The sequence below is a fragment of the Microtus pennsylvanicus genome, chromosome 1 (assembly GCF_037038515.1).
Source record: "Microtus pennsylvanicus isolate mMicPen1 chromosome 1, mMicPen1.hap1, whole genome shotgun sequence".
Lineage (NCBI taxonomy): Eukaryota > Metazoa > Chordata > Mammalia > Rodentia > Cricetidae > Microtus > Microtus pennsylvanicus.
The window spans coordinates 191,759,683-192,336,398 of record NC_134579.1 but is presented as its reverse complement, the minus strand read 5'-3'; the positions used below and the strand labels follow the sequence as shown (position 1 = coordinate 192,336,398).

The 576,716-nt window shown below is 40.9% G+C and overlaps 3 protein-coding genes and 1 pseudogene across 14 annotated transcripts; 2 read left to right on the top strand and 2 right to left on the bottom strand.

The window, feature by feature from the left end:
- Nucleotides 1–22,932: 22,932 nt before the first annotated feature.
- Bclaf1 (BCL2 associated transcription factor 1) lies at nucleotides 22,933–54,828 on the top strand. 9 transcript variants are annotated; one of them, XR_012907702.1, is made up of 14 exons: nucleotides 22,972–23,061; nucleotides 29,394–29,454; nucleotides 32,795–32,908; nucleotides 33,497–34,399; nucleotides 35,562–36,227; nucleotides 36,367–36,536; nucleotides 38,750–38,855; nucleotides 39,953–40,037; nucleotides 42,691–42,866; nucleotides 43,001–43,163; nucleotides 44,030–44,210; nucleotides 45,103–45,249; nucleotides 51,941–52,153; nucleotides 52,300–54,828. XR_012907702.1 is itself a non-coding variant. In XM_075947982.1 (13 exons), the coding sequence occupies exons 3-13, from the start codon at nucleotides 32,805–32,807 to the stop codon at nucleotides 52,303–52,305; spliced, it is 2,757 nt and encodes a 918-aa protein (XP_075804097.1). In that variant the 5' UTR covers nucleotides 22,972–23,061; nucleotides 29,394–29,454; nucleotides 32,795–32,804; the 3' UTR covers nucleotides 52,306–54,828. The 9 variants fall into 9 exon arrangements, 7 of the variants coding, with proteins under 7 accessions (XP_075804088.1, XP_075804097.1, XP_075804077.1 ...); XR_012907701.1 differs by having other exon boundaries at nucleotides 33,491–34,399; XM_075947982.1 differs by lacking the exon at nucleotides 43,001–43,163.
- A 6,503-nt stretch (nucleotides 54,829–61,331) lies between these two features.
- Nucleotides 61,332–77,400, top strand: Mtfr2 (mitochondrial fission regulator 2). 2 transcript variants are annotated; one of them, XM_075959280.1, is made up of 8 exons: nucleotides 61,332–61,501; nucleotides 61,846–61,947; nucleotides 66,602–66,706; nucleotides 67,111–67,232; nucleotides 70,852–71,087; nucleotides 73,062–73,401; nucleotides 74,419–74,587; nucleotides 76,138–77,400. In XM_075959280.1, the coding sequence occupies exons 2-8, from the start codon at nucleotides 61,885–61,887 to the stop codon at nucleotides 76,141–76,143; spliced, it is 1,041 nt and encodes a 346-aa protein (XP_075815395.1). In that variant the 5' UTR covers nucleotides 61,332–61,501; nucleotides 61,846–61,884; the 3' UTR covers nucleotides 76,144–77,400. The 2 variants fall into 2 exon arrangements, with proteins under 2 accessions (XP_075815395.1, XP_075815394.1); XM_075959279.1 differs by having other exon boundaries at nucleotides 61,415–61,640.
- A 36,674-nt stretch (nucleotides 77,401–114,074) lies between these two features.
- On the bottom strand, nucleotides 114,075–114,809 carry LOC142842562 (small ribosomal subunit protein uS4 pseudogene; annotated as a pseudogene).
- A 2,854-nt stretch (nucleotides 114,810–117,663) lies between these two features.
- On the bottom strand, nucleotides 117,664–432,339 carry Pde7b (phosphodiesterase 7B). 3 transcript variants are annotated; one of them, XM_075947938.1, is made up of 14 exons: nucleotides 431,932–432,339; nucleotides 338,582–338,642; nucleotides 328,882–328,929; nucleotides 199,449–199,532; nucleotides 158,964–159,115; nucleotides 156,445–156,508; nucleotides 154,587–154,682; nucleotides 152,182–152,282; nucleotides 150,359–150,490; nucleotides 138,302–138,393; nucleotides 133,242–133,386; nucleotides 130,612–130,708; nucleotides 127,488–127,568; nucleotides 117,664–121,276 (listed from the first exon to the last, which is right to left on the bottom strand). In XM_075947938.1, exons 1-14 carry the CDS (start codon nucleotides 431,950–431,952, stop codon nucleotides 121,062–121,064), a joined length of 1,389 nt encoding a protein of 462 aa, XP_075804053.1. In that variant the 5' UTR covers nucleotides 431,953–432,339; the 3' UTR covers nucleotides 117,664–121,061. The 3 variants fall into 3 exon arrangements, with proteins under 3 accessions (XP_075804053.1, XP_075804061.1, XP_075804044.1); XM_075947946.1 differs by lacking the exon at nucleotides 328,882–328,929 and having other exon boundaries at nucleotides 431,932–432,336; XM_075947929.1 differs by lacking the exons at nucleotides 328,882–328,929; nucleotides 338,582–338,642; nucleotides 431,932–432,339 and adding an exon at nucleotides 264,460–265,452.
- Between the last annotated feature and the right edge of the window lie 144,377 nt (nucleotides 432,340–576,716).

Here is a 576,716-nt window from a genome sequence, read left to right as displayed (position 1 = left end):
TGCCTCCTTCTCACCCTCCTCTTGTCTGCTTATACCCAGGAGTGTCTACTCACCTGGCCCTCTGCCGTCAGTCCTGTGCCTCCCTAATGGGCAGGACATGATATCCCTCTCCACATTAGACCACCTTTCACCATGAAAGGGTCTTGCTTATTGTCCAGGCCAGGTTTAAACTCCCAGTCTTCCTACCTTTGCCTTTGTGTCCCAGGTACATATGTCCCCATGCCTGGCTGCACCATAGATCTCGTAGGAAACACAAAGGTATCTGCTATATCATGACTCACGTTCAGTAAGAATTTGACTAGAGGCAAAGTCTGTTACATGAAGGGACATTTATTTATGAAGGGTTATTTCTAAGTATTTGGTGGAAAGGAGGAAGATGAGGAGAAGCGGGCAGCGGTGGTGCACTCCTTTTAATCCCAGCTTCTGGGAGGCAGAGGCAGGCAGATGTCTGTGCATTTGAGGCCAGCCTTGTCTAGAAGAGCTAGTTCCAGGACAGGTAGGGCTGTTACACAGAGAAACCTGTCTCAAAAAATGAAAAGTAAAAAAAAAAAAAAAGAAAGAAAAAAGAAAGAAAGAAAGAAAAAGAAAGAAAGAAGAGGAGGGGGAGGTCAAAGAAGAGAAAAGAGAAAAAGTAAAAGACGTAACATTTCACCCAGATATGACTTCCTGCAACAAGGCGATGTACTGGCATCTTCTCCGTGTTGCCTATAAAAATAGCCATCCTGTGGGACAGGACTGGTAGAGTATATACCTAAAAGTACGTGGGAGTCCGTGAGTTCAAACCTGAGTGCCTCACCAAAACAGAACAAAACCTGAAACCCTCCCTAAAAGTTATACAATACTTTGAATATCTGATACATAATTTGTATAATTGTACTGGGAAGTATGACTACATACTTCCCAGTGGTCTTATATGTTTACAGCAGAAGAAAAAATTGGTTTTCTGTAGAATTTTCCAACCAGGAGAAGGGTGTAGGACTTCCAATAAGTTCCACCTACAAAGAATTGAGTGTCTGGGGGCCGACCAGTTAAGAGCACTGTCTGCTCTTCCAGAGGTCCTGAGTTCAATTCCCAGCAGCCACACGATGGTTGACAACCATCTCTAGCCGGATCTGATGCTGTCTTCTGGCATAAAGGTGTACATAGACAGCTGCAGATAGAGTACTCACATACATAAGATAAATTAATTAAACAACAGCAACAGCAAAACAAAAACAACAAAAAAAGAATTGGGTGTCTACAAATGTGGAGTAATGAAGCAGATTTCACACTGAATGAAAACATTTCCCTCACAGAAACGAACAGAATGCAGAATATGCACGCACGCATTTATATGGCTCATGACTACAACAGGATACCTGCGGAAGGCTACTTGTGAGGGGGAAAAAAGGTTCATGTAGCTTAGCTCAATTTTGGAGGCCTAAGGGCATGCTGCTCACACTGACTTAGTTCTTATGATAGCCTTTTGCTGGCCGAGTCTAAAACAGAGTGTGTGTCACATGGCCTAGAGACAGAGAGTGTGCCTGTCCAGACTGAGCGCCTGGTTTCTGTCTCTTTATGTAAAAATGACCAGGATTCAGTAAAGGGGGCTTCATCCTTACGACCTTACTTATCTTGAACCACTTTCCAAATGTCCCACCGCTAAACACCACTGACTTTGTAACCTATGGGCTAATATCACATACCCATGACAGGTTGAAAATACATTTCATTTGTATAACTTACTGAACCTCATCGTTTTTAGCCTACCTCATTTATTTTAAACATACCTAGAATATATACAGTAGCTTACAGTTGGGCAAAGTCACCTGATACAAAGCCTTCATGAAATATTATTTATTGAATAATTGTATCTGACAGAAGACTGGCCACATTACACACTGCAGAGTGTCGCTTCTTTTAGTGACCACCAGTTGGAATGGGACTGTGGTTTGCTGCTGTGAGTCAGCACCGAAAGAAAGGATCGGATTGTACATTACTCACCCGACTGACTCCACAGAGCAGCGCAGTCTCTACTCAACGCTATTGCTCTTGCATCGTCATAAAGTTAAAAAGAAGTAAGTCGAAATATCTCAAAACAGTGCGACTTTTGCCTCGCTGTGACCAATCACCTGAACGAATTGAAAGCAGCAGTGGTTCACTTGGCATATTATTTCACACTTTAGTTCCTAGTTGCCTGTCTCTGCACGCAGGGCCATGTGACAGATGAGCACCTTATGCCTCATTCTGGCAGTGAGGAAACGAGTCAGAGGAGGTTTAGGGACCTGTGTGACCTACTTCCTCCACGTAAAAGCCACTTCTCCCCCAGCTGCCGCAGCTGCAGATCAAGCATTCAAAACAGGAGCCTACGGGAGATATTTAACATTCAAATCATGACAGGGCCGCCTGTGTTTTTATTGCCTGTGGCCAGGGATGTGGAACATGGATAAGTTGCTTGGAGGTGAACACCAGTAAGAATAGGAATAATAATTCATTGGCGGTGTCAAGAAGACAGAGCCACTGTTGGGAGAAGCAAAGAAGTAAAAAGGAGCCCCTTCCCCCCTTTTAACAGAAGTGAACATCGAGTAGAATTTAAAACAGTTTTTTAAAGATTTCTTTTACGAGTGTTTTGCCTGAATGAACGTACGTGCACTACGTGTAGGCGTGATGCCTGTAGAGGTCAGATCCCCTCGGACTGGAGTTAAGGACATTATAGGATTGCTAGGACTAGAACCTAGGTCCTCTGTAAGAACACCAAGCGCTCCTAACTTCTGAGCCATCTCTCCAGCAGCTCATGTGGAGTTTTAACGCCATAATGTAACTGAGATTCTTGGGCTGAGAGAGCAGCTCTGGGAATGGTGGAACTATGGTGATGTCCAAGATGCGGAGAGTTGACTGCAATTTGTGATTTTTAATGACATAGATAGAAAAAACGCCCTCAAGGGTCTGGGGTCTCCTATTTTGCTCCAATCTCCCTATCCCAAGCCTCAGTCTCCCTAAGTCCCTTCAGGCCCTTCTCAAGTTGGGTGCCCCACCCTCTCTCTCTGATTCTCCCTGCTGGAGAACTTCCTGATATGGACTTTTTCTACTACCATTGCTTTGAAATCTGGATGGATTTTTTAAAATTTTTCTTTTTTTATTACTTTATAAATAATACCATTCAAAATTTCCACTTCCTTCCCTCCTCCTCCTCTCCCTCCCCCTCCAGTCCTAAGAGAGGGCAGGGTACCCTGTCCTGTGGGAAGTCCAAGACCCCCCCCCCCTCCATTCAGGCTTAGGAAGGTGTGTATCCAAATAGACTAGGACCCCAAAAAGCCAGTACATGCAGTAGAAACAAATTCCAGTGTCATTATCATTGGCTTCTCAGTCTGCCCCAACTGTCAGCCACATTCAGAGGGTCCAGTTTGATCCCATGCTCATTCAGCCACAGTCTAGCTGGATCCCAGGTGTCCACGGGGATGTCCCCAGCTAGGACCCTGGGCAGTGGACGAGAGGGTGCCTGAACTGGCTTTGTCCCATAGTCAGACTGATGACTATCTTGAATATCACCTTAGAACCTTCACCCGGCGACAGATGGAGATAGAGACAGAGACCCACATCAGAGCACTGGACTGAGTTCCCAAGGTCCAGTTGAAGAGCAGAAGGAGGGAGAAGATGAACAAGGAAGTCAGGACCACGAGGGATTGGTCCACCCACTGAGACAGTGTGCCTAATCTAATGGGAGCTCACCAAATCCAGCTGGATGGATGTTTAAAGCAGCATTCCTCTCCATGTTTTGAAGCCCAGAGGGGAAGGTTGTGCTCTCATGGTGAGTGAGGAGAGGAAGAGGGTGACCAGGGCTCAGGGCTCAGGTTTCAGTTCTTCCTGGGGAGTTGGGGGGTGGCCACTTGGAAGGCTTTCATGTTTTAAGTGGCCTAGGGACACACAATTGCCACGGGAAGCATGTTTTTCTCCCCAGTGTGAAGTAATAGACCTAACCTACTGTGGTGAAAGTTCTTTTGATTCTTTATTGAGTTTATTTACAGTGTCGAGTAATCAGCAAGGAACAGGTCCATGTCAGAGGTCCGCAGACTTGAGGGGACTTTACCCTCAATGATTTCTTAAGTCAAGGAGGCCCAGGCCTCTTCCTAGAGTTCCTTCTGTTTTCTTGCTGCAGTGGGGATGTGTGATTTTTGAAGATTTTGTGGACTAGGCAACCATTCTATTCTAGAGCTATGTCCACAGCCTCCTAAGGTTTCTGATTCAACAATTCAACGGCAGAACTGAGAGGCTTTGTTTCTAAGGTCCAGGATGACGCTGCTTGTACTCTGCTTATCTGCTCACTGAACTACATGCCTGATGATGGAGCTTCCAAAGACCAAATTAAGAATATATCTGCTTAATCTTCAAAGCCCTCTGAGCTACTGACAAATTACCCTGGTCTTGATTGTTTGCTTGTAAACATGAGATGGGAGTGTATGATACTTCATTGCATATAGTAAACTCTACGACAGACTTTCAAGAGTCCTCTCAACTCAGCAGAGGAAGCTGCCGTCACTCCTCCCCGTCCCCCTCTCCCCTTCCCTCTGCCACTCCATCTTCTTTCCTGAAAACTTACTGTGGACATTAAGGGGCATCTTTACTTTGTGGACTTAAGGATGGTTGGGAAGAAGCATGATAAATGACCTCCACAGGACTCCTACCCTACTTAGCAACTAGAACTTGACATTCCAATTCAAGTTCATATTTTCAGTCCACAGTGTTGTGGAATATTTGTTTATACAGTGAAGATGTGTCTCTGCCTACGGTGTCTTCTTATTGGTTTAATAACAGGCTAAATGGCCAATAGCTTGGCAGAGGAGAATAGGCAGGACTTTGAGGAAGAGAAAACTTGAGGTGAATCTACATGCCAAGGAGACGCTAGGGAGATGACAATGAGACATGAAGGGAGTTGGGCGCACAGAATGAAAGAAAGGTAAAAAGTCACATGGTAAGACATAGATGAATAGAAACAGGCTAATTTAATTTAAAAGAGCTACTGTGACAAGGCGAAGCTAAGGCCGAGCTTTCATAATTAATAATAAATCTCTGTGTTGTTATTTGTGAGCTGGCGCCCCCCCCAATCCGCCTACAAAGGCATGTTGAAATAAAGAAGTCATCGTGAGTTAGCTTGCTGCTAGCATATTGCTGTTATTTATGTCACCCTGGAATTATGTATGTCACAATATTCTGTGGGTGTGCAGAACACTATGGATTTACTTAACTAACCTAGTCCTCTCATCCTGAGTCTCTGAGAACGCAAGTTGACTTTGTTTGTTTGGGCTCCTAGAAAGGAGCCTGCATGGCTTATGACTAGAAGATACACATTGCTCCAGCTCTGGAGCCTGGATGTCTGAGATGAGGGTTCTAGTGTGGTTCCCTTCTGATGTGTAGACTGCCACTCTCTTGTGACCCTGGATGGAAGGAACTCACTAGCTCTCTGGATTTTTCTTCTAAAGGCTCGAGTTCCACTCATGAGTATGCCATTCTCAAGACCTAACCACTGTCCTGAAGCACTACCCCAACATGGATCATGACATTCCTTGGGGGTTTCCTCGTAGACTCTCAGGAGTGATACAAATCTTCAGCCCATCGCAGTAATCTTGCCTTGATTTTGGCAGTCTCACTCCCCAACAGCTGCAGCATGGTGTCTGTCACACAGAAAAACTTCAGCAAGTGCTTGTTGAACACACAGATCCTGAGTGTGTTCATGCCACGACTCTAGGCCACCCTGAGTCACTTCAAGAATGTTAAGATTCTCTGCTCCTCATCTCACAAGGTGTATTCATCAGGAAGACACATCATTATTAGATATCTGATTTTATTTTCTGGGTTCTAAATCTACTTTCAAACTAAAACAGCAAATATTAGTTTTAAATAATTTACGTTGGTATGGATTCTTGTAGATTGATACAAATTTAAGGTTATTTTTGTTAAATTCACTTGGTAGAGCATGGGACTCTTAATCCCAGGGTAATTACTTTACCATATTTTAATAAACGAGATCCGTACACAGTTATCACAGTACAGAACAAAAATTCCAAACTGGGTTACCAGCGGCTTCGTTGCCACCACTTCTCTTCCACAAGGCCCACACATCTCTTGGCTCTGCCTTTTTCATTCAGCTGCACCCATCCCCATAACAACTCTGCCCCTTGGATGGAAACACTGCTCTCTATTGGCTAACAGACCAGTGACACATTTCTGTAACATGTCCTTTACTTTTGGATACAAGACCTCAGTATGTAGCCTAGGCTGGTATTGAACTCATGTTCTTCCTGCTTCAGCCTTAAGCACTGGAATTATATGTGTGCATTACCAGACTTGGCATTATAAGAAATCCTTTGATAGAACTGTAAATATAGTAATTATGTATTTCTTTAAACATCTGTGCTTTGAGGGCTGGGGTTGGGGCTCAGTTGGTAGAATGCTTCCCTATCATGCATGAAACTTTGGTTCTGAGCCCAACACCACATAAAACGTAGCTCTAGCACTCTGGAGGTAGAGACAGGTGGACCAGAGTTCAAGGTCATCCTCAACTACTTACCAAGTGTGAGACAGCCTAGACTACATCTAAAAGAGTGTGACTTCTACTTCTAACAATGCTGATATTTCTGTGTATCTCTGCCTAGAATCATAATTAGATCATATCACAAATTTCAGTTCAACATTATCAATGATGTAACTTCGCCAATACAAATACACTGGCAACATCACATGGACAGCATCATATATCCATGAACACTTTGGGAGTTGAAACTTTGAATTCTATTCATGGGCTCTGTAAGGAGACACAAGATCACTACATGATGATCACTCATTAGGAAAATACTTATCAAACTAATACAAGTACCTTAGACTGAGAGAGAGAATGGTTCTATTGCATATGGGTAATAATACCTGTTAGTCTATTTGTTACCTTAGACTTCACCAATATTGTATATATTTTCCAATTGATTATTATCTTATTACTATTATCTTGACTTTATTAGCAGTTTTTTTTTGTCCTTTGTGTGCATGTGTGTTGATACTAACCCAGTTTGGCCTTAAACTTGTAAGGCCTCCTGTCTCAGCTTCCTTAGTGCTGGAATCAAAGACATGAGTCACCATGCCTGGCTTTAAATTTTAAAGTAAAATTTTAACTTAAATGTCAAAATGCCATCTATATAGCTGGCACTGTGAAACATGTCATGAGTTGGACTTAATATATACCAAAGACATTTTGAAACTGAATTAAGTTCTTCCAGTGATTTTGACTTCTTTTTTTCAGTGTATGTACCATATGGTTGCCAGCTGGATGCCTATAACTAACTCAGAAATGACCAAAATTAAGTATTTTTGTAGCTCCTATTCCAGGACAAATTTTAGGCATGTGAATGGACTTGTTTTCCAACAATGAGCATCTCATCTTGGGGACAACACAGCAATTCACGTGCCACTGCTAGGCTCTCTTCCCGGATAAGAACGGATACAAACACTGTGTTGTTTGCACACACCTGGAAATAGTGATAGTGCGCAGGTACACTTTCTTTTGTGTATGAAGGAAGCAATGAATTCAGTTGGTTGGCTGGGTGGGTGCCCAGCATCTACCAAACTCTGGGTACCAGAGGTGGTACCGGTAGGTGTGCCAGGAATGTCTATAATCCCATGGAGTACGAATTCTAATTGGTCTTAATAATAAAAACTTGGAATCAGCTATTAGGGGTGAAAGATCAGAGAAGCAGAGCAACCAGACATGAGTTCTTACCTCTACCTCAGACCGAAAGGGTGATCCTGTCTCTAAGAATCCTCAGACTGAATGCCCCAGGTCCTGTCTCTTCCTGCCTCCACCCAGCCATACCCCTTCTTGTCTCTACCTCCCTAGTGCTGGATGAAAGGTGTGTGACTCTCAAGTGCTTGGATTAGAGGTGTGAACCATCACTGCCTGGCTCTGTTTCTCTTTTAGACTGGATCAATCTTGTGTAGCCAAGAGTGCCTTGAACTCACAGAGATCCGTCTGTCTCTGTCTTCCGAGTGCTGGGATTAAAGGTATATGCCACCACTGCCTGGCCTCTATGGCTAACTAATGGCTTAGCTCTGCACTCTGATCTTCAGCTAAGCTTTATTTATTAGATCACAAACAAAATACCACTACAATCCCAACACTCAGAAGTCGAAGTCAGAAGAAGCCAAAGTGCAGTGCTATCCTTGGCTACACAGTGAGTCCCAGGCCAGACTGCAGAACATGAAACTGTCTTAAAAATGAATGACTCGGCCGGGCGGCGGTGGCGCACGCCTTTAATCCCAGCACTCGGGAGGCACAGGCAGGGTGGATCACTGTGAGTTCGAGGCCAGCCTGGTCTAGAAGAGCTAGTTCCAGGACAGGAACCAAAAGCTACAGAGAAACCCTGTCTCGAAAAATCAAAAAAAAAAAAAAAAAAAAAAAAAAAAAGAATGACTCGGCCGGGCGGCGGTGGCGCATGCCTTTAATCCCAGCACTCGGGAGGCACAGAATTCGAGGCCAGCCTGGTCTAGAAGAGCTAGTTCCAGGACAGGAACCAAAAAAGCTATGGAGAAACCCTGTCTCGAAAAAAAAAAATGAATGACTCATTGCACTCATTTTACAAAAAAAGGGCAGGTTTGTAACTCTTCTAACATGGAATTAAAAGATTGAGTAGCCAGATGTTAATATAACAGACCAAATTTTATTATGTTTGCCTTTTTCTTTTTTGAGGCAAAGTCTCACTATGCAGTTCTGGCTGTCCCTTAACTCACTATGAAGCTCAGACTGGCCTCTAATTCACAGAGATCCTCCTGCCTCTGTCTTCTGAGTGCTAGGATTAAGAACTCGTGGATTTATAATTAGCTCTTTAATCCCCGCTTCAGTCCTGAGAGATGTTTCTCATCAACAGAAGAGCTAACAATTCTAATTCACTGGTAAATGGGTATACTTACCAGTCAAAACAGTGTTGTGACATGGCTAGTACACCATTCGCGTTTATGTAGGTATCATTAGTATTTTGTTTCCATTTCTGGACACGCAGAGAGGCTGACCTTGAACCTAATTCTCTTGCCTCAACTTCCCAAGTACCAGGGTCACGGGCACATGTCCCGTATGCCCTAATTCTTTTAAATAAAAATACTTTAGCTTAAAAATTTTTAAATATTTTGTGCATGTACGAGGTACGATGAATATGTGTTTGCACTTGCACAGAGGGAGGGCAAAAGAGGATGCTGGGTATTCTGCTCTGTCAGTCTCTGCCTTGGTCTCACTGAATCTGGAAGTAGGCCAGTAGCCAGCAAGTCCAGCAAACCCTGTTTGTGACGCCTAGAGTGCTGGGGTTACGGGCGTGCACAACCATGTCCCACTCTTTATGTGGGTCTTGGAGATTTGAACTGAGGTCCTCACGCTTCGGCAGCAAGTGCTCTCATCCAGTGAGCCATCTCCTCAGCTCTGCCTTTTAAGAAATATGTATATTAAGTTGAGCCATGGTGGCACATGCCTTTAATCCCGGTACTCAGGAGGCAGAAGCAGGAGGATCTCTGTATCTCTGTGAGTTTTGTCACCAGCCTAGTTTACAGAACAAAACAGCCAAGGCTACACAAAGAAACCCTGTCTCAAACTGCCCTCCCCTCAAATTGAAAAGTACGCATTAGTTGTAAAAATAGTGTGTTTCATTGTGACATACATTTTCTTTCATGTATGTAGCATACTTTGACTATACTACTTCTCATGAGATTTTTTTTGTTTTCTTTTGTTTTGAACCAAGACAGGGTTTCTTTGTGTAGCCTTGGCTATCCTAGAACCCGCTCTGTAGAATAGGCTGGCCGAATTCACAGAACTCTGCATGCTTCTGCCTCATAAGTGCTGGGATTAAAGACATGTGCCACCACTGCCTGGCTCATGATCTTTTCTTTTTTTAAAGACTTATTTATTATGTATACAATGTTCCTCCTGCCTGTACACCTCCATGCCAGAAGAGGGCACCATATCTCATTACAGATGGCTGTGAGTCACTGTGTGGTTGCTGGGAATTGAACTCAGAACCTCTGGAAGAGCAGCCTGTGCTCTTAACCTCTGAGCCATCTCTCCAGCCCTCATGATCTTTTCTTATCCCTTTTCACCACTCTGGTTTGTTTCCTCTCCCCAAATGGTCTCCCTTCTAATTTATAGAAAACCATTATTTTTTTAGTGCATACGCTTTGGAAAGAAGGGTTTCACTATCCCATCTCACACCTGTATATCGTGTGCTTTGGTCTTAATTACCCGTCCACTACCCACTCTTGTTCCAATCTCCCCAAACTGTTAAATTCTTGAATAGTAACATGTTCAGACATTTTATTTATAAAAGAAAATTTTTTTACCTGCAATGATCAGTTCCTGCCAGTGGTGGTCTCTGTGTTTTGGAGCCTGTCCTAGAACTAGCTCTTGTAGATCAGGCTGGCCTTGAACTCACAGAGATCCACCTGTCTCTGCCTCCCGAGTGCTGAAATTAAAGGTGTGCACCACCATCGCCTGGCTGGCCTCGAACTCACAGAGATCCGCCTGCCTCTGCTTCCCAAGTGCTGGGATTAAAGGCGTGCGCCTCCACAGCCCGGCCAAGTCACTCGGCCAAGTCACTTTGTATCAGACCAAATCTGCCGCTGTGGCGGCTTTTGTTGCAAAACCACAAGTACTTGAGCAAATTTATAGGTAAACATTAGCCCGAGGCGAACACGCCCCCTAAGGGGCGGGACTTATCCCTACACCTTGCCTCTTCCCAAACCATTCACCTTCTCATTTTCATGTCTTGTGTATTTACAAATAAATCTAGATTCTGCATATGATAGAAAACATTCACTATTTGTCTGGGTTAGGTTTACTTCAATTAAAATGGGGGTCTTCAATTCCACCCATTTTTCTGTAAATAATAGCCTTTTCTATGTCTTTCAAATATTTTAAAGTAACCTCTTCAATTATTTCTTCGGCTAAGAGTCCCTTTTAAGAATTCATTTAAGTAAAATAATTTTTCTAAATGTATGCCTTTTTTGTTCATCAGTTTTTTATTTTTTTCAAGGTATAGGAGGAGTTACTAATTTTCTGATTTTTAAGATGAATTTTTTCATTTTTATTTTTATTCCCATGGTTCATATAGTTTTTCTTTGCTTGTTTTTAGTCATTGATTTTTTTCCTTAAATAACATTTACTAAGGAATTACGAATTGTGAAGATCTCTACATTTTAACTTACATTGAATCAAGAAAAACAGAGCTGGAGAGATGGCTCAGTAGTTAAGAGCACTGCCTGCTCTTGAAAAGGTCCTGATTTCAATTCCCAGCAACCACATAGTGGCTCACAACCATCTGTGGTGAGATCTGGTGCCCTCTTTTTGCCTGCAGGCATACATGCAGACAGAATACTGAGAATACTGTATACATAATAAATAAATGAATCTTTAAAAAAAAACAAATACAAATTGAAGCAAACTCGTGATTTGTTCGTTGTATCATTGGTTAACCTGGTACTTGTTATTTAGGGCAGGCCAGTCTCGAGTTCATGGCAATACTCCTGCCTCCTCTCTCTCTCTATTTTATTTTATTTAGATTTTTCTGTCAGAGCCCGTAGGCCCCTACATAGAAACTATTTTTTCCTTAGCTGGACCGGTACAGAGGTGCAAGAAATAACGAGACACAGTTCACACCATCATCACGGAAGGGCATTTCAGGCTTCCTCCATCCTGAAGATCTACCTGCGTTTATTCTCCAAAACACCTTTTATCCCCCAAATAAACCAAGGTGGATCCTCATTAATATTCTCTTTCTGGGGGATGCAGGGCTAGGGAAACACCTGCAATTTTGTCACCAGCTTTGGAAAACACCACTCCCCAGGTGATCTACATTTTTAACAAAGGAGAAGGAGCCATACATCCTGGCCTTTGTCAGGTGGCCATTTGCTTGTTTGGCAGAATTGCAGCTGCCTGGTGGCCAGTGAGCCTGCCTGTAAATTATTTTATATGAAATATGGGCCCACATTTTTTGAGACAGGGTTTCTTTGCAGCCTTGAGGCCTGTCCTGGAAACTAGCTCTTGTAGACCAGGCTGGCCTTGAACTCACAGAGATCAGCCTGCCTCTGCCTCCTGAGTGCTGGGATTAAAGGCGTGCACCACCACCGCCAGGCTTGCCTCCTTCTCTCAAGTACTGAGATTATAAAAATGTACGCCCCATGCTCAGGGATGTTTGCTATAAAAATAGGGCATGCTGGCCTGAGATCTTACCATACCTTTTCATTTCACAAACACTCTTCTGCAAATTCGTGTGCTCCCCACCATGGTGACCCGAATCAGGGGCTGGCTTTCCTGTCCTAGCACAGGTACTTGTGCAGCCATACGTGATGAGCGGCTCAGGTAATCCTTATAGACACACCATGCCCAATGCTTCCATTGCTGAGAAGTCACAACACTACAAAGACAAGATGTAATTCTATATTATGCCTTCATTCCATAGACGGAAAAGGAAGTAGGAGATTATTAATAATTAAAAACTGGTAATAAAATGACATCAGAAGTCACTTAATAAGACTAAGCATTAATTGATGTGTGTCAGGCCGAGTTCCATGGCGGACAATAGCCTGAGATAATCACCTTAGAAACAGGAGAGGTTTTTTGCTCAGGCTTTCTAAAGTTTCACTTCCTGCTGACTTGGTGGTGGTGTGGGCTTGTAGCACCACATCATGAGAGATGCACACAGTGCCAGGATACACTTACCTCACGGCAGCCAGGAAGAGGGGAGTCCAGTGACCCCATCAATGCAGCAGACTTCCTCCTACTAGGCATTTCCTTCTGAGAGTCCTATCTCTGCCTACCAATTAGTGCCAAGCAGATAAGCAAGCCCTGAACACATGGCACATTCCAGAAAAAACTGGAGCACATAGACAACATTAAATTCACAAATTTATTGGTCATTAAGATTATTCCACTGAGCAGTGGTAGCACACACCTTTAATCCCAGCACTTGGGAGGTAGAGGCAGGAGGAACTCTGTGAGTCTGAGGCTAGCCTTGTGTACAGAGTCCCATTAGAGGCCCCAAAGCTACACAAATCCTGTCTCAAAAACAGTAACAACAACGAAAAGAATTGTTTCAATAAATAGAAAATTGATTGACTAAATAAATATACAAGTTAGGATATATAAATACACATGTTATTAGAATATATAAATACACATGTTAGAATCTATGTTACCTAGTATTTGACATATAGGATCTAAGTTGTCTAATATAAAAGCAAATCTTGGGATCAAGTTTATTTAATATTTCCTCTGTTATAAGTGTGTGTAAAAAATGCTGTGGCTAGAGAAAGATATATGTGAAGTGCACATGCAAGTGTATATTTGATATCACAGATATTGATATTAGAATATGTAAATATTGGAGCTAGCAACTTCTATGGGAGCAGGCCCAAACCAGCAACCTCCATGGGACCAGGCTAGAGCCAGCAACCTCCTTTGGAGCAGGCCCAAGCCAATCACATCCACAGAACCCGGCCTGAGCCAGAGACCACTGTGGGAGCAGGCCCAAATGATCTCTGGGATTGCAGAGCGACCTCCAGCAGCCCTGCGAGTGACCTCCTGGAACGATGAGTGACCTCTGGGGTGACTAGAAGACGAGTGACCTCTGGGGTGACTAGAATCGTGGCCCAGACTCCATCAAGAGAAGCAACCATCTGAGCCTTGAATCCATTGACACCTGGAAGAGGGATCACCAGAGACACGGCCCTAACTACACCAATCAGAGGAAAAGATGCGTAGACAAGGTAAAAACACACTCAACATCACAAAGAGCAACACAGTGCCAATGAAAACTAGTGGCTCTAAAACAGCAAGTCTTGAACATCTCAATACAGATAAAGCAGAAGAAAATGACCTAAAAAATAACTTTAGAAGAATGTTTGAGGCCCTTAAAGAGGAAATGAAAATTTTTCTCAAATAAATGGAGAAAAAGACAAACAAAAACTTGGAAGAAATCAATAAATCCCTTAAATAAAACCAGGAAAAAAGCGATCAATCAGGTGAAAAAAAATGATTCAAGACTTGAAAACTGAAATAGAGACAATAAAGAAAACACAAACAGAGGGAATTATGTGAAGAAGGACACTTAAAAGAAATCCCTGCCCATCAAAATACCCACAAAATTCTTCAAAGACCTCGAAAGAACGATATTCAACTTCATTTGGAAAAGCAAAAAATCCCAGGATAGCTAAAACAATCCTGTGCAATAAAAGAACTTCTGGAAGCATCACAATCTCTGACTTTAAACTCTACTACAGAGCTACAGTACTGAAAACAGCCTGGCACTGGCATAAGAACAGACAGTAGGACCAATGGAACTGAATAGAAGACCTGTATATCAATCCACACATCTTCAAACACTTGATCTTTGCTAAAGAAGCAAAAAATATCAAATGGAACAAAGAAAGCATATTTAACAAGTGGTGCTGTCATAACTGGATATCAACATGTAGAAAAATGAAAATAGACCCATATCTATCATCATGCACAAAACTCAAGTCCAAATAAACCAAAGACCTCAACATAAAACCAGCCACAGTGAACCTTATAAAAGAGAAAGTGGGAAGTACACTTGAATACATTGGCACAGGAGACCACTTCCTAAATATAATCCCAGCAGCACAGACACTGAGAGAAACAATTAATAAATGGGACCTCCTGAAACTGAAAAGCTTCTGTAAAGCAAAGGACACAGTCAACAAGACAAAATGACAGCCTACAGAATGGGAAAAGAGGGGCTGGAGAGATGGCTCAGTGATTAAGAGCACTGACTGTTCTTCCAGAGGTCCTGAGTTCAATTCCCAGCAACCACATGATGGTTCACTATCATCAATAATGAAATCTGGTGTCCTCTTCTGGGGTGTAGGTACGCATACAGGCAGAACACTGTACATAATATATCATTAAAAAAAGAGAACAGAATGGGAAAAGATCTTCACTAACTCCACATCAGACAGAGGTCTGATCTCCAAATTACACAAAGAACTCAAGAAATTGGACACCAGAAGATCACATAATCCAATAAAAAAAATGGAGTACAGAGAACTCTCAACGGAGGAATCTAAAATGGCCAAAAGACACTTAAGGAAATATTCAACATCCTTAGTCATCAGAGAAATGCAAATTAAAACAACTCTGAGATTCCATCTTATACCTGTAAGAATGGCCAAGATCAAAAACACTGATGACAACTTATGCTGGAGAGAGGTTGTAGGGTAAAGGGAACACTCCTGCATTGCTGGTGGGAATGCAAGCTGGTACCGCCCCTTTGGATGTCAGTGTGGCAATTTCTCAGAAAATTAGGACACAACCTTCCTCAAGACTCAATAATACCACTTTTGGGTAAAAATCAAAAGGATGCTCAATTGTACCACAAGGACATGTGCTCAACTGTGTTCATAGCAGCTTTGTTTGTCATAGCCAGAACATGGAAACAACCTAAATGCCCTTCGATTGAAGAATGGATCAGAAAAATGTGGTACATTTACACAATGGAGTACTATGCAGCAGAAAAAAAATAACGACATCTTGCAGGAAAATGGATGGAACTAGAAAACATTATTTTGAGTGAGGTAACCCACACACAGGAAGACAATTATCACATGTACTCACTCATAGGTGGTTTTTGAACATAAAGCAAAGAAAGCCAGCCTACAAATCACAATCCCAGAGAACTTAGACAACAATATGGACACTAAGAGAGATTTACATAGATCTAATCTACATGGGAAATAGAAAGTAGAAAAATACTAGATCTCCTGAGTAAATTGGGAGCATGGGAACCTTGGGGGAGGATTGAAGTGGGGAGGGGAAAGGCAAGGAGGGGAGCAGAGAAAAATGTAGAGCTCAATAAATATCAATAAAATTAAAAAAAAGAAATCCCATACTAGCTCAGAATTGAGAATAATAGACGGTTATTTATTTAGGGGTAGACTCAAAATCAGAATCCTCTGCTGGAACTAAGAACAGAAACCAAATGCTGCAGCCAGAAAAAGAGGCCAAACATATGCTTTACATCAGCATAAATAGTATAAGAGGCCACGCCTCAGTGGGCAGGTAACTTAAAGGCTATTGGCTATATGATTTCCTACAGCACCTCCCCCTTTTGTTTAAATAGGAGAGTTCTCAGCCTAATAAAAAATTATATACAATAATAACTGTTGGAGGAGGGTCATCTGTCTATGTGTTACTCTCATTGGTTAATAAAGAAACTGCCTTGAGGGGCTGGAGAGATGGCTCAGAGGTTAAGAGCATTGCCTGCTCTTCCAAAGGTCCTGAGTTCAATTCCCAGCAACCACATGGTGGCTCACAACCATCTGTAATGGGGTCTGGTGCCCTCTTCTGGCCTTCAGGCATACACACAAGACAGAATATTGTATACATAATACATAAATAAATATTTAAGAAAAAGAAAGAAACTGCCTTGGCTTTTTGATAGGACAGGATTTAGATAGGTGGAGTAGACATAACAGAATGCTGAGAAAAGAAAGCATGGTTGGTCAGACGCCATGGAGTTAGCCACCAGGTCAGACATGCTGAATCTTTCCTGGTCAGCCACCACTTCGTGGTGCTACACAGATTACAAAATATGGGTTAAAGCAAGATGTAATAATTAGCCAATAAGAGGCTAAAACTAATGGGCCACGCAGTGTTTAAAAGAATACAGTTTCCAGCCGGGCAGTGGTGGCGCACACCTTTAATCCCAGCACTCAGGAGGTAGAGGCAGGCGGATCTCTGTGAGTTCAAGGCCAGCCTGGTCTACAAGAGCTAGTTCTGGGATGGGCACCAAAGCTACAGAGAAACCCTGTCTCAAAAAACAAAAAAAGAATACAGTTTCCATGTAATTATTTTGGGTAAAGCTAGCCAGTGGCCGGGACCTGGGCGGCAGGAAGCGGACCTCAGCTCATCACTACAAATGGCGCCCAGACGTGGATAACTGAATCCACAGAAAGCCTGAGAAAGCTTGGGAAAGAAGAGTAAAGCAGGTTTTCTTGGTAGCAGCAATTTCTTGGGTCTTGCTCTGGTTGCTAGAGGCAAGCAAGTGCTCTCATCTAAGAGAGGCTTCCTGACTCAGCTTTAGCTGCAAAACCTTGCAGCTCTTTCAATAGGTCCTTCCACTTAAATAGTGTTGATGAAAAGCTGAACACATGCTTTTCGGTTTTCAGACGTAGCAGGAAAAAAGCTGTGCCATTTTTAAAATGTCAGCTTTTTGGGCCTTCCTGCCAGGACAAACTCTGACTCTTTCAGGCAGGCAGTCCGACTGAGTGCGGTCTGTGAGCAGAATGTTGCAGTTTGCTTGCTGGCAGGGACCTTAAAACGCCATAGAGTTGTGGCAATAAAAATGGCTACAGGTGGTACCTCTGCCATGAGGCTGGAAAGCTAAGGAATGGGCTGGATCCAGCCATCAAAGCCAAATCTTTAATCCTCTCCATAAAGACTCATGTGGTCAGAAAAAGAGAGATATACAGTAAAAAGAGACTCAAAAACAGAGAAAGCCTCTAAATAATTTATAGGTGGATCTCTGTGAGTTCAAGGACAGCCTGGTCTACAGAGTTATTCCAGGACAAAAATATTCAGAGAACTTGTCTCAAAAAGTAGAAGTAAAATAAAATAAATAGAGGTTAAGTAAAACCTGGTAAAGATGGAAAATACACAGAGAATCTTGATACTGTATGCTATTATGCTCTTTTTGAATTGTTTGAATGGTGAGGAAGGAGAAACAGCTGCTAAAAGATATTTGTTTATAAATGCTGCTGAACTAATCCAAGATAGATATTTTGAAAATACCTTGACCTCAAAATTTGGATCTAAGGTTATGATGCTTTGGAAAAGGTCTTGTTTTCACAGAGGATGAGACCCTGTGGATTGCTTCTATCCCAATATGGTATGATGGACCATGGCCTCCTGCAAGGTTGCTATGAACACCTTCAGAAAATTATTTCACTCAACTGCTGACTGAGATGAATCTAGCACACAGGTTATACCACGAAAGACCTGAATAACAGCGCCCCCATTCAGCATGAAACAGTTTGGAAAGAAATAACAGTGCCCATATTTCCAAATATTGTTTATAACTGTTCTTTTATATTTAAAGGAGGATATGATATAGATATGAATAATTTACATTGGTATAAATTTTGCTTTATTGCTATAAAGTTAAGGTTGATTTTGTTATATGTATATATGTTTCTGCTCTTGATTGAGGTATTGTGATTGTGTAGTTCATTTAAAAATGTAATGTATATTTAGGAAATATAGGTGGTTAATGGATAATCATCAATAATAGTAAAGCTTGTAGTCATATTAGTTAGTTTTTCTAGATATATAGAGATATATTTCAGTTAGATAGGCATTCTTTATATCTTTCAAAGACTACAGAATATGGCTCTTGTTTAAGGTATTATGTTTGTGTGGCTCATTAAAAATGTAATGTATAATTAAAAATTACAGATTAATAATTATTTATAATAGTCAAACTTATAGTCATGTTAGATTTTTCTACATGTTAGAGGCATATTTTAGATAGATAGGTTTTCTTCAAACCTTCCAAAAACCTATGGAATATGGCATTTAAAATATTTTAAGAACTTAGGTCCTTCTTGACAGTGAGACTTGACTGCTTCTGGAAGTACCAATTACTTCAGAGAGGAACATTGTTATGGGATTTGCCTTCAATGTGACAAGACTGGCTATTTGGGCAAGATACTGTTCTTTCCTGGACTTCTCTATGGTATACTGTATGAACTGGACATGCAGGACCTACAGGAAAATGACTGCTGAACTTTCCAAAAGATGGGATGGTCCTTCAGGTTTCCGGCTTCACAGAAGAAACTGACAGCCATTGAAGGCGTAAGTCACAAACAATCCCACACCAGTTTGGAATTATGATTAATAGAATGGTTATTTATTCAAAGGGGAAAACTTACAGATCACCGTCCCAGACAACAGCCCTTTGCACAATCAGGAAAGGAGCCTAGTAGCCGGAAGTAGAGCCGGAAACCAGAGAGAGAGGAGAGGGAAGTGGCTGCTTTTTTTAAAGGGAGACAGAACACACCCCAATGGGCTGGTATCTCAGCAGCTATTGGCTGAAGTAGTGGAAGGAGCTCCCGCAACAAGACATTCTGAAGGATATAGAAGAAAGCAACTGCTGATCTTTGCCAGTACAAGGGAGAACAAATCTTTAAATTTCCTGCTTCATGAAAAAGTCTTCTCGATACTATGGGCCTGTGGGCTGAAGATGGATGCCCCAACATTACAGAAGAACTTTGGATGATTGTCCAGGCAGCAAGATGTCTTTGTCAATTCTACAACTTTGGAAGTTGCTTACAATGCTCTTCCTATTTACTTAGGTAATATTATATCCTTCTGGGGTCTTTGAAGAGTTGAAGACAAATATTTATAGTTATAATTTTCCTTAGTTATGATAAAAGATAAATCAGATATAAAACTTAAAACTCACAAAGATAGGATAGATGATATTTTCCTTATTTTTTCAAATGTAAACGGACTAAACATTGTAACTATAATTCTTCCTTGATAACTGTTTTATATTTTTAATTTTATTATGTTAAAGTTAAAACCTTCCTTTTTGATTAGACAGAAAAGGAGAGATGATGTGGATGTCCTTCTATATATATTTTGCTCTTATTGGTTAATGAATTTGGTCTATGGAAGGGCAGAATATAGCTAGGCTAGAAGAGATATAGAGAGTAGGTGGTATCAGGGAGATGCCATGTAGCTGTCGAAGGAAAGACACCATGTAGCTGCTGGAAGAGGAGGACACCTACCAGTAGGTCATAGCCTTGTGATGATACATAGACTGATAGAAATGGGTTAATTTAAGATATAGGGGCTAGCTATAAATATACCTGAGACATTTGCCAAACAATATTGTAACTAATATAGTTTCGGGGTCTGGGTGATCAGGAATGAACACACTGCCTCTGATTACAACTGATAGCAACAATTAATAAATGGGACCTCTTGAAACTGAGAAGCTTCTATAAAGCAAAAGACACGGTCTCAACAAGACAAAATGTCAACCTGCAGAATGGGAAAAGATCTTCACCAACACTATTGGACAGAAGGCTGATCTTCAAAATATACAAAAGAAAATAATCCAATAAAAAATGAGGTACAGACCTAAACAGAGACCTCTTTTATTTATTTATTTGTTTATTTATTTATTTCGAGACAGTGTTTCTCTGTAGTTTTAGAGGCTGTCCTGGAACTAGCTCTTGTAGTCCAGGCTGGACTTGAACTCACAGAGACCTGCCTACCTCTGCCTCCCTAGTGCTGGGATTAAAGGCGTGCGCCACGACTACCCAGCTCAGAGACCTCTTAACAGAGGAATCTATAATGGTTGAAAGACACTTAAGGTCCAAATCAGGAGCAGAAGGAGACGAAGCACGAGCAAGGAACTCAGGACTTCGAGGGGTGCACCCACACACTGAGACAATGGGGATGTTCTATCGGGAACTCACCAAGGCCAGCTGGCCTGGGTCTGAAAAAGCATGGGATAAATTTGGACTAGCTGAACATAGCAGACAATGAGGAAGAATGGGAACTCAAGAACAATCGCAGTGGGTTTTTGATCCTACTGCACGTACTGGCTTTGGGGGAGCCTAGGCAGTTTGGATGCTCACCTTAGGAGAACTGGATAGAGGTGGGCGGTCCTTGGGCTTCCCACAGGTCAGGAAACCCTGATTGCTCTTCGAGCAGATGAGGGAGGGTGACTTGATCGGGGGAGGGGGAGGGAAATGGGAGGCGGTGGCGGGGAGGAGGCAGAAATCCTTAATAAATAAATACATTAAAAAAATTAAAAAAAAGACACTTAAGGAAATGCTCACCATCCTTAGCCATCAGAAAAATGCAAATCAAAACAACTCTGAGATTCTATCTTACACCTCTAAGAATGGCCAAGATCAACAACACTGATGGTGTGGTATGTGCTACAGCACCCTGTGTAGTTCAAAGGACATTAAGGAATCTGTTCTCGCCTTCGATAGTGAGTTATCCAGCAGAGAAGACTGCTCAGACATGGGTTTAAGGCAACATAGAGTCATTCATTAGCTGTACTGGGTGTTCAGGATCCCAGTGTAGCCACAAGCATTTCTCGGGGTGAGCTTTTAAGCCCCCAAATCATGTCTTGGGTTAACAAGAACAGTTAGCTGGAAGTGGAACCACAGAGGCCAAAAAACAAGGTCAGTACATTTAGAGACTTTCCCAGAATTATGTATAGACTTTGACGGATGAGGCCTTCCTTTTAGTTTTGGCAGGTGATGCTATCTACATGCTGAGTTTTACAGTCTAAATGGAACTTCCACGACAGCAATCAGTGGTGCTAAGGGCTGGGGTCCTACTAAGGGCTGGGGTCCCTGTTACATTTCTACCATGTGGGTCCCAGGGATTGAACTCAAGTTATGTCAAGATTGGCAGCAAGTTCCTTTACATGCCGAGCCCTGTACAGGGCCTCAGTCCATTTATTTGTTCCAATGTCTTCATTCTTTGGTAGTAAACTGCCTTTTTATTTAAACTCAAACTTAGGGTTGGAAAGTGTCTGTGGTAAGGCGATTGTGTTGCTTGTACTAGGCAGTCTGTGTTCACCCACTCCACTCCAAATAAAAACAAAAACAAAACATTATAGTGCCTGAGACGAAAAGATGACTTTATGACATATTTATAATGGAATTGCATTATATAGCTGCAACGCGATCAGATTTTGGAGTTTTGAATACATCAAGAGCTATTAACATCCACTGTCTCATTAATATAAAATAGGAAAGTTGTGCTGTCAACGGTTAGGGCTTTTGTTTCATTTAAATACCGTTAACCTACTTGACAAATGTTTTCTGAGCTCCTGCTTACTAAATGCTTTGTTCCTATCAGAGTCGAGCATCCACCAGGATGGCAGCTCTCACCGCCTGAGTGAGAGAGAGCTAGACGGAAAAGCAGATTGCCCAATTAAAACCCCATCAAAACCAGGATTCGTTCCAGGAAAGGCAGGCACTTCCACTTTTAGCTGGCAATTCGGATTGTGAGCAGAGACTACCCAGAGCAGAGTTAAATATCAGAACCAAACTCTAATGATGAGTTTAAATGACAGGCTGCTAATTACAACTTGGAAATCCTTCAAGGAATCTAACGTCGTCCTAAAACATCAAAGTAATAACGGTGTTAGTCCCCTCACCGAGTTCAGCTTTGTAAAGAAAAGCAAGTACACGCGTTAAAAGTCCTTTTTTTTTTTTTGCAACTTGTTTCCAATTATCCCCCTTTTGTTTATTTATAATCTGATTCACGATTCTGGTCGAGTTATGGTGTGTGGTTTCCGGGTCGGCCCGGACTGAAAGCTTCGCGTCCTTAGCTGCTAGGCTCACGTCAACCATGAGAAAGACCCTGGGTCAGGTTGTCGTGTCTGCCAAGTTAGGATCCATCCCGTGACGCAATCGCCCAGCCGGCATTAGCAGGTCTCCCGACCCAGCCGGACGCCGAGCTAACACGAAGCAATTCCGGAGATAGCCGAAGCCGTCCGGGTTTAACTAAGTGCGTTTAGCCCTTTAACAGGCTGAGAAACGCGGCGCTTCCGGAAGGGTGCAGACTGTGTCTGCGGACATGGCTGCGTCGGCTTTCCGGTCTTTTCGTCGGAATGACCCGGGCCAGCTCACTGCTCTAGGGGTCCCTCACCACCAGGCCCAGTGACCGGCGCGCCCCGCTTCCGTCGGCCGCAGCCCAGGCGCAGACGGGCGCTACCCGCCGCCGGGCGAACCCGACGAGTCTTCGCGCGAGATCGGCCACGCGACTTCCCAGAAAGCCTAGGGCGACGTCTCCGCGGCGGGTCTCGAGCCCCGCCTGGGCGGCCGGGTGGGAGGGGCCGGCCCGCGTATTTAGCGGCTCTGAAGGCCACGCCCCGGATCGGAAGTGACGGAGCCGAGCTCGCGCGTCGAGGCTACCTCTATGGTTTTCCTCTCCTTCTGGAGTCGGGAGATGGCTGCTGTGTAGTTCCAGCGGAGACAAGTCCTGAAAACCCTGCTCCGGCGTGTCAGGTAGGCCCTGCGCCTCACTCCAGTGACTCGGAAGGGCCGTGGAGACGGGACAGTGGGGTTTGGTGACTTTCGTGCGTGGTGACGGATCGGCGGCGAGAAGAACCCGGGAGTGACCCTGTGCCGTTATTCGTGTGGCTCATCCTCAGTTCCTGAGCCTCTTACGGCGCCACGGGCCATAGGGGAGGGGATGGGGAGCCGGGCGGACAGCGGGCAGGGCTGCTGCGAACCTGGCTCGGGGCCGGGGGACCGTGCGGCCTTCCCGTGCGCGTGCGCAAACGCCACTCCAGCCCCCCCCCCCCCCCCCCCCGGCGGCTGGGCCTCCTGCGCGCGCCCGACCTGGGGTTCTGCGCAGGCGCGCTTTTTTCCTTTCTTTCCCTGCCTATGGCAAAGCGGCCGCGAGTGCTGGCTCCGCGGCTGGCTTGTCGTTGGCCGGGGCGGGGGCGTGGGGGAGTTGTCTTTCCTTCCGGGCCTGACTTGTGGGTCTTGGATAAAATAACGGTGACCTGCGACAAAGTTAGGCGAGCGGATCAACCACTTTCTGCGTTGCGGTTAAAGCCGCCTCCCTCGCCTCGAGGGTACGTGTCAGTTTAGGCCCAGATTAAGTGATCTGATCGAGGCTTGGGATGTGGTGTTTGTAACCGACCGCTCAGCACCTGGGTGTTGGCGGGAAGGTTTTTTTTACCCAGTCTGAATCGTTTTGGTTTCCTAGCAACTTACTCTGTTTTGGACAACCGTTGGCTTTTGACTATAGCTGTCGGTACCTAGTTGCTGTTTGCTTGCGTTAGATTCGTGTCCTAACGGGTTCGTCTAAGAAGAGCCTTTTCTCTAGTAATACAAGCACTGACGTGCCTTTTCGGTAAGAGTTGCCACTCCCTAGAAATTTACTCAGGACATTGGCAGTGGTGATTGGGTAAATGGGTGAGGAGGATACATTAAGATTATAACTCCATCGCCCAATGCTGACCTCGAACTCGCGGCTAATCTCCTGCCATATCTTCGGGAGTGGCGCTTAACAGTTTTGTGTCACTACTTCGGGTCCCTGCTGAGTTTTAAGATTTTCTTTTCTTGGCTTGGAGAATGTTCAGAGTATTGGATGTATGTGTCCCAAACTGGTCTCATGAGTCCAAGTGCCTTCGAGCTACAGGTTCTCCTTGTATTTATGTTTGGGTTATGGACGTGCAACACCATGCCCAACATATTTTAGGTTTATCTGGTCAAAGTCAGGGATCAGGGCCCCGCGGTGGTGGCACACGCCTTTAGTCCTGCACTTGGGACTAAAGCAGGTGGGATCTTTGTGAGTTGGAGGCCAGCCTGGTTTACAAAGCGAGTTCCAGGACAGCCAGGACTGTTACAGAGAAACACTTCCTTGAGAAAAAAAATCAGCGATCAGTACTTTCAACGTAATTTTTATTTTCTATTAGAATTGGAGAAGAATAGAAATTGAAAGCAAATGCAGCTAAAACTGATGAAAACCATTAGTCACTTCAGACTTACAGCCTGTTGCTTCAGGTATTTGTTTTATATTAAAGAAAAACGCAGAACAAAGTTTTTTGTCATCGCTGAATTTGCATTCTAGGTAGCTCAAATGGAAATAGTTGGGGTACTGTTAGGCAATTAAGAACCTTTATATAGAAAAGACTTACCAGTTACTTTGCTTTTTTGTGTGATCCTAACCAGATTCATGTATCATGATAGGAAGTATGTCCCTAAGCAGTTCATAGTAGTCAGCTGAAATATCCTGTGTTGGTAAAACAGTCTCGAACCATACTCATTTATGGTGCTGGGACTCAAACAAAACTCCTGACTTTGTACATGCTGGGAAACACTGTCGATCAGCACACCCCCATCCCTAGAGCTGACTTTGACTTAGTAAACAGTAGTTTTAGGACTTGACAGCCGATTTGGTAGAAGTACTGCTTAGTGATAGGCTTGCATCTAGTTGAATTTATTGAGCAACTTAGGTTGGGAGCAACCTAAGATGGGCTAGATTATATGTGATGTAAAAGCAGTGAAGAAAGTCTTAATTCAGTTTTGAATAGATGGTTGAATTGGGAATTCCCAGGACCTGCACTTGATATCATTAGTTGAATACTCCGCTAGCTGAAATCTGCCCTATAATTTTCTTGACTTGTTAAGAGAATCAAGACCAGTGTATCTCTGGGTAGTAATTGTAAGTGGTTGTAGTTGGAGGATATGAGTTTATGCATTATTGGTATCTTGCTTCTTAAACATTCTTAAATACTAATGAGTATTACCCCTGGGTCATAAGCATTTAATATTTGTGAGTCCTCAAGATTGAAAATCAATCTGACCATGAACTTCATAAATAATAGTACTAACTTACATATGTTTAATGTTTTAGGACTTTCTAAAAGCCCTAAAAGAGTTAGGAGTGCTCTTAAATAGATGAGTTGTTTGAAGTAAGTTTATGGATAGCCTGCGGGAAACGTGTATGTAACAAACAAGGCTAACCAGTAGTTATAGTTAATACCTGAGCACACACCATATGCCAGTCAGCTTAGCTTTTACTATTCATTATTTAGCTGTAAACTTGTAAATACCTTATTTTATTTATTTGCGTTGTCATTTAATGAAGAGCCTAGATTTGAGCCTAATATACATATATATTAAAGTGTATTTTTCAGATTTTAAAAGATGGGTCCCAGTATACTAAATAAAGACTTTTAGCTTAAATGTGTTTGAAATCAGCTGGGCAGTGGTGGTCTACACCTTTAGTCCCAGCACTCGGCAGAGGTAGGGGACTTCTGTGAATTGAGACCAGCTTGGTATACAGAAAGTTCCAGGACAGCCAAGGCTACATAAACCATGTCTCAAAAAATAAAAACAAAAGATTGAAATCATAAGACAATCTACTTTTGAATAGTTTTATCTTAGATTTTTTTTTTTAAATTTAGTTTTGAGACAGATCAAATTGAATAGCCCTGATTAACTTAGAATTTGCCTTATAGGCTAAGCTGACTTTGGACTTGCTGAGATGCTCTTGTCCATGCCTCCTGAGTGCTAGGACAAAAGACTGGGTTTACAGATTGTGGTAACTGTGCCTAGGTTGATTGTCTGTCTGTCTCATTTATTTTGAGATAGTCCTGGCTGGCTCTCACGTTTGTCCTTCGTGTCTCCCAAGTGCTGTGATTCCAAGCTTGTGTCACCAACTTGATGAACATTTTCTCTAATCACCTGTTTTCAGGTTAATCTTATACATTAAAAAAAAAAGGGTTCTAAGATATTTATGGATTTAAGTTAGTTAAGCTATTTTTTTTTTTTCCGGAGACAGGGTTCTCTCTGTAGCCCTGACTGTCCTAATTCATTCAGTAGACCAATCTTTCTTCAAATTCTGCCTGTCTCTGCCTCCCAAGTGCTGGGATGAAGTGTGTGCTGCTGCCATCACCAACAGGCATGATTTTAAATTTAAAGACAAAACATAGCTGGCTTTTTTTCTGTGGTGAATTAGATAAAGATACATGAGGCAACTTAGTCTCTGTTTACAATTGGAGTCTTTTAATAGGCAACTTTGGTTGAGTAAAGGGAAGGTTGGCATTTTAAAATTTGATACTTGAGTAGTTTTAGCCCTGTAAAGGCACTTGTTAGCGCAGTGAACAAAATACAGGCTTTGAGGTCTGGAATTCAGTCAAATTCTAGGATATAACTTTTTATATCCTAAGAACCACAAACATATCTTTTGATTTTGCTTCCAACATGTCTGCCTTCCAGATGTTAAGTATCAATCAAGCAAGCTGTTAGAATTTGGGGGTCTCCATCAGTTTTTCTTACTTCTATATTCTGTGTACTCTACACTCAAACAAATACGCGAATGTTAAGTATAATTTGACACTAAATTCTAGATTTGTATCTTTTCCCCCCTTGCTACCACCTTGCCTAGATAACTATTTTATTTAATTTTAAACTGTCCAATTTGTCTACGTGTTCTCCTTCACACAACAGCCATCTTAAAATGTAGATCAGATAATTATGACTCTCTTCATAACCTCTAGGAATTTCCCAGCAGAGTTAGAGTGAGGTTGGTGGAATGGCTCAGTTTGATATAGTGCTTGTTGCAGAAAACCAGGAACCTGAGTTTCTATCCCTAGCACATACCTGAGTATCCAGGCCTGTAATCTAGGATGAGGGAGTGGAGATAGGATGGGGACAGAGACTTGTGGTATATGCGAGTGTGAGTATGGCTGTGCATGCTTGTATGCATGGGTGTGAATTTGAGGTTGATATTGGATGTCCTTCTGTTCTTAATCTTGTATTATTTTCTAAATAGGATCTCTCACTGACTTAGAGTTCACTAGTTCTCTAGGCTGACTTGATAGTGATCTCCTGGGATTCCCGTCTGCCTCCCAGCTCTCAGATGACAGGTGTGCAGCTACATGGGTGTTGGGATCTCAATTCTCTAGCCCAGCAAGGACTTTAAACTCTGCCATCACCCTAGCACCAGGATGAAGTTTTCATAGAAACCAATATAGAGAGTTAACTTTTTCTTAAATCTACTTGGGGCTTTTAGTACTTAAAAAATAAATTTGTAGAAACTTTAGAAATATATTTAGTTTTGTGTCAAAACTCACTTGGATTTTTAGTTTCCCTAAATCTTCCCAAAGAGCATTGGCTATTAATGGGATGCTTCTATTGATTGACACATTTAATTGTATTATTTCTTCATATTTCCAAAGTAGCGTTTTAAAATTCGATCATTGCATAGTAAGATTCGTGGATTTTTATTTTAGTATATATGTCTCAAATCTATATGCTGGCCTCTTAATGACAGTTATATATTCTTTAGTTTAATTTCTGTTCTGGTGAGGGTAGCGGTGGTACGTACCTTTAATCCCAGTACTTGGCAGACAGAGGCAGGCAGATCTCTGAGTTTAAGACCAGCCTGGTCTACAGAGTGTTCCAGGATGACCAGGGTTATAAAGAGAAATCCACCTTCAAAAACCAAAATCAAACACCCCCTCCTTCCCCCAACACAAACAAAAAGAAACTGAGCAGTTTTTGTTCTGGTAGTTTTGAACCTTTGCATAAAACTAGTCTCTGAATATTATTCACAAAGTTGCAACCTTTTCAGTATTGATAACTGATTAACATTAAATTTACTTACATAGCCAATTAGCTTAGGTGTATTAATTCCCTATAGACTTGCGTCATTTGCTGCCTGTTTCTTAGACAGTTAATCTGATACTTTTAAAAGACTGTTTTTGCCATAAGTTACTGTGGTTGTGCTAGAAGGAATTTTTAAAAACAGTTTTAGATAATAGGATGTTTTAGGAAAATGAGCAGAGCTGGTCTGAGGTGGTGTATGCCATTAATCCCAGCATTCGGGATGCAGAGGCAGGTGGACCTTTGTGAGTTCAATGTCATTCTGGCCTAGGAAGTGAGTTCCAGGACAGCCAGTGCTACACAGAGAAACTGTCTTGAAAAGCAAAAAAAGAAAAAAGAAAATGAGCAGAGCCTTAAGTTGTTGTAGGTGTTAGAAAACACAGCATTATGAGTATCCACTACAGGCTACTTAAATGTTATGTTGTTTTTGTATGCAAAGATGATTTTGAGATTTTCTGATGGAGTGACATTTGTTCCCTAGAGGTCAGGTGGTTACAATTAGAAATCAAGTATCAGTTACATGATACTTTGTTGCATTGTGTCTAGAAAGTTTTGTTTTGTTTTTGACAGATGTGTGGGATCTCATGTAGCCTAAGAGCTTGGAACTCAGCTGAATAACTGAGGATGAAATGAAACTGATTCGATTGCCATTTTGCCCTAATTTGTGGATTATAGGTGCTATTGTTGTTGGTTTAATTATTTTATGTTTTGTCCATATGTAGGTCTGCACCAGGTTTGTGTTTGGTGCTTTTGGAGACCAGAAGGAGGGTGGTTGCAGATGGTTGTGAACCGCCACGTAGGTTCTGGGAATTGGATAGTCGTCTGGAACAGCAGCCAGTGCTCTTAACTAATGAGCCATATTCTCTGGCCTCTTTGTCACTTATATAATGTAGGCTGTTGCTCCATAGCTCAGGCTAACCTCAGAATCATCATCCTCCTGCTCAGCCTTGCAAGTGCTAGGATTATTTCCCATCATGGTCATCTTAATTAAATTGTTATGATGAAAGTTTACTATTTCCTAAGTCAGGCAAGGTGCACGTCTGTAATCTTAGTACTTGAGAGGCTAAAGTGGAGGTTTGGGCTACATAATTTGTTGCTATTCCTAATATATGTATTATAAGCAGTGCATTTCTAGTTTACCATAGACTCCTTAAAAAAAAATCTTTGCTTGGAATTTGAATTGTGAGTTTAATTTCCCATAACATTCTCTGCAGGAAGAATCTTGGCAGTATCTTAAAGACATCACTGACTTCTGGATCCTGCATAGAGCCCAAGGTAAATGACATTCATGTTCTGAAGGTTTTACTTTTGACTTAGTTGAGAAAATTAGCTGCCAGCCTGCATCAGAAGTGATTAATAAGAGTGTTGTAAACTGGCCTTGGAGAGATAGCTAAAGAAGTAGGTGCTTGCCTAATATGACAAGACCCTAGATCTGGCCCCTAGTACTACCAAATAGAGTTGCCTGGAACAATCTTTTTTCTTTTTTTTGGGGGGGGGTGTAAAAATTGAAATGCTAATGATAGCTTTTCCACATCTATAAACGTGTTTTCTAAAACTCAGGGCACAAAATGCCACGCAAAAACAAAAAGCACAACCCCCCTGGGTATGGTGCTTACACACACTCTTGTTCTGTAGCCCTGATGGATGCCCAGTACATGTCAGCTCAAAACCTTTCTAGGTTTTTTATTTTTTTGGTTTTTGAGACAGGGTCTCTCCTATAAACCTAGGTGGCCTACAACTCACTATGTAGACCAGGCTAGCCTTGAACTCACAGGCATCCACCTCCCTCTGCCTCCCAAGTTTTGGGTTAAAGGTCTGTGCCATCATATTTGGCTTAACTTGGTATCTTCTGTAATGTGCTCTAGTAGTACTATATTATTATAATAACAGCAAACTCTAAATAAGTAAGTGCCCTAAAAATTATTTAATGAGAGTTAAGATTTAAATATATGAGAATTAAATACTTACAAAATTAGTAAATTGAGTTTTATGGACATGATTATTTTTGCTAATAACTTAGAAATTTGGAAAGTTTATACAGTTGGCCCTTGACTCACATTGAATTGAGATCGGTGAGATGGCTTAGCAGTAAAAGCACTTGCTATGCAAGCTTGACAACCTCGATTTAACGGACTGAATGGAGGAAGAAGCGAACCAACTCTGCATAAACTTCATAAAGTTATTTAATTTTCCCATGTAGATGGTGGCATTTTTGCATCTACGCACATATACCCCTACTAAAAATAAATTGGGGCTGGAGAGATGGCTCAACGTTTAAAAGTAATTCTAGAGAATATGGGTTCAATTTGCAGTACCCCACATGGTACCTCACAACTACCTGTAACTCTAGTTTTGGAAGACCTGGCACCTTCCGGTCTCAGTGGGTACCAGGTATGAATATGTCTGCATATGAAGGCAAATCATACACATAAAACAAAAGTTTAAGTAAATGAACTTCATTTTCAGTTTGCTCCGCCCCCTCTTTTGCCGGGGAAACAACCCCTGTATGCTAAACAGTTACATGCTCCTGTCGTTCCAGCCCCCCTCTCCCAAAGACAGGGTTTCTCTGTGTAGCTTTGGAGCCTGTCCTGGAACTAGCTCTGTAGACCAGGCTGACTTTGAACTCACTGAGATCCTCCTATCTCTGCCTCCCAAGTGCTGGGATTAAGGGTGTGCACTGCCATGCCTGGCACAGTTTATTTTTATTTTACTCGAAGGCTTGAATCTAGGACCTAATGCTTGCTGAGCAAGTATTCCACTACAGAGCTCGTGCTCTCTCTGTCTCTGTCTGTCTCTTTCTCTGTCTCTCTCTCTCTATTTATGAACTCATTGCATGGGTTCATTTGCTTGTAAAAAAGTGAAAAATATAAACTAATACAGCCAGGTGGTGGTGGTACACGTCTGTAAAGCCCAGCACTTGGTAGGCAGAAACAGGCTGATCACTGAATTCGAGGCTAGCCTGGTCTACGAGTGAGTTCCAGGACAGCCTGGGCTACACAGAAACCCTGACTCAAAAACATACACAAATACAAAGGTGCAGCATTAAATAGTGACTTCATTAACTTTAGTACATACTATGATTTTTTTTAACTACTTCCTGTTGCTGTCATGTGCTACTCAAATGTAGTGAGTAGCCACATGTCTTTCCTCATGTGAGCATTTTCTTCAATAAATTTTCTCTTGTATTTTTTTTTGCAGCATATAACATGACTATATAGTGTGTCAATTCTGTTAAAATATTAAGGCTTTTAGTCAACAGTAAGCTATTAGTATTTAAGTTTTGAAATAGTCAGAGGTTGGTTGTATGTGGAAGTTTAACTGTCTGGGGCTTAGTGACCATAATGTCTGTTGTTTAGGGTTTAACTTATATGGCAAAAAATAAGTTTAAAAGGCTAAGGCTAATATATATATATATTTGTGTGTGTGTGTTCTGAATCACTGAAAATAAAAATGTGACTTTGGTATGTACATGTAAAGATTTACCACACTCACATATATATACATAAACATACACACCGTATACATCTGTATGGTATGTGTATGTGTATGTGTATATATATATGTGGTAAATCATTGCATGTACATACCAAAGTATGTACACACTATATATATATGGTGTGTGTGTGTGTGTGTGTGGTATTTTAAGGAAAAGCACGTCTTATAAATCAGTACCATCGCTGATTTCTGTATCTAGTGAAGTTTGATTATATCAGTGCTTAGGAAAATTTAGATTCTGGTACCCAACTTTCCTTTTCTTTTTTTTCCAAGACAAGGTTTCTTTGTAACTCCTAGTTGTCCTGGAACTCACAAGATGACTATCTCCCTGCCTCTTCTTCTCAAGTGTTGGGATTACTGGCATGGGCCACCACCATTAGGCCTTTTTCTCAAAAAACAAGAAAAAAGAAACAGAAAACACTCCCACAAAAACACAAATCAAAAATGAATACAAAAATCTATTAAGGCAAGAAAAAAAGCCAAACAAAGCAAAATGAGACAAAAAGTCTACACTGCAGACTATAGAAAATACCTTTGAACTTATTTTGTGTTGGTCAATTATTCTCTGGGCATAGGGCATGCCCTGAAGTGGGGTTAATATACACACTGTAATAATTGAAATTCTTTGGTGGTCTCAGTTGCAGATGACTTCTTGGTTAGGGGTGGGACCCCGTGTCCACCCCCACTTAGTGCTGGGCCCCTATCTCTGACAGTGTTCTTAACTACCAAGCCATCTCTCTAGTGAATATTGTAACATTTGTATGGTCTGTTTTTAGGTTTCTTTTCTGCAATACTCATGTAATTTTATATTTTTCACAGGTAAGGTATTGGGTATGGAAAAACACATAACACAATTGTTGACTGCTCTTTCTGATTTCTATAGTTGGTGCCTTTGGATTGAGGCACATAAGTATTTAGTTCATAGAAATACTTTGTTTTATCTCGAGTATATAGTATTTGTTATGCAAGTGAAAACTTATTTAGGGGATAATAGGCCTGTTTTATAAGTTAAGTATTCATTTGAAAAGAGTAATGATTGTAAAAAATCCAGCTGGCATCAGGAAATATCCAAGTACTTTTATTTGTATTGATTCAACCTATTTCCACTTCATTTGATTAGGAGAAAAGAAATGGGCCGCTCCAATTCTAGATCACATTCTTCAAGATCAAAGTCTAGATCACAATCGAGTTCTAGATCAAGATCAAGATCACATTCTAGAAAGAAGAGATACAGGTGAATTAATGTGTTTCTGGTGTTTTTACTAGCAAAATAGATGCAAATAATCTGGTGCATACTTATGTAGTGCTAACTCCATTAATATATTTCATTCTCAGTAAAACTCCAAGGATTGGATTAGTTATCTGCATTTAGAGTTGAAATTGAGAATTGTAGTAATATTCATATCATAGAAAGGAGGAACCTATTGAGACTTAATACTAGTTTGTAATTTTTCTGTGTTTTATATGATCAGCTTTGCTGAATATCAGTGGCATTTCACTGTATATAATTCCATTTTCACTATTAGCAATTCATTGTGCCATTTAAATTTCTCTTACACTGTGACTTTAAGTGTCAGCCTAGATATGTTAATAATCTGCTGAATATATTTGTACCCTTCTATTTCCTGTGCCTACCTTCCCGAGGCCTGTTATAGACACAAGCTTTAAACCAGAAACAGTAAACAAACTTTCATACAAATGAAGTTTTTAAGTATATATTTTTACCTTGTATATATGTTTTATTCAGCCCAATGTATCTAAAATGTTAGAATGAAGTACTTTATTTTTCTTAAATTGATACTTATTTCATTTTTAGTTCTAGGTCCCGTTCCAGGACATATTCAAGGTCTCGTAGTAGAGATCGTATTTATTCTAGAGATTATCGTCGAGATTACAGGAATAATAGAGGAATGAGACGGCCTTATGGGTACAGAGGAAGGGGTAGAGGGTATTACCAAGGAGGAGGAGGTAGATACCATCGAGGTGGCTATAGACCTGTTTGGAATAGAAGGCATTCTAGGAGTCCTAGACGAGGTCGGTCACGTTCCAGGAGTCCAAAACGAAGATCCGTTTCTTCTCAAAGATCCCGAAGCAGATCTCGCCGGTCATACAGATCCTCTAGGTCTCCAAGATCCTCATCGTCTCGTTCTTCATCCCCATATAGCAAATCTCCTGTCTCTAAAAGACGAGGGTCTCAGGAAAAACAAACCAAAAAAGCTGAAGGGGAACCGCAAGAAGAGAGTCCTTTGAAAAGCAAATCACAGGAGGAACCAAAGGATACATTTGAACATGATCCATCTGAGTCTATTGATGAATTTAATAAATCTGCCACATCTGGTGATATTTGGCCTGGCCTTTCAGCTTATGATAATAGTCCAAGATCACCTCATAGTCCATCACCTATTGCCACACCACCTAGTCAGAGTTCATCTTGCTCAGATGCCCCCATGCTTAGTACAGTCCACTCTGCCAAAAATACCCCTTCTCAGCATTCACATTCCATGCAGCACAGTCCTGAAAGGTCTGGATCTGGTTCTGTTGGAAATGGGTCTAGTCGATATAGTCCTTCCCAGAATAGTCCGATTCATCATATCCCTTCACGAAGAAGCCCTGCAAAGACAATCACACCACAGAGTGCTCCAAGAGAGGAATCTAGGGGGCGGTCCTCTTTTTATCCTGATGGAGGAGATCAGGAAACGGCAAAAACAGGAAAGTTTTTAAAAAGGTAAGAACCCAAAGTAGGACATTTATCATAATAATGATTTAAAAAAATTTTGAAAGCAATAAAGTAGCATTGTGTTATGTGCTCAATTTTTTGTAATTTTTTTTGGTAATTCTTTCAGTGATGTTTTTCTAGTTTTTGTTTTAATGTTAGCAATTTTGGTCAGTTCAGTTAGTTTTATAAACAAGGAAAAACTAAGTAGCCTAAGATAACCAATGATATATATTAAAAAAAGTAAACAGTTTGTGCTAGGGACTTTTTTCCTTTTTGCTTTTGAATGTGACTGTGTGGTCATATTACCTGCTTTTATGTGATAGTACAATCCAGCTGTCAATACTTAGTAAATTCTGCCTGACTTGGAAAAACATCTTGCTATTTCTCAGTCTAATGACATTTGAAATACCTTGTTTAAATTCTAATTTCAAGTATTACAGAAAGATACTAGGAAATTTCACAAAAGTTAGGCTGCTAATATAGTGTGATTTACCTAGAAAGTGAGGAAGTAGAACAAATTATACTGTTTTATAATTTTTTTACTGTGCTATCTAGAATTTTTTTCACTGAGTTGATGATTTACTTATTTCCAGAAGTCATTATTTTTTAGGACAAATTTTATATGAACTGTTTTGTGATTTAAGTTAAAGTATTGAATACCAAATTCTATTAAAGTCTCCGAGCTCTTACTTATATTGATAGAAAAAGGTAAATGTTGTGGTACATGCATACCTGTAATCCCAGTATTAGAAAAGTAGAGACAGGAGGATCAAGAGTGTTCAGTTCATAGAGAGTTGGAGGCTAGCTGGCAAACATGAAACTCAGTTGAAAAACATAAAAAGTGAAATCTGAAAATTTGAGTGTAAATATAAACTGAATTTTAGTAGGTATTTGTATAGTGGTTTCTAACCTTAAAATGTTAAATTTAGGATCCCTTAAAATTTAGATTTGTTCGTATAAAATTGTGGTGGGTGACTGCATAGAATAGGATTTTGAGGATGACTTTAAACTTTAGATCATTTGTAAATATAAATTCTGTGTGAGTGCTTTTAATGGTTTTAAGAATAAGGTTAATTTTCTGTAGGTTTTTTTTCATTGAATAACACATTTAAATATGCAAATTATCTACAGTGAATGCAACCCAGAGTTACTGTACTTTTCCCGTTGACAGGTTCACAGATGAAGAGTCTAGAGTGTTCCTGCTTGACAGGGGTAACCCCAGGGAGAAAGAGGCTCCCAAGGAGAAAGGACCAGAGAAAGGCAGGGCTGAGGGAGATTGGGAAGACCAGGAAGTTTTAGATTATTTCAGTGATAAAGAGTCTGGAAAACAAAAATTTAATGATTCAGAAGGGGATGACACAGAGGAGACAGAGGATTATAGACAGTTTAGGAAATCGGTCCTGGCTGATCAGGGGAAAAGTTTTGGTACTTCATCTCATCGGAATACTGAGGAGGAAGGACCCAAGTACAAGTCCAAAGTCTCACTAAAAGGCAATAGAGAAAGTGATGGATTTAGAGAAGAAAAGAATTATAAACTGAAAGAGACTGGATACATAGTGGAAAGGCCTAGCACTGCAAAAGATAAGCACAAGGAAGAGGACAAAGGTTCTGAAAGAATAACAGTAAAGAAAGAAACACAGTCACCTGAGCAGGTAAAGTCTGAAAAGCTCAAAGACCTCTTTGATTACAGTCCCCCTCTACACAAGAATCTAGATACACGAGAAAAGTCTGTCTTCAGAGAAGAGAGCCCACTTAGGATCAAAATGATAGCCAGTGATTCTCATCGTCCTGAAGTCAAACTCAAAATGGCACCTGTTCCTCTTGATGATTCTAACAGGTAATTCCACATTGATGCCTCGTAAGTAATCTAGAGGTGGTTAATGGTAAAATTATTTTTTTGAACATGGAATTTACACATTCAAATCAATGCTGTATTTTGTGTATGTGTGTGTGTGTTTGTTTTTGATATATTCTAGGCCAGCCTCCTTGACGAAAGACAGGCTACTTGCTAGTACGCTTGTCCATTCTGTCAAGAAGGAGCAAGAATTCCGATCCATCTTTGACCACATTAAGCTACCTCAGGCCAGCAAAAGCACTTCAGAGTCATTTATACAACACATTGTATCCTTGGTTCATCATGTTAAAGGTATGCTTAATATATTTAGTATCATGAAGTGAACTTTTCTTGCATGCAAAATAAAAGGAGTAGTTAAGGTGAATAATAACTGTTAATTGAGCTAGCAGGTAGATATAGCAGTACTGGTAAATATTAAACATTTGGAAAATAATTTTGTAGAGAGGATATCAGTGTTGTTATTATTGAGATTAATGAATATAAGATGATCAAATGACTGAAGTTAAAACATAAAATATCTGTCTCATGTCAAAGTATACAGATTTGTTTAATGCTGAAAATTTTAATATGTCATATTGCATGTTAAAGTGAAGCTATTTAAGATTATTTAAGGATTTACTGTCATTGTATGCCTATGACTTTGTGACATATAATGTCAAATTTATAACAGCTTTAGACAGTGTAGTTACTGTTTTACTGAGAGTTTATAAGTAGTTTAAAGATACCTGAAGGCATTGGAAAAATAGTTGCTAAATTTGTGCTACTTAACTTGTTTATAATATTTGAGTTCTCTTTGTTTACTATTTAAAAAGTTTTTAAAGCTATCAAAGTTTAAGAAATTTACAACTTTATTAATGACTATATGAGTAATGACTAACTAGAATAATAAGATATTTCTTTAGGTTCTAAAAAAGGGGGTTTATTTTAGCTAAAGTGATGAGTTCATATTTTCACCAGTATATAGTTGTAGTTTAAAAGCTGCTAATTTTCAAAAGTTTTAGGGTACAATTTTGTTTGGGGTCAATTAGGTAAGTTTTGCTTTGGTTATTTTTGTGTTTAGCAGGTTCTTTCCCAGGAAACTCGATGGCTGTTGGTCTTTTTTTTTCCTTTTTCTTTTTTTTAAAGTTGGTCACGTGAACAACTCATGATAGCTGAAATTTGTCACTTTCTCCCTTAGCCCGAGTAACAGGTAATGCATTTCTTGTGGCTGTAGTCAGCATGGTAACAAGAGAGTCTTGTATTTGGCTGTAGATAAACTTGTGAACCATGTTATGACCTTTATGACTAGTATTGTGGCACATAAAATTAGGAAGCATTAACATTTTTCTTTTTTTAAAACTTTTTTTTGACGTGTCTCCAAACTTTATTGTTGAATTTTGAGATCAGATTTTGATACATTTTTTCCTTTTTCCTTTTTCTTTTTTAGAGGATCTGTAGTTATGTTTCATAATTGGTGTTGTGCAACCGATCTGAACAGCTCTTACTTTATATAGAGCTGAAAATGCCCAGTGATGTTTTCTTTTTCATTGTAACTAGGTCCTGGAATATGTTTTGAAATGGCAAAATCCATGTTTCAAAGTAAAATAGCTGTTGAAAGATACAGGCAAAGTTGAATCTTCTGTCTTCCTGGCAAAAATGGCATAAAAACTGAGTTGCTAGCTCAAATTCCTGGGTTTCATGGAATTATGATTGAGGCACTACCCTTGTAGTGGCCGTTTCAAGTTTTAATGATTGGTTATGAGACATGTGCTGGATATTGGGCGGTAAGTTGACACAGATGTATGTTGACCTGTTAAGCAGATAGCTTGCTTCATAATGTAACATTTCATAGTTCATGACTTTATACGTCTCTATTTTACATTTAAAGCTTATCTTAAACTGGTTTAGAAACTAATCAGTATCGTTATTACTAATTTAAAAATTGCTTAAAGAAAGATACAGTATTATAATGCGTTGTCAGGTTTGCCAAGATGCCAGATTTTTTGGAGGAATTAGTAAATGTAAATCAATTTCAAAATGTTTTTTTCCCAATTGAATGGCAGTATTCACCTTTTTGTAAAGCCATTTCTGTTGATATGTCATCATAGTTAAAATAATTTTACTAGCTTACTCTATACTTTATTTTTGCTTTCTGCAAATGATTAGTTGAAGTGAGAGCTTTGTTTAATTGGCAGGGTTTAAGGACATACCAACTATTATTGTTCCTTTTTGTTCTGTTTGAGGAAGTAGTTTATTAGCATGGAGTTAGAGTTTTGATTAATCTATTCATTGTTTTGGGCTTATATTTAGTATTGACAGGGCCCTGTGAGGACTTTTGCAATCGTGTATTGAGGTACAAGGAAGTAAAAAGAGCAGGAGTTTTTACTTTAATACTTGGTTCTCTTCTGCTAGGTTTCTTGAGTGTTTTTGTTCTCTTTCACCTGCTCCATGCCCTCTATCACACATGAAAATCCTCTCTTAAAATTAAGATTCCTAATTCGGCAGTGTTTCTCCTAAATCAACAGAGCAATACTTCAAGTCACCTGCAGTGACCCTAAACGAGCGGTTCACTTCATACCAGAAAGCTACTGAAGAACATAGTACCCGGCAAAAGAGTCCCGAGATACACAGGTATGTATAGTAGTACTGAGTTTGTGTATAAAATGTTACTATTGAGAGATGACTAATATCACGGTTGTGTGTGAAGTGTGCTGTTATGATAGAAGTAAGCTCTGGTTTCTTCCTCTTAGACTAAAACACTGTATTTTCAGGTTTAAAAAATAATTTTTTCCTGATTTTTAGTTTAATTTTTAAAACTTGTTAGACTTTTAAAATGCTAACCTACTCACTACGGAATTTCAATAGCTGTAGTTTTGGGGGCCTGGGTTTGCGGAGTTACTGCCTAAAGAAACCTTTGAATTTGCTGAGGCTGTCTGGGGCAAAAATGCGTAGGGAGAAGCTGAAGAATTGTCAGCCAGCTGTGTTGGCAGGCTGGCTTCTGGCACTTAGTTGCATTGGGAAAAAGTTATTTAATGTCTAGGCAGACTACTTTACAGGATAGTGGAAAAACTTAAAGTATCTAACTTGGGGCTTAGTTGGTGAGGTATTTAGGTGATTGATGACTGCTAATGAAGCACTGAGAACTAATAAAAACTTAAGACAGTAAGGTACAGAATTACACAAAAATTGAACCAGATGCATGAAATTATGAGAACTCTTGGAAGACAGTAATTTGAGTGTTAATAGCAATACCACTAATAGCTATATTAATGTGTTATAATTGTATGATGGTTAGTATTTAAAATAATATTTTTTTTTGTTGTGGTTGTAATATAACCGTGCTTAAAAGGTCTGCTACCATTTATATATAGAAGTCTATCCTAAACATTTTAATTTGTTTGTTTTTTGTTTGAGGCAGGATTTTGTTATGTAACTTAGGCTGACCACTTACATGGTGTATGTGGGAATCAAATTCAGAGGAATCTTTTTGTCTCAATCTGTGGAGTACTGGGATTAGAGGCATTTGCTACCATATTCAGTTTTTCATTCATTTTAATGTATATAATTTTTTATTTCTTGTTTTAGAAATTAATAGACTTAAAATGCCAAATTGGGTTTTCTAGGAGAGAGGTAACTATCTAGTACCTACCAACAATGGATAGAACTGTTTTCTTTTGAATTAGGAAGTAAATTATATAATTTTAAAATACACTTTATTTTATATGAAGGAGGATTGACATCTCTCCAAGTGCTTTGAGGAAGCATACCCGTTTAGCAGGCGAGGAGAGAGTTTTTAAAGAAGAAAATCAGAAGGTATGGTTTTTTAAATATTTACTTTTCTTCTGAAGCTGTTCTTAATGATACTATATTAAACGTTTTCTGAGGCAAAATAACTTCATCTTTTTCAATTTGTGAATGCATTATGTTTATGGTAATTAAATGTAAACCAAGGATACTTTTTGAAAATGCCTATCAAAAGTAAATGTTGGTCCTAAGAATTAGGAACTCAGTGAGTAAAAAGAAAAGTTTATAAACATTACGATAAAAATTATTATGGTTTTTATGAGGTTTTAAGGTGAGATCAACAAGTCAGAATTTGAGTATGCCTTAAAGTTAATTGTATTTCCGCTTCTTTAAAGAAGTTACCCTAGTGCCCTTAGGCTTTTTGAGGATAGTAACTTTTAACAACCCAGGCTGTCCATGAACTCATTGCAGTGCTGCTGCCTTAGCTTCCCCTGAATATTTATTTTCCCTATGTGTACCATCACACTTGTCTAGTGCATATTTTTTATGTGATTTAAGAATTAGTACCCCCGCGGGGGCTCTTTATTTTCTGTTTGTTTGGTCCTCATTCATTTTGTTTTGTTTTATATCTTAACTATTATTTCTTAGATGCCTACATGTTTTCTAACAAGAGACAGAAAGGGGCTGGTTCCAGATGGGAAGACAGTGGGAAAGAACTGGGGGGAATAGAGGGCGGGGAAGCCATAATCAGAATATGTTGTATGAAAAAGTTAATTCTATTTTCAATTAAAAAAAAAAAACAAGAGAAATAGGCACTATCTCCTATACCCAAGAGACAGAAGCAGGTGGCTTTGAATTCCAACCTGTCTGAGATATATATAAGTTCCAGGCCAGCTGTGGATGCAGCATGAGAAAGCAAAGAAGTAGGCATTCTACAGACTGATTGCTAAGTGAACTTTTGTTTCTATTGGACTACTTAGGAATTTGACATTGAAACTTGAAATAACGTGTAGATCCTACAGGTAAGGTGAGGAAGGCAGGAACTCGGGGAGACTGCAGTGCAGTCACTAAGGACTCTGGTTCAGAGTGGACTTTTATTAGTACACAAGTTCATATGACTGTCTAGAAAGTGTTTAGTGGTAAAGTATGCAGCTGAAGGAGCAAAGGATCAGTTCTATTTTGAAAATGCTAAGAGTTATAGAAAATAACTTATTAAACTTTGATTTTCCTAATTAAAGTAATATGAGTAATATGTTTGCTGTATGGAGTTGTGGAGTGATTTGTATTTTTATTGATAGGAAACCTAGAGTTCTGGTGCACAACTTTTTCAGTAGGGTGTGCTACTAACTGAATTGGTTTTGAAATCTAGATTTAGGGATGATGTCTGTGCACAGGAGATAACCATTTTGGGAAAATGGACTGAGGATTGAACTGGTTTAATACCTTTTAAAAATCTTTTGACCATAATACTTTAGGTTCAGTAAGTGTAAATTGTGTTAACTTACCAACAGTTTATTCTGTCTTTGTGCTTTGACAGTATTTTTCTCCTCTTAGTATTCAAAGTTTTGGTCTGAAAGAGAAGTGATGGGTAATTAGGAAGACATGATAATAGGGCCTTGTCATTAATGAATAACATGCTAATATGAAATTATATGCTTAGCAAACTTTACAAAGTAGTTTTCCTTAAGTTTATCATGTTTATTGTGGAGTTAGTAATGATAAGGTGAATAGGAAAGCTTTGCTTATGATTAGACTTTGTTACTCTAGGAGCAAATTGGTGAGTAGTACTTATCACATTGAGAGATGCATATATATATATATATATGTATATATATATCCACATATATATATTTCAGTTTTGTTCATGCTTATGATTATTAGTTAGACTTCCCAGAGTTAAACTTCTCATTGTTGAATAATGTCAAAGGATGTCCACATTGCTTAGCATCTTACTGATGTATAATTTCTCTTCATTCCTAGATGCCTCTTTTCAACTCCTAAATTAAATAGTATTTGAAAAAGCAATGGAACAAGGAGGAGGTGAACTGTGACCCAGTTAAACTAATGTCTGTTGCAATACCTGAATTGAGAAAGGGCAATATATGGCCCAAGATACTGAGTACAGGATTGCGAATAATATCTTTTTGACTATGTTTGACCTTTGTTCAACCTCAGTTTTATTAATTGAATTCCAATTGCATGTCATGAAAATTACAGAATCCCTAATTTTGAAGTGTCTTTTCTTGGGTTTATCAATTTATCTGGGAAGAGCTTGATGAGCCTCATTATCATGAGGCTTAATTGAGACCCATAACATCAGAATCTCAAGATTTTAGGCGCAAAGCCACATTGCAACTCTAGATGCTAACTTTGAACACTGTTCAGCTATTTCATGAACGCTATTTGGAAGAATGAGAATTAATCATGACTCACTGAGTAGAAGAATGTATTAATTTGTTGTCAGAAGGTTACTATAGATTGCTTTGAATAAATATCACAAATCTAAAGGTTTTAGTAACTTTTAGTTCTAGTGTATATACACAAATGCTCAGTAAAAATAAGTATTAAAAATTTACAAGGATAATGGTTGTATATGTATGATGTACTTATTTTTGATATTTAAAATGCAAGTTTAGAATCTGGTGTGATGAAACTCTGCATGTATATATGCATTTCTGTTTTTTTTTCCCTGAAATCTGTATTTTACATATATTTTCTCCAGGGAGATAAAAAATTAAGATGCGATTCAGCTGATCTCCGGCATGACATTGATCGTCGCCGTAAAGAAAGAAGTAAAGAACGGGGGGATTCCAAGGGCTCCAGGGAATCTAGTGGATCAAGAAAGCAAGAAAAAACTCCAAAAGATTACAAGGAATACAAATCTTACAAAGATGACAGGTAATTGTTAAAGTTGTCTTGACTTAGGTTTTAGCTTCTAATTAGCCTTTAATAATTGTCAGCTTAATTGCTTTCAATTTTGACTATGTAATCGAATGTTTAAATTTAAACAATTAAAATTATTTGTTTTACAGCAAAAATGTATTTGTCTTTTACACGGCTTATGGTGGATGAGGACAAAAACTTTGGAATAGCAAGCTAACACTGAAAAAAAAAATGACAAATTAATGTGTCCTATTATCCAGGCTACATCAGGAGGTTGGACTTCAATGCAATGCATTTCTAGAAACAGTTTGTGTAAGGACTTTGGTTCGTTATGCTTGATTCCGCACTTTTTCAACTCATAACACCCAGAGTACAAGACTGTTAAAGTGATGCCTAGTGGTTTAACATGGGACAGATGGGGGGAGGAAAAACTAGGAATAGGATTGTGCATTAGTCTTTGAAAATTATATTTCCGTGGATACTATTAGCAGTGGTAAGAGTTATTGCAGGTATGACCTTTTTTGGGTGTTGCATTATTAGAATCATGTAAATTTTTATCACCATAGAGTCAAATGTAGAAATACAGTGTATTATAGATAATTGTTTTTCTTGATGTTCATTAGGTAAATGGTGGATTTTACTTGTGTTTTTAAGTTTATGACTGTTACTTGTAATGTCACATGCCTTTTATTTCTATCATGACGTTAAGGCCCAAACTGTACGAACTGTTCTTACTAGGGGTGTGTATAAACTGCAGTCATTTAAAACTTGGATTCAAGAACATTTTCGGGCTGGGCTGTAGCTTGATTGAGTGCCTCCTAGCATGTTTCAGGCCCTGGGTTCAATCCCCAGCACTGCAACAAACAACAGAAACCCACTTTTTCCTTTCTTCTTATTAAGATAACGAAAGATTACAAGTTAATGTATTGAAGAACTGAACATCATTAAAATTTGCAAACAACCAGTTTCTATCTAACTGGTAGGCTCTAGTGTGTTAATTATATAAAACAGTTATTGAAGAAGATTGGAACAGACTGTCAGAGTTTACACCCAATTTTACTTATGTAATAATTTTATAGGGGATAGTTTTTTTTAAACTTAAAAACATTCCTCATAAGATTCTAAAGAATTCTTTATCTTTTAAAAAAAAAAGCACATTTTTTTTCTTTATTTTTCAGCAAACATAAAGGTAGAGAGCAAGATCATTCTCGATCATCATCCTCTTCAGCATCACCTTCCTCACCTAGTTCTCGAGAAGAAAAAGAGAGTAAGAAAGAAAGAGAAGAAGACTTTAAAACTCACCATGAGATGAAAGACTACTCGGGATTTGCAGGAGTTAGCAGACCTCGAGGAACCTTTGTAAGTAATGTCTTTGATCATTCAGGCGCCTTTACCTTGGAGAACTATAAAAAGGGGAAATTAAATATACCTTGTAGATTATTAGCTGTCTTTCCCGAAGTAAGAATCAGTCTTGAGAAATGAAATGGTATTTGAAATGCTATCTTCATTCAGAAATGCCATTTTGAGATCTTGAAGCATCTAAATAAACAGATACTTTTCCCCACCAGATCAATATCAGTTTCGAAAGTTCACTTACTAAATCACTAGTTTTGGGAAAACATTTTAAAAGCATTAAAATCTACTCATCTCTGTGTGATTACTGTTTTCATTTTTGCCTATTCGGGTCCTTGCTTATTCGTGTACAGCCACACTTTCCTAACTCTACATAGCATGCATTGTCTCCATGGTTTATAAAGTTACTGTAACTGTTAGAAGCTTAAAGGTAGTGCATTTTCTTACATTCATACTTTTACCTTTAGCTTTATCTAGTTGGATACAGTCACTAGATGCTACAGTCACTAGGTCATTTAGGCAAAGAAAGAGTTTTTCTTGTAGGGTAAACAGATGTGTTTAGACACTTGGGGTTCTAGTGATATAATTCAAAGGAACTAGATAACTTTTAGTTAGTGAAAAGGGGGGGACACCTAACTATATCATAGTTTAAAAGTGCTAGTTTCAGGTCATGAAAGTACATATTCTAATACTTCAATATATTATTTTTTGTAATCTACCTAACTTCCAGTAGGTCTATGGTATAAAATTGCTACCCATCCCATCCTCAGTGGCTGTGAAGATAGATGGACAGACATACATGCATACATTTTGTTTTTGTTACTGCAGTAAAATATAGTTTGCATGTAACTAAATACCTTTGATTGCATTACTAAACAACTTTGTTAATGTTAATCAGTTTCGAATTAGAGGCAGAGGAAGAGCCAGAGGAGTTTTTGCGGGGACAAATACTGGTCCAAACAACTCAAATACTACTTTTCAAAAGAGACCGAAGGAAGAGGAATGGGATCCAGAATATACCCCAAAGAGCAAGAAGTACTTCTTGGTGGGTGTTAGAAATCTGTTTTATTTGGTTTGCGTTGATTTTTCAAAACATCCTAGGTGAATACATTTCAGTTCAGATGGTTCACCATTATGGGATTTCACTGTAACGTGGGCGAAAAATTTTTTTCTCTTAATACCATTATTTAAATTGTTTGAAGCTTTGAGTTTAGATGTGGGTCCCTTTAGTTCTGATTATATGCTTCATTTAACAGTACATACGGCAGGCTGATCAAGGTAAATTAAAAAATGCCTGATTTGATTGCCACTTTCAGAGAAAGTAGTCAACTCATATCTGTCTAAGACAGTTCTAAATGTAGAAACCTTAATTAAATTGTACTTTCTATCATAACTATTTAAAGACAAGAAAAGTAATGTTTTTCATGATTCTTACAATGAAGAATCTCAGGGGTTTCAAAATTCATTGAATAATAGGAAAAACAGGTTTTGAAAAATTTAATTCCTAGACATGCTGGCTTTGATCCTTGCTTGTGACGGACATGCTTTTCCTGTTCAAATAGTTTTCCAAGTGTAAAATGGGAGGTCGTGGGTCTTGAAGGCTCGATAGATAGGATGGCAATTTTGTTTTGTTTGGCTTGGGAAAAGAAAGGGTTGTATGTAACGTATTATAGAGACAGATGTTGAGTTGCCAAGACTTTAACAAAAGTATTAGTTTTTGTTATAACTTTTCTGGGAAGTCGTGTTTCAGATGCTAGTTTTGGAAACTGAAAGCAAGTAAATAAATAGTAATGGTCTTAGAAGGTGACCAAATCTGTAAATAAATAGTAATGGTCTTAGAAGGTGACCAAATCTGATCGTTCATAGCAGATTTGCTTAATTAGAGGCCAAATTTATATTCTGAAGTGAATCTGGAAAATAACTGGTATACTTCTTGAAAAATGGATTTCTACTTTCCTATTTACATTAAGGCCCAAAATTTGAATAAGTTATGTAAGCTTTTAGAATGCATGATGTGTAACAGTCATTCAGTTTGTGTTCTCTGCTGAGGAACTCTTTTAACAATCTGGCAATAGTAAGGTGTATGATTCAGTTATTATTGATGAATTGAATTTGTTTTAGAAGACTCATTTCCACTTGATTTTTTTTTTTTAAATAAATGGGCCGAATAGATGACTCAGTGACTAAGAGCACTTGCTGCTCCTGTAGATGACCAGAGTTCAATTCCCAGTAAACATATGTTAGGATCTGACACCCTTTTCTAGCCTTTTGTGGTATCTCTGGGGATGTGGTGCACATATAGAAAAAGCACATGTGCACATACCCATAAATACATTTATTTTTTGAGAGAGGGTTTCTCTTATATAGCCCTTGCTGTCTTGGAACTCACTATGTAGATTAGGCTGGCTTCAAAATCAGAGATCCACCTGTGTTTGCCTCCTGAGTGCTAGAGTTAAAGCTGTGTACTGTCTCACTTGGAAAAAAATATAATTGACAAATTACTTATTTTAATTTTTAAAAGGCAACTAGGGTAATCCCATTTTTGGGTTTAAGAACAAGTGAGTGACAGAAACTGAGTTCTTGTGATGACTTTAGAAGGAACTGATGAGGAGAGCACTTACAGAGAAGCTGTCTTGAGCATACCAGGAAAGGGCAAAGTGGTTAGCTTGTTGGTATAAATATGTTTGGGAAAATTGAGAACACCCCGGAATCAAGATTGTGATAGACTGGAGGGTGGTGGCGAATGTCTTTGATCTCAGTACTTGGTCGCAGAGGCAGGCAGATTTCTTGAGTTCAAGGCCAGCCTGGTCTACAGAGGAGTTTAAGGACAGCCAAGGCTATACAGAGAAATCATGTCTCTACAAACAAAACAAATCCAAACAAAAAAGATTGTGGTAATCTATAATATTTCAGTAGTAAAAGCAGTTGAAGAAGTAGATACCAGATGCCTGAACCAAGGGGTTACATGTGAAAGAGGATTTTAAAGCATTTTATGCAAGGCTTTTCTTGCTTTGGAGCTTTGGCTGGCCTCACACTTGATTTAGCTGCCTTAGATTCCTAAAGACTGGCTAGGTTTATAGTTGTGGCCCACTGCCCCTGACTTAATGGGAACTTGGAAACAGTTTGATCAGTTGTGTAACTGAAAACTTAGAAGACAGACACAGTTTTAAAGAAAATTAAATTCTTAACCTATGTAGGATGAATTTGAAGTGATTAGGAGAAAACAAAAGTAGATCCAATGGGTAGTTGTTAACACCAAGATCTAAGAATCACCATGTGACAGTCATAAAGATGTGATAAGATTACACAGAGTAGATGTTATTAAGAGGCCCACATTTCTAAGCTTGGATGAGGAGTAATAAAATTGCCCGATAAATAGTTCAAGTGTGAGAAAATAAGAGGTAGCTAGTAAATATGGAATCATTAATTTTTTTCCCTTCAAGATAGGGTTATTCTATATAGACTAGACTGGCTTCAGACTCACAGAGATCTCTGCCTCTGCTACCTGATTGCTGAGAATAAAGGATATGTGGCATATTGTTCATGCTTTTTAATAGTTTCAAAAACTAATGTATATTTGAGACATGGTCTCAAACCTGCTTAATATGTATATATGCTGGAGGATGACCTTGAACCCCTTAGGTTAATATGTCTGCTTATTGCTAAATTTTGGTATTACAGGCATGGGACACTGCACTCAAGCAAAAGATATAATTTAGACCAGACTTCCTGTTGCTTGTAGAATCTGTTATCATGGATCTTTATGTATTCATTTGGGACATAGCCATTTTAGATTGTCTTAATATTACACAGTAATTTTATTAGTGTGTTATTTTAAGAATCGAGTTACTTTCCAGGTGTGGTGATGGGTGCTTTTAATCCCAGCACTCTGGGAGGCAGAAGCAAAGTAGATCTCTTGAGTTTGAGCACAGCCTTGTCTCTTGAGCAAGTTCCAGGATAGCTAGGACTACACAGAGAAATCCTGTATCAAAAAAACAAGCAACAACAAAAAATTTAGATACTTAACAAATGGTGATTAATAATTTGTTGCTTTTGAGGGCTATCATTTTATTTGTTTGTTTGTTTTTGTTTGGAGGCAGGGTTCCTCTGTATATCCCTTACTTTACAGGAGCTTGCTTTGTACACCAGGCTGACCTCAGATTCACCTGCTTCTGGAGTTCTAGCATACATGTGTGTACCACCACCGCCTTGCTGTAGGTTTTAATTTAAAAAATTTTGATCTGTACAATATATTTATCATACACATATCATAGACTGATGGTTAAGTTATTTTGGTGCTTGAGAGCAATTTAAGTGGCAACTTTGATTTACCAGAATTTTGTTTGCTTTTGAGCTAGGGTTTCTCTGTGTTTCCCTGGCTACCTTGGAACTCTCTCTGTAGATCAGGTTGGCCTTGAACTCACAGAGATCCACCTGCCTCTGCTGCCCGAGTGCTGGAATTAAAGGCATATGGCACCACTTGGCTCATCAGAATATTTTAATTTAAAATATTTTGCATTTTATGTACAAAGACTGACTTTAGATCATATTTAGAATAGCGATCTGAGCAAAAATTAACAATGCAAAAAGATGAGGTTTAAAATTAGACAGTTCTTTGGGTTCTTTAACAATAATACCTGTGTAGAAAGTTTAACCTATTAGAATATTAATGCTTAGTAACCTTTAAGCCTGGCATGGTAGTGCATACATGAAATCACAGCATTCAAGCAGAAGGACAGATACAAGTTTGGTGCCAACATGGGTTATAGTGACCTCAGGAATGAAAAAATTTTAAATTAAAAAAAAATCTTTCTGAGTTGAAGCTAGTTTGTATTTCAGATGAAGAGTGATTAGTTACTGAGAAGTTTGACTTTTGGGCTGGTAAGAATGGGTTAGTATTTGAGTCTATGCATTATGTTTCCAGCTGAATTTCTGATCTGTGGTCCTCATAACTGCCTTGATGAATCATAGTAGTGCTTGTTACATCATAGGTTTCTTATCTCCAGCCTTGGCTTTATGCAAGAGCGTGATAGTAATAATTGTAGGAAACATACATATTAGTGTCGGATAGCTCCTGAGAGGTGAGCATGAGCTGCAGCAAGTGGGAGGGTACAGCAATGGCAAGTTCTCAGAAGGGAAGGAAATGATTAATCCCTGGTGGAGTGAAGGGCTTAGTGATGGAGAAGAGGGGTCAAAGTTTGGAGTAACTTTTGAAATTTTAAAAACTCAATACTTTTTAAATATATTAACCAATGAAGGGGGTGTCAAAACAGGATTTTGTTCTGCAGAACAGGCTGACTTTAAAATCTGAGTGGGATTATAGGGCCACATACCTAGGGTAACTTGATTGAATTGTGTTAGTGGAGAGGTGAGGATACAGGAGCTCTTCAGTTTTATTATAGATTCCTTGAAAAACAAAAGCCATTTAACTTTTAACAGTCATCTGAAAAATTTAACTACTAAAATTAGATTCAAATTTTGAATGTAAGAAATTGAAACGGGGGGGCTGGAGAGATGGCTCAGTGGTTAAGAGCATTGCCTGCTCTTCCAGAGGTCCTGAGTTCAATTCCCGGCAACCACATGGTGTCTCACAGCCATCTGTAATGAGGTCTGGTGCCCTCTTCTGGCCAGCAAACATACACAGAGACAGAATATTGTATGCATAATAAATAAATAAATATTTAAAAAAAAGAAATTGAAACGGAAGACTATTAAGAGTGGCTGGGGAGGTGGTTCAGTGGTTATATCTGAAATTCCCAAGGTCCACATACAAACTCTGGGTTTGCAGAGTGTAGCCCTATCTGTAATTCCTGCCTTCATGGTGGAGATGAAGGATTCCCCTAGGCATAGCTATCACACTGATGGGTTTAGTTGCAAGACCTTTCTTTAGTGAAAAAGGTGGAAGAACATTCACGAATGTTTCCAGGTTCCGTCATGCCCTTTGTAGGCATGCTCACACACTTGGCCCATATATAACACGTGCCACATACATGAAAATGGCAAAAGAAAAACAATGTGTATCCACAGTTTCAACATAATTGCTGTTAGGATGTTCTCTGAAGAAAACATCTTAGTCTCTTGAGGTTCTACTTTCCTTTTACTTAAAATATCAGATGAGCTAATGGTAATGAGTAATTTGGCTGGCACCTAGCTTTGCTACTCGCTTTTTCCATTTCTATTCTGAGTTGCCTGATACTCATTTACTGTCTCTAGGATTTATCGGAATTTTATCCTGTGGATAATGGTCAGTAAGATTTTTCATTTTTCTTTTTCTTGGTGTTTTATAGGATAGGGAATAGATAGTCAACAATATTTCTACTTCTAAAGATTGGATTGTAGGGCTGGAGAGATGGCTCAGCGGTTAAGAGCATTGCCTACTCTTCCAAAGGCCCTGAATCAATTCCCGGCAACCACATGGTGGCTCACAACCATCTGCAATGAGGTCAGGTGCCCTCTCTGGCCTGCAGGCATACACGCAGACAGAATATTGTATTAAAAAAAAAGATTGGATTGTATTCAGAGCAGTGTTTTACCATATCATACCTAGTAAGCATCATAGAAACATTGAGTTCTGGCTTGTTAGACAGTGGACCAAGTATTTCTTACTGACTCTCTAGTGTTCCTTTAGGCTGTCTCCCTATATTAGAATGAAGTAAATTCTCAGAGAAGTTGATTTCTGTTGAGATGTAAATGGCAGGTCTTTTCTCCACTACTTGCCTCTTCCTACAAATTCAAGGACTAATAATGTCATATCAAACAAAAAAGGCTCTAAAATTGGGTATTAATGGCATGAGGGAACGTGAAACAGTGTAAAACAACGTAGTTGTAGACATTGTTTTGAGTGGCTCTTTTCTGAAATCTATAATTTTGATAATCTCAGAAGACATTCTTTATGGAATCATGCAGACTCCACCTAGCAATCTTAATTGGTTTGGTAATGGTATCAAAATATACTAGTTATTAACACTTGAGAACTGTTCTTTAGAATAGTTTAATAATTGCCTGTACAAGTTCAATTTTTTAGTTGCATAAGAAGTTAATCTTTACAAAATGGTTATGCAATAAAAACTTAACTCTGTTTTGTATGAACAGTCTTTGTGAGACTTGAAAGGATTTTAGTTAGGTGGGTAGTTGTGGAAAGGCTGAGCAACATGACATTTGCATTATGCTTTTCTTGTAAAGGGCCATTGTTGTGCCTCACTTTCCATCTTAGAGTTGGCAGATTTATTTAATGAGTTAATGTGAGGGAAACCTTTAGCTTTTTGTATTGCATTTTGGAATGGAAATACTTTTGAAACTTTTAAGTACTTTTCAGACTTGGAGATTGTTCTGCTTAGCAGAATAGTTTGTAAGTTGGGGAGTAACTAAACATAGTTACTGAAAACTTAAGGTTGGAATGTAATAGCCTCGAAACTTCCTGTAAAAAAGCTGAGATAAATTGCAATGGGATTTTGCTGTCATGATTTACCGTTGAAACCCCTGGGCTGAAGATTGATGTATAATCACATCTATATTTAAATCTCAGTGTAGGATTTTAAAATCTTAATGCTAGGCATAACTTATATAGCATGTAATAAATGTTATTTATATTATTACAATGACATTTTCTGGCTTCTGCATTTATGATATTTTTGTGGGGAAATTTTTGAACTTCAATACTTTCAATGTGACTAGAGAATTAGTTTCTTATTTGAAAACCATATCATTGATGTGTTTTTTTTTAAACCTTTCTATAGCATGATGACAGAGATGATGGTGTGGATTATTGGGCCAAAAGAGGAAGAGGTCGTGGTACTTTTCAGCGTGGCAGAGGGCGCTTTAATTTCAAAAAATCAGGTAGCAGTCCAAAATGGACTCATGACAAATACCAAGGGGATGGGATTGTTGAAGATGAAGAAGAGACCATGGAAAATAATGAAGAAAAGAAGGACAGACGCAAAGAAGAAAAGGTAGAAATTTTCTGATTTTTTTTTTTGACAGATTTAATTTAGTATGGGCTTGGCAGATAAATCAGTTAATCAACTTTTAGAAATAATTTTCATAAATATTCACTATCCACAGCTTTATTGACCTCTAATTTCTTTTTCCCTTTTAGGACTAGTCTCAAGATTGCGACAGAGAGCAGAACTTGTTGACACTCAACATTTTTTAAGTCTGATTTTTGTTTTCAAATAAGAATGTAAACATTTTATTTACAATTTACTGTTTGCAAGTAGTCTATAGAAATTTTCTTTTAAGTCTTCAAATACCTTGAAAAAATAGTAGACTGTATGTTGAAAATTGTATTGAAATAAAGTAGAAAATGTTCCCTACCATATTTGTAACTATCAACTTTTAAAAACCTTTGACTGTTTTTGTTACATGCATTGTATTTCTGCTTTGTCTATAAGAAATGGTCAAGTCCAGCTCTGTGACAGCTCGGATTCTCTTGACTCCCTGTTTGTTAATGTTTGATTCTGAAGTAAACGTTAGCTCTACACAAATCCACACAAACCCTCAAACAGGAGTTGTTTATAGTGACCACACTAATTATTTAACTGTACACATCTGTTTAACATCTTTTTTAAATTTGAACACTACATTGTAGGGTGACTAATATTTGAAAGTACCATGAAAGTTGCTATTCTGGAAAACTTAGTTTCACACTTCAGCAAATATATAAGGACGATAACTTTGTTAGTAGCCAAAAAGTACAAATTACTAAAAGTTAGAAAGGTTTGTGAAAGTGGTATTTTTACTGAAAGCAAGCAGTGGCTTGTAAAATCATTTTAAGAGCCTGTATGAATTCAAAACTGAATATTCTCTTCCATTCTCATTTAATAGTTTGAGTCATGGTCTTAGATATCAGCTACCTAAGAGAGAGAGAAACTGGTTTGTAATATGAGTGTAAGAAAAATCCTAATTCCACAGACCTGATTTTTTTTTTTAACAAAAACAAATCAAAACTTGGGAGTCCTATTTATTTGGAAGATTATCCTAAAGCATAATCTGATGCACTCAGTCATTAAGTACCTGACTGGGTAGCTTGCATATTTCTTGGATACTCTGACCAGCTGTAAATTAGTTGATAATTTAAGCATATAATTACAAATCAAAACTTGGGAATCCTATTTATTTGGAAGATTATCCTAAAGCATAATTTGATGCACTCAGTCATTAAGTATGGATAGCTTGCATATTTCTTGGATACTCTGACCAGCTGTAAATTAGTTGATAATTTAAGCATAAAATTAGATAGTTCCAACATAATGTCTAATAGTTAAATAACTTGTTTTTTCTTAATGTTACCAGTAAAAGATTTTGGCAGAAGATTTGTACCATTAATCTAACTGCCCATTTATAAAATGACCTTTTTCTTTTCAAGTGGTCTGACTTACCTAAGGAGATATATACTCTTCTTTGTTACTTAATAGCAAAGGAATAAAGTTCATGCTAAGACTTTTTTTTAAAAAATAAACCTATAAAACTAGCCACATTGCATCAGATTAGTTGTATATTTTTGCAATTAAAGGAGATAATGCTTATTCTATTAATGTAAACTTTTAAAGCTTGTAAGTGTGTGGCTCATTCATTCTCTTTTGATGATTTGCAATATGTCTTAGATGTTGAATTGCTAAGAGCTGTTGGCAACACACTTAAGCTAAAGCCATGTCAACATTTGTTGTGTTTATCTCACTCAGTATTGCATGATTTCTCCCGTTAATTGTCTATCTGGAATTATTTAGTAAATCAGAAATATCTGCAAATCAACTTTATTGTGTCAACCTGGACATAATTAGTACCATCCTCTTCAGATTAAGACTTAAATATAAAAGTAATATGTATTTAATTCCCTAATGTTTTTCATACCATTCTATTTTATATGAATACATTTAACTTTTATTTTAACAGTTATTTGGTTACACACTGAATCTCGGCATGTTTACCTTTACCTTTTCTACAACAGAGAAAAGTAAATTTACTGAAAAATAATTTAATAGAGAGTAAGGTCATATTTTAAGTACGATTGCAGTACTATACCCTTTGGTTACTTTGATTTTAAAGTTATAGATAGAAAAGCCCACTACATTAAAGTGTGGTGATAAGAATTCTGCAGTAGAACACTGCTGTGAATCTTCTCTTTTTCAGGGTCACACGACAGCCTGTATGCATTTTTTGAGATCACTATTTAGTTTCACATGTCATAACATGTTACAAAGGCTGAATGGTTCCTCTTGGTAAAGCTGCTTGATTATAAGCGCTAGGAAAATAACTGTTAAGAGCTGCATTGATGTACTTCTTTGCCCAGAGAAAGAAATAAAAATGAACCAAAGGATTTTACAGGAAAAAAAAAAGCCGTTTCAGAAGACCATGACTCAATTCTTAGGTGTGTATGCTCTTCAACATCTTAGGAGTTTTAAAAAACAGCAAAGTCTCTTCCAGTTGCACTCCATTTCAAGGCATTGTTATTGTTCCCTTTTGTTACAGTTAAAATCAGTGTTGGGATATAAATTATAATTTGAGGGAAAATTTTACCCCATGAGAATGAATGTAGATGGCTAAACGATTCTTACTCAGTGTGGTGTACATTGCAGCAGGGACCCTTGTAAATTGTCATATGCCAATAAAATGTCCTAAGTGGTGACAGCTGTTGTCTCTGTACCTGATTTTGAGGCTGTTCCTGGGCATACTTTCTACCCAGCTGATTTCTATGGCCTGTTTCTAGAAATTGGGATATCAACTCCAGTGTAGTAAACTTGTTATGTGGTTTGCTAAATATTTTTTACTGATTCCTCAAAACTCTTAATCACTTTCTCTTGTCTTCCTTGGAAGAGAATGTAGTTATTAGTGAGTTGTTGTGACAAATGCAGAAATTCCAGGTTAGTAGTCATCAGAGAAGAAAAGTCCTTGAGAAGAAAAACACACAGAACCTTTTCATTTGTTTGATTTTTCAAGACAGAGTTTCTCTAACAGCCCTGGCTTCCCTGGAACTCTTTTAGGTAGACCAGGCTGGTCTCTGCCTCCTGAGTTCTGGGATTAAAGGTTTACATCACTGCAACTCAGCTGAAATGAACTGATTTTTAATCCTAGCACTCAGGGCTCTCAGTTTGAGGTTAGCTAGAGCTGTATCTGTCGTTTTCTTTTTTTTTTTAGAGAGAAAAAAGACATTAATGAAATTTTATTTTGAAGCAGGGTCTCATGTGGCCAAGGCTGACCTTAAACTCAGAATATATTTAAAGATGACTTTGAACTTCTGAGCTTTCACCTGAGTGGGAAATTGCTGGGATTGCAGTGGTGGGCCACATTTCATATTGTGCTTGGAATTGAATCTGGCACTTGAGTCTCATCCCCAGCCAACTCCTCTAGAAAGTACAAAATAACCAAGTTGTTTCTTTAGGTTAGTTGTAACAGTTAAAAATCTGTTACAAATATAACATTCTTCTTAAAAGTTACTTGGAATACAAAATATTCTTTTGCCTTTAAAACATTTTTACGGAAGTGGAAATTGTCTTTCTGCAAAAGATTTGTTACTTGGATGGATGTGCAGTTGTGGGTATGGGTATGTATTGGTGCCCACAAAGGTCAGAATAGTGTTTTGGATCTGCTAGAGTCAGACAGTTACGCTCAACCTGATGTGTATGCTGGGAACTGAACTTGGTCTTCTAAAAGAGCTACAAGCACTTTAACCTATGAGCCATTTTTTCATTCTGAAAAATTGATCACCTCCCACCACTTTATTTATGTGTGTAGATGTGTGTGATATGCTAGTGTAGGGAGAGGCCAGAGCACTACTTAGAAGAGGGCACAGTTTTGTCCTACCCTGATAGATATCAACATTAAGCTTGGCAGCATTGCTTTTTCCCACTTGTCTCCTTGCTTGCCCTGGAATTGACAACTTTTAAAAACTTTCTAAAGTTTGAAGCAGGTCTTGCTATGTAGCACAAGCTGTCTTGGAATTTCTAGATTTTTTTTAAAGAGTACTGAAATTAAGAGAGGTGTACCACTATGCCTGGTTTAAATTGGCACATTCTGATGAATTGCAAATTTAAAATAAAAAAATCTTCCATAGAGAAACGTATTTGTGAAAAAAAAGGGGGGCGATGTGTCATTAGTAACTTAAAACAGTAATTTTTATGGATTTTTCTGTGCAAAATTTGCTCCATTTGTCAAGTTGTTTTTGGAGATGTTCTTATACTTTGGCACCTAAGGTGGCCTGTGCTTCACTGTACCTCAGGCTAGCCTTGAACTTGAGGTGCCTTAAGGTACTTTCAAGGTGCTTGAGGAACTTTCAGGTGCTGAGATTTCTGGCCTAGCAAGTTTTTGATTCCAGTCCCTTTTCTATGTTTGGTTTAAAATCTCTTTGGTGGTATATCCTAAGTTTACATAAAGAACAAAATTGTTTCTTTATTCAAGAAACAGTATTGCCTTGTTTAAATGAAATTGCTAAATAGGGAAGGGAAATAGAGACAAGACACTTCATTGTTAGGGGAATGTATGTGGTTACGTATAGTTTTTTATTTTTGAATTACAAATTCTGATACATGCTTTTCAAAGTTAGGAGTAATACCTGTTTTGTATTGGATTGGCTACCATGACCAAGGCATCTTCTATAAGGAAGGAAAGGGCTCTTTGGGGCTTTTGGTTTCAGAGGAGAGTACCACCATCGAAGGCAGAGAAGTTTGGCAGCAGCCAGAGAGCTGAGGGCTTACATTTTGAGCTACAGACAGAATATATTGAGTGAATTGGGGATAGCCAGAGATTGAGGCTTTTAAATCTCAATGCTGGCAGTTAAGTGACATACCTTTTCCATCAAAGCCACACCTCCTGAGCCTCTCCAGACAGTCAATAATTGAAATCAAACATTTAAATGCCTGAGACATGGGGCAAACATCTCATTCAGTCTACCTCAGAGTACCCATGCATTTCTGTAACATTGTGTTTCAGAGGTTGTGTAATACTTTTACTTGACATGGGTTAAGGTGCTTTTGAAACAGTTGAGTCCCTCCATTGGCTGGCTGGATTCATGATCTCTGCATTCCTCTGAGTAACTGCAGGAACGGGTTTCTGTTGCTACTGTTGTTCGCTTGTAGCACAGCATTACTGTATTGGTCAGAAGTCAGGCGCATGCTTCTGGTAACTGCCATTGTTTCCTGAGTGTTTCAAATGGAGTTAACTGCATTTCCAGTGGAAGGAAACATGGAGTTGAAAATAGAATTGTGTCAGTTCCTAGTGCAGATTTGCTCTATGAATCTTTGCAAAAGTCTTGAAAAAGTTAAGTCTTGAGGATCTTTGAGAAAAATCTCCAAACAGGATGAATTAAAGAGTTTTTTTGGTGTCTGGGCTTTGAAGGCACTTTTTTGCATTCTACCCCTCTCATGTTTGCCAAGCTGCTGTCTTCTGCTGTGACTGTGGTGGTTGACTTTTCAAGGCTGTAATGGAACTTTGGTGAACCAGTGGGCTTAAAGTGTTACTGGAGCAGGGGCTGCAGAGGGCGTTGGTTAGAAGAGCTTACTGCTCTTGGCGGAGGACTGGGGCTTGGTCTCTACTGCCCCACATGGTGGCACACAGTGTAAGGGTCTGATGCCATCACCTGAACTGTGAGTGCTCCTCTAAGTTTGTGGTGCACATAAACACTAAAGATGTTAGGGGAACCTGGGCAGTTTACCAGTGGCTATTCCTCTGAAGAAAATCTTTCCTTCCCTCAGTAACTCTTTAGTTGCCTGCTTACAAATCCTTAAGGAGGGACAGAGCATCATAAACTTCTTCCCCACTCTGACAAAGTATTGTGGGGTCGAATTTTGTGTTGGTCTTTTGGTAGTATTACTACTCTAGAGGTGGTGGAACTTGTGAGAAGGGAGCCTATAAATGAGATGTAGTCTTATGCAATAGCTAACTTTATTCAGAACCCCAGGCAATTTATGCCAAAGGCTTAGAAATCACGAGTAAAAAACTTAGGAGTTTATGCTGTATACAATAAAAAGGACGAGTCCCATGTGACAAAAACGGTTTTCTATAGATGCATAAACATTTCATTGAAGAAGAGCAGCAAGCGATAATGAGGAATCTGAAGTAAACTCAGTCCTATCCAATATACCTGGGAGGCACATGGAAGTACTCCCAAGAATGGTTCTGGGTTCGAAGAAACTAAAGTGTTCTTGGAGTGTTCTCACAAGCACTTAGAATTCTAACACAACTCCGTACCTGGACCGTTCCAACAGGTACATAATAACAACTACTAAGAGTTGAGTAAAAGTTTATGTTACGTTGGAGGGTCATGAGTTTGAGGCCAGCCTGGACTATATATATAGTGAGACACTCAACAAAAAACAAAAACCGTGGAAACAAGACTGAAAGTAGCTCAGACTGGCCCCGAGATCACTGTCCCAAAAGATGGCTAATCTTCACCTCCATTCTGCTTCCACCTCCTGTATGCTGGGATTACAGACTTGTGCCAAGTGCCTAACTACTAAAAAAAATGATACACTTTTGCTTGTAGTTAGGAAAAAAAATATATAGTTGATAAGATTTATAGTAAAAACATGAGGGCTGGAGAGAGTGCAATGTAGAAGGAGCGGCAGGCTGCTTCCTGCCTCCCAGCTCCCGGCTAGCTTTACTCAAAATAATTACACGGAAACTGTATTCTTTTAAACACTGCTTGGCTCATTAGCTCTAGCCTCTTACTGGCTAATTCTCACATCTTGATTAACCCATTTCTAATAATCTGTGTAGCACCATGAGGTGATGGCTTACCGGGAAAGATCTTAACCTGCGTCCATCTTGGAGAGGAGAGCTATAATGTCTACCTGAATCTGCTTCTTTCTTGTAGCATTCTGTTCTGTCTACTCCGTCTACCTAATTTTCTGTCCTATCAAAGGGCCAAGGCAGTTTCTTTATTAACCAATGAAAGTAACACATAGACAGATGACCCTCCTTCATCAGTGCATCAGTAAAGAGTTCTCCCAGAGGACCTGAATTCAGTTCCCAGCACAAATATGGTGGCTCATAACCATACATAAACAATACCAAGGTACATGTGTACATGGTACATATACATACATGTGTCTAAAACATCGGTAAAAAGTTAAATCTAGAAAAATTTTTTAAAAGTTCATGTGCATTGGTAACGGTTTGCCTGCATGAATGAGGGTGTTAGGTCCCTAGATATGGAGGTATGAGTGTCTATGTGGGTGCTGGCAATTGAATCTGGGTCCTCTGGAAGAGCAATCAGTACTCTTAACTGCTGAGCCATCTCTCCAGCCACCAAAAGTGATTATATGTGTAAGTTTTGTATGCATGGCCGTGTTCACTCGTGTACCATGTGAATGCAATCTCAAATCATCGGTCCCCTGGAACTGGAGACAGCTGGCTATGAGTCATGTGTGAGCTTGAAGTTCAATCCAGGTCCACTGGAAGAACAGCCAGTGCTCTCTTTACCCTGATAGTTACTTTAAAAGTTAATAGGGGGCTTGCCAGTCTCCAGAGCCCCCATTTCCAAGGACTGACTAGCCAGCCCTAATGGCTCAGATACCAATAACTTGCTTGCTCTCCTTGGCACAGCTTCTTGCACCTAAGGCCACCCGTGGCTGTTTGCCAGGGAGCATGGCCTCCCTGCTTCGTTTGGTACTAGAGGTGATCTGAAGGAAGAAGTGAGAAAAGTGGCAGGGGTGGAGTGGGGTGGGGTGGTATGCTTTATATTGGGAAGGGGTAGGGAGTTAATACAGGAGTACGTGGGGGACCGAACAATACTAAACATTTGAAAAAGTCATAAGGAATTTTACATTTACTAAATTTAGATAGTGTACATTGGTATGTGCATACATTACTTATATAGTTTATATGAAATTATGGAGTGATAATGCTTTCTATGAGAGCCATGTAAAAATTCTAATAGTACAAACCCCAGTACCAGGTATGAGAAACACCCTTTCCAGTTGGTCAGGTGAATCGAAGAGACTCTAGAAGCTAGGTTATTGCTGTTGCTCTTAATTGACTCTCAGAAATTGAAGGTAAGTCCCTATTAAGAGCTGAAGACATCACATACTTAAGACTTAAGGACTTGTGTTGATTTGACCCATAAGTAATTCCAGCACTCAGGTAACAGTTTCATTTCAGCCTTTGCTAATATGAGATTATGTCTCAAAAACCAAAACATCATCACCAAAACCTTCTGCCAAACAAGAACACAAAACAGCACCTCCCTCCAGAGTATGTATGCACTCTGGGTTTTCTTTTCAGAAATGCCGCGTTACTTATGCTCAACCCTTTCTAGTTTGGATATCTTAGTCTAGATTCCTTGACGTTTCACTTACACGTTGATGCTTTATTGTTAGCAACTAAAATGGTTAGGATTAAGAATTACCTAACAAAACAATGTATTATCTTTAAGATGTTCAAAACTATGCCATGTCCTCATGGCTTGTCAAATCTTTAGAACTGAGGCTTTGTAATTAAATATATAGCAATTAAACATCAATTTATCGGTTGGATTGTAGATACACAGGCAGTGTGTTTCACTCTGCTTTCCATTATGTCAATGAAAAAAAAAAACAGTTCTGTTCCTTTTTGGGGGGCAGGATAATTTAATTAGAACTGTTTTTGCTTTTCACCAGCTTTCAAAGGTGTTTCCGTCTTGTCTTAGGGTTAGTGAAATGACTCTGGGAAAAGCAGCTTGCTACCAAACTTAAGGTTCTGTCCTTGGATCCTACATAGATGAGGACCCACAAATTTTCCTTTTGACTTTCACAAGGGTCCTGAGGCACACGCACTTGTGGGTGTGCATATACATTAAATACAGGTGAACTACACAGGATAATGCGGCTCAACATGAGTAATCCTAGCATTTAGCTTACGGCTAGATATTTCCACAGAATGACCAAATTACTGCAAGTCCGTTGGCAGAATCATTGTCGAGTTCTGGGAAAGGGGTGGGGGTGGGGGGCAATAACTTCCTGTCAAAAGTCTAAGAGCTGGTACCCAGACGGTTAATAAACGCTGAGCCGCATGCGCATGCGCATCGCTGAGACGGCTATTGGTTCTTGATAGTCCAATCTCAAGCGGCGTTCTCCAGCCTTGCCCAATGGGGACAGGCGCGGAGCGGGGCCCGCGGAGTTTGATAGTTGTTCCTGGAGGCGGAAGTGGCGAGCCGGGCCAGTGAGACCCGTTCTGTCCCTCACAGCCTGCTGGGCGCCTCTGCTCGTGCGCCTCGGCGGCCTCGCACCGGGCGTCGCGGCGCTTTTGGAAGGTCCCGGACGTCCTGTCAGCGTGCAGCGCAGCGGGAAGGCGAGCGGCGCTGGCTCCGCAGTGCCCTGTGGCTTCCGGTCAGCGGTCGGTGACGGAGGGGCGGGTGTAAAAAGAGCGGCGGTGCGGTGCCGAAAACTTCCCGGGGCGACTGAGCTCCCGGGACCGTGAGCTTGGCTGTCTCACGTTGACTTGGCAGGGTCTCTTTACAAACACTCGGTGAGGTTTTAACGTAACAGTGAAATTTCATTGTTAGTGTTCTCCGACCTCCCATCCCCGTGCACTTTCTTTTTCTCTTCCTCTTCCTTCAAAATAAACGCTCTCCAGGAGCAATCACTTGATGGTTAGTGGCTTCCTTAGGCTCTTTACTGCGATCTACGCGGCTGTTACTTATAAGCGTAATTATTAATAACTTCTCTTCTAGGATACTAACGAACAATGTTGCCTTGAACTTGCTTCACCAATGTCTCTCTTACTGAGCATATTAAGAAACATGCTGGCATATTTTGGTGTTCCTGTAGACCAGGTAAATGTCCTAATGAATTTTGTTTATTTTTGGATCTCGTCGTCTTAAGGCAAGGTATCATGTATGTAATAAATGAAGAAAGGTGAAGTGGGTTACCTTTCGGCCCTACTAATGTATGCCACTAAGCAAACACGCTACGTGCAACAGAGTTAGTGCAAGAGGTTTATTTGGGGAGTATGGAGGGGTAGCGTGAAAGGCCATGTCAGAGTTGGGACATGAGGCAGGCAGGCAGACAGATAGGGTAGAAACAAGAGGAAGAAGAGAGCTAACAGGAAAAGAGGCAAGAGAGCAAGCTGTGCCTAATAGGAACTTTTACGGGATGCACATGTCTCACAACTGACGATGGAAAGGCACTTGGCGACAGGTGATAACATACCTGCTATGGCGGTAGAGGCAAGCTGCTGCCTTGGCAGAAATCAACAGTGTAGCGCAGGCTAAATGTCTGGATTTTGCTGACTTTATTCTTGGGTCTCGTTGTTTTGAGCCAGGGAATCTTGTAGCCCATGCTGCCCCTCTCCTCCTATCCCCACCTCCCAAGGGCTGGGATTATAGATGTCCACCATCAAGTTGGGTTGTCGTGTGTCATTTTGAACACGTTTTCTGCCCTGGTTAGTTTTTGTCGACTGGACATTAAAGTCTCGTGGGAAGAGGGAACCGCAAGGAACTGCCTAGGTCAGATTGGCCTCTGGTCTTGTCTCTAAGAGATTGTCTTTACTGTTAAAAGCTGCCTGTGAAGGACACCATTCTTCAGCAAATGAGTCCTGAGGTATACAAGAAAGCTAGCTGAGCATGACCCAGTGGTTTCTGCTTGACTTCCTGCCCGACTTCCCTCACCGATGAGTTGGGACTGAGAAGTTGTGCTGGCTAGTTTTACGTCAATTTGACACAAGCTATTGTCATCTACGAAGAGGGAACCCTGGTTGAGAAATTGCCTTCATAAGATGAGGCTGTAGGCAGGTCTGTCGAGATTTTCTTAATTAGTGATTGGTGGGGGAGGGCCCAGGTCCTGGGTTCTGTGAGAGCAGGAAAAGCAAGCCATTAAGCAGCACTCCTCCATGGCCTCTGCTTCAGCCCCTGCCTCCAGGTTCTTGTCTTGACAGCTTTCCTCCCCCAGTTGCTTTTGGTCACGGTGTTTCATCACAACAATAGTAATTCACAGTAGGACAGAAGTGTGAGCCAACTAAACCTGTTCCTCCCCTAAGTTACTCTTGGTCATTGTGTTGATCACAGCAGCAGATTGGGAACAACAACCTAACACCCGGGTGTGGTACAGTCCTGTAATCTCAGTTGTGAGAGACACTGAGACCTGGGGGTATCACATTCAAGGCCTCCTTAGGCTGCAGCGTGAGTGAAGACCAGCTTGGGCTACTCAGCTTAGTGAGACTGCATCTCAGAACAAAAAGCCATCAAATTGGGCTGGTGCTGCGCAGATCAGTGGCTCAGAATGAGCAAGGCTCCTAAATGCAGTTTATTAGGGAAAGAAAACCTCTGTGTAGACATTTAATTGTTACTTCTCTTTAAGTGGGAGAAAGGTGAATTTGCAATAGTGTAACTTTGATAGTTTTGATAGTTTAAAAACGCTGGCAAGGTGGTTAGTAATCTGTTTACTCTTTTGGGTCAAAACCCAATAAGGGAAACAACAGAGGGAGTGCCTTAGTCAGGGTTTGTATTGGTGTGAAGTGTAGTGGCATTTCATTTGTATTTTAATAAATAATGCTTGCCTGAAGATCAGAGTAAAACAGCTACACTGGTCAGCCTTACAGCCAGGCAGTGTTAATACATACCTTTAATCCCAGTGGCTTTACTAGTTGCCATAGAAACTGGGCAGTGTATGCCTTTAATCCCAGTGGTGCACACTTTTAATCCAAGTAATAAAGAGGAATATAAGATGGGAGGAGACAACTCTCAGACACAGTCTCATTTTGAGATTCCTGGAGGCAGGTTTGCCATTTAGGACTGAGGTCAGGGTAAGAGCCAGGGGCTGGCTGTTTTGCTTTTCAGATTTTTTAGGTTGAACCCCAGTTTCTTTCTCTCTCTGAGTTTTTATTAATCATGCTTCACTGGGCCATGCCTCTTTTTTTTTTTTTTTTTTTTTTTGGATGTGGGTGGATTGAACTTAGGTCCTTAGGAATTATAAGTATACTTTGTACAGCTGAGTGTAGAGTACTTTCAATAGACGTGTTTTGGTCTCCCTAAATTCTAATATTTATAGGTCTAGGATCTGTTTCTTCTAAATTGTACTCTCTGATATGAGAGCTACTGCCACATGTCCCTGCCTTACCTTTTCCTTTTAAATTTTGATACAGGGTTTTGGTATATGCTAAAATACAAGCCAGGATGGCTTTTAATTTTCTTTCCTGCCCCAACAACCCAAGTATTGGGATTACAGGCATATTCCAGGATACCCAGCCTCATGCCACATTTAAGTACTTTAAATATTTGAATTAAGTTCTGCTATAGGCATAAAATAACACATTTTGAAGACCTAATGAAAAAAGGTAAAATTTTATTAGTAATTTTAAAATATTCATTATATGTTAATATATGTGTGGAGGCCCAAAAATGTGAGCCTATTCCATCTTGTCTGAAGGTCAGAGAGTTTGAGGTTGCTCAAAGTTGGGAACAGCAGCTGTGGCTACACACCCAGTCTGTTGTTTTAGACATAGAGAAGGCTAATCGAGGTGTGTCCTCTCCACCCTGACCACAGGTCAGGGAATTCAAGCATGCTTCTTTTGAAAAAGGAGCTTTGACCTCTGGAGTGGCTGCCTTTAGGATACTTGGTCTAGGGGGGTTCACTACCTAAACAACGGAATGCTTTTCTCACCAGTTAATGGCTTGATGTCTCAAAGTATTGAAATAGGTAACTGTTCTAGTTGTCCTTTGTATCATGTTAAAGCAGTCTTTTGCCCTCCCCCCATTTTTGTATTGGGGTATAAAGGTGTATGGAAAATTAAACCTGGGGCAGACTCAGAACTCGCTATGCGGCAGGCACTGAGTTGCCCTCCTGGCGCTACCCTATGTTTCTGTGATACTTTCTTATCTCTGTCCCTCCTACTTAACATTTTCTAATCCTCACAGTCCTATGCTGGGATGCAGGACTCCACCACAGCTAGGATCACAGCAGAAACTCTTGACATGGCACCCAACGTCGGGTGGCTTACGTCATATATGTACTTGTATTATATTTCTTCTGGAGAGCACCTGGGGTGGTACTCCTATCCATGGTGACAGTTACTGCCCTGTAGGGTGCAAATAAAATTAAAAGTTGTCTGGGCTTGCCCTCATATTAACGGAGGAGAGAAATCTGCAAACGAAACAAAGGCTCCTGTCACTGATGTGTCCCATTGTATAATACTCAGACTAGCTGACAAGAGCTTACAAGTGTATCAGAACAGACACAATCAAACTTGTAGGGGGCATGACTTGTGTAACCAGGAACAGGTAAAACTAAACCAGTCTTGAGGCTAAAGTTGGGTCAGGGCCTCCTTAGCATGTGAGTGAATGTAAGTCAGTTAGATAGCAGCTTGTTTGGGGCATGAGAAAATTTGCCTGACCCCAAAGAATGTATATTTTGTTGGTGAGTAGTGGGGGACTAAATTGGAGATATAGAGCAGGCCCCAGTAGCAGGGGCCTTACAGGATGATTAAACAAGGTATATTGACTGGAGTGCGCTGTGGAGACCGGGCTGGGAGAGCTGATGAGAGGCTGAGGCTAGTGACAGATTCCATGTCAGAGTCAGGTGTCTGGGTTTGAGCAGATTGACACAAAGAGGGGGACCCAAGTCTGTACTACCAGCTCCTCCTGAGGGTGAGGCCAGAAGATCTCAAGTTGGGGTACAGATTGAATTTAAGCCTAGTCTGGGCAATTTGTGAGAGTTCTGTCTGAAATATCAGTTTCAAAAAAATTCTATCTCAGTTTTTTCACCTGGACCATATCCTGATTGCCAGTGATTCTGAAATCCAGGTTTTCTTTTGAGTTCTAAAATTGTGACTATTTTTATCTGATTACTGATTGTACTACTTATAAAATATTCTCATGAGGGTCCTAATGGGAGAGTGCTATAATTTATACTAATAAGGACAGAATATTTACGTTATAGTAGCACATTCAGTTTAAATGCTTTGTAAAGAGCCAGTTTCCAGTATATTCAAGCTGCCATATATAAATAACTCTTAGTTGGTTGTGAGCCATCAAGTAAGTTCTAGGGATCAAACCTTGGTCCTCTGAAAAGCAGCCAGTGCTTTTAACTTCTGAACCATCTCCAGCCTTCCTCACCCTTTTTTTGATACAGGGTTCTCACTGGCCTAAGATTCCCCATTCAGCTAGGCTGTCCAGCCAGGAGACCTCAGGCACCCACCCATCTCTGCCTTCCCAGCTCTGGGGTTCCCAGAGTGCATCCCCATGCCCAGCTTTTTTACATGGACACTAGATATCAAATTTGGGATCTCAGCATCCATGGTGAACTTTATTGACTAAATTGTTTTCCAAGATAAATGTTAATAAAGTTTAATTTTTCAAGGAAGACACTTTAAAAGTATGCTATTATGTTTTCTTTGAATACATAAATGTTACTACACCTGTTGAATCTCTTTTTTTCTTAGATAAATATAAACATATTTAGCTGAAGTGTATTTAAACAAAGCTTTATTTATAGGATTTGTTGATATGGCAAAATAAAGATTATGGGTCAGCTCGGAGTATCATTCGTATGATTGGGAGAGTGCTTCCTTTAGAACCTTGTCGAAGACCTAATTTTGAGGTAAGTTGGTCACCATATGTTGTTTAAGTCCTGTGTGTAAAGTAATCCTGAACACTCCCAGGAATATAGGGTAGAAGGAAAGGAAATGTGCCTGCAAGCCAAGAACCTTTACTGCTGGAAATAAGTCATCTCACACATGTTTGCTTCTTGAATTCAGTCCAAAGACAGGTACAAAGAATACCTGGGAGCTTGTTCTTACTTTACTTTATTTGTATTTCTGCTGTGTATAGATGAGATTAGCCATGGGAGAAGATGTTGTTATTTGCTTAGGTAGTAAACTAACATGACTCCAGTGTTTTCCCTTTTCTGTTTCAGACTGTTATCATTTGATACGATGAAGCACGAGGCATGTGCTTTCCCTGATTCCCGATGGAGCTCTGACTTTGTTCTCATTGTTGTTTTAGCTGATTCCGCACTTGAACTCTGAGGAGTCTGGTGATTATGAACCTGTTGTTCCATCTTTTGCTGATGTTTTGTGTGTGGCAAATGATGAAGAAGCCGGAGAAGCCAGTTATCTCAGATTTCGGTAATTTTATATGCATGTCTTGGGATGTGGGTGTAGCCTAAAACGTGAATGTTTGCATGCCCTGAAGTTTGTTCCTACTGACTGGACAATTTTGTTCTGTTTTTGTGACATGCTATGTCCTGATATTTTCCTAATGTAGGAATGGCATCTCATTTTTTAGTGTGTATGTTTAAAATTACATTTTGCATTTAAATTTTTGAAAATTATATTTTCCCTTCATACACAAATGAATTTTATTTTTATCAAATCACCCCTCACCCTTCTACTCCAATTCTTCATATATCCTCTCCACTCTCTTCCCAATCTCATATTGTCCTGTGTGTGCACATGTGTGTGTGCTTATGTGTGTGTGTGTGTTTGTGGATGTAAAACCTATTTAGCCCAGTTAATGGTATCTGCGTGTGCATGGGTGGAGGGCTGCCTTTTAGGACTTGAAGTGCATTGCTCCAAGATCTTTTGGCTTTTAAAATTTCCATTGAAAAGTCAACTGGTATTCTAATGGGTTTGCCTTTATATGAATTGTAACTTCTTTTCTTTTCTTTCTTTTTTCCTTTTTTTTTTTTTTTCAAAACAGGGTTTCTCTTTAGCTTTGGAGCCTGTCCTAGAACTAGCTCTTATAGGCCAGACTGGCCTCGAACTCACAGAGATCTGCCTGCCTCTGCCTCTGCCTCTGCCTCCTGAGTGCTGGGATTAAAAGTGTTCACCACCACCGCCTGGCTGTAACTTCTTTCTTGAAAATTGCATATCTTTTCTTTTTTCTGTATATTCAGTGTTTTAATTATAAAGTGGCCTGGGGAATTTCTTTTTGTCCCTATTTCCATAAGTTAAGAAATTTTCTTCTATGATTTTATTGAATGATGTATGCCTTTGGCTTGGCATTCTTCTATTCTCATGAGTCACAGATTTTCTCTTTTCAGTTTCTCCCAAAGTTCCCTTATGTTCTTTTCTTTAACTACCATTTACTTGACTTTGTGGTCCATTTCCTCTCTCTTTCTTTCTGCCCCATTTATTGTTTGGTAAGGCTGTCCACTGAGTATTTGCAATGGGTGACTGAAGTTTTCATTTCCATCTTCATTTGCATTTGTATTTGCTTTAATATTTCAGTCTTTCTCTTGAATTCATTTTTCATGTCCTAAATTGTTTGATGATTTCATTTGTCTCTGTTTTCTTGGACTTCAATCAGGAGTTTATTCTAGTCCTCTTTAACTTCATTTAGGTGTTTGTTTCCTCTTCAAAGTCTTTGAACTCTTTATAATCTTAAAATTCTTTGTCTTGAGATTCATTTGAATTCTTTTTGATGAGGAATATTACTGTAGGATTGGTGATATTTGGAGGGCATATTGTCTTGATGTTTCATGTCACTTATACTTTTGCAGTGGGACCTTGGGCATCTGGAGTTAGGTTGTGGAATTGATGGGAGTGTTGTATTCTACCTATGTTGAGTTGTTGAGTAGGTTTTTTTTTTTCCTGTTACCATATTTGAACTGGTTTCAGAGCAGCTAGGAAGTCCTGGGATTGCTGATCAAGGCTGGCTATGTGAGTGATTGGGTGAGCTCCAGGACAGGTGGAATGAGACCAAGTTGTCGGCAGAGCCCTGAAGGCTTGTTCATATTTATACCTAATGCCAGGTCTAGGGGTCAGTGGGTTATCAGGTGGGTTTCAGGGTCATGTTAATATTGTTTTCTGTATTATAAATAAAGCATTTAAAAATAAATGTTATATTTATGTATTCAGCCCTCTCTCATGGTTTCCATGTGGACTCTATCCATGGATTCTCATATGGGTTCTACACAATGAAATCAAATATTATAGATGAAAATTCCAGAAATTTCCCCAAAGCAAAAACTTGACTTTGTCGCATTTCAGATACTTTGCTATAGTTACAAAAATGACGTAACATAAAGGTCTTGTATTGGGTATCTTAGGTATTTTAGAGATAACTTGAGCAAAGGATATGCATAGGTGCCATTTTATATAAAGAACTTGAGCCTTGGCTTTTGGTGTCTGTAGGGTTCCTGAAACAGTACTTCACGAATACTGACTGAAGTGGACTATATTTCAAATTTTGGATGTATTTATATTTTTAGGAAATGCTAACTTAATATGTTAGAATATTCATATAGAGGCTTTTGGCATCCTGAATGTCAATTAGTCAAAGATTCTAGCTAAATTTATTATATATCCAGCTGGTTTATTAATTTTCAAAATTTTAGAAGATATAAACTGACCCTGATATAATCCTAAATGCAAGACCCTTCAGAATTTATGTAGAATTATGTAGAATTTCTGAATAAACTTGTACTATTTAAAGTTAATCAGTAAAGCAATTACAGGTTAACTATTTTTGTTTTACAATTTGAGGAAAGATTTATTTTCTCATTTCCTTGCTGCTTATTGGCCATGCATTCTATATATGAATACAAAAGTAAAGAATAATATGAGTTGCTTTATCTTGGTGAATCTAGGGATCATCTCAGGTCAGAGAGGTACTTTGATTTATTTAACTTATTTATATTTGTGTGCTAGAGATTAAATCCAGGGCCTTGCACATGCTAAGCAATACTCTGTACTGAGCTACATCTCAGCCCATTTTTTTCTTTTTTTTTAATTTTTTTTTTTAGATTTATTTATTATGTATACAACATTCCTTCCATGTATGCCAACAGGCCAGAAGAGGTCACCAGATCTCATTATAGATGGCTGTGAGCCACAATGTGGTTGCTGGGAATTGAACTCAGGACCTCTGGAGGAGCAGTCAGTGCTCTTAACCTCTGAGCCATTTCTCCAGCCCCCGTTTTTTTTTTTTTCCTTAAGAAATTTATTTGTCATGTGTATGTCATGGGGGAGGGAGAATGACTGTGAATGCTGTGGGTTCCTGGGGCTGGAGTACAGGATTGAAACGCCTGACTTGGTATAGTGGTGGGAGCGGCGGGCTGTGTCCCGCTACCCGGCTACCTTTACACCCAAAATAATTACACGGAAATTGTATTCTTTTAAACACTGCCTGGCCCATTCGTTCCAGCCTCTTATTAGCTAATTCTCACATCTTGATTAACCCATTTCTAATAATATGTGTAGCACCACAAGGTGGTGGCTTACCAGGAGAGATCTTAACCTGCATCCATCTCGGAGAGGAGAGCTATGGCGTGTGTCTCACTGCCTTCTTCCTCCCAGCATTCTGTCTGTTTACTCCGCCTACTTAATTTTCTGTCCTATCAAAGGGCCAAGGCAGATTCTTTATTAACCAATGAAAGTAACACATAGACAGATGAGCCACCTCCATTAACTTGTATTCTGGGAGCTGGGTCAGCCTGGACTTCATGAGAACCTGTCTCAAAAGGAAAAACTAAACAAAAAACTAATTTTGCAAGAACAGTGGGCTCTCTCCCTGTTTCTTTTTATCTCTCTCTGTCTCTCTCTTTTCGAGACAGGGTTTCTCTGTGTAGCCTTGACTGTTCTGGAATTCGTTGTGCAGACCAGGCTGGCCTTGAACTCGGAGGTCTGCACGCTTTGTCTCCCAAGTACTGGGATTAAAGGCATGGGCCACCATGCCTACCTGAGTTTTTTTTTTCAGTTGAACGTTTTCCTCCCTTTGTTTCTTCTTTCCTTTCACCCACAGACATGGTCTACCGAAAAAGGAGGAGGAAGGGAAAATTGCTCTTTTTCATTCTTCAAAACTAATTTGGGATCCATTGTCACCTGCTCTAAGACAGAACAAACCAGTGAAAAATGATCTGCCAACAAGTGAGGCTGCCATTAAAAAAATAGCTGCCCTTGAGGATGAGCTCAGTTTTCTTCGGGCTCAGATTGCTGCAATTGTGGCAATGCAGGAGCGGAGAGAGAGCGAAGAGACTGGTAAGTAGTGGAGAGTGACGCTGAGCTGACCCTAAGTCAGCACCCTTCTCAACACAGACAGCAGTAGATACATCCTAACGGGCTGACTGTCATAGTGACGCTGAGCTGACCCTAAGTCAGCACCCTTCTCAACACAGACAGCAGTAGATACATCCTAGAGGCTGACTGTCATAGTGACGCTGAGCTGACCCTAAGTCAGCACCCTTCTCAACACAGACAGCAGTAGATACATCCTAACGGGCTGACTGTCATAGGAAAGGAAGGGCTGCAAACAAGAGTTAGCTGTGCCACTGAAGGTCTTTGTTTAAGAAGTCATGACTTCGAAGTAAGCCTTTTTAATTCTTTAGCAAAGAACTGGAAGCCAGGCGTGGTGGCCCATGCCTGTGATTTGAGAATTCAAGAAGCTGAGGCAGAGGGATTGACTTGAGTTCTAAGCCAGTCTTGGCTATAGTGTGAGACCATGTCTCAAAAACCAAAACTAAACCTGGGGATAGTTGATAGAATGCTTGCCTCATGTTCACAAGGCTTTGGGTTAAATCCACAGTATCACATAAAATGGCATGATTGTGTTTAATTCTAGAATTTGGGATGTAGAGACAGGAGGATTAAAAGTTCAAGGTCATCTGTAGCAACAGAGTTTGAGGTTAGCCTAGGCTTCATGAAAATCCTTTTCAGAAACGCCAAACAAGACAAAATAAAAAACTAGTACCATTCCCCAAACTAATAAATAATTTTTATTTTTCTAATTTTTTAAATGATTTATTTATTTTTATTTTAAGTGAATTGGTTTTTGCCTCTATGTATCTGTGTACTAGTGTTTCAGAGCCCCTGGAACTGTATTTGCCATGTGGGTTCTGGGAATTGAATCGGGGTCCTCTGAAAGAGTAGTCAGTGCTCTTTATTTATCTGTCTGTATTTCATGTATATGTACCACATGTACGCCTGATGCCTACAGAGACTAGTGTCAGAAACAGTGATGAGCTGCCCTGTGGGTCCTGGGAATTGAACCCAGGTCCTCTGTAAGAACATCGAGTGTTCGTAACTGCTGAACTGTCTTTTTGGCTTATCTTCAGTGTTTTTTTAATGTTATGTTCTCACCAACAGGTGAATATTTCCAGATGTCTTTTTTTTAAAAACTTTTGGAGATGTATCTTGTTTTAAATGTAAAATTTAGGGTCTGGAGAGAAGGCTCAGTAGTTAAGAGCACATACCTGGTGTTCCAGAGGACCTGAATTTGGTCCTTAGTACCCATATTGGGTGACTCATAACCCTTTGTAACCCCAGCTGAAGGGGAATCTGACATCCTTTTCTGCCCTTCAAGGTCACCTGTGCTCATATGCACATTCTCCCTCATACATAATTAACAATAAAAACAAAATCTTTTTTAAAAACTGCGAGACTTCAGCTATATAGGTAGTGAGTTCTTCTCACAGCTGATTTGGTTGTGAGGTGCTCTGTGTAAGTATGATTACTAAAACTTTATGTATGTATGTGTGTGCAATATACAAATAACAGGATCATGTGAGTATACCCTTTGTTTTTAAGCAAGGATGTTTATTCTCAGCTCTTCAGGAGCAGATTTATGAGAAAGTTAAATGCTCATCTCAGGACAGCACCTGTTTCTCAGATGTCATTTTAGAGCGGGTACATCAATTTGAGTACTTCTAACTAGAAGTTGTTAGCGTTTGCTTTGAAACCGGAGAGTGAAGTTGAGATTTTCTGTGGATTCGTAGGAATCAGTTTGTTTTCTCTTTAAACTGAATCCTTTAGGGTGTGCCTTGAGACGTCCTGACTGGATTAGGAGTGAACTGACCCTTCGGACGGCCACTCCTCGAGCTTACTCGGCAGACGGGGTTGGCTTGCTTTCTCGGCTGCCTTGCCGTGGTTGAGCAGCGTCCCAGAGGCACTGGTTCTCTGTTATGCTGCAGAGAACTGTGTGTGGTTTTGGTTTCTCAACAGACTACTTTGCTTTAGGCTTCTGTGACCTGAGTGACGAACCCAGCATGGAACAAACGCTGTCGCCATCACTGACTGCTGGCCTGAGTGAGGAGCCAGATCACTCTCCAAGTTCAGTATTTTCTTCTCCTCCTCCTCCACCACCTCTGCCTCAGTTTTCTCTCCCGCCATGTTTTCCCCCTGTGCAACCTGGATCTGCTAGCAGAGATGACCCAACACCTGCTGTGGGAAAGCAGCACTCAGGTGTTCACAAGATGGGCGGTAGCCATTGCTCAGAAAGCCGTGGAGTTAGTGACGTTCCAAACATGCTGGATGTTCTTAAGGACATGAATAAGGTCAAACTCCGTCCCATTGAAAGGTACGTCACCAACATTTGGGGAAGGAACTGAAATTCTATCAGTTGTTTTAAGAGAAATTGTTTGAGAGTTGGTGTGTGTCTCTTACTCCTTACCTCCTGTGGCCACCCTCTGGGAGACAATCGCTTTTAGTTCTTTTTTGACTATTTCTTTTATTGTCTTACCATACTTCACATTTTTCTGGTATGTTAATTATATTTACTCCATATTGTAAAGAATTAGGAATACAGTAGTGCCTTTTACCCAATATTTTGCTTTCTCTGATATTGGTCACCCTTCAGTGGAAAGTTCCAGAAGTAGCCTGATTAAATAGTTATAATTCAATGAAGACTGATTGAATGATCAAACTAATGAACAACTGCCAAATGATGTTCTTTTCGTAGATAGAACCTGGTCCTTTAAACAGTCTTAAAAGTTTCTTTCCTTCCTTCCTTCCTTCCTTCCTTCCTTCCTTCCTTCCTTCCTTCCTTCCTTCCTTCCTTCCTTTCTTTGTTTTTTTTTTTGTTTTGTTTTGTTTTGTTTTGTTTTTGGAGAGAGGGTTTCTCTGTGTAACAGCCCTGGCTGTCATGAAACTCTTTTTAGACCAGGTTGGCCTAGAGATCTGCTTGTATCTGCCTCTTGAGTGCTGGAATTAAAGGTGTGTGTTACCATGCCTGGCTCTTGAAGAGTACTTTACATTTTCTTCAGTGGTGCTGGACATCACGGCACATGCCTATACTTTCTGTGCTTGGACAGCAGAAGCAGGATCATAAGTTCAAGTCCAACCAGCCTGGTTTGTAGTAGTGAAAATGAGGAGCCTTGGGTCATGACAGGCTGCGGGAGATCCCAACCCATGTGGTTTCTTGGTTTTCTAATTTTGAATTCTTAGTACTCTTTAGATTCCTTAATTCATGGCAGAAATCTCTTAAAGATTAATTAGATTATAATATATTATGCTCATATTCCTGCTGTGTTTGTGAACAAAGAGCTAAAATTGCATTAAAGTTTTAATATATTTGATTGTGTTTTTTAAAAACTAGGTCACCAGGTGGTAGACCCATTCAGAAGAAAAGACAGAGTTTACAATGGGATCCAGTGTCTTTAATATCCAATGCACTTAAGAAGAAGTTTGCATTTCAGGATGACTCCTTTGACAGCGAAAACAGATCTTGGGAGTGTTCTCCATTTTCTAGTCCAGAAACGTCAAGGGTAAGTTGTGGACTAAAGCGTTACTTGCTTTCTCAAGCATGCATTTATGATGGGCTCTGCATCCATACAGATTCTCTTAGATAAGTTATGCACTATTTTTTTTCTATTATTTATTTGCAGTGAGATTTTACATGATGGCCCAGGCTGGCCTAGACTTAGGGAAATCTTCCTCCTTTAGCCTCTCAAGTGCTCGAACAGAGCTGTGAGTTGCTATGGCAGGCTTATCCATTAGTTTTGTTTTTTTAATGCTAACCTTTTTTTCTTGCCAACTTTGCATTATTATTATTTTTATGCTTTTAGCTTATCATGAAATAAAAGATGATTTGAAACATACATATGCACGTGCTCATAATGATTTGTCCTAGGTAGGTGCTAAGTTGCTGTTGCTATCTGTAGTGTGAATGAGATATTAGAAATGCTAAGGACTAGGGAAGAGCTGTGCATGGAGTCAGCCTAACCATACTGCATGTGAATATTCCATTATGTTGGCCATCAAACAGGAAGGGTTTGGATTATTTAGTTGAATGGAATGTTAACCCTGCATTTTTTTTTAAAAAAAGCAAACAGGGTAATAGTCATCTCCACCCCCTATTTTTCCCTCTGAGATAGGCTCATCATGTAGCTGTGACTGGCCCAGACCTCACTATGCTGAGTTCTGCCTCTGTCCTGAATGCTGAGATTAAAGGCTTGTGCCACTTGGCCAGAATCAGCGCTGTCTTTAAAGTAGTGTTTATTGGATGCATAAGAAGGTGTGCTTTAAGGGGTGGATGATTTTCATAAGTGTCTAGTTGACATCAGACAGAATAAACCCTTTGCAATCAAGAGGACTGGAGGAGGGACAGCTTCTGAAATCAGTAGATAGCACTCAAGTGCCCTGCAGCAGAGAGAGACTGGAAAACTGAAATCCTACAGCTGCTCAAATAGCACAACAGTGTGGGAGGTGTGCGTCTTCCAGGAAGGCACATTGTCAGTTAGGTGCGGTCCACGAGGTTGTCACTGTGTGTGTACTCAGAAGATGGGGTATGTATGAACTTCAGGGCTAGGGATCTAGTTAAGGGGTAGTATGCCAGGCTAACATGCACGATATAGTAGGTTCAATGCCCAGTAACCTAAAACAAACCAACAAAATGCCTGCCCTCCTTCAAACAAAACAAGGAAGGCAAAAAGTAGTTCTTTTTGTAATTACAAGTTGCGTCTTAAGAATGAGACTGAAGTAGGAGTTTAATTCTAACATTTGTGTAGCACGTGGCTGTTTACAGCGGAAGGTGCCTCTGTAGCCATGTGCTCTGCTCATGTGAGTCAACCATATCTTAGATGGAGATACTTGGGAAATGAGCAAACAAAACAAAAATCCTTCCTGCTTCTGAAATGAGTCCTCAGCTCGGAGCACAGCTCCTGACATAGATTACTCTCATTATGTGCTATGGAAGGGACTAAACCTGACCTCTAAGGTCATCTAGTATTTTATTCTTACCTGGCTTTTTGCTTTCTCTCCTTTTTTCTTTTTAACGTTTTAGTAATTTCCATTTTAAACATTTGCTTTTTTTCAGTTTTGATGTCACATTTCTCCAACAGAAAATCAGCGATCTAAGGGAAGAACTGGTAATATAAAAGAAGTTATTCAAGGTATCAGAAGTGAAAGCTGGGCCTACACTCGAGATAGATAGATGCAGAAATGCTCCGTGGTGTCTTCCGCTGCCTTTCAGAGAACCACAACCTCTGATAGGGTGACTAGGCCGTGTCCTGAGACCCATCTGTGCTCAGCCTGAGGAAGACGTTTACAGATGCTTGTCCCTGGTTCTGGAAGTTCTGGCAATTAGCTGGCTGTGAAGAGAGTCAGGTCTGTGTGCGTGCTACTGAAAATGGAATGCATTCTACAGTGATTTCCCTAAACAATTATGGCTTCCTACTTAAGTGCCTTTGTAAGTCGCTATTGAGGGGACAAGACTAAAGCCTTTTTAAACCCAGGCCCAGTCTTTGTGAGAGTCTAACCTAGCAGGCACCCCACCCCATGTACCTGTAAATTTAGAAAAATCCACAACAGGCCCAAAAACTGCCTGGCTGCCCAGAGACTTGAGGACGGCCAATCAAGAAGCTAGACAGACAAGTTGTTTTCATTTTTTATTTTATTTTTTTACAGTTACTGGGTGGTTTTGTAAAAAGTTACAAAAGTCCCCTCTTGACTTAGAGCCAACTATCCCCCTACCCAATCCAGTAATGCCAAGGCTTGCAGTTTTTCCCTTAAAAGAACCTTTGCACTGTGAGCTCGGGACCTTTCTTCCTCATCCGCTGTGTGGGTGTGTGGGACAAAGCAGCCCCTCCTTGTAAGCCTGTCAAACAATAAAAAAAACAAACTTGTGTAATTGCATCGGAAAGTGGGCACCGTGGTGGTCTCCATTCAGGAACAACGGTATGATGTGGTGTATCTGACTTCAGCAACTCGGAGATTTTCTGTGAGCCAAAGATAATTCTTTTCATTAAGAAAGTCATAGTTTTAGTCATGTAAGACTGAACTTTCTAAAATTGAGGTAATAAATTCTTTTGACTGTCAGGTGCTGCAAGTAGAAATAGACTCTTGAAAAGTTTCATCCACACTGGCTCTGTACGTACATAAGCCTGGCATGTTCATCCACACTGGCTCTGTACGTACATAAGCCTGGCATGTTCATCCACACTGGCTCTGTACGTACATAAGCCTGGCATGTTCATCCACACTGGCTCTGTACGTACATAAGCCTGGCATGTTCATCCACACTGGCTCTGTATGTATATATGCCTGGCATGTTTCCTTTGTTCTCTATCACATTTGTGCCCTCCCCTTTTTGTAAATAGATTGTACAATAAATGTATCTTTTGAATTTGGTTGAGTTTTATAACAATTCGTTATATTCTTACTATTTTATGAAGTCTTGATTTCTTTGTGAGAGGTAGTTGTGTAATTACATTCTCTCCTCATGTGTATGCCAGTGTGATGAACAAATTTGCATGTTTCTCTACATGCTTTAGCCCGGGCTACAGTCAGGGAGCAGGGAGGTAGAGTGTGTGTTAGTGGACTCAGCACCCACCTACTTTGCCAGGTTCTCTGATTTCAGAAGAGACTTAACTTGCCCATCACTTTTATTTATTTATTTATTTTTGGTTTTTCAAGACAGGGTTTCTCTGTGGTTTTGGAGCCTGTCCTGGAACTAGCTCTGTAGACCAGGCTGGTCTCGAACTCACAGAGATCCGCCTGCCTCTGCCTCCCGAGTGCTGGGATTAAAGGCGTGCGCCACCACCGCCTGGCCTATTTATTTATTTATTAAAATTTTATCATTCAGCAGGGTCTCTGAATTTTGAATGGCACTTATGACTAGCCTTAATGCTTTCCCTGTGTTGACTCTCTCAGTCCCCACATCAACATGGTGGGGTAGGCTTTTGTTAACCTCACTCAGTAGATGAGAAACTGGGCATAGGCGTTACTATCCCAGTTAATCTCCCAAAACCTCACAATTTACTAGGTGAGTTAGGATTTGAATCTAGGCAGATGGGTTTCCCAACTCACATTTTGATCTTGAAACACTGTAAACACTTATAAAATTTTAATCTATTTATTTAAACTTTGTGTTATCACAGAAAGCATTTCAGACAGTTTACAGATAAAGTGTGTAAAAGCAGTGTAGCAACAAATTTCGTCTTTAAAAACCCTTAAGGATGTAATTTTCTCTATTCACCACTAGAGGGAAGCACAGCACCAAACACGCCTAGGTTGACAACAGCTGTTAACCATATCCAATTGACAACTGTTGAGAAATCATAGACAAAACAAGGTTAGATTAAGTATTAATTGTACAAGCAGTTTATATAAAGGGAAGTCATAAATTATAAATACCCATATCCTTGACACACCTAAGATTACTCATATCATTAAGTGAATTCAACTTTCCCCCACCAAGTAGATACTTCTCTTTAGCTAAAATTGTACTTATTATTTGTCTTATATGTGTATGAGTAGGTTAGGGGACAGTTTTCAGGAATTGTCCGTATGGACTCTGGAGGACTAGTTGTCAGACCCAATGGCAAGTGCTTTTACTCACTGAGCCATCTTGCTAGCCCACAAATAGATGTTTGTTAAAAGTCAGTAATTAGGCAAGGCATGGTATTGTTTAACTGTTAGCGTTCAAGATTGCTGTAGGATTCTTCCAAGTTCCTAAGCTTGATATGGCTATTTTACTGCTGGGAAAAGCACAGGAATCACTGTGAATAATGGCTACAAGTTTGCTTTTTATCTCAGCTTTATCTTGGTAAGGTGATAGTTTTACTGAGTAACTGGAGTTTATGCATGTATTATAATACATGCATGTATTGTCATTGTGTAAAAGATCACCTCTCCGTGCTCCCTGATGTTAGTCCAGCATCTGGGTTAAGACCTAACTTTGACTGGGGCATGGAGACATGTATGATGATGTGATGTGTGCCGAAGGTCACCCTCTGGGTGGGCTGCAGCCTGCAGCTTCTATATGTGGCATTTGCATGGCTGTGCTCCCCAAGGACCCTTCAGTTGAGCTCTGGTTTAAACAACCGGTAGCTAGGACCGTTTTTGCTAGCCTTCTCCGGAAACCATACCATTCTTTCTGCTTCCATAATCCTGTTTGTGGTAAGATGATGACTGATCTTAGCAGCCAAATTCAATGGACACTTAATTTGTATTAGTGTATTAGCCACGATACTGAGCACTCTAATAAACTTTCATTTGTTAATTCCTTTCCATAACTTCCTCATAGGCATCATCACACCCTCTTTTCAGAGGAATAGAGAGGTTACTACTAGGCCTGTAACAGGAAGGCTGCTTGTTTGACCCAGCCACCCACAACCAAAATAATCACACAGAAACCATATTCATTAAAACACTGCTTGGCCCGTTTGCTCTAACTTCTTATTGGCTAACTCTTACATCTTAATCCATTTCTATTAATCTGTATATAACCACGTGGTCGTGGCCTACCAGCAAAGTTTCAGGGCATCCATCTCTGGCGGCAGGTCCATGGCATCTCTCTGACTCTGCTTTTTTCCTCCCAGCATCCAGTTCTGTCTTCCCCACCTACCTAAGTTCTGACCTAACAACAGGCCAAGGCAGTTTCTTTATTCATTAACCAAGAAAAGCAACACACAGACAGAAGAACCTCCCACACCATTTCCCCTTTTCTGTTTAAACAAAAAGGAAGGCTTTAACTTTAACATAGTAAAATTACAACAAAACAGGTATCAAGTGATAATTACAGTTAGAGCATTTATATCTACTTTTATCATAACTAAGAGAAACTATATTATTACTATCTATTCTTTAACTTCATCAAAGACTCAAGAAGGATATAATATTACCTAAGTAAACAGGAAGAACATTGTAAGCAACTTACAAAGTTGTAGAATTGCTAGAGACATCTTGCTGCCTGGACAATCACCTGAAGGTCTTCTGTAACACTGGGGCATACATCTTCAGCCTACAGGCCCATAGTATCCAGCAGACTTTTCATGAAGCAGGAAATCTCAAAGACAGTTCTGCCTATATTGTCAGTTTGTCAATCACTTTCTTCTGTGTCCTGCAGAATGTCTGGCAGACTCATGAATCAGGAACCCCAAAGGATCATCTCATATTTAGGCAAGTTCAGCAGCATTTTTCTGTGGGTCTTGCATGTCCAGTCTAGCAGTCTAGACAAGAGCAGTTTTTTTTTTTTCTCAAATGGCTAGCAAACTTCATAAGGAGCCTCTTCAATGCCCATCTTCCTCTTGAAGTAACTGGTGCTGCCAGGAGCAGACGTGTGTCACTGTCATGAAAAGTCTTTAAGTTCTTAAACATTTTAAATGCCATATTCTGAAGGTCTCTGAAAGATTTGAAGAATACCTAACTGAATTATATCTCTATACATCTAGAAAACCTAACATGACTACAAGCTTGACTATTATAGATGATTATTTATTAACCTATATTTCTTAATTATACATTACATTTTTAAATGAGCTACACAATTAAATTTGTATTAAATTTATATCAATTAAATGAGCTACACAAACACGTTAATCAAGATCAGAAATACATATACATATAACAAAATTAACCTTAATTTTGTATCAATAAACCAAGATCCATACCGATGCAAATTATTCATATCTATATCATAGACCCAAGATTATACCACTGTAAGCCCCTGAGCCACTGTTGTAGGAGGCCACCTGTTTGTTCCCTGCTGCTCGGCTCAGGAAGAACCACACAGAAACTGTATTATTTAAATCACTGTTTGGTCTATTGGCTCTAGCTTCTTATTAGCTAACTCTTACATATTAATTTAACAATTTTCTGTTAATTGCCATGTGGCTGTGGCTTACCGGCAAGATTCTGTCTGATGTCTTGTCTCTGGCAGGGCTACATGGCTTCTCCTTGACTCTGCCTCCTCTCTATATTTTTCTTCTAGCCTGGCTATGTTCTGTTAAGCCATTGGCTGAAAGCAGCTTCTTTATTCCTTAACCAATAAAAGTAACACATAGAAGAAGGACTTCCCACAACAAACCACAACTCATGCCCCAGGCAACCTGGCTCCAGAGTCTGAGCCCCTCACAAGCTCCCCCACCCTATGGCATCCTCTGTTCCCTATGACTTCAGTCATACTTGAGAGAAGCACGCAGCTTCTAGTCCACAGAAAGACACCTGGGTACAGCCTTGTGTCTTTTTGTTTGTCCATTCCACTACATAGGATTCCTATTCCTGTTCAGGATGTTTTCTTGAAAGTCTCTCAGTGGATGTGACCATTGCCTACTCTTTGACCCAAAACCTCGAGCTTCTCTCTGTTGGATTTACTGCAATAGTTGCTTCCTAGACTGACTCTCTCCAGTTCCACTAGGGTCTTTTGAGCAACTGGAGGATAGGAACTGAGTCCCGTTCGTCTTACTTCCTTCTACACCCAACAGTCACTAGATAGTTTATTTCATTTAGCACAGCTTTTAAAGAGAGCTAGTGATCCCTATTCTATAGATGAAGAGTGTAGAGTGTCTAGGATTCAGACAGCTCACTGAAGGTTGGTTTGCTTACTGAAGCCGGGATTGAACCCAGAGTGTCTGATTACAAATCTGCGTATGTCACTATTAGACTTCTTTTGACACACCATATCCCAGTTGTCAAAATAGTCTTGATATGTAAAACTATCAAGGCTGGGCCTAAATTGGGTGTGGTTGTGCATTTGAGAGGCAGAGACAGGAGGATCAATTCAGCCTACAGGAGATTGTCTCAAAAACAAATCCCCAAACTAGCTTGGCCTAGTGCCACAGAACTGTAGTTCTAGCTACCTAAGGTAGGAAGATTGCAAGTCTAAGGTATGTGTGGGCCACAGAGTGAGGCCAAGGTCAGTCTGGGGACTTAAAGACACTGTCACAAAAAGTAAAAGAAGGCTGGGGATGTAGCTCAGCACTTGCCCAGCATTGCACAAGGCTCTAGGTCCAACTCAGTATTGGAGAAAAAAGCAACAGTCTTGTATACAACCAGCCCAACCCTCTGCTGCTGCTCCTGGTGTTAGCTGTGTCTTCCTTCAGTGTGAACGTGGTCCTTTTTTAAAGCAGCCTCCAGGGAGACTCCAGTGCTGGCCATGGCCAGCGGGAAACCCAGGGAAAGACTGGAAACTGAGAACAATGGTCTTGCCAATAGGAAGATGCAGGGCAGGTTGTTCTATGGTGCCGTTTAAGGTTAAGAGGCAGGTACCACTTCGTGAGCTAATGAAAGCCTGCTGTGAAGAAGTCTTTGCCTATGAGGCAGATCCATTCCATGACCTTAAGTGTCTTTTAGCCATTTGAACTTCTTCTGTTGAGAATTCTCTGTTCAGTTCAGTGCCCCATTTTTTAATTGGGTTAATTAGCATTTTAAATGTAGTTTCTTGAGTTCTCTATATATTTTGGAGATCAGACCTTTGTCTGTTGCAGGGTTGGTAAAGATCTTCTCCCAGTCAGTAGGTTGCCTTTTTGTCTTAGTGACAGTGTCCTTTGCTTTACAGAAGCTTCTCAGTTTTAGTAGGTCCCATTTATTCAATGTTGCCCTTAATGTCTGTGCTGCTGGGGTTATACCTAGGAAGCGATCTCCTGTGCCCATCTGTTGTAGGGTACTTCCTACTTTCTCTTCTATCAGGTTCAGTGTGTTCGGACTGATATTGAGGTCTTTAATCCATTTGGACTTGAGTTTTGTGCATGGTGATAGATATGGGTCTATATGGGTCTATTTTCATTCTTCTACAGGTTGACATCCAGTTGTGCCAGCACCATTTGTTAAAGATGCTTTCTTTCTTCCATTGTATACTTTTAGCTCCTTTATTGAAAATGAGGTGTTCATAGATTTGTGGGTTAAAATCCGGGACTTCTCTGTTTTTATGCCAGTACCACACTGTTTTCATTACTGTAGCTCTGTAATAGAGTTTGAAGTCAGGGATGGTAATGCCTCCAGAAGATCCTTTATTGTATAAGATTGTTTTGGCTATCCTGGGTTTTTTGTTTTTCCATATAAAATTGATTATTGTCCTCTCAAGATCTGTGAAGAATTTTGATGGGACCTTGATGGAGATTGCATTGAATCTATAAATTGCCTTTGGTAGAATTGCCATTTTTACTATGTTGATCCTCCCAATCCAAGAGCAGGGGAGGTCCTTCCATTTTCTGGTATCCTCTTCAATTTCTTTCTTCAATGCCTTAAAGTTCTTGTCAAATAGATCTTTCACTTCCTTGGTTAGAGTTACCCCAAGATATTTTATGCTGTTTGTGGCTATCGTGAATGGAGAAGCTTCTCTGATTTCCCTCTCTGCTTCCATATCTTTTGTGTATAAGAGGGCGACTGATATTTTGGAGTTGATCTTGTATCCTGCCACATTACTAAAGCTGTTTATCAGCTGTAAAAGTTCTTTGGTGGGGTTTTGGGGGTCGCTTATGTAGACTATCATACCATCTGCAAATAACGAAAGTTTAACTTCTTCCTTTCCAATTCGAATCCCCTTGATCCCATTATGTTGTCTTATTGCTATTGCTAGAACTTCAAGCACTATATTGAAGAGGTATGGCGAGAGTGGACAGCCTTGTCGTGTTCCTGAGTTCAGTGGGATGGCTTTGAGTTTCTCACACATCTGTGTATACTTGGAAGGGGAGGAGGAATATGGACACATTCCATCAGCAGACAGGGGTCTACTGAAGAAATGTCCACGCCAGGGTTTTGTGATACCAGAAACACACACTCCATCAGGAAGACACAGTTTGGTTCTAGCATGTCCCCACTACCACAGTCCACTGTCTTTGTCCCTTCATATGATGTCCCTGCCATGGGTATAGTATCCTTCCCTAATTTTACTCTGTTGTGCATAAAGCTGGCATATGTGCACGAACCTTTTGCACTTAAAAACAAACAAACAAACAAAAAAACTAAAGACTGACTGGCCAGTTTTCTGTTTCGGTTGACATCAGATAGAAGCAGTGTGGAGCAAAGTACTGGTTCTGTGAAAATAGCCCTTTCTAAGCTAGGGGCAGGGTCACACAGCTCTCCTTAGTCCAGGAAGGGTTTGTTTGTTTGTTTGTTCTCAGTGTTTTAACAACAGCAAAAACACCCAAACAACAAAAAGTCCTTGCTTACCTCGTTTGAGAATTGTAAAACTAAAGAGAGTTTTCTGACATTTTTTACACATAGCTGTTACATGTAGGACAATCTGCCTTCATGGTGTAGGAGGTCCTTTGTCTGTGTGTTGCTTTTATTGGTTAATGAATAAAAAAACTGTCTTGGAGTTTGATAGGGTAAAAGAACAGAGCTAGGCAGGGAAAACTAAAGTGAATGCTGGGAGAAAGAAGCCAGAGTCAGAGAGAAGCCATGGAGCCATTGCTGGAGACAGATGTGCTGAAACTTTGCTGGTAGGCTATGGTCTCGTAGTGATGCACAGATTAATAGAAATGGGTTAAACTAAGATATAAGAGTTACCAATAAGAAGCTAGAGCTAATGGGCCAAGCAGTGATTTAAATAATACAGTCTCTGTGTGGTTATTTTGGGTCTGAGCTGCCAAGTAGCCAAAAAAACAAGCAAGCAGCCTCCTTACTACAGCTTCAAGTATAGGTATAAAATGAATCCTAGCTTTCTCTGAAAGTCAAGCATCTTGTTGCTTAAGTAAACTGAAAAATACTATATTGATGATTTCTAGCAGACTTTACCTAAGAAAATAAAAAATAAAATGCAAGTTAATTGCTCAAATCTGTGCAGCTAGGTTCCACAACTAGGATTTAAACCATGATTGCCTAAGGCTCGAAGGAGACTGTGTCACTGTGCTAGGAACCATTTATTCCTGGGCCATGAGTTGGACTTTGGTCCTGACCAAGACTACAGGCTGGCCCGGGGATTGGGGGAAGCATGGTTAACATCCTTGACCACACTGTGGATCTAGTGGCCAGAGTCCTGAGCCCAGGGTGGTTTTTTTATTTTTTATTTTTTTTATTCTGCTCATGGATTATGGAAGTGTCTATCCAAGAACTGCCTTGGATTCTGGAAAACAACTTCAAAAGAGTAATTATTTGTCCTATGAGGATGAATTTGAGTTTGGAAAGTAGCCAAGCAAGAAACAAGCCTGAGGAATGAGAGGATGATAGAGCTGGATAATACGTTTGGTTATCATGAGGTGTGATTTTTCAAGTGACTGGGGTGATCTATCTATCTATCTATCTATCTATCTATCTATCTATCTATCTATCTATCTATCTATCTATCTATCCATCCATCCATCCATCCATCCATCCATCCATCCATCCATCCATCTATCCATCCATCCATCCATCCATCCATCCAATCCAATCTATCTATCTATCTATCTATCTATCTATCTATCTATCTATCTATCTATCTATCTATCTATCTATCTAAAGCAAGCATTGTACTCTGCGGCATTTACAGCTCCCCTTTTGTTCTGGGGAACAAATTCCAGGCCTTATGATTGCAGACCAATCCCTCCTGCGCTAACTTGCCATTTTCTACTCCTTGCCTCTGAAGACCTTTATAAAGACTAATATTTTGAACACTATATTTTATTAATTCTAAGAATATTTTATTTATTCCTCTCATATATGACATTCCAAGCACAGATCCTCCTCCCTTCACTCCTTCTAACTCCCCCAGATCCGCTCTTCCTTCCCCTTCAGAAAAGAACAGGTCTCCCACGGATATAATACCAACCTAACATGGCATAGCAAGTTACAGTAAGACTAGGCACAAAACCCTCATATTGAGGCTAGATAACACGGCCCAGTAGGAGAGAAAGGGTCCCCAAAGCAGGCAAAAGCATCAGAGAGTCCCTACTCCCACTGTTAGGGGTCTCACAAGAACACTGATATCAGTACTTTTTCTTAGGTATGGTAATTTTTGTGTTGTCAGGGGTCAAACTGAGCCTTGCTAAGCATGAACTCGACCACAGAGTTACATTCCCAGCCCCAAATACTCATATTACTTAGTACATTCCTGCTACATCTCAGTAAGTCACTTGTAGTACCTTTAAAGTCATTCAGTGTGTTGTTCCACTAATGTTGCTCGGCTCCAAGGTTAGCAGATGATAGGGTAAATTTTTAAATGCAGATGAGCATGTTCTTGCCTAGTTATATCAAAACCAGTTTAGTTAGCCACAAAAGCTACTGTAGTCTTACGTCATGAATAGCTTTGTTTTCCTAGTACTTTTTTTTTTTTTTTGGTTTTTTTTGAGACAGGGTTTCTCTGTGTAACACCTTTAGCTGCCTAGAACTAGCTCTGTAGACCAGACTGGCCTCTAACTCACAGAGATCCACCTGCCTCTGCTTCCTGAGGGTGTGCACTACCACTGCCCGGCTTCCTAGTACTTTTTAAGATGACATTTTGTGTGTCTATGTGTGTGCATAAGCATACCGACTTTTCATGGGGTACCTGTGAAAGTCAGAGGACAATTGCGGGGGTTGGTTCTCTCCCTCCACTATGTGAGTTCCGGGAGTTGTATTCAGTTCATTGGGCCTGGTGGGAAGGGCTTTTATGCACCAAGCCATCTTACACCCTCCCCCCACCCGGTATTCTTTAAGATGTATTTGACTTTTATACTCCTCCGTTATTCTCTATTTAAATTGGTTATTCCAGCCAAAATTGGTCACTAAAGAAGCAGCTGGAAGGTACAGTATCATAGATGTTAATTTCTCTGCCATTGATGGACTGCGGCTGCCTCCAGAAATCCCTGATCTCATAAATTATTCATCCTGCTGCTGCTGAGTGGGGAGTGAATGAACGGTTTGTGGAATTTTACCAGCATTTCACCCACTAGATGCTGTGTTGCACAATTCAACCACAGTTTTTTTAGTGCACGCTTTGTTTTGACCTGGCAGGGTAGTTCATACCTGTCCTCCCAGCGCTCCAGAGACCGGAGCAGGAGAGTTGAAAGTTGGAGGCTAACCTGCAATGTATAGCAAGACCCTATATGAAAACAAAATAATAATAATAAAATAATAATAATAATAACCTGCAATGTATAGCAAGACCCTATATGAAAACAAAATAATAATAATAAAAAACAATAATAATAATAACCTGCAATGTATAGCAAGACCCTATATGAAAACAAAATAATAATAATAAAATAATAATAATAATAATAATAACCTGCAATGTATAGCAAGACCCTATATGAAAACAAAATAATAATAATAAAAAAATTGCTGCGCCTTTCCGCTCGATTTCCAATTCAGATGGCAAACAGGAAAATGAGCTCTTCTGCTTTTTAAAATCATTATTATGGCTGTTTCTTTGCTTCTGGTTAGAAGTCACAGAGGGAGGTTAGGTGAGAGGAGCATGGGCGACCATGAGGCCTGGGAGCTAGTCTCAGCGCTGACTCTCATGTACTATGTCAGATTACCGTGGCTTTCACTGCTCCCCGTCTTCATTTCCTTCCGTATGAAGTGATGACTTTGTAGACATTGTATGACTGAGCCGTAATACTGTGTGTGTGTTCGCATGTGTACATATATGTATACACACATATATGTAATATGGACTGAGCAGGTTGTTTTATGTATTTGGTAGTATGTATGTGTGTAACAACAATTAAAGAGGCTTCAAGATGTCAGCATCAACCTCCCACTGTTAGCATTATAGATCTGTTCTGCCATGTCATACAATTATATATTTTTTAAAAAAAACCAAACCCCAAACTCAAAACTAGTGGCATTTCAATTGTATTTTAATAATAAAGCCTGCTTGAAGATAATGAAAGGAAAGCAGCCCCACTGATCAGCCTTACAGACCAGGTAATGGTAACACACACCTTTAATCCCCGTAGCCACAATGACCCTCATCTTCAATCCCAGTAGCCACACTAGTTGCCGTAGAAACCAGGCAGTGCATAACTTTAATCACGGTGGTGCATGCCTTTAATCCCAGCCTTAGAGAGGATTATAAAATGGGAGGAGACAGCTCTCAACACACAGTCTCATTCTGAGATTCCTGGGGGCAGGATCACCATTTCGAACTGAGACTGAGGTAAAACCTCAGGTAAGAGCCAATGGCTGGCTGTTTTACTCTCCCGATCCCCAGGCAAGCTTGATTTATTAAAATACAATTGAAATGCCACTACATAAAACAACAAGATCCCTTATGGTTAAATACTCAGAAGATATAAAGCAAATATTTTAAAAAGCATTGCTACTTCGTTATTCTTTCCGTGTGAGTGTGCGCGTGTGCGTGTCCATGTGTGTGTATGAGTGTGTGTCGGTGTGTACACGCGTGTGTGCGTGCATGCGTAGTGTGCATGCCGCAGCTCACATGTGCAGATCAGAGGACAGCTTGAGGGAATTGGCTCAATCCGTCTACCATGTGAGTCTCAGGAATTAAACTTAGGTTTTTCAGGTTTGAAACACTTTCACCCTCTGAAGTGTCCTGTCAGTCCCTATTCTCTTTTCGTAGCCACATAAGTCAGCATGCTGGTGAGTAGACAAATCCTTCCTTCCTTTCCTTCTCCCCCTCCCCTCTCCCTTTTTCTTCCTTTCTTTCTCTCACTACGTTGTTCTGCTGTTATGTAGACCAGGCTGGCCTTGAACTCACAGAGATCTTCTGCCTCCCAAGTGCTGGGATTAAAGGCGTGCATCACTCTGCTCAGCTTCTTTATCCCTTTCTTTACCCAGAGAATAACTATCCCGACCTGGCCTTGAGTTTATAATTCTCCTGTCCCTGCCTACTGATCACTAGGATTGTAAGAATGTGTATATATATATATATATATATATATATATACATATATATATATATATATAGTATGTATATGTGTTTACGTCTGGACCTGGAAACATTGAGTTTTTAAAAGTATATTGTTAATAAAATGACATTATTCAAGTTAAAAGAAAAGCTTTGTAGAACTTCTAGCTGTGTGACTTAGTTCATTTCTACACTTCTTTCCTGTTATGTGTTCTGCGATAGCCCAGGGCCAGCAGCCCGAGCAAAAGGAATCCAGTGACTCTAAAGCAGTTGTGCTTGACCCTTTAATGTAGTTCCTTGGGACTGGAGAGATGGCTCAGCAGTTAAGAGCACCAGCTGCTCTTCTAGAGGACCTGGGTTCAATACCCAGCACCCATATGACAGCTCACATCTGTCTGTAACTCCAGTTCCAGGGGACCCAACATCCATGGCAAAATATCAATGCATGTAAAATAAAGTTAAATAAAAAAAATATAGTTCCTCGTGTTGTGGTAAGCCCCAATTATAAAGCTATTTTGTTGCTACTTCATAAAGTAATATTGCTGCTGTCGTGAATCATACTGCAAATATCTGATATGAACTTTCCAAAGGGGTCACGACCCACGGGTTGAGAACTACTGCTCTAGAGCCTCACTAGAGGACAAGGAAGTTTTGGATGCTGTCCCTGGTGGTTGGGAGAAGTTCTAAGTGGCCACCTTCTGCCACACAGGGCTCGGTAGACTTCTTTCCAAGAGAAGGAGGCGCCATCTCTGCTTCGGGAGCAACACTCATCCTAGCTGCCTAGAGAACACCATTTGATTCATACTGTTGTGAGGGCAACTGTCTTGAACACAATTTCCTATGTTCCTTTCATTGCTTTTTATAGACGCTAAGCATTTCGCATTTCACTTGCTGACTACATATCTTCTCCTCCCTGGATTTTAATGCCTGTCTTCACTTAAGGCCTGTCCTCACGTGTTTATCCAGCTCCCAAGGCTGTGGGAGTGTTTTGTTTGTGGCAGGTCACGAATGAATATTTTATTTTTCTTGGTTTATTTATGAAAGTCATTTAAAGGTGTGGGAAGGTGGTTCACTGTAAAAAATACCTGCTTGTATAAGCTCCAGTTTGGCCTGCCTCATTCACTGAGAGAGGGAAGGCCCAGATACACAACTGTGGAGAATAGGGGGGCTAGATCCTGATGGGGTGAAGGTGGCAGGACCTTGTCTCAGGCTGGGGAGTGGACAGAGAAAGAGCCCTGCCCGCTACGGCCTGGAGAGGATTCCCCTTTCCTGAGGATTCCCTGCCCGCTACGGCCTGGAGAGGATTCCCCTTTCCTGAGGATTATTCTGGGTTGTGATAGTTCCAAGCCAGAGACAGAAGGTAAAGAACGGACTCAGAAGCCAGCTGCCTGTCATTCATTAAACTCCGGAGTTCGGGGAGGGGGGGTAGTTAGAAGCCACAGCTGCATCCCTCCAGCAGGGTGATAAATACTCAGGATGCCTTGAAAGGCCAAAGCTGCTAGCATCTCCATGTGGTAACTGATTCCCATGCTAGGGTTCATGGTCTGGGGTCCTGGGAGGGTGAGAGAACCTGCCCAGCCCACAGACTGCGAATCTAAGTGTGGCAGGAAAGACCCCTGCCATGGTGAAGTCAACTGTAGGGAACCCCGACCTTTCTCCAATAGAGACTTAGCAACAGCATTAGCAACAGACAAGAGAAGAGCACACAGCTCCCCCCGACCCTTGCCTTTATGTCAGACCTGGCAGAACCAGAAAGAAGCTGCCTCAACGCTTCACCCTCCCCCACTCCCTTGTGATTCACCCCACTTTTAAAAAAACTAAAGATTTAGCAGTTTTTTTTTTTTTTTTTTGAGACAAGCTCTCTCTATCATCCTGGCTGTCCTGGAACTTGCTTTGTGAACCAGGCTAGCACTGACTTCACAAAGATCCACCTGCTTCTGCCTCCCAAGTGCTGAGACTAAAGACATGGGGTTAAAGGTATGTACCATCATGTCTGGCATGCATTTACAAAAAATTAAAAGGATTTAACATTTTATTTTATGTATACGAATGTTTTGTTTTGTGGGGATACATGACCCAATTGGGGGAGTCCTCTCTCTTGGACTGAGAAGGGCTTGCTGAGGTCACAGCTTGGTGACCTTCCCCACACCCTCCCTATCACCCTTGGTAGTGAGAGGATCAGCAGCTGAAACAGCCGCAGAGTGCAGCCTTCTTCTGGATTGTGAATGGACTTTATAGCTTGCACCTGTTTAATAAGCCTGACTTAATCACAGAGTTCCCCCCCACATTACCTGGCGTTCAGTGTCTGCGTACCACAATTGTGCTTGGTGCCTAAAGAGGTCAGAAGAAGAATCTGGAGCTGGAGCTCTGGATAGCTGTGAGCTGCCATCTGGGAACTGAACCTAGTTTCTGTGCAAGAACAAGTGCTCTTAATAGCCAAGCCATCTCTTCCAGATCCTTATTTTTTCCCCTTGAAAATGAACAAACCCCAAACATTTTTATTTTGTATTTCCCCTCATCTGATTTTGTTTATATATGTGTGGCAGTCTCATGGGGAGTGGTACTGTTAGGAGGTGTGACTTTGTTGGAGGAGGTATGGCCTTGTTGGAGGAAGTATGTCACTGTGGGGTGGGGCTTGAGATCTCAAATATACTCAAGTCATGCCCAGTGTCTTAGTTCACTTCCTGTTGCCTGCACAAGATGTAAGGCTCAGCTATCTCTCCAGCACCATGGCCGGCTGCATGCCTCTATGAAGATAACAGACTGAACCTCGGAACTATAAGCCACCCAATTAAATGTCTTCCTCTGTAAAAGTTGTTTGATCATGGTGTCTCGAGACAGCAATTGAATCCCTAAGACAATATGTGTTTAGGTTTGTTGTGTGTATGTCATGTGTGTATGTGTGTGTGTGTGTGCATGCGTAACTTAGTTTAAAAGGATGGAAAAAGATATTCCAAGTAAATGGACCTAAGAAGCAATCTGGTGTAGCCATTTTAATATCTGACAAGACAGACCAGGCCCAAACTATAAGAAGAGAGAGGGATTGTTGTGGGAGGCCCTTCCACTCCTCTAGCCAATAGCCGCTGAGATACCAGCCCATTGGGGCGTGGTCTCTCTCCCTTTAAAAAAGCGGCTACTTCCCTTCTCGCTCTTTTTGCTTCCTGCTCCGTTCCGGTGACTAGACTTCTTCCTGATTGTGCAGAGGGCTGTTGTCTGTATCCTATTGGACCTCCACGAATTAAAGCGGGACACCAACACAGAAACTACAGGAGGTTTACAAACATGGAAACAGAACAACTCACTACTGAATGAACACTGGCTCAAGACATTTATTAAGAAAGAAACGGACTTTCTAGAACTGAATGAAAATGAATACACAACATACCCAAACTCATGGGACACAATGAAGGCAGTTCTAAGAGGCAAGTTCATAGCACTAAGTACCTACGTTAAAAAATTGAAGAGATCTCATACTATTAACAGTACATCTTAAAGCTCTAGAACATAAAAGAAATCATACCCCAAAGGAGTATGTGGCAAGAAATATTTAATTTCAGGATTGAAATCAATAAAATAAAAGCCAACAAGCAAAAACAATACAAAGGATGAAACACAGAATTGGTTGTTTGAGAAAAATCAGTAAGATTGACAAACCCTTAGTTCAATTAACTAAAAAAAGCAAGAAGATCCAAGTTAGAAAAATTAGAGATTAAAAGGGGGAACATAGTCATAGACTTTGAGGAAATCCAGAGACGCATGAGGACATACTTAAAAACCTGTACTCCACCAAGCTGGAAAAATCTAAAAGAAATGGATAATTTTCTCGACAATGTATCACCTACCAAAGTTAGATCAAGATCAGATAAGCAATTCGAACAGACCTGTAACTCCTAGTGAAACAGAAGCATCATTAAAGTCTCCCAACCAGGGCCAGATAGCTTTAGTGCAGGTTCCTACCATTTTTTCCAAGAAGAGTTAACCCTACTGCTCCGCAAATTATTCCACGAAATGGAAGGCAGAGAGGCACTGCCTAATTCTTTTCACAAGCCATGTTTACCCTGACGCCTAAACCACATACAGAGACTACGGAATGATTTCCTTATGAACATAGGTACAGCAATTCTCAATAAAATACTTGCAAATAGAACCCCAAAACACAACAACCTCGTCCACTGTGATCAAGGGGGCTTCAACCCAGAGACACAGGGATGGTTCAACATATGTAAATTAGTAAATGTAATCTACCAGATAAGCAAATGGACAGACAAAAGCTGCATGATCGTCTCTTTAGATGCAGAAGGCCTTTAACAAAATCCGACATCCTATTATAATACAAGTCCTGGAGAGAATGGCAGCTTAGAGGAAGCTCATCGCCAACATGGACTTACACAGAGGGGGAGGCACGCAAAGAGTTTCCATTAAAATGAGGAACAAGACAAAGTTGTGTCCTCTTTCTCCATACCTATTCAATGGAGCAATAAAGCAACTGAAGACAAAATAGGAAGCAAACAGGAAAGGAAAAATGCAAAGTAGCTTTATTTGCAGATGACATGTGCGCATCAGTGACTCCTATAGCTGATAAACACCTTCATAAAAGTAGCAGCACACAAAAATATTAACATATAAAGACCAATCACCCTCCTGCATACAAATGACAAGTGAACTGAGAAAGGGATCAGGGAAACATCTTTCACAATAATCCAAATAATATAAAATACTTTGGGGTAATTCTAACCAATCAAGTGAAAGATTCGTATAAAAAAAAAAACTTTAAGACATCGAAGATACCAGAAGATGGAAAGATCTCCCAAGATCATGGATTGGTAGGATTATTATAGTAAAAATGTGCACCCTACCCAAAGTAATCTACAGATTCAATGCAATCCCTGTCAAGATTCCAACACAATTCTTCACAGAACTTGAAAAGACCATTTTCAGCTTCATATGAGAATAAAAATGAAAGAAAACAACAGCAGAGCTAAAACAACCCTGAACAATAAAAGAACTGCTGCAAGTATCACCATCGCTGATCTCAAATCATACTTCAGAGCCACTGGGAAACAGCATGCATGTATTAACACAAAACAGACATCTATCGGTGGAATTGCAGACCCAGAAATAAGTCCATATACCTATGGATACCTGATTTTTTGATAAATAAGCTATAAATATTGGAAAAAAGTATCTTCAATAAATGATGTTGTTTAAACTGGAAGGCGGCATGTAGAAGAATCTAAATAGACCTGTCTGTATATATCACACGTCAATACACAGCTCCAAATGCATCAAAGCCCTCAACATAAGGTCCAACTCACTGAATATGACAGAGGAGAACTCATTAGCAGAGGAAAAGACGTGGGTCCACTCTGCTGTCTGCTCTGCCTTCAGCTGAAGGCTGATTTCAAGAGCCCTGTTGGAGAGCATCTCTGGTACAGAAGATGGATTTGCATCTTTCCGCAAATCTCCCTCCGTCCTTCCTTTACCCTTTCTCTTCAGGAATGGCAGGCTCGGGTCTCCAGCTTCTGTGCCTCTGATCTCTGCGATGCAGGTGAACTAGCGTCATCATTGTGCTCTCACCCAGTGAGTCCCGTAAGGATTCCCGGCGACTCAATGGTCCTTTCACAGCCTCGGGAATCTCACTTCTTCATCTCTTCCACCCCACCTCTCGGCTGGGGTTTTCCTCTTCGTTCACTAGTCTATTCAATGCTGCATTTATCTGTTGGAGCAGATTTCTATAGTACAGTTTAGAAATGTGTCCATTTGTGTGTGTGTGTGTTTACATGTGTGTCCACATGAGTGGTTTGCATTCTTGCATGTGAACAGAGGCCAAAGGAAGACATTAGGTATCCTGCTCCATCCCTTTCCACATTATCCCCTTGGGACAGAGTCTCTCACTGATCTCGAAGCTCACTGATTTAGCGAGAGAGTCTGGTCAGCGTGCTCCTGCGACCTGCCTCTCTCTGCAGCCCCTGCACTGGGGTTATAGTCACACACAGCCATGCTCTACTCTCTCACACTGGTGATATAGATTTGAATTTGGACCCCCATGTTTATGCAACAAGTGCCCGTACCTGCTGAGCCATCTCTCCATGCCGAGGAATGAGCACCATTTTAAAGAGCGAACCTAACGTTAGAGTGGAGTTCCAGCCTTGTCCACCAGCTGCTGAATTGTTGGGTGGAGACCAGAATGGACATTGATCTCAGGCAGGCTAAAATGACATGTGGAAAATGTTAAAGCACAATGGTTTTCCCTAGAAGTCTTAACAAAACAAGGAATTCTTGCCAAGTAGGCTGTCCATAACTCAGCCCCGTGTCCACATTAGATGAACATTAGAGGGTAATTTATAACAATAAAAACAACAGTGAAGGGCTAGCTTGCAGCCATGTGCTTTTATAAATCTCCTTGCAGACATTTTCATTTGTCCTTTCATTGTGCTGTAAAGAACACTGCTTACGATCACAATAACGACATGGGCCATTTTGACACTCACCTAAGCAATTTCAAATGGGTCAGCTAAACAGAATAGGTTGGCACTCATCTATTCTGGCTCCGTACTGCAGCTCAGAAGGTGACGATGCACCAAAGGCCGCACCGTCTGTCATGTGCTCACAGCCATGTAGAAATCCAGAACATCTTCTGTTGCCACAGCTTCTGTTTCCAAGGGGCAGCCGTCTGCCACCACAGTCTGTCTCAAACCCAGGGGTGCTGTAGGAGGGTCCTCTATCTATCTGTTGCTTTCATTGGTTAATTAATAAAGAAAACTGCTTGGCTGATAGGTCAGAACATAGGTAGGCGGGGAAGACAGAACAAAATTGTGGGAGGAAGAAAGCAGAGACAGGCAGATGCCATGAATCTCCGGCCTGAGACGAACATAGGTTAGGATCTTTCCCTGTAAGCCACAGCCTCGTGGTGCTACACAGATTTTAATGGAAATGGGTTAATCAAGATGTGAGAGTTAGCCAGTATGAAGCTAGAAATAATGGGCCAGGCAGTGTTTAAATGAATACAATTTGTGTGTTGTTATTTCGGGTGTAAAGCTAGCCATGCGGGATCCGGGCAAGATGAAAAGCAGGCCTGCTCACTTCATCACTACACGGGGGATTCCCAGGATTCAGGGGCTTCCAACTTAATGTGGGAATGAGTCTTGACAAACTAGATAGAGTAAGTTGGTTGTCATCCCTTTCTTCCCCCCAACATCACCTCAAGGGCCATCTGGTTACTGAGGTTACTGTCCTCTTCCAGGGCTCCTGTTGACATATCTCTTCCCTGTAGGATGAGTCTCCCTCTCCCTCTCCTGCTTCTCTTTCCTGTTTTTACAGGGTTAAGTTTCAACATCACATGCAAAGTTGTACATCTTTAGTTCCAGCATTTGAGAATCAGAGAATCCCTGTGAATTTGAGGCCAGCCCAGTCAATATAGTGAATTCCAGAGTACCTAGGGCTACACAGTGAGACTCTGATTCAAACACAACCAAACCCAAAACAGGATCAAATCAAACAAAAGCAAAGGAAGAAAAACAACTTTAAAAGCTTCAATCTAAGGGCTCTTCTGTTCTAGGGGAAAGAATTGAACCAGGAAGGAATTGAAACTCTAGGTCCTGCTCTGGTTTACACTGCAGGACCCGGGCTGTGTAACTTCCTAATGTCCCACCTTCCTCTGTCCTTACCCATCAAATGGAATGGCGGTTACTACCCCATCTCTTTGAGGTGACAATGAACTAAGGCTTCATACTTTGGACATTGCTTGTTCCCAACTGGGGTTCATGTACTGGAAGTTAGCGGTGTGGCTGGGTTGAGGTGCGGAGACTTTAAGTGTGGCAGTGTTGAGGTGTGGGGACTTTAAGTGTGGCAGTGTTGAGGTGTGGGGACTTTAAGTGTGGCAGTGTTGAGGTGTGGGGACTTTAAGTGTGGCAGTGTTGAGGTGTGGAGACTTTAAGTGTGGCAGTGTTGAGGTGTGGGGACTTTAAGTGTGGCAGTGTTGAGGTGTGGGGACTTTAAGTGTGGCAGTGTTGAGGTGTGGGGACTTTAAGTGTGGCAGTGTTGAGGTGTGGGGACTTTAAGTGTGGCAGTGTTGAGGTGTGGGGACTTTAAGTGTGGCAGTGTTGAGGTGTGGGGACTTTAAGTGTGGCAGTGTTGAGGTGTGGGGACTTTAAGTGTGGCAGTGTTGAGGTGTGGGGACTTTAAGTGTGGCAGTGTTGAGGTGTGGGGACTTTAAGTGTGGCAGTGTTGAGGTGTGGGGACTTTGAGAAAAAGCCTACTGAGATGCTGCACTCAGAGGGGATTAACTTAGTTTTCCTGGGTCCCCAGTTAGTTCCCAAGAGAGAGGGTTATTACAGAGAGCCCTGACCTGTAGTGAAGAGCGGAGGGCTGTGTCCTGCCACCCGGCTAGCTTTATACCCGAAATAATTACATGGAAACTGTGTTCTTTTAAACACTGCTTGGCCCATTAGTTCTAGCTCCTTATGGGCTAATTCTCACATCTTGATTAACCCATTTCTATTAATGAGTGTAACACCACCATGAGGTGGTGGCTTACCGGGAAGGATCTTAACCTGTGTCCATCTTGGAGAGGAGAGCTATAATGTCTACCTGAATCTGCTTCTTTCTCCCAGCACTCTGTTCTGTCTACTCCGCCTATCTAAGCTGTTGTCCTATCAAAGGGCCAAGGCAGTTTCTTTATCAACCAATGAAAATAACACATAGAAAGAAGACCCACCTCCATCACCTGACCTCTGAGTCACTCACCTTCTTGCCTCCTTTGCCATTTACTCTTTGGCTTCTCTACCATGTTGAGCTGTACCCAGCATGGGGCCCTCATCAGAAACCAGACAGGTGGGGCTGCCTGATCTTGAGCATTTAGACCCACAAAATAAACCTCTCTTCTTTATAAAGGACCTAACTTCTGGTATTTTGCTACAGCAACAGAAAACAGACAGTATACAAAGTATAGAGGAAACACATTGAACAGACATAAAGAATTAGGAGATAACCAGTTAGTGGTATGAAGTGAACCTTCTCTAGTATTAGACTGCTTTTTTATGCTTTCTAGCCTCATTTCTGCCTCTGGATTTGTCTGCTCTCATCTTAGGACTGTCCTCTTTTCCAGATGTCCTGGTAGCTCATAGTGGCCTAGCACTTAGCTGTTTGCTGCTTCCTGACACAGCATGCAGAGTCATTAGCTTTACACCAGAAAGTGTCTTTTTACTATTCCCCAGAAGCATCCCATTATTACTAACTAGCTCTGCTTTTCTTGACTGATAACCATTATTTATTAGAGACTGAGCTCTTGCTACTTAGCCTTGAAACTTACCGTAGACCAGGCTGAGCGGGAACTTCTCGTGCCCTTCCTGCCTTTCCCTCCCAGATACTGGGATTACAGGCATGTGCCACGATGAGACCTTTGCTGTTTTGAGACGTGGTCTCATTCAGAAGCCTAGGTTGGCCTGAAATTCACGTTGTAGTCATAAGCTCAGGATAACCCTCCTGTCTTGGTTTCCCTAGTGTTGGGATTACAGATGGGAGACATCATGTCTGGCTTGCATTCTGTCTTTTATGCAAATACATTCCATGAATATAGACCAGCCTCGCAGAGAGTCTGTCTTCCTTCTGCTTGGGCATTTCCTCTGTGATATAGTCTACCTCTGCTATGCCAGGCTCTGTTCTGGCCTGTAAGATTCAGATCCCACCTCTACCCTCTCCCTGTTTATTGCTGAGAGCTCGAGGCCAATCGGGGCTTCCATAGGAAGCAGCATTCATCTCCCCCTTTCAGTATTCATATCACTATGGCAACAAGCAAGCTTTGAATGCCCTCTCTTCCCTTTAATAGTTTAGTGTGCTTAGGACCAGGGTCTTCGTCAACATTACTTCCCTCACACCCCAGCCACTCCAGTGGCTCTCAGCTTTTAGTTTGGTATCCAAGGTCCTGTACAGTGGGACCATCGGGGCCTTTCTTGCTGGCCCTGGGGTTCTGATTGTTCTCAATTTTATTCTCTTTTAGTGGATGTGCTACCACCGGGAAGACATGACAGAAAGCTTTGTCCCTTCCCGGGGGTAGGGGTGTTTCTGACTCATGTGTGTCTGTTTGCTCACTGCCAGTATAGTTTAGTCTATGTCCATCCTTTCTGAAGTCCGTTCTGATTTAGCATGAGGAGAACCTCAGCTCGGTGGAGACTTACCAGATGTCATCTTGCATGCTTTGCTTCCAGACCACAGAGACAGCTTCACGAAGGCAGTGAGGAAGCGTCCTTCTTTTCACTCTACACAACATTTCTTAGTATAGATTTACTTCGCCACTGGCATAGGGCCAAAGATAGCTAAGGACAGAGTACTTTATTTATTCAACAAACAGATAAGCAGAATTTTGAAAAATTCCTTTCATATCAAATATATGAAGCCATTTACTCTTTTCAAAATTGTCCTTCCAGTGCCTGGGATCAAACCCATGCATGCTAGGCAAGTGCACTACTATTGCGCTATATCCCCAACTCTGAAGTTCTAGATACTTCTAAATTAAGTTTCTTCATGTCACTTTTCTCATATGAAACATCCGGATTTCATAACTCTGGAAATCGCCCTAGTTTCTAAGATGTCTGGAGAATGTGACCATTTCAGCTTTGAGGAATAAAGCTCATGAAACCAGTCAGACTGTATGATTTTGGCGGATTAAATCATTTGCCATTGGTCATTCATTCATTCACTCAGAAAAGCGTTCATCAAGCAGTGTTGTTTTAAGTGTTATATTTAGAGCAGTGGATAACTCATGGGTAGATTCTCAAACTGTTCAGTGTTTAGCCGCCCCCGTGCTGCTGGATGCTGGGTACCAAGTAAGTCCTATTCTATGTGATGGAGTGCTGTGGTTATCCCGAGGGAGATGGCCAAACAGATATCATTACTTGAACTGGACAGACTAACCATTAAGATTCTAAAAACCCCCAAACAAGGAAGTTCAATTACCTTAATTTCTCACTTTCCCTTAATTTCTCACCTAATCTTACATCTTTAGAAGTTGCTCCTACTTAGCCTTCTTCCTCGGGTGTCCATTTCCTTAATCATGGACATGAGACAATGAACTTGGGAGTCGCTGGTTCAGGCCAGTCTCTGATGACCATGAGTATCTGGCATCCCTACACACTTAGGTCAGACCCAATTGGGCTGGCAAAGATTCCTGGGCACTTGACACCTGCATCGGAGAGAGCAAGTAAATGATTATAAAAAGGTCAGCTAGATTAGCATTTTAGGAGCCTGCCGGGCAGGTGGAGTAGATGGTCAGAGCTCAGGTGGAAATGAGGACTAGAGCGAAGCTGGATGTGCTAAGTGTTGCTGAGAGAAATGACTCCCTCCGTGGTAGAACCAGCCTGGAGAATGTCACGCAAGTTTGGAGGACAAGGCATTTTAGGGGCATTTTGTGATGGAAATAAGATTGTGGTGAGGTCAAGATTTCATGAGAAGTGCAGACATACAGGATTATAAGAAATATGATTTATGAAATATGATTGTGGTTGTTTTGCAATCTTGATTATTTTATTATTCTAAAATACCTGCAAGAAGAGCACATGGTCTCAGTTTCCTGAGCATAATTTTTTTCCTGCTGTTTCTATGTTCAAATTATTTCTGGTCAGGCTTTATTTAGATAATATGAGCCCCCAAGAGAACGCACTTCTGCTATTTGACACAATGCTGTAGGTTCCTTGGCCCTTTAAGCCACTGAATCTGGTTTAGGAAGCAACTTTTAAGAAGCTATTCTTATTTCCCTTTTCATAAATCAATACTCTGACAGTTTTGTTTTCTATATGTCATTTGGAGGATTTCAAAGTGAAAACCTGCAGTACTGAGATATCGGAGTTTGTGAGATTGAAAAAAGGCATTTATATTAATGTTAAAGTTAAGGTAGCATGTGTACTTCAACGCTAAGCATGTAGATCCTATGTAAAGCATTGTCAGCCACTCCTTCCCCTACAGTTTGAATGTTTTGAGTAACAGAGGAAAGGTTAGAGCTGAGCATTAATGGGGTCAGAGAGAAGAAGAGGGCCCCACATTGCTTAGTTTTCAGCGAGTGAGCAGCTGGAGCCTGAGGTCTTCATGGCCACGGGGAGAGTTCTGTCTTTCTTTTTCTTTTTTATATTTATTTATTTATTTATTTTGTGCTTCTGCCTGCAGGCCAGAAGAGGGCACCAGACCTCATTACAGATGGTTGTGAGCCACCATGTGGTTGCCGGGAATTGAACTCAGGACCTTTGGAAGAACAGGCAACGCTCTTAACCGCTGAGCCATCTCTCCAGCCCGAGTTGTCTTTCTTGCATTTACTGTCTGTCTCATTCAGAGTCTCCCAAGACTCTGTTTTTCCTGTCTTCTCAGGCATTAGACATCAGCTTTATTTACTCCTGACCGGTGTGGCTCTTTTCTAAGGCTGCTCAGTTGTTGAGGGGCTATATGAGGGTGGGTAGACTGTGGAGAATTATCAAAAATAGAAGCTTAAAATGCTAGCCCTACTTCAGTTTGGCATTTGTGAGTTTTTCTGCTCTTAGCACTGTCTCTTTCTGCTATCTCTCTATATATACATATATTTATAAACACACACATATATTATAATATATGTATATTAAACAAGGTCTCACTTATATAGACCAAGCTGGCCAGGAGCCTGTAGAATTCAGCCTGCCTTTGTCTCCTGGCATGAAAAGCATACACCACCAAGCCTTGCTACTTTTTGAAATCTTATACTTAAAGCTTCTAAGAATATTTTGTCTAAAGTTCAGTTTAGTTAGTCTCTCTTTTTATGGACTTAGGGTATCTCTCTATAACAGGTTGGCCTGGAACTTCTAGAAATCCCCCTGCCTCAGCCTCTGTAATCTGGTAGACCTTGTGATATATCCTGAGCTTGAAGAGAGGAATAGGGCATTTCCAGAGAAGGCTAGTCTTAGAAATATCAACCTCAACATTATAAAAGTAATGTCAGATGCTACACCGGGCAATGGTGGGGCACCCCTTTAATCCCAGCACTCGGGAGGCAGAGGCTGGCGGATATCTGAGTGAGAGGCCAGTCTGATCTACAGAGCAAGTTCTAGGACAGTCAGTGCGACATTGAAAAACTCTGTCTCGAAAAGCAAACACAAGTGATGTTGGGCAACGCGACATGAGGTTCATGTGGGTACATTTGGAACATACACTAACTTTCTTTAATGCGCACAGTGACTTTCTTTTCTCATGCTTTCTCTGAGCAAGTTATAAAGCGGGGGTGGGGTGGGGGTGGGGCTTGTTGTTTGTTTTTTTTTCCTAGCCTTGTCCTAAGTGATTTGCTTTTCAGAAAACTCTTGGGGGACACTAATTACCACACTGATATAGCAGAGGTGAAACAGATAAGAAGCCAGTGAAGGACAAACAGTTCGTAAATGGCTGAGTCAGAGTTCAAGTTCAGGCCACCTGCCTATCACTCTTCTTCTATGCTGGGTCTCCTCTGATTGCTGCCAGAAACTAGGGGTTAATTGGAACTCCTAATCTGTTCAGAGGTGGGGGAATGAGCAACACTCAAAATTGTTTAATTCTTTTGGTGAAAAGTCTTTGAGAAGTTTTAGTGCCTGTCATTAACCCACCAGCTCCACTTTCCTTGCAAACATTTCTTGGACACTCATGGCCATATTTCACACTGATTAATATTTGTGTCTCAATCCGGAAATTAAACTCTAGGAGAAATAGGTGGTGCTGTTGGCAGTAGAGTTACCTGATCCTTTTATTTGGAAGGCAAGGTTATATCCATCATGACGCTAGGAGAAGAAAGGCTCCTGCTTATGATGCTGGCAGAGGTGTGCTTGGATTTGACGCATCAAGAAAACGGTCCAGAGTTCTAAAGAGATTCCAGGAAGGCTTGAAGGCTTTCGGACAGCAAGGTCAGTTTCAGGGAAAAAGAAATATATGATTTCTAGAGAGTCCTCAAATTCTAAGAATGTTTTCCTTCTTTAATTGAGTGCTAAAAATCACAGAGCCGTAGCGATGTCTCGAAGTGGTGTCTGTTTCTTCATTGCTGTTGGGAAGCCAATTCTCATCAAATCTGATGAGAGGACTTCAGTGGGCCGTTTCTAGAAGTTTCTGGGGCTAATTTTTAAATTCTGAACAGATCGTAGCTGGGAGTAGACATAGGACCCCGAGCTTAGATAAAAATCTTAGTGTTGCTTGATTTCTAGCTTATATATGAATTGTTAGAACCCCCAAGACAAGGTGTCTTTGTTCCCAAACCCAAATCTAGGAGCAATCACTGTCTTGTCTTCTCTGTCTCTTTAGCCAGATGCCAAGGCTGCTGGAAACATGATGGAAGGCTGGAACTGATACTGCTAAATTCATGACTTCTAACTCTGGTGCCACGTCCCGGTCACGTGGTTTGCTGTCAACTCTTTGCCAGGCCACACAGACACTTTGCTGATTTACGCTCTTCCCCACGCCTTAGCCTTCCCATCACCCTATGTGCCGGTTTGATTGAGAGGGGTCTCCAAAAGCTCATATATTTGCATGCTTAGCCTCTGATTAGTGAACTGTTCAGGAGGTGTGGCCTTGTGGAAAGGTGTGATCTTGTTGGAAGAAGTGTGTAACTGGGGGTGGTGGCCTTTGAGGTTTCAAAAACCTACCCCAGGACCAGTATCTCTGGCTTCGACCTGCAGATGAGGATGGGCCATGTTGCTGACCAGTGCCACACCTGTCTGCTTGCTACCATGACGATCGTGGACTACCTCCCCGAGACTATAATTGATCCCCCAGTTGTCTTGGTCATGGGGTTTTGTCACAGCAATATAACACTATGAGACACCACCTTTCTTTGGTAGGTTCCTGTACCTTGCTTGGGCTGCACCCAGAAAAGGGGGTCACCTTCCTATGTTAAAAGCAGAAGCATGCCTGTGACCAGCATGAAGGTGGTAAGTCCACCTCATGTTCAAGGCCTCCTGACCACTGGATGCTGCCACTCCATGGGAAGTAGCTAACCTGTCAGTTGTGGGTTTGCTTTTTTTTTTTTTTTGTTTCTCACTACCTGTACAAATATTTAAATATTTTTTTTGTGCTACAATTTTAGTTTCTTGATGTACTTTGATTTTTTTCATTCCCAGAAACACTTTAATCATAATTCTATCTATCTGGAAGAAGGTTCTTTGTCCTGTATGCTCTTTGTTTTCTACATTATGACTTACGTTTCAGCTTTGACATGCTGTCCTCAGGGGGACCCTCCCTAACATCTGTCTGTACTCTGAAATGGTTAGGGTTCCCTTTTAAATGCAAAACTTGTGATAGCTGGATATAATAACTAGATTTTTTTATTAATGTTGAATTTATTCATGTTGCAATTTTGTAATACAATTAGGCAAGACTTAACATCTAAGAAAACTGGGCAAAGCATTTATGGGATCCTTTTATTAATTTGTAAAACTGCACATAAATGTGCATCTATGTCCAAATAGAAAAAAGAACTGACAATGTAGATGGGTGTGTGTGTGTGTTGCGTGCGTGTCTGCATGTGTTGCAGGCAGATGGAAGGTAAAGCCCGAAGCCTGGGAAACAGTGGGGATATCAAGGCATATTTAGCCAAAGGATCTTCCTAAAGTGATGTCAGAATCTCAGACTATATTCTTATCTGGCTATAGAGTTTACAGATATAATTGTTTAAATCAGGTCACGCAGGATGGGGGTGTACCCTGCTTGCATGCTGTCCTTGGAAGGAGAGATGGCCATAGATAGGCAGAGATGGAAGTTTTATCATCATTATCCAAAGGCCACCACGTGGTGCTACAGAAACCACCTGAAGTCAGGAGAGGGGAAGGAGGGTTCTGCTTGGCTGCCTCTGGAGGGAGAAGGAGCCAGTGCACTGGCTTCATGCATTTTTCCCTCCAAGACTAAGGGGTTTGCTTTGTTTGTTTTAATTAACTCATTTCGTGGCAGTTTGTTAGATCATCTTGTTATGTAATTTCTCCTGGAGAGATGTAAGCAAACACCTGTTTACTCTAGATAGGGCACTGACGACAGACTAAAGAAACAAGTCCACCGAAGGCTCGTGAACCAGTGACTTTGTTAAGATTATATAAGAAGCATGCGTGAGGCGTTGCTTCCAGGAACCTGGATGCCTCAATGTCAGTTGCATCACTGAGAGCTAATCCCAGGACACATCAGGAAATCGGGGCTTGAAATGCTGAGGGGCTTCTCTGAAGGGCAGGAAAACTCAGTCCCAAGGGCAAGCAGGCTGCATAGAGGAAACAAAGAGCAAATACATACAGGCTGCACATGGGCCCAGCATCTGACCCATAGAGCTCTGAGTCCACCAGGCCTGAAAAGTTGCAAACTGGAAGCCAGCAGGGGCCTCCAAGGCAACAGCAGGAGCTGATGGTAACTTTTGGACAGCTCCTCCCTGTTTTGCCAGATGTGGTTAGTCATCCAGAAAATTAGGGCTCAAACTGGTCCTCAATTAATTTGGCCAACCGGACCTGGGATTACACACGTACACTTGTGTCAAGAAACTCATTGGAGCAGCAAGACACACAGACATCAGAGCCAGGTTCCCCACCCAGCTCCTGCTGCCAAGATTCATCTAGGGGCAGAGATGGACTTGCGGGTCTCCTAGACCTAAGAGCTCTGGGGCGGCATGGAACTCTCTTGAGCTCGTCTCCAGGACTGACCAGCTGCTGCCGCGGGCGGATTCATTCCCGCCTCTGTCTCCAAGGCTTCACAGTGCAGAGGGGAATTCATCCTGGCAGCTGCTTCCAGCCTTCAAGACCTGTGGCTCCTGGCTTTGAGACCTGCCAGTTCTGATCCTTAGACTTGTTCTGCAAAGGTACTCTCTGCTGGCACCCCGAAGTTCCTGTGAACTTTGATCAGTATCACTTTTCAGATCTTGAACGGCTCTCAGAGCTAGCAGGCCACTGCTACCAAGCATTCTAACCGTGTGACACTCTGTGGCTTTACACATATAAAGGTAGTGAATTCTGAGTTGGCAGCCAAGTTAGTCCTCTTCGTGCTCTTTGCAGTCTGTGCACTCTATTGTAGACAGGGTGAAAAAGAACTTTGTAGCAGATAGATGGTCTCCACCTGGAGAAAAACCATGCACGACGGAAAAACTAGCGTGAGTGACAATTCACGAAAGTGGCATCCTTGGTGCTTCCTGCCTAACTAGTCAGAGTCACAGGACAGACTACCTTCCCCAGAAATTGCTTACCATTCCCACAACCTTGAGGAGGGGCCTTGTGAATCTTCTAAGTTTCAGGAGCTTCCTATGTTTCAGTTGACTTTCTGAGTTTTCTGTGGTTTCCACTTCCCTCCAGGAAAGAATGTTTCTGCTCAAAAGAATTAGCTACACAGTGGTCTGCTTTTCCCTCCTCTATAACGTGCTTTCCACACCTCTCTCTGGAATGGATCCATAGTCTTTGAAGGGGGAATATGGCTGCTTGATGAATTTCTTCTATCTATGGAGAGTAGGTCCACTATGCCATAATCAGTCATTTATTCTCAGACCCTGATCAGTTGTGAATCTCTGCAGGAACTGCTGCTCACCACAAAAATGGATGGGTTGCATATACAAAACAACAACAAAACAAAAAAGATCACACCTCAAACAGACAACACACACACAAAGACACACAGACACAGAAACACAGACAGACAGACACACACAAACCCCAAACCAAACCGAAAAAGCCTGCAAAGAAACTTCATAATCAATTTGCATTACTGTGCAAATAGATTTCACAGACATCTACAGAATTTTCCATCTAATGTCTCTGGAGTACATATTATTCTCAGCCGCTTTTGGAACTTTTTTCTAACTAGATCACATTTTAAGCCATAAATAAAGTCTTAAAAATACAAAAGAAATATAAATATTTTTTGTTAGATCATAATGGAATCAAAATTGGAAGTAAGAGAAACTATACAAACTATGTAACATATGGAAAAGTAATAACACACTCTAGGATGATCAGTGGGCCATTGAGGAAGTCAAGGAAGAAAGCGAAAGGCTCCTAGAATCAAAAGAAAGTGAACAGACAACTTACCTGCTCTCTGGGACTACAGCAAAGGCCATTATAAGAGGGAAGCCCATTTCTACACATGCTTACATTAAAAAACACCAGAAAGATCTCAAATAACCTAACAATGGACCTCAAGGCCTTATGGAAAAGAAGAGCAGACCAAATCCCAAATTATTTAATGGAAATAAATAGTAAAGATCAGTACGGAAATGACCAAAAGGAAGCTGAAAGAACACCAGAAAGAACTGGGGAAATGAAGAGTTGGTTCTTGGAATGATAAATACGGTTGAGTAACTTTTAGCCAAACTAGGCAGAAGAGAAAGGGAAGACTCAAGCTAATCACATTGGAAATGAAAATGAGGACATTACGTCAGAAGCTAGTGAAATTTAGAAGACCCTTAGGGAATAGTTTGAAATATATTACAGTAAATTAGAAACTCTGGAAGAAGTAGAATAATTCCATGTGCAACCAGCTAAAATGAAATCAAGAGAATATAAAATAACTTAGACATATCTGTAAAAAGCAATGAGACCGAAACAGTCATAAAGAAAAGTCCAGGGCCAGACCAATGTTATTGAATTCTGATAGACCTTTAACAAAGAGCTTATACCTCAGATCATCCCATATAAAGGAATTATAACTTAGCCTTGGACTCAACTATTACCTTGGCATCAAAACCAGATTAGGACATAACAAAAAAAAAGAAAAGTATAGACCAATTCCCCTGATGGACTTAGATGAAAAGATTCCAAAACAACAATAACAAATCCTCAAAATAAAACCAATTCAAATCAATGCATTGAGAACACCATATACCATGATCAAATTGGTTTAACTCCAAAGACTCAAGGTTGGTTCAGTGTATGCAAATCAATAAAGGTAATTCACTATATAAGTAGAACCAAAGATAGAAATCACAGGATTGACTCAGTAAATGCAGAAGAGATCTTTGATAAAGTTCAACATCCCTTCATGAATGAAGCTCTAAAGAAACCTGAAAGAGAAGGCATATTATTTTAACATCGTAAAGGCTACACAACAAATCTATAAACAACCTTGTACTAAATGGTAAAATCTAAGGCGGGGCGGTGGTGGCGCCCGCCTTTAATCCCAGATTTTGGGAGGCAGAGGCAGACAGATCTCTGAGTTCGAGGCCAGCCTAGCCCTACAGAGCAAGATCCAGGACAGGCTCCAAAGCTACACAGAGAAACCCTGTCTTGCAAAAACAAAAACCAAAACCAAACCAAACTGAACCAAAATAACAACCAACCCCCCCCAAAAAAGAACAAAAAAGAAAAAGAAAGAGGAAGAAAGAAAGAAAGAAAGAAAGAAAGAAAGGAAGGAAGAAAGAAAGAAAGAACGAACGAAAGAAAGGAATGGTTAAAAACTAAACATGTGCGCTCTAGTTTTTTCGCTCTTCTGAGGTAGAAGTTGAACCCAGGCCCTTGCTTGCATTTTTCAAGTACCCCACCAATGAGCTACCTCCTCAACATTCCCTCTTAAACCAGCAACCAGGCAAATGTGTCTACTCCAGTACAGTGTTTGAACTCCTAGTCAGACTGACAAGACAAAAGAAAGAAAGAAAAGGGGCACAAGTTGGGAAGGGGGAAATCAAATTATCTGTATTTGAAATGACATGAGCTTATAAAAGATTCCAATGCCTCCCTTGCTCATATACCCCCTCCTCCCTCTTTTTGACTCTATTCCCGGAGCTCAGCCTAGGGCTTGGTTGTGGATCTCTGTGTCTTGTTCCACCAGTTACTGGATGAAGGTTCTATGATGGCAGTTAGGGTAGTCACCAATCTGGTTCAGGCACCCTCTCTGCTATTGCCTGTCTTAGCTGGGGTATTCGTTGTGGGTTCTTGGGACTTTCCCTAGTACCAGTTTATTTTTCTCCCTAACCCCATAATGACTCCCTTGTATCAAGATGTATCTTTCATTGCTCTCCCACTCCGCCCCTCCCCCAACTCAACCCTCCCATTCCATCATGTTCTAATCCCCCATTCTCTCCCCTCTACTCCCCCCCCCCCGCCAGTTACCCATGAGATCTCATCTGTTTCTTCTTCCCTGAGATGCATACATTTCTCTTAGTGTTCTCCTTGCTACCTACCTTCTCTAGAGTTGTGGATTGTAGCCTGGTTATCCTTTGCTTTACATCTAATATCCACTTATGAGTGAGTTTTTCTGAGTCTTGGTTACCTTACTCAGGATGATTTTTTTAAGTTCCATCCATTTGTCTGCAAATTACAAAATGTCATTGTTTTTTTTATAGCTGAGCAATACTCCATTGTGTAAATGTACTATATTTTCCTTATCTATTTTTCAGTTGAAGGGCATCTATGTTGTTTCCAGGTTCTGGCTATTACAAACAATGCTGCTTTGAACATTGTTGAGCAAGTGTCCTTGTGGTATGATTGAGCATCCTTTGGGAATATGCCTGAGTGGTATCACTGGATCTTGAGGTAGATTTAGTCCCAATTTTCTGAGAAACCACCAAACTGATTTCCAAAGTGACTGTTCAAGTTTGCATTTCCATCAGCAGTGGAGGAGTGTTCTACATCCTCTCCAGCATAAGCTGTCCTTAGTATTTTTGATCTTAACCATTCTGACAGGTGTAAGATGGTTTCTCAGAGTCGTTTTGACTGGGAAGTCTACAAAGAGAGCTGAACTAAGCTCGTGGGAACTCATGAACTCTAGACCAACAGCTGTGGAGCCTCTATGGAACAGAGCTAGACCCTCTGGATGTGGGAGACGGTTGTGTAGCTTGGATTATCCATGAGGCACCTGGCAGTGGTACCAGAGTCTATCCCTAGCACATGAACTAGCTTGTTGGAGCCCATTCCCTATGGTGGGATGCCATGCTCAGTCTTAATACGTGGAGGAGGGGCACGGTCCTGCCTCAACTTAATGTGCCAGGCTTTGTTGACTCCTCATGGGAGGCCTTACCCTTTGGGAGGAGTGGATGAAGGATGGATTGGGGGGTGGGGAGGTAAAGGAGAAAGTGAGGAGGGTGAGAGGGAGAACTGTGGTTGGGATGCAAAATAAAATTTAAAAAAAAAGTTAAGAAAAGAAGAATTTCATGTTTTTGTACTCAAATAAGGTGAATTAAAATTAAAAAGGACTCCAATTCCATCAGGGAATTGTTAAACAGAATCCCCTTGAACAAAGTAGCAGGATGCAAAATCAGCATATAGAAATCGCTAGACTTTTTTATATACAAAGCAAAAGACTGCAAAACAAATCTGGAAAACAATCCCATTAATTATGACCTCAAAGTGTACTCAGGAGTCAGCCTTAGTAAGGAGATGAAAGACCTGTGCAAAGAAAACTTTAGAACGTGAAAGCAAGAAGTTGCAGTAGACATTAGAAGACGGAAAGATCTTCCAAGTTCACGAGTCAGCAGAATTAGCACTGTGGCAGCATTTCCAGAAGCAATTCCAGATTTAATACAATCCCTGAAAGAACCAGAAAACAGACAGTCCTGGAATTCATAAGGAAGAACTAAAGAGCCGGTAAGCCTGAGTAATTCTGAGCAAAAGAAGCAATGCTGGAAGCATCACAAAACCAGATTTCCAGTTGTACTTCAGAGCCATGACAGAAACATCACACTACCGACACAAAACCAGACACATACAGAAATCTGTGGCTTAACAAACATTCCTCAAGACCACAGCACCCCCACCTCCTCTCCCCAACCCAGAAAACCCCCAAACCAGACTCCCCAACTAACCAACTAATCCAACCAAACTCCTGCCTCAGAACAGTGAAAATGAACTCCATGAGAGAAGGTGAGGTAAAGCAAATACGATTCAAGTGTCTTGCATGTGTCTATAAAAATGTCAAATGGAAATACAAATTATTACAAATAACAAATGCTCATGAAAGATTAAAAAGGAAAATTCAAACTAATCTACAGCCTTGAGAAGTTAGAGGAGATGACTTTGTCAGTGGATCCTACTTGTCCTCTTGGCTTAGTTTCAGGATCATAATGCTTTTATGCCTGCTATTTGGGAAATAGAATAGGGTGGGTTGTGAATTCGAATTTTTAGAGATTTATTTGTTGTTGGGGTTTCTGTTCTGCCCTGTTCCCGCAATCATTATGTCCCAAAGAAATCACACAGAGGTCTATGTTAGTTATAAACTGATTGGTCTTATAAGCACAGGCTTCTTATTAACTCTTGTAACTTATATTAGCCCATTGTTCTTGTCTATGCTAGCCACGTGACTTGGTACCTTATTCAGCGAGGCAGTCACATCTTGCTTCTGCTGTGGCTGGGCCAGGACTGCAGAGGAATGGACTTCCTTCTTCCCAGAATTCTCCTGTTTTCATTGACCCGCCTATACTTCCTATCTGCTTGTCCCACCTATACTTCCTGCCTGGCTACTGGCCAATCAGCCTTTATTTAAAATATAATTGACGGAATACAGACCATTGTTCCACACCATTTATTTATTTTTATTTTATGTGTATTGGTGTTTTGCCTGCCTGTATGTTTGTGGGCTATGTGCATTCGGTGCCCATGGAGGCCAGAGGCAGGCATCAGATCCTCTGGAACTGGAGTTATAGATGGTTGTTAGCCACCATGTGGGTGCTGGGAACTGAACCCTAGCCTTCTAAAGTGCAGTCGGGTCTCTTAGCTGCTTAGCCATCTCTTTAGTCCCTCCAAAGTGTTTTAATGAGGATTACAGTCTCACAGCTGCTCTCATGTCCTTTGACAAAAGTGAGCAATGGAATCTGTCTCTGTCATTTCCTGGTTAGAACATGACCATGCAGAGCTGTGCAAGTGTAGAGGAGGGGAGAATTCAGTGGTATTTCTGCAGGCCTCTTTTCTGAATGAGTAGAAAATACTTAAAGAACTTTGGATATCAAGGCTCAGGGGGTTTATTCTAGCTCTCTCCTCTGAAGAGTATTCTCAAAAACTCAGGAGCCAGGGTAGAGGTGCATACTTTTAATCCCAGCACATTAAAGGCAGAGACAGGAGGATCATAGCGAGTTCCAGAATTACTCAGGGATAACGAAAGAATAAACCATGGTCTTGCTAAACCATATTCCTTGAAACACTCAATACCTTCTAGACCATAATCATGGACTTGAATTCAATTATTGGGGAATTTATTACTGCAATCTAAAAAGTGTGTGTGTGTGTGTGGTGTGTGTGTGTGTATGTGTGTCCCATATGTGTGCAGGAGCCCATAAAGGCCAGAAGAGGCCTGTGGGTGCTGGAAACCTAACCCAGGTCCTTTGCAAGAGTAGCGAGAGCTCTTCATCACTGAGCCATTTCTCCAGATCCTGAAAGTGGGCTTTATTAGTTTGGATTTGATGCTAACATTGTTCTGCTATGATCTTCAATTTATCAACCATCTGTTCCATAAGTATTTATTTGGACGAGGTGTGGTGGCACATGATTTTAATCCTAGCACTAGGGAGGCAGAAGCAGGCTGATCTCTGTGAGTTGAAGCTCAGTGGAGTCAGTATAGTGCCGGGCTAACCAGGACTCCATCGTGAGAACATGTGTCTCAAAGGAAAAAAAAATCATGACTTTCTATGCAAAAGTGGAGAGCACACAATAAAAAAAATCTCTATTATTGAAAAGCTTACTAGAGTGCATTTGTGAAGGTGATAGGAATGGAGAAGTTTGTTTTGCTAGCATTTGATGAACCGAGTATTTTTCTACATGCGAGGCGTTGTTCAAAATGATTTAAATGAGGGAACTTTTTGAATCCTCCAAGTCCTTTGACAGATTACACTTTCCCCATTATTTTACAGCTGGGGTCCATGTATTTGGAAATATCCTTTATCTTGGTAGGCGGTAAAGTCAGACCACGGGCTTGGTGACATTAAGAACAATTATTACACCTCAACCTCAGAAGAGTGCACGCCAGTGTATCTGTGCTAGGTAGCTTCGTCTGTCAGTTTGATACAACTAGAGTCACCTCAGAAGAGGGAACCTCAACTGAAGAATTCCCTAGCTCCTAATGCCCTATGGGTACGTTTGTGGGGGCATTGTCTTATTATCAGTTGAGACAGGTGGGCTCAGTACATGTGGGTGGCACCATCTCTTGACAGGTGCTATCTCAGACAGGTGTTGGGGCTGTGTGAGGAAGCTAGCGAGGCATAAGCCTGTGAGGGAGTGAACCCAGCGAGCACCATTCTTCTGAGGTTTCTATTCCAAGTTCCTGTTTGGGTTCCTGCCTTGACTTCCCTTAATAATGGACCAACTATATGTGACCTGGAAGTATAAGCCAAATAAACCCTTTCTTCCCGAAGTTTCTGTTGATCAGGGTGTTCTAGCACACAATAGAAAGCAAATAAGAGCAATACTAATAGCAATGGAACACACACACACACACACACACACACACACGAAAACTCAAACCAGCTACTAAGCTGACTGCACACAGTGATGCCAGAGGACTTGTTAGGTTGAAGTTGAAGGATCACAAATTTAAGGTTATTTAGTGAGTACCTTGCTGAAGAGAAAGTAAAATGACAAATAGGGTGGTCGTGGTGGGTGGGGACAGTAAGAGAGGCTTTGTGATTTCAGTCCCATGCTAGAGCCGCAGGCATGGATCACTATCTCTGGATGTCCACAGCTTGGGAGAGTCTGGAAACGCAGCCAGAGAGAAGTGTGTTCACTCATGAGATTTCTTTAAACTTCCTTGACGGCGAAGTCATTATTTTCTCGGGGGACACTCTCATAAGCCTTTTAGCAGATGCATTGCTCTGTGATTCGGGAAACGTTAGTTTAGAAACACAGTCTTTCTTCCAGCTACCTTTAGGTTCCCTGGAGCCCTTTGTGGCTTTAACAGCCGCAGAGGATCTGATGAAGTTACAAGAGGCAAGCCTACTGGAAACAGCCATAGGTAGGATTTGAATGGAATTCCTGAACACTTAAAAGGCTTTTGAATTTTGTTTAACCAAATTTTCTTTGTTGAGTTCTTGTCAGTTCTAGGGAAGTGCTAGACAGGTTATCTGTGGTCGGTCTGAGGAGTATTTACACTAAAACCAAAGAGAAAGTCTTGTCTTGTCCTTGGTTTTATCAATGCACTCTTGGTACCCAAGGAGCATGATCTTCTTCCTTTAAGCATTTTTGATAGTGCTTTGTCATTAATATAAAGATTAGATTTATGATCAGCCTGGCTACTTATAGCTATAATCATGATAAATGCCTATTAATGGGCTTAGTGTTTTCAGTTGCACCAAAATCGATGCAGCATACAGAAAGATACCCCTTAGCCTTTACTTTACAGCTTCTCTCTCTCTCTTTTTTTTTCCAAGTGTTAATTCTGTTTTATTAGCCAACTGGAAACTAGACAATTCTCCAGTCCAGGGAGACATTAACTTAATCTTCTTCTTCATCACCACCAGCTCCGGCACCACCCTGGCCCTTCTTGGCATTCTTCCTCTTCACTCGGCCTGGTTGGCCACCACCATAAGGAGACCATAAGGAGGGAGAAATCAATGTGCTTCTGGGAGTCCAGACGAACAATGAAGAACTGGATGTTCACCACCTGCTTGCGGACCCTGATGTGAAGCTGGCGGATGAGCATAGGACATGGTGAATAGATTTAGCCAAACCCAGCTTGAAGACCTGGGTCTGCAGCTGCCTCTCCAAGAAATCTTCAATCTTCAGGCCCAGGATGTAATCCAGCTTCATCTTGCCCTCATCCAGCACCCCAATGCGAACAAGTCGCTTCAGCAGAGCATTGCCTTAAAAAAGACGCCGTGGGTCCTTTTCGTCCAGCGTTAGCAGCTCTCGGGCGGCCTTGCGGATCTTGGCCAGGGTAAATTTGACTCTCCACACCTCACGCTTGTTCCGGAGCCCATATTCTCCGATGAGTTTCAGTTCCTGGTTGAGACGCGACTTCTCGAAGGGTCTCCGTGGGGGTCACATAGGTCTTTCGACAAACCCAACTTCTGGCAACCGGCATGTTGGCATCTCTGGGCCTGCTGCGCCTAGGAGCTCACAACTGCGACAAAGAGACACACACCTACAGCTTCTCTCTTGAATAATATACAGACTGTTATGTTTGTCAGCTTTCTGTCATTATGACAAAAATATCAGAAAATTAATTTATGAAGAAGATCCACTTTGCTCATGGTTTTAGAGGGCCCACTTTTTGGTCAGCCTGTTGGTTTGGGAGCATGGCAAGACACTGAGAGCATCATGGAAGGGTGTGAGAGAGGAAGGTGCCAATTTCATTACACCCAGGAAATAGCAGCGAGCACATGGGCTGCGATTCCCTACCTCCTTCAGTGGCAAACCTAACATTCTTCTCCGAGGTCCTACCTCTTTTTTTTTTCCTCCACCTCAAGAGAGGGTTTCCCTGTGTAACAGCCCTGGCTGTCCTGGAACTCGCTTTGTAGGAATTCCTATCCTTCAAAGGCTCCACTGAACTCCAGTACCTCCTCCGGACCCAGACTTTATCTAGCCCCCTTTTCATTTGGAAACCAGGCTTCATCTCCATGGACAATATTTAATTTGGAACTTACAACTGCCTCAGAAAGCAGGTGTTATCATCATTTTATACATGAGGAGACAGAGCTTAGAGAGATTGTTATCTGCATAGATGTAAACAGCGAGGATAACGAAACATCTGAATTCTAGTCTGATTTTAGATCCCACACTTTTAACACTCTACAGCATACTTCCCTAGAAGGGAGAAACACTGAAGATCAAACCAGCACCCACAATACCAGAATTCGAAGCACTTTGGGTAATTGAATCAATGACACATCATTTGCTTTGATAATGAAGGTGATAATCTTCCATCCATGTCAGCTTAAACTTAATTCCACCCCCTATCTCTCTGGCTTAATTGAAAACAAAAAGCCCTATTATAGCCTGCTTTGTGGCCAAGAAGTTCCTTATTTAGTCATTACTCAAACAGTTGATTGTGCATGGCATTTCCCTGGAAGCAGGAATCTTCTCTTTGCTGAGATGTTAAGAGGTGGTTCTGCTTTGTGTATTGCTATAGGAAAGATGAGAGGTGATATCTAGGAATATGTTTCAATACATGTGAGTGGTATGAAATTCTTGCTTCTTAAGAGGTGCAAGCCATGGATGTTTCTGTGGCTCTCATAAAAAAGCTTTCTGAAATTTCACGGCCTGACATAGGAGTCCAGAGCCATCACCAGCAAGTATTGGGATGTTGGGAGCATAGTCATACACAGTGGGGGTCAATGATTATGCTTTTGTTCTGAGGTGAAAAACTACAAATATATACTTGCCTTTTTTTTTCTAGAATCTGTGGAAGTACCTACCCATAAAAGCAGGCTGTAGTTGGTACAGAATTTGCAATAAGTTCCCGTATGCAATCTCTCCAATCTCTCTCTCTCTCTCTCTCTCTCCCTGTCTCTTTCTCTCTTTCGAAAAAGGGTTTCTCTGTAGCTTTGGAGACTGTCCTAGAACTTGCTCTGTACACCAGGCTGGCCTTGAACTCACAGAAATCTGCCTGCCTCTGCCTCCTGAGTGCTGGGATTAAAGGCGTGCACCACCACCATCCGGCTGCACTCTCTTTTAATTGCCACGGCAGAATTAGGAAAAGTCTTATGGTCTGGACACAATTTTGGAGTGACTATTTTTTTTTTGGTTTTTTTAAAATTTATTTATTTATTAAGGATTTCTGCCTCCTCCCCGCCACCGCCTCCCATTTCCCTCCCCCTCCCCCAATCAAGTCACCCTCCCTCATCTGCTCGAAGAGCAATCAGGGTTCCCTGACCTGTGGGAAGCCCAAGGACCGCCCACCTCTATCCAGGTCTCGTAAGGTGAGCATCCAAACTGCCTAGGCTCCCCCCAAAGCCAGTACGTGCAGTAGGATCAAAAACCCACTGTGATTGTTCTTGAGTTCCCATTCTTCCTCATTGTCCGCTATGTTCAGCTAGTCCAAATTTATCCCATGCTTTACACGTTGGAATGACTATTATTCATCACACTGAGACTGGAACTTGTTTCTGTCCCCAAAGCCTATTTTTCTCCAGTGTTTGCACTCTAGGAGGTCTCTTTGGTTGATCTGCCCTGTCATAGGCCTGACACTGATTCTTTAAGAAGCATCCCCTGGCTGGACATCCACGCACATGCCTTTAATCCAGCTTTCACTCAGGAGAGAGAACAGGTGGATTTCTGCGTTTGAGACTAGACAGGTCTACAGAGTGAGACCCCCATCTCCAAAGCAACCAAAAAGAGAGTGACCAAAATAAACAAAAAAGAAGCAGTCACTGGTAACACGACTCTTTGACATCAGTCAGATCCTACTGGAAGGACGCAGTCTTTTCAGACCACGATATGCCACACAGCTTCAGGTGTGTGGCGGCTCCTCAGCCAGGACTGAATCACACGTTAGTTGCTTACAGGTTTCAACCACTTGACAACTTCAGCCGGAGTTCTGGGCTTGCCCAGGTCATGTCTGACCTTCACTTGGGATGTCACTGTGCTCTCTCTTTTGGTCTTGACTATGCTGTAGGCATCCACGATTGAAAAGTAGCCTAGCTTTCATATGGGGAGACATTCAGCAATCAGTGGGATTCTGAAGAGCAATCTTAATAAGATGGGAATGGAGACTATTTAATGGTAGTTTTTAATCCTCATTCATATGTGTGCCTGAGAAATGTGAGTCAGAAAAATGGAGGATTCTGGCAAAACGTAGAACCTAACTGTGGCCTGTTTCCCTCACTTGGTGCTAGATGAATGTAAGTGATGTCTCTTTCCAGACGTTTCTGCAGCCCTGGAGGAAGGAGTTGCACAGACCATGTTTACCACCGTGCACTTTGAACATTGCCTAACAAGACCATTCCCATTTAGTAGACTGGTGATGTGCCAATCAGGGGAGAAGCAGGATATTTTTATACTGTGATAGTTTAAAGAAACGATCTTTATTTTTAAGTGTTCATCTGGATAGACATGCCAATAAATATTTCGGTCACATTTTGAGCAAAACTCACAAGTTGTTTTTTTTTTAAACTTTACATGTGTACACAAGATGACACAATTTTATGGGCTCTTAAAAGAACAAGGCATGAGGAATACAGTGAGATACAAGCTCATAACCACATCGAAGTCAGTGAGGATATCTGATTCAACACAAAAGGTCACCAAGCTGTGTTTTAGAGGGAGGGCTATCTGAAGACGGGGTTGCGGATGTGCTCCAAGGCCCTTTGTGGGACGTTGTAAGCGGTGGGGGGAGACAGAAAAATGCTAGGTTTTACTCAACCTAACAGGGAACTATGGGTTGGCAGGGTTTCACGTATCAGGTCTGACTGTTTATTCAATGAACGCAAAGAAAAGTAGGCTCTGATTATCATGCCCGACAGTGATGTATTCTCTCTCTCTCTCTCTCTCTCTCTCTCTCTCTCTCTCTCTCTCTCCCTCTCTCTCTCTCTCTCTCTTTATCTCTCTGAGATCTTGACTTTGGCTTGCTAAAACAGTTCTTTGAGGCCTTCATTTCCAAGCAACGAAGGAATTAAACATGAGCTAGGTGGACTCACAGGTTGAGACTTCAAAGCTGTAGTGATACACGAATCAACAAATCAAGAGCCGTGTCTCCACTAATACTTGGACAGCTAGTATTAAATTCTTCTGAGAGCCATTAGCAGGCAGGAAAAGCAAGAGTTTTCACCGTCAATTTTTGCCCACAAACGTGGAGCTCAAGTTTGTAGACAGCAGAAAAAGGAAGGTGCATCCATGTATGCGGCACGCCCCCCTTTACTGCTGATTTTCATTAGATTTGTGTCTTAGAACCATTGACTATTTGGTAGTTTTATTTGTTAACTCCTATTTAGGACTCAGCTGTAATGTGAAAACCCTTCCCCTATAACTACTAAGAATGCCCCGTCCTAATTAACTCACAATATAATCATAATGTAAGCAAACTCTACTTCCTTAACTCCAGGGAGAGATTTCACTGGCTAAAAACAATGCTTTCTTTACTGATTTTATTTTGTCATCCTGAGCAATTGATTTTTTTATATGATCTCACATATATAAAACCAGACTACTACAGCCCCACTTTCCCAAGGGAGGGTTTGAAGCAGGAATCCATCCATCCATCCATCCATCCATCCATCCATCCATCCATCCATCCATCTTGTCCGAGGCCTTGCTTAAGCTCAGACCCTCAGAATACCATAGCAATAAAGAAACGTAAGTCAGTTCACAGCTGCTACAGAAAACAAAAGTTAGTGTTAAGTTTCCTCGATCTCCCTTCTCACCCATCTCAGGAATTTCAAAGCATCCTCCACCCATTTCCTAAGTCCTTCATACCTTTCTTAGTGCTCCTTCTGACAACCTTGCCTACTTCAATGAAAAATATATCCAAAGTTCCAATTCCCTCCAAAACCTTAAATCTGCAAGTTCCAATCTTTCTGTAAGAACATATTCCAGGCCAGTCAAGCTCTTCACATTTCTCTTGTATTGTCAGGAGAAACAGACCCACATCAGTTGCACATTGGAAATGAGAGCTAGCTAGCTGTCTCTATCAGCTTGAGAAGTGGCTTCATCACGGCCGACATGTTCCCGCTCCATGTTCAGTAAAGAGAAAGGGGGCACTGGTAGCTCCCATCAAACATTATCTATGCTAGAACTCATAGAGAAAAGGCTCAACGTGCAGAGTTTGCCTGAGTAAGGATGCCGAAGCACTCGATTTTACAGCCAAGGGCTTCAGAAGAGTGGCAACCGCATCCCCAGCTGACTCTGCTGGTTACAGCCTAGTGAACCACAAAGACCTGTGAGGGGGTAAAGTCTCTAATAAAACTGAAATAGCTTCTTTCCTTAAATAATGTTCAATTCAGCTAAAGAGTTGGGCAGTTGTTCACATGAAGCTATAGAAAAAAAAAAAGGTAATCTCCAGTTACTATCAACACCAAAGAAGTGCACACCAACCAACCACGGACCAAAGAGACTTTGGTATTGTAGCCGTAATAGACAATGTGCGGCACGGGAGCCGGGAGTTCCCTGATGGTTAGATGGCAGGGTCATAGGAGGCTGCTGAGACCTGCTGTGTCTCCTGGGAGGTTGATGCACCCCGCGTTCTCTAGCAGGAGTCACATACACACAAGCTTATCGGCGGGCTTGTTAAAACAGCGTGCAGGACTGCTGCACTGGAAAGCCACCTCCATCTTGCATAAAGGCTGTGATTATTCTGAGGAAACCATACTTGGTGCCATAGATTCAAAACTACGGCCTCAAGAGGAATGCATGAGAAGTTTCCCCCCTAAAAAGTCCCCTCCAAGACGATACTCAGTTTCGGCTTGTGACCTTAGCAGGAGAGCAGAGAGATGGTGACTGGGGGCAGGCAGTTCAGAAAGACGTCCCTAAAGATTGAGTTGGGCAGCTTTGGGAAGAGGGAAGATGTTTAAAGTTAAGGCCTTTATCTGCGAACAACAGTATATTAATAAACTCTATACCATATTTACAAATGCATTCTCTTGTATTAAAACTAACAGTATTCTGTTCACAGTGCCATTGTTTATACAGGTAGCAATCCCATAATACTCGTGTATTTTGGCATGGGAATCAGTAGCGTTTGGTATTTACAGAAAGTGTACACGTGTGAATATAAACAGGTCACTGAATCCGTAAAAGATAGATGGGCCGGAGGTGCAAAGGAATGAACTGTACAGCACCTGCTACCAGCCGGGAAGGGAAACACGGGGTTTCGTAAATCGCAAAGATGCCAAATCTCTGACTAAAAGTGGCAAAGAGTCAATAGCAAAACAATGAACCCCCTCTTCAGGTTTGGGTACACTGAGTAATCTTAGTCCAAAGATTTAGACCCATTGCCTGGTGCATGAAATAGAAAAGTTAAAAAGATTCATTATTATTTTATAATAATAATTATTATTAAAATAGAAGATACTTTCTCTCACACTCTCGTTTGTGCTCTGGCACGAAGACCAGTCTTGCAGTTCCAAGTTTGCTGGTGTTGTCATGCAGGTCAGCGGTCTGATGGCGAACCCTAAAATGCTCTGGACGTAGGAGCTGCTGCCAGTGTGACCAAGGGCCAGAGCGGGACATGGCAGAAGCACCTCTTCCTTACTCCTGGTCTTTTCGGTTGGGGCAGCAGCCCCAGGATCAGCTCCAGGGACAGGACGAAGCCGCTTATTTCGGCAGCTAATGCTGAGGTGACAATGGCTTCTGTACACTTGGATCAACGAAGGGAGGCGGTAAGTGGCAGGCGGGTGGCATTCGAAGCCCAGAGTGGTGGGTTTGTGGCGAAGGCCGTCAGATGGCCTTGCTCCTGCAGACTGGGCTGTCTTAGGGCGTGGCACCTTCCGTCTGCTCCAGGGTCTCAGATGTGGGGGCTGCGGAGTCCTGGCCGCTGCCCCTGCGTCTGTGCTGCTTGGACAGCAGGCTCTTCCACTGGGCTTTGTTGTGAGCCAGATGGCTTAGCATGTTCTCCGACAGGGTGCTGTTCCCGGTGAACCGGGCCCACTCCCGGAAGAGCGGCTCCACGATGTAAGTCATAAAACCTGCAACATGCAAGGTCACACGCGAGGTCACCACACGGGGGATCAGACCCACCTCCTTCACAAACACAACAGATGCGCACAGGGCACTCTGCAAGGGACAGGTGGGCGAACAAGATACGGTCTAACTGTTTTTATTTGGGGAGAGAGAGAGAGAGAGAGAGAGAGAGAGAGAGACAGAGAGAGAGACAGAGAGAGAGACAGAGAGAGAGACAGAGAGAGAGAGACAGAGAGAGACAGAGAGAGAGACAGACAGAGAGACAGAGAGAGAGACAGAGAGAGAGACAGAGAGACAGAGACAGAGAGAGAGACAGAGAGACAGAGAGAGGGACAGAGAGAGAGACAGACAGAGAGAAAGACAGACAGAGACAGAGAGAGACAGAGACAGAGAGAGACAGAGAGACAGAGAAAAGTGTGTGGAACCAGGGAAGACAGGCAGAGAGGGGAGAAAATAAATGGCTGAGGACCCTAGGGATTTGGTCATAATTCACTCTGATTACCTAGTGGGATACTTCTTTTGAGATTATTATTTTTATCGCATTGTCTTGCCTTCAATGACACCAGTCTGTGTGGTGTTTTGTTTTTATTTTATTTTAATTTTTTTTTTTTTGAGACAAGGTGTCTCTATATAGCCTAGGCTCTGGGATGTTGAGATTATAGGTATGTGCTGGCACGCCCAGCTATAAACATTCATTGTCAATGCAGACTTTTTTTAAAAAAAGCAGTGCTAGCTAGGATTAAACCCACAACTTGGCACATGCGAGGTAAATGCTCTACAACGGGCATATGCCCAGCCCCTTTGATAGAGAGTTCTAGCTGCAAAAAACCACCCTGCTTTAGTGAATGCGGACGACTGTTTGATGTTAGACTTCCTAGCTCCGTCAAAGCCCCTGCCCGACAGGGTCTCATATGCGGCCTTGGCTGGTCTTAACTCATCTCGACCCTGCCGTCTCTATCTCCAGAGTGCTGAGGATACCGGATTCTACACTCATGTCCAGATAAAGTTTCTGTTCTTTTCATCATCAAACACTCATCGTGGTCTAATCCTGTCTTATTCTTAATGTGTTTTCCACATTAAGCATGATCTCTTAAACAAAGATAACTTTCTGTATAGTGTGGAATATTTGGAATTACCATAAACTTGGATTTATTTAGGTTTGATTGTACTTCACTGAGATGGAAACATGAAGAAAATGGCAAATGTTTTTGTGTGTAATAATTTTTCCAGCAACTAACACTTTATATTTAATAAGTACGTGAACTACAAGTACTTGTTACTCTTGAATTTAGATATCTGACTTTTTTTTGAAAAAAACTGGAAAATGATAGCCTTCTCAAAGTCAAAGTATGAATTTTAGAAAGTGATGCCTCCTAAGTAGAACAGTTATAGTTCTAACATTAAAAAAAACATTCAACTCATTTCCCCCCTGCCGCTACCGTGGAATTACCTCTGATCTGTGACGTTACCGTGGAATTACCGCTGATTTGTGCTGGTGTTCTGTGAAGGCTTTTTACTCTAGCTAGGAAAGTGATTTTAAAGTTGGAGTAAGCATCAGAAGGGCTCGAGGGGCTGCCCCCTCAGTTGCTGCTTACTGTATCTTCTGGTGTGGTGGGCAGGGTAGGGAGGGATGGTGGCTTTATATGGCAGGTTGAAGGAAACCTTTTTTTTCTTTTTGTCTTCCTATAGATTCTACAAATCAGAGATGAGTTTGATTTCCTATCTTTTAAAAATGATGGAGGGAGGAGAGGAGTGAAGAAGTGTGGGAGAAGGGGAGGAAAGTGCTCCTTCCTTTTGGGCAGATGTGAACTACTTCCGTAGAAAGTCAACCCTAAGACTCACACTCGGGAATGTATCATTTTAGGTCGGGATGGGAGAGAGAGAGAGGTAGAGATTGCTCTTTACACACTTTCACCACTGAGCTCTCTCCTGGGGAGATGGGGTAACAAAAGGGGATAGTGGATGGCTTAACCAGAACCAAATGGTGTATGAAAAAGCCTCATGGAAACCCGTTTATGAACAGTCTAATTTCAAAATACAACTTTCAGAAAGGGAGAGAGAGTTTGAATGGAATGGCCCTGCATGGGTGGGCACTGCCTCTCTCCGAAGACATGGGTTATTAAATGAAAATTACACTACAAGGCATGGACTACTGACCTATGACCCGGGGGGGTCTCTGAAACCCTGTAGGTTATTGCCATTGCCCAGGTTACCCACCACAAGTATATGGTTAGACTCTATTGCTGAAGATACCACACAGTTTGGATGGAGGATATAGAGAAATCTTAAACTAACTCGGAAACTTCCTCCTTGATGGCCAGCTTTCAGTGTACCAGAAGGTATTAAGCATGCAGCTTTGGAGAGAGGAGACCGATGTCTTTTAACACAGTGCTTGTCCCCGTGTGCTGCGATGTTGACCTGCCCGACAAGCTGTGCCTTCCAGCACACCCGTGGCATGAATGTTACGAGTTAACTAACTGCTTTCTGATTGGATTTGAGACCTGTTCCACAGGAAAGAATTTCTTGTCTGGCATTGCAATCCTAATCAAAAGCTCATGGCTACAGAGGCCACAGGCCCTAGGGTAGAACATATTGCGTTGTTAAATGTCCATGCATCAAATTGTCTTCTAAATATTTGTGTTTATCCCCTTAGGTCTGGGCTGCTCACGACCTTGGTGAGAGAAGCTTCCTTCTGCAGTGGATAGCAGTTGGCGGAGGAAGATGCAATTAGTCAGAGTGCCAAGAGTGAGAGACTGAGTATTCAATATTAAATGAGAGAGATATCTCATTATCCCACCCTCTCATCCCCAAAGGCCCAGAGAGCATTGTGGGATAGGAGACAAAATGAATGTAAGACTCAGGGAATGGGAGGTTGCTGGGAGATGCTGGGAGATACCATCCTTTGGCCATGACTTGGCTGCCACAAATTATAAACTCAGCAGCCGTGAATACCCACACAAGACCTATACAAAGTCAAGTCAGGTAAAAATCTGTGCAGAGATGGGGTAGAGGATCTTTAGGCCCTACTCATACTGAGTTGCTTTTGGCAGTGGATAGTTACTGGGACAGGGAGAATCATTTTTTATTAAGGATATAACCACTGGGTTTCCCAGGCTCTAGTGAGTGGTTCCACATCCATGCACATATGGGCAGCTCTATTTGAACTTGGGTCATAAAAATATATATGAAGTTGGTATGTGTATGATGGGGGGCTATTGAGGGAAAGATAAGGGGTAGATATGATCATATTTCATTGCATACATGTATGGAATTAACAAAACTAAAGATAACTATAAGTTTCTTTTCTATTAGTCAACACAATAGCCATAAACAACAACAACAACAACAAGAATATGAGAACAGACATTTAAGTGGGGGGGGCAAGACAGAAAAATAGCTACATTGTATAGGATTTCGTGGAGAAAGGAGTATGTGGGTATGGACCAGAGCTTGCAACATCCATTTGCCCCTTTATCTCTTCATCATTTTCCCAATTGAGCCTGACTTACCTTGTCACACTTTCCGACCTGAACCTGCCAGAGCTGGCAGATGTGTAGCAGGGAGAGATTTAGGAATGGAGTGTTGTTTTATACTCATCTTCCCTTTCTCTTTCTTGCTATTCTGACGCAGTAGCCCTAGGAGTTCCCCTTTCATTCAATACCCATTCCATTTTAGAGGCGGTATCTATGGCAACCACATATTACTAGGCTGAAAACCAGGGCATACGATGAGACAAAATACATGTACGTGTGTTCTCATGACAATAGCAGGACAGACCTCTGAAATCAGACCTGTCCTCCAGATCTAGGCTGTATGCTTAATAGTGTAAAGGTTTTTACTTGGGAAATGCATGACTCTATGTGTTATAAACAGTAACCTGGCAAGAGTCTTTCTATCCAGAGTTTAATAAAGGGAGTTTCAGAATTAGGAATCATACCTCTAAAACCTCCTAACTAAAGCACAAAGCAGGGCTGGACTCAAGAAAGTTGAGGCTGTGTCTCTGTTGTTTGTTTCTGAGTTGCCCTTTGCTCTTGGTGTTCTCTCTCTCTCTCTCTCCCTCTCCCTCTCCCTCTCCCTCTCTCTCTCTCTCTCTCTCTCTCTCTCTCTCTCTCTCTCCCTCCCTCCCTCCCTCCCTCCCTCTCTCTCTGCCTTCCTCCATGCTCTCACTTTCTTCTTCTTCAGGTGATCTTCGCAGATGCCCCATTCCCAATGCCAAGGCACTGAGCTTGGAGACTTGCAACCCTATGGATGCGAAGGCCTCTGTGGAGTCTGTGGGAAAAGGTGCAAAGCTGCAAACTGCTAGATGCCAAGGATGCAGTTTGTTAAGGAAAAGAGTTAATGTTTTGTTTGGCTTTGACGGAAGTACTCCCAGAAGAAAGGCTAGCTTTACACAGAGATGGAATTAGGGATTTAAGATGTAGAGCAAAAATATTTCCTTCAGTAAAAGTGAGGAAAGTAAAATTTTGCCCACTTGATCTGCGTGAGGATCTTATGTGCAATGAGATTAGATAAAGCAATAATCATTCTGCATGCAATGTGAACATACTTGAACAGATTACCACAATTGACACTTGAAAGGGAGTACAGTTCTGTGAGAACATGACTGAAATAAGTTTTAGAGAGAGAGGAAATGCTGACATCTGGCCACAAGGGGACAGCAGGGCTCTAGGATCTCAGGCCTTACATGGGAAGGGGACCCTGAAGAGACTTTGAATGGCTAGAGTCTATTCTTTGTATGTGTGGTGTGTTCTCATGTGCATGTGGTTGCATATGTGCATGTGGGTACAGAGGTATCTGTGCATGCAGTTGGAAGCCAGAAGTCAAAGATGGGTGTCTTTATCAGCTGCTCTCTCTTTTATTACTATTGTTTTTGTGTATACATGTGTGTGTTTGCAAGTGCACATGTGTTCTCATGCATATGAATGCCTGTACGTGTGTTTTGCATTTATGTGCACGTGTGTGCTTGTGTTTGCATTTGTGTGGATGCATGTGCGTATTTGTGTGCATATGTGTGCATGTATATATGCATGTATACATGTGCTTACAAGTGTATATTTTGTGCATGTGCAAATATGTGTGCATATATGTGTATACATATATGCGCATGTACATTTACACATGCATGTGCATATTTGTGCATATGTGTGTGTGTGTGTATGTGTGTGGAAGCCAGAGGTAAATTGGGTGTTTCTCCAAGATTGCCCTTCGCCTTTATTTTTTAAATTATTCTTAAAAAATTAAAAATATGTTTTATTTTAATTTACCTGTATGTGTGTGTGTGTCTGTATCTGGGCTTTAACACATGAGTGCATGTGCCCACAGAGGTGGTTGGGAGACACTGGACATGGATGCTAACAACCAAACTCGGGTCCTCTGCAAGGGCAGTCACATGCTCTTCACTCCTGAACAATTTATCCATTTTTTTTTTAAGACAGGGTCTCTTACCCAACCTGAAGCTCATTAATTCATCTAGGATGGCTGACCAATGAGCTTCGGGGATCATTTGCTGGCGTCTGTGCCTAGCTTCTTATGTAGGTTCTGAGGATCTGAACTTAGGTCTTCATGCTTGTGTACCTGTGAGGCAGGCATACTGACAGAGCCATTTCCCCCACCCACTCCTCCGTATCTTTTGACACAGGATCTCTTGGTGAGTCTGGAGTTTGCCTAGCAAACACTTTACCTACCAAGCCATTGCTCCAGCCAATAGATTCTGTTCTTTTTGTAGTGCTAGGGAGGGGTTCAGGGCCTTGCACATTGCATGCAATTGCTATTATACTTCTGGGTCACCTTCTGAGCTCTTGGCTTTTTAGACTGGGTTTTACTATGCAGCTCAGTCTGGCTTTGAATTTGCTACTAGTCTATACTGGATTTGAATTTATGATCTTAATAGTTCATCATCCCAAGTGCTTGGATTATAGGTATGTACTATAGGGCTTCTCTTGATTTCTATCCTAAATCACAAAGTAATACTATAACTTAGTATTAAGTTAGTTAAGGGTCTGTAACAAATCCATACCTTAATTGTTCTAATTTCTCAACTGAGGATTATCTAAAAGATCAGTCATGATAAAAGTCTTTGCTTGGTCCAGCTATTTAGATCTCCGGAAGGCTGTGCTGTCGTGGTTGTTGTCGTTATGATTATTTTTTATCATTTTGTGACTCCTGGTAGAGGTGCAAAGCTATTCATTAAAAAAAAACAAACAGATTCTAACTCACCGATTTGTATGCTAGGGATTGAGTCTTTCTGTTGATTACAAAGAGGACTGATTTCCAGTTCAAATTTCTGCTCAAGGTCACCTAAGAAGAAAGAAGAAACACATGGCAATTCAGATTCATAGGATGTTGGAGGAACTTATTCTGGGGGCTACTGTTTCTTCCCTTGGAATCACCATGAACCCTTTAGGATCACTGGCTCTTGGAGCTTGTCTAAAAAAGGTAAAAACCAAGGGCATCAATGATCGCTAACAATGGCTCATTTGAGTAGTATCTTCTCTCTCTCTCTCTCTCTCTCTCTCTCTCTCTCTCTCTCTCTCTCTCTCTCTCTCTGTGTGTGTGTGTGTGTGTGTGTGTGCGTGCATGATGCATGAGTGGAGAAGGTGGGCACAACCATTAGGCAGAGACTCTCTTCTTCACCATGTCAAGGGTGGGGCTCGAACTTGCATTGTCAGGCTTGGTGGCAGGAGCCCTCACCATTTTCATAGATGGAAACGCTTTCTGCCTAGTCCATTCTGGGAACTCCTTGAAGTGTGTCCACCACACTAGGAACTAAAATTTTAATTTCTTTTTACATGATAACTAATTAAAATTTAGCTTACCACATAAGCCTCAGAGATAGCTTATTAGAAAGTGGAGCGCAGCGCCTGGCCTTCAAAACCTAGCTGAGTCCCACCCTTGTCAGCAGTGGGCCTTCCATGATAGGTCTCTACCGTTGTATTGCATGTCTTTCCGTGAGGTTGGTTTAGTCCTTCTCTTACTCAACAGACAAGTATGAAACACTTGTATTCTTCGGGAATTCTACTAACCAATGCACAAGGTAGAAAAAGAAAAAGCAAACAGTCTCTCTTCTCCAGAAATGTTGCTGATTAGCATTTGGGAGGTAATGCTACACTGTAAACCAGCTATATTCCTTTTTGGCTACTGTAACATCCCCTATGTGGAATTATTTATATAAAAGTAAATTTTACTGACAATTAGACAAAGCTAGAGGTGGATGCTCAATAAAACCTTTTTGAAAGACTAGGTTAATTGTGGAGATCTCAATCCATTTTCACAACTTATGTAAAGAAATTCTACCTTCTTAATGTTTGTCCTTCTGAGGATCTGACATTTTCCTAATTCATAGGCTACCATTTTCCTCTCCCCTGTGTCTGAAACCTGAATTTAAAGGAATTTTCTTTGTTTAACGATATGTTATAGCCATGATGTTTGTCCTACCTGGGCACAGTGGCCCATGCTCACAACACCCACATTCTAGAACCCGAGGCAAATGGGTTGTGATTTGGAAATCAACCTCTATTATATATCAAGACTCCATCTCAAAACAACAACAACAACAACACGGTGACAGCAACAGCAAAAGAGACAACCATCTAGAACTGTCGATAGAAGGCTGACTGCCAGGGGCAGGGTGAGATGAGTTGGCATGAGTTCAAACCCCTCATTGAAATCCAGAATGGGATCAGTTAAGATGATGGAAACTATAAAGTTAAAAGAATATTCGATATGGATTGAAGATTATTTGGGTGAGCAGAATGCAGCATTCTCAAAACAAACAGAAATTCTACTGGACGACAAGGCTGGTAGCTGGATCTGGCTATGTGCTGGTCTGTACTCAGTTCCTTTGTCTGCCATGGGATATCCAGCATGTGTGAAAGGTCCTCTGTAGTGATGGCAGAGACAAGAATTCCAGGCCGTTCCATATTATTCCATATTATTGCGCTGCATACACAGATCTAACTAGGGCTAGTTTTTGCCTAGAAATACTATAGGTCACCTTATTGCTTGGTGCCGTGAGTTCCCCTTAGTCAACAGCTTTGATTTGGAACTCCATGTCTGCCCAAGTGGTATGACCCTTGCCCCAAGTTGCTTAGCATCTGAGTAAAGTGTCAGATGAGCAAGTTAAAGGGTTGAATCCCAACTGACACCAACCGCAGCACGTGGGGCAGAGGGGAACCTCGATGTTCAACACTGTAGCCCCCGCCTCCTCCCCCGCTGCTGTTTCAATAGTTTATGCATCACACCGTGAGTCACAGCCTGCTTACTCTGAAAGCTCTCTGCTCCAGCTTCACTGTGCTCCTTTATGTTCTGACCTCAGCAGAGACTCTACGTCTCGGTCAACTAGAACTGAGTTTTGAACTTCCAATGACTCATGCTGGACGCTTGTCATAAGAGTTCCACGAGCACTTTTGCTCCCAGAGTGTCAGTGAGCAAACCCTTCTGGCCCCGTGTGAACTCATCCCTCCTTTGTCTTCCGTCTTCAGAACCATCACGATGCCGTTGACACATCTCTCAGTGGACATTTTTCCAAAAGGCTCACGGTTGCTGTTCGACCTCCCCGAGGAGCTGGTATGTGGGACACTTTAAGCTTTATTTGTTCCCAGCCTCTTAAACCTGATCCTGTCACTAGCATGAGGGCACTGCTGATGCCCGAACAAACATCCTGAATGTTGAAACCCAGCCTGAAGAAACAAGGCTGTGTTTAAACGTCTACATCCCACCCAACGTCGGGATTCTGCCTGCTAATTTACTGCCTGCCTTCTGAAGGCAGGCGATCTTTGAAAAATTATGCCCTACCTTAGGGCCATTTGTCTTTTCACAGAAATATTCGCATTTGTTATTGTTGAAACTATATTCAAATGATTTAGTTCAATTCTTGGCTAACTTTGAGCTATTTCATTGGAAACTTTAAGAACCTGAAAAAAAGGCGTACAAAATGCTCCAAATCCTTCTCTCAGGATGGAAGACCTTGACCTCCAAACAGTGCTTAGCCTTTAGACTGTACTCAGCTCATTAAAACGAAGGTCAGGGCAAAAACTGAACTGGCTATCATACATACATACATGTATATATGTATGTGTATAACTGTGTGTGCGGATCTTGCTTTCATTCATTGCATTGTATCTTGTTATTACCTGCTTTCATTGTAGTCAGTGATATTTATTTAAACTTCTGTTCCCCATGAAAGGGTTGGATGGTTCACAAGAGAGTTACAGAAAAAGGTTAGGATAATCAGAGTTAATGAAAGAGAAAATGTCATGACAGACTAGCCGTTCCTGTTTTACTCGGATCATTGTTCAAAGTGAGAAGGGGAAAGAACTCCTCAGCTGTGGGATCTACTAACCTTGCCTGTAGAATTCTTCACAGACCCTTTCACTCCACTGTTTGCTCATCTCCCAGATTCGACACGGATTGCAAATGTCAGCACACTTCAAGGCGATCTAAGAAAGGACAGGGCAGGGAGAGAAAGTCAGAGGGCTTCTTCAAATGTACCCCAGTCCTAAGGGCCTGTGAGGCCTGCCTGTCTGTCTCGCGGTACCAAGCTCGTGTTTATAGAGCGCCTTCCCAGCATGCCTTCTCAGGTGCAAATGTACCCCTAAGCCAAAGGGCCCAGGAGGTCTGCCTGTCTGTCTTGGGTTCCAAGACCCTGTTTACAGAAGGCCTTCCCAGAATTTTGTAAAGTTCCTTCTCAGGAAACAACTGTTATCCACAACTGCATAAAATCCTTCATCAGAGCTCCCATTTTATAGCAGCAAGGGAGGTGAGTCTCTGTCTAAGGGTACAGAGCTTCCTGGAGAAGACTTGGGGGGCAGGTGGGCAGGCCAATGAAAGCCCTGGTCTGGTTCCATCTGTTGTCCCAGTCCTCTGTGGCAGGTTGTTGCAGGGATCTGGCCAGACTCAAGTACAATCATCTGGAAGTCACTCTTATGTGGACATCTCCATACATCTCTTAAATTGTGTTTGCGCTTACATGTCTGTTAGTGTAAGTAAGCTCAGCCTGCCAGCCAAAGTACTACATCATGCTAAACCCAGGAGTCTTGTGTTTGCCTGGCTAAGTCAGGGCTTCTTGGGCTGCCGTACATGGCTCTGGATCTGAGGTGCCTCTCAGGTTTGTCTGTAGTGATGATCCTAGAGGAGTCACCTTGAAGTCCCAGGCATGTGGGTTCTCCTGACTAGCGACTAAGTGACGGCTGCCAGGAGACCTGCTCACTAGCAATGCTCATTGCTGTGACCCAGTTCCTTATATCAGAATGGACCGGAGTGTTGGGTCTGGGAGAGCCTTGGATGACACTAAGCCATAAACCCAGTTGTTTTCTTTGGTCAGCAGGGGCCTCAGTGCATGTGTTGGCATAGGTAAGGGGCAGAGGTCCTTTTAAGGATTTTAAAGATTCTGTTGAGTTAGCATGACTTTCTTTTGCAATGCGGAGCCAAATATTTCAGTTACAAGTTGGTCTGAGTCAACCCCTGGCTCATCTTTGGCAGTAGGGTACTAATCTTTGAGCATTTAGGTAAGCAAATACTAGTTTAGAAAGAAGTGGGGTGGGGAGGGGGGAGGAAAATATATAGTTCAATAAAAACAAGGAAAAAATAAAGGCAAATCTATTAGAATAAAAAAGAGAAGTACGTGTGAGGGTCTATTCCTACAGCTGGAAGCAGGGCATTTCCTGGTATGGATGGAGTACTCTGGGTAGCGACACGTGAAAGGCCTGGGATAAATGAATATGGTCCAGTCTCTGGTTGTAGTTGGTCTGTCTAGGTAAGCCAGGGTCCACATCCAGGCTTGCATTCATCTATGTCAAAAGAACAGGAAGACGAGAGAAAGCAGAAGGAGGCTCTGATATGGATATTGGGTCAAACTTCTAGTTCTGAGGTCCAATATGTCTCCCTTCTTGCATCATAAATGGCTTCTTGCCATGGAGTAAAGCAGAAAGGATTGGGCTTGATCCAATTCAACTATTTGATTCAATTCGATGTATATGTTTATATCTGAAAAGCCATAAACGTCTCCTGAGCAAGAGCTTAGGTATAGAAAAAAGAAGGCAAGGCCAATCTGGCCAGGCCTCGGGTGAAGGAAAGCTAAGGGCTTGATTTCAGGGTTTGGTGGCACTGTGATTTGCATAATATCCTCTCAGATGACAGAAGCAGTCCTTCCATGGCATAGGTGTCACACTGATTAACTTTCTGTCAAGACACAGAACATGGGTAGCTCAGGGTAGAGCTCTTGCTGTGGCATTCTTGGTCAAGGCTGCCCATTTGGGATGTGACTCCCAGCACTGTTTTTTCCTTTTTGTATAGCAGGAACTATCTATACAAGGCTGTGGTGGTTTAAATGAGAATGGCCCCCATAGGCTCATATATCTGAGTGCTGGGTTTCCAATGGTGGAATTGCTTGGGAAGGATTAGGAGGTGTGGCTTTGGTGGAGGAAGTGTGTCACTGGGGATGGGCTTTTGGCCATTCCCAATTGGCTCTCTTCTCTCTCTCTCTGCCTCGCTGTTGTCGTCCCAACATGTAAGCCCTCAGCGACTGTTCCAGCACCATGCTTATGCACATTGCCAGGCTCCCTGCCACAATTGTCACAGACTCACCCTTTGAAATAGTAATCAAACCTCTCATGACATGTTTTCTTCCCGAAGTTTCCTTGGCCATTGGCATCTCTTTACGGTAGTCAAAAGCAACCAAGCCCGAGGGTTATACACTTACTGATACGTGCAGTCTTCCATCAAGGTTACTTTGTGATGAGACAGTTACCAAGCAAGGAAAAATGAGATTTTTTTCCATCTACTTTCTGAAACCTTGCTTTTGCTTGTGCTTGGAAAACACTTAGCAGCTGCATCTCTTTCCAAGCTTTTAATAAAGTAGGTCACGACTCCAACTTCCCCACGCATTAGAGCGCCTCCTCAAAACGTGCTAAAACCATCGATTGCAACCCCAAGTGTTTTCACTTGGCCAGGCTGACGGCTTCTGTTGCTTACCTGAAGCATAAAGTGTCTGTCTTGTACATTCTCCAGTCTCAAGTCTTTATTGTGGAGGTGGGCTTTCAAGCGGGTGAGAAACTCATTCTGTCTGTTGATGTCGGTGGCCAAGATCAGGGAGCCCAGCTGCTGTTCAATATCCTGTCTGCAGCCACAAGAACAAAAGAGAAACACACACTCACAAGGCCAGTCCCACTCGGATGACTGAGTGTCTCATCATCACGCGGCTTGCCATTTTATTTATTTATTTATCACACAGCACCCCGGTCCCTCACAGCCTGAGAGTGAGCCTTCTGTCCTTGCACAGGGGGTGTGTCAGAGCTGCACAGAGAAACTCAAACGTGTTCATTCCACATTCCCACGGATGCCATGGGGGAAGAAGAGTGGAAAGAGTAAAAGAAAGGCATGCGTTAAGGGGGACATAAAAGACTTAGAAAAATCACAAATGTTTGGCTCGTGCCTTTTGAAAGTTCAAAGTAGCTAAAACATTAAGATGTTCATAGAGAAAGGAAAGGTGGCAGCAATAGTTTTAATGTTTAAAAATATTTATGTCTATCTGTTATTATGTGTAGGGGTGTGCTTCTATGTCTATTATCTTGCATGACAATACCCATAGTGACCAGAAGAGGGCATTAGATTCCCTGGTTACTAAAGGTTGTGAGTTGCTTGATGTGGGTGCCAGGCACTGAACTCCTGTCCTCTGGAAGAGCGGTAAGTGCTACTAACCAATGAGCCATCTTTCCCAGCCTAACGATCATAATTAGGAAGATGTAATGATGATGGTACTGTGGGATGGAATGAGTCAGTAATAACACAAAACAGACAGGCCAGAAAGAGACAGCAGAACTTAAAGGCAAATCTGGGTCATTAAGACACCATTGCAAACCAACAGACAAGAGACACCTGAGCATACAAACAGCACAGGAGAAATGGGACATTTTACAAAAAACAGTGCAGGTTAAATCTTTGTTTCTCGTGTTGAAGCCGATCAGGAGAAGGAAGGACGGGGTGGTAACTATTTAAAGTTCACCTTTAGAAATGGGCAGTGTTGAAGCAGGGTGCAGAGAGAATGGCTGTGCCGATTAATGGGTCAAGGTGACTTAGTCATCACCACCCAGTCAAAGACCATTGCCAGTGTCCTAGGCCATTCCACTGCCTCTTCCACTCCCTCCTTCTCCAGCAAGCCTGCTGTAACCACCTCCTTGCTCTTTGCTTTCTTCTTCTTCTTCTACTGGTTCCATCATTCATGTTTAATAAAATGATTTAATTTTAGCCACTTTCAGACTTTGTTATATGGTATATACTATATATGTAGTATATAGTAATATAGCTTGCCTTCACCGCCTTTGGTGGGTAGTCTTTGTACCATTTATTTCTTTAACCATATTTTTTATTCTTTGAGAATTTCATACATGTGTACAATGTGTTTTCACCAAATCCTCCCTAGTCCTTCCTCTTCATCTCTTCTCAGGTCCTTCACCCTGATCTACCTCTTTTTCAGGTTCATGCCCTTTTTTTTGGTTAACTTGAATCCAGTTGGTGCTTCCAGTATGTACATTGGTGTAGGGTCATTGATTAGAGCATGTTACCTCTGTTGCTGTTTTGAGACAGGGTTTCATATAGTCCAGGTAAGGCCTTAACTTATTATGTAGGGAGGCTGACCTTGAACTTATGGTATTTCTGCCTCCATGCCCCAAATGCTGGTATGCCACTATTATGCATTATGCCACTATGTTTGGCTCATGTCTTTTTGACTTGAAATTATGTTTTGAAATTCATCCTTTTTGACAGGTAAGCTCTAGTACATAATTTTCACTATTATATTGAATTCCATTATAACAATATACTTTAATGTGTCTACCCATTTTTGATGGTCACTTCAGTTGCTTCTAGTTTTTGACTATTATCCAAAATGCCCAATAACCATGCTTCCGTACTTCCAGTAAACAATCACCATTAGGGTGGAAACTAGAAGCCTGATGTGGTGTCCAATGCCTGTGATCTCATCACTTGAGAGACGGAGGCAAGAGAACCAATATGAGTTTGAGTCAGCCTGGGCTAGAAAGTGAGCTCCTGTCTTAAAGCAATCTAAGAAAAAGGGATGGAGAAAGCTCACAGGTAAAACACCCTTACTGCTCTAGCAGAGGATCTGAGTTTGGCTCCTAGCGCCCACGCTGGATGGTTCACAAGTGCCTGTAACTCCAGCTCCAGTTAGTACATCATCTTCTGGCCCCCAAGGGGACCTGAATGTATATGGGTACATACAGACAAGCAGACACATACATAAAAACCAAACCAAACCAAACCCCAAAACAAAAGAACAAAACCTGCGCAAATGTCTTGCATCTTGTTAAAATATGATCATACTGAAAAATACTGAAAGGAAACAGCTGCTAGGTTACCGGTGACTATTTCTCACAAATGGGGTCACCAGTACACTTGTTTTTCTTCTTTGAACTACATGAACCTGTTCGTATTCTGTCTGCTGCTTTGTTCTTCAGACATGACAACTTCATTATGGTTCTAATGAGTACTTTTCTCAGCTTTCCTTTGTTTCTGCATTTAACATATCTGGCTTTCAAAGGTCAGGAAGATAACTCTAAAGTCCTTCCTTGAGGGTAGAAAAACTAATAAAGATGAATATAACTTTCTTGGTGAAGCTTGTTCACAATTATTATTATGTAATAATTAGTCTTCCAGAGGCAACATTTGATAACACAGTGTCTCACAAAGACACCGTGGTGCTGAAATAAGTGACATTTTCATAGCAATGATAAGTGTGAGGAGGGGTCTGAGGACCCTAACTGCAGAGCAAGGACTGGTGGGGCTGTTTTGTCAAAAGGCTGGCCATATGGGTCCTTTGTGCCTTCCTTCCCACTTTCCCCCCATTATATTCTTTTTGTTGTTCGTTTGTTTGTTTTGTTTTGATTTTCAAAACAGCATTTCTCTGTAGCTTTGGAATCCATCCTGGAACTAGCTTTGTAGACCCCAGGCTGGCTCAAACTCACAGAGATCCACCTGCTTCTGCCTCCTGAGTGCTGAGATTAAAGACATGCGCCACCACTGCCTGACCCCTCATTATATTCTTTATTCTTTTCCTGCCCTCCATACTTCTTCTCTTTTCTCTTTCCTTTTGGCCTGGTTTTATTTCCAGAGGGTTAAAAAGTTATCAAGAGTTCAGTTCCTTCTGTAAGCGGAACATTCCAGAGCTGTGTGAAATAGTGTCAGAGGTCCAGGAAAAAAGCTTACAAGCCCAGATATGCTGCCTGCCCTATGGCCCACATCACTCAGCCCAGGGCATAGGACCTGTCTGCTGTGGAATATTACTTTAACTTTGTAATGGTGTGTCACATTTGTTAATGCTGCATTTGCTTAACTACGTAAAGATGTGTTGTATTTGTTTTACCTTGCTTGCCGAAGGCATCTGATTGGTCTAATAAAAAGCTGAACAGCCAAGACAGTATAGGGATAGGAGGAGCTGGTGGGCAGAAAGAATAAGCAGGAGAAGAAGTCTAGACTCTGGGGAACAGAGAATAAGGAGAAAGAGAAAGACACCCGCAGCCAGCCAGCCAGGTACTGCAGGCCAGCCAGACATGGAAGAAGCATGCAGAATGAAAGAAAGGTCAAAAATCCCTGAGGCAAAAAGTAAATGAAGAGAAACAGGTTAAATTAAGTTATAAGAGCTGGTGGGACAAGCCTAAGATAGGGTTGAGCATACATAGCTGATTACGTCTCCAGGTCATGATTTGGTGGCTCGTGGCCGAGAAAGCCTGTTACACCAGTCCTGTGGCATCCACACCACCCTGACCTGGACCGCTAGCTCCCACAGGCTCTTCCGACACTCACAACTCACCTAATTCCTTTGGGTCCTGCACATTTTCATGAAAGAGATCAGAATTAGTGGTGGTTTGTAAAACAGTGTATTGACTAAGTTGGGGCCATGAGGAAAATGAGGAAGATGATTCTCTCAGGTCTGACAAACAGCGGACTATGAAAATGAATATTTTTCTGCTTAAAATTCAAAAGACAGCTGGGCGTGGTAGCGCACACCTTTAATTCCAGTGCTTGGGAAGCAGAGGCAGGAGGATCTCTGAGTTCAAGGCCAGCCAGGTCTACAGAGAGAGTTCTGACAGCAAGGCTACAAAGAGAAACCCTATCTTGGGAAGAAAAAAAAAGACAAGAAGAAAGAAAAAGACATTAAACAAATCAATGACCAAAATAAGTAAATAAGTAATAAATAAATTAAATAAAATGGCTAAGGTCAATTCGGTCAACAAATTCATTTAAATAGAACAATATATATATATATATATATATATATATATATATATATGTATTTGGAGTGGAGTTTTTTTTTAATTCATTTATTATGTATGCAGTGTTCTGCTTGCATGTGCAAGAGGAAGCTTGCAGGCCAGAGGAAGGCACCAAATCTCATTACAGATGGCTGTGAGCCACCATGTGGGTACTGGGAATTGAACTCAGGACCTCTGGAAGAGCAGCCAGTGCTCTTACCCTCTGAGCTTTGTAGCCTTAGACTCACAGTGGTTTTCCTGCCTCAGCTTCCACAGTGCTACAAATATAGGCATGAGTTACACGGAACCAAGCGTTTCTAACTCCCACTTTCCCTGGAGATTGGCAATGACAAAGCACACAGTAATGGATGGGTCCTTAATCTAGCTTGCAAATTCCTATGTTCTTTCTTGACAAATATTTATTCTTTGTATCTAAACGGGAGGACGGTTTTGCTAACATAAGGGACAGGAATTTGGCAGAGCCGAGCCTTGTGGCTGAAGAGTGTGAAAGCTGAGCGCTCTCTGTTCCCCTTTCCCCGGACTTTAGGTTTTAGACCCTCTGAACTCCTTTCCCAGTGCCCGGGGAGATTCCCGTTTCTGGCTTGCAGCACCTGATGCTGAATCTCCTGCTGGATTCTCAAGGGAGGACAGACATCCCAGCAGCTGGTTCCCTGCTACTGACACAGGGGCCCCCAGCTTGCCCTGGAGAACGTGACTTATCTTTATTGCGTGCACATCAGTCTGTTTCATCTCTGCAGCACTTACGTCATTTCCTTTGGCAAGTGAGCAAGAAGCCTTGATTCCCGAAGCATGCCAATTGTAGATCGCCAGTGGTGATTCTCCAGGACGGACATATTCTAGAAAAAAAGAAAAGGAAAGCTATAAAGGAGGCAGGAGCTAGATAATGATCTCTCACAGCCGAACACACCTTGGGGATAGCCAGTCTTTTCTCTCCAGCCAGAGTCCGACCAGAAGAGAGGACCCAAGTAGAACGGCAGCGGCTCTGCCCTCAGGCTGCTGTGATGGTTGGGAGTTGCAGGTTGACTAATTTTGTTCCAAATAACATGAACCCCTGTCCCTGCTTTCCACAGCTCACTTAGGGGACCCTACATGTAGGAGAACCAAGTGAAGCAAGGGTGTCAGGGCTCTACGGTCTCCACATCATTCAAGATTGTCCGAGCAGAGATAGGGGCCACAACTTCTGGTCTAATCTGCCGTGCTGACATTAGCTGATAAGAACTTTCTATACCAACTCCCATGCCCATTGTCAACACATTCAGACTTCTAAGTCCCCACTCAGTACTGTTTTGATTATTAGCCACGTGGTATTTCTTTTTAAAAATGATTTTCTTATAAATTATATCCATGCCCACATGAGTTCAGGTGACCTTGGAGGTCAGAAGAGGACACTGGATCCCCTGGAGTTAGAGGTGGTTGTTAGCCATTGAACTTGAGTGCTAGGACCCAACTTGTGTCCTCCACATGAGCTACGGGTATGAGCTCTTTTCCGCTGAGCCATCTCTGCAGCCTCTAGTGACATGCTTTTTTTTTTCAATGAGCACTAAAGTTTAAGTACCGCTCTTAAGGAGATATCTTGGCCCGTGCATGACCAGAATACTGACATGTAGTCTGTGAAGTCTGTGCAATGAAATCTAAAATTGCTATCTTGTTATCTCGACAATTTCACTTCTGGGGAATATCTATTATGTTTAGCTTCTCCCCTGAGGAAGAGTTATTGTTAGTGTAAGTTTTTCTTTTTCTTTCTGTTTTTGTTTTTTTTTTTTTTTTCTGAAACAGAGTCGCAGAATTTACAGAGTGTCTTTGAACTTAACATCTAGCCCAGGATGGCCTCTTAACTATCCATCTTCCTGCTTCAGCCTCCTGAGTGCTGGGGTTATAGGTATAGAGAGTATAGAGCACCAAGCCTGGCCTCTGTAGTGTTTGAAGAGTGATTTGGAAAGAAAACTGTCCAATTCTGTTCACAGGAGGTTCCTCATGTAGTGACAGTTGTGAGACGGAAAGCGCAGTGGTGGTTGACAGAAGTAGGGGCAGGAGGATGGGGAAGTTTTGCTTGATGGATACAGAATTTTGCAAGCTGTTCCCGGGATGCAGGTGACGATGGCTGCATGCCGCTATGACTGTACTTACTATACCACTGAATCACATAGTCCAAAATGGTTGAGACGGTAAATTTTACAGTGTGAATTTTACGATAGTTCAAAAGAAAGCGACCAAGCAAGGAGACTGGCTGTCGTGGTTTGTTCCCTGACTGCCATAAAGATCATGACCCAAAGTGACTGGGAGGAAAAGGTTTATTTTATCTGACGGCTTACTGTCCACCACTGAGGAAGTCAGAACAAGAACCTGGAGGCAGGTACTGAAGAGGGGCCATGGCGGAACCCTGCTAATTAGCTTGCTCCCAAAGGCTTGCTCAGCCTGCTTTCTCAGCCCACCTAGGAGCACTTGTCTAGGGTGGCACTGCCCCCAGTGAGCTGGGTCCTTCCACATCAATCATTAATCAAGAAAATGCCCTATAGACTTGCCTACAGGTCAGTCTGATGGAGGCATTTCCTCAGTTGGGATTCCTCTTCCTAGATAATTAGCTAAAAAACCAAACCAAACCAAACCAAACCAAAATCACAATCAACAAAAAAACCAAACCAAAACCCAAAAACAAATAAAAAATAAAAAGCAAAACCTCCCAAAAGACAAACAACAACAAATAATCCCCCCCCCCCCATACTAACTATGTGAGAACAACCCTCCCTCTAAAAACAAAGCAAACACAAAAAAGCAAACCAGACCAACAACAAAACTGACCAGGACTCTAACACAGATGCTAAAGGGAAGTCAGGGAGGGAATATTCTCTATCTGCTTGTAATGAGCCTCTCTGTCTAGGAGCCACTCCTACAATCCTCTACTTTTTTTGGTGGTTTTTGTTTGTTTGTTTGGTTTGTTTTTGTTTTTCCAGACAGGGTTTCTCTGTGTAACAATCCTGACTGCCTTTGAACTCACTGTAGACCAAGCTGGCCTTGAACTCACAGAGATCCATTTGTCTCTGTCTCCTGGGTGCTGGGATTAAAGGTGTGCTCCACCACCACCTGGCAATTCTCAACTTTTTTTTTTTTTCAAATGAAAAGAGAACTCTTGTTACTGACACAATCCATGAGTTCAGGAACTAGCTCTTACAGACCAGGCTGGCCTCTAACTCACAGAGATCTATCCTTTTGCTTCTTAAATCTCTTTAGGACTCTGCTGTGATGGGCTTCTTGAGGTCATGCTTTAAACCCGTCTTTGGACACACCGCTAAACTGCATTTTTTTTCCATTATTATTTACCACTTGACCATGTTTGAACCAGCGATGAAATTTCATTGCTTTCACCCGCTGGTCCATTATTTCCTTTGGGCATGAGCCACACTCAACAAAAGAGACTGTTAGAAGTCATGTGCTAGACTAATTTGTCCTGATTGTGCAGATTTGTGAGCACAGAGAGCGACAGGTTAGTGTGATGTCACAGATGCTCAATCCTACAGTGACATTTAATTCAGTCGCCCATGAGTTCACTTGACAGACTCATTCGAGCTGACACAGACACGAGCTGCCTCACGTGAGTTTTTCAAGGGGCCAGAAGCTGTAACAAGACCTGATGGCAAATGATACCGAATCTCTGCTGAGTGGAATCAAAGTGTCAGGAGGATGGCCTTAGGCATGGTTTTCTATGACAGGCTGACATTACGTCTTCATGAATGATCTTCCTGTAGTCGGAACATGTGGATACTTGGGAAGTTTGATGGTGAAAGTATATTTGGGTAGGGGTACAAAGGAAATGAGAGGAGACCGAGCAGTCTGGGAACACACCCGTGAAAGACCCTGGCGTCTGGGAGTGCCAACAGACTTCATGATGGGAGAGAGTTTTACACATGCAAGAGTTGGTCAGGGTGGTGTTGGAACCAGGGCCACGCCACTGGCTTCAAGTCAGTAAGAAATCAAGGGCAGCGAAGGGAGGGCACTCACTAAACCCTGACTTTGGGCCAAGCACTTTATTTAATCCTTACTTAGTGCTTGGATGTTCTGACCTCAGGTATAATAAACACGCAGCTTCCCCCTGGGTGGGGGGGCAGCGTGTGAAGCTGTCACCCAGTTGGTGAGTGGCTAAGGAGCATCTTCAAGTCACGCCTACCAGTTCTGAAACCTGGACCACGCTCATGCTTCTCGCTGCTTCCCGAGAACTTCCTCTATGTTGCCATATCTAAGCACCCAGAAGCCAGAACTTTATGAGCTCACAAATACCTACAATTAGATTTAAGTTTGGCCTTGCTTTCAGAATTGATGGCTAAAAATGTAAAAGTCATCCAGTTATGTCTGGCTTATTTGTAAATATTAGCTTTTAATATCATATCTTTGCATATTAAATGTATTTAGGGAATCTAAATACCATTTGCTTTCAATGCCCATTCATTACTCATTGAAAACAAAAAAGCACATGGCCAATGTATTATTTAAGTCAGAGATTTTAAATCCAAGATTTACCCCTGCAACTGCGATTTTCTTTCCTTCTTTGATTATGGGACTAGAACTCGGGACCTCCCACAGGGTGATGTAGGCATATGCTGTACTTCTGAGCTACACTACCAGCCCTGGAGCTTTTCTTTTCATTCCAGTCTTCAAAGAATTGCCTGTGTATGTATGTGTGTGCCCATGCAGAGGCCAGAGAAGAACAGGGATGTCCACCTTTATTGCTCTCTGTCTTCAAGGCAAAGATATTTTTAAACCATGGTAGTAATTCTTTCTTCTTTGTTACATAGTCACAGATTAGCTCCAGAAATAAAGTATCAGCATTTGTTAGTTGCAGAGCACAAGTAAAATCACTACAAGAAATTTTAAAAATCATTTCAACCCATCCTGCAGATTACCTGGTTTACGTGACAATCAGCAGGAGAAACAGAGGGACATTCAGTAACGGGCCATGTGCTAATACCGGAAGCAGAAAGGATACATGCCAGAGACTGGCTGTCTGTCTGAGACATGAGCATCTACCCAGGCAGTGGCAATTTTGATCAGTACACCCGAGGTTGTGGAGGAGACACAGGGAAGCTGGATCTTTCAAGGCAAAGTTTCAGAGAGGAAAGGTGTCCATGATGAGACCAGAGGATGAGCGGGTCAGAGTGGACTCGGAGAGTATGTTATATTTGAGGAAAATGTACTACCTGAGAGTGCATTTGACTAAAAGTGGGCAGAAGTAGTATGTGGAGAGCTGAAGTGAGAGATAGTTTGTATCTCTCTTCTGGCTGTATATTTTGTTTTAGAAATGGTCACATTGTACGAGATTACACATTTCACTTAGTTATTTCCTACTTTGCCTTTGGGGAACATATGGATTTTTACTTGTTTTGGTCATCCTTGGCATTTATGACACCTGTTGGCCTGCGTTAAACACTCCACAAATATTTGTTGAATGAACAGGGAAATGAAATACATTGGAGAAACTGAAAGTATTTCTAATTTGTGATTCATTGAGGCTGTGGGGGCAGGGAGGCGAGCCGATATGGTGGAAAGAGAGGCTCGATGGGCCAGCTAGGCTATGATGAGAATTCCAGGGTTGGGGCTGGTATATCGTGTGTTTGGTTATTTACATAATCCCAAGAAACAGTGGGTTTCTTAGGAGGAATCCATGTGGCCAGAACTGGGTTTAAAGAAACTCCTCCTGGTTGCACAATGGGGAAAGGATTGTAACCAGGCAACAGCGAGTGATGTGGATACGAGGAGACAGGAGGATGCCTATGTCCTGAACGAGGGACAAGCAGGGACAAGAAGCAGGTCAGTTACTGGCATGCCTAGACAACGGTCCGAAATGACGATGGCGTGTCTCTAGCACTCAGGCAGCACTGCTGTGACAGGCTTATCTGACGTTCACAGTGGCCCATCCCGTAGTCCACACAAGGCAGACTGGAAGAAAGGGGAGAGCATTCAGAAAAGACTAGAGAGATGCAAACATACGATGAGATGATCCTGCCATGATGTCCCCTGATATCCTAGCAGTTTAGGGAGATAGATCAGGTGGCAAATCCGTCTGCTTCGAAGAAGTATCGGTTCAGCAATTTCACATTGTCCAGTGGCAGTGTTTTCACATCTCAGGCTCCTCCACACACTTGCGGTTTTAAAGTCTGTCTGTCTGTCTATCATCTATCTATCTATCTATCTATCTATCTATCTATCTATCTATCTATCTATCTATCTATCTATCTATCTTTCTATCTATCCATCCATCCACTCACCAATCTATTTACTATCTATCTATTTGTCTGTCTGTTGTGTACGTGTATATATCAGTTAGAGTTCAGCTTCAAGTGTCTTCCTCTATTGCTCTACAGCTTATTTTTGAGACAGGCTCTCTCACTGAATCCAGAGCTGGGCAGTTTCAACTAGACAGACAGACCAGCAAGTCTTGGGACTCCTGCTCCCAGCGCTGAGGCTAGAGTGTATACCACCATGCCCGACTCTGATATGGGTGTTGGGGATTCAAATTCAGGTCCTCATGCTTGCATGACAACTACCTGAACCATACCCTGAGCCCAAGAATAATCTTGATTTTAATGTTGAAAGAATTAACTTCCATCTTTGTGCCTTACATGAACTATTAGGCAAAACCCTACCACACCCTCTTTTTCTTTTCTGAATTATCAAGTGTGATTTGCCCTAGAGAAAACACAATCCCTTTGATTGCTGGCATTTAATAAACCATGACACAGGTTTTCAAATTAAATCAAGAGGCTGTCTGTCAGAGGGAATCTGGCCCAGCTGAGTTGCTACCATGCAGGAAACCTTTCCTTCTATTATTATTATTTTAATACTGGCTACCTTCTTCCTCTATCCTTTTCTGTGGTCATGGGACTTGAACCTAGGGTCTTGTGCTGGCAGACAATCTCTCTGCAACTGAACTATCAGCCCAGTTTTCCTTTTCCTTAATATTTTGAGACAGGGTCTCTCAAAATTGCACAGACTGTCCTTGAATCTGCACTCCCGCGGTCTCCATCTCCTTGAGTAAGGGGATTACAGGCTCATGCCACCGTGTCTGGCTGTTCCTACACTATTTATTGGACACTTCCTTTGATGAAAATACTTAGAGTGATGTTGATAAACTGAGACTCTGGTATCCAAAGAAATCAGATGTTTTCCCATTTTTAAATCTAGAGGATGCAGGAAGAAAAACAACAGCATGAATTTGGCTTGTGTTTTCATTCTTAATTGCTCACAAAATGACTCTGGAAATAAGTTTCTGCCCAGCTCTCGCCTAACAAACCAAGCGGTCTCCTTGGAGATACCCCAAGGGCCTCATCTGGGAGGTCTCAGAGGAAGAGAAGCATCTTGAGTTCAAAATAAGTTATTGGTCTTTGACAAACCCTGCTATAAGGGCTGTTTGACCAGTCTTTTCTTACCCATCTTATCTACCCCAGACTTATCTTAGAACAAGGAATATGGATTCCCTTGGTGTCCATGGAACACATGTTCAGTCAGGGCCTGGGAAGCTTATTGAAGCAGAAGACCAATTTGGACCCTCCCTCACAGAATTGAATGCTCTAGTAGAAATGAAAGGGCGTGACTAATCTTTGCAATTACATATCTGAGGGGCAATCTTAGACACATTCATCCCGAACTGCCAGCCCGGTGTGTGTGGCTCAGTCATTCAAAATAAAAAGGAATCGAAAATGGTAATCCCCACCCCTGATTGCCTATAGCAAATGATTAAGAAAAATCACATACACTTTCGCTAAACATCACAGAATGGGCTAATTATAAGGTTTCATGGAAGAATTAACCACTACCTTATCCATGGAGTGGCCGGTTCATTGTTAATATGTAGATGGAATCTCTCGAGAAGAATTGCCCATCTGCAACTCTCTCTCTCTCTCTGGCCTGTCTATAGTTAATATGTAGATGCAATCTATCAAGAAGAATTGCCGATCTGTGACCCCTCCCCTCTCTCTCTCTCTCTCTCTCTCTCTCTCTCTCTCTCTCTCTCTCTCTCTCTCTCTCTCTCTCTCTCTCCCGTGTGTGTGTGTATGATGGTGTGTAACGGAGAGTGGAGGCAAAGAAAGTAAATTCTGGGGTCTTCTTCTCACAAGCTCCTGTCCCTCTTGGTCTGCCTTCCTTGACACGTGAACTGCTTTTATTCTGAGTTAGGCACCAGGTGGAAATGCCTGTAGTGTCTTCATATTTACCCTGGTTGGCAAGTCAGCTTAAGAATCAGGTCCCGTCTGCAGACAAAGGGAGGGTGCCCTCTGGCCCTGCCTTCGCTCCCTCCGGCTGCTCTGGCTCTTATCTTAGCCAAAAGGCAAGTGCTGGGCGTTAGGCAGGGATCTTCTTTATCAGAACTGGAAGAGCCCAGCTAGCTGATGGAGAGGAAAAGCCTCCCACAGCTTATCTATTCACAGTCCGTCTGGATTGCAGGGAAGTCACGCACAGGGTGTTCTCCCAGCCGCCCAAGTCTCCAGAATTAGCTCTCCTGTGCCACTTTGTAGGACCTGGGGCTTGAACTCAGGGTGAACCATGAAGTAAGCCACTCTACCCACTGAGCCATCTCACTGGCCCATAATGTGTATGTCTTTTCATATACTACATGCAAAAGTCTACTTTTACAATCTTAATTTTAAGTGCAAATCTGTCCATATTGGTAGATACTTCACTGTTAGGATTAGGATAATGAGAAATTGGAGCGGTACAAGTTTTCATGTTAGTTGGGGGTGAATCAAGTAGCCAAAGTTGACAGATTCTCTTTGTCTGGTGCATGCATTCGAGAAAGTGAGTGTTGCCAGCACTAGAAAGGCTACTTGGGCGGGGGGGGGGCTCAAGACAGTCATTCCCCTGCTCCCATTCAAATGTCTATGATTTTATCAATCAACAAGATTAGCTCCTCAGATGGTTTTGAAAATTTAGCTTTCATTTTGTGCTTTTGTTTGTTTGTTTTGAGACAGGGTCCCTCTGACTCTCTCTAGTCTTGGAACTTGTTTGAGACCAGGCTGGGCTCAAAGGCACAGGGATCCTCCTGCCTCTGCCTCCTGAGTGCTGGCTTTAAAGGCGGGCACCACCACACCCAGTTTCTTGGTTTATTTTTGAGCTCCCCATAAATAGCCAATTCTAACTGTAGGTGCTCGCTGGTTGCCAAGGGGTCCAGCAATGAGTGAGATGCCAGGTGGACCCTAGACCTCAGGATGCTGGTTCCTTTCTGATCACAAAGGCGCCTGGATCTGCATGTTCCCATTGTATTTTATTGGAAATAAATACACCCCTGAGCTGAAGACTCTTGCTTGATGGAGCTGTTTTTTTTTGATGGTTTATAAGACTTCTTTTATCACTCAATTAAACAAGATCTTGATGGAGGAAGGTCATTGGTTAAATAAAAAGAAGCTGCTTGGCTCTCATTGGTTAGGAGATAGGTGGGAGGAGTAAACAGAACAGAACGCTGGGAGGAAGAGGAAGTGAGGTCAGACTCGATAGCTCTCCTCTCGAAAGCAGACACCTCAGAGAGAGATGCCATGCTACCTGCTCCAGGGAAGATGCACGCTATGAAGCTCCGACCCAGGATGGACTTAGGCTAGAATCTTCCCGGTAAGACCGGTGCTATACAGATGATAAGAAATGGGCTAGTCCAGGTGGGAGAGTTAGCCTAGAAGATGCTAGGTAGAAATGAGCCAAAGCAGTGTTTAAAAGAATACAGTGTCCATGTAATTATTTTGGGGCATAAGATAGCCGGGCAGGCGGCTGGGGTGTTGGGGACGCAGCCCCGCCGCCGTTCATATTACTACGAATGATGCCCAGACGTGTGGCTAACTGAGTCCACAGAAAGCCTGAGAAAGCTTGGAAAAGAATAGAGTAAAGCATGTTTCTTGTGGCAATCTCTTGGGTCTACTCTGCTTGCTAGAGGCAAGCAAGCACCTCATCTAAGAGAGGCTTCCTGACTCAGCTTTAGCTGCAAAGCCTGCAGCTCATTAAGAGGTCCTGCCACGAAACACTTAAACGGTGTTGACTAAAAGCTGAACGCATGCTTTTCGGTTTTCAGCCGTAGCACCGTTTAAAAATGCCGGCTTTCTGGGCCATCCTGCCAGGGCAAACTCTGACTGTTTGAGGCAGGAGGGCCGGCTACCGAGAGAGGATTTGAGTGTTGTCTGTTGTAGCTTGCTGGCTGGCAGGGACCTTGAAACGCCATAGAGGTGTGGCTATAAACATGGCTGCAGCCTGTATATCCCCCACGAGGCTGGAAAGCTAAGGAATGGACTGTATCTAGCTGGCAAAGCCATGCCTTTAGTCCTACTGATATTGCTTGGTAAATTAAAGGCTCTTGTGGTCAGAAAAAGAGAGATATACAGTAAAGAGAGATTCAAAGACAGAGAAAATTTCTGAATGGTTTAAAGTGTGTTAAAAATATATGCAGACTAAAAGTTAAAATTCTTAAAGTAAACCTCTGTGACTTCAAGGTGTGGTAGCACACGCCTTTAATCCCAGTGCCTAGAAGGCAGAGATGAACAGATCTCTGTGAGTTCAAGGTGTAGTAGCAAACACCTTTAATCCCAATGCCTGGGAGGCAGAGACAGGCGGATCTCTGAGAGTTCAAAGACAGCCTGGTCTACAGGGTTATTCCAGGTCAAAGATATGCGCTCAAAAAGCAAAAAGTTAACATAGGAATGTCACAGCTTAGATTCTTAAGTGCCTAGTGATTTAAAGGCGCACATCAAAAGTGCTCCTGGATAGTAAAAAATTGCAGATTCACAATAGGACAGATTCAGACCACTAAATGAGTCACACTGTTGGATGAATGTACGTTGGGTTGGGAGAGAGAAGAAAAAGAATATAGAGAATAAAGTTAATGGTTTAAAAAGAAAAAAGTAAAAGTAAAGTCTTTAAAGAGACAGAGTACAGATAGTTATAGATATAAATAAAAATAAGCCGCGTAAAGATGGAAAATTCACAGAGAGTCTGGATTATGTACATTGTGTTTTCTTTAAAATTTTTGACTGTGAAGGAGCTAAGTACAGAGAGACATTTCATTATATGGGCTGCCCAGTGGAACCAGAACGGATATCATGAGGGTATGATTTCAGAATTTGGATCTAAGGATATGATACTTTGGAAAAGAGAGTCTTCTTTTGTTTTCACAGAGGATGAGACTCTATGGATTTCTTCTATTTCGATTTGGTATGATGGACCACGTCCTCCTGAAGGGTTGCTGTGAACATCTTCAGAAAATTGCTTCGCTCAACTGCCAACTGAGATGACCCTGGCACACAGGTTATACCATGAAAGACCTAATTAACGATGCCCCCATTCAGCAGGAAGCAGTTTGGAGAGAAAAAAACTGCGCCCATGTTCCCAAATATGGTTTATAAACGTTCTTTTACATTTAAAGGGGGATATGATATAGACATGAATAATTTGCATTAGTATAGATTTTGCTTTATTGATAGAGATTTACGGTCAATTTTGTTATATGTATAAATGTTTCTGATGTAACTTTTACTTGATAACTGTTTTGTTATATGTAATTTTGCTATGTTAAAGTTAAAGCCTTTTTTTTTGTTTAAACCGAAAAAGGGGAAATGATGGAGGAAGGTCATTGGTTAAATAAAAAGAAGCTGCTTGGCTCTCATTGGTTAGGAGATAGGTGGGAGGAGTAAACAGAACAGAACGCTGGGAGGAAGAGGAAGTGAGGTCAGACTCGACAGCTCTCCTCTCGGGAGCAGACACCTCAGAGAGAGACGCCATGCTACCTGCTCCAGGGAAGATGCACGCTATGAAGCTCCGACCCAGGATGGACTTAGGCTAGAATCTTCCCGGTAAGCCGGTGCTATACAGATGATAAGAAATGGGCTAGTCCAGGTGGGAGAGTTAGCCTAGAAGATGCTAGGTAGAAATGAGCCAAAGCAGTGTTTAAAAGAATACAGTGTCCGTGTAATTATTTCGGGGCATAAGCTAGCCAAGCAGGAGGCCGGGGTGCTGGGAACACAGCCCCGCCACTCATATTACTACAAGATCTAAAACTGGGATAGATGATTCCCGTTTATGAAACAATCTTGTTATTGGCAACTGAGAACAGCCCCAGGACTAACCTGAGAACTCACATCAGCATCTGGCGGAAGTCCCAGCCCTTGGGAGGCTGAGGCAGGAGGGCAGAGTCTGAGGCCTGGCTGGCTTTTGTGAAATCCTGCCTCAAAACAAACAAACAACTACAAACCAGAGAGTTGAGAATATTTAAGCGCAGTAACGTGAGACCTTAAGTTGGACATACCACTGGCGAGAGTTCTCTGGGCCAGCCAATCATGCTGCAGAACTCGGTCGGAACCACAAAATACAGCTCTTCACTTTGATAAGAGACCCTTGACTCCAAGGCTGATACAATTTAGAAATGGATCCAGAGGCTCAAGTCTGAACTAGAATCACACCTGGGAAGTAGCTATGTAAGAGCTGCAAGAACCAGTTTCAGCTGCCCACTAGGTATAAGACAGTCTCCACGGAGACACATATCTCAAACCACAGGAGGGTAGGTCCATGCGTCCTGTTGACTTAAGACAGTTTCAAAGCTGCTTTGGAGCAAACCTAGTTTCTTGGTTATCTTTGTACACTAACTTAGCCTTCAGAGGATAGGCCTGTTCTAATTCAAACCCTGCTCTTTGGATGTGTTTGTATCACTGAAGTTGACCTTCAGTGAGGGCCATCTTTGTGGGCAGGAAGAAAGTTCTAGCTGTGCACCTAAGGCAATTGACTGTACTTGCCCCTTGCTCAGCTTAGTTTTTACTTTTTATGCTTTATTTATTTATTTATTTTTACCTGATACAGGTTGGCAAGGTGGTGGTTGGTTTTGATCAGAAATGGCTGGTTCACCCCCGGATGATCAACGTCATGAGCTGCTGCAGCCAGTAGTCCAAGCATGATATCCAGAGGTGTGAGGAAGCTGGCCAACTGTCAAGGAATAAAATCAGGAGATTGACTGTTACCATTTGCTGCGTCTCAGTCCAACAGAACGAAACACCAGGAGGCCTGTGAATGAGAGCCCTGCCTTCCGAGGTGGCCAGTGAGGGGACATGCGCACAGGACTGTAAGTGTGACAGCAAGGGCGGCGTGGGAAGCCACCGGGCAACCATAACTCGTGCTCTCCATCCCGGGCTCTCTTCCTCCTGCTAGCAGGTTGTGTGGTTGCAGCGGCTTAGCCTGTGGGCAATATCGAAGGCTGGTGGGCAGGAGCAGCAGCCATTCACCCTTGCTTGGGGAGAAAGTTACACGTGAAGAAAGGAGTTAGTCAAAGGCATAAACAGACTCAAAGATTCACTTGTGTGTTTCTTTGTTTAAAACATCCACTTAAAATATATTGCTTTTCTCTCCCTCACTCCTGCCCTGTGTGTGTGTGTGTGTGTGCATGTGTGTGTGTGTATATGTAGATGTGAGTCAAGGCCTGTGCAAACCACAGCATGTGTGTGGGGTCTCCCACTGTAGGTTCTGGGGACAGAACTTAGATTGTCAGGCTTTGGTGGCAAGTGCTTTTACCAACCGAGCCATCTTATCTGTCTTCCCTTAATCATTATTATCGTTATTTTAAATCCTATACTGGGAATTGAACCCAGGGCCTCACGCACACTTGTCAAGCACACTCCCACTGACCTTAGGCCCAGCCCTGGAGTGTTTTAACAAATGTGTATCTTTGTTACTTCTTTGCAAGAAGGAGCTTGAACTGCAAATTTTGAATTCCTTCTCAATAGGCAATAAGTGGTGGGGGAATGTGTGAGAATCTTTACATTTTGGTCAACCGGAAAACAGGCAGGAAAATGGGAAGTTGGACTTAAAAGTAAAAGTATATGATATAACATTTAGACTACATAGAGATAAATAATAGCTTTTGTTCGCAGGCTTTCTGAGATGCCTGTGTGATAACTGTGTCTTTAGTGAATTAGGCTGAAGCATCTGTATATTAAATGAATTACTAAAGTTGATTGAACTAAGCAGAGTCTTAAACTTGAATGCTATTTTTTTTTAAAAAAAAAAAACTTCCCAAGAAAATTCCTGCTGTATATTATACCAAACCACTATTTTTTTTTTTTTGATAGCGAGGGACTGCCTTGATTGTGAGGCCATTACATTACACTATCATTATGTCTTTATCCTCTGATTTTGGGTTGGTTCGTTGCATCCAAGCATGCTTGCAAGCTAAGAAGTCTTGAACATACACAAATTTTCTTGGACTCGGAACCAAAATCTCCCATTGGCCAAGTAGAAAATGGGACTTGAAACTGGAGGAGCTCTGATTCTCATTTATTGATCAAAAACCACAAGCCGGGAAGCCCTTTCCAATAAAGCTCAGGGCTAGCTGAGTTTGTGGTAAAGGTCCATTGCAAAAGGGCTGCCATATCTAAGAGTAGGCTGGGTGTTTCTGGCCTCGCACAGCCTTGAAAATCAATAAACCATGGAAGGGAATCTCAGAAAACCCACATCTGTTTTCATGGCTATGGTAAGAGTTTCAGAGCTGACACTGAAAACGTTAGTATAAATAAGTTGCAGTCATATTGTGGAGGATTCCCAACACTGAACAATTTAGCGCTGAGCAATACAATGACCTGGCATCTCCAGGTGACTGAGGAGGCGACTGAATCTCACTTTACCTTGGGCTCCTTCAGGTAACAGTGCATGGCCTGGGTGACGTCGGCTGCATGAACAGCATTGTGATACGGGTTGTGACCATGGTAATCTTCCTGAACCATGACTAGGCAGAAAAGAGAAAGCTTGGTCAGCTGCAATCAGAACAAGCATGGCATAGCAGATGAGACTTACTTAGCTGTTTTTTACTTAAAAGTATCAGAGCTTCCAAAAGGAATCCTTTAAAAATGAAGGTGGTTTGCAAAGCCTTGCGCTTCAACTAGGCTGTTTGAAAGAGAAAGGAAAGGGGAAAAAAGGCCAGAGGATTTGTGAGGCTCTTGGGATTTCTCACCTCTTCCACAAACCGCCCCTTTCTGCCGATTCTCATTTACAGGACAAATAAATATGGAGGGAAAGTTTATTTCCCACCATCATTTAATCATTGAAACCAGAGCCCTTGTGAGTTGGATTCCTGCTGTCCAGTGATTATATTACCACTTGACTAATAAACACTCATCGAAACAAATCTGTCCTCCATCAGGTAGAAGTTCCAGGTTTACACCCATACAAGGGAGGCTTCTTGGTTCATCCCTCCCTCAGTTTTCCAGAGCATCATCTTCCATGGCCCTCTGGTGCAATACAAGGCTTAGAGGGCCATGTCCAATAATAGGCAATGCAATCTTAGTTTGTTGCTTATGGAAGCCAATACCGTGCTTCAGCGAACGACCAAGTTGATGCTTGGGATGCAATATTTTCAGTATGTATAGAATGACTAGACTTACAAAAGCTTTATTCTTTTAGCTTATGCTATGAGTTTGGGTTGGGTTCTACTGTTAGTTCAGCTGTTAAGGCTGTGTTTCTTGTATGTCCAAAGAATCTGCATCTCTTTAGATCAATCAAAAATCATTTGACCCTTTTCATGGCATTACTTTGCTCAAGCAACTAAAATGCAATCAGGTTTCTGGAAAGGAGCCAGGTCGTGGCAGGTTCCACACAGTTCTACTATGCTGCATGTACTCTTTATTAAGTAGGCTTGTTTCATATCATATGTAAAGTGTGGCTCTGTCACTTACCTGTGATGTGCAAATTACTTAACCATATTTCTTACTTTCTTCTCTGACTTTGGGCTAGCACTATTGTGAGGTCAAAGTGTCACTGCCTCTGCATGATCCATGTATTAATCCATGTATTAATACATACAAGTCCTTGAAAGAGGTCCCAGAAGATGTAAACAACATGTAAACCTGGTGGTTGCTGCCACTTTTAATCTTGCTCCTGCTGGCACCGAGTCAACTTTCAAATCCATGAACTACAATCACAAGGCAAGCTAAAGAATCAGAAATGGGCTAAGTGGCAGAGGCAAGCCATCTGGCAACTAGGGAATCTACCTTGGATAATTCATGGACAGATAAATCAGAACACTCACCACAGAACCAAGGAGGAACTGGGGCTGCTTTCAGAGAAAGAATGATGCAGCCCTGTGTATAAAGATGGCAGGCTCAGGCCTGCATGCGGACTGAGGGAGGTTACTCACTAGTCAGTAGCCTTGGGAAAGTGATGAAACCTCGTGTTTGTTCTCTGTAACTGGACCAAATGAGAATAATGTCCAACTTGCGGTTTTCTTCAAATAGTTAGAGATAATTTATTTAAAGTGTCTCCCCCCCATAGTGTGTGGGATGGGAATAGTAATTATCATTCATTTTAAAGATTTTCAGCAACTCGTGTTGTGACTAGAGTTACTTGAGGCATAGCTCGTTGGAATTTTGTGAGTATGAGAGCATATCAGAATCATTTAGACACTTACATATCTTGGTGCTTTTCGTTATATATCCTAAGCTAACGATTGTCAATGGCTTGGGACAGATAAGCTATATTTAGAAACTAAGATCAAATCTTTTAAGGTTAATCTGAGATCGTTTTCTATCATGATGTGGTTCTTAACAATTTATTTAAAATTATTTGTTATTGTTTGAGATTATAATATATTATACATCATTTCCCCCTTCCCCTTCCACCCTCCAAGCCCTCTCAAATACTTCTCCTCACTTCTTTCAAATTCATAGCCTCTTTTTCATTAATTGTTATTACATATATACATACATATGTATATGCATACATATTCCTATATGCACAAATACAACTTGCTCAGACTGTAAATGTTACTCATATGTATGTTTTCAGGACTGACATTTTGGTGTTGACTAACCAGTTGGTATGCTCTTCCCTGAGGAACACTATGTCCCCCCCCATCTTAGCGTTCCTTAGTTGCTTGTTGTTCTTGGTGTAGGGGTGAGGCCTCATGGGCTTTCTCCCTTATCGTGTCTGTTGTTGTTGTCCTTGTTTAGCTCAGATTTCTCGACACTTGTAATCAAAGAGTTATGCATTGTCCTTATTCCTGTGGTTGTGTAGGAACATGAAAAAATAGACTTACCCAAAAACCTGTGTAAGGTCACCATATCCAGCTTGAAATGGTGGATGAGCCCATGGGTGTTGAAGAGGTGACATAACAGTGTTACCAGACTGTTCCCTGGAGAGGAATAGACACTGGCTTTATCATTATTTTAAAAAATGAGCTAGCAAGATTGAAAATAAGATGTAAATGACCTGAAATAAGGTTTCTCTGATAGAATAATTCTCCACTTTGGATTTGAAATTACATATAGCATGATCTTTCTAGGTTTCTCACTGTTGTACAAATAAAATTAGTTCCCATCTTCTTACACCAGTGGAAAAGAAAATATTAAATGAAGACATTTGTCTATTGAAGTATTGAGGGTGCTTGTGTGTATGTGTTTGTATGTGTGTATATGTAATTTTAAAAACGCATGGCTGCTTTCCAATTGACTTTCACATTACAGGATTATTTAAATTAATACACTGCTCAACAATAGTAGCCCATTCTTCCTATAACACTTTTTAAAGCGAAGATTGACTTTGTGACATTTCACAATTCAAGCGAGAAGGGCTGCAGAGTTAAAGCTAGAATTTTACTCTAGGGATTCAAGTCTTAGCAATGGGCCAAGGAGCTGCCCAAGCGTCTTCAGTGCAATCTGAGTATTGCCAAAGAATGTCCTCTTCAGATACCTGATCAAGGTGTCTCCACAATTTCATTGTCTTGGAGCTATTTTAGAACTCTCCAAGCTAGAGATAACATCACCACTGATGCTCTTCATAGACTTAACTGCGGCTAGTCTGCTGCTGTCACCCAGCGGCTTATAAAACCATTTCAGTGTGCCTTACTCCACGTGTGTGTGGCTCTTTGCGGTTTCCTTTGGAACTGATGTGGTAGGTCCGCGACCTGCTAATGAACTGCGATGAACAGCCTCTTTGATGGCTTCGTTTCTCATTTCCCTAACAGCCATGATTATACTTTCTTTCAAACACCACTTCAGAAGTTCTTTGACTCACAGTTAATTTTGTTTATCAGTACCCATTTCGAGCTGATCTAAACAAGCCCAATGAAACATTAGGGACTCCAGGATCCTGCCCGTATCTATTTTAGTTAGCTTTCTGTAGAGTAGAAATCCACGGCACGGATTTACACATCTACATTATACGACATCTCTCTTTCAGCACATTGCTTGCCAAGTCAGGGTTGAGAAAACCCTGGGCAATGACTGAATGCTCAAATATGAATGAGAATGGATGGATCAGACCAACATCAGCATTAAGTGATGCATTTCACTGACCTAAGCTTTTTACATTGGTTTAACAGGTAGAGGAAAATATATTTCATTATTTTGCAAGGCAAAGCTTTTATAGACACAAAGACATGTGAAGAAGAGTGTTTCTTTTTCAACGGGAGTGCTTAATTTTTAACTGCAGCCTAAGCTTTTACATTCTCCCCAAAGCATTTGCTTCCTTCCAACCATGCCAGACTTATTTGAGCAATGTCTTCAATGGGCGGACTCCGCTCTTTAAGAAGCTGCGTGAACACCTTGCCCGAAGGGTCAGGACTAGTCAGGTGTGCTTTTGTGCCTTCACTTTCCCTTGAGGAGCAACGAGTTCGCTCCGTTTGGACACGACCACACTATCTGCGAGGAAGGAATGCAATCAGCGGTTTCCTAATTCTTCTGGGATCACAGGTCAGAAGGAAACTGTCCCAACACGCTAAGGTCAAATTCAGGCCTCATTCTTCATCTGAATTAATTCTCCCCTCCCTGGTCTGTCTTGACGGACTGGATTTATGAGAGTGGGAAAATACAGAAAAAGTAACTTGTCTAAAGATACAATTTGTTTCTCATGAAATGAATCCACTCTATGGTGTGTATTTTAGTGAGAATCCTTACCATTTGTCAAGCGATCAAACAGGAAAATGTCAAAGTCCCACGTTCCAACTTTGGAGAGCATGTGCTGAAAAGGCAAACAGATACAAACAATGCCCAAAAGAAGCACATTGAGATTCAAATATTTATGTCTAGACACAGCAATTTAAACACTTAGAAATGTGGGAGCAGTAGCCCACTACTCTCTGTACAGCAGATTTGGGGTAAACCAGGTTCTACTCCACTCCCTAGTGACAGCTCAAGGGGCAGGCTCTCGGGTTTAGTTACCTGGTTTAATGTCGGCCTCTTTTCTTCCTGACTGTTGCACCTTGGTTACACCCTCATTTTCTCCAACCCTCCTCTGAAAGATGTGGCCAATATCATCTAGAACAGATGGTTTGTTTGTGGAGCAGAGAGAGGCAGTGCTACATACCTTAAGTGCCTGCCACAGTGCTTATTCAGAGGGAGCATGGGTGGAGGTGTGCAGGATGCACTGGGGAGAAGTTTTGCAACATTTTTTTTTCTTTTTTTCCTCTTGCTGTTGGTATTTGTGGTGTTTGGAACTAACCCCAGGATCTTGTGCATGTCAGGCAAGTACTGATCTACTGAGTTAGAGTCCCAGTTCTTACAATAAAACGGTTCAAAGACGAAGTGAAAACCAGTGCTGAGCACATGGATCGTCTCAATGTGGACTGCATGTAAAATTAACGACTGTGTAGGAGATTGAAGAGCGACTGAACATACCACATAATTTACAGACCCACCATGTAACACAGACTTTTTTTTCTATTAGAAAATGAACCATATCTCGAATTAAACGTGACATAAAACTTTCAGTGGTTGCTTCTTTCTGTGCTATTGTTCACAAAACTTTACCACCCCTGTTTGAAGGCACAGTCACTAATGCAAGGACTAACTCATGATTCTTTCTGCCCCTGACTGGGTCTGTGTCCTGTGAGAAATAATCCAGGACTTTATGCAGCATTCTCGGCCCTCATGGTTTATTAAAGAAATAAAGAGAATCTGTTTATAGTGAACTTTTACCCACATCGTACATCATGAAATGCAGATCCACACCCTGTCTTCTGACAGCCAAACTTCTGGTTTATTATTTTTTTATATATCTCAATATCACCTTTTATTTTATTTTATTTTTTTGGATTTTCGAGACAGGGTTTCTCCATAGCTTTTTGGTTCCTGCCCTGGAACTAGCTCTTGTAGACCAGGCTGGCCTCGAACTCACAGAGATCCGCCTGCCTCTGCCTCCCGAGTGCTGGGATTAAAGGCGCGCGCCACCACTGCCTGGCTCAATATCACCTTTTAAACATGTGACTCCTTGAGGAGGGAACCCGCCATGAATGCTCTGTCACCAACACTGCAGTGTTAGAATTTATTATTGATCTCCTTTCAATAAATCAGCCAACTATCCATCACCTTATTAACTACCCACTAGCCATTACCTACCAACCAATCATCTACCAACCACTAACCACACATCAACCAACCAACCAACCAACCAACCAACCAACCAACCCACCAACTATCAACCAACTAACCAACCAACCACCAACTAATAACCAACTAACCAACCAAATCACCAACTAATCAAACAACCAGTGACTCATTCAGTTTCACCCAGGTTGCTGTAAGGTCTAACTAACTTTTATCTTTTTATAGACAGGATATTGGGAGTTAGTTCCTCTGGCACCATTTATTGTTCATTTTTAGTGGCATATATATAGTAATGTATTGTTGTATGGAGATAATACTTACCATATATGCTATAAAATACTACTTTTGACATCTGTTTGATGGTGACAGCTTACCTTTGGAATTGAAATTCCTTTGGCAACTTAGTCTAGATGCAACTTGAAAATTGTTTTTAAATCATCTCACATTGAATTCTACCTTATCAGATTGATGTAAAGTGAAAATAATTTATTAATTCAAGTTTTTTGAATGAATTAAAAAAAACAACAATAGGCTAATAAGCTGCCAGAAGACCCTAATGTGGAGCTAAGAGTTGGTAATTACTAGATGTAATTTCAGTTGCCATCGTATAAGACAATTTAATAGATTTAAAAATTTAGTTAGCGCCCTAAGTAGCAATCTTACAGGCTGAGACTTTACTTTTTTTAGCACTGTAAAAATATGTTCTGCACATTTATAAAAGTGAAAGTAGCTAATGTGCATTTGGCATGAGTATATTATGCATGAAGACACGCTTTACCACAGGATTGGGGGTGTAGCTCAGTGGTGGGGCATGTACTTAGCTTGCATGAGTCCTGTGTTTAATCACCAGCACCCCACCTATACCCCACAGCTACCACGACAGCATGCTCTATCTAGAAAATCTTTAATTTCCTCTATGAGGGCTGTGGTTCTATTGCCTTCATTTTGTGGTTGAGAAAGTAAGTCCAGATTTGTTAAATACCCAGCCCAGAGTCACACAGTCCCTTAGAGGCCGAGTAGGGCTCAGACCCAGGTGCCGTCAACTGGGTCACAGGTCCCTGACCACTGCCTGTGGGGGGTAACTGGCTTACCCTTGCTTGTCCAAGGTAGTCTTCATCCAGCAGGTGGAGGGGGGCCTGCGGTATAATCCCACGGAGAAGCCTAGACGCATGGAAGTATCTTTGGAAGCTTAACAGTCTTTTCACCTTCTTCTTGGTGCCGATTTCCCCTGAGTGTGTTGTATCTGTGGAAAGAAACCATATGGAGAATTTTATGAGTTTAAGGGAGGCCTCATTTTCTCTGAGTAAAGTATAATATGTTATAAAGGAGAGTCATTCAAAAGACACCTTAAGGGCTAAATTGAGTTGAATATGATCTATGAACTTGATCTTTGAAACTTCTCTAATAAATGGAGCAAACAAATAAATAGGAGCTTCCTGTCTTTTCTCTCCCTTGTCCCTCTTGCTCTCTCTTCCTCTGACAAGGTCTTATATATAGCCCGGGATGGACCTCAACATCAAGATCTTTCTGCTGAGGTTCTAGAGTCCTGGGTTACCACAAGTGGCTTTGTGTTTTTTTTTTTTTTACATATTTTACATATACTTTTCTTATACAATTTTGGATACCATGAGCTGTATGAATTAAAAACTTCACTTTTTGGTTGGTTAATTTCTCATCTTAGGATCTTCCTCAGATGTTGGAAAACTGTGAGAAAAATACTTCCTGTTGCCTTAGCAATATCACTGCCAAAGTAACGAAGCAACATTGTAAAACTAACTAGCGATGCTGCGTAAATGCCAAGAGGACACCCACTTTCTGTGTGCTCTCTCGCTCTGGTAGCTGTCAGTAGAGACACTTTCACACTCACGCCATGTGCACCCCTCAAAATCTGACGCCGACGCCGTGGTGACAGAAATGTGGCAGGTACCATTTCTGAATGTCTGTCAAGATATGTCTCATCTTATCTCGGTTGAAACGCTTGAGTCACACAAGAGATATCTCTGATTAAGTTTAGACGTCGAGTCAACTTAGGAGTCTAATAGGAAAATATGCAGCGGACGTATAAAGTAATTTGTTTTTCTGCCAGATCTTCTCCCATCCTCCTATAGAACTCAGGATTACCACTAATGAGAAAAAAGAAAGCCAGGAGAAACATGGAGCAGCGAATGACCAACATCTGTAACTTATTACTGGGCTGTATGAAGCATGGAAAGACATAATTCAGGGCCATCAAGACCCGCTCTGCTCTGAAAACAGTGCCTGATTAAAATCGCTTCTATTTACAATGCTAGATTTCACCCATAGTAAGAGGCACACATGTGCACGTGGAGATACGCAGAGAATTGCCGAGGTGCTGGTTGGGCTATATCGTTACCAACAATGCTATCTGCGGACTTCATTCTGCAGGGAGCTTCTCCATTCCAAGTGCTTGGTAAAGAAAAACGTAAGGTGAAGCTGCTCGCTCATTCATTAAACAAACACAAACACAAACAAATAAACAAAGAAACTCGAATACATTTTTTTTTTTACTGCTTTAGACATTTTTTTGTTCATTGAGCAAAAAGCAAGATTTCTGCCCTCTTAGAATGGACGTGGCAGAGGGAGACTGACAATGTGTAACATTGAAGTAAAATGAATAATAAAATGTAAAGATAAATGTAACGGGGTGGTAGGTGGGGGTGGTAAGGCAGAGAACACGGGGTCAGAGGGTGTCGGGAGCAGTCAGCACTGACCTATGAGAAGGCACAATTTGACCCAAATTAGAAGTGCTGAGGGAATTAGCTGAGTTAATACTTTGGGATGTTGCTTCCTGATATAGAAACCAGACCAAACAACTATCAGGAGTGGGAACAAGCCTAGGATCCTGGGATGTGCAAGGGAAAAAAGGATCAGCGTGTGTGAAGAGGAGAGGACGGGTAGAGTGAAGGATGAAGTCTTGGAAAGGAAGACGGCCTGCAAAGATGTCTCAAGAGGTTACTGAAAGAGTCCACGCAGGAGCCATGGCTGCTGAGATGTAGTGGCGGCAGAGGAGGGCACAGAAATGGTGGTAGACCTTCGAAGATATTTAAGTTATATCCAAGCTTTTGCCTGAATGCCTGGGAGAATGGCCTGCCGTTGCTTGAGACAGGAAGGCTGTAGTGGACCAGGGCTGCAGTGGGCCAGTTTTTATGTAGTGAATTAGCATGTCTGTTAGAGACCATAGTGAAGATTCCGAGTCAAAGCAAGAGGATGTGAAGTCCAGAGCTTGAGGGAGAAGACCCGGTTAGAGACGACAGGATGAGGCTGCCCGGGAGTAAAAACACTGATGAAAAACGACCCACGCTTGAAGTGTGGAGCAATTGCACTTCATCCTCAGAGAGGTACAGAGAAGAGGAGCGTTATGGGAGGTGAAGAAGAGCAGACGGAAAGCAGGATAAATCATTCCCTGGGAGCCTTCTGGAGAAATACGCTGCGAGACACAGAGTAGCAAATGCTGTTAATGGCGCAGGCAGGAGCACAGACTCTGAACTGCACACTTAGAAAACATATGTTTCACTGTGTGCACTCACAACAACGTTTAGCAGTAGGTGCATCTAGCTCCCAGGGGAAAGGACCAGTTGTTGGGATGGGACAGAAAATGCCCATATGAACAGTGACAAATGGCACTGGAAGATGAGAACTTGAAATACGATGGGATTGTTTGAAAAATGAAGGAAGATGGGTTGGTGCGATGGCTCAGGGGTGCTGACTGCAAAGCGTGATGACCTGAGCTGGATCTCCATGACCTGCATGGTGGAAGGAGAAAGCCAACTTCATCAGATGTGTTCTAACCTCACACAATACACACACACACACAGACACAGCACACACGTGCACACCCGGGCACATGTGCACACTTGTGGGCACACTCATATACACACACTTTCACATACATGTGCACAAGGCACACACGCATACACAGGCACGTGAGTATGCACACACACAGACACATGTGCACACTTGCGGAAACACTCACATATACAGGCACATGTCCACACACACACACAACAGCACATGCGAGCACACTTTGGGCACACTCGTGTATGCATACACACACGTGCACACACACACAGGCACATGCACACACTTGCAAAAGGGAAAAATTTGAGCTTCAAAATAAATGATGGAAGAATAAATTTTAAATCTCCAACTGGAAAAAAAATCAATAAACTTACGGTGAAGCAGACAGTGATTAAGATAGGGAAAAGCTCTTTGCAGAGCACGCCAACCAATAAATGCAGGAGAAATAATAGGGTGGGGAAATTGCCATTTTGCAGCCATCACGGTAATAACTGAATTGGGCCAGAATCCTTAATGGATATTACAGTGATTAAAGAAAATTTAAAATGCATCAGGTAATTGCATAATGCCACAGTTTGGTTCTGCCTATTAATTGGGCAGAGAAAACGTAAAATGGACAGTTTTTTTTTGTGGCTGAATGTAAAAGACAAGCCTTCTTTACTAAGTATTCAACACTATTCGCAGGAGAAACTGGCGCCTTGCGCTTTCTTACAAAGGTCACTAAGACACAACCGCGGGGATGTCACACTTCTGCTGCAAGTGACTTCAACACACAGGAAGCATCGGACAAGTCCAGGGCAAATCTCAGTGCCACAGAACATTAATGACAGGGTTATGTATTATTTCACAGTATTATCATTATATTATTATATATTATTTTATCACACTGGTGATACTGAACTACGTACAATGTGTGGTTCTGAAACGGTGCCTGGAGCAGGGAAAAAAGTGCCCATAAATGACATAACTAAGATAACATGACATTTGAATATGGAAATTCTGAGTTTGAGTGCTTGTGTATGTGTGGGTAACACTGTATTTGTGAATTTCTTGAATTTGATAGTGGAAGTCTGTAAGAGGATTTCCTTGTTCTTTGAGAGATACATGTTGTAGTATTTGGATAAAAGTATTTGTACAATTCCTCAATCAATAAAAAAATGCAACAGTAAAGCAAATACTGCAAAAAGAATGTCTATTCTGTTCTATTCTTGATGACTTTTTACATATTTAAAATTATTTTACAACCAGAAGTTTAAAATAGTACACACACACACACACACACACACACACACACACACACACACACACGTGCATTGGAGTTTTACTTAGCTGTAAAAAACAAGATATTATGTCATTTGTAGAAAAATGGGTGAAACGAGATCATCATATTTAGCAAGATAAATCAGATCCAGAAAGACAAATATTGCACGATTCTCCCATATTGGAAGAGAGATTATAAAATATATAGTATGAAAGTAGACTTGGGGGACCATGTGGAGGACAAAGGAGAGGGGAAAACAGTAGGCGGGAAAATGAAAGATTCACAGATACTTGTTCTATCTACAAAATAAAGGCTGGAGGAATTTTTAAAAATGTTTCTGAAAAATTACAGATATCAACTTTGCTCTGGCCTTGTTTTTGTGATACAAGGTAGAAAAAAAAGCTACTTGAGAGATTAAGGAATATAGGTATTTATCGTTCTTCTAAAAATGAGATGCTCACTTTCCTAAGCCTTAGGATCTGGGAACCTCTCCTCTCTCATCATACAGCTTCCCCCTCCAGCATGAGAAATGCTTAATAATTCTTATTCTTAAAGATAAACCCTGCTGTTTAAAGAGGGCATAAGATAAACCTTGCAGTGATGCAGGATGTAAACATTCTAGGCATTGCTGTCCAACAGTCTGAATGAACTTAGTAAGGCCTAACTGTACAGTCAAAATGGTTAATATTGTGAATTTTGTGTCACATTCACCTATTACCAGGATTTAAAAAAAACCCAGCAATTCCAAAGAAATACACATCAGATGATTGCAGGATGGTCCATCATGAACTGAAGAAATAATTATGTTTTAATTATAAAATTAAGTTTAATTTGTTTTTAAATTTAATAAGAAAAAGTTTAAAGGGCAGAGTTGGGTTTGTGTGCTTGTGGAGCATACACACACGTGCACACATGCACACATTTGCACACACACTCACACATGCACGCAACACACTCGCATACATGCACGCACACACATGCACACACATGTACACATACTCACACACGTACACATGCGCACACACACACACCTCCTTGAGAGGAGAGAAAACAGGAAGAGAGAAATCTGAAACAATGTCAAGATGAACAACCCTTTTCACTCTTCCCTCCCTCCCTCCCTCCCTCCCTCCCTCCCTCCCTCCCTCCCTCCCTTTCTTTTGAGGCAGAGTCTCACACAGTAGTCCAGGTTGACTTGAAGCTATGTTGAGATTACAGCTGTGAAGCAACAACCCTGCATTAATGCTCTGGAGGGCACACATTGTGCCAAGTGGAAGAAAATTCCCAGAGTAGCTCTCTACAGAGGAAGAGGGCATCAATAATTGCATAAAAATAAATTGATTGAAATCTATCTTTATTACTTATCAGTTTAGGAACCTCCATTCCCGTGTTATGTGAGATAATGAAAAACCAAGCCATAAAAGCTGAAAGCATAGTTGGGGGAAAATATTCATTTAAAAAAAACTGCTTGAAAAGAAATCACCATTTTTGCACTAGAAGCTGCTTTTGGAAGTACAACGACACTGAAATGTTCTTATTCAACTGTTGAATATGTTCTGACATCTTCGTTTCCAAAAGGGCTCTGAGCAAACAGCTAGCATTTATTTTGTTAATTAGGAGTGGGGTTATGTGCGTTATGGACAGTGGGGTTATGTGCAATTTAAATGTAGCCGAGTCTTATGCGGTGCTGCTAAATTCAGCTTAGAAAAATCTGGGAAATCATAACAGTGTTCCTAGTAATGAAATCCTAGGCCTGCTTAGGAAGTTTCTGTGATAGGAATAGTTATTTAGTGGTGTGCACAGTTGTCCCTGTGCATTTTTGTTCGAATGTTATTGTGCCGTGGTCCTTGTCTTCTCGGTTGGAATAGTCATACCAAGCAGTTCTGGAATATTCCGTTGCCTAATCTGTGTAAGCATTGGCCCCAAGTGTGGAATTTATCTTCTGTTCACTTGGTCCTTTATGACTACTACAAGGATGAATGTATTAACACATTTTTTGCATGACTTTAGTGCTAATTTTAGGATTATGGAATTTGTATTGGCTCTACCAGTATGGTAATTTGACAATTTCACAAGTTGGGATTGGCTTAATTGCAAACACTTGAGAATGTCTTCTTCATTTCTGAGTACCTCTTCATGGCAGCTTCTCTGTGTGGGGACTGGCCAGCGTGGTAGGAGAGAACTTAAACTTGTATACCCATCAACGCTCTGAGCGCTCCCATGTTAGAGGAGTCTGCTGTATGCCTGGCTCCCTGGACAAGCTCTTCATCAACTATGTCTAGAAGCTGGCTAGTTAACAGCTGGTGCAGATTCTCAGGTGATTCTGAGGACAAAGAGAACTTAAGTGAGCTAGGTTGGACACAGGCAGGTGTGAGCATCCAACTACCTGAACCTAGTTTCAGGACTTTTGCTCATTTAACAGACTGAGCCTCCTCAATAATGAGCTAAAATGCCATCTTCCGTTATTGCAATAACTGTTACCATGAAGTTCCTTGTTGAATTAGTGGCCATTCATAGCCTTCCTTATTCTTCTCTTATGGGATTTTTACTCTGTCCTGTGCCATATACAGTTATGGATGTAGAAGGCTGATTACATCCAGGGCCAGCAACCATGTGATCAAACTCTGTACCTCTTAGGTTCTACGTCAAGCATGTGCTAGTATTCCCCCGCTTTGTCATTTCTTTATGTTGTGATCCTTTGAACGTCTCCTTTCCAGACCTCTATAAGATAGATAATAGGCTAATGCCAACTAAATTCATTCCACTGTGTGCATGTGTTAGAATATATCACAGTATATTCCATTAATACTCACAAAATTACAAATGAGTAAAAATAACGTTAATGGTTGATTTAATTTGGAAACATTTGCTAAACTTATGTTTCTATTTCCACCAATGCCCTCTTTAATAATAAGCAAATTTATTATATTTATTCATTTTACACAGATGCACACACACACACTCACACACACACACGTGAAGTTAAGGGACAACTTGGAGACTCCTTCTACCTTATGTGTTCTGGAATCTGAACTCAGGTAGTCAGGCTTGATCACAAGTTCCTTTACCCTGAGCCCTCTAACCATTCCAATAAGCCAATTTTAAAAGAGAAGATGATAAAAAGAATGTTCAATTTTGAAATAATTTTCCCAATGATCTTCAAAACAGAATGGCCAGTCCCTGTGTTTCCCTCCCCTGACCTTTGCCTTGACTGACCCCTGTCCCATGCTCACTTGTGCAGTGGGAACTCCTTTGGCCAATAGCCTTTAAGAGATCAGCCCACTTGGGCGTGGTCTAAAAAGGGGGCGGTGCTGGGGAACCCCTTCAGCTCCTTCAGCCAATAGCCTTTAAGAGACCCTCTCACTTGTGGTCTACTAAAGGCTATTGGCCAAAGGAGCTCCCTCAGCACATTTGAGCTTATGTGGTCCAAAGCTCACTCTTATTCAGAAGTCTGTTTTTCCTTTCTTACTCAGCACTGGAGACCAGATGCCTGTTGGTTTTCTTTGAGTTGTCACAATATCCTGCAAGTTGTAGGTATGGACACAAGGTGATCACTTTTCTACTGCATCCGGCACAGTGTAAGCTCAATTTCCAGTTTTCAAAATGCAACTTTAACATAGACACGATGGATTGGTTTCTTTGACATTTCATGCACTGAACAAAAGGAGCAGGTGTACACTGAAGCTCTCTCTCTCGTTACACGGTTCAGATCCAGGGTCCCTGCGAAGCTGGAGGACCAGTGGAGTGTCCAGGATGGCAATTTTCTTGAAAGAGCACACAAGGTCTGAAGATTAAAATGGTCTAGGTTAAGATGCTAAGATGCAGTTGCCTTGTAGAAAGAGTCTTTTGTTTTTTGTTTTTAAAATAGGCTACATTCAAAAAATATAAAGGGGCCATGTGGTGGCGGCACACTTTTAATCCCAGCACTTGGGAGGTAGAGGTAGGGGCCAGAGGAAGACAGAACCCTGTGAGTTCTAGGGCAGCCTGGTCTACAAAGTGAGTTCCAGGACAGTCAAAGCTACACACAGAGAAACCCTGTCTAAAAAAAAAAAGAAAGAAAGAAAGAAAGAAAGAAAGAAAGAAAGAAAGAAAGAAAGAAAAAGAAAAATATCTAAAGGTTTTCAGAACTTATATTGCAGACTCCTCTTTGGTGAGGAACTAAAGATGTCATCTCAGACTGAGACATTTCCTCATTGCAAATTAGTAAACATGTTTCCCCGTTTTCATGTGCTTTAAGTCAACCTCACGATTTGGTTTCTACTGCAAGGATTAGCACATTCAAGACTCACCTTCCAGAGTTTAACATCTCTGGACATTACAGTTTCTAGTCATTTATAAAAAATAAGCTGCTAAATAAACCTTTAAAAATAAAATACAACATCTCTGCCCCCCCCCCAGACATCAAGGGTTACAAATGACTAGATTTGTGTATTTTTTGCTGTACTTCTTTTGAGAGTCAGAAAATGGTAGCTAGAGAGAAATGACAAGCAGATATATCATTTGGCCTGTAAGATCAAATGTAGAGACTTTTCTCACATAAGCCAACATATTCTTGGGACAAAATCCTTGCCAGGGGCTTTTGAGATCTTGGACAATTTTATGTCGATAAAATACAAACTGAATTTATTCACACCAAGAGCTCAGATTTTAACAGTAAGTAAGGAGACGAGTCTGTGGATATCAAAGAGCAAAGAGTGAAGACACATTAAAGAAAACATCAGCAGCGACAATAATGAAGACCAACACACACACGGGGGACAGAAAGGAGAAATGAAACAGAACGCTGAGCCCAAATAAGACACACCATCACTTTAGAATTTGAAGTTAGAAAGAGAGAGATTCGAGTTCAAATGATCTAAGATGCTATTTTTAAGTTTCCCCAACTCAGATCTTGAATAGAACATTTTCAAGCCCCGTGACATTATCTCTTCTGTGTACAAGATCCACTCACGACGTCTTGATGGCTGTCACTGAAGAGGAGCTTTGTTTCACAGCCACGGAGTGGGAGGAGGAGGAGGGGGGAGAGCACAGTCCTTCATAAGACAGGGTAAGATGTTTCTCTGGATCTAACTTTTTAACATTTAGCTCTTGTTCCGTTGCTCTTCTTCTTTTGTGTCCCTGACAGTGATGGCTGATCTGAGTCACAGGGCTGTGGGACTTCCTCTTTGTTTGACAGCATCCACACCTGCCGCACTAGTGGCAGAAGAGCGCTGAAGAGGGTGGCTGCTAGGTCTTCCTCAGCCGCATAAGACAGTACTGCTTTTAACCTATGATTTTGGCCTACCATAAAAATCCATTATAACCAGCAGAGTCTGTGTCTCCAACTTCCGAGGTCAGGAATGGCTGGACAGTTATTGGTTCCTTTTCTCTAAGGAGGGAAAATGTCTTCAAAAGTAAGCTCTTAAGACTACTCTGGGCAACAGGAAGGGTTTTTTTTTTTTTTTAAAATCTCAGTTTGAATGAAAGCGAAATGAATTTATAGGAAGCAGATCAGATTTCCTCCACGTCCCAAGGAAGAAATCTACGCCAGGCTCAGTGTGGTTTTCCAGAACTCTCTGCTTCTGAGTTTGAGATGTTTAGCAAATCCAGAGAGTTTTGAGGGCGGTGGTTTGTGGAGAGTAAATTGGGGTGACCAAACTTTCAGTGGATTCTGCATCTCCCGAGGCTAAACATTGCTGCATTAACTCTCTCATTCTCATGCATTTTAAACAAGCACGGGGTTTATCTGCGGATGTGCGTCTGGACTCTAAGTTTCACTGCAAAAATTCCAAACACGTGTCGAAAGGCGCCTCTGTGCCTACGCCTTCACCCTGCCTGTAACTTCATGCTCCCATCCCAGAATACTCAACCGACCCCCTGCCTCTACTCATCTTCTCCAATCCCTCTCACCTACCACTGACAGATTTATTTCTTAACACAACTCCTACCATGTCAGCCCCCTGCGCCAAATCCTCCAATGGCTCCCTAATGTCTACTTTATTTAGTTGCTAGTACTTACTTTGGCGCTGTTGGCTGTCCGCACTACAGTCCCCTGAAGGCAAGCAGGCCTCCTGCTCTTGGTTCTGCTGGGGCTGTTCTCCATATTTTTCTGCTTGAACACTGCCTCAACCATCCACCTTTGACCAGGTCACTTCAAGTCTTGCCTCCTGTCCCTCTGGTCAGATATATTCAGTTATCTCTGTGAGTCCTCCTATTCCCCAGTTAGTATTGCAGTGACTTAGCTTAGCTTAGTAGGCCAAGCTTCAAGCCCTTTGAGAGACCGGGTAGACAGGACTATCTCTTGCTTACGGTGGAGCTTGGTTTAAAAAGTCTTTATTCCATGCACACAGCGCTGCCGCCGCTGCCACCACCATCACCAGCAAACAACAACAAACCCCATAAAAATTTACAAACCGTAATTGAGATGACTCAGGGGATAAAAGCACTTCTTGCCAAGTCTAAAAACCCGAGTTCAATCCCTGAAACCCAGACGTTGAAAGGAGACAACTTGACTGTCACAAGTTGTTCTCTGACCTCTACGTATGTGCTTTGTCATGAGCACATAAACACCGCACACACACACACACACACACACACACACACACACACGCACACATGCATGAATGCACACATAAATGCATGTGGAAGAAATTAGAAAGAGAAGGAACGAAGGCATCAGATGATTATTTATTGAGATCTAATTTCTTTCTAACTAGCATAACACACATTTGCTGGCTTCAATGTAGATTGAATTAATTGTGGAAACTAAATAAATCTCATCTTTCTAATATAACAAATGACAGAGGTAAATCCTTGGGCAGAAGAACTCAAACCTTCTTTTCTGAATCTGGTGGATATTCTGATTCAACTTAGGATGATTGTAGATCAACACTGGACTTTCTTTACCCATGAGTAGTAGCCTGGATGGGAATTCTATCTTTAAAAACTCATTCATTGGTAAGGAATAAAGTCCTATCATGATATTAGCATGATCATATCATGAAACTATGTCCTCATGCAGAACTTAATCATAGAGAAGAAACAAACATTTTTCTGTGACTGCTTCTGAGTCTACCTACCAGCATGAGAAATAGACCTAACACAAAAGGCACAACAGATGTATTGATTGAGGGCAGGTACAATCAGCTTCCTATTGCACGGATCTGAGCACAACATGAATGTCCTCGGGGCCGGAGATGATGGAGCTCAGAAACCCTGAGCACTTGGAGAATAGTTTATACTTTATCAAAGAAGATTGCAAAGCTGGCACAAGTAATTGCATTTTACAGATGGCTTTGGAAAAGGCTAGTCATTTATTCCAGGCTTCAGAGCAGGTAAGTAGCAGAGCAGGGATTTGAACGTGGGTCATGCCGACCCTAAGGTAAGACTGTGTTCATTATATCCCATACTTCATAGGATGTGGGCAAGGAGTTGCGTGTGTATAGCAGTGTAGCCCAGGATCCTATTTTCTCTGGGCACAGAGATACATCAGGACTCAAAGGAGTTCAAGTTTCTTCCCTTGGGTTGTAATATATGAGAGAAGAATAAATAAAAATAATAAAAAGTGTGGGAAGATAATGAAATGGACAAGCAAAAACATGGAACAGTAGTTGTTGAGGGTGGGTGGGGTGGTGATGAGACAGTGGAAATGGGAAACCACTGTGCAGTAGCCTGGGAGTTCTGCTACATAAAGACAAAAAAATTCTAGAGACTTGCTGTTCAATATTGCGCTTACAGTGAGAGCTGTTATGTACACTTAAGAAATTAAGAGGGTAAATCTCATATGTTGCTCTATAAAAGCATTGAAAACAAGAACAATAAGGAAAATGCTAACGTAACTCGAGCCTGAGTGTTTAAAAATCAACAAAGAGTCAAAGGCTTAAGACCAAAACAGGCATCATTGAGCGGGAACGTCAGTGTGAGGGGCCCTGTAATGCTAATTGTGAAAGACAGCCACCGAAATAGCTAGAAAACAGCCGGAGCAATAACTCCACGGCAAAACTTGGAAGTGACTCTATGCATGGAGCCTTTCCTATTTCACTAAATGCACAAATGTAATATTAGGAAATAAATAATAAATCACTTGTGGGTTTTAAAATTGAAAACACATGTCTTACGGACACTGGGCTTAATGTGATTTGATTATTATGTTGTTTCCCGAAGAGAGGCACAGACATTGGCGAGTGCCTGCAGCTTTGGACAAGACAAACATATTTGCTGCGTGTAGAGGGCAGAGCAGCTGTTGGGGAGAGGAGGGCCGGCTCGGGCAAATAGGCCTTTCCAAATAAAACTCTCACGGGATGGACATGGCCTCCACCTTAACCATTTCGAAGCTTCGATCTCAAATTACAGCTGAAAGACACCACCTGATGTTCCCACGGCCCGTGATCATGTTCACCCTTTTCTTTCCTTTCCCTCTGGGAAATATGCTTTTTATGCATTGTCTCGACAATTATATTTTTACAATTTTAAGTAATATCCCAACCAGGGATGGTTACCAGGAACCTCTAATAGTCGTTGGCAGCTCTCAGGAGTGCAATGGAAACTCTTGAGGTGTGAATGAACTATTCTCAGCTATGTGGAAAGGGATTCATTTACAAATACCCACTGAACTTCTACTCTGTGGAGGATTGAAGCCCTTGAGTACACAGGAAGTTCAGGGTGTTTCTTGCCCCTCCAGGGGAACATGGGAGAATGGGCTCTCCCCGAAACCCCTACTTTCATTGCAATGAGTGAGGGAGGATGTAGCACAAACGACCCACGAATATGTTGACATGAGACTCATGAGTCTCCATTATTTAAAATATGATGATTCACTTGGTCTCTCTTCGATAGGAACCCATCATTCTCTAGGAATAGGGGTAAGATGATGTCTGGGATGTATGTGTGGGTGTGCAGTAGATAGCAAGAGTGAGAGGAGGGAGCTTATTAATCACTTCCCAATTTACTAGATGAAATTGTTTTTGTTGATGTAGTAGAAAGATTTTTTAAAATAAAAACATCAGTTTTTATCTGGAATTGGGACAAGGGTTTATGTATTTTTATTTTTGTAAATTAAGCCCTGTTAGTTTTCTCGTCTTTTTTAGAGACAGTTTCAAGTAGCTCAGGCTATCCTCAAAGACATTAAGTTGTCAAGGATGTCTTAAAACACCTAATCCTGTCTCCAGCCTCTCAAGTGCTGGGATTACAGGTACACAATATACCTGGTCCCATTAGTTATGATATTTTTCTGTATTTAGTTCATATATTCACATAAACATATGAACTAAACATATAAGAGTAATATATGTATAAATAGTAATATGTGCATATATGTGTATGTATGTACACACACATATATGTATATGCATATATTACTCTTTTTGGAGACAGAGTCTCATTGTGTAGATCTGGTTGGTCACTATGTTGACCAGGGCAGCCTTGAACTCACAGAAATTTCTCTTCATCTTCCTCCTGAGTGCTGGGATTAAAGGCATGCACCATCATTACTGAATACACACACACACACACACACACACACACACACACACACACACACACATCTATCTATCTCTATCTGTCTATCTATCTGTCTATCTATCTATCTATCATCTATCTATCTATCTATCTATCTATCTATCTATCTATCTATCTATCTATCTATCTATCATCTCCCTCTCTCTCTCTCTCTCTCAAGGTCTCACTGTGCAGCTCTAGCCAGCTAAGAACTTACCATCTAGACAAGGCTGGCCTTAAACCCAGAGAGATCCACCTGCCTCTCTACCCCAACTTCGGGAATTAAGGTATGTGCCAACATGCCGAACCCTGTTATCTATTTTAGTGATCCGTTTTCTTATGGAATTAGGAGGTAGAAGTCAAATCACCGCTCCAATGAGCTGTATGTGACAAAATTTGATTCACACATACATGTTAAGCAGATTTTTTCCAAATGAGTTGAAATCAAATCAGTCTATCCAAATGGCGGGCCCTAAAAGCAAGTCCCACCCAGCTTTTCTGGGTACCCCAGAGACACCCTTTCAGTTGTGACAAGTGGCGGTCTGCCTTCTTGATGACCTCATGGAGCTGACAGGTTTCACAGGGCTGGAGAGTGAAGACTGAGGCCTGGGCTACTTGGAGGCCATTCCGATCTGTTCTTCAAAGTGTCAGAGGCCTCACACAACAGGGAGCGAAGGTCGGAAGTACAGCGAAGTTCAATACTTTACCAACTTTAAGTCGAAAGAGAAACTGAATGATGCCATAACAATAAAGCTTCTATAATAATGATAATGAAACATAATATGGCAATAATTTTAGCAACTGCTTAAAGATACTTTAAACTCAAAAGCTATCAATGATAAATGAAAATGGCAAAGCGGCTTCATCACACATTAGGCAGCAATGCATAGTTTAAGACACAAAGAAGCCCGAGCGCTGTTGGGATTTATGAGTTCCGTGTAGGAGGCACGACTCCCAGGGAGGCATTTGCGGAGTGTTGGGGAGCATTTTTGGTTGTCAAAATGATGGAGAGGGTCAGAATGGAATTTGGTGGAAGGATGCCTGACTGTGAGCCTCTGGTTTATACATAAGCGGGAGGTTATGTTTCCTTCAACATAACACACTCCTTTTCCAGGAATGCAACCCCTGTCAGATTAAGATGCTAGCATTAGCAGGGGGTCGTGAGGTAGAAGAGCAGGGAGTGGCGGGGTGGAACTTTTCTCAGCCTTGCTCTGCAGTTCCGGGAATGGCCCTGGCAAGACCACTGGGATCTGTAACTGGGTTTCCATCATGGGACACGCATTGTTTTGTGTAAGGGCTTCCACACTCCTAGGGATGCTGTGTGTGGGAGCAACCATGCCTCCTTCACCATGGCTTTGCTCAAGCACTTGCATATTAAGCCATTTTCCCCCTGTATTCTTGCTTTATAGTGCAGATAAAGTTTTATGCTGATTTTCTTTGAATTCAGGTGAGTGAGTAGGCTGCCTATTTCCTTAAAAGGTAGCAAAGGAGACATTACAAAATGTGCATGATAAGAAGGAGGCATTGGGTCTGAAGAAGTGAAAAGCTGTTGTATCTCTCTGCGTAGCACTAAGGTGCTAAATGGTTGCAGTAACAGTCTGCTGTCTGAACCATCTGAAGACCTTTAGAGAACACACATTTGTCCGGAGCCTCACAGGTCAAGGAAAGATATCTTTATTTTTATGTCTATGGCTCTTGGAGCCTTCATGCATGTCTGTGCACCATGTGTGTGTCTGGTTCCCCATAGAGGACAGAAGGGATCCTCTAGATAAGTAGCTAGCACTCTTAACCACTGAGCCACCTCTCCAGCCCTGTAAGAACTTTTGCAGAGTTTTGACTCAGGGGTTGGAGAGATGGCTCAGGGGTTAAGAGCACATCCTGCTTGTGGAGAGGACCAGGGTCTGGTTCCTAGCACTGACATGGCAGCTCACAACTCTGTAACTCGGGTTCCAGTGGGGTCCAGTGCCGCCTTCTGGCCTGGGTGAAGACTAGGCATGCTTATGGTGCACATACATGTGTGCAGATACACACTCATTAATCTTGAGTTTCAACCTAATCCACACACTAGCTGTGTCATGACTTTCCTTGCATTTGTTGCATACATACACCACTATTTATGATCTTTCTTTAGATCCAAGAAATTGCTATCATTATGTGTCTTTGTAAATCTAACATCAGTAAACCGACTTTTCTAGCATACAGTAAGGTAAATATGTACTGGGTGAAGCAAAATTAGAAAAGGTTCTCCGTGTAACAAAAATATCATCTTTTTACCCTTTGGGGAATGGTGCTATAAAAATTAAAAGTTTGAATAATAAGACTTCCAGTTGCATTCTTAACTGTTTATGTTCTTTAAAATCCCAGACATTTTCCTTTTATCAAGACACATTCTCCATAAATTTCTTTCTTATTTTTTTTTTGAGGTAGTGTTTACCTACTGAGTCCAGGCTGGTCTGGAACACATTGTGTAGCCCTCTCTGGTCTTAAACTCAAGAATTTCGGGCCTTAGTCTCCCAAGTGCTAAGATTGTAGGTATGCACCACCATGACTGGCTTCTGCAGTGTATTCTAAACATTGGGTTTTATAAAATATACAAATGATTTGAAGGCAGAATGGAGTATATCTAATAAAGCCCCTATGCCACTAGATACTGATTTCTCCATGAAGACACTTGCTATGGTGTGAATATGGTTTTATATGATTGGATAGGGCTTGGATATGGCATGCACTCCAATAGTTAATATGTTGAATGCTTGGTCCAAGTGTAGCAATTTTGGGTAATGAGACCTTTAAGGGACAGGTCTTATTAGAAGAGTGTTAGGTCACTGAAGACACTACCCTTGCAAAGCATTAGGATGGATCCTTTTAGTAGCCCACACTGGCCCCCAACTTTCTGTGTATCCAGGATGGTTTTAAATTTCTGATCTTCTGTCCTCTACCGTCACTTCCACAGGACTTCATGTATTTGAGGAGAACACTCTACCTACATCCCAAGCACTCAGGGGGTCTTCATGGGACTCCAGTGAGTTGTGGAGAGAAGGTTTTATAGATAAGACTGGCCTCTCCTAGCCTCTATTCTTGCTTTACTGCAGGACCTAGCCCTCTTGCACACATCACACATCCCTGCTAAGACAGTTTGTATTATTTGCCACAAGATAAGGGACCCTCACTAGATCTGAGCAAATGTTGTTCATGATCTCAAGCCTCTAAAATGGAGATAAATAAATGCTCTTTCTTTTTGAAGTACTCAGTTCGAGTTATTTTGTTAAAACAATGAAAGACAGAGAAAACATAGTATGATCTCATCTTTGGAAACCTTGTAACAGGGCACTGTATTGTCATTATGTAGGCACCATCTTAGTAAAAACAGAATATGCCATTCATGGCAGCAAATCCTTTGAATCAGCATTTTAAACAATTTGTTTATTGTTCAATAAATATTTGTCAGGTCTCTACTATGTGCAAAGTATTGATTTGGATACTGTAATAGAACAGTGAAGGAATAAAATCCTTTTGTTGGCAGAAGTGATTCCTAATTAACCTAATATAAAAATGAAAGCAAAAGTGTTATCCATTCATTGAGAAGGACGTAGATAGGGCTATGACACTGAATCCCACACCGATTAGATGGCGACTGTTTAGCATTGTGAGATAAGCTCACTGAATCCTAGCACTTGGCCCACATTTTCTATAGTAAAACAGTTTACTGTTCCTTGGTTTTTACAGCTTTTTCCACAACGTTTTATTGTGTTCATGCATTGCATGTCCATCCCAGCCCTGTTGGAAATTTTATCCCTAATGTTAGCAGTAGAGTTGAAGAATTTTCTTTTAACATTCCATCCCAAGATTTCATTTCTCTTATATAACTTACATTGTCCTTAAGTCACTTTTGAGTTATTCTTTCTCATTGTCTATGCCATTAATATGATTGACAGACAGTTACTGGAACTTCTTAATCATTACTTAAAGAGGTACAGGTATTCATTTATTAATAGTCTCCATTTAAGACATTTCAAATGATCTTGAAAGGGGATTTAAGGTGTTGAGAGACGCTCAATAGAGGGTTCAAAACTATTCTAAAAGAATCATTGTCACAAGACTGTGGTGACACATCTTATTATTAATCCCATGCCGTGGGTGTTTCGTACAGATCCAGCTATTAGTGGGAGATGAAACTCATCCATTGTGTTCTTCAGTTAGTCATTCCCGAAGACCTGAAGTAAGAACCCGCTGCTGCAGATTATTCTCAGACTCTCAGGTGGACCCACTAGCCTCTCTCAGCTCAGTGAGTGGAAATTTTAACAACCAGAAATCTTAATTCTTCACCAAGTTTGTTTTGAGGTTCCAGTTAACAACAGCTGTTTAAAAGAGTTCACTCGGAGCCACTCAAAGATTGGGAGAAATTATGAGTCACCCAAGAAAAACTGAGTTATGCCCCAAATGGATTTTTCTTTTTGGTTAGGAGTTTTGAGTTATGCTAGAATTCTTTCAAAACAAGTTATCCATGTTTGGCAATTCTCAATTAAGAGACCATGTTTTTTTCCTCATGTTTTTTTTTTTAAAGAGACATTTCCTGCTCAGGTGTCTAAATCTATTCAATTACATGAATGATTTTTTACATGAATATTAAGAGGGACAGGGAGATGGCTCAGCAGTTAAGTGAAATCAGCTGTTCAGTGCGGTTGCTGGGAAATCAAGAGTTTGGATGCGAGCACCCATACGACAACCCTTCTGACCTGAAAGTGGTTGTGATTCCAGCTCTGCGGGATCTAATGCCCTCTTCTGGAGTCCACATCCACCCACACATGGACAAGTACTCACAGAGGCAAATAAATGAACAACAAACCAACAAACAAATGTATGTATGCTAACTTGGCAATGATAAAAAGAATAGTGCTGACATTTTGGAGACCTGACTTTTAATGATTGCTGTAATGTAAAGGAATCAACATGGTGGAGAAAATTTTTCTAAGAGGTCATGTAAAGCAAACAGCTTCGTTAGTCCTATCTGCTGATAGTGTTAAGCACTAAAAACTTTACCTGAACACATGGTGGCTACTTAGCAAAAATCCCCCGAGGAGATGATTCAGTCCCTAAAGTGTTTATTGAGCAAACATGAGGACCCGAGTTTCCTCCTAAGCATCCATACAAAAGAAGCTGGGAGCAATGCACTATAATCCCACGACAGGGGAAGTACGGATAGAAACATCCCTGTGGCTTGTTCTCTAGTGGAATTAGTAAACTCCAGACTCAGTGAGAAATCCTGCCTCAGGCAAAAAGGTGAAGAATAACCGAGGGAAGATATCCAATGTCAGTTTGCACCAACATGTGCAAGTGCATGCATATGCGTGCACATGTGCACACACACATACAAATGAATACAGAATAGCACGTCTCAACAACAGGGAACATGGAAGGATATTGTTGTATGAGGTGTAGAGGATGACCTTGGAAGTTTTTTTGTAAGGTTTTGCCATTCAGCTGTGGCCCACAAGCTAAGAAGCCCTTCTGCACTCAGGGACTTCAGTGCCTCTGGCTTCAATTGAGGTCTAGAATAACTATCAGAACCTACCACATTGACAGGAGAATAAATAAGGCTTTATTATATATTAAAGTAATTTGCCCACAGAAAACTATCCATAAATATCAGATAATTTGGGGTTACAACTTACAATTATTAATATATAATCATGCAATTATATTTGTGTTGACAGTGAATTAAGGTCCTAGACTTTCCTTTAAAATATTTTAATTGACCTTATTATTTTCGTGTGTATATGTATGTGGGGATGTGTTCATGAGGAGGTGAGAAAGCAACTTTCAGGGGGTCATTTCTCTGCTTTTTACCATGAGTTCGGGGGTCACACTAAGGTCATCAGGCTTGAACATCAAGGGCTGAATCTTCTTGTCAGTCCAAGATCCTAGACTTCCCATGCAACCTTTGAAACCGAATACTTTAAGGCCTTTCTGTAGGTTTTATAAAGGACCTTCCTAAAAAGTCTTGATCTTAGGATGGGAAGTTGGGAAGGGGTGTTGAAGTATTTTCATAATATACTCAGAAGTAATATTAAATTCTCTGTAAAAGGCATGCAGGACAGGATGTCTTTTTCTTTACTCATCAGCACTTAGTAGCTGTGTGTATGGATGTGTGTTGTCTGTGTGTCCATGTGTCCAGGTGTATGTGGAGCTCAGTGGTTGACATTGGTTGTCTTGTGCTGTAACTCATCATATTGTCTCCAAGTCCTCTCACTGAACCCAGGATGTAGCAGCCGGTTAGGCTGGGTGACTGTCGAGCTCTGAAGACCTGCCTGTCTCTGCATTATGCAGAACTGGGTTTCCAGATGGGTATGAATACACTTGGCTTCATGTAGGACCACAGTTCTGCAAGAGCTTTATGGATGGAGCTATCTCCCAGGCCACTCTGCTCCTCCTAGTATATAAGAGAATGGGATTCTAGAAGGTGCTTGTTCTGGTTCTAACCAACTGCGTAGTCTTGCCAAAAGTTTTAGTCCAATGTTACATCAATTTTCTTCCCTTCTTGCCAACCATTCACCTTCATCTTTGCTGTACTGTGCCTGAAATTGCCCTTTGAAGGGACCCCAAATTTCACAGCCTCCTTGTCTAAACTTTGAACGCAGCCTTAAAACCTCTAACTTCAAGTTCCCATCCTTGTCTGAGTGCAGTGCCTCTCTCCCCACAGAGCCATTCCCTGGGATGCACGGTGCTGTCTCTCCTGGGGCCTCCAGGGCACCTTTGCCCATCCATCTCTGCTCATCTCTGTCTCCTACAGCTCACAGCCTAGTATGCAGTATTGCTCAAGAAATTTGAATTGTTTCTCCTTGAGACAACAATAGCCGGTCCTGCGACTTTTTAAGTGAAGGCTGTTTGGAAGAGAGTTTGTTTCCTGGTTTTTCTTTTCTTTAAATCAAGATTGGTTTCAAAAATAGAAGATTTGGGCTATAGAAGGAAAGAATGAGAAGGGGGTCAGGCAGTTGGCGTGTCACGTGGTAAGGACTGTCGTGAAGTGGAGAGAAGACGAGGACGTGTCATTCGGGGTTTGCAACCCATGTAAAGGTCAGAACGCTCCACTTGCCTAATGTGTTGGTGCCTCTTGAAAGAGAAGCCACCAGAACTGCCAGCCCCAGAACTACAGTAAAGAGAACCACATGACATCTCTTAACCTCTCCTTAGGAGCGAGCGAGCAGCAGTTCCCACCGTCTTCCCATGTTTGGTGCCCTGGTGCAGAAGACTCTGACGCCCTGCTGCCTCTTCCTCACAGATGCCGTGACCCAGAGAGCCTTCGTGAGTGCAAGGACAGGGGAGTCACACTGACATGTTACTTCTCTTGTACTTCTGTATCGCCGAGAGAGATGCCGGGCACGTGGGGGAGGCAGGAAGAGGTCCAGGCTTATCTCTGCTGGCCCCACAGTGAAGAGAACACTGAATGCCACAGCAGAGACTCTGCTGACAAGAGTGGGGGACAGACCCCCACGTCCTTGATGGAATTACTATGTTTGGAGTACCTTGCATTCTTCGGATGACTCACTACTGGTGGCCAGCTCTATCTGGGTCACACTAAAGAATACAGCCACAAATTCGTGACCACTACATGTGGTGGCTTTTCTTGCTGTTCTGTGTCCAGCACTCTACCTAACTCACTTCTTCAGTCAGAAGCTGAAGTCATTGACTAGGAAATTCCTTGTCTTCTTATACAAAACCTACAGAATTTCCTTTCCTCCATCCACGTTCCCTTCCTCCCACTTGCTCCCTTAGAGAACCTGCCCCCTTTCTGGGACCCTGCCTTCTGCCAGCTGAAAGATGCTTTATTCTGCATCATGGCCTTCCTTCCTAGTTTACTCCACAGTTCTATCTCGGTTTGATTCTTTGTCCTATAACTTCATGGTGTTGAGGTGTCTTGCAGATTCCTTCTCGATGCCACTTTTGCAATTGGCATTCTACTGTAATACTTATAACCAGAGTGTTGGAAGGAGATGTGCCTGATGTTGCAAGGTGATAAATACATATCAAGAGAAAGGAAAACGAGAAAGGGTCAACAGATAGCTATCTTCCAACAAAGTTAAGGACGTTCTAATGGTATGTGCTGTACGCTTCTAAGCATACCTACATGCAGTAATAGCAGTAACCCTAGAGGCCTATACTTATTGAGAAATTGTATGGTGGCAGGTGCTGTATTAGGTTTTCATATGTACTCACTACCTCACTGAATAAACCCAAGGTGGGTTTATAATCATTTGCTTCCTGGTCCTCATAAAAATCTATGTTCTACAGGGCACAGATGAACACAGGGACAGGGAAGCGACCCTGGCATGATCATTTCTCTCACAGTCTGTGTTGCTGGGGGAGACTGTGCAAGTAGAGGGGTCAGGAAGCACATCAGACCTATCTCTGCTGGTCCCGCAGTGAGGAAGTTTCCTTTCTAATCCCGGAGCTGGAGCACAGAAGGGAGGGAGTTCAGGATACCTCTGTTCACACAGCCACTGCTGCCGTGATCCAGTCCAGGCAGTTGTCCCTAGAGCCAGTTCCAGCACCTGGCCAAGGGAATCCTGGTGCTATCTTTTCTCTCTTTTAAGCAGTAAAACACATTTTATGGCTGAGTGGGGAGACTGGATGCCAAGCAGCTGGATCTTCACTCTTCCACTTTCGTACAATGAGTCGCTCACCTGATCCTGGCATGCTGCTTTCTGAATGGGGAACTAGGCACAGCAATGTGGACTTTGTTCAAAAGCATTATCCAGTGCAAGAAGCTGTCTGAATGAGTGAGAACCTGATCTCATGCTCCTTGGAATAATTTTATCTTTGAGTGACAAGTCACCTTTGCAGAATGGCGCCCATAGTCCCTTCCTACCAAATCCAGACTTTAACTTCAATAAAAAAGTCCAAATTTGGCAATCCATCCTACTTTTCTATTCCACATATTTTATAGCTGTTGTCCCAGCACTCAGGAGGCTGAGGCAGGAGGATTCCCATGAGTACAAGGCTAGCCTGGGCTACAAAGTAAAATCCTGTCTCAAATGAATAAAGAAACAATAATTTGATACACAGAACACGCAGCTTATGGTAGTCACCTTACTTTATGCTTGCCAGCTTTTCAAGTGGCTGCTATTAATATTTTCTGGTTTAGTATAGTAACTTCAATTTTTCCATCTTGAGATTACTTGAGATTACTTTATTTAATAAAAATATATTTCTAGTGGATACTGAACATTTAAAAATCTCCCCCCCCCCCCGTGTGTGTGTGTGTCTCGAATAGCTCTATCTCTATATCCAGATAGATCACTCCTGTACATATACCCAAAGGACACTTCATCCTACCACAGAGATGCTTGATTAGCCATACTAATCTCTGCTCTATTCCATAATAGCAAGAAATGGGAAACAACCTAGATGTTCCTCAAGAGAAGAATGGATTTAAAAATGTGGTACATTTACACAGTAGAATATTATTCAGCCATTAAAGAATATAATATTATAAAATTTGCAGGTAGATGAATGGAAGTATTTAAAAAAAACCCAAAAAACTCATCTCAAGTGAGGTAACCCAGACCCAGAAATGGTATGCATTTGCTTAGATGTGTTTATTTGCTGTTAAGTCAATGATAACCAAACTACATTTCATAGAGCCACAGAGGATAGGTAGAGAGTAAGGGACTAGGTGAGGAACAGATAGAGTTCTCTAGGAAAGGGAGATGGAATAGATTGTAAGGCTTGCAGGGATTGGAACAGGAGGATCAAGAGGGGGGATGGAAGAGGGGGAAAAGGGAGAGAATATGGGGGAGAGACAGCTAAAATTAAGAGCCACTTAATTTTCAAGGGTAGCATGAAAACTTAATAAAATAGAAACTTCATAAAATACATACATATATGAGGACCATCTAACTGAAATTGCCAAATAATGGGACACAAAGCCCCAGCTAGATAGCTCTTGCAACCTACTGAAACTTTCAGTGCTGGGATAGGGTGACAGCTAATTGAATTGCTGCACAAAGGGGTCCCATGGGAACCCCCAAGCCTAGGCTGCTGCCAGTACTAGGTTGCTGTCCACAAACAGAAAGCCAAGTTCCATTGCTGAAGACAATACCCACACAACTCACTGAACGTTGAGCTGTTGACTACATGGAGTCTTCCCTCTCTGTGCAAGAGTCTACAGTACAGGAAGGTACTCTGCATGTGTGAGGGGAGAAATGCAAATAACAACCCAGCCACAAACTCTTTGATTTTCAATGGTGTCCTACCTGCAAGATATGCAGGACAATGGTGGCACAAAGCTTGTAAGAATAACCAACCAATGTCTGATTTGACTTAAGACATACTTAAGATGGAACCTATACCTCACACTGCTTAGGTGACCATAACCTAAGATAACCTAGAAAACCTTAAGACCTAGGGTAAAACAAAATACTACTGTACTAAAAAGTTAACAATAAAATGATTCCTAATGATATTTTCCTATACTCATAGGTCAGTGCACTATGCAGCAATCAACAGATGGGAACAACCTCAGAGACCCACAGCCAGACTTTATGCAGAGAATGGGAGACCTTGCAACATTCTGCTCTAAATGACGATGTCTCCATCAAATTCCTCCCCTCAGGCCTCACAGAATCCTGCAGATGAGGAGGTCCAAGATGTGTAAGGAAAGAGGGGATGAAGGACACCAAGGAAACAAGGCCTTCTAAATCAACAGGATTGATGCACTCATGAACCCACAGAGACAAGACAGCCTGCACAGATCTACACCAGATGAGGTTCTAGAACTAAAAGGTGAAGCCCTATCCCTAACCTAGAACCTATCTAGAACCTATCTTCAATTGGTAACCACTTGCAAATAAAAATTTAGCTTTCTTCAAGGGAGTCTCACAGGGGAAACAAACAGTTCTCAAGGGCAGGCAGCATGCTCAGCAGTAGATGGCCAACAGAAAATGAACTCAAAGGCATCTTTGGAGGCTCCTTGCCTCATAATATGCGTCAGGACTTTTCCTTTTTTAAAAAATTTACCATACATATATTCTCTCTATACTTTACAGTTCCTTTGTGTATAAATTATGGCTTCCATTTCACTGTCCTTGAGATTCCTGAGTGTGCAAACAAGGTGGGTCTCTGAGCCTATATCTGTTTCTTGTGCCCTTTTCTTTCTGTTTCTTTGTTTTGTCCTATTCTGGTGTGTTAGTTTTTGCTTCATCTTTTTATTTCATTTCTCTTTATTTTATTATTATCCCTTAGAAGCCTTTTTTTTTCTAATGAAAGATATAAAGGGGGTTGTTTCAGAAGGGAGGGGAGATGGGAATTAGGAAGAGTAGAGGGATGAGAAATCAAAACCAGGATACATTACGCGAGGGGGAAAAAAAGCTAGTTTCAATTAAAGGAAAAAAAACAAGAATATTTTTAAAAGTTTTGTTATGTGTACTAATTTTCCAAATTTAGCCTATCCTTTAAGACAGGAACTTTCCTTGATTTTGTTATCATGAAATGAAAATGGCTATTGTTCTAGATGTGAATAAATTGATGAAAATAATTTAGTAGTTCAGCTTGATAACTCTACTGAAAATTCAGGTCCCACTCAAACTAGACATTGCTGAAGAATTATTTGGAAACCCATTAAGTAGGAAGATTCATTCTATTTTTTCTTAACTTAGAATCACCCTTATTCATGTATCTGGCAAAAGAGGTTATGGATTTGTTCAAACTAAAGTGAATTTAGGAAAATTTAATAAAATTGTCTTATGAATTTACTATTAATCCAGGCTTTTGTCATATTTATTTTCCCTCAATCTCTCTTTCTTGAATTTCAGACTTTGTGTATAATCATATTACAGTATTTTATGACAAAGCTCCTCATTTTAAATAAATATAAAACAAGTAACTGAAAAATGCAATCTCCCTTTTCTCTAATTATGAGAGGAATACGTAGTTCTGGTAGTGAAAACAGAAAGAAGAAAGTAAAAAATCATCAAGAAATGAGCCATGTGCAAATGTTGGCATATTTTTATAAACATATGTGAGATCTTTTCAAATATGTCATTTTCCACTCAGCTTCCTTTTGTTTAATAGACTACAAACATTTGTGAACCAGCCAGCCTCTGTCAGCTCCCCCGACAGGAAGCAACCAACTCCCTCAGAGGAAAATGGGAGCAACTGGTGGCAGATGCAGATCTGACCGTGATTTGTCACAGTAGAGATTCCATTTCCTTCTTCTCTGGGGAACATGGCATGAGTGTCCTCCACACCCTCCTCATCCTTATCAAGGAACAAGGTCAGGTGATGAGATGAACAATTTGTCACCTGGCACCTCCTGCCAGAGCGGCTGAGTATGGAGAAGCTCTGTGGAGATGCCACAAATTGTAACTCTTTCACTCTTTAATTACATGGTTTTCACATCAAGTTATAGTAGCTTTGGTTCAAAGGCATTGAAGTAGTTTATTACCCGAATTGAAACAACCTAAATGTATTATAAAATAATTGTAATATCTGAAACCATTCAAAAGGAACTATTTTTGTGTAGGTGCCATGTAAGAGAAATAGTCTCTATAAACGCATTGTCTCTGAGAATTAAAATCTATAAATAAGTTTCTATTCCACCATGGTGAATAGCTTGTACTCTGGAGTTCTATCTTAGGGATTTGAACCTTGACTTATAACTGGAGGACGGGGTGAATTACTTGTTCTTTTTGGGTCTCAACTTCCTCATGTGAAGTGGCTATTTCATAAGGATTTTGTTAGGATTATATGAGTCAATCTTCACAAAACACATGAGGTGGTATGTAGCACCAATGGAGGTCAAACGTGCTAGTTATAATTATTATTATCATTGTATGGCTGTACTTTGTGTGTGTGTGCTGCAACTGAGACATATCAGTGATTTCCAAAATCCAATGAAAGGTACAGAGTCAGGTTTGGAAACAATGTGCAGGGCTATTGTCACGATTTGTCACTCAGATCCCATGAGTTTATAGTCAGTGAGACAATGTCTTCTTAGAGATAGAACATGAGCACTGAATGAATGACTAGTTAGGTCCTTTGGAGGATTGAAGTAGGTTTCTCCAAGCTCATGATGCCAGGGCCGGGACTCCAAGGAGGAAGTAGAGGCTTCCTAGGAAAAGTGGCTGGAGAAAGGTGGACTCTGCAAATGAAGCTCAACTGCATTATGTTATGGTGGACCTACTAGAAGTAAGACAAGCTGCTGGGCACATTGATCTCCCTTGTGTCTTTGTTCAGGACAGTAAGAGGGGCACTAATACATACAATCTCCTTCCACACAAGTGGTCACATTAAGCCAATTGAACATCTTCTCCAAGCTCACAAAGTAAATAGATTTAAACCCAGATCTGATTTCAAAGCTCATGGTTGGTTTCTCTATGAGTTTCCTTTGTGGTGTGTGCAGGGGGAGAAGCAGAGAGGAAATGTTATGAACTTGGAGCTCCGGGTGTGACAGCACATTTGAGCTATCAAGGGTTTTTCAATTTCTAGTCCTCACAGATGATGTAATTGTAAGCATTCAAGGTACCTATTACCCAGAGTTCCTTGCCTAAGCATGACACATATCAAGAAGTGATGTGGGATTCCTCTCTGTATGCTTTAAATATCATTGGTTAATGAAGAAACTGCTTTGGGCCCATAGCAGAGCTATAGGGGTACAGAGCTAGGTGGGGAAAACTAAACAAAATGTTGGGAGAAAGGAGGCAGAGTCAGGAAGAAGTCATGGAGCCTCCATTGGAGACAGATGCTGGAACCTTGCTGGTAGGCCATGAGCCTCAAGGTAAAATATAAAATAATGGGGATGGGTTAAATTAAGATCTAAGAGTTAGCCAATAAAAAGCTAGAGCTAATGGACCGAACAGTGATTTAAATAATATAGTTTCTGTGTGATTATTTCAGGGCTGAGCAGCCAGGAACCAACAAGCAGCCTTGCCTCAACAAATTAGTACCCACATCGCCAACTAAAATCCATTTAAAAACCCGAGGGAGCTTTAAAAGAATTCTAGACACAAAAATACAGAGTTTAATACAGCTTCTTGTTGTTTGCTGGTGGTGTGCCACAGCTCCTTTAAGAGAGGTTTTCCTGACTCGGTGGTAGCAGAAAAAGAGCCATGCTGCTTTGAAATGCCAGCTTTCTGGGCCGCGCTGCCAGCGCAAACTCTGGCTCTTTCAGGAGACCAAGCATTTAAATAGGGTTTGTAAGAAAGGTACTACAACTTGCTTAATGACAACATAGACCTGCTGTGTGCCTAAAACTGGAGCAATGTACATCACTTGCAGAGGCAGTGAATGGACTTTCACCATGTTGGACTGTGCAGAGCAAGCAAGAAGTACCATATATACCCTAGTAATGCTGCAGCTTAATTTTTCAAGAAGTCCTTAGCATTTTAAGAAGTGCTCCTGGACAGTAAATAATTACGGATATGCAATAAAGACAAATTCAGATGAAAAAGACCTCTAAATAAGATGCAGTGTGTTTAAAAAATCTATGTAGACTTGGAAGAGAGAGGAAAAAGAAGATAAACAGTTATAAAAAAGATGAAGTCTTTAAAGAGAAAGTACAGACAGTCATAGATTAAAGCAGTAAAAAGCCACATAAAAATGGACTACACACAGAGGGTCTTGATTATATTATTGTGTTTTCTTTGAATTTTTTGACTGTGAAGGAACTAAGTCCAGAGAGACATTTCATTGTATGGGCTGCTAAGCTAAACCAGCATGTATATTATAAAGGTATCTTGACTTCAGCATTTGGGTCTAAGGATATGTTGCTTTGGAAAAGATTTTCTTTTGTTTCCACAGAGAATGAGAAGCAGTGGATTCATTCCAGACTAACATGGTTTGATGGACCAAAACTCCTGAAAGGTTGCTGTGAACCCCCCCCCTCCCAAATTACTTTGCCCAACTGCTGACTGAGATGAACCTAGCACACAGAATACACCATGAAAGACCTGATTAACAACACCCACAATCAGCAGGAAGTGATTTAGAGAACTATGCCCTTATTCCTAAATATTGTTTATAAATGTTTGTTTACATTTAAAAGGGGATATGCTTTAGAAATTTACATTGGCAAGGATCTTAGTTTTTTGATACAAATTTAAGGTCAGTTTTATTATACTGTGTATGTGTATTTCTCCTCTTGATTACTGTGTTTGTGCAACTCATTTAAAAATGTAATGTATAATTGAGAAATATAGGTTAATGGGTAGTCATCTATAATAGTCAAGGTCATAGTCATATTAGTTAGACTTTCTAGATGTACAGAGATGTATTTCAGACAGATAGGTATTTTTCAAACCTTTCAAAGACTACAGAATATGACATTTAAAGTGTTTTAATAACTTAGGACTTTTCGTGACAATGAGACACGTCTGCTCCTGGCAGCACCAATTACTTCAAGAGGAAGATGGGCATCTAAGAGTCTCCTCATGGAGTTTGCTAGCCATTTGGGCAAGAAACTGCTCCTGCATGAACATGCAGGACCCACAGAAAAATGAGTGCTGAACTTGCCTAAAGGTAGGATGATCCTTTGTGGTTCCTGCTTCATGAAGGTGTCTGCCAGACATTCTACAGGATACAGAAGAAAGTGACTGACAAACTGCCAGTATAGGCAGAACTGTCTTTGAAATTTCCTGCTTCATGTAAAAGTTTGCTGGATACTATGGGACTGTAGGCAAAAGATGGATGCCCCAATGGTATAGAAGAACTTTGGGTAACTGTACAGGCAATGAGATGTCTCTGTCAACTCTAGAGTTTTGGAAGTTGCTTACAATGAACTTCTTGTTTACTTAGGTAATATTATATCCTTCTGGAGTCTTTGATGGAGTTGAAGAATTGATAGCTATAGTTTTCCTTAGTTATGATAAAAGATAAAGTAGATGCAAATATTGTAACTATAATTCTTGTTTGATAACTGTTTTGTTATATGTGACTTTACTATGTTGAAGATAAAGCCTTCCTTTTTATTTAAACAAAAAAGGGGAGGTGATGTGGGATTCCCCTCTGTATGCTTTGAATATTATTGGTTAATAAAGGAACTGCTTTGGGCCTATAGCAGAGCTATAGGGGAATAGAGCTAGGTGGGGAAAACTAAACTAACTGAATGCTGGGAGTAAGGAGGCAGGGTCAGGAAGAAGCCAGAGACAGATATTCTGGAGCCTTGCTGGTAGGCCATGAGCCTCATGGTAAAAATAAAATAATAGGGATGGGTTAAATTAAGATGTAAGAGTTAGCTAATAAGAAGCTAGAGCTAATGGCCAAACAGTGATTGAAATAATATAGTTTCTGTGTGATTATTTTGGGGCTGAGCAGCTGGAAAACAAGTGGCCTTCCCTCAACAACAAAGCCAGCATTTTGTGCAGACATTAAGCACTCGTCAGCTTAAGCTGTTGTGGTGGCAGTTGTTAGGTGCGGTGGCAAGGTTGCCTTACCCTTGGGACTTTGCTTCATAATTGGAGTGCTTCCTCCCAAGGTTTCTTAAAAGTAATAGACCATTCTGGAGCCCCAAAACAATTTGATTTGCTAGTTAGGAAGAAAATAAGATTTTGTTGATTTTCTTAACCCCAACATCTTTGTTTGGCAAACCCAAAACACTGTTTAGAAAGTGATGGTGCTCATTTCTATTTATATAGCAGAATGAGGGCCATACATATTTTTAAAAAAATCAACTTTTTTAAAAGCTGTTTTTGAAAGTTCCAGTTAAACAAACTAAGTAATAAAATGGATGAAATGTACTCCAACAGGAAGAAGTAAAGCTATGGAACCCACCTCCAATAGTAAACCTCTGAGGTCTTCTAAAACTTTAAGAGTGGGTAAGTAATGAGAGGAACTAATCCCTCATTTTGTTTATTAATGAAGTCATAAGAGATAAGCTCTGCCTATTGTGGGCAGGAGGTTGAATCTAATTTCATTGAACAAATAAGCCATTCTAGCTCAATGACTCATAAGGTGACTTCAGTCAAAATAAACTTAATTTACTCCTCCTTCCCTTTATACCCTACTGTTTCCAGAAATCCAAAGAGGCCACTGTGCCAGAAATACTCCAAATGGGTTTGGGTTTTGCTCAAGCTATGGTGCAATGAGACTTGCCATCTCTCTGTGCTATGAGCAGATGAGGTGGGTGGGGGTGATATAAGCAGCCACTTCTGCATAAGCAGAGTCTATCATGTGGCAGGGGGTGAAGTCTATAAACTGTAGTGTCTAGATAGCTTCTAGCTAGGTGATGATTGATTGTGGGTGAAACTCACTTTGTGGGAATATCATCAATGGTGTTACAGTGCTTTCCTAAATCATGAACTCATAGGAGCCACTGAATCAACTAATCACTGATTTTGTGATATATGCTGTTGCCAGACGACTCATAGGGAATCGAGGTTTCCCATATAGAGGAAACTCAATATGTGTGGTTTATGTTCACAAGTATGTGGGTGTGTGCTGCACATGGGAGGCGAGAGAATGACATTGAATGTCCTCTACCATTCTCTGTCTTATTGTCTTGGGACAGTAAACTAGAAGGTTGCTGTTTTTCATTTGTTTGTTTTGGCTATGCAGCAAGCTCTCAGGATTCAGCACCCCTCTACCTCACAGTTTCAGAGTATGTAGTCATGCCTGGCTCTTTATGTGGGCACAGGACATTCAAACTCAGCCCCTCATGCTTAGAGATCAATTGTTCTTATCTACTGAGCCAACTCTCCAGTCCCTAGTGGAAGTTCTTAAAGAGGCATCTCATCTTCATCATGGTCCATGATTTCTAACACTCTTCCAAACATATCCATTTGACTTTCTTTCTAACTCAGCTGGTCCTACTGGAGCTTGCCTTTTCTTCTCAGGGTTTCTTACTGCTGTTTCATTGCCAAACTCATCACGAGTCTCTCAAGATGGCCGGAGCCCCCCACATGACACACCCACTGTTCGCGATCCTCAAATTGTACGTCTACTTCCACACACCATCTCCTGTCTGTACCTTAGTTTCTTCTGCATCAACATCTGGAGCCTGGTTATGTTTCCCTTCCCTCACCGTCTCTCCTACATACAGATGTCAATCATTTTCAGAGACCCTTGTGATCACACACAACTCCTTTTGCTGGGATTTTCTAGTGGCTACTCTGCCTAATGAATCAAGTTTAAACTCCCTATCTTGATGTTCCAAAAGGTTCACTTTCTCTGTATTCAACATGTTTTCATTGTTCATTTTCAGCCTTTCTTCTTACTTCAGTGATCTCGGTCTTTGTACGGCAGATCAATCTTATTTATGGTCATTTTATAATCAGTTCACACTCGACCATATGTTTTATGGTTCAGCATAAGACCACACTGTTTCCCTCTCTTGCTTAGGACACTCTATTTTTATGCCACCTATTTTAGAATAAGGTTATTAGGTTACCTATTTATTTGCACAGCCCTTGATGTAATGTATACTTGTCCTGGTGACGAGATGGCTAGCTCTTTGAGTTTAAAGTAATAGCTCAGATTCATCTAAGCCTTCAAATCTCCAGGGACACCAAGTGTTGTCATCTTGAGAAGAATTATACACATATATTTTTTCTTGTTGTTGTTTACCCCACCCAGTCCTTGCTGCCTCAGACAGAAGCCACCAATCATAGAAAAGTTCTCTCAGGCCAATGGTTGTTGATGTGGCCCAGGATACGATGGTCTCATCTTTCTCAGTGTAGAGTGGGTGTTTTGTGTGTGAAATGAATGAATGATAACTGTGAGGAAATACTGGTCTCTCAGATATAATTTTCCATTTTCTTTCACTCAGATAAAAAAAATGTGAACCCATTTAATGATGTCAGCGGGGCTAACAAGAGGCAATGGGCACTTTCAACTCTAGGTGAAGGAGGTGAAAACTGTTTGGTTTTAAAGATGGTTTTTCTATAACAGCTAGGTATCTGGAATGATTCCCCTCCCCGGATTCTCTGCTCTGATCTTACTTGAATAACTTGACTTTCAGTGCTCTGATCTTACTTGAATAACCTGACTTTCAGTAATACTTCTAGCTAGTCAAGTTCAGTTGTGGTAACTCTTTTCCGGTTTTATGTCTTGAAGTATATTTTATATATGGCAATAAAAACTGGCCTCAGCATGCAGCTCCTCTTTATTTCTCTGTCACTTCAGTCCCTGCTCACTGGCCAAGCCTCAGCTTGTCTTGATGTCTCAAGCTCTGTAAAACTTCTGAATCATATAGAATGGATATGTATCGTATATTATATATGCTTATTATTGCATACACATGCATTACTATGAGTATCAATATTTATTTGTATCTATCTCTGTAAGCTTCTCAAGGGCAACACTTAAGTCTCCTCCATCTTTGCACCCTGGCATACTGTTTACCATAGGAGCTGTCCCCTTGATATCCATGGATGAAACCGTGATGGGGAAGGAACGAGATATTCAGAGCCCTGTCTGCTTGGCTTCCACCATGAAGTGGCATTTTGGTGGCTAACCATTCTCCTGGTCTGGCACTTCCGCAGTTGAAGAGCTGGGGAGTGTGTGGCCAGAATCCCTGAGTGCCCATCCCAGAGTGCCAGCCAGCCGAGCCAGGAAGTACCACAACCACAAACAGAGCCCTGCCTTTCTTCTGGAGGAAGGTCAATATTGAACTTTGAAACTGTGGGGTGTTAACCTGGCACTCCCAAGTGCAAGAAGTAAGCCTTGATGAGTCCCAGCTGAGGTGCTCCTTTGCTGCTGGGGAGCAGCTAGCTGGGATGGGGTGAGAGTGAATCCTTTCTGTAAGACTGCTTCTAGAATGACATTTTAGCTTTGCATGTCATGTGTGACTCTCATAGGTGATAGTAAAGGCTATTTTTGACAAGATTACTGCAAGTCTGCCAATACCTGCTGGAAATTCTGTCTTAGACAATGGACTTTGCAGGCAAACTGCCTTTCTGTCTTTACAATGGTGGTGATGGGGGTATCACCCAATGCCAAATGGTTTCTAACATGGTTGGTGGCCTTTGCTCTACAGTCCTTCAGTGAACATATTTTATAGGTCAAAGACAGAATGGCTACAGGGCATTAGCCAGCAAGGTTTTTGTTTGTTTGTTTTTTGTTGTTGGTTTTTTTTTTCGAAGCATTTGAGTCTCTGGATAATTTTTTTTTTTCGAGACATAGGTATATGTTAACTATTTTCTGGATAATTTTTAAAGAAAATAGTTAACATATACCTATGCATAGGTCTATTTTGATTCTCCTTTGGAAAGAATAAGCATCTAGTTTTGTTATGCTACTAAAATGACCTCAGGATTGTGCAGCTAAAATGGCCCAGCCGGGAGAAGCAAATCCAGAGGAAGAGAGTTTAAGATCAAGATTAGCAAATTAACAAGGCGGGAAAAGCCAAACAACCCACTAACCTACTGCTGCTGAGGCGGCTGGTACGCAGCACCAGGCTGTCTGGTGGCTGAAATGTGTACTCTGAAGAAGAAGCCTTGGGTTCCCGAATGTTCCCCAGTCCCTGGGAATGTTTTCTTTGCATGTCACTTCCTCTGCTGAGCGAGTGTGGAAATCACATTGTGTTGTTCTGAGATGGTTGCCATGGGAACATCTCAACCTAGTCATTATCTACTCAGGCTACTGATTATATTAAGTCAGGAGACAGAGCTGGGGAAGGGCTGCTAAGGGAGCCAGGAGCCGCCTCCTCTGCCCTCTCCGAAGATTGTGATTCCCTGGCCACTGTCCCCTCTCTGTTGGCGTCTTTGAACACAGATTTTCTCTCCTCTCATCGCTCCTGTTTTCCCTTCGACAGAGCTAGTAAATGAACTCCATCCACAGGATGCCGGTGCTAGAGCCGCTCGCTTCCTCTGCTCCAGTCCTCCTACAGGTCTCGCTCTGGTCTCGCGTTAGCTTTCCACGTCATAAAAACAACTGCCTCGGTTTTCTCTTGCTCCCTTCTCCCTCCATGTTTAGGTGTAAAGGGAACTCTTTTTAAAGGTCCACGTTTCCCATGTCCCACACAATGAGGCTAGAGTAGGCTTCCCACTACTTTCCCAGAGAAGCTTCTAGAAACTCATACAGCTGTTTCTCTTCCACTTGTGGAAATGGAAACAGGAAACAATATTGGCTTCTGACAAATACTTTTGTCTCATGTATTTCAACTGATCCTGACGAACTCTTATGAGGAAGAGTTTGAGATATTTATTTCCGGAATATTATACTCTGTTATTATGATGATGATGATGATGATGAAAAATATATTGTGATGCAAATGCATCACAAGATGTGTCATGTGATACAAGATGACGTTTGAAATTGAATATAGATTGTGGAAAGGCTAAATGTGGCCAGTTCACATCTGCATTACGTAATGATTTTTCTGTGCTGCGAACACTTTAAATTTATCCTCTCAGCAATTTTCAAGTATGCCATAAATTTTTTAAAAAAAGATTTTTATTTTTAATAATGTGTACATGTGTATGTGCATACAAGTGCAGGTGCCTGTAGAATCCAGAAGATGGTGTCGGATCCTCTGGAGTTGGAGTTAGAAGTGATTTGATTTAGGCTTCCTGACCCGGGTGCTGGGTCCTCCGCACGAGCAGTGTGTGCGCTGAAGCACTGAGCTAACTCACCAGCCCCAGTACATTTGTTCTCAACTGCACTCATTATATTGCACTTTTAAACTTCATTTTAAAACACTTTTCTATGGGTGTTTTGCCTGCATGCTTGCCTGGGGCCTGCAAAGGCCAGAAGAGGGTGTTGGATCCCCTGAAACTGGAGTCACAGATGGTGGGCCATGCGCCATCAGGTCCTGGGACTCAAACCCAGTCCTCTGGAAGAGCAACCTGTGCTCCTATCCACTGAGCCATCTCTTCAGCCCTTGAACTTGGTCTTCTATGCTATGCGTGTGGCATTTTATCGAGCACTCTTGTGGGCAGACATTTACAATTGACTGGTCTGTAATTTATTCTTCAAACCAGGACAAACGAAATGGGAAGATACTGTAATTACTAAGGATGCTGGACCAAAAAGAAAAGAAAATTAGGACCGTGAGAGACAAATCAGGTGTTTAACCACCTTATGATGTAGGCCATAGGACTGTGGGTAAGGAAGCACTGTGCCTTTCTCCCTGTGCATGGAAAGAGATTTTCTTTTTCAGAAGAATGTGTGTAGAATTAAGAAAAATAATTTCAAATTAGAGTTTTATACCTAGACCAATAAGGAAGTTTGTTTTCTCCTTGTGCTTCTGTTGTGTATAAATTTAGTCAGTGTTCAGTTCATTCTTTAAAGTAAGGAATGGGCCAGGCAGTGGTGGCACACACCTTTAATCTCAGCACTTGGGAGGCAGATCTCTGTGAATTCAAGACCAGCCTGGTCTATAGAGTGAGTACCAGGACAGCTAGGCTACATGGAGAAACTCTGCCTCAAAAAAAAAAAAAAAAAAAAGTAAGGGATGGATCTGGAAAGTATAAAGAAAATGACAATAACAAAGAAAAATGGCCTGGACTGAATGTGCTCACAGCATAAAACCCCTGTAAATCTGCTTAACGGTATGTACAATGGGGGTGGTAACCTTTTCCCATCAAGGCCAGCATCAGCTAAGTCTGGCTTTGTAGATGATGTAGATGTTGCTGTAGCTGCGCTACCTATTTGTACCACAGCAGCCCTAGATGGCATTTCAGGAGATGGCCATGGCAGTGCTCCAGCAAGACTGTGTTTACCGCAAGAGGCACGGGGACAGATCTGGTGCACTGGCTGCCATCTACCCCTTCTGTCCCAGTGATCTGTTGTAGCAGCCACAATTCCCATTCTGACAGAAAACAACTTACTGTAGGTCTTGATTCTGCCGTCCCCTGTCTGCTACGACAGGTTGGAACCGTGACTAATGAGCAACGTGGAAACGCAATGGGCCTTCCCATTCAATGCACATTTTCCCCTTACATAGGCCAGAGTTTGAAGGCAGGTATTGAAGTAGGTGGTAAATGAGAAGCAGCCAGGAGCAGTGTGGGTAGGGAATGGCAATTGTGTGGGATCCATTAAGCATTTTAGTAGAAAGGTTGCAGAAATGCAGACTAGGAATAGGAGTTTTAATGATTTGATTTTTCTTACATTGAATTTACTTTGGAATTTTAATTTATAAATGATTTCTTTTAAAGCCCTATATTGGATTCTGTCTCAGGAGAGATACAAAACTATGATCATTTGAGTGGAATGGTTGTGGGCCTGTGTCTATTCTGAGAGAAATGGACACGAAATAAGTAATGCAAGGGTCTGAGGGAATGGTTCAGTGAGTGAAGTATCTGCCGTGCACATGTTGGAACCTGACTTTGGTTGGTATTTTCTGAACTAAGAGCTCACTATGGAGTCCTCCCAGGCCTGGAGCCAGGCTGGCATTGAACTCACAGAGATCTGCCTGTCTTCACCTTCTAAGTGCTAGGAACTGAGTATGATCCACCGCACCCCCTAAGAGAAATCCATGGTGATAGTGTCTACCTGTAACCCCAACAATGAGGGGGCAGAGACAGAAGGATTCCCAGGCATTGCTGAGAAGTCAGCCCAATCAGTAAATAAGGGTGGGGATTGAATAAAAATGAGAAATGCTACCTAAAAAAACAGAGAGAGGAGCAGCTGAGAATGACACCCCACATTGACCTCTGGTCTACACACACACACACACACACACACACACACACACACATGCTTGCATACAAACAAACATGAACACAAACATACAAATAAAGCATTTAAAAAAGAATATGTTCAACTAGTTTGGCAGTTATTGTGTAGAGTTGCAATTGGTGGGTACAATCAAAGTTTAAGGAGAAACTTCCAAAATGTTCTAAAATGCTTCTCTTTAGGGAGAAAACATATCTTTAACTACACAGCAAGCCTCAAGGAGGGCATGAAAAGATGCAAGAGAATTAAATAGATGGGAGACTTTATACAGGAGAGGAGATTTGATACATATAATATACTTTTTGTGACTGGATTTTACAGAGATGCCCATGTGCCTATCCCTACCTGGTGACAAGCTGCTTGGTTGCCAAGTTAGGAAGCTGCAAAAGAATCAGAGCAATGACGGAGGCTCACACTCCGACTCCCGGAATACAGGCATTAAAGAGAGGGGTGGATTGCATCACGAATAAATACAAACCTCACAATTCCTCAGGCTCTCCCTGCTGTTCAGTTAAAGCCAGGGATGGCTTACACTTACAGCTACTTATTACAGCTGTTTCCCGAGGAATACTTACTGTAACTGGTACGTTAACTATGGAGTTAGTAACTAGAAAGAGTTGTTGAGTTCAGGACCTTTGTAGTTTATTTAGGGGCACACCTTAGACATCTAGGAAACTGAAGCCACTTAAAAAGCCAAACACGGGACTGGATAGTGGTGGTGCATGCCTTTAATCCCAGCACTTGTGAGGCAGAGACAAGTGGAACTCTTTGAGTTCTAGGACAGGCTCCAAAACTATGGAGAAACCCTCTCTAGAAAAACCAAAAATAAATAAATAAATAGATAGGTAGATAAATAAATAAATAAAAATAAAAAGCCAAATATATTGAAAGGAAATTAGGGCTGTCTCGGTATATCATAGTATAGCATATAAAAGAGAAGGGAGTGAAAGAATTATCTAGAACAGAGTCTTAAAGAGAATGTAAAGGAAATTTCAGGGTGTGTGGCCAATGGTTTTCCTGGATGAGTAGCTGACTCTGAGGAACAGGTGCAGGAAAATGGAAGTGGGGATCAGACAAGGCCTGGGCATAGGCCGAGCCCAGGCACCAGGAGCTTCCTGGAAGACCTGCAGAGGGTGACGGGTAGCGGCGACTTACAGATGATCTTTTTAATACAACCAGTATGTAGAAACAATGGCTATCTGCAGTCTACACACACACACACACACACACACACACACACACACACACACACGCTTTTCAGATTAAAAAGAAAAGCAAATTATTTTGAAAAATTTGTTTTTTTCTCATGCAGAGAGAGACATGTGGTAGAGACAATCAACTCCATATTGCATATTCCACTACAAAGACCATCAGAATCAGCATAGCTGCTTATGAACATTGGGGTTGAGTTAAGAATCATTTAAAACCTTGGTCTTATAAATACCTAACTACTAGCTTCCTCCTTTGTTCTTTGGCTGTATTAGAAATCATGAAATAACATCTATCTATTGCTGGAAAGAGGCTTTTTGGTAACTTTCTACCTGGGGCTCTATTGGAGAGTTCTGGTGCAGATGAATAATGCCCTACTTTGTGGAACCTCCCATCTGGTGACCCAGACATTTATCCAGTCAGGAGATTGCCAGCAGCGTAGCTTCCATGGGGAGTTAGAACAGCCTGTATGGAACTGTTCTAATCAGGAGGTGTCATAAGTACCCCCCAGAGCTACCTCAGGCCACATTCAATTTTGCCTAGACCTGGATTCCACAGGTTGCATTCAGTATTGCATTGGTCTATCTCTCACAGGTCGCATTCAATATTGCATTATTCTAGCTCTCACAGGTTGCATTCAATGTTGCATTGATCTACCTCTCATGGGTTGCATTCAATGTTGCATTGGTCTAGGTCTCATGGGTTGCATTCAATGTTGCATTGATCTAGCTCTCATGGGTTGCATTGATCTAGCTCTCATGGGTTGCATTCAATATTGCATTAATCTAGCTCTTACGGGTTGCATTCAATGTTGCATTGGTCTAGCTCTCACGGGTTGCATTCAATATTGCATTGGTCTAGCGCTCACAGGTTGCATTCAATGTTGCATTGGTCTAGCTCTCACAGGTTGCATTCAATGTTGCATTGGTCTAGCTCTCATGAGTTGCTTTCAATATTGCATTGGTCTAGCTCACACAGGTTGCATTCAATATTGCATTGGTCTGGCTCTCACAGGTTGCATCCAATATTGCATTGGTCTAGCTCTTACAGGTTGCATTCTTTGTTGCAGTCATCTAGAGACGGCACAGTGTTGAGTTTTAGGAAGTGTTGGGGGTGTTCACTTCTAGGATTGAAAACGTTACTCTGTCTCTGCATCTTTGGAAGAGCTGAAGAAGCAGCACAGCACGATGGTAGGAGAACCACAAGCAGGTCCATCTACTACTGGCCTTTCACTCATCTCAGGATCACAAATAGCGAAGTCTAAATTTTCCTAGTCATTCCAGGGGTTGAGGCAAATCAAATTACCGCCTGTGTGGAGGTTGTTTATGTCAAAGGAAAGTAATACTCTGTGGACTCCATCCAGCACTTTGAAATTTATAGACGGGCAGGGATGTGAGAATCAAACAGCAAAAACCTTGGGGCAAATTGTGAAATCTATTACTGGTGGCTCCTCCTTCCACCACAAGCCGAGGTGAAGGAGCACCATGATAGGCGATATAAAAGCTGAGAAACGACTGGCCACTGGGTTGAATTTCCTAAGGAATGTAAGATTAAACAACAACAGAAGGAGTTGTAGAGGCTGTGCTACCAAGTTCATCACCAAGCGGGAAGCAAGCAGCAGTGTGGATGGGAAGGCCTTCCTTTTAATGAATGTAGAAATAGGGATCATAGGAGAATAAGAAGGGAGAGTTAGGAATGGGGGTATCCTAGGATTTATCTGTGAAATTTAAAAAATGAGATAGCACTTCCTCTAGCCCTGTCCTGGGTGCAGGAAAAGAGAATGTTCTGGAAACACAAAAAGAACACCTGTGTGAAGGTCACAACAGTAGTTGAGGGTTGTGTTTCTTGTGTTTCCCTCCCCCCCTCTCCAAGACAGGATGTTTTTTCATAGCCCTGACTGTCTTGGAAGTCACTATGTAGCCCAGGCTGGCCTCCAATGAACAGAGATTCCCCCCTGTTTCTGCCTCCTTAGTGCTGGCCTTAAATTTGCCAGCTTGCTTTCAGCGCCGATGTGAGAGGCTTGGGCAGTTCTCAGATTCCCTTCCCATGTGAGGAACTTGAGAGACAAAGTCTTAAGCTCCAGTTGAGGAGACAGAGGTGGAGGAAGGAAGGCAGACCTTGCAAGGTTATGACGTTCCTAGGGAAATGAGGTGGGTTTTCCCCGCTAAAGGAAACATTTGCTCCTTTGAAGGCGCACTCGGGTACTCACTGTTGAGTAGACGGAAGTCAATGAATGGGTAGGAGCCGCGGCGTTCGGCAGGAACCCCGGTCTGACCCCTTAGTCGTACATCTCCTAGAAAACAGAAAATCCAAACAAACGATTGAAGGCGTTGCCAAGTGTATTCACCTTTCCTCAGCAAATCTTCCTCACCAGCTACGTCAGCACAGAATGTTAGGAGAAAAGCGACTCCTCCTCACCCGCCCAAGAGAGCCATGGGTGGGGAAGGGGTGCTTAGTTACTGCCGACCGTGATGAATCTGCCGAGACCACACCAAATCAATTACTGCTCTCTGGTATTTACCAGGCCTGCGAACATTTCAACCAACTGCAAAGGTTCCATCATCATTTTACGCTGCCTGGGGCTGTGGAGATGGAGCAGCTGAATCTGTAGGATGAACGGGGTTCTGGGATTGGAGATCCACCCTGAGCAGGTGTAATGGCCCAGTGTCTTATTTTCCGATGGCGTCCACCTTCTTTGCCCCTAGGTTGTGCCACTGGTGAACATTAAAACCTGTCAGCTCAGCGACAGATATTTTGGATTCATACATACCCTTGTTTTCATGATGGTCGGTAGTGTTTCCAATACTTATTTCTCTGCAGCTTCTTCCGGTGGCTACCTTCATGTTCCTTTTCTGTGTGTGTGTGTGTGTGTGTGTGTGTGTGTGTGTGTGTATGTGTACGTGTGTCCTGCCTTCCCAACCCAGGGAAGAAATTGAATATAGAGGATACAGTGGGCTTGAGAATAAAGCGAACGCTGGAGAAACCTACTTTGGCACTTGCTACCTGTGTGATCTCGGGAAGCATATTTCTCTCTGCTTCAGGTGTCCTGTCAAATGAGAAGGACTTGCTTGAAAGTGCCTCTGTCCGAGTATCTAAAATAGCCCTGGCTACTTGGCAGCGCCTGTTGCATGGCCTTCTCCCAGACTCCTGCAAAGCGGGGCCATGACCATTGCGTGATCTGTGTTCCCCATTGCACTTTGCGTACTGTCTGGTACTTGGTAGGTACTAAGTGATTGCTCCACCAATTATTACATACCACGTGGACTCCAAGGAGAGGCAGAAATACATGGTGCAGAAATGCATGGTCAGGAATGTATTTCTGGAAGAACTGAGTCAGGGAAGGTGCTAGAACAATAGTCCTCAACCTGTGGGACACAAATCCTTTGGACTATCAAAAAACACAATTTACGTTATGATTCATAACAGTGACAAAATTACAGTTATGAAGTAGCAATGGAATAATCTTATGGTTGGGGGCCACCACAGCACAAGGAATCCTGCTAAAGGGTCGCAGCATTAGGAAGGTTGAGAACCACTGCCCTAGAGACATCAATGCCAGGAACAACGGGACCCTTCCCCTAAGCCACTTTTCTCCAGACATCACAGGAGCCTCAGCCTGGGAACAGAAAGGAGGGACAGGGTCCTCTTTACTCTCCAGTCTTTGAGGTTAGTCAGCCCTGAGTGAAAGCTCCACCCACAGCCATCTCTGCGACAAAGTGAAGATTCCCTTTTGGGTTGAAATGGGGGGCTGTAAAGCATGCGCATGAGCGCTTGGATCAGTCTCTGCTTTGTCCTTCGTGTTAGTCCCTTTCGTGTCTGTCCCGCTTTCTACAATCTAATCCTTCACTGTGCTTTAGTGTTGGAGAGTCTTACAGCTTAAGGACTAGAAAGGGATAAGTTAACTGTTAAAACAGAAAGACAGTCAATGAACAAAGGAAGAGATGAAAAATGAACTAAAACCTGAGTGTTGCCTGTTGATCATAGTGGTGCAAGTCTATGTCACCCCAGTACCTAGGAGCCTGAAGCAAGGAGGATCATGACTTTCAAGGTAGCCTAGACTATGTAGCAATACCTCTGTGATAAAATACACACACACACACACACACACACACACACACACACACACACACAGAGAGAGAGAGAGAGAGAGTGGAGCGGAGAGGGAGAACCAATAGCTGAACAAAAGCTACGCAGAAGTAAATGGTTCCTTCTACCTTATATTATCCTGAACACCTACATTTGTAAGACTTCTGATTTCACAAACCTTTGTCAAAAACCCCTGAGATGGATTTTTTTTTGTCATGTATCTTTCAACGACTGTCTACCATAGCCTAGAGGGGAGAAATGCTATCATAGTCCTTATTTCAGAAGTGAGAATACAGTGGCTCTAGGGAGAAAGGTCCAGAGACTACAACCCTTTACTCTGGAGCTGCAGCAAAAGGGCTCAGGCCCCTCACAAGCTCCCAGGAAGAACACACTGCTTTCCTGGCCTTCATGGTGCTTTACTCTTGCATTCAGCAGAGCTAGTGTCATGTCTAGGTTCCTTGACTTCCTGTGCTGGGCTCTCCTCAACACCACGTCTACAGCCTATAGACTCCATTTTCAAAATGAAACGTAAAGGAGCTCTCAGATCCCCACATTGTGGAATTTGGACTTGTAGTAGCCGTTCAGAAAAAGATGGCACATGTATCACAAACTCGTTCAGAGCTAGTGGAAATGAACTTATAGCTTGTAATTATGTGGGACAGACATGTGCCTTAAAGGTCCAAACCACAATCAAACAAAATGCAGAGAACAAGTGACCAACCCAACTGATGTATCTACAACACAACTCGTGCACCTAGGAGGGCTTAGGGGTTATAGCAGAAGAGGGGTTGGAAAGATTGTAAGAACCAGAGGAACAAGAATTCTCTGTGATATTTCATCTCCTAGATATATCAGAGAAGCTACATTCAGGAAGTCTCATCAACATGGCTGTCTAAGCAAGACCTGAACAAGGATCACACAAATAGACATCCTAATACATGGAAGGGGGAAATCTTACCAGACCTCAACACTGGACGAAGAACTATAAGCAGCTAAGGAACATTGAGAGCAGAAGAATTGTCTTCCCTAGGGAAAAGCCCAGGAATTACTTTTTCAATATCAAAAATTTATCCCTGAGATCATACATACAAGCAACATCATGTGGACTATGAAAGTTGTGTTTGCATATTTAAGTGTGTGTTTGTGTAAAACAAGAGTTAAAGAAATAGAAAACTTGAGACAGACCAAGACAAAGTGCATGGAAAGAGTTGGAGGGAGGAAATGCAAAGAGAAAAATGATGTAATTCTATTTTAATTAAAAAAATTAAAACATCTATGCATAGCTATGCTGGCTAGTCAACTTGACACACAAACTAGAGTTATCTGAAAGGAAGGAATCTCAATTGAGAAATGCCTTCATAAGATCTAACTGTAAGTTATTTTCTTAATTTGTGGTTAATGGGGAGGGCCAAGCCTATTGTGGGCGGTACCATCCCTGGGCTGGGTTCTGTAAGAAAGCAGGCTGAGCAAGCCATAAGGAACAAGCCAGTAAGCAGCACTCTTCCATGGCTTCTGCATCAGCTCCTGACCTCCAGGTTCCTGCCCTGTTTGAGTTCCTATCATGACTTCCTTCTATGATGAACAGTGAATTCGAAGTGTAAGCCAAGTAAATCCTTTCCTTGCCGACTTGTATTTCACTCACGGAATTTTGTTACATCAATAGTAACTCTACTTTGGGGTATATATCCAAAGGATGCTCAACCCTGCCACAAGGACATGGGCTCAACTATGTTCATAGCAGCATTGTTTGTCATAGCCAGAACCTGGAAACAACCTAAGTGCCCCTCAACTAAAGAATGGATAAAGAAAATGTGGTATATTTATACAATGGAATATGACACAGCAGAAAAACATAATGACGTCTTGAATTTTGTAAGAAAATGGATGGAGCTAGAAAACATCATTTTGAGTGAGGCAAGCCAGACCCAGAAGGACAATTATCACATGTACTCATTCTTAAGTGGTTTTTAAACATAAAGCAAAGAAAACCAACCTACAAATCACAATCCCAGAGAACCTAGACAACAATGAGGACTCTAAGAGAGACATACATAAATCTAATCTACATGGGACATAAAAAAAAAGACAAGATCTCCTGAGTAAATTGGGAGCATGGGGACCACGGGAGAAGGGAGATTCCCGAGGGCAGCAAAGAAAAATGTAGAGCTCAATAAAAATCAGTAAAAAAATAGTAACCCTAACTAAGACCGTGGATGAGACTGTAAGTGTTCTTGTGAAGCCATTTGGGTCTGTGGCTTTGTTGACCTTTGGGCTTAGTCACACCTTGGGCTTTTCCAGAGGTTTTAAGCTTGCTATTTGAATTGACTTCTCTCTTAGTATTTTCTTTCAGTATGCAAAGAAATGCTTTTGAATTTGTAGTTATGAGGGTAGCATTTTCTCAGAATTTTATGAGAAAAATTTTCCGTGTGATATTGATGTTGATTTAAAACCTTGATCAGGGTTCATCACTGTTGCCCATCTATGGATGCGAGGCACAGGGATGCCATGCCATGGAAGACTTTAGATTTAAGGAAACTGAGGAGAACAATACACAGCCGAGAGGGTGGAGGGGGAAACACACACTAGGAATCAGGGGATTCCTGTGCTCATAGGACCGGCATGTTGTTACAGTCACATACATACACTAGACAAGCCTATAATTACTTTGAAGTCCAGTTTTATACAATTTAACTTACATAATCACAGGAACTTTGTCCCCTTTATGAGATTCATTGTTAGGACATTACAATATGTGAAAATAATATGACCAACATTTATTGGCTACTTAGGCTGTGCTGAGCATTTTATTTGCATTATGTCATTATCAATTATTATCAACCCAACAATTTGAGGTAGGTATTATTATCATTCATTGTTATTAATATTGTTGTCATCAGAACATTTTGTGGCTGAGGAAATGAAAGTCAATGGAAATTTGATGCGTGCACACTTGATAGAGGTTAGTAAGAATTTGCATTTGGACCCAGCTGACCCTGAGTCTGTGTTCTTGACATCTTTCCTATGTTATCTGCATTGAAAATTGCTCAGACTGTTAAACATTAGCCTTTCCTGGTCTAATGTATGCTCTGATTCCTATCTGATGATGAATAACGGACATGACCATCATAATTCCTGCAGACTGAATACTGAATACCCAAAATTTAGTTAACTAGGTTCCAAGACCATTTCAGCAAGAATGGCTGCAGGAATTAGAATGGCAGTAGGAATGGCTGTTCTGGATCAACAGGTTGTCTATCCCTTCCCAGTATGGAATGGAAGACTATTACTAGAAATATCACTCAGCGGCATTGATTGGGTGTGTGAAGAACTTATTTGAGTTCTCAGTTAAGTAGAATTTTTATGAGGAACCCCCACCTTTGTGGAAAGAGACAGCAGCAAACACGTTGCTATGGAAGACACTTAGATAAAAACCAGAACAGAAAACATCAACAGGAGCAATGCCAAACAATAGCCGTAGCAGACAGAATCAGCTTCAGGGCTTACGCCTCCGTGTGCACGGCTTCAGTTATAGTCTGAGGACCTGACGACTCTTAAACCGCGTGACAGCCCTCAGAGGTAGCAAATGTTTGTGGAGAGAATTAAATCATGTTTAAACCATCAGGAAGGCAAGAGGCAGCATGTATCTTAGAAAGTTTTCAACATGAATTTGAATAAAAGCAAACTGGACATGCCCTGTCACGGGCCTTCTTACTATTGGAGGAAGATGGACATTTTAAGCATATGTTTATCTATACGGAAAGTTCTCTTCCACTCTTGCTTCCATGAGTCCCTCTGAGGCTGAATTGCTTCAGTATGCTGGCGAGGAGAGTCAGGGCGTCCTCAGGAGAGCCAAGGCCACTGGGCTTTTGCGCTCAGGACAGAACAAGTAGTGTCCTTGTAGCCTTGTAGGGCTGTTCTTCCTGGCCCCCGGTCTGGGCAATCATCTGTTTGCGGAGGGCCTTATATCCAAGCTAAACAATTATTTTGACTATTCATTAAGCCCTTGTTTAACTCCAGCAGCTTTGTTTTATTTTCTTCCTGGCAGAGGAAAGGTGCGGTGGAAGCTGGGAGGAAGCGCTGACAGCTCAGAGTCGTGTCCTCAGTCCGTTTTCATTGTGTTCCAAGAGGAAGCAAACAGCAAGGGAATTCTTATTTTGAAAGGTCTGCTGCTCTTTTGCTCCTACGTAGCTGAAAACATAACATGTCGTCCTTGGTCCTGAAGGCTGCAGACACAGGCAGAGAGGGTTGAGCTGAGTCATTCCGGGAGCCAAGACCCAGAGACAGTCCCTGACCCTCCCAGGGGACATGGCTCCGGATGGACTTCTTGCCCACTTGGCCTCTCACACGGTGTCTGTTTAATAAAAGTCGGTGCTAGGGAGCAAACGTTGATGTGGCCTCTTATGTAACTGGCAGGGAGGGTGGAGACCCACAGTGATGACAACTCACAGTGGCTGAAACATGGGCCATATGACAAGGACCAGACTCCTGCCCCATCCAGTGGTGCCAAGGTCATTTTAGGATGAGCAGAGGGCCTAAGGCAGGGACAGAGAAGTGGCTGCCGTGCTCCTAGGACATCTGAGAAGAAGAAGGATGGTGACAATGATCTTGCTAGAGACGGGTTTCAGGGAGCATGGGACGGGGAGTCATGGCAAGGGTGTCAACAGTGAATTGGAAGAAGATGGCAGTGGCATCAAAAACATGGGACCCTAGAGCAATCCGAACATGGTGGAGAAAGCAATGCCTGGGCAGAAAGTCATTCATTCCCTCGAGCAGCCTGTGCACGTTAGAAAGTCATGTCGCTGCTGTCTCCAGGAAAATGAAGACAGAGAACCAGATCCCCACAGCCCAGACATGAACTGTTACCACACAGCATTGCCTGCGTTGCAAGACTGTTTACTTTCAGGGTTAGTTAAAGGAACGAGTTCTCCATGGATGCTCAACCAGCTTAACCAAGGGAAGGTTGGATGTATAGTTTAATCATCTGTAGACCTTTGGGATAGTACAAATGGCCTGGATACGTAACATAGACAGAGAGTATTGTCTGAGTGTTCTTGTCTTACACAAGAGAAACGGTGAGGCTGATTAGACCCAAATTTTTCCCAGACGGTTCTAATTTTCCGCTATTCTTTAGGGTAGGGTCTCATGTAGCTCAGGTTGGCCTGGAACTCATTATGTCATCCACAAAAACCTCAAACTCAGGATGTTCCTGCCTCATCCCCCCAACTTCTGGGGTCATGGGCACATACTTTCAGGTTCGGCTTCATCTTCAAGTTTCTTGCGTGCTACAGGCTGTGTCTGGCAGAGGACTGTTCGTCAGATTGCCTAAGGAGAAGGATTGCTGTTTGTTGACGGCTCAGTTTTAGTAGCTATGCCGTTCTGGGTCATGGTTGAAAAACATTTATGTAGCAAAAAGAAACTGACAGTTAGGTATCTGGAAACCAGGCTTTTGATAGAAGCAAAATAACGTTTTCTTTGCATGTGTAAAAGAAAGAATACTATTACCAAGCAATGCACTCTGCACCCTTAGCTTAGGGTTATTAAACACCTGATGACAAATATATATTTTAGGACTTGAATGCTGGGAAGGTAAGCATGTAAACAGCAGGGCTTCAGCTTCCAGAGCAGGTGAGGCAGGTTTGCACCCAGACTATAGCAACAGGAGCCGCTCTCATTTTTCAGCTTGACAGTGTTTCCGAGGAAAATAGGAGAGAGGAAAAAAGTTCCAATCCCTGGGAATACAGGAGTCTAATAAAAAAGTTATTGAAAAAGAAGCAGCAGGAATGTCTATGGAGAATTCCAAGGAGATGGTGAAGAACTTAAAAGAACACACAGAACCAGGTTTCTTACAAGGGTTGAGGAGAACAACCTGAGGTTATTCAGGGACCAAGTGCCAGGGGTCTGCCTTAAGTAAGAAAGCTCACTTGCAATAAGCTCACACACAGTAAGCTCTGTGCTCCTTCCAGAGCAATGCCTTTGCCCCCAGAACCTCTCCAAAGCCAAGTCTGCTACTTTATGTAGATAGTCTATATACAAAATACTCAACACCATACCTAGCAGGTAACAAGCATTCAAATAATCCAGCCTTCGGGGGATTATTCTTCTGATATTCTGAGGCCCCTCCTCTTGCTACCCTAAGACTTAGAAGGATTCTCTAAGCATCAACAGCTGTCAGGACAACTTGCTATGTCTGAGGTCCCCATAACAACCTCCCTTAGGGTAAGTGACTGAGTCACATTAGACCAGGCTGGGAGCTCACTGTTCCTATTCTCAATGAGGATTACTCAAAATGGTGTTCAGGGTAATGATCCGGGCTTGATCTGTCAGGTCTGTATTGTTCCTTTTTCTGCTGGGCACGCCTGGTGAAGAGAAGTGGGTATGAGAACTATGCCCTGAGGAGAGCAGTGCTTTTTCCAGCAGCAATGCAAGTCCACGGCACGTGCACTGCTGCCCTTGGCTCAGGAGCCCTGAGGCCCAGGTAGTGTGACTTGAAGATTATCCTGGAATTTTCTTCTGCTTTTAAGAATTGAGAGTCAGCCAGCCAGTTCTGAAGCTGGCTCGGAGCGGGTGCTAATTTGGTTCATTTCATCAAATGATCGTGTGAAACATTAAACCAAATGTTAGAGAGTAGAAGGGAAAGGGGAGGCAGAAGGGTACTTAAGCTAGCTTCTTGGCCCTCAGATAATTGACAGGCCAGAAGAGAAACAGGCCAAGGAGTAAGTACAGCATCCACCAGAAAAAGAACCTAACAGTTATTCCAGAAGGGCTGGGTTCAGGTTCCTCTCTCAGAAGCATTGTGAAACTTTCTGAAATGATATAAATATCTCACAAAATGCTCTAGATGAAAACAATTTCCTACCGGTTCCATCTGAATGAAAAGAGAAGCGTTTACTTTTTAAGTCATGTAACTTTAAGTCTTGATTTTTAATATAAACACAGGTTTTGCATTTAAAAGGCAATTGTACATTAGAACAATGTTTGGAAGTATTTGAATCTCATACTTGGTTTCCAAAAAGCAAGATTTCTGTGGATACATATAAACAATTGAAGTTAGAAGTGTAATTTTCAGAAATCACCAGAAAGATGCTTTTCTATCTGATGATCATGTTAGATATCTGGGGGAAAAATTTATTCATATATATGGGAGAAGTTATAGGGGAAGAGAGAGATGAAAGAGTAGGAAAGAGAAGGATACTGAGAAAGTCAGTGAATGAATATTGGGGACGAGGGAGAACAAGCCTCAGGGAAAGACATACATATGCATATATTAGATATGTATATATGGCCTATATATGTATATAGGTGACAATATACATGCCTGTATTTGCATAATTAAACAGTTGTGCCAGTCACAGAAAAAGAGAATTCATAAAAAGAAGTTAGTGCTTGCCTCTCATTTTATAAATCTTATTTAATATAAGCGATGCCGATGGTACTTGATAGTTGTGGAGGGTGGACATTATGGTTAGAAACCTTACAAATGGTCTTAACCTATGGAGCTTAGCTTCCTGGAGGGGACAGTGCAGGACAGCCTATTCAGAAACACAGCACTGCAACTTTGGCTAGTAGGACGGAAGAGACTGATTTCATGTTAAGAAATTTGTAAGGACTTCACCTTGCCAGAGGAGTGATAATTTTCTAGGGGATCACTGTGGGAGACCAGGTGAGAAACCATGGGGGGTGACTCTTTAGGAGGTGACTGCAGGAGACCAGGTGAGAAACCATGGGGGGTGACTCTTTAGGAGGTGACTGCAGGAGACCAGGTGAGAAACCATGGGGGGTGACTCTTTAGGAGGTGACTGCAGGAGACCAGGTGAGAAACCATGGGGGGTGACTCTTTAGGAGGTGACTGCAGGAGACCAGGTGAGAAACCATGGGGGGTGACTCTTTAGGAGGTGACTGCAGGAGACCAGGTGAGAAACCATGGGGGGTGACTCTTTAGGAGGTGACTGCAGGAGACCAGGTGAGAAACCATGGGGGGTGACTCTTTAGGAGGTGACTGCAGGAGACCAGGTGAGAAACCATGGGGGGTGACTCTTTAGGAGGTGACTGCAGGAGACCAGGTGAGAAACCATGGGGGGTGACTCTTTAGGAGGCGACTGCAGTAGGTGAGAGAAGATGGCAGCTGAGGACGGTGAAGGTGCCTGGGGTGATCTTAGAGATGTTAGTGGGGATAAACAGACACGATGCCATGAGGAACTGTATGGCAGGACAGAGGAAGAAGGAAATATGTGGCTGACTGTGTAATCACAGAAGAAGACGATCCCAGAGAGACCTTGCTTGGGGGAAGAGTTCACTCACTCGACTTTGGCTACACCGAGCGTACTACTGAGATTTCAAAGAGAAATGTGCAGGAGTCTGGGCTCAGAGAGAATGTTTAGGAAGCAGAAATCACTTCATAAATCAAGAAGAGCTATGGAATATTAAAAAAAGTTTGAGAAAAAAAATACATAAAGTTAACAATGTAATGAAAAATTACAACGTAAGTTTAAGTAAATACAAAAAAGGAGAAAGTTATAGGCCTATGTGAAGCTGCTGATGAGGGGAACGCGGAGGGGGTAGAACCAAAGATTCAGCGGTTCGTAACTCAAGTAGCAATTACTGTCTTGCAACACAAGGGGCTTGTAAGGAAGGGGTAGCCACGGTGTGGGAGGAGAACAAACTTCTACCACAGAAGAGAGTGTGCCGAGCTAAAGAAACAGGACTCAGGGATGGCTTGGGTGGGAGGTTGCAAGGTCAAGACCAGAGTTTAGATTCCCAGTACCCAGGCAGAGTCAGTCTGCATAGTGAATGTCTATAATCCCAGGATGTTTACTGTGAGATGGGAGGCATTGACAGGAGAATCCCCAGAAGCTCCTGGGCCAGCTAGCCTGGTGTGCACAGTGAGAACAAGAGACTGTCTCAAACAAGGTAGAAGCAAGGACTGACAACGGTACATGCATGTGCACATACTCAAACACATACGATTTTAAAATGGGAAGAAATTATTGATGTGGGATGCCCTTCTGTACATAGGATGCTTTTATTGGTTGATGAATAAAGCTGTTTTGGCCAATTAGCTCAAGCTTCTTATTAAGTAACTCTTAGTAAGAATCTTAAAAAGTAGCCCATTTCTATTAATCTGTGTATCGCCACGAGGCTGTGGCTTACCAGAGAGGTTCTGAGGATAGCGTCTTTCTCCTTTGGCTGCTACATGGCATCTCCATGACCCTTATCTATATATCTCTGTTTGGATTTTATGCCTGACTTTATTCTGCTAAGTCATTGGTCAAAACAGATTTATTCATTAGCCAATGAAGCAACATATATACAGAAGGACATCCTACATCATATTATGAATGAGAAGCTAAATAAGAAGGAGAACCCAAAGAAAAACATATAGACATCCTCCTGAATATTAACCTTCACCAGGCGAGGAAAGGAGACAGAGACAGAGACCCACATTGGAGCACCGGACAGAAATCTCAAGGTCCAAATCAGGAGCAGAAGGAGAGAGAGCATGAACAAGGAACTCAGGACCGCGAGGGGTGCACCCACACACTGAGACAATGGGGATGTTCTATCGGGAACTCACCAAGACCAGCTGGCCTGGGTCTGAAAAAGCATGGGATAAAAACCGGACTCGCTGAACATAGCGGACAATGAGGACTACTGAGAACTCAAGAACAATGGCAATGGGTTTTTGATCTTACTGCACATACTGGCTTTGTAGGAACCTAAGCAGTTTGGATGCTCACCTTACTAGACCTGGATGGAGGTGGGTGGTCCTTGGACTTCCCACAGGGCAGCGAACCCTGATTGCTCTTTGGGCTGACAAGGGAGGGGGACTTGGTTGGGGGAAGGGAAGGAAAATGGGAGGCGGTGGCAGGGAAGAGACAGAAATCTTTAATGAATAAATAAATAAAAAGAAAGAAAATGTCACAATGAGACCTATTATTTTGTTTGCTATGTTAAAAAATTAAAAATACATAGATTCAAACAAAAAGAGCAGGTGGGATAGTGACTGGATAAAGTCCATTAGATTCTGTGGCCATCCTGTCAACTTCTCAGGACTAGTGAGATGGTTCACCAGATAAAGACACTTGTCCCCAAGCCTGGCAGTCTGTACTTGACTCCAGTGATAAATGGATTATTGCTTTACTATGTATTTGTAAGTTTTTTAAATTAAAATTGAATTGCATAGTTTCCCTGTTGTCTGTCTTCCCTCTTCTATGTAACCTCTGTTCATCCCTTTTCAAATTCATGGCCTTTAAAAAAATCTTCACCGTCTGTTTTTTACATTAAGAATTTTTATTTCTGTGTGTGTGTGTGTACGTGTGTGTGTGTGTGTGTGTGTGTGTGTGTGTCACAGACTTTCTAAGGAGGTCAGGAAACAACTCCGGGGCATTGTTTTTCTTTTACTGTGTGAGTCCTTGGGATCAAGTACAGACTGCCAGGCTTGGTGACAAGAGTCTTTATCTGGTGAACCATCTCACTAGTCCTGAGAAGTTGAACGCCATAGGTTTTCAACAAGCGGTGCTTCATCTATACGTAGCATTTGCTTGTATATATTATTATATACTACAGTCTATAATGATCGAAATGACGAGACTTTTAGGAAGCATCATGTTGGCATTAAAAACAGCAGTAATCCCTATGAATAATAAAATATAATTTGAAAATTGCTCTGAGGAAAGAACAGTCCAGGTCATGACTACATCTGTGGAATGTTGTAAAATATAATAATAACTTGTTTAATCGCTTCTATTACTTAGATATACATCAAGAACAAAACAATAGTCTAATGGAAATCTCGATTAGGAAAAGTGTTTGTTGGGAGGATAAGATGGGCATGCCAACCAGAATTAACATTATTAGAAAGATACAATGCATTTCAACATTGCAAGCTGGAAGCATTGAAGATGGGCATATCAACGAGAATTAATATTATTGGTAAGATACAACCCATTCTAACATTGCAAACTGGAAGCATTGAATTTGGGCATATCAACAAGAATTAATATTGTTAGTAAGATACAACCCATTCCAGCTTTGCAAACCGGAAGCATTGAGGGAGACCATTTTCATGCAGTTGTTTGTTTACACGTGCTCCTGGACTTCCTGATTCTGGCCGGGAACAAGCTCAAGCTTGCCAAAATACTCTAAGAAAAGATGCTGATGATCACGGATGGGAAATACTCTCGGTCCCATGAGATGGCCCATTCTTAGGAGACTTCCACACCAAGCCTGCCACCATAAGAGGGAACATCGGGCCACCACATTCACCCTTGGAGCCGGCTCAGCACCGGGAAACATTTGAGGTTCTGCATTCCAGGCCTCTGTGGCAGTTGGGATTCTTTGAAGCTCCGAGTGTTGTTCATTTGTTTTGTTTGTTTTTCAGAAAGGAAACAGATGGAACAAACCGGACTTGGTAGGGAAGTGGTGGGATCCATCACATTATACCGACGTTATAGAACATCATGTTGTCATTAGAAACAGTAACTGATATTTCCGTAGTAATGACCATCGCTTACTGAGCCCTCGGTTGTGAGCTGGGTGGTGTTTGAAGTGTTTTCCACGAATGAGCTCATTTAATTCCTTAATAACTCCCTTAGATAGATACTAACATCAGGACCATGCCGTGAGAGACAAGGATGGGAAGTTTCTTTGCCTGTGGCTAGCAAGCCTGAAGCCAGATGTGAGACCAAAGGGACTGGCCCTGCAGCCTGTGTCTTTAACTAATGGGAACAATCCTATTCAGAGATGCCTTGGCCTGAAGTGAGAGCTGAGATTCATTGTTGAAGAGGGTTGAGATAATATGGTATGCAGAACTGGACCTCAAAGGAAGTAGCTTAACGGGACACTCATTAGCTGTGTCCTTACCCATTCTGGGCTTCTTTAAATCTCATGTTTTGTTCAGTAGGAATAGTAAGATCTGCCTTTCTATCCCAGAGGAGGTAGAAATCAAGTGAACTCGCATGGATTAAATGCTTTGCCAATGATTTTACAATAATGCTTTTTTTTATTAGGAACATTCTGATTAATATTGCCGTATAAATATCAAACATATAACATCAAAATTCCAATGAATCTTCTACTTCGTATGTGAAGAAAATAATATTACTGGTGTTATCATAAAAGTCTAAGGCAGTGCTTTAAAAGCAAGAACATTATTCCTTGATATACAATTAAACTTTGTGTGAATTAGAGGGTCTTATAATCAGATGTGTTTGAGAAATGAGGAAGCTTAACAAAACTAACATTTTTTTTCAGTTGTAAGAATTCTTGGATTCTTCGGTATGTTAATGTACAGTATATATCCAAGCATGTGAGATCAAACAGCATTTCTCAAACTTGTTTTTATATGAAAAATATTTTCTAAGTATATTTTGAGATGACTGGGGATAGATAGGTGTACACTGTTCTCTGTGGTGTGTGTGCATGTGTGTGTGTGTGTGTGTGTGCATGTGTGTGTTATGTTTAAATTAGAATCTTAGTATAGGAAGGAGCTTAGAGAACCTGATTTTATTTCACTGGTACCCTCACCCTTGGTATTCTTATCCTGTACAATTAAGTTTATGTATCAGGTTTTAATGGGGGGGGGGTCCTGCACACCAACTGGATGTTTGTGTACTTATTCCTCAAGCATGTTTTCCATTGTTTCCTATGTTCCAGGTCCTACTATGGACTCTGAGATTACAACAGCTAATGAACAAAACGTGTTTGTAATAGACAAAACACGTTTGCCCTTAAGGGGCTGAGGTTGCTCAAATCTAGAGGAAAGACTGATAATAAAGAAAAACCACCAGCTGAATTGCCTTCTATAGGGAAGTCAGGCAATGCAGAGGATGAAGCAGCGGGGAAGGGATAAGCCAGGGCATGGGGGCCTCCACTATGCCTGGGAGATGCCCTGCAGTTTGCACAGGGCGGGGGTCTAAGAAGGTGGGCCTTGGGTGACTTGAAGCAGACATTAGAATGAGCTGTGGGAGGAGCCCTGAAACTGCCTGGCATGACCGTACTAGGCTTAGAGAGTGTATGTAAGACAGTAAGGGACTGATATAGCAGACTAAGGCAAGTCCTGGGGCGGGGTGGACGCTGGTAAACAGAAGGAGATAGCGACGAGGTAACAAGAGAGAAATAAGAAGAGCCAGGTCTGAAGAGATGCTCATTTACTTACGTCCTTGTTACCTTCCTTGTATGGGGCAGGCCCAGCTGTCCAGGCCTGGTACTGCCTAGTAGGCTGGGCCCTCTTTATCACTTAGCAATCAAGAAAATGGCCACGGACAATGACCACAGGGCAATATGATTCAGATAATCCTTTGAGATTCCCTCTTCCCAAGTGTATCAAGTTGACCCCCAATTTAACCAGGACATTTCCCAAAATTCATGTTGAAGGGTAATATAAATTGTGTGAACTACACAGAAGGTACCATCTGAGGAGACAGAGAGACCTCCCCAGACACAGTCTGTCGGTGCCTTGCTTGTGGACCTTCCAGTCTGTAGAACTTTGGGGAACACAGCTCTAATGTTCCAGGCATTGCTCTTTGTTGTGTCTGAATGTGAACTGTCCCCCTGGGCTCATGTGTCTGAACATTGAGTCCCCAGCTGGTGGCACTGTTTGGGAAGGTTGTGGAACCTTTAAGAGGCGGAGCTTTGCTAGAGGAAGTGGATCACTGAGGGTTTGTAGGCCTCTCTACTTCTCTTCCTGACCAGAAATAAGATCAGCCACCCTACTTTTCCTCCTGCTGTGCCTTTCCCACTATGACTAAATGCTTCCCTTGGAAGCATAAACCAGAATAAACCTTTTCTTTATTCAATTGTTTCTTATTAGTTATTTTGCCACACAACCAGAAATCGATTACAGATCTCAATTACAGTCTGGATGGACAAAGCCTGAATGGAGAAAGAGGCGAGGGGTGGCAGAGAGTTGAGGATTTGGAGTGAGGTAGGAAGACGTAAAAGAGTTTTGAGAAAGTGTGACGTGATCTGCCTAAAGATTTTAGACACTCAGGCTGGCTGTGCTGCTGAGAAGGGATTATTATTATTATTTTTTTACTTTTTTAAAATTAATTAATTAATTTTATTTATTTCTGCCTCCTCCCCTCCACTGCCTCCCATTTCCCTCCCCCTCCCCCAGTCAAGTCCCCCTCCCTCGTCAGCCCAAAGAGCAATCAGGGTTCCCTGCCCTGTGGGAAGTCCAAGGACCACCCACCTCCATCCAGGTCTAGTAAGGTGAGCATCCAAACTGCCTAGGCTCCCACAAAGCCAGTACGTGCAGTAGGATCAAAACCCAGTGCCATTGTTCTTGAGTTCTCAGTAGTCCTCATTGTCTGCTATGTTCAGAGAGTCCGGTTTTATCCCAGGTTTTTTCAGACCCAGGCCAGCTGGCCTTGGTGAGTTCCCGATAGAACATCCCCATTGTCTCAGTGTGTGGGTGCACCCCTTGCGGTCCTGAGAAGGGATTATTAACGTGCTCTTTACCACCAAGAGTCTGCTTGAGGAACATGTTACCTTTCCTTTTAGTAAGACCTGACACTGAATGTCCTATTCCACTGGTGACAGGCGGGATACTCTGTCCTTTCTCACTCTACTCCCTACCCTTCGATGTGCTTTCCTCAATAATCAGTTGCACACTCTCCTGAGGACTGTGTGAACACAGAGACCCCTGGAGAAGGGTCATTTTCCTGGCTTCAGAGAGGAAGGCAGAGAGTGGTTTATAGCCCAGGGGGCCATGGATTGACTTCATCCACCCACATCGTCTATTACTTTGTAAGTACGCAATAGACAAATACAAATTGTATAAACAATATTAACTGAATAATTACCCATCACAATAAATTTGTCTTTTAGAGTTTTCTGACTTTATCAAGCAAGCTGTATATTTTTTTTTTAGAATCTCTTTTTGATAAATCCATACATACATTACCTTGATTTTAAGAAAATGACAACATTTTATTTTGGGGTGATCTGCCCCATACCACTCCACCCTATGTGACTTATGAACCCAGAAATTCTTGAAGTTTAAATCCAATTACATGGTTTTAAACTGAGCTTGAGAACTGAACCTGCCTAAATTTGAGAAAAAGAGATTCCAAATATATTAAAATGTTTATTTTGCAGATAAAAAATAAGCAACATTGTTTATTCTCAGTTGATGTTCACTGACTAGCACTATGAGTCTATTATACTCAGACTTTTTGTTATTAGAGATTAATATCACCATGAGTAACATAATACAATGACGAGTTTACGCTACCAGATGATATCCTGGAGACATTTTCTTACAGTGCTGTTTAATTTTTTCATGTCTGATATATTTGTTACCACATGTATCATTGTAAATGTTGGCTAGGCTTATGTGCAATCTGTAATCTTTACAGTACTTGGTGCGTAGAATCTGTTTTCAGTCAGATACTCTGATTTCATTGGTCAGGAGTGAGTTTCTACAGCTTTCCCAGTGACCTCAATGGGGAGATGTTATTGAGAACTACAGATGCATAACCCACTTTGTCACTGAGCACATGTTTTAAAGGACACACCTCAAACCACCCACCCCAATAAAAAGACCATGGGAGGCCAAGGCAAAGGTGTGTGGGGTGCCACCTTCAGCTGGGAATTCTGTCTTAGAATCTACGCGCTCGGTTTGGGGGCACTGGTTCTCACTGCTCTAGGGAGTTAAGAGAAATTTGTGGAACAAATTGACAGGCAGAGTATTTTTTAAAGGGCATAGAAAATGCAAAGTGCTAACTTCTTAAAGGTTATGCAAAAGGAAGGGCCAGGGGAACAAACAGAGAAAAAGTGGCGAAGCCGTTTGTTTGGTGAGAGGGATTTTGGGAGCAAGGAGTGGGAGACAGAGACAGGAAGGGAAGTCGTTTGCGGTGAAAGACAACCTCTTGGCCTTGCAAGGAGAAGCCCAGCTGTGCAGCCAAACCCAAGGCCCTCCAGTGTGGCCTGCTCGGATGGATTGTGGCTGGCCCACGCTTTCTCCAGTTGGCCAAACCCAAGCTGAGGGAGGACTTCAGCAACAACAACCCATCCTCACACTCAAAGCAAAACTGTAACAGTAATAAATAAAATACACTACTGTTAAGATGTATCTACTGACAAGATTAAAAACACAGCAAACACATTTCATGTTATGTACTATAAATAAGTCACAATTCAAATTCGGAGGGAACTCCGGTGAAGTCAGAAGGCCTACTGTTAGTCTAGCATCTACGGAGCCATTTCCAGAAGGATGCCATCTTTTCAAATAAAAGGATGTATTCTCTAAATTCATGAGAAGAAATTGGATTCCTTCTGGGTATTTTCTAGAACTTTTAGCATTGCTGTTTTCTCCAACACTGAAGTTCTACCCATGTTTACCTTTCCTTGTGGCTCCACAGAAACACCCCCTGCTATTCTACCTTAAGAGAGGGCACCATCCCTGATGGTATCCATACTACTACCATCCTAATGGTATCTCTGGTGATATAAAGTGAGCTGTCCCTTCTGGGTCATTCAAGGTTAATACTAATATACCAGTGTCTTGCAGCATCTCAGAGGGTCTCTGTGATCACTGGCAATCACTATGGTTATCATGAAGATGGTGGGGGGCAGAATATTTGTCGTTCATTCTGAACATCTGAACGTATCTTTTCCTTGTAATAAAGATAGAAAATTGGGATGAGCTTCTCTAGGATGGAGGTGGGTGGTCCTTGGACTTCCCACAGGTCAGGGAACCCTGATTGCTCTTCCAGCTGATGAGGGAGGGGGACTTCATCGGGGGAGGGGGAGGGAAATGGGAGGCGGCGAGGCAGAAATCCTTAATAAATAAATAAAATTTAAAAAAAAAGAAAATTGGGATGAGAAGCGCACGCACACAATTTAGAATGTGAATCTTTGAGAGTAAAGATTCTAAGTGTAGTAAATATATTCCACAAACTTGAAATGTTCAATAAATATTTTGCTACTTTATTTTATCCTAGCACCTTTCCCACTTGGGAATATGCCTTATATAAAGAGGCATCAAGTGTTCCCTTTGGCAAACTTGTTTGCATTCATTTCTTGCTTCTCGGCATCCAGAAAACGACAAGAGTGCCGATGGAACATTCTCATTATGCTTTTCAACTTCCCCGTTCATTTACTTGGCTTTATGCAAAAATAATATTCAAAAGATGGTCCCAAAGAAAATATCTTGGGTACCAGGGTCATCAAGTGAACAATTGGATCTTTCTCCGAGAAGGGAGCAGGGGAAATGGACCAAATTGCAGGAGGTAGACGCGCTTGTTTGTAGTAGTCTTCCATTTTCTCCGTTTTTTGAAAGCGTGGAACCATTTATTTATTGGCCGCTTGTAATAAATTCAAACAGAAAAACCTTATAAATGCGCTAGTCTCTGGTGAAGCCTGCCCGGTGCCAATCATTTTTTGTTATTTATGAGAGACACTCGGCAAGCTTGAACGTCTACCCTTTTTACTCCAGAATGCGTCTTGTTGTAAACGGAGGCACTTTTGTCTGGGGGAAAAGGCGGATGATCCCGCACACGCTCACGGCTCCCTCAGAGTGGGTAGGCTTTGGATGGAGCAGAGGGCGAGGCGTCCGTGCTTTCCCGAGACAATGACTCTTGTGCCGCTGTTTCTAGGTGGACAGAGACACTTTAGAGCTCTCTGTGAGTAGCTGCGAAGAAGTACACACTAGGCCTGGGACCGGGGTAAGAAGATCCACTCCTGAAATATTTATTTCTTCTTTTATTTCTTTGGCTCCCCTACCCTACCACATTTTATGACCTCCCATTTTTTTTTCAATGACAGCTTTATGGAGATTTAATTTACATACTTACACAACCCACCCATTTAAGCGCACAATTCAATGATTTTAGTATATTCGCAGACGTGTGCAACCACTACCGCAGTCAATTTGAAATATTTTCATCACTTGGAAAGAAACTCTGGACCCCTTCATTGTTACCTTCTTATCTCTCCAGCGTCTAATCCAAGGCACTAAGAAACCCCAACTCTCCATCTACCTGTAGATTTCCCTATTCTGGGCATAGCATGCCGATTGTCCAATTTACTTTAAGTCTATTTTACCTTTTGACGTGTGTGGTGGTGTGCATCGCATTTTGAACACGTTAATGTGTCCCTGTCTTTTATCTTCACGTGGCCTGTCCTCTCCTTAGGTCGGGGCATCTAACCCAGCAAAACCACAGAACAAAGCTGCAACTAATGGATATTGTGAACTAATAGATATTGTGTTAGCGGCTTTCCTGCAGTATCTTGTGTTCTCATGGGGTTTTCTGCTCAACATTGCATGGCATCCTCTCATCTCTCCCCTCCCCATGGAAATAACATGCGGTACCCTGCAACCTGAGAGTGACTTGGTTCTTTATTTCCTGCACGGAACCCGATTCCCCCAGTCTCCCTTAGCTTCCATCGCCATCCTGTCCTGCTGGCTTGGTTGGAAGCTGTTCTCAGAATGACATTTGTCTTTAGGTCTGGGGACACTGGTATACTGGCAATAGGATAGATGCTCTTACAGATTTGCCACTGATTGCCCACTGTCCCTTGTGTGACTCAGGGGAAAGACTTTCTCCCACTGACACTGACTTGTTGAAACCATGGAAAATGTAATTGTTTCATGTATTAAACTATTCATATTCCTAGGATAGCTCTAAAAGCGAAAGATCCTTCTGCATCAATCGTAACAGAACTTTGTATCGGATACACATTGCATCGCACTCGCTAAAGGAGCACACAGAAAACTGCCCTCCAAATAGGCAAGTGAGGAGTGTACATTTAGGGATTTTTGTTGCTGCTGCTGCTGGTGGTCTTTTTACTCTTCAGGAGAAAACTGTGTAATATTTAAATAAGAAGCTTTGGAATGATTGAACTGATGCTATTGTGTTCTATACGTGTGTGTGTTTGCATGCACGTGTCCATATTTATGCATGTGTGCATGTGTGTGCATGTATTCACAATGCATGTGGAGGGCGGAGGCAGAGGTTGAATATTAGCTATGTTCCTCTATCATTCTTCATTTGTGTTTTTTTTTTTTTTTTGGAGACAAGATCTCTCTCTGAAGCCCACCAACTGAGCAGCAGAGCTGGCCACTGAGCTAAAGTCATCCTTTTCTTCTCACTACCACCCAGCTTTTGACAAGGGTGCTGGATCTGAGCTCGGGTTCTCATGTGCTATACGGCTGGAGCCACCTCCCTAGCTCTCTGAAGCTTATTGCTTTCTGATAGTATGTCTAGGTTAATGCCTTTAGATTTAAAAACAAGCAACCCAAGGCTTATATATGGTAAAAACAAAAATCTAACTAGGACTTACATTTCTGGATCTGACTTAATTGATGTTAGAATAATTTGGGAGTAAAATCTCTCTTGTTCTTTCTATTTCGAGGTTAAATAAATCAGACAGGAATGTTCTGCCCTCTCTCTGCTTGGACATAACAGTATTTCCAGGGGATATTTTGAAGTACTACTTTTTGATTAGTAACATGTCCAGTTCACAGAGAGCTCTGGGAAACTCATCCACAGAATGCCCTGAATTAGCTGTCTTCATCTTCCTTCATGCCTTACCATCTATCAACATGAAATGCCTAACTGTGCCACAACTAGCATCTAGAGTGCACACTTATTGATTATAGCAATGTAAAATGAAAGAGAGAGAGAGAGAGAGAGAGAGAGAGAGAGCCACCCGTACCCCAGCCTCTGATGGGAGAACGGGTGACCCGCAAGTGAAGGGTGTATAACTAATTGCAGACAGAAACTGGACACACGAGAACAACGAGGGCCTTCTCTAGTTGGCATGTGGAAGGGCCCTTTCCTCTGGCATCTGCTTCCCACAGTTTGGGTGGTGATTGGCACCCTCTTGTGCCAATGGGCATAACAGCTGGCTTAGCAATATTCTTTGGAAGCAGCTGCTCCCTCTACCTTGGCCCTGAGTATGCATGGACTTAGTTGCTGACATTCTCAAGCTCTTGCTGAGTCCCTAGGAACAAGACTTTCCATTTTACCTTTTTTATTTTTTTTTTAAATTCTGAGTGACTTATCTGTATCTTTCATCCTTAGCTTAAAAAAACAAAAACAAAAAAAAAATCAGAAGTAAATAGCAGTCCAGGGTGAAATGCACACTCATAGTCTGATGGGCTTCAAGGCTGTCATTAATGATTGTAATTGTGTAGTGGAGAAAGGAGGTTAGCTTTCCACACATGCCAATACTGGGTTATGTGCCTTTCTGTAAAGTTCCACTGTGAGACCAAAGTGACTTCAAAGATAGAAAGGGTAGGAAAAAGACAAAGATCTTAAAAGACATTTTTAAATCATTAAAAAATTAGAATATTGATAACACATACCACTTTGATGTGGGAGTCCCCTCTTTGTGCTGTGATTACCATTAATGAATAAAGATACTGCTTTGGACCTATAGCAAGACAGAACTTAGCTAGGCATAGAAAGCTAGGCTGAATGCTGGGAGAAAGAAGTCTGGAGTCAGAGAGATGCAATGGAGCTGCTGCCAGAGTCAGACACACCAGAACTTTAGCTGGTAAGCCACAGCCACATGGCGATACACAGATTAGTAGAAATGGGTTAAATTAATATGTAAGAGTTAGCCAATAAGAAGCTAGAGTTAATGAGCCAAGCAGTGGTTTAATTAATACAGTTTCTGTGTGATTATTTCAGTTGTGGGTGGCCGGGACAAACAAGCAGCCTGCTGCTACAGCACTTTATGGTATACCTGGAAAAGAATACTCATGCAGAGAAGATGATCAGACTACGGCAGAGGAGGCCTCAAAGTGTCACTAAGTGTCCGCTTTATCACCCCAGTTACCCAGGCATACACTCCAAATACAGAAAGCAGAATGACGAGATGAGCCCTCCTTTAATAAATAGGTGTTGTGGAGGGATCCTGGCAATGCCGCAGAGCAACCGTCTGCTTGAGAAAGGCTAGAGGTAGCTGGGTAGGAAATGAACAAATACAACGTCACATTTAGTTGTAAAACCTGGGTGATAGGTGCCCCTGTGAGACTCTCATGGACAGACATTCTGCAGAGGAGAATTTAAAAGCAGTCCTCAAGTGCTGGATGTAATGATCACTGCAGATGGGTGGGTTTTAAACTGATCCCGTACAGTGCTGGTCTGCCTCTACAGCTCGGTGACCCTTGCTTTTCAGTGTGGCCCAGTGGGTTAGAATACTGTGAAGCTGAGAACTTCCAGGGGGTTGGGAAACGCAGTAAGTTCAACTTCTAACGAGATGTCCCACGATCAGAAGTGAAGCTGTCCTGAGAACGGGTGAAAGCCCTCACTGCCCTTTTTCCCTCTCAGGGCTGCGGCTGCTTTCTCTTACTTCCCTCTCCTTTTCTTTCCCTTAAGCACTGTGCCCTCCGTATTGCCAGGATCTCACCAATGGAAGCCAATTTTCCCTTATTTGCCTGGAGACACGAGCTGATCCCATAAGCCAACAGTCAGCCAGACGCGAAGAGGTTTCTTTGACTACACATTTGCCCCATGAGTTTTGAAAAACTAGAATAATCTAGGAGAGAAAGTGGAGGAGGTTTTGTCTTTGTATTGCATAAATCCTTGTTAATAACAAGACAGACCAAAACACAAAGAGAATTTTATGAAACCCCGGCTGCAAGAAAACCGTAACCAAGAAAGAAGATATGGAGGTCAATGACGATGCTAGAATCTTTAAAATGTGTTTAGTACAGTATTTCATCTTTGAAAGAATTATTGTCGGGATCAGTCAGGATTGGGAACAACACAGGAAAACATTCAGGTCCAGGAGGTGCCCAGCCCATGCATGCCAGAACAAAGCCACAGTGGTCCACAGTTGGTTGGGAAAGGAGAGAGGAAGGGTGGTAGCAATGGATGCTTTGGAGACAAAATGAGGCCATGCAGAATTTCTAGACGGTTCTCTTGAAAATGAAATTTACCCCACCCCTGAACTGATCGGAACTAACTGCACTCTGAGACTGATCTATTGAAGCACAAGGAACATTTCTCTCTCTAAAAGGAGAAGATGAAGTCGTATCAGTTTTGATGTTCCTTCGTGCACTGTACAGAAGGCCACTGCTGGCTCTGGCAACTTTTTTTTTTTTTTTTACACCTAACACTCACAGAACACTATGCACATATGCTTCCCAGGTCTTTCTTTTAGCTACACTACCATCAACCCTCTTTCCCAGACTACAAATGTTTATCTTAAGTCACAGACACATAAATTGCCTCCAATTATATGGCGTGTTAATCACAATGATATGGCATATTAATGTTGTCTGGGTCTACTGCCATCAGCTTTCTGTGTGGCATTTCTCTTCCCTAGCCCCACTTTCTTCTTTATTTCCCCTCCTGCAACAGAACCCCTCAGATATCAAGTTGGAAGCACATTCCTCAAGCGGTTCTCCAGTCACTTCAGGTGAATGTGGATTTAAATCCACACCAACTAGAATGTTCCAAGGTCTCACTCTGTTTGAGGTAGTATAGATTTGGCCACTACTTGTTTCTGTGCCAGGGAAAAAACACTCAGTTCTAGGGAGAATCCTTAAATGTTTAATAAAATGGGGTATTTGGATCTGGTTCTCTCTCTCAGGAGGTTGGTAGGCTTCACAGGAGAGGACAGACCGAAGGAGCTGAAATGATTTCTTGGAGATCTTATAATGCACTTTAGTAGCAGTGAAGTAGGAGGGATTACTGCTTAATATTTTAAGTCAAATAAAATTGTTACACAGGAAAATCTTACTTAGAATATGATAGAAAGTGTAAATTTCCCAACATACTTAGAACATCCTAGAATGTGTGATTCCCCATCATACTTAGAACATCCTAGTATGTGTGATTCCATATCCTACATAGAACATACTAGAAGGTCTGATCCCCACTTCTAGGCCTTGTCTCTAGCAAGCAAATTTTGGCAACTTAAATTCATAATCTTATTTCCAGAAGCCATTTGTTGCTATCAGGAAGATATGTCTGCTGTGAATGATGAGCTTATAGATTTGTAAGAAATGGGGGGGGGTGAGGGAGGAGAAAACATTAGAGAGAAAAAAGGCAAGGAGGGAGGGAGAAGGGGGAGGTGAGGAGGCCTGAAGAAAATGGTTAGTGAAGGAGAGCCAATCATAATCCGACTGATCCAAGCCAACCAAAGCATCTGGTCTCTTTAATTTAGTACACTTCATACTAAAAGGCCAGTTTGTTTATACTGTATACTTTGAGTTATTTCAAATATCTCTTCCAAACCATTGGGTTTCCAACTTCAGGGGAGGCTTTCACATGTGGCTGGGAAGAATTCCCACACAGTGTCACATGGCATGAAAGATATGGGAAGGAAAAGAAGATCTGCAGACATTCTAATGGCAGCTAACAGGCCACTGCAGACTGCTTTCTTATGCTTTTCTGAGGCCTGAAAACACCTAGTTCAACTATGAAACCATGCAGCGGAGTCAGGCTTCCTCCTCAGGTATGTGTATACATCTGCAGAGTCACGGGACTATATGTGGGAGCTTGGGGAGCTTCGTTTAGCCTTAGGTTTGTTCCAGGAATACCACTTAGATCCGCAGAAACACTATGCGGGAATACATATTTAAGAAATAATCTGTCCTTCTGGAAGGAATATTAGAGTTTATCACTCAATCCTCCGACCTTTCATTGAAGTTGTCTTGGTGAGCTCACCACTGATAAAGTCTTAATTATCAATTATTAGTAATACTTAAGTAAGGATCTCCCACCACTATCACCTAAGACACCATTTTCACCAAAATTCCAGCTATGGATTTGCAAATATTTTAAAAGTTTTATTATGCTGTCTCATGGTCAACTGTAAAACATAGCTTAGCTTTGTTTTTTTTTTTTAAACATGAACCAATCTCTCTATCTCTCTACAATTTCCATGTCAGGAACTGATGTCGTCACTCTCTTAATTCAAACAAGCAAGCAAACAAGCAAACCCAATGGTATAAACCTCAGGTTTTTTTTTCACCCTGCAATCAATCTCTTCCTCACAACCCCCTGCTGGAGAAACCTAGTCTTTTATTATTTGTTTGACGATCTTCATATTTGCCCCATTCTTTCCATTTCCACTACTCTTTCTTCATCTGATACTTGAATTACTTAAGAATTTCTAGCTTGAACATCTCCTATGTAAAAATAAAATGGTATATACCTAAGGGCAAAAGTCACAAAAAGCCGAGTAGTATTTAAAAAAGACTTCGCCTATCCAAGAGCCATGATTTGAACCCACAGACAGAATATTGAACCATCAGCATAGCAATTACCGAGCCGCTAGAGTCCCAATGCTAGTACAAGTCAGTTTCTTACCCATTTATCTTTATTGTGGTCCAGGCTAAGCGCATGACTGGCCCTGAGCTGACCGCCAGTCTCTCCAGGGTCTCTTAATATTCAACAGCTCTTGCCTCCCTCTCCTGATGACTAGGCGATCGGTTTATTCATCCTTTAAGTGCAGGGAGAACAGCAGAAATTCAGATAAAGGAACGTTGGCTCCCAGCTGGCAAGGATCCCCAGTGGGGACTGTTTGACCTCATCAGGAGCCGTAACTGTGGCAACTCATGAGGAAACAGCAACAGCAGTGCCCATCGGGGAATCAACTGAAAAACAGTTGGGGGAGGCAAGCGTGCATAAACACTTAAAGTCACCTCACGACACCTCTGAGGGCTGTGTAATTCCCACTGACGTCAATTCTATGCCGTGAATACTGGCATTGCTTCACAGCTGCACTCTCTCCATCTTGTCCAAGGATGGCTCACAGAGTGCGGGTCTCAGGCTAGCCAAGCTGGAAGCACAGGAGATTGCTGCTGGCGCACACTAGTGGCTCTCAGGAACTCGGGGTTCAGGCCCTCTATGAAATTCCTATTTATGCTACAGTTTGAGAGCTGTTGCTGTGACTTTCGATGACCATAACTAGAGGTATGCCAATAAACATGAAAAAGCATAAATCATAAAGTACACAAATGGGCTCATGAGAATTTGAATTCCACCCTTCCTCTCCGCTTCTTCCCACTATTACTTGGGTGGTTAATACCAAGTCTTACTATGTAACCTGGGCAGGTCTTGAACTCTAAATCCTCCCACCTCAGCCTACTAGTACAGTACTTAGTAGGTACTGCCTTGTTGTGGGATAGTTGTACATTGTGTGAAGATGTATTGCTGTGATTAGTATAATAAAAAGCTGAATGGCCAATACTTAGGCAGGATATAGAGACAGGACTTCCTGGGAGAGAAAGGAAGAGGAAGAGAAACCTAGGCGAGCAGGAGACACCACAACACAGAAAGAAAACAGGGGGTGCAAGATGGAAGGGAGGTAATGCCACATGGTAGAATGTTGATTAATATAAATGGCCTAATTTAAGTTATAAGAGCTAGTTAAGAACAAGCCTAAGCTATAGGCTAAACTTTCATAATTAATAAGATATGTCCATGTCAGTTTTGGGATTTTTTTTGAGTACGAGCATGTGCGTGTGCGAGAGAGAGAGAGAGGGAGAGAGAGAGAGAGAGAGAGAGAGAGAGAGAGAGAGAGAGAGAGAGAGAGAGAGAGAGAGAGAGAGATATGGTTGCCCAAAGAAAAGTATTACCACACTGCCTGGCTCTCTGTGTCTTGTATGTTGGTGCCCAGCACAGACCAAACTTCAGCAAACACAGTTGTTTAAGTGGCTGGAAATGTCTTGTGTGACACAATTAAAAAATATTCAACATAGCAAAAGATGCCATGATATCTTGGATTTCTTTGCTTGTTTGTGCTTTTGGGAGAATGACTGAAGTCTAGGAAACAGAACACTGATCTGAGGAGCAACTTTTTGTAATGAGAATTAATTGTGCCGTGCATAGAAAAAACACTTTTTCTCCTGTCTTAAGAATCTTTATGCAAACTTAGGTGATGGGGTAGAGAGTCTAATTGTCATTGTCCCTCAGAATGCCTCTTACATGGCTACTTCATGTTTTAATCACTCAGTTGTCTCTTAAGCCATTCCCACCTTCCATTTGTCATCATCTTGGAAACTGAGGTTCCAAACCTTTCCTACTCCCTTACCTGAGACATTCATTTATACTCTAAGGCACCACATTGACAGCTCCTCTTTCTTCACCCCTGTTCTATTGCCCATCCCCTGCAACTAAGCCACATGGACTTCTCTGAAGCAGTGACACACTCTTATTACTCCGGGTTGACAACTCTTGAAGAGTTTTGTTTCACAGCAAGGAACAGAGGCCTTGACTCCAGTGTGACCCTGTCTAACTCTCCAGCCTCACTGCCTCTCACTCAACTGTGCCCACCGCATTGGTTTTCTGCCTTCAAGCATTCAACTTTCCTCCCCTTGCCTGTGCTGAGATAGTACTACCGGTCTTCATGGCGAGATGAATTTATAGCTATGCTTTAAATGCAGACCCAATACCTTCTTCTGGAGGAAGCTTTCTTGGACCATGTGCTCATCACTCATTGTGCAGTGGATGATGCTCCTCTGTATAGTGCTCCATCCTGGCATTTATCACCATACAGTACTTCTCCTTTCCATTAGAGCTTCTTAAAGACATGACCCTCTCCTTTTCCCATCCCTCTCCTCCCCTCTTCTCCCTCCCATCCTATCTTCCCTTCCAGCCCCTTTCTTTCCATCCCCTAGTTTCACCTTCCTTTTGTCTCCTCCTTCCCCTCACTCCCTTCCTTTTCTTGAGACCAGGTCTTCACTGTGTAGCCTATCTGGTCCTAAACTTGCAATCTTCCTGCTCCAGGCAAGGGCTGAGATCACAAGGCCTGAACTACCACGCCTGGCTAACAGGAGCCATTTCTTATTAATATTTGTAAACATGGCACTTAGTTCTTCCCCTAGGATATAACAGCTGCCGAACAAATGTTTATCTAGCAAAGACACAAACAAATTAAAAATAAAGACCTTAGCCTTTCCAAAGGCCATTCCTGAGGATGACAGTTGGGTAGGTCTCTGTGACAAACAGGGGCCCACAGAACAAAAAAAAAATAGAGATAAAACATGTCACACAAGTGAGAAATGAATTCATGTCTTCCTACAGACTTCACATCAAACCAAACCGTTTGGAAAACCCATAGAAGCTGAGAATCTCTTTTTGTGTTGCTAGTTTTTTCTGCTCATATTTCTGTGCTTCCACTGGAACTGGAGGAAGATGTGTTGAAACGAAAGCCCCAAAGGCCATTTTGGGGGAAGCGAAAACTTAAGTGGAAGAAGGAAGGATAAGAAATCATCTCTAGAAATGTTCGTTCTCATTGTCAAACTTTTAGCCCCCAGAGATTTGGTGACAGGGTGGGGGAGTCTTTTCTGAGATTGGATGTTATTGGTGCTTATTCAAACTGAACATAAATTCTAAAAAATTGAAAGTTTGTCTTCTCAAATTAATGGAAAAAATCTGGAATTTGATTTTGTATTCTGTTCTCTAGGGACTAGGGGACCCAAGAGGCAGGGGAAGGGGGTTATTTGATCAGCTTGAGAACATCATGCTAAACACATGGAGATTTATTTCTTCACTGTGCCCCACCCCCGTCGTTATGGTGTTAAAATCTGGGGAACTGCAGGTGGGTGACTGGTTAGATCCGGTTCCCAGACCCTGCTGCTCTCTGATTGTCCTTGTTTTATTTATATTCTGACATTTGGAGTGATTTTCCCATGCTTACGTGTGATGCATCTCAAACTAGTGGGGGCGGGAAACCCACCCTTAAATTCTCACACTCATTCCCAGTGAGCAAGGGCTGAAATGGCTCAAGGGAACATGGCCTTAAGGAGAGTTTTTTTTTTTGTTGTTGTTTTTTTTGTCATCAGAGCAGCTGGAAGCCATGCTCTCTGAGAAATCCCTGCAAATAATGTCCGTTGTCTTTCTTTATGGTTCCTTCATCCAAATAGCCTATTACAGAGTTGTGACTTATGGCTACCAAAGATTTAACCCTATTATGATGATGGTAAGCCTCAAAATTTGAAATACTTGGGAAAGTCAGGTGATTAGATAAAGCCCCAGCCTTTCAGTGATCGGCGTCCAAAAAACATCTTTTTGCAACACGTCCCACTCCGGTAGAACTCTACAGTGACACAATGGTTCTGTGTTGTTTGGCACCTGTCAGTCATACTAGTGAGCTACTAACATATTGGTCAGTGCAAAATTTATTTGTGTTCAAGTTTCATTAACTTAAATTTAAATAAACACATGGATAATAACCTCTGTATCAAGTAGTACAGCTTAAAGATAGGATCTTAGTGTGTAAAGCAGATAAATTGAGTGTTTAAAGTAGTGTATTAAAAGCCAGGACAAAAAGCCAGAGTACTCCCAAGCCTGATAGAAATGATCTAATTGCTTAAGAGCTTTTAATTTCCAGGACCGACATCAACTTGACTGCTATGAATCCCATTTATGTAAGTTTTTATGTGTGTCCATTTAGACATGTCTGAAGGTTTTTTTTTTTCTGGGTCCTAGAATTTGTACTTTTTTTTCTTCCTTCCTTCCTTCCTTCCTTCCTTCCTTCCTTCCTTCCTTCCTTCCTTCCTTTCTTTCTTTTTTGTTTTTTGAGACAGGATTTCTCTGTAGCTTTGGAACTAGCTCTTGTAGACCAGGTTGGCCTCAAACTCACAGAGATCCACCTGCCTCTGCCTCTCGAGTGCTGGGATTAAAGGCATGTGCCACCACCACCTGGCGTACTTTTATCTTTTTATTTAAAATAAATCCAATAAATGCTCATGGACTTAAAATGTTTGGTATTATTGCTTAAAATGTATATGGGCCCTTCTGAGCATAAACTGTTATCCTTATTGTCTCGTCTACATTGCCCAAAGAAATGGGGCAGATGTTAACACATCAATGTGTGTAGATATTGCTAATTAAAATTACAGCGCCTTCTTCCTTTTCTTTGTTCCTTTATAGATCAACTCTTTTTCCCTTTCAAGATATTTATAATTTTTTTAAAGACGATTTGCATTCTAAGACAGTCTTGTGGTATCACCACATGCCTGGAGCCAAGATCCTCAGATGTCAATGTTTTCTTTGATAATGAGCTATGTTAGGGAGTTCGTGACGTGGGGAACAAAGCAATGTCTGGTCACCAAGGTTATAAGGCAAGCACTCTTGCTCCTTTTTCTTGAGTCAGATGGGCTGTGATTGTCTGGTCTTAGGTGACTATTGAAAAGACAGTTGAAGAAAACAATTGTCCACCAAGCATCTTTTTAAAGAGAAGTATAGCTTGTATTTAGCCTTCCCTGGTATCAGGTTCTTTTTCTGATGAGCTCTCCTTCGAAATACAGTGAAAGGTTACATCTTGGAAGCTGGTTGACAGCTCTTAGCTGAGTATTTTTTTTTTCAGGAGAGGATCACGTGCCATTAGTAAGACGTCATCTTCATGTGATCTCTCTCTCGCTCTCTTCAGTTCATCACCTGGCACCCTTGAGCATGCAGCTCACATGGAGCTTGGAAGCAGCTCGCATTGGACTGAACTGAACATTCCATCCAGTGGCTAACCTCACTTCACCCTGGGATGAGATTAGAATCAAGAAGCCTGGCCAGGTTTGAATTAGCAATGGATGACTCCATTGGGTTTTAATGATCACGGAAACCTATGTGGCAGGCTGAAACTTCAGACACACTCGTGTTCATTTCAGCTAACAACAAAGTGCAATAGTCTGTGCTTTTGAATCATTAAAAATGCACAGAGCCATAGGAATATCACCAAATTTCACAGTAATTTTCAAAATGCGCTTATAAAGTTTTGTATTTGGGAACACCTAAATTTTTAGTAGCGATTGAAATACTATCGCATGCCATGCTGGGAATGGAACCCAAGTCCTCTGGAAGAGCAGTCATGTGCTTTATCTCACTCTCACTCATGTTGGGGACCTAGAGCGAGTTGCGCATTTTTGTCTGGGGTTCACCAGGTAAAAATACCGCCAGGTCATTTTCCTGGGTGGCTAGAGAGAAGAAACTCAGGATCTCTCATTTCACACATTGCCTTCATCTTAATGGCATCAGAATGGTGTCCCCATCTGTACTGGTGAGTTCTGTGTATCTTCTTGACACAAGCTAGAGTCACCAGAGAGGAAGGAGTCTCCATTGAGAAACTGCCTCCTTGAGATGCAGCTATAAGGCATTTGCTCATTTAGCGATTAATTGGGGAGGGCCCAGCCCATGGTGATGGAGCCATCCCTGGATTGTTGGTCCTGGGTTCCATAAGAAAGCAGTCTGAGCAAGACAAGAGAGGCAAGCCAGTAAGAAGTATTCCTCCATGGCCTCTGCATCAGCTCCTGCCTCCAGGATCCTGCCCGATTTGAGTTCCTGTCTTGACTTCCTCTAGTGAGGACCAGCAATGTGGAAGTATAAGCTAAATAAAAACCCTTTTCTCCCCAACTTGCTTTTTGGGCATGGTGTTTCATTGCAGCAATAGAAACCCTGACTAAGACACTAAACTTGTCTTGATCTCCACATATTCCTTTGTCCAACACTTCTGTGGCTCACTCTCCTTAGAGAACAAACATTTTTGTCAAGGCAAAAGAGCAGTTATGCTTGGAGGTGTGTGAGGGAAGAAGATGTCTGGATGTATCAGTCTGTTTTCCCATCTCCATGGCTACCTTCCTTAGTAGTCCTTGCTGCCTTCTGTGTCTGTGACTTTCTAAGGACTGAATACAAACAAGCTGCCTTGATCCAGCCTTCTCCTGTGTCCAGGAACTTGGTGGCTCATAGAAGTAAACAGAATTTAACCATTGCTGCCTTCCCATCCTCCAAATGTACCTTTTGTTTGATGATGTCTTCCTTTTCATCCTTTAATCGTGTGGTTTTATTCAGTTTTTATTGCTACTTGTCCTGGGCTTGGGGAACAACGAGGTACTTTTAGCCTTCCATATTTACCTTCCCCTCAACTATAAAGGCTGTTGTACCATCACAACACAGACTCGGGGACCGGGATGCAAAGAGTAATACACACGATCAGCATGTTACACAAAGGAGCCATGTAGTTGGGGCTGCAGTTTGCTTTTTATGCCTCCTCTGAGGTAGCATCCTAAAAGAACTTGTTATGTCTCCTAGGTAATTCTTCTCAAAGGTGAGAACCATGCCCAGAGATCATTTGAATGAGATATGCTGCACACAGAGGAGAGGGGAAGCAGAGAGAAAAGATGAAATCGAGTCATGAAGCAGCATGCATGGTAGGAGCCCTGAATGGCAATGTGTACTCACACCTCACTCAGAATTAGATGGCTTATTTGCTTGTTCATGACAAGGTCTGAACCTGGAGCTCCTTGCTTGGCTATGTTGGCTGGCAACGAGTTCCCTCCTGTCTTTGTCTCCCATTGTTGGGACTGTAAGCATGAGCCACAACACCCACGTCTTACTATGAGTGCTGAGGACCTGGGCTCACAGCCTATGCTTACACAGCAAGCACGTGTCACTTCCAAGCTACAGGATGATGTTTTTAAAAGATAAAGCATCACCATTGCAAATTCGAACACTCAAACCCCAGAAAGGTGCATTAAATATAGCACAGTGCTGATCCTGGTGAGGCTGGGTGAGAGGAAAGGAGCATCATTATCTGAGACCAGCCTCGGTACCCTCTCAGGGCAAGAATTGGATGTCTGTGGCAGGCTAGGATCTGAGGGTTAAAAAATTAACTCAAGTACATTACCTCTGCATCTTCTTTATTTTTTGTGCAAAGGAAAAATTAAGTGAAGGGGGCATGGAGGAGAAGAAGAAGAAGAGTAAAAGGAAGAATAAGGAGAAGAAAGAAGAAGAGAGTAAGGAGAAGAGGGATAATAATAATAATAATAAGACGATGACGTGGAGGAGGAGAAGTTGTTAAGGGTTGATCTCCAAGAGGTTTCTAGTTTTTATAGACATGTTTAGAAAATTCCATAGGCAAGTGATAATATACATATCAAAATCACAAAGAGGAGCAGGTAGAACCTGACAAAGCCGTGTTCTGGAACAGGTGGCCCAGGAAAGAGCCAGCATTCTAGGGGAAGTACCTGACATTGCAAACCATTAGATAAAGTTACTAAACATCCCCGAATCCTGGATTCACCCATTCTCCTCATCTAATAGCTTTGGTGATAACCAGCTTTGGGGACGCCCAGATTTGTTTGCTAGCAAAGGTGGGGCATGCTGCCTTCCTGCTCAGTGCCTGTCTTCTATAGAAATTTCCAGGTGGTCTGTTAGCAGGTCATTTTGTGGGATTGACACTTATGTAAATTTTACAGTTAGAACAAAGAATGAACGCCATCACCCCAAGACCTCATGGTGTGGTGGAATGGAGCAAGGTGGTTTCGTTGCCTGTGTAGAAGTCACACTTCTGAGGTGTTCTGGGAATGAATCCCATTTTGAAGGGAAGAATCATGGCTTCACAAGGTTTTTACAGATATGATAGTGACTTTTCCAAGAGACAAGTGGTGTGGGAAGTCCTTCTGTCTATGTGTTTCTTTTATTGGTTAATGAATAAGTTTGTTTTGGACGGTGGCTTAGCAGAAATAGAACTAGGTGGGAAAACTAAACTGAATGCTGAGAGAAAGAAGGCAGAGTCAGAGAGAAGCCATAGAGCTGCTGCAGGAGATAGACATGAACTACCAGCCTGAACCCTGCTGGTAGGCAATGAGTCTCATGGTAAAATATAAAATAATGGAAATGGGTTAATTTTGGGTATAAGAGCTAGCCAGAAATATGCTTAAGCTATTGGCCAAACAGTACTGCAAATAATATAGTTGATTGTTTTGGATCTGGGCAGCTGGGAACGAACAAGCAGCCTCCATATACAGACAACTGTTCCCACAGCTCTGCAAAATGGGTTGTTCCGTGTGGGTGTGTACAGATACACTTCTGTGGATCTATCTATTGGTCTGTTAGCTGCGCATTCTGTCTTGTGGGCTCCAACACATCTTTCCCTTGAGTGTGTCACAGCCACCGTGCCATCTCTAAACTATCTCATTCAGTATGTGCCAAGAGAAGTCATCTCCAGTCTTGGGCATCCCAGTTTCTCATACTTTGCTTTTATTGAGAGAAGCTGCAGCAGGGTGAGGCTTGGCCCAACACGTTTAAATCTTAAAATGTTAATAAGAATTCATGCCATCTTCTAGATGTCAGAAAGGCTCAGGATAATTTGGTGAATTCTACTTTCCTTTAATATTCTCCACAGTTTGAGCTTAACAGCATCAGCACACTCTTGGTGAATTCCGCTTTCCTTTAATATTCCCCACAGTTCGAGCTTAACAGCATCAGAAACACGCTCTTACGATGGCTAAGTAAAAGCACTCTGGAGAGAGAAAAGCCAGAGACTGAGTGAGTCTGAGGCGGGAAGGCATCAAAGCCATTAACAAAACTCCGGCTGGAATTTGTAAAGTTGCTTTAGAACTTTTCCTTCCTCAGAGTGAATGAAGAGTAATTTTACAGAGAGGAAAGAAGTCTAGCTTTGTCCAAATTCCCCTTCTTCCCAGGAATGACACGGGAATGAATTCTCCACTGAGGAATGAAGGCTAAGAGCGGTTTCTATTTGCCTCAGTTTCTGGGGGACTTCCATTTATCTCTGATTTGCATTTTTCTTTCACAATGAGTTTTCATGAAGTGTGCTAATTTTCTCAGCCAAAATGGTATATATTGCGACACTGACCATGTATTCAGACATATTTTGATGGTGTGATGTAGATTTATACTATATGTGTATGTAAAATGTGGCCTGGAGCGTCATGTTAGAATGTGACGTATTTGAAGATGAGGCCTTTTATATGCTAAAGAAGTTGGCCATCTAGAAGCCAAGGAGAGAAGACACAAGGAAATCTGAGCTACAGCCACCTTGAGCTTCAACTTGTAGCCCTTAGAATGGCAAGAAGACAAATGCTAAGCAGTCTGTGGAATTTTGCAACGTTATCGCCAGAATATTACTAGAGATGCTTTTAATCTTGTGACCAAGGAAATAAAATGTTTAGATTAACCCAACTCCATTCTTTAAACAAAAAAGAGAAAGCCTCTACTACCTGTAATCTTGGGACCTGTCATTTGCATGGTACCTAAAGCCTCCCAGAAATATACTTACACATGATGTTACTGTCTCTTTTACATTATTCACCACAAGGCCTTGGTTGTGGCCCTAGATGTGGTGTTATCAAGGCATGCAAAGGACACCTGCACTGTCAATAACCAACACTTTCAGTAGAGAGTACTGTAAAGAAGGAAGAACTAATCACATTCTTACAACAGACTGACTACAGTAAACCATACTCACGGGGAGAGTTTCTCCAGAGAGAGAGAGGGAGAGGGAGGGGGGAGAGAAAGGGAGAGAGAGAGAGAGAGAGAGAGAGAGAGAGAGAGGCATGTGGAGTGGCTCTTAGCTGTTCCCCCAAGGATGCACAGGTGAGCCAATAAGAGCCACATGACCAGCTCCAGCAAGAGCCGCTGACAAGGCTGAGAGATCAAAAACAGACACCTGACCCGTGTCTGTTGTCAGGACACCATCCACCATGGCAACCAGGCTGCTTTCCTGCTCACAGGCTGGCCTCCAGCTCCACTGAAGCCAGGCAAGGAAGTCGGGAGTCTAAATATCAACAGCATCACTCTGTCAGAACCTCTGCTGTGACCTTTCTCAGAAAAGGAAATGCAATGACAGTTTGAAAGCTGGCCAGGGCATCAACGTCCAGAGCTAACTGTCAGTGGTCCAGCACCTTTCTGAAACTCTGTGTCCTGCTCGGCGGACAGGCTCTTCAAAGGGTCATAGAGCACCCTGAGCTCATGTGAAACTGATTGAGGTCAAGTACAACAATCAGAAGACTTTCCTAGGCGTGGAGAAAGACAGAGGGGAAATTTAAAAAGCCAGCTAATGCTATGAGTCCATGCCTCGCCGGCCATTTCCTTACCACCGAGTCCTGTTTCGTTCTATGGTAGCACCAACGACAACCTTGACCTCTTTCTCCTTCCTCCAACTTCCCCTCCTCCTAGATCAATTTTCTATTTCCCCACCAAGATGGTAGGCTTTCTGGAGACAGAAAGTTTATCAGTGTATATTCAAACCAGTTACAAGGCCTGTCTCATAATAGAGTGTACCTATCTCCTCTCTCTCTCATTGTGTGTGTGTGTGTGTGTGTGTGTGTGTGTGTGTGTGTGTGTGTGTGTGTCTGTCTGTCTGTCTCTGCAGAATGTGTGCCTGAACAAAGAAAGCCAGCAGACTCCAGGACAGACATAAAGAGACATACAGTTCTTCTTGCCATAGGCTCACTTCATCTGCTCCTTTAATGGTGTGTGTGTGTGTGTTCATGCGGGTGTGTGTATCTGGATGTGCATGTGGATGCCAAGGGTTGATCTGAAATGTCATTGCTTAGGAGTTGTCTGCTTTATTTTCTCAAGACAAGGTCTCCTACTAGGACTCAACTGATTTGGCCAGGTTGGCTGGCTGTGCACCCAGGAGACCCACCTCTCTACAGATTTCCAGGAGTCTGCTCTGAGAACACAGCTGGCTCTTCTTTCTTTTACTTTTTTTTTTTAACTGAAAGTGTTTTGGTGGAGTGTCTGAGTTGGTAGTGTCCACTGGGTTGCCCACACTGAAGTCAGCCTGGAACCCCTTTGCTACCTTAATAACCCCATAGCTAGGGCCACAGTGAAAGTTTTCACATGGCTAATATAAAAGACAGTACATATCACCCAGCATGTCCATACAAGAGCCTTTATTAATAGAAATGTACCACCATGCGTGCCCCCCCTTTTTTTTAATTTAATGGGTTAAGGTCTTTAAGCTTGTGTGGCAAGGTCATTTACCGACGGAGCCATCTCACAGCCTCCCTTAAAGGACGTCATCTAAGTGTTACTTTACCAGTGAGATCCAGAGAAGTCTAAATTTTAGGGGTTTATGAAATCATTACACAGTGAACTCTCCTCTATCCCCCTTTCTAAGGCTCTGAAGCGAAAATCGCTAATACCTTGGAATTAACCCTAGTTGTGTTTTTAAATCTACTTAACCTCTTTTTTTGGTGTGTGTATTTGTGGTGCTGGGGTTCAACCTCAAGGCCTTGGGAATGCCAGGCAAGAGCTTCATCACTGAACTATACTCTCCTGCCCAACCTCTCTGTTGCTTTAGTGGTTCTGAACTTTGTGCAATGCTGAGGTGAAGGCTGAGGTTGGCTGAAGAAACTCCACAGCCAAGCTACAAGGAAGTCTTTGTAATTTTGTTTTCACTGCTTATTCCAATATATTTATTAGGTTGTTAAACTGAACCATATTGACCAGCCCCAGCCAAGTTTCTTATGACGTCCATTAGCTTTGCAGTATAGTAAAACATGCCGATGGTCTTAGGTGAGCATTTGAAGCTGCCATAACAGATGAACAAGTCAAGGGGGGCCATTCGAAGGTTCAAGGAGGTCTTTTCCAAACCTCTATGGTTTGGAAATGGAACTAGAAATCTCCTGGGGTCAAGGCTCTGATGAGATTCCTGGAGTGTCCTGGTCCAGGCGTGGGTTTGGAATACTTGGGAAATGGCTGACCACAGGGATCTCAGGGCTCCTCATTCTGGCTTGGTTTGGAAGTGCTGAGCTGTGTGAAAAGCAGGACACTTGAGGGGGTGGTGGAGACTTCTAGAAACCTCAGCAGGAATTCCAATTGTTCACTTTGGGCAACAGTTTGGGCTTGATCCCTATGTAAGTCCAAAGAACTTGTTTTCTACTGAGTTTAGATTTTTCTCTAAATCTGACCTTTAGGACTCAAGGATTACGATCATGCAGGGAAGTCAAACCGTGTGGTAATTTAGGTTGGTGATGCAATAAAGGAAATCAGAGTAGAATTCTCAATGATCAGTGTGCATTTTACTAACACGAACTATACAGAAAGTTTCTTTTCAAAAAAACTAAGAGAACGCAGGGATAAATGCACATTTAACCGTTGTCCTACCCAAGTCAAGAATTGATATTTTTAAAAAGGAAGTTCAAGTTTACTTAATATTTCTTTCTCTCAAAAATGTCACCCAGGAGATCTGATTTGCAGTATTGATTGTTGCCCATAAATATCAGCATATGAACTATGAAAGAATGTAGGTCTGGACACACAGGGGATAGATATGTAGGGAGATTAATGGTCTGATTAGGTATTCCTGTAAAATCCCAGCCATTTGGCCCTAGAACTACCCGTCTCTTCTCCCTCAGATGTGATGGTCATTCCTACTCAAAAGAGATTTAAGGGCTCAGTCTACTCTAAGTTATACTCTTCATATCACGTCAAACTTATAGTTTTAGCTGCTCTGTACATCCATTTTAAAAGCAAGGTTGCTTTTGGTCTCTTAGGCTTTCGTTCTTTAAAATATAATGTGCTGGGCTGGTGAGACAGCTCAGTGGGTTAAGACATTTTCTATGATACTTATGAGTTAACTCCTGGGACTCCCGTTGTAGAAGGAGAAAACACACTCCCATATCTTGTTCTCTGACCTACTTTCAGCACAATGCCACCATTAAATAAATAGATAAACTGAAGAGTAAATAAACTTACTGTGCTTCTTAGCTACTTTCCTATGACTGTGACAAAGTACCGTGACCAAGGCAACTTACAGAAGAAAGCATTTAATGGGGGTTTACAGTTTCAGAGGTGGGTCCATGCCCACTGTGGTGGGAAATTTGGCAGTAGGCAAGCAGGCATAGTGCTGGGGCAGTAGCCCAGAGCTTATATCTCATCCACAAGGACCACGAGGCAGAGAGGGCTAAGTAGGGATGGCTTGGGCTTTTGAAACCCCGTAACCCATCCCTATTGTCACACCTTCTCCAACAAGGCCACACCTCCTGATCCTTCCCCAACAGTTCTACCAACTGGGGACCAAACATTGAAATACATGGCTCTATGGGGGGCATTCTCATTTAAACCACTACACTGTGCATATTAGATCGATAGCGCTTTGCCTGGCACCTTATATCTTTATGCTCAGAAAGAATTGATCTATGGGGCACCTTCTAAATTTTGGGACTTATCTGCTTAATATCCCTTAAGTTTAATGATGTGCATATTTTCATTTTGATTTGCTTTTTTAAAAGTATTTTATTTTATTTTTAATTAATTTATTTTAAAAAAAACTATCTTTTCTCATTTTACATACCAATCCCAGTTCCCACTCCCTCCCATCCTCCTACTCCCTCCACCTTCCCTGCCCCCATCCACTCCTCAGAGATAGTAAGGCTTCCCATGGGGAGTCAACAAAGTCTAGCACATTGCTTTGAGGCAGGACTAAGACCCTCCCCATGATATCTAGGCTGAGCAAGGTGTCCCTTCAAAGAGAATGGGTTCCAAAAAGTCAGTGCACGTAGTAGGGATAAATCCTGGTTTGAGGTTAGCTCAGATTAAAGATAGATAGAAGGGTAGATAAACGTAGATGGAAAATGATACATTATCTCTATAGCTGATCTCTTAAAGTTAATTAATTGACTTTGAAACAGAATCTCATTATGTAGCCCTGATTAGCCCCAATTCCCTATGTAGACTGGGCTGGTCTCAAACTCGTAGAGATCAGCCTGCTTCTGCCTTTTGAATGCTGAGATTAAAGGGGTTTGCCGCTGTACTCCACTAATTATGTTCATTTTTATTTATGTATGTGCGTGTGTCTGTTCATCTGTATGTGCACCGCGTGTGTGCAGGTGCCCTCAGAAGCCAGAAGAGGCAGTAGATGCCCTAGAAAGAGAGTTATGGTTGGAGCCACCCATGATGGATGCTCTTTTGTGAGAACAGAAAGTGCCCTCAACAGTGTAGTTGCCCTCCAATCTTATAGTGGATCATTTAAGTATCTTATTTGCCACTCAATTCCTAAATGTTCACTTTTGGATTTTTTTTTCTTATCAAGACTATTAATCTTTGAGTTCTTTCTTGGTGGAGATACTTTAATTTTTAACATACAAATTTAAAAAAAAATATCAAGGCTGGGAATGCTAGTTATGTGGAAGATCAGGGATCTACCATACAGGGAACCCTGGTTCAATTCCTGGTACTGGGATGGAGGAGGGAGAGCAAGAGAACAAATAAAATGAAAGATGATCTTTCGTATTTTATAACTGTATGTTATAGAAGTAAGTATTCCAAAATACTGGAAATGACTCTCCGGAGACTGAGTTTATTTTAATGAACTATTAATTTTAACCATTTGTGACGGGCAATGCATTTCTTGTTGTTGCCTTGATTGCTTACAAAATTGTACATTCCATTAAAAATTTAAATTATACCCGACTTGCATTTCTGAGGCAGTTTTGACCTGCAGCTTTCTTTAAGGATGGATGTTAAAGGAAGACCTGGGGATTCTCTGTCTGCAGACACACTCCCTACTGTTTTATAAATTCCTCCCTAGATTTCATCACGAAATCTTTCACACGTGTGGTCCCAGTGAAGTAGACAGAATCTCTGCACAGAGAGAGCATGTGGCTCTCTGTCCTCTGCTTCCTCCTCTGTCCCCAAGAGGCATGGGTGCACACATTCACTTTCCAGTTCCTTCTCAGCTGCTTCACCCTGGCTCTGTGGCTTCATAGGATGGGGCACCTAAAGACTGCATGGCTTTTAGGGTTAAAATCACGAACACACTTTCCCATCATAATGCATTACAATTTTTCCCTCTGGAGGAAATAAAAGAACTGTAAGTGAATTCCTTCTTTATTCCCTGGATCATTGTCTGTTACCCTGGCCCTTCCCGGCCTCCTCTTTTCATTGACTCTGAAGGGAAGTGTGGGCTCCACTCATTTCAAAGGAATGCCTGCTATTTGGCAGTTGAATATGCAAACTCCAATTAGTGGTCCCATAAGGTGTTGAAAACAAAACAAAACAAAAAACAGGGCCCTGAGTGGGGGAAGTATTTGGCAGCTGCCTTCCAGCCACTTGAAAAATACTGTCCTTGCTTAGACATGAAGCCACATCCCAACTGATGTGACCAGAAGGTCAAAAAAAAAAATCACACCTATAATAAGTGAAATGGAATCCCAAACCAAACTAAACAAAGAGTTACCAAAAATTGCAAAGCAAGGGAGTCGGCTCGGGTGGTAAAATGCTTGCTGCGTAAGCATGAGGACCTGAGTTTCTATCCATGTACAAAGCTGGGAATGCTAAAAGACACATGTCTATAATCCCAGCCATGGGGAGTCAGAGACACACACACACAGATACACAGACAGATAGACACAAACACACATACAGAACACACAGACATATACATAGACATACAGATACACACACACAGACAGACAAACCCACATACACACACATACATAAACATACAGACACAGACACGCACACATGCAGACACACACAGAGACACATACGTACAGATACAAACACATGCTTGCTAAGCAAGTCATGTATTCTCATTGCAGGTGTCCTTTATGTACAGTATCCCTTACATATTGCTATCCAGGTTTTAAATCCAAGTCCTCTACAGTTTGAGGCTTCAGAATTTCAACACTGTTTCACTTTTCATTCAGGTACTCCCAGACTCTGGGTGTCAGGAATTCCTAAGGTCTCACGAGATGAGTCTGAGAGCACCGAGATGCAACGACGAAATGAAAAGGAACTTGGGCAGGTCTGTCTTAGAACTGGGATTTACTTTGGGGGGATAATTCATAAAATTCTACTGTAAAGAAAGGTTACTGTGAAAGTTTTCTACACATCCCTCTCTTTGTTCCCTAGAATGTTTCTCTAAATGAAGAAGGAAGACGTATTCCCTCTTGTGAAGCAATTCCGACAGATTAAAAACTGTCTAACAGGAAACATACCCTTAGGAGGTCCTTGACAGAAATGTGACCAGAAATTTCACCTCTCTATTTGAGCTTCGTGTTCTGTCTCCCACCTCTTCTGTTTTGGTTGCGAAGTGACACTGTATAACTTTTTTTCTTTATTTTAAAGACTTTTTGTCATGGGTATTTTATATAACAGAATACATCCCATACTTGATGAATTAAAAGCCTTCCCTTTTGCTTTAGGTATATGTTTCCTAAGCTGGTTTGCAACTGCACAGAAGAAGTAGTCTTTGTCACTCATGTCATTTCTAGTCCATTAATTTGCCCAAAGTGTCATATTCTTTAAGGGCTTTATGTGCCTCTTAATTTATGGAGAGTGTCAGAAGATGTATTATTAAAAAAAAAACCCAGCAAGTTTTGACTTCTGTTCAGGGCTAAGGGTAGAAGTTTTCTACCTCTTCTGCTTTCTCTGGGGCCTAAACGAATTGAGCAAACCCATGTAAACTAAGGATTCCGAATGAGCCCTGTGCTCTGAGGGATAGCTGGTCATCCCGGGGAGCCATATTTCCCTGTGTTAAAACATGGGTCGAGTCTTTGTGCTGCGGTGGGGCAGAGTCCCAGGACTGGCTGTGCCGTTTATGAAATCAGGAAAGAACCACATATGGACACGCTTGGATAAAACTTTTAAGAAGGAGAAGGAGGAGAGGTAGGTAGATACATAAGTAGATAGATAGACAGAGAGACAGAGAGACAGAGAGACAGACAGACAGACAGACAGACAGACAGATAGATAGATAGATAGATAGACAATAGATAGATGATAGATAGATAGATAGACAGACAGACAGACAGATAGATAGATAGATAGACAATAGATAGATGATAGATAGATAGACAGCGGGTAGATCTACAGAAAGTTACAATTTTATGGAAACCACTGGAATGTGAAATTCTTTGAGGCAGCCATTGGCAGTGATGTGAGAATTTGATGATCAGATGAACCCCCAGACAGAACTCTGAAGATCACAAGGAGAAAATACTATCTTCATATCGTTACCAGGGAGTGATGAAGAAAGAGTGGAAGCTTCAAATCTAAAATGTTCATTGTGTGATGATAAATGCTATTCTGGAGAAATCAATCTTGTGGAGATATATGTTTAGTCAGACGACTTTAAAAGTAGAGACTAGACTAGGTAGATGAGAACATCCCAGTATTATTTTAGTTTAAAATCACTTAGTGTACAGCAGTACACTCTAGATTTCTTCTTTGCTGTTTGGGTTTAGGTTGGTTCTTTTGGCAGGCCATGTGTGGTCTCAGAGCAAGTGCAGGGCTGGGGCAATTTGAAACAGAACTGGGAGATGCTTCTGAAAGTGAAGTCAAGGTGACAGTGTTCTGGGAACTGTGGGATAAGTGTGATGCTTCTTGAACACCCCTGCCATAGCATCATCTCACCATGGACTACAACGTGACAACAGATTTGTAGAGCCATCAAATCAAGCATGATACTCACAGACAGGAGTATGACTTCTCATATGACTAAGTGTGATAAAATCATTCTGTCACATCTCCTACTCCTGCGACAGCTTTGAAGGGGGATTTGTGATGCAGTTATTCCATTGAATGAGCTTATCTGCCTATCCTTGAAGACAAGGAGGAGAGGAACAGTTTATCGTGCATGTATATTGTATATTTATATTTTTCCAAAAAAAGTGAACAAGTTTAGGTTTTAAGTAGTGGTCCTAGGTGACTGCTGTCACGTACTCCTGATGCCAAATGGGTTCAACTAGGTGCCTCTCCCACAGGTTTGTAGGTTTTGATGCTCTGTGGTGCTTCAGCTTGTGTGGGTGAGGCACACACATGACCGCATGCCATCCCAGTCAGTCAGCTAGCCATTGGAATCTGTTGCCTGCATTTGCTGATTTGCTTACAAAGTGTTGATAACCTACCATGGGTGGATCACACATGACACAGTCATGCTGTTGTTTCCCCTGGGGACTTACAGTACTTTGTGGGGGTGGGGAACAGAAATTTTAAAAATATGTATTTACAAGTATGATGATGAGTGAACGGTGAAATCTCTCTTAGAAAGAGAGACGTAAGAGAAAGAGTTGGAAGCAATGCTCTATGAGCTACTGGAAGAAAGAAAGGAATGGAGTGGATTGTTACCTTGACTACGGAATTGATGGTGGAGGTTCCTACTGCAAAGTGGAGATGACCATATAGGGTGACTGGGGAATGGGTAAGGATGGACCAAGGGGATCAAACAAGACTCACTCTGGAATTTACAAACTTACAGAAAAACGTGGTCTCAATGAAGAAGACTCCTATGTGACAGTACTAAGGGCCTGCCCAAATGGTCATTGCTGACTCTTTGCCTTCATAGCAAGTTGTCTCTAGGTTGGCACTCCACAAGTAGAGAGCCAGGTAGGTAGCTTTTGGATTTATGAACAAAAAATCAGATCAGACAAGTTTTGCCCACAAGGCCATTAACACAGAAGTTTGATTCGTCACAAACAAAAGTTGCTTATCACGCTACAAATTAGTACCTCAGTTTACCCAAGCAGGGGGGGGGGGTATCAACTTTGTACCATTTGCGTCACTCACCAAATAGTCACTGAACCTTTCTTATGTGACAGCAACTGTGTATGGCAGTGTTCCAGGACACGCTAGGATAATCCTCCTACCGAGGTTTCCCCTCAAAGAGCAGCCAAAGCAACTCAAGGGGCTTGAGAAGAGTAAATATTAAATGATACACATATGTGAGAAGCAGTGGCCATAGAAGAACACCAGCCTTGCCGTGTTGTGATAAAATCTGAAATTTGCTTAGCACAGCATCTGGCAGTCACTGCGCAACCCTCATTTAATATTTTACCTATTCGCGATCAGGGACAAGTCACTGAGGCAATCTGAGCCTCAGTTTCCCATTGTTGAGGCAGTGCAAAAATTGCGTACTTATGTCAGTGGGTTCTTATTGGAACTGAAAGAGGCGATATATTTTTTAAAGCTCGGCGCACACTCTAAACGGCCATTTCATGGAATTTATTACAGTAAATGTGTTTCTATTTCCACAATTCAGATTTTTTTTATGATTTATACTTTATATGTAGAATTTGTAGCCTGCTAATGACATGATTTTATTTTTTTGTATTTCTTTCCATAAGCCAGTATTTAAAGTCACTGGCCTGTTTATGTACGTGTATAGACTTCCCTGTGTTTTTATGCGACAATGGGACAGAACCCGGGGCCTGCGCTTGCTGGGCAAATGCACTCGCACTGAACTATAAGCACTGCGCACACTGCATTATTTTAGTGGGCACTGAAGAGGAGAGAGCCTACAAAGAACTGGAGAAGAAAGCAGAAGGAGGGAAAAGTGACGTAACAGAATGCAAACACAAAGAATTTGTTCCTTTCCCAGCTGTAATGTCGGAGTCGGAGTGAAGGTCTGGGATTATGACCCTGTTTGATAAACAACCCTTATTTTTAGGGGAAAAGGCACTGCAAGTCAGCCACCAGGTTGAGGAAGAATTAGGAATGGATTGGACATGAACTTTATGAATTAAATTTAAAATAATTATTTACTTTGATTATGACGTATATGTTTATAATATTTCAGATTCATTTTCTAGATGAGAGCATATGGGTTTGAACTGCTGTTTAGTAGCTCATGATCAATTCCACAGCTCTAAGCAGGATCATCATTTTCTTTGCTTTTTAAATTTAAGACCGGGTATCTTTGTAGCTTTGGAGCCTGTCCTGGAAGTAGCTCTTGTAGACCAGATTGGCCTCGAACTCACAGAGATCCGCCTGCCTCTGCCTCCAAGTGCTGGGATTAAGGCATGCGCTACCACTGCCTGACTGGATTATAATCTTTTAAGGGGCAGAAAGAGTTTATATTTCTTCTTATCTTTCTGTATGCTTGGCATCAGGACTTACAGACTTAGGGCAGTAAGTACTTGCAGTAGGTAATATTCAATGTTTCTACCTCCGCCACCGCCACCACTGTTTTTATTAAGGAAGATGTAGGGCTATGTACCTTTTACTGGGACCATGACCCATTTATTTCAACAATGGGAAGGTGAGACCTGAAATTCAGGATGTGAAACCATGAGCTGAACCAACCGGCATAATTCTGGGGAAAGACTAAGCAAGCGACTGCCACGTTAGCATTCAACTAGCTCCCGCGTTCTTGGAAGCTGCACAATTAAAACTGAGAAATTTATGTCTGCAACCTAGGCCTTTCCTGCTCGAATGTGGCAAAACCCCTGCCACTATGCCAAAGTCGGCATCCTGTGCTTCAAATCAAAAGTGGGCTCTGTGTAGGTGACAGCAACTTTCTGGCCGGGCTCCACTCTGGCTCAGGTCTTCACAGCCCCCAGTTTGGCTGGCTTTCATGAGGAGAGAAGGAAAGTTTACATCTGCATAGTAAGTAGGGTGGTGCCTTTGGCCTGGGTGCCCGGGGTTTGATTAATTCTGTTTAATGGCGTGGAGGAACCATCCAGTGACTAGGGCCAGGCTGCAGTCCGCGTTCATTCTTCTCGCTTCTCTCTGCCTCAGAATCAAGTCACTCTGAACTCCTCCCCTGTAATGCTGCTGATGACCACGCTGGTCCCAACTACAGGTCAGTGTGACATGTCGAGACTGCTCATGCCGAACAACTACTCAGAACAGCTTATTCATAATTCATGTGTCTAAAAATGAATCGCGTGTGTTTAAACAGTGCCTTCAAAGGTAGCTAGTTTTCCAGTCTTCAGCTATCCCCATAGTAGAACCTACAAACCTCATTTTGATTAAATAGTTTGGTATAAAAATCATTTTTTTCTTTTGGATTCGTTAGTATTCTTAGCGGGACTCCTTTGGTCCAGTAGCCATCCTCCGCAAACAGAGCAAGTGCAGGGTTTTTCTTCCTGAGTTTGGTGAAGTACCACCTGCTAAACTCTTCTCGTTCTTCACCCCTCTTTACTAGCTTTCCCCAGTGCACAGGCTTTACAGCTTAAGATGCTCCTGTACATACTCACGCTGCTAGGATGTGAGAGATACTGGCCTCCCCAACTCACCATCGCCTAGGACTGTGGAGTACCACGACCCTGGGTCACCGAGCTGTGATAAGTGCGTAGAGTGTTGGAATAAGTTTCTAATTCTAATTCCCAATTGGCCAGATATTTTATTAGCATGTCTAGCCTGCTGATTTCTCTAGGAAATAGACCCAGGAAGATGGCAGGGTCTTCTGAAAACTATGCCAGCTATCCTAAATATTTGAATATTTTCGGCCTTGTTTAGGTATGCTTCTGGATGAGCAGATGTTCTGTTTTCAGCACAATCCTTGTTCACAATTTAAGAGCATCCAAACTCTGAAGTCTCCTGAGGAAATCCAATGGTCTTTTTTAAAGAATGTCTAGAAAGCATTGCCCCCTGCCAGGCCCACGAGGACACATGATACTGTGTTGATCTCCTTACCAAATCCCTGGTTACAGAGAAGTTTCTCCCAATGCAGTGCTTCACAGAGCCTCACTGCTCGCCAACAGTGATCAATCTTAATTCCTATAAAGCTGCGGTTGGGATTCTAATGGTAGCGTGCTGCGAACTGGGATTTTGTATTAATAAGTCCTCAGTGGCTATTGTCTCAACTAAATGGCAATCTGAGGGCTAAAGCAAATCTCCCTTTGTGCCTATTAAATAGTGTTTTGACTTTAAGTGTCCGTTACTGTTATGAATAACTGACTATTGAAAAACAAGAACACAAGCTTCTCATTTGTAATTTCGTTTAACAAAGGATTTAGTTGGCCACACATTAAAGACCAATTCCATGCGCTTTTAAGAATACCCTTGCTTGTAATTTGACCCAGCAAAACTTCAACTTTGTGGCCCCACCCTGACTCCTTCAGAACAGGTGTGTGATGGTAAGTATGAAAATTCTCTCTGCACACACGGATTCATGGTAGGTGAAAACGTAATGAAAAAATTAGAAGTAACAGTCATTCTCAATATTTACTACTGCAATTGCAAATATAGTTAAGCCGGAATGCTGTTCTATGACTTTTCTTTCCTCTATGATTCACCACAGCGAAGCTTGGATAAGGAGATGCAAACTGGATGTTTGCTTTTACAGTAAGCTAACGGCGGTTTAGTACTTCCGGGTAACTATGAGAAATAAAGACACTCATGGAGGGCTTGCCATGCACCGATACTGTGTTCTTCACTTGGATTTGTCTGAATTAACCCCTATAAGCCGCACTGCTTGCTATTAACCTTTTTATTTTTCTTGCAGTTTTGGAGATTGAACCTAGAGACTCATACACTGAGCCACAGACCTGTCCCTTTGCATATCTTGAAAAAAAATATGATTGCGCATGTGCATACGCGCATGCTTGCGTGAGTAGTATGTGTATGTGTGTGTGTTTGTATGTGTGTGTGTTTGTATGTTTGTGTATGTGTGTGTGTGTGTGTGTATGTAAGTAAGGATGTGAAGGTTAGAGGACCGGCTCAGGCTCCTTTCCTTTCTCACTCTTAGATGGACCAGGGCAGTTGGCCCGAGAGCTTCTGTGTGTTCTGCCTCCCCTTCCCATCTCACTGCAGTAGCGTGGGGATCACAGATTCACGCTACCATGACTGGCTCTACATGTGTGCTGGGGATCCAAACTCATCTTCTCAAGCTTGTGCAGCTTCGCCCACCGAGCCGTCTCCTGCACACACTGTTTTCTGCCTTGTAGAGAAGAGAGAACCAGTGTACAACAGAAAGAGTCACCCGTGATGCACCAGTGGCTGCTGCCAGGCAAGGAAGAGGTTATTGGTTTTTCATAAGAAGAAAATGAAGTGGAGAGGCACAAATGCAGACAAGGTGAGTCTGTTACCCACAAGCACAGGATGGAGGGCTTCCTGAAAAGTGAGGGCCCCCAGTTGCTCTGACTTTTTCCACTTTGCAGGGCAACTGCAAATGATCTCAAACCCAGAAAGAACCCCATGGGCCTTAAAGCACACGAACCCAATTAAGAGTTATTGCATAGCGGTGAGTATGAGGCATGCTTGCCTCTGCATACATCTGGGCTATAGGGTTCCAGGAAAGGGCAAACTTATTTCATCAGTTGATATCTTGACATCACTTCCACTTTGGGGAGCTGCCAGGGACTCAGTTTTAAGACGCTTAAGGTGCACAATATACAACAAATTTTGCTGGAACCTTCTAGATTCTTCCTTCTTCTCCTCTCCTCTCACTCTTTGGGGACCTTTAGCTTTGTCTAGTCTTTTTCTTTTTTGTTCTCTTTTGTTCACATTAGAAAGTGGTTATTTTGGTCAATCAAATTTCTGTGTATGTTTTCAGTATGGCAGGGTTCATGTCTGGTATATTATACTTAAATGAGGCAAGAGTCTTGTTTTCTTCCTGTAGTTAGTCTGGTTCATTAGTCCCACCCCTTGCCCATGCCACACTGCTGTGCTTCCTCTGCAGGCTGATTTGGAAGTGGGGCTGTTAAAGATGTTTGGTCTACAGCTCCTGATGCCCTGAGTACCCAATTGCTGGTCATTTATGTGCTGCATAGAAACAAGTCTCCTTGTTTCCATACTTACTGTCTTTCCCTCAGTGTAGTATTTATCTTCTAGTCTACACAATACGTTATTTCTAATGTTTTAGGAAACATTGGGTAAATTAATTATTAATAGTTTTTTAATTGAACAGAGTATTAGGTGAAGTTTAATGACAAATGGGCTCAAGAAAAATGCATTTAGATGTGTTCTGTTTACTTGGAACTTTGAGTATCTGCAGTATTGAGGAGATATCAGTGAAGCTAAGGACCCTATGCTTGTCCTCAAGATAAAGAGTATCAGGTGGAGTACCAGGGAAAGACTCAGGACTCATCTGTAAATAACTTAACAACATATGTATACAGCTAAATTCTGCTACAGACCAAAAGCAAATATAAAGTTATCGAGGGCATTTTCTCTGGCCTGAGTTTTTCTTTTTGAAAATTATGTCAAGTATGCCCACAATGGGGTTCACAGAGCTCCCTGAGTTGGGCATTCAGGGGGACTACACTCTGACTTTACAGATGCACATGGTTGCAATCCTTTTGTCTCTTCTAAATCATGCACACAGTCTTGAACCCATGTGTCACAGCAGCCCAAAGTCATAACCCGGGGTCACCATTCTCTCAGTAGCTGCATGCGTGGTCCATAAATCTCTTCCCAGGTGGGAAGTGGCACACCTAAATATCTGCTCACATTCCTTCGAAGGACACACTCCATTACCATACAAAGAGCCCTCATCAAAAATTGTTCCACACGCTCAAAGCCAGGAAAAATGTTTTTCTTCCTGAGGATAATGGATGCTGTCATCATTTCTGTCTCCCCTTTGTCCTGCCTACTAAGAAGTTCAGATGTCAGCTGTCCTTAATTCCGTCCCATAGTTGTTTGCCTTCCCTCCCCCTTTCTATAGGGCTTTGATACACCCTGCCACGATGCTTTGATGACTTTGCATGAGCTTTTATATAAGCTTAGGACCGTTTTTGGAACTAGGTAGATATGGTGCAAATCGTTTCTATTTTCGACCTTTTTTTATTTAAAATTTGCACGTGACATTTTATTTTCAATGTTAGGGATCGAGTGGAGAGTGTTACACACACTAGGAAAACGTGTTTCCCTTGAGCAACATTCCCAACCCTTTATTAACTCTTGATTTAAACTCTTGCCTTATCACTTGAATAGCCCATGCATAAGCTTCCGCCCTTCCTATACAATGGTTGAGTCCCACAGTTCTGGTTCTGAAGTTAAGGACACTCTTGAGGAGAGAGTATCCACCTAATTGGTATTTAGCCAGCCCTTTGATTTGTTGTGCTAGGGAGTTAATATGGGCAGCAGCCAAGGAGAGGTGAAAACAATAAAGATGGCACTAAATAGCGTGGGTTTAGTAATATCTCTTTTTAGCGTTTTAACGGGGCATGTTTCATAGCCACAGATTCACTGGGAAGATTGGGAAAGCTAAAGTTTAGGAAGCAAACTCCTTTTGAGATGAACCAGACTTTTCTTATGTCTTATAAACAGTCAGTTCCATCCAGAGCTTATAATACACCAAGCAAGACGAATTGGCCATAGGACCAATTTAGAAGCTCTGTGTAATGTCTTTGAATACCTTAATGTTGACACTAACTCCATAACTCACAATTTCAGGATATGCTTCTTGGGGGAAGAGGAGAGCAGGGGCTAAACAACAATGCGAGAGTTCAAAAGGGTGGAAGATGCCCTTCGCGTATTTGGGTTGGCACTCAGGAGCCGCGGATGCTTGCGATGGCTTATCTGACTTATCCAAACTGCTGACGTCAAAAGAATTAGGCTAGAAATCTTAGGATTACAGCTTTTCTTGTGATCTTTTCTGGTATTTCCTGTTTCCTGTCAGGCCAAATATACTTCGAGAGTGGGATATTTTATGGCATTTCACTGTTTCTGCTTCGGCTAGAGCCAGGGGTACAGGGAGCATGAGTAAAAATAATTAAGAACAACATCGGAAAGCTCTGACCACCGCTCGCCCCTCACTGCCATTTCTTTTTAAACATCAAAAAAAAAAAGTTTCATCGTAACTCCTTTTTTTTTTTTTTTTTTAGCAGAACAAGGCGCATTGTGCATGAAGCGGGAGAAGGCACTTTGGTTGTGTTACTATTAGTTTATTTGAGTGGCAGGAGGGCTGAGCATGGTGTACAGTAGACAGCTAAGCAAATGTCAGCACAGGGTGAGGGATTCAGAAGGAAGAAGGAGAAAAGTGTCCCCACCAAAGGCTATCCTTTTTGCTTTAGGGCCACAGACAACTTAGAGAAACAAGAAAGAAAAACAAGTGGTCAGGGATGGGCTTTTCCAGATTGAAAAATCTTGTCTGAATGTTGCTAAGCCTTTACTGAAGTATTGACCACAGCCCATGGTACACACTAAGGGCTGTTTGCACAAGGATCCCGAAGAAGCTAATCCACAGTGGTTTATGGGTAAACAAACTAACACACTCACATTTTTGGGTATGTGTGTATGTTTGTGCTGTACAGGGGCCAGAGGACAATCTTGGGTACCATTCATCAATCACGAATACCTCTTCTATTTTCTGAAGCAGGGTCTCTCACAGGATCACGGGACTTATCAAATGAACTGGTTTTGCTGGCCAGTGAGCCCCATGAACCCACCTGTCTTTACCTCCCCAGTGCTGGGCTTGCAAGTATGCACCATGGCTCCCAGCTTTTTCCTGTGGGTTTTTGAGAGATCTTTTTTCTTGAAAGGGAAGTTGTTTGATGACTGAGCCATCTCATCAGCTCCAGAACAACACTGCCCCAGCCATCACACTGGTTTAGTCTGGACCAAACTTCTGAACCTCTGCTTCCAGGTAGCAATGTAGAAAGAAGCGGCACTATCAAGGGAGTGGGGACAGGACCTATAATGGCTAAAGAAACAACAAATTATACTCCAGTCTTTTTTCCTTATATCTAACCCCCTCTACCCTTATAATCCTGGTGATTTCACCCCTGATATATTGAGCTGGTGAATAGCTACCCAATTAGTATATGGCAAGCAGTCTAGATGGAAAATTTCAAAAAATGTGGGAGTGGGATGTGCCAAGACATTTGATAACCTAATTCTGACTTCTTATTTTCAGTACTAGGCATTGGACCTGGGGCCCCAGGCATGCTAAGCAAGCAGTCTACCACTGAGTTCTATCCTCAATCTATTTGAAAAGAAAAAAAAATACATTTTTCTTTCCTTCTTTCTCTATTTCTATAAATACATGTGCATGTTTAGATGAAGAACTAGAGTATTCCTTGTCTGAAATTCTTATGAGAATAAGTGTTTCAGATTTTAGATTAAAAGAATGCATTTGGAATACTTGGCATACACAGAACGACACATTCTGGGGAGGGGACCTAAGTCTAAACATGAAATTTATTTGCATTCTGTATAGTCCTTATACACATAGAATGAATGTCAATTTATAATATTTTTTCTTGTGTAGTTTCCTTTTGACTGTGACATGATGACAGGCGTGGAATTTTCCTCTTGTGATACCGTGCTGATTTCTGGTTTTCATATTATTGATACTCAGCCTGTACACACATAATGCTCTCTGCTCATTCATGGGTAGACACCACAACTTGCAGTCAGAGAGGTATTCAGTAATTGACAACGAAAAGGATGGATTAGATGACATTTAGAGAGACCGTGAGCCACTTTGGACCTGAGACTCTTCTGGTGTTTGACCATATAGACAGTACAGTTTTATCAATAGTTTGTGGAGCTGTTAAGAGACTGAATTGGCCTTGTTCAGTGAGTTGCCAGTTCTGGAGCCCTGAGAATGTTATGTGACCTCTGTGGGTTTTTAATTTCCTTCTTTCAAATAGAGTAGTTTAAATAGATGCTTTTAAAGGCCCGTGTCCATTGTAAAATTTAAAGACCTCTGTATTTTTTCACTTATTTACTTTTAATAGTTCTACAAGAACTAACTCTTCCTCCTACATGTCAGCCGGTCCCTTGGAAATCCTTTTCTTCCCCTTCACCCTCCACTCCAAATTGTGTGTCCAAGTTAGTTGATCGCTCTTCATTCCTAACCATTTCTTGAACTTTTCTTAGTTTGTGTTAATTTTTTTCTAAGAACCTTATGATACTTTGTGGAGATATTTTAAAACCACCTCAAAGACACAGCTATACCAGTCAGAACAAGCCTTCCTGGGTGATTCCGGAAGGCGGCCAGTCAATGTCTAGTTTTCATGACGTACGTAGCCCACACATGTGTTTACAAGTATACCATCTTCTCTAACTCATACATGAAAAACATTAGACCTGTTCCTACCCTGTACTTTGTCATCCATTCTGTGGCACCTTTCCTTCGAAGAATTGTTCTTTAAAAAAAAAATACTGTCTTTAAATGGCAGCCTTAAACGGGGAGAAATATGACAAGAAATAAGATAGGAGGAACAGGTTCTGCTTAGATTTGAGGAATAAAGTCAAGTAGTGTCTTGAATTTGAAGAGGAAATGAGCATTCAGCTCTCGGTGGAAGAATCAAGAACTCGGGCATTCACGATGAGTCTATCACATAGCAAAATTATTTGGACAGTATGTCTTGTGTTTGTGTGCACATGTGTGTGTGTGTGTGTGTGTGTTGTGTTGTAAAGTATTAGTGTTTGGGAACAAAAGGCAAAATATTGACCATGTCAAACTTCTCAACATCTACCAAAATGGTCACCAAAGGTCACACTTACCAGTTAAAAACTCCTTAGCACCCCTCCACCTCAAACCTTGCTTTTCACAGGCCACTGTTGCAACAGTGGTATAACTCGGGAATTTGTCTCCTCGCATCCCACTGAGATTATGTAAATGCTCCTCGTTGCCTGTATGAGATACTTCTTAGGAAGACAGATCAAGCTATGGGCAGCCCAGCTTCCTGTTTTGCTAATCTCACCGACATCCCATCCTTCACAGAATCTATATGTGGCAATTTGTCATTCCCCAGCATTTCTGGCATCTAGCCCTATTGTTTTATTTTTCCTCCTTTGATCTTCTAGCTCTTCTTCATTCGCAGATATATAACCTACCTTAGGTAACATCTCAGAAAAATGACTTTTGTTCTGATCCTTATTGCCCATTGTACAAACAGGATTGATCACTCCCTCATGTGACGACAGTTGTCATAGATTTTCCATCTTCACTCTAGCATACCATATATCACATCTATATATTTCACCCTTCCTTTATGTTTTCATTTATCTATTTATCTATCTACTTCAGTGTCCTTAGTTCATGAGTTTTAATTTCCTAAAAAAAAACAAATAAAGTATTTGACATGTGATAGCTACAAAACTTAGTTGAAAAATGCTCCTGACCCTTCATTTTGTTTCCATAGACTACTGGTTTATATTTTACAAAACATATGACTACTTTGATATCACAAGTTGCCTATTAAGTTTAATCATCTAATAAGCCATAATTCCTTCTTTCCTGCCTGTTTTCAGGATTATAGCACCATGCTATCAAAAGATAATTATTCAGTCAAATTGCTTTATAAGAGAAATTGGACTTTTCTGAATGCCTTGAGTAACTAGCCACTAACTTTAGACCTCAGTTTCTTCTAAGTTGGGAGTACATCTTTGATTCTTGGCCATTGTGTTCTATAAGAGGCTAAATATTTGCATATGATATTAAAACATTGTTTTGCATTCTGTGCTCTCAGAGGATATTGCATATTTTTGGAGGATTTGAAATATTTAAAAGTCTCTCTAATTTTTTTTCATTCAGTGATGTTTATTTACATTTTACCCTGCCTGTGCCATCCAAACAAGTAATTGGGCCTTTCCATCTAAACGAGGGCAGAAAGAATTTGCTTTCTAGCTTGCACATTTGGAGAACTCCTGATTATACATCAGTTTGTCTTACATGAATACCTTCTTCTACAGGAAACTAGCCACAGATCCAAGAAAAGAATAGGTCACTATTAAAAGGAAATCAGTGTTCTAGCATCTAGCGTATAAGGAAGAGGCAGCAACCATCATATCAGCCTTCCTGAAAGAGGCAGTCATGATTGCTTCTCTCAGTGTTTCTTGTGCTCGGAGGTCACAGAACGGAGGAATGAGAGTACAGAAGTTTCCAATGAACACACTAAAATGATGAAAATGTAACAGACCTGACCAGGGTACAAGATACTGCATAGTTATGACCACAATTTCAATGAGCGCTGGATAGAAAGTCACACCTTTTAATGTGGAAATCAGTCAGAAAGGTACGAGGGGGTGGTTTGGGTTCCATGTATGCCTGGGAATCTAAGTAACTGAAGGCATATGAGTAAGCAACATTCAGGAATAGGGTTCAGTCCATAGTAATATAATATCATAGTAATGATAGCTCAATCATTGCAGAGTGGAGATAAAAATCTCTTGCTAGACAGTCATGAGCTTTATTTATCTCGTGTGCCTTAGGACATATTGTGCTGTGTACCAAAGATCCAGTGGGGGTGACTGAAACGCTATTGCCAGACTGAGGGGAAAAAGTGGTTGTTATTGTGCGTGCGTGTGCACGTGTGTGCATGCGTGCATGTGTGTGCGTGTGTTGGAAACATTCAGTTGCAGACATAGGTGGTAGAAAGTATGCACTTACAAGACATAATTTGATCAGAAGAGACTGATCACCATGCTGCTAATTAGAAAGCTGGCCATTTCTTATTTTCCACGCATGCTCGAGAACGGCTTCAGAATTTGTGCGACACCTGATGAACTAACCCAGGTTCGACTTGGCGAGAAAGAGAAACAGGCTACACCTCATTCTACACTTGAGTACGGAGATCTGAAGTCTCTGTTGTGTGTCTGTGACAGCAATGGCCTCACTTTTGTTTCTGTGAGTGGTACAGATTGCATTCCTTCTATTTGAACCCCGTGCTGTGCAGCGATCCAACCTCACTTCCTTCCCAGGGCTCTCTGTGTCTCTGCCCATTCCTTAAAAATCAGCTGCTTCAGCAAATTCTGTGAATTTTTTGAATAAATTATTCATAGGCCCCGTATATGTCTTTGGGTTTTCTGAAGAACCTATCGCTGATGTATAGCGTTACGTGAGGTACTTGGGGACATTTAAAAAGACTCAGGGAAGGAAACATGAAAGAGGAGCTTGTTCCTCGGCTTCATTATTGCATTGTGATCGGCTGAAAAGAGAAATAGGCTACCTTGTTGCCTTCCCCGTGACTATTTACTTTTTCTGTTTAATACCTAAACCAAACATTTATACTCCTTTTCCAGGGACAGTATCCTCTTTATTTTGTTTTATTTTGGCTCTTATATCTCTCTGTTTCTATTACTAAGTTCAAACCATTACCATGCAATCTCTGTTGAACTTTGTATATTTTTCCCTTTCTATCACTTTCTTTCCCTTTTATTTTCTTCTTCTTCTTTTCTCTCCCCTCCTCCCCTCCCTTCCCCTAGCTTCCCTTCCCTTCTCTCCCCTCTCTTTCCCCTCCCTTCTACTTCCCTTCCCTTCCCTCCCTTCTCCTCCCTTTCCCTTCCTTTTTCTGCATTAAGCTCTGTCCCTTGGACTCAGGGCCATCTACCACTAGTTCCTACTTCATCTTTGTCAAATATTTTTTTAATTGTATATGAGCTGATTTTAAGTGTTATCATGTCAGTAATGATACGATGGGATCTGCAAGCTCTAAAGCTCCCTCAGAACCTGAGTGTCCCTGATAAAAGAGCAAAACATTCAAGATATTCCAGACAGGCCTTGGTTGAGACACACTTTGAAGGGAGCATTTGAAATTTTTGTAGTTTGCGGAAATTTGGGGTAGAGGTAAAACGTAGGACACTCTTCTCTTGGAATGGACTCTGAGCATCTTCGGAGCTGATATCAGTTCCAGAGAGAAATGATGGAAACACCGAATTGGAGCAGTGGGGAAGGAAGAACGCTGTGAGATCGTAGACTAAGGCATATAGAATCACTGGTACTGCCTGTGCGCCTTCCCTGCTGTTTTCAGAGGGGGGGGTGGATCCTGTTTATTGTGAAGTGCGCTGACAGCCAACGGCAGTGGATGGGACACACTAGAACAAAGCACACTCTCTCACTTGCTTCTGGGAGTCAAAAACTATGGAGGAGCTTTTGGTGCTTCTGTGACCACACTGCCAATGTTTTCCTTTGAGAGATGAGTCCAATGTGAAAGTCAGTGCTCCCGTGCAGTTAAGCCGGGCTTGTGGAAAGGAAGAAGGGAGATGGGGGAGGAAATGAGACTGATCCAGGCAAAGAGCGGAGTGCAGGAGAGCACCCTTCAGCAGCCTCCAAAGCTCATTCATTGGTAGGGCCAGTGACAGTGCACTTCTTGTCTTTGAAACCATGTTGGGGAATATGCTGAGGGTCACTTGTAAAAACAAACAAACAAACAAACAAACAAACAAACAAACAAACAAAAGCAAAGCCCAAACCAAAGCAGCTTTGGAAACTTTCCGTCCAATACCACAAGATACCTAAACTTAGCAGTTACTTGAGAAGTCTAAAAGTGTGCCCAGAACTTACGTGCATCTGTGCTTGAAATTTGTAATTATCAGTGAATTACAATGTCTCTTGGAGAACAAAGTATCATCGCACATTAGTTTCGAATTTGGAAATTCACTCTTGTGTATTCTTTTTCTTTTAAAAGCTATAATGACTAATCCCGATCCTTCGCGAGAATAGGATATTAAAAGAGATTCCGCTCAAAGGAAGAACTCGAATTCATGTTTCTTGAATTATCTGTTCTTGGCGAAGAAGTACTCAGCCATGCACTTAATGCCAGCTTGTAAATGATTTTATTCCTTCTGATGAGATTTCTCACATATCAAAACGTATTGAGTGGCTGACAAGAAAAATATGGTAGGGAGAATACAAAAAAAATAGGATGTTTTCCAGACTGTCAAAGAACAGGGACTCAAGGGAGGAAGCAGACGTACACCAACGATAACAAAATAAAGTGTTTTGTCTGTGAAATAAACATGACAAACTTCTGTGATCATCTGGGCGAGGCAGGCCCACAGACAGCATTGGTTATTCACATGAATGGGTTCTAGGACTTCATGTGGGTGGGTACCAAAACCCATGTATATCCAGTCCCTGGGTAAAATGGCGAAGTGTTGTCACATGGCTTATGCACACCATCCTACATTCTTCAGACCATTTCCAGCTCATATATAATCTCAATACTGGAAAAAGTATAAATAGCCATCACATGACTGTTTAAGGGATGACAAAATAGTCTGTCTGTGTTCTGTATAGATTTGTTTCTGTTATTATTATCATGAGTCCTCTGAATCCCCGTGTGTAAAACCCACAACTCTAGAAGGCCAACCATATTTTGGTTCACTAATCTTAGGAAGGCTTTCTGAAGGGCCCAGGATGTGGATATAATCTCAGAGAACGGGAGAAACTGGGAACTTGGAAGGATGTCGTCCTAAGGCTGAGCGACAGTGAGTGGAAGGAAGAGGAGACAGTGGGTTGTTTGTCTCCACTAAGCGGAGAGCTCAGAGGCCATCAACAACAACCAAACCTGGGAAAGAGAGGCAATTCCCTAGAATGGAGAGCTCCATGCAGAATGAAAGGGTCTAGATTTTTTTTTGAAGACACTGGAAAAATCGCTGGAGGATTTTGAAGAGGAGTGCAGAAACTATGGTCTTAACACAGGTGACCTAAATCAGAGTGGGAAGAGGAGATGTGGGAAATGTATTGTCGTCACAGGCAACAGAAAGATTCCAGCTAGAATTCATGGGGCTGGACCAAGGCCCTGTGACTGAGTGGAGGGAGGAGAGGGCATGAGGGTAGGCATCAAGGAGAGAACGTCAGAGTGCACATGTTATGTTCACCATTTACTAAGAACGGAGTAGAATTTAGGGCAGTGGTTTTCAGCCGTCTTAAGGTTATGACCCATTAATACAGCTCTTCATGTTGTGGTGACTTCAATCATAAAATTATTACATTGCTACCTCATAACTATAACTTTTCTACTGTTATGGATCATAATGTAAATATCTGATATGTGACTCCCAAAACCCAGGTTGAGAACTGCTGATTAAAGGTTGTTCTAGACTAATTTAGAGGCATTAGCTCATTTAATCCTCTCAATAACCTTACATGAAGAATATATTCATATATTATTCCTTTTTGTAGGAGAGAAACTGAGTTACCATGCGGTTAATTTGCCCAAGATCACACATCCCGTCAGTGTGTATGCAGGATTTACACAGGTTTAAATCTCAGTTTGATACATATTGTCTGTCCCCTGAGCTTCTCTCAAAAACTTGGTACCAACTGGAATTATGGAACTGGGGAAAATTGTCTTACATTTGGGTGTCTATCATTCAGAAAAACATATGTTTGGTTCAAAGTGAGAACTTTTTTCTTTTAAATATTTATTTGCATCTATCTATCTATCTATCTATCTATCTATCTATCTATCTATCTATCTATCTATCTTGTGAGACAAGGTCTCATTCTGTAATTCAGGTTGGTCTGAAACTTGTGTGGCCCAGGATGGCCTTGAACTCATAGTAATTCTCCTGTCTCTGCTTTCAAGTGCTGAAATCACAGTATGATCCATCATGCCTGGCTTGTCTTTTGGTTTTGATTAGCTTTCATGTTCCATTTAAAGGAGGGATGGCCTCACCAGTGACGTCATTCAGTAAAGCCACAGACTGAATGTAGGCTAATAGGCTAATGTCTACAGGCAGTAGCCTTGGAGAAACGCCCTGAATTAATATCAGTATATCCCCTGTTGAGGCTAATTAATTCTTTTCTCAAAGCAATTTGTTCTGTTTTGAATGAAGTCATTAAGACACGTTGGGCATTTGAAAAGTGCATATGAATTTTTAGGAGTGTGTTTTATTTCACCAGATTTCCAGTCAATCTTTTGAGTGGACAGAGAAGTTTAAACCAGCAAGGGTTTGTTTGCACACTGAGTCTGCAGACAGAGCTCAGATTCATAAGTGCGCTGCCATTCTTCCCTCATTAAACCTTTGATTCATCACCCAGTCCGTGTTGTCTAGCACAACCCGTGGTATACACCAGGCATCCAATAAATTCTTCGTGAATTATAATGATCAAAATGTTCACTCTTCAACCTAATTTATGTCATGCTTGCTACTTCAGAGATTTTTTAAAAATGGTACTTTAAGTGTCAATTTAAATTTTAGAGTTCTGGAATTAGAATCTTTTGCAGATTTTCTTGTCTGACATTTGATATTCAGAGTATAAAGCACATTTCTGATATTTGTATTCTCCTTGAAGGACATGACAAGTAAGAGCTAAAGGGAAATGGTTGTGTTCTTCATTTTATACTTTTCTTTATTTTATCTTATATATATATATATATATATATCTTTTTCATTCGTATTTTTCTGAAACCTTAGGCTATTGAAAGGAGAACAGACTTAATAAATAAGGAAAAGATACAATATACAGTTTAGACTAAACACATCAAAAGGAAAGGTAAGTGGATGAAGAGTTTGCAGACCTGTGATTGAATATCAAAGTAAAATTATTTACTCAAGTAAGAACAGGTCCTGCTGGCAGGATCTGAATTTAAACTGGCTGGTGGCTAGAATCAAGATTCTATGGGTACTTCTACCCCGAGCACTAGTACCCACCACTGGTTCACCTCTCACCCTACTAACCCACCCACCCTCACTCAGGTCTTAGTGTCTGCTCTACAGGTTGCGCTTTAAGCTTTAAGAACCAACAAGAACCATTCTTCGCACCTTCCCAGTACTTGAGGCTTCCACCTAAAGTTAATGCCCTCCAAATAGTAGGAAAATGCTGAGAAGACACAGCACTGACTTACTTCAAATGAGACAGTTACTTGTTTGTTTGATCGAGATTTTGAATCCTGAGTTCTCATGTTTGCCTCATCACCAGGTAACTAAGGACACATCTCCCCTCGAGTGCGAATCTGAACACCCATCTGCTCTGATCATGTAACAGTTTTGTGACTCAGTTAAACTATTAGGAACATGCCCCGGGTGGGGCTGTGGAGCAAACATTGAGCCTTTCTGAACTACTTGCCTTATTTCTAAAACACAGGGATGACTTTCAAGAAAGGGGGAAAAAGATAGAAGTGTTACCATGATGAAACGACAAGGTGTAAGTCAGCAAGCTGCAGTGGCCCTCTCAGTTCGGTTATTCAATCGCTATTCTTGCTTTGGGCAATTCTCAGCTTAGGGTCGCTCCCCACACAGCCGTGCATCCCATATCTTATGAAAGTTCCCTCCAGCCTGCTGCCTGGACTAACCACCCAGGGCACGCTGACCTGTACCCTCCCTGGCACCTCCCTGCCCTCTCCTGCTTCCTGTGGCTTGCCCTTTTGTGTACTTCATCTTAGATGTCTCACGCGTGCATGTTCTTATGTATTCTCAGCTTTTCTTTCCTTTTTAACCTAACAAAACATCTCAAATATTTTTTTCCAATTCACTTATAAAGAATAGAGTTCTAATATTGTCTAAAGAAGCATACATGCGAACATTGATGCCCTTCACAAGGGAGAAGGACTCCTGGGGCTTCTGAAAGTTGCATTAAACACGTTAGGAGCTGATGGCACTTCTCTGGAGAGCCCTATAAAGTGACCATGGGTGTGATTCAGAATTTCCACAGTTTCGTGTCTTTTAAACATTGAGACCTACTCATCTGTTATTACAGGCAGTCCAAATAGACACAGAATTTATAGTATTTAGTTCCCCTGTTTTCTGTAATAGCAAGGCAAAATGCTGTGTGTAACATATTAAACACTGAAGTAAAGTTGCTATCTGGGAAGATGTGGGGGTGGGGGTAGGCAGGGTTGCTTGAACTGGATCTTGTACTTTGAGTAGAACACTCTCAATTGACTGAACCAAAGAAAGACTTTCTAAGCACGGGGCAAGGCTTGAAGGCAGGCATCACTTGATGAGAGGAGCTGCTTAATAATATTGTCAAGTTTAAATTGACTGCGGAGTGTGATGTTAAGTGTAGAATGAGAGAGAGAGAGGGAGAGAGAGAGAGAGGGAGAGAGAGAGGGAGGGAGAGAGAGAGAGTCATGTAGTTTTGTTTGTTTTGCTGCTCTCTTGCCTATCTCCCCCATTCCCCATATGTAGCTAAGAACAACCCAAGCTATCGCTGCTGTGATCCAATGGTGGAAATGATGTCTTTGCAGAGAACCCGAGGCAGCAGACAGCTTAGAAGGTGAATGCCACTCATCTCCGGGTCCATCATCTTGACCTTGTGTTGATAGAGAAGAGGGTTTGGGCTCACATCAGAAACCGGGAGACTTTTCCACCCCCGAGAAAATGGGGAGGCAGGTAAAGCAGACAGACTTTCAGAGCGAGGGTGCTTACGTAGAGCCCCCCCCCCCCATTCAGGCCAGGTGAGGATAGGGATGGATGCTGCTTTCTATCCAGGGCTCAGCTGGACACTTCCCATGGCAAGCAGCAAGGGAGGAAACAGTGGAGCGCACTGAGAGGCTCAACTTCTTTCTGAACAGCCAGAAAAATTCAAACGACTAAGACTCAAAGTTACAAATTCCGCTTGCTCAGGATGGTAGCTTTTTAGGAGTCCCCCGCTCACATGGCCTGTCAAGAACAAGAGGGACCCGCTCATGTGGCATATCAAGAACCACGCATGCCTTTCCCCGCAGGCACACTGATGAGCGATGGCTGAGTTTTATGAAAGGGTGCCCTTTGAAATACGAATTTGAATCATCTCAGTTAATGACACAAACCAAGGGCAAGGGCAGTTGGAGTGCCATGCTTGCCTTTTCTGCCTAGGTGGCTTTCTCTCCCTTGCCCTGCTCCCATGAAATATGAATGACTTTCCCATTACCTCACTTCTTCTGACCAAGACCCATTTCCATTGGCTTCCATCTTGCAAATGCCGCACAAACCTCAGGCTGAGTGCTTCGCTTCTCTGTTCTAAGTGCTCAAATACTCATTGTTTACCAAAGAACAACCTTGTGTTTTCTTTCTCAGACACCTCCCCCGCATTACTTTTTAATAATATTCTTTATAAATTATTAGGCAACTTAGCATAAGACACCAACAACAAAACCTTCTGCCGTAAGTTATTTGAAACAAAATCAGGGGCGTTTTTATGCTCAGCCCGTTCCCAGGAGAAAAAGGGAGATGATTTTTGGTCAGTCTTTTTCATCTGCCCTATCTCTCATCGGGGATGGCATGTTAGGGTTCCACTGCAGAGGCATGGCTAGGTCTTAAAAGGCACAAGCACACTCATATGTGTTCTCGAGTAAACCCACTGCTTTCCAAACACCCATCAGCAGATTCCCCAGAGGAAGGCAGCACCGAGCCATCAGTTGTGGTATTTGTCATTTACGGAGTCCCATGGCATCTCTATAGCCCCCTCGACTCCCACTCCCCATTAGAAGCGCAGCGAAGGTCCAACTGACTATCCCATCCCAAACAGCACATTCTTACGACGTGAATAAAGCCCTTCTGACTCATCATCTCCACACTTGTAGATGACCTGAGAGTTTTCGTCATCTCTGTAGGGGTATTCATCACTCGTCAAAGAGGAAACTGTGGCCGGCTATTTTGTCAACTTGCAGGGATCGAAAAAAAAAACATGCAGACCACACTCCGTTCTGGGATCATGATACACACACTGCATAAGTTGCATCGTTAAAATTTGGAGGCTACATTTTTACTTTACAGAAAGAAGTGCAGGGAACAACTCAAGGGAAACACTGTGCTGGAGAGACATTTCTAACTACGGACAAGGAATGTTAGGGGTAGGATAGACATGACAGTGGATCCAATTTCACACTCTCCCCTTGGGGTCTGAAACTCAAAATTTGACCCGGACCAGCCTGCAGCAAGCAGACCCCATAAGCAGGTTTGTTGGTTTCCATTTCTAACCCTTTTTCAGCATATCATCACTCAACTTTAAGACGCTTTTCCAATAGGGTAAACATTTGTAACTCAGCTCTTGAACCCTGTCCATACAACTTGCCTTCCTTCCTTGACTCAGGAAGGGGACCCAGAGTGATGGGACCTGGCTAAGTTGCCTTCTGCACCCCACTGCCAGTTTACCTGGGAAGCCGTGGAAAGCATCTTCATTTTCCAGAATGCCTCTCGGCTTGGTTGCCTGCAGTTCACTTTTGGACTTCCAAACCAGCTTTACCATCCTGATCATCTCTGGCAAGTCCCAGGGCAGCGGCCCCTGCTGGCACCCCGACCTGCTGCCTAGGGTGGAGGGCAGCACACCTTCTGGGGCCGTCCACCTCCTGCCTAGTTCTGCCGAGTGGAAGTACCGCTCTAGCACAGGCATTCTGCCTTGTGCCCCAGAAGAGGAGGTAGGGCTGCCGCCGTTGCTGCTGCCGCCGCCGCCACCGCCGCCGCCGCCGCCGCTGCTGCTGCTGCGGCTGCTGCCACCAGAGGGGAATTTCTTCCCGGGCAGCTGCAAGCAAACCCGCGTGAAATCCTCTCCAGCCTTGGAAAGACAAGTCTCCTCCAGCCTGGCACAGCCTCTCTGGCTTTCTCAGCCCCTGCACAAAAACAGTGGCGACGAGACGAGACCGATGCACCGCCTAAGGTTCCTCACTGCTGAAAAACCGTCTCTGAACTCCTTCCTTCCTTAGAGATACAGTTCATTTTTCCCCTTCTCTCTCAGGCACTGAATTCACAACACTTAATTAATCCCAGGCTACAGCTGGAACGACAGCGGGGAGGGGAAGAGAAGCCATCGAGACTTCAGCCTTCACTTCCCCTCTTCTTCCTCCTGTTCCGTTCGTTTTCTACGAGCTTTTTTTGCTGCTTGTCAAGTTTGTCAAGTGGCTTAGCCACGAAAAGACTTCAAGCGAAGATGTGGGGCTCCGCTTTGCGTGACGCTCCGAGGGGCCCCTCACAGGCTAGTTATCTGGAAGTGCCAGGTGAGGGGTTAAGCCCTATGGCACAGGAAGCCTAGAAGCTTCCCTGACTCTGGTTCTGCAAATCCCAAGGAGCTTTTAGCCAAACGTGGAAGCTGAGTTCTGCCAGAAATCGTCTGCAGTCGCTTCTCTCTGGAGGGCCTGGTGGGGGGCCTGCCTTGTCTGTCCGCTGTGCCTGCGCGGGTTGGGGGTGGCTTGATCTTACGGAAGACAGTTCAAACACTCTCCTTCCTTTTTCCACACCCCACCCACTTTGCTGTCAAAGTTCTCTGCAAACTAACCGGGTTTTTGGTCTATTAGTCAAATCCCTTTGTAACCTCAGCTGCCCTTCAGCTGGAAGGAAATAACATCGAATCACATTCCAAAGCTAACTGGAAAAAAAAAAGTGGATTAGGAAAGTATCAAGGTCCTTATGCATAGGCGCAGGGGTGTCTGTTTAGCCTGGACACGTGGCTCGGGTGGTTAAAAACCCATTTTCAAAGGGTAGTCATCGTTTTAAAGGGTGTTGGTAGGGGGTCATAAATGACCTGGAAAAGCAAGTATGGATGATTCTTTTCAGAGAGACCACACTGTGGGCTTAATATCTGGGCCACTGACTACTGTGTCCCCACCCCAGAGTGGTGAATTGAGGACAACCCTGGGCCAAGCCTCTTGCTTCCTGAGGCTCAGAGATGAAGGGGCTGACCCTGAGAGTCAGAGCCAAAGCGACAACAGAGATACCCCCCGTCGCTTATGTGAAAGGCTCTGGACATAAGCGAAAGTGGGGTGGTATTATGCTGGGCATTTTTGCCAGTAAATTGGGTTTGTAGGAACAATTTGAACTCGCACGTTCACATAGAAAGCCCCTGTTTTCCTGAAAGACCTTGTAACAATCCTATCTTCCTTGGAGCTCGGTGTCTCCGCATTGCAAAGGCCTTTGTTTTGCTTGGCCCTTATTTTGCTGATGTACAAGCTGTTGCTCCTGATCATTCTACATTCCTCTGGCTGGTGGATCACACAATCACTTGATGTTTCTTTAGGGGGGCATGGAGGAGATTTGGGGGCGAGGAGAAAGACCATTGCAGGGTGCTTTGCTGTCGTTGCTCTCCTCTCACTTGGTTCTGTTTTGGAAGTTGAAAGCAGTAACGCTTACTGTAATTTTGTCATTATTCTTCTTCCAAAACTATGGCTATTAGGCCTGAATTAAGTGATTCCCCCCCTTTTCTTCTAGATGAAAAAGTATACTATACACCTGTTTTCTTTCTTAGTAGATGAAAAAAGGCCTAAAACCCTCAGTGAGAGTGTGAATGTGTGTAATACACATTTGAGACAATGTTTTTCTTAGAATTTCATTATTAAAATATTGCAGTTTTTCTATAACTACATATCCATGCAATGTAATGAGCAAAAACCGGTGATCCACTTTATCTGCAAGATTTCTGTCTTTAATCCTCTCTGTTGAGATAAAAGGGTCCATATATCAACTGCACGCATCTCCCTAGTTTGACAACTCTTTCGATTCTTACCTTACACCTCCATTGGACTGGGGGCATTGAGGATCTCTGGAATCAGAGGGCTCTGTTAACATCTAGGCTGTTGCATTCCATACCATACTTCCTAAATAATGTTCTCTCTCTCTCTCTCTCTCTCTCTCTCTCTCTCTCTCTCTCTTTCTCTCTCATTCATTTTACATACCAACCACTGTGGTTCCTCCTCCCTCTTCTCCTCCCACTCCCCACACCTTCCCTTGGATAATGTCTTAAAGTCACTCCTCAGTCACAAACTTCCCTGTCTTAGCAACTCAAGGGTTTCCCAAGTGTTTGACTATTTTTATTTTTGTTCGCTTATTTTGCAAGAGTACTTAGCATCAGGATATCCTGACCCTTGAAACAAAGGGGTTAAGAACAAAGAAAACAAATATATGATACGATATATCACAGATGCTAATGTATTAAACACACAGCTCTTCCTCGTATGTTTCTTGAACACGACTATTTATAAAAGCCAAGAGTATACATTTCTCTTAGACTACTCCACATATCTCTTTGTAAAAATATTCCAGAGAAGTTACAAAATGTTGGATCACTGGATAAGAGTGTTTCCTATAAGAGAAGGAGTTAGGGCCAAACAAGTATCGTTTTCAATTTTCATCCCAAAAGGGGAACCTACTTCATTTGAATATCTATGTGTCTAAAATGTTTTCACAATTTAAAAATCCCCCCCCCCCCAATATGGGATTATCTTCATCCCAGAGCAGAAGTGCAAGAATTACCCCAGAAAGGTCGTTCTCAGGGTATTTCTGGCTCACACGGAGACAGGAAGTACAGGAAATCTTGTGCGAGAGCTTGGCTTGGGAGATTTTTGGCTCGGCAGCAGCTCAGGAGAGCAGGATGAGCCTCTTGCGCACTCAGGGACCAAAAGCTTGCAGCCTCACCGCTCCTCAGAAAGGTGGTTTGGTCACGTCTTGTAACTAATCTCAGGCTGAGAGGTCTCTGGTCTTTCAAATAGTTACCTTAGAGGATCACGCCTGTGAAGCTGTGATTTCCTTCCTCAGTGACAGTCATTGACCCCGGGATACAATGGAATCCAGAAGTCTGGGTCACTGGGCTTGGGAAAACGGCTGGGGTGTCCTGTACTCGCAAGACTTGTGAAGCAAAGCCTCGTCTGTGGGAGAATTCTCACAAATGTTGCTATCGGGGATTAAAGTGCTGCAGACAGGAAGTTTTGATATAGAAACTTGTTGGGAGCCTGTCTACCATGCCAGTAAATGGAAAACGCTTTTCTTTTCTTGAGATGTGAACTCACCAAGTCAGACCGGACTGGCAAGGCTGGCTCAGGGGATAAGGTACTTGGCTGGGTCAGCATCAGGATGCATGGGTCTTCACCGCTCTTGGAAAAACTGGCTGTAGCGGAGTGCATCTATAACCTTAGTGTTATGGCAGAGGCAGGTGGATCTCTGAGGCTCCTAGCAGTCAGTCTAGCCAATAAGGGGAGTGAAAAAGCCTTCCTCTAAACAACAATACCCCCATCAACAAAAAGGCAGAAAAGGGATAGAGGAAGAAACCTGATGTGGATCTCTGACTGCCATATGCACAGGCACCTACATACCTAAACAACACACACACACATACACACACACACACACACACACACACACACACGAAGGAAGGAACAAAGAAAAGAGCTTGTTCCAAAGAGAACTGAATTTGACTTTAAAAACTTTGTTGTATGTGTGCAGCTTATATAAAGGAAGGAAATTGATAACCCCAAGAGCAGATACGGTGACATGTACAAAATACATAATTGCTTTAATCCTGGAATTAAATTGAACTGTTAGAATTTTTATGTTCTGAAAGTTGTGAGAATATTATGTAGATGGTGGATGCTCTCTTATAAATTATTATAGTATATCTATTATATGTCATTTTAAATGGAAACTAACCATTTAAACATTTCAATACACTGTAGAATACATTTTTGTCTTGCAGAACATATTTGTTCTCCAAAGTCACAGAGAAACCCTGTTTCGAAAAACCAAAAAAAAAAAAAAAAAAAGAAACATATTTATTGCCTTTCTTTTTCTATTGGATCTATTAGCAGATTCTTCTAAAACTTTGTTTTAGTGACAACCCCATTGAGATGAATTTGAAATTAATTTATGTCCTTACTGTCCTTCATCATCCATTAATTATCCTTCTGTGTTCGAGGGGTCTGTTTTATTCCATACTTTGTTCTTCGTCAATCCAGCACAAATATGAATCTGTAAACTTCTCCTGACCTCCAGCCCAGACCTTTTGGCCACTCTGGTTTCACAACTGCGATTCAGATGCAATCCAGAATGAGCAAGGTAGGAGACACAGGTCTTTTAACTTTGTTTAATATAGCCCAAGTAGAAGAAGCTCAAACAATTTACAGTGCCCTTCGAGAGAAATAGAAATGTAACAGCTTTGGCCTTAGCTAATCTCAAGGACCAATGCCAGCAGGTAAGGGAAGGAGCTGGTCTACAGAGCAACCATACAAGGCAGCACAGATTTCCATCGTCACATGGACAGGGAGGAAAGTGGGTGCGGTCAGACAAGGAGAGATGAGGGAGAGGAAGGAGGGAGGAAAGTGGGTGCAGTCAGACAAGGAGAGATGAGGGAGAGGAAGGAGATGGGGTTGGGCCAACAGATTCGGAGTTTGTCATAACAGGTGCCTAAGTTCTACTTTGTCAGTTGTTCACTATTTGGTCATGCAGCAACAAGGGGAACCTGTGCTGCCCCTGGGTCTTGTCTTAGGCACTGAGAGCTGCTGGGCTCTGCAGCTGAGATGCTGGTAGAAGCGGGTACCAGAGTTCTAGCAGAAGTCAGGCCTCTCTCTCCGCGTTTAGGAAATGGAGCCAGTGCTGAGTTTGCCGTCTGTCTGACATATTTCCAACAGCAGAGGAGCCTATAACAGAGTCGGGGCAGAGGTCAAAGCAGCAGAAGACATACGTTTTCCCCCTGCCTCTTCCTTGCTGCTGCAGTGGCCCGGCATTCCTCCCAGGAACACTTCTCAGTCCTGAGACCCAGGCTTCCTATTGCTGTTGCCTTTTCATAATTTTTGATTGTGAAATACTATAAATGGTAGGAGAAGATACTTGCCATAATTTTATATTTGAGTTTCTACTGGAAAAAGAAACAAAAGCAAACAACAAAACCTCCAAACCAAAGCAAGGAGAACAAGAATGAACTCTGTAAAGTTCCTATAAACCCTAGGACCACTTATCTCAGGTTTACAAAGCTGGGTTTCAGACTGTACTTACCATTGAGTTTGACCTCAGATTTAATGTTTTATGGTGTGAGAGCAGTAAACACCTTATCCATCACACAGTGATCTTTTAAGAATTTAAACAGTTTAAAAATGAGCGATTTGAAAATTGGAAGTGTGCTGTAAAATTTAATATTATTATTTTAAAAGTTTAAGACAGACTTGGCCGAGAGTGGTGATTCACTCTGTAATCTCAGCACTTGGGAAGCGGAGGCAGGGGGATCACAAGTTTGAGGTCAGTGAGACCCTGTCTCAAAACAACAAAAATAACAACAAAGAAATCGTGCTGACAATTTCCCTAAGGTCAGATTTTGACTATGTTTTTGACTATATTATCTATTAGAAAGCTGAAAAGCCCAGCTCATCTCTCCTTAAAGTAGGACCCTTTGGAAGTTCATACTTCTCATGAGAACGCAGAAGTCTAAAGAAACAAAGACTGGAGCTGTGGATATTACTGGGGTGGTCCATAGGGGAAACAGTAAGGGATTGAAAAGGTAGAAGTCTGCATAAAGTATGAAAAATGATTGACATGTTCATAAGCTCAGATAGAAAAGGACAGTGTGTGTTGAGAGAATTACTGGAGAGATTGTGTGGGTAAGTGCACTGCTACACAAGCTCAAGGACTTGAACTTGGGTCTCCATCACCCACATAAAAAGTCACAAGTGGCCATGTCTAGTCATATAGTCTCAGTGCTACGGTAGATGGGAAGAGGGTGACTACAGGCAGCTTGGCTGCATAGTCAGAAAGGACCTCCTTTTCAGAGTAGTAAAGCTTCGCTGCATAGTCAGAAAGGACCTCCTTTTCAGAGTAGTAAAGTGACGAGTGATGAAGCCAGACACCGCAAGTCCTCGTCTAGCCTCCACACGTTTGTGAGTGCACACACATGCACACGCAGGGTTGCCCAGTCATACACCTCCACACACACTAAGCCTCTGCATGTTGATGGATTCCTTGGTTATTCTCACACACACATTAACATTTGAGAAGCATTGCTCCCGAATGCCACCCAGGAACCCCTTTTGGCACAGACATCACATGGAAAGCAGAACTGAGAGACAATAGGCCAAAGTGAGAGGAACAGAACAAAGAATCCTGGGGAGCAGCAGGTCTGCCCTTCACAAACATGTCCTCCTGGGGTGACTTTGAACTCTACACACACAAACGAATGTCAAGAGCAGAGATGGACCTTGTTAGAAGTCTTTATTCCTTATCTTTTCTTTTTCATTTCTTGTATTGTTTGTAGCACCAATTTTTCCATGTCTTATTAATGTGTTTTTTTTTATCATTTTAAAAACAAAACCCCTTGCTTGCCATTTTCTTTTATAATATTCCCTTAACTCTTCTTGGGATCTTTTAAACTCAACCTAATTCTTGAGAGTGTTCAGGAGTCATGCATCTCACTTTTTTTTTAAAGAAGGTAGAAACATATTTTAAACCTTTAAAGCATAATATTAGGCTTTGAGCACTGTATTTCCATTAAAAACAAATATTAAATGAAAAGCCATTAAGAGTAACTGAGAGTCCAAAAATGTTTGAGGAATAAAGACCCAGACAAAAGTAACATGAGATTCTCATGCGTTTTCTGGGGAAATGGGCTAGTGAGCAGCCCGAAGACATCCTCATGGTGAGTCTGTGACTCCAAGCTGTGCAACTCATGAATATCGAACACACCCAGTCACTGTAGATGAAATGCAATTCCCCGTGGAGAGGACCCACACTGTAGATGCACAAAATGACCCACAATGATCATACAAGCTTAGCCGTAGACATGGTTCATGGATGTTATACCACCAAAATTTGTGTACAAAGAATATTGAATCTTTTTAATGTACAGATTCTTGTTTGGGAGGTTCACATAAAGACATGAAACTTTGCAACTCTAAACATTTTCTTAAATATGACAAGGGTGTCGTCCTGTTACTGTACTCTGAGTAAAAGGCTAGGGGACTACCCTGTGACAGCATTTTCTGTCTTATATTAGTTGCTTACAAAAGACAATTCAGCAAAATTCGCATTTTACAAGTACATGTCACTAGGACTTTCAAGCCATGCTGACTTGACTTTTGAGGGAAACAAGAGACTGGAAATAGCTACATAAGAAACAGGGCCAACCATCATCCATCATGATTAAGTCGGCTTCATCCCAAAGAAGCAGGGATGGTTCAACATATGAAAATCTGTCAACGTAATCCACCATATAAACAAACTGAAAAATAAAAAACCACATGATCATTTGATTAGATGCCGAAAAAGCTTTCGACAAAATACAACATTCCTTCATGCTAAAGGTCTTGGGGAGAGCAGGGATACAAGGAACATACCTAAACATAAAAAAGGAAATATACAGCAAGCCAACAGCCAACATCAAACTAAATGGAAAAAAACTCCCAGCAATCCCACTGTTATCAGGAACAAGACAAGGTTGTCCACTCTCTCCATATCTATTCAATATAGTTCTTGAGGTCCTAGCTAGAGCAATAAGACACCAAAAGTAGATCAAGGGGATAAAAATCAAAAAAGAAGAAGTCAAACTCTCACTATTTGCTGATGATAAGACAGTTTACGTAACTGACCCCAAAAATTCTACCAAGGAACTTCTACAACTCATAAACACTTTTAGTAATGTAGCAGGATACAAGATTGACTCAAAAAATCAATAGTCCTCTTGTACAGCATAAAATATCTTGGAACAACTCTAACCAAACAAGTGGAAGGTTCGTATGAGAAGAACTTTAAATCTTTGAAGAAAGAAATTGAAGAAGACACCGGAAGGTGGAAAGATCTCCCATGCTCTTGGGTAGGTAGAATTAACATACTAAAAATGGTAATCGTACCAAGAACAATATACAGATTCAATGCAATGCCCATTAAAATCTCAGCAAAATTCTTCACAGACCTTGAAAGAACAGTACTCAACTTCAAATGGAAACGCAAAAAAGCCAAGATAGCCAAAACAATCTTGTACAATGAAAGAACTTCTGGAGGCATCACAATTCCTGACTTTAAACTCCACTACAGAGCTACAGTACTGAAAACAGGCTGGTATTGGCATAAGAACAGACAGAAGGATGAATGGAACGGAACAGAAGACCCGCATATCAAACCACATATCTTTGAACACCTGATCTTTGATAAAGAAGCAAAAGATATCAAATGGAAAAAAGAAAGCATATTTAACAAGTGGTGCTGGCATAACTGGATACCAACATGTAGAAGAATGAAAATAGACCCATATCTATCACCATGCACAAAGGTCAAGTCCAAATGGATCAAAGACCTTAACATAAAGAGAGCCATGCTGAACCTTATAGAAGAGAAAGTGGGAAGTACACTTGAACACATTGGCACAGGGAACCACTTCCTAAATATAACCCCCGCAGCACAGACACTGAGAGAAACAATTAATAAATGAGACCTCTTGAAACTGAAAATCTTCTGTTAAGCAAAGAACATGGTCAATAAGACAAAATGACAGCCTACAGAATGGGAAAAGATCTTCATGAACCCCACATCAGACAAAGGTCTGATCTCCGAAATACACAAAAAACTCAAGAAATTGGTTATCAAAAGAACAAATAATCCAATAAAAAATGGAATATATACCTAAACAGAGAACTCTCAACAGAGGAATCTAAAATGGCTGAAAGACACTCAAGGAAATGTTCAACATCCTTAGTCATCAGAGAAATGCAAATCAAAAAAACTCTGAGATTCCATCTTATATCTGTCATAATGGCCAAGATCAGAAACACTGATGACAACTTATGTTGGAGAGGCTGTGGGGTAAAGGAAACACTTCTGCATTGCTAGTGGAAATGCAAGCTCGTTTGGATGTCAGTGTGGTGAATCCTCAGAAAATTAGGAAACAACCTTCCTCAAGATCCAGTAATACCACTTTTGGGTATATATCCAAAGGATGCTCAATTGTGCCACAAGGACATGTGCTCAACTATGTTCATAGCATACCCAGAACTTGGAAACAACCTAAATGCCTCTCAACCAAAGAATGAATAAGGAAAACGTGATACATTTACACAATGGAGTACTACACAGCAAAAAAATAACAACATCTTGAATTTTGCAGAAAAATGGATGGAGGTAGAAAACATCATTTTGAGTGAGGTAACCCAGACACAGAAAAACAATTATTATATGTACTCACTCATAAGTGGTTTTTAAACATAAAGCAAAGGAAACCAGCCCACAAATCACAATTCCAGAGAACTTAGACAACAATGAGGACCCTAAGAGAGACATACATGGATCTAATCTACATGGGAAATAGAAAAAGACAAGATCGCCTTAGTAAATTGGGAGCACGGCGACCTTGAGGGAGGGTTGAAGTGGGGAAGGGAGAGGCAGGGAGAAAAGCAGAGAAAATGTAGAGCTCAATAAAAATCAATAAAAAAAGAAAATAAATTAGAAAAAAAAGAATTAGGGCTATATCCAAAGTCTTTTATGGCATCAAACCACTGTTTGGCTTTTCAGTTTTGTTTTGCTCATTTTGTTGTTGTTACGGAATGACTTTAAAGACAAGGTTGGCTATTAAATATAAACCACTGCAATGGACACGCACGACCGTCTTCAACTTTATATCCAAATGCTTTTATTAAAGTCTGTTCTCATCAAATGTGCAGCAAAACTTAGGTCAGTTTTTCAATTCTTCTTTCATTTCAGCATGTCATGATTTGTTGCACCTTGTCACAATTTTCAGAATGGTTGGAGACCACTTTGAGAAAGTTTAGAGACCCCATCTTATACTGGGAATGATTAGCATGCAGGCAAGACTCTGAGCCTATGCGTTCCACCATTGGGCATGCTCTCACCAAAAACTGATTCTTTCATTTGATTTATTAAAGACTTACACAAAATGGTCTCTGCACAAAGCCCAGTAATCTTTCCCACTAATATCCCAAGCATGAATGAATGGTGACCATATGATTCCACAAAGAAATAAAGATGGAAAAAGAGAGAAAGAAAACAGGCATTCAAGGCATTAAAGCCAGTGGCCAACGGTGCTGCTGACTCAGAGAAATGTACCGCACTGCTGTTTCTCATTTTGCCTTGAGAAAACACAACACAAAGTACAAAAGATAAGTAAAATAAACTCGACTACAGGCTATACTTTTTAACAGGTATGGCCTGGAATTCCTGCAGCCCCAGATGTAGTATTTATGAGAACACAGTGCCAGAAGCCAGAGGCATGTGAAACCAGCTGGAAGACAAGCCTGATCAGCAGCAGGAGGCTAGAATACCAGCACATTTATATGATTAAAAATTTGTATAGTTAACTAAACAAGAACGCTTAGAATAAATGAAATCATCTGTCAGAAATTGCAAACACAGCTTGCTGTATTATTTTCCATTGTCTTTCTTGCATGTGGGTTTTTCTTTTTTACCCCTAAGCCTGAGGGCTTTGCTCTGGTAGCAGACACCTATATTTCCTGTCACCCAAACCTTGTTTGTAGTGACTACAAACAAGGAAGGGAAAGCCGAGAGATATTATATTCCCTGCAAATGCACATCATGCCTATTATTTTAGATGATTCTGGAGGTCGCTGTCAGTTGAAAACTCAAGGTGAAAAATAAAAGGACCGAACAGATAGCCCAACACAGTTCAGTTTGTAGGGTAAGGAGAAGGGATTCTTACCACATCTTTTGTTTGCTTAGTAGGGGTTTCACCACAAAATTAGCAGCACCATAATTAAAGAAGAAAGCCTAGCACTCCATGACAAAAGACTGTCTAAGTCACTCTGGCTAATTCTCCACCCATATCTTCCCTTCTAAACTCTAGTGATATTTTGCTCCTTGCTGTAAAATGGTCAAGATCTTCTGGCCTCTGATATATGGTTAGGTTATAACTTAAGCTAACTGGTCTACCTTCTTATTTGGGTTTCTAGATCCAAGTGTTCTTTGTCTTCTGTCATCCTCTTCCTGCATCATTTCTATGGTCTGCTAAGCTTCATAGTCCTAATTTTCTGATCTTTGAACTTGACATTAATATTGCCTTTGATGTGCATATGTCCATAGACCTGTTGTTTTATGTTTGCATGTCTCAGTTAGAGTACCAGGACTCAACTTCAGAACCATAAGCCCATTTCATTTGCTTTCATTTACTCCTTTATTTCAAGTCAGGATGTTGCTCTGTTGTCCGAACTGGCCTCTGTACTCCTGCCTCAGACTGCCAGGGAGCAGGTGGGTGCCATAATAGTATGCATAGACTTTCTACCAATGCCTTTGCATTGCTCTTGTCTGCCCCACCTTCCTCACTTTCAATCTCTCAGTTGGCAATTGACTGAGCTACTACGAAACTGTATTCTTTGACTCCTTCATTTGCTATTGAAAACTTCAGTCGAGTCTTGTGTGTCTTTACAAGTTGATGTATTATAGATAGGACGCACCTTATAATCATGTCATTTTCAAATTGTCACATATAAACAGTGATGACAACTATTCATGTTAATTTGACACAAAGAGAATCATAACTTACAAAACTATCCAAATCCCTTTGTGGGACATTTCATGATTTCAGAAATAGTCTCCTACTCCTCTGGTTTTATAGACTCACTCACACTTACATTCAAATACACAAGATTTCTATGGAAACTGTATTGTTGTCTAAACATGCCAGAGGCATTCTGATAACGGGCATGAAAGATTTGGACCCTCAGGATGTCTCTAACCTAACTCCCAGACCTGTGGATATGCTAGGTTATACATTGAAGGGAGGTCCAGTGAGAAGCTGGCATTAGAACAGAGCTGGTATCCTGCACTCTGGACAGGTCTTGTGTGGTAATGAGGATCTTTCCATGTAAAAGACATGGATGGAGAAAGACATAGAGATGTGTTATGAAAAAGACTCCCTTGGGCATGGCAGGCTTGTGGGTGGAAAGTGCTTACAGTCCAGGATGTAAAAGATGCCTCTAAAGGATGGAAAAGACCAGAAAATCGATTTACTCCTTAGGGTCCCCAAAATGGCACTTGGATTTATTTAATATGTTGGTTTTAGATCTCAGATCACAGAACACTGAGAAAAATAAATCAGAGGTATTTTAAGCAGCTAAGTTGTGATTTGTTACAATGGCAATAAGAGATTAATATATTATTAGTTATACTGTGTCTACTGTTAGGAAAGACTTGGTTATGTGTCTAATCCAGAAACCACTTGTATTTTCTTTCTGAACTCTCAAAATTGACTCCTGTCTACTTAAACCAAGAGGGACGTTTGATCCACTTCATTTATCTGCAAGCATAGCTTCATTTGCTGTTGATGTTCTCTCCTGAATTTCAAAGCAGTCCAAGGGAGCTATTGGCTTATCCTGTGCAGCTGGAGATCCTTGTAATGTCTTGTTCATTCATTCACTTAGTCATTCATTCAATGTGTGTTTTTATTGCATCTTATCCAGGCTACAGGATTCAATATACAAAGGTACTGTTCCTGATTTTCTTTTTAAGAAAATTGTCTCATGTAGTCTGTGTTGTGGGATATTTGTACACTGCGTGAAGACACATTGCTGTGATTGGTTTAATAAAGAGCTGAACGGCCAATGGCTAGGCAGGAGGTATAGGTGGAACTTTCAGACGCAGACAAGCATCTGGGAGGAAGAGAGGTGGAGAAGCCAGCCAGACTTGGAAAGAGCAGGATACACAGAATAAGATAGAGGTAAGAGCCACATGGTAGAATTTAGATGAATAAAAATATGGGTTAATTTAAGTTATAAGAGCTAGTTAGGAACAAGCCTAAGCTGTAAGCCAAGCTTTTACAATTAATGAGAAGTCTCTGTGCAATTATTTGTGGCCTACTGGCCCAAATAGAAATTTGAGTGTAGTCTAGGGTGACCTTAGGTAGTCAAGGATGGCCTTGAATTGATGGTTTTCCTGTCGATGTGTGAGGACTAAAGGTGTATGCAATCACGCTTGGGTTTGTGGTACAGGGACTGAACTCAGGGAAAGCATTTTACCAATGAAGGTACATCTCAGTCCTAGTTCTTAGTCTTATTTTCTTAAATAAATTTAGCAGAAACAAGGAACTATTGTGCCACCATACAAGTGTGTCATAATTCATTTTTATTGTTAATAATGATTATGATCAACTTTTTTCATTACAGTTCTCTCCCTAGCTTGACAACTAAAAAAAATCTTTAAAATCTGCATTGACATTAAAATGTGATTATATGCATAGGAATGTAGAAATGGTCAATTCTCTCTCTCTCTCTCTCTCTCTCTCTCTCTCTCTCTCTCTCTCTCTCTCTGTGTGTGTGTGTGTGTGTTTTAATTTGGTAGAGGTTTTCAAAGCTGAACTCCAGTGGTTTTAAAATGCTGAGAAAACTCTTCTTCCCTTTGCCACACGAGTGGACACTGTGTTCCCAGCAAACTAGTAGCTCAGGAAGAATTCTTAGGATTCAAACAGAGCCGAGAGAGGAAACAAAGGGTACCAGTTTCAAGGTTTGGTTTTTTTTTTTTTTTTTTTTTTTTTGGTGTTTTGAGACAGGGTTTCTCTGTGGTTTTGGAGCCTGTCCTGGAACTAGCTCTTGTAGACCAGGCTGGTCTCAAACTCACAGAGATCCGCCTGCCTCTGCCTCCCAAGTGCTGGGATTAAAGGCGTGCGCCACCACCGCCCATACAGTTTCAAGGGAATTTAGAAATACAGAACTATTTCCATAAGAAAATAGGTCGTCTTGGGTTGCTACACTGAGATACCACAGACTGGATGACTTAAAGAACAGAAATTGATTGTTCACATTCTTGCCGTTTCAAAGTCCAGCATCAGTTTCCAGAAGGGGCTGACTCCAGTGAGGGCACTCTCTGCTTGTGGATGGTGTCTGTCTTATGTGACAAAGAGAGGTGACAAGGGCTGGGACTCCTTGATGAAACTGTCTCATTTCTGAAGGGAGACCAGATATTCATCTAATTTTTAAAAAATGTTTAAGTGGACTGTGTATAATAACATGTCTTTTTCTGATCAGGTCAAGGAGGAAGATTTTCTTCAACAATTTCTTTCTATTATTGTCTTTTTTTGGAGACAATCTTATTTGATTCTCTATTTCATAATCCCCTTGCCCTAACCTTCCAAGCTCCACTTGAGCACTTGTTTTTATTTTTTGGAACAGGGTCTCCTTTGGGCCAGCTTTGCTTGGGACTTGCCATTTAGCCAAGGATGGTGGCCTTGCATCTGACCTTCTCACCTCCACCCCCCCAGGTACTGGGATTTACAGGCGTGCACTGCCTTATTTAGCTTAATCCAGCACTTCTATTTATAATTACATTTATTTGTATGTATGCGTGTGTGCATGTGTGTGTGCGCGCATGCACGCGTGTGTGTATATTTGCACATGCATGTACATGGTAACAGACATCGGAGAATAATTTACTGGATTTGGTTCTCTCCTTCATCCTCATAAAACCTGGGCATCAAACTGAGGTCCTTGGGCTTGGTGGTAAGCACCGTTAACCACTGAGTTGTCTCTAGCACTTTCTTGTTGCAAGTGATGGCAAAGGCGACCTTATTCTTATGGCAACTCACTTTCTGCCAGGGCTGTGTCCTGGAACTATTGTACCTGTTGACAGGAGATCTTTTAGGACATTTAATAAAAAAATAAAAAACCCTGCATCTCAGCTCTGCTCTTTCTGACCTCGCTTCTTTGGTCTGAACAACCAGAGACTGATGATATGGAATTGGTGTACTGAGTTTACAGAGTTACCCGAGAGATGCTCAACAGGTAGTTTCTCTGTGGAGCCAGAGAATAAAGCTGCAAACGGTTTCACAGTGCCGGTGGTGTCTGCTTGCCAAACAGTTTGACCAGAAACGGAAAGAAAAGAGCCTTAAGTGTTTCCAAGTGTTAAGGAAATGCCTTGGGTCATTCTTTGCACGGACCACAGTCCGTGTGGGCCATTCAGATCTGGCTTCCAGCTGATGTTGGTTGTGCAGGAGCCTATGAACAGAGGCATCCGGGGAACAGTGGCTCAGGTATCTGCTCCCTGGTTCTTACCGTCTTTGGTTTTTCTTTCACAAGGTGCTGATCATCTACGCACGTGAACTTGTCAAATATAAACCTATAAATTCCTGATTACTTTGGTCCGGCACCTTCTTCTCAAGGTGTTACGGAATATTCAAAGGGCTTGCTGTCAAGTACCTTTCATTTATCTGCTCTTAGATTTGAGGACAACAAGTATTTGCGTCCCTGAGATCTGCCACCGAGCAACCTCAAAGTGGTCTACATTACAACGTACGCTGAATTAGTGCTATTGTGTTCGTGGTAAAAGTAGGGAGAGAGTTCTGTGTAGGACAGCCGCAGCATTTTTGAGAAACCTCAGAAGGGATACTTGGTGTTGCAAAATCAAGTACTCCTTTTGACCTCAACCATAGTTTGGTTTTCTCAAAATTATTGAAGGGTTAGAACTTTCCCCCCCATTAGCTTGGTTGGTAAAGTCACGTTTTGCCCCAAGAGTTCAAACGTGCAAAAATAAGCCCTTGCTTACAGAATCAACTTGGGGCTTCTCTGGATTTAGCCTGTTGCTGTTTCTTTCTCATGTCTCACCTGTTGGTTAAATGTCCCACTTCTGTCCATTTCTTTTTTCCCCCTCTGTAAATCCTTTGAAGACCGTTTTCAGCAACAAAACCGAGCACAATGCAGTAGGACCGGGGCAGCGGATAACCTCAGTTCTTAGGTAATAAAGAGTATTAAATGAAGGTGCACATGGGAAGTATACAGAATAAAGTTAAGCCAAGAGCAGGCCTTCAAAAAGTTTTTCAGTTGCTATCACCCCTTCTAGACTGCTGCTCACTTCTCTATAAGGCTAGCATTAACCCTTCCAGCCCTAGGCACCCGCAGGTGTGAGGAGGGAACTGTGTGAACGGAGAAAGCCAGGGAAGGCAAGCACAAAGGAAAATGAAGGCATGGATTTGATCCATGGCATAGGAGTTGGGACAAAAAGATAAAAATAAAAAAAAACAAAAATAAAAAATTAAAAAAGGACAAAGATAAAAGATGAAAGAAACGCGGGGCTGGGGAGGTAGTTCATTTGGTACAGTCTTTGGCTAGCATTTCTGAGGTCCTGGGTTTGATCCCCAGTACCACATAAAACACAATGATGGGGGACACCAATACTCTTAGCACTTGGGGTGTGGAGGCAGGAGGGTCAGGACCACAAGGCCATTCTTGGCTACATAGTGAGATGACTTCGTGTGTGTGTGTGTATATGTGTGTGCGTGTGTGTGTATGTGTGTGTGTGTGTATGTGTGTGTGTGTATGTGTATGTATGTGTGTGTGTGTATGTGTGTGTGTGTGTGCTAGTGGATATGTGTGTATGTGTGTGTGTGTGCTAGTGGATATGTGTGTATGGGCATGTGGAAGTCAGAAGACAACCCCAGACATCCTTCTTCAGGCACTTTCCCCCTTTGGTCACTGGCCTGGAATTCTCTAAGTAGGCTAGGTCCCAGGGATCTGTCTGCCTGTGCCATCTCAGTTCCGAGATTACAAGTGAGTATCACCATAGCCACCTATTCTTCTGTCTTTCCTTCCTCCCTTTCTTTCCTTCTTTCCTTCCTCTCTTTCTTTCTTTCTTTCTTTCTTTCTTTCTTTCTTTCTTTCTTTCTTTCTTTCTTTCATTTTTAAAAGAAATTGGCTTCTAGGTGTGGAGTTCAGGCTTGGTGCTTTCAGGAAAAAATTGATTGCTGACTGAATGATCTCCCCAGTTCCACCAGCTCAGCTGGCCATGATCTTAAAGACTCTCTATGACCTTGGCAACTCCAGGTCTCTTCCTTGATGATTGGTCAACTGCCAACGCTCTCCCTCAAGTCTAACTTACAACTCATCTTTCCCAGATCCAATTCTGTAAACCATGCACTAAACTATAATTTTATTTTTCTGTATTTTTTTGCTGGATTCTAAACAGCCATGGACAGTGAAAGTTGAACAATCTTCTCCCTAAATCCATTAGACCGCAATTATTCCAAGAGGAGAGTTGCTTAAAAATGCACTCTCTCCCAGATCTCCAGCAAAGTATGCAGTCATCAAACTGTCTAGGGCCTTTGTGATGAGGCATTGCCACCTACCAGCCAGCCCCCTTAGGGACATTGCAAAAAGCCCATTCCTGCTGGTAAACAAAGCACTCTGGGAAACTTTTCTTTCTTCTTTTTTTTTTTTTGCAGGCCCAATAACATCATTTAGGGTATTAAAGTAACAATTTTATAAATGGGGTCTCTGTAGCTGAACAAAAAATGAAACAAATTTACATCCTCCCTCTTCCTTCCTTCTATTTCTTCCTCCCTCTTCCCCTTCCTCCTCCTTTTCTTTTGCCTTTGGATAGTTCCTGTGATGAGGGAACTTAGAAGTCTCTTGCAATAATTTTGGCTGACTTGTACACTGAAAAAGATTGTAGATTGAAAGAGAACAAGAGATAGGCTTTCCCCCCTCTTGTCAGAGAGCAGGATGAGAAGGGAAGGTCTCTGTGAGAGACAGGAGGCAGCCAGAACTGAGGCGTCACTCTGAACTGTCCACCTTCAATTGTTCTGTTGAAGGGTGGGGAAAACATTGCTAAGGTGTGGTTGACTGAGTGACAGGTTTGGGGGGCCTATAGAAAAGGCGTAAGCATTTAAGCCTTAGGTCTTAGGCATTGACTTCTCCTCAGGACTCTCTCCAGCTCATAGGGACAAGATTCAAGTTTGGGATGATGAGACATCTCTGAGATTGTCGGAAATGGCAGTGTCCTATTTTCCAGACGGTGTCCAGTGGGTGACCATTAACCTGTTTGACTAATGATCAGTGGCTTCAATGGGCATGTGAAAAATGGCTCCTAGTTTGGGAGGCAGGCAGGGTCTCATTGTGACCTAATGGAAGCTTGGCATAGTACAGCACCGATCAATAGCTAATTAGAAACCAAACCAAACCAATCCAAGTAAAGGGTTTCAGAGTCCTTGGCAGAGGAGCAAAAGAAGAAAGTGGGAAAGACCCTACTGTACAAGCTACCTTTCTTTAAAAAAACCAAGTGAAGTAGAGACAGGGACTTGGTGATCAAAGAGGGTGGCAGGAGATGAAGTCCCAGGCCAGACAACACTGAACCCTGCAGATCTTAGAACGACTTCTGATGTCATTCCAAGTGTGTCTGTGAGCGTGCTCTATTCAATTTCCTGAGCGGCTTCAAGAGAAGAGTGACGAGATCTAAGATAGTTTGCATAGGACCACCCTGGTAGATCTGGGGAGACGGGATTGTACAGAAGCCAGAGGAGAAGCAGAAATTAACCAAGAGGCCAGTAAAATTCAAAGCAGAAAGGATGGTGGTTCAGCTGTCAGGCAATAGCAACTCGAGTGGTGGGAAAATAAACAATTTTGGAAAATATATTGGAGGTAGACTACCTAGCTCATCCTAGTGGATGGGCCTGTGGAAGCAAAGAGATGTAGTTAGATCTACTTATGCATTTCGGCTGCATGTTTTTCATTTGGGCTGACTCTCAGATATCAAAAGACATGTAAGTAGGCAGTCTGAGTAAGAACTACAAAACAAAGGCTAGTCCTTAGATTCATTAGGGAATGATTATACAATACAGTGCTAAAAAAAAAAAAACCAAGACATTTTGCTAAATCAGTCCAATCACCCAGCCAAGTGAACACTTAAAGAGAAGTATGTAGTGAACATGCTAACGGTCAAGAGATTAGAAATACAAAGGCTGTGTCAGTTTTTGTCAGCGTGACATAGGGTTATCAGGAAAAAGAGTCTTCAGTTAAGAAAAAGCTTCTGTCAGATTGGCCTGGTAGGCAATTCTTGGCGAAAGATTGATGCGGTAAGACCCAGCCCCGCTGTGGCCAGCACCACCCTTAGGCAGATGGTCCTGAAAGGCATGGGAAAGCCAGCTGAACGTGAACCTGGAGAGTACGTAGGAAGACAACTTTTCTTGATGGTCTCTGCTTTAGCTCTTGCCTTGACTTTCCTGAATGACAGCCTGTGATGAGGCATTGTAAGACAAAAATTCCTTTCCTTACCCTTGTTGCTTTGGCCATGATGTTTACACTGCAATAGAGAAGCAAATAAAGACAAATCTTTTCTACTCAGATAAATATTACTAGGGGGAGAGGCAGATGGTAACACCATTGTGTGTGCAGTGATGTACAGATTAAGAAACTATAGCAAATTGTACCAGGAATTGTTAGGGACAGCAGAGACGAGAGGTGACCTGAAAGATAGTCTCCTGCCCTCAGTGTGGTTCTCATTAGGGGCCACAGAAGGGAGATTTGGTTGGTGTGGCATATTATATGGACAAAACCCTTGCAATATGTAATGACTCTGCTCTTGGGCAACACAACAACTATCATGGAACTTGTCCTTCTCCATCAAGAGAGAGGCTGGATTCTGATCAGCAGTCTTCTTCTGAGAGAGTTTGGCAAGAGATCAAAGCCCATGAGAATATTTTCCCAATACATGTAAGGGCTACTTTGTATTATGGATCTTTCAACATGTTAAATGGCTACTATGCATAAAGAAACACTTGCAAGCATAAATATAACATACCCCAAAGGTTAGTGGAAATAAACTTGATGTGGGATTCCCCTCTGTATGCTGTGAATATGTTTTATTACCATTGGTTAATGAATAAAGTTGTCTTTGCCAGTGGCTTAGCAGAGCAAAACCAGGCAGGAAATCCTAACAGAGATATATAGAGAGAAAGTAGGTGGATTCGGAGAGATGCTCTTAGTTGCCAAAGGAGAAAGAAGCCCAGAACATTTACTGGTAAGCCACAGTCATGTAGCAATACACAGATTAATAGAAATGGGTTAATTTAAGATATAAGAGTTAACCAAGAAGAAACTAAACTATTGGCCAAACAGTGTTGTAATTAATACAGTTTTTGTGTGATTATTCAAGTCTGGGAAGCTGAGAAACAAACAAGCAGTCTCTGTTTACATAAATCTTTAAAAACTCTTGATTCAAAATAAGATCTTTGACAAGATTATGTAGATCAATACTGGTTTTAAGCTTTTGTTTTTACTTCAGTTCTAGCAGCTCAGCTGGAGGTCAGAGCAAGGATTCCAAGAAGAATTCTCTAGAGTAGTGGTTTCCAGCCTTCCTAATGCCACAGCCTTTTAATGCTGTTCCCTATCTTGTGGTGATGCCAACAATAAAATTATTTTGTTGCTATTTCACAACTGTAATTTTGCTTCTATTATGAATCATAATCTAAATATCTGACACAAAGGATATCTGATCTGTGACCCTTTTGTGGTCGGGACCCACAGGTTGAGAACCCCTGCTCTAGCATCTCCTTCTTGGTTCCACTGTTTGAAGAAGGACCTGTATACAACACTTCCTCCGAAAAGCTGTGGGGATGAGGTGAGAGGTTATGGCACCTGGTTCCAGCAGAGCAGCGGGGGAAGATGCATTGATGAGGGGCATTATATCGTTTCAGTGAAGTGATAGCGTCAGGCTATGTTAGTCAAGAGCTCAAATAAATCGTGGTTCAAAATGGAGAAAAACACCCAATATGATCACTGACAAAGTAACGAAGTTCCACAGACAAGAGATTTCATAATACACAAAATACAGATATTGAAAGTGAATTAGTGATGTGCGCTCTTTAGAAAGTCAAAATCAGCCCAAAGAGATTTCAGCCTTGGTTGGCTGTTTGTCTCATTTTTAGCCGTACTAACCGGTCCACTTCTTTGCTGCTTATTTTCGTGACTTGAGAGATGACAAAGAAATTCATTTTCAGGGAATTAGTTTCTTACTCACATGAAACCATGCAAGTCTTCAGAGGCACTCTGTAATTTACTGAAGAAAATTGACTAAATGTCCTCGCTGTTATCCATCCTTCTTAGTAGGGACATTTTTACACAGAAAATCATTTATTAACCTTAAAATCAGGTCAGTTTTAATAACAGAGCTTTGCATTTCTGTAATGCTTACTTCTTGGATCATATTGTAAATAATCCATTTTTAAATACGTGATAACTGTGAGTTACATGAAGATTAGACTTTTTCTAAAGGGAGAGATTACCTGGGCTGGTCATAGACACCTGGCTTGGGGGTGAATGGGAAACCCACAGATGAGAGTTTGCTGGCAGTGAGACATGATTGGATGCTCCCTAAATCAGTGAGTTCATGGTTAAAGCACATATTTAGGGATCAATAAAGCAGAACTACCAAAAACCAGCTCTAAATAGGGATTTACACACACACACACACACACACACACACACACACACACACACACACACACACACACCTCTCAAACATCAGAACTTGGTTATACTCCTTTAAAGTGGTTAAAGATTTATATTTATTTCCTTTCTTTCTTCTTCCCTAACGTCTTTCATTTTTGCCTTAGAAGGGTCTCACGCAGCCCAGGATTGTCTTGAACTCGTTATGTAGACACAGATGGCTATGAAATCCTGTGAGCTTGAAATCCCATTTGAAGAATTTGCAGGAAAAATAAAAGTACCAAGGCTCTGGCTAAAAAATTTATTTTAAAGTTATATTTTTTTAAAAAAAATACCAAGAATTGAAAGAATCTGGCAACCAAGAATGTATATTTATCTGGTCGCAGGAATAATAGCATTTATCAGAATGTGAGGGTTACAGCCTCTGTCACCCCTTGTCACAGTGTTTATGCAGTTGGCAATCTCCTCCTCATCCTCTTGTTTACTCCACGTTCTGTGTGGCCAATTTTACCACCTTTCTCTTATTTTCAATTTTACTACTAATTCTCCAGAGGAAGAGGCACTTGAAAAAAAAAAGTCTTCTTGGGTTCTTCCTTTTCAAAGGAAGGTGCAAATTAGATGTAGCAAATTCGTAATTCTATTTCCATCTTTGAAAGGAACTATCCCCCAGCCATTGGTCTGCTCTGTCACCTTGAATCAGAAAATGGCTCCATCTGGTTTATTTAGTTTTTGATCGCTCACGCTTCAAAGAAAGGCAAGGGTTATACCCGCAGACAATTGTGTAAGCCTGCGCAAGCAAAAATAAAACTCTGCCCGACCCCTGCAGGGATCAGAATATATATCCTGAAGCTGGAGAGATCTGCTGACGTCTGTAGTGGTTTGCTGACTCCCAGCAGGCTTGACTCAGGAAAAAGAATTCCACCAGCATCTAGAAAAACTGTGTCCAGGAAAAGATTACCACGCAAACACAATGAAATTGGCTCTGGTGTTACTTTTGGTCTTAAAATTCTGTGTGTGTTTTTGTGTTTGCAACACGCACACAAATGCATATTTTCACGCCAGCATCCATATGCAGCGCCGTCATTTTAGAATTTCTTGTGGCTCTAATTCTGGGTTTAAGTGTTCAGGCAGGATTCTGGCAGCCACTCCGCACATGCTACTGCTTTAACTTTCCCTGGATGTCCACGTGGATTCCCCAAGGTCAGGCTTAGTTCTTAATTCATGGAAAAATATCAGAGGGCCAATGTGTTTCATATGTTATTATTTCAAAAAGTTAAGACTGACTGCATGCAAACACCAATCACCAACGCTTATTTTTTTTGCCCGTAACTTTTATTCTACCTGCTTTCAAAAGAGTTTGTTCCTAGCCATGCCTCAGTTATGCACCCACTGTTGGCTTTGGATGCCCCACCTACCATGCAAGGATAATAATCTTCGGCACCTCCACCATGTCACGGTGGTGTTTAAAAACTAATGCACAGAGGGCCGCATGAGCCCACAGCCCTTTGAAGCACAAGAGAAAAATGATTTTTCAAAGTGGTTAGAAGTTACACACTAGGTATGCCTCAACAAAAACATTCAAAGCATTCTAAGATTGTACTCATAAATTATGCAATAAAAACCCATTTGAAAGTGAATGCCATATGCATCATATGTATAAATGTACTTGACCGAAGTACAAATGTGATCACATTGATTAAATATTTGTTAGCAAATAGTTCCACTGGAGAGCTTAGAAAATAATACTTTTTAATATTGACAACTGCCATTTTAAGTAATTTTATTTTTTCCCATATAGTTCAAGTTTTCTCAAAAAGCAAAAGCAAACCAAACCAAAACAAGCATAGCCCTTTCAAATCAGAAAAGAATCAGAAGAATAAGTTTAACAAATACCTTTAAAGAAAAAACCTAACTGGATAAGGTCGGGGAGGTGGTTGGATAGACTGTCTACTTCTGAGCTGTGAGCACCAAATTCCTCTGAATCCTAAAAGAATGAGTTTGGGCAAGACATGAATGAAATGAAAGAGTCTGTACAATTGGATGTCAAACATCGAGGCCTTGGGCTTGCCAATTGGAGCGAGAGGAAGAGCTCAGAGAAAACCTGTCATTTCAGAAGAATTTTCAAAGACTTTGCTCACAGCTTGCATGGTAGAGCAGCAGTCAGAGCTAGTCACATCTCTTCCACCTAGCCCACTGAGCTCTAATAAATTCAGTGTGTGCACGAAGGCTCTAAGGAAGATTCTGGAAAGTTGGTTATAGTTATTCCACCTTAAGCCTATCTCAGTGGATTCGAGTTCTAACTTGCTGTAGCTTTAGCAGCACCAGGCTTCCTCAGACCCATTCTAACCTTGTAAAATACTTTATTTTTTAGCAAACTCATTTCTACACATGGTTTAGGGATGATGTTGCCTCAATCCTGTTGAAAACTCATATCCTGCTTCCTAGGATCGAGTATGATAGTCTTTCATGAAATATTGTGGTCATCTATGATCAAAAAATAGGACACTTGTCCACCACTTCTGGGCTGGGGGCCACTAAGGGCTTTATGGGTAGCACTCACTGGGTAAGGACTGCTGTGAGCCTTCTCAATTAAAAAAACAACAACAACAACTCTCTGGCCATCAGAATTTGGGATGAAAGAGAAAGACCTTAGTCTTGGCCCTACTTACCCATGTTTTCATCCCATAAAAGAACTGATGAAAAGAGGAAGAAACCTTTAAGATTTATTACAAGGAAATTTTAATTTAACATATTGCATAATTTATAGTCAAATTTGTTGTTTATAACAAAATACCTTGGCTTGTCTTAGAGAAGTGACTACATACACATTGGAATTTTAAAATAAAAAGATGAAAGAGGTTTTTTCCACTCTGACTATTGTAATTCTCAAAGGCAAACATTTGTGCTCGCTCTACACATGTTACATCAAAGATAACACAATCTGTGCTGCTGCTTTGAAAAATAGCCTGCGTCTGTAAGCCATTAGCTTTTGCCTTCTTCTTGGCTACATCGGAAGACATCCTTGAATGTTTCATGTCTCCATTTCTCTAACTGTAAAATGGGGCTAATTCTGTCAACTACAGTGAAAAACAGTAAGAGAAAAAGTTCATAATAGAATATAGATGCTTTCTATCAATGACGATAAGTCAACCACATACGCATAGTTTCTTAGAGCACTTTCTTGAACCAAGAGAATGATGTCATAGTTTTCATTTAACTATTTCTTTCTACATAGACCTTAATACTCCCCCGACTGAAATGATTAAACAGCTAAAGACCAAGGTTTTTCTCAAAGGTGACTTTACAAGCAGTCTTAAGAAAGTCAGTAGACCTTGGCTATTTTTAATAGGTGTAAGATGGAATCTCAGAGTTGTTTTGATTTGCATTTCTCTGATGACTAAGGATGTTGAACATTTCCTTAAGTGTCTTTCAGCCATTTTAGATTCCTCTGTTGAGAGTTCTCTGTTTAAGTCTGTACTCTATTTTTTTTATTGGATTATTTGTTCTTTTGATGACCAGTTTCTTGAATTCTTTATATATTTTGGAGATCAGACCTCTGTCTGATATGGGGCTAGTGAAGACCTTTTTCCATTTTGAAAGCTGCCATTTTGTCTTGTTGACCTTGTCCTTTGCTTTACAGAAGCTTTACACTTTCAGGAGGTCCCATTTATTGTTTCTCTCAGTGTCTGTGCTACTGGAATTTTATGACGACAACTTATGTGGGAGAGATTGTGAGGACAAGGGAACACTTCTGCATTGTTGGTGGGAATGCAAGCTGGTACAGCCCCTTTAGATGTCAGTATGGTGATTTCTCAGAAAATTAGGAAACAACCTTCCTCAATACCCAGTAATACCACTTTTGGGGATATATCCAAAGGATGTTCAATCATGCCATAAGGACATGTGCTCAACTATGTTCATAGCAGCATTGTTTGTCATAGCCAGAATCTGGAAACAACCTAAATTCTCCTCAACTGAAGAATGGATAAAGAAAATGTGATATATTTACACAATGGAGCACTACACAGAAGAAAAAAATAATGACATCTTGAATTTTGCGGGCAAATGGATGGAGCTAGAAAACATCATTTTGAATGAGGTAAGTCAGACCCAGAAAGACAATTATCACATGTGTTTACTCATAAGAGGTTTTTAAACATAAAACAAAGAAAACCAGCCCACAAACCACAATCCCAGAGAATTTAGACAACAATGAGGACACTAAGAGAGACTTACATAGATCTAATCTACATGGGAAGTAGAAAAAGACAAGATCTTCTGAGTGAATTGGAAGCATGGGGACCTCAGGAGAGGGTTGAAGGGGAGGGGAGAGGCAGGGAAGGGAGCAGAGAAAAATGTAGAGCTCAATAAAAATCAATAAAGGAAAGAAAGACAGTGGACACACCTTTCTTATTTCTTTTACAAATAATGATTTTGAAGCTCTAATTGGCTTTCTGTATTTGTTAATTCCATATCTTTGGATCTCTACAGATTGGAAACTTTCTAAAAAAAAAAATCTCTGAACTGAATCTCTTCTAGTTTTTATATTACCAATAGCGCAGCATAACATTTATTTTCATAGTTTTTACATGTATTTAATGGAGTATGTAATTTAGAAAACACACACTATTTCATATAAAGGCTTTGGCCATCAATAATTTTGGTTTCAGCCCTAATTAGTTTCCTATTTCTATAGTAAAACACCATGACTGAAAGCAACATAAGGAGGAGAAGGTTTGTTTCGGCTTAAAGCGATGCTATAGAACACCATGGAGATCATGCAGAGAAGTCGAGGTGGAAACACTAGGAAGGAAGGCGGAAGTAGGGAGGTAGAGAGCACGGGGAGTGCTGCTTACTAGGCTGTTCCTCAAACTTCATTCAGTTTCCCTTCTTACGTACTCCAGGACCACCTACTCATGGACAGCACATCCTGCAGTAAGATGGGCCCTCCCATCTCAACTGCCAATCACGAAAATGCCTCGCCCACTAGCCATAAGCCAATCTGAGAATGGCAGTTCCTCACCTGAGGTTCCCTCTTCCCAAATGACTCCAGCTTGTATCAAGATGGCAGAAACACACAAGCAGAAATCCTACCGACCAGCACAGCATCTTTGGGGCTCCCAGAATTCATTTCTGTGGACTCCATTTATTAACAGACATATTAATAAACCGAGTAAGTCAGAAGCAAATAAACAGTTATTTCTCCTGGTCTGCTTTGATCACTCCATTAAGGGTGCACGTCAATCTCGGAAAGACTCTTGCTTATTCTCCTATTTTCCAGACACTGCTGATAAGAAATAAGACCTAAAATTCAGTGTTGGGACTACAGCAGATGAAGGGAGACCCAAGGCATCCATTACCAGGGTGATCCTTGAAAGCAATGAGCCCTAAATCTCATTTGCTGGTAGAGGTTCCTTCTCATAGCCAGATGGTGGGAATAGATGGGCACAAGAAAGGTAGGGAATGGAAGGGAGGGCTCTCTCTCTGGAGAGTGTGAAGTTGAGAGAGGGGGTAAAATAGGAAGGCAAAGGATTTGCTCAAGTATCTATTTGGGATATATTTTCCTTTGTTAAGTTGCCATAAATGTGTTCTTGAGTTGCAAGTTCGTGAAGTAGGCACACCCAAAAGAAGACTACATTTTCACATATGTAAGACGTTCAATTACAATCTCTATCACTGTAATTTCTCCAAAATTCCAATTCCCAAATTCAATTAAACCTACTCTCTGAAACTTTGATTCTAAGCCAAAACCTGACAACAGACGCTCACACATGCTTTGGTTCCAGCCCAGCCACTGTGGGTGTCAAAGGGGATCTGATAGCCGAGTCCATTCTGTTAGATGGTAGCTAAGCACAGTAGAGTGGCCACCCCACTCTCTTACATCTTAATACTGACCAGTCACCAATGCTTACTCCCTTCCCTTCCCTTGCCTTCCCTTGCCTTCCATTCCCTTTCCTTCCCTTCCCTCTCACCTTTCTTTCTTTTCCCATTTCAGTCAGTGAACAACAGGAGAGGATCGTATTATTTTGATATCACTATAGAGTTTTAAAATTATAGTCATTGATTTGAAGCCAAGGAAAAAATAACTCATGATCCTTAAGAAAACTGAGATACACAGTTTATAAAATCAGTGATTTGTTTTTACCCTCGTTTCCACTTAGTATTTAGGAATTGGGAGCCACAGTGTTACACCAGTCTACCTAGTTTTCTCTCTGGTAGTCACAACTCCAACCAGTCGCAGAAAGCATGCCCACCCCCCATGCCGTTCCCTTTACTGTGCAGATGGGTGCAGGCTGCCTGGGAAACACCATGAAAGTTTTCCTTTTCCTCCTCTGAAAAATTAGCAATAGCACAGGGCTTTGCCCATTAAAAGGCAACTGCAAATGGATCCATTGATTCTGAAATCTTACGGGATAAAATGATCACATTAGATAATTCCCCAATATGATGACATTATAAGTACAATATGTAGGAGAGCTTTGGACACAAAGCTTCAAACAGCTCCAGGACCTTGCTCCCTCTGTGTGTGTGTGTGTGTGTGTGTGTGTGTATGAGAGAGAGAGAGAGAGAGAGAGAGAGAGAGAGAGAGAGAGAGAGAGAGAAGAGAGAGAGAGAGAGAGAATACAATCACTGCTCCTCTGTCAGGTGGAGGAGAGGGCAGTGCAGAGAAGATACTCACATAAACCTCTCCTCACCCATCCACTGACAACCATAAACCTCCCATCCTCTAAATCTTGTCTCTGAGCATATGTTACACAGTGTCATTTGTACCATTTGCGTCCTGGTTTCGCTCTACACCGTAAGGAAAACCATTCTCCTTTCCCATTAAAACTTTTTGCACATACAGTGCTTCACGACGCTGTGATGTTTCAACATATGTTTTCATAAACATTACATTTATCTAGTTGATGTTTTTAGGCATGGCATTTGCTATTAAGATGTTCAGTCTTACAAATAATGCTGCAACACGTCTCTGTGCAGAGAGCTTTTTGTTTTTAGATTATTTTCTTGGGGATATATTTCTAATAGTAAAATTCCAGAAAAAGGAAAAAATTAAATTGTAAAATCAAAATCTACTTCTTACAGCTATTTGTTTCTTGAGATTTTTCATATGGTTGCTAAAACACCAAAAAACCTGAACACATGCACGCAAAACAACAACAACCCCCTATAAAACAAAAACAAATAAATAAAAAACAAAAAACAAACAACCCCTAAACCTCCTGAAAAAAAAAACAACAATGACAAGCAAGCAAACAAACAATACAACCAACCCAGGCACCAAAGCCACTATAAACCATACTGTTTCTGAAAGTCAGGTTGGAAGGGAATGGTGACCACCAGAATCCTTTTAGGCTGCTGATGAAAATGCTGCTTTGATGAGCGTCCTGGGCCCACCTTACCATGCCGAATAGTTAGACCTAGCAACAGATTTCCAGTGGACTGGCACCTGATTTTAGTGTGACCCAGCACTCTAAGCAGAGATAGCTGCCTTTCAGAGATGGGAATCTGAAACAGACCCTTACTGTAATCTGCCCTGTGTTGACTCACGCGAGGGCTGCACGCTATCTGGAAAGGACGTAGGGTAACTAGGCAGACTTTTCTACTAGAATTGTATCAAAACAACCAGGTCAAGATTAATGACTGCATTTTGAACGAGGTGGGCACATTTCTGCTGTTGAGCGTCCTGCAGTGGGCCAGAGGATGAGTGTCAAAGAAGAGAAACCTTCTCCTCTCAATGACAAAGCTTGTTTTTTCAAGGGGGTATCTCAACTGGGAGTGAACTCACAAAAGGCAAGACCACGCCTCCTTGTCCTACATTGATAAAAATCTGCACTTTGGTCTTTGCCACTTTCTGTAGTGCTAGAAAGTTTCTGTGACATTACTGTCTAGGAGTCTGTGCGGCAGTAAATTAAAGGAAGGGCAAATGTGTCACAGAAGTCGACTGACTGCTAGATAACCATGGGGTTTTTGGGTGAGGTTAAGTCTTGCTCAGAAATATTTATGACCTAAATAGGAGCTTGTAACTTTGCCTGGCTTATTTAAATAAATGTGCCTAAAAGTCTAGAAAAATAAGTTTGAAAGCCATGCTTCCTCACAAATGGGCTAATAATTATGTCAAAATTTAAACCATGATTTTGAAATTAGAAAATTCTCTGCTGTTATCCTTAGTGTATTTATTTCACCTGGTCAGTTTGATGCTAAGGGCCTTGCAACCTCTTTGTGGGACTCGTGCACCTAAGCAGGTAGATCATCAAGTAGAGGTTTCGCCTCAACTATGGGTAAATTTTATAAAAAGCTTGGTTTATTTTGGAGACATATATTTTAAAAGACTTTTTCTTTCTGTGTTTGTGTTTATGTTTTTTAAGAACATTGAGATATTAGGGATGTTAACAACAATTAACTGGAAAAAAGCAGTTTCTATATTATAGATTTTGTTTTTGCATAGGATCTCAGTATGTAGCCCTGACTAGCTTTTTCGTCACAAATCTGACATCTCTGCCCCTTGGATGCTGGGATTAAAGGCATATAACAACTTGCCCAGGAATGATAGACTCTTTAAAAAAAATGAACTTTTGGGGTTAAGAGATAATTCATTGGCTAAGAGCATTAGCTGATCTTTCAACAGACCCAGGTTTGATTTCCAGCACGTGTAGTGTCTCACAACTGTTGGTGAAACCCCAATCCCAGGGAATCTGGTTCCCTCCTCTGATCAGTGGGGACACTGCACACACACAATACACAGATATACATGCAGGCAAAACCTAGTGCAAACCTTCAACAAGTGCCAGTTGAGTAACCCATGAGGTAAGTCTTCCAGTTCTTCTAGTGTGATACAGGAAAGCTCTTGAATCTGATGAGTCTGCTTCCGTTGACTTTTTGAGTGCATGAGGGGCTCATTTGCACTCTTGCTATCTGTAACTCATGGAGACAGTTCAGCTGGCTTTGTGTGCTTTGATCACTGTCTGAGCGTGAGTTTATTCGTGCATGTGCTTTGCTGTGAATGATTAGATATTTCCTTACTCCCGGTAGAGTGAGATCCAACAGACCTTTGTTGAAATGGAAACGTCTGATTACATTTGCTCAACTGAAACCTAGTTGAGGAATACTATCCCTCTTCCTCCCTCTTTGAAATATGACTTTGACGCACCCACGTCTTCATTTTTATATACATTTCAATAACTTACACACTGTTTCCTCGATGGACCTCACAGGACAGGATCTCAGTGGTAATGAGCTAAATGTTCTCTCTGTCCACAGGCCACCCCACAGGGCCAGCGCAAAGAGAGGCAACTTTGGTTGTTGATGCAATTTCGAGGGTGTCCTATGTAGGAGATCATTCAAGGAAGGGGTAGTTTAAGGACAGAACCTGGTCCCTTCTAGAGTTCTAGAAGCTGTTTTCAGCCTGGTGTTTATGCTTTTGCTTACCCTGGTTAATTATACCTCTCATATGTCTCTCTGGATTGATCCAAGTTTCCGCAGGGCTAGCTCATTCTCTCTAAGAGTGGAGGAAAGCAAGCACCTCTGTTTTCCCCACTGGTCCTTGTCTTCTGAGAGAAAGAAACTAGAAGTGAACTTGAAGTTTGTACCCCACATTGGTCACTTTGTTAATGTGCCCAATTTCTGAGGTTGAATCTGCCTTAATACTCACTATTAATTCAGCCCATCACTTAACCGAAAACCCTTTATTAATATCCCACAGGAATGCCCGGCTAGATGCGACTGCTCTCTGGCTTGCTTTGAAATTATACAAGGTCCTCACATAGAAATGGCTAAAGCTTTCAACAGATATTCTCTCTCTCTCTCTCTCTCTCTCTGATGAATTTGAAGAGGGAAAAATAATATTTTTGGAACAAATTCTCAGTCTCACCCTTGCCTCTCCCCCAGCGCTGTCAATAGAGATTTGCTCTAGCTGGCAGACGCTCAAAACCGGCAAGGCATGAGCCCCAGACGAGATTTCTTTGGGCCGAGGTAAAAGACAGGAATACTTAAATTCTTGAAATTTTGTGTGTTAGCTGAGATTGAAAACCACTATATTCAGGAAAAAGAACACAGATGCCCCGAAAGATGACATAGTCCTCACCTTCAAGTCTATTGTGGGGCGCTATGCTGGCCGAGGCTAGGCTTTTTATTAGAACTTGTACAATTTAACCTCACTCCAGTGAAGAGATATGCCACCAAAGAGTTCTTCTTGCCCTTATTTTTTGGTCACCTACTGAAGTCCATCTGGTCTGATCCAGCTCATGTGTAAGATGGAAGAGTCAACTTAATAGGGTGACGGGAATATTTGGCTTGATGATTGGCTTCACCACACAGCCCCTTAATTTTCCTGGAGGTTTTTGTTTCATATTGTTTATCTCTAGCCAAGTGAATACAAGGCAGTGGCTTTGTGCTTACTTCACTTGAAGACAGGGTCATGAGAGTATACAGTCGACAGCACCTTGAAAACTGTAAAGCTCACACGTCCTAGAAATTGCTACTTAACACGTGTACAACACATTTGTATATAAATCATATTGTGAAGCTTAAGAGTGTTCCTTCTATGAGCTAATAGCGGAAAGTAATATTTTAATATCTATGGATGAAACATGAGCAGACACATAGCACATATTTTTGAGTCATATTTTCCTTCATTTGTTTTCATTTATGCTGATTATAACCTAACCACAAACTCCAGCTATGGGGAAAAATTAAGTAAAAAAGAAAGCTGATCTATTTACGCCAGTATTTTGCAGCCTGGACAAAGCTTCGAGCACTGTCATCCGAGTCTCTGAGTCACTGGGTGCTTATTGCCCGTGACTGTTTGTTATGCGCTTCAGACTTGATTTAGACTTTAAGATTATAAACTAAAAACAATCTATAAATGCAAGCCAATGACGCAGCACGCATTGGAAACCTAACATGAAACGGAACGGTTATCGCAAACAGAGGATTAAGTGGAATGATTCGAAAAGGCCTCTGCAGTAAAAACATTGTGATTAACCAGAGAAAGAAAGGAGGAACATAATGACAATGGCGGCCCGATTGCAGTGTCACCCTAGTTAGCATAGTCTTCTGGAAGGAAGGTCTTTTGTTGACTAAGAAACAAGGTAACAAGAATCCCCTGAAACAGCAGTTTGTGTATCTACACTTAAAAAACGGTCCCTAAGCCAGCATCTATGTTGAAGGGAGAGCTGAAGCATTGCCCCCTGTGTTCTGCACCCTGATTATCCTCATCACTGGATCCCCCCCCCCGCCCCAGTTCTCTAACATACTTACAAACTAACTTGTTGTGTGTAACTCCAACGCCTTCACAGCTAGCATTACCTCACTTTATTTCAGTGCGCTGGTAACCTGTTACTGGCAAACTGACCCTGGCCTAATTGTGAAAGGCTTTTCTCTCTGTTGAAGGGATATGGACATCAGCAAGCAGGAAGTCGTCACTTGAGGACAGTTTGGTTGTGCTGGTGGATGTCAGCATAGAGAGTGGGGAACAGAGACAAGGAAGAGTAAAAGAATAATCTTTTTACTCTCTCTCTCTCCTTTCTCTGTCATCTGTGCTGTGCTCCATACTGTATCACCAGCATTTGCCTTTAAGATCCTTTCAATTAAAATTTTATTCATACAATATATTTTAATTATATTCTTTCCCTTCCCCAACTCTTCCCAGATCCTCTCCACCTATCCTCTGAACTGTAAGTTCTTCTTCTTTATCATAAAAGCCCAAAAACCAAAAAGCAATGGTCAAAAAACCCAACCAAACAAACATAATAAAATAAACATTTCCAAATCATTATACAGCAGGCCAGACATACATATGAACTCAAACTATTAAAGCATGCACAAGACCAGCACAGGTTCAAACCAAATGGAATCCCAGAGTAGAGAAGGGGAAGCAGACATGGAGACCCACACCCAACCAAGAAGCTATTTGCAATTGACACCTGCTGGGAAAGGGAACATCTGTTTTCTCCAATGGAGGGCCATCATGTCTATCAACCACACTCCAGGCCAGTGCCCATGCTCAGAAGTAGCTAAGACAAAATGGACTCCATGCTGTGCGTGTGTGTAGTGCATGTATGCGTGTACAGGCATGCATGTGCTCATACGCACATCCACTGTTTTTGGAGACGGAGTTTCTCTGTGTAACAGCCCTGGCTGTCCTGCAACTAGCTTTGTAGACCAGGCTGGCTTTGAACTTACAGAGATCTGCCTGCCTCTACCCCCTGAGCACTGGGATTACAGGCATGCGCCACAACCACCTGGGGCAAACATGCGCTTTTTGTTTTGGTATGTTTTCTTTCTTTTAAAATATTTTGACAAATAAAAAATACATTTGTAGCATAAACCATGAAGCTTCAAATATGCATATATTATAAAATGTTAAATCAAGCTAATTAAAAATCTGCTTTGAGCAATTTTCAAGCATAATACATCATTATTAACTATAGTCACTATTTGTTCAATGGCTTTCTTGAAAGAACAACTTTAATTTTTTTATGTCTAGCTTTGCCCTGTGGTCAGCAAGATGCCACTATCATTTTGAAGGGGGCCTTATCCCATTAGCTTCTGGGAGCAAAAATGGTCTTTAAAACCCTCTCTACTGGTGTTACAGAGAACTCAAAATTCCTGGTCTTCAAAATTGTTCGTAAAAGCTCCCTGGAGGGACTGTTCAAACAAGCTGCTGGGGCCCAATTCTAGAGTTTCTGACTGAAAGGTCCAGCAAGTTGTTAAGTGAGGCTGAAGGGGAAATAGGTTGAGAACTAAGGTTGGGAATTTCCTCCCTGATGGAGGCCTGGCCTCTATTTTATCAGTGAGATTAAAGGTCCAGATGCTAAATGACATCAATGGCCCTGGTTATGACTCAGTTTCTAATTCCCAGGTCTCTCTCTCTCCTCCTTTCTTCCTTCCGTCTCTCCCTCCCTCCCTCTTTTCTTTCTTTCCCTTTCTTCCCTCCCTTCCTCCCTCCCTCCTTCCCTCCCTCTATCCCTCCCTCCTTCCCTCCCTCTGTCCGTCCATCCTTCCTTCCTTCCTTCCTTCCTTCCTTCCTTCCTTCCTTCCTCCTCCTCCTCTTCTTTTGTTTTTGGTTTATGATGTGTCTTAGGCCACAACACAGCCCTCCCTTTATAATCTGCATTATCAGAATCTTTTCTTTATAATCTGCATTATTAGAATATTTTCTTTTAAGAAACATATTTGTGATCATTGCTGTTTTGCCTGCATATATGTCTGTGTGAGGGTGTCAGATCCCCTGGAACCAGAGTTACAGACATGTGTGAGCTGCCATGTGGGTGCTGGGAATTGAACCCAGGTTTTCTGAAAGAGCAGCCAGTGCTCTTCCCTGCTGAGCCATCTCTCCAGCCCCTAGAACTTTTCTTCAAGCAACTTCATTTTGTTCCCATTAGGGTTTCACTAAAGCTAATTTTCCTATGGATGTTGCCTGTTATTAAACCCCACTCCTAATCCTGAACTGATGTAGTAAGAGATACATAGCCAGCATTCAGAGCTTAAACAATCCTTGTTCCTGCAAAAACAGAATGGCAGACCGAAGAACAGAAAGAAATCAAAGTCTCTCGGTTATGGAGCCAGTGAACAGCAGCTTCTGAAAACTCAGCATAGACCAGAGGTTCTCAACCTGTGGGCCGAGACTCCAAAGGGTCACATATCAGATATTTACATTACAATTCATAACAGTTACAAAATTACAGTTATAAAGTAGCAATAAAAAATTTTATAATTGGGGTCACCATAACATGAGGAACTGTGTAAAAGGGTCACAGCATTACCAAGGTTAGGGACCACTGGCATAGATTTTGTAATAAAAGAGACTCACTAGTATGAATTTAACTGGTTTTATACATAATGAATCAACTTAATAGCTAGCTCCCTAAATACTTTTTTCATTCACTTGATACATTTTTTTTTAATTGACAATCGTTTGGCGTCAGTTATCCCAGCAATAGGAGGGGATATAATTTTACTCTCTTGCCCTAATTCTCTGTTTTTCTTAGATTCTACTTTAGCCAATGATTGGGTCCTTAAGCATTTTACAAAGTTCTTTAACTGATATCCATGAGATTGGTTGAATTTTCAGCTGGTTTAATTACATAGGACTTATTTTTTCCAGAAAAGAAAGTAATTAATTCCAAATATTTATTTTTGTTAGAAAGTGAACTCTGATGTATTCCAGAGAGACAGAAACAGGTCAAGGGAGAGAAAGAAGGAGGAACGAGAGAGAAGGGTGTTATTCGCTGCTCTGTTCCAGACCCTCGATTATGCAAAAGAGGCAGGATTACAGAAAGACCTTTCTCCCTTTTCTATGGCAGACAGCTAGCAAGGGAGATCAGTTTTATTTGAACAGGTTTTGTTTCTGGCAATAGTCTTAACAGTGGTTTGTTGTCTTAAACTTCCTTTGGGGTGTATTTTTCCCTAGAAGATATATAAGTCAGACAGCATACAAACAAACAAAAACCCAAACATCCAAAGAACTAGAAACCACAAAACTTTTGTGTAATGATTCCCTGAAGGTGAGATGTTCCTCATGCTCAGCTAATGCTGAGGTTGACAGCTCTTTTATCTCTTCTGAGCAGAAGAACATTCGTGCTTCCTTTGGCTGCAGCTCAAGCAACAAATACTTTTGCATAGTCTACCTTCATTCAACACAAAGGTAATACTGTGGATTGCTCCAGTCTTCCATTGTGTTTCCCCAGCCTACTCCTATGCAAGTCACTTCAACACTGGCACTACGGGTGAATTCTTGTACGGCTGATATCGTACAAGAGGTGGGAACTGGGGATAGATGAGTCTCAGGTTCTAACTCAAACATCTCTGAAGGAGGGATGGCTCCTGCGTGAGCTCAGCGCTAAGAAAGATTACAGTTTTTGGGACATCTTTTTGTTTGAGGCCGTTCTCCTTTGTAACACTCTCAAATCTACCTCCTTCTAACTTTTGCTGGAACTAAAAAGAAGTGTTTCTCTGTGTGGAGAGCTCCAGGCATCTGCCAAGAAGATCCGTGAGTGGACCTCTTTTCTGTCTTCCTTCATATGATAGGCACGCAGGTTCCTCCTGTGGTGTAGCTTGTAGAAATTTGCCCAGACCGATTCTTTCCTCTGAATACAGTTCTGCTACTTATTCTTCTACCAAATACAGACTAGACACAATGCTACATGAGGGATGTTGTTCCCTGAGGTGTTCTGTCCTTCACAGATGTGATGCACACGGACCACAGAGTGCAGGTTCATGACCTTCAAAAATGCATGTATGAATCCCTGACTCACAATGTGATGGGACTTAGAGATCCGGTATTTAGGTTAGGTAGGTTATGAAAGTGGGGTTTTATGTTGAGATCAATGTCCTTATGATAAGAGAAACCAGATATATTCTCCTCTCTACGCACAGTGAGAAGTTAGCCACCTGTAGGCAGAAAGACACATTTTTACCAGAACCCTGCTTTCCTGGTACCCAGATCTCAAATGTCCAGAGCTGAGGGGGTAATTCTGTGATGTCATTCAGTCTGCGGTATCTTGTCTTTATAGAAACTAGAATGACACACATTTATCACACTTAAAAGAGAAAAAATATGTAATTATGTGTTTGTTAAAAGTCCTATGATTTATTTGGCAGAATATTTGGATTTTTAATAATACACAAATATTTTTAAAAACTTGCCTGCCTTATAATTTATGATTTTTAGTCTTTAAAGTTACAAGGTTGAACATGGAAGCTTTATGAAAAGATTGACGGAAAAGAAGTAGAAACAGGCAACTTTGACACACGATGCTTTCTTTCCCTTCTCTTCACTTATGACATGTATGATAATACATAATATTCCATGTCCTGGGAGGTGTTAAGGACCTGATACTTTGGTAATCAGTGTTGGGAGTGCTATGGGGTTCTGGGAGGTGAGGCTTCGTGGGAGGTCCTTGGGTCACAAAGGGACATCCCTGAGACTAACTGTGAGGTTGTGACCCATGCTCTAGATCGATGTCCTGGCTCACGGTGTGAGGGATTTGCTTGGCTCTGCCCTCCCCACTATTGCTGTCAAGTGCCCTCATCTGCGGTTGGTGGCAAGGGGAGGTGACTAACCTTGAAATCAGATCTTCAGAATGCCAGGCCAAATAAATCTTTTCTATTTATAAATTAATTACCTAAGGTGTTTCATTGTAGCAACTCAAATATGTGTGCATCATGTGTACATACGCGTTTGTATGGCAGATATATTTTAAAATACATATATGTATCATATGTGTTTATAGTAATGATGTCCAAATACCAATATTTATAACAGGCTTTATCCTTCCTTTCTGCTTACTAAATGTTTGTCTTCATGAGTACTTATTAGGAGATCAAAGCAAGAAAATGGTTGCACTGGAGAAAGGGAACCGTCTTTTGTGTTCTCGGAAAGAAAAGGAGTGAGTGACATTTGTGCTTTCTGCGGTAAATAGGTCTGTCCCGTGCACATTGACTACTACTATCTAAGGAGTGATGAAGTAGAGAAGACAGGTCAAGCGCTCCACTTGATACAGCAGTCACAAATGGAACACGCATGTCTGCAGTGACTGAGTCTAATATTAACTCCTCAGGAAATCCCCTAGCTCCCAAGCCAGGAGACACGTTGTTCCTCTCCCAAGTCAGAGGCTTGGAACCAGGGGAACACTAGCACTCAATACACTCTAGAAGGGTCTTGCACCAAATCCCAGCCATTTGCCATTGTCTTGAAGGTCTTGTCAGTGCCCAAAGGCATTCCTTGAAATTCTGCCTTTCCTACATCTGAGTTCAGAATGCCATACTGAATCATCTAGAAAGGGTTAAATTCTGCTCTTTGGGGGCTGTCCTCAAGATGTGCCATCTACTGTAGCAAGACCTGTCACAGGTTAAGGACCACTTTGCCCTCAAGGGTATGTCTTAGTTTGTGGAAAGATACTTTATTCTAGATATAGTTATTATTTTGAGATATGTCCCAGGCTGTCCTTCAAAAATGGTATCAATAAGTAAGAACAATCAGCATTTTAACGATGCTGTCTTTCCTTATTGCATCTAGCATAGGGATGGCCACACAGTGGGGATTTGAGGCTCTTCTCAAAATGTCTGACTGATATCATGAGAGCTTTGATGTGGAAAAGAAACACTAGAAGGAAAAATATCAATAATCTATTCAAATCACTGTTTCCTTTGCCCTCTCTGAAAGAAGCTAAATATATGCATACCTATCTGTCTGTCTGTCTATCTGTCTATATTCTTTATACTAGCCCGCTCTAAAAGAAAACTGTATGTGTGTGTGTGTGTATATATATATATGCATATTTGTGTGTATATATATATTCTTTGACACATAGAGATCTTATGTATTTACAGGGCTCGGTGTGCTAATTCTGTTACATCCAACTCTTCAAATTTGCCATGAAAACATGATGGTGGCATTGGTACAGGTTCACACTACGAAGGAGACTCAGAAAACCTAACTGGAGAACCGGAATTGTTTCTTTCTCACTTTTTTTCCTTATTCACACCTGCATTTCTCAGACTTGGCAAATGGCAGGCAATATCCAGCACGGCCTTGGTGTTAACACATGAACCAAGTCAGGATGCCACATGGATAGCGTAAGTATGATTTAACTTCCTAGTCATTATTTTGCTCCAGTTCCACAAGCAAAGCCAGACTGAGTTTCCTTACTGCTTACTTTCGATAACGCTTGTTTAATTCAGTGGTTGCATTTTCTGTATGACGGTGCCTAAGTAAATAATGTAATAGTGACAAGCTTTCCTAACGGCCACGGCTTAGCCGTATTCAGAAGGAACACTTTTGTTGGGGCTGACATCTTCCCACAATTCACTGGGAAGAAAGGGCTAAAAAAGAAAGTGCCATCACCACAATTACTGGAATCTCAAAGACCTTCGGTAAACAGGCCAAGACTGTTCACACCTGTCACCCATGAGCTGTCCCCAAATCCACCCCAAAAAGGAAGAAATAAAAAGCAGGTTTGTGCTCTAGGCAGATTTGGGGCTGTGAATGCAGAAGTTGAAGTGAGCTTTGGTTGCAAGGGCTCTTGTAGCAGGAGCGCCCTTCTGAAAAATCCGGGGCTGGAATTTCTCCTCCGTAGTAGCGACTGTAATTGGATCCCTGGAGCTTTATTAACAGCGCATTGGGAGGCAGAGGGGAGCAGGGCCGGGTGCCCCAGCAACGGTTTCACAAACACCTTGCTATAAGAAATCAAGAGACAAAAAACATGTTTTCAAGGGCTTGGAGACTCCTGTGTGCTGCCGCTGGGGGTGGGACTATCAAACCTCCTGGCTCTCAAAACTGCGTACTTGCCTGAGCTGCAAGTAAAATTCAAGTTTTCTGAAGATGTTTAGGCTTTATGGGAGTGTCAGCCTGCTAAAATCTCTGCTTTTCCATATTAAAGCTCCTCCCAAAGGATAGAAACAGTTTGGAATATTCTCATCTATGGGTGTCTGTCATCTTTTATGTGTATAATAGATGTGTAGCTGCATGGATTAAAGATTGTGGTGTTTCTCCCAAAGAACCCAGGCCCTTCCAAGGTGCTGGTTGCTTTCCATAAGAAATGGTAAGGCTCCATTGCCGCAGATGACACCTCCATAATTCACAGTCCAGGAGAAGTCAAGCTAGTGACTTCTCCTGGGCTGTGAATTATGGTGAAGGCGTCTACTTAGAGCCTTCACCTACCCTGACTAGTTAGTGTTCACAACATAGGAAGGTACTCTACATGATACGAAAGAGGAAAGAAAGGTAAACACCAACCCAGCTACAAGTCCTTCAGCCTACAAGAGTGACCAGCTGGTGAGATACGGGCATGCAAAAGCTTGCCTCCTGATGCCATGCTGCAGTGCTCAAAGAACTGCGCCTTGCTCAGCCGTCATCAGAAACGCTTCCTCCTGCAGGAGATGGGTACAGATAGAGACCCACAGCCAGACATTTATGCAGAGGGTGGGAGACCTTGGAACATTCAGTCCTAAATGGGATATTTCTATCAAATCCCTCCTCCCAGGGATCAGGGAACCCAGCAGAAGAGAAAGCAGACTGACTGTCAAAGCCAGTGGGAATGGAGAACACCAAGAAAATAAGGCTCTCTAGACCAAACAGGACTGACATGTGAACTCACAGAGACTGTGGCAGCATGCACAGGACCGCCACAGGTTTAAGCCAGGGGTCCCAGTACCGAGAGAGGAAGTGGATATAAACTCCCATCCCCAGCCAAGAGGCAACTGCTCATAAAGGAAAAGACTCCGTTTCCTTTAACTAAATTTCACTGAGCAGACAAGCCACACTTAAGGGTCGGCCCCACGCTAAACAGAGATAGCTAACAAAACTGACTTGATGGTCATTCTTGAAGGCTTTTTGTGTGTGTGTCTCATAATGCTTTGTCTGCATTTTCTTTTGTTTAACTTACATATCCTTTGCTTCCATGGTTTGGTTTCCGGTTTTATGTTTTTATGAGATTTCTGTGTGTGCAAATGTGTGTGTGTGTGGTTTTTTGTCTCTATGTGTTTTTTGTATTTTTTTGCCTGACTCCCTTTTCTTCTGTTTGCTTGTTTGTTTTGTACTGTTCTTGTTTGTGTGGTCTTATGTTATTTTATCTTGTTCTATATGTTTTTTTTTAGGTGCTTGTTTGTTTTTTAATGAGAGAGAGGAAAAAAGAATGTGAATTTGAGTTGGTGGGGATGTGGGGTAGATCTGAGAAGAGTTGGGGAAGGGAAGCAATAATCAAAATATAATGTAAGAAAAAATCTATTTTCCACAAAAATTAAAACAATAAAAAAATATTGTGGGGTTCCAAAGATACCACTTGCTTAAAAGATTTTATATATGTATATTGATGGAGGAGGGTCATCTTTCTATCTGTTGTTTCATTGGTTAATTAATAAAGAAAAATGCCTGGCCTTTGATAGGACAGAAAATTAGGTGGGCGGAGTAAACAGAACAGAATGCTGGGAGAAAGAAGCTGAGTCAGGCAGTCGCCATGATTCTCCCACCCAACACAGACGCAGGTTAAGATCTTCCCTGGTAAGCCACCTCATGGGCTACACAGATTTTTAGAAATGGGCTAGATCAATATGTAAGAGCTAGCCAATAAGAGGCTGGAACTGATGGGCCAAGCAGTGTTTAAAAGAATACAGTTTCTGTGTAATTATTTTGGGTAAAGCTAGCCGGGTGGCGGGAAGCAGACCTGCCGCTCCTTCAACAGTATATCATCTATCTATCTATCTATCTATCTATCTATCTATCTATCTATCTATCTATCATCTATCTATCTATCTATCTATCTATCTATCTATCTATCTATCTATCTATCTATCTCTATGATGAGTTTCCAGCTCTCCAAGCATCTCACTTATTCGGCATCAAAAAGTTTCCAACAGTTCCTCTCAGCTTAGATGAAAGGGCAGATGGCACCAAGACACAGTTAGACCAGAGGGGAAATGGTGATTTGGAGGACCTTGCTTGTCTCTAGTGGGGATTTTCCTCTGCATTTGTGAAAAACATGGCACCCTGACACTTCCTTTCCTTTGGAGACAAGTTACAGAGAGAGAGAAATGGACACATAACCAGAGTGCAAAGCCTTAACTTACTAGCAAAAGAACAGGGGAAAGAAAGGGGTTAATTTCATTCCATTACACCTAAGAGCTTGGCAATATCAAAAAAGCTCCCGAAGGAAGTCCATTTTGAAAGAGGTTACTAGTAGTGGGACAAGGTTTCTTCCAGTCTCCTTCCCATGTAGCCTTTTTGTGTGTTCCCTTTGACTCTGTCTCTGTCTCTCTCTGTATGTGTGTGTGTGTGTGTGTGTGTGTGTGTGTATGCGTATGTATGTGTTAGGCTGAATATAGGCAGGTAGAGTCACAGGAAGGCGAGATTCCTGGACACCAGGCCCCTTATGTCATGGCACACTCCCAGGAAGCATGTATTATTCTTTTGGTCTTTGTACATTGTACAGTGCTAATCTCCACACAGCAGTCCCAGAACACAGGTCTATAACCACAGCACGGAATCCCCTCGACTTTTCTCCTATTAATCCTCATCTTGCTTTCTATATGAAAATTATGCATACATATGGAAAAATCTAGAATAAATTTGTATCAGCCTCACCATGTGCCCACATGGGGACACTGTGGGTCCTCAGGCTGGTCTTCTTAATTGGTAAATTAATAGTAGCATTTGTTTCTGCAACTAGGTGGAATTAACTGCTCAAATTGAAATTGTCTGTACCTCTTAGGTTAAATGAAAATCCTCTGAAAGATTAACAGAGATATGAGATATGAGCTAGGAAGTTCAGAGTCAGCCTGAATATGTGCTACCTTCTAAATTACATTACTTCTTTTTTTTGTCTTTTTTTTTTTTTTGAGACTCCAATTTACTTCCAGGTCCTGTGATAAACGTCTTTGATGTCTTAGACAGGGGCTCAGATGTGCGTCATTCTTCACCGAGTTAGTTGTGTTATCAACAGCTCTGGCCGATGAAAAATCTTCCTGCAATTGTTGTAGTCTTAGTCAAAGCATTCCTCTTTCCCCTGTTCGGGCTGGCCTTCGGCGGATGAAAGAATTGCCAAATACACACTGTTTGGAGTCTCTGGTTCCGAGAAAGACAGACCAAGCCAATTTGCCTCATCTCTGTTCCTGTAGGTTTGCAGTGCACAGGGAAGTCTGTTTTGTAAGAGGTTGCTAACGGTGGGACGGAGCACTCCTGGCTTGGTGAGCAAGCACACACATATGGGAAATGAAGAAACCTGGGTAAACACTGAGTCTCCCCTGGCAGCAACTACCACTTTCCAAGATTTCCATGCCACTGGCTACCCACGGCAGCAAAGTCCTGTAGCATTTGGAGACAGATTCTGGGTGTTACTACAGAAGATCAGTATCTTCTCATTTTTAGGAATCAGTGAAGCTTTGCTTATCTACAGAGAATCTCTAGTGTGGGAAGGGTTAGGGAAATGCCTATAGGATATTTGAAAAGAATTTTTATTGAAATGCTCAAGAGAGAGAGAGGAAGAGAGAGAGAGAGAGAGAGAGAGAGAGAGAGAGAGAGAGAGAGAATTTCCCACTTAGAAAACTTTAATGCCATGACCAACTTATTTAAATTGGACTTAAAACAACTTTTGCAAACTTTAAAACAAATTGAAAAAGAAGAGTATTCCCCCAGCCTTACAGCAACACAGAGAAACCCGGTGTCCAAGACTGCCCATCCTAATGCCCCTGCTGATCCACTGTTCACAGAATGTGGGTAGCATTTCTTATGAAAAGCATCGACTGAATTGCACTCACCAAAACATAATTTTAAGTGCAAAGGCTTAATTTTGCTTTAATACCCAGATGATTTCTCGTAGGCTATAGACAGGTCTGTTGAATTATCCTCCATGATGATTCCCATTGCTAGAGCGACAGGACTAAGAATCACCGTACAATCAGATTTCTGGCATATCTGTGAGGAAGTTTCTAGACTGGGTGAACTGACCTGGGAAGGCTCACAGTAATTGTAGATCGCACACTTCTATGGAGTGGACGTTCTAGACAGATTAAAAGGGAGAGAGTAGGCTGAACAGCAGCGTTCACGGCGCTTTGCTTCCGGACTGTGGTTGTCATGTGAGCAGATGTCTTACAATCCCACAGTCATGTCCTCCCCGCCATGATGGACTGGTTCCTCAAACTGTGAGCCAAAGCTATCATTTCTTCCCTTAAGTTGTTTGTGTTGGGTTTGTCACAGAAGTGACACACGTCACTAACAAGCCCCACTTTATTCTGGCTTCATTCAGTCCATGCTAGGTAACGGCTAGCAATGGCCCAGTGTTGCAGTCAGAACCCATGGCTCCCTCAGACTTCCTGTTTAACTGTGATATTGCAGGACAGTGGATGCAAAGTCTGTTCTGTCACCCATATATTTTTCCATTACTAGAGTAATCAAAATCCTTTCATTTAATATTTATTCCTTTAGGTATTCAATATGCTTTCTTAAAGAAAAAGGCAAATCTACAACTATTTCATAAATAGTTTTGATTAAAAGAGGCGATAAATATCCAGAAGGCAGAAGAAGAGCACAAAAAAATGGCATCTGTTACATTTGGCAGAGGAAAAAAAAGACCTTCTCAGGTCTGGGAAGTGAGCCAGCCCGTCTTCTAGGACTTTGCTACATGTGATTGGTAGAGCAACAGTAATGTCAGCTGGAAGCGTATTAAAAATGTATTCTCTCTGGCTTCATCTAGATGTAATCAGATTCTGCATTGAAACAAGATAATCAGGTGATTTGTATGCATGTTACACTTTGCAAAACACATTTCCCTAATGCTGAAGTCCTCCGAGTCATGGTCATGGAATCCAGGAACTGTCTCCTGGCTCTGCCTGATTGGACAGGTGATGTCCACTAACTGTTGAGCCAACTGGATTTTTTTCCTTAGACTTATCATGCGGGTGGGTTCAGGGGTAAGGGGAAGAGAGGGGAAAAGAGACACAACAGACAAATGGACGTGAGAGTCAAGGCCTATTTTCAGAGAGAAAAGCAAACAATGCTCTCTGGCTTCTTTCTAAATCTAAGCAAGAGATTTACTCAACCTGAATTACATAAAACACCCCAAGTCGTAAAATTAATTCCTCCTTTGTGCTTAAGCCAGCTTGGCAGTATGCTCGAGACCTGCAACAGACTTTTCTTTTCTCCTCTTCCTCTCCTCTTCTTCTCCTTCTCCCTTTTCCTCTCTTCTCTTCCTCGTCTTCAAAATCATTATCATCCTCTTTCTCTTCTTCTTCTTCTTCTTCTTCTTCTTCTTCTTCTTCTTCTTCTTCTTCTTCTTCTTCTTCTTCTTCTCCTTCTCCTTCTCCTTCTCCTTCTCCTCCCCCTCCCCCTCCTCCTCCTCCTCCTCCTCCTTCTCCTCCTCCTCCTCCTCCTCCTTCTACTACTACTACTTCTCCTTCCTCTCCTCCTCCTCCTCCTTCTCCTTCTTTTCCTCCTCCTCTTCCTCTTCCTCCTCCCCTCCTTCCTTCCTCGACCTCCTCCTCCTCCTCCTCCTTCATCTCCTCCTCCTCAAATACAGGTGGTATGAGTGAGATCTAGAAATGGGTGGTAAGTAGGCACCACTATACATTGGCTTGGTTTAGTTCAAGTAGCCTCAAATGTTAGTGTGATCACCATGTGCCCTAGAGACCTTAATTCACAAAGAACTGTTCTCAGTCTATCAGAGTACACTGTGTACATGCAATTCTACTTTCACTTAGGGACCCCTTGGAAGTAGTCTTTGGAGTTGGTCAGTTTTCCCCACTAGCCATTGCTTTTCCTCCCTTTATTTTTTACCAGGCCAGGTCCTGACCTGATCAAGTTTCTAGAGATAATGACTTTATTGTTGTCCCAACCTGATCTCCATCTTTGTAGATTGCTGTGTCTGTCAGGTTAGAAGGCTTATCTCAACCTTCCACTAGGCTTTAGAAATTACTGCCATCTCATTGGGGGAAAACGACAACCTTAAGATCTGTGTGATGGCAAGGTGGAGACCTTACATGTTAAAAGAAACTAACCTGATTAGCAAGTGTTGGTCCGCCTAGTGTCTTCTAGTTTCTCTGGTGGAGCTGGAACCTATAACGGACCCTAAAAAACGCACATCCTAAACCGACTTCCTTCCCTCCTCCTCTCTGGGACCATATCCTATGTCCTGTTCTTACATACTCACCGTGGGACCCCCCAGATTCATAATCCTGTGGGTGACATGATGATCTGAGTCTCCTGGAATTCCCCTCCCATACAGCAGCCATCACATCTGCTCCAGTGGTTGGTTATAACTCTTGTCTCTACCAGAAACATGACGGACACTACAACCACCTTAAACCAGATAAGAGAGATTGCTGGTTTCTTGCTGCAAGGGGAAAGTTTTTCTGTCCTGGGTAAACCTCAGCTCACCTCCAACCTACCATTGACACAAGCGTAGTGGCAAATGGTCTCCAAGCTCCCTCAGAGTACACAGAACTCAGAGGCTGGATTCTTCTTCCCTTTTATGTGTACATCCTTATAGAGGAAAAGCAGAACCATTGGTACCATTTTCTGTTTTGCACGTGTGGGTCTCCCACTGAGGAATGGGCAGAAGGTGTGTCTGATTTTAGCATCTGAAACAGTCTGGGTAAACCAGCAAGAAGTTCAAACCAGGAATGTCTAGACTGATGTCCCCAAAGCTATTACCTTACTCTCTGAGATCTCAGACTGTTTGACTGAACAAAGGTTTCGACTGACAAAGGGAAGAAAATTATGAATAGAAAAATAAAGTAGAGACAATGAGGCTAGGTAAAGGACTCACACAGAGACTCCGTGGGATTTCCTGGTGTTTGTCCCTAGTTGTAAAATAGGTGTAGGGGTTGCAGGTTTGACTCTGTATGAAGAGTTGCTTGTAATGCAAGCATGAAGACCTGAGTCCTTAGCACCCTCAGCAAGCAAGCAAACAAACAAATTGGGGTATAGGCATGTGGTGGCACTCCTATAATCTCAATGCTGGGAAGGAGCAGGCAAGAGTATTCGTGCTGGTCAACCAGTCTAGTGAGTCAGTGATGAGCAGGTTCAGTGAGAGACTCCTTCTCAAAAAACCCAGTAAGATAGAAAAGAGACATGGGAGAAGCTGGAAGATGTTGACACCTGGCCTCTGAACACATACATGTGTGCACGTATACCTCCAAACAACCTTTCCATATGTTCAATGATCTTCACATTTTACTATTTTTAAGCTTTATAGATACCTTTTGATAGAATGTTCTAGAATCCAGACAAAAGCACCACATGAGTTTTTGTTAGCTGATGTACAGAAAAAGATAATAAATTGTCTGTTCTTTTTCTTCCTTAAGGTGGCTTCCTCTCTGCTCTGTTAATGGCATCCCATGGCTTCAGTATTTCTCTGGGGAGAGCTGTGCCTCTGAGTTCCCCACAGTGCTCACTGGGAAATAGTAAAATTGGCCCCTTAGGGCCGTTATGTGGGCGTAGAGCCTCCTATGACGACTAGAGGATGTCCATACCTCCCTCTGCTCCTGCCTCTTCCCCAGGTGACCTGGGAAAACAAATCTTGGGTTTTGGAGACTGCTATTTCTGAGATAAGGACTAAAAGTTCAGTAGGAATTTACTTCCAGGGTCTGGAGATTCTCGATAAAAGCCCTTTCATGGAACCATGTGCCTCTCTGCCTTCAAATTCATTTTTAACTAGTTTGATTAACGAGATCTAGTATATGAACTGCTTTCAAGGGTCTGCTATAAGTAGATTTCTCTGATGTCTGCTAAAGGTTTGGTAAGGGGAACCACCATTTCTGGGTTCCTGAAGGTTGTTCTTTGGTTTTCTGTAGGCAGTTGTCAATGAGGGGGTTTCCAAGGTTACTAAACCCTGCCTCCTGTGGCATCCCCTCCTCTGCCTGTGGTCGACGTTCTCTTCAGCTCACTGTAGTGTCTCACTACAGGGGTCTGTCCAGGTAAACTCATTTCTCAGCACCCCAAGTACTGCTCAGAGCACCAAATAAAGCCCCTAGCCTCTTCCAGTGTTTTTTTTTTTTGTTTTGTTTTTGTTTTTTGTCAATTCCCTTGATGTGACTTGTTCTCTTTAGTTGCTCTATCATAACTTTTCAGTCTTAGATCTCACATACTTCTTGAGTCTTTCTTTGGAAGTCTTGCTGTCTCATTGCAGCTCTCTTTACTCTCTCCCATGTCCTTATCTCAATCTGGGGTTCCCAGTGCCCTGGAAAGAAAGGCTGTCAAGCTGTCCCTCCACAGAGAAATTCGGGGTTCACACCTTCTTGGCTGAGACTGTCTTGAGTTGGAACACGACTCTGTTGGAAATGGGATGGAAGGCTAGATTTGGGATTGTAGGCTTTTTTTCTGAAGGATTCAGTCTCTGTGCATTCCCCAAGCCTCAGGCCTTTTTTGGTGCAAGGGAGGGCCTGCCTGTCACACCTTTCTGCAAGTGGAAAGGCAGGAGGATGTTCAGGAAAGAGGAAGGAAGTTGTGCCCTCCCTGCTGACAATCCAAAACAGAGGTTGTGCAACAGTTCCCTGGAAGCCTTGGCTACATCATATTTAAAAGGAAGACTAATCAGAGAGCAGTCAACATTTATAAGTCAGTAAGGTTTTGTACATACATCAGAACTCCCAGAGCTCCTTGAAGAAATTTAGTGAAGTTGGCCACGTGAAACCTGCATTCCTTCATGACATCCATGGCCGCAGCTGAGAAGCAACTGTCTAGGCTACACTAGGCATATGCAGCTCATCAAAATTTCCTGATTTAAGTGGTTGGTTATTTCTCAGGATTCTTGTTAAAGGGCACTCACAGTATATTCATAAAAAGAAAATAAGAAAAGTCTAGTATTTTTAACATATACAAAGTGGAATATACATATACATATACATACATACATACATACATACATACATACATGTATATTTGAGTGAGGAGAATGGGAGAAAATTGATAATATTTAAAACACACTATTTTGCCTGTCATGGCAGCACACACTTGTCATTTCAGCGTTTGAGAGGCTGAGATTTTGCCAGTTCAAGGCTAGCCTGGACTATATAGGGAGTTTCAGACCAGTCAGAGTTACCTCAAAAACAACTGTCCAAGAAATTCTGTTAAAAAAAAAACACAAGAAGCCTGATAAAACAACCAATTAAAATATTATATATGAGGGTCGATTAAAAAGTGTACACGAAGCACACAATATCATTGTGTAATTAGTCATGTTCAGTAAGCATCATCTATTCTTATAGATGGTGGGTGACTAGTTAGTACTAGTTTGTAGTGACTACCCTCTAGGCACCTGAAAAGAACATTAGCTTGAGCATGTTACCAAGATATAAGTAACGGTGTAATTATGTTCATTGAGTAACGACATTCATTAATTATATAAATGAGATAACGTCTAAGACTCAGCAGAGGGGTAGAGGTATATCTCGGATATGAAGAATAAATTATTTTTCTGGCCTTATTAGTGGGCATGCAAACAGCCAAGTCATGTTTCCATTTGGCAATTACTCTCCACTAGATAATTGCAGTGTTATTATTGGGTCACTCTGGGTATCTATCCAAATTAATTGATATCAGAATCTTGAAGACATACTAACATCTCTATGTTTATGAAAGGACTATTTATATATAATAAGATGTAAAAGGAACCCAACTGCTCATCTATAAATGAGTGGATAGCTAGGCTCTGTGGTGCACACCTTTAATCCCAGCACTTGGGAGATAGAAGCAGGTGGATCTCTGTGAGTTCAAGGCCAGCCTGGTCTACAGAGCTAGTTCTAGGACATCTAGGACTGTTACACAGAGAAACCATGTCTTGAAAAAAAAGAATGGATAGAGAAAGCAGAAACATATAATAGACTGATGGTCTCTAGAAAGAAAGATATGCCGCAATATATTATAATGAAGTTGAATGTTGAGGACCGCATACTAAACGAAGTATACCAGGCAAATGGTGCACAAGTTCATTTTCATGAGGTATTTAAAATAGTTAAAATTATAGAATCAGAGAAAGAAATAAGTTCTATGGCCTGGGGAAAGAGGGATATGGGGAGTTATGAATGGGAATGAGATTTTAGCCAAATAAAAAGTTAACTCTAGATATCTGCTCAATAGCATTGTGTCTAGAGTCAATAGTACCTTATGTTACAAAATACTACTCTATCTATCTATCTATCTATCTATCTATCTATCTATCTATCTATCTTTCTATCTATCTATCTATCTATCTATCTATCTATCTATCTATCTATCTATCATCTATCTATCTGTCTGTCTCCTATCATCTATCTATCTATCTATCTATCTATCTATCTATCTATCTATCTATCTATCTATCTATCCATCTATCTATCTGTCACCTATCTATCTATCGCCTACCTATCACTACAAATTTCTGGCAGGCAGAATTTGTTTATGTTACTTTATTTTGTGTGTAGGTACTTGCCCATGTGTGTGTCTTTGTACCACGTGTGTGCTGTGCTTACAGAGGTCAGAGGAGGGTATCAGATCCCCTAGGACTGGGGTTACACACAGATGCTTATGAGCTGCCTTTTGGGTGCTGAAACTCAAACCCTGGTCCTCTGGTATTCTTAAGCATTGAACCATCTCTTCAGCTCGATTTAGAATACTATTTTAAAGACAACTTTGGTCCCCTGCTTTCCTCATACCTAGTCCTATATTACTTTAGCTGTGTCAAGAACATGATAAATGGAATTTGTATGCTTTAGGTTTTCTTAATTTGTCCACCACCAATGACTAGAAAAAAAATAGAACAACCAGCAAAAAAAAAAAAAACCTTCTTAGTTTTTTCAATGAGCTACATAATTTGAAGCAGCTCTGGTAGCTGGGATGGTTTGGTTCTGTACAACTGTATACTGATTTATAACACAGACACTGAACTTATTATTTTTTTAAAATAAAAATTCCTGGAAAAAACCGGTAGTTCCTGTCCAAACAGTTCTAAGAAACATAAAGCAATGTGTGTGCTGGGCGAAGGGGAGGATTAGTAACTAAACTCACTGACTTCAAAGGGTTCCATCTTGTTCTCATACACCCTAAATAAGATTAGACGACTCGTGATTTATGCTACCACAACCTTCCGCTGCTTCCCACTTTAAATAAAAGTATGGTTATAATTAAGATCATATGAACTCAGATGCTCCAACTTCTAAAAAAATAAGAGGGGTGGCTTGATGATCAGCAAGCAGACCCTCAAGTATCCTCGCAACGTTAGGGCTTGTGACCCTCGAGCCGAAAGCCTACGGTGTCCTTATCTCAGGTGCTACTTTCTAGGCTTTTCCTAACTGAAAGAGCAGCAGCAGCAGCCACAGTAACAGCAACAACAAACCAAGTACCCACACTACTGCTTCCGTAAAATCTTAGCCTTTGAAAAGTACTTCCATTTTGGTTGCACGCCTAGCATCCTGCCTGGAGCATGAGGTGCCAAGGGGACTGTATCTCTATTCATGTTGAGGTCACTAAGGCTCACATCTTCTGAACTCTAGTTCAGTGGGGCCATTGATTTTGTTTTCTCGGCCTAACCCGGTAATCCTTTTACTCCCAGAGTTTTAGAATTACATTTATGTTCATCCATACCTAGCTCTCTAGTCAGATCTGTCCCCGGCCCTGACGGATGATGCTCTTTGGGTCTCACACATCCCAGGCAAGTTCTCTATCACAGTTGTATCCTCTGCTGGTCTTTTGACTTCAGATTTTGAGACAGGGTTGAGTCTACCTTTAACTACTCACTCATAGGCCTTGAACTTGCCTCCCTTAGTCTCCAGAGTAACTGGGGTTAAGGGCCTGCACCACCTGGCTTGGCTCCATTGATCTCTTTAACACTCTAAAGCTTCTATACATGCCCGCATGCTGTTCTCTCTCCCTAAGGCACTCCTTCCCCAGATCACTGAAGTCCCCTCCTTTGAGAAGCTCTACCAAAAAGAGCAATAGCACCAACTATTGTATAGGGCTCTTCCATACCCCCAGATCAAAAGTATTAGGGAAAAGAAAAGGAGAAAAAAATAAAAAACAAAACAACTAAGCATGTATGAACCCTTTGCTTGGCATTTCCACACAGTATGTAGAACAACTACGTTTGTAATGTTTGCATTGCATAATGTATTCGAAACAACACAGAAATGACTCCAAGTACAAAGGCGAGTACTGTGCAAACGCTACACTGTTTTAGAGAAAGGGCTTGGGCATGTGTGGATTTTAGTATTTATGGGGTCGTGGAACCAATGGCCCAGGCATGCGGAGGGATGACTGTGTGCAACAGTGTGCCCACATTCCCACGGAGGACACTGATCACACTGGTCAAGGCTCTACCCCAAAGGCTCCAACTTTAGCTTAATTACCTGTGATAGACATTATTTCCAAATACGATCCATCGTATGGTACTAGGGTTCAGACTTTAGTGAATCTCAAGGGGACACAATTCAATGCCCAGCACCCACTTCCTCTGTTACCATGGCATCCTCTGCCCCTTGGGCCCTTCATGAACGACACCACCTTCTACTCATTTGCTTAGGCCAAAAATTCACAGCTTTCCCTTTTCCTCTGGGTATTACATCTCTCATTCAACAAGAATGATCAGCAACGCCTTCAAAATATTGCCTGAACCTAAGCTCCCGGCCACCCTACTACCATCTTCTGAGTGCAAACCACTAATTTCCTGCTGAGACTAACATCACTGTTCCTTCCCAGTGCCCACATGGAATCTGTTTTCCTCTTAGAAGCAAGTGCGATTGCTTTAGAAGATAAGCCTCGCCATTCCCTCTTCAAAACACTGCACTTAGAACAGAGCCCGAATGCTACAACCCGCCCTAGGGACTTGCTAATCAAAACATATTCTGGGGACCAGTAGTATCAGCTCACGAGGATCTTGTTAGAGATACATAATCTTGGATCCTGCTTCAAACGTAGTGAACCAGAACCAGCTCTTTAGCAATTTCTCTGTGTGATTTCTGCACAGGTTAGAGTTTGAGAAGGGTGTCCATCTGCATCTCTGGACTCCTCTCTTACCCCTCTTCCTTCTGCAGCCCACCCATGTCCACATCTGGCTCCCTGGCCAGTCCCATCCTTGCCATGCATCCTACCTGCATCTCTAAGCCTTCTTAGAGACCCCTTTCTTTACAAAAGTACATTCCCCACCATGCATCTTTCTCCTGCTCTGTTTTTTTTATGTAGTTTTTATTGCTACTTAATATCCACTTTGTATTTGTCTAATGCTAAAACTCTGCTAGTGCAATGTAAAAGTCATGAAAGTCAGGAGATTTTGTTTATTTCATGCATAGGTATTCCCTCAAGGTACAATGAGTATTTAATATTTAAAAACTTTTCATACAAGATAACCTCCTTCTCCTTGCAGGTTCAACTGCTTTATTGTTTTATTTTTTTAGGAACACATTCTTAGGCGATTGAAAGTCTAATGGGGCATTTTACTAGTTAAACACCGTCTTTATAATTTCCCCACCAGGGTTGTTTTCTCTTCTTAGTACCTTTTGCTTTTAGTCCTGGCACAGCTGGGGAAGGGGGAGGGTCCTTCCTCATTTTACAGAGCATGAAACACAGCCAGCTAAGAGTGAGCCAGACAGAAGGGTCAACTGAATATTATAAGCCAGCCTAAACACCACGCGATATTGCTCTACAAGGGCGTTTGCTTTTGCATAAGAACTCATTCTTTTTGTTGTGTGCCTGTTGGGGCTTCTAGACTTGAAGTTCTTCATACCAGAGAGAAAACTTTAAACTTCACCATCGCTTACAAGAGTGTGGCAACAAACTCCAGCCAGATGGTGGCAACATTTCAGGCCTGAGGAATCAGCGACCTTATTTATCTCTGATCTGAGAGGCCGTTTGCTCTCTAATGAGCCACAGAAGATTCCAAGTGAGATTGCATGCCAAATAACCTGCAGTATAACAGAGACCCTTCTGGTCAAAGATTTTCTCAGAAACACACACACACACAAACACACAGACATAACACACAGACATCACACACAACATAAGCATACCACACACACAAACCATACACACACACCACATACTACACACACAACACACACAATGCCACACACACAACACACAATACACACATCATACACATACCACACACAACACACACAAACACTACATAACACATACATAACATATGCACACAACACATGCACCATCTAAACAGACACCACACACACACACAACACAGATACACAGATACCACACACACACCACAGATACACAGATACCACACATACACACAACACACATCACACAGAGACACTACACACACAACACATACATAACACATGCACACAAAACACACAGACACTACACACATAATACATACATAACATGTACACAACACGCACACCAGCTACACAGACACCACACACACAACACAGATACGTAGACACTACATGCACACCACAGATACACAGATACCACACACACTCAACACACATCACACACAGACACTACACACAAACAACATACATAACACATGCACACAGCACACACACTAGCTACACAGACACCATACACACACACACAAATACACAGACACACCACACGCACACAAACACACACATATACATATGTGTTCTTTGTTTCATTCTGAATCTAGTTCACTTCAGTGTTACTAAAACATGGGCTTCTCTTTGCCAGTCACTGTGATCTTCCATGGGACTCATCTGCTTCCTCTCTTCCTGGTCTCCTGGCTGGGAATTTAGTCTTGTCTTGTCATTTCAACTATAACCTCTGAGTCTCTTTATCCTAGTCTATTGAGCCTCATCACAGAGTCAAGATTTTGTGGGCTCTTTTTGTTTGTTTTGCTGTTGTTTGGGTTGGTTGTTTTTCTTTTAAAGAAACTAGATAAACCAAATCATTCAGGGTCATACAAGAATAAGAATTATTAACCATAAAGAAGCTCGGTTCTGGACAGCTACCCAAATTGTTCAATAGCAAGCAAACTGCAGGGATATTTGCTGCCCGCCCCTGCTCCTTACACCATGTACAGACAGGTCCCATGCTGCAGGTTCAGCTTTCTCAGAGAATGACCTTAGCAGTTTCAAAGCTGATGTTCTAGTATTGGCAATTTGTTCAATCGCCTCTCACTGAAGGCGTCCAAAAGGGAAGGCCTTGTTTGCCCAGCTGCCAGGCTTTCTTGATAGAGCATAGCCTATTTGTTATATATTGGGTATCGGCTTCGGATCCACCAGGCAGCCTCTGGAGGTGTCATGGTACTTGTGACTTAATAATGATCGTGAAGCACAGAAGTAATGCTGGCAATTTTACCACTGCTTCTTGTCAAAATTGCTCTATTTTACTGTGAGCTATTGTTAGTTTTTGAGAATGCCTCCCGAAAGAGTTGTCACAGGTATGTATAGGAAACAGCATAGGGTGTATATAAGGTTGGACATTGTCTTAACTTTTGGACATCTATTAGGCTGTCTTGAGCATATCCTTCACACATAAGATGGGCTCTTGGCCATCCCATAGACTAGATGATATAATTCTAATTTACTTTATTATTTAATGTCCACTCACCCCCATCACCATATCCTCCTATTGGAATCTAAATGTAAGGTTTCACTCCCCACTGATTTTTTTTGGCTGCCTAGATGAGTACACACCCTGGATGCACACACCCTGGGTGCACACACACCCTGGGCGCACACACCCTGGATGCACACACAGCATCTCTTTCTTTTGGACACGCCCATCCTTGCCAGTCCACCCAGCTACAGAACCTAAGCTCTGAAATAATCAGACATTGATTGCAAGGGAAATATAAAAAAAAATCCCACAATTATTTTAAATTAATAATTATACATGAGAAATTTTTGTGTATTACTGCCATTTGACATTTCTTTTTAGAATCACAGTGACAATCTGTGTTAGACACAATATTTTTGAGAATCGTTGACATCACTTCTAAACATACTGGTTTCCTTTAAAAATGGACACATGGAAACCTTTTTACTTGAAAACAAGTGGCTTGCTGGAAGGGGCCATGGCACATTTTACTTTGCTGTAAGAAAACAACGGATGAGATGATAGAGTTTGAACAAAGACTTGTTTGTCTCTCTCTCTCTCTTTTTTTCCAGAGCAAAGTTCTTCACAAGGGTCCTGTCCCTGAGTGACCTTTTAGGGTTCTTCTGAACTCAGCAGACCTCAACTGCACACGGCTGGCTCTCAGCTCCTTCCCCACTTCTTTTATTTACCCCGGTTATACCTTTCTATTTTTAAAGTTATCAGCAGGCCTTTGCCACGTTGGTTTCTTTTGTTATGATCAGAGTATATTCTGAAGGTAGGAACGCTGCATGCAGATGGAGATCAAATCTGTCGAACCAAACAGTGGCGTGTTCCTACCGCTCAGCATCGTCATGCCTGCATGCATACATGCAGCCCCAGGCACCTAGGAAATTTCCCCGTAGTTTTAGTTTTATACCAGCAGGGTCTTCCTGTTCATCATAGATTTTAGGACATGTAAACCCATGAAATACTTTCCTTTCAGTACTGACAGTAAAATAGCTGGTTGTGAAGAGCAATATTACATATGTCATTATTCCCTCAGACAAAGGCCTCTGCCTCTGGAGCCCAGTTGAGAACAAAAGGAGCAAAACAGAGATCCTGAACTTGGAAATGTGTAGTTGATTTTAGCTTAGTAGCCTAATGAGTCTAATGGAAGCATCAACTTTTCCTTAAATGTCTTGGCAATACCTTGAAGGGGTATCTGAGTCCAATGCAGTCCGTCTCTCTGCATGTGTGCATGCATGCAACATGCATCATATATTGCAATTTTGAGGATCTAAATAAATCCCACCACAGGCTTTCATTGAGTGATACTGTGCTTGTGAGTCTCTACCTGACCCCAGTGTCTGAGGCTACCAGTATGTTTGCTCTGCAAGGCTTCCATTTGTCCTGGAACCATATGCCTCTGTTACCCGACAGTCATATTGTTTTGCCATTCTGGTGACATAGGCATATTTGGATGCCAGCCCAAGTGACACTTTGATTTCTATCACCAGACATGGGTTTGCTGAGATAATAAGCTGTGTACTAGGGAATAGTTAGGCCAGAAATGAGTTACAACAACCCAGACTCATGGTAAAGCGGTGGTGCCCAGAGGTTACCTCAAGACACACACTACTGTGTGTACCACACCACAGGAGAGTGAAACCTCTCAGACACAGGTTCTGTCTGATAGCTGACACCTGCCATGTACAGGTTTTGGTAATGCAAGCAGACAATATGAAGTAATCTTTGTGTTTTTAGAGATCAGAGAGACAACAGAGAACTTCTCATTATAAAATAACTTCTCCCCATGACCCTTTGGAAATTATGAAGAGACAAAAAAGAAGATGGCAACCATTCCTGACTTCATCACCTGGGAAGCCAAAGACATTCTTTAAAGTTTTTTCTATTGGAAAATTATAATTTTCTCCTGAACTCACTGTTCTTATTGGCTAGAGGTAGCCATCCTGTCTCCACCAGATCATGTGCACCCTAAGAGAAACTGATAAACAAACCAGGAAATGCACTTCACTGGTGCAACCCCAGAGTAAGTATATGTAAGGGTCACAACAACATGCAGAGGTTCAGCCTGAAAATACTGGTCCAAGGAATTTCAGAGTAAGAGACTAGACTACTGATGTTTCAAAACTGGAAGGCTTAATTTTTATTCTAAAGTCTTTAAAAAAATCTTTCTTTTTTCTTAGTGAATTATTGGAAGGAAAGAAAGGTTTCTCTTAAAACCCCACCCACCCACACACAAACTTCTTTGTGGTGAGGTCCCCATGAGAATAGCATATTTACCACAGCTGACGAACCTACATTGGCATATTAACATTGCCAGAGGCTATGGTCTACAGAAGGATTCACTCCTGGTGTGCGTTACGTCTGTAGATTCTCTGGGTGCATACAAATGTGTAATGACACATCTCCATCATTATAGCCACCTAAGGGTGTTTTCACTGCCTTAAAACATCCTCAATTGCTATGTCTGTTCCCACCCTTTACCTATAATTCATGTATTATGATTTTAAATTTGTAAAGAACTTAATCGGATAGTTTGTAGTGAACTAAAAACAGGAATTAATTATCTCAGCAGAAAGTAATTTTTACCTAGGAATTGAGGTTTTGTTTATTGTTCCACCTGGGTGAGTAAGCAGTCTGATGCGTTATGGAACATTTATGCTTAAGCATTCAACAAAGAGTAACTGTTAATTCGATTTGGGCAATAAACTCCATCAACTCTTTAATGTTCATTGACAATAAGCTAATAAAACATACCTGCTCCATTAGCACCACCATCAACCTGATGATTTGTTTACATAAATGATAATTGTAATCTTCATTGGGGCCATTTACAAAAAAATGTTCATACCGAGTTCAGTGATGAATTATACATTCTAATTTTTACTCCAGGATAACTACCGAGTGTTGAATTGTTCATGGACCTTTCATACACAGCCAGTGGGGTGCAGACTGGTATAGCGACTTTAGGAAAATATCTGGAAAACTCAGTTAAAACAGAACATGTATGAATCCTATAAGCCAATAGCTGTAGTTCTGAGTAGATCTCCAAAAAAGCAGATAATTTGTTCACACACACACACACACACACACACACACACACACACACACACACACACAAACAATGTCTGGAAAAATGTCTCAGTGGGTAAGTACTTGCCACAGAAGTGTGAAAACCTAAGTTCAAAACCCAAGAACCTGTATAAAAACTGGGCACAGTAGCATGTGTCTAAGACCTGAAATGGAAGGTAGAGATGGAAGAACCCCGGAAGCTCAGAGGCCAGCTAGCTTTGTATACACAGTGACCAATGCTGTAGAACTTACATCACACAGGGTGGAAGATTAAGATCCATCCAAGGTTTGACTACCACATGTATGCCTTGGCACGTGTGCCTACACTCACATACATATCATGTGTATACATCACACACACACACATGCAAGCACCCCTCACAAGAGATTTTATGTACAAAAAAATATTAATAGCCTTATTTTATAGCAGTCCAAAGTTATAGTAGATAATATTTGTTAAGAGTAAAATTAATGAAGGAGTAGACATACATATATGTACAAGTAAATGTACACACGTGAACATACAGAAAGGAACATTTTATTGCAGTGACCAGAGATCTTTTTCTGTAAAGGAATGCATAGTAAAATTAACTAGAAAAACAAACTATAGTTATATGTAACAGTACACATAAATCTCTCAGACAATGGTGGGGCAAGAACATATTCTTTAACTCTACTTGTGTAGGTTAAGGAGTGGGGATAGAATCCAGTGTGTCAGAGTGGAGCCTTTGGGAGGCAGTGTCTGGGAGGAAGTAACAAGAATATCAACCTGTGCGGTTTCACAAAGATGCACCAACTTTGTAAAAGTTGTTTGTCTGTGGCTTTAAAAAATTGCCTGTTTTTCAAAATTAAGCTACAATTAAATTAAAAGGAAGAATCATTATAAATGAAAATAAATCACTGAAAAAATCATTACCAGGGCGATTAGAAGTGTCGATACATATCTAAGCTGTAACATCAGCTGTTGGTTGTTATTAAGCTATTGCTGAATATAATCTTGGATTCATACATTAACATCACTAGTTAATAGTTACTAACTAAAAAAATCTCTTCTCTCTCCTCTCCCTCTCTTTCACTCTTCAACAAGATTTCATTATGTAGCCTTTGTTGGCCTAGAACTTACTACATGTAGATCAGATTGCTTGTTGATTATTTTTACTCTTTACTCTTTTTTGGGGGGGGGGGGCTGCCACCAAGCTCCCAAATAAATACACACATGGAAGCTTATTTTTATGTGTGAATGCCCAGGCTTAGATTGGCTTATTTCTAGCCAGCTTTCTTAACTTAAATTATCCCATCTATCTTTTGCCTCTGGGTTTTTACCTTTCTCTATTTCTGCATATCTTTTCTTTCTGTCTTACTCTATGGCTTGCTGTGTAGCTGGATGGTTAGTCCCTGGAATCCTCCTCCTTTTCTTGCTACTAGATCTCCCTCTCTCTAAATTTTCCCTCCTTCCTTGATATTCTCTCTACATGCCAGCCCCGCCTATCCTTTCTCCTGTCTAGTTATTGGCTGTTCAGCTCTTTATGAGACCAATCAGGTGTTTTAGACAGGTAAAGTAACACAGCTTCGCAGTGTTAAACAAATGCAAAATAAAAGAATGCAACACATCTTTGAATCATTAGACAAATGTTCCATAGCATAAACAAATCTAAGACTTCATTGCATAACATGGGTTGGCCTGGAACTCACAGAAATCTACCTAGCTCTGACCTCACCTCTGGAGTGTTGGAATCAAAGACATACGCCACCACACCTGACTTAAAGCTTTCTCTCTTAAAGAGCTAACATTTGGGATTAACATTCTGGAGAAACTTTTGTATTAGAAAGGAAGCAAATTAACAGATATAGTTACACTTTATGTTTTTCATTTCAAATAAAAACAATCTTCTTCATTTTCACCTGTACAATTGCTACAGGGAAAAATAAGGGTAAAATAGTCTTTCACATTTCTTGCTTCGTGGAAAAGTCTGTGGGATACTCTGGGCCTGTAGGCTGAAGATGAATATCCCAAAGTTACAGAGGAACTTTGGGTGACTGTTCAAGCAGCAAGATATCTCTGTGAATTCTAGAGTTTTGGAAGTTGCTTATATTGTACTTCCTGTTTACTTAGGTAATATTATATCCCTCTGGAGTCATTGATGGAGTTGAAGTATAGATAGTTATAATTATAATTTTCCTTAGTTATGATAAAGGATAAAGTAGATATAAATATTGTCTAACTGTAATTCTTGCCTGATACTTATCTTATTTTATGTAATTTTACTATGTTAAAGTTAAAACTTTTCTTTTTATTTAGACAGAGAAGGGGAGATGACGTGGGATTCCTCTCTGTGTGCTATGAATATGTTTTATTGCCATTGGTTATTAAAGAGGCTGCTTTGGCCAATGGCTTAGTTTATTAAAGCTAGGTGGAAAATCTAAACAGAGATATAGAGAGAAAGTAGGTGGAGTCAAAGAGATGCCATGTAGCTGCCAAAGGAAACAGATGCCCCAGAACCTTACTGGTAAACTACAAACCTCATGGTAAAATACAAAATAACAGAAATGGGTTAATTCAAGATATAAGATTTAGTTAATAAAGAAGACTGAGCTAATAGGCCAAGCAGTGTTTTAATTAATATAGTTTCTGTGTGATTATTTCAGGTCTGGGTGGCCGGGAATGAACAAGCAAATTTCTGCCAACATAAATGTAATGGTCTAGAAATTCACAACCCTCTGAAGTCACATTCTTGAGATCTGTCCCCTGAGCTTCTACATGCCCCATAGCTGAATGATATGGGAGAAGTTATTATCTATTTGGGGAAGGTTGGAAAGGATCATGAGGATAAAAGGATGTTGGATACCAGGAAAACATACAGATATTGTAAGTCCTGACATTTTGAACAAATTTGGGTGATGACAGTTTATAATACCTATTATGTGTTTTATGAAGACCTGGAGAACAGAGTTTGAAGGCTCTAAATGTAAAGAAAGATAAGAAGAGGGAAATGGGGTTGGGGAGGACTCAGTTATTAGAGGGCTCACTATTCACCCAGGTTCCTAATATTTTATGTAACTCCAGTTCTAGGGGCTCCAACACCCTCTTCTGGCCTCTGTGGGCACCTGTACACACATGGTGCATGTAAATCCAGGCAAGCACACATAAATATTAAATAAATAAATAAATAAATGAAAATTTGAAAACCAGGGAAGGACCAATGGCCTTGGTCTGATGATGAATGCACAATGTATACAAGTCTTGAGCTATCATACCAGACCCCATTAATGCATACAGTTGAAAGCTAATAAGAACCCTTTAAATATTCAGAGATTTTCTTAAGCCTCTGTAATAGCCAGTTCCACATTTTTGTGAAATCATCTGAAATATAATCATAAACATTCAAGTTCCGTCACCCATGGTCGTCTTGGCTTTTCATGAGTCAACTATCTTGTAAACAAATTTCGTAAAAGAACACTTTTCTTGAAATAAAAGGGGAAATAGACAGGATACGTACCTCTCACAGATTGCCTGGTGGAATTAATGCTTAACAACCCTGTTCAATAAATAACTCAGGATTTCAAGACTAAGATGCAATTTTCCCCTAAGAAATGCGGAAACTGTATGGCTGAATTTAATACTTACTTCAAAAGCACACAGTACTTTTTCTAAGTATTTGATTTTTAAAAGAAGGTAAGATGCCCGAGCACAATTTTTGACATTGCAGCGTGAATTTTAGAAAGTGATATGATGTGGTACCTCTTTTCTTATGGTTAGTAGACACATTCCAAGAACTGTCAGATTTTTAGCATATCACAGAGCAATAAAGAAACTGTTATTCACTGGCCTCATGGGATTCTACACTCTATTAGTATTCTGACATTGGTTTGTAGCCAATATCCACCTCACAATGAGTCAGTTATTGAGGAAATGCATGCAAGATAATAATACAGTAGCATAACCATGAAATTTTGTGCTCTTATGGTCTAGTATTCTTACTACACCTTTCAAAGTTTAGGGATGTCCAGGTACACAAATTCCACTTTGCTATACATATCTGCAGTATCCAGGATGGTATCATGCTACATAGGTTTGTTGCCTAGGAGAGCTACAAACCTAGGAGACTGTACCATTCAGTTTGGGTGTGGAGAAGGCTATACTTCTAGGCTTGTGCAACTATATTCCATGATATTTGAATAATGATGGAATTGCCTTATTATGAATTTCTAAGACCACCTTCCCATTGATAAACAATAAATAACTGTATTTCAGAAAAGAGTGCCTCTTCCAGAATTAAATTCCCAATTTTCCATAGTGTCACACTGAACTAGAACCCCTGGAATCCAGAATCAGACTAAAGACAAAATAACAATTGGTGAGATTTTATGATATTGACTATTTTGTTAAATTACAAGTCACAAAAATTTTAAAGATGTTGACTAAAAATCAAATATAACAAACACACATGAGGTATCCTCAGTTGTTTGGCTAATACAACAGCAAAATCTGTGCATTGTTTATCGACATTTGAAATTTTCCTTCAAGATTTTTGAGTGAGAAGCAATTAGTAATTTTTATAATGTCCGTGTTAGAATCACAAAAGTTGAAAACAGATTAATGAGCCTGTTGTGAAAAATTTGGACTTACGGAAACTGCTTTATGAATGTACCCATTAGTTACTTCTTTGAGACAAATCTGATAAGTTAATATCATATATTCTGAAATTATGAATTTCTGAATATTCTAAAATCTGACAAAGAGATGTTTTGGTATATTTTGTAAGAAGCATGACACTTATCAGAAGCATTTATACAATGTTTCAACATTTAAGTAAGACAAAGGCATCAATCGGTACAATGGGGAAAATAAGTATTTTATAATAATAGCGGTAATTTTGTTTTACCCTGAAAATACCTATGCTTTATCAATGTTTATAAAACTTTAAAAAAATCTTTGCATATTTATAGCTATGTAGCAGATGGTTGGCTATTGACAGCAAGGGACTCTGTGTGAATATTTGTCTGCTTAAATTATGCAAGCTTGCAGTGCAATACATTCATAAACTGCTCTTCCTTCAATAAAGAGCACTAGGGTTGTCCTCAGGCCAACCCTGAGAAGGGTACGGGAATACTATAAAAATACAGTTGGATGTATGCTAAGCTTCCTAGGAAGAGTCTTCTGGGGAACATGAAATATGTAGGGAATAAGCCAAGGGTGGAGAGGGAGAGGTGGAGATGGAGTTGGCCAAGAAGGAACCAACATCTCCTAGTTCTTTCCAACATTCCAAAAATGTAAATGGCTTCATACCACCTGGGTGGAGGTGATTGTGAGGCCTCTCTTGGCCAAGATAGGCCATGCCAATGCCTTCTGGGTCACCACTGGACAATGGGAGAAGGTTATAAAGGAACATATAATCGTATGAATTTCTTATATCTCCATTAGGGTTGTTCTGTGCTTCTTAGGAGTTGTAGGACAATGCTGAGTGCTTGGGTGCGAACAATAGATAAGACAGGACTCCCTGGGAATGTGCAGGCTAAGTAGAGAGTGGAGGAAGAACGCAATCTTTAGTTATGAAGGGAGGGATTTGTGAGTTAGGATCTAGGAGGCATCACCATGCAGGTTACCTTGGCCGGCCATTGGAAGAGGAGGAGGAGGAGGAGGAGAAGAGGCAGCTAAGGAGAAAAGAGAAGGGGAGGGTCTTCATGAGCAGAGAGTATTTACTTCTCTGAAATGTGTGCTTGGGAAATACGTGAAGTTTGGATATATGTATTTCTATTTTAAGGAATGGATCTTGATATATTAGCTCACAGTTGCTAACACCAACCAGGTTCTTAGAGTTGTTTCTATACACATGGCAGCTGACATAATGGGAACAAGTATTTATTATTCAATGCTTTAACATTTTTTGTATTTTTTTGTAATATACGTGGTTAAATCTGTAAGAACATAGAGATATAATATATACTCTTACATATGTTAGATACACATTTCTGCTTTATATGTATATAACCATATATAACATTTTTATATCTCATAAAGTCTTTTTCATTTCATATATTAGTTTGAAATTAACCTATCTGTTTACGCCCTTTCTGCTCCTCCTCTCCCTACTTCCTAAACTGGAAAGTGATTGGATAGAATCATCTCAGCTACCCCTTTCCCTCACCCAGGCGGTCTTTACTCCATCTAAGCTTTCCTTGTCCACTTGGCTCCACGCTACCCCCTGCCCCTGGGCCTGCTGATTGCTGTCGCCGCTACCCACATGTCCCTCAGGTGTCTGTAGCTGGGATCTCACCTGACCCTTCTCCTCTTGGCCACAACTACTACATACCATTCTCCTGCCTCTCTGATCTTTCATTCTGAGTCTCCTACACATTTATTTGTTTTTAGACTCCTCCTGAACCTGCTGAACCCTTCTGGGGCATGCTTCTACATGCTCCTAGGTTTATTCTCTGTCACTCCTCACCACGCCCTCAGCGGTGTCTTTCCTAATGTGCTGATACCACTACCCACCTGAAGATCTCTCCTGCAAACCCCAGACTCTCTCCTATACCCAAGTTTTCTGGGTCCCTCAAATTTATCACATCTAGAATTTAACTCACGTCCTCCCTGTGCTGTCCAGGGCAGGAGGCAGGAGACACCTCTGTGTGCTTAGCAGTGTCTCCTGCCTTCAGCCTTTGCAAAGCCCTATCACTGTCTGTGGTGTTTTGAGAGGAGACTGCCCCCGAAGGGTGTGACAGTATGAGGAGGTGTGGTCTTGTTGGAGGAAGTGTGTCACTATGGGGTGAACTCTAAGGTCTCCTTTACTCAAGCTATACTCAGTGCTGTGGTGATGTTTTGTTTGTGCTTGCCTGAAGATCAGAGTACAGAGCTACTACACTACCACACTAGGTAGCTGTAGAGGCCAGGCAGTGGTGGTACACATCTTTAATTTCAGGACTCGGGAGACAGAGGCAGATGGATCTCTGTGAGTTCAAGGTCACCCTGGGCTACGTGAGACTGAATCACAGGAGTGATATGGCCGGGCAGAGAGAGGAATACAAGGTGGGAGGAGACAGGAACTCAGGGCATTTAGTCTGAGGATTTGTGGAGACAGGATCTTGCCCACTTTGGTCTGAGGATTCAGTAGGGGTAAAAGGTCTCTCTAGGGACTAGGTCCTTTACTGCTCTGATCTTTCAGCATTTACCCCGCTATCTAATTCTGGGTTTTTATTATCAAGATCAATTAGAATTCACGCTCCATGGTAGGATACACAGTTCACTTCCTTTTGCCTGCAGATCAAGGCTTAGCTCTCTCAGCTCCCTCTCCAGCACCATGGCTGCCTGCCATGAGGATAATGGACTACACCTCTGAAACTGTAAGCCAGCCCCAATTAGATGCTTTCCCTCATAAGAGCTGCTATGGTCTCTTCACAGCACTAGAAACCTGAGCTAAGCACAGTCTTTCAAAGACTCCTGTATCTTGCATCTTTTGTCTTCAGTGACAATTGTCTCAGTTCAGGCAGGACTCAACATTTCTCATTTGATGATTGCTATAATTTCCTAAACTGGTGTCTTTCTCGTATTGTCTTCCTCCTGGACATCCACAACTCTGAGTAGACGAGCTGTTTAAAGCCTCATGTCACACTGTAGATCCTTTACTTAGGCATCTTTGCAGTTTTTATTTATTTTCTGGTCCTGTTCTTCCTCATATCTAATTAGCTATTTCTTCCCTTTTATTTTTTTCTGCAGGCACAATTACCTTCTCGCAGAGTCTCTAGTTGGCCACATGGAGTTGCATGCGTCATTTGCTTTGTTGCCTAAAACAGACAACACCTTTCCCAAGACGTTCCCACCTCAGCTTCCCCAGGCTTCCCTGCCGCTTCTCATTTGTCCCTTACTGCATATGGCCCCAGGTCTTTCCAGACATAGTTCACCGTTTCCCATGGACAGAAGTCTGTCTTTATGGTTTAGCAGGCTATGATGCCATTGTTTGTGTTAACCATAACTCCCTCAAAGGCTGAACTTCACTGTCCTTGTTCCTCCAGGCTGACACACAGTACATATCTACAAATGTTTGCTAATTGCACATTTTTCAACTGCAGCTTCCTATGGGGGTGTGTAGCCTCACCTTCTCTACCTTCAGGGAGAAAACATAGCTGTCATAAGACTTCTATCATGTTTGGATTTGACAACTCGGGCTCAGGTAGATTTTTTTTTCTTGATTTGCTATGCTGCAGCTCGCTCTTGTTGGAGCCCGGGAGCCCAGCTGCATTCATTGAAAAGCAAGATCTGTTGTTGCTGTGGCAATGCAAGCAGCAACGGTCTGTGGAAAGCCACCATGGAACCCGGAGATTTGCTTCCTCATGCAATACAATACTGACTTTCAAATATAACATTTGAAAAAGCAGTAGGATTATCGAGTAAAGATTAGTAGCGTAAACCTCAGGGTGAATGTTTTTCTGTTTTTTTTAAAAATATAAATCTAGAGAAAATGAAATAATGAGCTTCCTCATTCTTCAACACAGTGTTCCGTCGTGCCCAGGAGTAATTTGAGCGGCAGAAGGGGTTCTGCCTTGCTCATCATCACGTCAGTTCTCCTGGTGCTCAGCAGAGGGTTGAGAGGGTGGGGCATACAGCAGCCCCTGACAAATGCTGCTAATCTTCTCCACCTCACAATCTCACGACACCTTCTAATTGCCTATGTGTAGAGAACCACGTATTTCTTATCCAGAGATATAGAATGTTGTTCTTGGGAGTTGTTGTCTTGTCCCCGGAGAATCTGACCTGGATGTTGACTATGCTAGATCCTAACAGAGGTTTTTTTTTTTTTTTTTTTTTTATTTTTTATTTATTTATGTTTTTTACTGTAACAACCTGGCTCTGGCACATTTGAGCGATGCCTGCAGGTGACTGCGCTGTTCTCACAAATGCATCAGCATGGATCCTCTCAGCCAATGTTGGGTTCCTATTAGGAAACGGGCAGTGAGATGTTCCAGGTGCTGAATGCTCAGCAGGGATCAAAACCGAGTCTTCGCTTCCGTGATGTTTATTTCTGTGTGTAATGTGCCATGGGGTGAGGCCGAGGGACAGCATGGAGTATGTGGACAAATACGCAGCCTGCCATCCGGTGCAAGGCTGATGCTAAGACAAAGCAGGGCTCGGGGGAATGCTGGGAATTTCCCTTTCTTTGCTCTTGCTTTGGAATGTCCCGACTCCATTTTGTCTTTTGTTGCAGTTAGAAAATAGTGCCCAGAGATTTCCTCACTTAAACAAACACAGGGAAAGAGAAAACGGGGGGATGAAATGATAGGAATGACATATTTCACACATGTAAGTTAAAAGTCAAATCTGTGAGATGTTATAACTTGGATGAGTCAAAATTCAAGTGTGGACCTTAGTTTTAAAGTCAGGTGAACATAAACTAGTTCTTACAGTAACCTTTGCTAACCAATAAAATGATTTATAAATATTTTTGTTTACCATTTCTAGTATTAATTATTTCTAAACAGCAACCATGTACATGGAAAGGTCTACTGGCTTGGACAAATTGAGATAGTTTAATATTTAAAATATACCAAAACTGTTCATTATTCCTCAAAAAAAGATCCCATCAGAAATGACTTGGCATAGTGGCTTAATTTTCCATACTCAGAAAGTGGGGGCTGGGGGAGTGGGGTAATCATTGTGAATTTGAGGCTAGCTTGGGCTACATAGTAAGTACCAGGATAGCCAAAGCTGCATCATCAGATGCTGTATTAAAAAAAATAAGCAACCATGACTGAAGACATTGCTCAGAAGTTACAAGCACTTGCTGCTATTATAGAGGACCTGGATGTGGTTTCCAGGATCCACATGGTGGCTCAAAATCACGAACTCTAATTCTCAGACATTTGGCACCTTCTTCTGGCTTCTGTAGTTACTGTACACATCTGGTGCACATACTTACAAGCATGCAAAACACACGTACATATAAAATAAAAAAATTGGTTCATTTTATAAGTAACTGGCTTATATTTTTGCTCAATACTATACAGCAGAAGTGAGTTTGCAGAGCATTCTATGATCCTTTATAGATAAACAGAAATTAATCTCTCTAGCCAGACCCAAAAGTCCAGAGCTGCTGACCAGCTAAGATGTCTGTCGTTTTGGGAGAGGATGCCAATAGCCAGTTATCTCCACTGAACTTTTTGTTCATTTACAGTGTCTTCTTTTACCCTGTGGGTGGCCTGAACACTTCTTGAACCCTCCTATTCCTCTATCTGGGTTTTGAGGGGGACCCTTAGATCATCCCAGTCCTGCCACTCAGAGCTAAACCCATGCCTCCTCCCATTCCACTTTGCACATTCCGCTCTTTGAAGTCGCCATACATTTGGCCTTAAAAAGTCACCTGTTACTCCTACATTCATGTTTCATATTTTGGGTTTCAAAAGTTGAATCTAATTGGATTGGAATCCTTTTAAAGAAGAGACTGCTCCCCACTGGTCTTTGGTTCCCGCTGTTTCCCATAGTGTCCTGGAATGGAAGGTGCTCGAAGAAATCTAGTTCATGTAGTTTTGAACAACACATTCATATTTATAAAGTCATCTTCAGGTTTGCACAATGTCTCAGTTTTTTGATTCACATTCAAAGCACCATTAGTGGCCTCAATCAATAATTAATTTTTAAAAGAAAAATCATTGTTTATTATTTATCAATTTATTGGTAGATAATTAATATTTAGGGCCGGTCCCATAATAGGCATTACTTTGTAAAATTTCTCATTTTATCATGGGTTAAAAACCCCTAGATCTAGAAGAGAGAGATATTTCTTTTTCTGTCTTGTAGGAAAACTGTAAATGGTAGCCTGGAATAGATGAAGCTGCTTGTGTGAGCAGAGCATACAGTCAGGGTTTCAGAGCCGGGGCTGGAACACAGACCCTGTTATCTTGTGTTGAGCATTAAAAAATAAAATATTGACTTTAAGGTCTCCTGTTACTGTGAAAATTACCAATCCAGCTCAGCGTTTATATAGCAAATTTCAAATGTCTAACGTGAGCATCTTGTGTAAGCCAGACAGGTAATCAAGTTCTTCCAGAACATTCAGAAGCAAAACAACTTATCAGCATGAATGGATTCCAGTATAAAATAGCAGCAAAGCCACAGAATATTCCAAATTAGAAAAAAAAACCCAGCCCTGATGAAAAATGGGAAACTGAGCCAAAATATCTTAAGCTACAAATTAAGGATTTTTATTTTTATAGAACCCTACTTAAAAAGTAAGGGAAATGGGAGTAGAAAGAAGTACCACGTGCGATCTCTCTCTTTGTTTAAAAGAAATCTTTTTAAAAAGAAAGTGTCTAAGTTTACAGAACATGGCTAAAACATAAAATGAGAACTGAATCAACACCAATCATTCTTTTAAATATTCTCCATTCTTTTTGGCCAACACTTTCATACCTTTGGAAAGTAGCTTTAGTAACGTGGCACAGTCCATGCCTTATTTCCAAAATTAGGAGATAATGCTCTGTCAGTTTCTTTTCCTTTATATAAGGATCACTTCCTTACATTTTATTAAGGTTCAAATTCTGCCTTACAGTTGCATATCTTTTAATATAAGCTTTAAGGTTGATTAGAATTGAAGAGAGATCTGTATATAGTGTTTGAGTGTAGATATGGGGTTTGTAATGGAGGAAGCTTGAAGTCACTGACCTCAGTGTGAAGCAGAGAACAAAGGAGCCACTTATTATGGTTTGCGTGCTGACTTGTGGCCACGGTTGGCCTCCCTGAACAATTCTAAGGATTAAGCAGCTAGTCCTCAGTACAGGCAGCTGTGCAGCCCACAATCTGCCTTCAAACCTCGCCTGTCCTGTTCTCCTGAACTAGAAATGTGTCTCTGCAAAAACCATGCGGGACAGTAGTTGATTCTCACTTAAAATTGTATTGGATTTAGTGCTTTGGAGTCCCTTAAGGTGATTATGACACTTACGTATCAGTTACGATAATGAGCTAGCAGCAAGGTTTTCTGAGAGGGTGATTTATTCATGAAAGTCACAAGGTAGACAACTCAACATACAAACACTGCCACCACCCTTGCTATAATGATCGAGTATTCACTGGTAGAGAAGAGGACCTGAAAACCTGTCCCTGGTTAATGACCCTCATGCACATTCCGTATCAAGCATGCTGAGGCCAGAGCATAGCCCGAATCTGGAATGTAGGAAGGAAGGGAAGAGGAACCCGAAAAGAAAGGCCCATGAACTTGTTAATATAAAGATATGGATGGCTTAGGTTGGCCCTCATCAGGGTTTAACACTGGGTAGCCTAGAGATCCAAGATAAAGTTTTCAGAAATACAGACTGGATATATTTTGTTCTCTTAGTTGGAAATTTTGATTAACTCAATGCAGTGTTACAAAATCACCTGAGAAAACATTTCTAAAACTTGACAGTCCCTTAAAGTACCAGACACCTTATCGTTTGCTATTGTAGATGAAATATTTTCTCAAGAAGGTTTTCAGGAAGGGGAAAAGACACATTTTCAGGCTCTTCTTAAAGGAAGAAGGAACCTACTGTGCCTAAGACAAGGCAGAGGAGATGCCCTTTGTGGAGTGTTCATACAGACATTCTTTCTTAAATAAAAAAAAAAGTGGTCTCGGTTTTAGTTACATGCAATAATAACGTGAATTTCTCTTGCTTCTCTTAAAGAAATGAATCCTTTGAACTCTTTTTGTTCTCTTCAGCTCAGAGCATGGAAGTCCTGCTGAGGCAGTGGTCTAATGACAGATTGATCCATCAATATTGATACTAGGAGAGCTCGATTTTGGTATTCTTTTAACTGTAATGCCAAAGAACTTTATCAAAGTTTGAATTAAAACTTGTGTCAATTCCCTTAAGGGATAAATAGGGATAAATAAATGCCTCTTCAGTGTAACATCCTTCAGGACATAGACAATTTCCACTGTGTGAGAAACTCCAAGTGTCTACCCTGACCTCTGCACACCCCAATTGTATTATAGATTATAAATACACAGTATTTACAGGTATCATGTAATAGTCCCTATTCTCAATCAGAACTTTTATTCTCATTTCCCTTTTGTAGTATTTAGTTCTGTGTCATTAAGAGAAGCTAATGAACTCTACAAGGCTAATGACTAATGCACTGATCATGCCAGAGATATCTGTATTGTGAGAGACCAGACATCGCTTAGGTGACCTACAATAAATGACCGAGCTGTGTAAGATGCCCAGGATACCTTTCACTTGTCACTTTCGGGGCTCAGTTAGCTGCAGTAGCTATGGTAGTAGTCAGAAACACGTAACTGATTAATAGTGATATGTTCCAAATAAATGGGAATACATGTGATCATCAAGAATGCCCACTGGCAGGCATAGAAAACACACTATATACTCAGAAATGATGGAGAGGCAATTGGTCTTCCTTTAAGGAAATCTCGGTACTAGATAGTCCTTTGCCACCCTTCTCCTAGATAGTTATTAGTCAAGCACTTACAAGAGAAGCAGAGCCTAGGAAAATTTATCCAAAGTTGATGATGTCAATGGCTTTGCCAGCATCATGAGTTAGCGACTGATTCAAGTTACTAGATCAGGTGGAAATACACAATGTAAACTTACTTTAGTGGTTCTCACTGTGGTAAATGGTCTGAAATATTGGAGCATTTGCTTCCATTTTCTTATATGTGAAGGACTCAAACAATAGTTCTGTTGTGATTTTGTGTGGAATTGAATGAACTAAATGATGAATAGATAAAACATGTTCATAGGACACCTTCTCAAATCCAAGGTTGGGACACATTGCTGGACAAATAACTCTTTTTCTGCTTCTTCCCTTCTTTCTTTCTTTCTTTCTTTCTTTCTTTCTTTCTTTCTTTCTTTCTTTCTTTCTCCCTTCCTTCCTTCCTTCCTTCCTTCCTTCCTTCCTTCCTTCCTTCCTTCCTTCCTTCCTCCCTCCCTCCCTCCTCTCTCTCTCTCTCTCTCTCTCTCTCTCTCTCTCTCTCTCTCTCTCTCTTTCTTTCTTTCTTTCTTTCTTTCTGTCTACCATCTACTTTTATCTATAATTTCTAACTAATATCTTGGGATATTAGTGCTTTAGACGAATTTATAAAGTGTAAAACCTAGCACTGAATAGCTGAAAGCAGTATGCAGAAGAATGCTGTAATCATCACTCATGTGCCTCTGCTAAAATGTCCAGGTTCTAGTAGCCCTACAAACTTTCTTCTTAATTCAAAACATATGAGAACTCTACACAACAATTCTCTATTAAATAGCAGTACAAGAGAATAGGAAGTATTCGAAGTCTAGACAAATGTGATACCTGTTTCATGTTTGACTTTTGAGTCATGCGTAGCCTTTAATTATTAGTTTGGCTATCATCTTGAGTTATGAATGACAGATCTTCCCATTCCTCTATTTACCTAATTGTGTGTGTGTGTGTGTGTGTGTGTGTGTGTGTTTTGGGTCATTTTACCAATAACCTAGGCTGTTAACATGAGGAGCCTAGAGAAAATGGATGATACTGACATGACTACGTCTTTACCTTGTTTATGATGTAGTTTTAATGAACAAGTGCAAATGTCTATGTAAACCAAGCAGTTGAGACCATTCAGTTGCCCTTGCTACTGCAAATTTTACATTGTAATCAATGTAAAACTCATTGGGCAAACCTACAGCAGCCCCAAGGCTCTACAGTTTAGAACCTTGCCATGGTCTACACCATTTCTCACGTGGTGGTTAAGTATGTCACTCATACACTTTGCTGGATTCATTTCTAATCTATAGTGAGAAAAAATACTATTGACTTTCTTCCTTAGCAGGATAGTATATTTTATTGAGTCTGTAAAGGGCATTGATGCTATATCATCCCCCCCAAAAAAGTTTTGTTATTTTATTGCTATTTAAATGTAGATGCATTGTGGGTAATTGGGTTGACTTCTAATTAGTTTGTACATATACATAGGTGTTATAAATGAGAGCATCTTGTGATGTTGTAATATCTAACTGTTTTATTATTTATCTTATAATCTCAGACATAGTATGGTAAGGAGATTTTTCTTGCATTTTGATCACATTTTTTTGTTGTTTTCTTAAATGCAAAGCACACAATAGCATGCTGTCCTGGTGATCCAAGAAGCATTGTGACTCAGAAAAATGGACCAAGATGTAAAATAAAGATCCTTTTTACATCTTCTAGTGCTCTACAAATATATTAATGGTGCTTATAAACTCACAAGTGCACTGATGCGCCTCCTTACAATGGAATAAGAGGCAGTCGGTAAGACATCGAAACAACATTGGCTCCATATGACATCAACATGCATAATACATTAGAAACAAGAAGCCTTCTTACCTAGCATGCAAACACATTTGACATTCTGATCAGGGTTCTCAAACAAGATTTCGCCACACCTCTGTAACAGAAAGACAGCCTCAGTTACTTTAAGATTTCAAATGAGAATTCTCAAGCCAATATATCCATGCAACTGACATCATCATGTTATTAGTCTACTTTTGTTTTCTTTAGTTGTCTGGGGCTTCTGTAGTAACGAGAGACTTTCCTGGGAGCGAAGTCTTTTAGAGGTTAGTCTAGGATGCATTGTTCCAACATGCTTCATGTCTCTGCTAACAGCTGACTCATGCTCCCACGAGAAGTCATGGTTTGGGATGTACCTAGTTCCTCACAGTTTCTGTCTCAGTGAAGCATCCACTTAGCAGGCTCAATAATCCAAGTTCCATCTTAGGGTTTTCAGCATTGACATTGTTCTGAACTATTCACTTTACACACAGATAAAGTTCTTATTAAAGTTGAGTGGCCAGTGTTGAACTCTCTGAGATCAAGAAAAGGACAAATTAAGGAAATGCAGAGGCAGTGCAGGATTTTCCTTAACTCCCAGACTCAGGGAGTAACAACCTTCTTGCCTATAGCTTAGTTTTCATTTGCATTTGAAAACTGTTGTGCAAAGCAAAACTTAGCAATCCAATCCATTATTTAATAGGCCACTTTTGCATGATGAATATGATTGACAAATGGGATTAGTATCTGTGTTTATAAATGAACCACACAAAGCAATAAGAACATAAGGAATCTGACAGAAAAATGGATAAAAGATACAGCACGTAATTCATAAGGAGAAAATCTGAATGGCCAATAAACACAGAAATTATATTAGGTTATACCAATAATTGGGAATAAATAAATTATACTTAAGATAAAGGGTTTTAAAAAAACTCACTGATTTGACAAAATTTAGAAAACTGGAAATGCCAAGTATTTTAAAGAATTCAGAGAAATGTGAAGCTTTTATACTCGGGCTAGGGTATAAAATAATCACTGCAGAAAATTTGGCAAAGTCTAGCAAAGTTGAAAAGTTCATGCATTGTGATAGAGCAAGTGATTTTGTAGAATTTTAACTAGAGAAATCTTCAAAAACAGCTTCAGTGCTCTACTTGGAGAAGAAAAATGTCACTCATGAGTGTGCTCCTAAAATTAAACATAAATTAATGCTTCATATACCCTAAAAGCACATATAGTACACAACGTATTTATATAAAATGCATTATACTCACAATATGGAATGCCAAACATACATAATTTCCAAATTATACAAAACTTATACTTGTTATAAAAATATTCTATTAGAGATGGAGCGATAGTTCAGTTGAGGACAGCTCTTACAGTGCAAGAATGAAGATCTAAGCTTGGCTCCTTAGAACCCATGTAGAACCATGCATAAATAGCATCAGCTAAAATCTTAGTACTCTTACTGTGGGACAGGAACTAGAGAGAGGAAAATACTTGGAAGCCTGTGGGCCAGCTAGCCAAGCATGTGCAGTGGTGAAATACAACGAGACCCTGTCTCAAAATATGGTGAAAGGTTAGGGCCAACACCTGAAACTGTCTTTCAATGTCTACACAATGTTCCATACACACTTCACACACACACATGAACACCTATCACACACACACACACAAGCATCACACACACATGCACGCACACAACACTGTCGGTAAAGTGTAATATCATGCTAAAAAGACTCCATCTATTCTGAGGTTGAAAACACCTAAAATAGCACACATTTTTTATGCATACATTAATTTTCTAAAAAAGAAAACTGTGAACTGAATAATAAACGAGGCATCAAATATAGGGTGTGGAGAAGAGATCAGAGAGCCTACATATTATCTGTTCCTTAGATTATTCTTTAAACTCATTTTTATATGAAACATTTTATAATAAGAATGAAATGGACATATCCAATATTTTGAATATCAAATTGGCTCTTTGTCCAATGTAGGTCTGCTTCAGTGTCTCTGGGATCACGGAGGCCATTGTTTGTTCTTATAACTTATTCTTACCACTTACTAAATTATTTCCTTTTCATTATTTTTTTTTCATGTAGTTCTGGGATTGGCCTGGTCTGGAACTCTGTGTGTAGTTAATGCTGATGTTCAACTCACAGAGATCGACCTGCCTCTACCTCTTGGGTGCTGGTGTTAAAGGCATGAACCACCATGCCCATGTTTTCTTTGCTCTAAAGAAGAACGGCAATAGGGCATTGCGATCCATTTTTCCCTTTCTTTCAACGTTCACAGCTTGGTTAACTCTATTCCCTAAAGGAAAAGGAACTCAAAATTCTTTACAGATAAATCTGAAATTCTCAGCTGAGAGAACCATTTTTTAGGTTGATCCACACCGTGTAAGAGATGGAAAGCAGGTTCAGAGACTGGGAAAGCAAGCAAGGTTTGATAGGCAGTCAAGAGGTGGAACTTGGAAGAACAAGTCTGGGCACAGTAGAAGGCTGCAAGAGGGCATTGGATTCTGAAGGTAAGAGGGTGCTGAACTCCAGATGGGGAGCCCAGAGAATGAGTCATCTGCTGACTTAGTATGGTCTCTATCATGCCATTTAATCTCTTCATGCTTCATCTCCTTGGAAGTAGCATGGGGATGTTGATGAGTGCCACCAAGTTAGGTCAGGGAGCAAATATGGAGATTAACGATCCATGCAGTCTGACCCTACTGTTTCTTCCTGTTTTGTTTGTGTTTTGACCGAGGTTAAGCCCTTGAAAATAGCCAGGACCTATTTTCTGCATCACCTGCCTTTTAAAGTGGTATGCTTACAACCCAAAAGAGTTAACCATTATTTTTAGATGAAAGGTCAGAGATTTCAAAGATGCTTTCAACTTCTTGGCGGAATAACTCGCTAACAGTATTTTGTCTGGGTTAATGACAAGCTTATATGTATGCTGCCGTGGGAGAGGTGCCCTTCTTTCGTTGCAGGGACTTTCCATGGCATTGTAGGTAGAGGTTACATAACTTCCCAAGTCTACGATAAGTTACTGGCATCTTGAGATGTGTCTCTCAATAGGTGTGGGTGTCTGGCTATCTGGATCTTTCTTCCCTGGTCATGGATGAAGCTGGGAGGAATGTCTGAAACTCCCAAGAAGAGCGTGTTCCCTAAAAGTCATGCCCCGCCTGGGTTCACTGACCAGAGAAGCTCATTACCAAGTAGAAATGGGAAGTGTTGTGGCCTTCCTTTGAGGATGAGGGCTTCTGTTTCCTTGTCTATATCTCTAGCACATCTGGAAAATGGAGGAGGTACCCTTAACTAGCTCTAACTGTTTTGGTTTTTCAAAGTTGCCTGATGACAGTAACAGTTTTTTAAAGTAATGTCCAGAAGGGAACCTGACCATTCCCAGGACATGGCCCAAACCACAGTCCCCTTTTCCCTTCTCATTGACACATAGTAGCATTTACCAGGCCTTCACTGCCCGGTTCCTTTATACTCAACTGTGCAGCTCAGGCAATGACCTAGTTTAAGAGATTAATTAGGTTAAACCACAGGGTCCCCCATCTAAGACAACTGTAGACTCCAGCACAGGGAAAGGCCCTGTGTTTTGTTGGGTTGTGAGGTCGGCAACCCTCTTCCATTCATACTCTAGTGATGTTTGCTGAGGCTTCCTGTCTGGGCATCTTGATTCTGGAAGACTTCTGGTCATAAATAATCAGAATTATGTTGACTTCTTAGAGAGTCCATCTCCGTTTTATCTTCTGTGTCTGAAATAGCCAGATCATCTTGTACCTGTCCAACAATTCCAGTGAAAACTAATCATAAATACCAAGGCATAGCCATTGCAATGACAACCCAAGATGTTGGAGCCATGCTAGCAATAAAGAAATCTTCCTAGCACATGCTCATTGAGGCACGTAGGCTCCACTTCGTGAGAACTTATGCATGTGAGCCCATTATCTTCACAGACCATGAAGAATCAACCCACTACATCACGAGTGACCCTAACATGTCCTCTGTATCCTCAGTGCTTTTATATGTCAGACCCCTGGCAGCTCTTGGATGCAGACTTTGCTAACATTTATTGAATTTGTTCTAAGTCTTATCAGGCTATCATTTCCTACTCTCATCATACTCCTGCAACAGTAGAAAGCTGAGGCAGAGACAGGAGCACTTCCTGCAGAATACTCTGTTTAGTGAATGAGAGTCTGGGTTGACAGCTGACAGACACATAACCAAGATTTATGGACTCCCAGATATTGGCTACTTTGTTGTTCCTTACAGCACTGGCTAGGTAGACTGTGTCTCCAGACATTCCCTTTACTCACCCATTAGCTTCTGGCTTTTTACCAGAGAGCTCAAGCATTAGATAAGTCAGACTTCATCTCAAAGTCCATTGCTCCCTTCTCTCATCTTCTCTATCATCTAGGGTCAAACCTGCTCTCCTAGCTGTAAAGTAGGGTCATGTTATCTATGTTATAGAATCATCTGAAATTTAGTTTTAACTCACTATCTGCAAGGAAGAACTATATTCAAACCTTAAAGGCAAAATTGAAGTATAAAAATAAGGATAAACTTTAAACTCACTCATTAAAGCTCTGTGCTAATTCTCATAGTACTTTTCAGGATTAAAAATGAAGAAATACTTAGAATTTAAAAGTCAATATTTTGCAAGTTGTTTTCCAATTAGTATTAGTTAAGAGTTTTGTATATTATGCTTAGGATTTGACTTTTGTTCAGGGAAGTTTTAAAATACTACATCTGTCATTCACAATAGCTATAATAAGGGATGAACATCAATGGTTGGATGCCTAAGGACAGTGAGAACTTTTTCAAAATAGAATATTATTTAGTCAGAGAAGGGAAGAAGGTAATTCTATCATTTGCTACAACGTGAATGAATATGTAGGATATCATGCTAAGTGAAATAAACTGAGTACAGAGAAACAAATATCATATGATCTCACTTATATGTGCAATCTGAAAGAACAGAATTTGTAAAAGCTGAGAGCAGAATAGCAGTCACCAATGGCCAGAGAAGAAGAGTTCAGTGGTTACAAGGATTCACCTACACATGGAGAATAATATCAACAGACCAATGTACAACATGCAACGACAATCCTCAGATACACTGCACACTAGGAAGCTGCTGAGAGTGTGTTTTTGTGTTCGCACCACAATTGTACATATTTCAAAATATTATTTTTATGCTATAAACGCGTGTGCATTTTATTTTCTCAACTGAGGATATAGCATAATAACCTTTCTCAACAATAGAAAAAGATCTCAAAGTTAAAGCTGGCAACATTTTAAATGTAAAACGTTTAATTTCCACTAACTAAAATTGTGTATTCCAGTAAAATATACAATAAAATATGTATCTCTTGAGTAAATTGCATTTTTTCCATATCTTTCTCATAGTTTGAAAGTTGACAATAGCAGTAATCTAAGAAAACACATTTAAGTTCTCAACAGCTTTTTGTAAGTTTTCCTTAAAGAAAAATTAGATCTGCTGTGATACTACTGTTACAATGCCAGTAATATATTCACTAGGAATTATTAGCTGCAGTGACGGGCTCACATTTTATTCCCATTGTTTAACTCGTCACTTTCTTCAGACAATTGATACTTTATTTTTCTGGTTTTCGTGCATTTTTTTATACTGTTATGAAACTTGCTATCACTTAGTTGTGGAAACCTCCCAGCCACCCTCCAACTAATCTGTTTAGAAAAAGTCTTCTTGTGTCTGAGAAAAGAGAGGGCAGCAGCCAACAACTGAAAACAGAGCCCCTCTCTGCTGGGAAGCGTCTGTCAGCATCAGCGGAGGCAGGAACAGTTTATTGCAAGTATATAATGTTAAATACTATCAAAAGGCGATGGAAAGTTATGACTCTCTGATTTTAGTCCTTCCACATTTACACTCCTCTTGCTTTTAGATTGATTTGATGAAGGGACTCGAGTGTTCAGAAAATTATTGGAGGATCTGGCCACAGTCTGGGCTTCTACAAAGGACTGCAAACTGGCTAAGCCGGCTGTGAGCTCAGGAGGCTGGTGGACCGCACTGGGAAAGTGGAGAATGGGCAGCCACCACCGAACTGTTGATTTCAAGAACACAGCACATGGCAGCTGTCCAGGGATCACAAAACTTTTGGCACAGCAGCCTCTTGAGATCAGTAAAGCCAATGACTGAATATTGGATGTTACTGTAGGAAAAAAAAAAAAACCCAAAATCTCTCTGACTGTGCTTGACGTTCTCACAAAACAAACAAAAGTAAAACAAATCCTCAACACAAACCAGGATCATTTTGGAAAACAAACAAACAAACAAACATCAAAACTGAGTTTCTTGAGTTAAAAAAAAAAAAAACTAACCATGGTCAAAAAGTTGGGAAGTCCCCGGACTTTAGAACCTGCAGTAGCCTGAGAGGGAATATACTGCCTGGTCATTTGTGCTTAGGATTTAGTGAGTGCTGCTATGTAGCCATAGCCACACTGTATGCAGTTGCAATGGGACAACGAAGGTTCAAACCTTAGGAAGATCTTTCAAAATTGGTTTCCTAACGGTCAGGCTGGCACATCCCTATAATCCCAACAACCAAGAGGCAGAGGCAGGAAGATCACAAAATAGAGACATGCCTGGGGTAGATAGAATATTCAAGGTCAGTTTGAACAGCAAAGGCAAGACTGCCTTGCCAAAACCCAAAAGATGATGATGTGGTACAATTGGTGGAGCCCTTGCCTCAACAGTATGAAGGCTCCGGTTCAGTCCTCAGCTTCACACACAAAGCCAAACAAATAACCAATAAGCTCCAGGTAATTCTGGTTTGCTTTCCTCCCATCTTACAGTTTCCCTAAGCAGAAAGCAGGATGGTGCTTATTAATATCCGGCCCATAGAGGGCAGGGCTAGAGAGGAAACATTTGAAGAGCATCCATGAGGTATGGCGTCTACTGAGACAAAGGGTTCAGAACTTGAAACCCATTAATGTCTCCCAGATAAGTTAGGAAATAAGTGAATACTCATAAAAGACATTGGAAGAGTGCCAAATTTGTGCAAGGACTGTCCTGTGAGTGTGGGTACCAAATGGGTTGAGATTCAAGCCTACATTCGGTCTTCCTATAGCCTAGTATAAAGTCAGAATATACAAAGTGAAGGGATGCTTCAGTTATGGTACCCAGCCGTGAAGGCTCTACTTCAAAGAAAGAGGTGACCTGTGGCTGGGCCTGGAAGATAATAACGAGCTATCAAGAGACACACTTGTACCCCATCACAGGAGAAGATGCCTGAGCAAAGCTTATAGGATCAGATAAGGAGTTTCCAAAGACTGGAGCAAAACCACGGGGGTCATAGTAGAGGGCTTAATCAAACTGGTAGCCATGGGTGAGGCTGGAGGAAAGTAGGGACCTACAGTGAATTGCAAGTCTTTCGGGCCTTGGAGGAAGGTTTGCTTTGGGAGAGTGGAAACAATGAATTCTTTTAGTTTTGTGACAAACAATTGTAATTTAACCACATCGTATATCTTCGACCAATGGTATTGCCTATAATCTTTTTTCTTATTTTAACTTCCCCCTAAAGGTACCAGAGCCTGAAGTAGCCCTCGTTCCTTTTTCTTGAATTGTTCCATAGAACGGCTACGACCTAAAGAACTCTCCAGCCGCCCAGTGGAAATCTCGTGGAAGGCTGACTACCGCTGCTGTGGAAGCCATTAGCACCTTGTGTGGAGGCAGGGCAGCGTCCCCGCTCCAGGAGGATATGTTTTCAGGGTCTCTTTCTTCTCAGTGGCTCAAGTCCACAAGTATTTTTCTCAGCCCCACCTACTGTGTGGGTGGCACCGTCAGGCCTTCCTCTCTGCACACTGTGGCAGCCCTCAGCGCTTCGGTACCAGAGGCCAACAGATTTGGAAGTAGGGCAGATTTCAGCCCGGGCTCGTGTTTTCCTTCCTGCGAAGGAGCAGATTTCCATCCTATTGCAGGCTGTTAAAACGTCAGGCTAATAAGTTTTCAACGATCTGTCAGTGCCGATCTACAGCAACAAGCTGGCATGGCCTTTGGATCCTGGCCTCGTGGTCCAACCCAACCTCAGCCAGTCAAAATAAGAGACACAACAGCAAAAGGGAGAGGGAGAAAAAAAAAAACCAAATCATCACCCCAAGCCAAGCAGAAATTCTTAACAAATCCATTGTCGCCAATTGCCAACAGCAACTCTGTGGTCTGCCTAACCTGGATTGACCCTCGGGAAGGGCCACCTCTCCAAAAGCTCTAATTAGCCATGGTCAGGAGTGACTTGAAAGACATTTATGCCATTGCTATTGGGAAACGGGCCTACCTGCTTTTAACAGCTTTGTTTATTCCTTAGTCAAAGAACAAAATGTTAGCTCAATGGCGTATGCTTTCTATTAGGGAACGGCCAGCAGCAGCAATCTCCAGAGAGTCGCTCAGCATTTTATTACAGACCCCTATTTTTAAATGTTTAAAAAACTACTTATTATGAACCAAAACTTGGAAAACCTGGTTAGGGAGGGAGGGAGAGAGAGAGTGAGAGGATGAGAATTAAATTACTAAGCAAAATGTCCAGAGTGAACTGTTTTCTGTCATTCTGACCCTAGACAGTAGCAGGCACTAGAATAACTATGTCCTTCTGGTAGACCTCCTTCAGGGAGATGCGAGGGTCAGATGGCACACAGGGTGGTTAGCTGGCATGCATTGAAATGCACATTGAAAACTGTTCTTTCACCATGTCATTAACATGACCCTAGCATCCAGGCAAGCACAAGTCTAGAACAGCTGCATCTGAAGACTGTTGGCCCAGAGTGTACCTGACACATCTCTCTCAAGCACATCCAGCTATTGCAACTGAGTAGATGAGTAGACACCTGGATCTGAGGATTTTGGGGTGGGGGGAATCCTGGTATGGGCTCTGCAAAATCCTGTGTATCAGATACAAACGCATGCACCCCAAATCTGAACAGTGCAAAACTTGAGTGAGAATTTTGCAGCGCAGTTTCATATTTTGTTTTTTATCTTAGAGTCTCCAGGGTTGACGACCAGCCATAACCAAAAGTGTTTTTAAAGGTGAAGTCAAGAAATAGTGGAAGAAGCAGGAAGAGGTATAGGAGAACAGAAAAGTAAATGTCATGAAAACATTTTAGCATGTTGAGGTTCAAATCCCAAACCTGGCCCTTAGTAGTTGTATGATCTGTAGCCCATTTGGCTTATGTTTCTGAGTCTCAAGGTGTAGATGAGGGAGGAACACCCCTGATAATGACTCTCTCTCTCTGTCTCTCTCTCTGTCTCTGTCTCTCTCTCTCTCTCTCTCTCTCTCTATATATATATATATATATATATATATGTGTGTGTGTGTGTGTGTGTGTGTGTGTGTGTTATAGTTTGAATGAAAGTAGCCTCATAGGCTTGTGTATTAGAACTCTTGGTCTCCAGTTGGTGAAACTGGAAGGGATTGAGAGATGTGCCCCTGATGGAGGAGGTGTGTTGCTTTGAGGGTTCAAAGCCTATACCTTTTCTAGTTATCTTTGTCTCTTTTTCTCTGCCTTTTGCTTGTGGATCAGGTGTAAGCTCTCAGCTACTGCTCCATTGTCATGGCTGCCTGCCTGCTCCCCACTATGATGATCATGCACTTTAACCCTCTAGAACCCAAGAATTCCCTCCATGAAACACTTTCGTTTATACATTATGATGTTTTGGTACAGCAATAAAAAGGTTAGTCAGTGTGTGAACACCTCTCTACTGTAGACCCTATAATGTGACCATTATGAACGTAGTTTGTGGTAGAAAAGAGGGAACACTTGAGGGCGCTCTACATGACTTACAGAGCAAAGTTCCTTCATAAGTCATAGGGCCTGGCGAGGAAATATATTTTTCTCCTCCCATGATGAAGAGCACTAGTCTAAAGGAGGGAAACCTGCAAAGCTAAGGTCCAGAGGTGGATGTGGATGGATGGTTATGGTCAGCCTTCCTCCTGCATCCTTATCCTTGGTACCGAGGAAGGGTAAAGGATCTAAATGAGTTTAGGAAATGGTTTCTTCATGGGGCATCAAATTGTCCATCTCCTGCTCAGTATGGAAAAGCTTCTGAAAGATTGAGGATAAGAAGAAGAGAAGAAGCATCATTGTTACTCCTTGGTTGAGATCGAAGGATGAGATGAACTGGGAAGTCATTTATTCTAAGCAGCATAATTGTAGATGCAAAGAACTGAAGGTGATTGAGGAAATGAAGTCCAGAATGGGTTCAAAAGGATGGGATTAAGATAACTGGAAGGATCTTGGAGTTGGAAAACATGAGGCTGGAGAAGGTGGTAGGGACTGAATTGTCAACACTGTGCTGGACTCTACTTAATGAAGCCACTGGAAGCGATAGAGCCTCTGCTCCACGTGGTGGAGTGTTCCCCACAGTGTTCCTTAAGATCTGATGATGGAGCACAGTATAGCAACCATACATGCTGACCAAAGCTGTTGTCCCATTGTGGATGCTTTGGGGTGGGAAAATGTCCTGTTAAAAGTGAGACCATCTTACTGAATATCATGACATCTTTGCTACTATCATTAATACTTCTAGTTGTGACAATCAGCCAAGTTTGAGAGGGACATCAGAACAGCTCATCTCTTCTGACTTCCTGCCTGCTAACATATCCCCAAGGGGCTCAGTCAGATAGTTTTATGTTTAGCAAATTTACAAGGCTTTTGGGAAGAAGAGATTGTAGAAGCGAGAATGCTACTTTGAGTTTCAAGTTGAACATGAAATATATTCCAAAGACCATAGCCTTCAAAAGCATGCATAGGGTAAAGGCTGAGGCTGAGTACATCCTGAAAAGAGGGATTTGGGTCAAAACCTGGGTCCCAGAAGACAGGACAACTAGGGCGTGGGAACAGACGTGGTCTCATGGAAGAGCACGCTGTATTGCAGAAAAACCATTCCTTTACACAGTTATCACCTTCAGAGAGAGAGAGAGAATCACAGGGACACAGAGACATCCAGAGAGAGACAGAGAGACAGAGACAGAGAGCTCTGAACCAGAATCAGACTCCACATCCTTGCCACATCCCCAACAGAACTTGTAGCAAGTCACTGCCATCCCTGCGGCACTAACATAGCGAACATTCAGAATACCTGCCTTTCTGTCTTCCTCTTTGTCACCAACAAGTAAGTCCTGACAATCACTATACAACAAACACGTATTCCTAATTGCCACACTCCAGCCATCTGGCCAAAGGGCCTAAGCTTGAGACTTCATCTTTCTTTATTTACCCTGCAATTTTCAAGCTACTTTATGAGTCCCTACAGATGGCAGAAGCTTAATAGATAATATCAGCAATATCCCCCAATCTTTGCGGAGGCGTCACGATTCAGAGACTCATGGGACCCCATCCAGACGGCAACTGAATGAGTATTTACTCAGGACAAAGGAGTAGTTATAACGGGCTCCTTGCAGCCCAGTGCCACAATGTTTCTGTACATAAACCAACAATTAAATGTAATCCTATATACTTATAGTTTTAAAAGAAATTCAAACCAGTCCTTGGAATTAAATAACCCCAGCCCTAGAGAAAATCACTTCCAGAAGATCAAGCCCAACATATGAACACAGGACCTCTGAGCCACAAAGAACACACTCTTTTCCACAGGGGAAAGAAATTGTTGTATAACCATTCGTGAGACCAAAGACTCAGATGTTCCCATGAACAATCAAAAACCAATTACTGGTCAAGTCATATTGGCCGTTTCCATAAGGACAGCTCTGAAACACAGATTTGACCTTGGGCAGAGATGTCTGCAAATTCTACTAGGCAATCGACTCCCAGTAAGAGCTGGATAATCCAGTATCTCAGAGAAATGACTGATTTCATAAGCTTCAAGTGAACACAAAATACTGAATAATCTGAAAATAGCTATATTCTTCTTTGACATTACATGTTCACCAAGAGAACAATTGAAAGTCATCTCATCTTGGCTCTCCCTCTCTTCATTAAGATAGGGATTTCCCCCCTCTAATTTCCTGCTATTCCGCTACATCTAGATGAAATTCTATCACATATTAAGTTCTCAAAGAATATTGCTCAATAGATGGAATGAATGAGCTGGCCGAAAGTATACCTACCCATTTAATACATCGTGATAGTCAAGGTAAAAACTGCAAGATGGTGGGACTCTTAAAAGGAGAACATTTGTGTGTGTGTGTGTGTGTGTGCATCCATTTGTGGAGACTGAACCAGGCAATATCAGACAAGCATCCTATTACAGAGGTGACTCATAGCAGAGTTATACCTTAAAATAAATTCAAGTTAATCAGTTTGATGCCATGATTCTTCTAAGAAGTTACCTCATGTTTATATAGCCTAGCCTTTGCCATTTTAAGACTAATGAATTAACAAAGTGGGATTAATATGCATTACATTGTCTCTAAATCTCATAGCTATTTCTCCTTTAAAACAGCAAGCAATAATATGAACAAAGACACAAAATGAACAAATTTACTGTGAATGCCATAGGTGGAATCCCTCTTGAGAGCATAAATTTCTCCAAGTGTTATCGTTTGAAATATAACTCTCTCTGAAAAGCCCCCACAGGTGTCTCTTTCTGCCTGCAGCCCCCTACAGAATGTCTATCTATATATCTATGTATATGGCACACATGTGATATATATATAGTATATTTATGATATGTATCAATTTTTCTTCAACCATGCATCAAGGAGCACTCATTAGGTAGGTACTTTATGCCAATATTTCCAGATGCCACTATTCAAAGATGACACGTCGATCTCATGCTTATATAGCCTAGCCTTTGTCATTTTAAGACTAATGGATTAACAAAGTGGGATTAATATGCATTGCTTCATCTCTAAATCTCATAGCTATTTCTTTAAAAAAAACAGCAAGCAATATTCACATGAAACAAAAACACAAAATTTGTTTTAAAAGATTAGGATTCATACCAGGAAAATAGAGGCTATGTCCCCTAGCAAGTATTTCAAGTATTTGAGTAGAAGGTTGTATAAGGGCCTCTTAGGGTTTGATCTTAGGCCTTGATTGTGCTGTGAATTCTCGCTCAAGTCAGTTTTCTTCCTTGAGACACTTTGTGCTCCTTCATAAGCAGATAATTACTGATTGGAATGTGAATTTTTATTAGTATTCATGTTCTTGTAGGAGGACTTAGTAGTGAAAATGTAAGCACCAAAAGAGACTAAGTATCAGAAGAAATAGAAAGAGATAGTTTTACCATTGATTTAACTGTAAGTTGTTAAAGACTTGGGCATGGGTAAATTTAGTCAGAATTTAGCATCACAAAAGTTATGGAATCCAAAGAGAAAAGGACTAGAAATAAGTAGACAAAAGAGTAAGGGGGCCTTGGAAAGAACCAGTGCACTTCACAGTGAAATTTAAGAATCCTGATGAATATATTTTGTCAACTTACTGGCTCTGGGATTAACTAAGAGGCACACCTCAGGGTGAGTTGGTGAAGGCATTTCTGGAAGAATTAACTAAGCAGGGAAGAGACTCCTCTAGAGGGATCAGCACTTATAAGAGTGGTCCAGACATAAAGAAGACAGCGAAAGGCAGAGCTGTGTTTGCCTTCTGGCTTTCACTCCCTGCTGGTTAGTGCATCTACTTCCTTGAGGCTGTTGCTGACATTGGAATCTGCTGCCTTCTAGTGTAGATTTAAGAACAGTGATTCTTCAGGTCCTCAGTGTCAGACTGGGACCTGCTGAGGCTGCTGTCAGCCTCTCCAGTTTACAGTTACTGTTAGACTATAGACCCTGTATCCTCTAAGCCAATCTGATAAACTCCCTCTAGAATATGTATTCATTCCATCAGTCCTGATCCTTTAGAAAAACCTCACTGATACAGCTGCTTGGATCATCATAATTTATTAACCTCTTTATTCAAGTATTTGTACATAATTATACTGTTTGTTTAACATACTCCTTAAACATCTTTTTAGTCACTTTAAGTAGAAAATAATGCATAGACTATTCTGCGTGTAGGTCTAATTTATTTTTGTTCCCCACTCTGACTCTAGAATGGGCTATATGCCAGTGTGAATAACTGTGTTTACATCACAGGTCTTACAATATTTACTTAGCACCCATTTTAAAGTCCTATTACTGCAATGCTTTATTCTGCAGAAACTTTACTCTTGATGTCCAAGTTTCATTGTGATATACATTTGTTTCTTTCATTATACAGAGCTCACTATCCTCTGTACACCTACACCAGCATACCTGGGTACTACCAAGGGTATGAACCCAGCTAAGTAAAATTCTCAAAATGTTCTCCCAGTGGCATGCTGTACACAGTTCTGAGGTCATTGTTGGATTATACTCAAGTTGAAATCTTATTTGCTTTCTAGTTTTCAAGAGAGTGGCCGTTCCCTTGTTATATTTTTCATAATATATGTTATCATTGCAAGAGAAAAGTTGTGGCCACTTCTACTTATTTATTATTACAATGGAGATACTGAGCCTTTGGAATCAGGAAGTAATACCCAGCGGCCCTGTTGGCTTCTTACTCCTCACGTCCACCCCTCATTTCACTTTCAGTGATGCTGACCTTCTTTCAGAGCCCCTGCCCTCAAAGCATTTCTTCATTTCAGTCCCCAGAGGATTTCTTCTAGCTTTCCTTCCCCACAAATAAATCATCATGATGTTGTATGATCTTCTCAACTGTCTTTTATTTAACCAGGTCTTTGACTCTTTCCACTTCAGAGGAGCAAGGATTGGCTTTAAAAAAAAATGGAAACAGACTGTTTAGCTGAAATTAATAAATACAGGCTTAGAACTATGGAATTTGGTTCAAAATAAAGTTCAAAAATCACAATCTGGTTGTGTTTTTCACGTAGCTGCTTATTGGGTACATATGCTTTTTATGTGAAATAATTATTCACCTTTAGTTTATTTAAAGATTGTGATCTGCATGCTGCTTTTACATTTAAAAAAATGGAATGCATTTCCTGACCTTTGGGAAAGGCAAATATTTAATGTAAGGCAAACCTGTAAGAAGATTTGATGATGCATATATGCCTTTAATCCTAGCATTCAGGAGGCAGAGGCAAGTGGATCTTTTAGTTCAAGGCCAGTCTGGTCTACAGAGTGAGTTCTAGGACAGCCAGGGCTACACAGAAAAACCCTGTCTTGAACCCATCCTCCCACCCCTCAAAAGAAAAGAAATAATTAAGAAAATCATTAGTCTATTAAAATGGGTCTTTCAAATATGTGGTTAGTTGAGCTGGTAATAACACTTTCTTATTAGAAAACTATTATGTTGGTTAGAAGAGCAATTGTCCAAGGGTTCTGATAAGGGATGCTCTTGAATAATGAAATACGCATGCTTAATTTCATATGTAACTCCTATAGCCTCGGGAGTCTTATTTGGTGAGTAAATCATGGGTGTATTTTATGGCCCTTTTGATGTGTGTCCCTCTAAGGTATCTGAAGCTGAATACTGAAAATAAATTCTATGACATGTTTAGTTTTTCTGGACAGAGTCTCATGTCAATCTACATACCAGGGTGGCCTTAAAGTGCTGGTTCTTCTGCAGCTACCCCACCAGAGCTAGGGTGTATCATTATGCCCAGTTCATGCACTGCTCAGAGTTGAACACTACGCAAGCACTCTACAGACTGAACCACATCCCTTGTCCTTTTCTCCTCGATCCTAGCTCAGCTGTGTAAACCTGAATCTAAGGTGTCTTGCTTGATTCCCACTCCCCCATCTCCCTCCCTTTTCTCATATCCAATGCAATTTTTTCCACCTCAGAACAATTTAACACATGTTCAGGCTCTGTTTATTGAACCCATCTGGCTTTCCTCCTGCTCCCCTAGTACTCCAGTCCGTACAGCACTTCTGTTTCACACTTACATTTCTGCGTAGCTGCATAACAATAGAACTCTATCATTAGCGTTGACTTGCTCCATCCTGATTGTCACAGAACTAGCCACAGTGGGTGATCTACTTCTGTCTCAGTTCCCCTGCTCACAAGCCGTCAGTGACTACATTTCACCCTTGGAATAGCCCAGAATTCTTTCTTAGGCACACAGTGCCTCGTGGTGCCTAGTCTCGCTCTTCAATCACATGCTGTTTTGGGTTTATCACGCTGCTTTTGAAGCCTTCTCCTTTGCTTTACATCTGAACTCCCACATGCTCACAGAGCAGCATCTCCCTCTCTGTCCTTCAGGCTACCAGTGTGGCATCACCTGGTCCTCCTTGGGGCTTTCTTGAGCTGTGAAACTCTGGTTAGACTCTCTTTTGAGAAACCCATTGTACTCAAGGTAACCACTGACTACAGTATCGATAATAGCCACACATTTTCTAATAACTTCATCTCATCATTGCTTACATTGAGTTTTAGATAGGACCTCTATCTAAAACCTTTTGTATATAGTTTCATGAATAACATCTCTTATACTTGGCATAATCCGTAGATTACATATAATATTTACTTCTATGTAAATAGTGACAATGTTGCAAAACCCTGACCATGTTCAGTACAGGTACAATTTTTTAAGGAATGTCTTCGGCCGTTAGATATGTAACAGTGGATATAGAGGCCTTGCTTTTATGATGATCAGGGGACAACTCTAACTTACTTTCAACTATTTCCCTGCCGCCTTACAAAATGCACCCTGCTTCATAGGCATTCAGTGATTCTCAGATGAATGGAAGGAGGAGACGGATGAGATAACCACAAAGCCTTAGCAACCTCAGGGTAATCAGATTAGTGTTACCTATCCACATTAGGAGAAAGACTAGGCTTATAGCAACACATTTTATTGGTACTCTTTTCATATCAGTTTTTGTTTTGCTAGAAAAGAGGTGTTTGAAACCAAGAGCCATGTCAGCTAGAAGCATTGCATACCCATTGCTCCTGCTTAGCACTGCAGAGTGTTATTGGAAAAGAGCAACATCTCACACATAGGGGAATGTATAAATCTTCCATAAAGCAAATCGTGCACTCAAGGCTCAGGGAACATCGTGGGAGAAGGGGCAAAAGGAATGCAAGAGGCAGAGGATCAAGGAGTGACTAGTATCTGCCAGTAATGTCAGAAGCTACACCTAGGGAGTCTGACCAGCAGAGCTGCCCAAACATGAGCTGAACAGGGTGGACACACTAGACATTTTAAAGCAGACAGGTGAGAGCCCATAAAGCCTCAACCCTACACTACAGGCAGATGAAGAATGCTAAGAGAGCACACCAATTGCTTATCCAATATCAAAGGGTCAGCCCTGAAAACACGGACGCAAGTAACATTATACAGACTGGTTGTGTTATATTTATGTATTTGGAATACATATGTATGTGCATATACATATGTGTGTGTAACAACAGTTAATTTTTTTTAAAAAGCTCATGAATTTGAAAGAAAACACGGAAAGTTTTATAGGAGGGTTTGGAAGGATGAAAGGGGAAATGGTTTGATTATATTATACTCTCAAAAATTGAAAGGAATCTTTTGTTTTCTTTTCTTCTTCTTCTTCTTTTTTTTTGAGAGAGAGGGTTTCTCTTTGTGCAGCCCTGACTGTCCTAGAACTAGCTGTATCAACCAGGTTGGCTTTGAATTCACAGAGATCCTCCTGCCTCTGCCTTTCACGTGCTAGGATTAAAGGTGTTCACCACTACCACTTAGCAAGAAAAATACTAAATAATATATAAAATATTTATTAAAAAATAAAAAGTAGGGCACAAAGTGCATTGAATCTCTAACTATGGCTGAGGGATCAGGACTCAGGACTTCATACATCAGGAAGACACCTTGGGATATGCTAATGTTGATGGTCTTTGCTGTCATTCAAGAGGAGACTGGCTAGGAGGATCCTGTGTACTAAAAGAGGGGTGACCTGGGCTGGATCTAGATTCAGTTCTGACCTTAGGAAAATTCCTCAGCCTTTGTGAGGTTCCATTTCTTCATCATTAAGGATAGTTATTTCTTAACTTCTTGAGGTTCTGAAGTTTTTGGTTTTCATAGATTGATTTTCTTATGAGCATAGTTTAGTAGCATGCAAAGAGTGTCCTCAGACTGGTCCAGTCCTAGGAATTCAGTTCTTTAACAGAGACAGATATTTCTCTATACATGGTCCTTTAGATTCCAGAACTATTTGAATTTGTTATAGATTATTTATTTATTTATTTTGGTTTCTTTGAGACAGGGTTTCACTGTTTATTAATCCTGGCTGTCCTGGAACTCACTTTGTAGACCAGGTCGGTCTTAAACTCGCAGAGATCCACCTGCCTCTGCCTTCTGAGACCTGGAATTAAAGGCATGCTTTACCACCACCCAGTTTTCTAGTAGTTCTTTTTTCCCTTAGTAGTTAATATATATATTACATAATATAAATACATTTAATATAACAAATAATATATTTATATTTGTTATATACTAAATTTAAATGCTATATATATTATATTATATATATTTTCTTTGGGACCTGGAACTTGAACTCTGGACCTTATACAAAGAATGAAAAAAACTATTGCTTTAGAATTTCCTCCTGTTTTCTTTCCTTCAATTCTTCCCCTATCCACCTCCCCGACTTTCCTCTCCACATTCATGTTCTCCTTTTTTGGACCCACCGAGTCTACTCAGTGCTGCCAGTACATGCATACACAGTGTCTGGCTATCTCCTGGAGCCATAAGTAACTTCTTAGAAGCCGCATCCTTGACAAAACGGACTCTCCCTAGCAGCCATCAATTGCCAATCTTACCTAGGGGCGGGGTTTGATGACCCCTTCCCCCATCCTTGCTAAGATTTTGTCTGGCTTCATCTTGCCCAAGGTCTTATGCTGCCATCAGAACTGCTGTGAGTTCGTGTGTTCAACCAGCCCCACTGTGTCTGGGAAAAGAATGTTTACTTGTGGCCATCCACGACCTCTGGCTCTCACAGTCCCCTCTTCTGCAGCGATCGCTGAGCCTTGGGAGGATGACACCAATGTCCTGTTTGGGGCTGAGCGCTCCTTTGGGAGTTTTTGTTTGCTTCATTTCGTAGACTCAATCACAAGCAAAGTCAGTCAAGCATACAATAAATAAATCAAGAAGTTTAGGAGCGTTTTATTTCCTGAGAAGTTCTTACATAAACACATATCTAATAATTTTGAATTAAAGCGTAGTTACCGGAATTAGCAAAAGGAGTGCAAGCCATCCTCACAGTAACTGCTTTGAGAGTTGGCAGAAGTCACATTATATGTACAAAAAGAAACAATTTCAGTGACTTTTGTAAAAAAATCTTTCTGATCTGGCCAGCTCTTATAGTGTAGAAAAATAGTCCTAAGACACTATCAACTAAATTTCTCCACCCAGATGAGTAAAATCAAAGCCAGCTAGTCTCACAGACCACGAGCCTATTACACATTCATAGATATGTTGAAAAGAGCTGCTTAGAAATACAACATGACACCTAACCACATTCTATTAGAGGTTGTAGGCATCGGAGATGCGGTCTAGAACGAAACCTCATTCTACCTTAGAAAGATAGAGACGGCTCAAAAATACACTCCGTCTAAAATTGATGGACACACGCAAACCGCTGAAGACAAGGAAAGCCAGAGTCCAGCCAGTCTCCATCTGGATATAATATAATCCAGAGGAATGATAACAAAATATTATTTTTGGAGTATACTTTTGTGTGTTTTATGTGGTATTTCACTGCCGTATGAGGACTCTTCTGTTAGTTTGTTAAAAAAAATACTCAATGTTGATATTAACTCACTCTTCCAAGAAACATCTTATTAATAGCTTGCTTTTTGTCTTTCTTTTTGGGGGAATGTGGTACTCGGAGTTGTATTTAGGACCTCACACATACTAGGCAAGTGTTTTACCACTGAGCCGTATTCCCAGCCCTACTAGCTTGCTTCATGCAAACCGAAATTTACTTCTTTGGGAATTTTGTCTTCTACTCACTGACGGAAATTAAATGTCAGTGTGTGTGTGTGTGTGTGTGTGTGTGTCCCTATCCACACATAAAAAGAGAGAAGGAAGTACTTTCTCTTGGGCAGGTACAGTCTGTGCATTTTTAATGCATTACTAGGATTTATGATTGTATGTTAAATCCAAAATCTTCAAGCAAATCTAGCATATTTACTATGAAGAATAGCAAAAATGGAGTGACAATTGTCCCCTTCCCTGTGCTTGTATTTTTGTTAGTGCTTGGAACTGAACCCGATGTCATGTATCTGAGACAAGTCCTCTACTTCTGAGCCACAAGCCCCTGTCTCCATTGTTGTTTTTGAAAGAATCGTTGAACATGGACCTGTCAATTTACCCAGGGACCTGGCTTATAAACCTTGAAACCATCTTTTCAAGAGATGTTTAAAGTGAACAAGCTTTCAATGATGTCTGTCTGCCCACACAGCTCTTGATGGGAATATCCAATCGTGGTGATCAGATCCCAGGCACATCCTAAGATTCTCTGTTTGCATCAGCTAGGATACAGGCTCTGTGGAACCAGAGTGGTCTGCGTTTGTAACAGGTCCTGATAAACTGGTACCAATAGACCCGTTGCCGTCACTCATCACTTACAATGAACCAAGTGAAGCAACACAAAGAAGACTCTCCCAGACCACTTGGACATCATAGTGACTGTTACTGGTCACCTTTGAGTGCTGTGCAAACCATCTAAGGCCTCATGATGTTTTAGGCTGTGAAAGTTTTGCACAGTAGTTCTATACTTTCTGTCAAGAAAATATTTGGCTATTTTCAAACAAAACATAGTGAGCACAAGAGCACGAAGCTCAAGTTGATTTAAAACACGTGTTTTAGCAGAAAAAAAAAACCCGAAGCAATGAAAAAAAGTACTGTTTGTGAAGAAACACATTTTTCCCCAGAAGAAAAATTTTCATGAAGCTTTATGCTAACAAGCATTTCACACGAGTAGATTGTTATTAGAAAAACAGTCACAGAAGAATCTAAGAACAGCCAGAGAACAACCTAAGAACAAAATGCAGACATGATAAATTAATTCAAAGACTAAAGTTACGTACAATTTTTTTTTAAAGTCACTAAGGGCAATTTTCCCTCTTCCTTTTTAAAGGTATTTGAAGGAAGATAGGAAGAAAATGTAACATACACTTGTCACACAGTGGGAACGGTTAGTTAAGCTTTGATCTGGTTTAAGACACACTGTTCCAAATGTGAGTCCTGGCATTTGACACAAGACAGTGGCATAAGTCCTCGCTGATCTTCCCATTCTCCTTTGCCCTGACGGTTATAACATGTGGGCAGCGTTTTCTGACCTTCCCCTCAATCACGGAGTAATGCTCTCGTCTGTGAAATACCCTCTACCTTAAAGACAGGCGCCACATCCACCCTGGGAAGAACCTGAACGCCCAAACTTGCCTTGTTTCCTCAGCCTATTTCTTTAACTACGTATTCGGCCCTCCGGACACGACTCTGTACACACAGAATACTCTGCCTCGAACCTTGTATAGAAAATAAACAAACTGACCCAATGTTCCGGATCTTTCCTTAGAAAGTCTCGGGTAAAACATAGATGAAATGGCTGTGTCTACTTTTTCTTTTGCTCTGGAGATCCAACCTCATGCCTTTCTGGTTGAGCCGGGAGCGCTTTGCCGACCGAGGCATCTCTCCAGCCCTCAACAGATCTTTTAAGGCATACTTTCCGGTTATTGTAATGAAGAATATTATTAAGTAATTATCCTTACAGTTGCAGAGGTTTCTGTTATTATTTGTTCATTTTCAGTAATTTTAAAAGCGTGTGCGTGGTCAACGCTAGAGCCGACGCTTTTTAAAATACAGAAACCCCTTGGGTGTTTTGTGGCACTGTAGTGGTAAAACTCATTTTTGTTCAATTTCCTCTAGGGAAACAATTTAAAAACTGGCTTCACTGGTTTTCATGACGTCCTCCTGTTTTCAGTAAAACCAAACAAGCAAAACGTGGCAATGCAAGATCCCGTTAGCGCCATCGCCGAGTCACAGGGGATCAGCATTGCAGAGCGCCAACCCTAAAAGTCCTGGAGGAAGACTGAGCTATTTCCCTATTTAATAATGCGAAGGACTTGGACATTTGAATATCTCATTGTGTCTCTTCATGGTCCTCGGAGAGCCTGTTGTCATCGACTCTGCCTAATCTTAATTTTTGGCAATTAGGAAATGTAATATTTATCATATATCTTTAATGTTTAATATTTATTACATATATTTTAAATTTTTTAAATATAACATGTTCTACTTTTTCTGCTTATAATCTTATAATAGGGTCATTTAATTGACACTTAAATTCTTAAAAAGGTTTCAACTTGCAAGAGCTATTTTTTTTTTTATGAAACAAGATTTTCCTTGAGTTGCAGAAAAGAAAGAAAATGCAGAGAAATGTTGTACGCTGAATTTGGTGTGAAACTACAATTAGGCTGGATGTGCAAGTGCACAAATATAATCTCAGCACGTGGGGATTGAGGTGGAAGGATTTCTGTAAGTTAGAGGTCAACCTGGGGTACATAGTAAAATCTGTTTGAAAAAAAAAGAAAGAAAAGAAACATCTCTCCAAAGAATATCCCCCAGTTGTGGCATTCGCCACCCAGACTTGATACTCTTATGATATAAAATAGGCTCCTCTTTGTTTATTGCGATCTATGAAAACAGCCGGATCACTTCTTCTGTGCGACAAGCGTTTCTTATGTTGTACTTGTATTTTCAGATGCTTCTCTCTAATCGCCTTCACAAGTAAACGTTCTACTTTGACATTGAAAATGACCTTTGTGGTTTCTCCAATACTTGCATCTCTTTTACTTGTTGGAAGTTTTGCTTCAGATGCTATCTGTCATCCGAGAAACCTGAAATTTGCGGTTCCAAATAATTGGTGGACAGTTCCAGAACTCTGTCTCCCAAATACCCATTTGGTTTTAGATCATCGCAGTGATGACTTGCCATGAGAGACCCTGCCTGTGCAGCCGAGCTCCTCAGCTCTAAGCCAGGCATCTCCGTGCCATGAGCTGTGCGATGAGCGCCTTGGCGTTTTCTTTCCTAGTTCAGGTTCCTTCGTTTCCCCAGAATGCAGGAGACCATTACTCCGGAACCGTACCATGCTCTTGTCACTCCCTCGGGTGCCGTCTCTCTTCAGCTGACTCCTATCCTCGCTTAAAGTGTCACTTCAACTATTGTCCCCTGAAATGAGCATTCCTTCCAACCCCTTCACCAAGAAGTACTGTTTGACTGGCTCTTATTACTGTTAAAAGTTTGAGTCTGAGGTGTGATTGGTTAGCTTCTGTCCAAGTTAGACCATTAATAGTATACAGCCAGGAATCAAGCCCTGCTCAGCAGTGACTGAACGTTACCAGACACTAGCTAAGCAAGTTCCTCGGTTTTCCTATACGTCAGGTGAGGATAGAAAATGCACCTACGTCACAGGGGTTTTATGGTATTAAATAAGATGATGTGAATTTGTGTGTGTGTATACATATATATATATATATATATATATGTATATACACTCTCTCTATACACAAAATATATACACTATATATATGCAATATATATACTATATATACATGTATATATATATATATATATATTGCACTAAGAACAATGCCTGTTATACAGTAAGAGTTCAATTTTATTTGTTGAGTAAACATATGATTTTAAAAAATAATTATTCTGGTGTGCCTGTGGCTTTGGTTTACTAGTATGTCAAGAGAGTTCATTCTTTGCATCAAACTATTTTCAAAAATTTTATTTTTCATTTTCTATCTGCATGTCTTTTTCTCTATCCAGTATAATTAAATGTCTTCAGATTTTTAGATTATAAACATCATCATGGTAAATGTCATGTTATTATAAATTAAGCTTATTCTTCGGCCATTTCTTGCCTGTAGATGGTGCATTCTGATTACTCTTACCCCACCCTCTCTTATCTCTCTCTCATTCTTTCTCCTCTCTACAAAGCCCTCTTGCAGGTTCATTTCCTGCTGCTTTGTGGCCCACTGAGTTTAGACAGGCTGTTCATGAGACCGTGGGATTGTAACTACTCATTGGAGCTTGATGGGTTCACCAGTGGACACACAATTAAAGACAATGTCCCCCTCCCCCAACGCGCATCAATAACCCAACATTGCCTAGGCAGGGATAGAGTCCCCTAAGCCCTCCCTCATCCATAATTGACTGCTTGCTGGCTCTGTCTTATGCAGGTCCAGGGCAGATAACTGCAGTTGCTTCGAATTCATGATTATAATGACCATGTCATGGCCAGAAGATGGTTTGTTTTGAAGCCCTTTTCTCTAGCAGCTAGCTATGAGGCCATTTCTTTCTCTTCTTTTTTGACTTTTTCTGAGCCTTAGAAAGGTGGTGTAAATGTCCTAGTGTGGCTGTTATGGGGATGATCAACTCTCTGTTAGATTCGGGGCTCATTCCACAGGAAGGAATTCATGCCTGGTACTAGAAGCCTAGTTGAACACGCCTGGCTAGGCAGATTCTAGGTGCTAGGGCAAATGAGGTATATATCTTTATACCTGTAGACAAAGGCTACTCTTAGCCCTGATCATAGATGCTTCTCTTTGCAGTGACTGGTGATGAAGGCAGAGACTCAGCACTCTTCCAAGTGCTAAAAGAAGAGCTTGCCAAGGTGAATGTATTTTTATGTAAATTTTAAAAGTTTACTACACTTTCCTGAACTGGAATTATTGAACACAAAACTAGTAGCATTTTCTTAAAGTTAAGAAAAGCTTTTCTTAAAGCTTACTGACAAATACTCTTTCAGAAATTGCGTTCTACTTTTGAGCAGCATTGAAAGAGATTGCTGGATACCTTTGTATTGCTATTGTTATTTAATTGATGACATTTGTGAATTTGCATACATACTCATGTCTATCATGTTCTGTGCACAACTAACAATGGCTCTTTGTTATGTGCCTGCTGTGGGGTTAGTAAAATGGGGCGAATCACTAGCAGGTTCGATTATCATGGATATTAATTTGTTGTCCTATTGTGCTAATATTTATCAAGTTGTTTGCATTTCAATTTTACAATATTTCTACAATTCATGCATATTATGTTGTCGATTTTGATATTTGCTATTTCATTCCTGACTTTTGTATCTACAAATTCCTTTTAATTGGAAATCTTGGCATTTTTTTTCTATTTTCTATGGTTCTAATAATAAAATTGCTTTTAATCTATTTTTTTTACTCAAATAACTTGTAATTATTCTAAATGATTTTCTCTATATATTTTCTATACATATATTCACGATCCATCTCTATCCTAGTGTTTGGGGAGCCTTGGCAACCACTTATTAAATTATTACATATACAATAAGGTTGCTGAATATCTATTCAATATAATTTTAAATCATCCACAAAGGTGACATTTATACAAAAACTCTTACATACTTCACAGTTAAATTTCATTATTTAATTTAATTTTTATAAATTGCTACACACCAATGTGGCTTCTCAGTGCAGGGCACGCATATTCTTGGGATACCCTGGGATGATTGCAGAATAAGGCACGTGGCAGACATTCTAACAAAAGATCATGAACTCGCATAGACCTTTCTCATGAGGGCTATTTCTAATATATGTAGCACAAAGAGAGACACACAGCAGACACCTACATGGTGTCTGCCAGTAGTTTTTTTTCTTCTTGTTAATAAAAAAAGATTGATATTTCTTGAGTGTTGTAAAGCAAGGATGCTTCTAGAAGAGGGTCACCTCCCTTTATTAAAAGCATCTGTGCCATGGCTACTGGCAGACACCCAAAACTCCTCAAGTGGTTGGCTCTGGGAAATCACAGGGAGATAGAGCACAGCCAAATTCCAAGACGGAACAAATTGTAAAATCATACTGCTTCTTAATATGATGACCAACAGGCAAGGACTTTTCTGCCTCACCAGATCTTATAAAGTAAAGCATTTTTGATTTTCATGTGAGTTTAACAGGTAAAAAAGAGAAATGGAGAATTAATGTTCTGATATAGAGCAGGCATAGGCTGTTTCTCAAGGCAGTTTGTACTTAAAATCACTGCTTTTATGTCTCTGTATAGGATTGGTTCTCTGTGTTTGACTAGATATCCGTCTTCAGTGAAATACTCCTAAAGCAGAACTCCCGCCCCCTGGAATAGCCACTCTGTGGTACTCATTTGAATGAATTTATTTACCTTGAAAAATATTAGAAGTGCTGGGAAGACAGCTCAGTGGGTAACCAGAGCACTTGCTGGATAAACATGGACCCAAGTTTGAATCCCCGGAACCCACATCAAAGTCTGGGCATGGCCCAGATGCCTGTAACCAGCGTAGTTGGGGTTAGAGACTGGCGGCTTGCTGGAGCTTGCTGGCTACGAACTTAACTTCAGTTTCAGTGAGAGATATACCACACACACACACACACACACACACACACACACACACGCAGGCAGGGGTTGGGGGAGAGACAGAGATACAGAGACAGACAGACAAATAGAAAGGTTCCCTTACACTTCTCCAAGAGGGTAATAGTCTGTCAGTGCTGGTGGGGCAATAAAGGGCATTGAAAATCACACATGAAGTCAGCCCGGTTGTTGCTGTGGAAGGGTGTCTGTACTTACATATGAATAAGGGAGTGATTCAGCTGCTTGGGAATTCACAGGACATCAAACCAAATTAGGAAGCCAGGCAGCTGTGACCTGGTTTTGTAAGGGCCAAGAAAGCTGTGAAGTTTCACTTCTGAACCTTGCAACTCAAAACCATTCTTTGGTTCCGTCTGTCATTTGAGACACATGTACTCTTCAGGGACTTATGTGAAACAATACTCTAGGCCCTGTTTGCTCCTGCGTTTATCCAAAGCCTTTAATGAGGAAGCAGACTTGGGAGATGGTGAGAGAGGAAGACAGCCTGAACAGAAAAGGCAGCTGGGGTCGGAGTGACTAGGGCCAGTAGGGAAAGACTAGCCCGCGAGCTGCAAGAGTTACCTTCCAAGAAAAGGGAGAACTAGAAGGAAGGGAACAACCCTGTATATGAGCTTTGAGAGCAGTTCAGGGTCACTGGGTTCCAGGTGGAATAAAAAAAGGTGTGGCTTTGTTTTAATCAGTAGAAAAAAATAACAAGTAAAAAGGTTCTGTTTTGTTTTGAAGAGATGTTGGAAGAAGACTAAAGGAGCTATGGTTGTAGTTATCTGGGGTCAGATAATACTCCTTTACATTGCGACATATTCACAGGTCACCAGGCCACTTAGCCAGTATAACTTTCTTATTTTGAAACCTGATTAACTCTCTTGGAAGAATTAGAATGATATCGTGAGATACTTTTTATTTATTTATATTCATTTTGTTTCTTGAAAAAAACCCTCATTTTCATAAATAAGTTTGTAAATAGTGTTCCCTGGAATGATAAGCAGAGAGAGAGAGAGAGACAGAGAGAGAGAGAGACAGAGAGATAGAGAGAGAAAGAGAGAGGGAGAGAGGGAGGGAGGGAGGGAGGGAGGGAGGGAGGGAGGGAGGGAGGGAGAGGGAGAGTGAGCAAACAAACAAACAAACAAAAGGTTTTCTTAGGTTGCCCAGATGGTGGGATGTATTCTACTGTGAACATTCTAATTTGAGGAAACATATCATGGACGCAGCTTGATAAGCAGGGGATTTTCATGCGCTTATTTCTGTAAGAAGTCTTGCATTTCTATTTCTAGTCTGGTGACAAGCAATGTTCTCTTGGTTTTTATTTAGGGTAAGGCTTGTGTAACTATCTGCTCAATTCTGCCTTTACTATTGTTTCAGCTGAAGTGGCCTTCATTTTCACTCTTATAGCTACACCCTCCTGAATGCATTATTGATCTAAGGAAAGGATTTAAGTCAAAATAACCCTGTTAACTCTACTATGGAATTGCCATAACAAACACTGAAAGAGGAGGCTAGAAGAAGTAAGATCCAGACAGCTTATTTTCCCAAGGAACTTCATTTATTGCCAGGCACCCTACTCGCAGGAGAGTGGAGCTAAACCAATATGTGGCCCTCCGCACTCCGTGACTTTAATCATTCCCTTCCTTGGCACCTGCCACCCCCAGCACTTCCTGTCTCACCCGGTCTTATCCTTCAAATAAGGTTGGGGCATGAATAAGGAGCTATGCTGGCACTTCCCAGGGGAAAAAGAATTCTCGAGTGGTCACTCCAACACCGCATTGTTTACCAGAACATAAAGTTCGGTTGAAATCCCACAGTGACGTCATCTCCCAGCACTTGCTGATGAAGCTGGAGATGTTTCCAAGATACTTCTAGCTGGGTTGGATACTATGTGCCGGAAATGGTCAACCAGCTCACACTTCAAAGAGCTCTCGTCACTAGGTTGTGTTTAGCTCTTTAAAAGAAATGGAAAGTAACCCAAATCACAGACTCAGGCTAAATTGGTATTTAAAAGGATTCCAGAACCTTCTGTGTTGTGGCTGTTTTTCTTTCTGTTGATAAGTTTACTCTAATTGCTGATATTAGGGTGTCTTTCTTTCCGAAACACCCTTAGACTATGTAGGGGCAGCAATGTTTGAAGAGTCTGTGGCAGGGAGGACAGATAGAGCTGGCCTGGCCTTTCAGAAGTGAAGCTGCTCCTACGTTGGGAAGCAGATTGTCTGCATGTATGGAGACGATCACGCATGCTTTGGACCTGAAAACTAGAATCAGAGAACTAAACTGTTAGAAGATTAAGTGGTCAAAAAATTTAGGGTGAGTCATTTGTAACCTGAGCATCCAAGAGGACTATCTAAAAAACAAAAGAAAGAAAGAAAAGAAAAGAAGCTACGCGTATTTAGATGGAAGAAAAAAACATGGAAGGAAATTAACAGCTTTGTGCCAGTCAAGATAGCAAATATTTAGATGTTTTCCTCTTAGAGCAAATGTTTTTTTTGGGGGGACGGGGTAGAAAAGGATGTTAAATAGATACAATATCCAGTAGCAGAAACCTATGACAGTTTTCTGTGTGTGTGAGCGGGTATGCTTTATGTGTGTGTGGTGTTCACATGTGTGTGTGAGAGAGAGCTGGTATGTTTGCATGTGTGCAGTGTTCGTGTGTGTATGTGTGTGTGTGTGAACTGGTATTCTCGTGTGTGTGTGTATGTTGTAGTGTTCATGTGTGTATTAACAGTTATCTTATGTGTATGTGAGCTGGTATGCTCGTGTGTGTGGTGTTCGGGTGTATGGCTGTGTGTGTGTGTATGTATGTGTGTGTGTGTGTGTTAGAGAGAGAGAGAGAGAGAGAGAGAGAGAGAGAGAGAGAGAGGGAAAGAGAGCTGGTATGTTTGCATGTGTGCAGTGTTCGTGTGTGTATGTGTGTGTATGTGTGTGTGTGTGAACTGGTATTCTCGTGTGTGTGTGTATGTTGTAGTGTTCATGTGTGTATTAACAGTTATCTTATGTGTATGTGAGCTGGTATGCTCGTGTGTGTGGTGTTCGGGTGTATGGCTGTGTGTGTGTGTATGTATGTGTGTGTGTGTGTTAGAGAGAGAGAGAGAGAGAGAGAGAGGGAAAGAGAGCTGGTATGCTTGCATGTGTGCAGTGTTCGTGTGTGTATGTGTGTGTGTGTGTGAACTGGTATACTCGTGTGTGTGTATATGTTGTAGTGTTCATGTGTGTATTAACAGTTATCTTATGTGTATGTTAGCTGGTATGCTCGTGTGTGTGGTGTTCGGGTGTATGGCTGTGTGTGTGTATACGTGTGTGTGTGTGTGAGAGAGAGAGAGAGAGAGAAAGAGAAAGAGAGCTGGTATGCTTGTATGTGTATGCATGTGCATGCAGGTATACATACATGTATGTGTGAACAGGTAGGTTCATGTGTGTGTATATGTGTGGTGTTCATGTGTGTATGAGCAGGTAGCTCATGTGTATGTTAATGTCATATGTCTTCCCTACTCTCTCTTGCTTCTTTGAGGCAGGGTCTCTCACTGAACCCAAAGCTCGCTGTTTCAGCTAGAGTGGCTGCCCTTGAACTTGGGATCTTCCTGTTTCTGCTCCCTAGCCTGGAGTCAGAACTCCCTTCGTGCTTGCGAAGCCAACGCTCCACAAACTGGGACCCACTAGTCTCTTGTTTTAGAATCTTCAATTCTCTTTCACAATTAATTTCTTTTTCATGGTCCAAAATATATCCTCATAAACTTTCTATTGATAACAGAAAACCAAGGTAAGGCTAACAAAAGTTCATCTTCATTAAAGAATTCTGAGCTTTCTCCTGTCACCTGGGGAAACAGAGACCAGCATACATGAGTCTGTAGAGGGCAAGGACTCAGACATGAGTTTGGCTCCTTTTCTGTCACAGGAGGGTTGCAGTATTTACCTCAAAGCTTCTGTTGTAAAGACAGAATGAGCCGACTAATTTCAACAGTTGTGTGAACTGCAGCAGTTGAAAGAAACACAAGAGGCAAGAAGGATCTTGTATCTATATTGTATTGTCCTCATCAATTCTCGCAGTTCCTTCGTAAAACAGGTACGTCCTAATAATCCTTTCTCGTGCAAAGTGAGTCACGAGAAGGTGAAGGAATGACCTCAAGGTCATTAGCTAACAAATGGCATAGTCAGAACTCAAGCCCCTCCTTCTGGAGCTGCTTCTGCCGCTAAAGTGCATATTGAAACATGTGTTTAGCCTAAAGACATCCTTTGTTAAATACAGCACAATCCAACAGGGCTTCCATGATCACAGCAGAGATAAGGGAGGCAGTTTACCATTATGTGAGGAACAATACATTTACATGTGTTTGTAGAGAGGGTCAGAGCAACAACATGACTATGTGTATAAACTACATGCCTTTTCCTTTATTTGGCAGCTATATCGTCTCTCTCTATACATCTGCATCTTAGTAAGTTTCAAGAAGTAAACAAAACAAGAAACTCCTCAGAGTTACAGCTGTAGCATCCTGCTAATGGGGTTCTTAGGGTAGCCTCCCCCAAAGCCCCTTATCTGCTGCCTTATTTTTCAATTGAAACCGAAAACTAAAAAAAATAAAAAAATAAAAACACAAAACAAACCAGTAAGTGTTTGGTAGTACCAGTGGAAAGGTGGTTCAACCTGTTCTCTTCTCAGCTTGTAGCCTGAGGATGTCTTTTATTTCAAAAAGACATTTGTGGCTCTTTCCATTACTCTGGGGAATGACTTCCAAACTCAGTGGACCTGAAACCATGATAAGATATCTCAAGCCTTTCATATTTCGCTCTACTAGGAATAGCAATCTGGGGGAGAGTTTTAAATGACACACACGGTAGTCACCTTCTCAAAGTCCCCAGAAGATCACAGAGGAAATGAACAACCGAAAGTAACCTTCACAGGGAACCAACGCAGACTTAGAGGCCAAACAGACATGGCATATTTGTGTCCATTATCCTATCACAGACTGTTTTCAAACAGGATATGACTCTGTACTTATACTCGGCCCGGCCATAGAATGCCTTAAAATTGCTGAGATGCTGTGGTTTTTACCTTCAACATCTTCTTGACATCTCTACAATTCACACTGAAGAATGTCTTCTCATGGTTAAAAGAAAAGAGGTGCTCTTTAAGCAAAATTCTAGATATTTCTAAAATTCCCTGAGAAACTGTGTCCTAGCATGGATTTCATTTTGTAGGAATTCTAGACTATTTTTACAAGGTATATGCTATCCTTTGTAGACACGTTGACTCTGCTTTGGCACTCCTGGGGGTCTAGCAGTGAGAAGAGAATAAAATTCAGAGGTGTCACAAGATGTGAAAGATAAAGAAAGCGTCTGAGGTTTGATCTGCCCCACCAGACTCATAAAGTCCATATGAATAGATCCCGTTCTCAGCTAGTGAAGCAACCTACAACAAAGGGCTCATCCAGCCATACATTATTGAAAAAGCTGGCAAAATATTCCGGCTATCGCTTCAGATTCTAGAAGATACTGAGCACAGAAGTGTGGTCCCTGAGAGAAAGGGTGCACAGGCTAAGAGCTTTGTCAAGCGATGAGGGCAGAGCAGCACACCGTGATCTTGCCGAGTGGAGGAGGCAGGCATTGGTGTTCAGACAGCAGCCGTGGATCAGATGTGGGAGCAGGAACTTGAGAGGAGAGAAGCTGAGGATGTTTGCAGAAAGTGTCATCAAAGACTGATCAAATAATAACCTGCAGGGGGGAGATGATGAACTACAGCAAGGCAGGCCTGTGCGGTCACCGGTGGAAAGCAACGGCGTGGTGCAGAGCGTGGAGAGCTGTACATGTTCGGACATATTTATAGTGCCCCAGAGAACAAAATAATTTACTAAGTGAGAGAGGAAGCACAAGATTAATCTTCAACGGAAACAAAACAAAGTGAAATGTTGATGGAGGCCGGTCTAAAAAGATAGTTTGTGAACTATCAGACAAAGCTTTCAAATGAACTCTTAGTAACAAGCTTAATGGTTTAAAAGAAAAAGGACAGCAAGGAGTCCACAGGTGATGATTCTTGCTAATAGGCATGTGGAAACCTTCAGCGGTGAAAATAACGCAGTATGCTCTATTCAAAACCTATTGGGTAGGGCATTACCGCAGAAGGAACAATAAAAATGTTAAAAAAATAGCCACAGTGAAAATGGGACACTAAAAACTATAGAGACTAAATCACGGTCACAGAAAGAAATGAGGGTGAACAAATTCCTGCAGACTTTTTGCAAAATGCATAACTTTTATTCTGAGTGTGTATATGGACATGCGAAAGGCTTGGGAAAGTCACAAGCAATTCAGGAAATGTACAATGTCAGAGGATTGCTTGGTCTTCAAGGTCACTATAATGCTAGAATGTCCTGATAAATATTAGTGTGCCATGCATACATAATCATTTATGTGTGTGTATATTGCTGTACGCACTTGAGTGCTGGTGTATGTGTGTGTGTGTGTGTGTGTTCATGTGCATGCATGTAAAGGCAAGAAGATGTTGGGGTTTTTCTCCGTCCCCTTCTGTCTCCTGTTTTGAGACAAGGTCCTTCCACTGAATCAGGTAACCATCTAGTCTAGGCTGGCTGCTCAAGAGTATCCTCAGATCTTATCTCTATCCTCTAGTGTTAGGGTTGCAGGTATGCGCATTCATGTCCAGCTTTGGGTACCGAGGATTCAAATTTAGGTCCTTAAGCTTGCATGTAGGGCAAGCAGCTTTGCCCACTGATAATTTGTGATACAATACATAATAACCAATATATTTTATAGCAAAGCATGAAAATGAAAACTGGAAAGAAGAAAACACAGAGAAATGTTTTTTTTGTGTGTGTATGTGTGTACAGAAGACAAAACATTGACTTTAATTTTGAAAAGAAATTAAAAGTTCTTTAAAGATGTATTTGGATTTTAGAAAAGCTGAATATAAAATCTACCCAACTTCCCAGCACTTGTGAGGCAGAGGAAGGTGGATCTCTGTGTGTTTGAGGCCAGCCTGGTCTACAAGAGCTGATTCCAGGACAGGCTCCAAAGCTACAGAGAAACCATGTCTCAAAAAAACAAAACAAAACAAAACAACAAAAAATACAATAAACAAAAATCTACCCGAGAGACTTTGGCTGGGCTGTGGGGCAACTGAATGTGAAACACGGTGGGCAGAAATGCAAAATGAAAAAGAGGTCAGGGATCCCTTACAAAGCTAAATATTTACCTGTTCTCTGATCTGGCAATTCTACCCCTAACTATTTACTCAAGAGGAATTAAATGTTTCTTTACCCCCCCCCCAAAAAAAAATGGACAAAAGTTGTTTGTAGAATCTTTATCAATGATAGACAAAAACTAATACCATCCAAAATGCCTACCAACAAGAGAATAGTCAACTTTGTTTTTTATCCATTACAAGGAAAGGTGCCCAGGGATTTGGAGGAATTTAAGGAAGAGCAGAAATAGAAACTGCAACTCCAATGACCATCAGAGAACACCGGGGGTAGGATAAAGGCATCAATAACAAAAGGCTTTATTCTGTGTACTTTATATTGTTAGATTCTATACCATGTAAAACTGATCTATGGTGTAACAAAAAATCCTGCACCAGTATTATTCAAACTATTTCTGGGGATTGGGGACACAGTTTATTTCTTAATGTAATGTGCATTATAAAACGTGTGTATTTGTCAAAATCATTCAGTTGTAACATATGAGATCACTGCAGTGTATTCATATTATATACTCATTGCCCTAAGAGATCTAGTAAAGACATCTGCAGACAAATGCAAATTAAACTTACAATGGGATACTCTATGAGACATACTTCCAAGCATATTTAAATTAGAAAGATTTATGATACCAGGTACTGGCTGGTGTAGGAGGTTCTTCTTTCTATGTGTTGCTTTCATTGGTTGAATAAAGAAACTGTCTTGGCCTTTTGATAGGGCAGCCATTAGGTGGGTAAAGTAGACAGAACAGAATTCTGGGAAGAAGGGAAATGTGGCAGAAACCATTAATCTCTGGCTTGAGACAGTTGTAGGTTAGAATCTTGCCGGTAAGCCACAGTCATGTGGTGATACACAGATTTAATAAAAACGGGTTAACCAAGATGTGAGAGTTAGCCAATAAGAGGCTAAAGCTTATGGGCTAAGCAGTAATTTAATTAATACCATTTCTGTGTGATTATTTTGGGGGTTAAGCTAGCCAGGTGGTGGGACGTAGCCCACTCCTCCTTCTACAACAGCTGGCAGCTGTATGGGGGATTGGGAAGCCTTGTGAATTGCTGGTAGGAATTTAAGTGCTTGGGTTGTTTCTTTTAGAGGTAAAGACATGCTATGTATGACCCAATAATTCCACACCCAGATATGTATTTGAGAGAAGTGAAAATATAGATCCACATCAAGATTTATGCAGATCTTATGGAGATCTGGCAAAGCTCATGTTCAGCAATTGGAGAATAAGTAATTCCATTTGGACATGTGTATACATTAGCATGATAAGCAGCCAGCCAAAGGTCTGAGGGTTGATGAACATGACAAGAGGCAAATCCCAAAAGCACTACTCCAAGTGATTCTTATTCAAAGCCAAGTGGCAGATGACTCGGTGTCTCAGGAAGGCCAAACTATGAGGTAAGGAAGCAGGACCACTGGTGTCAGTGTGGGTTAACATTGGGGAGGAGCTGACAGTAAAGGGACTCAGGGAACATTCTGGAATGATGGCCATGGTCTACATTCGGATGCTCCCATATGCTGTTGACTGGTATGACAAGATTTAATGGATTCAGAAAATCAATTCCTAGTGTATCTGTGTCATACCTCAATAAGTAGATAAACAATTCTAGTTATTAGGTATCTATTGGATTTTTTTGATGTTTGTATGCATGTAGAGGTGGATTACCCAACCTCATGGATAACAACGACCGTGGACACAAATTCTGCATGTAAAAGTATCTGCATAGAGTGTACACATGACTTTCCTTTACTTCAAACAACCTCTAGACAACTAAATATACTTCATTTAGCATGAGAGCTATGTAAGTAGTTATTAATTTTTTTTTTGGATGTTCAAGACAGGGTTTTTTTCGTAGCTTTTGGTTCCTATCCTGGAATTAGCTCTTGTAGACCAGGCTGGCCTCGAACTCACAGAGATCTGCCTGCCTCTGCCTTCCGAGTGCTGGGATTAAAGGCGTGCGCCACCACCGCCCGGCTGTAAGTAGTTATTAATATTGTGTTGTGTAGGGAATAGCAACAGGAAAAGGTCAGTGTATGTTCAGCACAGATTCATCTTTTTTTTCCAAGTATTTTCTATCTGTAATCAATTGATTAGATCCCCGAATGCAGACCTGTTGGATGGAGGCAGAAGGCTGACTGTAAGCACACTGCTTAGAAAAGTGGTTTCCAACCTGTGGATCACGGCCCCTTTGGGGGTTGTAAATCAGTTCTCTTTCATATCAGATACTTACATTGTCATTCATAACAGTACCAAAATTACAGTTATGAAGTAACAATGAGATAATTTTATGGTTGGGGATCACCACAATTTGAAGAACTGTATTAAAGGGTCACAGCATTAGGAAGGTTGAAAGCCACTGTACTAGAACAACTAGAAGGTTGAGGTGTGTGGAGGAGGAAGGGACAAAACTCAAAGCTGTAGGTCCGTGCCCGGATTTAACAGTAGATGCCTGTAATCCTAGCGCTCTGGAAGCAGAGGCAAATGGGCTGTGAATTTGAGAGCATCATGAACTGCCTAGTGAGTTATCTGCCCCAAAGCCAGCCAAAGCCATAAGAAAGCTAGATAAATTGCCTGGCACAGCCGCGGGCCACTAAGATCTCCGAGCATCACTATATTCTAGTCAACTTTGGAAAGGACGTATATCACCATGCCAGTGCCGTATGTGTTATGGGAAGAAAGAGATGCCGTCATTGTCCAGCCAGCAATTTATGTCTTAGGAATCAGACAAGTTCATTACTCTTGTAATGAAAAGGGGGCCGAGGAGCAACATTGCCTATCTATTCTCATGCTTTCCTTGAATCAGAAGAACATGTAAAATTTGTTGAAGAAGATTTTGTAACTGATATCAGACTTAGGAGGTCTTTGCTTATACTGAAGGCAGCTTTAGGGGCATAAAAATTCACATTTGAGTTTCGCATATGTGTTCGGGGGGAAGAGGGTCTATTAGACCTTTATAAACATGTTCACACCATTTGCTTGCTTGTCTCTTCTGTGGTAAGAAATTCAATGACTTTTGAACCCTTTAACTTCCTTTCTGAAACATTCTTACATGAACTTTCAGTTCCCACATTCCCACATACCCCTTGTACATGTGTGACCTGCCCTGAATGTTATGAAAACTGCAAATACAACTTACCTATTCTGATAGCAGGTTGTTATGGTGATCAACATATTTCAATAGACAAGCAATGCAAAATTATTCCTTTTTTTCTGTAAGCTATTGAAACCTTTTCAATACCTCTCATTTCAGCGCTTCATAGTAAATACACAAAACTCACAGAAGACTTGAAGCTACCACATTGAACAGGCCAAGTTTGGATTTTTGTGGTCCAAAAAGTGTCTGATCCCATGAGGGACTATCTATCCTCAATATACCTCAAAAACAGAAACAAAAAAGACAGTGATAATATGGTGAAAATTCATATCCAAATATAAATATTGGATTGGCTATCTAGAACAGAAGTCAATGCCTGGACCAAGTTGTAAAGATACCTGTCTAAAACCTATCTCAAACTTTTATGAATCGATCACTTTACATTGGCTTGGGAATCAGCTCAAAAGTAGGGAAGCTGTTTGCTGAAGGTTAGATCTACTTTCGTTATGGCAAAAGAGAACATCATATCTCATGGGAGAAAGAAAGACATACCCAGGGTAGGCAAAGTTATCCAGTTAGTTGCTAGAGAAAGTCTACCAGTCTTCTGAAATCAGGGCAATCAGGCTTTGCTTATACCTCTCCCTGAACAGCAGGGGGTGTGGAAAATTTAATGGACCACCTAGAATTTTCTTGCCAGAACTAATTATTCATAGGGACAGCTTATGACTTAATTAGAGTGTTTCCAGCCTTCTTCCAAGGGAAAACTGTTTTTAATAAGATAATCATCACAATTAATGATTCCTATCTCATACCCAAATGTTTTTGAATTTTTACTCTTACATTTCAAATATTTTCCTCCAATAATCTGTGTGTATAGGAGAGTTGCACTATAAAGCACATAATTACTGGTTCAGACCCATTTTATTTTAAATTAAAGAACCTCTTATTAGTCATGCTTCTGACCCCAGAATGCAGCCTAATTATAAAGAACAATGGTCAAGAGTATTCCAAGAGTTTGGGAGTCACATTCAGGACATTTCCCTCATGTTATTGACCACAAAATAAAGCAACCAAGGCATTCTTGAGTGCCAAGCTTACTTTTGTAGAGAAATTATTGAACTGTCTGTTCCAACAAATGGCTCAAAAACAGCACACCTATCAGGGATTTGGGTCCCAAGCAACATGAACCTATTCTTTCATATATTCACAACAGAGCCCATGGTTAGCCAGAAAAACTGATATTTGGCATGAACTCTAGAAATTCTGGAGGCTTCAGTTTGAGCTGGTCAACCTAGACTCATATTCCTAAGATCAAACCTACACATTGGCTGAGGGTCCTAATGCTGGGGATGCTAACTCTGATTTTGAGACACTGCCTGGCATTTTTGTCTTCACTATTTACAGACACAGATGCTAAACATTCAAGTTGCTTCAGGTTCTTCTAAACTCTCTGTTATTGATATTCTTCTTATCATTTTTGTGCAGTTGCATCTTTCTCCAGAGATTTTCACCAGCAGGAAAAAAACAGGTAGGTGGTCAATTAGGAATCAACTTGGTTACCATAACAACTCTAATATGGTGGTTAAAATTGCACACAGATTCAAGAGCAATCTCATTAACCAAATGTCTACAGTGACATTCTGGGAAAAGTAGTATGGGAGATTTATTTTAAAAAAAGGAGCGAGGGAAATCTCATTAAATTGAGTGAAAGAGGAAAGAGAGCTGAACAGAGAAGACACCTGAATCTCTTCTTCCACAGTTTTATTTGTTATGTGCGCTCTCAAGGCATGGGATTGGCTGGGCAAGATCTGTAGGCTTTGGTGTGAAGAGATTCGGTGTGAAATGTGAGCATTCACGATAGGAATGCTAGAACACAGACCCAGCTGGGCAGGGTAAGGGCCAGATTACAAATGAGTGGATCAAGGCACATAGGGCTCAGAGCTCCAAATTTCCAGGATTGTAGTCAGTGGTACAGAGGGCAAAGATTTGGGTTATTATTTATAAAAGTTGAAAGTGACTCGATTACATCCTAAATATTGTCAAAAAACCATTCTGTCATTTTCTCCAGAATATTTATTTATCCAAGAAGTTTTGTAAAGTGCTGATTGTTTCTGGTGCTGGGAATCAAACTGTCACGCATGCCAGGAAAGTGGTCTACCACTGAGCTGCGCCCGCGCCCGGATTTAAAGCGCCAGCTGGCCCAAGTTCTTCACTATTCTAGTCCCAGGTTCTAGCGCTAGTGTTCTCTTTGTGCCCCAACTAAATCATCGCCTACGTCGACAGTAGGCCTGTTTTGCTGGATGCCCCGGCTCATGTCATTCTGAGCAGCAGACTTTCAGGCAGCCGGGAAAGGAAGTGTGCACCTTTGAAACAATGGCATCCCGTTGAGAAAACAAAGTTGAATCCTTCTGAATGGATGAGGATTAGTCTTTATAATTTTAACAGCGAAGAGGAGGAGAATGACAGGGCTACTGAAGCCCAAGCTTAGGCGAGTTTGCTTCTATCCTTCTGCCTTTCCTAGAACAATCCAGTAGAACGATGCCTGCTACCACCACTCCAAAAAGTGACCTGTGAGCATTCCAACTGCTGGCCACACAATCAATCCTTTCTGTTGGCTAAAAGGCCTGGGATTCATGCTGGCTTTTGCGTAGTGCATTCAGCGTCATGTTGGCCCACTCCCCATGCCCTTGCACCCACACAGACGAAGAAAGGCAGGCAGGGCAAGGCTAGTTATGATCAGATGGTTACAAAAGAAACCAGTTCCCAGGCTTTGGAGCCACCGTTCTGGCCATGTGCAGCACTTTTACAGACCATAACAACACAACGATAAATAACTCCAAATTCTCCGAACAAGAAGGAGGGATGCGATGATTATAGTGTAAAGAAAATATTGAGTGATTTTAAGTGTTTAGCTATAACCAAGAGCAAAGGAGTAGAAGCAGGAAAGCTTCTCTTTTGCCACTAATGTTCTATGTGGTTACATATTAATCTTAAAAATTATTCATTGTCCAATCTCTGTATATATGCACATGTATAGTTATGATTATGCATCATATAACTCGTTAGAAAATTGGATCGTTCTAAATCATTGGAGTATTTTTTTTAAAACCAAATATCAAATCAAATCCAGGTATATTTACTAAGTGGAATATCTTCCTTGGTAATAAAAATTTGCCGATGTATTGTAGCACTCTCTTTAGTTTTTAATTTAATGCTTTAAATTAGACTTTTGTCTTTGCTACAAGAGCATGACAATGTAACTAAAACTGGCTACATCATTGTCAGCTTTCAGTACAGAATTAAAATGTAAGGCCTCTTGTCCCGAAAGGACCAGGTTCAAGATGGTGACCGCAGAGCCTGGAATGAAGCATGAACGCTGTGGACTTGGGACCTTGTGCAGGACCCAGGTTGTCTGCCCACAAACCAGTTCTGAATGTGACTTTTACGAATTCTAAACATGCTGTCCCTCCGCTTCACTACACACAGTGAATGTTTCCCCATGTGATAATGGCTTGATTCCTCTGGATGGCGTGACTCAGGTGTATGGTGGACTTTTAGGAAGAAGGGTCTTCCGGGAGATCCTTAATTGCTGGGAATATGCATCTGCATGGGATTGTGACAAGCCATGCCCTCATTGTCTTCCCTGCTTCCTTCAGATGAGGTAAGCAGTTTCCTCTGCCATGTGCTCTTCATTATTTGCCTCTCCCTCTCTCTACCAGAGGACTACAAGTAATGGATCTACATTGCATTGCATGTAGGGATAGCCCAGCTCATTGGGGGGGGGGGGGTTAGCCTACGGCTAATGTTTACATATAAATCTGGCAGGTGTGAGCCCCGCACTCTCTTTTTTGTGTCTCCTGCTCATCGCTGGATCCCTGGTGTTGTAAGCTATCCCTTCATTAAAATTTGCTGTTTCATATTAAGCTAGCCTGGTTATTTACGCCGCTTACAATTGCAGATCTGCATTGCCGACTAGGAACAAAAACAACAACATCAACAACAAAACAAATACGCAAAAAAAAACCCCAAACTGTGGATCAACCTTTTCTCTATATAAGCTGATTGTCTCTAGTATTTTGTTATCGTGGTAGAAAGCAAGAAAACTGCATGCACAGAGGATAAATTATCCCTTTGTGATGAATAGGTAGCAGTGAGCAGTATATTGTTATTTGGACAGAAGGTTGGGAGCATGGACTGGACTCTGATCTTAGGTGTTCATAGAGCACTTTGGAGATCTCTGTACATGCTCCCAAACCCAGAGAAGTTAAAAATGCATCAACATTCTGTTGGCTCTGTGATGGAATATAATACCAAGCCCCTGCACATTTCAAGGTGACTTTATATATAGTATTAAATATAGTTTTATAATAGAACCAATGTATAATTAGAAGATCATGAGGTGGTTTAGGATCGTTTGTAAGGAAGTTGATTAGAAATGTTATTTCATCAGTTCTCAACCTGTGGTCACAACCCCTTTGGGGGGTCAAACGACCCTTTCAGAGGGGTCACATATCAAATAGCCTGCATATCAGATATTTACATTATGATTCATATCGGTAGTCAAATTACAGTTATGAAGTAGCAATGAAATAACTTTATAATGGGAAGGGGGAATCACTATAACATGAACTGTATTAAAGGGTTGAAAACACTAGGAAGGTTGAAAACAACTGTATTCTTTCTTTCTTTTTTTAAATTTTTCGAGACAGGGTTTCTCCATAGCTTTGGAGCCTATCCTAGAGCTCGCTCTGTAGACCAGGTTGGTCTCAAACTCACAGAGATCCACCTTCCTCTGCCTCCCTAACGCTGGGATTAAAGGTGTGCACCACCACTACCCAATCCCATATTATTTCTTATGCGAATATCCATTTGCAAATGGGAAAAAATGAACCAAAGCAACTTATTGTTTACAAGCATGTCTAGATTTTTTGGAATAAAATGATAAAAATTTTGAGAACAAGTACATAAGCGGCATGAGCTATGTTCTATGGAGTTGGAATCTCTAGGTGAGTCCCATCTTGTTTGTATAATCAGGTTCACTCGCAATGTGCAGACAGCTGTCACCGATCTGATAAGTGGGGCTCTGAGGGTCTTGGAAGCAGCTGTACCTATTTCCAGGTGGATATATTTCCTCGTTCTGACTTACCACAAGGTCAGGTGCTTGCTCCACTTTGCAATAATTTAATTTTTGGCAAAGTAAATATTCTGGCCTTAACTGCCTCGAAAAAAAGTCCAGTTTAAACAGAGAATTTCCTGCTCGTTCCATGTGGTATTTAAATATAAATAAGGCATTTGGTGTGGTGTGAACAAACTCTGAAAGCAGAACAATGCAATCCCAAACTACCTCTTATTTAGTTGGTAATATTTTTTAGAAAAAAATGTTCTATTTAAATACACAAGGGGATAATAAATAATTTATAATTTGTCTACACTTTGCTTTGGCAAATCATTAGATCTTTCCTGACATATGTCTCATGTATTTTACCTTTTTATGTTTGTGCAATGATCCTTTTTCAGTATAGTAAGTTTTTAATTTCCATAACTACTCATGAAAAGTTCAACAATGTCATCAGCTTTTACCCATGATTCTTCTAAGTGCATCAGTCTTTCTACATAAAACACTAAACTCACTTATAATCATTTTTCAAGAGAATCCAGTGTTTTGATGCTATTTTAATTAAAATAGATGCCATTGAGTGCAGTCTTTCTCGATCAGTTTGGCTCATGCAGATGACGGAAATTCTGAAAACTCAAAATTTCCTTTGATTGATATCGTCTCTAAAATATACCAAGAAATCCCCAAATCCCAAAGCCATTTTCTGTGCCCATTCTAAGACATTCTATTGTGTTTCTTTGTGTTTTGCTGCCGGAGGAAGGTGTGCTGCAGAAAGAGGAACACGTGCTGCAAAGTTCAAGTCTTTCACAGTCACATGATCTTTGGCAAGCGACAAGTACCCTGTTTTTTTGCTCAGTAACATTATGCAGATAGACTTTTATGCTCCAGAACTTTGGCAAGGATGAAATTGACAGGAGTTATTTAATTTAGTCTCTGTAGGTACAGATGGAACTGAATTTCTTCTCTCTCATATTTTCACAATTGATTTCTAGGTCATTATTTCAGATAACCAAGTAACTGACTCTGCTTAAAACCTAGATTAACTGGGCACCATTAAATGCATTTCTTTAAAAAGAAAAATTTAAAAACCTAGGTATGTGTTGGCTTATGTGTGGGTTTGTGCATGTGGATGTAGGTGCCCATGGAAGCCAGAAGAGGGCGTCAGATCTCCTGGAGCTGGGGTTACACGCAGTTGTAAGCTGTCCTGTGTGAGTGCTGGGACTCAAACTTGGGTCCTCTACAAGAGGAGTTACTCTTAACTGCCGAGTCATCTTTTCAGCCCCAATCAAATATTTTTTTAAAAAAACATAAAACCAAGCTACTTGAGTAGTGTAGGAATATAGATATCAAAGACAGGCAGCCTGATTTGGGGTTCAAATGCTACCTGGTCAGCTTTGAACAGTTCATTGACCTTCCAATTCTCACTCTTCTAGTCAGTAGGAGTATAACATCACCACCGTAGAGAGTTACTACGTAGATCCAATTCATGGCTCCCCTATTAAGAGCCGTATGTGCCACAGACACAATGGAGTACTTTTCAGTGGTAAAAAACAATGATATCTTGAAACTTGCAGGCAAAAGGAGGGAACCAGAAAGAAACATCCTAAGTGAGGTAAACCAGATCCAGAAAGACAAACATGGTATGTACTCACTTATAAGTGGATGTTAGATGTAAAGCAAAGGATAACCAGGCTACAGTCCACCACCCTGAAGAAACTGGTTAACAAGAGGAACACTAAGAGAGGCCTTCATGGATCCCCCTGGAAGGGGGAAATAGACAAGAACTGAGAAAATTGGGAGTGTGAGGAGTGGAGAAGGGAGGGCAGAAGGGGAGGGGAGAAGAGAAGAAGGAGGGAGGAAAACTTAAGGGAACAGGGATGACAGAGATGGGGGAAGGACAGAGAGGGAGAACAAGGAAAGAGATATCTTGATTAAGGGAGTCTTCATGGGGCTAGGAAGAAACCTGGCACTAGGGAAAACTCCCAGGAATCCACAAGAATGACCCCAGCTAAGACCCTAAGCAAAAGTGGAGAGGGTGCCTGAAGTGGCCTGTAATCAGATCAATGACTACCTTAATTGTCATCATAAAAACTTCATCCAGCAACTGATGGAAGCAGATGCAGAGACCCACAGCTAGCACTGGACTGAGCTCCCAGAGTCCAGTCAAAGAGAGGGAAAAGTGATAATATGAGCAAAGAGGTCAAGCCCATGATGGGGAAACCCACAGAAACAGCTGACCTGAGCTACTGGGTGCTTTCTGACTCCAGACTGACAGCAGGGGAACCTGCACAGGCCCAAACCAGGCCCTCTGAATGTGGGTGACAGTGGTGTGGCTGGGAAAGCCTGTGGGGCCACTGGCATTGGGACCAGGATATTAATCCTTAGTGCTTAAACTGGCTTTTTGGAGCCTGTTTTCTTTGGAGGGATATAGTATGGAAAGCCTTAGTTTTACCTCAAGGTGAAGTGCCAGACTTTGTTGACTCCCCATAGGAAGCCTTACCCTTTCTGAGGAGTTGGTGGGGGTGGGGCGGGTGGAAGGTGGGAGAGTGGGAGGAGGGAAGGGAGAGGGACTGGGATTGGTATGCAAAATGAGAAAAGATTGTTTTTTTTTAAATAAAATAAATACAAAAATGAAGTAAATAAAAAATAGAGCTGTATGTAGACTGAGCCAATGCATGACTTCCCTATGTTAAGAATCATACATATGTAGACTGAGCCAATGCATGACTTCCCTATGTTAAGAATCATACAGATGTAGACTGAGTCAATGCATGACTTCCCTATGTTAAGAATCATACAGATGTAGACTGAGCCAATGCATGACTTCCCTATGTTAAGAATCATACATATGCAGACTGAGCCAATGCACAGCTTCCCTATGCTAGGAGCTACAATTGTTACAGTCTTATCATCAGGCCTGTTTGCCTTGATCATGAAAGAAAGCTGAGAACAAAACATGAGTTATATTTCTTATTAAAGGAGTTCTTTAAAATACATTCAATATATGCTCTGCCCAAGACATACACTATTAATTACTGATACAATAAAAATCTGGGGTCAAAGCAACAATTATGTTTTCCAGGTGTCTGTCCGGGTCACTTGTCCAGCTCTTATATTGAAATCAATAAGAGTCTAGATCAAAAATATTGCTTGAAGAGCCCTTGAGGAATTCAAATATTCTGTATTTCATCAAGCTGTCCGGTTTTACTTGACACGTATAGAGGAGTGCTTATTTTCCACATAATGTCTGCTGCTGACTCAGGGCACAAAAAAGAACAAATTGTGTAATTTGAGTTGAGAGGAATCATTTTTGCAGTTGTTCTTTTAAAAAAGAAAGGAAGAAAAAAAAAAACCCTCACATAAAGAGCCAAAACTTGCTTAGAGATCTGTGTGCTCGGCTTCCATTGACGTCACTTGGAAGTTGTGTGGGCAGTAATTGGCTGACTTCCTCCAGTGTGTCTTTTGAAAGCTGAACATATTGGAAAAAAAGGCACCCTTTTAATCTCAAATGACAGTAGGGGGGAAAGACCCACAAACTGCCCTCCTGTTTACATCCAGACACCTATCTGAGGACCATGTCTGTGCAATGCATTTTCTTAGTGTCCAGCAAGGGGGAGGGTGGCCTCCTTATCTGAAGGGGCGAAATGTACGGTGTCCAAGTGGAAATTCCTGATCAGATACGGAAACAGAAACTCAGAGAGCTGCAGAACTATTCCCAAGGTCACCAGGGGCCCAAGGCCGGAGTGGAACCCAGACATTCTGCTTTCTAGTTCCTCATACGGGTCACAACAACGGAGTTGGTGACAGCTGGTGTTCCTGGCACTTCTTATTACACAGTCCCCAAGCACTAAGGAGCATATTCACGAGAGCCAGGGCCTTAGTCTAGTGCAGTGTTACCCAGAGCTGCGGCACAAGCTAGCATAGTCTGCTGGCATTGAAATCCTGGAGGCAACTGTGGGATCACAACACCGCCCCTCACTCCCATAGTGCCGCGGATTATCCCCTTGGCACTTCTACTGGGGACAGTCTTAGTTTTGCTATCCAAGGCCACTTCTTGAGGACAAGAAAGCAGTGCCTCAACTGAACTTCAGCCTTCCAGATTTATTCTTGTAAAGATCTGGTCCTTACTCATTAACTCATTCATTGTTAAAGTCTATAGTAAATACCTATTTGGGGGCCTGGGAGATAGCTCACTCGGTTAAGTGCTTACCTTGTAAGCATGAGGACCTGAGTTCAATCCCTAGAGTTCAGATTTAAGTTCACCCTTGTAATTCCAGTGCTTGGAGAGGCAGAGATAGCAGACCCCTGGAGATTGTGGGCCAGCAAGCTGGATCGCTTTGTCTTGCTGTTTCAGGCCAGCGGGAGACCCTGTGCCATTTTTTAAGACAGAAGGTGCTGGTGCCTGACTTGCCCTCTGACTTTTGCATTCACGCATGTGGATGCAGGGACTCACACACCAGGCAGCAGCAGCAAAGCCCACGCATCCTTTGAATCAGGTTGTAAGCATCCAGCTACGAGAACATTTCCAGATCCAACTCCGGAGCCATTTAATAAAGTCATAATAGGTCAGCTGCTATTTCTCCTATCCCCTCCCCCACAACCACATATTCACAGTAGTCAACCCCAACAAGGGCTTATCTAACAGACATAGGGAAATGTATAGACGTAGTATTCACCTGAATACGGATTCATGCGCATTATTTAACTAGCTGTGTGTACTTAAAGCCCTGGAAGAAGCTGTGCACTGAGAAGAGATTTTCCTTTTCTGCCTGGCTCCCTGCGGCTTCTTCCTAAAGAGAAGCGCCCTTCATTGGAAAATGTCACCCCTCTGTAGGCTGCCAGCTGCAAAAGCCTGGGAGTGGCTGCTACTTCGATTTCTCTCATAAGTATCTGTGATGGTCAAGTTCCTGGCACTCCTGTAAGTGGGAGTCTGAGGCGTTTCTTTCCTGGCTCTGGCCATCAGAGCTGTATAACCTGTCATCACGCAGCCTCAGAAATAAAGGACTTTTTAGAAAGGCAAGCAACATTTAGACTTATGTGTCAATAATCTAGATATTGAGAAGAAAAGAAATTTCATCAATCAAGCCTAATTATTGATGTGGGCAGGGAGAAACTCTAAGTCATCCATCCAAAAATAACTAACAAGGTCCAAGGTCAGTCAGTCGGAAAGAGTGAGTGTGTCAGGCCAGCCTAAGTGCGAGGAGTTTTGAAAGAACTGCGGAGTAAGGGAGTCAACCTAGGTATACACAGAAGAATACATCAGAACTAAAAACAGAATAAAAGGGTGTTTAAGAGTGTAGCTACTGAGATAGGTAGCAAACACTCACATCTACCTCACAGAAGCAGAGACATGAAAAGAATGGGAAACAAGCAAGACAAAAAAGAAGAATGAGCTAAATTTAAAAGGGCTTGGATGGAATAGAGTAGAATTGAAAGAAAACATGTAGTGGGAACCCCTGAATTCTCTCAAAAGCCATCAAGATCAAAATTAATACAATAGAAAGTTTTACCAGGGATGTAGAGAATGGGAGAAAACTGTGAAGAATGAGGCTAACTCAAAGAGAAATGAACCAAGAGCAAACGCAGTAGAGACGTGAAAAGGATATTCAACACAACCTAAAGCTTATTGATGTTCCCCCAAAAAGATGTGTGTGTTAAAACATGTCCCTATACAGACTGGGCATGGTAGCACACACTTTTAATTTTAGCACTTAGGAGGCAGAGGCAGGCAGAGCTCTGTGAGTATGAAGTTAGTCTGCTGTTTATAATGAGTTCGTTTTAAGCCAGTCAGAGATAAATAATGAGATTCTGTCTAAGCAAAAAATGTCCATTATGCTTCAATTAAATATGTTTACTATACCGGAGAAATTAATTTTTTTAGGATTGAAAAAGAGGAGTGTTTGTGCTATCAAAATGTTCTGGTGAGGCCTTTACCATATTAACAGATGAAGAAAATGATATATTGTGCATAAATACATATAAATACATATCTATCTATGTATCTATGTCTGTCTCTCTCATCCTATATATATATATCAGAGGTGGGGCTGTAATCCAGGTAGCAAGGTGCTTTGGACGTGTGTAGAGGTCTGTATTAGAATATATAAGGTTAGATATCATGGCTACAGTCGGCTTGACTGCTTGCTTCAGTGTGGTTCTGAGCTACAGCAACACTTGCATACTTAGCGAATTTTTTCCAACCTATCTGTGTCTTCTTGCCTGTAGAAGGTGGAGGGCAGGAAAATACACATTACATCAGGTAGATGTGTTGTAAGGATCGCAGCAGAGACATACTGAAGTACTCAACATTTTGTTGAAGACACATAGTAAGGACTCAACAAACAGTAGCACCCGAGCTTGACCTGGTCAGACAGGTCTGTAAAGGGGAACAGCTGTGGAAGGGAGTTCCAGGGTTCTAGGCCTAACAGAAGACTCAGAGTAGTGGTTCTCAATCTGTCCAGCTCTGCAACCCTCTAAGACAGGTCAAGCTACGGTGACCCCAGACCATTAAATTATTTTGTTGCTACTTCATAACTGTAATTTTGCTTCTAGTACAAATCATGATATAAACAGCTGGTATACAACATATCTGACATAGGACTGGGGTCGTGACCCACAGGTTGAGAAGCAGTGTCTTAAGCTACCGGAAAACAATGATTTGGGATTTTCCTCTTCAGGGTCTAAGGGACTCTTTTCTTTGCCTGGCAGAAACCCAGTGACAATAGCTTTGTAACTAGTTTCACGTGGATCAAAGTTTGTGCGCGTTAGCGCTACCATGCGGACCGATTCATCCGGCCTCCCTCACCTTCCCAGTGTCCCGAGGTCATCTACAAAGAGCGAGTCCTCTCAGCATTCTACCGCCCACAAGTAATTTATCGCGTTCTAGGCCTAACCCCTCTAGAAATGGCTGCGTACGTTTTTCCCTGCCAAGTTTTTTTTTTTTTTTTTTTTTTTTTACCAATTGCATGGAGTTTGAGGCTGGTCACAGGAAAAGTATGGAGAAAACGATGCCCGGAAAGGGTGAGCCATCTCAAGACGTAGCTCACAGAAAATCAGCTCAATTTGGAGTAGGAGTGTGAGCTGACTGGCGACTTGGGGCGCCTTTTGGAGACTCTGAGACCCTGAAGGGAACGGACTGAGTGCTGGTTAAAGAGAAACGCCAAGTTCAATTCCATGCCTTTGAAGCCCAAGTCATCCTGTGTCCTTTTCTTTCCTTTTCTACCTTTTTCCCTTGGCCCCTCCAAGAACACTGAAGCTAATGGCCAGGCAAGTGCTCTCAGTATGCAACAGGATCCCTTATTTACAAGTGTAGAAAGCTCTCCTTGGTCTTAATGTTCTAAGTGTTTACATGAAGCCTGATTTCCATTCCCAGGTTACAGTGAGTCTGCCTGGTAGTGAATCTTTCCGAAATGTTCCTGCCCATAATAGTTCTCTCATATCTTGAAATCATATTTAATTCTGATCTTTGTTGATCCTTTTATGGGCAGACCAGCCATGAGCTTACATTGGATAAAGGACACCCCCCCCCTTTTTTTGAGAGGGGTGTAGCATTGAGAAGGAACATAGTAATTTATTGAATTACTCATAGGCTCAGCCATGTAGACCTCTATCAGAGATAAGTCTGGGTACCGAGACTCTTTTGAATGGACAAGCAGATTTCTGCTCTAAGTGATCATCAGTAGTTCATCTGGGGTACCAGAAACAAGCGTGAGCTCACCTCCTTGGACATGATGAAACAGTGACTTTGAGTATGGAATTATTAATTTTCACTGCTCACTGACATTGTAAGTGGGTCTCTAATAATTCATGGTCCTCTTTCTAAATGATATGAAGTTCTTTCAAGCATGCCACCGAGGGTGGAGGGTGACTTTTATGTCTGAGTCGGAACCAAAGAAGGAAAGAAGGCTTACCTAGTTATTGGTCTTCCCACATCAGTGTCTTAGACAAACAGGATTTGTCTGCGCTGACATAGCTCTAACGGAGATTCATTAATAAATTCATGTTGTAACCACCTCTCAATTTCTTCCACCACATTCAATATAGAATCATTCCATCAAATTAGCCGGAGTTAAAGTGAACTGTGATTCTTTTGTGGGACGTTTTTCTTAGCAAAACAAAAAACCTTCTAAAATTAATTTTTAGCTTTTGCCAGCTAGATCGAAATTTTATTTCACCGAGTAGAAATTGTGATTGAGCCCACCTGGGTAAATATGTACCCATATTTGGCAGGATTGACCTGGTAATAATGTGTCCAAATGTTTCATTTTCAATTTAAATGACATGTCCAACAAGTACTGTACCCTTCAACATAGCTGGGTGGAAAGCTAATCGGCCACACAGCCTCCTTGGATGGGTGAATTGGGTAGAGCTCACTGCAGCTATGCGAGCTGCTGGGCCTAATTTGAAAGGAACATCCCAGGCTTCTGCCCTACAGGCTCCTCTAGCCTCCCTCTGGGCTCGCCTTGCCTTTCTCTCTTAGAACAAAACCCTCTAGTTTCTCTTGAGCTGTCACCCCAAATCACCTTCTAAGGTAATCGGCGACAGGTTGTCATTATTGTTGTGATGTTTGCTGCAAAGTTTAGGGTCGACCTCCAAACTCTTTGGCATTCTCCGTATTATTTAAATAAATTTATTATTTGGAACTGGGAGTTATTGTTTTGTAATCTAAAGGTTTAAATATACTTAAATTAATTCTATGATTATTGTCATTTACTATAATGACAAAAATTGGTTGTATAAAATTAAAGAAGAATAATTAAAATACTAGGTTACAACATAGGAACTAGCTTAACCTTTTAAAGAGATAAGCCTCCTGGCCTCTATTTAGTGTAGACACAATGACGATAGGCCTGGGCATCGTTTAACCCGTGAACATTCCAAAACGCTGGCACAACGAAATGAATAAGACTTCTTGGAGTTTGTTTTGTACTTCCACAGTTGCCTTTGTCTCAATGGCTCCTTCAATTAAGTTTTGGAAGTAGGCGGAGTATAAATTATGTATGAATACATAAATGGATTAGGTTTTTCACTAGAATCAATGCCTTTGGTGACAACTTAAAAGATCTACTTTTAATCAGCTTATAATAGGTAATTTTGAAAAGCTTCAAGATTTGAAGTTAAATGTTCTCCTTTTACTTCAGTGACAATGGCATAATTATTCAAGGGATTAAGGAGATATTGTCATCTTTAATTTCTGGATAATGGATTATGAATTCAAAGAGCCTGTAATTGAGTACCTGCTATGCACCTGTCTCAGAGGGAGACACAGACTGAATAAGCGGCCTCCCTCCCTACAAAGGGGTTTACAGTTGGCTAGAAATCTAAAGGAGGGCAGAATGAGATGCACATACAAAAGAGCAACAAAACCCATGCTGGGCTGGTTCAGAATGACAAGAGGTCATAGTGGGGGAGGAAGAGACTCCAAAACATAAATTCAACAGTGAAAACAGGAAACACACACACACACACACACACACACACACACACACACACACCAGTGTTCTTCAGCTTGGTCCATGATTGTCATACTGTATCTAAGTCACAGGTATAGTACCTCTTTATCAGGAAATAGCTGTTAGAATTAATGAGGGGGTGTCTAATGAACACTCCCACCCATTTGTGTGTGGTGTGTGTACTTGTAGTATAAATACATGCACATAAGCATGTGTGTGGAAGCTTGACGTTGACATCAGGTTGACATTCCCCATCAGTCCCTGCCTTTACTTTTTTAAGACTTGTGGTACTTTGAATGTAATTGGCCTCTATAATTCCATAATCTTGCAGGGAAAGGCACTATTAGGAGGCATGGCTTTTTTTGGAGTAGGTAGGGCCTTGTTGGAGAAAGTGTGTCACTGTGGGGGTGAGCTTTGAGGTTTCATATACTCAGGATATCACCCAGTCAGACAGTTGACTCCCTGTTGCCTGCAAGAGGTCTCTTATCTCCCTCACCAAGCCTTCACGCAGCCTTGCTCCCCTTCATGATCATAATGGACTGGACCTCTGAAACTGTAAGCAATTCATTCCCAATTAAATGTTTTCTTTTTAAGAGTTGTCGTAGTCATGGTGTCTCTTCACTGCAATAAAACCCTAACTAAGACAAACATGTTCTTTTACTGAACTCAAAATGCATAGAATCTAGGTATATTATTCTCTTTGGTTGGTGTTGGAGAAAAATCCATTCATCGTACCTGTTAGCACAGTATCACTCAATGGACCATATAACATTAAAGTTCAGGTTCATGGTTCCTCACGAAGGTGTGGAATCTAAGTCATTTTGCAACAGAAACACTTCATCCTGAGATTCATGTTAAATAAAAGCCTTCGGGAATTATTGCCTATGAATTAAAGAAAGGAAGCGCCTTTCTTTAACACTACATATTTAAAAACAATAGCATGTTAACAATCATGACAACTAGTTTCTATTTGTTTGCTATTGAGATGCATCTCATGTATCTTGAGGCTGGCCTGGAACTAACTTTTTAGCTCAAAGGTAACTCTGAACTTCTGACTCTCATGCTTTTATTTCCTGAGGGCAAGTGCTGGGATTATAGGTTTATACTACCTTGCCGAGTTTATGGCCCACTGGGGAGTGAACCCCTAGACTCCATGATTAACTCACTGAGCTACATTCCTAGACCTTCCTAGTTTCTGAAGAAGGGCTAGCTCATAGGTGGAGCAGCTTGGATGGAACATAATCACTGCCCATTTACAAACAAAGTCTGGTTGTGCCCCTTTCCTATGCACGGTTTCTGCTTTCTTCCATGGACCACAAGAGTCTTATTTTCCTCGAGTTATTGCTACTTGTCCCACAGCAATGCAAACAGATGAGCCTGAAGTTGATTCCTTATCTGACAATTGGTCTTGTCCATCCCTATCTGTGTAGCTCTCTCACGATTTCGGGGGAGGCAGGGCTAACTCCTTTGGGAGTTTATGATGCATATTTAAAGAGGACAGTCATATTGACTGCCAAGCTGGTTGCCAAGGGATCCAAGCTGTACCATTGAAGCTGTGCCCATATGCCTTGTGTGAGCCTCTGGGAAGACAGGCTCTGTTGAACAGGATTCATTTGTATTCACCAGAGTGAGGAAAATCAATAGGAGCATTTAGACCCATGGTGTTGAGCCACTGGAGTAAATGGAGCAGCTATAGCTCCATCCACCCCTAAAAATGCCTAGGGCCTGGCTGGGAAGCTTGCTAAGTCAGTCAGCCCAGAGATGATGTGAGAGAGGTGGCTAAGCAGTGAAGAGTGCATACTGGTCTGCATAGGATCCATGTTTGGTATCTGTGTGGGTGGCTCATGCCCACCTGTAAGTTCAGTTCCAAGGAAGCTGATGCTTATCGCCTGTGAGAACACCTGCCCTCAGGTGCACACCTGCTCCCTGACACTTGCATGTGCAAAATTGAATAATTCATTTAAATAGATAATGAAGTGTATTTAAATGAAAAATAAGTAAATTTTTAAATCTCAGAGTACATAAACAACATTCTGAGGAAATTGTCAAGTGGTCCATCACACCCCAAGTGTTAACAGATTTCAGAAATCTCCAATAATGGAGCTTTACTTTTGAAAATGTTGTTTTTATGGAACAAGTTTGTAAATGATCACGAGTGAGTTATAACGTGAAGTGTAACAAAATTGTGCAAATCAGCTACCTGGTAGCTCATGGTCGTGCCTCACGGATACACTGTAATAGGGTGAAAAGTTATGTCACCAACGACGTGGAGCCAGCTGTATAGAGCACAGACCACTTCAGGTGATGGTGATTCAGGAAGAATGCAAACTGGGTTAGCCCTACACCCTCCCAGAGGCCTGGGACACTGGCGTGTGGATCAGCAATTCTATGAGAGAGAACTAAAGACATCCTGGAGGATCTACAAGCTTGATGCGAACATGGAAGATAAAATCAAAACCTCAAAATTCCATTTTTATTCTCAGGCGAATTTCAGGAAGGAGTTCTGCTCAGAACTGGGAGAAAGAGAGCATCCAGTAGACCCTGCCGCCTAAATAACGTGAGAGAATTACTGTTTCTATGTTCTTTCCAAGAATCCTCAGACTATTCCTAGGACTCCCTTCCCATCATCAAGAGAGATATGGAAGTGGGAAAATGACCTGGACTATGTAGTTATTGAAATTCACTTTTAGTTTTCATAAGTCAGTGATACCCATTTTCTTTAACCATATATACCTATATATTAAGGAAATATATAGGTAAGTATAAGTATATACTTATATACAAAAGAAATATATAGGTGTGTCTAAGTATATATACATATATGTGTGTGTGTATAAAATATTCATCCTGTTATCTTCTGGGCATGTGAAATAGTACAGTAGGAGAAAATATTCATAAACAATAGAAAATTAAGCACTCTTCACTATTGGTATTTGTTGTCCTTTGATTTCTATTTTATTTTATTTATGTGTATGAGTGTTTTACCTGCAGGTATGTTTGCACACCACTTGTGTGCCTGTTGCCTGCAGAGGTCAGAAGAGGGTATCAGAGCTCCTGGAACTGGGGTTACAGCTGGTTGTAAACTACCATGTGGTGTTAGAAACTGAATGTAGGTCCTCTGCAAAAACAACAAATGCTCTTAGCTCAGCCACCTTTTCGGCCCCATTTGATTTACATTTCTAAGCAACCCAAGACAGGGGTGTTTATTTTATCTCTGTGATAATCAGAAATTAAATAATGAGAGCCTTCTATATATAAACACGTGTGCCTGGGTGTGCGTATTCCCAACTTAATGGAACTCAAACATCCCTGAATTTTTTTCTGGTACATTTACCTGAAGACAATGAGATAATTGTCTAAAAGGGTATCTGTAAGTCCTGGGAAGCTGCAGAATTATTTTTAGAGATAGATCATAGTTACAAGAGTTTGGATCAAGTTTTGCCACTTGCGAAGGGTGTGACCTTAGTCTGTCTTGGCCTCAGTTGTTCTTGGCTATGAGGTTCATTCAGGTTTATAGGGTTACCATACCAACCACATGATGCAACAGGACTCAGTGCTGTGGCTACCACATGGTAAGTGAGAATTCAGCAAGAGTCACTAGTGCTGAGAACTGGGTGATGACATTCCAAGAGGATATACAATATTAAGTGAACAGAAGCTGTCCAAGAGGAAGACTGAGTTTGACACTACTACCAAGAAGGAGAGTTCATGTCAGATGACTCTTGTTTGCTGATGTAGATGAGTCCACACCAAGGTATCTGGAATCAGTGGTCCTTACTTAGACCATCTAAGCTTCCCCAAATGGAGATCACTCAAAGGACGTGGATGAGAATAAATAACCAAGCCTTTTCAATGCAACAGAATCCCTTTATTAAACTCATCTCTGTGAATACTGGATAAATTTAAGTAAAAATCTTTCCTTAATAATTGTGCAAGTAGCACACCGCATGCAACATCTATAAAAATTTCAGAACTTAGATGTGGATCCTGGATCTTGGCAATATTGTGCGGCTCATGTTATCTAATTGAACTTCTCTGATACGATCAACTTTTCATATATCATTGCATTTCCTGCTATAGTTCCACATAAGGAAAGAATAATGTGCAGAAGAATTATGAAACAGTCGAAGGCATTGTAAAATAATCCAAGGCAATGCTTACTATTGTACCTTCAGATCCTAGTCCAGAGCCTAGCATAGTATAAATAGTTAGTAATTATGTGTAACAGAAAAGAATGTAGGAAGAGAAAAAAAAAAGAAATGGAGCACCGTTTTTAAATGCTGCCACCACCTTGCAGTCATCTTTGGGTTCTTGCACATCTGCAGGAGAAAGGTGTAACTGAGTCAAAATTCTCTACTCAGTAGAAGATTCACAGCAAAGGGGTTAGGGGTGGGGAGTCATTCCACAGTGTGCTTAAAAACACTCTTGTTTTCTCATTATTTCTCATTGACTAGCAAAGACAGTTGCCACCTGACCACAGTTGTTGCCATTCCTGATGGAAGCACAGCCCTTGAATGTTCCATAAAACACGGCAGGGCTTGGCATCAAGTTGGGAAGAAAATTAACATCTAACTACAGTGAGGGAAGTTGTGTGACTGTCTCAGACCCTCAGAACTCTCTTTGGTAAGCATCATGACTATGTATTAAGTCTTAATATATTATCAAAATGTCACTGCACGCCTGCTAATGAGTAGAGGCCCCCAGAGTGCCATGTCTTGACAGGTGTGAGTAGCCATTGCTTGAATTCAACTTTGCTTTTCCACGTTACAATTTTTGTTCCCCAGACCATCTTTGAGAGCATAGCGTGAAAAAAATGTAGGCTTCTTTTTCTTTCCATTCCACAAGATGATGGAAATTCTATCTTGTTCTCTTTCTAGCAGCTAGTTAGTTGTCTTCTTCGGTAATGCTTTGTTTTTTAACTCCCTTTCAAAGGGTAATTAGAATATTTTTCATGGCCAACTTTATCCCTAAGAGTCCCAAAGTGGAACCTACTTAAATGTCCATCACTGATGGGTGAATAAAACATACACAGTCTAAAAACAATGGACTATTTTTCAGTCATAAAGCTCTATGATATAGGAACATACAGAGCCCATTTCAAGGCAAAGTATTCCCCTTTTGTCACACACATTATGCCTCCAAAGGGCTGCCTTCTGAACATTCATTTGCAGCCAAAGGGAACTGCTCAGAGCACTGTTTTCCTGTCACTGTTAAGCTTGTCACCCTGTCCCTTAGGCAGACAGGAGAGGAAGAGTAAAAGGGCAGGGCTGGCACTGAATTCAGGGATCATGAAAATGCCACAGAAGGAGACAATGAGAAAGAGTCACGTGGTAGATGTTGGTGTTCACTAAGTATCAATCGACCGATCAAAAGTGCAATAGAAATATTGGCAGTCAAGAACACTAAATGACAACCACCTTAGGGATGGCAGTGACCTTAAAAAGGTACCAGGAACAAGGCACAGATGCTGAGTATTGGAAAGCCAAGAGCCACAGTTGAAGAAGAACACAAGAAGATCCAACTTGAGAATAGAGGGCCTAGGGTGTGTGTGTGTGTGTGTGTAAAATTCCATGCTGCAGACCCAGCAAAGTGCTGGAAATTATGAAACATCACTAAACACTAATTAGTTCCTTGGGTCTGATTTCTCTAGTGAGTTTATTTATTATTTAAGTAAAACATGAGACTACCGGGAACCCATAACATGTTTAGGGGGCTTTATTCCATGTCAATAGTATCAGTAGCAAAATTGTAAGAATAGGTGGGGCTTGGGTTGCTAATATAAAAATGTAACAAGGACTCATTCATCCATACTAAGGTTCGGAGGGCTGCTTCACACAAAACATTAAAAAAAAATCAAATGACATTTTATGCTTTAGGTGAGTTCTTCCTACGAGATGCAAAAACCCAGGTGACTTTGCCGATGGAGAAAGCAGTCACACAGATTTACTCATTCTCCGAGTGAGTCTGGGTGGATCCTCCAGGAGAAACTTCCCTGCTTCAGTGGTTAGCTGTGTGTTTCTGCTCCTCCAGTGGGAGGGGCTTCAGCCCTTTGATGGACACTGTGAGGCAAAGACTTTGGGTCTCGTGAACTTTGGAGACCTTGAAGTACAAGGCTCTTGTGCTTATTTTGATCCAGGTTGAAAACTCAAGAAGTGTCTGCAGTGAGAGCCGAGGCCTCAGCCTAGCTCATTGCCTGGCACTTGGGAGCACTCAGTCAATTCAAAGACTTGAGTTTCTGAAGAGAGTATATTTCTAGTTGGGCTAATTGGCAAAGTAACTGTAATTATCATGTTGACAAAAGCGTCTGTTGCAGACTTCTATTTCAAGGAATAAATGCCATCGGATGTTCCAGACTTGACTAGAAATCTCCATTCTGAGAAATTTATTTTGCTTTCCTAGGACTTGATGACCAAGGATGACAGATATAGGCTATTAATAAATGTCAGATGCTGAAAATTACCCTTTATCACTTAGCTTTACTGAATTATCGTTATGAGAGGAGTTGATAGCTCAAGCAAACGGGAGCTGGGCAGGCTTTAAGGATTCCTTATGAGGGCTGAGGGTTGCTGCGTTGAGCAGCGCTTTTAGGATGTATAGTGTATGTCTGTTTATGCTGTCGCCTTTGAAGCTATTGGTACACCCTGGTCTTACTGTGGAGTTAACAAGTCTTTTGTATGTGGGGGTAATTCCCCGGCATATTAGCCATGCCTTGCTTGTTCAGTCATATATTGTGTATGGTCACACCATTCCAAAAAAATCAAAGACAAAACTTAAAGAGGAAACTTGAAAGACCGGAGCAGGCCAGAGAAAAGAAACGAGGAGCACGCAGGACCTAGACATCTTGGCATTTGAGGAATGCTGGGAGCAACTGAGAACAGAGCGCTTAATCTGAAGAAGGGCCTTGTCTTCGGGAGTTTCGATGTCTGCCAAGTGAAACTGAGCATACGTTTGTTCTCTATTATATGAATGGTGAAAGATTCCATCCCCAAGTGATGGAAGGCACTAGACTGATGGGAATCATCCAGCTTCTGTTTAGGGAAGTACTGGAGTCTGGGCTAGTTATTGGAAGCATTCAGATAGGACCAGATGTTCTGTGATTCTCAGTACAGAATGCGTTAATGGGCTAGAAATCAAGTCAAAAGAAGTGAAGAGCTTGCTTTCCCAAGTTATTTGGCACACCTCAGCCAGGGGTGGTGTGTGCCCTTAGAAATGGTCCAGAGGGTTAGGAATGTAGCGCTGGCTAAAATGCTAGCCTAGCATACTGCAAGGTCGTATGTTCAATTCCCGGAGACAGAAAAAACAAAAACAGAAATGCTAAACTGGGCTATAAGGTTTCATCAGGGAAATGCAGTTCTAAATTCCGCTGAGAGTCTGTCTCACCCCAGTCAGAATGGCTATCATCAAGAAAGAAAACAAACAATAGTAACAACAAATATTGGCAATTATGGGGGACACACAGAACCTTTAAGCTCTGTTGGTGGGGATGTAAATTAGTTCAGTCACTAAATCAGCATAGAGATTCTTAAAAATAGTAAAAATAGAATGTCCATAAGCTGTGTCACTTCCTGGAATATGCCCGAGAGAGACAAAGTCAGCTTATCATGGAGACACTGTTCATGCATGTTTCCTGCTGCCCGATTCCCAGCAGCCAGGCTGCAAAACTCACCTCGGTGATAGATACAGAAAATGCGGCGCAGGCCCAAAATGGAGTTTAAGTAATTTTGCAAATCTGAAAATTATGTCATTTTCAAGAATGGGGCCCAGGCCATCATGTTCCCTGAAATAAGCCAGTCTCCAAAAGAAAAGTATAGGTTTTCTTTCTCATATGTGAGGCACGGCTGCATGTGAAGAAAGAACATGGGTGTGAAAGATCACCTATTGGGGGTGTGGAAAAAGACGATGGGAGAAGATGAGGGGACAAGAAGGACAATAGAGAGAAGGAGACCATAGTACATCATATTTATTGAAATACAAGAAATATTAAAGTAATAGAATAAGTTCATTATTCATGTACTTTATTTTATTTTTTTAATTTATTTATTTATTAAAGATTTCTGTCTCTTCCCCACCACCGCTTCCCATTTCCCTCCCCCTCACCCAATCAAGTCCCTCTCCCTCGTCAGCCCAAAGAGCGATCAGGGTTGCACCCACACACTGAGAATATGGGGATGTTCTATCGGGAACTTACCAAGGCCAGCTTGCCTGGGTCTGAAAAAGCCAGGGATAAAACCGGACTCGCTGAACATAGCGGACAATGAGGACTAATGAGAACTCAAGATCAATGGCAATGGGTTTTTGATCCTACTGCACGTACTGGCTTTGTGGAAGCCTATCCATGTACTTTTTAAAACTAAAAAAGAACAGAACTCCCGGAAGCGGCAGATGACAGGAAAGAAGAGCTCAAGCGTTTCTTTAAAAATCAGGACAGCCATCTCACAAGGACTGAACGTGTTTTGTCACCACCACCATCATCATCATGGTTGTTTGGTTTAGGAAAGAACGATTCTACATGGAAATCTCAAAGGAGAAAGTCCTGGACCCACCTGCTCAGCTTAGGAAATGCAGTGATTGATTGACAAGACTTCAATTGAGGAGGCACTCAAGGCGACAGCAGCAGAAGGATGAATGAATGAGAAGGGAGGCATTGAGAATCATCAAACTGATCGGAACGGTGTGAGCAAAGAGGTGGGAAGCCATGGGAGCAACCCAGAGAGAAAGCTGAAAGCACCTTTATTCAGTTGGAGGTTTAAGACTTTTTTTTAAATTGAAATACATAGAACACTTAGTAAGGAGGGAACTTAGCCAGACTATTTTGCTCTCAGGTGATGTCTCTGCTTGCAGGGGAAGCAAGGGCTGGGTGTGCAATGGATAGCCAACAGGGGAATTAGCCACACACTTTATACTCAAAACCACTGGGTAGTTTCCTGAGACAAATCAAGCCAGCTGCTCCCGCTGGCCTTAGGTTTCATCTCAAATCTAATCACTTTTGGCCAAATTAAGTCTGACTTGAAGCATGGCTCCAAGGTGTATAATGAAAAAGAAAAGGCCACAGAAACAATTTTACCTCAACAAAATGGAGAGCGCACGTATTCTAAGCCTGGCCCACAGGCTACATGACTATATGCTCATGGGAGAGTTGGGGCAGACAACTCTCTCTCAAGTTTATGCTCAACTGATGTTCTAATTTACGTTTGGCAAATGGGACTGCGCAATTATTTCAGTTACAGGGCACAGTTATTTCAACTGTCTGCCTGTGGAACATTTTGAGCTTCTCTCAAGTCTCTAAAATCTCATATGAAGTGGAGAGAATGACGGGAAAGTGTAAGGGGAAATGGATTCAATGCACCAATTTGTTTACTTACAGGAAACTTGGACTTGGCTTTATGAGTTTATACCCCTGTCAGGTTTTAGACCCATGGCCCCTGAGGCTCTAGATTAGCAAGCATATCAGTGTGTACCTGTTACTTAAGGCACCTTAGGGCTTAGCTGTTAGTATTCAGACCCAGACAATGGTCTCATTACTTGTATACAGTGTTGTGATTTCACCACAGACTCTCAATGATCTGCCTCATCTAGCCTGACACAATAGCACTGAGCAGTTGCTGTTCCAAAACGTACAGGTAACACTAGCAAGTGGTTCATACTGTCCCTGGGGCGGCTCTGTACTTCTTAAACTCTGAAATATTAACAGAGGGAAGTGTGAACCAACAGGTCTGTTCTGTGATTTACCCTGAAATGATTCTTGGCTGCAAAGAAGTGAGGGGAGGAGAAGAAACAGTAGCAACACCGATAGCAAAAGCAAACGAAACAAAAACCCCATGCTGCCCTGCATCTCTGGGGTTAGAACTGCTGGCAAGCCCACTTTTTCCTTTATCCGCTGAGCTCTAATTGCCTAGTGACTGCTTTGGCTTCTGAGAATGCATGCGCATGTGGGTGACTGTTGTCCTTGTCCCTGTGGGTGTAGTTGCCTCTCCACCACACAGTCCAGCGTTTGGAAACCCTTTGCTATCCTGTACGTTGGAATCTTGGCCTTAACTTCCTCTGCCACCCTGGACAAAAGTGACTCTTCACGCCTGGAGAACCCAAACATGGCGGTCATCCCTGTGTCCCTTTCATTGTTTCTCCCATTTCAAGCTGAAGCCTCCTCCATACCCACATTGCGTATAACGCTTGCTGCAGTTCTGCTATCCACCCTACTAGCTGAACTTGATGTCCTCTGGCCCCAGATGTTCTTCTTCTCTAATAGTTTAAAAAACGCCTCCTGTTTGCAGCAATGGAGACATATGGTCCTTGACTCATTGGAGGTGTTCATCCTTGGCTAGATGGCTAAACTCCTGAGATCTTAAGTCATATACCAGCATCCCCATTCCCAGAGATGCGCAGGCCACAGCAGGGACTTCCTAAGTGGATACTTCACCTGGTGGATGCTCTGAAGTCTGCTGATTTTGACCTTTGATTTTTCTTCTGAGTCCCAATTTGCTACCAGGCAACTCAAGCCAAAAAAAGGATCAAGCTGCCATGCAGTGTTTTTTATTTTTATTTATTTGTTTGTTGTGTGTATGTGTGTGTGTGTGTGTATGCATGGTTTGTTGGAGTAAAACTTTATATATGAAAAGAATGTGATTTCTCTAGACTCCAAAGAATCCGCCTTCATGACTTGCTCAGTGTTCTGCTCTACTTCGTTTGAAGTTGTCAATTTGCTTTTTTGGTAGATATTTATATTTTTACCTAATTCATTTTAAATTTGATTCATACTTATCTAAGCATTCGCTATGAAACAATGCCAATATGGCCTACAACTGTGCAGATTTAGACACGTCTACACTGAGTTAGAAGGAATACTCGCTCATTCTTACAAGGACAGAGTCCCTTTATGCTCTGATAATACATACACAGACACAGGGTGTGCTCTAATTTCTCTTGTCTTCAGATGGAATTTGCTTCTCTAATGTACATTTTGCCTTTCCAACTGTTCTGTCTGAAGGTCAGAGACCATCTGTTTAACAGTAATCCTCTCAAACCAACATTTAGCAAAATTGAGTAATTACGGTTGGTGTCTAAAAACACTACTGAGATTAATATTGGCAGCATTTTTAAAAAGTGCATTGAAAAGTTCCTCTTTGTATGAACTCTGCAGAAGTGGCCTTAGCGAATGGAGAAATCGCATAGCTTGACAAACCTAGAGTATCAGTGTGTAAACAGACCTTGAATTCTGGGCTTGCCTTTCTTGCCCATCAGTTCTAAATAGTATTATTTACAATTCTTGTTGATGTTTTGACTGGTTGAAGTATTTCTTTTTAAAAAGATTTATACATTTGGAGAATTATTATCCGTGCTCTTATTTATTTGTGGAGAGGAGAAGTTTATTTACATCATTCCTTTTACAGAACAAAGTATTTCCTACTTAATATGACACCCTGCAGCAATAGAGTCATGCATTCATCTTAGTCCTGTTCCCCATACACCATGATATATCCAGTTCACAGTAGGCATTCAAGAACTGCTTGAATTCTTTTATAATTAATAATTCCACATGGTTCTTTAAACATATGATATGAAAATGAGAAACCACAAAGCCAAATATAGATGTACTTGGTTACATAAAATTTTACATGGGTAATAAAATGCAATAAACAAATTCAAAAGATGAAATGTAATCTTCTAAAAGTAAACGCAAGATATGTGACAAAGAGCTAGTATTCAGGACATAAAAAGTTCTTAGATCTGACTACAAAAATATGCAGACTAATAAAAATATGGGCCAAGACACTCAAGTGAATGGAAAATGACCAGAATATGTAAGACGGTTTATCTTTCATAATAAATTAACTAAAACAAATTAAGTGAAAAAAACCTCTCATGTGCAGTGGGTGAGAATAAAGAAATGGCAGAGATTGCTTAGGTGGATGTGATAGTGTCCTTTAAAATTTAAGCTTACATAAAATCTTTGTTCCATAAAACCTAACACTGGGAATTTACAGTACAAACACAGAAACATAAATATGAGAGAAAATAGTTAAATAATGTTTACAGCTTTTTTTATTATAGTAGTACTCTATAAATGAGAATCTACACCATTTTAGGGACATAAATTAAATGAATTAATTAAGTCCATTTACACATATGTTTATAGAGAACGTATTAAACTTATCTTGAGAATAAAGGTCATAGTGCGGCACATTAGCATGCTCTCATTTTATACAACTTAAATATATGTTAAAACATCTCAGAATGTTGCTTCTGGGAACACAGGTGTTGACCTTAACAGACCTCTTTCCAGCTACAAACATTCATTTAAAGAAAACGTACTGAAAATATTTGACAGAAGATGTAGTTGTGCTGTTTAAATAAACAGCAACAAAATAACAGAAGAAAAATCTCTAGATATTAGAGGATAGAGGGAGCCTAAATTCAGGTGTTAGAATCAAAAAGAGAATTTCAGTATCCAATAGGATATTATGGCAGATGCTCATACTTCTCTTCCCTCATACCTAGAACATTCTGGGTACTCTTGTTGACTTCTCAGTAGGTTATATGGTCCTCTCTTCTCCCATGAATCCTGAGGCCCACATTGGTGGCACAGGACAAGTTAGGAATATCAGAGAACACTGCCTCCTCCTCCCTCTGTCCGAGAAACTCCCCAGTGACCCCCCAGATATGGAGTAGAAATAAATAAACTCCCCCTGCCCTTGGGGTGGGGATTTGTTAATTCCCAAACAGGTTCTATATAATATCTGAATTTCCTGATTTACTCAACCCTTGGATGTCTATGGATAAAAATCATACCAATTGGGTCTCCTCTCCCCTTTCCTCTCTACCTCTCTAGACATTTTTAAGCTTGTTTTTCAGTATCTGTTTTTGACACAATCTAAGTTAATACTCAGAATTTAATGTCTGCTCTTGTCAAAGAGAATAAGTTGGTAACAGAGAGCCTTGCCCTGATGTGATCCTGAGCTGCCCTTCAGGGAGGAGAGAGATAAAAGGCCTTTATTCATTATTCTAAAGGAGTGACAAACCAATTTCTCCTTCTGGGAAAAAGCAAGCAAGCAAACAAAAAAATTACTTGAGAAACTGGAAATCAGGAAGACAGGCATCTGGAAAAATTAGGATCCACAGGGTGAAATGCTTATATGTGAGCTAGTTTTGTGATCCATTTGAGAGTGAGCACAAAACATCTAAGAAATGAAAAATATAAGTCCTCACTTAATAACCACAATTAAAAAGTAGAAAAGGAAGCACAATTTGTGAAACGGGCAACAAGGAGGAGAAGCGATCACCGAGCAAACAGCAAAGGAATCCACAAAACAAGCAGATTACAAATGATTGCAGGTAAACAAAAGATAAAAACTATGAGGAAAGAATGCAATCTCGAATAGGACTGAGCAGATTTTAAAAAACCAAATATCATCTAGACGTGAGATACATGGTAGCTGAATTAAAAAAGCCAAATGTAGGTCAAAACAGTTTAGATGTAGCTGGAAAGCTCACTGTGCAGAAACTCTCACACACCGAACAAGCTACAGTGAGTGTGAAGTGAGAAATGGATGCAATCAGATCACCATCCAATCCGTGTCCAGAAAAGATTCACAAAAGTGAGAAGGGGTGGGCGATGCAATTTTCATACAAAGTGTGGGTGAAACCTAACTGGATTTGATGAAGTATTGTCGGAGAGAAAACAGGGTACGAATCCAGATGAGTACATGAATATGAACTTGGGAAAGATGAGCGCGATGCCCTACTTCTCTGCTTAGGTGGGAGGTGCCAAGACAGTACGGCAATAGCCTCTGGCCTGGGATCCAACATGGCACCCATGCCCAAGGCGTGATGGATGCTGTGTGCAGTTCTTCCTGCTCAGTGCAAATTCATCTTCTAATCGGGCCTTGGGGAACCTATGAGCTGGGTTGGAACTTTGGGCCGAGCTTCTCTCTGAGCCTTTTCCTACACCGGGCTTTTCCTCAACCCCTTTCAAACGCACACCTGTACTGTGCTGCCCAAGGATCTCTGGTTTTATTCCTTTCCTCCTTCACCAACTCCTCCGATACAAAGAAAGTCAGAGATGACACAGCACCAGTCATGGTAGCTGGCCACACAGAAGGACTTTATCAGCAACAACAGAGGCCAATGGCAAGACAGTGTCACCCTCGAAGTATTGAAAGATAATTCTATGCCCTATTAAAGTATTATTCAAGATTGAGGGCTAAATAAAGTTATTTTTAGGTCTAAACCTTGAAAGTATTTACTACTAACAAGCTTCCAAGCAAGAACATGATACAAAAAAGGCCAAACAGTGTTGGAAGCAAGGCTGAGCAGTGGTGGAAAACATGTGTGCCTAGTTTAAAACGCTTAAAGATAACAGCTCTGGTTTATAAACAAAGCAGGGCTAGGGTAGAGACAACAATATCATAGTATGAAGGGCAAATAGCTCACTGAAAAAGGACCCAAGGCCCAGGGAGATGGCTCAGTGGCTGAAGAGCCTACTGAGCAAATGCAGGGACCAGAGTTTGGATCTCAGCACCGCATCAAAGCAAGGGATGGTGTCACACATCAGCAACCCCAGCTTCAGGCGGATAAAAACAAATGGTTCCCAGGGGCTCACTGGCCAGCTGAAATGGAGAGTGCCAGGTTCACTGAAAGATCTTGTCTGGAAAAATAATGTGGAGAAGCAAGTGAGGAAGAGGACACACCTACACCGGCACATCTTAGAGAAAGAGAGAAAGCCCTATTAACTTCGTTTTCATCAGAACTAGATACTGAAAAACAAGCCTAAGGATGTTTGGAGGATGGATGAAGGAGGGAGAGGAGAAAGAGAGAGGGAAGGAGGGAGGAAGAAACCTGATTTTAATAAATGCCTTTTTTGCATTGAATTTGTATATTTCGACAACTATATATGTAATATTAATGTATAAAAACCTTAAGTGCTTTCCTTAAATTCAAAAGAAATATAAAGAATTAAACAATAAGGCATTCAATATTTGAAAAAAGTATAGATTACATTATACTGGGGTGTGATAATAATATCCAATACATGAAAATAAACAAAATTATATTTTAAATTCGAGTGTAAATGTTGAAAATATAAGGCCAGAGAACTTAAATGTCTAATCTCTAAGTCAATGAAATAAATAAATGAAAACGCTCAACCTATCTAGCATATACAAAGGAAGAAAGTGAAAAACTAAAACAAAAACAAAAACATGATGCATAGAAAAACCAAAGCTAGGATTTGGTAAAGAAGTAATGCATGCTCATAGAGCTAGCTTGATTGCTAAAAGAGGATGTGTGGTTGCATTAAAAGCTAAAGTCATGTGGTAAAAAAAAATACTAAAATACGTGCTTATGGGTCTGGCAAAAGAAAGAAGGCTACAAAAATATACAGCAGGGACACTAACTGGGATGGCAGCATTGAGTATCAGAAAATTATTTAAATAGCATCGCTGCAATATTAACTGGATAAAGTTCACAGCAGAAATGAAAGAAGCAAGTTTCAGGAAGATAACCATTAAGAACTCATCACACTCACCTGCCAGGCAAACCTCAATGCCTGGATGTTCAGCGTTGCAAGGTGAACGCCACCAAGCCAGAGTTACAGCAGGTTTTAATTCATTTGTCGTGGTCATTGTCCCGGTCAACAAAATCTAGGAGATCAGGTAACTGTGGCAACCCAGTTGGCTTTGAGCTGAGAGCTATGTATAAACACTGTTTCTGACAATTACCTAACACTACGTCCTTTTCTTTTTCACACTGAGCCTTTAAATTGAAATTAGGGACCATAACTACAAAGGAGTCTCAAAGATATTGATGAATCTCTTCACATCAGCAGCATCCTCTGGAGAGAAGACATGGAGTTAGAAAATTGATGATGATGATAGTAAGGATAATAGTAGCTTTTCTTCCTACACCTCACAATGAAGGAACTTAAGATAACCACTTAAATAAGTAGCAGAGACAAAACTACTCATGAGAATGAGAGAATATCTACAAATGACCCACAGTTACCGTTATGGGGCAAAGATGATGGTATCAACTATGGTGCTAGGAAATGTAAGGTTTGGATGAAATAAATCAGAAGAAAGGAAAACCACTATCCAGACTAGCATAAATCAGAAGTCAATGGAAGGAAGTCATGGTGAGAAGGTTGGACTCTAAGGAGGCAGAGAGAGGAAGGGAGAGGCTGCACACACAGACACACACTGTGTTCGCAGTCGAATCCCAGCTACCTGCATGGCTCGTTCTCTCAACTGTGCCCTAGCCCGGCAGCCCTCCCAAACACCTTTCCTGCATCGTTCTTTTCCTGTGTCGATTATTACCGCTGTCACCTCAACAAACATTTGTTGAATAGATGAACAGCTATTTAGATGGTTTTCTCTACATCTGGCATATTTATAATTAAGAATTTAAGCTGGGGAGGTAGATCCATGGCCAAAGTACTTGTTACCCTGGCATGAGGACCAGAATTCATATCCCTAGAATTTATGTAATTGTTGAGTATGTGTAGAGGCCTACCTACAATTCCAGCTCCAAGACAGAAAAAAGGAGCCTAGAGAAAGATGGCTAGGGAGATTACCCATATCAGTAAACTCTGGGTTTGATTGAGAGGACTTGCCTCAAAGAATTAGGTAGAAGAATGAGGAAGAAAGATTCCAGATATCAACCTCAGGCCTCAACAAGCACATGCAAATTTTTATGCATCTATACACACGCAGACATGCCTGCACACACACATGCATGACCATCACAGATACATACCTCTGAGAAGAAGAAAACTACAATAAAGAATTTAAATTTTAATGAACAAACAGTATCTATGTCTGTGAACACAGCAGAGTTTGTGTGGATGGATTTTCAATATAAACCATTAATAATGATTAGTCATATTTATATTGTTCTATTTGCCTAACTAGTTAGAACATGCTTACCTTGCTTTAGTAATCCCAACAAAGGTTAAATAATGTCCCTCCTAAGGAATCACATGTGTCTAGTTCATATTTCAGATAATAAATTCTGTTATCATTTTAAAGCAACCACTCTATTCCAGAATTAGTAAACATCTCAGGCATGTGTCATAGCTTGTGGAAGGTTTATCTGAGGGCGTTTAAGAATTCTTCAAAGATAATCTGGGCAAAAGATCTCATTATAAAACCCTTCACAGAACACTAAATTACTCCACAAAAAGTTCTGAGGCTATTCTTGGATTCCAGTGTCAACTCTGTAAACTCTGGGAACAAAGAGATACCTGAAATAATGCTGAAGGCATCTTTACCCATTCTTTTGACCTCTCTTTATGTTGTCCTCCCATTTGTGGATGGCCTAGGACTTTAAACTGTTTTCTATTGGGGGGCACAGTATCTTAAAAAGTAGTTCAGGCTGGCTTCAAACTCACTATCCTTCTTCATTAGCCTCCTGGGTATTGGAAATACAGGTGTGCCCCACCATACCTGGACCAGATGTGTCTTAAGAGAGGACTTTAGAAGCCTGTAGTGAAATGTCACTGACCAGTCCTAGGAGGAGTTTCCCTGAAAGTCTCATCGAAAGCCAAGAAATCAGAGCTCTCATATGTGGGGGTGTTGTGCGTTTGGACTGTGAAACTTTTATCTTATAAAATGAATTCATTAAAGAAAGAATAGCTATAGAAAATTAATTAAAATCTGAGGATCAAAACATTGATGTGTTAGATAACACACCAAGACAGAAAAATGTTACATCAAGCCTCTCTAGTAAGAGAACAAAGTTTAAACTAGAAAGCCTCTATTAAGCACACAATAATGTTAATCTGATGATTATGGCACTTACAAAAACATAAAATAGAAGATTTGGATGTGGACAAAGAGGAAGAAAGCACATTTCCTCATTAGCAATGTATAGCATCGAACTGAAGTAGTTTCCAAAATACACGCATGCGTGCACACACACAAATGCGCACACACATACATATACACACATGCACACACATACACACATACATACGTGAATACATATATGTGCACACATACATGCATGTGCATACACACAGGAATCCACTTTATTATGCACCATCCAATAGTGGAGTGGCTTAAAGGTGAACCTACAGGTGAATTATTTGAACTGTTCCCATTCAGTGACTCTGTACAATTCCTGATTGTCTACACCTCAAAATCTTTTCGCCGGTCTTTTTGATAGGTAGGAATGCTTCTTTTTGTGTGGGTTTTGCAGAAGATTTCTAGTCAGACAGAACAAATATGAAATTACAGATCCTCATTCTCTGTGTGTGTGTCTGTGTGCATGTGTGTAGTAGCAGTAGTAGCCAGAAGATGTCCTCATGTGTTGGTCTGTGGCGTTTATCTTGTTTGAGACAGGGTTTCTTGTTGTTTGCCGCTGAGAATGCCTGGCCAGCTCACGGACTAGCAGGGATTCTCCTGTTTCTACCTCCTGTCTCATAGTAGGAGAACTGAGAATACAGATGTGAGCTCAGATCCTCACACTCACACAGCAAACACTCTAAACCGCTGAGTTGTTCCTAGCCCTAGTTGTCTCCACATTGTTTTTCTTGATCTACCCCTGTGCTCCTCATTCACCCAACTTCTTTATGGGTAGATATTTTACCAAGGACTGCTTTCCTTGCCTGTCTCTTATACCCAGTAGGAAACTGCTAGTCTTTACTCTGCTCTGTCTGAAAAGGAACAGAATATATACTCCTTGTATTTTAAGAAATCCATGCAAATATCCCGCAAGCCCTTTGCTCCATGGTTTAGGGTCTGAACCCTCTGTGTTTCTATTTCATATCCTCGTGCGTTAGCTGCACCTTTGAGGGCTGGCTGAGAACCAGACCCCCTGCTCCCCCCCCCCGCCCGAATAGCACAGCATCTTATGGATCTAGTGCTCCCCAGCTCTAGATTTTGAATCAAAGTATGTCTGTGAATTGGAGCTGCCCATACATTGAAGTACAGGAGGGGATACAGGATGCAGTTTGAAGGCGATTGGTGCAGCATTTGGGGCGTCTGACTCTGGCTGCACTAAAACCGTCTCATGGTAAACAGGAGGAGGCTGACTAATACCACAGTCTCTTTGTGCTACTGTTAAGCATCAGTGGGAAATTCCTGTCATCAGGGTCCAGGCCGGAAGCCACAGACCCTCACCACTAGTGATGTATAAAGAGGCTTTCATGTCTGAAGCACGCACTCTGGCTGCTCTCCAGTGACATAGGCAGCACGATGTCAAAACCAGATGTGCACTGGAGCCGTGTCCTGGCTCTCTCCTCTCCTCTCCTCTCCTCTCCTCTCCTCTCCTCTCCTCTCCTCTCCTCTCCTCTCCTCTCCTCTCCTCTCCTCTCCTCTCCTCTCCTCTCCTCTCCTCTCCTCTCCTCTCCTCTCCTCCCTGTGTGGGTGGGGTTTTCACCCCCCACCCTCTTCCTCTTTACATTGTCACCCTAGGTATGTGCTGATCCTGCAGTCAGACTAGGAATAGTATAAATGTCAGTAAACCTCTCTTTAGTTCTCATCTCCCCTCTGAACCTCAGAGTTCCTCATCTCTCTTCCCTTGGTAGACTTCTCAAACTTGGTGAATCTTATACGCGTCTCTTAACTTCTGCTGTGCTCTTTTTTGCCCATCTGGTCTTCCTTAAATCTATCCCACCTCGGGAATGTGAGCCTCAAATCTAGAAGTGCCAGCTGCTCCCAGTTTTTTTTTTTTAAACAGGTGATAAGTACACAATAGATGATGTGGTACTTGTTACCAAATGTGATCACGTGAGCACATGTGCAGACAGACAGATAGACACACATGCATACACATACTCTGTAGCAATTTTCTAAGTTTGACACCATTGGTGTCTCCTCAACTTTTACAAATGAAGAAATGGACAACATGTTCCCTGTTCCAAGTAGCAGAACTAAATTCAGTATCTGGGACCATGACCCAACATAGAGGCACAACCATACAATTTTAGAATTTCAGTGGTAGAAGCTAGAGGATTAGGAGTTTAGGAGCAACCTCAGCTACGTAGTGAGTTCAAAATTTGCCTGGGCTACATAAGATCATATCTCACAAAAAAGAAGTACCATAAAGGATAGAAAGGAAAGAGGGAAGGAAGAGAGGGAGGGGAAAGGTGACATTGCAAAGATTGTGTGATTGTTTTTTTCTTTACCTCGGTTCTAGCTTATTTGCTCTGCCATAATTCCAAAGCCAAACATTTCCCACTGATCCATTTCACAGTCTGAGCCCTAAAACAATCTATTCTCATCTCTCATTTGGCCTTCATTAAACATCATCTGCTCACAGCAGACGTCCTATCTTCTGCTGAATAAGCGACTCATCCCACACGGTCCAGAGCCATCATTTTAAATCTGCACCCTACAGCAAGCAACCTACTGGTTTCTTCTGCTATATTTTCTTCATAGATTTACCAAAACAGAAGCCAACTGGTAGATCTGTTTGCTTATGTTCTGTCAGATTTCTCTCACTGTATTGCAAACTCCATGGAGATAGGAATATTGTCAGTTCCTCTTCTGTATCTTGAGTCTTTAGACCATATTAAGACTTCAAATAATGAATGAGTGCAAGCCCTGTTACTAAGAAACAGTAACTGACGTGAGTTAACCAATAGAGTCTCAGGTTGATTATGAAAGTGGGAACAACCACACTTATGTTGGAGGTTTTATGAGAGATTTAAGTGGGAATCAGAATATTTTCATTACTATGTGCAAACAATACACTATCATAATTGGTAAACTATCTATGATCTATTTATCTTTTTTCTTACAGTTTAAATAAGATGCATCCCCCAAATGGTTAATGTGTTGAAGGTTTAGTCATTCACTACTTGGCAGTTTTATTGAATGTTACTAAACAGACTATTCCAAAGCTAAATGGGCTATTAGAAGTGTGGAACTCATTGGAAGAAGAGAATCATTGGGGCTATACATTTGAAGGGTAGTTATCACCTTCATGTTCTCTCTCTTCTCTCTCTCTCTCTCTCTCTCTCTCTCTCTCTCTCTCTCTCTCTCTCTCTCTCTCTTTCTCCTCTTCCTTTTCTCCCCTCCCTCTCTTTTCTTTCTTCCTTCTCTCCCCTGCCTTCAATGAGGGGAACAGTTTTGTTCTACCACACACATCACACACTCTCTGCCATGTTCTGCTTCAGTAGAAGTCTATTGTGACCTTGAGCTGAAACCATAAATCAGAACACATCTTCCTTCCTTAGGTGTCTTGTCATAGTGACAAAAAAACTAACACAGTAACTATAAATGCAACACATTGAGTCTAGACTAGTTAATAGCTTGTTATATGTTACATGCATTTCCACATCAACCCAAAGAAGTTCATACTTCCCCAATTCTAAGTCCTAATAAATCTACTTATAATTCGAAAATTATAGGCAGATATTATATACCTGTCATAATGAATACTCTTATATATGTATATATATGTATATATATGTATGCAGGTATACACAATATAGCCACATATTTATTGATATTTGCCTATTTGGGCCTAAAAATTATGTCAATGGCCTGACCACTGAAATGCATTTTTAACAAGATGTCTATGAACGTGTACAGCAAGAAACAGAGATCTGACTGTTTACTTGAAATTCCTATAGTGAAATCTCATCATCATCATCATCATCATCAAGCCAGTACATCTGAGGAATATTGGGAAAACTAATTAAGACAATGTAAAACACTGAGTCCCAGATTTAATTCCAGCTAAGCATGTCTGAGAATTTACTTGGGGTCATTACTGAACACAGTTCTGATGCTACCTATACACTATGGGAAAATCAGAGTAGTCCAGCAATAATAATTCTGGGGTCAACAGCAGCCCTGCATCCATAGTCTCTAAGTACCACCATATGTTGTTATACTAGTGTTTAGTTAAAATATAGGCACCAGGGGGATGATAGTCAAAATCTTGAAACACAATATTGACTAGAGATGAAAGATTAATGTGTCTATCTTAGTATCTACCAATGGCCCAGGACTTGTATGTGGAAGGGCCCCAAGAATGCTTCTTGGCTACATCAAAAACAAAGGAATGAAAAAACCTTCTAGCCTGAAAACCTAACGGGAAGATAGCAAACCACTTTGGAGATCAACAACATTCTTGGGAGTTCATTTCTCAGAAAATAATTAAAGACATCACTTCTTGGGATTGTATTAACAACCTAAGCGCAGGTCAAAGTGACCATGTCTGTGAATTGTCATTTTTAAAATTTAAATTGAACACTTAAAATGAGCTTTGAAAATTCAATTATAGATTCCTTAAAGTTACCTCTTTGTGTTTCTTTAACAATGAAAAACTGTAAATAAGAAACAGGACATAGGAACCTTCTCACGAGAATTTGAGGTCTAGTCAATCAAAGTGCACAGCAGTACAGAAATGCGCTCCTGCTGGCCCACTCTGAGTTTGCAGTAGCTCTTTGTTATTCTTTGTTGACGTTCTAAAGTGAAAGATGTCTTCTCAGTTTAAAAGTTCATAGCATAACATATAAAACTCATTTTGTCCTTTGGCTGAAATATTAAGACAGTTTTCCTGCATTTTGAGTGTTGCCCATAAAATAGGTATTATCAACAGAAAATGGTAATACTTTGTAAGTCTTTCTTTCAGTGCTTTCAATTGAAATGGCATTTTAGAATTGTTGAATACTGAGTTTTAAAGTTCCAACTCTATAGCTTATACTTTAAAAATAATAAAACACATGGTCTATTTATAAGAAAACTTATCCCAAAAGTTACAGAAAACATATTTGAATTATTTTAATATTTTATACACATATATTTTAAGCTACATATAAATTATCTACATATAATTAGATATTGAATTCTAGGGTAATACATTTTTTAAATGCAAATTTTCCTGCATTCCAAAGATATCCTATCACTGGAAAAGCCTGCATGAAGGACAAAAAAATATAATACCCTAGAAAAGAAAGCAAATCAACAGAAGCAACCAATGACTCTAGAACACAAAGACTGATTTCATATAACTAAGTCGGAGCTTAACAACCGCCTAACTAGACTTATTTTAGGATTCATTTCATTGTTAACTAAGTATTCGCTAATTCTATAGGCTATGGCTGAAAGAAAACACTTTCTTGTGTGTCTACCGCACACATTCAAAAATACTAGCATGGTTTATATAGAATCACAACTGAGAAATACGCTGGATAATGGAGAAAATCACCAAGAAGTAATTGTCACTAGAGATGGTGCAAGGAAACGTTAACTGCCAGGTGCGAAAGCTAGGAACTAGAAGCAAGATGGTGTAATTTTTAGATGACTCCTTCATTGGAATATGAGCTACAGATCAGAAGCAGGTCATGATGACTGATGCTTTAGCCCCAAAGCTCTTTAGTGTATTAGCAGTTTCAAAAGTGATGTTTGTCCAAGAACTACCAGCAGCTAGCAATTATAAAACAGTATGTGCTCTGATGAGATTGGAATTCTTTTCATTTAAAATGTTGTACAATGTTATAGTAGACACATCGGAATACAGATTGTCAGCAGGTGATTAAATTGTTATTTAGATTATTATTTCCATGGATATGTAAATAACATTTTAAATTCATTTCAGACACAAGTATAAAATCTGCAAAACAAACAAACAAAAACAATTTTGAGAATCTACTCTTGGTTCATATGGAGTCTTCTACGCTATTCTTCATACTTTCTTATTCACCTTTGATCCTACACTCATTGAAGAAAGCATTGAACAGAAAGAGAAACGGCTATATAATCCATCAAGAAACAAAATACTGTCTTATATCTTTGTTAGGTTTGGATTAAGACAAACAAGACAGTTAATGTCACTGTTAAATTCACAGAGGTTATCTGAGAAACTATAACACTGTACACAGGCTTACATCTCTCTCTCTCATTGACATATATTTATATATGAAAACCAAGACAATTACACCCAATAAGAATAGTTGATAAGACATTAAATAAATTTAGTTAATATGGTTTTAGGAGCTTTAAAATCACTTAGAGAATATGTTCAATGCAATATGAAATGAGAATATGATAGACAAGGCTAAGAATTTTTATGGAGACTTAAGAACAATGAAAATTAAAATAAATTAAAAATGAGAAAGTCTATGGCTAAAAAATAACATATATAAAATTTATTTAATGGGCTTAGTGATAGATCATATTGACCTGAAGAAAGAAGTAGGTAGTGAATTTTGGTGGAAAGAAAACATCAAAAATAAAGAACAAAGAGATCAAAGTAAACAGTTTGGGTAGATTGATTTAAACCTACAATACACATACAGCTGACTCCTATTAAGAAGACAAGGAAAAAATGAGGCACAATAAAATGATTAATAGAAATATTTCAGAATTACTGAATGATAGTAATACAATTTATGTAATATGACAGTATAAGGATATCCATAAATTTGTCTATGAAATTATAAATGGAAATTTTTATTCCCAGAAAAAAGATACTTGAGAAAATCTATAAAGTAATGCCATTGCAAACAAAAAAAAACTTCAATGAAGTCATAACTACACTGTATGTAGAAAACAGTAAATTGTATAATGCTGCAATGATATTTATTCTTGAGGTATTTAAATTATATAAAGTTAGATAGCTATTAACAACATGTAATTCATGAGGTATATAAAGGCAGTTGAGGTATTCCAATGCTCTCACACTTCTCCTGAAGGGGCAGAGCATTAATGAATATCATATTTTGGTTAGGTCATAGATGTATCCTGTATCCTTCATCAAAGGATACACTACACTACAGTGTAAAATAATACAAAACAAATAAATAAACCTAATAAGAAAGGAGGCAACACAATGATAAGTACTGAATCCAAAAGAATAAAAGGTAAAAAGAGAGAGAATAAAATAGACAAATAGACGATGTGCACTAAATGATTGCATTAAATATAAAAGGACTAAATACTCCACAAAAATATAATTAAAGCGAGAAAACTAACTTTACTAAACTTTGAATTGTAAAGAGGCAATTCTAAGTGATAAACATATAGACAGTTAAAAGACAAAAGATTGGAAAATAATATGACATGCAACCATAAATAACACAATGCTTATTTCACAGATTTTAACAGTGATCAAAGTTGAATCAAAGGCAACAAGCAAAAAACAAACAAGGATAAAACTATGTAAGGGATATAATATAATGGCTGAGTTTCTGTTCAGTGGAATAATTATAAATTTATATCATATTAAGCAATTCTCAGATATTTTCACTTTTACTTTGGCTTTTTAGACTTCTTTCTTTTAATTATACACACCAATGGAAATTTTAAGAGCATATGTAGTATGTGTCTGTGTATGCACTGAAATTTTTTGGTGGCTATAAACTATTAAGAGAGCTTGCTCTGACTACTTCCTAAATATAACCCCAGTAGCACAGATGCTAAGAGAAACAATTAATAAATGAGACCTCCTGAAACTGAAAAACTTCTGTAAAGCAAAGGACATGGTCAACAAGACATAATGACAGCCTACAGAATGGGAAAATGTTTCACTAACCCCATATCAGACAGAGTTATGATCTCCAAAATATACAAAGAACTCTAGAAATTTGTCACCAAAAGACCAAATAATCCAATTAAAAAAAAATGGAGTATAGACCTAGACAGAGAACTCTCAACAGAGGAATCTAAAATGGCTGAAAGACACTTAAAGAAATGTTCAACATCCTTAGTCATCAGAGAAATGCAAATCAAAACAACTCTGAGATTCCATCTTACACCTGTAAGAATGGCCAAGACCAAAAACACTGATGACAATTTATGCTGGAGAGATTGTGGGGAAAAGGGAACACTTCTGCATTGCTGGTAGAAATGCAAGCTGGTACAGCCCCTCTGGATGTCAGTGTGGTGATTTCTCAGAAAATTAGGAAACAACCTTCCTCAAGACCTAGTAATACCACTTTTGGGTATATATCCAAAGGATGCTCAATTGTGCCACAAGAGCATGTGCTCAACTATGTTCATAGCAGCATTGTTTGTCATAGTCAGAACCTGGAAACAACCTAAATGTCCCTTGACCAAAGAATGGATAAGGAAAATGTGATACATTTACACAATGGAGTACTACACAGCAGAAAAAATAACAACATCTTGAATTTTGCAGGAAAATGGATGGATCTAGAAAACATTATTTTGAGTGAAGTAACCCAGACACAGAAAGACAGTTGTCACATGTACTCACTCATATATGGTTTTAAACATAAAGCAAAGAAAACCAACCTACAAACCATAAGCCCAGAGAACTTAGACAACAATGAGGTCACTAAGAGTGACTTACATAGATCTAATCTACATGGAATATAGAAAAAGACAAAATCTTCTAAGTAAATTGGTAGCATGGGGACCTTGAGGGAGGGTTCAAGGGAGAGAAGAGAGTCAGGGAGTGAAGCAGAGAAAAATGTAGAGCTCAATAAAAATCAATAAAAAGAAAGAAAGAAAGGGAAAAAAAGAATTTACTGGTCCAAAAAAAAAAAAAAAGAGCTTGCTCTCTAAGAATCAACTATTTATCCAAAGGGTAAAGATGGGACTTAAAAGCATAACATCACAATATCATTGTAACTTTTATGCAATTCCTGATATTCAACCTTAAGCTACAAAAATGAAATTTCAAACTGTTAAATGCAATATATGAGTAAGGGAGAATATCTAAAAGGAAAACAGCTGTGTCCTCAGCCCTGAGGAAGTTTTTAATCTGCCTATTTGAATAATTGATATAGGGAAAAAGAGCACAAATACAGAAGATTTGCATGATGAATGAATTTCTAGTTGACATATGTGGAGAACTACACTTAATAACACAATAGTCGTTCATTTCATAGGCGTGGGGAACATTGTATAAGCAAAGTTGTAACTAATTTTAAGCCTCAAAATCTTGTATAGCAAGTTCATAAACACATTAGAATTGCATTCACAAGTAATCACAAACTAAACAACCCCAACCCATTTGCCAATCGATAGATGTATTTGTAAGCAATAAATCTGTCCAAAAGCTTGAAGTTGAAATTATTTTCAACTAACTGATAATCATCAACTTTTAAAATCTATTCGATGCAAAAATCCAATTCCAAACCCAATTAAGAACAAGAAATAAGAAAGATTAGGGAAGAAATGAATGAAACAGGATCTAGAAGAATAATACTCAGAATCAAATGAAGAGAGAATTGTTTCTGATGAGAAATTCACTGGATGAATGGGAGCATGAACAAAGTAATCCCACACTAGCTCTAAAATGCATATAATAAGGGGTTCTTTCTTTAAGGGGGGACTCACAGATCACAATGGGAAATAAGAACAGAATCCAGCATCCAGGTGTGAGAGGGGAGGGGGGGCACATCATTTTGGTACCCAAGGCCATGCCCAACCTGGTCCAGCCTCTCAAAGACCATTGGCTGAAGGAGATTCCCTATCATTTTCCCCTTTTGTCTAAATAAGAGAGTTCCAAACCCAATATAAAACTACATACAATAAGAACAGATATCAAGTACAGAACTTAGAATTACAACCAGCATAAACAATACCAAGCAAGAAACATATGCTAAATGTTTTAATAATTATTTTATCCTAAGGAGTCTAAGTCCTGTATTAGAAATGGCTTGGTTAGGCCATAACAGGAAAGTCACTATGACTATCTAGTCTTTAACCCCATGGAAGACCTGAGAAGGGAGATAATATTACTTGAGTAGGCAGGAAGTGCAATCAAGCAGCTTCCAAAATGTGCAGTAAATGTCAGAGACAGCTGAATACCTGGGCAAACACCCAAAGTCTCATTTGCATTGATGGAGCAACCAACTTTAGCTAAGGTTTAGGGTAACTGGCAGACCATTTTCAGAGGCAAGAAAATTTTCAAAGCCATCTTACCCTGTCTTGGCAAGTTTTGGCAATCTTTTTTCTTGTATCCTGCTTGCCCAGTCTGGACACTGTGTATTTTGTGATTATGCGTGGGCAGTTCCTTGCTCAAAAGCCACTTTTGTCAAGAAGGAAACCAGCTCCAAGTGGAGTATCTTCGGTGCTCAACATTCTCTTGGGAATAGATTGGTGCTACAGGAGCAATTGTGTCTCACGTCAACAGACTCCTATGCTATTTAAATACTATATTTTACAGTTCTTTGAAGTGGTTGAAGATTATGTATCTATTCAGAATACAATTTCTATGTATCTAAAGAACCTGATTAGCCTAACTATAAGTGTGACGAACATGGATGACTATTGACCTATAATACTTAATACCTTTATAACTTAAAGATTATGACTTTATATTAGAATGTTACACAATATTTGAACAACTGTGCAGCAAATGAGGGTCATGACCTCAAAATGTAAACAATGTATAAGTATCTTGATCAGGGGTAGAAATGTATATTGCAATCTGATAAATATATCCTAATATTGTGTCAATATACAGGATGTCTTCAACAGAGGTAGAAACATGCTTGCATACAGTATGACAAAATAACATTGCATAGGTATAAAATATTGTAAACAGAAATAGAAGCATATTTAATATAACAAATATAATTTGAATTTGTTTCAATATACAATAATCTATACCAATGTAAATTGTCTATAAATATCTCACAAGTATTCACTCTATTACTCACTATTATTATTATATCTACCTATTATTCCACTCAATTTTTTTAGTGAAATCCCAAGGCCTACATAATATCCACCCCCAACTCAACCCTATACCAGTTATAATAAACCCTTATTGATGTCTCTAACTCTGAGGACAAACTTTGCTGGGAGAAGGGCATCATCTTACAGCTGTCATGGGGAGATAATCTTTTTATGGAATTCTGTAAAAGTAAAATTAACCAAACTGATAACCCTCTAGGCCCACAAACCAAGAGAGAGAGAGAGAGAGAGAGAGAGAGAGAGAGAGAGAGAGAGAGAGAGAGAGAGAGAGAACACCCAAATAAATGACACCAGGAGCAAAAAGGGAGATGTAACAACAGAACCTATGAAATCCAGAAGATCACCAGCAAATAGAAATGTAGGATTCCGCCTGTATGCTGTGAATACCATTTGTTAATAAAGAAACCGTCTTGGGCCTGTGCAGGGAATAGAGGCAGGTGGGGGAAACTAAGCTGTAAGCTGGGAGAAAGAAGGGCAGAGTCAAGGAGAAGCCATGTAGCCCCCTCTGGAGACAGACCCTGGATATAACTTTACCCAGTAAGTCACAGTCAAGTGGCGAAACACAGATTAATGGAGATTTGATTTAGGATATGGGTTAGCCAGAAATATGCCAGCAAACAGTGTTTTAAATAATGTAGCTTCAGTGTGATTATTTTGGGGCTGAGCAGTCAGGAACAAACAAGCAGCTCTCTTACAACAGAATACAAGGAAGACTCATATTCCAAGAAACTGGAGAATGTCCATGAGTTTCTAAATGTATGAGGTTTACTGAAATAAAGTCATAAATTATTTATAAACAGGTCCATGAGGAACAATAAGATTGAGAGAGTAGATAAAATTATCTCCTGATGTGGGATGCCCTTCTGTATGTTGTGATATGTCTTATTACCATTGGTTAATGAAGAATATTATTTGGCCAATAGCCAGGCAGAATAAAGTCAGGTGGGAAATCCAAGCAAAGGTATAGCAAAAAAAAAAAGGCAGAGTTAGCAAGATACCAGAAACCACTGGGGAAGCAAGATGTGAGGTAACAAGCCAGGGGTGTTGTGGTAAAATATAGAATGATAAAAATAGGTTAATTTAAGTCATAAGATCTAATTTAAGTTTTAAGATTTAATAATAAGCCTGAGCTAATAGGCAAAACAGTTTATAATTGATATTAAGCCTCAGAGTGGTGTTTTTTTTGGGGGAACTAGCAGGCATGAGAGAAACCTTCAGTTACAATCTCCACAAAAAAAAAAAATTCCGGGAACAGTTGTGCTGAATTCTAATACTCTTCTAAGGATCATCTGGCGCTGACACTTCTTAAATTGTTCCGTGACACAGGGAGGGAAGGATCCCCATCAAATTCATTTGGTGAAGCCAGTATTATCCTGATATCCAAACCAAGTCAAGACACAACAGCACGAAGAAAATATACAACTTAATAGCCCTGATGAAGAAAGACACAAAAATTCCCAACAAAATACTTGTATATGAAATTCAAGGACAAATCAAGAAGATTATGCATCATGACAAAAGACAAAGGAGCTTCATCTTTGCATTGCAAGGTTGTTCCAAAATGAACAAATGAATGAATGCAATTTACCATGTAAGTAATCTCAAGGATGAAATTTTCTGATCATCTCCATATATCAGAAAATGTATTTGATAAAGCTCACTCTGCCTGCATGATGATGTCTTACAGAAATTAGAAAAAGACAAAACATACCTCAATTTAATAATAGGTTTATTCAAAAATCAACTGACAGTGTTATACTAAATTGGGGCAGGGATTGAAAACATTTCTTCCAAACTCTGGAAGACAGGGGTTACTACTATCTTCATTTTTATTCATTATTGTGCTCAAAGTCTGATATCAATAAGACAAGACAAAGATATAAAAGGAACAAAAACAGTCAAGAAGGAAAATTATCCCCATTTGAAAACATCATGATGCAATACTTAAACTACTCTACAGATTTTACCAGAAAAATTAGATTTAGTTAAATATTTTCAGTAAAGCTGCAGAGCACAAAATTGGAGAAAATGCTGAGAACACCTGTCTGTGGGCTACCCAGCCTGATTGATCAATTGACAATACAACCCTTGCACATAAAGTTTAGAAAACATTTCAGAAGGGAGGAGGCAGAAAAAATGTAAGAGATGAAGAACCATATGTTTGCTACATAATATTGTCTGTAATATATGACAGGGAAACTATACTAAGGACACCTCAACAATATGGTTACCTAAACAGGACTTGAAGAATACTAATACTAATCGACATGCCAACATGGATGAGGGGAATCTCACATGACCCCGTCCCTAGATGAAGAACTATGGGCAACATCAGTCTTCTCCAGCAACAAAGCTCCCCACTAGGTTACCCAGTCCCAATCAGTCAGTCATAAACACATGTAAATATGACAAACTCTAAATGAATGCAGGAGGTTTGAGTTTATTATCATTAGCAAACTAATTTTTATTGGTTTATTGCCATTAGCAAGCTTATGGATAATAAACTGTATACACACAAAAAATAATTTCTATGTATATTGGAAGCAAAATGTTGAAATCTGAGAGGTGCTGTTTAGATAAGAACAAATTACTAAGTGCCTACTAATAGGTACTGCAAGAGAAAAAGTAACAAAGATCTACAAAATGGAAGGGGGTATACTATGCGCAGGGAAGACATCATTCTCTCAGATAAACCTGTATCCCAAATGTTTGTTTGCCTTGCTGATTGGTTGGTGTGGTAGTGAAGCATCTTAATTCAAAATTTTGTGTAGAAATGTAAAGAATTCAAGATAACACTGAAGCATAAAACAGGAAATTTCACTAATAGGGAAGATGTTTGTGCCACTTAGAACAATCAAAGATACCAAAGAAATATGAAGAATCTTTTAGAACTAAAATATAGAAGGACTGGATCTGACAACAAAGATATTTATAGGCTTGTGATACCTGTGAAAAGGGAATCAGCAAGATGCACAGGATGGCCTTTCCTCTATACCTTACAGAAGTACTGATGTGGAACATGAGGGAGGAAAAGGACTCTTAGTGATAGAGTACATTCTTATAAGAACTTTGAGAAGTATTAAATTTTCCACTAACATTTAACGTGATTTCCTAAAGTCAAGCAACTTCATTTCTAGGCATGTTCTCAATAGAAATAGACGGATCCTGTACCAAAAGATTTAGGCCAACATTATCCATAGTATAAGAAATGGATGGATCTAGAAAACATCATATTAGTGAGGTAACCCAGACCCAGAAAGACAAATGTCATATGTACTCACTTATAAGTGGCTTTTAGATGTAAAGCAAAGAAAACCAGCCTACAATTTACAATCCCAGAGAACCTCGACAAATATGAGAATCCTAAGAGAGACGTACATGGATGTATTCTACATGGGAAGTAGAAAAAGACAAGAAAATTGGGAGCATAGGGACCATGGGAAAGGGTTGAAGGGGAGGGGAGTGGAAGGGAGGGTAGCAGAGAAAAAGGTGTAGCTCAATATAATCAATGAAAAAAGGAAACTGGACCAAGTTCAAGGCTTTACACAGTACAGTGGACAAATGAAAAGAAACAAAAAATAAATATATAAAAACAATTTACAAGTCTTGTAGTAATAGGAGCGGCGGGGCTGCATCCCCAGCACCCCGGCCGCCTGCTAGCTTATGCCCCGAAATAACAACACACAAACTGTATTCTTTTAAACACTGCTTGGCCCATTTCTATCTAGCCTCTTCTAGGCTAATTCTCACATATTAATTTAGCCCATTTCTAATCATCTGTGTTGCACCCCAAGGTGCGCTTACCGGGAAGATTCTAGCCTACGTCCATTCTGGGTTGGAGCTGAATCGCGTGTGTCTGCCTGGGAGCAGGGCATGGCATCTCTCCTGAGGCGTCTGCTCCCGAGAGGAGAGCTGTCGAGTCTGAGCTCACTTCCTCTTCCTCCCAGCATTCTGTTCTGTTTTCTCCACCCCCCTTGTGTTCTAACCTATGAGGGCCAGCCAAGCAGTTTCTTTATTTTTTTTAACCAATGACCTTCCTCCATCAAAGTCTCAAGACACAATGTCGAAGTGAAGATGGAGAAGACACGAGGGGATTCTGGCATGGTGATGATATAAAAATCCATTGTCTTGATTTGAGTAATAAGAGGTCTTAAGACATGATCCAGGTTTTTTTGAACTTACATCCCATGCTTGCCTCAAAAACTGAGGCAATCTTCCCACCTCAGCATCCCAGATTCTGACATGAACCAACACTCTGGCAACCTGAATAACACACAGAGGTACAGAGATTTCCCAAACGTAAGTGAATGATCAATACATTTATAATTTAGGTGATATGTGCTATAGTTTAATAAAGAAGAGAAAAGGCAAGAAAACAACACAGATCTTTCTCTGTTTCTACCACATAATACTTGAGAATGGGTAATTTAAAAAGAAAAGGATTCTTACAATTCTGGATACTGGGGATCTCAAGAGCTTGGTGCGAGCAACAGGCACTACACCTTATAACATGGCAGAAGGTGATAACAAGCCACCTAGGAAGGCTGGAGGTGACACCCAGGCACGTCTATAACAACCCACTCTCGGGGTAACTCAGCCACTCCAATGGCTGCAACACTAACCCCTTCATGGGAATTACACCCCATGCACTTAATACTTTTTACAAAGCTCTGCCTCTTCATATAGTTACCCTGGGAGTTAAGCTTCCAGCACATGAATTCTGAGGAGAAACTTTCAAACTGCAACAAAATTGCATTTATCTTAAAGCACTCAACACAGCACTATCCTTATACTAATCCAAGACCTCATCTAAGCCCACAGTGCTGTAGGCTTACACACTTACTCTCTTTCCTTCTCTACACACTCAGCAAATAAAGCCTTTGCATCTCTTTTACACTTTTATGAGACATACCATATACACCTTCATCTCAGTAGAGTAAGGTTAACTTGTACACAGTCATGAACAAGAATGACCCCCCTACAGAATGTTCTCTGAGCATCCTTGTATGCCCCATAGCCAAACACCTTCCTGAAGTTTGAAGTGTCGACTTCTAAGGCATTAAATATAAAATAATGTAATTTCTCTTTATTTTGGAACCTCGTGTGTATAAATATAGTTAGAAGAATGCTTTAACATTTTTTGGAAACAAATGCTCTTATGCTTTGTATAAATATTTTTAAAAATGTTTTCCAAGTCGTGCTTAGTGTGAGTAGAGATGAACTAAAAATGTGTAAGAACAACTGAAACTTGTCACCAGAATGAAGTGGAACCCTGGCTCCACGAGCTGGAATTCCTTTCGGTCTCAATTGCCTTGCTTTGGATAAACTCAGCTGGTCCTTGCGTAACAAGAGTGATGTGAGAATAAAGTGACTTGTGTCCTTTTTGTTAAGAGTGAAGTGACTCATTACACACGAAAGCCTGAAATTAGAGGGCCCAAAAGTACCTGCTGCAAGATACATTTTAGAGACGCGAAAACCAAAAATGCTAAATACCTTGCCAAGAGTATCAATCATTCTTGCATCCAGAACCCAAACCTCGGATTTTAGGTTACAAATTCTGGGCTCTTTTAAAAAAAAAATGAGTGGATCTTCTTTTTATCCTCTTTCTTTTCCTTTTCTCTCCAAAAATATGTCACTTAAACCTATTTTATTTTAAATTACAATTTGCCATTTACTTCAATAAATATATGGTGTGTTTAGTTTTAAAAGCTTTGCCTTAGAGGGGAGAATGTTTGGGAATTCACTATGACCTCTTAGTTACCTGTTAGTTCTGACATGAGTATAGACATTAAAAGGTTTCCCCAGAGATGCTGGAGGCCAAACCCAGGACCTCACAGCTGCTAGACCAGTGCTGACCCCTGACCTCTCCTTTGTCTCTGTGTTTCAAGTCTGAGAAGGCCTGTGCCCCATAATTGTCTCTCGAAACTACACACAAGCACTGAGGTATCAGGATCGGTTAAAAAGAGAGAGAAATATGTATGAGTTGTTGTATTTATAAGCTTTTGAAGCATCTTTATAGTACAATGACTTTTAACAGAAGAGAAGAATGTGTCAGATTGTCATTATGGCCCAAGAGAGCCATTCCATAGACTCCCACTTCTTTTTTGTTTCATCTGAATTATTCCTCTCTCTAGGAATAAAAAGACCCCAGGAAGGAGGAAATAAAGCTACTAGATGTGTTCCATGATGACTAAAATTTCCGAATTGAACTAAAAGCCAAACTGAAATCGTGTTTTCCTTTCTTTGAAAAAAATGAGGACACTAGTGTGAAGGACGGAGAGAGAGGCCACAGTGTGCCACACCGGAAGCAACTCCTCTGAGAGTTAGTGACCTTTTCTAAATCGAGGCATTCTTTAGACCTCCATCGTGCCGGGCATCTCCTCTCATGAGAATGCTGTCTACACTTGAGAATGACTGAGTTCTTTCTTCTCACTGCACGCAGCTGGAGACTGGTGTAATGAGAAAGGGAAATGAAGGTAGGTATTTGTTTTTCTCATGGAAAACCAAGAAATGCATAAATCATATTGAAACAGAACGAACATCAGTTGTTGGTATACCTACGATATGAACATATTAATATAATGTTTTCTAAATAACTGATATTATGATTTAAATTTATTTTAAATGTTTGCCTAAGACATATAGTTTCCTTCAAGACAATCTGAGAAAATTATAAGCTCTCTGTGTTTCACTAATTTGAAAAATTAAGCGTAACTGAACCAATTTTAAAACAGGTAATTTAACTGATATGTTCAAACCAGTACAATATATAACATATATTGGTTTAGTCAAAATGTTTTCATGAGCACCACAGCAAGTTAAGTGAACTTTGGTCTTGACAAAGCTCCTCATTCTATACTGAAGGAAATCAAGTCTTGAGGGCCATTCATGCCCCAAAGTGACTGAAGCTGGACCGTTGGGTTTTCTCTGTTTTCCTGTCCATGACTCTTCTAGAGTGTTCTCTCTTTCTGTCATTTTCAAAAGCTCATGAAATAAAGTCAAAGCCAAATGGAAAGCCTTCTTTCCTTCATCTTCTAACTTTGTTTTCAACGTCAATACCACACAGTGTCACAAACATAATACCAAAATGATTTCGGCTGTAAATGTCATAAGCCTATAGGGAAAAGGTGAACAACTCCACTGAATTCATAAAAACTGTCTTTCTCCTCTACATTTCAGGTTTTCCTTTTAGAAGCATTCATTTGTTACACTTTTTATCTAAATTTCCAGAGATTTTTCTCTGAGAATGTACCAATGTTTTGCCTATTTGTACAGATGTCAATGTAGATTTTTCCCAGTTTTATAGATCTGGAAAATCACTCCTGATCTTTCGTATGCAGGTCTACTTCATTCTTTTAAGTAACAGTGATATTTTATTAAAAGAATATAAAATAATAATAATCCATTTATTATTGGGTTCAGTTAGTTTTTTATTTTTTGTTTGTTTGTTTTTCAAGACAGTGTTTCTCTGTGTAGCCCTGGGTATCCTGGAACTCAGTGGCTTCAAACTCAGAGATTTCTTTCCTCTGCTTCCCAAGTGCTGTGATTAAAAGTGTGCACCATCACCACCTGGCTAGTTTTTGACTTTTATATGACAAAAAATGCAAAACTCATTACATTTTTATGCTAATATGATAGAGTTAAAGGGTATGAGAACCATTGATTATTATTTGCTCTAGATATCAAGATCTGACCAAGCTCATAATTGCATCCCAACCTCTGCCTGGGCTCACAGAAGCATGCTCCTTATCCCTGACCAGTTGTGGCCTGACATCCCATACTAGACAGAGGAAGATACAGAATCCTAACTCTTAGGTGTTCCTTAGATGGTCACACCAATTGCTAGAAAAAAGAAAATTAAAGCAAATATTACTCTAAATATTATATAAAGAAAACCCACCAAAACCTCATTGTCACACTTCATTTCGTTCATCTTCCCCTTACAGATGAAAGAGAGAGGGGAGGAGAGAGGAGAAACAATTTAGAGAGGGAGGGAAAGAGGAGGGGAAGAAGGGAAAAAGGAAGAGGAGGGACAGAGGGAGGGGTAGGAGGCAGAACTCTTCATGCTGGACAAAACTACTGGAGGCCTGACTTCAGCTGTCAATGTCATACTCTGTACTGTACATAAATCTTAATGCAGACTGTTGTTGATAGGATTTAGAGTTTTTAATATTGAGGTCTTTACTGAATATTATTAAGAATTACCTGTGTTTTACAGATTTCTGTGTGCTGTCATGCTGTTTTTAGGTTTATTTGAAATGAAAAGCCTGTTCCTTACCATCCATTATTCGACTATGGATTGTAAGCCCTTACTTGGCAGAGATGCCTGCTGGTTCTAGACACAGAGAATGTACCAGTGTCTGGAGAAGGATAATTGAGCTACATCAAAGGCAGCCAGTCAGATGAGCCAGCATGCCTATATCAGGGCTCACAGCCTCACGGGGGATACACAGCCAACAGCCAACTCTCCAGAAGGTTTTCCTCCCCCTGAGAGTCCGCCCAACTTTGTTATCAACTTGTTTTCAGCTATTCTGTAAAGAAAACCCAATTGGAGTAGAAGCAATGCCAAGGAAAGGAAAAATATAGGCTCTTTAGAATAACCAACAATTACAATAAAGATGTTTGTGTTATAACATTGATGTCTCATCTCCAGGAAACAGAAACCACACCCCTTTGCTGTTTCAAGAATTGCTCCAGCATGGAGGCGTACCACTTTACAGGAGAGAAATACGGCAAGGAGGAGGAACTTTCCCAGCGGAGTGACGGTCTTTCTGGGGGAAATTCTCCATACCCACCCAGGGCTCGTGATTGCTTTTGCTTTTCCTTGGTGATGTGATCATCTTGGAGGTAGAATCACATGGGTTTAGCTAAGTAACGGTAAAGCGTGGAAAGAAGTGGTGAGATTGACTGGCGAGGTGGAGAACTCGGCCCTTGCTAATGGCTCAGCACGAAATCTCTTCAGAGCAGATAGATCATGGGATGGAAAGGAAAAGCCACCAAACAGCCGTCAAGACAAGGAAGCCGAGGCCCCCACAAACTCACATAAGTGATCCTTGAAAGTTCTGGAACCACTGTCAGGAGCTTCCAGACAGAGGGTGCTCCCCACAGCAGGGATATCACGTTACATCAGAATTCAACTCATCATGGCTGCCAGTCCTCCTCAAAAGGCTGTTGAAACCCCGGGCTGCTTTCAACACTCTCAAAAGGTTCTTCCTATAACTTGAGGGATGCAGAGGAAAACCCTAATGCATGAGTTGTATTCTCCATCTCAGGCTGGAGAAGAAGTCAAATTATGGCAAAATCTGGGCTCTTCTCAGCGCGCTACTCTTTAAAATTGTCACTGCAAAAGAATACCAACATTTTCACCCTGATCATAGTAGACACCTAGGTGGATAAAAATTCACTTCTTGCAATCTAACTTGCATTCAGCTGTTTTCTTTATGTAGCCTTTTCTTCTCACTGTCTCCCTCCCCAACTTGTGTGTGTGTGTGTGTGCGTGCGCACATGCTTACGCATGTGTTCATGTGGAGATCAGAGCTTGAACTCAAGTGTCTTCCTTTATTGCTCTTTATCTTGTTTTTGTTGTTGTTTTGTTTTGTGAGACAGACCCTTTTCCCACCTGGAGCTTGCCTATGTTGGCTAGCTAGCAAGCCCCCACCATCCCTCTGTGTCTGTGCTTTAGGTACTGTGGTTATAGATGCGTGCTGCTATATCTAGCTTTTATCTGGTTGTGGAGGATCTGAACTTGCTCAGCAAGTACTTTCCCCACAGAGCCACCTTCTTAGCCCCAGCCTTTTTTTTTGCATTCACTCCAGGTTAAGAAACATACTGAGTAGCAACAGTAGTTTCTTTTTGATACTTTGTGAATAAAAGCTTGATACTTTCACACATACATATGAATAAATGTTTTAAAACAAAGCAATCCCTCCTCCCAAAAAAGCCAAGCCTCTGGTTGAAACTAAAACAGTATAAAAAGCTTGGCCTATTTTGGAACCCATTCTCTTTGGAAGGATAACTTGCTTATCTTAGATATAGTAGGAAGTGCTTTAGTCCTTCCTCAAGGCAATGTGCTAGACTCTGACTCCCCATGGGAAGCGTTACCCTCTCTGAGGAGTGGATAGGGGTGAGATTGGGGGAAGGTGGAGGGAGCAGGAGGAGGGGAGGGTGTGGGAACTGGGATTGGTATGTAAAATTAGAAAAGACTATTTAAAAAAAAAAGTTTGGCATACAGGGATGTTAGAAATAATCTAATCCAACCAGCTCCTCACACAGATGAAGAAACAAGGTCAAGAATAACTGAATAGCTTAGTGTCCGTCAGCTAGTTGCTGCCTACAAGTCTGCTCATCCTGTTCTCTGGTCCCCATTCACTGCTTTTTCCCCCTCTTTTTTTTTCAGATTTCGTGTAATCACTCTCCTAATTGCATGTTAACCTGTTTAAACGGTTAAATACTCCTTGGAGGCGGGGCTTTAAGTGCCTTGATTTAACATTGAAAGATTGACACATTTTCTTCTTGCTAGTCAAGTTTCTAAATATGCCTTGTATCTAGACATTTAGTCAGTTTGGATCTCTACAGTTACTTTCTTTTTCTTTTCCTCAAATCTCATCATCGAGCACTTTAAAGTCTACTAAGAAACCAAGTAGGCAACATGTCATGAATGAAAGCAAGGATGCTTCGAGAATCATGAATGAAAGCAGGGATGCTTTGAGAATCATGAATGAAAGCAAGGATGCTTTGAGAATCATGAATGAAAGCAAGGATGCCTGGAGAGACCTGGTGCTGAGTGCCCGCCCAGGCCATTCTTCTGGGGAAAGTGAGTGAACGAAAATGTTGGGAACACTAAGATGCCACTTCCAGAAAGTAGTTACAGCAATGGCCTCACCACTGTGCAAGGGACCAGGCAAATCTTCAAATGCCAAAGTTTTCTTCCTCCAGGAGGTGTACCTACTAAAAAAGATTCCTACTTTACCAAATAGCTCTTTGGGATATGTGAACTGAACCCTCAGGATGGCGAATTCTTTGGACCGTTCATGGACACAGAGGGTTCCATCCTACGTTACATATATGACTTCAGCAGTGTGAGATAAACCAGATAAAATAGCTATTACCTCCAGGTGGTATCACAGGAGACAGTACTCAGGAGACAGAGGCAGGCAGATCTCTGTGAGATCGAGGCTAGCCCGGTCTACAGAGTGAGTTCCATTACAACCAAGGCTAAACAAAGAAACTTTGCCTTGAAAAGCGAAGAGAGAAAAAAAATAGCTGTTACCTAGATAATCTCAAATCTTCTCTGACCCTTAAATTTGACAGCTGTCTTTTATATAATGAAGCCCTTGTAGACATGGCGTTGGATAACTTCTTGCTTAATAAATTCCTTCCAGCACTATGTTCCATGAATCAACAAGCAGTTTCCGTTGTGATTTGAGCTTGGCAAACAACAAGTTAGAATAATTACTGGGCAGAGGCCTTTCCAGGTGGCACATGCCCACTTGGGGAAGCTTGGTCATTTCACTTTTGCGTGTACGACATCCTTTTGGCTGAAAAAGAGCACGAGCCGACGTTTGGAATGCCCTTGTCTTGATCATTGACAGTTTCCAGGTTATATTTTAAGCTGGATTTAACACCAAAAACATTTCTCAAAGCGGTTAAAAAAATTTCAGGTTTAAAATTACTTAGATAATTTACAATGTATGTTGGGTGAATTCTCAGCAAACAGTTTTAAGCTCGGGTTTTTATTCCACCCCAACAATGGGTGGCTTTGTGTTACACACTGTGGAAGGTGTTAAAAGGTGTCCTGGTGTCATTATTTTCTTTAAACTGATGCCTGTCTCTGATACATCTTGGATTTTTCCACCCTTGTCCTAAGTAACTTTCTTCAAAAATTAGTTTCTCCAAGTGACTGTTGCCGAAACAGCCCTCTTCCCTGGTTTCGGCACACACTAGTTAGTGGGGCCCTCGGAAATCAGACAGTTCAGTCAGGTAGAGAGCCTTATCAAGAGGATTTGGATTTGGAAGTTGTCGCTAGTTAACTTTGAGTTTCTGCTTGCGATAAAAAGGACTTCATTTTACTAGAGCAAATGCCAATCAAGAGGGAACCCCTGACACCCTTCTTTGTTTCAGCAGCCAGTAATAAAAGATAAAGCTGAGGAAAGGGAGGAGCTGCAGTTATGCATTTGCAACACACAACGTCCTTGTTTTCCCACCGGGCGCTGCAGAAAAGCGATTGTCCACTCGCAGCACATCCCCTGCAATTCAGAGCTAATATTTTTCCTGTCCTTAACGAGGTGCTTTATGCAGTTAATTCTGTTAACCCCTTCAAGTGCACTGTGTGTTTGAGCCTTGCCTCACGGTGCTACTGATATGACCCAGTTTCACAGGTTTCTAGTTCTCGGCATTGAGAATGGAAACTTTAAGGAGAGCGAGTTAGAAATTTTGGAGCGAGGGAATGGTTTCAAACAATCCTGTCTCATTTGCTATTGCATAACTCTCAGATAAAGAAGTCCATGTTAGCTGTGTATTGTGTGAATTGCTCTTATAAAAAAAAAACTGAATGCTAGACAGGGCTGATTCTCAGCAAGGTCCCCTCAGACACGTAATAATGTGTGACCGAAAATGTCAGCCCTGTGTTCAACTGTGACTTCTGCAGCAGCTACCGTACACAAATGCATGTGTTTGGCTTGTGTTTCCTTTCTTGCAATGGTGTCTCTGGCCAGAGCACATGCGGAGCTGAATTTTTAGGTGATTAATTAGTCCCCAGGCTCCATCACTTAAGTCTCTAATTAAATATCTAACTCGACTTTCAACCCATTCAGGAAGAGATAATTACCCAATCTTACAGTGATAATAAAGTTTTGTTTTCCTTTGTAAATAATAAGACCTAAATCACTGGCCACATAACTCTGTACTTACATCTCCTCTGTTAGCTTTGAGACTGAAAATAGGTTTTTTTTATAAATTGTAGCAAGATGATAAAGTGGATTTTTTCCCCCTCAACAATTCACCCCCACCCATTATTCTGTGTTCCCTCTCACTACCAGCTGTTCCTTTCTGTTCTACCACTGTCTTCAGCTTGAGGTCTGCTACTGACCAACATGACAAACTCAAGAGAAAAAAAAAAGACAGAGAAAAAAACCCATAAAACAACAACAAACCAACCAAGCTGATTTTCTCCTCTACTGGTTCACAACCCTTCACCAACATTTTCTTGCCACGTTCTACCCAAAACGACCCAATTCTAAAATTAACAACGGAGAAGAAATATTGCATTTATTTAAAAATACAGAGGAGGGGGTCTCCTCCATGGGGACTTAAAGTGCAGAGAATTGCCAGGAATCTTGCTAGACCCTGCTGCCCTCAAAGAGTTAATTCAGGGCAAGTGACAATGCTCAGTCAGTTCGCTTAGAAAAAAAGGAAGGAAATTCAAAAGCTGGTTGCTGTAGGAACAATCACAGACAAAAATAATATAGATACACACACACAAACACACATGAATAGAGGTCCGGGTCCATTTTCAATAAAAACCAAAACCAAAACCCTGGCGTCTCCCTGTGACTCTGTACTCTCAAGGAAAATCAACTTGCGCTGAAATTTGTTGTACATACCTCAACCATTAAACAAGACATTTAACCATAGTGGCAGTTCTGTGACCTTTGAAAGCCGGGGAATCTCTGAGCGGTGTGGTTTGTTCATGAAGACTTGTGCTGCAGAATCCAGCAACTTCATCCAGGATTAGGAGGATAATTATGTAAATTTTTAAAAGAAAAAGAAAATACTTTAAAAAAAAAAAGGAAAGAACGAAAGATACGCCAAAGCAGTCAGAGAGCCCGAGAGAGAGAGAAGGGAGGTAGAGAGCCAGGCTCTCTCTGGGTGAGGGCACCACTTTTCTCCCAGACAAGTGCTGGGACAGAGCCGAGCTTGCTGCAGTGCCCGGAGCAAGCGACTGGCTGGGTGAGCAGGCAGCCGGCCTGCGAGGCTGGGAGGTGCTGCTGTCAGTTGCCACAGGCAAGGAAAACCAGAGACCAATCGGCTTCTGCGCCGGCAGCTTACTGGAGTGGAGCCTTTTCTGTTTATGTTTCCTCATTTCAAGAGTGACGTCAAAGGGTTTAGTTTTTCCTCTGCATGTGCTATTAATTTTAAAGTACTGTACTATGGAAAGGGTGTGTGTGTGTGTGTGTGTGTGTGTGTGTGTGTGTGTGTGATTAGCTGGGGTGCCCCACTCTCAGGAGAACCTAAGAAAGATTTTTTTTAATATTCAGAAACAATTTTTTTAACAGTTTAAATACCTTGGGGTTAAGTGTTTAAAATAATTTCAAAAAACAAAAACAAAACACGCTGAGCCAAGCGATAGCGGAGAGCTTTCTGTTTTGCCATGGGTGAGTTAATGTGCATATGCACACTCGACAGCTTGTGGCTTAATTCTGAGCTCGTTCATGTTTACCCTTACCTAAAATAATGAATTGTTAATAAATATCTAGAGCTAAGCATGTGGACTTGGGCAAATGAGCCGGCGAACCTTAGCAGGACCTAGGAAGAACAGAATCCACGTGGCCCTGGCTGCTGGTGGCCCCTGCTTCTCCCACCTTCCCACAGCTTCTGAGGCAAAGCTTCGGGATTATTAAAATAGGGAGATTCCAGCTCATTCCTCACAAAAGTCCCTGAAGAGGCAGGACACTGTGAGGCCATGCAGACATGCCCTCGCCTGAGTGCACCAAGGTACAGTTATTTAGGGACACCTCCTCTGCCAGGGGCCCCAGCTAATCCCTGCATTTCTCTTCCCACTCTTGGAAATCTCTGTGGTTCCCATCTGTTGTTTCTGCTTCCCCCGGGTCCTCCCCACTCCATCCCCACTCTGGATTCTATGAGGAAAACCTATTTTTCATTTCCTCCTCTGCCTTTGGGCTTCATGTCTTTCCCTGCTAATCCCACACTGCTGACAGGCTTAGAAAGGGAGCACGTGACTCATCCAGTAGAATCAGATGTCTCTTTTGATCTGGGTGAAGATGATGTTTTAGGGATAGACACAGTACTTGAAAAGACCCAAGTCCCTTTTCAGAAATGAACATGATCTTTTATTGTTTGTTTTTTTTTCTTTTTGGAGAAATAAGGTATTTATTTATATGATTTTAGGTACTAAGGTTTATAAACCCAGCGGATTCTAATCCTAGTGATGAAGACACGTAGTGAATATAGTACTTTCTTTCTCATAATCTGTATTTTGGTAGGTGATTAAAGAATCGATAAAAATCCTGTATAATATCCTAGGACTTGGGAGGCTGAGGAAGGATGGTCATTAGTTCAATGTCACCTGGGGTGACTAAGTGAGATTCTGAATTAAAAACAAACAAACCAAAAAACCCTAACACTAAAAATAAAGTAAATATGCGAATTTTAGGCTGTATGAAAGACTTTAAAGTAAAGTAAGATAGGAGCTGGAGCTGCGTGTAGTTCATGTGTAGTGTGCTTGCTATTTTGGGTGTCATGATCTGGGAAGCACTCTGATGAAACAAGTTAGAGCAGAGGTCCGAATGTGGGCAGGGAGCATATCACATGCGCCTCTGCATTCCTGGTCCATGCCTGGCATAGTTAAAGACTGGGAAAGGGAGTTGGACGGCTAGGAGAGTGAAGAAAGAGGATGTGTGGGAATGGCTTCATGGAGCTATGCCTAGGACCAGATTAGGAAGAATGGGACGTGCATTCCAGAAAGGGGAGTCCTAAGATAGACTTCTTCTGAGGGTAAGCAAAAGCATTGGACCAATGATGAATCCCACTGCACTTGGGAGGTGATAAAGTATCATAGCCTGAACTTGGATAAGAGTCATGTAGAGGTGAAAGGTTCAGATTCTGGGAGGCTCTGTGTGTTTGCATGTCGAAATGGCACAGCTTAAAGACTTACAGTACAAAAGGGGAATCAAGAACAACTCCCTGGAGATTGGTTTGAGCAAAGAGTCATAATTTACTAATACAGGGAAGACTGCTTGAAGAATCATTGTCCTCATGAAACTTGGATTCTTCTGCCTAGAATAAGTTTTCTTAATAAATGTAAAGTTGTTTAGGATATGGAATGGTAATATATTGTTGAGAATATAAGAAGACAGTAGGTCAGATAAGAGTTTGTGGTCAATCAAGTATCCCAGAAAGGTCTCAACGTGAGAGGATATTGGGGTTCAAAGCTGAGGTTGGCAAAGGAAGAGCAATGAAATGGCATTCAGACAGGAGGAACAGCATTAAATGCAAAGGCTCTGCGGGGTGAATTGGTTGGTAAGGTACAGATGATGGCAATGGCACTAGGTAAGCCATGTAGGGTTTTCTAAGTCACTGTAAGGAGTTTAACATTTACTCTCATTGAAATGGAGCTTTAAGTAGAGGAATAAGAAGACCTGATTTAATTTTACCATGGTCCTTCTGGCAGTTATGTGAAACCAATATGGAAGAAAGGAGTCTAACAAAGAAACTGTTGTGCTGAGTCAAAGATCATGGTGGTATTGACTAGGATGCTCTTGGTGGACATGATTAGAAGTGGTTGCCTTTGGTATACATTGTGATGTTAAAGGCAATATTACAGTAAATGGATTGGATTATACACCTAAGGGAGGGATTCAGCAAGAAGAAGCAATGGTTTCCTCTAAAATTTAGGGTTCGGCCAAGTGGAAAGAGAGCTAATACTAATTAAGAGACAGCGGTGGAAGGAGTTTTGAGGTGAAGATAAGGGTTTAATACTTTAGCTTTTGCAGTGTGATTGCTACATAAAGATAACGGTTAGGCAGTTGACTAGATAAGGCCAGAGTTCAGGGTACATTGTAGGCTGTCCTCATGACTTTGTAAGTTGTTATTTATACATATGGCCAGCAGTAGACCAGAGTGTTAAAGGAATGAGTTCAGAAAGTGAGGACGTGGGCATTCCGCTGCCAAATCACCAGGAAGAACTGGCAAAACAGACTGAGGCGAAGCCACCAGGAGATCCCAGAAAAGTCAGGACAGGATGGTGTCCTGGAAGGCTGATGAAATATTTCAGTGATCAAAATGGTAAAGTGAAGGCTTGATGAAAACAGAGAATTAACCCTGGAAATTAGACTCATTTCTGTCTTTGATAAAAGTGGATCTTGTACTGTTAAGTAAGATGAGAAACTGGAGACGGAGTCTGAGCAGTGGGAACAGACTGCGGATTGCATTTACCACACTTGTGAGACATCCAAATAGAAGAGTCCTGTAGGCAGTTCCTTTAGAATTTTGGAGAGCCGGGGATAAAAGAAATACTATTGACAACAAGGGGGAGTATGTGAGAGTAATCAGTAAATCAGAAGAGGCCCAAGGGCTGCGTGTCTATATCCTCTGAGATTTAGTTCCTGGGAGCATGAGGCAGATCTGGGACAAGGATATCAAGAAGCCATGGAGGCACTGAACAACCGAGATAATGGTTTCTCAGGTGTCGAGTTCCACGTCAGAACACTGGAGCGAATTTTGCCCCCTTGTCATCCAAACTGGTATATTGGAGTCTTTGCCCTATTTTTCCTGTACTTGGAAACACAGCTTTTACAAAGGCTGTTAAAGCGAAGTGAGTTGTAGTAGCAGAGCCTCAATCTAACAGGGCTGGTGGGAGGTCGTAGAAGATAGAAGAGTTAGTTTCTCTGTCTCGACCCCCTCTCTGTCGTGAGGGTAGAAAGGAGGTTGCTGTCTGACAGTTTGGAAGAGTCTCCTCCAGATACGACCTCTGCTGGAAGTGACTTTCAGTCTTCAGAGCTGGGAGGCAATAGGCTTCTCTTGTGTAAGCCAAGCCCATCTATGCTATCTTCCTATGGCACCGCAGGCAAGCTAATGCAGTCATGGTGGTTGGTCAATTCTCCGTTCTGTCTTAAGTCATCGATGTTGGTTATCTACATTGGCTTTCAGCTACATTTTCATTGGAAAAAAATCTTCCTGATTTTAATATATCTATCTGCCTATGGTTCCTAGAGGTGGTCATTCATTCTCTGCTCTCTGCCATGAATCACTTATGCTGGAGAAAAAAATTAAGGGTACATATAAAGATATATCTGCATTGATATTACTTAATAACTATTGGTCTCTGTCTGACTCCACCAAACAGAGGAATATCAATGCTAAGGTTACTGAAGTTAAACTATGAAACACTTGTTCTGTGGGCTCCATTGTAAAACACATACGTTGGAATTGACTTTGGAGAACATCCTTTGACATGATGATATCTTTTGCAATTTATTACTTATAAAAATAATCTAAAAGGAGTGACCTTATTTTAAACCTTTTCATTTCCTTTCTTAATCTCTTTCTTAAATAGCTCATGATTCAGAGGAATGACCATTCTCTTTTTCTTCCTTTATAATTCAGCTCTGTATGTTCTCTATTGAGAGATTTAAAAGCACAATTCTTCTCTCGCTGTACTCCAGCATGATGGAATTTCTCAGAGTACAGATGTTAAATTCATTCATAAAACCCTTTTTGAATAAGTGTTTGTGGAAGAATCCAGTACCATATGCTCAGCGCACTATTGGGAGTACAGAGATTGATGGAATGTGGTCTCTGTCTTTGAAAGTCCTTCTCTTGGCATCTCCTTTAATAGACACGTCTCCATAGCAGCGAGAAGAAGAGGCAACAAATGCCCCTAAGGAAGAAAAAGGACAACAGAAATTCAGAAAAAGGAAAGAGCATGCTCAGGAAAATTAGGGAAGACTTGGTGTGTGAGAGAGTTGCTTTGTCCTTAAGCAGGAAGACATGTGTTATGCACAGGGACTGACTGATAGGTTCAGAATGATAGAAATAAAGATGTGGGAAAGGCAAAAATGTGTTATGCCTCCATGGGACAGTTTAGTGAAATGACAAAAAGAAAAAAGGAATTTGAATGTTAAACATTGGGGAATATTATTATTGGAGGCTCTTAAGTAGGGGTTTGAAATTACCATAGTCTTACTAGCAAAGTAATCTTGTGATGGATAAAGACCTATAATTACAATAAAGGATTGAATAATTTCATAGGGAAATTCTGGGATAGAGGTAGACTCTGATCTTAACAATTGTATTTCTCTTGGTTGTTGGAGGAGGGCCCGCTTGTTTGTCCCAGCTGCCTGACTAGTTTAACTCAAAAATAACTACACAGAAACTGCATTAATGAAATCACTGCTTGGCCCATTAGCTCTAGCTTCTTATTGGCTAACTCTTACATATTAATTTAACTCATCTCCATTAACCTGTGTATCCGTGACCTACCAGCAAATTTTCAGCACGTCTGTCTTTAGGCAGCTTCATGGCATCCCTCTGACTCTGCCTCCTTTCTCCCAGTATGCCATTTAGTTTTCCCCACCTGCCTCTGTTCCCCTACAGCTCTGCTATAGGCCCAAAGCAGTTCCGTTATTAACCAATGAAAGTAACACATGGACAAAAGGAACACCACTCAGTAGAGTTAAATTTGAGGTGAAATCTGAAGGGTACATGAGAGGATGTATGTAAAGAGGAAAGGATGCCTGAGATGAGCAGAAGGTGTTTCAGTAGAAGTGAAGGGTGCCAAGGATGCAGAAAAATTTCTGGTTGAGATGCCAGCACTTACAAACAAGGGCACTTGGGTGAAGATGAATCTTGTTTCTTCTGGAGATTAAATACAAGGTAATTTGACTAGAAGGATGGTAAATGAAGATATTAATGTAGGATTGCAGTGAAGTTGGGCTCCAATCCATATGGCTGGTGTTATTATAAGGAGAGACAAGAACATAGACACTTGTAAGGATGAGGACACAGATGACATGGAAGGACACAGATGACATGGAAGGATGAGGACACAGATGTACTTGTAAGGATGAGGACACAGATGACCTGGAAGGACACAGATGACATGGAAGATAAGGATACAGATGACATGGAAGGATGAGGACACAGATGTACTTGTAAGGATGAGGACACAGATGACCTGGAAGGACACAGATGACATGGAAGATAAGGACACAGATGACATGGAAGGATGAGGACACAGACATACTTGTAAGGATGAGGACACAGATGACCTGGAAGGACAACCATGTGAAGATATACATAGAGGTGTCTTTACTTCAAGCAGAGAGCCCTCAGTAGAAATTGTGCTGGACTTTTGTTTTTCAGAACTGTTAAATAAGCTTCTGTTGTTCAAGACACATAGTCTTGGGTATTTTGCTACAGCAGCCCTGGCATATTAACTCACCTCAGAGCATAGATCCTAGAGCAAAGACTTTGGCAAACATTCTCTCTTTAAGAAATTAGAAGTGCGGTGGAATATCCTTTTAATCCCAGCACAATTTGAGACTAGTTTGAATTCCAGGCCAGTGAGGGATACATGGTAAGACCACATCTAAAAAATAATTTTTGTTGTGTTGTTCAGCTAGTGTATTTGTTATAACGATGCATTTCTCCAATGTTTATAATTTTTTCTCATTGATTAGTGTTCTGTATCACTAAGTAGTTTATTTATTCAACATTGACATAATTATTTTAAAAGAAAACTTATTAAGGTGATCTGGTAATTATACTGTTTGCAAAGTTATAAAAAATTTTTTCATGCCAATTATATTTATACATTTAAAACTGAGATTTCACTTATGGTCTTTTTGAAAAAAAAATGGTATTTGAAAATGCCGAGTTTTTGAGCCATTAAAAAATTGGTGAACATTAAGAGAACTTTCAGTGCAAAAGATCAAATAATGTGTTGGAGTTTGATTGCTAACTGTACAAGTACCTTAAAATAGCTAGCTCTCCCAGAGCATCAAAAACTGAATCTCATTGAACAGAAGATAACCCACAGTTTGTTTTATTTTTTTCAGGAATCTTCTAGTTATTAAAAACAAATCATTATTTTCATATTGTATTCTTAAGTATCCAATAATGAATCATCATTTGGAACTAAACATATTTAAGACCAATGGTTCAAATCTATAGCTTTCTCTGCAATTCCACTGTTTGGCACAGCACTCTACAGTTAGTAGACCATCAGTATATAGCGGTGTAATGATTGAACTGATGAAAATGAGGTTGATGGAAAATTGATGTGAAAATCAGTGGACCTATCAGCTTCTCCTCTATCAGTGAATAAAATCTAAATTCACAACAGGAACATCTTCTCATACGTCCAAAGACGTATGAGAGCCTTAAAAAAACCAGAATGCTGAAGGTTGTCTAGACTCTTACATGGAAATAAAGGATGCCATACTGAGTATCATTTGTGGTATACTTTTAATCCTATTTTCCCTTGTACTTCTGTGGTTCTCTATACAAGACAGGTACTCGATTAATTATTCAGTACTTTTCCCAAACATGTTCTCACTGCTGATCCTCCACACAGCATCAGATCGGATAGATAGCCTTTTGTGTCTGCTGATATGTAACCTCGGCATGCACTGCATTTGTCTCCATGGATACCAAATTTCTGTGAATGGGGCTCAGAGTGAAGGAAGTCTATAGGGGAAGCCTCATTTTGCTCCTTCTTTTGGCTCAAGTTCTTGCCTTCCTGCCTCCCCCAAACATTCCCCGCCCCAGGTGATAGACTGCAAGAATCCTGGCATGTCAGGTGTGATGGAAAGCCTTTGTATTTTGGATCATAAAAATTTCTGTTTGCTTCCTGTTGACTGATCAGTGAACATCAAGTACAGAAATTGCTGCTGCTGCAGGAAATGAGAAGTTACAACCCTGACCCTATTTCTGACAAGTTCTAACTTGAAATTCCACCCCAAGAGGTTCAGAAGCCTGGGATTCAGTGAGGGCAACAATGAAAGTGTGTGTGTGTGTGTGTGTGTGTGTGTGTGTGTGTGTGTGTGTGTGTGTGTGTGGTGGGGGGGTTGGATGTTTCCTAGAACAAATTTATCATTTTATAAGGCTAAATTGAAACGAGAAGGCTTCCCGGAGCTCTGAACGGTCAGGGAACCTCATCTCAGGTTGGAATGTTACTAGCTTGTCAAATCCCCGATCACTACATTGTGCTTGTTAAAATGCCGATGTTAAAATTTTCACTCTTGTTATTAAATAAGAAAGCATTAAGCAAAACTTAGGATTCCAGTAAGAGAGGCACGATGTGGAGAGGTATCCAGCTAGTAAGACCATTGCTGCAAGGTGCAGGCTGCAATTCAGACAAAACCTCTCAAAACTGGATCCATTAGGGAAAAGCAAAGGAAAGTACTCTTGATGATTTTTCAAAAATTGAGAGCTGCCTTCCTGTTTAATGCTTTACTTGTTTGTTGAACTGTGTGCTCTGTTTTAATGCCTAACCTTGTTCAAAGAGCAACAGGCACACTAAAATTAATGGTTTATATATTCTTGTCTTGGCTAGTTGCTCGTTCTGAATCTGAAAAGGGAAGGTCTTAGACCATTGGGCGAAGAATCAAGTAAGAACACCTTATGCCAAGAAATGGAGAGGCAGGAGCAGGCTACCCAAGAGACTAAAATTAAAGATGTCGGGCAGGTGAGTATTCATAGAAACCATTGGACTACTCTTAGTTGTGACCCTGAATATGGTGCAAAGACTGTACACTGGCCACGCTGGCCAGAATGAAATTAGCCAAGAATCCCTGGCAGAACTCTAATGACTTCCCAGAAAGATCAGGCAGCCTTTGGAGACTCAGTGTTCCTTAGCATTTAGAGTTTGTGCTAGGACTAAGCACAGAGTCCAATACTAACTGACTATGGTTTCTGTGGCCAGGCTTTCTTCTTTTCTCTCACCAAAATACAGGCTAAGTTTGGGATTTCAAAGATTTTTTTCCCCATTAAAAAAGAAACTATCTCCATATTTTAAAAAATCATGCTCCTCCCAGTGACAGATAACTCCAGGTAAGAGTGGCTAAAAATTGCTCTTCCCCAGACAGCTGTCAGAATCGAGCTCCCTCCCACACTTCAGGGGTGGGAGAGGCAGAGACAGCAGGGAAGAGTTTCAGGAAATATTCATGCTCATGACATCTTCTTTGACATTCTGAAGCAAACCTAATGAGTATCTTGCTCCTCCCCCCTTTTTTTTCCAAGTTAGGCAAAAACAGAAGTTCAAGGGAGTACCAGGCATGTCTGAGAGAGATAAAAGCTTGTTTCTGATCCTCAGTTTAAAGTTGGGAAAACACTTTCCTGAGAGGCAGAAAAAACTTTACAGAACAAAATAGAAGAAGCCATCACTCTGGGCATATTCTGGCTTCAATATTAACACACCTGCTAGGTGTAAAGGAACGGGCTGCTACTCACCACAATGATGGGAACATTCATTGAAAAAGAAGAGCTTTTGAATCAGATAATGTCAACTAATTATATCCTGGAAAAATGTCTGTCAACTCAAAGAAGAACAATTCACCGATCCACTTAGAAAAATAGACTGAGGCAAACAGCAAAATATTCTTCACGTCAGTGAGACCTTCAGATGGCATTCTCCAGACTGAATAACAGCTCCGCGTTGCTAGACTCCTTCCAGTGGAGGGTGATGTCACAATTTTATCTGGCACCACCTGAATAGCATAATTTGTTCTATTACCTCTTCCCTACAAAGCTTCTTGTTCGTGCCTCTCAGATCTAAGAGCACAGCGAGGACCACTTTTTCTCTCGTTTTCACTCACTGCCCTTAACTCGATGGTCTAACCTGCTGTTCTCTCTACAGATGGGAGGCGGATGAACACCACCGGGGTGAATGAACAAGTGTCTGCTCTGGGGAATAGCATGTCTCACATTCCCTTGCAAGTTTTATTGTTTCCTATTAGGGTTAACAAATTGAAGTATTTAGACAGTATTTGCATAGGCGTCTGTAAACATTACAAGCCCTGTACTTGTTTATGGCACTTAGACTATATGTGTATGTTTACATATAATATATATATGATATATATATATGTATCATATATATATATATATATATATAAACATTGAGTGTTTTAGAAACAGGAAAGAAGTTTGTTGATGGAGGATATTTGTTATTGACTTAAAACATGTTTCATGTTCTTATTTTTCTACAGTTGCCATAACAACCCTATGAGATAGCAACAACATTACCTCCTTTGACAGATAAGCAGCTGGAGTCCAGAGAGACTCCTAACCTATCCAAAATCGCCTGTGATTTCAGCTCATGTGCCGCCTCTTCCATGCCTGATATCCTTTTCCTCACTAAATCAGGTCTAACGGTGGTTTAAACTCTTGACGCTTGAAGTGGCTACTCCTAACCTATTATTTATTGAGCGTTTACTATGTCCAGTATGCACTTGGGATACAAACAGAGCATAAGATAAGTTTCTACCCCTTTTCCCTCCTGCCAGTGTCCTGGACCAATAAAAGCCAGTGTTGTAACTTGAATGTTTCCTTTCAAATTCAAATATCATCAGTGGGATAGCATTAGGAGGCGGGTCTTTAAGAACAGTAGATCTTGACTGTTTCTCCTTGGAAAGTCCTGGCAAAACCTCTGCTGAGTACTTTAGAATCCAACTTTCTTCCTTCTGTGATGTGAGGTAACAGCATTTGGGAGCAGAGAGCCCCCCCCCACACACCAGATGAGGAAGCCAACCAGTACCTCCCTCTTGGCCTTGCCAGCCTAGGAACGACAGGACAATAAATTTCTTCTCTTTATAAATTACCCCACTTGGAATCTTTTCCTACAGTAGCACAGATGGATTGAGATAACACAACGTTCTGAGCATAGGAGAGAGTGCAAAGATGATTAGAGCCCTTCAATTGGCATTTGGAGTAGGCACAAATCACGCCCTGCAACTCATGATTTTCTCACATCAACAGAAATCAGCTTTAGTATTAACGTGAGATCTTTAGGAGCAGCAGTTGCTAAGATTATTTCTTTTCTGTAGCTAAAAATACTATTGAAATGAATTGACTTTTTTTGAGAAAACTTTGAAAACAAAGTTCAGCTGGCACGTCGAAGCCTCTGCTCAGCACAAGTACAAAGAAGCTGATGCGTATCAACCTCCTTCTCGGAATTGAGAGATACTCCGAATTACTGGAGTTGGAAGAACTATGTCCTTTTAGCCACCTGTTCAGAGCTCCTCTCGGCTCGTGTCGAGTCGTGGATGAATGAAGGAGAAATACAATCTCCAAGAATGTTTTTATGGTTCATGAAGGGAGGATGCTGTCAGAGAACTTAGTCCTCTGAAAGTTATCTCTTGTTATTAAGAAACAATCGGCTAAATCAACTCAGCCTCCGGAGCTGGTTCTGCTCTGCCTCTTTCTCTACCTCCTGCGCCAGGGAAGGGAAGACTGAGATGACACGGCTCATTCTTTTGTAGAGGGCTGTACAGCTCCTGCTGGTGAGGTGACCCTTCTCAGATGCTTATCACTAAGTAAACGCACACCTCACAACTGTTCTCCATCTGGGTTCTAGGTCACCAGTCGCTCAGATAATGAGGGTAGGGAAGGCGTCCCGAAAGAAACAGCTCTTAGACCAGGTCCGGGAAGCAAACAAAGTTGAAAGAAAATTAGTTCCAGACCTTTACAGGGCCACTAGTTTAGAAGGCAACATGCCAAGTTTCTAATTGTCGGGGTCCTGCCTAACCTTAAGGGTGCGCACAAAGAAGACATTGTTCTAAATCAGACCTAGCACCAGAGAAGAGGGCACACACAGCGGGGCTGAGCTGTGGCAGAGCTGTGACCGCGAGCAGGCTTTCTCCATTGTCTAAAAGGCTGTTTCTTCTTAGATTTGAGAACTCTTTTGACCCTCTCAGGCCTGTCAAACAAAAATGCCAGCATCTGACGAAATGTGTAGTTCCCAGCCAATGTCTCCCGGCGGCCCCATTCCAAACGTTATAGTAACATTATCTAAGGAGTGTTGGGGAGGTGGCTCAGTTGATAAAGTGCTTGCTCAATGGCACAGGGACCTGAGTTTGAACCCTAGAACCCAAGTTTTTTTAAAAAAAAGAAAAAACCAGCAAGATCATTGAGTGCACTAGTCCAAGTGCCCTTTAACCTGGTGCTGGGGAAATGGAGAGAGGTAGGTCCCTGGGGCTCACTGTCAGCCTAAGTAACTGACTTGGTAAGCTCCAGGCCATTGAGAGATATCCCCAAAAAACAAATTAAAAATCCCTTTTAAGTTTTCATGATCTATTTTTCTGAACTTCATTTTTTCTCAAGAAGCATGCCTTTTGCAATAATAGAAAAGGAAAGTCTAGAAGGAATGAGTTAACTTCACCATGTCATATAAACCATTATTATGAGTCTCCGAATATTAAATATAATGCTGTGGTTTATTGAGTGCTGAGGGCAGTGGTACAGTTTAATTGAGGATTTCCTGTGCTGTCTGGGATGGAGAATAAGGGCTTGTATTGTAGCCTCCCTTCCCTTCTTTCCCCTTTCCTGCAAAACCCCATATATCAATCAAATAAAATTAGTGTAATTAGGAAGTGACTAAAGGCACAGGGTCCTTCCCCTCTGGTTCCCTACCCCCCAATAAAAACTGTAGTGTTCCTCCAAAGCAAGTAAGTTTATCTATTCACTAGAGTTAATTGAATGTTTTCATTGTATTTTTAAGGAGCTTAGCTAATTTGAGTCTGAGATAGCTCCACATGCAAATGGAGATCACCCTTTCCTGCCAAACCTGGAAACCAGGTGACTCCCAAGTGTGCCGTTTGTCTCTCTGCTGACGTGGGTTCTAGTTGTGTTACTCAGCACAGTTCCCCCTCTTCCTACTTCAGGGGGCAAGATTTGGGCGTGGGCTTCCTTGGCTTCCTTGGCATGGCTGGGAAGTACTGCGCCTTTAATGGCAGCCTAGAAGAGAAGAACACCTCATGGACCCCAGGAAGCTTCCCTCCCCCAAGCTTAGGAGAGCCTCACATGAGCAGATCCTTAGAGGGACATCAGAGTCACTGTCCCCAGAGCCACAGTGTCAGGACCTCTAGATGAAAGAAGACATGTGCCATCAGTCCCACAGTGATAAGCACACTGCACAGCCTGGTTTCTGTGTTTGAGTTCAATTTATAAATACTTGAAAATATTAATGTACTTTTCCCCGCTGTTCTCCTGTTTTGGATTCAGTTCACATAAGGTACTAATGAGGCCTTGGGAAAATGCCTCTTGTTTTATTACTTTTTTTTTTTCAACATTACTCAGATAGTGTCCTTTCTCAAAAACCTTCTTTTCAAAACTTAAATGCCCTCTTCTTCTTCCTCTCTCTCACTTCTTCCCCCCTTAATAGATTACTTCTGTAGAAAGAACAGCGGGCTGCATTCCTGCTGCCTGGCTCCCAGCTGCCTGGTTAGCTTATGCCCCAAAATAACAACACACAAATTGTATTCTTTTAAACACTGCTTGGCCCATTAGTTTTAGCCTCTTATTGGCTAATTCTCACATCTTGCTTTAACCCATATTTAATAATCTGTGTAGCACCATGAGGTATGGCTTACCAGGAAAGATCTTAACCTGCGTCTGTGTTGGGTGGGAGAATCATGGCGACTGTCTGACTCAGCTTCTTTCTCCCAGCATTCTGTTCTGTCTACTCCACCTATCTAAGCTGCTGTCCTATCAAAAAGGCCAAGGCAGTTTCTTTATTAACCAATAGACATATGACCCTCCTCCATCACACTGCTTGTCCCATTAGCTCTAGCCTCTTACTGACTAACTCTCAGATCTTGATTAACCCATTTCTAAAGATTCTAACCTGTGTCCATCTTGGGTAGGAGAATCATGGCATCTGACTCACTTCCCTTCTTCCCAGCATTCTGTTCTGTCTTCCCAGCCTACCTATGTTCTGACCTATCAGGCCAAACAGTTTTCTTTATTAATTAAGCAATGAAAGCAAAAGATAGATAGAAGACCCACCTACATCATACTTCCAAGCAACATTGGAATGTGGAGACATTGGTGGCATGGGTCTTCCACACCATGTGCGGCTAGCACTAATGTTAATAGATTGTGTAAAAGCAAGCTGTCCAGTTAATTGAGCGTTTCCAATCTGCGGTGCCCACTGGCTAGTTTTCATCCTAAGAAATGGCCTTGAGGTCTTTGGGAGCGAGATTAACAAGGAGGATTTGAACTTTTGCCTTTTGTGGGGCTCTGAACTAAGTGCTCTGTGTAAGCTCACTGATCATGTGAAGGAGGCTCCCCGGCAGATATAGGCAGCAGAAATTGGAGGCCAGAGTAGTCTGTGATGCTCACACAAATCACATAACTGTCTCATCAGCGTCAGACTCAGCGTCATGCCCCAAACTCAGGCATGGATGGATGGCCACAAAACTTGCATTACCACCCTCTTGCTGTGGCTCTTGTCTCCTGCAGGAAGGAAAAGACAGTCATGATCATTCTGGACCATGGCAAGCATGGGCTTACTCCAGAAGGTTCCCTCTTGGAGAACTAAACTAAAAGCTGCATTTGATTATCAGATCTGTCTAGCTCAGCCCAGCTGGAACTGCTTAGAATGCTGAAAGTGACTCTCATGTAACCTGAATGCTGAAATCCTTCCCACGTTTCCTAGTCCTTCAAAACTTCACTCTGCCAACCTAGAAGGATGTGATGTGTATTCTACTGCCCCACAGTCTTTATAATCTCTTCCCTGTCTTACATCATAGACCGAGTGGCCAATCAGCAGGCTTCTTCACTGGTAAACTAACACGCATCCTGCTAGATCTTTCAAAGAAAGAGAAGTAGGTCAGCTCTATTGTGCTTCTGACCCAAGGTTGTCTAACAGAGATTTAAATTGGCCTCTTTCTTAAGTTGGCCATGGCTCTCCTTAACTCTGTACACTCCACAAGAGTCCAGTGCTTTTCCGCTCAGTGAGATTTCTATAAAGACCTGCCAGATGAATAAATGAAAGCCTAGCAGATCAGCTATTGGTACAAGGGCATGTTCTAGAAAAATGACCAGAGGCAATTATGGACAGATATGTGTGAATGCTGCAAAATTCATTTTTCTCCCTGGAGGACAGAGACATGTCAGTTGAATCAAATTATTTTAATGTTCTAAAATAGATAAGGACAAGAACAATTTTCATATTTTTGATGGAGTCCTGAAAATGCAGGTTAGCCTTTGCTATCAGGATGGATGTTTCTGTTTGTTTGTGTATACCTTCATCTTTACGTGCTTCTTCACGCTGTCAGACATGGGACATTTTCATGGAAACCAAACATTGGAGGCATCGTCAACCCGTGGTGTCCCAGTGGCCCCACAGCTCTTGCATGGCTCCCAAGTTCCTCTAGCTTTAATTTGTTCTGGTCACTTTCTGTGTGTTTCCATGCAGAAGGTTTTCCTAACTGGGTCCTCTAACTCAAGTCGGCAAGGAATCAAAGATATCTTTTATGTGTGCCAAGAAGGCGGTAGCCACACATGGACAAAATAGAGCACGTCACTTGACCTCTAACATGGCAGAATCAAGGCACGTTGCCTGTAGGCTAGCTGGAAAGATTTGCAAGGCAATAGCATTTTACGTAGGAAAAGTCTCAGCTTGGTTTTCAGAAATCTTGCACATGTTAGCAAAGAGAGGATAAATATGAACCAGGGCTTGGTGGCTTTTGCTTCTGGCTGCTCCTGGTCATTTATGTGGCACATGTGCTTTGAAAATAACACTGGCAGAAAATGGAGCCACAAGTATGTTTTGAGAAATAAGCTATGGAGTACGCACAGACCATGACACATAATTGCTATGTGGGAAAGGCAAGCTCTACAGAAAATGTTTAACATTTACGATGTCAACGGTTGGCCTATACTTCTCCTTCCGGCCACCCCAACCACATTGGCCCTCTAGTTACCTCCGTACTCTGGCATCCATCCACCAATAGGCCAGTAAAGAGTTAGCCAAACTAGCCATTTATTTACTAACTCAACAGTCTGTGTATGTGCGTGTACATCGTATGCACTATGCACTTTAGTAGTATGTGGATATGTGCTCTCATGCATGTAGAGTCTAGAGTGAGAAATTAGAATAAACCACTCTCAGATATACTGCCTTGACACAGGGTCTCTCTCTCTCTCTCTCTCTCTCTCTCTCTGAACCATAGTTTGCATGCAATCCTGCAATCTGGCTAGATTAGCTGACCAGCAAGCTCTTAGGACCTACCCAGTTCCATTCCCCATCCAGCTCTCTAGGCTCACACAACCATGCCTGATTTTTTACGTGAGTGCTGGAGATTCAAACTCAGGTCCTCTTGTTTGCAGAGAAGGTACTCTTATCCACGGAGCCAACTCAATTCAATAATTAAGTTATTAATGGTGCTGTTAGTATGTGTGGCTTCTGTCTGCTCTTCTGTCCAATAGGAATAAAATGTTGCATGAGGCAATTGGATGCTGTGGAAGCCCACATGGGAACAAGAATAAGAGTGGCCAGAGGCAGTGGAAGAGTGACAGACTCAGGGAGGGGCAGGAAACTCCTGCTCCCTCCCTCCTTCCCTTCCCTCCCTCCCCTCTCTCCCTCCCTCCCTCCCCTCCCTCTCTCCCTCCCTCCCTCTCTCCCTCCCTTCCTTCCTTCCTTCCTTCCTTCCTTCCTTCCTTCCTTCCTTCCTTCCTTCCTTCTTTCCTTCCTTTCTGTTTTGGTTATTCAAGACAAGGTTTCTGTGTGTGTAGCCTTGGCTGTCCCGGAACTCTCTCTGTAGACCAGGCTGGCCTCAAACTCAGAGATTTGCCTGCCTCTGCCTCCCAAGTGCTGGGATTAGTGGTGTGTGTCACCACCACCCAACTTTGGTGTTTTTTTTTTTTCTTAATTACTTTCCACCTTGATTTTTCTGAGACAAGGTATCTTATCAAGTGTAAATTCAACCCATTTGTTGAGGCTTGGGAACCAGAGCCCTCCAGAGGTCCTCTTGCCTCTGCGCTGGGGTCACAGATGTGTGTGCCACACAAGGGAACTGGAGATCTAAACTGAGGTCCTCATTCTTGCTTAGTGGAGAGTTTGCCAACAGCCATTGCCCCAGCCCCCAAAGATGGACATAGCTTGAATTATTAATTTTCCCAGAAATTCACGGTCAGATTCTTGAATCTCCTTATTGTCGGAATGGTGCAAGGAGGTTGTTCACTTTGGAAATATTGCTTGCTTAAATATTGAGAAAATCAGATTGAGCAGCTTTATACTGGCATCTCGGCTCCTGTGGATATTTTTCTTTTTAAAGAAGAAAATTATCTGGGATCAGTTAATTTGCTATAGAAAAGACACCGCGGCATGGGCATGAGGGTGTCTTTAGATGTCCTGAGAAAAAGCAGGAACAAGGAAAAGAGAACAGAGGAGGAGAGCCTGTCTGTATAAGTTTATTTTTGTGGAATTGAGAGTTCAGTCCTCTCTGGGAAAAGTTATTCATGTTTTGGAGCTGGATTCTCTTGGTTTTTGGTGAAGTTATTTAAATCTGTGTATTTCATGCAAAATGCTTGCATGCTCAGGCTGCTCCCCAGTCTGAAAACAAACAACAAACAAACAAAAACACTAAAACACTTGACAAAACTGGGTGAAGAACACACAAGACCTCATCTGGTGATTTTTGGCTGCATGTTTTTAATGAGTCTGAAATTATCTCAAAGTAAGACCTTCAAAAATATGGGCAGTTAATTAGGGGAAGGAAAATAATATGATCAAAATATATTATATATAAAGATAGAAGCTAATTTTTAAAAAAGCTTAATAAGTTCCAACAGGAGCTAGGGTAGTGCAAATATCCGTCTGTCTGTGCTTGACTTCCAAAGTGGGCACTTTGAGTCTGTCTATCTGTAAAAACACACAGTGCCTCTCTTCATGTCTGGACTTCCAGAGGCTCTATTTCTAGCTCACGATCTGCAGCTACCTCCACGACTATGTTTCTTATTACGGGATGCCCACCCATGCCTGCCATAGGAGCAGATTCTTTAGGGACCTCTTCAGGGTGTTTTCTTTTAATCTTGCACATTATTAGTTATCTATTATCTTGCAGCAAATTTCCCATATATATGTACAATGACTTAAAACATGAATAAACATTTTATTATCTATGTGGACCAAACTTAGGGATGACTGGACTGCTGGCTCTGGCCTGGTATCTCCCTTAAGAGTCTAGTCAAAATAGAGAGTTACCAGATCTAGAGCCATCGGGAGATCTGATTGGAACTGCAGGGCCCGTGGTTATGCACATGGTGGCTAATGTGGTGTGGGTGGTTGGCGGGAGGTCTACTTTCCTCACCATGTAAGAGCATGGGCATCAGAGAGAAGGCGAGGTGAAATTATGTCTTCAGACTCGATTTTAGAAACCAGATTATAATACTTCAGCCATATTTCATCTGTCAAAAGAAAGTCACCAAGTCTATATTCATGGGAACAGGTGTTTATGTCTTAGCCTATGAATGGAAGATGATGAATGTCAAAGAATTTGCAATGTATTTTAAAGTTAACATGGTAGTTTTCACTTCTTGTGCACTGTAGAGAGAATAATGGACAATGGTATATATACTATATATTATGTCAGAGAGGCATAGATAGGTCTGCTTGTGTGGTTATGGGTTCATATTTTAATTATTGTTCCTCAAAATAATCTGCTGTAATATTTCCCTTCATGTGAATATTTAAGACTTTGCTTAATACCCTGAAGGGGACATTTTTGTTGTTTTAAATAAGCCCAATCTTAAGCGATACCTGTTTTGGACTTGTGGACATATCCTGACTCCTGTGACTCAAGGAGTTTGAATACGAACAAGACTAACACCCTTCTCCCCATGGCCGTACCGTATCTATGCTCTCCCTCGTATTCCCCCCTCAGTCTGTCCCTTCTTACACATTTTCCATACATGGCAAAAGCCATGGCTACTGACAGAGTCTCAATCTTATGGCCCACAACTTCTTTTTTTTTTTTTTTTTTTTTTGCTGAGAGACTCTTTTTTTATTGATTTTTTTATTGAGCTCTACATTTTTCTCTGCTCTCCTCCCTGCCTCTCCCCTCCCCTTTAACCCTCTCCCAAGGTCCCCATACTCCCAATTTACTCAAGACATCTTGTCTTTTTCTTTTTTTTTTGGCATTCTTTTTTTTTAAAATTTATTTATTTATTAAAGATTTCTGTCTCTTCCCCGCCACCGCCTCCCATTTCCCTCCCCCTCCCCCAATTAAGTCTTCTCCCCAGCCCGAAAAGCAATCAGGGTTCCCTGTCCTGTGGGAAGTCCAGGGAACCCCCACCTCCATCCAGGTCTAGTAAGTTGAGCATCCAACCTGCCTAGGCTCCCACAAAGCCAGTGCGTGCAGTAGGATCAGAAACCCATTGCCATTGTTCTTGAGTTCTCAGTAGTCCTCATTGTCCGCTATGTTCAGAGAGTCCGGTTTTATCCCAGGCTTTTCCAGACCCAGGCCAGCTGGCCTTGGTGAGTTCCCAATAGAACATCCCCATTGTTTCAGTGTGTGGGTGCACCCCTCGCGGTCCTGAGTTCCTTGCTCGTGCTCTCTCTCCTTCTGCTCCTGATTTGGACCTTGAGATTTCAGTCCTGTGCTCCAATTTGGGTCTCTGTCTCTGTCTCCTTTCATCGCTTGCTGAAGGTTAATATTCAGGAGGATGCCTATATGTTTTTCTTTGGGTTCTCCTTATTTAGCTTCTCTAGGATCACTAATTATAAGCTCAATGTCCTTGGTTTATGGCTAGAAACCAAATATGAGTGAGTACATCCCATGTTCCTCTTTTTGGGTCTGGCTTACCTCACTCAGGATAGTGTTTTCTATTTCCATCCATTTGTATGCAAAATTCATGAAGTCCTTGTTTTTTATTGCTGAGTAGTACTCTAATATGTATAAATTCCATACTTTCTTCATCCATTCTTCCATTGAAGGGCATCTAGGTTGTTTCCAGGTTCTGGCTATCACAAACAATGCTGCTAAGGCAACCCACCAACTGGGAGAAGATCTTCACCAACCCCGCAACTGACAAAGGTCTGATCTCCAAAATATATAAAGAACTCAAGAAACTAGACCGTAAAAGGCTAATCAACCCAATTATAAAATGGGGCATTGAGCTGAACAGAGAATTCTCAACAGAAGAACTTCAAATGGCCAAAAGACACTTAAGGTCGTGCTCAATCTCCTTAGCAATCAGGGAAATGCAAATCAAAACAACTTTGAGATATCATCTTACACCTGTCAGAATGGCTAAAATCAAAAATACCAATGATAGCCTTTGTTGGAGAGGTTGTGGAGAAAGGGGTACACTCATCCATTGCTGGTGGGAATGCAAACTTGTGCAACCACTTTGGAAGGCAGTATGGCGGTTTCTCAGGAAATTCGGGATCAACTTACCCTTGGACCCAGCAATACCACTCTTGGGAATATACCCAAGAGAGGCCTTATCATACAACAAAAGTATAGGCCCACAACTTCTAACATATCTTCCTCAAATTCTGTTTGCATCTAACTCCAAAATGCTGAAGGAGAGCCGGGCAGTGGTGGTGCAGGCCTTTAATCCCAGCACTCAGGAGGAAGAGACAGGTGAGCCTCTGTGAGTTCGAGGCCAGCCTGGTCTACAGGAGCGAATTCCAGGACAGGCACCAAAGCTACACAGAGAAACCCTGACTCAACAAACAAACAAACAAACAAAAAATCCAAAAAAAACCCAAAAAACAAAATGCTGAAGGAAATCCTGAGGACTTATTAAAGGTACGGGTCCTTTAACATAGTGTCTCCTGGCATGAACGCTAGATGCCCTTCAAAAGAAATGTGTGCCCTGGAGGAGAGGAGGGAGTGGAGGAAACAGACACAGAGGGCTTCTGGGGGGAAGAGTGATGCTCTTGAATACTATAGGTGGAATTGGCATTTCTTGTCCGTGTGCGTTTCTGCTTCTCCACTTAAATCTACAACAGTAACAGTGCTGTTTGTTTGGAAACCACCCGTTCTTTGGCTGCTCACTCAATTGTGTGACCATTCACAGTCAAAACTGGCATTCATGTTAATGCGCTCTAATTAGAACAACGTGACTAACGGACACGCTCTGCGTTTTCATCTGAAGTGCCAAGGAAACATTTAGGAGCTACTTCTGGCCTTTCGTCAGCTATAAAACAGCTTTCCCCTTGAGTCTTCTAGCAACACGCAAGGCACTGACCCTGTTATCATCTTCAACAGGTAGACGGATTTCCCAGAAGGGCAGTGAACACACTGGCAACATGCCAGAAATGAAATGAAATTTTCAAGAAATGAAAACCATCAGGCTTCATTAAAGAATCCTGCTGGAAGTCGTGTGGTGAGGATGAGGGGGCAGAAGGAGACAGAGACAGGGAGGACTCTCCAAGAAGATTCTGGAAAGTGGCACACACACCACTAGACCTACTACTTTTCCAGTCTTACAGGATCAGCTATGGCAGGATGACGTGAAGGCGGAAGTCTTGTGTTGGCTGTATAAATAAAAGTCTTCAAAGAGATCCACTCATTCCAAGCTTTCTCTATAGGACACACTGTGAGATGCACTCACTAGACACTTTCCTTACAAAGCTATGTGCCTTCAGGGTTAGAGATGAGGAAGCTCAGTTGGCAGAGCATTTTCCTAGCGGGCAAGCCCTGGGTTCAGTCCCTAATACCACATAGAACAGGAAGTGGCACATGCCCATAATTCCAGCCTTTAAGAGGTGGGGTCAGAAAGATCAGGTGTTCAAGGCTATTTTTGGCAACTTAGGGAGTTGCAGACAGAGACACATGAGTCCCTGTCTCAAAAACAAATGTATTATTTCAGACCTTTGGTTTTTGACAAGCACTTTCTTCACTTCCTGTTAGGGCTTGGTTCACAAACACCGACCCTCTAGGGTCATTGCTAGACACTCTTGGAAATTGCACAGAACTTTTTGTTTTGTTTTTAATCTATGCTATCACAGAGAACAACTTTCTGATTTTCTGTTCTCAACGTTCCCAGCTCCCATCTCTTTGTCTTCTCCACATCTCTGCAATGACCACATGCATTCTCACAGTCTTTGCAATGACCGCATTCTTTCACAGTCTCTGCAATGACTGCATGCTCACAGTCTCTGCAATATCTGCATTCTCTCACAGTCTCTGCAATGTCTGCATTCTCTCACAGTCTCTGCAATGACCGCATTCTCTCAGTCTCTGCAATGACCACATTCACACACTCTACAATGACAGCATTCTCACAGTCTCTGCAATGTCTGCATTCTCACAGTCTCTGCAATGACTGCATTCTCTCAGTCTCTGCAATGACTGCATTCTCTCAGTCTCTACAATGACAGCATGCATATTCTCTCAGTCTCTGCAATGACCACATTCACACACTCTACAATGACCCCATTCTCACAGTCTCTGCAATGTCTGCATTTTCAAAGTCTCTGCAATGACTGCATTCTCTCAGTCTCTGCAATGACCACATTCACACATGCCACTCTGTTACCTTCCATTTTGCACTGGCCTTTCATCATCTATTCCTGCACCCTTTGGCTGATCTGGACATCCCAGTGCCTCCTTCCTGGCTTCCCCCTTAAGGGAAACTGCTGTGAACAAGATAGACCTCTTCATTTAGTACTCTCCATTCTGTGGACCAGCTCCTGGTAACTATGGGACACTATAGTGCCTGACAACCCTCCTTCCCTTCCTGTTCTCCATCTCACTCATTCCCTCACCACAATTTTTGCATTCTCACCTTCTCTACCTCTATAGGATCTTAGATAGCGATGTTCATCATTGCTATGGAATCCTGGGCTAGAAGGAGAAAAACATTACTACTGCTCTATGTCAGCAGTTCTGTTCTCATCCCGGGAAGAGAATTTCCATGTTAGGATGGAGCAGAGGCCATAGGTCTAGCTCTTCCATGAGACTGGCCTTTCTTTAGGAGAAGTCAGATATACAACAGTAGTGAGGTCTTAGGATGCCAACCCAACTGCCAGAGGGAGGACTCTTAGCCTCCTGCTCACTTCACTCTGAGAAAAGTTTAACCCTGGCCCAAATATTTGGAGGACAAGCCCTCCAAGCAGCGGCACTCTCCACCGGGTTATTTCTTGAGTTCATTTTCAAGGGCAAGGCAGACAAAGCTGCAGCCTCGGCCTTAGTTCACACTCACTGGCACCAGAATCTGAGCTGCAGGTCTCTCCCCTGCCCATTTGATATCGTGGACTGTCATTCCCGTGCGTGACAAACTGGTCATGAAGTAGCTGATGGAAGTGCAGAGAGATACTTTGCCCATCACTTTCTGTTATTGTTGCTCAAACTTCAGGAGGTGTTTCCAAGCCTTGAACAGTAAAAGGTTTCAGACTACTGAATTCTGGGTCTCTTCTCATTCTCAGGAATGAGCTACATGTCCTGGTCAGATAGACTAAATATCAAGGAAAGTTCTCACTCATTAATTCACTTATTCAGCGTGTGTGTGTGTGTGTGTGTGCACACGCACACACACACACACACACACACATCTGTGCTTTGGCTTGTGCTTCTAGAGGGCAGCTCTAGGCCTTGGACACTATACACACGGAAGCCTTCCGAGCAGCATTCTTGCCATTCTGAATTCTTCAAGCCATTCCTCAGATCTAGGGTCCATTGTGTTTCGCTGGCTCTTCTTTCACTCAGGGTCTTAGGACTCTGCAATGGTACCTCGCTAACCTTGGTATCAGCAAAGTATAGCCATCAAAAGCAATTTGGACAAAAAGTAATAAATAATGTGACAGAAGTCACCTTCAAAAGGGAATCTCCTTCTTTCCAGATACAAAATAGGCTCACTGCCTAGTCCAATAATAAACTGTCCCTTCTCTCCACCTCACTACTGAGACTGAACTATAGGTAGATGTATTTGGAGAAGGTAGACACGTTATTGACAATATAGATGTCTAAGCCTCTGCCCTTTCAAAAGCTAGCCCTAGTTGATAAAAGCTTTTTTGTGGCCGTTCAAATAGAAGACCTTTCACAATGTGAGCTCTTTTCCATAACAACATTGTCTCATAAGGTCACACAAAGTCAACGTCAGCTGTTTAACCTTCAGCTCTCAACACCCACTGCTAACAGGAGAAAGTTTCGCTTGCTAAAGCCACCAGATACTTACCAGGGAGATAGTTTAAGAGAAAACATGTGCATAGTTTTTATCAACAATTCCATTTATGGAGCTGCCCAAGACATTTAGATAAAATGAATCAAAGAAAAAATGTGTTTTTGTGATCTCAAAGGGGTTAGAATGCTAGACTGAAAACACTCACAAGGACATACAGTGTTTGCTCTTCTGTCTTAAGGGGCCCTTGGGGTTTGCATTAAGAGGCCAGAGGAAGGTCAGGGACCCTCTTAAAACGGTGAAGAGTGGAACTATCTAGAGGGCAGGGTCTGAGCCAACATCCCTCAAGAGTTCTATAAGAGAGGACCAGTTCACAGGGAAAAAAAATGCTATAAAACAAAGAGTTGCCTCTTAAGACAGAAGCCAAGTATAGCAAGGAAGAGGATCCACTCCAGTTTATTCAAGTCTAAGGATTCGAACAGGCATAAAGGGTATATAAACATCCATGGTTTGTGACGCATCAGGTTCTTTACTTGGTGTTTGAGTTCCAACAGGAAATAGTTCAGATTTACAGTCTACCATGGAAACAGACAGACAGATGACAGGCTACAGGGACAACCCAGTGGAGGATGAGCGCATAATGGAATGAGAGCGAGGCTCTGAGAGCTCCAATATACCCAGATTTGAGAGGCTGATATGAGCTAACCTGTGGGTTAGAATAGATAAAAGTCACAGGGTGGGGGTAGATACAAATTGCCCAGAAAATCCTTCAAAAGAGGCAATTAATAGTAAGGTACACATTTGGCCCACCCTTACTAAATGTCAGAGTTACCAAACAACCACATAAAACTGTATTCTACAATCTGATTATACACGAAAATGAAACAGAATCTTCTGAATAACAAAAGAGGGATGACTTCATCAGCGACAGTTTTAATTATTTTAAATTAATACTTAGCAACCATATGCCAAGCTTTAATGTGAAGTAACCGCCCAGCTCTTCTCTCAGTATCTACCCGTGCATTGGTAAATTGATAGGCCTCCAGGAACTCTCTGTGGTGTGCTCTGTGCCCGAGAGTCACAACAGTGTATTCTCAGGAAGATCAGTAACCATAAGAAAAATGTAATTGAGATTACAATTCTCAAGGACAAGGCGCTATTTTAGGCACCTCCTCTAGAAATGCCAGCAGTGAGGATGTCGTATGATGAGGATTGCTTCTGTGCTAGTGACACTGTGGTAGGAACACAACTGTAGTCTGAGGGATCAGAGTGGGTAGAAGACACAACAGAGACAGGACACTGTAAGCCCTGGATCCCAGAAGAAAAAGTAACTCGTCAGGAATGGAATGTTCTACTCGGTTATTTCAGGCAAGTTCCAGTTAATCTCACAGTGTAGTACAGGCAACTGATAACCTAAAGGATGAATAATTTTGGATATGATACCCAGCCTGTGCTGGCTAGTTTTTATGTCAGCTCGAAGCAGGCTAGCATCATTTGGGAAGAGAGAACCTCAATTGAGAAGATGCCGCTACCAGATTGACCTCTGCAAACCTGCCCTGCATTTTTCTTAACTGATGAGTGATGAAGGAGAGGGTTCAGCCCACTGTGAGTAGTGACACCCCAGGCAGGTGTTTTGGGTGCTAGAAGAAAGCAAGTGAACAAAGCTATGAGGATCACGCCAGGAAGCAACATTACTCCATGATGTCTGCTTCAGGGCCTGCCTCCGGGTGAAGGAGTGTCGCTTGAGTGGGAAAAAACCTTTCTTCCTGTAGTTGCTTTAGTCATGGTCTTTATCATAGCAACAAGAAGCAAGAGAAGGAGCCCTTCTATAAGATTATGCTGAATGACTAAAGAAAGTTCTTCAGTAGCTACTGAATAGGTCTGAATCTTTCCATAGAATATTGCCCAGATATTGGTAATATCTAAGACTGATGTAGGTTTTGTGGGCAAGTCAAAGCAGTATCGGTTTAAGATGGTTCACAAATCCTTTGAAAATGCAGAAATTGGTGTAGGAAAGCAGAGAGTGTAGAAACAAATCCTACATAGAAGGATTGTATTGTTGATGAATGTCATTTCTGATTTTACATTCATGAGAATCACTGGGAGAGAAAAGGGGATCCTTTCAAATGTCCCTACTTCCAGCCAATCTGATTCTGTTGGCAGGAGCTGAAGAGTGGAGATTAGGCACATTTGAACAAACACACAAGAAATTAAGATCTAGAAAGCTTGGCAAAGACCACATCTTTAGAGAGAATGAAAATCTCAGGGGGAGGGGGGGAGATAAAGCTAGAGAAAAGTTAATAGAACCCAAATAAAATATTACAAAATCACAATACTGGTGGTGTGTTACAGTGAGCAATTACTGTGTCTTGTTCAGTTTCTGTTTGTTCTCTACTGAGTCCCCTTAATGTGGTTAGGGGTTTGGAGTGGGGAGTGTATGTGTGTGTGTGTGTGTGACCTGTTAACCAACGTGAATGCCACATGCCTGACTCAATGCCAGAGTCCACTCTAATTGTTGACTCATAAGGTTCACGTTCCTGAATGATTTCCAAGCTGCTAAAGGCTAGAGTTCATCTCAGGTGTATGTGCTGACTGGATCAAGCCTGGTCTGGTAAGAAACACACAAGAAAGTAAATCATCACTGCTAAAACTCCACATCTGAGCAGGAATATAATAAAGAATTAACTTTGGGGAATCGAAATGAGAGAATATCTATTTTAAAGATTTCTTTAATCACTGGAAACATTAAATCCGATGCTTTTAGTACTATATAAAAAAATTAGCCATATTTAAGCAATCAAGTAGTTATGAAAACAATGGGCATAATCACTTCATCATTATCAACTTTTAAAGATATAAAAAGCATTAGAAACACCGGCTCAAATGCATGAAGAGACTCACCACCTAATGAGACATAAAATGAATCAAACATCCAATTAATAATGAATCTAGCGTAATATACTTAACATACTTTAGTTCAGCAACATGTAGAATTTTTTACATTCACAGGTGTAAATGCATGTTCTTGTGTGTGATTATGCACATGTATGTGCATGCAAGTGAAGGTCACAGGGCAAACTTGGGAGCCGGTCTTCAGCTGCTGCTACCCACTTGCTTCTTTTGAGACACAGTCTCTCATTGGCCTGGAACTCACCAAGCAGGCTACCTTTGCTGGCTGGTGAGCCACAGAGGTCCAGCTGCCTCTGCTTCCTCAGTGCTGGGATTCCAAGTGTGCCACCACACCCCGCTGTTTTATATGGGTGCTGGGATTGTACCCAGCTCCATGTGACTTCCAGACAAGCCCTTTAATGACTGAACTATCTCTTTAACCTTCTCCCATATTTTTGAACTTACCTAAATATCCAGTCTTTCACATATGCTGTGAAGAAACACACATAGTATTTTTTCATAATATTCATGTATTTCTTGGATTATTTCACCAAAGCACACCATAGACTTGAATAAATTTCCCCAAGAGGTGCAACCAAACACATCTGAAATGAAGAGCAAACCATTTGAAAATATCTTCCAGGGCAGAAAAATAGACATCAGTGAAGTGTTGCCTTTTTTAAAGCACCACTTCCCCCCTGTAATTCAAAATTCTTTTTCTGCTTTCTGCGCTATGGTCCCATGGGCCACTGAACTGCCAGCAAGAGCCATAATCATGGGCAACAGAAGCCAGACACTGGGTCAGGGCGAGCTGGAGGCCCGTGTTGGCTGGTGGTGGGGCTGTCCTCACTCCCCTAAAGAAAGACTTTGCCAGAGTGAAGACAAAGGGCAAATTGACTGAAAACCAGTTGCCGTGGCATAGAAACAGATGTGACGGAAAAGCTCGCAAGGGTGTGAGAAGAGCCATGACTGCTGTCGTTAATTGTGTTCAAATATTAAATGACAAACATTGAAAAGAGAAGTGTCCCAACCCGCCCCTAAAATAGGGCAAGCTGCTATCAACTGAACACACGTGACTGAGAAGTCCAAGATGACTCTTGTCCTAGGTCAAACTACTCTTTTAAATATTGTTTTTCATAGCTAAAGCACTCCCGAAAGTACATAGACTGATGGTGCCAAATTCACGTAGTTTCTAAAAACGCCAAGTTGTGTGGGCGTTAGAGGCACCGAGCTTGCTCAGCACTGAGGGTTGAGTATGGTTAGGGGTACAGAGAATAGGACCCCAGGGTCCACTTACCCCCAACCTATTTTCAAAGACCTATTATTAGTGGGAAGTTCGGGACAGGGGATGAGCGGGAGAAACGTGGGGCCTTCCCTCTTGGCAGCACGCTGACTGGGACGTTCTATAATTTCCTTCGCTGACCACGGAACGGCTAGCCATTATGGCTTTTCGGCCCTGCACATTGCTGTTGTCCTCTATTGCCGTACACAACAGAGATGACCACAAATACGGCAGTGGAGCTGTAAGCAGTGAAATCGAAGGATTTGTGGAGCAGCAGTTCAATAGGAAGGAGATACGTGACTTTCCGTGGGAATTCTCAATACCTGTGGGATTCGGTGAATGACTAAGAATGTTTGTAATGTGCCTTTTAGTAGGAAAAAGTTCAAAATAAAACATAGTAAGCCAAAGTACTGTACATTAACACTACATGCAAATGCAGGTACTTTCACTAGGCAATTTATCCCATCCTTACCATCCTAGGTACACACCTAAGTTATAAAATGGTTTTACTTCATATTCCCTATCTTTCCTTCTGCCTTCAGTCCTTATATAGCAAGGTTACAGACACCGAATCCTAATCTCTTCACCTTATACACACAAAATATTCCCCCTCAAAGGAGGTCTACAAAACTATGCTATGCAGGCACACTGACCGACTGCTTCCAAACACTTGACTTTTCTGGTTTTAGAAGTCTGACCTCAAACACCAACTGTAAACTGCTAACAAAACAAGAATTTCTGAGTAGGTTCCCCTTAATTTTTGAAGGTCTCTGTTGGCTTCAGTCTGCCTCAAGGAGGGTCAGGACATCAGGAGCTCTCATTTTTCCTTATTAAAATGCCAATATGCTGGGGAAGAAACATTCATTATGCCTCATTAGCCAATAATACACTCGTTGAATTTCTATGGTATAAGTCTTTTCTGAAAATTATTAAAGAGTGGGTTTGTTGGGAAGCAAGATGGCGGGATCTTCTCCAGAGGGAAGGAAAGGTCTATTATCAAGGTTATAGTATGCAGAGCACATGCCCTGTGTACGCAGTACAATGCTACATATACTATCTTGTTTAATCCTTGTTCAACTGACATGAGGCAGATAACTTCTCCACTTCAGAAATGAGAGCAGTCAGATGCCAAGAGGTAACTTTTGCCATTTTAGTCCTAAATGCTAGATATCCTCATGAAAAGGTGCATGGGTCCAGAGGCCTGGCTGATTCTCACCGTCCTGAAGGCAGCAGACATACAGGCCCCATTTGGGAGGCCAGCTAAGCTGGCCCAGTCATCAAGCCTGAGCAGAAGCAGATATCTCGCCAGGCTCCTCAGCTAGACCACACAGAAGGCTCTGCTGTGGCAGGAACAGTGTCTGGCTCGTGCTGACTGGCCTACACCAGTCTTCTTGAGTGAAGGCAGACCTCGCGTTCTGTGCACAGATGGCGGGAGCTACAACCTGTACAATGTCTCTCACGGAAATGCTGGGAGCAACGGACCCACAGCCATTTGCTTCCTTCCGAAACTCCTTCGGAAGAGTAACCCTCAAGGCGATTGTTCTTTCTTCTTGTTTTCTTTAAAGTTTTTGCTATTTTTAGTTATGTATATGTTTGTGTGTCTCTGTGGGGGCATGTGTATCTGAGTACAAGTGCCCGCCGAGGTGTTGGATTCCCCTGGATCTAGACTTACAGGTGGTTGTGAGCTGGCTGAGCTGGGAGCTGGAAACAGACTGTGGTCCCTGGCAAGAGCAATAAGAGCTCTTAACCTCTGTCTGAGCCATGTTCCTGCTCCCAAGGCAACTGTTCTAATATATGAGTGTGACGCACACCCACGTTGCCTGACTTCCGGAGGATACATGAACAGACATCTTTGCCCTCCATAGACACCGAGGACAGACAACAAAAAAAAAATTGTACCCAAGTTTGGAAGACCTTTGAGTTTAGGAGTTGCTTATAGAAGCGTGTGATAGGGGTTACATAAAAAAAAAGAAATCTCACCACTTTACCAGCAAAACAACCCCAGCAAAAGTGACAACTCTTGGCAGCTCCATTGGAGAGTCTTCCCCTCTCCAGTGACTGACAATGCCTTTAGATAGAACCTTCGAGAGCCATGTGAATCTTACAACTGTCTTAGTTTCTTGAGCCTTGTAACTTTTATCATCTCCTTGAGTTCTATAAATTTCTCTTCTCCCTCCAAGAAGAAATAGTTTGGTTTGGAGGAAATAGTTACATGATACATGGTGTAGATATCTGCATTAATCCAGTGCAACCTATATAAAGTAAGAATATAAAAAGGGCAAGAGAAGAGAGGGTTGGTACTGAAACCCATTAGACATATTGCAGATGAATGAAACATCAAAAACCAAGACAACACCATTTTCCCTCATTGGCACGATAAATCTGCTCCAAAATGTGGATTCCCACAAATCATTTCCTTGAATTAGATGTCAACTCCTAACTCCAGCCCACATTTTTTCCCTTGAGTATATTTTCACATACTTACATAATTATATACATACATACATACACACATACATACAAACATGCAATGAATTGTTATCATATTTATACCCTTTTACTTTCTGACTTGGGGTTACTATTGCTATGATGAAACACTATGACCAAATGTAAACTGGGCAGTAAAGTCTTTATTTTGCTTACTCTTTAATGTCATAGTTCATCATCAAAGGAAGGAATGCAGGACAGAAAATCAAATAGGGTGGTAACTGGAGGCAGGAGTTGATGCAGGTGCCATGGGAGGTCCTGCTTACCACCTTGTTCCCCACAGCTTTCTCAGCCTGCTTTATTATAGGAAAAGAAGCCTTTCATTTATTATTTACCTATTTATTTATCTGTCTATTTATTTATTATTCATTCATTATTTACTTATTTATTTGCTTGTTTGATTTGTGTGTGCTTTTGTGTATTTGTGTGCATGTGTGTGATACTGAGAGTTAATCCAGAGCTTTGCACATGCTAGGCCAGTACTCTCCACTGAATATATACATAACCTGTAATCTGCAGTGTGTGGGGTCCGGAAGCTTCCTTCCGTCCTGGTGAGAAGTGCTTGTCCTCTCTTTTTGTTACCAGTGTCTTCAACACCTCCCCTTTCTTGCCCATAACTTTCAATTTTTTCATTTTTTGGCCAGAATGTATGTTTTCCCCCTTCTGAATTCCCACTATAAATCTAGCTAAAAGCAGTGAGCAATACACGTGCCATACCTTGAATGTTAATCTGTCCTTCAAGTTTCCCTTGAGAAATTAGTCTATTACATCAATGTTTTAGGAAACACAAAACATAGACGAGTTCTTTGCAAATTCAGTAAAATAAGATCTAATGCAGTCCTCAGCAGAGTTTCCTGGTTCCCATCTACACTCCTCTGAGTACGACTTTTATTGCTCATCTTACGTAGGCATTTTGGTTTTCCGAATTCTCATAAATCACTCATTAAACTCTTCTTAAAGAATCCTAGGGCTTCTCCAGCTCCTATATTCAGAGTCTTCCAAATTCCTTCCACGATTTCAGTACCACATGGTCAAGTTCAATCATAACAATGACCCTACTTTTGCTAAAGTTTTTAATATTAATTGCTTCTATCATTGCTGCTACTAAATTCCATGAGAGCAACAACTTCAGGGAAGGTTACAATCTTTAGCAGGAAGTTTTTGCAGATCAATATAACAGGTTTTAAATATGGCAGTTCTTTTTTTTTTTGATTTGATACTTTCTAAGGATGTAAAAGTATTTTTTTAGGCAAATCTTCTCTGAGAAATTCTTGAATAACAAATGCTGAGAATTGTTTTTTTGCTTCTGTTAATGATCCCCTTAACAACATCTAAAATTCATCCAAGGAAAAAAGTCCCTGGGCATTCTTGTGAATAAGTATCTAAATGGAGTTAATTAAGGTGGGAAGAGCTGCCCTAAATGTTGGTGGAACTGTTCCATGGGCTGGGGTCCTACCCTGACTACAAAGAAATGGATTAGATGAGCGTGAGCATTTATTTCGCACAGCTTCCTGACTGTGGGCTCATCGTGAACAGCTGCCCCTGTTCCTGTTGCTATGTGTTTCTCTGCAGGACGGGGTGTACCTCCAATTCTCCTGTTGCTATGTGTTTCTCTGTAGGGCAGGGTGTACCTCCAATGCTCCTGTTGCTATGTGTTTCTCTGCAGGGCAGGGTGTACCTCCAATGCTCCTGTTGCTATGTGTTTCTCTGCAGGGCAGGGTGTACCTCCAATGCTCCTGTTGCTATGTGTTTCTCTGCAGGACGGGGTGTACCTCCAATGCTCCTGTTGCTATGTGTTTCTCTGCAGGACGGGGTGTACCTCCAATGCTCCTGTTGCTACGTGTTTCTCTGCAGGACGGGGTGTACCTCCAATGTTCCTGTTGCTATGTGTTTCTCTGTAGGGCAGGGTGTACCTCCAATGCTCCTGTTGCTATGTGTATCTCTGCAGGGCGGGGTGTACCTCCAATGTTCCTGTTGCTATGTGTTTCTGCAGGATGGGGTGTACCTTCAATCTGCGAATCAAAAGAAATCCTCCTCTCTTTAAGCTGTTTCTGCCACATCATTAGAAAATAATTTGCATATCTGCCCTTTTCACTTTTCCTTCCTTCCTCAGTGACCAGTGGACCTTTAGCAGCTATTGGTGTGTGGTGCATTGAAGCACGATTAATAAAAGCTCAGAGACTGATATTGGGACTCAACCTGGAGACCAGAAAAGCAAAAAAAGCCAGTCACTGCTTCTTACCTCAACCTTTGTCTGAAAATGGCGATCGTGCCTCCAGGAACCTCAGAACGGGACTGAGACTGAGAACTGTCTCTTCCTGTTTTATAATCTTCTCTAGGGCTGGGATTAAATGCATGCACCACTGGGATTAAAGGTATAACATACACTGCCCAGTTTCTATGGCAACTAGTGTGGTTACTGGGAATAAAGGTGTATGTTACCTTACTGCCTGGTCTGTAAGGCTGACCAGCGGGGCTGCTTTACTCTCTGATCCTCACGCAAACTTTATTAAAACACAAATGGAATGCCACTGCAGCACATGGTGTTGGGAGGGGGTGCACTTAATTTGGTTTTGAATGAACTAAAAAATATTTTTAAATTTTTACATGCTTAACTTTTAGTACAGTAAATACATAATTTGCTGTAATCCACATAAATGATGGCCCTTTGGAGGTATCAAAGACTAATGAATTTTAAGACATCTGAAAATTTAAAACTCTAGATAGATATTTCTATATCCCTATTGGTCAGTTTTTAACAGGGGTGTGTGTGTGTGTGTATATACTGAATTTGTTTATTCTCCCAATACTCAAATTTTGATAATAAAGAGAAGGAAATTAAACCTGTAAGAGTTTATCCTCTAACACTTTCAAAGTTTCTTTCAGTCTGGAGTGTTTTACTATGCTGTCGTCAGAATAATTTTAGGCTCTATGCCTCCAAATACAGTCTGCCTTTTACCAGATTTATCTAATACCTATTATAAAAAACGTTATCTTCTTACAATGGTGGAGAAAAGACCGATGGAATGTTTTCCTAACTTCCTCGGGTGTCAGGTATTAGATGGGAGAGATGATCAGACACACAATGGAGTTCAGATCGGCTTGCTGGCGCTCGGGCACACCATGATCCTGTACTGTCTGGTCCAGCTTCCTGTGGGCTGCCCGGGGGCGGTGCACAATCCCTGGGCATTCTCCCAAGGGTGGGGCAAAAGCCATAATGACCTAACACCACTTTACTGAGCTTTAAAAAGCGCAGCAACAAAGCTGAGACCAGCTGGAGAGCCTGAGGAAGCAGAGTAGACTCTCCTGGTATGGCGGTCAGTCACTCCTTCCTCAAGACCCAGCCTGCTTCAACTTTAAGGCTGATAAGAGCATGCGCAGAAAACTCAACTTTTTCCCCAGGCTTGGTAAACGAGAACATTCCTAACCTATGAAGAAATATGATCCATAAAGTCCCTGTTAGTCCCTGTCTTGATGTTATTGGCCTAGTCAATGAAACATGATCCTGAACAAATTCTGCGTTCTCAGCCATTCCAAATCTTATTCTGTGAAAATCTATGGCCCCCGTTCCTTATGTTTGTGTAGAATATTGCAGCTCATAAAACATATTCACCGTAAAATGGACTAGGCAGGACCTATTGTCCTTATTTTACAGGCCAGAAAATTGGAAATGTGGAGAGCAGAGATGTATTTCCGGTTAGAAGGAATAGGAGCCCTTTGAAACTGTCCGCAGCATGAGGGACTATCATTCATGGACAGCCTTGGGTCATCTTCTGTCAGCCTCCCGGGGATTAGACGAGAGCAAGAGAGTCTAAGGTGTGCACCAGCGTCACTGGAAATAGCATGCGAACACCTGCCAGCACAAGTTTTTCTCTATGCATCATAGTAACCAAAACCCATCCAGGTGCTTAGGAGGTTCCAGGCTCTGGAAAGGAGTCTTGGTGCACATTCGCAGGAAGTTCTCCGGAGGTCTCCGCCCACCATGGGTCCCAGTGGCCAGGTCCCCAGGTCCCGATGAATGGACACCATCCTTATGCAATCTGTACTGGAGCTTCATTAGTGTGTATTTTCACAGTTGCCGCTCTAAACACAGAGAGGACAAAAATTGCCTTTGTTCTCCCGAAAGCCCAAAGAGGACTACAAGACTCCAAAGGCTTTGCCTGGCCTCCGAGCCAAACTTTCCCTCAGCCATGCTTTGCTTACTTGATAAAAGATTTAACCTGGTCACAAAAACAATCATCAACATAAAATAAGGTTCAAAACTATGAATAACCTGAAGTAAAACGTAAAGGCAAAGTTAGCAGTGATACTGCTGTCCCTATAGGATGTGGGCATCTGGATTGTCCTGGTCCAGGTAACTGGCCATGTTTCTGTTTTGGTACAATGAGAGTTCTAACAAAAATGACAAGATTTATGAAAAATGCATTTTATTTTCATCTTACTTTGAAATCTATATTCTTCACACACCCCAGATTTGATTCTCTCTGAAGAACACTTTCACGATAGTGTCTAATAGTCTTTAGTTATTATTTTTGGACTCCAGCTCGTGGCCACTTGACTAGGTATTCTCTGATGGCCAGCATCAGCCTTTGCAGCTGCAGTACCTGTGCTCTCTCTTCCCTGGGGGGGGGGGTAGCATTCACCTGCAAAACCATCACAGTTGCCCACTAAGCCACTGAGGACACAGCACTTGGGATTAGTCTGCCATTGCTCTTTTTCTCCAAGTAGTAGCAAACCTTGAATACCCGATTTGAAAAACATATCTGAAGCCATAAAAGGCATTTTAGAGGAATTTAAATGGGTTAGCTACTTTTCTAATGGTCATTTGCATAGGTCTTTTGGATGTAGAGCTGACTAAAGAGAAAAAGGAAGTCATTCGGTGCTTTTCAGTCATTCAGCCATATTGGTGTCCATGTCTTTGGGATGATGTCTTTAAATGTCTGACCGTGACTTGTGCTGGCTTCTTATTGACATCACCTTTTCAAAGGAACCCGTGTCTGTGTTTTATAAAGTAGCATAATCATTTAACTGAGCCATACAGTTTTATGGGGTGTGACATAATTCATTGGCAGTCTGTCCAGGAGTTTATACCTTGAAGCTATGTTTATGTCTTTACTAAATGCTTGTTGGACAGAGTTCAAGATTTTCAAAATAATACTGTGTTCTCCTTGATAGAAAGTATGCTATATCCGAAGACAGTCTTTGGATCACCAAACACCAGGTAAAACCAGGGCAATATTTCTGTCTGACAAGTAAATTGCAACAATATAAAAGTTATTACATGAAAGAGAATGTCAAAACTTTCCTCACATCACTTTCTGATTAGACATTCACAATAGTTTTTATAATTCATCATCGTATTACTAGTAACGGTTAAGAGGCATGGGGTCTAGAGGACACAGTCCTGGCCTTGCCACTTGTGGCTTATACAGAAGAAAACTTTTCTATATCCTCTTGTATTCCATGACTAGAGTTTTCATATTAAATAAACAACAACAACAAAAGAATAAAAACATGCAAAATGTATCTTATATGGGCATTTTTATATGTACAGAACTTTACAGGAAAAAAACTAAAAAAATAGACTTAGGAGTCTATGTAATATTTCATCAAAAGATGATAAAGCATGGAGAAATAACTAAACAAATAAAAGAAGCTTTGGGCTTATAAGGGTAGTGCATTCTGGGAAACTAGATAGATGAGGAAATTCAAATGGTAGATAGGAGCTATTAATTCAAATTTGTTTGCATAGAATCTCATCTATATTATCTCCAATTGCTACCTTAAGAGCAGGTCTCTCCCTTACCAGGGAAAAGGGAGCGCATTCACAAAGGTAATTTGTGACTTGCTCTTAAGAATACGGGGCAAGAACAGAGAACCCTCCCTCTGCTTTTCCTCAATTGCCTCCAACTCAAAATAATCCTTGTGTCAAAGTGTCATGTTTGACAGCAACACAGTTTGATCCTGTTAGGACTCTGACTTTTCACAAATTTCTATACTTTTTCAAGTGTAATCATAGTGGCTACCTTAGAAGGATGTCATGGCATTGCTGAGGTAATCCTTATAAGGGACTCAGCACCTGAGTTTGGTTCGTAAAAATCCAATAGAGGATATCTATTATTCTTATTTTGTTGCTAATATCCCCTTTTGTACTTTCACTTACAGAGGTACAGGAGAAATCACCAATGTAGAGGATCTACTTAGTATCAAGTACGTATACTTACACTCCAAAGAAAGTGGAACAATGGGGAAAATTATATCAAGAACATTTAGCCTACAATGTAAATGGCTGATGGGGAAAAGAAACCAAAGCTTCGGTTGACTATGAAGTAGTTGCAATAGAGCTAATAGTCCACAGATAACTCAGGTTGTGGATTTCTTCTGGGGATCTGTGTACGTCTTATCCATCTTAGCCATCCCCCTGCAGCCGTGACCTTTCATCTTCAGCGGGATCAAAATCGCATTGTGGATTCTGCCTCCAAGCAGAAGGCATGCTTCCGATGTCTCCTTTTGCTCTCTTTCTCCGCTCTTGTTTCAAACAGGATGAGCTGAGAACCAGACTTGGCCATGAGGAACACAGTCCCCGTGTTATTCCTTGTAAAGATTCAAGAGCGAATGTGGAAAGAGAAGGAAAACTAAGCTGAGAACGCAGTGTGTGCCTGCTCACTACAACCCAATGAAAGAGATGGCTGGGTCCAGAGCCTAGCCAAAAGTTACAGTTAGAAGATAAAGGCAAGATATTTAGGAAGCACCTCGCAAGGAACTCATGCTGCACTGTAGCGGCTTTCAAGCCCGGCAGCTGATCTATCAAGAACCCTTTACAGGGAGACTCTTATGTGACAGGCCTGGTCCAGGTGGCCGCACTATGTCTGCCTTGCTTTATGAATTTCAACTTTCCTATGGAGTTTCTTTTAAGCTTTGCAGCATCACTATGCTCAGACTTCCTACCATCACATATTATATAAGTTATATTAAATGGCAGCTCAGCAATATCAGAGGGTTTTTGAAGACTCTATTTTATGGGATTCATTTCTTTTTATGACTCTTTTGTCTGGGAAAGATGAAATCCAATGGCATTTTTGAAACTTATACGTTGGCTGATAATTTAGTCTAGAACTTTTTTTGCTCTTCCCAGTCCTCTTTTTTTTTTTAAAAAAAAAAATATTTTGACCCACTTATTTTTTTCCACAGCTTTCATTCCTTCAGATCTTCTGACTGAAACTGTTGGGCGCCAAAATGAAGGCGTAAGTCACAAACAATGCCACACCAATTTGGGATTATGATTAATAGGGTGATATTTATTTAAAGGGGAAAAAACTTACAGATCACTGTCCCAGGCAACAGCCCTCTACGCAACGCAACCAGGAGTCTAGTCGCCGGCGGAGCAGGAAGTGAAGAGAGAGAGGAAAGGGAAGTGGCCGCTTTTTTAAAGGGAGAGAGACCACGCCTCAATGGGCTGGTATCTCAGCAGCTATAGGTTGGAGAAGTGGGAGGACCTCCCGCAACTCTCTCTCTCTCTCTCTCTCTCTCTCTCTCTCTCTCTCTCTCTCTCTCTCTCTCTCTCCTTTAATTCATTACTTCCTTTCTTTTTCTAAAGCCAAAGGAGCAGGGAGGCAGGGAGATAGCTCAGTGGTAAGTGCTTAACACATAAGCACGAAGACCTGAGTTTGGATTCACTAGACCCACACAAAGCTGGGTGAGGCAGCAGGACTCTGTGAGGCAGAGATGGGGAATCCCCGGGGGCTCCTGGACTCAGTGTAACTCAATTGCAAACAGCAAAGAGGTCACACCTCAAATCAGAAGGAAGACAATGACCAATACCTGGGGCTGCCCTCTGATATTTATATGCAAATCTCAGCAACCTATACACACACCCGTACACATATCTGTATACACACACACACACACACACACACACACACACACACACACACTCATCCACTCTCCAAACCTAAGACCAAGCACTCGGGTTTAATCAGCTCCGACTGACAATTCAGGTTATCAGCACCCCTGCTTGCAATGGGTTTCAGTAATAAAAAATTTTGAAACTCAAACCCTCTTGCCTACTAGAAAGTAATTTGCACTAGTGAAGAATGTCCATTTTTTTTAACTTGGCTTTGAATATTATTTTCTCATTGTTTGCTTTCTAGTGATGCCAGAACTATTTGCTTTCCGGATCTGGTCCTTGCCCAGGCTCACTGTTTCATCCTACAGTGCACTGTTGGACTCGTGTTTGGCTTCTGGGCATTCTGCTCTCTGGCTTCTCATTTATTTTTCTCATTCCCTCTTTCCCAGGAAGCTGGGACTCTGGAACTGGCAATTACAGGAGTGGCTGTTCACAGAAATGCATGTACACAAAGGGGTGACGGATCTATCAGAAAGCAGTTCTTTCTCTACAAAGCCTAATGACAAGTGGCCTCTGTTGGAAAAACATCAGGAACCGTGCGCCAGTTCAGCTCAGTCCAGCTCCTTTCTAAGTAGCTGCCATTTTCAGGAGCATGAGGTTCTTACCCCACCACAGACATTGTAACTTTGGAAAGCAACTCTTTGTAGCTCTAACTTCTCCAAGGGTGATGGTTTCCAGGCTCATTCTTGTAATTTGTGCTTGCAGATCCAAGTTCACTTGAGTTTTCTTGCAGTCTCCCTGATAGCCAGCGTGGGGACTTGGTAGTTAAAGTGGAAGCCACAATAAATGTCAACCACTTCACACTATATACCCCATTTCTTGTGCTCTTTCTACAGCTGCAAAATTTCTGCACTTCCATACTTGATTTTGGCAACACCATGTTCTTTTACATTCTTATTTTTCTTTTTCTCTCTTGGTTCTCTCTTCTTCTTCTTCTTCTTCTTCTTCTTCTTCTTCTTCTTCTTCTTCTTCTTCTTCTTCTTCTTCTTCTTCTTCTTCTTCTCTCTCTTTCTCTGACTCTCTCTTTCTCTGTCTCTCTCTCTGTCTTTCTCTCTGTCTCTCCCTGTGTCTCTCTCTCTCTCACTCTCTCTCTCTCTCTCTCTCTCTCTCTCTCTCTCTCTCTCTCTCTCCCTCTCTTCCTTTCTTGTGGCACAGAGAATAGGCTATGGCTGCTGTGTCAGAGATGGTTGTTGTCACATAATTATATTTCTTCTAATTTCATAGTGTCTAACATATGATGGGTCACCATAAAAGATGAGAAAACATCTTATGAAAGTGCTGGTATGTGCTCTCTGTTAATATAATTCTTGACAATAAGTTTGTATCATTTATACATTTTAAACTTACAGCTGTTTCTTCCTTCCTCCCTCCCTCCCTCCCTTCCTTCCTTCCTTCCTTCCTTCCTTCCTTCCTTCCTTCCTTCTTTCCTTCCTTGTACATACTAAGCAGCTGGACTTCTGTCATTCGCCAGATCCATGGGCTACTTGAATTATTTCTGGCCTGCTTTGCTGATGGGAATTCAAGCTTTGAGCATCAGAACTTGGTTTAGTATTGTAAAATAAAACAAAGCAGTATAAATTCTTGGAGTTCAGACACACTGATATTTTCCAGGTCTCCTCCAAAGCCATATACAGCTATAGTATGGTTGAATTTGGAGTCTGTGTCACTGAAGAAAAATGGGGGTTAAGTGAGATCATAAGAGCGGGGCATGATCCAGTAGAAGTACTGTCCTTTGAGAAGGACACCCCAGGGCCTGCTCTCAGTCTCCCTTCCTTCCCCACAAAGCAACCTAACTGGCAACACAATCATGGACTAAGGAGATGACACACTTGCTGCTGACATTGCCAACTCTAAGGCAGTCATGTGTTCAGTTGCTTAAGTATACTAAGATAGAGTTAAATTTTCTTTAAAAGTTTAGCTAACGGAAGATCAGAGAGTTTGCTGAGAGGTCATATCTCCTAGTAATACCAAAAGCCACACCCATAAAGTCTCACCAACGTGACTGCCCAAAAGTGAGCTGAACAAGGATAATACCAATGAACATGTCAAACCATATAGGGAAAAGTCCGCAGGACCTCGATGCTGTACAAAAAACTATAGGCAGCTTAGGAAAGTTGGGGGTAGGAGAGGTAGCTTCCACCAGGGAAGAGCACACCAATTGGTTGTCCAGTTCCAAATTGTCAACCCTGGATATATCATATAGGTAACAACAGGTTATATTTAGGAATATAATTCTATGTACAAATGCGTATATACATTACATTAACAATTAGTGAAAAAAGAGACCTTGAATTTTAATGAGAATGATGAGGGATAAATGGAAGGATTTGAAGGAAGGGGAAAGAAGAAATGTTGTAATTCAATTATAATATTGTTTTTTTAAAGTTTAGCTAAATTTTTCTTGCATTGGGTAACGGAAAATAAGGAAATGCAAAGTTTGATTTATTTTCCAACAAAAATTCTTATGAGGGATTTCTCTAACTCTCACTAAATACTATTAAATATTGGTTCCAGTGTACTGCAGCAAAGACTTTGAAGCTTATGGAACTTAGAACTTCAAATGAAGATCAAAGACATTTAATTGCCTTATTTAGACTTTAATAAATTTCTATGAATAAAGAAGCAAGCATTCCTGAGTTCTGAATAGATTATAAAATAAAGTTATATTTTCTTACATGTGTATATTTAACTGATTATTAATCATGAAGGTATATAATTTTGAAAAACGGTTAAATTGTTTGGCCAATAGAAATACATGAATTAAGAAACAATTATATTTACATTGTTATTTGCATTACATTTCTAGATATCAGACAAAATATGTAAGCATAATGATTCATTTGATGAGGAAATGTGAATTACTTAAGGCTATAAAACCCCGAGCATCATCAGGGTCTAGCATCTTACCCACAAGGATTCAGTTTTTCACAATTTTATCCACAAATAAGCACATTTTAATGAAACCACAAGATCTTATCTTCTAAGAATAGATTTTAAAATAGGAATTATAAAATTTGAAGTTAAACTGCAAATATCTGGGACCAAGAGATGGCTCAATGTGTTAAGGCACTTGCTGCCAAGTCTGATGACCCAAGTTTAATACCCTGGATCTACACAGTGGAAAGAGAGAATCAGCTTCTGCAAGCTGGGTTTGAACCTCCACATGAATTTATTACTTACTAAATAGATATATCATAATTGTCATATTTTTAGATGGCTGGTAAATGACTTTTTATTTAAAAGGTCTGATCGTGGGGGGAATTTTTCCGAATGAATGGAGTGAAAACAGAGAAGTGTGTCCTGTATGCTTCTCGGTGGGACTCACAGCCTCGCACACCACCACAGCTACTCCGTAATTAAAACAAAATAGAACGGTGGGCATTTTGGGCTTTGACAATGCTTGGGAATGTGTGTTTTCTCTGTGCTATTAAAAACTATTTATTTTCATTGTTAAATTTCCTCTTGTGCTTGCTGCAATCTTTAAGAATGTTTCCATTTACTCATCTCTGACATTGCTTATCGGAAGCACTGCCATCTGTGTTGCCCTAGGAGTAATTTCATTCGCTGGTTGAGGAAGAACGACAGACATCCCGCACACTTTATGAACACTATTAGATGTTCTGAGCTTTGACAGCAGGCACAGCCCCTCAGAGACCAGCGAACATTGGTTGCAGCCCAGGGAAACAGCATGTGAGAGTGGATCCTAGCCTGCTTCGTGGTGTCAAATATTCAACCGACTATCAATCAAGAGCTCTGACGTTCATAAGAGGGCCTAAACTAATGCACACATGCACAAAGCATGTAGCTGCTTGGTGGTAATGGATAGAAAATCCAAAACCAGAAGACAGTAGCCGAGCACAGTTCACATTCTTTTAAAATGTGTGTGGATGGGAATATAACAGTATGTAATTGTTTTGAAGTTTAGAAAACATTGTCTTTTCTCCTGTGTGATGACTCGCAGAGCGAGTGGTTCCGTCGAGGAAAACAGTGACAATTCAGGGGAGTGTGTGTCAAATGCAGTGAATTTTGGTACCTGCACGTGCTATGAAACTCCTATCTCTCTTGTGACCTACTAGCACATGTATGTAGCCTCCAAATGTTCTCTAGTGCTACTTCCCAGGGGGTCTCCATCCTCTGCTATCAGTGATTACTGTTCCGTACAGACGACAGAACCATGTAGCATGGGCATTTTGTATCCCACCTCTTTAGTTTAGCATAAGCTTTAAGGTTTATGCGCATGTATCATGTACCACTAATCCATTAATTCTTAATTAGTGAATAGCAACACATAAACCAGAGCATGTTCATTTTATTCTGGAGCTATTGTAGTAGAAGAAAAGAGATCTCAGATAAGGCTGTACCAGCTTTCCTTGGGTTATCTAAGCTACTTTGTACTACTTGATACTATTTTAGGTGGCATCATGTTTTTATTTTATGTTATATTTGTTCTTGATAGTATAAAGTAATATAAGTGATATTTTTATATTGGTTTTGTATCTGTGAAACTGTTGAAACCATTTATGAGTTCTATTAGTATTTGTAATGATTACACGTATACACATATAATCATGCTAATTTTAAATAAAGACATTTTATTTCTCTGTTTTTATGTGTATAGCTTCGTTTTTGGCCTTGGAGTACTAAGCAAAACCTTAATAGAATATCTATAAATTGGACACAAAAACCACCTCATTGCCTGCTCAACTCCTTGGAGGAAGTTTTGCTTGGAAATAGGAATAGTTATATATGCATTGTATCATATTCATGGCTAATGGTTATGGTAATTGATTAATGGAACTTGATTGTAATTTCAGAGACAACAATGCCTTGGAAAATATAGACTGATATTGGCTATAGATCATAGAGATAATGTTTCCCATTTTAGGTTTATTCATCAGAGATTCACTCCAGCAGAACTGGGTATGATGAATCATTCTGTGGACTCAAATGAACTCAATTCTGCAGCCATCCTTGTCTCTGTTGGATGGGATGTGATGAAAGTAACCACAGGCAGTGGGAACTATGTTGTGATGGGGCTAAGAAATGTATGTTTTTCCTCTCATTGTTCAGATCTGGTGACCAAGAAGTGAAAACAAATGCATGTGACTCTTCTCACTGTTGGCCCTAATGCATCCCTAATAAAGCTACCTTTTGTTTTTGCCATCTTAAGTAGACCTCTTGTCTAGAGGTGTCAGCTCTCAAGTAAGGCATGCTTCCACCATGGAACATATCCAGGTTTTAATTAAATGGGAATTTGATGCTATAGTGGGCCTCCTAGGAATTATAATGATAGCAAATCAATAGGCAGGGAAGTTCTGATGCTGACCTGAGTGATTCTACCAAGGTGAAATTAAGCTTCTGCTGCACTACTTGAATTAGAATCAGTGTTTCTGTATTTCATGTATATTCTAGGACATTCCCTATAATAAAAGTCAACAAAAAACTGTAACACTGTAACCATACACACATACACACACACACCAGTGATGAACCACTAGAGCAGTGGTTCTCAACCTTCCTAACACTGAGACCCTTTGAAAACAGTTCCTCACATTGTGGTGACCCTAACCACAAAATTATTTCATTGCTACTTCATAACAGTAATTTTGCTGCTGCTGTGAATCATAATGTAAACATCTGTGTTTTCCAATGATCTTAGCAGACCCCTGTGAAAGAGTTGTTTGATTCCCCAAAGGGGTCATGACCTACAGGTTGAGAACTTCTGCACTAGAGAAAGACTTAACACAACCAAAGTTCTTGCTTGAAACCAAAGGAAATGAGAGGTGCAAAGAAGGAAGTTATAAATATTAGCTGAAATCATGTGACCACCTACAGAGATGAGCACTCACCTATCTGAGTATCTCTTTGTTTTTATATTGTATAGGTATTAACCAACCATCTTGATTCTTTCCCACTCCCAAGCATGATTATCTCAGATATTAATAAGAACTAACTTACATTTCAATTTTTAAGTTATTGTTTATTGAAAGAAGAATGTGATTCAGAAATGGAAAAGTAAATGTTAATTAAAGTTGAATGAAAAAATTTATCCTCTTTGGGGCAAGTTTCAGTATACCTTTTAGTCATATACCTGATATTTGTATTCTATAGAAAAAATCTACAGGATCTCCATGACTTGGGAGACCATGTGATATCCAAGAGGAGTCTCAGTGAACATCCAGTGATGAGGGTGCACAAGAAGCCAGCGACCTTGAGTCTGGCTAGTGACTCATTGCAATGAATATTTGCTAGTAAAGCTGATAGGACAAAGGGATGTACTATGTGACACACTGAGGACCCCAATGCCACCAGGACCAATGTATAGATGTTGGAGAGGTGGGAAAGACGGAGGAGCAAAGAGGACTTTGTTTTGTTTTCCTTTTTGTTTTTGTTTGATTGTTTGTTAGCTTGTTTGGGTTTGGATTGGTTTGTTTCTTTTCATTTTCTTTTGGGGGGCATTGCAGGATTGAGGGGAGGATATGGAGGGAAGGATATGAGCAGAGTTGAGTGCAAGACGCAAGAGTCCCAAAGATTCATTAAAGAAATTATATTGGGTGCCATTCTGTAACATGAGGAGCCAGCTTGTTGGAGTTTCTGTCCTGCCTGGTTCCTGCAGCCACTTAACCCCAAAGAAAATCACGCAGAGGTCTCCATAAGTTATAAAGCCTATTAGCTTAGGCTTTGTATTTGCTCTTATAACATATATTAACCCATTATTCTTATCTATGTTAGCCACATGGCTCAGTACCTTCTTCAGCAAGGCAGGTCACATCCTGCTTCTTCAGTGGTCTGGGTAGGACTGCCAAAAGAACTTCCTTCTTTTCAGAATACTCCTGTTCTCATTTCCCTGCCTCTATTTCCTGTCTGGCTACTGGCCAATCAGCGTTTATTTAAAACATAATTGACAGAATACAAAATTGTCCCCCACCAATTTTATATACCAACCCCAGTTCCTCTTTCCTTCCCTTCTCCTGCTCCCTCACATCCGCTATTCCCACCCCCCATCCACTCATCAGAGCAGGTAAGGTCTTCCTTGTGGAGTCAATAAGACCTAGCAATACCACTCTTGGGCATGCACTCAAAGAAAGCACAATTATAACACAAGGACATTTGCTCAACTATGTTTATATCAGCATTATTTATAATAGCCAGAACCTGGAAGCAACTTAGATGCCCATTAACTGAAAAATGGATAGAAAAAAGTGGTACATTTACTATTGCTTTTTGAAAAGATTTATTTATTTTTTAAGTGCATTAGTGTTTCACCCGCATGTATGGCTGTTTTAGAAAGCCAGATCTCCTGGAACTAGAGTTACAGACCATTATGAGCTGCCATACGGGTACTGGGAATTGAATCTGGATCCACTGGAAGACCAACCAGTGTTCTCAACTACCAAGACATATTTATAGCCCCTTATTTTTTTTTGTTTGATAACAAATATGGTTGAAGGAAAAGTACATATGAAAGTGACAAATTATAAACAGGTAGACAATGCTACCTGTTCTGGAACAGTTTAGCTAAACTAGAATACTTCTCAGAATCACTTTAGCTCTGTAACCTCAGCTTATGAATGGCTTCAATAGAAATCCGTGAGATGGGAACAGTACAAATAACCCAATAATTGCATTCTACAGTTGTTAGTATGGTGCTAGGCACTGCCGTAGAACATGCTTGTATTTACTGATCAGCTGGTAACCTAGGCGACATTGTGAACAAACACTTGGAATGCAGAAATATTATTTTAGAGCCTTTTAATCCGAGGCCAAGTCATGAGTAGCTTCATAGGGCAGTTTGCAATTCACTTCTATTGTCAAATGGCAGTATATTCGGCAAACGCATGTTCTTGTTTGCTCAGGTGGGCCCTGGTTCTTTTTCATAAATTTTAATTTCTCCTCATAGGCTCTCTCAATATTATAACTTTGTCTTTTTATTTCCTTGATAATTTCATGTCTATTTGCCAACATACCTATAGACTGTTTAACTTTGCTTAAAACCATATCCTCAAAATATATCCCTTATTAACTACCCCTGAGCAGCTCTGCATGTCTGATCCAACCCTAACTGATGTGGTATTTGTGTTCATCCTTTTGGGTTTTGTTGAGTCTCTTGAGTCTACTCTTGGTTACTGAGATGACACTATTATTTTTTTAGATTTATCTTCTTTCTACACCTCTGTTCATATGATTTCCATTGTTTTATCTTAAAGTTTGCTGTTGAACTGATTTTTTTATTTCTAAACTTTGCTGTTGCATTCATTGTATCTAGTATTTTCTTTTATATACTTTTAGTTTCTTGTTTGATATTTCCCAATTTTTCTTCTCTCTTTAAAATCAAAACTTATAAATACTATAACTGACCCTTTGAATTTGTGACCTCTTAATTTTATCATCTGTGTCATTTCTGAGTTTGTTCTTTTTTAATTTTATTTTTTAAAAATAAAACAAACCATCTTTTCATTTTACATACCAATCCCAGTTCCCACTCCCTCTCCTCCTCTCACTCCCTCTATCTTCCTCCCCACCCCTCATCCACTCCTCATAGAGGGTAAGGCACATTACTTTGAAGAAGGTCCAAGGCCCTCCCTACTATATCTAGACTGAGCAAGGTATCTATCCAAAGAGAATGGGTTCCAAAAAGCCAGTACAAGTAGTAGGGATAAATCATTGTGCCACTGCTATTGGAACTTGAGGGAACAGGGTAGTTGAGATGGAGGAAGGACAGAGATGGAGAGCAAAGAAAGAAATATTCTGATTGAGGAAGCCATTATGGGTCTAGAAAGAAACCGGAGTTTATTCTCATTGGGTGACTGCTGTTCAGGTTGTGGGTCATAGTTTTCTACCTCTTGGTGTCAAAGGAAAAGCTTGCTTGTCTACCTCCAGAGTTTCACCAGAATGGATTAGCAATAGACAGCTTAATGGAAAGGAAGAAAGCACACAAGTTTGTTATGTGAGCACTGAATACCACAAAAGGAATTTAGATGCTTAGATGCACATTTTCACAGAGGAGGGGGGAGCTGAGGAATGTAGGATCCATTTTAGAGACGACATATAATTATTAGGGAAATGAGTGCATCACGGGGATGGAAATACTGTCTTTAGAAGAATGAATGATACTAAAGATATACAGTAACTTGATGTCCTGACGTCCCTCAGTTTTTCTTCTTACCAATTAATATATGGTTATCTTTAGTCATGTGTCTCTAGTTACCATCCTTGTTTGTGTATGCATATCCTCATGTGCACTTGTGTATCATGGTGAATTATGGAGGTCAGATAATAACTTAGATTTGGGGGTTCTGACTCAAGTCACCCACCCTTACCCATCTCACCTGCACTCAGTCTCCTTCCTTGTGATAAGGATGCAGTAAGTAGAACCCCCAGGGAGTGATCAAAGCAATTGTTCTCTGCTTGGGTTCAGGTATGCCTCAGATGAGAAATTAAGAAAATACCAAAGTAAAACAAGTCTCTTCTCAGTTTCCAATAACCACACAGCTTTAAGAGTCTGTGATTTAAAATAGTGAGAATAACGGGATCTTATCATTTGAGGTGAGATTCCTCAGGATCATTCATCTGCAAATCTAGTAATTGGTTTTCTGTTTTTTTGTTTTTTTAATTAAGTTCTGGACATTACAGAAGTTTTCTCACTAAGTGGACTTTATGTTTCATTCTCATCCCAGGTTAAGTCATGAATACCTTCACGGAGTAGGATATCACCCTACATTTCAATTCATTTCTATTGTCAAATGGCAACACATCAGGCAGATACGTGTTCTTGTTTGCTCAGGTGGGCCCTGGTTCTCCTTCATGAATTCTAGTTTCTCCTCATAGGCTTTCTCAATATTATAACTTTGTCATTTTATTTCTAAGGTAAATTCATGTCTCGTTTGTCAATATACCTATAGACCGCTTAACTTTGCTTGATATCAAATCCTCAAAATAAATCTCCAATTAAATACCCCTCAGCAGTATTGCATGTCTGTTCCAGCCTTAACTGATGGAGCCTTGATTCTTTCCAGACCTAGAATGACATTTCTTTATGACCAGATAGATCATCCTCATTCTCAGGTATGGCCTATATGGAGTTTCTATTGATTCTAAATAGGGTGACAATCCATGGAAATACTGAGATAAAAGTGAACAGAGAAATTATTCCAAAATAGCCAGGGAGGCTACTGAGGCAATAGAACACACACACTGCGCAGGCTGCTGCTGGGAAGTGAGCTTTTGGTGACATTACCCTTGGAAAGAGAGTAGATAATTACAATGTGTTCAGCCTCTAGATGTATAATGAAATCTTCCCAGACTCTGTTTTATGGACCTATTTACTATGTGTTACGTATGTATTCATCTTCTACTTCCGTAGTGTCTAGGCTTGAATCAGCCCGCATAGGAAACTGCAACAATTTTTTTTTTTTGCATTTTAGCTCGAGGTGTTCAAGTCCCAGTTCTTCCATTCTTCAGTCCTGATTCTGGAGCTTTGAGCCTGTGTGTAAACAGCCTACTGGTCAACCAGGCATCCCAAGACATCTCTACAGATTTCAGAAGCTCCTCTGTTTAGCTCACCTCACTCCACACCCCACATCTTAGTGGCTCTGAATTCAAACCTCAGGTCAGGAGGACTGTTTTATTGTCTTTGGGTTTCTTCCTAAACCACAGCCTAGGAAGTGATGCCAGGGCAGAGGCTGGCACAATTACAGAGATCATCTCATGTTTCTGTCCTTTCAGGGATTAAAGTCATATAGTGCTTTTTGTTTGGTGTCCAAGTGTAATGGTTCACATATTTTGTCCAGTGTTATTGATGCTAGTGGCAGGATGCCGACTGTGACAGAGTTCCCCTATTGTAGCTGGAAGCAGGATTTGTTTGCTTAATTCCTATTTAATCCCCAGCAACAAATAAATCTATTTGCATAGACTGTACTTTTAGAGCTCAACATTACATTAAACCAAAAGGGATAAAGACCACAGAAAGCAGAATCTGTTAAAATTCTCTTCTCCCAGTCATGATTCCCCAACAGCCCATACTGCTTAGAAGTTGATGATTGTCTTAAAGGCAGAATTAATAGAATGATTAGTGATTTGCATAAAAAATTTCATTTTGTTCCTTTTGTTCAGCTCTTGGGATATTAGAATCTCCTATGTATGAGTATTAATATATAAATCAACAATTTCCTACTTAATGAGATATTTAAAGCTTATTATAAGTCAATTTGACATATACTAATTCATCCTAACATGTTGACGTTCACTGTTAGTTCCCAATTTAAAATGTTAAGTTATTATTATATCTCTTTTGTGGATATTGAAATTCATTATTTTGCACTTTGATTTGCTTATTTTGTGTAACTATGCAAGGGCAATTCAGTACTATGGAAAGAAGATGGAGAAAGAAAGAAAGAAAGAAAGAAAGAAAGAAAGAAAGAAAGAAAGAAAACTCAAGGGAAAATCTAGAACTAAACTACAGGCCTTACATGGAAAGGAGACCTTACTCTTTATTTCTCTTCCAGTCTAGAGTGAAGAGGGTACATGGGTTTGAAAGAAATCCAAAGAAGTGGTATTAGACTTACAGAGAAAAATAAATGAGATTCATCTTAGACATGCCGACCTGAACATATTCCTGCCTTTATTATTTATTCTTTTGTTGCTGGTTCTCAATAAGGTCTTTTTGATTGTTTGGACATCTAAGTCACTTTCAGTTTGCATGTTTTAAAAGAAATTCTTGAGGGCTAAAGAGAAGGCTCAGTCAGTGAAGTGTTTGCCATACATGCATGTGGGTGTGAGCTCAGTCCCAGCATCAGACAGAAGCTGAGTGTCTGTGTCTGTATTCCAAACTAGGACTGTAGAACGAGGAGAATACTCTGGGTTTGCTGGTCAATCACTCTAGCCCAATAGGGGAGCTCCAGATTCAATGAAAGACTTGATCTGAAAAATAAGATGGAGAATGATTGAGGAAGACATCTGTTGTTGAACCACTAAAATCCATATGTTTGTGTACATGTGTAAGTACACATGAACATGTATATACATACATACAGAGAATGCATTAGTTTGACAATAGAAGCTGTTGCTATTGCTCTTGGTCACCCACGTAAACTAGATAATAACTCTGATTGCTAAAAATACCACATATTATGGATACAAAATACAGAAAGTATTCTGGGATGGAAATGCTGGATAATATCCATAGTGTCGCAAGGTGCTATCAGTATGGGGAGAAAAAATCTTTAATAGTCTTAGCAAGTTGTGGACATGAATGTTTTGTGGATAACCAAGCAACTGGATTCGAAGTCAACTCCAAAGGAAGAAATACGTATCTGGTTAAAAACAAAATAAAACAAAACAGCAACAATAAGAAGCAAAAAAAAAAAAAAGCAAACAAAACCTCATGACTAGGGTAAGGGGAGGTCAGAATGTACTCCTGATGTTTAATTAAATGGGCATGTAGTTGAACTGCCTTCTAAAGGTTTATGTTAATACCTTTCTATTACTTCTATTCTCAGTCTTCATCAGAGAAGCTTTTTGCAGTGGGTGATGGCTGATGTGGAGAGTCATAATTGGTTAAATACCAAGTAAGACATTTCCTTCACCTTTTCCAAGGACCAATGAACCATGGAAGAAGGGACAGAAAGGTTTTGTGTGAGAGGCAGACGCTGGAGCAGGATGCTATAAAATGATCCTGTCTTCTGGATTTGACACAGCAGGGGTGGCTACCTGCACCTGACCTGCACCAGGGAAATAAGGAAGGAAAATGTAAGGACATAAAAGTAGGAAAGGGACGGGAACAGATTAGAAAGAAATATTCAGCATAGTTGAAGAGGACAAAGAGTTTAATGGGGTCAAACACCATCGCAATGCACTATATGCATATTTGAAATAACACTGAGTTATAAGTGCACAGTCACACAAGAAAACCTCTTAGACTTTCTTGACATTCCACTAAACAATATTTGATCAGATGTGTTCTTTCTGGTGTGGGTGCGTGTGTGTGTGTGTGTGAGAGAGAGAGAGAAAGAGAGAGAGAAGGGGAGGGAGAGAGAGAAAGAGAAAGAGAGAGAGCTGCACAGCACAGTGATTTGAAGTGTGGGTTCAGACTTGAACAAACAGTGTGAAATCTGATGTGTGACTTTCGTTTATAGACATGTGATATGAATACTTCCTTCTTTGCAGGCTTAAAGGAGCTCAACTCTGCACATTACTAAGACCACACAGAAAAAGCAATAAATACTGTTAACTTTACTGGTGTTGGTGCGGCAAGTCTACAGTCCCAGCATCTTAGAGGCTGAGGCCAGTCCTGTGGATTCAAGATCAGCATAGCCTAGTTCCAAGCCAGTTTGGGCTACAGAGAGAAGCCCTATCTTGAAACAATGACAACCTCTCTTCACTATCCTTTGACTGACCTTCATCCCTCAGTGAGTGGTGAAGTCACATGGCTCTCTGCAGGAGGAAATTTGGGAAAAGAAGGAGGAAATAACCAAAATTCAGCATACAGATGTATGACATTATGAAAGAATAAAATGAAAAATATATGAGACACAAACACACAGAGAGAGAGGGTAGTGAAGAGAGGAGAGGGAAAGGAAGGAAGGAGGGAGAGAAGGGAGAGATGGAGAAAGAGAGAATGTTTACTATCATGATTATTTTGGATCAGGGTATATGTGAGTTTATATGTGTGCAAGCAGTAAGCAGTGTCTGGCTTTTAATGGCACCACACCATTAGGAGATGTCCTTGACTTTTCAGCTTTCTCACCCTGGACTAATGGCTTTGCATCAATACCGACTTTGCACTCTCCCAAATACGCTCATTTGGAGATTCATGATCCTTCAGCACAGAAAGTCTGTGTTTAAAAATGCTCTGTTTTGGACACAGTAGTGGCATCTGATTGGAAATGCGCCAAGGTTCCTGTGACAGGCCTACAATCAACACCTGGCACATAGAGCTACATATTTGTGCTGGTGGTAATGTGCAGCCTTTTGCAATTTAGTAAATTTTAAAATATTATGAATAAATTTAACTTATAGAAATGAATTTTTCGGAGTAATAAAAATCATTGAGTTGAATATTGTTTTCTGAAATCCACATTAAGCCTCAAGTCGAAACATCATGTGTTCTGCTTTGTAGAACATAGCTTTGTTTCGTTCTCTGCAGGAACACGCATTGCAGATATTCGTATTTATCTTTAATTCCTCTAAGATTACAATTCTTGCATCCAGTAACTGTAATCCAATCTATTTTATTTGCTTATTGATTCTGAGAAAAAGGGTGATGCTATTTTTAATGGATTCAGAAACATATTTTTGTGTACACAATCTTATTATTGCTTTTAGGGAAACTGCATAATGTTTACAATTCCAAGACCTCAATTCCTATGAACTGCTGCATTCTGAAAAGAAAAAAGACATTGTGGTGGCTTAAATTGGAATAGCGCATATGTTTGACTGCTTGGTCTTCAATTGGTGGAACTGTTGGGGAAAGAAGGGAAGGTGTGACCTTGTTGGAGGAGATATGTCTTGGGAGGGAGGACTTTGGGGTTTCAAAAGACTTGCTCCATTCCCAGCCTCCCCTGGCTTCTTCACCTTGTGATTGTGGCTCAAAATATGAACTTTCAGTTACTGCTCCAGCACCCAGCCCACTTGCCTGTCACCATATTCTCCACCATGAAGATTTTGGACTCATCCTGTGAAACTTTAAGCTCTAAATGAACTCTTCCCTTTGTAAGTTGCCTTGATCGTAGTGTTTTATCACAGTGATAGAAAAGTTTCTAGGACAGACATGGAAAGAGAGTTTCACATCTTTGCTATTTTATATGATCTTAAAGAGTAGCTGTCCCATTTGGTGTTGAAGAATTAAAAATGTGGTCAAGTCACCAGATGCAGAAAGGTGTTTGTCTTGTTAACCTTGATGTCAACTTGATAGAATTTAGAATGACTATGGGAACAAATCTCCAGGTAAATCTAGGAGGGATTCTCTCAGTTAACTAATTGAGGTAGGAGACTCACCATATGGGTGCCATGGGCTAGAGTTTCAGGACTGGATTAAAAGGAGAAAGCATCCTGACAGTGGAGGCCATGAGACCAAGTACTTCCTGTGCCTGCCACCGTACCCCGCCTGCCACCATGTATTACATATTTCCTGACACTATAAGTCAAAACAGGTCCTTCTTTTCTTAAGATTCTTGGGTCAGTTATTTTTATCGCAGCAATAAACATAACTGCTACATGTACTTGTGGTTCTGGTTGAAGAAAGAAATAGCACAGATTCTGTAGAACATGTTTATCTCATCTCTGTGCTTGCAAAAACTTATAACTCAATTGTTTCTGCACACCTAATGAATATTTAAAGCACCCAGGATCATTTTAGAATTCAGCATTTTTATTCTATTCAAAATTTGAGTTAAGCTAATGAGAATATTTAGTGGAGATTCATAGTCCGAGTTACGATATAAAATAAAGTTTTATTACCTTAAAATGTGAATATTGAATTTTAGGTTATGTAGAATTTTTCATTAATAAATAATTGAGCATGAGGTGTCAAGGTAATGTTCCTTAAAATATGTTTGAAGGAATAAATAAGTATGTTAAAGACATCATAATATTTTGTTGTGATTCAGTTTGTTGTAATTCAATATAGATCTGCCCAACTAATCAAACCCCAAATTCCTGGCTATAAATGTGATATTTAATAAAGTAAATTACAGAGTCTATGGATAAGGCTGTGCTTGGTGGCACATACCTTTAATCCCAGAACTAGGGAGGCTCTGTGAGTTCAAGGCCAGCCTGTACTATGTAGTGAGCTCCAGGGCAATCAGGACTTCATAGAGACAACCAATATAAAAAAACATGGCTGAGGATAAAGCTCAGTTGTGAAGCTCTTGCCTAGCATGGATGAGCCCAAGGTCCAATACTTACTACAACAGAAATTATAAAATGTATTCTCTTTATACTCTCTTGCAAATTTAATATGCAATATATATATATATATATATATTTGAGGTTAAATTTGAGGATATATATATATATATATATATATATATATATATATATATATATTTGAGGTTAAATTTGCATTGAAAGCAATTACTATATCTACCTTTTCTGGCCCAAAATAGAAACAAATAATAAAGGACATGACTTATTGAGACAATGGGGAAATTACCATCAAGGCATATTGCTAACTGCAAATTAATAACTCTATGATGGCCACACATTGTGAAGACAATGCACAGTTGTTAGCAATATAGATTCCTGAGCTTGTAGCATGGAATGTTTTCTCCCAAGACTGCACTAATCAGTGCGCATCATCATTTCAACACTGGCCTCCATCATCGTTTCATTATTTAGGTTTGGTTCATAATGTAAGTTGTGCTTTTGACTAGATTCAAAATAGGTGCGGCTGAACATCTCACTTGAGTTGGAGTAAGAAAAGGGGAGGGGTTACACATAAAGACGACAAAGAAAGCAAATGGAAGAGATTGCCACTGTTTACTGCATTTAGAATGAGCAGGTTAATGAAGCGCAATTATTGTTTGAATAAAGAAGGAAACTAAAAAGAAATCCCACACCAGCTCAGAATTGAGTATAATAAAGGGCTGTTTATCTAGGAGTAGACTAGATCACAGTCCTCTGCACAAACAGGAAACAGGAACTGAATCACAACCCCGGAAGAGATGGTGACCGTGTGCTTTCCATTGGCATTTATAGTATAATAGGCCATATCCAAGTGGGCGGATAACTTAAAGACTATTGGGAGTAGGAATTCCTACAGCATTTGAAGCTCATTTTCTTTATGAAATTGTTTCAAACATGCATTGTAGGCATCTAGATTGTGCTCGATATTTTATAGTTTTCAAAGAGTTTAATAATATATAACCATATTTTATTTTACCACAGACATTGAATAAACCAGGACATATAGTGAGCAGGGCATAGAGACCGGGTGAGTGTGGGTGCAGAGAGGGTAGATTTTGCTTGGGTTGAATATTACCTTTATAGAGCAAGGGCTGAATAGTATCTTTTAGCCTCTGGGCCTGAATTTGTTCTCTGCTATCCATGGCTCCTAAGCATCAAAGGTAAGCAAAAGGCTGCCAAGCTCTGGGCATGGAAGGACAATTATTCCAATCTAAGTCAATATCACATCTTTTCATGTAGATTAAAGGTTAGGGGCAGAAACAATCAATCACATGTAGAATTGTCCATTGTACTTAGGCTTCTAGTTTGGTCAATAGCATTTTGTAATCTTTAATTCTATTTAAATTGTGCATTTACACTTACCAAGATCAAAAGGATGTTTATTTGTTTTGATATAAGAGAATAAAATTGATATTTCTTAAAAGGAAAAGTATTTTTCCAGTTTACTACAATTTGTTGTTAAATAAAAATTGATATCATATCATAAAACATTTTTTAAAGTTTCCCATAAAATTACCATGTGTTATTTTTTAATTTCTAATACATATGTGCATGCTTATAATATAATTACATCACTTCATTTTCTCTTTTCTCCATCTAAACCCTTCTACATATTCTTGCTACCTTGCTTTCTGTCAAATTCATGGCCTCTTTTTCCTTTATTGCTGTTATATATGCACATATCTATATATGCAACAACAACATGTAAGGAATATATACATACATATTCCTAAGTACATAAATGCAACCTGCTCATTCTATGTAGTGGTTCTTGTATATTTACATTTTCCAGTGTATTGTCTATGACCATTTGGTATGGGTAACCAATGGCTTTATTCTTCCATGGACTTTACTATGAGATTTTGTCTCCTAGATATGTCAGAAGCAACATCTTGATGTATGCTGTGAATATGTTTTATTACCATTGGTTAATAAAGCAGATGCTTTGGGCCTATTGCAGAGCCAAGATATCCAGGCAGAAAATCTGATATATAGAGAGAGTAGGTGGAGTCAGAGAGATGCCATACAGCTGCAAAAGGAGAGTCATTCCCACCAGAGCCCTCAGGAACATTGCCAGTAGGACACAACCTTGTGGTGATGCACAGATTAATAGAGATGGGTTGATTTAAGATGTAAGAGTTAGCTAGAAATATGCATAATTAATATAGTTTCTGTGTGATTATTTCAGGTCTGAGTGGCTGGGAAATGAATGAGCAGTCTCCGTCTACAACATCCATGACAGCTCGTCACATGGCTGCCTAAACATGACCGGAACAAAGATGACACTAAGAGACTAGCTAATATGGACAGGAAAGAGTCCATGAGGCTTCACCCCTAGACAAAGAATAGCAGTCAGTTAAAAAAAGCTGGGGTATGTTAAAGCTATACCACAATCAGTTGATACCAAAGCCTAAAATTAGTCTTACTTATGTAATACACATTGTCCATTCGATTCGCTTTTGCTGAATTTTGTAGCTTCTGAATTGCACAGAAATATAAAGACATATTCTGACCCCAAGGAAACATAAACATGTCCGCACGACTTAGACAAACAGGGATGGCACAAAGACACCCAAAACAGCAGGAGTCACTCTAGAATGGGAATGCTACTTCCAGATGACACTCATAAAAGATCTAGGCCAGCCTGCAAATGTAGCTCAGTTGGTGGAGAGCTTGCCTAACACATACAATGCCTTGCTAACACCAAAATGCTTGGGTTTGCTGGGATACTGAAGTCTCCTGGAATAAACTGTCTAAAAGGGTCACGTTTTGCCCTGAGTTACATCTCACAGACCATGCCTCATAAAACAACATCATTCCTGGCTCACATTTTAAATCTGTAACAACTTAAAAACGTCGATGTTATCTTTAAGAAAATCATTTTCTTTTTTCCTCTTTCCATGAGACGAGGTCTTTTCACATTTGTAACCAATCCCATGTAGGCACTAGGGGCAAATCAAAGTACTTAATACATGATATAGTAATGATACATCATTATCTTCATTAGTATTGTTTACCACTGTGTTCATGCAAGGTATTTTACATATATTGTTGTATTTAATCCTTCTGTGGAGCTTTGGAAATCATGTTTTTGTAAAGGATGAACCTACTAGAACATTTAAATAATGTTCTCTGGTTAGCATAGCTAGCTAATGGTAGACAAGGAGTCTAAATCTAGCTGACCCTCTCTGATATCCACCATGCTATAGCACCTTAGCTTGAGTGTGTAGGTCCCTGGACAGCTCTTGCCATTTCCTTCCTCCCTGCACAGGCAAGCCTCCCCTCCACTCCATTCCCAGGGTACTCTGAGTCACTTTCTAGCTACAAATGACATCTCCTGAATTTTCATAAGCTAGTTGTGCTAGAATGAACGGATGTATAAACATAGCATATCTTCTGTGTTTCTCTGTCTTTGAACGCTGTCAGCCAGAATCTAGATGAATCAGAGTATTCTAGAGGTTCCCTTAAGTAGAGCATTACCTAGAAACTGCTCCAGAAGATCTGTTTGCCTCCAAATTCTTGGTTTGGAGTGAATGAAGGACATCTAGATTTTTAATTGTTTCTGACGTGCGGTAGAGAAAAGTTGAGCACCTGGAGAAAAGTACACTCTGTTATCGAAACTACGTAAAGACTATGTTTCTCTGACACATGCTGGGTGTGTTAGCATTTTTAGTAAATAATCAGTGAGGATTACTTAGTTTGGGCATTTAATGTTTAGTTTTATGTGCTAACTTAGGCTATGGAGTCCTGGATCAAACCTCAGTTTAGATGTCCCAGTGAAGTCTTACCTTCTGTAACATGGGTGGGCTTGTTTAGTCAGTTGAAGGGTGTGTGTGTGTGTGTGTGTGTGTGCATGTGTATAGTCAGAGGACAACTTTTGGTATTTTCCTTCCATGTTGTCTTATGCTGCATACACCAAGTCAACTGGCCTGCCTGCTTCCAGAGATTCCACCTGTCTCTCATGTCCCTACCAGAGAATTGAGATTAAAATCATTCAGGTTACCATGTCCTGTTTTACATGGAGTCTGGGGACTCAAGCCCAGGTCCTCACACTCGTACAACAAGTGCTTTTACCTACTGAGCTCATCAGTTGAAGGTCTCTAAAGAAAAAGACCAAAGTCCCCCGAGGAAGGAAGATTTCCTCCAGAACGAGGATGTACTATTCAAATACTCTTTGGGTCTTCAGCCTGCTGTCTGTCAGGCAGACTGGATTTTGCTAGTCCAAATATTTACGTAAAATAAACCCTTCCTCCCTCTGACAAACACACCCACATAATCACACTATTTCTTTGGGGACCATGGCTAATAGGACCATGAGAGGAAACAGTGGGCCCTCTTGTTTACAGACTGTGAATCATTCTAAAATCCATCGGTCATTTTGTTGTTATTGCTGCAGTTTGGAGTTGGCGAAGGGCCTGGGGGAAGCTATGTTTTGCCGTGGAAGATGAGCTGATTCATAATTGTATGGAATTTCCTTGAAAATGGTTTAACTTAAAAAAAGGATTTTTTTTGTCTTAGTCCGTTCTGAGCACTAGGGTGATAAAAATGTTGCAGAGAGCATCTGAGGTATTTCACCAAGCCTGCAATGGGCAATCACAGCCCAAGGAAGAATTCTCTGTGGTACATAATGAGGTGTTCTCAGTCTGTTACACTGTATTCAAACTACAAGATGACAAAAGTCCCACTGTTGACTGCTTTGGAACCTCACTCCTCTAAAACAAATTATATTATGGTTTTGTTTTGGTTTCTGATTTTGAATATCTATTTGTACATAATGTGTGTGTTTCCATGTATGAGCATATATGTTTGTGTACTTTTTGTATATGTGAGGAGACATGAACTTGCAATCCAGCATCTTTCTCAGTCATTCTTCATTTTATTTATTGAGTCAGGGTCTCTCATTGAACTTGAGGCTTGCTGATTTAGGCTAGTCTAATTTGCTAGCTTGTCTTGGGGATGTCTCTTGGTCCCAAGTTCTGGTACCACAATTAGGCTGCTACACCTTCTCCGGTTTTTGAGTGGGTGCTGGGATCATTCTTAACAATGGCAATGGGTTTTTGATCCTACTGCATGTACTGGCTTTGTGGGAGCCTAGGCAGTTTGGAAGCTCACCTTACTAGACCTGGATGAAGGTGGGTGGTCCTTGGACTTCCCACAGGGCAGGGAACCCTGATTGATCTCTGGGCTGATGAGGGAGGGGGACTTGATTGGGGGAGGGGGAGGGAAATGGGAGGCGGTGGCGGGGAAGAGACAGAAATCTTTAATAAATAAATTAATTAATTAATTAAAAACAATGAATATGCTGAACACATTAAACATATACACCTATTTGTTTCAAACATATGAACTATAAATGCTTTCATCTTATAAAATTACTTAATAAGAAACAAAAAAGAAAAATATTAAACAAAAGGACAAGAAGCTTCTGATTTGGGGATGTAAAGCCATGAATTTCTTTAAATATGTGAAAACTAAAGTTTTAGTTGTTACTGAATTCAGAAATAATTTTGACAGAAATTAAAGGAAAGTTCATTATAAAAAGTAAGCAAACTGGTTTGTAGCAGATAGATTTTCCTTTTGATAATTTCTTTATTCCTGCTGTTGAAATGCAGGAGGAAAAGGCACACATAATTCACAAGAACTTCAAATCACCATATTAAAGAGTAAGAGAAAAGCCCATAAATAACCTTGTACATCATCAACAAACATAAGACAGATTAATGTAGGATGAAATCTCAGATCTCTTATTGTTTAAACCTTGTCTGTCAATTCATTTATCAACTGGAATCTTAGGTTTGGGTTGGGGTCTTTGGGATATCGATTGGCCTCTTCTTTTTAAAGTATCATCATCTAAGTTTCATACTGTGGACAAAAATAGGGCTCTTTTAGGGACCCAAAGGATTCTAGAAGGATTCTTCAAATATGTCTACCATAAAACTGCTGCATGCAAACGAAATCGATCTGTCAGCACACTGTACTAGAAGAGTATCACAAAAGAATTTAATGACAGTTAGTATTGCGGGAAGACCTATAAGGAAGAGATTAGACAGTTATCAAATGCCTATGGACATGAGCAACTATTTGTAACATATTATTTTCTCCCAGTCATACGTATATACACAATTTACAAGAAATTTTAAAATATGTACTATTATAAAAACAACCACAATTTTCCAAAGAGCAATTTTGTATTGCCCAAATTCTACCAACACTTAAAAAATAAATTTACCATGTGAATAGTTGAGCTACTTTTATATCTAGTGGGAATAAAAAAAGACTAATCAAAATCTAAATATCTATAGAAATAAGGGGATATTAGAATCTTTAGGAAGAATTTATTCATCAGATATATTTTGAGCCACTTTCTTGAACTGGCCAGGATTCTAGACCCCAGAAACACAACAAAGAACAAAACAGCCAAAATGCCTAATAGTGTTGGAATTCCCCTTGGTTTTTTGTCAAAGTTGACCAGGAAATCATCTAAGAAGTTGGCCTTTGTGGAAATTTAATTTAAAATCCTGGGATTCATGGCTGTTCTTTTCTTTAACTAGTTAAAGTACTGGGCTCACCCTAGTAAGTAAGCATCAAGGAAGAAAAGCATAAACCTGCTTTATTCATTTAAACAAACTGACTTTTATCAAAATAGGTTACATTTTGATACATCAGGAAGGTTACATCCAAACAAACCTAAACACTATTGATGGAGGAAGGTCATTGGTTAAATAAAAAGAAACTGCTTGGCCTTCATTGGTTAGAAGATAGGTGGGAGGAGTAAACAGAATAGAACGCTGGGAGGAAGAGGAAGTGAGCTCAGACTCCACAGCTCTCCTCTCAGGAGCAGACACCTCAGAGAGACGCCATGCTCCCAGCTCCCAGGCAGACGCACGCAGTGAAGCTCCGACCCAGGATGGACATAGGCTAGAATCTTCCCGGTAAGCGCACCTAGGGGCGCTACACAGATGATTAGAAATGGGCCAAGCAGTGATTAAATGAATACAGTTTGTGTGTTGTTATTTCGGGCATAAGCTAGCCAGGCAGCCGGGGTGCTGGGGACGCAGCCCCGCTGCTTCGTATTACTACACACTATTAACTGGTAAATGGCAGTGAAGAAATGGAAGTTCTGTAAACTTGTAATATGGTGTCTGGGAACATGGTTTATTGTCCAAAAACACCAGAAATTAAGATTAAATCTTATCTGATTCAAGACCATTTCCAGATGTGAGGTTAGATCCAGTTCTGTCTCAATAAATGAGATCATGGACATAGCTAGTCTGGTGTTGGATACAGAAAGGTAAAAATGAAAAGTCAGGATGTTTTCAACTGATGGTCATTTGGCTGAAGTATCTCTAAGGTACTTTCCCAGAAGATTCAATACATAAATTAAAAAAATGACTTAGAACTTTGAATGAAGAGACACTGAAGATTTATGTAGTCTGCTTCGTAGTTGGGAATCATGGACTAAAAATGAAAGAAGATATCATTTTTCTAAAATGTTTATTATTTTGTCTGCTTTGGGGGATTTAATCTTCACTATTTGCACTCATAAATGTTCTCTCTGCTTCCTCAATCACAGTATTACTAGTTTCCACTTATGCTCGGAAGGCCAGAGGTTAATAAGGAGGAAATGTAGCTCATTAAGTCAGGGCCACCCATGCTCAAGAAAGATAAGGATCTGGCTCTATTGTCAAGATGTTCAGAAAGAGTCCCATAAACTTTTCTTTGTAACCTATGGTAATATTTAAAATCTCATTAAACTGTGAAAGTAAACCTTGTGTAACTAATTTCAAACTCAATTTATGAAGGCAGAAAACAGCTAGTTCTTGTTAATAATATTAGGACCAAACCACTTGTTTTAGCTTTAAGCTGAATAGTCTTGGTTTCTTTGTTTAATCATGGGATGTTTCAGAATCCCACAAAGGTGGAAACACTGTGACAAACAGCCCAAGTCTATCACTTGTTGCAAAATGTAAACATTACAGATACAATCAAATATTTCTATAGTTTTCTTCTCTGAACAGATTTTCTCAATCTCCAATATAAATCGCTTTCCTCATTTCATGCTGACCACTTGTATGTGTGCATTTTTCCTTACACGTGTATGTGTTAAGCAATAAAAGTGTTTAGTTTCACGTGTGTTCAGCCATTAACAATGGTATTATGGAGGGTAGAGAGATTGCTCCGTAGTTGAGAGTTCTCACTGCTCTCACAAAAAAATCAGGTCTGGCTTTCAGAATCCACATAACAGCTCTCAGCCTTCTGAAACTCCAGTTTCAGGGGCTGAGATATCTTCTGATCTTCTCAGACTCCAGACACACATGGGGCACATACACACATGTAGATGAGATACTCACGTCCACAAAATGCAAACAAATTCTTTAAAAAATGTTAGGAATATATTTCTCTGAAATTCATTTTTTCCCCTCAATAAAGTGTTATAGAGGTATTTGATGTTGAGTCAAATTGCTCTCTAACAAGTGGAACCAATTTATGGGACCACATCTTTTATGTATTTTAATTTTTTCAAGTTACTTGATATTTCTCACATTAAAGAGGAACTACTAGGGAATCAGGACTAAAAACCAATAAACAAGTACTTGTTGCCCTTCCTGGATTGGACTCGTCGGGGAGTGAAGGAGTAAAGGAGAGATGATGGTGGCAGTTTCCATCCTTACAGAGTGCCCAGTGCCCTCTCAATTCAGAATGTGTAGTTTTATGTTTTATCTAACTAGAAAAAAAATGTATAAGTTAAACAACGTTCATAAGTCTTATACTATTGAAACTGACATTGAGACATCACTTCCCTTGTTATTCTGCATTGAGAAGCTGGGTTAGCTCAGCCGTGGAGCACTTGCTTAGCATGAATGAAAGCTTGGGTCCAATCTCTAGAACTAAAAGAAAAAAAAAGGACATTCATCTTAGGACAAAAAATAATATGACTGTTACTGCGGATTTTGAGTCCCTATGCGTTAGTAATGGAGCAGTCATCAGAGAGGCTAAAGGAGAGACATTTAATGCTGCATTTTTGACAAGCATGTGAACCACTGCAAAAAGACACATGAGCTATGTGGAGGCTGGAAAATCTTTCAAAATTAATATAACCTGAAGGTGGTAGTGAAGACACCAGCAAAGAGCAAAGAGACTGGGATGAGTGGGAAAGGGTGGCTGGGAACAAAGGCCAGTGTGTACAGTATGCAACACCTTAATATATTGTGTATTAATAAGAAACACATTAATATTGTGCAATTAATATGCACTAGGAATGACAAAATATGAAACTACATTAGAAATGATTGCTTACTATTCTAGAACAAATCAATTCCCTCTCAATTTTTGACATATCTTAATTCTCTTTTTTGTAAGTTTCTTTCTAAATTATTTCTTGGTAGACTGTTATGACTCAATCATGATTCCAAAGATAGCAAAATGTATTTTCTCTGTTTCTAGAACATTATTCATCATTTGCTTGTTGAGTTGCCCAGTATATTTGTTTGTGTGCCTCAAAGAGTTGTGTATTTTAAAGATGTTTTTATCTGATATTTACAATGATGATGTGGAACTTTTACTAGAAATTATTAGCTTACTTTTGGAAATACTTACTCTAAGTTACAGGAACAGAATAAAATCAAAGTATTTTTTATTTTATTTGAGAAAATTGCTACGTTTGGAGATATTTAGCTTTTTGGGGGATGCTAAACTTCAATGCTGACTCTGGGCCTCTGACTTTGGACCTCTTTGGCAGAGTTATCATGAGTGAACAAGGGCTCCACCCCATCCATAGCCATGAGAAGAACCATGTTCCAATGTTTATATTGCATTTGGGTTGCTTCTGAGCTATTCATAAAAGCTTTAATTTTGTGGATGTAATATCAATTTCATAGAGACATTAAGAACAGATGTATGGACCAATAAAACACAAAAATTTGTAAATGTATCAATTAAATCAGCAAGAAGAAAAGAATAGCTTATGTTTTTCCCATTGATACCATAAAGGAACAAAGTCATTTTCACTTCTTGGCATAAATTATGCTTCAAAATAAGGACAAAAATAATAGCTTATATACTTTTTAAAATCCTACAAAATTCCATGGCATTAAAAGAAATTATTACAGCTTAACTGAACGGGAACTTAGCCACCAAATGTAATCAGTATTTATTTATTTTTCATCTACTCCAATACAAAAAATATGGTTCTAGTGTTACAAGTCATATTTCAAATATTAGTTATACACAAATTTGTGTTTATGTGTAAATACAATTTGCATGGCTATGTAATAGATTTCCTGAATGGGTCTGCACCAGATGTGAAGGAGACAATGTTGGGTCATCCACAATGATACATTTATTTATTTGTTTTCGACTAACAGGTGTAACTTAACATAATGGATTTCACTGTGATGTCTTCACACTATTTTTGCTGATAGGAAGCATTTATTCGGATATTCTTTTTCTTTTAGTCTAGGTCACAAATTCACACAAAGGATCTCGGAAGTGAAAATATCTTTTAAGATTAACTACTTGCTTTAGCAACTTGATAGATAACTGTAGAGAATAGAAAATTCAGATTTTAACTTACTGATATCTGATCCTTTAACATACTCATATCTGATCCTTTGGTAACAGATGGTCTACAAGGGGACTTATTTTACAGTCTTCTCTTTAAGTTTTCTGTTTAATCACAATTTAGATAAAGTGTGGGCCACTGGTCTAAGGATTTATTGATCGGCACTGGAAAGAGAAGATCCAGTGTATGTCTTATTTTATTGTTGCCAACCATGAATTCTCTGTTTAGATTTGCATCCCATACTTTAATTGGGTTATCTGTTTCCTTGGTGTCCAGTTTTTTTTGAGTTCTTTATATATGCTAGAAATTATCCTTCTATTGAATATGTAGTTGGTAAGGGTATTTTCCCATTCTGTAGCTCTGAGAGTTTGTCCAAATGATGCTGCCCTTAGATGTACAGAGGCTTTTGGTTTCATCAAATCCCATTTATTAATTGTTCTCAGTGACCATACTCTTTGTCTTCTGTTCAGAGAGCCTTTTATTGTGTCAATGAGTTTAAGACTAGTCCCCACTTTCTCTTCTATCAGATTCAGTATATCTGTACTTAGGTTGAGGTCTTTGATCATTTTTTTTTATTGAGAAAAGGAAAAAAAACAAGTTTCTGCCTCCTCCCAGCCTCCCACTTCCCTCCCCCTCCTCCCATCCTTCTCCCCCTCCTCCCACCCTTCTCCCCCTCCTCCCACCCTTCTCCCCCTCCCCCTACTCCTCTCCCCCTCCCTGAACCCAAGGAAAAACATATAGTTATCCTCTTGGCTATGGGAAGTAGACAAAATTGCCGGGGAGAAAATTGGGATCTTGGGGGTGGGGTGGGATGGGGGTAAGGGGAGATGGGGAGAGAAAAGGGAGAAGGGGAGGATGGGGGAACTTAGGGCAGGAAACCCTGACTGCTCTTTGGTCTTTGATCATTTTAAGGTAAGTTTTGTGCATGATGGTAAGTATGGATTTATTTGCATTCTTCTATATGCAGACATCCAGTCTGACCAGCACCAATTTTTGAAAAGTACTGTCTTGCTCTCGGCCTTAGCGCCATCTTCCTTGACACCCCTGCACCATGAGAGCGAAGTGGAGGAAGAAGAAAATGCACAGACTGAAGCGCAAGAGAAGAAAGGTGAGGCAGAGGTCCAAGTAAACTCGCCTGTCCACCCACGAAGGCCGCAGGAGCAGCAGTAAGGGACGCTGGAGGCCGGGATGCTGGGACAAGCTGGACTGAGCTGCAGTCAGAAGAAGTCTCCAGACCCACGACCTCACCACCTGCTCGCAGAGACCACCGAGAGACCGCCTGCCGTCATGACAACAGCCCCGCTGGCCCTTTGCCCTGGACCTATGGCGTTCTGGACTACTTCTGTCCTCACTTCTGGCCAATTGTAACTCGTGTACAATAAACCATCTTTGTCACTGTCAAAAAAAAAAATTACTGTCTTTTTTTCCAGTGTGTATTTCTGGCTTTGTAAAATAAAAGCAAAATAAAGCAATCACAATAAAAATAAAAAATAATCAAACAAACAAAAAACAGGTGTCTATAGGTTTGTAAACGTATTTCCATAACTTTAATTTGATTCCATTGATCAACATGTCTATTTTAATGCCAATACCATGTTGTATTTATAACTATGGCTCTAAAATGCAATTTGAGATTGGGGAGGGTGATACTGTTTGGTTGGAAGCATCACCCCTGCCCCTGGCATCCATATACCCAAGGAGTCTGAGATGTTTGGTTGGAAGTGTCACCTCCCCCACCCCCCACCCCCACTCGCCTCCCTGCATCACTACACCCAAAGAGTCTACAATGTTTGGGTTAAGGCTTTACCTCAGCCCCTGATCTCCATATATTCAAGAGTCCGGAATGTTTGGGTGGAAAATTCCATCCAAAGCCCCCTCCTCTGGGAGTTGCCTCAGTCCAGACTCCACCTCCAAGAAAACCTGCCAAATGGTGACCCCTCCCCAGAGAGGCTCAAGACCACTCCCACAGGGTATTTGAACTGTTTCTTGGTCTTCCTTCCATATCTCCTCTTTGAGGGCCCAGAAGGCCACCTGGGAGCTCTGTCATCCATTATAGCTGGGCTTTTTCTAATTTTGTTTGATTTGGTCTGATTTGGATTATTATGTCGGCGAAGGGGTTAATCAGCGTGCGAAAAATTTGCAGATCCATGTAGCAGTTCATTTATTGTTCAAGTTTGTTTTCACTATCCTGGTGGTGGTGGTGGTGGTGGTGGTGGTGGTGGTGGTGGTGGTGGTGGTGGTGGTGGTGCTGGGTGGGCGGGTGTGTGTTTCCATAAGAAGCTGAAAAATTGTCCTGTCAAGTTGTGTGAAAAATTATATTGGAATTTTGGTGGCGAGTGCATTGAATCTTTATATTGATTTTGATAGAATGGCCATTTTTTTTTTACTATGTTCATCCTACCTTTGCTTTGGTAGGTGATATATATTAAGAAAGATGTATATGTTGAGGTATGTCCCTTGTATCCATGTCTCTTAAGAACTTTTATCATGAAGGGTGTTGAGTTTTGTCATGGATTTTTATGCATCTAATGACATGATTATGTTTTTATCTTTCATGTTTATATGGTGAATTATCTGTATTGACATACGTAAGTTGGACCATCCTTGCATCTCTGGGATGCCGCCTACTCTATCATAGTGTAACTTTTTGATCAGTTCTTTGATTCAGTTTGCAAACATTTTATTGAGAACTTTTGTATCAATATTCTTAAGGAAAATTAGTCTGTAATTCTCTTTCTTTAGTGAATCTTTATGTGGTTAGCTGTGGCCCTGTAAAAGGAATTGGGCAATGTCCCTTGTGTTTCTATTTTGTGGAATAATTTAAGGAGTATTGGGAATAACTCTTCTTTGAAAGTCTGGTAGACTTTTGTGCTAAAACCATCTGGCCCTGGGCTTTTTTTTTTATTTTAATTTACTTATTTATTTTTGGTTGGGAGACTTAATTATTGTTTAAATTTTTCTGGGTTAAATAGGTCTGTTAAATTGCGTATCCTATCTTGATTTTGCTTTGGTAGGTGATGTATATTAAGAACATTTTCTTCTTTTTTTTAGATTTTTTAATTTGGTGGAGTATAAGTTTTTTAAGTATAGGTTTTTAAATGAGGTATCCATTTCTTTTATCTTGTCTTCAGTGCCTGAGATTCTCTTAGAATTCTCTGGTGACTGTTATATCCACCTTTTCATTTCTAATTTTGTTAATTTGAATATTTTCTCTCTGTCTTTTAGCTAGGTAAGGGTTTTTCATTCTTATTGATTTTTATCAAAGAACCAAATCTTTGTTTCATTAAATTTTTTATTGTTTTTTACTTTTTTCTGTTTTCTTGATCTCAGCCATGAGTTTGATTATTATTTACTACCTATTTCTTTTGGGTGTGATTTCTTCTTTCTGTCCTAGAGCTTTCAAATGTGCTGTTTAGTTACTAATAAGATCTCTCAACTTTTTAAACTATGTACGTAGTGCCATGAGCTTGCCTCTTAGAGCTGCCTTCCCTGTGTCCCGTAAGTTTGGATATTTTATATTTTCATTTTCATAAAAATGTTTTTCTTTCTTAATTTCTTTCTTGACCTATTTTTCATTAAGTGGTGAGTTGTTCAATTTTCATGAGTTTTTTTTTTTAAGGCTTTCTTTTCTTTTCTTTTTTTTCCCTTTTGTTGTTGATACCCAGCTTTAATCCCTGGTGGTCAGGTGGGATTCAGAGTGCTTTTTTCATTTTTTTCTTCTATCTGTTGAGAGTTGCTTTGCACCCAAGTATGTGGTCAGTTTTGAAGAAAGCACCATAAGATGCAGAGAAGCAAGTCTATTCGTTTGTGTTTTGTGAAATGTTCTATAAATATCTGTTAGGTTCCTTTGATTTATGAAATCATCTAGCTCTAGCATTTCTGTTTAGTTTTTGTCTGAATGACCTGTGAGTGGGGAAGTCACCCATCTGCACCATGTGTCAACATATGATTCTAGCTGTAGTAGTGTTTCCTGTATGAACTTGAGTATCCCCGTGTTTGGTGCCTAGATGCTTAGAATTGTATTACTTCCTTGGTGGATTTTCCTTTGATGAGTACATAGGATTTTTTTCCTACCCCTTCTGAATAGTGCTGATTTAAAGTTTATTTGGACAGATATTAGAATGGCTACATCAGCCGGGCGGTGGTGGCGCATGCCTTTAGTCCCAGCACTCGGGAGGCAGAGGCCAGCCTGGTCTACAAGAGCTAGTTCCAGGACAGGAACCAAAAGCTACGTAGAAACCCTGTCTCGAAAAATTAAAAAAAAATGGCTATATCAACTTGCTTCTTGAATCCATTTGCTTGGAATATTTTTTTTTTCATTCTGAAGTGATGTCAATCATTGATGGTAAGATCTGTTTTTTGGATACAGAAAAATAATGTATTCTGTTTTTAAATCCAATCTGTTATTCTGTTTCTTTATTGAGGAATTGGGACTGTTAATGTTGAAACTTATTAATGAACAGTGTTTGTTGTAGATATACACAGTTTAAATATGGTTTTATTGTGGAATGTCTTTTTTTTTCCCCTATCATGATTGAATGTTTTGCTGGGTATAATAGTCTGGGCTGGCATTTGTGGTTTCTTAGAGTTTGCAGAACATTTGTCTGAGCACTTCTGGCTTTTAGAATTTCCATTGAAAAGTTGCTTGTTCTAATAGATATGGCTTTATTTTACTTGGTCTTTTCCCCTTGTAGATTTTAATATTTTTATTCATTCTGTATATTTAATTCCTTGATTATTGTTTGCCAATTGAAATTTCTTTTCTGTTTAGTGTCTTATATGTTTCTTGTATCTTGAAGGTATCTCAACTTTAGGCTGGGGATATTTTTATCTATGATTTTGTTGAAAATATTTTCTGGACCTTTGACCTGGGTTGCTTTTCCTGCTTCTATTCCTATTACTTGTAGAGTTGGTCTATTCATAGTGTTCCAGATTTCCTGGATGTTTTGTGCCTGGATTTTTTTTTTTTGACATTTTCTTTGACTGAGGTATTCGTTTCCTTTGTCTTGTTTTCAGTGCCTGAAATTCTCTCTTCCATGCCTTCTATTCTTTTGGTGAGTCTGGCTTCTGAGCTTCCTGTTCGGATTCCTAAACTTTTTATATCCGGTTCTCCCTCAGTTTGTGTTTTCTTTAGTTATTCCATTTCCACTTTCGAGTCTTGAACTGATTTATTTCCTTTCATTGTCTTCATAGATTTCATTAATGAATTTTATTCATATCATCATTAAAGGCCCTTGAGCATTTTTATAATAGCTATTTTGAAGTTTTTCTCTTATGCTTCAGCCATGCTGTATTTCTCCAGACCTACTGTAGTAGGCTTCTGGGCTTTAGTGGAGACGTGGTGTCTTGATTATCACTGATTGTGCTTTTACACTAACATCTTTGCATCGGGGTTTGGGATGGTTATAATTCTAGTTGTTGATGTGTTGTCTTTGTTGGGAGGGTTTTCTGTTCCTTGGTTTCTGTGGTCTTTTCTGGGTCTTAGGAGATTGTGGTTACTGTGGGTTGCCTGGTAAAGAGTGCTTCTGAGTATCTGCCAGGTGTGGTCACTACGGGTCCAGGGTAGACAGTGTTTCTTTGTATTGGGAGCTAATAGGAAGAAATGGGGATAAGCTAGAAGGACTGGGAACTGAGAGGGTCCATAGAAGTAAAGGGAAGTTGGTTCTGCCACAAGGATCTGTGGAGTCCCAATGAGATGGAGAAAGAGGGTGAAGACAGATTCCTGCAGGTGTCTGCTACAGGGCAGGGGGTGAGACAGGGAATTGGAAATCGAGAACAGAATGCAGAGTGAAGATTGTCTACCTGACACCCAGGCTAGCGAGGCCAACAGGTCTCCAGGGAGGGAGTGCCTCTGGGTGTTGCAGGTAAAGATAAAGGGATGGGGTGAGGGAGGAAGGTGGTAAGAAAAGATCTGTCTAGTCCCCTGGCAAAAGGAAGGAGAGGCCTCAGCTTGAGGTCTGCTACAAAGCTGGCCGTAAGACTGGCGAATGGAAATTGTAAGACAGGAAGAAAAGAGAAGATTGCCTCTCTCATTCCCTGGCCAGCATGGCCAGTGGGTTTCCAGGGAAAGTTTGTTCCCTTTTTATTTTGAAGACAATATCCTCATCACTGCAGGTTTAAAAAATATGATGAAATGTGTTTGGAGGCAGGCTATTCCAAACACTCACTTTATATTTTTTTAACTCCAGACATTTCATGATATTTTCCTTTCCTATCTTGGATTTCTCTTATAGATGAATGAAATTTCCCCATATTTATTTTTTATTACTACCTGGGCTAAATGATCACCACGATGAAAGAGTCATAACGACCAGACTGTGATTCTGTGTGATAGCTGTGTTTACTTACATGCTTCTTTAAGAATCTGTAATTCCTGTCTATAGCAAGTAGAAACCACAACTTTGTCTTCAACTCGTTATTTATTTGAACAAAGAAAATTCAGCTTAGTCTTCCTTAATCAAAGTAAGTCTTCAGTATCTGACAAGCTAATTTAAGTAGAATACATGAAAAAGAAATTTTGTGCAAGACCTCAGTAAATGCAAGATATTTTAGTAAACCAATAAAAATAAGATTAAAAATTCTATAACATTCTATTAACATTATGCAATAAAACTTTTATAGCATTTTCCTTATCTCCAAACCTTCAAAGCCTGGCTGCTAGCTTTCTAAATTTTATGTTAAGGACCTGTCCGAGCAGTAATACTTGTCTTTCATGGGTTGAGAGAAGATAATATGAAAGGAATAAAAGAAAATGTTTTTCAAATACAAGGTTCCTCATTTGGCACACTTTGGATCTGTCTCCACTTACCCTAAATCTTCTTGTGAATAATGATCACTAGACCCCTCAAGTTATCAAACTGTTGTTGAGGAATGCTGTCAGAGGACACTTCTTTGCTCCCCGGACATGAGAAACGTTCCTGTAACCTCATGTTACAGAGTACGTGAGTACAGCTCTCCAGTCTAAAAATAGGGATGACGTGAAATGCTTTGTCATTTGTTCCGCTGTTCTTAGATTGAAGGTAGATGTCTTCCACTTCAAGTTAGATAGATGCCAATTCAATTTGTTGACACACTATGGGGATCTTTGTCATCTTATATTTGGAGCTCAGGTTCTTTCCACCAATCCCTTTCATTGTCAGTGAACTAACTGGTCTCTTTTGTTTACAAGACTGTTTCTCTGTAGTTTTGAATCCTGCCCTGGAACTCCCTCTGTAGACCAAGCTGGCCTCAAACTCACAGAGATCCGCCTGCCTCTGCATCTCAAGTGCTGGAATTAAAGGAGGGCACGGCCACCACCCATCTTATGCTAAATGCTCTGTGAGTTGTGTTGTAGGCTGAATTGTATCACACTGAAATTATTGGCTGAAGCCCTTCACAGAGTGGTGGCATTTAGAGAGTCCCAGTTCAATTTTATTGATATTCTTATAAAAGGAAAAAAATAAGACATGTAAAAAAATCAGGTACCTCTGTGAACACTGAAAAGACCATGTGTCTACACCAGGAAGAGAAGCCTTGGGAGAAATCAGCTCTGCTGACACTGTGCTTTTGACTTCCCATCTCCAAATACGAGAAAATAAAATCACATCATATCTGGTGTCCATCAGTTCCAGTATCTTTTCTTTAAATGGAAGGGAGTCTTTCACAAACCCCAGCTCTGCCTATTCACAGAACTGAGCACAGTGATTGGGAGAGCAATGTGGGATTCCCTACCGTGACTGTCATGATGTAATAGCCACCCCTCAGGGCAGGCTGGTGTTCATTCTCCCAAAACAATGTGAGAAACGAGTGAATGGAGACCTGGGTAAACTGAGGTTCTCTGACCCACAGGAAAAGAGACCTGATGTTGATGGCAGGGTAAGCAATACCAGCCACAGATGCGCTCCTCAGCTGCTAAACGGAACAGCAGTGCCTGGCCTGACAATGGATTTATTCCTCTTCTGGTGTCATTCTCTGCCTTTCAGAACTGCTAAGCCTTGAGCTATGACTGTGTTGTCATTATCCGCAACAGTATTAGCCCCAGTTTAGATTCCCTAGAGGATGCTACTTATTACAACTCTACTGGTACTTGGCTCTAAAGAAGGAGGCATGGAGACAGTGGTATGCCTTTGCACTCTTGGTGGATCAGGGATTTCTCAAAAATAAAGTTAGAGAAAATCTTCAAGTGGAAATATCTTTTCCAGTGTTAGGCATCGAACCTAGTGTCTTATACATGAGGGACATGTCATCTACTGCAAAACTATACTCCAAACCAAATATTGACACTTAGTATGTGCTCTTGGGGGTTTAGTAAGTATTGATTGTGACCCACCCTAGATTAGGAGATTGCTTATTCTTAAGCTGGATAGTATTAACGTAGCCAATGCTAGATGCAAGTGTTTAAGACACATTTTTTTTAAAGAAAACAAAAACTAAATGTTCTATGTAGCCAGATTCTCAGTATCTTCAGAAGAGAGGAAATATTTTCTTTCTTTTTCAAAGCTATATCCCAAGAAAGGTGTTCAAGTTTTATGGGAGGGGGGCCTGGAGGGTTTCAAGACAAGATTTCTTTGTAGTTTTGGTGCCTGTCCTGGAACTAGCTATTGTAGACCAGGCTGGCCTCGAACTCACAAAGATCCACCTGCCTCTGCCTCCTGAGTGCTGGGATTAAAGGCATGCGCCACCACCGCCCGGCCAGGTACAAGCTTTGAAGAAACTTGGAGTACATTTTTTATTATTATAAGATTCTTAAGAAAATCAGCCACATAAAATGTTCAGGTTTAAAAACTATAGTTTAGGAAAACTATATTTTCCTCTGCCTCCACTGATACAATTTGTGCACCATTTCAGTTAAAATATTTAACACACAAGCTTATTAACTTTAAACCTAAACAGCTCCAATTGCAGCTAACATTTACTTGAGAGTTGCTCATTATCAAAGCATTTGAGACTTAATTTTCCTGTTTAATCTACACTAAAATAAGCAATGGGATAAGACTGCATCACACTAGCTATTTCTTTAAAAATATCCACTGATACGTAAAGGTGATGTACACATACATAAATCTGAGCTGTGTGCTCCCATTTCACTGCTGGTAGATTGCAGGTTCATATGCAGTCCTTGGTTTCTTATTAAGAGGAGGATCATTCATTAAGAAAGAAAACCAAAGCACAGACAAAGAGGATTATAAAACCACAAATCTAAGCGCAGATTCACCAACATCCTTATTCTTGAGTGAGGCTTTATCATTCTGTCCAGGACCTCATATGTGTAAGAGACACCTCACTCTGTTGGGTGCATACGCTGGGAACAAACAACTTCTTAGAGGTAAAAGAAACACATGTACACCTTGTCCCGGTTCTTTTTCTCCCTTAGTCCTACCTTCTGTCTTATTAAAGGGTTTTTTTTTTTTTGGATGCTGAATGATACTCTGAGTCAGAAGTTTGAGAATTGAGAATGTGTGTAGAAACACATGGCCCACTGCAGTGACTAGCAGTATAAAATTCACACACACAGACAAATTTTTATAACAGCTTCTTTATCTATGAAATAGCTATCACAACATATACGTCTCATAACAAATACTGATTAGGTACCAACTGTTCTCCAGGTATCTGTGTGCTTGAGACAGACTAGTGAAGAAGACAGGCTAATGCCTCTGTTCACATAGTGCTTACACTCAGGCAGGACAGTGAGAAGAGGCAGAAAAAAATCCACTGATGGCCAACAAACTATTATCTAATATGGAGGAAGGAAGGAAGTGTCGTATATCTAAGATGAAAAACAAGAAAGGCCAAAAATGTCCACTTCTAGCTATGGATGGAGAAAGCAGTATTGGATTAGCCTCACTGAGAACAGACACCTGGAAAGTTAGACATCATGTGGGAGTTGACTAGTTGGGGGCAGTGAGGACTGTAGCCACTAAAGGAAGATGGTTCACACATGTTCTGTTGCTTTCTGTGTTTCTGCTCATGAACTCTTTCCCAATTTCCACAACAAGCGAAAGAGTTCCTGGATAGTCCATCAACTCTATCAGACTGTCAAAAGGGCAAAGTTACTCAAACAGCTAGAACTCATGAAAATATGGCATTGGAGAGGAAGGAGCTGTTCAGTAGAGAGGTTGTGCTGGTTGTTCTTGTCAACTTAGCACAAACCAGAGTCACATGCAAGAAGGAAACTTGATGGAGAAATTGTATAGTGGCATTTCCTTTGTATTTTCATAAATAAAGCTTGCCTGAATATTAGAAAAGTAAAATATCCACACCGTTAATCTCAGTAGCCACACTAGCTTGCCATAGTAGATGCCCTTAATCCTAGAACTAGAGAGGATTATAAGATAAGAGGAAACAGCTGTCAGTCACAGTCTCATTCTGAGATTCCTGGAGGCAGGATCGCCAGTTTCAGACTGCGGTTGATGTAAGAGGCAGTGACTGGCTACTTTGTTTTTCTGGTCTTCGGGTTGAACCCCAACGTCTGCCTTTGAGCTTTTATTAATTGTGCTACAAATTGCCTCTATCAGATTGGTCTGTGGGCATGTCTATGGGAAATTTCTTCATTAATTATTGAGGCAGGAACTTTCAACCCACGGTGGGAGATGCCATGCCTGGGCATTTGTTCTATGTTGCAGAGACTGAGCAACCCATGGAAAACTAGCCAGGAAGCAGCATTCCTCTATGGTGTCTGCCTTAAGCTTCTGCCTTGAGTTCCTGCCATGGATTCTCCCAATGGTGAACTGTAAGTTCCTCTTACCCCCTCCAAGTTGATTTTGGTCAGTGTTCTATCACAGGAATAGAAAACATATTAGAACCAAAACTGGTGTTAGGAGTAGTGTCTAGAACTAAGTCTGTATAGGAATAAGAAGCACATGAAGGGGTTCTGAGGAGATCCACAAGCAAGGGTGGCAATAATTCCTATGCTGCAGAAGGTTATCTGGATCATAATAATAGCAGCAGGCCCTACAGGACTTCAGAGTAACCACGTTCTTCATGGAAACACATACTGATGGAAAAAGTAACAGAATCTAGAATTTCCAAAAAGTTTACTTCAATACACATCGTTCAGTAAGTACCTTCTTAGACATACAAAGAAATAAATGGGACAAGAGAAAGCATCCCAGGCCTGAGATGTGAACTTAACAGATCAACAGTTCAAAACTGCCTTTTATAAATATGGCAAAAAGTATAGGAAATTTTTGAATAATTAAAGGAGATACGATTTTAATGAATGAACAAATAGAGGATTTCAGAAGAAATGACAAGCCATAAAAACAGTGTAGGTTTTCTAGAGAGGAAGCTCCATGACATTTGGAATGGAAAGTTTACTGGGTGGATTGATCAGAGGTTTAAAGATGACCACAAAGGAGTCAGCAACACTGAACATAGTTCATAGTGTTTAATTTGATTAATTTTCTTTTTTGAAGAAAAAAGTGAGTAGGGCTTCAGGTATCTGCCAAGCTATAGCAAATGATGGAATACATTTGTTTGCATGCTTACAGAGAAGAAAGTGTACATAAAAACATAATTTTTAGAGTCTTGAATTTGAGAGGAACTGAGAAGAGGTCATTAAGTTGGACTCCACAAAACCACCTCAGCAGAACTCTGAATTGATAAGTGGGAGTTTCCAAGGCCCCGAGAAAGCAAGATCATTCCCAGAGAGAGGAAAATACAAAGATGCGTTGTTGGGAAAATGAAATAGGCAAATATAATGTCATTTCTGGTGATCCAAAACACACAGTAGGTGCTTTGTAGTATGCTATTTTTGACAGATTTTTTCCTTTGCGGCTGTAAAATCCTGATAGCTGGGTGTTGTGCTATTGAGCTTCTAATGATGATCCTTCAAAGGAACAAAAATCCCACGTACATCTTTAAACTTGTGTTCCTATATTTCAAAGCAATGGAATTTCACAAACAGTTATCAGTTCAAGCGTTCTCTGGCAGTCACTTGTATACTCCAATAGGAGATGGTTAAGGTGACAGCTCAGTGTAGCAAACAGGAAGCAAAGGAACACAGTGCTCCTACTACACAAATCCTAGGATAATCTTTCCCAGTGTGCTCCAGGGAAAGGCAAATCCGGGCGAATGACTGCATCCCATGGAAACAGGAGAAGAGAGTCCCATCAAGAGGCACTGCCAAGCAGGAAACACTTATTGATGATGGGCAAAAACTTCCAGGTCAGCAACACTCCTCCTGTCTCCCCCTCAAACGGGAGAAGATTCCAAACTTACATTTTTCTATTATCTTTGAAGCAGCATTTCAAAAAGCTGCTTTGCATGAGAGAGTAACTTACCTATAAAAATTACCTGTGATAGGGTAAGTAACTGTACAATCAATTATTTAGTAAGGATCCTTAAAATTTTGTATCTTGATTCATCTTTTTTTTTTTAAAAAAAGTTAGATTTCCGCCTTAAATTTTAAGCTTAAAAACAAAGACCCAAACTTACAATCTCGAGTGAGGTCAGTAGAGTTAAGTGTGCTTATTGCTCAAGAAGTTAAAGATTTTGTTAATTCCACAATGCAAATCTAGAAGAGGAAATTAAAATCCATTAACTTAAGCTTTTTGTCTTCCATTTATGATAACAATATATAAACCTAATATAGTAGAGGGTACAAAATATATGAGTGTATATTTAAAGTAATTACAATCCTGCATTTTAGCGAAACAAACTAAAACCTTTCAAAAATCATGACAGCTATATTTTCATTTATTTTTGCAGATGATGTACTACAGTGAATATTACGCACATCTTTATGCCTTTAAAATAATAGATCTAGACCCTTGGAACATATTAATTTTCCAGACCACTAGATTTCATTGACCCAGAAGCTAAGAATATCATCAGATAGCATCATGGGCCTCTAGAAAAGCAGCCCCCATCTTGCTGTACTTTCCTCTCTCTGATGAATTCACAAATTATTTTTAATCTTGCCTTGATTTATGACTTTCATTGTTCTATGAAACTATAAAACTTCATGAAAATTATTCCACACTGGAACATGGAATTTGGGATAACCTAAATCTCTGTTTTTGGGTCATGGTTATTGATATGGCTCTAGAATAGACCATCTCTTGCTCCCTTAAAGATGGGAACTCTGTGGTTTTCGCATTAATAACTTAGTGTGTATGTGTTTGTGTGTGTGTGTACATGTTTATAAGACACATGTGCTATTAAAGGTTGGCTACCTATTTAAAAGACATCAGAAATACTGATAAGATCCTGTATCAAGATTAACAAACTTAAATGTGTTGAGAACAAAAATGTACAGCAGACACAGGAATATTATCCATAAAAATATTGATGATAATAAATTTTGAAACTGCAAAACACTTCATATACTATGATTCATAACAAACAGAAAACTACTAAATCCTTCCATAAACTAATGCCTAATAAAAGTCATGAGTTTTCTATCTAAAAGTTTGGCAAGATGTGTGTCACACATCAAAATCATTCAACAAATGATTCTACTTACCAGTAACTTTCAAATTTATATCAGTATTTTAATATTGGAGATAATTGAGATTTTTCACTTGCATTTCAGAAGTAATAATATAATAATTTAGGGAATGTGGGGGATGAGGGTAAGTGACAAGAATAAAGCATGATGTTATATATTCATGAAAACACCATTATAAAACTTTGTATGATAACTTTAAAAAATAACAAGACCCACGCCTCTGGGCTCCATACTAGGGTCCACAGCAGTCTTATGGAAAGCCAGACTAGTGTTTGGAACCCCAAATAAGACACAGGCCCACCCCTGCTAACCCTGCTTAAGTCTCCCCAATGACCCCAAACTGCTCCCCCTCCCCTGAGATTCATGGCCCAGTCTACTACTTTGGAAGAAGTCTTCAGCTTTACCAGAGGCCAGACAAAATCTAGGGATCCCAGGCCCCCAAAACCCCAGAGGGAACATCTTACTGGACCTGAAAACTTGTTAGTCATTGGAACTCTTCATCATTTAGGCCAGAAGACCAGAAAGGAAAGAGAAACCAAGGAACAAAACACAAACCCAAAAAGACAAATGCAAGAATCAACACCAAGACCTAAAATCATTCTAACTCCAGATGCCAAAATGCAAGTACAAGAACACAATCAATAACAGAAAGAGAAATATAGCATCACCAGAGTCCAGCTGTCCTACAAAAGCAAGACAGCACAGTTGAAGCACAAGAAAATGACCTTAGAAAGGACTTTATGAAGACAGAGGTCCTTAAAGAGGATATGAAAAAAAAATCCCTTAAAGAAACTGAGGAAAAGACAAACAAAAGTAATCGGAAGAAATCAAATAAGTCCCTAAAAGAAAGTCAAGAAAAAACTAACAGATAAATAAAACTGTTCAAGAATTGAAAATGGAAATAGAAGCAATAAAGAAAACACTAACCCCACATCAGACAGAGGTCTGATCTCCAAAATATACAAAGAACTCAAGAAATTGGTCATCAAAAGAACAAATAATCCAATTTAAAAAATAGAGTACAGACCTAAACAGAGAATTCTCAGCAGAGGAATCTAAAATGACTGAAAGACACTTTAAAAAGTGTTCAACATCCTTAGTAATCAGAGAAATGCAAATCAAAAAACTCTGAGATTCCATCTTACACCTGTCAGAATGGCCAAGATCAAAAACACTGATGACAACTTATGCTGAAGAGGTTGTGGGGTAAAGGGAACATTCCTGCATTGCTGGTGGAAATGCTAGCTGGTCCAGTCTTTTTGGACGTCAGTGTGGCCATTTCTCAGAAAATTAGGAAACAACTTTCCTCAAGACTCACTTTTGGGTATATATCCAAAAGATGCTCAATCGTGCCACAAGGACATGTGTTCAACTATGTTCATAGCAGCTTTGTTTGTCATAGCCAGAACCTGGAAACAACCTAAATGCCACTTGACTGAGGAATGGATAAGGAAAATGTGGTACATTTACACAATGGAGTACTACATAGCAGAAAAAATAACGACATCTTGAATTTTGCAGGAAAATGGATGGAGCTAGAAAACATCATTTTGAGTGTAGTAACCCAGATGCAGAAAGACAATTATCACATGTACTCACTCATAACTGGTTTTTAAACATAAAGCAAAAAAAAAAGCCCACAAATCACAATCCCAGAGATCCTAGACAACAATGAGGACACTAAGAGAGACTTACATAGATCTAATCTACATGGAAAGTAGAAAAAGACAAGATCTCCTGAGTAAATTGGGAGCATGGGAACCTTGGGAGAGGATTGAAGGGGAGGGGAGAGGCAGGGAGAGGAGCAGAAAAAAATGTAGAGCTCAATAAAAATCAATAAAAAAGAAAAGAAAATACAGAGGAAATCCTGAAATGGAAAATTTGGATAAATGAACAGGAACTACAGATGCAAGCATCACCAATAGAATACAAGAGATGGAAGAGAGAATCTCAGTTGTTGAAGACAAGATAAAGGTAATAGATTCATCAGTCAAAGAAAATGTTAAATCTAAAAAATTCCTAACACAAAACATTCAGGAAATCTGGGATACTATGAAAAGACCAAACATAAGAATAATAGTAGAAGAAGGAGAAGAAACTCAGCTCAAATTCCAGAGAATAAATTTAACAAAATCAAAGAAGGAAAATTTCCAACCTAAAGAAGGACATGCCTATGAAGGTACAAGAAACTTATAGACCACCAAATAGATTGTATCAGGAAAGAAAATCCCCTCACCACATAATAATCAAAACACTAAACGTACAGAACAAAAAAAATATTAAAAGAAGCAAGGGGAAAAAATCAAGTAATATGTAAAGGCAGACTTATCAGAATTACACCTGACTTCTCAAGTAAGAACCTAAAATCCAGTTAATCAAACTGAGGGCTAAAATTAATAAAATGGAAACAGAAGAATAATACAAAGAATCAATGAAACAAAGAGTTGGGTCTTTGAGAATATCAGCAAAATAGATAAACCTTTATCGAAGCTTGCTAAAAGGCAGAGAGAGGATATCTAAATCAACAAAATCAGAAATGAAAAGAGGGCTATAATCACAGATTCTGAGGAAATTCAGAGAATCATTAGGCCATACTTCAAAAACCCGTACTCCCCAAAATTGGAAAATCTAGAAGAAATGGATAAATTTCTTGATATTGTTGCAAGGAGGCTGCTTGATTGTCCTGGCCACCCAGACCAGAAATAATCACACAGAAACTGTATTAATTAAATACTGTTTGGCCCATTAGCTCTAGCTTCTTATTGGCTAACTCTTATATTAATTTAACCCATGTCTATTAATCTGTATGTTGACATGTTGATACTACTTACCAGTTAAAATTCCAAGCATTTGTCTCTGGCAGGGCTACATGGTGTCTCTCTGACTTCACCCTTCTTTCTCCCAGCATATAGCCTAGCATTCCCCACCTAGTTCTGTTCTTCCCTGCCATACACTCAAACCAGTTCTTTATTCATTAACCGATAAAAGCAACACATAGACAGAAGGACCTCCCACTCCAATAGATGTTACTTACTAAAGATAAATCAAGATCAGAAAAACAATTTAAACAGATTGATAACCCCCAAGGAAATAGAGGCAGTCATTAAAAGTTTCTCAACCAAAAACAAACAAACAAACAAAAAGCCCAGGGCCAGATGATTTTAATGCAGAATTAAAGAAGAGCTAATACCAATACTCTTCATATTATTCCAGAAAATAAAAACAGAAGAAACATTTCCAAATTCTTTCTATGAGATCACAGTCACCCTGATACCCAAACCACACAAATACTCCACAAAGGAAGAGATTTACAGACAAATTTTACTCATGAACACAGGTGCAAAAATACTCAATAAAACACTGGCAAATAGAATCCAAGAACATATCAAAAAGATCATTCACCATGATCAAGCTGGCTTCATCCCACACATACAGAGATGGTTTAACATACAAAAATCTGTCAGTGTAATTCACCATACAAACAAACTGAAAGAAAAAACCCATATGATCATCTTGTTAGATGTCAGAAAAAAAATTGACAAAATCCAACACTCATTCACAATAAAAGTCTTGGAAAGATCAGGGATACCAGGGGCGTACCTATACATAATAAAAGCAATATACAGCAAGCTTATTGCCAACATTAAATTAGATGAAGATAAACTCAAAGAAATTTTACTAAAATTAGTAACAAGACAAGTCTGTTCACTATCTCCATACTTATGCCATATAGTACTTGAAATTCTTGCTAGGGTATTAAGACAACTAAGGGAAACCAAGGGGATACAAATTGGAAAGGAAGAAGTCAAATCATTATTCACAGTTGATATGATAGTATACATAAGTGACCCCAAAAATTCTACCAGAGAACTTCTATAGTTGATAAACACCTTTAGTTTAGGGACAGGATAAAGATTAACTCAAAAGAAATCAGTAGTCATCCTATATACAAATGATAAATGTGCTGAAAAAGAACTCAGGGAATAAACACCCTTTACAATAGCCTCAAATAATATAAAATATCTTGGTGTAATTCTAACCAAGCAAGTGAAAGACCTGTATGACAAGAACTTCAAGTCTTTGAAGGAAGAATTTGGAAAAGATTTCATAAGATGGAGAGATCTTCTATGCTCATGGATCTGTAGTATGGCCATTTTACCAAAAGCAGTATACAGAATCAATGCAATCCCCATTAAAATTCCAACACAATTCTTTACAGACCTTGAAAGAATAATACTCAACTTCATAAAACAAAAATCCTATAATAGCTAAAACAAGCCTGTAAAATCAAAGAACTTCCAGAGGTATCATCATTCCTAATCTCAAGATCTATTACAGAACTATAACAATAAAAATAGCATGGTATTGGTATTAAATGCAGACAGTTGTATCAATGAAATCGAATCGAATTAAAGACCCAGACATATATCCATTTCACCTATGGACATGATTTTTGACAAAGAAGCCAAAATTATACAATAGAGAAAAGAAAGCATCTTCAACAAAAGGTGCTGATCTAACTGGATATCAGCATGTAGAAGAATGCAAATAGATCCATATCTATAACCCTGCACAAAACTCACATCCACGTGGATCAAATACCTCAACATAAATTCAGATACACTGAACCTGATAGAAGAGAAAGAGGGAAGTAATGTTGAGTGCATTGTCACAGGAGACAACTTCCTGAACAGGACACTGATAGTTCAGACACTAAGATCAACACTTAATAAATTGGACCTCATGAAACTCAAAGTTTCTGCAAAGCAAAAGACACTGTTGATAGGACAAAATGGCAGCCTATGGAATAGGAAAAGGTCTTCACCAACACCACATCTAACAGAGGGCCTATTACCAAAATATATAAAGAACTCAAGAAATTAGATATCAACAAACCAAATAATCCAGTTTAAAAAAATGGCATACATATCTAAACAGAGAATTATAAACAGAAGAATCTCAAATGGCAAAGAAATACTTATGGCAATGTTCAGCATTTTTAACCATCAGGAAAATGCAAATCAAAATGACTTTGAGATCCCACTTCACACCTGTCAGAATGATTAAGATCAAAAACACAAGTGACAACTCATGCTGGAGAGGATGTAGGGCAAGGGGAACACTCCTCCATTGCTGGGAGAGGTGCAAACTTGTACAATCACTCATCCCAGTGGAGAAAAAAGTTTAAAGTTTCTGTAATATTGGAACACTAGTCTGATTTTCATCAGATATCAATGTGTTTGGTTCTTCAAACATGGTGTTAGTTATTGCAGTGATTGGTGGGCACGCTATAGCATTTCATGCACATTCTCAGTGAATGTTTACAAGGGTGAATATGTGTGTTAATTACTGGTAAAAATCAGACACTATTTTAGTACGATTGATAAGCAGGCCTCCTTCATTTAATTTCTCTGCTAAAAACAGCTTCTCTTTATAAACAGAAGGCCCCAATGGCAGTCATGTTCATATCACAGGGTCTGCGGAAGATCACTTTAAGCGAAAATGGACTTTGTGAATTGAATTACAAACGCAAATTTTCATCCTTTTCCCTAAATTAATCAGAAAACAAAATAATTTGGCTAAGAAATTCAACACAGAAATCTGTGCTGAATCATTACCTAATTGACCAGAATACTTCAAAACTCAAATGTGCCCTGCTAAGAGTCTAATGAGATAGGGAAGTTAATTGATTGAAAGTCAAGCCAGATATCTCTAAGTAGATATTTAATACAATTGGTACCAGGTCTTTTACTGTGAGAAATGAAGTGCTGTGTTTTGTTTTGTTTTTCAGAGACAGGGTCTACCCTGTGTAGTCCAGGCTAGTCTTGCATTTGCTGGGTAACCCAGGCTACCCTCAGTTTTTTATCTCCCTGCTTTAACCTTTCCAACTTGGAATTTTAGACTCTGCCTCCAACTCAGTAACAAATGAGTTCTTGGTAAAGCAGACATACTGTAGCGAGCTGCGTGGTGTCACACCTGATGGAGATGTATAATCAACTCCTGAGATGGCTAAGGCCTGACCTATGCTATGCTCACGCAATGATCATCAGCTGCCTGCATATGCGTGAACCTATGGGCAGTGCCCACCTGGCAGTTCGGGGTTGGCAGCCCATGCCTACTTAAGGGCTGGGAGAGGTTTGCCCAGAGAGAGAAAAGAGAGAGGGGAAAAGTGAGAAAGTGAATAAAGTCCTGGAACAAACTGCAGTGAGAAGAACTCCAGTGGTCGCGTCATCCTTGCGGGACGAGGGTGGCTGTGACAACATACTTTGAATCCCACTTAGTCTAAAGGAATTTTACATGATCTCTCAACAAATCAAAAACAAAAGTTTAAAGTATCCATTCCAGTAGGTCAAAAAGTAGCCACCCACCTAGTAATTTATGCAAAAGAGACATAAATAAGTCAAAGTTCTTGAAATTTTAGGCAGCACCAGAGTGGGATCTGAATCAGATCAATTAAATTTTAATCAGTACAGGATGAATTTATACTGTTCCCCTCTCATAAGAACACACACACCTGTGCACTACACATGTGGTAGTTATTGGACATTCCTAAAGACATTGTAAGTCATGTTAAAGTTTAATGTTTATTAACACACACACACAACAACAACAGCAACAACAACAAAACCCTCTGTCCTGCTAGATGTTGTCACTGAATGAACAACTCTATAGTTGAAGAGCATAAAAAGGAGTGGGTTGATCTTCCTAAGAGATCACGATATGGTCTTGGCATGTCCGGGTTAAGTGTTAGGATTCTCAACCCACTCCAGAGAACAAACCCAGTGCTCTTTAAAATGTATATGAACCTATAGAACAATAGGAAAGAAGAATCTCTGTGCTGTAAGTAGACAAATTCAAGGACACAGAGGAAGCAAAACTAATGAATTTGGGGTTTGTTTCCTTTTCTTTTTTAATCTCATAATGAAATTGCCCTTCTGGAGAGAAGAGGGTGGATTCATGAAACTCACAATAAATTTGTAAGATTCTTGTGTTCCCTCCCCATGGCTGTATGAACAATAAACAATTGCTAGGTAAAAGGAGCCTCTCTGGTTGAGCTACAGAAAGCTCCAGGTATGACAAAATTTGTTTTTTTGTTTTTTTTATTTTAATTTATTTATTTATTAAAGATTTCTGTCACTTCCCCGCCACCACCTCCTATTTCCCTCCTCCTCCCTCAATTAAGTCTCCCCCCCTCCTCAGCCCGAAAAGCAATCAGGGTTCCCTGTCCTGTGGGAAGTCCAAGGAACCCCCACCTCCATCCAGGTCTAGTAAGGTGAGCATCCAAACTGCCTAGGCTCCCACAAAGCCAGAACATGCAGTAGGATCAAAAACCCACTGCCATTGTTCTTGAGTTCTCAGTAGTCCTCATTGTCCGCTATGTTCAGAGAGTCCAGTTTTATCCCAGGCTTTTCCAGACCCAGGCCAGCTGGCCTTGGTGAGTTCCCAGTAGAACATCCCCATTGTCTCAGTGTGTGGATGCACCCCTTGCGGTCCTGAGTTCCTTGCTCGTGCTCTCTCTCCTTCTGCTCCTGATTTGGACCTTGAGATTTATGTCCGGTGCTCCAATGTGGGTCTCTGTCTCCTTTCATCGCCTGCGTAAAAAGCTAATCAACCCAATTATAAAATGGGGCATTGAGCTGAACAGAGAATTCTCAACAGAAGAACTTCAAATGGCCAAAAGACACTTAAGGTCATGCTCAACTTCCTTAGCGATCAGGGAAATGCAAATCAAGACAACTTTAAGATACCATCTTACACCTGTCAGAATGGCTAAAATAAAAAACACCAATGATAGCCTTTGTTGGAGAGGTTGTGGAGAAAGGGGTACACTCATCCATTGCTGGTGGGAATGCAAACTTGTGCAACCACTTTGGAAAGCAGTGTGGCGGTTTCTCAGGAAATTTGGGATCAGCTTACCCCTGGACCCAGCAATACCACTCTTGGGAATATACCCAAGAGAGGCCTTATCATACAACAAAAGTATATGCTCTACAATGTTCAAAATTTGTTTTTTATCTAGGTTTCCAGGGAAAAAAATAATGAGAAGGCAAATGCTTGGCTTTTGAGTGTTTGGGAAATATAATAGATTTCAGCAGAAATCAGAGCCCCTGGTAGTCTTCCACTTAGCACTCGGTAGCTCATTTGGCCCTCTCATAAGTCAGAAAGCAGATGACCTTACCCAAATATCAGCCGTTTGTTCTCAGGTACCAATAGAGCTTGTTCATTTCACTCTTATAGACTCTGGCCACAGGGGAGCCAAAATAGACTGGAAAATAACTCATGCTGCCAGAATTCCTATGAAATATCCTGATATCCTGTGTGTTGTCCAAACATGGGAAGCCTGATCCTGATCATGAACTTGAGAGATTGTTGGTATGCTGGGACACTTGCACAGGGTAGCCTGCTCCATATGGGATTGGTCTCCCGAGTATCAACCAAACATGGCATATCAACTAGGCACCATCCCTCGTATTAAGACTGATCAAGGCAACCCAGTATGAGAAAAAGGGTTCCAAAAGTCAGCAAAAGAGTCAGAGACCATCCCTTCTTCCACTTTGGGTTTAGGTCAATCCCATGCAGGCTCTCTGTTTGTTGGTTCAGTCTGCGGGAGCCCTTATGAATCTAGGTTAGTTGGTTTTGTGAGTTTTCGTGTGGTGTCCTTGACCCCTCTGGCTCCTACAATCCTCCAACCCCCTTCTGGAGGATTCACCAAGCTCTGTCTAATGTTTGGCTGTGAGTCTCTGCATCTGTTTCCATCAGTTGCTGGATGAAGTTTCTCTAATGACAATTAGAGTAGGCACCAATCTATGAGTGTAACACAATATTGTTAGGAATCATTTCATTGACTTATTTCTGCCAGTTCTGTTTAGTTCTCAGGGCTGTTCAGCCTCTAGTTCTTGGCCCTCTGGGCAATGTCAGGGGTGGACAGTGTAAGTCTGAAGTTGAACCACCAGTCATTGGTTGGCCACTCCCACAATTCTGAGCCACTTTTACCCAGGACAAATCTTAGGTTGACAGTTTTGTGGTTGGGTTGGCATCCCAATCCCTCCACTGGAAGTCTTGCCTGGTTACATGAGATGGTCATTCAGGCTCTGTATCCCCCATTGCTAGGAGTCTTAGCTAGAGCCATCCTCATAGATTCTTGGGAGTTCCCATTGTACTGGATTTCCAGTTCATCCCTGAGATGCCCCCCAATTCCAGTTGTCTCTCCCAGAACTCTTTCCCTCCATTCTCTTGCAACCTTCTCAGTGTTTCAAAAATAATGTGTTTCTTGAAATTGTCATGTTATATCTACTTTGTTTTGGTATTCATCTTTATTAACCATGGCTAAACTTATATAAAAATAGAATATAAAATATATAACATGTTTTGTTAGAAAATATTTATTTAGTGGCTTCTTCTTCTCTAACATCTTCAGTATAAGGCTTCCATACCTTAAATATTTGTCTATATCACAAATAATTGAGAAGTAAAAGGTACGACATGAAAAGCAGACACATGTAGGGTGGATTTTATGACCCGTGTACAGAAATAACACAGTTTTCCCCCTTGGGTTCCAATGTCTACAAATCAGTTACATGGTTGTGTTTAATTGCAAAGGAATCTTGTAGAAAGAGCTGCAGGTCGCTTCCCGCCACCCGGCTCCCAGCCACCAGCTAGCTTTACCCAAAATAACAACACACAAATTGTATTCATTTAAACACTGCCTGGCCCATTAGTTTCAGCCTCTTATTGGCTAATTCTCACATCTTGATTAACCCATTTCTAATAATCTGTGTACCACCACGAGGTGGTGGCTTACTGGGAAAGATTCAGTATGTCTGACCTGGCAGTTGGCTTCATTGCGTTTGCCTCACTTCCCTTCTTCCCAGCATTCTATTCTGTCTACTCCACCCACCTATGTTCTGACCTATTAGGCCAAGCAGTTTTCTTTATTAATTAACCAATGAAACAACAGATAGATAGAAGACCCACCTACATCAGAGTTTGGGGAGTGTAGTGTATTTTCATTAACCAAAGGAATAAAATTGGATAAACAGTTAGTATTCTTGCCACAATCTTAAACATTTCCCATATGAAAGATTTGTTTTCTTCTATAGCTTGTTTAATGGGTATCACACTGAATTCATGAACTAACACTTTATGTGTGTGTTTTCTTTTTTTAATGAAGTCATGATGAAATAAAGTAGGGACAGTCACTGAAAGAAGAACTCATATTAGAAGGTGTTTTCCAATCTTCATCATATTTTTTTGCTATGTGGAAACAGTTGTCTGCAGTCACATGAAGAAGCCATTCAAGAAAATGCAATTTAGCTCAAGAGTGTCAAAATAATCTTTCTTACTTTACATTTTACAGAACTTTTTCCAACATGGAGGTTTTTTAAATTTTACTTACTAAGCTTCTAAATCCCAGGAACACTTATAAAATTTGATTTTACACTTATAAAAAGATAATTATCCTTATTACAAAGCATTCTGTGTTTTTAATGGCAGTGGTGCTCCATCCTGTAATTATTACATAATTTCTATCCATTATAAGATAATGAGCTAATCATTTTCAACAGCAGATATATTTTATTTTCCATTGTGTAAAGTATGACTCTAGGTGTATTATTTTATTCTGTAAACATTATATTTTTATAATAAAGAGAACAAAAATGCTTGCTTAAATAAAAATGTTACCATATATGTACTAGCATTATCTGTTTTTTGGCCTTATAGTTGTAGCATGATTTCTTATCCTAAGCTATAACTTCATTTAGAAATGAATTACTTCTACATAAGGTCCAAAAGTTTTGTATTTTCTTTTTTGTTGTGAAATTTACTTAGAAAATCTGTTACTGCACTTACCTTGGTGTGTTTAAGGTATGTGTTATGTACACTCCCAAAAGCACTAGGATGGAAGTGAAAATATTCGTTCTTCTAAATAATTCCCAAATTAAACACAACTGTAAACTGTGCCCAACAAAAACACATGGCCTTCAGGAACATGGTCAATTCCTTAAAATTTAAAGAAGGCTAAACCTCCACAAGAATATGAGTTCTGAAATTGAAGGATGAACTTTCTAGATAAAGAAGTAAATGTCCTTTGACTATTTTCTATAGATGTATGAAGCATGAAGTGTAGGAAAATATAGAGCCAGTGAGACCAGTAAAATAGCTTTAGCTTAGAGGCGAGCTGAAAAGGTGAAGGAAGTCATGGAAGAGAATGATTCTTCAGCTCTCTCCTGGTGCCAGGCTTCATTCTGGTGTCTTCGGCTCTCTCTTTTGTGAAGCCACATTTGCTGTGATCCAGTTCCTTCCTTCCCTTGGCCTTACTTTCCTTGACAAAAACTCTAGTGTAGTGTTTCCTTTCAGAAGATTCCAGAATCATGTGCCCCAGTGGTGTGGGAGTGTCATATATCAATCTGTTGATTTCATTGGCTAAGAATAAAGAAACTGCTAGGCCCATTTGATAGGCCCACCCTTAGGTGGGTGGAGTAAACGGAACCAAACGCTGGGAGGAAGAGGAAGTGAGGTCAGACTCCACAGCTCTCCTCTCGGGGGCAGACGTCCACCATGCTCCCGGCTCCTGGGCAGACACACGCGATGAAGCTCTGAAGCTCCGACCCAGGATGGACTTAGGCTAGAATCTTCCCGGTAAGCGCACCTAGGGGCGCTACACAGATGATTAGAAATAGGCCAAAGCAGTGTTTAAATGAATACAGTGTCTGTGTAATTATTTCGGGGCATAAGCTAGCCGGGCAGACGGCTGGGGTTTTGGGAATGCAGCCCCGCCGCCGTTCATATTACTACACCCCAGGTCACTGGAAGATTCTGCCCATTTCTGAACCAGTCATAAATGGTGTATCTAAAGGTAAACTTGAAAGTTTATGCCACAAAGGGAAGACCACTGACTCTATCTGGTACATGGCTAATAAGGTTAACAAAATGTGCTATTCTTGTGAATACAAATATCTTAGGGAGACAGATGAGGGAAGATTGAAGAACTATCCTGGAAAGAGTCTTTGATGGGGAAGAGGAAGTGGTTCTTTTGAGTCAAGCAAAACAGCTATTCCACAAAGAAACACACTGAAGGAGCCAGAGACACAAAGAAATCACCATACACTCCCAAGTTCAAAGAATATTCCCAACAATCTATTCTTGAGTGTGTTGAGCAACATTTTCATTTCCAGCTATATATCTTATGCCTTTAATCCTCAAATGTATCCACATTACTAAAATCCCTATAACGAATACTTAAAAATGCAAATTGAAAAAATATTTCCATAGCTAAAGATTTCATGCATGCCGTATTTATCGACCCACACTGCTCTCTTTAGGGGGTCCACCCTACCACAGGAGATGCTCAGCCTGGGAAATAAACGAATTCGCCATTCTTTGTTGCTTACTCAGTAGAAACAGGTATTTAAGGTCATCCAACAGGCAGCTGACCTCTTTGACAGATATTTTTCTCTTGTCAAAATGTGTGTCCGAAGCTGTCTGCCTGATTAAAAATTCAGCTTGTTGTAACATGGTTCCATTGTACTTATTATTTAAGTTTGTGGTGGCATCTTTTCTTAAGCATGGGTACGGTACATACCAGGCTAGCCTGCAAGAATAAAGCCGTGATGTAGTTCAAGCAAACTTGTTTCAATTTAACCCCTTGATTGACAGAAACAAAGGTTATTCTAGGTTAAGATGTAGGAAAAGGCAGAAATGAAGCAGAGAGTAAAACTGCCCCCTCCTCATCTTAACGGAAGCTCAACAGCCTGACACTACATTCCAGTGGTATTTTGAAAAATGCTACCTGTTTTAGTCTATTTTATGCCAAGGAAACAGACTGTCTAAGAATTCTAGTCTGCTTTCTGTTGCTGTGACAAACACCATGACCAAAAGTGACTTAGAGTAGGAAAGGGGTCAACAAACTTCCCAGACCACAAGTCACCACTGAGGGAAGTCAGGCCAGGAGCTCCAGTGAGAAGCAAAGGAGAACCACAAAGCAGAACCACGAAGCGGAACCACGAAGCAGAACCAGGAAGCAGAACCATCAAGAGGCATTGCTCTGCTCTGACCTCTGCTCAATAGCTTTCTTTTTTTTTAATTAATTAATTTATTTATTAAGGATTTCTGCCTCCTCCCCGCCACCATCTCCCACTTCCCTCCCCCTCCGCCGATCAAGTCCCCCTCCCTCATCAGATCAAAGAGCAATCAGGGTTCCCTGACCTGTGGGAAGTCCAAGGACCACCCACCTCCATCCAGGTCTAGTAAGGTGAGCATCCAAACTGCCTAGGCTCCCACAAAGCCAGTACGTGCAGTAGGATCAAAAACCCACTGCCATTGTTCTTGAGTTCTCAGTAGTCCTCATTGTCCGCTATCATACAACAAAAGTATATGCTCAATAGCTTTCTTACCCAGCCCAGGACCCTCCGACAAGGGACGGCACCACCCACCTTGGGTTGGGCCCACGTATGGCAATTAGTGATGAGAAAATGTCCCATAAAAGTGTTCAGAAGCCAATTTGATTGGAGCAATTCCCTCAGCCGAGGGTCTCTCAGAAAACTGGGAGCTATGTGAAGCTGACAGATGAAGGAGACTCAGGCTGTCTGAATGACAAAGGAATTATGTTTTGAAGTGATGCTGTAGCATATGTCAACAAGGCATGATGACCCGATCAAGGTCAGTGGTATCCCTACTTCTTCAAACATATTGTTTATTCATGTTGGGAATATTCAAAACAATTTCTGCTAGCTATTTAAAAATATGCACTTAATAGCTGTCATATAAAAATATGCACTTGATTGTTGTTCATCCCCTGACCTCCCCTCCTCTTCCCTCCGTGCCTGTCCCAGTTTATAGCAACCACTAGCCTCTATGTGGTCTTACAAGATAAACTCTTTAAAGGAAGCTCTTTAGTTGTATGACAATTTATAATGGGGGGGGGGGGAGGAAGAAAGGCTTACAAGTTTTATTTTCAGTGATATAATTATTCAAGTCAAAATGAAAAACTCAAGTCCAAAGGGAATGAGATCCATATAGCTGATCTTGGGGGCGGAGCTATGCTCGCTTATGTTTTACAGGGGGATCTTTAGAGAACATCTAGAACAAGGCTGAATATGAAGAGAAGCAAGATTAAGGCAATCTCGAGGGGATGAGGAAATGAGGGTGCGAAGTCAGTATAAAAGGAGAGGAAGGAAGGAGGGTCAAAGCCCAGGAAGAATGTAGGGACAAGCTATAAGGAATCATGTTATTTTATATTTTACCTATAAATGATACATATAATTTTAAATGAAATTATGCCACCTAGGGTGATTATGCTTCTGGACAACAACCAAGGGCAGCAACAACCTATATTGTTTTCTGGAATCTCTTGGACTCTCCTGAATGACAGTTTTAGAGGAGGCTTCTCATGCCTGCAATGGAGTTCTTGTTAGTCTATGGCTAAGCCAGTATGATCTCTAATTGCATCCTTATACCCACATGTAAATATAGACCCCCCTCCTCATCAAAAAAGCTTTGTTTCACAGAAGATAGAAACCATTATAGAAAATGATACCTAGTTAAAATGTAGGGAACACCTGATTGTGCAGGGCTCAGTTCTAATCGATACATCTACAACACAATCCTTACTCCTGACTTTCAAGGAACATCATGGAAGGGGTGTGTGTGTGGAAAGATTTTAAGAACCAGAGAACCAGGAAGTCTACTGAAAGGTTGTATATTCTGAATATGACAGGGAAACTAATGAGATCTCAGCAATATGGCTGCCTAAACACAACCTGAACAACCATGCCAACACAAGTTGGCATGCCAAGGAAGGTGATGAAGAACACAGGGCACCACTCCTAAAGAGCTCCAGACAAATAAAAACTGTTGTAAGAGGGGATGTTAGTGTTCCCTAGAGATGAGTCCTCTAGGTGGTAAGCCCCACATGGATGTATGTCTGTATGTGTATGTATATATGTGTGTGAGTGTGTGTGTGCAACACTAAATATATTCAGGAGGTTGAATTTGTAGATTTATTTACATATGTATATGCAACAAAAATAATTAAAGAATAAAAGGCCATATATTTGAGAAGGAGTGGGAGGACACATAGGAGGAATTGGAAGGAGAAGAGGGTAGGGAAAGTGATGTAATTACAACCTAATTAAATTAATTAATTAAAAAGAGAAAAATAGTATGAGACAGCTCAGAATAAGTCAATTGAAAACTGAGTTGATTTTAGGACTCAGGTTGAATGTTCACCATTGATCAGGGTCTTTTATAGCTGTGGTCTCCTCTATTCTTGTTTTAAAATTAGAGTTTTTGACACCAAATCTATATTTCTTTCTCATTACAGGCACATTCACATGAAGGAAGTTATGGGTATTAATTTATTAGGGTTTTGCATGTTTTTAGAGAGCTAAAATGATAACCTGCTAACAGTAGAATTTGGAGATGCATGGTCATGGTTTGACCCATTCACAGGAGTGGCAGTTCCTGATGTCTTCCTTACATGACAGCCTATTTCAGCCAACAGAGCACCCAGTCTATAAATTGATCTCTTTCATTATAAAATGTGGGCCCCTCACAAACAACATACTATGTATTTTTTTTTTATGCCATTTACCTGAGTCTGAGCACTGACCGCAGTTTGGTGTTAGGCCTCACTCTTCACTCTGACTTCCTGGCAATGGAAAAGCATTAAAGCTAGTTGGTAGGGAGCTTCACCACACTCTGTGCCTATCTCGGTGTGTTCACATAGCTAAAGCAAATGCTTGGATATAGAGCGTTCATAAACAACAAAACATCAGTTCTCATCATTTTGGAAGCCAGGAAGGTCAAGCTCAAGATGCAATAGATTCTGGATATAGCAAGGGCTCATTTGGGTTCGTAGTGGAAGCTGCTGTGGTGCCACATGGCCAAAGAGGCAAGGTCGCCTCTCTTATTACAGTCACTTACTGAGGGCCTTCCCGCTAGACTTCATCACATCAGAAGTCCTAACGGCTGACTTAGGCAGAAGAAGCAACATTTAGACCACAGTAGTATATGTTGCCACTTTGACCTAAAGTGAATGTGAGTACTCCTCACGGGACCACTCCTTGTTGATATACTCACTTCACTCACAGTTATCGCCGTTTGGTGATGATCCTGACACTCCTTTGGGGTGGTGCTGATAAATTCTTTCACAAAGCATGAGTAAATCAAAACTACAACGTCTTAGAGAGTCTACATCTTGTGGCCTAGAAATGCACTTTAAGCCATGGCTAGTTCAAGTCAATTCTGTGAACGTGGAGCATTTACTACTTGCAAACGTCACACAGCTGAAAATTACGCATCAATCGAAAAAGTGAGATACTGCTTTTAACCCAACAATTTACTATAAATTTAAAAATTTATTTTAAAAAAAATGTAACATAGACTTTGAGACTAGGTCTTACGAAGGTTGGTATTAATTGTCAACTTGACAAAATCTAGAATCCTCTAGAACACTGGTTTCTGGGCATGCTTATAGGAGAGTAGCCCGATTGTATTCATGTAGTGGGAAGAGCTAGCCAGTGTGGGTGTCACCATTCCGTATCTGGGATCATGAACTGTGTAAGTGGAGAATTGCAGGGTGGCTCTCTCCCGGCTTCCTGACTGGGAGATGTGTGTGACCGGCTGCCCCTTCAATCTCTTGCCTCCAGGATTCCATTGCCATAATGGACTATAGCCCAGAGCTGTGTGAGAGCCAGAATCTAACTTCTCTTTCAAGTTGTTTTGTCATGGTATTGAATCACAACAGCAGGAAGTTTACTAAGACAGGTCTCTAGTTTTAAAGTCCTTATTCTTTAGTGTGTATTTGTCTCACAGACTGATGTGGACTAAGCGTCATATTGAATAATGGCACTGGTTTTCAGAGGGTGGTTTCTCATCTAACAGCATTGTAGGAGGAGTTTTTGTTGGAACCACTGGCTCCCAAATAACCATACAGAGATTTAATATTAGTTATGAATGCTCAGCTGATAGCCTAGGCTTGTAACTATCTAGCTCTTACATCCTAATTTAACCCATGTCATTATCTACCTGTACCTTTATTTTCAGCATGGCGAGTTTATTTCCCACTTCTTCTGCATCTGGCTGGTGACTCCCATGACTCCTCCCTTCTTCTGTCTGCAAGTCCTGTCTATCCTTTTCTTGCCTAGCTATTGGCCAGACCGCTCTTTATTAACCAATGAGAGTATTTACATATTTACAGAGTACCAAAAGATTCCTCCATGGCATAGCATTAAGATCTAGAGCTTTTTGGAAATATAAATTCTCAGGATTTTCCTCGGACCCTCTCATCAGAGCCACGGAGGACTAAGGTATCAGCAAGTGATATTTATAGATGCCTCAGTTTGAGAATTGCTGAAGAAGACTGGGGTTTATTAAAGGCCCGAAACAGCAGAAACAATAAATTAAAGAGTAAAATGAAGGAAATGAGTTATACAGGAAAGGAATTTATAGAGGGAATAAATAAAATATTAGATTATTAAAAAAGAATATTGTAGTTGTGGTGATTAAATTGGAATGGAGATGGAAAATAGGGGCTTTATAATTAGGGGAGGCTAGGGATCTGGGAGAAAAACTAAGAGCAATGATAAAGTCGCTATGTTGGCAAGTAAAATGGGGCAAGGGTGTTCCCTAAATATTAGTATATGGTGATAGGCAAGGATGGGAGAAGTCAGAAATGTTCAGTGGGATGTGTTGACAAAGAGCACAGGAAGGCTACCTCCAGTGAGCCTATAGAAAAGAGATGAGAGGTGTCAACTTGAAGGGTTTGAAAATGTTCTGGGACATTTGCTGTTTGTTCTTCATTAATCTTATATTTGTTAAGCATCTGCAGTTAGGCACCACATTTAATACATAATACAAAATACTAACCTTGCCCATGGATTGTATCGAATCCATGTGTCTGGGATTTTCGGTGGTTTTATTGTAGGAGAAAGAATTTTTCTTTGAAGTTATAAAGTTGAACCATTTATAGTCCTAAGACATATCTCCCTTCCACAAACCATCTTCCTTATGCAGTCAGTTCCATGGTTTCTGTCTTTCTATTCCTGTGCAAGTGGCGTCATGAACATCGTGGGCTTGGGATCCTTATTATAGACTTGGAGGAGGTTAACGTCATCCCTATTCTTCCTACTCCTTAGAAAGACGTCAACTAGTCAAAACAACCGTGTTTCTATTCTGAAGCATTAGAAGATTTACGATGAAAATGTCAGTAGCGTATATATGGGACCAGCTCCTGCCAATCACCAAACAGAAATGAAAGCAATGCCAGCCTCTCTCATCACTGAATGGGTGACAACAGTAAAACCCCACCAACTGTCAGGGTTCCAGGCAAAACTTCTCAAAATCTAAACTGGCGGCCGAGGACTGGAAAGATCTTTTTCAAAGCGAGAAGCACTACTTGTCATCCTCCCCCAAGACTATGGAGGCAAGCTGCCAAGGCTCACCATGAACCAGCCAGAGTGTGTGAAGACCAAGAGCAACCCTGGAATTAAAAGGCAAATAAATAAAATGCTTTATAGGGTCAAGCTCAAAGGGATGTACTGTTCTCTGGACAGAAATGAGGTTACAGGCTGGTATTTCAAATAAGCCACAAATTCTGTATCTGTCCCAAATGGGGGATAATATTTTATTGAATAATAAATTTAAAATGAATCCACTTCTTTCTACTTATGACTTAGTAAGTACTTATGATGTAGTCTCTATAGCCAGAGTGCAGTCCCCCCCCCCGACGAATGAAAGGAGTTAATGTGTCTGTGTGTATAATTATCCAAATAGAAAGATGAAGATGAAGTGAAATAAAGTTCCAGGAGAATTAATTTCTGAATAAAAAAACAAACCATGTCCTCCAGGGTTTCAAATATACTGGTAGTGTTGGTGTTGCCCCTAGAAGACTTCAGACCTGGAGGGGAGAGAAGCACAGGGCACTGCTGACTACCCTCTATCTTCATCCACAAGAGGAAATTATGAATACATTTATAACGGTCAGTTTAGAATTTTATTGCTTTTGGCTAAAGTCCATTTGAATGCTTACAAAGAAAAGAGTCAATGTTATACAGTTATACAAATACGGGTTAAAAGGGAGCAAATTTGAATCCTTCCTCAACAGGCAATATTCTTAAATTGTTTCAAAACAAGGATTTGTAATAGAAACAAGTATTAATAAATATAAATAATAAGTAAATATAAATAGCCACAGTATTTAGCTTAGATATAAAATGTGAATATTATTTTTGAGTTAGGACACAACACATTTGTTAGTAAGATATCATTCCATTAAAGCAACAAATTACTTCCTTCCATGAATATTTTTATCTTATTCCAACTGTGCAGGCAGAGACAAAAATCCAGCACGGCAAGCTAAACTCCAAGGAAGTTTTGAAATGAATGTGGAGATGCCTACCTTGCACTGTTAGGAATCAGGGCTGGAGCAGGTTTCTGGATGATAGTTTTCCTTAGGAAGGTGTGTGGATCTTCTTCATAAACAAATTAAAGCAAACCCATGGTTCTGTGACTTATCTGGGGGGAAATGCTACTTGCAGTTCATCATCCCAATGGCTGGCCCCATACGGTGTAGCTTCAGGCTAATGGTGGGACAGGCATCATTCCTTGAAGTGGAAGGGCCACTGTCTGCTCTCTTTCATTTCTGTTTTCAGCTTCCATACTTCTGATAACTCCATTTAAGTTTTTTACTTCTTATTGAGTCAATTTTCTAAACTATCATTTTCTATAAATTTTTGCCCCCAATATTAAAAATACAGCTCCAAAGAGCTATTTTTAGTATTAACTTATTAAAGGTCAATTTTTTACATTGCATGATAAAAGGGAAAAAATACTTATATCACACCTTTTACTTTTGATATTATTTATTTTTGCCTTTCCTTTCATTAATCTCTTTTGATCAAACTACAGCTCCACTTATTTTGTCCCTATTCTCTATAAACTCAGCTAAGACTTAGGTTTCTTTTTTCCTTTTCATACATTAAATTCATTTCCTTTTGGACTTTTTGAAGGTCTTACAAATTCCCTCAAGTTTTTTTTTATTTTCTTTTTTGTTTCCTGCTATTTTAAGAAAACTTTTGTTAGCCGGGCAGTGGTGGCACACGCCTTTAATCCCAGCACAGGTAGATCTCTATGAGTTTGAGGCAAGCCTAGTCTACAAGAGCTAGTTCCAGGACAGGAACCAAAAGCTACGGAGAAACCCTGTCTCAAAAATTTAAAAAAAAAGGGGGGGGGGAGAAAAAAAGAAAACTTTTGTTAATACGTTTATCTCATTAATATTCACATCTTTCTCTTTTTTAGCTCAAGCAATCAGCACTCTATCACTGTTGCACGATGTTTAGTGTTATATGTTCAACACTCAAGTTATAAAAGTATGCTGAGTGTTTCTGAAGTTCCATGGTAATCGCATAGCTCAGTAGTTATGAGCTTAAAAATTTTAATCCTCAAATGAATAGATTTATTTTCTTATTATTGATTACCAATTTGAATTAATCACATAATCAAGACCACATTCTTTTTCATTTATTGCAATGCATTTATGATATAAATGACACTTTAAAGTTTTTAATATATGTTTGAGGATCTATGCATTTTTTTCTATAACAAGCTTGTTAAGTATGTTGTTCAAGTTACTTATTAAAAAGAATTAAAACTTCCCACTTTGAAATTGGCCTTAGGAATTCTCCTTGGACATTTCTTAGGAATTTCCTGGAGAGTTTTGGTATTTTATTAGGTGCATAATGGTCTGAAATGACCATGTATGTCTTTTGTCAGTGGTTCTCAACCTTATTAATGCTTCAATCCTATAATACATGTTGTGGTGACCCCAACAATAAAATTATTCTGTTGCTACTCCATAACTCTAATTTTGCTACTGTTATGAATCATAATATAAATATCTGATATATGACCCACAAAGGGTTCGCAACCCACCAGGTTGAGAACCACTGTCATAGGTCAGACTGGATATCATTATGAAGTTGTCATCTTGGAAAATACTAATACTTCAAGAGCAGCATGATTTATTAGCATTTTCCAAGTTTAATTGTTCTTTAATTTTCTAAATTTTCTATGTTCTTCAGCTTCAAAGTCGTCGTAAGTAGCAATTGCCAGACTTTAGATTTTCATTTAACTTGGCAATCTCAGTCTCTTAGCCGAATATATTTATAGCATATTATTATTACTAATATATATGGAATTATTTCTATCATCTTGTTTTATAATTTATCAATCTTATTTTTCTTGTTCTTTTGTTTTCTTCTTGTGTTTATTCAAGTGCTTAAAACCTTTATTTTGTGTTTTCGTTTAATGTTTTGTAAGTTCCATACCTACTTCTTCAGTTGGCACCTACACATTTTTATGTGTACTTATTTAAGGAAAGGAAGTAACTGAGTATTTCTACTTTCCTTTAAAATAAACAGGATTTAGAACATTTTGAGTGCCTTCCTTCCTTTCTTTACGTTCCTGGTATCTGCATTACTATCTTGTTGCTGCTATAACAAATTATATCAGATAATTCAGCTTAGTCAACCAAAATTTATTGTCTACATAAGAATTCACTGTGGTAAAATCGAAGTACAGAAGGGGCTGAAGTCCTTCCATAGTCTCTGAGTAAGATTCCTCGTTCACCCTTATAAGCTCGCAGGGACCAGGGACATTGATTCCTACCTCCATCTTCAAAGCCAGGAGGATAATCAAATCCTCCTCATGTTGTACTACTCTGACCTTATTTGTAGTGATATAGTTCTCTGACATTTTGTAGGAACTTTCTGATCACTTGGGTCAAAGAGATAATCAATCTCCATGTTTTAAAAATAAGCTAGTTGATAATTTTGATTTCACATCTCACCTAAATTCCCCCTTGAGTATGCTCTAAGGGACAGGATGTGTTTCTTTTTTAAGTCATCCAAAATTTTACATCTTATGCTTATATTTTGTGCTGTCTATTCAGCTATGCTCACAGAGTTACGGGTTTCTGAGGTCTCTGGTCTTGCAGCACAGACATTTCCCTCAAGTTACTTCCCTTTCAAAATGAATACTGTTTCACTGTAATAGGAACAATATGCTCTTCATTCAGGTTCACTTGAAAATTAATTTCTTCATTAATTTAGACAGGTAAAGTCCAGGTGTGCTGGCACCCACGTCAGTTTCAGATGTAGTGGCACCTGTGTGTAGTTCCAGCACTTGGGGAATTTAAGCAAGATAGGTGGGAGGATTGTGAGTCTGAGACCAGCCTATCCCCAAGATGCATTTTGTTGTTGTTGTTGTTGTTGTTGGAAGTTTATTTTCTGAAGCCAGTGAAATTTCTCAGTGAGACAGCAAGATGGATCACCTGTGCAAGCCTGGTGACTAAGTTAACCTCCATAACTCCTAAAAAGGAAAAAAGAGAGGACCATCCACACAAGAGTTGTATGCTGTGGCATATGTACATGCCCCCTCCAGTAACAATGAATACTTAAAATGAAATAGCTAAAAAAAAAAAAATTCAGTTTTCTGTGTGTACAAATCTAAGCTGACTTTTTTCCCTTTCTACATGTGAATATATTATCCTATCATATTTTGACTTTCGTATTTGTGTAAAAGTCAACTTCTGGTCTAAGTAGAATTCTTTGGTAGGCAAGTTAACCCTGCTTAAGATTAGACTTTGGCCTATAATGACCTGTGCCACATTCCATCAGATCTCACTATGATACATCTTGGCTTGCCTGGTTTTGGTTTTCCTACTTGAGATTCATTCTACTCAGTTGAGGGATAAGTACTCCATTGTTTCCCAAAAATTCAAAGACCTATTTTCTGAAATACCTAGAGGTGTGCTACCCTCTATCACCTCACTCTGCATGTTTGTCTCTCTTTGTCTCAGTGTCTGTTTCTTTCCCTCATTCCTCCTCCCTGCCTTTAGTTCATGCTAGGAAGTCACTGATCTACTTGATTCAGAGATGGAATCTTTCTATATTGCTCAAGTTGACTGAATTCATGAACACAAATCATGTTCCTGCTTCAGGCCCCTTAGTAGCTAGCATACAAAAGCATGGACCACCATGCCTAGCACATATTCAAATTTACATTATAATTTGTTAACTCTCTCTTCATCTATATCTTATCTCTCCATTATACTCAGTGGAAATTAAATAGACCTATAATTACTAAAGAAATAGAAATAGTCATCAAAAGTCTCTCAACCAAAAAAGTTCGCTCTAACACAGGATCAGATAGTTTCAGCACAAAATTCTACAAGATTTTCAAAGAAGAACTAATATCAATACTCCTCAAATTGTTCCACACAATATAAACAGCAGAAACATTGCCGAACTCTTTTTATAAGGCTACAATTACCCTGATACCCACACCACACAAAGACATTACTTAGAAAGAGAATTACAGACCAATCTCACTCATGAACATTGATACAAAACTACTCAATAAAATATTTGAAAACTGAATCCAAGAAAACATCAGAAATATCATTCACAATGATCAAGTCAGCTTTATCCAGAGATGTAGGGATGGTTCAACATATGAAAAATTGTCAATGTAATCCACTATATAAACAAACTGAGAAAAAGAAACCACACGATCATCTCATTAGATGCTAAAAAGGCCTTTGACAAAATACAATATCCTTTCACTATAAAGGTCTTGGAGAGAGCAGGTATAGAAGGAACATGCCTAAATGTAATAAAGGCAATATCCACAAGCCAACAGCCAATTTCAAACTAAATGGAGAAAAACTCAAAGCAATCAAGACAAGGTTGTCCACTCTCTCCATATCTATTCAATGCAGCACTTGAGGTTCTAGCTAGAGCAATAAGACACCAAAAGGAGATCAAGGGGTTACAAGTAGACAAAGAAGAAGTCAAACTCTCACTATTTGTGGATGATATGATAGTTTACATAAGTGACCCCAAAAATTCTACCAAGGAACTTCTACAACTCATAATCACATTCAGTAATGTAGCAGGATATAAGATTAACAACACCAACAACAAAAACAGTAACCTTCCTTTATACAGATGATAAATGGGCTGGAAAAAAAATCAGAGAAACCTCACCCTTCACCATAGCCACAAATAACATTGAATAGCTTGGAGTAACTCTAACCAAACAAGTGGAAGACCTGTATGACAAGAACTTTAAATCTTTGAAAAGAGAAATTGAAGAAGACACCAGAAAATGGAATGCTCTCAGGTAGGTAGAATTAACATAGTAAAAATGGCAATTTGACCAAAAGCAATCATTTTAATAATTTTTAAAAGCCGTCTACATTCTAATATATATGTGTATACTATTTGACTCACATGTGTGTTTATAAACCTTCAAAGTATAAATATATACATGCACAGATACATCCTTTCATTGTCTTTTCCTTGAATATAAATCCCTGTATCATTTTCTAAAATAATTTCAACATTTACATTTTGGATATAGTACATCCAGTGTCTGAAGCCTTTATATCCAACTTTGTTTCACTGAACAAATCCTTTTGCTTCTCTGTGAAAGCTTGTTTTGTATTGCTAGGTCATAGCTATCTGAAATTGACTTCTGTGAGTCTAGCAAAGCCCTAGCAAGACATACGCTTCTAAGAATGAGTTAGATTGATTTTTATTTCTGCTAAGTATTCTGGAGTATTCCTAGGCACTCCTGACTCAGCACTGTCATAGGTCATCATTTCATCTTGAGTTTCTGAATTGTTCTACAAAGATAAGCCTCTAGTTAATAAGCTTTTGAAGGGAGATTCTACTCATTTGGTCCCCATGTGGAATCAGTGTGTTTCTTAGTTTTCTGTCTTTGTTAGTAGTTCTATTTTTCCCCCATGTTCATGTTCTTAGTAGTCTACCATTTTCCCTGCTGATGATATGGCATCTGGGGAAGTCTAGCTTTATCTGGGGACATGCTTTACAACTCCACACAGCCTTACAATTTTCATTCCTGTCACATGTGCATACATGAACATCAGACCACCTTTCTGGTTTCAAGATCCTCCTTTTATTCTTAGTTTCTTGCAACGATTATGTGATTGAAATGGTGGTTGTCATTTTATGTCCAGCTTAAAATGTACCTTGTAGGAATGTTTCAGTCTCTCTTATCTTCTCTGTTGCTGGAAATCAATGCTCAATAAGATTGAATATTTATCTTCTTCTCTAACCACCCTAGTAATAATACTACTTATAAGAACAATAAAAGATCTTGATGTGGGAGGTCCTTCTGTATATGTGTTGCTTTGATTGGTTAATGAATAAAGAAGCAGCTTTTAGCGAATGGCTTAACAGAATAGAGCCACGCTGAAAAGATAGAGAGAGAAAGTAGGGGGAGTCAGGGAGATGCCGTGTAGCCTCCGCCAGAGACAGACTACAGAAACTTTACTTTGTAAGCCACAGTCACGTGATGATAATAGAAATGGGTTAGTTTCAGATATAAGGGCTAGCTAGCAATACGTCTGTGATTATGTTGGAGCTGAGAAACTGGGAATGAACTAACAGTCTCCTCCAACAAGATCTAGTAATAATATCAAAGCATTTATGTTCTAATATTGCCTAAGTATCTGTCTTCTTTTGGCTCACACTATAATATGGCCATTCATCTTCACATTCCTATGTGGTTATTAAGGAAGAAAATAAAACCAGTGAGTTTGTTTATTTTGCTAATTTCAGCAGTGAAAACACAAACATTTGCATTTGCTTCTGAGAAGTTCCCAATTTCACACTATTTCACACTATTCTATTGTTGGGCATTGTATAAAAATGTTTTGCTTTGTAATTAAAATGATAATATGAATCTTTGAGATTTCTTTTCATTCTGAGAGAAAATAATCAGGCATTTACTGATCATCAAGAAGACCTCAAAATATGAGGATATTATGCAAAAATTTCCTCCCTCCATAGCCTCAAACCATAAACATTCAGTATATATGCAATTAACCTGATGGCTCTTCAGAAGAGCAGAGAGACCTGAATACAAACTACAGTTCTTCCCAACGTGCCAGGTACCCTCCCCCAAAGCATCTTCATTCTTCTGACTGTCTCATAGTTTCTGCATTTTATTTCTGTAATTACAAAATGCTAATCTCAAAGAATGTGCCAGCTAAAAGGTTATGGAATAGTCAGATATAAAATTCCAATGTTATACCCTCTCACAACTCCAAGGTCTTACCATTAAATAGAAAGTAATGATGCTTGAGCAGTATTTTAATAATTGTTAGATGTTTTAGAAATAAAGTCTCATAAATAAATAAAACAAACTTTACTTAGTGCACTCAAACCATACCTAATGAATATTGTCGGGACACCATTGGAAAATTAGAACTCTGAGATAATCTCTAAACTGGAATTATGATAACTTTGCCCTATACCAACAGTAAGACATTAAGCAAGCTACAAACTTCTTCTCTTGTGGCTAAAAAGGGATAATTGCATCTGGAAGTATGGGACAGGAATAGAGGAAGTGCTCATTGTCGTCTGACATGTATCATACACATACACAGTGACCTAAATGATGGATTTTCTTGATAACCAATGTACCAAATTTCAACAAACAGGTTAGAGTTCAGAATTATCTTGTATTTAGGTGATTTTTCCAGGGTTCTCAGACACCTAGAGAGTTTATAAAGCAAGGCCCTGTGAAATGCCAGGACAGCCAATACTCTCACTGAAGGGTCTCAAATACTTGTGTAGTAGAGATCGCCTCTCCAGACCCTTTGTTAGGGGTTGTTCCAGATGATTACCTCATTGGTGGAATACCAGGATAATGAATTTTATAAAAACTAAGTTTCCAAAGTTAGTTTCTAGTCAGAATTTCAGCAAAGGATCTGAGATTACATGTAGGGATTCAGCCTTGATTAATGCAATGAGAAAGGTAATTATTTTAATCAAAATGACTTAATTCCTCTCAACAGGTTCATTACTAGTTAAGCTTGTTCGTTAACACAGTGCCTTTCGCCACTGTGATAGCCTAAAGATTAGCACCATCATTTGTAGGAGCTCACGTTTGGAGAGATGTTCTTTCTTATCTTTGACATTTCTAGGAGAGTGTTGCCTGAAGCCCATCGCTGGCACTATGCTATTAGAGGATTTTATCATCAGTGAGAATATGTCTTGTATTTTTTGTTAATTTAGGGGAAGGTTGACATGGGTTCTCACTGTGTAACCCTGGCTGGTCTAGAGTCCACTATGTAGACTAGGCTGGCCTCAAACAAGAGCTCCTCTTGCTTCTGTTCTTCTGCCTCCGGAGGGCTGGGGTTAATAGTGTGCACCACCACATCCTACTGAGAATATGAAGTTTAAAATGTTTAAAAATGTTAGCTGCTATTAGAAGTCCTTGGATCGGGCCAGAGCCAGATCTCTTTAAATATACTTTCTTTCTACCCATAAACTTTCTCTTCCCTTCTTTAGTAAGTTGCCTCTTCTCTCTCTCTCTCTCTCTCTCTCTCTCTCTCTCTCTCTCTCTCTCTCTCTCTCTCGTGGCTCGTGGCTTTTCTAATTGTCACTTTCATTTCGCTCTCCAGTTGTAAGTCTGAACTTAAAGACTCTCTTTTACTGTGAATGTGGTCGAGTGTTCTCCAGGCAGTCGTGTCCATATGTTCTGTAAGACCAGGACATACTGAGGACTAGATGAGCAGCTCTTAGGAACAGGGTCAGGCTTTATCTCCACCACAGGCTCCTAGACCGGATATGTGATCTAAGCAGGCTATAAAATTTGACAATGCACATATCCTACCAAAGGCTAAATGATTCACAATGGTGAATTTGTTAAATATATAAAAGCAATAGAGTCCAATTTTAAACATCTGGATTTATAAAATTATTAAAATTTGGAAGAGCATTCTTGGGTTCAGTGTTTTACATTTCTGGTCCTTGGTCTTTTTCCACTAAAGAATTGTTTTGGAAAATTTGAGTAAGATCTGTTTAACAGCTTTCAAATATGCTGTGAGCCAAAACAAGAAAAAAGGGAGAGAGAATAAAGGATGCTGTAGAGTGACTTGAAAGAAAATGTCTAAAGAAACATTTTGAATGGAGATGATTTCTTGCTCAAAGATACATGTATTCCTGAAGACCAGATAATCTTCTCTTTATGTGAAATGTTAGGAGGGAATTCACAACTGAAAGCACATTGCCCCCAAAACTCATTTCTAGCACTAAAACTCCAGATGCGAATAAAACAATAACAACAAAAAAGAATGCAATCTACAGCTCTGGTTTTAATGTAGAATCACAGATTTTTAATGGATGGATGAATAGGTAGGTCGGTACATGACAGGTACATTATATATGGGTGTAGATAGATGGATGGTAAATGCATCAGCTTTACACACATACACACACACACACACACACACACACATACACTATTGTACTGACTGTTTTTTGTCAACTTGACATAAATTAGATATTTAGGGAGAAGAACTCTGAGTTGAGAAATCCCCTCCATAAAATTGGCCATTGGCAGATTTGTGGGGTATTGCCTTGATTAGCGATTGATTCAGGAAGGCCCAGTTCACTATGGGTGGTGCCACCCCAAGCTGATGGTCCTGAGTGCTATAAGAAAGCATGCCAAACAAGCCAGTGAATAGCACTCCTCCTTGGCCTTTGCATCAGCTCCTGCCTAAGATTCTTTCCTTAAACTCCTGCCATGATATCCTGGGATGATGGACTGGGAAGTGTAATTATAAGAGAAATAAATCCTTTCCTCCCAAAGTTGCTTCAGTCATGGTGTTTTAGCACAGGAGTAGAAACCCTAACTAACACAGTAATTGGGAATTAGAGAGTTAGACAGTGCTTTGCAATTTCAGATAGGGCAGTCAGGGAAAGCCTCACTTTGGAAGTGGGGAAAGATGTGACAGCCCTGTAAGACAGTAGTTCTCAACCTGTGGGTTCCAACCTCTTTGAGAGTTCAATGACAGGGGTAGCCTAAGACCATCAGGAAACACAGATATTCACATTATAAATCATAACAGTAGCAGTGAAAATAATTTCATGATTGGGGGTCACCACAACATGAACTGTATTAAAGGGTCACAGCATTAGGAAGGTTGAGAACCACTCCTAAGAGAAAGCCATATCAGGAAAAAACACAGGAAATCAATACCATATTGGGGCAGGAAAACTGTCCGATTACTTTGGACTTTTGGTTTTTTTTTTTCTTGTGGTCCCCATGGTTGATCTTTCAAGGAGAGGCAAGTACACAAACTAACTGGTTATTTTAGCATCTAGTCAAGGACAATGGTGACTGAACCAGACCGGCAGTGGTGGAGATGGTTAAGAAAAAAGATCTCAGGAGAATGGAGACATGACCCAGCCAGTAGGAGCACTTGCTGCTCTTATGGTGGACCCTTCCACCACTCTTACAGTGGTGGCTGGGTTCCCAGCACCCACATGGCAGCTCACCACTGTCTATGCTCCATTTCAGTGGGCCTGATACTCTCTTCTCACCTCCTTGGATGCTGCTGACCAGTGCTACGCTTATACAAATGCAGACGAAATACTCATAAAATAAGCAAGTATTTTTCCAAAAGATTTCAAAGTACTTTGAAGATTTAATAAGCAAGATCTACTGATGAACTGAATCTTGCTTGTGATAAAAGGAGACATCAAGTATAATGTTTCTGATCTCAAAAACAATATATTTTCTTTCTGTATTATAAATCGGAGGATATTACAAAAGGATGAGATTTGGTAATAGGAATCAGGGACTTTTATGAAATGTTATTTTAAATAAGTAATAAATTATCTTAAGTAAAAAAAATATACAGAATCGAGAGTTCCAACTGTGGAGAAAATAAATGTAAAGCCATCAGAACTGCATATTAATGGCATTTAAAAGTGATGCAGATGGATAAAAACAAATTCTTCAAACACTGAGTCTTAAGGATACAACAGCTTTTAGGTTTTAGAGAGATGGGGGGAAAAACTGAGCAGAGAGGCCAGCCAGTCAGAGGCAAAACACAAAAGAGAGTGGTGTCTTGGAAGCCAACTAAAAGAGCTTTAAAAACAGGAAGTTATGAGCCTTGTAAATCATTAGAGACAGGTCAAGCAATAGTCTCACTGAGACTGAGTCATTAGATTTCATAACTTGATAATCACTGTGACCTTAACCAAAACAACTTTTGTAAGGGGATGGGGTCAAAAGACTGCCAGGGACTGTTCTAGGGAGTTCAGGAGGAGTGGGATAGTGACAGGAAAAAGGAATGCACAAGACTGGTTTAGGATATTCGCCTGTAAACCGAAACATGAGGTGCTGGAGAAGAGAAGAAGGGATTTCTCTGTTGACTGGGTGTGTAAGTTGTCCTTGAGTCCACTATTGTAAGAGATGGGATCCACCGACTTAAGACACGGATAGGTCAGAGGGCCTATGAGCTTAAAGGAAATGATAACTAGTCATAGTAGATAAAGTTAGAATCAGTGTAGTCAGGATGCTCTGAGTGTTGATGCAAAATAAACAAGCAAAAGCCACCTGCAGCTCTCACCTCAAAGGGAACAAGGGATGGTTGTAAAATGAGGGGCTGCTTGTTGGGGTTTCTGTCTTCACATCAGGTACCACAACCGGTAAACCCCTAAGAAAATCTTATAGAGGTCTACATAAGTTATAAAACTGATTGGCCCATCAGCTCAGGCTTCCCATCAACTCCCATAACTTATATCAGCCCACCATTCTAGTATATTTTAGCCACATGGCTCGGTACCTTCCTCATTGGGGTAGGTCACATCTTCCTTCTTTGGTGTCTGGACAGGACTGGAGAGGAATGGGCTTCCTCCTTTCCAGAATTCTCCTGTTCTCTTTGACCCACCTCTACTTCCTGTCTGGTTGTCCCACCTATACTTCCTGCCTGGCTACTGGCGAATCAGCATTTATTTAAAGCATAATGGACAGAATACAGAATTGTCCCACACCAAATGGGAAAAATTCTGGAGCCAAATTTGAGTGAACATGTACCAAGAAACATGGAGCTAGGTTCCATTTTCCTATGTGGAGGCAGTTTGATGAAGTTGTTTAATAGCTAAACAAAGAAAATAATAATTTTCAAACACATTAATCATTAGAGGCAGTTACAGCAAGATGTGGGGGTCTTTCCTATAGGTCTTGGATGTTATCTGATGACGTTCTATTGGGTTGGTGAGAGCTGGTAGCCAGTCAAGTTAATAGATTCCTAATTTCTATCTATTAGTCATAGGATGTTAGTTCTGACACAGAGGTGGGCAAGGAATGGCTACCCATGGGCCTAAAGCTAGCCTGAGAGAGAGATGCAGCAATTAGCCTATGGAGCTACCACATTCCAATCTCTGCACACCACTGTGGTTCTAGTTAGCCAGTCTTTGCAGACACAGCCTCTTTGTAGGAATTATCATATGCAGGTATTCTCCGGTTATGTGCACGTTAGTGTACATAGGTCCAGTATAGACAGGGAATTGAATTTTTCTAGGCCAGAATTTTACCAGGTGAATGATACAAAGAAAAAACAGGGTAAGAGCTTTAGAGTTTAAGCAAGTATAAGTATAAAATAAATCATGGGGGTCTAAGGTGCATATCGGCTGGGATACTACGGGACTAGTTGAAATATAAGATGTAGTTGTTTGAGAATGAGATGTTCTAGGTTATATTATGGATGGAAGATTCTGGATAATGCTACAATCAATTGATGGACACAGGAGTAGGGCCAAAAGAGAAAAAAAAAGGCAAAATCCTCAGAGGATAGAGGTAAATGAATGACAGGAAGTACTAAGGCATGAGTTGGATTTTCCAGGTTATTTGTTGAAATCATCCCAGGGTTACTGCATCGAGGCAGGGACATGAGAGCACACGAACAACTATTGGAAGGTAACATGTGATAACATGCAATTCAGAACTGGGGTTGTGATAGAGAAGAAGCATGGATTGGGATTAAGCATTGATGAGCAACTGTGCATTGACATAAAGGTTTTCCACTAGATGTAGGTGATTATATGTGCATAAATGTGAGTTTTTAGCATCTGAATTTTCAGCATCATTTAATTTTAATGAATCTAAGTTTAAGTTTAAATATTCACATATGGCTGGTGGATAACACATTGAACAATGTGTCAATGTAAAGAAACAAGGATGATGTCTACCTTAGTATATATGAGCTCCAGTACACAGGGAGATACAGGTAAACTCAGCTGTGGATCAGCCTGTGAAGGAAGCAGCACCAGGCAAGAACCAGGGTACAGGAAATAGTTTATTACCAGTGACTGAAATCCAGAGGGCTGTATGTGAAAACCCCAGGAACTGGAGAGAGAGAACAGCTATAGAGAGGAAGGGGAATGAGCATCTTTCATCCTATGTACATTATAGTTATTCTATGGCTTTAGGATTTTAAGCAATGAGTTCATGATTTATTAATTTAGTGACCTTCAGAGAAATAATTACGGTGTTTCACATAATGTTGGTATTAACAGGTACTTGTCAAAGAGCAACTTTTAAAAATTATTTAGCAGGTAAGCTTATTCATTTTGATAGACTCTAAAATACTTGTCTAAGAACTTTGAAGATTATCTGGCAGGTAAGCTTATTCATATTGACAGACTCTAAAGTTCAGGGCTCCATCAGTGTTTATACCACTCTCTAACTTTCCACACTGATTGCCTTAGTCCAAATGAGAGGGGGTTTGAAATGCCCATTAAAGTTCTTCTGTGTCAACAGAAGGCAGCAATTAACTGCTAAAAATCAAACAGCTATGTTTAGAAAGCAGTATTTAATGAGACTTCAAAAGCTAGTTAGTGCTCACTGAACACTTTCCGTGTAAGAACTGTGTGGCTTAGCTGTCTTTCATTTATCTCCTGGCAATCCTACAGGGAATTTGCTACATATGTGTGACAGAGGACACCATAGCTTAGGAAGAGGGCTGCTCTGGTTAAGTTCATACAGAGAGGAAGTATAAGATCTGAGACTAACGCCACATTTTTTGCCTTTGTAGATGCCTAATGTTTCTGTTTAGTTTTCTTTAATTTTTGAGATTATCATATAATTACAGCATTTCTCCCTTTCCTTTCCTCCCTCTGAAACCTCTCAGATGCCCCTCCTCACTTTCCTTCAAACTCATGACCTCTTTTTCACTAATTATTGTGTTGATGCATTTTTATGTATATATATACAACCTGTTATACATACACATACAACCTAGATATAAATATAGGTGTGGCAGTTTGAAAGAAAATAGCCCTAAAAGGGAGTGGCACTAATGGGAAGGTGTGGCCTTGTTGGAATAGTTGTGGCCTTGTTTGAGGAAGTGTGTATCACTGTGGAAGTGGGTTTTGAGGTCTCCTTTGCTCAAGCTACATCTAGTGATAAAGACCACTTTCTGTTGCCTGCAAGTCAGTTACCTTTCCAGCACCATGTCTACCTGCATGCCACTATGTCCCATCACGATGGTAATGGACTGAATCTCTGAACTGTAAGTGAGTAATCTCAATTTAATGTTTTCCTTTTTAAGAGTTGCTGTGGTCATGGTGTCTCATTACAGTAATAGAAACCATAAGACATTATGTATATACATATAACCTGTTCAGTCCATATTATGTTACCAGCATAATCTCTAACAACATTCCATAAACATTCGTCCTTATGCCTTAAGTATAGTCCTCACTCCTAATCAAGCAATCTTCTCTTTGCAATAGATGGATATCACAACAGAAAGCCAAGATCAATAAAAATGTGAAATTGTGGAGTCCAATCCCAATGAATGTATCTACAAAACACTCCCGCAGCTAAGACTCAGGGAACATTGTGGAAGAGAGAGCAGAAAATTTTTAAGAGGCAGAGGATCTTGGAGTTTGCTGTCAGTTTGTGTCTCCTAGTAACGTCAGAAACTATACCCATGAAGTCTCAACACTGTGCCTATCCAAATGTAAGATGAATAAGGACAACACCAATGGACATGCCACACTGGGCAGAGGATAACCATTATAGATTAACTCAAATAAATAAGTGATAGCATTTACAAAATTTAAATGTCAAATTAAGGCTTATATTCAGTAAAAAAATAATTAGCAAACCATCAATAAAGCAGATAAGACAATTCTATTTTGTAAATATTTCTAAAAGTATATTTTCTTCTTGGTGTGGGAGAATTGTCTGTATTCTGTCAATCATGTTTTAAATAAACACTGATTGGCCAGGCAGGAAGTATAGGTGGGTCAACCAGACAGAAAGTAGAGGTGGGACAATGAGAACAGGAAAATTATAAGAAGGAGGAAGTCCATTCGTTGCAGTCCCGCCCAGACCACCGAAGAAGCAGAATGTGACCTGCCCTGCTAAAAAAAGATGCTGAGCCATGTGGCTAAGATAAATAGAATAATGGGTTAATATAAGTTACAAGAGTTAATAAGAAGCCTGAGCTAAGGGGCCAATCTGTTTATAACCTAATATAGACCTCTCTGTGTGATTTCTTTGGGGCTTATTGGCTGTGGGAACTGAGCAGGGCAGAAACCCCAACAAGCAGGCCCTCATGTTATATCTTCTTATAAGAAAAATTTAAAATTATAAAGAAAAATACACAATTTTTGGTGCTTACTGCTTATTGTTAGTATCAAGACAATGAGTTTTGTCACAATCTGCCATTAGAAATTAGACCTTGATAACTTTTCTTAGGTCAAAAATCATTGTCTTCCAGTCTGTAATTAAGCTCAAAATACATTATTTGAAAGCCTTTTCTTTATGATATTATATTGATTTGTTTTCCATGACACAATACAATGCCCAGTGTTGGCACATTATAGAGGAAATACATTTAATTAGCATATATTTTGAATACTAAAAGTCCAAGATTGGGAAGCCTCATTGGTTAAAACTCTACCTGGGGTCCCATTGGGTATTGGTATCATTAATGGCTTTATGGTGGGTTTCTATAACATAAGAAGATGTCACAGAATGAACAAAGAGAATGAACAACAGAGTTTTCTATAAGTAAGTATTCTTTCTCAAGACTAATAGGGTTCCATAAGACCTGCTTTAATCTTTTCTGTTCATAATAGCCTCATGTGCTCTAGGCAATAACAAGTACTTCCTGTAAAACAACTGTTTCTTATCTAGGACCCAAAGTATAAAAAATATAAGTATCCAGCTCTCTGTTCTTTTTTTAATTTGCATTTATTTTATTTTACTTTTTTAAAAAAGAAAACAAACTGTTTTCATTTTACATACCAATCCCAGTTCCCACTCCCTCCCCTCCTCCCGTTCCCTCCACCATTTTCCCTCAAATCCACCCCCCATTCACTCCTCAGAGAGGGTAAGGCACATTGCTTTGGGGAAGGTCCAAGGCCCTCCCTACTATATCTATGCTGAGCAAGGTATCCATTTGAAGAGAATGGGTTCACAAAAAGCCAATACAGATAAGCAGTAGGGATAAATCCTGATGGCACTTCCAGTGGCCCCACAGTCTGCCCCAGCCATACAACTGTCATCCATATTCAAAGGGCCTAATTTGGTCCTATGCTGGTTCCTTCCCTGTACTGCTGGAGGTGATGAGCTGCCATTAGCTCAGGAAAAATGTTTCAGGGGGTGTCTCCATCATGGGCTTGACCTATTTGCTCATATTCTCTCTCCTCCCACTCTTCAGCTGGACTTTGGGAGCTCAGTGCAGTGATCCACTGTGGGTTTCTGCCTCCATTTCTGTCAGTTGCTGAATGAAAGTTCTATGGTGACATTTAAGATATTCGTCAATCTGACTACAGGGCAAGACCAGTTAGGGCACCTTCTCCTCTAATGCTTAGAGTCTTAGCTGGAGTCATCCTTGTGGATTCCTGGGAATTTCTCTAGTGTCAGGTTTCTTGCTAGCCCCATAATGCCTCCCTCCATCAATATATCTCTTTCCTTGCTCTCATCTCTGTCCTTCCTCTATCTCAACTATCTCATTCTCTCAAGTTCTCCTCCCATCCCCCCTTCTCTCCTCCTCTTCCCCTTCTGTCCTTCCTTCTCCCCACACCCCATGCTCTCAATTTTGTCAAGAGATCTTGTCTATTTCCCCTTTCCTGGTGGTTCTATATATGTTTTCCTAGGGTTCACCTTGTTACTTAGCTTCTCTAGGGTCATGGACTTTAGGCTCCAGCTCTCTGTTCTTGAGTTATACAGACATAACTTTTAATCTTGATCTTAAACATTAGCCATGCAAATGCTGGCACTAAATCAACATGAGCCATACAAATTGAATTACTTTCAAACTCCTTTGCTCAGCCATATTTTGGAGATTTGTTGTGTGTGTACTTGTTTGAGGCAGGGTCCTATTCAATGCAGCTCAAACTGGAATTCACCAGGTAGTCAAGGATGACCTCAAGCTTTGTTTGCCTCCAGTTCCCAAGTGATAAAATGATGATTGTTCATCCCACACTCAGCTGAGAGTCATATTTACCCTTCACTGATACTGAAATTGAATGAAACTGTGTGTGGAGGGCAAAAGACAGTGCTTTGCATACAGTAATTAGAAGGAGTAGAAAAAAACAAAGAGGTAACTGAATTTCATGAATACCAGATGGAAAAGTATTGAAATAGATTGAAATATGTAGGAATCCGTAATAGTAAACAAAGGTGAGTTATTCTGAGATACTTTATGCTATTTGTGACTTTTGTGAAGGGTGTTTTTTTTTTTCTTCTCAGCCCATTTATCATCTGTGTAAAGGAGGGCCAATGATTTTTTGGGTTGATCTTGTATCCTGCTGCATTACTGAAGGTGTTTATTAGTTGAAAGAACAGTACTCAACTCATATGGAAAAGCAAAAAACCCCAGGATACCCAAAACAATCCTGTATAATAAAGGAACCTCTGAAGGCATCACAATCCCTGACTTTAAACTCTAATACAGAGATACAGTACTGAAAACAGTCTGGTATTGGCATAAAAACAGACAGGAGGACCAATGAAACGGAATTGAAGACACAGATATTAATTATAAACCTTCAAACACCTGATTTTGGCAAAGAAGCAAAAAAATATAGCAAATGGAAAAAAGAAAGCATATTTAACAAATTATGCTGGCATAACTGGATATCAACATGTAGAAGAATGAAAATAGATCCATATCTATCACCATGCACAAAACTCAAGTCCAAATCGATCAAAAACCTCAACATAAAGCCAGTCATTCTGAACTTTATAGAAGAGAAAGTGGGAAGTACATTTGAATGCATTGGCACAGGAGACCACTTCCTAAAAACAACCCCATTAGCACAGACACTGAGAGAAACAATTAATAAATGGGACCTCCTGAAACTGAAAAGCTTCTGTAAAGCAAAGGACATGGTCAACAAGAAAGAATGGCAGCCTATAGATTGGGAAAAGATTTTCACTAACCCCACATCAGAGGGCTGATCTCCAAAATATGCAAGGAACTCAAGAAATTAGTCGGCGAAAGAACAAATAATCCAATAAAAATGGAGTACAGACCTAAACAGAGAACTCTCAACAGAGGAATCTAAAATGGCTGAAAGACATTTAAGGAAATTCTCAACATCCTTAGCCATCAGAGAAATGCAAATCAAAACAACTCTGAGATTCTGCCTTACACATGTCAGAATGGTCAAGATCAAAAACACTGATGGGAGCTTAAGCCAGAGAAGATGAGAGGTAAAGAGAATATTTGCATTGCTGGTGGAAATACAAGCTGGTAGAGCCCCTCTGGATGTCAGTGTGGTGATTTCTCCGAAAATTAGAAAACAGCCTTCCTCAAGACCCAGCAATATTACTTTTTGGTATGTACCCTCCCAAAAAATGCTCAATCATACCACAAGGACATGTGCTCAACTATGTTCATAGCAGCATTGTTTGTCATAGCCAGGAAACAACCTAAATGCCCCTCAACAGAAGAATGGATAAGGAAAATGTGATACATTTACACAATAGAGTACTACACAGCAGAAAAAAAATAATGACATCTTGAAATTTGCAAGCAAATAAATGGATCTAGAAAACATTATATTGAGTGAGGTAACCTAGACCCAAAAAGACAAATATCATGTACTCACTCATAGGAAGCGTTTAGACATAAAGCAAAGAAAACCAGCCTACAATTCACAATCTAGACAATAATGAGGACCCTAAGAGAGACATACATGGATCTAATCTACATGGAAAGTAGAAAAAGACAAGGTCTCCTGAGTAAATTGAGAGCATGGGTCCATGAGAGAGGGTTGAAGGACAGGGGAGAGGAAAAGAGGGGAGCAGAGAAAAATGTATAGCTCAATAAAATCAATTTTAAAAAGAAAAAGAAGTCATGAATTCAAGATGAAGCAAGAGGGAGTGGTTGAAGGTAGAAAACGGAAGGGATCAATGTTGTAATTAGCATTTTATTAAAAAATAAAAGAATCACTTTGTATAATTAAATTTTCATAATTTTCTTTTAAAATAACTGAATTTGTTCTTTGGCAGTTTCATGTGTGTATATAATACATTATGATTTATCTCACCCTTTCACGTTCCTGTATTTCCCTTCCACCCCCGTTAATCCCCCTTCTCCTTACCAGGTACCTGTCCCACATTCATGTCTCCTTATTCTGTGACCCACTGAGTTCAATCAGGGCCAGCATTGTAAACCGAATATATGCAATAGAATAATAATTATTATAAAGTATAAACTTCTGTCATTTTTTAGACATAAGTGGAAAGGGGCAGCATAATGTTAAGTGAAATAAGCAAGGCATGGGAAGACAAACACCACCCAGTTACTAAGGGTGAGGCTGGCAGCACAGAAGTAAAATAGATGCTGCTGGAGAGTAGGCAGGAAGGCTGAGTCCGTGCTGTTAACCAAACTAGAGCTGGAGGGCAATAATTCTAATGCTCTACAGCAGAGTAGGGTGAACACGGCCTACAGCAAATGACTACACATTCCAGAATCACTAGAGGAGAACAGCATTTGGTTTCCAACAGACAGAAATAGTATCTGAGTAGATGCAAATGCTGGCTCCCCTGACTGGGTCATTACACATTGTATGCTTGTAGTGAGTTACAATAATGCACCTCTAAACAGTCACACACTTGGAAATGTGAAGTTCTATGAGGAGATAAAGCATTGGGGCCTTGTGGTAGTGAGTGGGTTGAGTGAGGTGTGGGACAAGAAAAAGGAAAACATGAAAGCCATAAAGGCTACAGTGTTAACTGCTATATACTCAGCTGTGAATTCCAGAATGTGAATTGGGAAATTTACAATTGATTTTTTAAAAGAGCTATCCAGTTGGGGGGGGGGGGGAGGGAGGGAAAGAAAGTGGGAGAGAGGGAGGGAGGAAGGGAAGGAGGAAGGCAAAAAAAGAAAGAGAAAGAAAAAGGAAGGAAGGAGGGAGGGAAGGAAGGAGAAAAGAAAAAAAGGAAGGAAGGACGGAAGGAAGGGAGGGAGGGAGGGAGGGAGGGAGGGAGGGAGGGAGGGAGGGAGGAAGCAAAAAAATTAGAAGTCCATTCACCCACCAATGGATATCATGCCTGATACTGTGTATTAGCTGTTGTGACCAGTGCTGCCATAATCCTAGATGTTCAAATATCTCTTTGACAAAATGATTTTATTTTTTTGGAAACTCAGTAACGTAGTTGCTGTATAATATGTTACTTGCATTTTTGTTCTTTGAAAAACTTTTACAAGGGTTTTGATAATGACTCTATCAATTTACATCCCCACCAACAGTAGGTGAATTGCCCGCTTTCTGCATCCTTACAAATATTTCTCTTGTCCTTTGGATAATAGCCATTTTAAAGAAGGGAAAATAAAGTTTCAGTGTGGTTTTATCTACATTTCCCTGGTGATCAGTGATGTTGAGCACTTTGCTACACATATTCTTTGGCAAATTGTTTTTCCTCTTTCAAGAAGTGTCTATTAAAGTTACTTGCTCTTTTATTGTTGTTGTTGTTTTTCAAGACAGGGTATCCCTGGAGTTTTGGGGCCTATCCTCCTGTCCTGGAAGTAGCTCTTGTAGGCCAGTCTGGCCTTAAACTCACAGAGATCCTCCTGCCTCTGCCTCCTGAGTGCTGGACTTGCTCTTTATTTAAAATTGGATTGGCTTTTTGTTATTGTTGGAATAGATAGATAGATAGATAGATAGATAGATAGATAGATAGATAGATAGATAGATGATAGATAGATGATAGATAGATAGATAGATAGATAGATAGATAGATAGATAGATAAAAAGATAGACACATAATACACATATGTATATATGTATGTCTGTATGTATTCTGGCCACCCACACTTATCTGCTAAGCAGTATGTGAATTATCACCTCACAGTTGACTGTTTCCTTTATGGTGCAGAGGCATCTTGGTTTTGCAGATCCTTATTTGTTTACATTTATTTTTATTGTTTGTGTTTTTGTAGTCTTATAAAAATCTTTGCCTATCCAAAAGACCTGAAGGTATTCCTTTATCCTTTCTTAAGTATTTTTCTTGTTTTAGGTCTTACAGTCCTTGCTCTCTTTTGAGGTGAGTTTTGTATCACATGACAGGGAGGAGGTTCATTCTATTCTGTGTATATCTCCATGTTTCACAGTGCTGTTTGCGAGAGATCTTGCCTTTTCTCAAGTGTTCTCACCACTTTCTCAAAAATCACTTGGCTGTGCATACATACATTAATTTCTTAATTTTTATTCTGTTCTAAAATTGGTCATTGAGTTTGTTTTGTGTCCATACCATGTTGTTTTGATTACAATAGGTTCACAGTATGTTTTGATATTATATGCATTGTCACAGTCTCACTTTGTTGGTTACTGTCAAGATTACATCAGCTATCCCAGGCCTTTCATAGGTCTATATGAATTTTGCGACATGTTTGGTTTAATAGAGAGTGTTGTTGGTATTTTGAAGTGAATTACACTAGATCTTGATACTTTTAGGTAGTATGGATATTTTATCAATATCAATTCTACCAACCCATAAAAATGGACATCTTTCCATTTTTGAAATATCTTTTCATTTCCTTGGCTAAAGGTTTCCTGTTTCCGCACACTCACATCAGAATAAGACGGGACATTTCCTCATTAACATCACCAGCTTGCCTTGTTAATATCATTAGCAATATTCTTAGGTTCAAAACTCACTCTTCATTGTCTCCATGTTTGCTGACAATGTGGTTGTCATATAAAATGTATTCAAGGAGTGTTTAGAGAAAGGAGGGATGCGTTTAGTAAACAAAGGGATGGAGAGAGCTTAAGGGGTAAAAAAGTTGTTGAACTTTCTCAACATGCTAGACATCTTGCTAGATCCTTTATAAATAATATATATATATTCTGACAAAGGACAAGAAGACCAGGAACTATAGTGCCATAGTACCATGCTGAAGTTCATGAAGTAGTAAGCAATGGAATTAGAGTAACTAATCTGCCCCATGGCTACAAAGTACATGGTTTTCCATGCCATTCCATCTGCTTTATTCCATTGAGTAAAATCTAACACAACAGCATATCTCACAGAATGTTATTGAACAGAAGTATTGTGAGAGGAGCAGCTTAGGGAGCTTTGAAATCTTCAGGGACATTATTAGCACTTAAATACCTTTGCTTTGAGATTTTTCATGCCAATAGCCTACCATGTCCTTCCTGAAGAAACTAAGTGTTAAGTCACCATACCTGAAAATGTACATATTTGTTATAGGAGCCTGCTTGTTGGTCCTGGCCACTAAGAATTGAAATAACCACACAGATACTGTATTAATTAAATCATTGCTTGGCCCATTAGCTCTAGCTCCTTAATGGCTAACTCTTACATATTAGTTTAACCCGTTTCTGTTAATCTGTGTATCACCATGAGGTTGTGGCCTACCAGCAAAGTTTCAGCGTCTGTCTCCTGTGGCAGCTCCATGGCTTCTCTCCGACCCTGCCCTTCTTCCTCCCAGCATTCACTTTAGTTTTCTCTGCTTAGATCTGTTCTTTTGTCCTATCACAGGCCAAGACAATTTCTTTATTCATTAACCAATAAAAGCAACACGTAGACAGAAGGACCTCCCACACCATATATCAGTGCCATTCTTGTAGCTGGTGTGCACATTATCAGTGTGTGTAGGACTGTGTGTGCATGTGTATGCTCAGAGAACAAACTCAGGCCTAACTCCTTTTCACCATCCAGATCTTTTCTTTCTGTTTTGTTATTAGACAGGATCTCTTAGTGTCTTGGAACCCTAGTAGGCTAGACTGGCTGGCCCAAGACCCCCAAGGATCTAGCTCTCTCAGTCTCTCCAGTGCCAGGATTACAAGCACACAGCATCACCCTTGATTTTTTTTCTACATGGCTTCTAGGGGTAGAAGGCAAACACTGACTCTTCTCACTAAGCCTCCTCTCAGTTTTCAGGTTATAGCTTTAAATCAGGTTTGTTTAAACTAAACTGAATGCTAAAGGCATGAACCCTGCAGCAACCATGGACAGGACAAGGCTGGCAGAAGGAGTTCCCTTGTCTCTGAGCCTGGAGAGCATGGCTCTGTCCTCTAGATTTACAGGGATCTACCAGGGACACCGTTAGATGCCTTTCCCATTCAGATGCGAGAGCTTTCCAGAGCAGCAAGTCAGATGACTATGAAGCAGTGGTCAGCTGCACTTCAATTTGTTGCCAAGATGACAAAGGACAGAAAGTACAAACAGGGCAATGTAGGAGGCCTAGTAAGAAACCCCAGGCCATCCCAGTGCTGTGTGCTGCTGAACCAGGTCACGTAACTCCTCTGCTTGGAAGCCTTCAATCAAGCAGGGCCTCTATAGCCCACAACTGTAATTTCAAACCACAAGAGGAAACAAAACTGCCTCAAACTTTTATTTTGCTGAGGAAGTGGACGATTTAAATACGTCTGTTTGACACATGCCTATCTGACTTCCCAGTTCCCTGAGATTTCTTGCACGTCAGCCATAAAGCTATTCCCGGCCTGTTCTAACTGGATTTATGCGCTCTACATCTGGTATTCAGCAAGCATATTTTTCTTCCTTTCTCATTGAACTTTTGCCCATACACACACTCGGGGTCTCATTTTAATAGCGGGATTATTCCCTGTGTATTTAAATACACAGGAAACAGGAAATCATCTGAAAGAACACAGTGAGCTCATGGTTATATCACTTTCTCCCACAAGCCCATTTGGAATCAAAGACAAAGACAAGATTTTGGAACTTATAGCTTGGAGTTACTCAACCTGAGAGGCAACTGACCTTAAGTTCCCTCTCCTGGTTCTTAACATAGTAAAAATTAAAGACATGAGTCCAAGAGTCAGGAGGAAGATTTTTTTTTTCTTTTCAAAATAAACCTCTGTTTAACTCTCAGAGCGTGAGGAGCCTCGTGGAGTCTGTACTAAAGGAAGGGTGGAGAAGGAACCCACAAACAGGCAGCAGGAATGGCTCCTCAGCATTCAAACGTTGCACACAGTTGGCTCAGGCTCTCTCTAAGAGAAGCCCACAACAGCGAAAGTTATCAGCAATCGCTGTTACTTATTAACCTTGGTCACACAGTCACCACCAGGCCACATGAGTTAAAGACCATAAGCCCTGTTTTACAGATGAAAGGAGTTGCATCTCTGAAGGACCTAATTGGCTGTGAGATATGCTTACCTCCATGAGGAAGTCTCTGTAGAGTGAGCCTTCCTAGGGTGCGCTTCTGGGCAACCTTGAAGAGAAGCTCAAGAACACACATTTCCTACAGCACACTGTCAATTGAAATCCCCAAGGTCTGTCACTGAACCTCCACACCAAGTTTTTTGTGCCCAAGTTTGTTTTAGTTATTTCTGTTATTCTTTGAGGTTATAACAGTAACATCCTTTTCTCTTTCCCTTTTCTTCTCTTCAAGCTCTCTTACATATGTCTCCTTTCAAATTCATGGCCCCTTTTTAAATAACTGTTGTTTTACACACATGTACACATTTCTAAATGCATAAGTACAACCTGCTCAGTATATACAATGTTGTTTGTACGTATGTTTTCAGGAATGGCCATTTGATATTAAACAATTGGTACTGGACTATTTCTCCAGGTCTCAGCATTCCTTAGTTGTCTGTACTTCTTCAAATATTATTGAAGCTTCCCAGGTTTCTTTCAGTCCACATTAGAATATATTTTCCAACTATTGTTTCATTATTTTTCTTATATTATTCTTTGCCTCCTTAACCATTCTGAAATTCTTTACAGAGTTAAGCAGCTCAACCTACTCCGTGAAGTCTCGAAAGCGTGCGTGTGTGTGTGTGTGTGTGTGTGTGTGTGTGTGTGTGTGTGTAATTGTGTACACAAAGATCCCTGCGTGGAACTGCTGCTAGTTTGCACCTACTCAGTGGAGTCAGGTGTACTCAGTGTGTGAACCATCTCTTCAACTCGAGTTTTAAGGGCAACATGTTGGTGGTTGAGCTTGGCAGTTGTAGGAGTATCAGATCATGGAAATCAGCAAACACTATGATTCACAGCTTTAGTTTCCCCCCTGGGGGCACATTCTGTTAGCACTGAGTCCTCGTTCCTAAGAGTGTGGTCCTCAGACCCCAGTGCAGACATTACTTGCGAGCCTGTCAGGAGTACAGTCTTGTCTCACTTCAAACCTCCCCCGTTAGAGGGTAACACGTTAACAACAGCCTCGGGAGATTGTTTTGCACATTGCAATTATGGAGAACAAGGAGCTTTTCGACTCACCTCTCCCAATTTAGAGATGATTTCACAAAGGCTGTGCTCAATAATTGTTATATTGATTGGCCTGCATAAGGCGAAACTATTTCAACCCTTCAGGCTGCTTGCCAAAGGACGGAGATAAATTTGCCCTATTTACATGGTTATTACTGTGACATTCTGATGAGCTTGTTTTAAAAGGTTGAGACAGAGTAGCACCCAACAGCTTGAGGAGATCTAGATTGGAGTAGTACGTAGTGCACGCCAACCCGACAAAGGAAATTGAAAACACTTTCGGGAATAAAGAATTGTTCTTCTTCCCACATCTGCTCTCCATGGGTTTGAGGCACCTGACAAGTCAAATAAAATGTGGAGCCAGAGACAATACTAAGGAAGCAGCTATAGTGTATTTTATTAGATAGAGGTTCTTCCAAGGAAATTATAAATTGAAAAACAAATCCTTTTTTTTAAATTCAGAATAAAACATGAAGACTAAGTTAAGTAGCAGGTGTGGAACTTGCTATGCCCAATTCTATCGACAGCTTCTGAACAGTTGTATTTTGAGGAATGGGGGAGGCTAAATTACAACCAATGAAGCATAAACTACGGGGTCAAGCTCCAAGCACAATTCTTCTGTGCACTGTGTGACCCCAGGAAACTCAACCACAGCTTCTTGCGACATGGAAGTGTAAGGACATCACCTTCCTCCCGACAGTTGGTATGTCTACTGACCACTCCTCGTGGTCACCTGTATGTAAGCTTACAGACTCTGGAAACACTGGTCCCAATACCCTGTGTGTCATAACGCAAGGATGAGTAAATCGATCAGTCTCCAGACAATGGAGCAATACAGAGGAGGGCTCTTTAAGGTATTTCCAGGGAGTTCCGTTAAACCATCCTCTTTAGGTTCCTAGACTGTCTGTTTGCCATTACACAAGTGAGTCTGGGCCAGCATAATTACAAAGCCATATATGACCACATTTCTGTGGCTACAGAACACCAACTGAAAAGTCCAGAGTCGTAGGAGTGTAGCTCTGTGGCTCAGCTCTTGCCTAGCATGCAAGGGGTAAAGGATTTGAACCCCGGCACTGCAAAGAACATCAAAAAGAAGATGCAGATTTAAGAATGCCTTGGGTAGATTATGAAAGTATTACATGCCAAATAGTGTATCATCATGTCCTATGCTTCTGGAGAGCTTTGAAATTATAGGTGACTGGAACCTATTGCCAGAAATGGTGATGCAGCTCATATATGCTTTAGCATCCAGAAAGCTTGCCGGTGATTCTAATATGGAGCCAGGCTTAACAGCAGCTAACCCAAGGGCATGATTGAACAGATGTGTAAACTAATTAAGAAGCAAGCTGAGCAGTAATTTGAAGAAAACAGATTTAGAGACCGGACTGACCTGGAAGCAGCTGTTGCCTCTTTTGTTTCTAAGGTTGGCTAATCAGCTCTGTAGGTCCCGAATCAAATCGTGGCCATGATACCCTCTAGGCTGGCGAGCTGGGATGAAAAGGGGGAGGGTTCTCACATGACTTCCCAGGATAGGAATAGAAAATGTGCCTATATACCCCATAGAAAAGGAGCCCATAGACCAACGATTTCTCCAGGAGGAGCTTGGTGAATAATAGATTTATTTGAGTTACTTATAGGAGCATGGGTGACTTACAGGCAGCTACACTCCCAGACAATTTCTTATTTTGGGATTTCGAATGTACTTTTTCATTAGATCACATGTAATTGGGGCAGGAGGGATTGTTGTTTGATTTTCAGGGAGGGTCACTGAAGGGTCATTTGACCCTTCTAAAAAGAATCGTTGACAACATCATTATTATAGACCTCGCTATCTACTGTGTAGTTTTGTTGATTTCAACCATGACTGAGGGGCCCATGATGATCATAGTTATGCCAAGCTCAGAGGAAACAATTACACCACATAAGGACAACTTCTTCCCACTACCTGTGTCCACAAGCACTTAAACTGACCAAGAATCAATTGCTCACAGTCTTGTCCTTTTCTAGGAGGAATGCCAAATTTGAAAATAATTTAACATCATAACATTGCCTTTAAAACCTGTAAATTCAGGAAGAAACCTGGGAACTGGAGGAAGGTGTAAGCTTCTAGTGAAGCAAGATAAGTTGTATTTTAAATTCTAAATATTTCTTGAATTGACCATCATCCAGCTAGGAATACATTACAGATGAGTTAAATCAGTAGCTGGGTCTTATTTTCAACAATGACTCTAAATAAACACCAAGTTTATGAACTAATGGGATCACTGTTTTTCTCCAAATTCCTTTTTTTAAATGTTTAGGTCATGAAGCCTAAGACATATATTGAAAGTACCTAATAGAGGTAGAAACTATGTTAACATGGTTTAATCACCCAGTGTATATTCTTTGACAAGTGATAAATAGATAGACAGAAGTCAGAAGAAAGACAGATTAAAGGACAGATTCTTCTAGATAGTGAAGAGGTAATTTATTGCTGAAGTTACATAATCTATAATGCATGATGGAATTATTTCAAATATCAGAATGATGGGGAGTAATATATCAATCATGTTTCACGAGACAAGGTCAGTAATTCAAATTTAGTTTTCACTTGCACTATAGAGCTTATGAAACTATAAAGAAAACCAAATCACAAGGTGCTATGGCTTCCTTTATGACATTATATTCAACCACTAATTGGCATGAGCAATTAGCACTGTGGCTTGTTGTGTGATTATCATGGAAATGCTTTTTCCTTTGAAGAATCAGTGGGAAAAACAGATATGAGTTTTTGCATTCCTCTGGTGTTCATTACTAAGTGAATTACTAAGTTGCAGAAGACACGTAAGTACTAAGTTGTTAGGATTACGTCATCGTCAAGCATTTTCTTTAAAACCCAAACAAGAGGCTTTTTCTCTTGAATACATCATAAATGTTACATACCCACATCATCAGAGTGATGCCAAGAGTTCTGTTTGAATTAGTTTTTTTTTATTTATTTTTTCTTGGAAAAAAAATTTCCGCCTCCTCCCATCTTCCCATTTCCCTCCCCTTCCTCCCACTCCACTCCCCATCCCCCTACTCCTTTCCCCCTCCCTCTCCAGACCAAAGAGCAGTCAGGTGGAAAGTCCAAGGTCCTCCCCCCTCCATCTAGGTCTAGGAAGGTGAACATCCAAACTTGCTAGGCTCCCACAAAGCCAGAACATGAAGTAGGATCAAACCCCAGTGCCATTGTCTTTGGCTTCTCATCAGTCCTCATTGTTCAGAGAATCCAGTTTTATCCCATGCTTTTTCAGTTCCAGTCCAGCTGGCCTTGGTGAGCTCCCAATAGATCAGTCCCTCTGTCTCAGTGGGTGGGTGCACCCCTCACGGTCCTGACTTCCTTGTTCATGTTCTCCCTCCGTCTGCTCCTCATTGGGACCTTGGGAGCTTATTCCGGTGCTCCAATATGGGTCTCTGTCTCTATCTCCATCCACCACCCGATGAAGGTTCTATGGTGATATGCAAGATATTCATCAGTGTGGTTATAGGATAGGGCCATTTCAGATTCCTTATCCTCAGCTGCCCAAGGCACTAACTGGGGACATCCCCCTGGGCACCTGGGAGCCCCTCTAGGTTCAGGTCTCTTGCCCACCCTAAGCTGGATCCCTTAATTAAGATATATGCTTCCCTGCTCCCATATCCATCCTTCCTTTATCCCAACCATCCCAATTTCCCAAGTTCCCCCCATTCTCCCCTTCTCACATTGTTTTTAGGAGCATTCTATATTGTTCCACAGGACAGTATCTCCTCCTCCTGACTCCCGAATGTTGGAAAGGCAGCTTTGTGAGGTTGTCACCTGCAATACTGGTCACCCCCTTCTCTTCCTCAAGTCTCCCCACCCTTAATTCTTTAAGTCAAGAGAACTGACTGAATCTTTTGCTGGAGTCACCCTGGCTAGAGTCAAAGGCTTTCTTCAATGTATTACATGGAGAAGATAATTTAATTTAAAACTCCTACTAACCTTATATAATTTTTCTTTTTTATCCAAAATTCTCCAGATTTAAAATATTTACATTAAGCAACTTTCAAATCCAATATCTGAACCCACATTGAACAAATAGACAGAAAGCAGTGATAATTATTTGTCCTTAAATCAGATATAAATATGAAAGTATAAGGTTTTTAAAGGTGTCGGTTATAAACTTTATGCCTTTGCAAATAAAGATTCAAGCAGAGGTGGGGACCATTGGTAGAGGGCTCAGTAGGAAAAAGCGCTTTCTGTGCAGACCTGATAAATGGACTTCACATCCAGAAAACTCATGTAAGGACAGGCCAAACAAGACAGCCCACCTGTAATCCCAGCACGCAGAAAGCGTAGATAGGGGATCGCAAGAGCAAGCTGGGTAGTGAGACTACACAAATTAGCAAACTCTTGGCTCAAGTAAGAGACCCAATCTTAATATACAGAGAGTGATTGAGGAAGACATGGGACATTAGCCTCCATATGCACATGCATCTACACATGCATGTTTACTCACACATGAAAAAAAAGATTTGAGTATGAGAAAAATAGAATATAAATGGGGAGCTCCAAGCACATCGGAAAACATGTGCCATGCCCTAAAATAGCCAACCAGACGGGGTCCCAGATCTGGAACTGGACACGGAAGACTGTATGGGGCTCCATACCTAACTGAGAAGCTATCTGCCACTGCTATCAACTGGCAGAGGGAAAAATTAGTTTTCTCCAAAGGAGTGTCACTGATTATATCAACGACACTTCAGGGGAAGCCCCATGTCCAGGAGTAATGGTCAACACACACACACACACACACACACACACACAAAACCTCCATGTTTTTTGCTTGTTTGTTTCTTCATTTGCTTTGTTTTGGCTTTTTTTTTCTCTTATTGCTCTTCCGCTTGTTTCAATTTTCATTTTCATGTTATTTGTTTGCTTGTTTCCTTTATTCGAAGGGAGGGCATAAAGTTGCTGGGTAGAACTGTGGATCTTGGGGGAGTTGGGGGAGGGGAACAAACATGATCAAAATAAATTATGTGAAAAAAATCTATATAAAAGAATTACAAATTAGAGCAAGGACGAAAGAAAGAAAAAAACGAAAGTGTCGACAGGTGGATTTTTAAATTACCAGGGCTAGAATTATGCTGAATCCACAACGTGTCAATTTTCAGTCAGTGGCAGTGGCCAGAGAACCAGGCTCAGAGGAAGCTGACCACTGACCCTAACAATAGGAAGTGGCCAAGTTCAAGCTGTGTCAGGTGTCAGGTGGTGCTAAGTTAACCAACACTACAGGCTTTCTCTCTCAGCTCAACAAAATGTAATCTCTCCAAGAGAGTCTCCCCCCCCCCTTTCAACTGGGGGCAGAAATAGCAAGGAGGAACAAAGGAAGTTCAAAGTCATTTGAAAACACTCTGTGAATTGGGTACATTAGCTGAATGGGAGATGACCAAGGCAACAGAATCCTAGGGTTCTCTAGGTATCAGGAGCAAGAATTGTAGAGAAAAATATAGACCAGCACACAAAGAGGTCACACAAAGGTCAGCTCATATTGTCTCTGCTGGCATCTATCCAATTACAAAAATATGCCTGGAAATGAAGAAAAAAGCTCCTTGTGTTAGGAGACGTGTAGAGGCAGGCAGGGGTGTGCCAAAAGTGCTTGAATGCACAGCAAAGGTCATTTAAACACTCATATGCCTGGAGAGGATATAGCCCTACCTGAAATTTATTTTCTTCATAGACTCTGTTACTATAAAAAGATACTTCTTAAAATTCTACCAAATTATACATCCAGGACTCTTTAGAGCAGTGTGTTTATTTTTAATTTGAAGGTGCCTTTGGGTGTTTCCACATTCACAGTCAAACCCAAAGACCTCAGAAGGGTCCACAACTTGATTGGTCAACTCAGTGCTGGAATGCAATTTGCATCTGGTAGCTTCCTAAGCGTCCCTGAACTGGAACTCAGAAACATTTCCCTGGGAATGCAACTCCTAGAAGCAACTATTAGTTTATTCATTTACTCGGGGCTAAGTTGTCAGCAGACATCCACGAAAGTACCTAATCCTTCCCAGTGGTTCAAGGAGTTTCTTTTATTACCAGGGGCACCTTCTGTGGGGTTCTACTGGTCATGTTAATTCTATATTGTTGGACATAAAAGCTTCAGTTCTCCTTTGCTAACTTAGGACTTTACAGGACATCTCTCTGGCCTTTTAAATCCACGAATCCCAAGTGAAATCATGAGCAGAATAAAGAAGAAAACACAATCCAGCAAGTCTTGTTTCCCTGGGGGCTCAAATCCTTCCAAATCAACTCTGAAATGCTGTGAATTTATTCTTTCCCGTCGTGCCTATTACTTCAGTCAATTCTGCTTTGGGACTAATTTATTTTAAGGCCATTTCTGAGTAACTCAGAATGGAGATATTCAGGAAGTTAACAGAAAGGGCAAATTCCAAAGACCTTATAATCTCATAAAATGCCAAATAGTAAACATTAAGCAATTGTAACAATATAAGTAAATATCAGGTAGAAGTTGAAAGTATTGAGAAAAGCTCTGATTAGGGTCCTGATTAATTTGGTGCCTGAAGGAAGAAAAACATTGGCAAGCTTATTTCCAGCACATCCCTGGGTCTGGAAAGCCTGAACACATTTGCAAAAGGCAGAGTTCTTTTGAAAAGTTATTCATAATGGGCAAAACGAGAACTAAACAAAAATGGACTCCTTTTTTAAACTGTCAAGAAATATTCTCCAGGGGCAGGAGAATGCAATTCAACATTTCCAAACACACAACAACAACAAAAACGGAGCTAAACAATATTTCCAATTGTGAAAGACAAATCAGAACTCAAAAGCAAAAGAAGAACATTGACCTATACCTGGAGGAAGAGGTGTCTGAGCTCCTGACTAGACAGACCTGTTCTTTAGGCCCTAACCCCCGGGGGCACATCCCGTGCCCCACCACCATCCATCACAGCCCCAGTGAACAAGTAGCAGTGTTCTCCCTGCCCCCAACCATCCCCCACCACATCCGCAAGCACCAAGGCCACAGAACCCATCTGCACCAATTGGAGGAAGAGTGACCCCTGCACTGGTTGGAGGACGTGAGACCCTGGGAGGCACCAGCCCCATCTGTGGAGTCAGAGGCCACTTTTTCGTTTCCTGACTGCCCAGACACCCAAAATAATCACACAGAAACTGTATTAATTAAATCACTGCTTGGCCAATCACTTAAGTATATTGCTAGCTATCTCTTACATCTAGAATTAACCTGTTTCCATTATTTTATATTTTACTATGAGGCTTGTGGACTACTGGCAAGGTTCCAGCTGACAGCTTGTGTCTTTCCCCTCTGATGGCTACCTGGCATCTCTCTGACTCTACCTTCTTTCTCCAGCATTCAGTTTAGTTTTCCCACCTAGGTCTACTCTGCTAAGATACTGGCCAAAACAGATTCTTTATTTATTAACCAATAAAAGCAACACATATAGAGAAAGACTTCCCATACTACCTCTGCACCAATTGGAGGAAAAGATGGGTAGACAGAAGTGTAAGAATACATTCAACAACATAAAGAACAATATGGCAACACCAGAAGCTAGTGGTTCTATAGCAGTAAAACCCAAACATTGCAACACAGATGAAGCAGAAGTAAACAATCTTAAAAAACAACCTTATGAAAATGATAGAGGCCCTTAAAGAGGAAATGAAAATTTCCCTTAAAGAAATGGAGGAAAATAAAAGCAAAAAAAAAATGGAAGAAATCAATAAATCCCTTAAATAAAGTCAAGAAAACAAAACAATCAAACAAGTGAAGGAAATAATTCAAGACTTGAAAATTGATGTCAAGACAATAAAGAAAACACAAACAGAGGGAATTCTGGAAATGGAAAATCTGGGGAAATGAACAGAAACTACAGATGCAAATATAACCAACAGAATGCAAGAGATGGAAGAGAGAATCTCAGGCATTAAAGATACAATAGAGGAAATAGATTCGTCAGTCAAAGAAAATGTTAAATCCAACAAATTCTTAACACAAAAAATCCAAGAAATCTAGGACACCATGAAAAGACCAAACCTAAGAATAATAGGAATAGAAGAATTCCAGCTCAGAGGTTGAGAAAATATATTCAACAAAATCATAGAAGAAAATTTTCCTAATCTAAGAAGGATATGCCTATGAAGATACAAGAAGTTTACAGAACACCAAATAGACTGGACCAAAAAAAAATGTCCCCTCACTACACAATAATCAAAACACTAAACATACAGAATAAAGAAAGAATATTAAGAGCTGCAAAGAACAAAGGCCAAGTAATGAATAAAGGCAGACCTATCAGAATTACACTTGACTTCTCAATAGAAACTCTGAAAGGTCTTTTAACCTTATCCATGGTCTTTTAACCATGGATGCCAGCCCAGATTTCTATACCCAGCAAAGCTTTCAGTCACCATATACAGACAAAACAAGATATTCCATGACAAAACCATATTTAAAGAATATTTATCCACAAAGCCTACCATACAGAAAGAAATTAGCTGCACCCACAAAAACATAGGCAACAGATAACCTCACAGTAGTAGACCCCAAAGAAGGCAAACACACAAACACTATCACCACCAAAACCAAATAGAACAGGAATTAACAATCACTGGTCATTAATATCTCTTAATATCAATGGACTCAATTGTCCTACAAAAATACACAGACTAACAGAATGGATACAAAAACAGGACTCATCCTTCTGCTGCATACAAGAAACACACCTCAACTTCAAAGACAGACATTACCTCAGAGTAAAGGGTTGGGAAAGATTTTCCAATCAAATGAACCTAAAAAAACAAGTGGGTGTAGCTAATCCTAATGTCTAACAAAATCTAAAAAGTAGATTTCAAACTAAAATTAATCAAAAGAGATGGAAAAGGACATTTCATATTCATCACAGGGGAAATCATCAAGATAAAACCTAAATTCTGAACATCTATGCCCCAAATACAAGGGTACCCACATTTGTAAAGCTTAAATCACACATCAAACCCCACACACTAATAATGGGAGACATAGACACCCCACTCTCACCATTGGACAGGTCTGCCAGACAAAAACTGAACAGAGACATTAGGGAACTAACAGATTATGAGTCAAATGGACTTAACAGACATCTATAGAACATTTCACCCAAACACAAAAGAATGTTCCTTCTTATCAGCACCTCATGTAACTTTCTCTAAAACTGACCACATACTCCATAGCAAAGCAAACATCAACAGATACAAAAATATTAGAATAAACTCCTGTATCTTGCTCAGCCTTGATACAGGGGACAGGGGCTTTGTCCTGCCTTGACTTGGTTTGCCAGACTTTATTCACTCACTAAGGGAGGTTTTACACCTTCTGAGGAGTGGATGGGGACCAGAAAGGGAGAAATTAAGGGGCGTATAAGGGGAGGGAGGGAAACTAGGGTTGGTATTGTAAAATGAAAAAAAAAATAAATAAAAGAACACAGAGAAGAAAATCTCCAGTACCGTGACACAGGAGTGTAACAATGACTAAAACAGGAGAGAGGAGAGTCTCGTGCCTGGGTTCGTCGGTGTCCTTTAAGGATGGACCCTAGTCCATGAACATATGTTCACAGCAAGAATAAAAACTGGGCTTCCTAGACAAAATCAGCACGCCATAAAGCAGTGTGCAGAACCTGAAGGATTTAACATCTCTGACTATATATGGTTGTAGCAGCAGCTGGAAAGAGCCTACAGCCCAACCCTATGGGTAAAACGTTTTTGCTGAGGAAGAAAAGGATCCAGACACAGCAGTGGGTAGGAATGGGGTCTGTGCTCTTCTTTTCAGGGCACTCCGAGAATTCCAGGCTGAAAAAGGCAGCACCCCAAATAAGTCAGAAATAGAGAGTTTTAAAGGTGCTTGCTGGTCTGGTGTAGCACAGCTGAAGTCCCCCTCACAGTGACCCAGGGAGTTCTAGAAAAGGTTATCCCCTCTGAAATCATTTTGTAAGTACAGTCAACCAAGAGAGCATCGTAAAAGGCAATCTGCAGGGTCTGTGGAAGCAGTGATAGCAGACCCGGATGGCGGGAGTTTGTGAGATGTGTGTTTGCCTGGTTTAAGCTGCGAAGGAACTACTCTGTAAACTGAAAACAGCAAGTCAGGAAGCAAGCACTGTGAAGATAAGAAAAGCACAGTTATTAATAATTTTTTTAATTTTCTGCAGTGAGAGTACACAGAAGACAAGTTATACTTGAGCAGGGTCTCCATAGCATGGTGGAGGAAGACACCAAAATATAATGTATTAGAAAGTGAGTCTTAGAAGCCCTAATATGCACTGCACGGAAATCCAGAACCTCTACACAAGGAGCACTTAAACAGTATCCTAAGCCATAATGGGGAAGAAAGACTCACTGAGGGACAGGTGGAATAAACAGAAACACTAAGGAGAAACTTTTACGTAAGGAACCAAAGACCGTGTCACACATCAGCGAGCCACGTGTTTGAAAGACACTGAAGGTCAGAGGACAGGAACTACAGAAACCAAGCTGAGTTTTGGATTTACCTTGTAGGGTTGCTTGGGTCTTTTTTCTGCTTGTTTCATTTCTTTTGGTTCAGTGCAGTCTTATTAGGATTTTTTTCCACTAAAGAAGATATCTTTTACCAAAATTCTTTCATAAATTTTCTATATGTCACATTCTATTTAAGTTTTAAGGACAGTGTTTTTCCTGTTCTCAGCTGTTCTGAAGGATTACTTTAATCGTTCTCTAATGCTACTTTACTGTTGCGTTAGCATCGTGTTGCCGAAGGCTATTGAATTCTAGAGGAGGAAAACAACAGACTTACATAACGGCGTAAACAAAATGTTAAGGAAATAGTCGATATCAATCACTCAAATTTTTTTCAAATGAACGAAATAGATTGAAGATGTAGATTATTTTAGACATCTTCAAAAGGAGCAGCATTCATTCATGTTCTCACTGGACTCCTTTGGGGTACCAGGTATAGATAGCATCATGGTCTAAGGACAATCAGCTGATGAGACAGTCTCTTTCCTCAAAGACTCATTCATCTCCAGTTTAGGGGTAAATAAAAGCCAAACCAGAAACATCAATGAATAGCATCATGTGGCCTACATGTTGTGAGAGAGGTACGTATTTCATCACCATAGATGCTCTAAGGAGGACTTAGGACCAGATTGATGGAGTTCAGGAAGTTGTGTTTGGTGAGCTGTGCCAAGAACTAGCCAGGCAGAAGGTGTCTGCACCTCCAGAGCACGACTGGTTGGTTATCTGTTACAGCCCAGCGTTACAGAACCGGGGAATCCTGAAACCCAGCTCAGAGGGAGGAATGTGCACGCAGGTCATGAAGCACCTTCTGCCATTTAACTTTGTACAAACAGTGAAAAGAAGTCGATAAAGGCCCCGTGGAAGCCGACACCAGAATTGGATTTATGTTTAAGAATGAACACTTTGGGAGCAATGTGAATGGTGGGTTGTAAAGGGGAGCAAGCTCAGAGTAGGGAAGCCAATGGGAGAGAAATACGGCATTCAGACGAGAAACGGCAAACCCTTCTGCCACAGCTTTCTGACACTGAATTCAGAGATCAAAGTAGCTCACTCTGTCCTCCGTGTGCGCTGTTTCTCGTCAAACGAGATCATGTGTAAGACCCTACGTGGTGAAACCACTCTGGTGAAGATGGGAGATAATAGCTGGTGCTCATTCAGTTGCATCTTGTAGGAGCTCCCAAGACCCCTCCGAGAAACAGCTGGCAATTCACTGAACCATTGGGATCAACTTAAGATGTAGAAGCAATGTTTGGACCCATTTATTGAACAAACTCCTTGGGTATTTTATCGCCTATAGCAAAATAAATAAAAATAAATAAATAAATAAAATCACAAGATTTCATAAGAAGTTTGTTTTACTTCTTTAGGTGTTAGATACATATTTCAGTGGATAACTGTTGGTGCGTCTCTAGCTTCTGCGGCCCTTCATCAAAAGCTGTTCATACCTTTCATTTTATGAACTCATCTTCATGGAGACTGCATAGACAATTCTGCCTTTTTGGGTCTCTGCTAAATTTGTTCCATATTCCCTCCTTTGATAGAATTGTTCACTACTTGTTTTCAGGTTCTCCCTGAAAGGATGGAGTTATGTCCAAGTGAACCCAGCCTTTTTTTGTTTTGTTTTGTTTTGTGTTGTTTTGAGCTTCATGCTTTCACTTCCCCTGCACATATTAAATTACACTGCATATATGCCAAAACAGGTCAAAGTGAACTTTCTCCTTCCCTAACCCACGCCTACTGCCCTGCCAATTATTGTCCAAGAAGTAACTGGATACTCTAGTTAACAATCAGCCCCTGCAGGCTTTCCATCCATTCACCCACTGTCCAGTCTCCTGTTAGGCAAAGCTATGCAACTGGCTGTGACTACATGAAAAAATAACAATGTTTAATGTTGCCCTCAGCAAACATTAAAAACAAATAAGAAGCAGTGTACAGCCTTGTCACTGACTGTTCCTGCTTTGTTATCTTTTAGTTAGAATAGAAAACAATGGTTTCATTGGGACATTTTCATGCATTCATGATACTGTTCTGGTTCAGCTTTGTCCTTCCTTGGCCTACTTATCCCCTTCTTCCTTCAGAAGTTCTTCCTTGGCTTTCATATGAAAATATATGTACTTTTAATATTCATAATTTAAATCAACTGATATCACTTCTTCCCCCTCCTTTTTTCCTTCTAACCTGTTAAAATTACCTTCCTTCAATGCCTTCCCATCCACCCCATTTTCAAATTGATAGGCTTTTATGCACACATGCGCACACACCATATTGTGTATTACATGCACAAATATATTACATACACACACAGTTTTGTTTTTTGTATGTTTATGGTTTAAGGCTAACCACTTGGCACTGGATAACTGAAAAATGGATTATCCTTAGGAGAGGCTAATTCTCCATCTCCCAGCAGTCAACCGTTACCTGTAGCAATTTGTCTAAGGGTGGGATGCTATAAAATTTCTTCCCTTCCTTATTAAGAAGTCTATTGATATTGCTAATTTTCCAGTCTTATTTATGTGGCTATGTCTATGAGGGGCTGCTTTACTGCAGGCCTCCTTGTGTTCTGAGTCTTACAGTAACGTTTTTACTCCTTCCTCCATGGTGTTCCCTGAGCCATAGATGCAGGAGCTGTGATACATATGGAAACACTGGGTCTGGGATTCCCACAATCCTTTGATCTCTGCATTGTGTCCAGTTGTCGTTTAGACTAACAAAACCCCAGTACCAGACCTGAGAAAGCCTTTCAAAGGGTTAGTCAGGATAGTTAGTCCGAGTGACTCCCAGAACAATATAGATTACCAATATAGCCCTTGGTTGCCTCTCAGGGACTGATAGTGGCCCCCATGGATCAAGATACCAAACACTTAGGTCATATGACATAGATGACTGGAAGTGAATCTGAAAAGAAAACCTTTTTTTTTTTTTTTGATCTGGATTTCATGGTTCCAGAAAATACTATGCAAGCTGCCAAGAGAAGGAAACAATTAAGAGTCCTACCTATCTGTGACACCTACAAACCACAACTATTACCAGTGTGAAGGTGTAAGAAGTGGCACTCACAAGTTGGTGGCCACCAACAGCTGTATAATTGCACCTAAAGCCCACTCCACAGGAGGGAACTCATGCCTGGCTCTGTAAACGTAGCCTGCTTCCCAGGGCTAGTGAGGTCATGGACCTTAGAAAAGATCCTGCTACCAGCACTTTGCTAGACCAGCACAATTCCTTCCTACATGCTATCTTATCCTAATACCCAAAGATAAGGGAAGCTACCACTCAGCATCAATGAAGCCTCTTTTTACAGCAAATAGAGGTCAGCACACTAAAGTATATATTTAAGTATAGATTCTGGAGGAGAGAAAGCATGTGAAGCTGTCTTCCTGGCTCTGGCTTATTCCTTAATGGGATGATCTACACTCCCATTCATTTTCCTGTAAGTGATCTATTCATTCATAGTTTTTTGCAGATGAGTAAAACTCTACTTTCTATATTAACCATATTTTCTATATCCATTCATTGATTGGTGGGCATCTAAGCAGATTCCATATCTCTGCTAGTGTGAGCCAAGCTTCAGTGACTGGGTGTGCTGATCATTCTGCAGCCTTTCACCTTGGATTTCTTCCGGTGCCCAATGCAGAATACAGTACTACCTTCAGTTTATTCCTTCCTGAGGTTAGAGGGTGTTGATTCCCATAATGACTACTGATAGTTTGCAGTATCCATCAGCGGTGTGCAAGGGGTCCTTTTCTTTGACATCATTGCCTGCAACATCTGTACTCTGGTTTGCTTGGTGATAGTCATCCTGATGGGGCTAGAATGGGATGACCTACATTTCTTACTGACTAAGCATGTTGAGCATTTTTCATAATATTTATTAACTCTTTGCATGTCTTCTTTTATATGTTTATCTGTGTGAATGCCTGGTGGGGTAGGGAATGGGGTGCATGTTGGGGAGATTGTGTATCTTGGTCTCTCCATCAGTGTCTTCCATATTCTCTTGAGACAGGGCCTCTCACTGGAACTGGAGAAAGCTGGCAGTCAGCAAGTCCCAGTGATCCTCTTGTTCCATTCTTCAAAGCACTAGACTGTGAACATAGGCACAGCCATTCACGTTGACATGCTTGTGTTTTCCTGTTTGTTTTATGTGGGTGCTGAGACCCAAACCAGGTTTTCATGTTTGCACAGGAGCTATTACACACTGAGCCATCTCTCCAGTCTCTTGCGTGTCTTCTTTTGAGAACTCTATATTCGATCCATTTGTCCATATGCTAAATATGGATAACCAGAGGTTTCGATGTCTATTGTTTTTGAGTTCCTTATAGATTGTAGATAGTAACTCCCTTTTAGGTGTGTAGTTGACAGAAAGTTTCTCCCATTCTACAGTTGTTTCTTTGCACTGTATGCTGTTTTCTTTGCTTCATAGAAACTTTTAGATTATATGCAATCACATTTTCAAACCTTGCTTTATTTTCTGAGCAATCAGAGTTTTTTACAGGGCATGCTTATGCAAAAATTGTGAAGATTTTTACCCCAGTTTCAATTTTTAGTTATTGCTTCAAGATCCATTTTGTGTATTAGATGAGAAAAAAAATCTAGTTTCATTCTTCTACATATGAATATTTAGTTTTCCCTGTACCATTTGTTGAAAAAGTTTTATGTAGTGTGTGTTTGGGCACTTTAAAAAATAATAATAAAATATCTTTAACCAATGAGTTTATTTCGGGTCCTATGTTGAATTCCATTGGTCTACGTGTCCATTCTTGTCTCAATGCCATGATGGTTTTATTACCTGTCTCTGAAATCAAGTGTCAGCTTTGCTATGGATTCTTTTGACTTCTTCCCTTTCTAAGTTGTATTTCCTTTATCTTTTTTTCATACCATGTTGTTCTCACTAAGAATGGAAGCCATATATTGCTTTATGTGGGTAGAATGGACATCCTGTTCTCTTTCTTAATTTTAGACATATTTGGCTAATATTTACCTGATTTTTTTTAACTAGTGAAAGACAGCGATCAAGTTTCTTTTTTCTCCATTGTAGACCCAGTTTTCCAATTCTCAGGCACTGCTTATTGAAAGCACTGTCCTAATCCCAATGTGTCTTCTCAGTCAAATATGTGGTTTGCTTCTAGGTTCTCAAGTCTGTCTTCTCTTTAATCCTGTATCTGTTTTCGGGTCATGTTGTTTTAATATACAGCTTTTATTGTGTTTTGAATTCAAGCAATATAATGCTGTGTGCTTTGTACTTTCGCTCATGATTTTGTTCTCTCTGTGTGTGAGGGGGTTATGCAAATATTGAAATTGTTATTTTTAGGACCTGTGCCCTAATTATAGAAGAGTTTGTTTGAGGCTTACAGTTCAGAGGGTGAGTCCATGGGCATCGTGGTGGGAGCAAACAGCAGGCAGGTAGGCATGGCACTAGAGCAGTAGTCAAGAGCTGACGTTTTGATCCATAAGTATGAGGTAGTGAGAGAAAAAGCAAACTGGGATGGTGTGGGGTTTTGAAACCTCAAAGTCCACTTTCAGTGACACATTTCCAACAAGGCCATACTTCTTAATCCTTTCCAAACACCTCCACCAACTGGGGACCAAGCATTCAAACAGATGAGCCCCTAGGGCCCATTCTCATTCAAACCACCATAACTTGTGGAGAATATCACTAGTGAATTGATCAGAATTGCAGTGAATCTGTAAACAGCTTTGGAGAGTATAAATATTTTAGTATTCATTTTTATAATCTATGAACAAAGGGTGTGTCTTCATTTAATATTTTCAAATTCTTCATTAATATTTTATTGATCTTGTTTGAAGAGGTTTTTTCCCTCTTTGGATGATTTTATTTATTAGTATATTACTATTTTCTGTAACTGCTTAATGTGAGATTGCTGTCTGCTTTAATTTATATTTATCCTGTTAGGTGATCTCTCTCTCTCTCTCTCTCTCTCTCTCTCTCTCTCTCTCTCTCTCGTGTATGTGTGTGTGTGTGTGTGTGTGTGTGTGTGAGAGAGAGAGAGAGAGAGAAAGAGAGAGAGAGAGAGACAGAGAGAGAGAGAGAGAGAGAATACATATATGTCACAGAGCTTGTGTGGAGGTCAGAAGGCAATATTTGAGTGTTGATTTCTCTTTCCAATTTTTTTCTAGGCTCTGCAGATCAAACCCTGTTCACAAGGATTGTGCAGCAGGTGCTTTACATACTGAGCCATCTCATCATCCCCAGCATTGTTGCTTTCCTGATTTCTTTTCTATATTAATTTCTATTGCCATACTGATTTTTTCATGTAGATTTCATATCCCAAGACCTAGTTGAATTTACTTAATTCCAGTAATTTCTTTGAGGTATGTGAAATAAACGTGCAAGAACACAGATATTCAGGAGCTAGTTTGTTGCCATGTCATTCAGCTAAACACCAATAGTAAGTTATTTCCTAGGACATAAGCCCTTCTCAACCATGGGTGTTTGACAGGGTTTACATTACCAAGCTTAAATATCCTCATATGCAGAGGGCACAGATCTAATCGGAGTGGTTAGTTGCCTCCCTAACACTTCATGCCACTATTGTGCTAACACTGCATAACAATGTCCAGCGTTGCAAACGATAGCTAATTATGAGACTTCCAGCTTACTTTCTCTGTCTTACAACCAAGGTATGTATTGTCTTCAGCAACAGAGTCTTAGCAATTAGTTCTGATGAAAACCAAGAAGAATAACAAGAGTATGTATTATTCTAGTGTCCCTGAATCCTCCTTGACAACAACTCTTAAGAAGTTATCCCACACTTGGCACAGAAATTTCTATTTAATAACCTATGACTTTTAGAAAGTTAAATGTTTAGTACCAAATGATTCCTCTAGGATGCTCCTTCCTTTAGTAGGGTACCCACCTCACACCAAACCCCACTGCATTCTGAACTGCACTCATGCACTGCACAGAAGCGTGGCTTTCTTTCTGTTCCTTTCTTTCCCTACTCACCATCTTCCGGATTAACCCACTCTGGTCCCTCAGTCCTTGTCATACTAAACACATGATTAAGAATGCCCCCCCACAAACACAACCAAAAGAAAACAGCAAAACACAAAAGCCACCATTAAAATTTTATTACTGAATTTTACAAAAGCATGCAGCAAGTTGTTTCCCTTTCTTTTCAACTCAATTTACTAAAAATAGGGAACGTGCATCCTGTCGATAACACATGGTCATTCCTCTTTAGTAGTGACCATAATCACACAGAAGGAAAGACTCAGAAAGAAAAGGAGAATTAAATTAAAGTCTAATTTTGTCTCTCTGGTTAGACTTTTCTACTAATGGACAGTCAAAGTCCAAACAATTTCCGTCCCCACATCTAAAATTAATGTAGCTGTAACTCCCATGAAAATACTTTTGATTTAGCAGTATGTTATTTTGAGTTGAGCACTTTCAATTTTCAGTCATTGTAATTGTCTTTACTAAAAATTGTTTAATAAAATGTTTAATATCAGTCTGTGAGCTATAAGAAAAAATAGACCTTCTAATGAATATACACAGAAAATGTGCCTAGTGAAAATTATGCTAAGTTGACTGATGTTTTGTCTTATTTCTAAGCTATTGAATTGTGGAGATTTAGCAAATGTATTAGCTATTCTTCTCCCATTTTCTGCCCAGGTAGATCTAGCAAATTTTTACTTAGGAGTCCCTTAAGAATCAACTTTCAGATACAAAATGAGAAAGTCTCTAAAGCTGAATGACCTTCTGCTCCGAAAAGATTTCAAAGACTCAGACTTGAGTTTTAAAATCCCTTGTGTCCTGATGAGACTTTAAGGGAAATGCATGCAAGAACCAGCTTCTAAAGCACTGCTTCTCAAGCTTCCTAGTGCTGTGACCCTTGAACACAGTTCCTCATGTTGTGGTGACATCCCCCCCACCATAATAAAATTATTTCCATTGCTACTTCATAACTGTAATTCTGCTACTGTTATGAATCATAATGTAAATATTTGTGTTTGCTGATGGTCTAAAGCAACCCCCATGAAAGGGTCTTGGGGCCCAAGGTTTGTGGTTCACAGTTTGAGAATCACTGTTCTAAAAGCTAAAAAGAGGGAGCACTTTAGAAATTAAAACCAGTTGATGTCCATAAGTCGAATGGGTTAAGAGTAGCCAGACACAGTGAGAGGACCAAAATCTAAGCGCATCAGAGTGCATAGGATATCCTAATCTTAATCATCTCTGCTCAAGGGTGAGAATTAGGCTCCGGAGAGGAATGACCCGTTTACTGTCGTCCACTTCTGTGATCTGATGTTTGCCCGTTTATTATAGTTCTTAAATGTGTAATTCTTAAACAGCAATTTATTGATCCTCCATATCGCACAAAACTGCCCGGCTTCTGGCAGCTTAAGTCACAGCTGGTGTAGCGCTGGCTTGAAATGAATAGAAATTCATAAGAAAATTGCTATCAAAATTCCTACATACTTAATAGCCCGTAAAAGAAACAACAGTGAAAACTCCCTTGCCACCCACTAATGGTGGCTGGGTTTCTTGTCCCCCACATCTTGTCCACTTAGATTTACAAACCTTCTCATCAGCTTGGACGAATTTGGCAAGGGTTTGATCTGGCAACTCAACATACAGTCTTTTGCTGCCCTTGAAAGAGAAACCCGCCCTCTGGAGCTGTAACACATAACCAGCCCTCGCAGGGCAACCGGTACAGAATGTGTGAGGACTTCAAACACGTTTGAAGGAGATGGACGGGAAGGGAAGGGGCATTGGGAAGGGATCTGCCCAGATTTCCTCTCTTATTCTGAAGGCTAGGCACATGAAAGAGCCGTGGGCAGGAAGGGTGCCAGCTGGCAGGCGGCCGTGGACTGTGGAGTCAGAGGCCCCTGCGCAGACCCGCTTTCTCTCTGATCCCGCAGCTCATTACGCAGTCCGCTCACCCGGCCTTCCTTCTGCTGTTTTCCTCATTTCGGCACAGAGGAAGCCAACGCTAAAAATGTTTTCTGCATATCACATGGAGATTTCATCCTGACTTGCACTAAGGAAAACGGAATGTGGTTTGCTTTTCCAATTGGTTTTTCCTATGCTGAGTCTCTGTCTGTGTATATGTGTGTGGGGGGGGGGGCGGTTAACCCCAGGAGAAGGTCATAGGTGTGGTCTACTGCTTCGTGTTGTTCTGTCCCTTGTCACCTTTGTTTCCTCTTTGAGTCGTGTTTTGTTGGTTCCACTTCCAACATGGAAATTAAACACGTTTAAACTCTTCTCAAACAATGGAAAGTCGGATGCTTCCACGTACCCTCAATTTCTATTAAAATAAGTCATGCAAACATTAGTAGCAGCATGACCGTAGGGGCAAGCTTTGCACTAGGGCTTGGAAAACCACCTTGGGGTGTGGGGTGTATGGAGATTAATGCAAGATGCCATTGTCAACTTGATTACCCCCACCCCTAACATGAAACATAACCCCCATCCTACCTCTGTATTCCCCTCCCTGTTCTGCTTGATTTTCTTACATCTAGTCCTAAAGCAGAGAAAATTATACAGCTTTTCCTTTTCATAGCTATGAAAGCTAGCTCTGAGTCTAGGTAATATGGCTGCCTAATAATTTTGCAGGAGGGCATGAATGCCCAAGTAACTGGACTTGTCCACGTCACTTGTAGATGGTACAAATGATGACAGTTCTGTTTTCCACCTTCTCAGGGTAAACACTCTGGGATACAAACTCTTGTGTGTGCCCTTCAGAACACAGTACCACTCAGTTGAGAAGTTATCATTTCCTTGTTTTTCTGAATAAATTAATTGTTTGTGTCTACCTCTCTGATACTATCCTCTACTGCCCCAAACCATACCCCCAAAATAATTCCCACTGCTGTGGCCTCCCCTTTGTTTCCTGGAAACATGCTACTATCAACCACATTCAGGGCTTTTGCTCTCTCTCTCTCTCTCTCTTTCTCTCTCTGGGATGCCCTTCTTGTCAATTCTCCCCTGCCACGTTTCCTGGATTCTCTGAGGTCCCTCCCTCAAAGATATCATCCCTAATCATCCTATGTCAAAAGTTCATGGGGGGAACAGAATAAGTAAAATAACAACCACATAAGTATGAAGACTTAGTTTCAGATCTCCACCTCCCATCTAAAATTGAGGTTCTAGATTTCTAGGGCCGGGGGCCAGTGGAGACAGGAGGATCCTTGGGATTCAGCTGGTCAGACAGTAGAGCCAAATCAGTGAACTGCAGGTTCCTTGAGAGACTCTCACCTTCCAACAGTATGGAGAATAATCCAGGGAGATAGACAACATTATCTTTTGGTCTCCAGTCACACATATGTGCACATGCATGAACATGCACACACTAGCTCCTGTACTCACTTTTGCATCCTTTCTCTCCATCCTTTGGTTGCCACGTGACGTCATTACACACTTATCCATTGATTTGTCTAAGGCACTAGGATCTTAACTCTACGAGGGCAAGAACTTGTCACTTCGTTCCCAGTGTATTCGCAGTATTTAGAGCAGTGGTTCTCAGCCTTCCTAATGCTGTGACCCTTTAATACGGTTGTGGTGACCCCCAGTCATAAAATTATTTTCCCTGCTGCTTCATAACTATAATATTGCTACTGTTCTGAATCACAACATAAATATCTGATACACAACCCCTGTGAAAGGGGTCACGACCCACAGATTGAGAACTACTGCTTTAGAGCACTGCTTATCAATAAATAGTAATAATGAATGAATAACCATATTTAGAGCTTGTTTGGTTATCAAGACATTTAACAGAGTGATAGTATCTGTGGTATAAAGAACAAAGTTATGGTGAGAAAGATTATGTTCCGTTGTCTACTGGTCATCACCTTGGAAGAGAAAGCATAAGAGAAGGACATCTTCCGAAGGATCAAGACAAAAAGAAGCCATGCAGAGTAGTGGACGGGGGGGCGTGCAGAATGAGATTTCCAAAACTTTTCACTTCACTGTAGTTTGGAATCTATTTTATTAGTTCCCTTCGAAGCAACTATTACAGTAGATTGACTCCCAGCAATAACAAAAAGTTGGGAATGGGTGGAAG

Coding starts and splice junctions, on each gene's coding strand:
- Bclaf1 (XM_075947973.1), top strand. CDS start 32,805: ATGGGCCGCTCCAATTCTAGATCACATTCTTCAAGATCAAAGTCTAGA. Junction 32,909..33,490: donor TCTAGAAAGAAGAGATACAG/GTGAATTAATGT, acceptor TTTCATTTTTAG/TTCTAGGTCCCGTTCCAGGA. Junction 45,250..51,940: donor AGAGCAAGAAGTACTTCTTG/GTGGGTGTTAGA, acceptor ACCTTTCTATAG/CATGATGACAGAGATGATGG.
- Mtfr2 (XM_075959280.1), top strand. CDS start 61,885: ATGTCTCTCTTACTGAGCATATTAAGAAACATGCTGGCATATTTTGGT. Junction 61,948..66,601: donor TTGGTGTTCCTGTAGACCAG/GTAAATGTCCTA, acceptor CTTTATTTATAG/GATTTGTTGATATGGCAAAA. Junction 71,088..73,061: donor GAGAGAGAGCGAAGAGACTG/GTAAGTAGTGGA, acceptor ACTTTGCTTTAG/GCTTCTGTGACCTGAGTGAC.
- Pde7b (XM_075947929.1), bottom strand. CDS start 264,697: ATGCCTGTGCTAGAGCGGTACTTCCACTCGGCAGAACTAGGCAGGAGG. Junction 154,683..156,444: donor GTTTGATCGCTTGACAAATG/GTAAGGATTCTC, acceptor ATTCCTCTCCAG/GGAACAGTCTGGTAACACTG. Junction 150,491..152,181: donor GTTACCTGAAGGAGCCCAAG/GTAAAGTGAGAT, acceptor ATTCCTTGACAG/TTGGCCAGCTTCCTCACACC.